At 45.1% G+C, this 461,008-nt stretch overlaps 3 protein-coding genes across 3 annotated transcripts; 1 reads left to right on the forward strand and 2 right to left on the reverse strand.

The window, feature by feature from the left end:
* The first annotated feature begins 13,693 nt into the window (after positions 1–13,693).
* ATP1B3 (ATPase Na+/K+ transporting subunit beta 3) lies at positions 13,694–77,604 on the forward strand. Its single transcript, XM_065410575.1, has 7 exons — positions 13,694–13,951; positions 37,140–37,268; positions 47,951–48,058; positions 55,993–56,183; positions 57,370–57,420; positions 72,595–72,681; positions 76,879–77,604. The coding sequence occupies exons 1-7, from the start codon at positions 13,843–13,845 to the stop codon at positions 77,047–77,049; spliced, it is 846 nt and encodes a 281-aa protein (XP_065266647.1). The 5' UTR covers positions 13,694–13,842; the 3' UTR covers positions 77,050–77,604.
* A 44,272-nt stretch (positions 77,605–121,876) lies between these two features.
* Positions 121,877–311,799, reverse strand: TFDP2 (transcription factor Dp-2). The gene is made up of 13 exons (XM_065410857.1): positions 311,719–311,799; positions 272,728–272,810; positions 252,411–252,477; positions 202,465–202,568; positions 174,651–174,772; positions 162,624–162,671; positions 150,809–150,971; positions 149,244–149,390; positions 143,741–143,809; positions 141,764–141,915; positions 136,000–136,166; positions 124,227–124,332; positions 121,877–122,061 (listed from the first exon to the last, which is right to left on the reverse strand). Exons 2-13 carry the CDS (start codon positions 272,740–272,742, stop codon positions 121,878–121,880), a joined length of 1,344 nt encoding a protein of 447 aa, XP_065266929.1. The 5' UTR covers positions 272,743–272,810; positions 311,719–311,799; the 3' UTR covers position 121,877.
* A 22,423-nt stretch (positions 311,800–334,222) lies between these two features.
* On the reverse strand, positions 334,223–428,949 carry GK5 (glycerol kinase 5). Its single transcript, XM_065411152.1, has 16 exons — positions 428,809–428,949; positions 419,969–420,062; positions 418,261–418,336; positions 393,591–393,684; positions 392,626–392,757; positions 386,527–386,602; positions 383,773–383,834; positions 383,622–383,695; positions 383,210–383,270; positions 376,936–377,062; positions 364,305–364,409; positions 356,630–356,724; positions 346,619–346,722; positions 339,899–339,958; positions 336,937–337,070; positions 334,223–334,377 (listed from the first exon to the last, which is right to left on the reverse strand). The coding sequence occupies exons 1-16, from the start codon at positions 428,947–428,949 to the stop codon at positions 334,223–334,225; spliced, it is 1,590 nt and encodes a 529-aa protein (XP_065267224.1).
* Between the last annotated feature and the right edge of the window lie 32,059 nt (positions 428,950–461,008).

Raw genomic sequence — 461,008 nt, forward strand, 5'->3', positions numbered from 1 at the left:
TGTAGCCGTGGCTCCGTGTAGCCTGAACGGCATGGTTATAAACTGGAAGAGGCCAAAAGGCGTTGGGAAGGCTGTCTTCTCCCAGGAGTTTGGGGGGGGGGGGGGGGGGGGGGAAATCTGCCAGTATCCCTGGGTTAGGTCTACGGTTGATAAGTACCTCGCTCCCCCGAGCCGTTCCAGCAGTTCATCCACCTGCGGCATCGGGTATGTGTCAAAGTGGGAGATGGCATTGACCTTTCAGAAGTAGATACAAAAACGGGTTGTCCCATCGGGCTTTGGGACTAGGACGATGGGGCTGCACCACTCACTCGTCGATTCCTCCATGACCCCCATCTCCAGCATTGCCTCCAGCTCCCGTCTGACCGTGTCCCACATTTTCTGGGGCAACCGTCGGTGGTGGTCTCTTACCTTCTGACTGGGGGTGGTTGCAATATGATGACTCATCAGGGCAGTTCGTCCTGGGCGGGCGGATAAGACATCGGGGAACTCCTCTATTAGTTGTTGTAGTTTCTCTTGCTGTACTGGGGTGAGGCCTGCCCCTAACGTAACCAGTCTTGGATCTGGGGGGTCCTCTACCAGGGGCCTGAGTTCCAATTCCGGGGTGGATGGACTGATGAGCAGGGCTTCCTGGGTCTTTCAGGCCTTCAGAAGATTCACATGGTAGATGCGCGTCTCCCTCCATCGCCCCTGTAGTCGGACCTCATAATCTACTGGCCCAACTCGCCGGACTACCTCATAGGGTCCCTGCCATTTGGCCAGAAGTTTCGATTCGGCCGAGGGCAACAAAAGCAACACCCGAACCCCTCGGGCAAAACTCCACGCCCTAGTTCCTCATTTATAGAGACGTTCTTGGGCCTGCATCAGGTTTTCCCGGGCAAAGGCCCCTAGTGTTTGGAGCCGTTCTCGGAGTTGTAACACATATTGGGTGGTCCTGAGAACTTGTCTCCTGGGCTTCCCACTCCTCCTTCAGGAGGTCCAGGATCCCCCTGGGCTGCCTGCCATACAAGAGTTCAAAGGGTGCGAACCCTGTCGAGGCCTGGGGGACCTCCCTTATGGTGAACAGCAGGGCTGGCAGAGTATCCCAATGTGTAGGGTCCTCCTCCACGAACTTCCGTAGCATGGACTTTAGGGTGCCATTGAAGCATTCCACTAGGCCGTCTGTCTAGGGATGGTAAACTGACGTCCAGAGCGTTCGTATGTGGAGGAGGCGACACAGTTCATCTATCAGTTTAGAGGACACGTTCGTGCCCTGATCCATCAAGATTTCCGCAGGTATCCCAACCCTGGCAAAAATCTTCACTAGTTCAGTAGCGATTGCTTGCGCAGTCACCGCCCGCAGGGGCACGGATTTAGGGTAACGTGTTGTGTAATCCACAACCACTAGGATGAAGCGGTTCCCCGTCTTGCTTCTTTCAAGGGGGCCGACTAGATCCATCCAATTTGTTCAAAGGGCACGCCGACGACTGGCATAGGAATCAGGGGTGCCCAGGATACACCTTTTGGTCCCGCCAGCTGGCATTCTGGGCAGGACGCACAGTAGTCCTGGCCTGGCATACACTGGGAGGTTCAGAAGAACCGGCGAGCTATTCTCTGGAGGGTCTTTTTCTGCCCCCAGGCGCCCAGCCCAGGGGTTAGCATGGGATAGTTGGAGGAGGCTTCGTCTCATCCTCCTGGGAACCAAGAGCTGCCGGAAAGTGTCCTGGGTCTGTGGTTACTGCACTACCCGATATAGGCGATCCCGCTATATCTCAAAGCGGGGGCCCTGTGAAGACCTCGGGGTTGGGCCTTCATCGGGACCAGGAGTGGTGGCCTGTTCCCAGGCCCTACTTCGGGTCGGGTCCTCTCTCTGTTCCTGCACAAAGTCCACGTCCTGCTCCAGTTCTGTTTGTGCATCCTGCACTGACAGGAGCCTTACAGGCGGGGTGGTCACAGGGGTCTCCCAGTCACCGATGTCCCTCCTCCGGGATCGACCCGTGGCGTGTGTCCGAGCAGCCCCACTCGGGGTGGCCTAGTCCCATCCATCCGTGGGTCGGACGGTTGATACTTCCGGAGAATCTCCCCGAAGCCTGGCCAGTCTTATCCCAATACTACCGGGTAGCCTAACCTGGGGGGCCACGCCCACACGGAGGTTCCCCTCCCGGCGGGAGACTTCTATCTTCACCCAGGCTGTGGGGTAGGGGCGGATGGTCCCATGTACACATTGTAAGTGGATCTGGGTGCCAGAGAGTTTGAGGCCTGGGACCAGCCCCTCCTGTATGAGGGTCTGACTGCACCCAGAGTCCATGAGGGCTTTCATGGGGATCCCCTCAACCCAGACAGAGACCACGAGCTTTCCCGGACCTCTCTTCCGGGCCCTTCGTCTGGCGACCCAGGCTTGTCCGTAATTGCAGTCCATAAATGGGCAATCCCACCAAAAATGTCCTCCTTGTCTGCACTCCCAGCACCCCTCTCGGGCCTTGGCAGGTCCAGGGCCTCCACTCGGTGGACTCCCTTGCTCTCGGGGTTGTTGGTCCCTTCAGGTCAGTACCCGGGCGGCCCGGTGTCTGGGCTCGGGGCTGGGGAGTTTTGGAGGTGTGGGGCGGGTGCCAGACGACTGCTCCTGGGCCCCCGTCCCCTGGGGACTTACTTTGCCTAGCCTACCCCTTCGACCGGAATTCCCTGCTACCCGGGGTGGTGCCTTGGCCCCCTCAGCGGACAAGTAGTCCTCCATCAAGGCCACTGCCGCTGACAAGGTTGCCAGTTGATGTCGGCGTACCCAGGCCCTTCCTCCCGGGGGTAGGATCTGGGTGAACTGCTCCAGTGCCACCATCTCTGCTACCTGGGGTCCGGTCAAGCCCTCTGGGTTCAACCACTTCCAACAGTGGTCTCATATCTGTTGGGCCACTGCCCGAGGCCAGGCCCCCAGGGGATACTGTTCTTTGCGGAGGCGCTGGTGATAGGTCTCCGGGCTAATGCCGGTATGGTCCAATATGGCCGCCTTCACCCGGGGGTATTCTAGGGCCTCCTGGGGATTGAGGCTACGGTAGGTGGCCTGGGCCTGTCCCATCAGATAGGGGGCTAGTAGGGTGGTCCAATGCTCTGAGGGCCACCTGGCGGCAGTCGCCACCCGTTCGAACGTCACTAAGAACGCCTCTGGTTTGTCTTCTGTCCCCATCTTAGTGAGGTGTACCGGCAGTTCCCCTAAAGTCTCCCTAGGTCTGGTCCCAGCAGGTATGGCGGCTGCGGCTCCCGCCAGATGTAATAGTGTGGCCATCTGCTGAACCAGGCGTTCTTGTTGCGCCTGCTGCTGGACCGCTAATTCCCGGAGAAGCTGTTGCTGGTGCTCTTGATGCTGGGTTATCAGTAGCTGCTGCTGGCTGGCCATCTGCTGCATCATCTGCACCTGCTGCTATTGGGCTGCCTGCTCTTGCTGCCTTTCAAGCATCCATTTTAGGAGCTTCTCCGTCTCCATCTTGAGGATTGATGGGGTTCCCATGGTTTAACTCCCTTCCCCTAAACCTTTCAACAGGCCCAAATCATTGCCTGCATTCTCCACCACGTGTGAGCGTTTGTGCCTCCGGTTACTGGGCAATACGGCCTAGTGGCCAGAGTCCATAGAACCACCCCTGGTTGCAGGGTAGCATGGCCTGTTGGCCAGAGTCCATAGAATCGCCCCTGGTTGTGGGTCAATGTGGCCTAGTGGCCAGAGACTCTCCCACTCCACCAGGTCCCAGCCTCCGACCTTAACCACAGCGTAGGACCTTACCCCTGGCTCAGCGGGGGGGTCCTACCAAAACATGCTGAGGCTTGCCGGGGCAAGGTATCAGTCCGTCACCACCCCCCGCAGGTTGCTTCCTACCGGCTTTAGCATGGAGGTCTCCCACGAGTCCCTAGGTTCCCTGTGGGCCTCCGGGTCAGTCGCCTCGCCGGATTCCTCCTGTAGTAGGGCTTCGAGCCGGCCTGGAGAGGCTTCAGTCCCCAGCGCCTCCGCAGGCCGTGGCTGGTCCTCCACAGGAGCTTCCCAGTCAGGTCCTTCCCCTGCGGCCGCCAGCCCAGACTGAACTGGGCTTCCTCCTTTTATACTCCCAGAGAACTTGGAGCATGCCCAGTAGGGACGGGGCAGGACTTCCGCCGTCAGTGCTTCCGGCCTGACTCTACTGGAGCTGGTGCGGGGCGGTGCTGCCCCGTCACAGGCACTTATCCCAGTAGTACCTAAAAATCCTCTTATTTCTAGAATACAAGTAGTATTAAAAGTGTATGTAATACAGAAAAAGACAGGTATTCATGTAGCTGAAGAAAAATGGTAAACTGATTTCAAGAATTAAAATTTTTCTTGTCAGGAATGCAGTATAAATATATATTGCATTTCTTTTTTTTAAAAAACTGCAATAGAAATGGAACTGTATATTTTTCTACATATTTTACTTGTAATGTAATAAATCTGCCCACTAAAATTTTATTAAGAGATTGTCCCAGGAAACCTGATAGATATGAGCTATTTGGAAGTATCTGCAGTTCTAGTTAAATGCCATGCAGGAAACTGAGATGAACTTAAATTGAGATGAATGGATCAAGATAATGTTTCCTAAAGTTCAGAGTCAAGGTTTTTAATTTGGAGTTTTGTTATCCTTTCTATTATAGAAATGAGGCCAATGGCAAAGTTTAGATTCAGGTCTGAACTTTCTTAAAGTACAGAGGTTTTCAGATCCAAGGTCTGGCCAGTAATTGCTACTCAGAATTACTGATTGTTCATTATACATCAGCAGCAATTCATCACTTACTTTTAATTTACAGAATTATCAATGAATCTCCTTAAATCCATTTCAAGGGCTTATTTATATATCTAGAAAGTATACGGTGAAAAGGTGAGTTGGACTCATATCTATGCAGTGTTATTCTGTCATTTGAATTTTAAGGGTAATGAATCGGGTACCTTCTTGTGATATGAAGGTTTGAAACTGAAAACCATAACAAAGCATGTTTTAAAATACAGTATACTCTACTTAATTGGAGTACACCATAGTTGCCTTACCTGGAATTCACCTAGGGAACTGATTTAACTCTATAATGGCAATGAGTGCTGCTTAATTATTAACAATAAAAAAAAAAAATTCCACTCTCCTCAAGATCCATCTCAACCAATTAATAATTGCTTGAGGGGCAAATGGGGATAGTTGCATTTTGTTATCAAATTTAAGACAGATATTTCCTTGTACAGGTTTTTGGAACTTATAATGGACTTAGGAACACTTCTTCATCGCATATACAGCAGTAAGGACATGAGCTCTCTGCCTACTGTGCTTGGCCATTCCCTATTTTTGGATCATACCACCCTGTTTTAGGTCTGCCTGCCTCTAGTCTTCTGCCATGGCTGCACAGCCAGTAAGAGTTACTCTTCTCTGATATTATTACTGTGAACCTTCCTCTGTCCCAAGCTTGAACAGTCTGCCTTGGCATGGGGGGCTTCTCTGGGGACTGTGAACGGAAGGACTCCTCCCTCTAGATTAAGGGCAGCAGCAGAATCTCCCTGTGGCCACTATGGTAGGATTACATTAGTGATTGTGAAAAGACATCATCTGGTAGAACGGCTGCTGTCCTTAATGCATGTAGAGGTCAGCTAAAATTTTCAGCTTACGCACTCCCTCCTCCCCTCCCCTCCCCCGCAAAGGATAGCATCTTGTCCATGGAGCTAGTACCGGATTTACCATGGCACCGGGCCCACAGTCCAAAGGGGGCCCAGCCCAGCCCGCTCTTCTCTGCCCCCCCACCATGGGGGCAGAAGCTTAGTGTTGCCAACTCCTGCTGCAGCCAAGTAGGGTGACCAGATGTCCTGATAAAATTGGGACTGTCCCAATATTTAGGCGTTTGTCCCACGTCCCGACCGATGTTCGGGCAGGACGCAATTTGTCCCAATATTTTGCACTCTGGGTTTTTTTTTTCTTTTTTGCTCCGCCGGCGACCCACCCATGTGTCCCGATATTTTCTTCCTCTCATCTGGTCACCCTATAACCAAGCTCCTCCCCCGCCTCTTTCCACAGTGTGCTAGGTTCCCTTAACCCCCCCCCCCCGCCAATCAGCTGCTTGCCGGCAGGAGGGAGGGGGAAGAGCAGAGCCTCAGCACGCTCACCACTCTGAGGAGGAGAAGAGGCGGGGGCGTGGCCTTGGGGAAGAGGCTGGAATCATAGACTCATAGAATATCAGGGTTGGAAGGGACCTCAGGAGGTCATCTAGTCCAACCCCCTGCTCAAAGCAGGAATCGGGGCATACCCCCCTCCAGCCCCCTGCTGTGAGCACCCCCACGACCCCAGCCCTCTGCCCACCCTGACCCCTGCACCCCCTCACACACCTCCTGACCCCTGCACCCCCTCACAAACCCCTGGCCCCCTGCCCACCCCAGCCCCCCCACCCCATACCCTGACTCCTGAACCCCCCCACATCCCCACCCCCATCCTGAGCACCAAACGGGAGCTCCGGCACCCCCCCCATTCCCACCTGCACCCCTCGCACCAAACAAGAGCTGCCCCAGGTAAGCGCTCCACACCCCAACCTCCTGCCCCAACCCTGAGCCCCCTCCCTCACCCTAGCTCCTGGCCAGACCCCACACCCCAACTGTTTTTTACAATATTTGGAAAGATCATTAAGTGGTCTGTCGAGACTCTCTGCAATTTTCAAGTAGTCTGTGGAAATATGTTAGACTACAAGAACAATCAAGGTACCTCACTTTATTTTCATTTACTTGCTATTACTTATAGGAGGAGGATGAAGAAAAAAAGAATGAAAAACAGGGGCCGGGGGAGATAAGAGAGAATGTTCTTTTTCTTGGCTGGGTCCCAAGGAGGGCCCCCAAAAATTAAGCTGAACACAGGACCGGGGGGCCCCACTTACTCTAAATCCATCACTGGCTGTCACGTCACCTGGGCTGGGGATACTGTGTCAGCTGATCCCCAGTCTCTAACCTACCTGGGCAGTACAGCAGACATGGCCCTGCCTACTAGCACCTCTCCACTCCCTAGCCCACCCACCACTTGCTTCCCACTGCTTAAGACTTTTAAAAATTGTTTGTTTGCCCCTCCTCCCCCCCCTCAGGCTTTTCTGGCACCCCAGTTGCCAGGTATCCAGTTTTAGACTGGAAACTCCAGTAGAAAATGGGACCTGGGTGTCCGGTTAGCAGTGCTGACTGGAAACTAAAAGTCCAGTTATAGGAGTAACCACATTACCCTCAGCTCTTCCCACTCCCAACACCCACCCCAGAGGGCTGGAAGAGAACCTGTCCTGCTGCTGCTGGATGTCACGGAGTGTGGGGGAGTCAGGGTCCTGTATCCCCCACTTCCTGCGATTCACCGTGACTCTCAGCCAGCCAGTAAAACAGGTTTATTAGACGACAGGAACACAGTCAAAGCAGAGCTTGTAGGCAGGGCCGGCGCAACCCATTAGGCGGTCGCTTAGGGCGCTACAATTTGGGGGGCAGCGACCGCGGCGGTATTTTGGCAGCGGGACCTTCCGCTGCCTCTGTGGGGGGTGGCATTTTGGGGCGGGACCTTCCGCTGCCTAGGGCAGCAGAAAAGCTGGCGGCACTCCTGCTTGTAGGTATGGAAAATAGGACCTCTCAGTCAGGTCTGTCTTGTGGGATAGGGAGCCCAGACACCAGTGCTGGGCCTCCCTCCATTTCCCCAGCCAGCTCCAAACTGCAACCCCCTCCAGCCCCTCCTCTGTCCTTTATCTCTTTTCTGGGCCAGGAGGCCACCTGATCTCTTTGTTCTCCAACACCTTCAGTTGGCACCTTGCAGGGGAGGGGCTCAGGCCATCAGTTGCCAGGAGACAGGGTGTCAGCCATTCTCTGTGCAGACAGCATCACACCTGCCTAGGGCTCTGCAACAATCACACACCCTTATCCCACCACCTAGATACTTAAGAAATGCTTGGGGGAAACTGAGGCACCCACACAGTATTCAGAGAAAACATTAAGAACATTCCCACTTTGTCACACTGGAGGAGGGGCAGCTCAGTACACAGAGAGACTAAGAGAATGGGCTAGAACCAGGGAGAAGGTAGGAACCCGCTCTCTGTGGGCAGGGCTGGGAGGGGGATCCTGTTTACCCCTTCCCCAGCCCTGCTGCGCTTGCAGTTTACCTCTGGCCCCTCCCTTGCTCCAGGACCTAGCTCCTGCGCCACTGTACTTTTGCCCCTGGCTCCTTTTACAATCATTCCCCAGGGGGGCCCACAAATATGTTTGGAGCCGGGCCCACAAAAAGTTAATCGGGCCCTGGGAGCTGTAGTGAACTGATTTGGAAAAATTTTAAGTATCTCAATGTCCACATGTTGAGATCATATTCTTTTTGTAATGATACAAAGATGTTTAAGAGGCATTGGTAGCAAGCCTCCTTCCAAGATGGAATGAAAGATCCCCTTTTTCAGCCTTTCATAAGTATCGACCCTGAAGCAGACAAAGTTAGTAAATGTAATTTTAAAATCATGTAGATTGTTTATTTAGTTTTGTGTCCTTATAGAAAAATATTATAAACAGGGCCGGCTCTGGCTTTTTTGCCGCCCCAGGCAAAAAAGCCTCCGCCCGCCCCGCCCCCCCCCCCCCCCCGCGGGGGGGGGGGCGGAGCCCGGGGGGGGCGGCGAGCCCCGGCGGGGGCTCCGCTCTCCCGCCGGGGGGAGGGCGGCCGGAGCCCCGGGGCGAGGGTGGCGAGCCCCGGCGGGGGCTCCGCTCTCCCCCCGGCGGCCGGGGGCAGGGCGCCGGGGGGGAGGGCGGCCGGAGCCCTGGGAGGAGGGCGGCGAGCCCCGGCGGGGGCTCGGCTCTTCCCCCCCCCCCCCGGCGGCCAGAGCGCCGGGGGCAGGGCGGCGAGCCCCAGTGGGGGCAGGGCGGCGAGCCCCGGCGGGGGCTCGGCTCTCCCCCCGGCGGCCAGAGCGCCGGGGGCAGGGCGGCGAGAGGGCGGCGAGCCCCGGCTGGGGCTCGGCTCTCCCCCCGGCAGCCGGGGGGAGGGCGCAGGGGGGAGGGCGGCCAGAGCGCCGGGGGGAGGGCGGCGAGCCCGGCTGTGGCCCCGCTCTCCCCGGCGGCCCGAGCGCCGCGCCGCCCCCCTCCAGGTGCCGCCCCAAGCACCAGCTTGGTTGCCTGGTGCCTGGAGCCGGCCCTGATTATAAAACTGAATAGAGGATCAAATCCTTTCTCTGTTTGTTGTTTTTTTAAACCATTCTATAGTTATCCAGGAAGAGTATAATTCTCTCTTAAATGCGGTAGGATGATTACCCTGGCTATATAATTTTATAATTTTTATAATTTTCTACTAAATTCTATAAGTTTTCCATAAAAGTAGTGCAATGTTTTATACCAAATTAAAGGTGAAAGCTTCCAGGGTGGAAACAGACAATGAAAGTATGGTGGCGCTTTCAGGCTTTGGGGAAAGCCTGACATTTTCTATTTTCAGAAGTTCTCATATTCTTCCTCTGGCACAATCATTTGGGGAAGGGAGACTGATTTCTAAACACAATGATTCAGTCAGTTTCATGTTACCTCAAATTATTAGAGAAGTGAGCTTCTTTATGAATATTTCAGTACTTTTCTGAATGTAGGGGTATCCCATTTGAGTAAGAATAAACCTACTAACAGCTACATTAAGGCCTATTCCTGAAAGATGCTGAGCACTCTCAATTCATAGAATATCAGGGTTGGAAGGGACCTCAGGAGGTCATCTAGTCCAACCCCCTGCTCAAAGCAGGACCAATCCCCAAACAGATTTTTACCCCAGTTCCCGAAATGGGCCCTCTCACAACCTTGGATTTAGCAGGCCAATGCTCAAACCACTGAGATGTCCCTCCCCCCAATTCAATTCCATTTGAAGTCAATGGGAATTCAAGGTGTTTAACATTTCACAGGATCTGTCTCTTGCTGAATGGCAATATTATCCACAAATACAAATTATTATTAAAATGCTTTTAAATAGTAACAGTACTCAAGAGCTGTTTAGTCAGTTGGTATATGAGATGCACTTAGGTGCCTCATAATAGAATTATTAATAAAACTTATCAACAAGGTATCTGGGTGCACTTTATATTTTAATTAAGGAATATATTGTTTAGATTAAGTAGTAAAATATACCCCAACACCAGGCAGATTACAATCCATACTTTAACAGTTAAATTAATAAATCTTGATATGGAACAATTTATTCTCATGGTTTATACAGTACAGTGAATTTTCTGCTGAACAGTACATAAAATGTTATCTTCTACCAACATCATTTAAAAAAAAAAATTTTTTTTGCAAACTCACGAGAGCTATTAATAGGAACTTATGACTCTCAAGCATTCATTAAGGATGCCATTAGATGATGTAAAAACATAAAATCTGAGCGGTAGGATGGTTGAAGCAAACATGTCTATTAACATATGCTTGAAAAAATGTGAAAGTTGTGTTGACATTGAAACGTTTGCTGTTAAATATAAGATCTAATTTATTGTATTCAAATACAGTATGACAATTACTATAATAAAGAAAACCTATTCTAAGACCTAGCCTGATGATATCTCCTGGGTTTTGAAAAGCACTTACAACGCCAGATCCCCTGGGGATAGTCCCAAGGGCAGAGGGACACCACCTCACCCAGTTTCTTTATCCAGGAAAGCAGAGCTTTGATGCAGCATTTGGTTTTCACTGGACTGTTATTCTTTCTCAGTTTTCCAGCTGGCTTGACATGGGTACAATGAAGTCAACTGACTTGTCCAAGAACACAGAGTGAATCAGTGGCTCAGCTAGGATGAGAAACCTGAATGCTTCTTTCAGAGCCATAACTAGCTATTTTTGCGCCCGAGGCAAGAATATAAAACTGCGCCCCCCCCCCCCCCCTTGGCTCCTCCGGGCACACACACCCCCCGGCTCCTCCAGGCGTGCTGCGGCCATGCTGCGCCCCCCCCCCCATGCTCCTCCGGCCATGCCCCCCTCCCTTGGCTCCTCCAGCCGCACCGTGCCGTGCCCTCCCTTGGCTCCTCCGGGCGCACCCCCCCCCTTGGCTCCTCCGGCCGTGCTGTGGCCATGCTGCGCCCCCCTTGGCTCCTCCGGCCGTGCTGTGCCCGCCCCCCGCTCCTCTGGTCGCACCGCCCACCCTCGCGCCTCTCTCCTACGGCTGCGCCGTGCCCCCCCACTCCTCCAGCCACACCGCCCCTGCCTTGCTCCTCCAGCTGTGCCGTCTCCGCCTCGCTCCTCCGGTCGCACTGTGCCTCCCCCCCTTCACTTTTTTTTTTTTTTTTTTTGCTTGGGGCAGCAAAAAAGTTAGACCCGGCCATGCTCGCCCCGCCCCAGCTCACCTCTGCTCCACCTTCGCGGGCCTGAGCACGCCACCGGTTGTTTCTCCGTGCTCCCAGGCTTCCTGCGCGAACAGCTGATTCACAGGAAGCGGGGGCTCGAAGAAGCAGGGGCAGAGCATTCAGGGGAGGAGGCGGAGGCGAGGTGATTGCGCCCCTCCCCTCACTCGCCTCGCCCTTGTTACGGCACTGACTTCTTTCTCCATTGCTTGCAATGCTACACTATCCTCAGTAAACTGGAAGGAAACATGATTTTATTTTTCACTCCTGTGCAAATGGTATCATCATTGTTTAGACTGAGTTTGCCTAGATATAGAAATTACATAGGTAGAAATTAAATAGGATGAAAAAAATTAACCTAAACATATAACAAACTTCTAATGGGACATGCTAAGCAGAAACAGTTTATGGAAATCTCTTCTTTTAAACTATGATTGTGTTAATCTTTTTTTAGGAAGATGGTTTATTGTATAATATATCTTTGTTTTCCAAATATTTAACCGCTCCTGCACCAAATCCTGGAAACTACGCAATCCACGTACACAGGCTGGGTATAAGTGTGGTCCACTATTTGCATGTGTGAAGGGAAGCCGCTAGGGGAAGGGGGAAGAGGCTCCCTTGAGTTGTAATTGCCTCAGCCACCACTGTGCCCCCTCAACTCTAGCACCATGGAAGGTTCGGGTAGTTGATCTGTTGAGCTGAAGTCAGTGATATGTCATTCACTGATTGCAGAACTAGGAAGGAAAAGAAGGAGTAAGTCTTTAATATTTTCAATAACTGAAACACGTGGTGAGAAAGTGTTAGTGTTGAACATCACTGGCAGTAGTCAGGCCATCTAGGTCCCTAAATATGGATTTACAGGGCCCAACTTCATGCAGCCATTTTGAAAATATTAGTCACCATGACTGTCAGGTCAAACAGAGAGGCGAGTGTGCTGGTCCCCAGCTCTAACCTTAATACATTAAAGATTAGGGGATACTTTGAGATCTACTGATAAGGAGTATATCAGTGATACCTATCTCTGATATACTCCTTATCAAACCATGCTCTATTCCTTTATCACTAATTATAAATCAACATTAGTGAATACAATACTGTGCAGACACTTAAAGTGCAGATCTATCCAGAAAAGTGATTTTGTTAAAATAGCATAGTGGTTCCCATGGTCAGTCTGTCACAGAGTTCCATATCAAATTAGTACAATTTCAGAGGCAGTGCTAGCCCATTAGGGGCCTTACGCAGGAATATTTTTGCCCCCTAACACATACTACAAAAGCAAATAGGTGGTCCTCTTGAGCTGCTTGGACACCTAAGCCATTACTTAGTCTGCTACTTATGCCTAGCGTAAACTCTGACCGTTTGTAAGTAAAATACACCCTCCCCCGCTGCTGAACCTCACTCCCCCTGGGCTCAGAGTCAGGCTGGGTTTTTCCCATTTGCCCCATTTATACCAGTAAGAGGTTTTGCAGACCAAACTGTGCCCTATATGACAGCTGTGCCAACTCCATTAGCCTTAGTGGGTGTGCACAGCACAGGTGTCACTGAGTACATAAATGAAGTCAAGGAGGTAGCCCAGTCCTAGTTAAGGGAACAATTAGACTTAGGCCTGGTCTACACTAACCCCCAAATTCGAACTAAGGTACGCAACTTCAGCTTTCACGTAGCTGAAGTCGACATACCTTAGTTCGAACTTACCGCGGTTCAGACGCGGTCCACACGCGGCAGGCAGGCTCCCCGTCGACTCCGCGGTACTCCTCTCGCCGAGCTGGAGTACCGCAGTCGACGGCGAGCGCTTCCGGGATCGATATATCGCGTCCAGACCAGACGCGATAAATCGAACCCGGAAGTTCGATTGCCAGCTGTCGAACTACCGTGGTAGTGTAGACCTGGCCTTAGTGAATCTTCTTATTTTCAGGGATGCTGACAACCGACAGCTCCCTTAGTGACTTAGGGGACCTGCCTGGATTCAGCTCCTGTGAAAACCAGGTCACTTACGTGCCTGAACACGGATTCAATGCCACAGTTTAAAAATTTGATGTCAAATCAGTTTCTGTTTCCCTTCCCCTGCCAAGCATGTGCTTGGGTCTCACAGCCCTTCCCTATGTCCGGATCAATGGGCTGTGTGCACGCCCTTGGGCGGGGTAAAGCAAGGCAGCGCCTGAGGTCTCCACGCTATGTGCCGTCAGAGCAGCACCACTGAACCACGGGAGATGTAGGCGACTCACGAGCCAGGCACCGTGTCGCTCTTTGGGGTGCACTTCGAACGCCGGGGCTCTACGGACCAGCTCGCCCCAGCTGCTATTCTCCGTCTGGCCGCCAGGGGGCAGCAGGCGCGGCTTTGAGACAGCGCGGGCGGAGAAAGGGTGAGCTGACGTGTGTGGGCCCCGCCCCGGCAGCGGGAGGCGGAGTGAGGAGCTCGGCTGCGTGCGACCAGCCCGGCCTCTCGGGCGCCTGGCGGGAGGGGAAGAGGACTGTTACTCGGCGGCTCGGAGCAGGCGCTACCGCAGTTCAGCTGGGAGTCTCTGCTGCCCGGACACACACAGCCCTCGCCCCGCCGCCATGTCCAAGGAGGAGAAGAAGCCTTTCAGCCAGACCATGGCCGAGTGGCGGCAGTTCGTGTACAACCCGCGCAGCGGCGAGTTTCTGGGGCGCACGGCCAAGAGCTGGGGTAAGGGACTGGCGGGGGGGCCGGCCAGGAGCCGGGGGCGGCTGGGTGAAGAGGTGAAGGTGCCGTTGGAGGGGGGGCAGTTCTGCCGGGGGGGCCGCCGGCCGGGGGGGGGGGAGCCACGAGGCGGTTCTCTGGAAGCCGTTACTTTCGCTGCGTTCTGATCTAAAAATAGCCTGAATATGACAGTGCGCCGGGGGGGATCTCGGAGCCCGCGTGCTGGTTCCGCGGCACCCGCCCCGCCTTTCCTGTTCGTCTTGCTCGGGGCGGGCTGGTGGGGTTGATCGGGTTGGTGATCGGGCCGCTACGGCAGCGGGCTGAGGGAAGCATCTCTCAGTACGTCCCCAGCTGATTCGCTCTCCGCGTAAATGCTGCAGTGAGGCTCAGCAGGCTCCTTCTCCGTGTCAGCTGCGTAGGGATGGGGAGGAAGGAGGAGTCTGGTGGCGTAACTGTAGCAGGTTACGGCTGCAAACTCCCGATGCCAAGACTGGGGCCATCTCCCTCCTCGCTGATCTCTTCTGTGGTATTACTGCAGCCACACGCGTGTCATGCTCCCATATATTCCTTATTGGCATGACAATTTGGGGAGCTCTAACCTGTCAGTGGTGAATGAGGTGTCCTCTGGGGTGCTGCTGCTGGAGGTGGTGGAGAGGTCAGGTCTTTGAGTTGTCAGTTTGCACAGCTTTCGAAAGTAGCAATGATGGATCTGTAACTTGCATTACTGTTGCTTAAGGTTGGCCCTAGATTGAATTTTCTGGGATCTTCATTTACAGATGTGGCTGATATCAGTAGTTTCTCCACATGACCGTTTGGAAGACTGTGTTTTCATTCCCTCCCTAATTTTCCCACTGCCTCCACTGGGAGCTGGAACAGGAGGGAGATGAAATGACGTTATTCTCCCAAGTTCTTAAACTACAATAGTGGGGAAAAATAATATTAAAGTGGTGTATAAATGTTAAGTATTAAACTACGCCACTCTTGAAGGGAAATGTATATTTCTTGGCTTCAGATAGCACCCTACCTGCTCCTAAAATTTTGATACAGTTGAGATATTTAAATAGCTGTGCTTATAAAATCAACAAAAATTTCAGCATGGTATTGAGCAGTGCTGGACATATGCACGGCCTGGTACAAACTCCATGAGTAGGAACACACAGTACATGCAGGAGGTGTGCTCTCAGGTTGCCTGTCAGGAGAGGGCGCTGGTTCTGACATGAGCTCTCCTCTATTCAGACGGAAATAAGATCCTGCTAGCTACTCTGCTACTCAAATAGAGGAGGAGGAGGAGGAGGAAGAGAGGAAATTTCCACTCTGTTGTTGTCTTGTGACTTCTCTGTTCAGGCACCCCATCAGCAGGTTCTCTTAAAGTGTGTGGGTTGAATGAATGGGTGTGTGGTTAAGTGATCATAGAAGCATATTTGTGTACTGAAACAGATAGCATTAGCAACTGTAAGTGCTTTAGAAATGCTTAGCATATCTTAAGGAAAAACAAAGATGTTTATCAATAATAGAATATCAGGGTTGGAAGGGACCTCAGGAGGTCATCTAGTCCAGAATTTGATTTTTTTAAAAATAATTTTGACAGATGATATGGATGTTTATTTTTAAGCATTTTTATCAATTTCCTGCAACTGTGAAAATTTAAATAATGGTGTCAGACAGTGGGTGGGGGTCCGATGATTATTTAATGACAGTAGAGATTCAAAAAGTTAGCTTTATAACCATTAAGACATAAATTATCAACTTCACAGGTCAAAATATACAAAACAAATATCTTTAAATCAATATTTAAGTTCTTAAGCAGCATTTTTCTTATGTTGCCTATCTGTAAATTTCTATCATCAATGGAAATATTTTTTTGGCAGCATGTATATGTATGGTGAAATCAGTGTTTTCTGACAATTACTGATAAAAATCTAATCCTTTCAAGCTTGTAACTTACTTTACTAGAAAGCACCTTTGTAATACTGCCATCCTGGTCTCTTCCTGTGCCATGGCATACTGTCTATAAAATTGTTTTTAATAGCAAACCTATCTTAATCTGGAGTTGTGATTTGTTCAATTTTATAGCCAAATCACTCAGTAAAGATGCTTTCCCATTTCAAGAATAAATTCAGTAAATATGTTTATATAAAGGTTCATTTAGTACTTTATGTAATGTTGTTTACTTAATTTGTTCAGGTAATAGGTGTGTGGTAAAGAGATTAAATATTCCTAAGTAATTATTCCTTAATGTCAATGCTTAATTCTGCATTTACACAAATCATTTTGTATGCTATGGGGGTGTTAGTTTAGACATTTCATGCTTAATATATTGAACCTATTATGTCTGGCTACTTAAATATTTCTGAAATTTTGAGTCTTCAGTTTATCTTTATGCATTCATGTATGACTTTTGAGGGTAACTGCTAAGAAGAAAAATTTGTATTTGATTACAAATTGAAATAGTTTGCCTTGCAACTTTTAAACAGCTCTGTCAGCACTATGGGAAAGAGGTGGGAGGCTGTTGCTTACCAACTCCCTTGGGAGCCGTTTAAGCAGCTACTGTCCCTTTCTTGTTACCCTTTCTGCTGGTCTGTGGGCTCTTCAGGAAGAGCAGGATAGTTCAACTGGCTTTATCTGAGGTTAGGGGAATACCTAATAAAAGATGGCTCCTCATCTTCAGCCAGCTGCTCGGGATAGTTCAGGAAAGTGCTAAAGAGAGACTTAGTTACGGCTCCCTGATTCTCTGCCTGAGCCCAAGATAGAGCCTTGAGATTGCTCTAACTTCCATCAAGTTGGCAGTTTACCTGGAGAACACATTCCAGTTGCAGGGAGCCCGAGTGCAACATGTTCAGACTGCTCCCCCTCAATCCCTCTGGCCATGTCTGTACTACCATTTATGTCGGTATAACTTATGTCTCTCAGGGGTGTGAATAAGCCATTCCCCTCAGTGACATAAGTTACACTGACCTAAATGCTGATGTGGACAGCTACTGCCGCTCGTTGGAGGTGGATTAATTAAGTCGATGGGAGAGCTCTTTCCCGTTGGCTTAGAGAAGCTATACTAGACAGCTTATAGCGGTGCAGCTGCACGCTGTCTAGTGTCACTGTAGCCTCTGACATGTCCACTGCACCAGTAGCTGCAAATAGGGGGACGCATAGGAGCTGGTTATGCTAGAATCTATGCTTACAGGGGACTCCTCCATGGCAGGGGAACATCCAGGAAAGGAAATGCTGGTCGTTTCTGCCTGTCTTAACTGCAGAACAGGGTGAAGAATCTGCTTCAAAGTATTGATTGTAGACGCTTGACCACCAACATTTTTGGCTGAAAAGGGAGGATGCTACACAGGCTACGTCTTCACTACGGGGGGGGGGTCGATTTAAGATATGCAAATTCAGCTACTCGAATAGCGTAGCTGAATTCGACGTATCGCAGCCGACTTACCCCGTTGTAGGGACGGTGGCAAAATCGACCTCTGCGGCTTCCCGTCAACGGCGCTTACTCCCACCTTCTCTGGTGGAGTAAGAGCGTCGATTCGGGGATCGATTGTCGCGTCCCGTTGGGACGCGATAAATCGATCCCCGAGAGGTCGATTTCTACCCGCCAATTCAGGCGGGTAGTGTAGACCTAGCCTGAGTAATATGTGATTTGACTAGGTGTATGTACTGGGAGGTGTTCCAATAAATAGTCTATATTTCTCCTGCCTCCTTCGGAGACTACTGTAGACTTTTTCTTAACTTTGTGTATGTGTCCTCCTTTTTCCTTGTGTCTCGTTGTTGAAAGGATGTACTATGTTTCTTTTTGAAGGTGGGGAATTCTGTAGCAAATGATGCACAATGGTGATGTGACTTAGGTAGAAGGTATTGTTCAGGAGATCAGTTGCTGCATGCATTTGGGCCCGTTTTGAACTGTTTTAAGATTGATGCACTCATTTAATAAAAACTGTAACTCTACAATAGCAAATGATATACAAAAATATAAACACAAATCAAGGTTCTTTAGCATTTCCTGTGAAAAATGGGGAAAATAGTATACACAGAAAACTTAATATAAGCTAAAAGGCAAAGATATGGTAAGTATCTTAGGGTACGTCTATACTTACCTCCGGGTTTGGTGGTAAGCAATCGATCTTCTGGGATCGATTTATCGTGTCTTGTCTAGATGTGATAAATCGATCCTGGAAGTGCTCGCTGTCGACACTGGTACTCCTGCTCCGCGAGAGGAGTACGCGGAGTCGACGGGGGAGCCTGCCTGCCGCGTGTGGACCCGCGGTAAGTACCTTGTCGTTCGAACTAAGATACTTCGACTTCAGCTACGTTATTCACGTAGCTGAAGTTGCGTATCTTAGTTCGAACTGGGGGGTTAGTGTGGACCAGCCCTTAGAATGTGACAGTAGTTATTTTCAGTGCCTGAAACAGGTAAAGATCTATAACCCTAATATGGTTAATTGAAACACTTTCACTAACTCCTTTTAATTTTTCTGTGTTTACAGAAGTTAAAGAAAGCTCTCCTGTCCCTTCATCCAAACTACAGGTGGAATTTAAGTTGATGGCTCTGATTGTCTAGCATGTTTACCATTAATTTTATTTGCCCTTTTCACCTTCTGAATGCCATGGGGATATAACTTTTTATGCTAGGTATTCAGCTGTCTAAGACGATTATAGGATATAAGCATACTACGTGTACTGGCTCAAGGAGCACCATTAAATCTTTATTCATTGTATTTGAGCTCTGGTCAAGTGTAGTATCTACTCTTTGTTGTATAGAGCATAATCTGAGTTTTTTCATAAAAAAGTATCTATGTATTTTCCTGATCTAGCATCTTCAATAATAATGGATTACGCATGAATATAGCATGGTAGTAAGTACTACTGTCTAGTAGTGCAGTTAATTCGATCATTATGCATTATCAGGATTTACACACACACACACCCTTCCCCCTCCCTTCCCGTGCTCCTCCCCATGAATGCTCTTATTTCACACTATCATGACTTTGGAAATGTGGTTGATTCATGTTCCTCTTATGATCTATTTGTGGAAGATACTGTATTACAGGAATGCAGTCTGCCCTGAATGATAGTTAAAGTACTGTATTCATTGCAATATATGTTAATGTAAAGACTATAAAATTGTGATAGTTGCTTTGTCTTTTATATACTATTTCATAGACATACAAGAAAATGAATTACACAAATTTTTAGACCTATGGGTAGTTTAACTTTCTAAATTAATCAAATATGAAATGTTGGAATTTTTTAAATTTATATATTCACACGTCATGAACTGTGAGTTCTCTGTCAAAACTGTGATTCTTAGGGCTGGAACTGTCCTCTGTCATAAACTGACCAGTTGTGGTAAAACATGCACAGAATAAATTTACCTATAAATTCCTAAATGTTAAAAATTAGGAAAGCTAATTATTTGCTACAGATCATATTAACTTAATGAGTACTGGATATATACAGCATTACATGGGGCAAATCCGTCAAAAAGAGGCCCACTGGTGAATGAATCATTTTAATACTCTCTGCTTCATTGAAATATTTCAGTGGCTGTTTCCTTGAAGAGACTGAACATTCTGAATACTAGTATTTAACTTTTTTCTCTTCTATTTCAGGTCAATGAAGTGCTGTCTCACCAGATTAACCAGCTTCCTTTTAGTTTAATTTAATGTACCAGCATACACCCTGCTGGTGATTCCACACCCACTATTGTATATCACTGAACCTTGACTAAAAGGTGAAAGGCAACTCCCATTAATTGCCAGGGTGTTAATTCTGTAAAGTTTTAATTGTATGATTTGTATAGGATACAAAACTGCATTTAAAATAATGGGATTTACCGTACTTCATATGCAGGCTGCAGTGGTATGTAATGGTACGTGTATGATTTCAGCAAGACATTGGTTGAGTGTTGCACTAAGAGGGAGTGCTTCATGAGAGCTGCAATAGAAAGTGAAAGGGAGAAGAGAAGCTTTAAATAAGGCTGATGGTTGGGACCTTGGGCATAAAGCACTTTTAAAAACATCAAACTTATGCTGACTCCACACAATTTTTTTAAAGGGACAAAGTCAACTTAAAAATCGCACCTTGGTCAGAAAACTTCTACCTAATGCTTTTACAAGTAACACCTAAAATTACAATAGCTGAAAAAAATTCTAACAACTCATTTATGTATTTGACAGCCCTTTGTGTATATTCAGTTCTACTGTTTTGCCTGCATAATCCGTAAATTTCGCTTTTTGAATGGGATTTTCACACTGCAGCAAGGAGGAAAAAATATTAAAAACAAACAAAAAAACAAACCAAAAAAACCAACAGTGTGATTGTAAAGCATCCAAAATGGCAAGAGGACACTTTGGCAGGTGTAGTACCTGGAGCTACTTCCAGTTAATTTTTTGAAATTGACTAGACTTCAATATTACCCTTCCTCCAATCCACCATTTAAAAAAAAAAAAAAAAAAAAAGGGTAGTCACATCTGTGGTGAAATACAGCTACTGTCTAGCAGCACACAGCAACGTTGGATATATTATCCATCATATAATATTACCCATTGCATTTTGTGGAGTTCAGTTAAATTGTAAGTGCTTGGAGGCAGGGACCATATCTATCTTGTCTGGTATGGTATTGAGTCCACTGTCAGTTCATAACAATAAAGAACAGATGATATGCTTTAAATTCACAACCCACCTTAATCTGAATTAACTTTCAAGTATAGACAAGCCTTTATTAAATGATAGTTTGGTACAGGAAGCAAAGAATGCCATATCCTATAAAAATCGTAGAGGAAATTTTAGGTAGACAGAATGTAATCAAGTGGTCAGGGATTTTGTTTTTACGTGCTGTAATGACTGCACCTCCAGTTACACAGTGTATCCAGCAATATATTATGGTGTTCAGAGTACTACCTGCTGAATCCCCACCACTACTTCAGCACATCAGTTTACATGGAAGCATCCCATTCAAGGACGGCCACACCCTGTCAATTTAGTTTAAGATCTGGCCGGATCTGAACTCAAATTTGTATTGGTAAAGTAGTGACAACGTAGAGTTTTTTTAATCTAATAGAAGGAGAGAAGGCAGAATGAAAATCTATAAGAACACTTGCAGGCTTCTCGATATGAAAGAGATGCAGATAGATATTCAGCAACTAACATTTTTTAAAATTCAGATTTCACTTAGTGCATTTGACTAGTGGATACTTTGGATTCAGTGCATTTTTGCAGAGCTTGTTTTTATGAAAACATAGGAATTTTTTTCTGTCTAAATTAAGAACCCCAGTTGGCATTTCTTATGTAAGCTTATGTAAGTTCTTCTTAACAAAAGATATAACTTATAAACTGGACATTAAAGCTCACACATTTCATGTGTGATGCTTGATACTGTATTACAATGTAGATGTAGGTGGTGAGTTTCTGGGTATATGCTTGTTACTTTCCCTAAGATCTTTTTAATTTGTTTTCTTTGTCAGCCAACGAGTCAAAAGGAATTGTCCAGTGATATTTGGAATGGTAACCTGTATTACAGGTCTGGGTACCTACTCTTTCCTCCTTCACTCTCCACAAAAGATGTCATATGTCACTAGAAATGGTAAAAGCAGTCTCTGATGGGTAGATAGCTGTCTCCTCTGAGCAACAGTTTTTTTGCTGACATGCCAAGGAGTACTGTTACACTGTGCATTCATTTAAATCAATAGTAAAAAGACTGTACTTAACTATTTCCTAAAGTAAGCTAATGCTTGCCGGTTGGTATGAGAATTCAAATCTAGCAATGATATGCTGTAGCCTAGCAAATTACACTTAGCATAATTATTAAAAATCTATAGTAAAAATAGGTGTGTGTTTCATATACTGGATAGGCTACCCATAAAAATATTTAAATTAGATTTGTTAGAAAAAGCTAAACAAGCCACTACAGTCAGGATGTTGGTTTTATGTTCAAATATTATAAAAATATTCTTATCTTAAAGAATGACCTAAAAGATCATAAAATTATTTTTATAAACTTAAGGAAAGTCCATCTAGTCCTCTTCCCTCCCACTCACCCGATGAGGATCTGTGAGGTATCTGAGCTCTGGGATTAAGAGGCAGGATGTTGAATTTTTAACAAATCTGAATTTCTAACCTAAAAAAACAAAGCTTGAGGTGTAGAAAGGGTTTTCGAGAGAACCTTTCCAGGCTTTTAGATGTCGTAAAGAAGCAAAAAAAGCATGTCTCTTTTTAGCTTAATGCATAAGCAAATCAACATAGCTGAATCAAATAACTTTACATTTATATATAACACCTTTTACCATGAACGATCACAGAAGTGTTCTTATCTCCCTTCCCTGCTACTGAAATGCAATAGCTATTCTGCATTGGCAAGACTCCGTGATTATTATTATTATTAGCAGAAGTGGCACAATAATTTCTGCAACTGGGGAAAATCTGGGCAGATAGAACATAATTATCTTTATTATCTGTGCTCTTATGGCAGTTTCTATTAACGAGTTGAATGCTGCCAAAACCTGCATATCTATTAATCCAGGGGTTCTCAAACTGGGGGTCGGGACCCCTCGGGGTCGTGAAGTTATTACATGGGGGATCGTGAGCTGTCAGCCTCCACCCCAAGCCCCACTTTGCCTCCAGCATTTATAATGGTGTTTAATATATAAACAAGTGTTTTTAATTTATAAGGGGGGTTACACTCAGAGGCTTGCTATGTGAAAGGGGTCACCAGTACAATAGTTTGAGAACCACTGTACTAATCATTCATACTGAACAATCAGTTTCATTGTTTGACTTAAACCGTTCTAAAACTAAATGTTTGTTGCCAAAATAAAGACAATCTTGCTGACTAGATGGAAGTTGTGACCAGCCACGTTGTCATTAATTTTGTTGAAATGTTGATCTTGCTTTTGTCTGCAGTTAGACTCCTCTGAAGAAATACAGCATTTTGATTTAAAATTTAGAAACTAGGTGTGAGAGAAACTCTTTTATCTCCTTTAGTGTCTTAGACTTGATTTTATTCCACTGTCTATAACATTTGTTTCAACCCCCAAACTCTCTCCTATTTTATATCTAAAAAACTGTCCAGCACATCTCCAACTCATGGCATGTATACTCCACTCATTTGAGTTCTTTTTACTGCTGCTCAAATCCCCTTCCATGCATTAGTCTCCTTTTACCTTACTATTGTCTCCCTTTCTATGACTCCTTAGCCTTGTCTCTCCAGATGAAAACATTAAATTCTCTTGTTCATTATGCTGAAATCATTGTGATTTGGGTAATACAAGTATCCATTCTGTAGTTCAGGAGCTAAGGTTTCTCTCTATACAGGTTTATTTAAGCTGATTAAAATATATGGTGGTGGTACTGTAGAGTACGTACGAATCCTACTGTGTTGAATTGATGCTATATATTGAATATGAATTGGCTCAGTTCTTCAGCAGATATAAAAAAATCATACTTGATGGTGCTTAAAACTTCAACTGAAGTTTTAAACAATATTTAAAATAAGTATAACTTAATCTCTAATGAACCAAAAAAAAATTTGCTACAAAAGAAGCTATCTTAGTAGAGAGGATTTTAGGGACATGACGTCAAGGTGGGAAATACTGTAGGCCTGCTTCACTTGTTTGAGTTCAGAATTGGATGTTGCTGTAGTAAAAACAAACAAACAAAAAAAAACAATTCGGGTTTTTTTCCGACTTCTATAGGATCTTCAAACAGGAAATCTGCTTCACAATTTACTGTTAACTCTCTATGTGATCAGGACTTTGAGATTGTCTGAAGAAGTGGTATAAATTATAGTATGAAGTTTCTTTCCTTTCTGCATTTGTCCTCAAAATTAAATGGTCAAGATAGAGTAGAGTTCAGGCGTTCCCTGCAGGAACAGTTCATCCACAGCATGGAGCCTTGAAGGTTTGTGGGATAGAAAAGTTTGCCAAAAATCAGACTCCCTTCTATCTGTATGTATTTGAGAAGATAAAGCTTTTTAGCAGGAAAACTATTTGTTGTTGCTGAACCCAGTGTTCTGAAAGTTCAAAAAATGCTTCTGGCCATTTGAATTGAATTTGAAATTTGCACATCTAAATCTCCTGCTGGGAAGAAAACAAAGATCAGAAAGAAGTGGGACCGCTGAAGACTGTAGATGGAGTGGAGATTAAGGATAATCTAGGCATGGCACAATGTCTAAACGAATATTTTGCATCGGTCTTTAATGAGGCTAATGAAGGGTTCAGGAATAGAGGCAGCGTGACAGAGGGGAATAAAGGAGGGGGGGTTGACATTACAGTACCCGAGGTAGAAGCCAAACTCGAACAGTTTAACTGGACTAAATCGGGCGGACCGGATGATCTTCATCCGAGAATATTAAAGGAACTGGCGCGAGAAATTGCAAGCCCGTTAGCGATAATTTTTAATGAATCTGTAAACTCGGGGATGGTACCGTTGGACTGGAGAATAGCTAATGTGGTTCCTATTTTCAAGAAGGGGAAAAAAAGTGACCCGGGTAACTACAGGCCTGTTAGTTTAACATCTGTAATATGCAAGGTCTTGGAAAAATTTTTGAAGGAGAAAGTGGTTAAGGACCTTGAGGTCAATGGCAATTGGGACAAATTACAACATGGGTTTACGAAAGGCAGATCGTGCCAAACCAACCTGATCTCCTTCTTTGAGAAAGTAACAGATTTTTTAGATAAAGGAAATGCGGTGGATCTAATATACCTAGATTTCAGTAAAGCGTTTGATACGGTACCGCATGAGGAATTATTGGTTAAATTGGAAAAGATGGGGATCGATATGAAAATCCAGAGGTGGATAAAGAACTGGTTAAAGGGGAGACTGCAGCGGGTTGTACTGAAAGGTGAACTGTCAGATTGGAGGGAGGTTACCAGTGGAGTTCCTCAAGGTTCGGTTTTGGGTCCGATTTTATTTAATCTATTTATTACCGAATGTAGAAGTGGGCTGATAAAGTTTGCGGATGACACAAAGTTGGGAGGTATTGCCAATTCGGAGAAGGATCGGGATATCCTGCAGGGAGACTTGGATGACCTGGTAAACTGGAGTAATAGTAATAGGATGAAATTTAATAGTGAGAAGTGTAAGGTGATGCATTTAGGGATGACTAACAAGAATTTTAGTTATAAGCTGGGGACGCATCGGTTGGAAGTGACGGAAGAGGAGAAGGACCTCGGAGTCCTGGTTGATCGCAGGATGACTATGAGTTGGCAATGTGACGTGGCCGTGAAAAAAGCTAATGCGGTCTTGGGATGCATTAGGCGAGGTATTTCTAGTAGGGATAAGGAGGTGCTGCTTCCGTTATACAAGGCGCTGGTGAGACCTCATTTGGAGTACTGTGTGCAGTTCTGGTCTCCCATGTTTAAAAAGGATGAACTGAAACTGGAACGGGTGCAGAGAAGGGCCACTAGGATGATCCGAGGAATGGAAAACCTGTCGTATGAAAGGAGACTCGAGGAGCTCGGTTTGTTTACCCTAACCAAAAGGAGTCCGGGGGGGGATATGATTGCTCTCTTTAAATATATCAGAGGGATAAATACCAGGGAGGGAGAGGAATTATTTCAGCTTAGTACTAATGTGGACACGAGAACAAATGGATATAAACTGGCCGTCGGGAAGTTTAGGCTTGAAATTAGACGACGGTTTCTAACCGTCAGAGGGGTGAAGTTCTGGAATAGCCTTCCGAGGGAAACGGTGGGGGCGAAAGACCTCTCTGGCTTTAAGATTAAGCTTGATAAGTTTATGGAGGGGATGGTTTGATGGGATAACGTGATTTTAGTCAATAAGTCAATAACGTGCCATCGCTGGTAATTAGTATCAATGGTCAATGTGGGTCTGGCTGGAGAATCTTGCCCAAATGCTCGGGGTTCTGCTGATCGCCATATTTGGGGTCGGGAAGGAATTTTCCTCCAGGGTAGATTGGCAGAGGCCCTGGAGGTTTTTCGCCTTCCTCCGCAGCATGGGGCAAGGGTCGCTTGCTGGAGGATTCTCTGCGACTTAAAGTCTTTAAATCATGATTTGGGGACTTCAACAGCTGAGTCAAGGGAGAGAATTATTCCAGGAGTGGGTGGGTCAGATTTTGTGGCCTGCATCATGCAGGAGGTCAGACTAGATGATCATAATGGTCCCTTCTGACCTTAAAGTCTATGAGTCTATTCTGTAGCTTGTCAGGGAAACATCCTTCCCTTTAATATCTTGTGTAACATGTTCTTGGTGACATATCCCTAGTAGTACATATAAGGAGATGAATTTATTATTTTAAGTGTTTGGCTCACTTGCTATTGGTTACTAAACACCAGATGGGATGATGGTATAATATCCAGCTGCAATTATTTTGAAAGGGAAAATTTATCAATTTCGAGAGATTATTGGACATACAATTTAGTGGCTAAACTGTAAACTAGTTCCTGTTGTGAATTTAAAAATGTGTAGTAGTGCAGGACAAAACGGACAATTTCTCACGATTCTAAAATGTCTTCATAGCTTTTAATCTATTGCATAACTTCAAAAAATTCCCTATAGCATCCATACAGTGTTAACTTCATCTGCTTTTTCTGCAACAGAAGTTAGTCATTTTCTGAGCTGTACATGTTATTTACATTGGCTACACTGAAGTAGCACAAGGAAATAAACCAAATCAACCAATTTGGTTTGTGCTGTTAACACAAGTCCATGTTTGTTAAATGGAATGTGTCAGTGTTGTACTAAAGGAAACTTTTCATATTCATTGCTGAGAGTGCAGAAAATATGTGAGAAATAGAGCTTCTTAATAGTAGCTTGCTATAAAAAGAGCTTTAAGCTATGTTTCTACTCCGAAGACACTCAGGAATCAGGTCTGTTAAACAAGGTCATGACACTTTTAGATTTTTAGAGTCCCTTCTGTTTACTGACTGACATTTATTACCTTTTACTTATGCTATCCTGTCAGAGTCTTGCATCTGAAGAAGTGAGGTTCTTACCCACGATAGCTTATGCTCCCAATACTTCTGTTAGTCTTAAAGGTGCCACAGGACCCTCTGTTGCTTTTGTCAGAGCTAAAACAGCTACATCAGTGTGAGCTGAATTTTTCTCCTGTTCGTTTCTCACTTATTGGTCAGAGTGTAAGATGAAGTGGTAAGACAACCTAATGAATGATGTAGAGCAGGTCAGGGTTCTTATACTTGATGATTTTTTTTACAATAATGTGCCTGCTGCTTTTTAGATTATCTCCATTCAAGATCATGCAGAACATCTCTCACTTCCTTCTGATCACAAAATCCTGTAGCAACTGTAGCAGTTGTTCACATGGAAAAGTGACAATAGAGAAACATTTAATATGCTGAGTTTCCTTAAATGAAACTTGGTAACTGGAAATTAGGAGACCTTATGACCAGTCAGCTCTTTGTATAGTTTGGGAATCTCTGTAGAGTTGCCAGTAAACCTTAATTTTAAATGATCAGACATATACAAATTAGAACTGTCCTTGGTCATTATTCAGAGTTTTGGCTGGGAAGAAGAAGAGAAGATGCAGAGCCTAAGTATTTAGGGAGGAAGTGGGTTAAGCGTGTGTGGGGGGGCAGACAATTAGAGTGAAACAGGCAGAAATTACAACATTTTGAAAGTATTTACTCTTAATTTAAAAATAAAACCCCAAACTTGCCATTCCGATCTAGTGGCCAGATTCTCTTGTGGTACAGAGGGGGTGGAATTTGCTTCTAATCCCTCCACTCCCATCCAAAAAAGGAGAGGAGAGTCCCCTGTGGGTATAGAGTTGGCATAGCTGTCTTCGAATGTTGCTCTCTTCATAGCCGCAGTACAAGATGTATGTTGGCAGTGGTGTGATGAGGTGTGGCAGGTGCTATGGTGGTGCTCAGCAGGCGAACAGTCCCTTGACAACTATTGCCAGCTGGTAGATGTTAGAGCAGCTCCTAAGAGAAAGCATAAAGTTGGTACAGCAAAGAATCTGGACCCAGATCTTTTAAGTAAGAGAAATGATTTACCCTGTATTGTTGAATGCCATTTATTTGTATGAATATTTCCAACAGACACTTTAACCTTGAGACTTCTGACTTTTGCTACCTGAGAATTGAGTTTGAAGTATGGCTTCTAAGGTAGGCAGTAAGTCACAAGTTAGCAAAATGATTTGGTAAAGCCATCCGTGATGTGGGAAAATATTTGTATAGGACTGCTTAGTCATCTTCTAAAACTATTTCCAAAATGTTTGGAGATTATTTTTACTTTTGCTAAAGTACAAAAAAAAAATTGTGAAATCAGAATGAAATGGCATTTTTGTAAGTTTTTTACTACATTCATATTGAGAAGAGGGAAATATAAATTTACAAGAATATCAGTTGCTTCTGTGGGCAACTGTACAGGCAAGACATAGTAAGGAAAGAGTGAGAGGGGGGCATTCAAAACTGAGAAGCCAGACAAACCACAAAAGACAAGTTGAGGAGAAATAAGAGTGGTGGTGCTCTCTTCCCTCCTAGGAGAGAGGAAATTCCAAATTTGATAGTTTAGCTACTATGTAAGAAGGTAAAATATGGGGGCTTCCTGGGAAAGACTCCTGGTGTGAAGTCAGCATATGTTCTCCCTTGCCCCATAGCCTCCATGGTAGCTGGGATCGTTGTGTGCATCATGGTGCTTTATCTTAAACCTCAGACTACTTCTTCGAGTGATTGCTCGTGTATTCCACAATAGGTGTGCGTGCTCGCCACGTGCACCAGTGCTGGAAGTTTTTCCCCTAGCAGTACTTGCAGGTGGGAGCGCCCCCCTGGCGTGGTATAAGGGGAGCTGCGCGCTCCCCCCCACCCTCAGTTCCTTCTTGCCGTCAGTGAAGGTGCGTCGGAACTGCTCTCCTCCAGTTTTGCTGTAGCTTGTCCCCAGAACTGTTCTTTCATTTAGTACCTGTAGTTAGTTTAGTTAGTCAGTGAGCCCGGGCTGGGGCATGCCCCAAACCCCGGGATTTAACTTGTGCGGTTCTTGTCGGCATTCTATGCCAAGAAGCAACCCGCACACAGACTGTTTGCACTGCTTGGGAGAAACCCATATCAGCGAGAGGTGCAAGATTTGCAAATCGTTTAAGCCTCGGAGAAAGGGACATTAGGCTCCTAGCCATTCTGATGGAGTCGGTGCTGATCCCGACCCCAGCGCGCCGCTCCGAGCCGGTACCGGGCACCGCGATCTCGGTACGCAGTGATCCGCCGGTGCCATCGACCAGTCAGCACTGGTCCCCGTCCTCGGGGCACGCCAAGAGGGCCAAGAAATCTCCATCTTCGCAGTGGCACCGAGGGAAGTCTGGGACAGAGGGTAGGCTCATGTCGGGCAGTCCTCGATCTCTACCAGGCCCTAGGCCTCCGACTCACATAGAGCGGAGTAGCCCGGCCCCTTTGGAACAGGCCTCTCCGGATGTCCACATGCCGTCCACACCCGAAGCCCTCCAGGCGGCCTGGAATGTCTTGTCCATGCCGGTGCCCGGAGCGCCGCCGATGTTGGCCCCATGCTCCAGAGGCAAGCCTCCACTGGGATCTCCACAGTCGTCCCTGGCTCGGTACTGGTCTCGGTCGAGGGAACATTCCCGATACCGCTCAGCGTCCACTTGGAGCAGAGTCCACGTGGATCACCCTTGACGCCGACCAGACTCTCGGGCTGGGTTCATTCCAGCTGGGACTCACGGCACCGATCCTCCTCAGAGAGTGGATATCGACAGGACCGCAGCGGACATTGTCGTCGGTCCCGGAGAGGGTACCGCAGTCGGTCACGGCACGGTCGTTGACGCCGTTCCTGCTCGGGCTCCTGCTCCAAGTCTCCGCCAAGGCACCGCAGCCCTGGGCGTCGGTTGCCTCGCCGTTGCGGGTCTGCCCGTCGAGGCCGTTCGTGGAGCAGCTATTACCATCAGTACCAGTCCTCCATGTCCAGATTGCGGTCCCGTGACCGTCGCAAATCCCGGCACCACCACTCCTCCCGGTCGAGAGACAGCAGCGGATCCTACACCAGCCCAGTCTCCATTTGTAGCCGTCCTTCAACGGGCCAGACCGGCCAACCCGGGCAGCCATGACGCTCGGTGCCACAGCAGGTGCAGTGGCACCGAGCGTCGTGGCCAGCCCAGTGGTACCAGTGGGCACCGTGGCCTCCAGCGCAGCCCCCAGTGGGAGCTCACTTGGTGGCCGGAGCTTCGGAAGCACCGTCAGCCTCCCTCTCCAGACCCCCGACAAAGGAGTCGGTGGGACGCTCATCCTCGGTACCGTGCCCGGAGTCCGACCAGGTGGTGGATCCTCTAGTGCTGGCCGACACCCAAAGCACTGGACCGGCCTCTTTGCCCTGCCTGGAGGAGGTGATTGTGGCCCCGCTTCCCTCTATCCCGCAGGACGACTTCAGGGCCCACCAAGAGCTCTTAAAGAGGGTGGCAGCAAGCCTCCATCTCCAGGCAGAGGAGATGGAGGAGCCCTCGGACTCCCTGTTCAACGTGTTGTCCCCATTGGCATCGGGTAGGGTGGCCTTGCTGCTCCATGAAGGGGTGGCTAAAATTTCAAATGCCCTGTGGCAAACACCAGCCTCGTTGGCCCCCATATCAAAAAAGGCAGAATGCAAGTACTTTGTACCCTTAAAGGACATGAGTACCTATATACCCACCTGGCGCCCAACTTCCTGGTGGTCGAGTCGGTCAACCAAAGGGAACGACAGGGTCAGCCAGCCCTGACCCCAAAGAACAAAGACTCTTGGAGGCTGGAATCTTTCAGAAGAAAAATGTATTAAGTCTTCGAGCTTCCAGTTATGAGTGGCAAACCATCAGGGGTTGCTACGAATTTAATCTGTGGGGCTCCCTGCCTAAATTTGAGGTCTCCCTCCAGGAGCTTGATAAGGAGTAGTTCCGGGCGCTGGTGGAGGAAGGGGCAGCGGGAGCTCGGGCTTCCCTGCAGGCTAACTCAGATGCTGCGGACACAGCCTCATGTTCAATGGCCTCTGTGGTGTCCATGAGACGGGCGTCATGGCTCCTGCTCTCCGGGCTCTCCAGCGAGGCGCAATCTTCCATGCAGGATCTCCCGTTTAATGGGAAAGCTCTGTTTGCAGAGGAAATAGATACAGGGCTGCATGGCATGAAGGACACCCGCACGACCCTCCAGACCCTGGGTCTCTATGTCCCGGCTCTGGCAAAACCTAAGTTCAAGCCACAGCAGACTCCGACCCCGGCCGCCCTCCTGAAGTACGGGGCTGCCCATAAGAAGCAATGGGGCTATAAGAGACGCCCTCACAGGCAGTCTCGGCCTGCCCCCCAGCCTGGACCTTCCAAGGGCAAGCAGGCGGGGAAAAGGCAATTTTGATGGGACGCTAGGGGCAACCCGCTAGTCCTCATCAGGGATCCAACACCAATAAAGCTTCCCTTCTCCAACCGGTTGTGTGCTTTCCTTCCGGAATGGTCTCAGCTCACTTTGGACAGGTGGGTCCTCAACACCATCTCCCGGGGTTACACCCTCCAGTTTACCTCCTCCCCGCCCAACCGCCCCCATCCCTCCTGGGGGACCCCTCTCACGAAGCTCTGCTCAAGCAGGAGGTGGGGTGGCTCCTAGGACTAGGAGCGATGGAGGCGGTGCCCGAGGAGTTCATGGGCAAGGGGTACTACTCCCGTTATTTCCTTATCCCGAAGGCCAAAGGGGGTCTCAAGCCCATACTGGACCTATGGGGTCTGAACCAGCACATGGTGAAGCTCAAGTTCCGCATGGTCTCCCTGGCCTTCATCATCCCCTCCCTTGATCCCGGGGACTGGTACACTGCCCTCGATCTACAGGACGCATCCACATATTCAAGGGGCACAGGCGCTTCCTCCGTTTTGTGGTGGGACAGAATCATTACCAATTTATGGTACCCCCATTTGGGCTGTCCACTGCCCCCAGAGTGTTTACAAAATGCATGTCGGTGGTAGCGGCCTACCTCGGACAGCGGGGGGTACAGATATTTCCCTATCTGGACGATTGGCTTTGTCAAGGGCACCTCCCGTTGGCAGGTGATGGGTTAATGTGGCGCTCCTCCTGTCCACGTACACCGCCTTGGGCCTACTGGTAAACAACACCAAGTCCACGTTAGTCCCGGTCCAATGCATAGAGTTTATTGGGGTGCTCCTGGATGCAGTGTCGGCCAGGGCCTCCCTCCTGCCAGACAGGTTCGAGACCCTGAAAGGTCTCATTGACTCGGTCACAAGGTTCCCGGTGACAACAGTCAGGGTTTACCTGCAGCTTTTGGGTCATATGTCGGCATGCACGTACGTAGTCTGTCACGCCAGACTCAGGATGAGGCCCCTCCAGCTCTGGTTGGCCTTGAATTTCTCCCAGGCCATGGACAGGATGGATACTGTGATTACCTCCCTGCGATGGTGGTCCACCCCGAACAACATGCTCCAAGGGCTTTCATACCCAAGGCCTGTGGTCGGCTCAGGACCTGACCCTAAACATAAACGTCAGGGAGCTCAGAGCAGTAGGGCTGGCATGTATGCTCTTCCGCTCGCACCTGGAGGGCAAGGTAACCAGGGTCCTCACGGACAACACGGCCTCGATGTTCTGTATCAACAGGCAAGGCGAGGCCTGCTCCTCTGCTTCGAAGCCCTCAGGCTGTGGGACTTCTGTATAGCCCACGACATCCACCTGAAGGCCTTCCACTTACTGGGCGCCCACAACGAGAGGACGGATCGCTTGAGCCAGGGACTTCTCCTCACAACACGAGTGGTCCCTCCACCTGGAAGTGGCCCACCTGCTCTTCCAAAGGTGGGGAAGTCCCCAGCTGGACCTATTCACGACTCGGTCGCCGGTTCTGCTCCAGGGGAGACCTGGGGAGGGGCGCTATCTCCAATGCCTTTCTCCTGTCCTGGTCAGGCTGGCTTCTCTACGCCTTCCCCCTGTTCTTTTTATCAGCAGGGTTCTGGAGAAGATAAAGTCGGACAAGGCCAGAGTCCTCTTGATTGCCCCGGTGTGGCCCAGGCAGTATTGGTATGGAACCCTCACAGGCCTGGCAGTAGCTCCGCTGTGGCCGTTGCCGCTCCGCCCAGACCTGCTCTCACAGGAGCAGGGCCGCCTCCTCCATCCCAACCTAGCAGCTCTTCACCTTATGGTGTGGCTGCTCATTTTTTTTTTTTTTTTTTTATGGAGACATCCTATCTCCTAGAACTGGAAGGAATCTTGAAAGGTCATCGAGTCCAGCCCCCTGCCTTCACTAGCAGGACCAAGTACTGATTTTTGCCCCAGATCCCTAAGTGGCCCCCTAAAGGATTGAACTCTCAACCCTGGGTTTAGCAGGCCAATGCTCAAACCACTGAGCTATCCCTCCCCCCGATGGTTAGGTAGAGAGGAAAGGACATGCTCCGAGCAAGTTCAGCGCGTCCTCCTCGAAAGTAGATAGCCCTCCACTCGCTGCTCTTATTTGGTGGGCGGCAGACCAGGGTGTCTCCCCGGTGACCGCCCCGATCCAACTTATCCTTGATTACCTCCTCCACCTGAGGACCCAGGGCCAGGTGTCCTCGTCCATCAAGGTGCACCTGGCGGCCCTATCGGCCTTCCATCCGCCGGTGCAAGGACACACGGTGTTTTCCCATGCTATGACTGGCCGGTTCCTTAAGGGTCTTGACCGTCTTTTCCCGTATTCTAGACTCCCGGTTCCACAGTGGGACCTAATCCTGGTGTTGGCTCATCTCACAGGGCTCCCGTTTGAACTACTGGCCACATGCTCCTAGTCTCACCTCTCGTGGAAGGTGGCCTTCCTGGTTGCTATCACGTCAGCCAGGCGAGTCTCGGAGCTCAGGGCCCTGACCTCCGAACCGCCGTACACGGTCTTTCATAAGGACAAGGTCCAGCTCTGCCCACACCCCGCATTCCTCCCGAAGGTGGTCTCCGCCTACTACATGGGTCAGGACATTTTTCTACCAGTCCTCTGCCCCAGCCTCACGCATCCAGTGAAGAACGCTGCCTCCACATGCTCAACGTGCGACGGGCTCTGGCTTTCTACCTCAAGCAGACTAAGCCGTTCAGAAAGTCCTCGCAACTGTCGCCTTGGCTGAGCGCGCAAGGAGCCAGCCGATTTCCACTCAGCAGCTTTCCAATTGGATCACTTCATGCATCCGTTCCTGTTATGAGCTGGAGGGTGTTCCCCCCGCCACCCATTGTGAGGGTGCACTCGACCTGGGCACAGGCCTCTTCGGCTGCCTTTGTGGCCCACGTCCCCATCCAGGACATTTGTAGGGCCGCCACGTGGTCGTCGGTTCACACGTTCACCTCGCACTATCCGATCATCTCCCAAACCAGGGATGACGCCGGGTTCGGCAGGGCTGTCCTCCGTCCTGGGAACTTGTGAACTCCTACCCACCTCCAACAGAGATACCTTGGAATCACCTATTGTGGAATATACATGAGCAATCACTCAAAGAAAAAACAGTTACCTTTTCCATAACTGGTGTTCTTCGAGATGTGTTGCTCATGTCTATTCCGCATCCCACCTTCCTTCCCCTCTGTTGGAGTTGTCTGGCAAGAAGGAACTGAGGGTGGGGGAGCGCGCAGCTCTCCTTATACCGCGCCAGGCAAGCGCCACTCCAGAGGTCGTGGGGGGCGCTCCCCCCTACGGGTATTGCTAGGGGAAAAACTTCCGGTGCCAGTGGCGAGCATGCACACCTATTGTGGAATAGACATGAGCAACACACCTCGAAGAACACCAGTTACGGAAAAGGTAACTGTTTTTTCCCATCTGTTATATTGGTGCGTATATATATGGCTAGTAATCTTGTGGACTTCTTCAAGCCCTATATGTAAACATTACAGCACACAAAATTATGCACTCTTCAAATGTTTTTGCAATACCTACTCACATCTAGGTGAGTTTAGGACAATTATTCACCCTTAATTCTAAATTACTCTTTCTGTGGGTTTACTTGAGACAGCTATGCTTAATGTACTAAAAGAAAATCTACCAAACTTGACTATTTTATTTTGTATGCACAGAATATGCTCTTGTAAATGGATTACTGGAATAGCTTTAGTTACAAAGTTCCAGAATGGACCACGTTCCTGTAAACGCTTACAGCTCAATCTAAGCCATTTTTGATAGGGATCACTTACATGGGTAATTGCATCCTTTACACTCAAATTGACTTGTGATGCAGCACTTCTAAGGTGAAAGCCTTCTGCCTCATTACACAGCAAAGGTGCACATTAATAGTACTACTGCAGAGTGTCATATCTAGTTATTTTTAGGACCTATGAGATTGTGTAACTAGACAGTTACTTGAAATGTAGATTATTCTCCTTAGCAGGTTTTCAGAGGAGCAGTCCATAACTAATTGCACGATTCATCATTTTTTATCTTGCAGGCACATACTTTCTTCCAAGCTTTCCATGCAAAAGCTCCCTTATATCACTTTCATTTTTGTAAAACATTAATCACTATTGCCAATGTGGTGAAAAACTGAGGTGATGAAATGTTCAGGCCTGCGTTGAAATAGTATGTTAAAGAATACCAGTTGGCAAAATTAAAAAACTACATAACCCTGTATATCTGGGTCATCTTAAAGCCTTTTCAGTCTATTTCTTAACTAAAGGCTAGTGCCACTTTAAAAAAAGTTCAATTCGTTAACTCCATAGCAGACTAGGCCAAGATGAGGATTCCAGCCAGTTGCACCCCAGCAGTGTTACTTAAGATCTTTAAATCCTTAGTGACTGTGTCCAGGTTCCTCCCTCCTTTTCCACACACATTGTTCCTTCACAGATGATATCCATGTGGTAACTTGGAAAGCATCATGATTTTTCAAAGCTTGAGGCAATAGAAGTAACGTTTTAATATTAATTTGTTTGAATGCTGTTTATAGGAATAATATGATATAAAAATATATTTAGTAAATGCCTTGACTCATTGGCAAACATTAGCTTTGGCTTGATATGCTACAGTATAATGTAGCATCTTACTAACCTTAATTTTTCTATTGATTTGGGGAGATACTAGAGAGGATGGGGGAAGCTTGTCCATGAAGCTGCCTGTTTATCTAAGTTATCAGTTTCACTCTCTAGACAATTTCCCTTGGTGACAAACTTTCTGTAGTTTATTGGCACAGACCTACATTAACAATATTTAATAGTACATAAAGCTTACAGAAAACACCTGAAGTGGGCAATCCAAGCTTGGCTCTAGACCAGTGGTTCTCAATCCATGGGCTGCATGCAGCCCAATTAGCACACAGCTGTGGGCTAAAGGCCACGCGTGGCGGGCTCCTGGCTGCCTGGCCGTGTGTGGTGGGTTCCCAGCTTCCCCACAGCAGGTTCGGGGTCCCCGCATGGCCCACAATGATAAATAGGTTGAGAACCACTGGTCTGTTCACTCTAGTTAAATGAAAAACTATATTTACTTAATGCTTTAAAAAAGAAAAAAATGAATCTGTTAATAAAATTGCTAAAGGAGCTCTGTAATGTGCCCAGTCTAAACCCAATGTCTGGGATAGCTTGAGAAATAATTGCAAGATGTACCAATTGTGTGTTGGATGGATTTTACAACCTTCTTAACCACATCGCAAAACCACTTAACTTACTGTCACATGTACCTCAAGTTCTGCATCAGAAGAAGTACCATATAGTCTCCAATCAACAAGTGAGAAATTCTACAGTTGTAATTTGTCTTCTGATTATAACATTGTTTTTTCATCCAGGGCTCTATAAACTTGGTGAAAATCTAATGTATCGTCATTTGTCTTGTAATCTGGTTGATTATTCACATATAGCATTGCACGTATAGGTCTCTGTTATGCTGGGGTACAATCAGTTGCTTGGCTCTCAGAAAGAGCAGCTGCAACAAAACAAAAATTGTCCTCAGAAGCTGGGGAAGGAGCATCCTCCTGTTCAAGCTCTTTTTTTTTTTTTTAATGGAATGACCTTTCTTTTAAAAGCTGAACTTTATATATATATAATGTATGTTGGGGGGGGGAGTGAGTGTGTGTGTGTGTGTATATATATATATGTGTATATATATATATATGTGTATATATATATATGTGTATATATATATATGTGTATATATATAGATAGATAGATAGATATAAATGCTGAAACACAAGGAAGATCTAATTTGGTATCTCTGTGTTTGAGTGGTGGGGACTGAGCACCTGATCCAACTCCTATTGAACTACAATCCTGAGTGTCAGAGTAAAAAATTAGACTCACGTTCAGTTTAAAATAAATATTTTGTTAATTTGAGTTCTTTAATTTTACAGGTCTAATCTTGCTGTTTTATCTGGTATTCTATGGTTTCCTAGCAGCACTCTTTACGTTCACAATGTGGGTTTTGCTTCAGACCCTGAGCGGAGATATTCCCAAATACCGTGACCGGATTTCTAGTCCAGGTAACTGTACTCTTTTAGTTTTATGTCTGGATTTTAAATTAGAATAAGATAAAATTTATCTAATAACTTCCTTTTAGGATAAAGTACATATTCCAATGTGGTGTAGTTTTAATTAGACTAATAAAGAGTTTTAAAGGAGGACTCTTTTATAATGGGTGAATCATTTGGGCTTTGTAGGTTTGCAGCATAAAGCCATTTATATGCTTTTTTTTTTTTTTTTACCATATTTACTAACTGATAGCTCTAAATTCACTCCTTTCTAGTTCTTCCTGGATTTTGCCGTACATTTAAATTGCAGTTTTCAATCCACAACAGTGAAATATGAGGTCATAAACATAGCATTGTTGCTTCACTGCAGGAGTAAGCTAAGTTTTGATATTTTGCTGCAGGTTAGATTTGATTTAAATCATGATTTAAATCACTAGTCAGGAAGATTTGATTTAGTCATGGATTTCTACATAAAAGTGCATTCTTGTTGGTTGTTATAACCTTAATACATATTCTTCACAACTCAGAGATAGATGTAGGTTTCATTTTTAGAAGGTACACACTGTACATTTTTAAACAGTGATTTATTTTGAAAACTTTTCAGATTAGTTTTACAGCTATATCAGAAAATGAATGATTGTTTGGTTATTTCATTTACCAAAGGTAATTGAAGCAGATATTTATGAAGTCATTGGGAGGAGAACTATCTCCAATTCAATAGGTTAATCATTAATATTTGGAGGATTTTCTTGCCATGCTGTATTAGGAAGAGAACATCACCAGACAGACATTTAAATTGTTTTATTTAACTAAAACAACGTTATGTATTCTAGATTCTTTTCTTCAGCAGCAAACATATATTTTAACAAAACAAGCATATGAATTTTTGAATTTAGTTAAACATTCAAGTATGTTAAAATTGTTTTAACTAAAATAGTTAAATGACATATTTAAAAAAATAATTAAATCAACTGTGTCAGCCAAGTCAACATGAGAAACTTAAAATATTGCCTTCTGTAGCTAACTCAGTCGTCTTCACCTTCATTTTCCTGTTTTTCTTATCCAGATTATGAACAAACAAGCTTTCCTGCTTTTTCAGGTCCCAAACGATTTCTCAATTTGGAATAAATTAGTCCAAAGAAAGAAAATATTCTTTCTACACCAGCAGAAGAAGCTACTTCTGTTAAAAGTGAGATTATCACTTCAACAGTCTCTGAATCCGAGTGCTTAAGTGACTTCCACCACTTCACTGGTGTGACTTTCTTTAAGATATTATCAGCAAACATATATTTCTTGAATGGTTCACCCTTAGCTCTGAAGTTTATTATAGTTGGCATTTTGGAGGGATGATTGTTGGATGTCCATGTCATAGCCAACTCCTCTTCTTCAGCAGTTAAGGTTTGACCTTTGTACCGAGTATTGAGAATATGTGCAAGAAAATGAGCTGGAGATAGTGCTTGTTCCATTCATTTTTTTAATGCTTGTAATTTAACTCTGTCGTTGCATACTCAGCATGTGTTCAACATTTCTCTTAAGCCCAATGTTGAGAACTTTGGCTGTGACAGTGCCATCTATTTTTTTCATGATTTTGTTCACAAACTGTCATCAGATTAGGCCAGTTCTTGATATAGTGCTCAAAACAGTCCACTACTGAGTTCTATCGCACGTCTTGCGGTAGAGTTAGCTTGGTTCCTCCCGCTTTTTTTCAGAGCAGCCACTGCGGAGTGGTTGTTACAGAAGTATTTTGCAATTTCAACATCGTTAGCCTTTATTTCTGGAACACTGAAAAGTCTGGCTAGGAGGTGCAACAAATGAGCACTGCAACCGTATGTTATTGGCTTGGGACTCTCTTCACTCCTAAATAATTTCTTATCTTGAATACACTTGCAACATTGTCTGTGACCAAGCTGCGTACTAGACATTTTAATTTTTTTTCAGTTTGTTATAGCTTTTACTGCTACTTCTTGAGTATTCTGCTGTGTGTGCATTTCCTGATGTATCAATCCTTTCTGTAAGGAAGATATTCCCTTCTTCTGTTGTCACACAAGCACATACAACAGGATCATTGTGGACATTGTTCCACACATCAAGACTCAGGTTAACAATTTCACCCTCTAGACCTTGTCTATGGTTGTTCCTGGATGATGGAGATTTTTTTTCCTTTTGCTACAGGTGATACACTGTGGCTATGTGACATACTTGATGTGACTGAAACACTATCATTGGCAAATAACTCTGAAACTATAGAAAATGATGGTGATCTTGAAGGTGGATAGTCTTCAGAATCCAGTATGTTGAGGATGGATTCTCCTAAACAAAATAAGTCAATCCAGTTATTTAATTATTGTTACCATACTTCTCATTTAGTATTACTCATTGCATTCACTGACTCTCAGTACTACTTTAAAGGTGAAATTGTAAAAGGAAGATCTGCCTATTTCAGCTATTTATTTTTTATCACAACTGCATCTAAAATGATAGTACCATAGAGTAACAACTATATTTTTTGCTCAAACATGAGAATTCAAGAATAGTCCAGAAGGAAGACAGGCAGTCCTTAAGAAAGAAGTATGAAATAAAAAAGTTTACCAACCTGAAGATCCTTCATGTTCAGACATGTTCCTTTCATCATCTTCAAAGCAGCTTCCTCCTGTGAAGGAACACTTCTCATGATGTTGTTTCATTCGGGCAACCAGGCCTTGCATTTCTTTGTTGCACTGTTTGTATTTTGCACGCATGCCTGTCTTACCCACAGGTAGAGGAACTTCATTAAAATATTCCCAAACTGCGTCTCTCTTACGGCCTGTTGCCATTATAGGTTTTCCCTTCTAGTGAGAGAATGGTATGGTAGATCTCAAATCAATGAAGGCTACACTCAGGAAGACCTCAAGACTTCTGGAATATGCTGCTTGAAAGTTTCACTTTTGCTTCTACTGCCTGTCCCTCCCTTCTCACATTTATCTCCGGACTTCTCCTTGTCCAGATTGTAGCCTGAGTTAGGATGTACTAATAATTTAATTGGGATAATATGGGAATTTAATTTATTAATTTTAATTTAATTTTATTAATTAATAATTATTATTAATATTAATAGTATGGGTTTTAGGCTCGCCAATCTGTTTGATCAGAAGATAAAGTTCTTGTCCTGAATCAGGCTGCACAGAATTTACAAAGGACCCTCGGGGTATGACAGGAAGCTCACACTGAGACAGATTTATAGCCTTAAAGACTTTTTGTTAAAATCAATAATAGTAAGTAAATGGTAAAATACTCAGTTACAATTGCATTACTGCTATTCAAAAGATACATATGGTAAAATAGTATTATATGCTACAAAGCTTTGGTTAAAATACTCCACTGTTCCTTGATAACCTGGTGGTAAGAGACACAGGACCAGCCTTGAAGTTCAGGTTTCTCAGTGCTTAGAAAAATCTAATGCTAAAAGCTATCAATACTAACTTAGGGTTTACTTGACTAACTTAAACTTAAAATCAAAACCTAATAAACAAACTAAGAATAAAACTTAGGAAAACCAAGCTTAGCCTAGTTCCCTTGAAACTTAAAGTTTAAGAAGAACAAGTATAGCCTACTAATAGTAGTAGTCACCATAGATAGATAGAATAGAGAGAGTAGAAATAGAATGCAAGTGAGAATGATAGAGTGGAGTGCTCTAGCGAGGTGGATCACAAGTGCCGGAAATCCTTCCTCCTATGCCCAAATTTTATTCCTCACCCACAAAATGTTAGGGTACACTTACCCCATAGACTAGTATGTTTGTGCGTATTGATGACATGTACATAAGCACATAAGTTCCCTTGTGGTGTACCTGTTCAGTCTGTGGGTACAACATTGAAACCCCCCCTATGGCATTCTCCATTGTCGATTGGTCTAGATAAAAGGTCATAGACATAGGCGTGGGTACTTCTCTATTTAGGTAACAAGGTATAGATCAACTTTACTTTTTTGGGTAAAAGGTCTTAATATAGATGTGCTAACTTTGCCTTAGCTTAACATACAGGATATGGCTTGTAGGTCTCTTGCATTACTTTAATATAAATCTATAAACCTATTACAATAAACCAAATACTTAAACTATAAGAAAAATATATACACACACACACAAGCAAGCAGGTTAATCCTATAGGCTACACGATCTATTCCGCCCCCAACAATATTCTATTCATTGAACTTTTTGAAACTTTGCACTTTTAGAGAGAGGTAAGGGATTGACTCTGGGTACACAAATTTACTGAGGGGCAATAGGGTTGAGGTCTGTTATTTCTCACCTGTATATATTATTTATTTATTTAAAAACATTTTTGCTGTTAACAAGCATGTTATCTCTGGAGAGACAAATCCACAGTTTGAGAACTGTAAAACTAAGCATCTCTGATGGTATGTTCTAGACTGAGCACTGAGTCCCATTGGATAGGTAGAAAGATTAACCTAAATAATCTATACAGGAGCCTCTGGAACCCCATAATATTGGGTCCCTAATCCATGAACTATTGGAACTCATTTACAAAACTTTTCTTAAACGTTACATGAATGTATTGTCTCATACTATAGAATTAGAATTTATAATCCCTATTCCATGATGAGATATCTTTGAGCTATAATGTATCTTAATTAAAACTATCTTTAGAAGTTTTTTCCTCAAAAAGCATTTTATCAAAAAAAAATTTTTTTAAATCATTGATTTTTTTATCCACACTGTTTTGCTGTTAAAGCATATAGCTGAAATAGCAGAGGAAAGAGATAATGACTGGGAAAACAAAACTTATGGAAATATTTTGGAATATTTCCTGTTTGCAGAAGAAAGCCCCCTTCAGATATTGATTGTTCAAGATATAGAGGATAGTGAAGTGAAGATTTTGCATGTTTTAAAATACCAAACTCAATTAAAAAGGAAAGCTATCATTACCTAGTCCTATGTTGCTTACTGGATCAGACCAGTGGTCCATCTAGTATCTTGATGCTAACAATGGCTAGCATTGGATACTTCAGAGGAACTGCAAAAAAAACAGCTGTATAAGCAGTTATAGGATAACCTGCTTCCTGGGAAAATTTCATCGTAACCCTAAATAGAGGTTGTCTTAAGCCCTAAAAGATGAGGGTTCTTCCAAAACTTTTAATATTTAGTATTTCAATTTCAATTCTTAATTTATTAGCCACTTATATAGGTAATCTTTTTGAATACTGCTACCACAAGAGATGCATTGAGGCTTGGAGTTCCACAGGCTAGTTGTATGGAAGAGTGTTTCCTTTCATCAGTTTTGCATTTGCCTTCTTTCAGTTTAATTGAATGTCCATTTGATCTTGTATTATGAAACAGAGTGATTTGAAGTTCCTGAGTTATTTTCTCTTACCATTGATTATTTGTATAGTCATGTCCTTTTTAATTGTCTCCTTTCTAAGATAAATTAGTTTAAAAATTGAAATATCTCTTCATGAGATTTTTTTTTTTCATGCCTATAATCATTCTTGGCTCCCATCTCTGAATCCCCTCTTTCTACTATGTCCTATTTGAGAGTAGGTGACCAGAAATAGTTTTCCAGATGAGGGCACACCATTCATTTTATACAATGGCATAATATTTTTATATTCTCCAGCCATTATGCATCAACTTTTTTTTAACCCTGTTGCACATTGAGCAGAGACCTTCATTATGTTGTCCGCAGTGAAGATTGGGGCTTTTTTATGAGCTCAGGCTGAATTTAGAACTCAGTAAAATATGAATAGTTTAAATTACATCCTCCAGTGTGAATTACTTTGCATTTATCAATGTTATGTTCAGTGGTTCCTTAAATAATTTGGATTAAGCACAAAGTTCCCTTTTGCTTTTCATTTAGATCATATTGTACGTATAGCCAGACAAATCTTCATTAAAGTGAAGTTAAGGTTGTAGGCACATACCAGTGGGTTGCATGCATATTACCTTTTAAAAACTTTTTTTTAAAAACCCTCCCAAACATGAAAAACTCAAGTATTGAAAAATCAAGGTTGCACTTCTTAAACAAGATGCCTGAACTACTTTCTCTGTCCCTGTACAGATGCCAGCCTACCATTTTCTCTATTTGAATATAGAGTATTAGAAACATTAACCGTAGAACATTAGTTGTAGAATTTTTCATGTATACAAATCTCCAGTAGCAAACCTTGTCCTTTTACTGACTTCTGCTCTTTTTCAAGTACTCTAACAGCATAATCTACACATATGAGATTTATATATGGGGCATAATAGCTAATGTCACTTGGAGAATTGCCTGCCACAGAGTTGTAGAGCTGAGTACATCCTATGAAGAACTGTGTCCCCTCAGGACTTTGAAAGATCAAGCTTTTAATGAAAAGCAGGAATGATTTATTCTTTCCATATGCTGTTTGTCTAATCATGAATTGGTAAAGCTGTGTGTGTACTGTGTGACTAAAGAAGACCATAAAATGGCACTCTGACAATGATTATATTGTCAATGTAATTTTGGTGGCCACTATTATTGTTGGATAAATTTAGCATGTGTTCCCGGCTTTTCTTAGAACACTGCTCTGAGAGGTAGAGGTAAGGTAGTTTGGGGACTTTGAAAGTTCAACCTTAACTTTGTTTTTCTTTGGTTTCTAATGTTTTTAAAAGGTAATATGCACTCAGACTACTGATATTTGCCTGCAAATAGAACTTGACCTTAACATCTTTACCCTTACTTTCTTTTAAAATGGTCCTAAAGTCTGCTGAAGACTTCAGTTCCAGTGTATAAAATAGTTAAAATAAATAAAAAAAATCCTGAAACTTCACCAAAAAAGCAACTTCTGACCTCCTTCCCTAGGTCCTTTACTATATAATCAGTTCCATGCTCTGATGAAGTTCCACAGTGGCTCTGACAATTCCAGTATCATGTAGGGCAGGGGTCGGCAACCTCTGGCACATGGCTCGCCAGGGTAAGCACCCTGGCAGGCTGGGCCAGTTTGTTTACCTGCCGCATCCACAGGTTCGGCCGATCGCGGCCCCCACAGTGGCCATGGTTCGCCGCTCCAGGCCAATGGGGACGGCGGGAAGGAGTGGCCAGCACATCCCTCGGCCCGTGCCGCTTCCCGCCGTCCCCATTGGCCTGGAGTGGTGAACTGCGGCTAGTGGGAGCCGCGATCGGCCGAATCTGCGGACGTGGCAGGTAAACAAACTGGCCCGGCCCACCAGGGTGCTTACCCTGGTGAGCCGCGTGCTAGAGGTTGCCGACCCCTGATGTAGGCTGTGAATTTGCTTGGGGGAGGTGTGAAGGAAGATAAATTTAAAAGTGGTTGTACTCCATGCCTTTTGCAATGTCTCTTTTAAGGTTGTAACTCAGCTCTTACGTGTGTTAACCAAAGAACTTTAAGGTAGAAAGACTCTGGTTCTTTGATTACTACTTACAATATTTTTAATTTGAGTTTTCTATAAATTAAGTACTGAATAGTGTATGCATATTTGAAGATTACAGTAATATTGCATGTTCTTGTTTAATGTTTATCTCTTTATGCTTGGAAATTTATTTTCAACTTAACTCTTTCATGTTTTTACTTGCAGTGTAACATGTCATAGTCCTGGCTATAAATCTTAAATTTATTAAAAAAAAAAAAAAAAAAAAAAAAAACATGCACACAATCTGGATGACATAGGTCAAAGGTTTTTATTCTTCTTTTAAATTTAGTTACAAAAATCAAATTGTCTGATTTCTATAATTGACATTTCATTTATATTGTTCAGTGGGGGTGTAATAGTATTCACCAAATACAAATGAGTTTAAGAATTTGGGCTTTTTCCATTTGTAAGTGCTATCAGATCATTAAATCTGGCTGTTAAAAACGTTGATTAGTTCCCCTTGTGGATATTTACCAGGCTGCTGTAATAGTCCCAAATCTTGGATCCCATATGCTCTTAGGCTGGCTGGGTCTTGACTAGGGATGTAAAATATTAAACGGTTAACCTGGTAAGTATTAGTCTTACCATTAACCCACCCTAACCGTTAACCACCAGTCCCGGGCCGGCCGGAGCAACCCCAGGCCCTCTCCCTTTAATCAGTTAACTGATATAATTTTAATCATTTAAACAGTTAACTTTTAAAATGATATTTACATCCCTAGTCTTGACAGAATCCAGTCACGTTCTCAAGCTCTGGGTTTCTGAGCATGCCCTTGGGGTGCAGATATAGCAACCCTTTCTAAGATACGGGACTCCATTCTGAAACCAATGCTAGTTCTCTGTATGCCTCCCCAGTTTGTTACATGCTCCCAGAGTTCCTCTGATACAGTGGATCCTCTGGATTACTGTCTCACCCTTTGGAGACTATGTGACAGTTAAAGCAAGTAACGCAGACTTTAAAAAGGAATGTCTAAGCCAATCACACACTTTACTCACAGACAAAGCATAGGAGAGAGACAGATCTATGAGAAAACAACCAAAACGTATACACAGAGCCCTTTGAGTTTGGTCAATCCTTCCAGGGTCCCTACATGCTCCTCTGCTCATTCTCCTTTCCGCCTTGTACTGGTCTCTCTTCTTGAAATGGCTAGTTTGAAAATTGAAAGAGCCTCCTTTGTATAAAGTTTCAAGTGCCGTCTGTCAGGTGACTCCTCCTCCCCCCAGTGGTTTCAAGTTCCTGTCGGGTGACACATTGCTTAGTTACAGCCCCGTCTGGGATAACTGGTGGTTCTGGGGTGCAGCTAGCTTATTGTCCTAGGGAGTGTCCATTTGAATGGAATCCCCTCCAGGTTAATGACTCTTGATTGCTCTCCATTGTTAGCCCTCTGCTGACACCTCATGGAATCCCAGTTCAGTATGGAGGTTAAAAGGCAACAGTGAAGGTACAGTGCAGTTGACTGTCAAAATGGCATTCATCAAGCAAAATGGGGTTTGTAGTGTCATGTATCAGACTGTCATACTGGCATTTAGATAACTATTTCCCAGGGCAAGACTTAACTAACTGCTGCTGGGGTGAGAGGGAGAACCTGTGCTTTTGTGAACACCACAGAAAAGGTGAATGAGTCAAGAAGTGCGTTTTTAAAAGGCATATATAAAATGTTAGCCTCTGGAACTCATTCCTTCTCCAAAAACTTCTAATTTGTCTAAATTGTTTCCCTATTTAATAATAATAATAAAAAAAAAGGCACCATTTTCTGTGTCTTCACGTGCGGCTTGCAGTGGATCACTGATAGATTTGGTCTATGTAGCTGTACTTTCCATATGCTTTCTGATAAGTTTATCTTTATATATATTTAAATAATAAATGTATTAAAAGTGGCCTACAGAGAGGGGAAAACTGATTTTGTTACTTCCTTTTCCTTTTTATGATGTATAAAGAAGGCCTGAGAAGTGCATCCACAGCCCCCTCTTCCCCCCCCCCCTTTTTTTTTTTTTTTTTTTTTTGGAAGGGGAAAAAATCTTGTTTATATTTCAACTTGGAAATATCAAGAATGTTATGTGTCTAGTCTTCCCGGGTTTACCAAAAGATGTTTGGTGGCCTTTTTCAGATGTTAATTGAAGATGTGGAGTGGGTAGATATTATACCCCTAACAAAAACAATTTTTTTCTATAAGGTTTTTCTTTTCTAGTTATATAGGTTAACCAATCGTTTTAAACTATGCAAATAATTGTATCCTCAGTAGATCAAGTTTTGTTTCTTCAGTGCTTGCTATCTCATCCTACTAGTTTTGCTGCTGCCTACAGTCTTCATAGGTAGACATAATCTGAACTTCTGGTGTGTGGGGAAGAAGGGTGAAAAGAACAATCAATGTGGTTTTGTTTTTGGTTAGGGGACCTTTCAGGCCATCTGTATACTTTATAAAGAAGTTTGTATTCTTTTTTTTTTTCCTTTTTTTTTTTTCTTAAAAGGTGCAAGTCCTCTTTTGTTCTCTGTGGGTCACCCTGAAATTAAAATTATAATAGCCTCCAGTTTTACTATGTAAGGCATGTTTGGCTTTATAAACCACTTCTTTAAAATTAGTAGGTTTCAAAAGTATGCACGGGAGATACAGAAGTATCTCCATTATGTAACAAATTTATAATGGACCTAAGAGTATGTAAAAATACTGAGTAAGTAAACTGAAGGTATGGAAGCTGTCCAATACTAGTCTAAAAATTAAAATGTTCTTTTTAAAGAAAGAAGCCTTGGTATAATTTTGAGGAATATGGAAAGTACAAAGTAAAACTGTAATCAGTAAAATACTTTAAAACTGCAGGTGATTAGCTAATTTTTCTATTCTCAATCATGTGGGTTTTGATTATTATGAATTCTAATTAGGGTGACCAGACGTCTCGATAAAATCGGGACATTCCCGATATTTAGGTATTTGTCCCGCGTCCCAACCGTTCTTGGGTGCGTCCCGATATTTCGCTCTGCTGGCAGCTTTTTTTTTTTTTTCCCTCCAGTGGCGGGACACCCCCCCTCCCCCCCATGTGTCCCGATATTTTCTTCCTCTCATCTGGTCACCCTAATTCTAATTATTATAGCTTGCACTTAAATCGTAACTTTATTTAGACTGTAATTTAGATTTGAAAATTGATTTAAAAAATCTACCCTCAAAATATGGTTGTTCAGTATAAGAATAATGCTGAAATTCCATACTAGATAGTCTATTTACAATTTGAAAAATGTCTTTCTGAGAAATGAGGGTGGGGATGAAAAGAGTTGTTTAATATCTGACTTTTACTTTTTGTTTGTCTTTAAAAGGACTTATGATTTCACCAAAGCCAGTCACTGCATTGGAATTTTATTTTAACAAGTCTGACTCCAGGTCATATGTAGAATATGTTTCTACCCTTAAACAATTTCTAAAGTGTAAGTAGAATGTTTTTTACATTACGAGTAGTTTAATTAAACTTAATTACAGTGTTTGGACAGGCTGTAGCTATAAATACATTCAGCTGGTTTCCTTTAGGGAAAATTCTGTAGAATTTAACATTTATTAACTATATCAAAGGTCCCAAAACCGTGGGGTGCACCCCCATAGAGGGGTGTGGAGAAATGTTTGGGGGGGTAGGGTGGCAGGGCCCCCCAGCTCTGCTGTGCCCCCAGCTCTGCTCTCGGGCCCCGACCACAGTTCCAATTGCGGCTCCTGGGCAGTGCGGACAGGTTCCATTACGGGTAAGGGGGGAGTGACAGAAAAAGTTTGGGGACCACTGCTCTAAATTGTATACTGATTTGTTACAGTGTTCGCTAGATTTGCTAATGTACTTTTAACTATGGCCATTCTGAACAGAAAGACTTCTACAGATCAGTAAAATGTATATATTCTGCTTTTCATTCCTTAAATAAATACAACAAGATCCAGAGTTAAATGTTTGATCAAAGTCTACCATGATTTACAGCTGTGCAACCTTCGCTGAAGTCAATAGGTAGTGTGCTTGGATAGCTGAGGAAGGAATTGGGTCCTCCTGCCACAAGCATAGTTAAGAGAGACATTAAATTGGTTAAAGAAATAAACTTGCATGCAGACAATAAAATAGTATTATTTACTTTTTATATATAATGTCATAATGGTGCATGGTATTTTACAGGTTTATAAAACATGACAAAAGAGATTACAATTGAAGTTAGTATGTGGGAAAAGATTATATCAGACAAAGAGTAGATAAATGAATAGCAAAGTTATTTGTATAATATGTTGGTTTCTGTTTTTATATGTTACGAAGAAAAACTAAGCTAAAATAATGTTATTAAGGTTTCCAAGTCAAGCACTCAAAAGCTAGGAAGTGCCAGAATTAAAGTTGTTTGTACAATCTTAATTCGGCCCCTTTGTGCATAGGTACCACGATTGTCTTTTATTACATGATCACGTGCTAATTTTTCCACGGGGCTCCTTATTCAGTGCACAGAATGAAAGGTGCTCAATTAATAAGGCTATTCAATATTGTGTGTTCTCCCTGTTTTTCAATGTGTAGCTCATGCCTTATTTACTGCACACTAGTCAAACCCTGTTCTGAAGACTGAATTATTAATTTGCCTCAGGGCTTCTCCAGGAGCTCACCGCTATAGTATGATTGTTTCTCAAACATTAATGAATTTATTTTCACGACTCCTGTGGGATGAGGGGATATTATTATTCCCATTGTACAGATGGGGAATGCAGGTGCAGAGAGATTGAAATTAAAGGTATCTACTAGTTTTGGGTGTCCGATCTGAGAAACCTAGAACCTGATTTTTCAGAGTACTTAGCTTTATATGGCACTTCATGTATTCAAGCACAGCTTCCACTGATGTCAGTTGGAGATGAGAGTGCTCAGGACTTCCACAAATCAGACCCCGACATCTCATTACCCAGCAAATGAGGAATACAATGAGTTACCACCTTTAAAAAGTTTGGTTTAAGCCACTTGTATAGCATCACATAGGAATTCCTGCGACAGAGGCAAGGATAGGATCCAGTTCTCCAGGGCAGCATTTACCAGGACACCATCCTTTCCCTTCCCGCAGTCCTCTGCCAGATTCACTAACCACCTTCCAACTGCTGCAGTAAATGAAGCAGGCATCCTACACATAAGTCTCCTTTACTCTACAACCTTAATTCATCCCCAAAGCAGATCCAACCTGTGCATTGAATCAGGCAGGGGTCCCTGCTAACCTGTCTTTGTCCCAAGTTTTTCTTCCCAACCCCTGGCTCCTTGTCCCAGTCCCATTCTTCTTGCCCAACCAATTCCACTCTCCTCATTCCTGTCCCCTCTTTTGATCTGTCACTCTCCCCAACTCAGACCTCCAGTTGCCCCCACCCACGTTTCCCTGTTCTCACTGGCTCCCAGTTCTGTTATCCCTTCATGGATGCCTCATCCAATCTCTGTGTCCTCTGTCTCTTCCTCCCTCTTCCTCCAGTTCCTTGTCGCATTCTCTGCTCAGTCAATGCCAATGTTCCTCCCTACGCCCCAGATCCTTGTCCAGTTGGTCTTCACATGCTCCTCCCTACCCTGTTGGTTCTCAGTCCCAGTCTCCCCCTCAGATTCTCACCAGCCTTTGCCACTCCACCTCTCATTCGATTTAGATTATGCTAGTGTACTAATTCAAGGTCAGTGCCTGTGGGAGTTTGTTCTGAAGGAACCCGTTTTTCCAAGATCATACACATATCCAGCTATTTTGTTACCCCCATTGAAGACTACAAAGTATTTTGTGGTAAGAGATTTTCAGAGGCAAAGGTCTTTCTGGGTTTCTACCTCTTGGATGGTGGAATCTATCCTTGCAGTGGATGTCTTGTACAATGCACCTGTTTTTTGTCTTCTTTTTACTGAAGGCATCCCACTTCACTGATAGTGGTGCAATCCCCCAGAGGTAGTATAGTGATAGTATGGGAATCGATTTCAAAGTCCCAGTGATTATCCTACAGGATTAATGGAGTTCAGTATCAATGTCGTGTGCCTGGCTTGAACATCTTACTGGGGCACTGTACTCTGCAGTTGAGTAACACACGGGCAGTCTGGCTGGTCAGTGTTTTGGGGTCAGTTTCTGGAGTACACAATTCCTGGAGTTCACGTTTTTTATCTGTTCTTTGAATGTCAACATTTGATCTAATGTGACCCCTGGCGTACACTGGATGTTCATAGTATTCCAGTATCATTAGATGGTGCAATCCTTGAGCACTAAACAAAGTGAATTTTCAAGAGAGAATTGGTGGAAGAAATTGAAGTAGTATGGTACACGAGGAGATAGTGCTGGCCTGGGGCTGCGTAGGAAAGAGTTAAAAGATCTTTGTAGGAGGAGGTCATATGGGAGCATCAAGGTTTACTGAGTTGGAATAACATAGTAGAAGTATGGGGGAAAACTTTTAATCTCGTAGTTAACGTGTAGCATACTATACGCCTGTAGATAATTTATGATTCAAACAATTTAATTTCACTTTCATGTTCTGTTTAACTCTCTATATAATGAGACCACTCTGGCTAGTAGAGGTATATATCTTTTATTTTGTTTAGTGACTATTTATTCTTATTAGCACTGTCACCTGTTTCCATGAAGCAGCCGATCTTGTAAAGTTAGGGAAATTTAAACTTTTTCACCATTTTGCTTAAGAAATGTTTAACCTTTTAAAGATATTTTTAGAAGTGTATTGAAAAAAGTTGACATACTCCTGCATTTTGGTGTAACATCTGTCCCCAGCAAGCCAGGGTATTTTACTACCAATGCACTGCTTACCTGTTGCCTACTTTGGTGGGTTTTTAGGTGAACTTGAGACAGGTGACAGATCAGCAACCCTATTGTCTTAAGTTCTCTACTTACCCATTTACACTGCTGCCACCTGTGCTACAGTTGTTAAGCTGCCCCTCTGCTATCCCCCCAATCTGCCTGAATCCTGTCCTGGAGGGAGTATTTACAGGGTGAAAAAGTTGTTCATTCTTCTCATTGAATCCTTTATTGTGCTGAGACTACCAACAAGAATGCCATTTTAGATGGTGACTTTTGAATTTGTCATCTTAGTTGTGTACTTGAATACTCTCAATTTAAATAAAAAATGATTGTACAGTAGTTCTAGCATTTAGTTCACATAAAATTAAAACATTCCCAAGTCTAGTGCGTCTCAGCTTGAATATGCACACTGCCATAGAATGGTTTGGTTTAAAGAGCTGTTTCTGTGATAATGGTGAAGAATGTATATCTTCAAAGACTGATACTTGCTGCTAGTTGTGCTAGGGTTTCCAAAACTCATAGCATCTAAATTTAAAAAAACAACAAAAAAAACCTGTTTTTTCAATTTACTTTGCACATTTGCTTTCTATGGTTTTAGCAATAAATGCAGCTGTGATCAAATTTGTGAGCACCACCAAAATTGGACAAATAGCTAACAGGAAGAGAACCAAATCCAATTTAGTGACCTATAGCTGGGGTTCTCAACGTCTTAAAATGCAGTCCACATCTTGACGATTGTTTAGGGACCAAGGCTGCTTAATAGCCCCTCTTTGAAATCTAGTATATGAACTTTCTAACGGATCACACCACTTTATCCTTATGAGCCCCGTAGCCTTTTACTCATAGACTTTAAGGTCAGAAGGGACCATTATGGTCATCTAGTCTGACCTCCCGCATGATGCAGGCCACAAAAGCTGACCCACCCACTTTCCCTTAACTCAGCTGTTGAAGTCTCCAGATCGTGATTTAAAGACTTCAAGTCGCAGAGAATCCTCCAGCTTGCGACCCCTGCCCCATGCTGCGGAGGAAGGCGAAAAACCTCCAGGGCCTCTGCCAATCTACCCTGGAGGAAAATTCCTTCCCGACCCCAAATATGGCGATCAGTAGAACCCCGAGCATACAGGCAAGATTCTCCAGCCGGACCCTCATTTTACCAGCGATGGCACGTTATTGCCTAATTGACTAAAATCACGTTATCCCACGTTTTGGAGCAATGTGAGCTCAGCAATCAGGGTCCCAGAAGAGTAGGAGTTTCTCTAAGAAAGCAGAGTAAAGGCACCTTCCTGCCAGATCTTTGTTACAAAATACGATTTCTTGCCCCTTCTAGAAGGCTAGATATTCATGTGTACCTGTATCTCGACTACTGGCTAAGCAAAGGACCAGTCATCTTAAAGGGTACACTCAGCACTCAAAAGTCAAGACAGTTTGACAGCTGTTCTAGACTTTGGGCTTAAGTATTCACTCCAAGCCTCCAAAGTCCACTTCCACAATGATACAGGTGTTGGAGTTCATATGTATAACTCTGAACTCTAGATTTAATGATTGTACATCTTCCATAAGAACAATTTCATAATAAGTTTTAAATTATTCTTAAGCTTGGGTCAAGACTTCCAAATGACTGCAAGATATTCTGCCTTAGACTGTTGGGCCTGTCATGGGATAAAAGGGAAGGTCCTTTCATGGATTGAGAACTGGTTAAAGGACAGGGAACAAAGGGTAGGAATTAATGGTAAATTCTCAGAATGGAGAGGGGTAACTAGTGGTGTTCCCCAAGGGTCAGTCCTAGGACCTATCCTATTCAATTTATTCATAAATGATCTGGAGAAAGGGGTAAACAGTGAGGTGGCAAAGTTTGCAGATGATACTAAACTACTCAAGATAGTTAAGACCAAAGCAGATTGTGAAGAACTTCAAAAAGATCTCACAAAACTAAGTGATTGGGCAACAAAATGGCAAATGAAATTTAATGTGGATAAATGTAAAGTAATGCACATTGGAAAAAATAACCCCAACTATACATACAACATGATGGGGGCTAATTTAGCTACAACGAGTCAGGAAAAAGATCTTGGCGTCATCGTGGATAGTTCTCTAAAGATGTCCACGCAGTGTGCAGAGGCGGTCAAAAAAGCAAACAGGATGTTAGGAATCATTAAAAAGGGGATAGAGAATAAGACTGAGAATATATTATTGCCCTTATATAAATCCATGGTTCGCCCACATCTCGAATACTGTGTACAGATGTGGTCTCCTCACCTCAAAAAAGATATTCTAGCACTAGAAAAGGTTCAGAAAAGAGCAACTAAAATGATTAAGGGTTTAGAGAGGGTCCCATATGAGGAAAGATTAAAGAGGCTAGGACTCTTCAGTTTGGAAAAGAGAAGACTAAGGGGGGACATGATAGAGGTATATAAAATCATGAGTGATGTTGAGAAAGTGGATAAGGAAAAGTTATTTACTTATTCCCATAATACAAGAACTAGGGGTCACCAAATGAAATTAATAGGCAGCAGGTTTAAAACAAATAAAAGGAAGTTCTTCTTCATGCAGCGCACAGTCAACTTGTGGAACTCCTTACCTGAGGAGGTTGTGAAGGCTAGGACTATAACAATGTTTAAAAGGGGACTGGATAAATTCATGGTGGCTAAGTCCATAAATGGCTATTAGCCAGGATGGGTAAGAATGGTGTCCCTAGCCTCTGTTCGTCAGAGGATGGAGATGGATGGCAGGAGAGAGATCACTTGATCATTGCCTGTTAGGTTCACTCCCTCTGGGGCACCTGGCATTGGCCACTGTCGGTAGACAGATACTGGGCTAGATGGACCTTTGGTCTGACCCAGTACGGCCTTTCTTATGTTCTTATGTTATGGGCCTCGTGGCCTCTTGCACTGGGTAGCTCTACCAGACAGAACCTTCAATGAAAAGAGATAAGTGCTGGTTGAGACTGTACCTCTCCAGATTGTCATGTAGGGTCACAAATATAGGGTGAATGCTGTTATCCAGAAGGTTCTAAGCTTCTGTGGCAGGAGTGCTCATATCACCCAGAATTTGGACCCATGACAAGCTATTTTGTATATTGGCCTTGATTATTATTCATATGTCTGTAGCGCTTAGGAGCCCTAGTCATGGACCAGGACCCCATTGTGCTAGGTGCTGTACAAACACAGAACAAAAAGACAGTCCCTACCCAAAGGAGCTTACAGTTGAAGTATAAGACAAGAAACAACAAATGGATACAGAGGGGGAGTACAAGGACACAGTGTTGATCAGCATGATAGGCAGTGGTCTCTGCATACCTAAACATCATCAAGTTTTTTGTAGGTGTCCTAGCAAAGGAGAGTTTTGAGGAGGGATTAGGAGGTATGTGATGAAGTAGCTTTGCTTATGATTACAGGGAGTGCCTCCCCAAGTGTGTGGGGCAATATGGAAGAGAGCATGAAAGTACTTGTTTGAAAATTTAACAAGTGGGCAGTGGAGGCTGGCATCATGGGCTGATTGGAGGTGATCATCAACTGCTTGATAATGAATGAGATGATAGATAGGATGGGGATTGGCCAAGAAGGGGCTTCAAAGTAAATTCAAGCAGTTATAGTTGATGCAATATAGAAGGGGGAGCCAGAGGAGGTATTCAAAGAGCGAAGTAACATGATCAAAGCAATGGGCTAGAAAGATGTTCTTTTCAGCAGCATTCTAAATGGATATGAGCAGGGCAAGACTGCATTTGTCAAGGCCCTGGGAAAGGTATTGCAGTAATTGATATATGAGATGTTGGAGACATGGACCAGAGTTTTAACTTTTTGGATGGATAAGAAAGGTCATATGGTATCTTAGATGATATGCAGAAAGAGTTGGCAAGAGATGAAGACCTAGAGGAAGATGTGAGTTAAAGATGACACCTGAGTGTGAAGGCAGGGTGATGTCCACAATGATTGAGAAAGGACCTAGTAGAGGAGGGCTTTGGGGGAAGGTGTCTCGTTTCCAACAGTTCAGCAAATCAGGTTACCTTGATTGTGGTTATAAGTGAATTTCTGCCTTCCTTGACACATCTGGTCTTTGCCAGGAGCTATGTGCTGCCCTCGTTAAGGGTAGTAGAACTGAAGTTTTTGATAGCAGTAATGTCAACCCCTAGGAAGAATTTTATATCTTCTGATTACTCTTCTCCTGTAGTAAAATTAATGCAGATTTTGTAGGTCCGTTCCCCCAGACTGGATCATCCTTCCATTTTATGTTACGTCTGCTCAGTTTACACCTCTCTCCTCATTTCTAGAGAAATGGAAAGGCTTGGCAGTTTCTAGAGCCATATCTATGCGAAAAGAGAACTGGGGGAACTAACTTGGCATCTCAGTAATTTAATTAATATAAAACTTCTAGCACCACCTGTTGGAGACAAAAATACCTGCAAATAGTTTTTACTGTCTTGCATAATAGGAAAAGGTATAGTGGGAAAATAACTAATTTTATTTTCAAGCTGAAAACTTTAAAAATTTATGTAGAGATAAGGGACCTTGAGAAGTAGTTTGTTACTGTAGGGTTGTGTGCTTATTGGTTGCATGAGTATGTTACACCAATAGATTTAGAAATGTTGTTGTGTTGTTTTTTTATAGCGTATGATGATTCAAAACAATCCAAAAACATAGCATGTACCGCAGGAAAACTGTTTGAGCAGAATGAAGATCGTGCTGTTAAACAGGCATGTCAGTTTAATCGCACTATGCTTGGATCATGTTCTGGAGTGGAAGATGACACTTTTGGCTATGCTAAAGGAACTCCATGTGTGCTTGTGAAAATGAATAGAGTAAGTGCATAGAATTTTCTTTCTGGTTTTCTTAAGTTTAAAACTTAGTTTCCCAACTAAAACTTTATAAAAATTTATTCCAGAGAATGGCTCAATTATTTGTCTTGGCTTTTCCTTCAATTTCTCGCTCTATGAAACAATGTAACTTACTGAAATAACTAACAATTTTTCTTTAGGGTTGGAGAGGAGGCAAATTGTTTAAATCTCTAATACTTAAGAATATTGGCTTTGTTTCCATGGATCAAAACACCTGGAAGCCCACTTTTAAATATAAGGGTGCTACTCTTACCTTGTAAAAGAAAAAGTTCAGTGTAAAGTTTGTTTACATTTCCAGATTGCAAGTATGAACCAGAATGTAATGTGCTTGCTTTAACTTTTGAAAACTGTTGTGTTGAAAATGATATTGCAGGGTGGTGGTGATAAAATATTTCACTCTTGGTTAGCTGACTGCAAGTTACATGATATGTTGCCTGGACATACCACCTAGATTCAGCCATTAATGTTACATGCTTAATTTGGAATAGTGAACTGCTACTGGCTGTGGCTAGTGAAACCATTTTGAGGAGTAGTTCATCAACACTTTAGATCTTAGTATGGTTCTAGTCCATGGGACTCTGTCAGAATGGTACCTTCTTACTCACCAGGTTTGGTCCCTATGTGTATTTAGTCATATTTGCTTACTATAGTGAGAAAACACGTTTGTGGGGTTTTTGCTATTTTCATTCCTCTTTATGCGCTTCAGAAGCAATGTAACTAAAGAGTGAACAATGGATTTTATTCTAGTCTTGTGCATCAACAAAGTTTTTTTTAACTAAGGTCTAATTAATAACACATGTGCAAGCCTCCTGAAGGAAATGAAACTACACAGCTGTAACTGAAGGTCTGAGCTAACCTCAGCGATTTTGTTGGTAACAATGCCTGAGTTGGAAAGAACCCAGTTTTTATGCCCTTTTACTAGGGCTGTAGACCTGGAATCTGGAGACTTAGTTGCTTGTCAACTGAACACATTTAATAGAGAAATCCTACCACGATACCCAGGGAAACCTGTAATACCATTTTAATGTCATAGTCAAAGTGTAAATGCACATCAAATGTCTCCCATACATTTAATATGTTTTTTAAAAATCAGCTTTGTACAACTCCCACAGAAAAATAGCTGTTTATGGAGATATTACCCTTTCTTTAGATAATTGGATTAAAGCCTGAAGGAGAACCACATATACAGTGTTCACCTAAGGTGAGTAGTGAATAAAGATAAGTATTTATGGCCGTTTTCCTTTATGTTTAAACAGAGAGTAAAGCAAGCATAAATGCTAGAAGCAAAGATTTTTAACTTCATTTTTTCTTTGAAACTTCCATTATTTTTAAATCCACATTTTGATTTCTTTTGATAGCTATATATGTTTTGTGTTCATGCAGGTTAGTGCTTCAGTACATTTAATAACTTTTTCATAAAGGTACCTTTTTTCTTCTATGTCAGTTTAAAAATTGTTCTTTTGTTCTTGCATGTTTCATATCATTAAGACTTATCTGAAAATCAGGTCGGTCTGACAAAGCTGAAGACAAAAAGTATACATGCGATTTCTTGTTCATATTGAAATATATTTTATTTTTGTTTTTTACTTCAGTACAAGTTGTATTTTGTTTTCCCATTTCATAACCAATATTTTTGTTTTTCTCTTCATGCTGCAAATGCATCTTAGACAATTAATATAATGATGGGTAAGAGACAAGTGGGAGTTCTAAAATTTTTAATGTTCATAAAGTAAGATTTGTTCATACTTGATTTGAAGACAACTTATATCAACAGATCTATTCATGTTTATTGTATGGCTTAGCGTGTGTGAAGAGTTTCTTTCAGTCCAGATTATTTTATTGATCTGACTTCTGCATATGTTTTCCCAAGTCTGCATTTTAAAAAAACACAAACAAAGTATTTGGTTTAAAAAAGAAGCTTCTAAAGATGGCCATGTGATTCAGTGGCCAGTGCAAGAGATGGAACGCAGGAATATTCTGGCTTTGAGTCTAGATTGAGTTATTTACTCTGAGTGAAATGCTTTTATCCCTTACTTCCTCCTATTCTATCCACCCTCTCTCCCCCACTCTTTGACTGTGAAAAGCCCCAAATCCATTTTTTCCCCCTGTACGGATGAAGTGGTGTTGACATGCATGAGAATGCTGCAGACCCCATCATGATGTACGTTTCTGGTGACCCACTCTTCAGTCATCGGGGTGTTTGCGTGTTGGCAGGGAGTGAAGGTATTGCTAATAGATGTATAAATTGTGCAGACTTGCTCTCTATCTGTAGTAGCAGATGCAAAGTGACTGATGGTGCCCTACATGCTTCCTAAGGTTTGAAGGTGTGCTGTAGAAGTTTTTCCTCTCCAACCCCATGTAGTTTCCCCTGCTCAAAGTGTTTTTACTTGAGTTTTTAATAAAGAATATGCGTTTCACCTTGTGAGACTTCGCTTTACCTCTTTGTGCTTCTGTCAGCCCAGCAGCCAATTTGAAACTAGACTGTAGAGCCAGGATTGCACTAGAAAGCAGAGGTTGCATCTGGGTTGAGCTTTCTTTTGCCAAAGACAGATGTCTAAAAACAGTGTGGTGTACTATGTGTTGGATGTTTAACTTCATGCAAGATTATGGGTATATTCACGTAATGTACACTGACTTTTTGGTAACTGCTGTAAACTTCAAAATATTTGAGTGATAAAAGTAAGCTGTCTCTTGAATGTTATGTGATTGAGCACAAATCCTATTATCATGCTGTTTACAGACAAAATTTTCTATCTAGCTTTGGTTCTGCTCTTTATCAGTCTTCCACCTGCTTTTTCCTCACTTACCCTTTAAGTACATGAGAAATGTGTGATAGTCTTAGATGGAGTTCCATGGGTGTAAATATGAGCAGGATTTAGACTACTGTCTTTGCCTCCTTGTAATACAGTGTGAATCCTTGTAAGTACAACCTATTCACATTCTTAAAGGACATCACCTATTTAATCTGTAGTCAAATTGAATTTAAAAAATTAAGTTTCAAGTACTACATGTGTGGCAAAAATTTTCAGGAGGACAGATGTAGTACTTGAAACAACGTAACTTTTTTTTTTCGAAATGACTACAGATTTTAAATAGATGTCCTTTTAAGAATTTTACTATTAAGTATTTCTCTCCCCTCCGTTGCTTTGTGAAAGTCACGCAAACACTAGAAACCACTCTATATGGGAGTGACAGTAAAATGCTTATTTATGAAGTGCTATAAAATGAATATAGTAAACTGAAAGACAAGAAAAAGTGTCTTTCAGTGTCATTTATAAAAAATAGTGTGACAGTTTTTCAGGTAGAATTGTGACTTTCAAATTGTTGTTCCTTAATACACCGTGTTCTGGTTGCTTTTGTCTCTTTATTTAGTTCTTTACTCTTTTGCCAGAGATATTTAGCTTTATGTTAGTCAGAATAGCTTTTTCAGCATTTTCTTTTCTTTACCTTAAGATATATTGTTTACATATATTATATTGTTGGCTTTTGGTTTTTTGCATCAAATATTTGCTTAAAACATACAGGTAAAAGAGGGATACACAGGCACATATAGCACCCAGGCATACACAGCATATACACTCCCCTCAAAATTTATCATTTTAATCCAAAGGTATCCAGTTATTACACTGCTTACAGAGAGAGATGACTATTACTTTCCTAAGTTGCAAAAGAGAATAAAAAAGGTGATGAATTACAATAGAGTTGAATGAGTAGGGTTGCCTTCCCTTGCTGATGTCAACATAACTAGGATTTTAAGGTGTATGAGGTAAAATTTTGCCCTATAAAAATAGCTAATCATCATTGATCTTGCCTCTTGTTCTGATCACCACACGTCAGTTTGGGTAACAAGATGAGCTGTGATTGTAGATGATATCTGGATTCCCACTTGTTCTAATTATAGGATTACAAGTCATTCTTAACAGCATTTATCCCAAGTTCTACATTTCTTCAGGACACAGTACATCCTTGTTTTCACTTCTGCAATAATATTTACTGTATTTGGAGGCAGTCCTAGTTTAATATTGGGGGTATCTATTTTGTATTTTGCAAACTATGGCCTGATTATTAGGAGTGCTGACCACCCACGGAAGCTGTTGGTGCTAAGCATCTTTGAAAACCAGGCCATTAATGAACGGAGAGTCTAGAAATTCTTCTGACAGATGCATTTTAGTAAGTGCTGGATTTATTCTATAGTAATCTCTTTGAGTTGCGCATATATATAGATAGATATATTACTTAGGGCCAGATTTTACAAAAGTTAGTCATCCAGTTGCTCATCAGGCAATTGTAAGTGCAAATATACCTATGTGCACAGAGTTAACAGATCTGTGCATGTAAATACGATGATTGTATATGCAGTTGTGCAACTACTCTTGAAAATCTGTACCTTAACTTCCTACTCTTACTGTAATTCTATTTAATCCATTTTTCTTTTTTAGAATATTCACGTATTCCATACTTCATTTGTTCAATTGTATTTCTGTAATGATTCTTTTAAAAAAGTGTATTTTCCATTATGTGAGCACTTACTGTAGTTTACAAGTACAGTGTAATGGGAAATATTGAATCTTTGCAGTACACAGCAGGGCTTGCTAGCTCAAGGGCCAAAAAATCTGACAGATGTGCCTTCAAAGGAGGTTGAGAGAGAAGGAAAAAATAAATAGTTACAGGCCAGAGAAGGATTGGGAACAGGATCCTGTCCAAAACGTCAAACGATTTTTATTTTTTTTTAAGCCTACCATACTGAATGGTATTGGATGTTTTCTTCTGCATGTGTTTTTCTCCTGCTTCCTCCTTGCTCTCTTCCTGCATTCTTCCCTTTTCTTTTGTTTCCATTTAACTGCTACCCCTACAGTTGATCTTTACTGCATGTGTTTGCTACATTGCTTTTATCATTAATTCATATAGAAAAGAGGCATCTATGTCAGAAAAGCCACTTGTGCATTCCCTACCCTGTGGGTGAAATTGAACAAGCAAAGGCCTGAATTTTCTCCTCCTGCAGCAAAATCCATCAAGGGACTTCCTACTTGGGGATCTGTGAAGATATCCTTTTGAAGATTCCTCATCATTACCACTCTCAAAACTGGAGGATTCCTGGAAATCTGGGGCCATCTACACCGGCTGCTGCTCTGGCTCTCAATAGCCTTCCATACACAGGAGCATTGTGATAATGTTAAAAAATTACTGTAGGCTGGAGCTGTACTAACTTTTGAAGTTTATTTTTTCTGTGTGGCCAGTGGGAGGCTGATGTGCATCCTTTACGCCAGTACTGCTCCTGTCCATTCTTAACTTCCCTTTTGGACTACACTGACAGCCCTCCACAGGGTCCAGAAGGGGTGGGCACAATGCTGTGAGGCTATGGAGAGCTTCGCTATCACACTGCATAGGGAAGACTTGAATGTGGAGAGCCCCCTCCATGCATGGATCTGAACAGGCATGATCTCTGCCAGAGTAAGGAGCCTCAAATGTTAGATTTTATGTAACTTTTAGCAATAAGTCCTAGGTGCTTCTGGAAACATCATGTCCATGAGAAAGTACATAACTACTTAAGTAATGGACCATTATCTAGAGCAGTCAATTACATTTTACTAACATTTTTAGTAAAATCTAATGAAGTGCTTCGGTTAACTTTGTCTGCAGATAACTCTGTAACCAAGTGTGGCCTCTGGACTATAGCTTATGAAAACAGTCCCCTGTTGTCTCTCCTGATTTATGTTATCCAGTAAATCTGATTGGTATCAAACAAATTTAATGTGTTGATGAGATTAAGCATTGTATATTAAATCTCACGGGGTGGGGGAGAAGCATTCTCTACACACACCTCAGGATTGTTGCATCCAAAAATGATGGTGTAAGCAATGCCTACATTCATCCTAGGAAGTCTGTGGTAGAGCATGAGAGGACCCTGGTCTCCTAATGTGCACCTGCACTGCACACTAAGCCCAGATCTGTGGGACCCGGGCTTGTGGATTTGATGTTTCCAAGCCCATGCTTGAGTTATCCACAGTGCAGTGGAAACCTGGGCTTCACAATCATGCTGCTGCATCCATACTGTAATATGCAGACCCAAGTCAGAGCTTCAGCTTCTGCGGATGTATACTATCATATCCCAGAATTCCTAGTGTCCTTGCCAACTGACAGTTGTTTCATAGCAGATTGTGGGAGAATTGTCTGTGTCCTATGGTGGTTGACCGGAAGCGTTTTGGTTGATTTTAGTTCACTAATACATCCAGCTGAGCCATTTTGGGTCCATGTGTTCCCAGCAGCCAGAGACAATACAGACCCTGACAGAGTGGAAGAACTTCTCTACCTCTTGTTCTGTCCTGTTTTGGGACACAGGCAGAGCATCTGCATGACCTTCTCTACCTCATGCTCTGCCTGTGTCCCAAAATAGGCAGAACATCTGCATGACAGTAGAGGACATTTCAGTTGCAGTTTTTGAACTGCTGAAGGCACCTCTCAGAGGGGGATATTGACATGCCAGCTGTGACCCAGATGCTGCTGCTAATGCTTGTTCCCTTAGCCGCAGATTTCCCCCTATCTAGACTGGCCAAGGGGTAATTGCCAAGCCAACTGCATTTGAAACAGAAGATTCTTCTTCGAGTGCTTGCTCATGTCCATTCCATATTAGGTGTGTGTGCTCGCCACATGCACCGGTGCCAGAAGCTTTTCCCTTAGCAGTATCCGTAGGGGACCGGTTCTGGTGCCCTCTGGATTGGTGCCCACCTGGCACGGTATAAGGGGCACCACTGGCTCCCTCCACCCTCCGTTCCTTCTTGCCGCCAGTGATGGTGCTGGAACTTCTGCTGCTTCGGCTAGCTTTCGCTTAGTTCAGTGTGTCTCACGATTGTTTCTTCGTAAAATAGTTGTATTTTGGCAGTGGGCTGAGCGGGGTAGCAGACAGAACCCCAGATCGGCAGCGGTTCACTGGCTGCCAGTCTGGGGTTCAGTCCACTGGCCCCGCTCAGCCAGCTGACGGTCTGGAGTTCCGGACGCCGGCCCCTTGCCAGCCGGGGTCCTGGCTGCCGGCCCCACTCAGCCCGCTGCCGGCCTGGGTGAACGGAACCCCCGGCTGGCAGCAGGCTGAGCGGGGGCAGCAGCTGGGACCCCAGCTGGCAGGAGCCGACAGAACCCCACTCAGCCTGCTGACGCTCTGGGGTTCCGGCCACCGGCCCCTTGCCAGCCAGGGTCCCGGCCATCAGTCCTGCTCAGCCTGCTTGCCAGCCTGGGATACCAGCCGCCGGCCCCGCTCACCTCGCTGCTGGTCTGGGGTTCCAGCTGCCCGGCCCCCCTACCAGCCGGGGTCCAGGCCTCCGGCCCTGCTCAACCCGCTGCCGGCCTGGGGTACCGGCAGCCAGCCCAGGCCTCTGCAGCCACCCCCAGCTTCTAAAAAAATCTCGCATGTCTCGCACCCCCAGGGGGTGCATGCACCCCAGGTTAAGAACCACTGCACTAAACTGATAAGATCTGCATTTTAATTTAATTTTAAATGAAGCTTCTTAAATATTTTAAAAACCTTGTTTACTTTACAGACAACAATAGCTTAGTTATATAATATAGACTTAGCGAGAGAAACCTTCTAAAAATGTTAAAATGTATTACTGGCATGCGAAACCTTAAATTAGAGTGAATAAATGAAGATTCGGCACACCACTTCTGAAAGGTTGCCAACCCCTGGTTTAGTATTTACCATTGGTATTAGTTCTAGTTAGTTGGTCCCGGACCGGACTCAGCCTAGGGATGGGGCATGCCCCGATTCCCAGGCTTTAAACCATGCGATTGTTGTAAGTGGCCCATGCCCATCAGCGACCCACACGTTAGCTGTTTAAGGTGTCTAGGAAGAGGACACATAAGTGACAAGTGTTGCATCTGTAAGTCGTTCAAACCCAGAATGAAAAAGGAGAGAGACATCCATCTCAGGGCACTCCTGATGGAGTCGGCGCTGACCCCAGCACAGGAGCAGAGGTTCGACTCGGCCCCGAGCACCGCAACATCAGTACGGAGCACGCCGCTGATGCCGACTACGAGCCGGCACAGATCCCCCTCCCCGGCCAAGAAGCCCAAGAAATCCGTGAGGGGAAGAACTCCCACTTCCCGTAAGGGAAAGGAGAGGGCCGGAGGAGAGCCAAGACCCGTGTTGGGTGGCTCAACACCTCTGTCAGTGAGTTGGGCCCCAGCTCAGGTCAAGCGGTCGAGCCCTTTCTGTACTATGTCTGCCACACTGGACAGTGACGAGGGCCTCTGTCAACTCAAAGTCCCGTCAACGCCCGAGGCTCTGCAGGCAGCGCAGGAGATCCTGATGCTACCGGTGCCACCCGCACCAGCTTTGGTGGTACCCAAGACCAGTGGTAAACCCGCCTTGGGACCGTTCTGCATGTCCCTGCCTCATTGCAGGGGACATCCTGCCAGTGCTTGCCTGCACGGAGCTGTCATGCCTTGGACTTTGGGAGGCAGGCTCAGAGAAGCCCTCTTTGGTCTCCGGACTGTGGGCACCGACAGCAGGATTGAAGGCGCAGCTCACTGGTAACCTGGCGCAGACCTGTGGAAGCACGCGCGCGCCCCGGCATGAGCATCAAGACCAACCCATCGGGTCTCCAACATCTCGGCACCAGTCCTGCGACCGATCAGAACGGGGTCACAGGTCATCGTCTGTCGGCACCCATCACCAAGACGCGAATCCTCTCGATCGGGGAGATTCTATCGACGACTGGCCCGCTCCAACTCCCGGTCCTCCTCTAGATCCCGATACAGGTCAAGCAGAGTGAGGCATAGATCATCGGTCTATTGAGACAGATCCACCGAACCCCAAAGATCCCTGGGGTCCCACGGGAGGAACTAGTCCTGATTGGACAGGTTGGCATCAACGCACAGCGGCCAGCACCATAGTGAGGAGGGCTGCCAGGCCAGCCGGTCACGGTCACTCCACAGCATCCGTTCCGCTTATGACTATGGCAAACCTCCTCCTCCCTGCCACCCATCTCAAAAAAGGCTGAATGCAAATATTTTGTGCCAGCTAAAGGCCATGAGTATCTCTATACTCACCTGGCCCCAAACTCCCTCGTAGTTGAGGCCGTTAACCAGAGGGAGAGGCGGGGTCATCCCGGGGCTGCGCCCAAGAATAAAGACTCGAAGAGACTGGATCTGTTTTGGCGAAAAATTTATTCGTCTTCAAGCCTTCAGTTGAGAATGGCGAACTACCAAGCCCTCCTTGGCTGCTATGACTACAGTCTGCGGCAGTCTATGGCCAAATTCGAGGTCTCGCTGCCCAAAGGGTCCAAGAAGGAATTCTAGGTGATCCTTGAAGAGGGCACGGCTGCAGCGAGAGTGGCCCTCCACGCAGCTTCGAATGCAGCAGACTCCCCGGCTCGCACCATTTCCTCTGCCATCTCCATGCGAAGGGCATCCTGTCTGCTCCTTTCTGGTCTGTCAACGGTGGCTCAGCAATTGATGCAGGACCTCCCCTTCGACAGCCAGGCCCTGTTTGATGCACACTAAACTGCATGGCCTTAAGGAATCCCGCACTACCCTGAAAACTCGGGGGCTGTACGTTCTAGGTCCAGCCCATAAGTGGTTCAAACCGCAGCAATCTCAGGGCCAAGGGAGTCAACCCCGCCAGGAGTCGTCCCCGTCCCCCCCCCCAAGAAGAGTAGGGGCTACAAGTGCTGCCCAAGCCACCCCCTCCTCTGTCCAGCGTTTTGAGGTTGCGCATACCAGACTCTACCTCAGATCCATCTGACCTGCTGTTCTCAACTGCCTTTACTTCTACCTCCCCCCACCCTGCTTCCCTATCCCTCTTCAGGGACCCTTCTCACGAGAGCCTCCTTGCGCAGGAGGTAAAGGGGTTGCTGTATTTGGGTGCTGTGGAAGAAGTGCCTCTCGAATACAGGAACAAGGGGTTCTATTCCCGGTATTTCTTAATCCCAAAGGCCCAGGGCGGTCTGCGGCCCATCCTGGAAACTACATCCTGGACCTGAGGGACCTCATCAAGTATATAAAAAAGCTAAAGTTCCGCATGGTCTCCAGTCCAGAGATCACCTGTACACGGTCGTTGCCATTCCTCTGATGGTACTCTCCTCACTGCAATGGTGGACCGATGGACATGCCCCTCCCCCATCACTCCATCAATTTGGTATCGGACGCCTTGGACTTTGGCTGGGGCGCACACCTCAGCGACCTCCAGACCCGGGGTATGTGCTCCCTGGAGGAGATGACATTACACATAAGCATCAAAGAGCTCAGGGAAGTCCACTTGGCATGCAGAGTCTTACTACCTCACCTGTCGGGCAAGGTGGTAAGAGTCCTGATGGACAACACGGCCCTGATGTTCTACATCAGCAGGCAAGGGGGAGCACATTGGTTGACTCTCTGCCAAGAGGCACTCTGTCTCTGGAACTTCTGCATCAGCCATGAAATCCACCTGGAAGCTTGTCATCTCCCTGGCCTCAAGAACACGCTAGCGGATCACCTCAGCAGGGACTTCTCTCACCACGAGTGGTCACTCCACTTGGAGGTAGCCTGCATGATCTTCCAGAGGTGGGGAACTCCCCAAGTGGACCTGTTCGCCACTAGGCTAAACAGGAAATGCCACCGGTTTTGTTCATGGCAAGGCCTGGGCAAGGACTCCTTCTCTGATGCCTTCCTCCTGTTGTGGTCAGGGAACCTGATGTACGCATTCCCTCCGATTCCTCTCATCAGCAGGGTCCTGGCAAAGATCAAGAGAAACAAAGCACAGGTTATCTTGATCGCCCCGGCGTGACCTCGCCAGCACTGGTTCGGTACACTCATGAACCTGGCAGCGGCCCCTCCCTGGCCCCTGCCCAACCGACTGGACCTGCTGTCACAGGACTGTGGTCAGTTCCTGCACCCCAACCTCATGTCCCTCCACCTCGTGGCATGGATGCTGCGCGGCTGAACTTGGAGGAGCGGACCTGCTCGGATGAGGTCCAACAGGTCCTCCCGGGAAGCAGGAAGCCCTCAACCAGACTGACTTACTGGGCCAAGTGGACAAGGTTTTCCCGCTGGGCGTCCGAGCGTGGCATCTCTCCCTCGTGCTTTTCTGTACAATCTGTCTTAAACTACCTGCTTCATCTGAGGAAACAGGGCCTGGTACACTCTTCCATTAGAGTGCATCTTGTGGCATCTCCGCTTTTCACCCACTGATCCAGGGACAGATGGTGTTTTCTCATGACATGATGGTCATATTCTTGAGAGGCCTCGGGAGACTCTTCCTGCAGGTACGGACTCCTGTCCCGCAGTGTGATCTTAACTTGGTCCTCTCTAGGCTCACCAGTCCATCCTTTGAGCCTCTGGGTTCCTGCTCCCTTTTCTACCTGTCTTGGAAGGTCATGTTCCTGCTGGCGGTGACGTCGGCAAGACCATCTCTGAAATTAAAGCCTTGACCTCAGGACCTCCATACACGGTCTTCTACAAAGATAAGGTTTCAGAGTAGCAGCCGTGTTAGTCTGTATCCGCAAAAAGAACAGGACTACTTGTGGCACCTTAGAGACTAACAAATTTATTAGAGCATAAGCTTTCGTGGGCTACAGCCCACTTCTCAGAAGAAGAAGTGGGCTGTAGCCCACGAAAGCTTATGCTCTAATAAATTTGTTAGTCTCTAAGGTGCCACAAGTAGTCCTGTTCTTTTTACAAAGATAAGGTTCAGTTGCGGCCCCACCTGGCCTTCCTGCCAAAGGTGGACTCTCCTTCCATATGAACCAGGACATAGTCCTCCCAGTATTCTGTCCCAAACCGCACAAGACCAGTGAGGAGAGACTTCTTCCCGCCCTGGATGTCTGGAGTGCTTTTGTTATGCTCATACAAAGCACACGGGATCTTTATAGAGGAAGGTAAATACGCACAGCATTTATTGAGAATACCACAGTTAGCATATGCTTTTCAGTTTTTTACACACACACACACACGCGCGCGCACACACACACACACACACACACCCCTACCTGCCAGTGATGTTTATAGATACCAGTCTGGATCAATCTAGTGGCCAGCCAGATTGGTCGCAGAGGGGAGCGAGGCTCTTATCGGTCGTGATCCGATGCTCCTGGACTGTGGCAAGACGAACCCAAAGTCCCTGTTCTTACAGGGTTTTTTCTCTGTTGAAGCCTATGGATTTTACTGTGTCAGTTTGTGACCAGTTACTTCTTAGTTGGTGTAAACATTCCAATACACCTCCGAGAGGGTCATCCTGTCCTTTGTTCCGATTTAATTAATTGTCCTTATGGGTGCCAGCCTTTAACTCAGGGTCGTCAATCTGCCTTTCATTATGGATGTGCGTTGATGATTCTTTGATGTCCTTTAAGTCTCTTCACTCCTTCTTCTTTGACTCTGGCTATAACAATGGCCTTCACACCTTATCTTTTCCTGATGCATACATTCCTCATTCACACAAACAGATTGAGAATACAAACAGTAGTATTTTCTATTGAGCAAAAAGGCATTGCAAATTAAACCTTGCTAAGTTTTACAATCAATTACCAAGACAATTTACATTGAGACCCAGGCCTTCAAAGTTCCTCTAATCTACTTAACATAGACACAATAGATAATCCTGTCTCTTACTTACTAAAACCTTAAAACAAAGAAATGTATATTTAACTAGAGTGCCTATATTGTAATACATATAGGAAACCATAGTAGACATTATAACTTATCCTAAAACAAAAGGGTGACCATAATCAGTCATAAGGATTGTTCTGGTCTGTTATTCCTTTCTGCTATTCAAAAAGGGTGGCTGACAGGATGAAATCAAATCATACATTAATTCTCATACTACATTATAAAATCCAGCTCCTACACCTTGGCTTTTTACTTAAACGTACCCAGCCTTTCCAAAAATCGACTCAACTCTTCATCATTACAGCGGATAGGATGAAGGGTCACCTGGTGTCCTCGCAGAGGATTTCTAATTGGATCACCTAGTGCATAAGGACCTGTTACGACCTGGTAAGGGTTCCGCTGCCGCGGATTGTCCGATTGTCAGAGCTCACTCGATGAGAGTGCAGCCGTCTTCGGCGACCTTCCTGGCATACACCTCTGTCCAGGATATCTGTAGAGCTGCAACGTGGTCCTCTGTTCACATGTTTACTTCTCATTAGGCTGTCACTCAGCAGGCCAGAGACAACGCTGGGTTCGGCATAGCTGTGTTGCAATCTACACATCCATGAACTCCTACCCACCTCCAGGGATACTGCTTTGGAGTCACCTAATATGGAATGGACATGAGCAAGCACTTGAAGAAAAGACAGTTATCTTTTCTGTAACTGGTGTTCTGAGAGAGGTGTTGCTCATGTCCATTCCATAACCCACCCTCCTTCCTCACTGTCGGAGTTTCCGGCAAGAAGGGACTGAGGGTGGGGGGAGCAGCCCGCCGCCACCCCATTCCACGCCAGGCAGGCGCCACTCCAGAGGGCACCAGAGCTGCTCCTCTACAGATACTGCTAAAGGAAAAACTTCTGGCACTGGTGCATGTGGCGAGCGCACGCACCTAATATGGAATGGACATGAGCAACACATCTCGAAAAACACCAGTTACGGAAAAGGTAATGGTCTTTTGCATCCAATTCCTGGAAAGTAAGTGGCAAGCTTTGGAATTGAAGGACTTGGGAAGTAGTTTGTGGGATAGATTGGCAGACTCTCCAGACACGAGTCTGGCAACCTGGACTCAATCTGCATTCACACTGTGAAATGCCTGGACTTTGACCTGCCTCATAGTAGGACTCGGGCTGTGCACCCCTCCCCTGCTCCCAAACAGGGTGCAAGGGCTTTCTGACCTGAGTCGACTGATTTTGTGTATGGATGGGAGGGGGGCTTTGGGTTCAAATTTGAGTCAGAGCCAAGGCTTAGTGTTCAGCATACATATTCTCCTAGCCAGAGATGTCAACTATCCCTAATTTTCAGTAATCGTCCTGATTTTTAGGTCCAACATACAGCAAGTAGGGCCATGGTCACAGTGGGCATTGTTTTCTACTGCTTCGATGGCACATTCAAAGACTGCGCAGTGAGAGTCCGTTAGGAGGCAAACTGTGGTGATTTTGAATGGATTAGGGCACTGCTGGGTTCAACGCCCAAGCCAAAGGCTGCATGTTGCACTCTAACTGCCCCCATGTGCTCTAGGTACCTGGAGCACGCCAGCAATGGCCATGCAGAACAGTTAGTGTGCAGTCGGCAACCTGTGGTTTGGGCAGTGAATCCAGCACCCCAAATTTCACTGATTATTGCTGTGGCTTGACTCTATCAGACTCTCACTGCACAGTCTCCTGGGGAAAAGCAGGAGCAGGCAGTGATGGTGGCAGTGGAGGAGAGAGGGAACATGACTGAGGAGGAAGAGGAGGCGGATCATCCTGGGAAGGAAGTCCAGGCCCGGAATTGGTAATGATAATTAAGGACCCTAGGTGTCATAGAAGGGCTGCTTTCCTAGGGCTGATCTTCCCCTTCTCTGTGTTTGGAAGTAAAGGTCGGGGGTGCAATGGAAGCAGGGGGCTGGCCCTCCCCTTGGCCATATACACACAGACTGGTGAGGGCGGGGGTGGAAGTCCACGCAGTGTCCCCAATTCCTTCCTAACTCTTTTTCATAATCTCCTCTCAAAGTCTCAGAGCAAGGTTGGCGTCTCTGCACACTAGTCCCTACTGCATTAGCCATGGGTAAGGCTGGAGTCTTTCACAGAGGTCACGGAAGTTATGGATTCCGTGATTTTCCGGGGCCTCCATGACTCCCGCAGTGGCTGGTGCGGCTGACCCCAGGACCCCCATAGCAGCTGGGGCAGCTCTGGGACCAGCTGCACAGGGCACTGCCCTGAAGCAGCAGTGGAACTCCAGGCTGCTCTTGCCCGGAGGAGCAGCAGCAGTGGTGGGGCACCGGGCCGCCCTCCTGGCCCAGAGTAGCAGCAGCGGAGCCCAAGGCTGCCCCGCTCAGCGGGTAAGATTTAGTCACGAGTATTTTTAGTAAAAGTCACAGACAGGTCACTGGCCGTGAGTTTTTGGTTATTGTCTGTGACTTTTACTAAAAATACCTGTGACTAAATCGTAGCCTTATCCATGGGACATTTCCTGATTTTTTTGCAGCCCATGTGTGTTTAACTCTACATAATCACTACACTAGAATTCCATTGTTTGTAGGGAAATTTAGCTTTGGCAGATTTGATCCAAAAGCCAAAGCTGAGTCGATGAGGCTTGGGCCTGCCATTTTAGAGATGTGGATTCTGTTCCTAGCTCTGCCAGAAGTGACCTTGTGCAGCCTGTTATCTTATTGCAAAATGGGGGATATGAAGCCTTGGTTAATAAAAGCTTGTGAATACCCTGAAATAATAACAGCCGTTGGCAGAAGAGGAGGCTTCAATTCTTGATATTCTGGCTTCCTGGCCAGTACATCTCGTAACCTATTTTGTGTGTATCTCTCCATCCTCATGCTAACCTGTCCCAGGGACAGCTCACAGCATAGTTTGTAGGTGTCCCATTCACTTGCTCTAAGAGTCAAAAACAAAATGCAGGAGCTTTTTAGGTAATGGAGTTTGGTCTTCGTGTGAAATCTCAATAGAAGGCAGTTCAGCGATAGAGAGCAGTATCCATATGCATTTCATGTTTGTCACTGTCTGCTCACAAAAACGTGTTGTAAAAAAGTTGACATCTTCAACAATGGGTTTTGTTTTTGTTTTTTCGGGTAGCCTTTATCCCAGGAACCTCTTTGTCAAATTACCTCACTCTTCACCAGAAACTCAACCCTTAGCCATGAACTGGTGTGCCGATTTTTGCAACAGGTCCTAAATGTGGATTTTAGGAAGGTTTGAAAACTGGGCTTTAAACAAAAATCTAGCTGCAACCTTAAATATGAATTTGCTATTGCTTCTTCACAATAAACATTTTATAACTTGCCTGTGGATATTTGGAAATTCAGCTGCTCTGTCTAACCTTTTCCTTAAATACTTTTGTTATATTTAGGGGAGTATAAATTGAAGTTTTCATTGTAGAGATGTATGTTTGGTTTTTTGAATGATGGTGGGTGGAAAATAAAACTTAGGGCTATTCTGGCTTAATTTCTACTTTACTAAATAAATATTAGTATTAATTTTATCTAGATTAAAAATGGAAGGTTGCAGCATGTATAAGCTAAAATCTGTTTTGTGAAATACAATTGGTGGTAGAAGGTTATTAATATATTAAATGTTTAACAAGTACAAGTCTATGTGTATGAGTCTCTTAGTTTGGCAAAGATCGTTCATTCTGTTGTGAAACTATTCTGGTACAGCAGTACTCATATTTTTGTAGGGTTCTTGCATTTCATCATTAGAACATTGTAATTTTCTTTTACCTCTTAATTTTTGTTAAAACGGGAATTAACTTTCAATTTTATCTTCAACCATAGGAAGAAGGCAAGGTTCAGATAACTTATTTTCCTGATGGGGGAATGATTGATTTAATGTATTTTCCATACTATGGAAAAAATTTACACGTAAGTATGTTTTAATGATAGTCATGTGTTTTGTAAATTTTGGGGGGCATTTTTAGGATAGGTCTGTGATGGTTACTGCATTGTTCAGACTTGAAATTTCCAACAAAATACACACATGAAATATTACTTATGCAGGTATTTCAGAGTACTTGATAAGATCTGTGCTTCACCTGCCCATACACAGGAAAATAGATTGGGATTTACTGTCTTCTTACTGAAGAAAACAAGACTGAGTTCACACTAACATGATTTCAGTAGTTTTGCTGTAAAAAGTCAATTTTCCTTCAAGTGATATGTTCACTACTTACATTTTATTAGGTCTCCTCAAATGAAAATAGAGGTGGCTAGATCAGATAGGCCTGTTTATCTTAATAGTTAGAAACCAGTCATTGACATGATTAGTACACACACCAGATAGTTAAACTTTTTTAATAATAATCATGCAACTAACAGTTTTTTGCCCTTATCAGAAGTCTAGACTGTTACACTATTGTTTTTTGAATAATTGGTTCAGCACATTTCCCCCCCCCCCCCCGTGTTGTTGGTGTCACTCTTCATGTCCTTCATGCTTTATATCCTTTGAAGCACTGTGGGGTAGCTTTCTAGGCTTCCCCAGAATTTGCTAATATAAATAGTGTTAGCATGCTAAATGCATATAGACCAGGAGTCTCAAACACGCGGCCCGCCAAGCTCCCCACGCCCCCTCCCCACATGGGGTTATTTCCTGCAGGTGCGGGGTGAGGGGTGCAAGCTCTGGGAAGGAGTTTGGGTGCAGGAGGGGGCTCCAGGCTGGGGCAGAGTGTTGGGGTGCGGGTACGGGGTGCTAGCTCTGGAAGGGGCTCAGGGCTCGGGGTTGGGATGCGGCCTTCCTCCTGGCGGCACTTACCTTAGACGGCTCCCGGTCGGTGGCAGGTGCAGCGAGATTAAGGCTGGCTCCCTGCCTATCCTGGCCCCACGCAATTCCCAGAAGGGGCCAACGTGCCCCTGCAGCCCCTGGGGGGTTGGGGGGGGGTGGAGGGAGGGCACGTGGCTCTGCGCACTGCCCCTCTCTGCAAGCATCATTCCCACAGCTCCCCCGTTACTGGCCAATGGCAGCTTCAGGGGGTGGTGCTTGCAGGTAGGAGCAGCGCGCAGAGGGAGACCCCTGTCCCCCGCCCGCGGGGCCCTGCTGGCCGCTTCCGGGAGTGGCATGGGGCCGGGGCAGGCAGGGAGCCTGCCTTAGCGGCAGCCCTGCTACACCAAGAGAGATTGCAATCGACTGGGAGATTCTCTAGGATTGACCAGTCGGTCGCGATTGACCGGTTGATGACCACTGCTCTATACCTAAGGTAAGGTATGGTAGTGGAGGAGTGTACTGGGGTAAGGCAGAGTTCAATACCATTCCTGGCCTATTCAGCCTAGCTGAGTAAGGAACACTCTCCCAGTACTGTATTTTCTTGAGCAAGTACTCCCTGTTGTAACAGGAGTTTTGGTTGCAGGGACATCTTGCTGTCTCTTGGGATTAGATTCATCCAGAGAATCTTTAGTTCTGTGAGGATGACCCAGCATCATCTTTCCATTCTGACAAGGTTTATAATTTAGATTGAGGAAGAATTGTCTCGTGGCTTAGAAGGGACTGGACAGGACTTGATCACAGATTTGGGTTTGCTTATCAGCTGTGACACAGGCTTTCTGTATGACCTCGTGCCTCAGTTTCCCATCTGTAAAACGGTTATTATATTTACTGCGCAAGAATGTTGTGAGGGTAAATTCATTTTTTGATGTTGATACTATGATGATGAGAGCTATATAAGTATTTATATATTCTGTTTGGGAGTCCAGAATGGCCACCTCTTTGCCACCTCCCTCCCGCAGTGCAATCTACACTGCCGAGTCTGTGTGGTGGGTCAGCCTCTGATGCCAACACTGAGCAAAAGGCCCTCTGAGATCATCCTGCTTGCTTCTAGGGCATCACAGAGGACTGTCTCATCTGACCACCTTTTGGACGTTTTGAATACTTTTCAGAAGAGAGGCTTGAAGAGGAGCCTGTCTGAGCCCTTGAAGGAATTACTTTCTGTTCTCCTGAGCACTTAGTAATTATCCTAATTGTTGCCCCCTCACTAAAGATTTCATGAATTTTGAGGAATTGTTAGCTTGTATAGCTGCAGTCTTAGATTTCCAACTGATCTCTGTCCAAGAAAAATCTCAGGTTATAATACTGGAGCCACAAAAGCTTGGCACATCTACGTCTCCTGTCAAAGGCCTGATTTGAACTAGCGAAGAACCCTTGGATAACCCCTACTTCGATTCTAGCATCTTCTATTACAAGTATTTGGATATTTTTACCCAACTTACTAGTTTGCCAGTTTTCTTCTCTCAATCACATTACTAGGAAAAAGCTAACCTACATAGCTAAGATATAAAGAAGACCGGGGGGAGGGGAGGTGCTACTGAAAACAGATACTTTCTTAACAGAAAAAAAAAAATCTATTAAGGAGTCCACTAGATTATAGTTAATGGGAAAAATCTAGGAGTCAGGCTTCATCCTTTAAGTGAATAACATTTTATATCAAGAAGTGTTTTGATCTAGGGTTTATTTCCCAAAGGTTTCAGGGTTCACTTCACTAGAGCCAGTACAATCTCCCACAGCTTGTCTTAGACTTCACTGTAGCAGATCTCTTCCGAGCTGCTACCCTGAAGTTTTGTACCTTTACACAGCACTATTCCCTAAATTTAGCTTCAAAATTTGGTGCTCAAATTGGTAAAGTTATCTTCAGACCTACCACTTCTTAAGCTTCAAGGAATGTGTATTTCTGAAAAAGTGATACCCAGCCACCCTCTTTAATTGTCTGATTTTAAGTGTCTCAAGTTGAGCACCTAAAAATTGAGGCACCCAGAATCACTAGCCACTTTTGAAAATAATGGCCTAAATAGATAAATACATAAGAGTTCTCAGATTACAGCATACTTGTGAAATATAGATTTAGTTGCTGTTAGTAAATTTATATTTTACTAGGTCTTGAAATGCCATCTGTAACAAGTATAAAGGATCCTTTAAAAAGTGATGCCTTGCTTAAATTGGACTTTGAAACTAGAATTCAGTTGAACAAGCTTTTGATATAACTTTCCTTCCTATATTTTAAGTTTTGACAACAGGAATTAGTTCAAGGACTATAATTGCTCCACTGAATAATAGAGATCATCATATAATTAAGGGCAACATCCTCAGGAGCGGAATCCTACCAGAAACTATCACCCTGATATTAAACTTTATAAAAGGTGGTTGCAAAAATTCCAAAGAAGCTAGTTCAGTCCCTCAAGTCAAAATTTAGGAAAGTCAGAAATCCTTAGCCTCAGCATGGATGCTACTTAAGTATACCGTAGAAAAGTCATGGAATGTGTGCATGTACGTAAACAAAGATGGAAACAGAAAGGCAAGTAAAAATGATTAAATAACAAGGTCCCATTTGAAGTGAAGAGGTATCTGTAAGAAAATGGAAGTTCAACGCAAGTTAAGTGAACAGAAAAGAGCATAAATTATGGCAGATTTTTTCATATGCTTGTAAAAAGCAAAAGGTTAATATAGGCTTGGATTTTCAAAAAAAAATGGAGAATTAGACACCCAAATCCCATTTGAATGCAACTTGCATTGAAAGTCGCATTCAAACTTTCTTGAGCACCTTGAAAATCCTGTCTATAACTGTTAATTTATGCTGAATTTTTCAGTTGAGACAAATGCTGTGCAGAATTTTAGCCTGATTAACTCCTACACAAATAATTTTAACTGAGTTAGGGTACATCTACATCTCAAATTAAGGGGTAATTGTAGCATGGATAGGCAGACCTGCACTAGCTTTAATTGAACTAGCATGGCTGAAAATAGCGGCAAAGACACAGCACTAGCTAGGAACAAGAGTCTGTAGCAGGTTTGTACTGGTATGGCTAGCCTGTGCCGCAGCCCATGCTGCCATGTCTTCGCTGCTGTTAGCCGCGCTAGCTGGACTAAAGCTAGCATGTGTGCGCCTACCTGCACTACAATATCACCGTCATTTGCAGTGTAGGTATACCCTTAGATGGGACTCGGTAAAATTGGGGGTTTGTTTGCATTTTTCTAGTCCAGTAAACAATAGATGAAGTGAATCTGTAATCTTAATTGTTTTTATTCAGAAAAGTTTACTGTGGTATCTGAAATAATTTCCCCCTCTCTCTATTTACTAGGCTGACTATCTACAGCCGCTAGTGGCTGTTCAACTAGCAATTAACTCCAGCAGTACCAAAGAAGATGTAACAATTGAGTGTAAGATTATGGGATCTCCCAATTTAAGAAATGAAGATGACCGTGACAAGTTTCTTGGACGAGTTTCCTTCAAAGTTCAGATGTCTGAATAGCATGAGTCAATCTCCACAAAGTAAACCTTATGTTGTCTGGTTTTTTATTTTATATCAGCTGGACGTGCCATTCCAGGATATAAGACCACCTGGGATAATGTGGCACATGGCGTTCAGGGTAGCATAATAGTGTGCTTCCAAATCATATTTAAAATCCCTCAAAATAACTGCCTGTCAAGCTTCTGCCTGCCCCACTGGACCAGTGTACAGACCATAGTTATGTGATATTAGGGACCTGTAAATAGTTGATTCCAAACATGTATTAATGGTGGTCTTCGTCTGTTCTAAAATGTGGTTTTATCCCCAAGTGACTGTCTCAAACATAATGTGCTGTGCTATGTAAATACTGTATTGATTTAACACTGGTTTGACTGTCATATCTCAACACTGATACAGTTTTAGGGATCAAATGATAAGAATAAATGGTACCTGACCAACATAGTTATTTTTAAAAAAAAACAAACAAAAAAACAACTCTGCAAGAATTGCGTGTGTGGAGACGCCTTAAGTTCTGTACTGGGTTGGGGGAACTAAATAAAGTGGATTTTAAAAGTGTTGGTATGGATTTTTGAAATTATTTAAGTGCTGAACTAGTCTGTTTTTGTGCTTGTCACTGTGCAGGTATGTGTAAACATGTAATATTTAGTATTTTAGTTGAGAAATTGAATCTCATTGTATTGTTAATTGCTTGCAGTATGTGGAACCCAAATAAAACACATACTATGTAATTTAAAAACTTTAGTTGAGAAATATCATCTGAAACAGTTTCTTTGAAATGTTAATGGTTTCGAGTCCTGGTAACAATTGTACTACAGAGTTTGCTTGAAAGAAATGGCCTCACTATTCTGTGAGTCGCCTTTTGTTTTTCAATAAAATCAAAATTCCTAAAATGAAAAACTTCTGTTTTAAAATTAAAAGCAAAATGAGAATTGTCTTGATTAAACATTCCTTTAATGTTTATACTTCGTTCCCTCACATCACTTTTGCCATATCTGATTTATTTTATTTTATTTTATTTTTTTTTACTTTCACTCAACTTTTGTATTGAATTTTTTGTTTGCTGCTTCATCCACCACTTGAGAGAAATTTGTTTTGCTCATCTTGTTACCTGAAAAACCACTTCTCAGTTTGCAGCTAGTCCAGGTTTCTCTGAGGTTGCACTTTACATCAAATTGAATTGCAGCCATTTAGATCTCTCACTATTGCAGTTCCTGCAATATTGCTGATAAAGGAGCAGTGCCACGCTTTCCAATTGGTTTTTTCGCACGTGTGCTCCTTAGTCTAATTCAGTTTTTCATGATGAAAAAAATTTGCTTTGAACTAGGAGAGATTTCCATTATCTGTTTGACTTAACCAGACTTTAATCGTTTCAGCTGAAATTTCCCATGCCTTGATGTCTGCTTCAGACTTAATTTTTTTAATAAGTTTTAGGGTATGTCTACACTACCCACTGGATCGGCGGGCAGCGATCGATCCAGCGGGGGTCGATTTATCGCGTCTAGTCTAGATGTGATAAATCGATCCCCGAGCGCTCTCCTGTCGACTCCTGTACTCCACCACCACGAGAGGCGCAGGCGGAGTCAACAGGGGAGCAGCAGCAGTCGACTCACTGCGGTGAAGACACCATGGTAAGTCAATCTAAGTACGTCGACTTCAGCTATGTTATTCACGTAGCTGAAGTTGAATAACTGAGATTGATTTCCCCCCTCCTCCCCCCCAGTGTAGACCAGGCCTTAGTAAAAATGGGTCAGAAGCTTCTGAGACCAGGTTGAGAGGAAATAATTCTTATAACCATTTTACTGAGAAGTTCTAGCTTCTTGATGCTTCGGAGTAGGGTTCTCTGGTTTCCTACTGAAGCCAGAGGGATGCATTTTGCTGTCTCCATGAAAATCGACCCAATTTTGGCTGAGTTATAAGCCTCTGAAAATTGTAGTTGGCACTTGCTCATTGGAGGCTTTTTAGAATTTGGCAGCGAAATTATCTGAAGATTCCATCCACACTGAGATTATTCCAGCTCTGGCCATGCAGGGACTGAGTAGGACTTTCCCTGCAGTTGCTCCTCATAGTTGGTGGTAGCAACTGTGCTGCTAGATATTAGAACTGAGTGAAATCTCTCTTCTTTGTGCTCAGTGCTCCCCCTGTTAGCGCACAGGCAGCATGGAGGAAATTTTGACCCAATTAGTAGTTTGTTTCAGATACTTTTGTTTCTTGATGTGACTCAAAGTAATTTAAATAATTGGAAAAATTAAATATTTGAAGTTTGCTACTGATTCTGAAATGAGATGTTCAGTTAGTCCATAAATCTGGGTCTACAGAAGTTTGAGTGTTTTTGCAATTTTTTTAATTAGTTGACATTGTTAATCCATCTGTCTGAAAAATCAAACTGATTCTGACTTCAGTAAACCAGTGCACACAGTATTTTTATCCAGCATGTTTTATTTGTTTCTATAAGGTTGTATGACTCTCACAAGCCCTCTATTGTTTGGAGTTAAATCACATTCTTTAGTAAATTATTTTAGTAACCTTTCAGTCAATAGGAAGAACGTGTTACTGGAAAAATTCTATCCTGTCCCCAACAGATCATGTTAGCTATTTTCAGCAATGTTCTTTTAAACAAAAAAATCATTTCAGTTCACTAATGCCCAGACACTTGTTAAAATATGTTGTTAGTAGTACTAAATCAGGTGCCAAATTACTGAAGCCCTTCAGTGAATTGACCTTCTCTATATCAACATGTACTCATATTTAATCTACCCTATAAATTAGTATCCTTTTGACTGCAGCATTACCGGGAGGATTCTCTTTCTGTAAAGCTGCCCATTATGAAAATTCTAAATTTATTAACTTCATTTTTATATCCATTTCAGCATCAGTCTGTGTCCTCATGTGACATAGCTATTCTTCTAGTTTCACCTAGTGAACTTTGTTATAGTTTTCTTAACTTTGCTGGCTATTTTTTTTAGAAATTTTAGAAGGGGTATCTGTATTCAGATCCCCATCCTGATACATTAGGGCTATTCCATTATTGCATATCCTGTCACCCAGCTTCAAGACCTGCCCATCATGCGACATCAGCTAAATGCATTAAAGATGGGCACTCCAGATACATCATCTACTTGGAACAGGGACACATTAATAGAGCATTTAAATGCCACTAATTTCCCAAGAATACCCTCAAGAATAGAGGTGAGGTTGAAGTTATGCTTTCTTGAGAGATCTATGCAACTCCCACCTCCCATCCCCAAGAAGCCCAGAAAAGATCAACCATATTCCAACTCAGCACTGGTTAGTTGCAGTTCCGCCTCCCCTCATGAGCAGCCTCCTCCCACAGGCTATTCAGCAACTGTCAGCCTCTTTGGGGAAGGATGAAGGAGCACCACTCCAGTCAGGAGTTTGTTCTCTGACCTTGAGTAAATGACCTAGGTTTCTTACACTAATACCTGAAGTTTGGAGCCTCTGCCTGGTGCCATGGCTTCTATGTCTTATAAAGGCTGCACTGCGCTCTGGCACCAACCTTGCACAGATACCCTTGGTGACTACCATCTTGCCTACAGTACCAAGTAGTGCCTCCTCAGTGCTGACCCTTGCTCTGGTCCTGGATGTTTAGCATCAGAGATCCTGGCATTGAAGCCTTTCCTGGTACCAGCCAACCTCTCTGTCAGACTGTTATTGGAGTCTTCTCTCCTGGAGCATTTGAGATATATTATGTAAAAGCAACCATCTACCTCAGCGCCACTTCATTTGGTACTGTACAGGGCCCATATCCTGGACATGTCTGCTCCCCTTGTCAGGAGGAAAGTCACTCCTTGTCTTCCTCACCAGAATGCGCTAAGGGCTCCCCTCCCTCCTGATGCCAGTCTCCACAATGTGTGGCCCAATGAGAGTTCAACAAGGATTGCAGAGAAGACAGCGGAGAACATAAAAGACCAGAAGATTTCAAGGAGTGTCCATTGTGGTACCTTCCTATGTGCCAACATCCCAGTTTGCCTACCAATGTTGGCTATGCTGGTCTGCCTAGGGTATGAATTCCTACTCCAGAAGACCCACAGCCACTGTTGCTCATCCAAGATCTACTTCAGTGAGGAAGTAATTACAGCCTCCTCCAACCATCCAACTTGATCAACCCCAATTCATGAAAGATGAGGAGTACATTAGGGAGGAAAATCAACACCCTTCAGATCAGGTACCTCTGGCCCTTCAAGGGTTTCTTCTTGATCTCCTAATGAAGTGGTTCATCCACTCTCTAGTCTCTCAAGATGAGTTCAAAACCTTCCAGGACTTCTTGTAAAGGACCCTAGAGACCCTCAGCATTCCTCCTGAGGTTATATAGGAGAAACAACACATATTATTGGATGTTCTGTACACAGCAACACCAGGCAGAATAGCAAGGTGTTCTGGCATACTCCTGGCTCCATCCCACCCACTTTAGAGAGCAGTATATCAGATGCCTGGTAGGCAACTCTTACTATCTGCCTTTCAGTCTCTCAGTGGTCCCGTGGATTTTCACCAAGGTTCTAGCTATAGTAGCTGTCCATCTGTGAAGAATGGGAATGCAAGTATACCTCTTACAGGATGATTGATTGGTTTGGAGATAATCACCCACAGCAAGTTACCAAGTCAATTCACACCATCTTTTGGCTTCCTTGGGTCTCAAGGTCAACAGGGACAATCTATTCTGACCCTGACTCAGTCCATAGTTTTATCGGCTTTCTGTTGGAAAGAGCTTAACTGCCTCAACAATGCTTACAAACCATGGTGGACCTCCTCAATCAGCTCTGCAAGTGCACTAGAATGCTAGCGAAGACATGTCTCAAGCTCATGGGCCCTTGGCAGTGTTCTCCTGCATCACACAGCTTGCCAGACTTCAACTCTGGCCACTGAAAGGCTGGTTGAACTCAGTTTATCTACCCAAGAGACACAGCATGGACCATCTGCTCATTGTCCCTATTGATGTTCTCTCTTTAACCTGGTGGGTAAATCAGTCCAAGTGTGAGTTCTATTCTCTGTTTCTTGTCCCACCATCACATGGGTCATGGATGCTTCTGCCCAAGAATGGGGAGTTCATCTCAATCATCTCAAGATTCAAGGATGATGGTTACCAAAGAAGGCCCTGCAGCACATAAACATACCGAAGCTCGGGGCCATATGATCAGCGTGCAAGGCTGTTCTAATTCCCCTGGGAATTAGGGCCTCACTGTTCAAGTGTTCATTGACAACACCACCACGATCCACTACAGAAACAAGGAGTGAGATCATCCCTGCTCTGTGAAAAGACTATGTATATTTGAGAATGGTACATACTTCATAACACTGTCAGTTGCTCTCCACCTGTCCAGCTTTCAGAACATCCTGGCAGCTCACCTCAGCAGGACATGCTGCAGTACCATCAATGGTCCCTCAGTGATTTGATTCTCTGTGGTGGTCTTTCTGAAATGAGGACTGCTATCCCTGGACCTGTTCGCTACATATGAGAACAAGTGTTCATCTGCTCCGGAAAAGGTGTGATCCCATGCTCGCTGATGGATCCCATGGTCCCTGGGGCTCTTTTTATGCCTTCCCACCAATCCCCAGGATCCCCAGAGTTCTCAGGAAACTCAAACAAGTCTCTCAGGCTGTGTTATTCTGCTAGCCCTAACATGGGCCAGACAGCTCTGTTTTTTTCTGAACTAGCGAGTGTCTCTGACCTCTGATAACCTCATGTCTTCTTCCCAATCTGTGTTCCCAGAATCAGGGCCAAATGCTGTATCCAAACCTGGCCTTGCTCCATCTGATGTTTTGGATGCTGGGTGGATAACCCCTCTGGAGAGAGACTGCTTATCTGAGATTCAAGAGATCCTCCTGCAAAGCAGGAAGCCTTCAGCCTGGCTCATTTGTACTGCAGAGTGGAAAAGATGCTCTGTGTGGGTAACCCAGTGATAGCTTTTGCCATTGTCTACTTTGATCCCAAATATTTTGGACTATCTGCTCTCCCTGAAATGGTCCAGCCTCTCTGTCAGTTCTATTAGAGTGGCGACCATTTCCACAAATCACCCACCAGTGCAAAGTTACACTCTTTGCTCACCTTATGGTATCTAAACTTCATAAAGGTCTTCTCCCCTCCCATCCCCCAATAAAGGGGAATCCTGCTTCCTGGGACCTCAGTCTGGTTTTAACTGGCATGATGGGACCTCCATATGAACCTGTGACAATCTATCCGAGAAGGTGATATTCTTGGTAGCCATAACTTAGCTGGAAGTCAGTGAAATAAAGGCCCTTAAGACAGGCCCTCCATATACTGTCTTCCATAAGGACAAGCTCACCCTTAGGCCTAATCCCAAATTTTTGCCTAGGTGATCTCAGACTTTCACCTTAATCAATTCATACATCTCCTGGCTTTCTTTCCAAAACCCACTCTGTCAGCCGAAATGAAATTACACACTTTGGACACAGTGATAGCTTTATCTTTTTTATTTGGATAGAACCAAGCTATTGAGAACATCCCCTCGGCTGTGTGGCTTTTACAGAAAGAGAGGACAGTACAGTCCTCTTCACTCAGATTATCCAAGTGAGTCTGAGACTGCATCAGGGCTTGCTGTTAGGTGGTGAACAAGACTCCTCCAGCTCACATCAGCGCACGTTGCACTAGGGTGCATGCAGTCTCCGCAGCTTCCCTCACCAACGTTCCAGTCTGAGATATGTAGAACATCTATCTGGAGTTTGATCTACTTGTTTATCCTCGACTACTCCCTGGTCCAGTCTTTCAGATCAGATGCCAACTTTGGTAGAATTGTCCTGCAATCACTAGTCAGGTAGGACTCCTTTCTGTCCTCCTGGCCAGAGAACTGCTTGATACTCACCAAGAATGGACTTTCTGTGCACAGTAATCGAAGAAAACAGAATGGTTACTGATGCTACGGTTAATATAGTTATTCAAGATGTGTTGTCCATGCAGATTCCATGTCATAATTGGGGAGCCCTACCATCTGGGGTTCTTGATGGCAAAGGAACTGAGGGGCAGTTGCGGCTGCCTCACTCCTTATGCCCTTGGCTGTGGTGGCCAGAAGGCCTGGCCCCAACAGATACTACTTTTCAGAAATAATCTGGTCTCGTGCACGTGGGGGCTCATGTACACCAAGAGTGGAATCTGTGTGGAAAACTCATCTGGAAGAACACAGTTTACCCAGTTTCCAGTACTAGAGGCCTGACCTGGCATGATTGTCAGTGATTTTCAGCTCTCACTGAAGCATTGGAAGTTGTGGATGCTGTTCAGCATTTTGTAGGCTCAGATTGATAATTGTTAGATGGCAAGAAATAGACAACCTTGTTCTTACCTCCTTACTACTCTATTTGAGCTTTTGTTTTTAAGCATTATAAAGTTCAGAGTTGTGTGTAAGGTATGTATATATACTATATATAACTGAATAGTAAACATCAGGTGTAGCTCTGAAGCAGTCCCTTATTTCTGTTTCATACTCATTTAAAGGAAATATTAGGGACTCTATGTACTCAAGTACAACTCGCTTTGAAAGCAGAGCTTTAGGATTGGGTCTTACCTGTTGAAGCATGTTACCAGAAAGTCAAATTCCATATTTTAGACAGTGTATATACTATGGAGTGATGCAAATGTGATAAATAATTGAATGTAATGCGGTAAGCTGTCTGAAATAAAAGTACTTTGTGCTCTCCAACTGCCCAACTTTGATTCTGTGACTCATGAGCATGTAAATGCCATTTCTGTTTTTCTGGTTGTAGGGACCCCCTGCAGTGATAACTCGTCTAGTATTTACTGTACCCAACAAGGTCTTTCACAAACCTGCTGTGGCTGTTGATCCTGACTCAGCTGCTGCTATTCCACTGCAAACTCTTAATTGAAAATATGATAGAAGAAAATATATTTATTAGCCAACACTTTTTTAATATGAAAAAGCAATACCAAATTCCCTACAACTGTTCTGTCAAATGTTCTTGTGAGAAGGAACCAATTTAAACAACTTAAAACTTCTGAAGCCCTTGTCTGCAATGGGATTTTTAGCTACTGAGGTAGCTGTATCTGTGCAAACTGAGCTATTTACAGGTTGTTGTACCCTGGCTTCAAAATGGAGTAAGCCACACCATACGAATTATGTTGCACTTGTGTATATTGTCTATGCTAGGGGTTTACCAGTGAAGCTACACTGATGCCTCAAAATCCAGTAAAAATGCTCCTTTACTCTCCCTGAAAAAATCAGAGCTTCACTTTAGGCTTTTCTCCAGTTTATAAAAGTTCTAAACTGAGCAGTGTTTCTAGGCTTAGATCAGAATTCTCTATCTCCATACAAGAGATAGCAACCATATTGGTTTGCTTCTAGAAGCTATGGGATTTAGTCACATTTCATGGAATACTAGAGTCATGATCATTAATTAACCACAGCCATGGACACATTGACACCAAAGTATACATTCTCCCTCCACCATCTCTACAAGACCTTCCTGGTTCCCTAATGACTTGTGATGTAGGACTAAAGTAGGAAGAAAGAAAAATTGAGTGGTGGTGTGAGGAAAATTTAAGCAGATGTAGACAGCCCACTACAAGGAATTCTTAAGGTGTTTTTTCTGTTCTGGCTCTGGAAAAAATAAATCTGACTTCACCACCACCGTAGCAGCTGCTAAATTGAACTCCACTGTACTATTGTGGCTTTTGAATTGCCTTAACGTAGAATGTCACCACTCAACTTCAGAATGAAGAAAAGAGTGTTTATTGCTTTGAGCTATTTTGCTTGCATCCATGATGACCTCCTGGGATACCAAGAACTAACTGAACAGTGGTCATAAGAAGCCTGGTACCGTGATACTTTCCTTCTCTGCATATGGCCCCTTCTCTCTCTCTCTCTCTCTCTCACACACACACACACACTCTCTCTCTCTCTCTCTCTCAAACCCCTGACGGAAAACGTAGCCAACATTTGCAACTCTGACTCATGTCCTTTCTGGCTGGTGAAAGAGTGAAGAGCACCAGTGCTATGTACTGTCTGAGATTGTCAGCAACTCTGGGAGAAGAGAAAACTTCCATAATCAAACCAGTTCTTCAGTAACCACCACTCAATACAACCTAGCTACTGTTACTATCTAACCTCTCACTCTTGCGTGAGCTACTTGAGACACCGTTGCGTCCAGTTGTACTCGGATACTGTCAACATTCTGGGTTTCTGTAACCAGGCTTCATGTCAAACAAAATACAGAACAATGATCATGTTGATGTCACTCCTAGGCTAGACAGCAGGCTTAGGGCCAGATAAGCAGCGGGGGGTAGGCACTTAGTGGCTATCCTCCCTTCTTAGTCTTCCTTCCCTTCCCCTGAGGCAAGCTAAGTTAAAGCAGACAGAGGTCCATCCAGGCCCTTGAGCAGGCCTCCTATCTAACAAATCACAGGGAGTTTGTCAAGGGAGAAGCCCCTTTATGGAAAAAGTGCTAGCTCTGCTTCTCAGGCAAGTTTTGCTGAAAGTTTCCTTCCTCTCCTGGCTTCCTTTCACTATGTGCTAGGACCTGTCATCAACAGGAGACAAGGACAGGGAGTAGTCCTTTTCCCTGTGGAAGGTTTTGACATCTAAGGCAGCACAGATGTAGAGGCAAGAGAGCGCACTTAGAGGGAGCCAGTATGAGGGGTGGCTAAGAGCTGGATGCCTGGAATCAAGGACAGAGAGACAGCAGGAGGCAGTGTCAGAGAACAGGAGCAGTAGATCAGTGCAGAGGGCTGCTTCATTCTCTGTTGTGAAAAACAAATGTGATAGGGGAGAAGCCCAGTGATGTGTTTTGAATATGGTGTAGCCTGAAGCCCAGTGGGAAATTTTAAGTTTATCACTTTTGAGATTGCTGTTAGATATGCCCTGAAAAATGTGTTAGAATAATGGGGAACTCTCCAAGAAAAAGTGATTTATAAATTTTGAACTTTGAAATGAAGACGCTCCACCTGTGGTATCCAAGCTCAGTTGAAAGGCCCACTTACTGCCTTCAAGGCTATAAATTGTGGCCCTCAAACAACTGTCTTAAAAATAAATTGTTAAATTATGAATTTAAAATGCATTCCCAGCTGTATGCCCTGCAATTTTTAACAGATGTGTTTGAATCTTCTCTATCACTATGGGGAAGAGGTAGAGGGTCCTGGCTCCTTGGCTGCCTCTTACTACTTCCACTGCCATCCCAGGATTAGCTCTGGGGTGCATGGGCAGCGAGTTCTATGGGCCCATGGTGCCTGGGCACCAGGAATATTCCTGGCCCGGGGCCCGGCTCCAGCAATGTTTGAGGCCCAGTCTCTCCCTCAGCCCTGCCTTCTGCCCCCAGGTGCTCCCCCCGTGTGTCCCCCGGGCGATTTAAAACGGCCCGGGGCCCCCACCCACCACTGGCAGCGCAGCAGAGCCTGCTCGCTCCACATGGCTGCTGGCCCCTCCCTGTGGCCCCTGGGTGGGGTGGGTCTGTGTCCCACACCAAGCACCCCTGTGGCCAATAGGAAGCTGCGGGGGGCAGAGCCTGGGGGTAGCAGTGCGTGGAGGCACCTGGGCCCGCCTTGCCTAGGAGCCCCAGGTAAGTGCCGCGCACACACCCCCAGAGCTTGCACCCCTCAGCCCCAGAGCTTGCACCCCTCAGCCCCTCCTATGCCCCTGCCCCAGCCCGGAGCCTGCACCTAGCACCCAAACTCCCTCCCAGAGCCTGCACCCCAGACCCCCTCCCCCACCCAAACTCCCTCCCAGAGCCTTAGGCAAGCAGGGGGAGAGTTTGAGGGGGCAGGCTCTGGGCATTCTGGGCACCAAAATTTCTACAAACCTGCCGCCCCTGCTGGGATGAGCAGGGAGCACTCTGAGTAGTTTCTATCCTTTCCTTGCTACAATTGCTCATCCGTTCCCCTGCTGGCCACTTGTGAGAGGAGAACAACTACAGCAGCCAAAAGGAATGCAGGATAGGAACTCATCTGGCTCTTCTTGAGCATAGGGGAGGGTCTAGCAAAGATGCCCCACTTCAGGAACTGCAGGAGAAAGGAAAGAGATTGGATGAGAACCAACAACCACTTACAACTCTGATTTTCTGTCTCAGCCCAGATGCAAATTACAGTAACCTGGGGGCTGCTCTAAATTTTGCCACTTGCCAATGGTCTCCAATGGACCATACACCAGATGAGACTAGCCAGAGCAGGATGTGCTACAGACTCTGTCCCTAAGAAGCCCCTAGGGAAAGGACTGCTAGAGGAAGGCATGGGAACTAGCTGTCCCTACTGGGCCTGGGGAATCCCTACCATGAGAAGTGTGGGTGATTTCTGCTCACTCACTGCCTGAGTATTGCAAAGGGAAGAGCATAGCAGATATCCCAACCTATTGATTTTGCCCCCTCCCTTTTTTTAAAATAATACATGGGGCCTCAAGCTGAAAACCTGTCTTGAAAGAGTGAAAAGTACCTTAAACATTAAAGCTGGTGCTTCTTGAAGTGGGCCATGTTTTTGTATTTCGGGGAACTGCCATATTTAAAGAATTTACTTCTCGCTTAAAGTAGAAAACTCAACATAGCCTTAACTAGAGAGCTGCTATGGTGCATTCATAATATGTATACAGAGAGAGGGGGGGAGTGTAAAGACCCAGTATTGTAAACCAGGTCAAAAATTACATAACATGTCATTGCTTGAATTCCCTCTAGGCTAACTTTATATATTAAAAACTCAGCAGGGCAACTGGCAGATGCAGTTTGACAAACAGAAATGCAATCATAGCTAAAACATAGCAAGAGCTCTCTTTGAAATCTCTCTTGGATATGACCCCTTTTTGGAATCATAAAATATATGCTCAATTGCTGTTTTCTTTTCTTCCTTTAACCACTAAGCCAGAATCCTCTTCCCTGTCTGTCAGAGATTCGATGTTGTTCTTCTATGAATGGATCTTAGAAACAACCTCTTTAACTGATTCTGGATTGCAGGAGAGGTATTCTTTATTTTTTAATCTAATGCATTACTCATTGTCGGTTCAAAAATGTATAGCAAGTTAAAATGTGTAAGCCATGTAAAATTAAATATAAAAATAAATAACCGATACTATATTGACTATAATGGGGATGAGAGGGCAGTCATGAGAGGAGAGAGAGCTTAGTATGAGCCTCAGATCCACAAGTGAACAGCCTCCTGCTGTTTAATGCAAGTCTAATGTGCTGCATAGGACACACTCACTTCCCCACACACCCCGTTGGAGCGCTGTTCTTTAGAGTTTCTAATTCCATCCTACCTGAGTTTATGAGCAATGTCTCATCTCTTTTTGTATCAGTTTTAAATTTTTTCCATCCTCTCTTTGATTTACAAAAGGAATTTAATGCTAGAACGATTCAGTATTAAAATCTACAGTATTAATCAGTGAAGCAAAAAAAATCCATTCTCTGGGGCTTGTCTAGGAGCGTACTGACCTGCCATGCACTAACTAGACATGTGGACCCTACTACTGAGCACTAAAAGTTTCGTAGTGTGCTTTGATCTACTCCCGTTTCGAAGAACTTTTAGTTTGCAGTGGCAGACGCCACACAGCCAGTTAGTGCATGAAAGGTTCGTGCATTGTAGATTTATATTCCAGTTTACCATGCACTAACTGTCTGTATAGGCAAGTTCTAAAATAGATGCTGATTCAATCTCTAGTCATACTCTTTCTGCTCCTGGGTGTCCCCTTGCCCTGCATATCCATCTAAGGACAGGAAGTTTAAGTACTAAGCATCAAGAAGTTGTATTTTTCTTGATATAGCTGTGAGGTCTATGCTATCTAGCCCTCCCTTTTAATAATTTTCCTTGTTATTGAACATGCTGTGCAAGAGATTTTGCTTCCAGTGCCCCAGTCTGACACTGTAAAAATTGTTTTCCGAAGCACCAATGGTTTACTAGTACAGTGCTTTTATGGGGTACCCAGTAATGAACATGGGTAAACACATGAAGGGAGAACACGAAGGGAGAATATCATAAAACAATGGGATATTTGCTCTGTTTCAGTGCCTAGATCTCTTGTAATGTGTATCCTATATTCTCTTCCAAAAATGCTATTATCCCTGGATGATTTCACATAAAGGCTAATGCACAAAGTAATTCTAGTGGGGCAGGGGGGTTGATTTAGCTGCTATTTTGGTTCACTGGTTTGATGTGAAACATTTCAGCCAAACTTCATTGTCTAAATGCATTAATAGTTCAACCATTGCAATAACAGGATTGGCACTCTTGGGAAATAAAATAGACCTGAACTGCCCTGATAATATAAGGTTGATTAGTATTAAGATAAACAACTTACAGAAAGACAAATCTCTTAACTTTCCAGCTTTACAAGTTACTCTGTAACCTGAGTTCATTACTGCAGGCAGATATGAAATTAGTGGCACAAGAGGGTAAAATCTGAACATCCAACTCCATTCTAGTAGTGTCCACGGATCCCAGGTTGAAAATCACTGTACTAGTGGATGTCCCTTACTGGCCTTGGTAAACTCTGGAAACCACATCTACCCTTCCTTTTCCTGGGACAGGGGGTTGCTTCAGAGATTCTTCTAAGGGCCTGTCTTCCCTGGAGTCAGTTTTAGTATAAGTTAGTCAACTCCAGCGTTAGCCTCTACTGAGAGCAGTCACCCTGCAAAAATAACACTGGAGCTGCACAGAGTGTTTGTATGAGCAGCATAGAGTGATTTTACTAGCAGCACAGAGTAGCTGCGTCCCCAGCAGCACTGGAGATTTGACCCATACCCCCCGACTGGCCAGCTAGTTGGAGTTTAAAGATGGGTGTCTGCACTGGCGCTGGAGGAGACATACCCGTGTTAGCTCCTCACGTGCTAAAAAGGGCTAGCCCCCCTCCTTCCTCCAGGAGATATCTATGATCTTGGACAGGATCGTACTTGGGGAGGCTAGTAACTCCCTCCACTCTTGTGCTGCTGGCTGCATTGCTATTTTTAGCAGTGCAGTGAAGACGTGCCCCAAGAGGAGACGCCAAGAGACGCCCTCTCCCAATACAACAAGCCAAGGCGCTTCCCAAAGGGGGAGACAGCCAGGCCCGTGGGGATTCTTTTCAGCTCCCACCTCAGATTTACCCCTGGCCCTGGCCTATGATCCCCTTCGCCACCCTTTTCTCCAGGATGGCATGTTCCAAGGTGGCAGTGGGGTAGTGGCAGTGTCCTGTGTAGCAGGGGCCCGGCCGCTCTCTGTTGAGCGGCAGCGCTCAGAGCCATATTTTCAGCAGCAGCTTCCTGCCAGTGGGGGGCGCTGCAGTGGGGCTCCTCTGCAGCCCGCTGGGCTCTTGCTCTGTGCCCTGCTCCCCACCTCAGCACAGAGGGAGCCCGCCGGGCAGGTACGAGGGCAGTGTGTGGGAGAGGGGCTGAGGGGCCCGGTGGCAGAGCCAGGCCGGTACGGGGCAGCCGAGGGGTGCCCCTGTGCGGGAGAGGGGCCCTTAGGCAGGGGAGCGGAGGGCTCTGCGGCAGGCAGAGGGAAGCAGGAAGTGGTGGAGCCTGGGCGAGGATGGGCGTAGTGCCGGTGCACTTGAGGGGAGCCATTTGAGTGCGAGTTTCTGAGGGCCTTGGGGGAGGGATTTTGAAGGAGCAAGGAGGGGCCATGTGGGGGCAAGGAAGGAGTCTGGTCGGGTGACTTTTGGGAAGGGATAACTGGGTCTCTCAGGGAAAGGAGGAGGAGAGATTGAGGGGTTATGGGGAGACTGTGTATTGGGGGGAGGGGGAATAAGGGGAAAGGAAACACTGCTGGAGGGGTGTGTGGTAGCATCCCTGAACAGTTAATGCCTTGAAGGAGGGTTGCAGTTACAAAAAGGTTGGGACACTGTCTCAAGGAACGCTGCGGGAAGCAGTGCAGGTGGCACTTACTTCCCTATCTGCCACTACAGAGCCAGTGCCATGGTGTTGCCTAATGTTCTGGCAGTCAGATGAGGTACAAAGCAAGGTGTGGGGGAGGGCGTTAGCCCAGTGTCCTGGCCAAATTCCACCATTCCACTCTGCCTAACTAAAATTTCCACCTTTCAATTGGATGCTTTACCTCCTGTTCTCTTAAACAGCTGCTGTGTTCCACTGCATTTCACTGTTGGTTTGACCTAGCTCAGTGGGGTATTTTGAAGCTTAACTCATGTTTGTACTGTGCCTTTCAGTTGTGGATTTGAGTTTATTGGCATTATGAATAAAACAATACAAACCCAAGCCCTAGGCCTCCCATTACCCCCCTCCCCCGGTTGCTTTTGTTGCTGACAGCACACTACTTAAGCTGCAAATAATAATTCCCACAATCAAAGGGGTTAAATGCAATTTTCATTACCAAATTCCACACCTGATTTCACTAAGCAAGTGTACTCTTGTCAAAGTGCTGTTCACATGCCATTGTATGCAGCTCTAAACTTGTGTTGTAGTATCACAGTAGTCTCTACTTTTGGATGACTTCTGTAAAGCTCAGGCTTATACGCTGCAAACTTGTGGAAAACATGCAAATAGTTAAAACTTGAGTGATTGTCAAAGCGGGGGGGAAAAGGAAACTAGTTGGGGAAATTTGGCAGGTAATGGTTAAATACTGTAGGACTTCAGTAACCATTGGCGGGAGGGGAAAATCACCATCCTCTCACCACCTTTCAGAATAAAACCTGGCATATATTACTGTAAATGTAGAGTGGCAGAAAATAGTGTTTACCCCTATGCATATCCCTTTACTGTGTGTTCTATGCTGTATTTGCACCCGTGCTCCTTTACCTCATTTCTTACGGCTTTCCTTTTGTCAGTGCTCTAGAGTTTTTTGTTCATATGTTGTCTTGCTGAGTCTACATGGTGCTTTCGCTATGTGTAGATGGAGAACTAATAGTGTGAAATTGAGGTGGGTTGGGCTCGCTATGTGGCCTTGTGGCTTGTTGTGGGACAGCAGTGTGGCATGGAGACTGGGATTCTCTGTGCATATGTGCTCAGTCAGACTTATGTCACTTTCAGTAGCTCAGTTGCTTCTTAAGGTGTCCAGCATCTGCAGAGGCTTTACAGAAGCATTGACAAAAATAAATAAATAAATACCAGAGACACCAGGATTCTCACAGAGGGACATATCCCCTAGAAAAGTGGCTATGGTCATCGTAGTCCTAGGAGCAATAGGGTTAGCGTGTATTCTGCCTCCTGCTAAGACTTCTATGATCATAAATGTTGCTTTCTGGAAACAGTATTCTGAATTCTCACTAATGGGGCTAGCTTGATTCACTCCGGAAAGCCTGAGGCCAAAACTGTACCTGCAAGTTGGGGCATTTTCCCCCTGTCATTATGGTTTAAGTACAAACTTGAAACATTTTTTACTCTTAAATGTGCCAGGATGTACACACCCTTACTGTAGCTAATTCTCAGTAATCATCGTTATCTTCCTTATGCCATAGGCTGTTATGGTATATAAATGTTGTAACTTGCCTCTTCCTGTGGTATTGTATATCATTTTGATAGCATGTGGTATTGACTAACGTGAGTAGTGGTATGTATTATTTTAGCAATGATGTTTTAATTATTATGATAGATTAATTGCTACCTAATATCTGTGTATCGTATTTTGCTGCATGCCCTGGCCTTTCAAAACTTAAAGGTGGCACCTACCCCAGCCTACCTCTTGCTCCCCTGGCTCATGAAGCCTGGACAGTAGTAAGGAGCAGTTCAACTATAGGCTGAGCAAGTGCAGAATGGTGTTAGAATGTGCCTTTGGATGTTTAAAAGCTCGTTGGTGCTGTTTGCTGACTCAACTGTTTGCGATTAGAGGAGCACAGCAAGGTGCGCTGCGCATCACAGAGGCTTTGAAAACCAGTTTCATGACTGGCCAGGCTTTGGTGTGACAGTTGTGTGTGTATCTCCTTGATGCAAACCCACCCCCTTTGTTGATTTTAATTCCCTGTAAGCCAACCCTGTAAGCCATGTCGTCAGTCACCCCTCCCTCCGTGAGAGCAACGGCAGACAATCGTTTCGCGCCTTTTTTCCGTGCAGACACCATACCACAGCAAGCGTGCAGCCCGCTCAGCTCAGCCGCGGCAGTTATGAGCACTGTAAACACCACACGCGTTATTCTGCAGTATATGCAGCACCAGAAACTTCAAAAGCAGGCGAGGAGGCGACGGCAGCGCAGTGACGAGAGTGATGAGGACATGGACACAGTTTCTCTCAAAGCACGGGCCCTGGCAATTTGGACATCATAGTGGTAATGGGGCAGGTTCATGCCATGGAACACCGATTCTGGGCCCGGGAACCAAGCACAGACTGGTGGGACCACATAGTGTTGCAGGTCTGGGATGATTCCCAGTGGCTGCGAAACTTTCGCATGCGTAACGGCACTTTCATGGAACTTTGTGACTTCCTTTCCCTTGTCCTGAAGCGCAAGAATACCAAGATGACAGCAGCCCTCACAGTTCACAAGCGAGTGAAGATAACCCTCTGGAAGCTTGCAACGCCAGACAGCTACCGGTCAGTCGGGAATCAATTTGGAGTGGGCAAATCTACTGTGGGGGTTGCTGTGATCCAAGTAGCCAACACGATCACTGACCTGCTGCTATCAAGGGTAGTGACTCTGGGAAATGTGCAGGTCATAGTGGATGGCTTTGCTGCAATGGGATTCCCTAACTGTGGTTGGGCGATAGACAGAACGCATATCCCTGTCTTGGGACCGGAGCACCAAGGTAGCCAGTACATAAACCGCAAGGGGTACTTTTCAATGGTGCTGCAAGCACTGGTGGATCACAAGGGGCGTTTCACCAACATCAATGTGGGATGGCCGGGAAAGATACATGATGCTCGCATCTTTAGGAACTCTGGTCTGTGTGAACGGCTGCAGCAAGGGACTTACTTTCCAGACCAGAAAATAACCATTGGGGATGTTGAAATGCCTATAGTTATCCTGGGGGATCCAGCCTACTCCTTAATGCCATGGCTCATGAAGCCATACACAGGCACCCTGGACAGTAGTCAGGAGATGTTCAACTATAGGCTGAGCAAGTGCAGAATGGTGGTAGAATGTGCATTTGGACATTTAAAAGCGTGCTGGCGCAGTTTACTGACTCAGACCTCAGCAAAACCAATATTCCCATTGTTATTACTGCTTGCTGTGTACTCCACAATATCTGTGAGAGTAAGGGGGAGACGTTTATGGTGGAGGGGGAGGTTAAGGCAAATCACCTGGCCGCTGATTACATGCAGCCAGACACCAGGGCGGTTAGAGGAGCACAGCAGGGCGCGCTGTGCATCAGAGAAGCTTTAAAAACCAGTTTCATGACTGGCCAGGCTACGGTGTGAAAGTTCTGTTTGTTTCTGCTTGATGAAAATCCACCCCCTTGGTTCACTCTATTTCCCTGTAAGCCAACCGCCCTCCCCTCCACCCTTTGATCACCGCTTGCAGAGGCAATAAAGTCATTGTTGTTTCAAATTCATGCATTCTTTATTAATTCGTCACACAAATGGAGGGATAACTGCCAAGGTAGCCCGGGAGGGGTGGGGGAGGAGGGAAGCACCGGGTGGGGTGGTGGAGGAGGGGAGGCGGGAAGGACAAGGCCACACTGCACTTCAAAACTTATTGAATGCCAGCTTTCCATTGCTTGAGCAGTCCTCTGGGGTGGAGTGGTTGGGTGCCCGGAGGCCCCCCCACCGCGTTCTTGGGCGTCTGGGTGAGGAGGCTATGGAACTTGGGGAGGAGGGTGGTTGGTTACACAGGGGCTGCAGCGGTGGTCTGTGCTCTTGCTGCCTTTCCTGCACCTCAGCCATACGCCAGAGCATATCAGTTTGATCCTCCAGTAGCCTCAGCATTGCTTCCTGCCTCCTCTCATCACGCTGACACCACCTATCATCTTGATCCTACCACCTCTCCTCTTGCTCCCACCACCTGTCCTCTCGTGCGTCCCTCCTGTCCTTGCGTTCATTTTGTGCTTTCCTGCACTCTGACATTGTCTGCCTCCACGCATTCTGCTGGGGTCTTTCAGTGTGGGAGGACTGCATGAGCTCAGAGAACATTTCATTGCGAGTGCATTTTTTTCGCCTTCTAATCTTCGCCAGTCTCTGGGACGGAGATGATAGGGAGAGGGTTGAAACATTTGCAGCTGCGGGTGGGAAAAAAAGGGAGAGTAGTATTTAAAAAGACAGATTTTAGAGAACAATGGGTAGACTTTTTCACGGTGAACCAAGCTGTTAACATTACATAGCATGTGTGCTTTCTTTACAAGGTCACATTTTGCTTCTTATATTGAGGGCCTGCCGGTTTGGTGTGAGAGATCACACACACACAGGGCCGGCGGGCAACAGAATTCGGCTTGCAGGCAGACATGGTAAGCCACAGTCTTTTGGCTTCTTTAACCTTCATAATGTGGGAATGGTTTCAAACAGCAGCGCCCCCATTTCCCATACCAAGCACCCGTTGGGTTGGCCATTTAAAATGGGTTGGCCATTTAAAAGGAGGGGCTGCGGATTTTCGGGTTAACATGCAGCACAAACCCAACTGAAGCACCCTCTCTCCCCCCCCCACACACAATTCTCTGGGATGATCGCTTCACCCCTCCCCCCACCGCATGGCTAACAGCGGGGATGATTTCTGTTCAGCCACAGGCAAACAGCCCAGCAGGAAAGGCCACCTCTGAATGTCCCCTTTATAAAATTCCCCTATTTCAACCAGGTGACCATGAATGATATCAATCTCCTGAGGATAACACAGAGAGATAAAGAGGATTTCCGCTCCATCCCCATACACGTTAACAGACTTTTCCAGTAACTGTACTGGCCACAGATGCATCCCAAGTCTTCAGGGCAAATTAATCATTAAACATGCTTGCTTTTAAACCATGTATTATATTTACAAAGGTACACTCACCAGAGGTCCCTTCTCCACCTTCAAGGGTCTGGGAGCCCGCCTTGGATGGTTTGGGAGGGTACTGGCTCCAGGGTGATGAACAGTTCCTGGCTGTCGGGGAAAACGGTTTCTCCACTTGCTTGCTATGCACTATCTTCAACCTCCGCCTCATCATCATCTTCCTTGTCCCCAAAATCCGCATCCCTGTTGTGTGAGAATCCATTGACGGAGTCCACGCACAGGGGTGGGGTAGTTGTAGGGGCACCCCCTAGAATGGCATGCAGCTCATCATAGAAGCGGCATGTCTGAGGATCTGACCTAGAGCCGCCGTTTGCCTCTCTGGTTCTTTGGTAGACTTGCCTGAGCTCTTTAAGTTTCACGTGGCACTGCTGCGGATCCCTGTTATTAGCCTCTGTCCTTCATGCCCTTGGCGATTTTTTTTCAAATATTCCGGCATTTCGTCTTTTGGAACGGAGTTCTGATAGCACAGATTCCTCTCCCCGTACAGCGATCAGATCCAGTATCTCCTGTTCGGTCCATGCTGGAGCTCTTTTGTAATTCTGGGACTGCATGGTCACCATGATCAGCTCGCCACGCTGGCCAAACAGGAAATGAAATTCAAAAGTTTGCGGGACATTTCCTGTCTTTTCCTGGCCAGTGCATCTGAGTTGAGAGTGCTGTCCAGAGCGGTCACAATGGAGCACTCTGGGATAGCTCCTGGAGGCCAATACCATCGAATTGCGTCCACACTACCCCAAATTTGACCCAGCAAGGTTGATTTCAGCACTAATTCCCTCCTTGGAGAGGAGTACAGAAATCGATTTTAAGAGCCCTTTAAGTCAACAAAAATGGCTTCGTCATGTGGACAGGTGCAGGGTTAAATCGATCTAACGCTGCTAAATTCAACCTAAACTCGTAGTGTAGACCAGGGCTAAGGCTGTGTCTACACAGCCATTTTCAGTGCTAAAACTTTAGTCGTTCAGGGGTGTGAAAAAACACCCCTGAGTGACAAAAGTTTTAGCACTGAAAAGCACCAGTATAGACAGCCCAGCAATAAAGCTACCACCCCTTGTTCAGGATGGTTATTTTTTATTGCCGGGAGACCTCTTCCCCCAGGAATAAAATGTGACTACACTGCTCAAGTCACAGTGCTAGCGCTGCCGCGGCCATGCTGTAACGTGAGCAGTGTAGACATGCCAAGAATGACCTGTAAACATTTGGGAAAAATCTGCCTTGACCAGGTTTTAATTTTTTCTTTTGGAGAAATGTAATCTGAGTACAGCAGAATATTCAGGAGGTGATGAAACTATTTTTGAAAAGAAAATAAATTACGCATGCAAATACCCACTGGCAGGGGAGCTGTGGTTGGGGATGCAATAGTAGGTGAGTAATAGGGAGATGATGGGGGTTGGGTCGGCAGTGAGGGATGAGGTATTATGGGGAGAAGACTAAGGGCATGGCTACATTTGCAAGTTAGAGCGCATCAAAGCAGCCCCATGCACTGTAACTCACGACGCGACCACACTGGCAAGGTACGTAGAGCGCTCTGACTCCGCGGCTAGAGCACCCCTGGTACTCCACCTCCGTGAGTGGAATAACTTTTGATGCAGTGCTGCGGCGCCAGTGTGGACACCCTGGTCTGTTAATACGCTCTGATTGGCCTCCAGAAGTGTCCCACAATGCCTGTTCTAGCCACTCTGTTCATCACTTTGAACTCTACTGCCCTGCCCTCAAGTGACCAACCATCAGACCCGCCCTTTAAATTCTCTGGGAATTTTGAAAATCCCCTTCCTGTTTGCTCAGCCAGCCGTGGTGCTCTCAGTGAATCTTTCTGAGGAGGAGGAAGACACCCTGGCATCTCTAGATGCATGCAGCCAGGAGCTGCTCTCAAGCCAGGAGGAAGGTAGCCAGTTGCGGCAGCCAGTGCTTGGGGAAGGACAAACACCAGAGGAGGTGGCCGGTAAGCGGCTTTTATTTTTGGAAGGAAGTTATTCGGTGTGAGCTCTTGGGGCGAGGAGGGTTAGGGCTGCATGCATGCCTAGATGCGGAATAGGGCGTGATGTGCTCTCTCACATCGCGGTAATCGGACTCAGTGATCTCTTCAAAGGTCTCATCCAGAACTTGGGCAATGCACTTATGCAGGTTTCTTGGGAGAGCCACTGTGGTCCTTGTCCCAGTCAGGCTAACGTGTCCGTGCCACTGTGCTGTGAGGGGCGGGGGGACCATTGCTGCACACAAGCAAGCTGCATATGGGCCAGGGCGGAAGCTGAATTGTAGTAGAAGACCTTCCCTTGCTTCCCAGGTCACCCTCAGCAGCAATATATCTTCCAGGATGAACTCCTGTGGAAAATGTGGGGACAGTGTTCAGTATAGGGGCCCCCTGCAGCTATTGGCTCTCCCCAAGGCACAGAAACCCAGAGGACAGTACGGTCGTGAAACAATCAGTCCCCCTTGACCCTGTGTTTACTCACCATTTTGGGGCTCCCATGGGTTATGTCTGCTCACTTTGGGACGGGCAAATTATGCTATTGTGTAGACTGTGCTTGCCCTTTAGTACGGGGGAATCATTGCTCTGTCTGGTGTGAACAATGCTGCCTCTGTTAAGTGTTGCATTTTGCCTTTACAGATACAACCTTGAGATCTCAGCCATCTGTGTTATTACCGGCCGAAAGACTCCAAAGAATGAGGAAGAGGCCACGTAGAAACAAAGAAGACATGCTGCATAAAGGAATGCAGCAGTCCCTTAACGAGAATCTAAAAGCGCAGGAGTGGAGGGAGAGTGAAAGGAGGATCTGCCAGCAGAATGAGGATCGCCGGCACAAAAGAGCGGCGCTCCAGCAGCAAAGCATGGATTGGCTGATAAACATCATGGAGCGCCAAGCGGACTCGATCCAGGCACTTGTAGCCATGCAGGTGGAGCACTACCGCGCCTGCTCCCTCCCTCCCCCCCAGCCCTTGTCCCAAAACTCTTTCCCTTGTGCCCCCATGTCACCTCCAACCCACTTTCCCCAACATCCGGGTTCTTATCACCACCAGCTGCCTCCAACACTTGTAGCTTCACCTCCCAGCCCTGCAAACTACGACCCTTACCCACCGCACTCAACCCCCATCACCATGCATTATAGCCATCCTGAAGTGTAGCACTCATTGCACAGCACTCCAGACAGGAAGGCTGAGTATGATAACAGGACATAAGCAAATCTGTCATTGTATCGTTCCCCACCTACCCCTTGCCCTTTCTGTTTCCCAAGCAGTTGTGTACATGAATTTTCTTTTCAATAAATGGATTTTTTGGCTTTGAAAACATTCTTTATTATTGCATAAAGTAAAAGATACCTTAGCTCAGGAAAGCAACAGGCACTGCCAGTCAGCGTAGCAAACACAGATTCCTACTAACATTGGAACCACTGCACTTCACTCCCGTGCAGAGCACCAAACATTACTGGTGACTTTCAGCCTCAAATTGCTCCCTCAAGGCATCCTTGCAGCCCCGCACTGGGCCCCTCTAATAGCCCTGCTCTCTGGCTGTTCAAATTCAGCCTCCAGGTGTTGAACCTCCAAGTTCCATGCCTGAGTGCATCTTTCATCTTTCCCTTCACAAATGTTATGGTACAGCACACGGATATAACCGTGGGGATGTGGTCATCGGCCAGGTCCAGCTTCCCATACAGAGAGCGCCAGCGGCCCTTTAAATGGCCAAAAGCACACTCCACAGTCATTCTGCACCAGCTCAGCCTGTTGAACTGCAGAATGGCTGTTCAGGGCTCCCCGTGTAGGGTTTCATGAGCCATGGCATTAAAGGGTATGCGGGGTCTCCAAGGATCACAATGGGCATTTTGACTTCCCCTACAGTGATCTTCTGGTCTGGGGAAAAAAGTCCCGGCTTGCAACTTCCTGAACAGGCCAGTGTTCCGAAAGATGCGTGAGTCATGCACCTTTCCGGGCCAGCCTGGAGAACCATAGAGAAATACCCCTTCCAATTAACATACTTGGAGGCTAGGTGGGCTGGTGCCAGAATTGGAATATGTGTCCCATCTATCGCCCCTCAGCAGTTAGGGAAACCCATTTGTGCAAAGCCAGCCACAATGTCATGCACATTACCCAGAGTCACGGTCTGAGCAGGATGCGATTAATGGCCCTGCAAACTTGCATCAACACGATTCCAATGGTCGACTTTCCCACTCCAAACTGGTTAGCGACCGATCGGTAGCTGTCTGGAGTTGCCAGCTTCCAGATTGCAATAGCCACCCGCTTCTCCACCATCAGGGCAGCTCTCAATCTCATGTCCTTGCGCTGCAGGCTGGGGGCGAGCTCATCGCACAGTCCCATGAAAGTGGCTTTTCTCATCCGAAAGTTCTGCAGCCACTGCTCGTCATCCCAGACTTGCATGACAATGTGATCCCACCACTCAATGCTTGTTTCCTGAGCCCAAAAGTGGCGTTCCATGGTGGTGAGCATGTCCGTGAATGCCACAAGCAATCTCGTGTCGTATGCGTTACTCGAGTTGATATCATCGTCGGAGTCCTCACTGTCAGTTTGAAGCTTAAGGAGTAACTCGACTGCCAAATGTGACATGCTGGCGAGACTCGTCAGCATATTCCTCAGCAGTTTGGGCTCCATTCCCGCAGACTGAAAGGGAAGACAGAGTGCGCAGTACAAAAAACATTGAAAGCTGGTGCCAAATGTGGACGGAAGCACAGGGATTGCTGGGATGCGAACCGATGCATCACAGGGCGTTGGGACAGGACCCAGAATGCCCTGCACCTCCCGCCCCCTTCCCACAAGCCACAGTGCCAGAATGGGAAGAGGTGCTCTGTGGGATAGCTGCCCATAATGCACCGCTTCCAATGCCTCTGCAAGTGCCGCAAATGTGGCCATGCTAGTGCGCTTGCAGCTGTCAGTGTGGACAGACTGCAGTGCTTTCCCTACTGCACTCTCCAAAGGCTGGTTTAACTCTACATCTGCAAGTGTAGCCATGCCCTTAGGCAATGTCTACACTATGGACCCTACAGTGGTACAGCTGTGCTGCTGTAATGTCTCCCGTATAGCCGCTCTGTGCCAGTGGGAGAGAACTCTCCCGCTGGCATAATTAAACCATCCCCAATGAGCTGCGGTAGCTATGGCGGCGGGAGAGCGTCTCCTGCTGACATAGCGCTGTCCACACCGGTGCTTTTGTTGGTGAAACTTATGTTGGTATGGGGTGTGTTTTTTCACACCCCGACCGACAAAAGTTTTACCGACAAAAGTGCTAGTGTAGACAAAGCCTGAATGGGAATGAGAGGTAGGGGTGGGAAGAGGGGCTGGGGATGTTCAGGTAAAGGGGAGGGCATAGGGATTAGGGCAGGTGAAGGGGAGAGGACAGGAGGGGTTGGAGAATGTGAGGGGTAGCAGAGGCAGCTGGAGGTTTAGGACTGAGGCAACCGTCAGCCCTGAATTCTCCCCTTCTGTGTGTGCTGAAACCCCTCTGCATGGGTCTCTGAACCCATCTCCCTGCCTGCTGTGTGTTCTGGGATTGGGGGAGCCTGCTGGTTTTGGGGTGTCTAAGCCTGCCTCCATGTGAGTTGCTATCTAGGGTGGGAGTGGGGAGGACTTAGGGTAACGCGAAATTAAACATCCGAAAACCAGAAAATGAATAGTTAAGATACTATTACCTGTAGGGTGGGGTGGGGTTGGCCAGAGTGTGGGGGAAGGGGCACATTTTGGAGGAGGGGCAGACTGGGTGGGCTTGGCTGATGCAGGGGTAGAAGTCCCAGCTGAGGGTGGGTAATGAGAGTGAGGGGCTTAGCTCTATACGCTGCTTGGGCTATGTAACCAAGCAAGCTGCTGCCTGTGATATGTGTATGTAGCAGGAGACAGCAAGGAGCAACTTCTTACAGGTTAATGGGCTTCTCCCAACTACAGGCTTAATAGGATAGGAAGGAGAGGGAAAGCTGGAAATATTAGCAGGAGAGTGCTGCATGTTACGGGGAATGGCGGCTCAGGGCAGGAGAGAGGGACACCAGTCTTTTCTCTCACATGCATGAAGTTACTGTAACCACTGTGCAATAAAACTATCAAGTTTTTGGGACATAGAAAATGGCTGTGATTTCTTTCAATGGCCCAGTTAGCAACTACACATCGCAAACATTTCAAAGCATGATCATTAGCCCCATTCCAATAACAAAATGTACAAAAAGGGGGTGGTAGGAATCAGATAGCAACCGTGTGGCCTTGTGGAAAGACAACTGGACTGGGACTATTCCTAGCTATGCCACTGGCCAGTTGGGTGACCTTGGGCAAGTCACTTCACCTTTCCATACCTCAGTTTCCCATCCGCAAAATGGGATGATAATGTACATTTTTTTGAGAGCTGCTGATGAAAAGCGCATATGTATAAGCTAGGTCTTTTGATTGTTACTTAGCCACAGTAACATATCAATTGCAAACCTAGGTGAGAGCCACAACTGTCTAAATCAGTGGTTCTCAAACTAGGGCCGCTGCTTGTTCAGGTCCGCAGGTTCGGACGATCGCAGCTCCCACTGGCCGCGGTTCGCTGCTCCAGGCCAATGGGGGCTGCAGGAAGCGGCGCGGGCCGAGGGACGTGCTGGCCGCCCTTCCTGCAGCCCCCATTGGCCTGGAGCGGCGAACCGCGGCCAGTGTGAGCCGCGATCGGCCAAACCTGTGGACGCGGCAGGTAAAAAAAACCGGCCCGGCCTGCCAGGGGCTTTCCCTGAACAAGCGGCGGCCCTAGTTTGAGAACCACTGGTCTTAATGGCCACTCTCTAAATAACTATTAACTCCTACCAACAAAAATTTCTCCTTCTGTTTTAAAAACTAGGAAATTAAATGGCAAAAACCTATGTTAATACACAGTTAAGTTTGCCTGGTGATAGGTTGTGCCCTTCCAGAGTGCTGAGTTCAGAAAACCTTAAACTTCAGAAAACTGGGAAATCCAAAATTAAGGTACACATAACCTTAACTCTGCCATTTGTGAGTGATGACCCTCCCCCCCAATACCAGATATACTTGCCCTCTGACTTTTCATTGCAAAGAAAAGAAGCTATCTTCATCTGCCCTACACTCTCTGTCCCTAGTACCTTACTGACCGAATCCTACAACTTGTGAAATTTCACAAATTTGTCTGTGTGCATATGCTGGTTGTTTTGGGGCATCGTTCAAAGAGGGCAGCATTAAGGTTATATGGAAGTGTACCTTAACTCTGTATTGCCTGTTTTTCTGAAGTTTGGTGGTTGTTTTTTTCTGAACTTGACATTCTGAGCAACCATAACTCTATGCTAACTAATGTTTTTGCCACTTATACCCTACTCTGAGTAGGTCTAGAAGGCATGTTGATTAAAACACCTACGCTTGGTTTACACTAGTGATTTTACTGTTGCTGCAACTCCATCAGTACTAGAGCAAAGGTGGGAGACCTGAAACAACCTTCAATGTAGACATAGCTTTTGTCCTTTCACAAATGTTATTACACGATACTCAAACTGTCATCCTTGTCTCTTAGTGCAGTCTCCTCAATATTTAGTGTTCTAAGAACGCCAGTTTGGGTTGACTTCAAGAAATAGAACTACTGCTCAGAATGGTTTTTAGCAAAAAATCCCTCTTCCTATTGGAAATAATTTAAGCAGCTCTATATACTGGACAATGCCACTTGGTACCATTTCAGAAAGTGTTATTATCATTTAGTGGAAGATGGGCCATCTCACAGGTTTGGGAGGGGTCATGGGGCATCAACAGGCTCTGCTCATTGCCTACAATATGGCTTTTAATTGTGGTGCTGTCCACATTTTGTTCTGTAGGCTCCATGGAAGCTGTTTAGAAGCCATCGAGTATTAAGTGAAGGTGGTGGTGGTGGGGGGAACTTCTTTGAGTGCTTCCTCATGTCCATTCCATGCTAGGTGTGTGCACGCCGCGTGCACTGTTGCTGGAGTGGTATCTGTTGGGCCAGCTCTAGTGCCCTCTAGAGCTGCATGTGTATGCGCCAGTATAAGGGGCCCCACTGGCCCCATATCCTCTCAGTTTCTCCTTACTGCTCATGACGTTTGCTGGCACAACCTTTTGTTTCTTCCCAGTGGTTTTGAACACTTTCATAGTGTTCATATTTTAGTGTATATAGTTTTTGTGTGTATAGTTCCTATTGTTGAAGGATTTTTTGCCCCAGGGATTGGGCATGCCCCGGATTTTGAGCCTTGTGCCTCTTGTGGCAAACCTGTGTCTGTGAGTGACTTGAGTTGCTTAAAGTGCTTGGGGGAAACTCATGTAAAGGACAAGTGCAAAATCTGCTGGGACTTTAGACTCTGCACTAAGAAGGACCAGGGCTAAAGGCTATCCTCCTGAAAGCCACCCTCAGACCTGTCGCAGAGCAGAGCCACTCTGATTTAGCACTGAGTACTTCGGCATCCCGTCTTCCCAGCACTGTTCTCCATCCCCAGTGCCGAGGAAGCAGCACAAAAAGCAGCGCACCAAGAGAGGGCACTCACTAGTGCAGAAGAGAGACAAGTGGGGAGAGGGAGTGAGACCCGTACCAGGCCGCTCTTCTACCCGGGACCCATGTCGGCACCGTCGACTCCACCAAGTCCGGTGCGGAACCCTCTGCTGACACTAGGGAACCACTGCGATACCAGTGGACTTACAGTGCCATTGACCCGGAGGCTTTTCAGGCGGGTAGGGTCTTTCACTCTCTTCTGGTCGGGGCACCGACTAAGTCTGGCGTCCGGAAGCAGAAGGGAACAAAGTGCATCAGGCGCCTTCCCAGCACTGGTTCCCACCATCCAGGGGCAAGCCCCACCTGATCCTGGCATCCCACTCCCTGGCACACCACTGGTCCCTGGAATCCTGGCACCCTATGGAAGCAGGAGTGGGTAGTGCTTCACCATGGTATCTGGGAGAGGAATCCTCTTGGGAGTATGAAGGGGAACCCTATGTACTGCCAAAGCCCACCATCGGTACCCAGCCTACTCCCCACTGAGCTTCACTGCTGGTCCTCCGGCAGGCCCCTGGCCAGTGGGTCACTGGCTGATGCAGTGGCCCTACTGGAACCCCTCAGGTTTTCCCCAGGTACTGGGCCCTGCCTCCCACTGCTCCTACTCAGTGGCCTCCAAGAGACGGGCCACCACTTCTTCCCACTCAGCACCAGATCCAGACTCCAATACCAAAGTCCAGGAGTTGCCTCCAGGGGACATAGTCGAGGCAGAGGAAGAGAAATGAGCCCCTCCTCCACTGCAAGCCGCCTCCTCCCCAAATGAGACTGTTGCAGATCCCAGCAGTTTACTTCCCCAGGATGATTTCAGGGCCCATCAGGACCTTCTGCAGCAGGTTGCTTCAAACCTGGGCTTGGAGATTGAGGAGCTCAAAGAGACATTGCACAGCCTTATTGATATCCTGGCTGTAGCAGCTCCATCCAAGATGGCCTGGCCCATCAATGAAGTGGTGATGGGACCAGTCAAGGGCCTATTGCAAACTCCTTCTTCTCTGGCCCCCACTTCAAAGAGGGCAGAGAAAAAGTATTATATACCAGCAGGCGGGTTCGATTACCTGTACTCGCACCCTCCCTCCCGGGGTCCCTGGTGGTGTCTGCAGCTAATGAAAGGGACAGACAGGGCCAGTCGAGTGCTACCCCGAAACAAAAAGATTCTGAGAAACTGGACCTTTACGGAAGAAAGGTTTATTTCCTGGGTAGCCTTCAACTGCATATCGCCAATTGGCAAGCTTTGCTGGGGAGATATGATTTTAATCTATAGGACTTCCTGAATAAATTCAAAGACTTCCTGCCTCAAGAGTTTGCAGCCCTTCTCGAAGAGAGTAAGAACATGGCCAGACTTCTCTCTAGGCAGTTCTGGATGCTACTGTCTCAGCGGCCTGGACAATGGCCTCCATGATCATTATGAGTCTCTGTTCCTGGCTCCAGTCCTCTGGCCTTCCCCACGAGGTCCAACAGTCAATCAAGAACCTCCCATTTGAAGGCTCTTCCCTTTTCTTGGAGCAGATGGACACAAGACTTCACGAACTGAAGGACTCAAGGGCCACCCTATGATCCTTCAGCCAGTACACACTGTCTGCCTCCGGAAAACACTTTAGGCACCAGCAGCCTCCTCGGTTCTCGGGACTGCCAAGACTTGAGCCCTACAAAAGAAAAGGGAGAGGTTATAAATGACTCCACCTACTCCCATCCACCTCAGCCTCCCAGCCAGAGCCTCAGAGATACTCCCATGGGCCCAAGCAGGCCTTTTGAAGATGCAACCAATGGTGCTGTACCAGTTGCTGTTTCAGATCCATTCCCCCCTTTCATTTTTGGACTATCTATCCCTCTTCAGCCTGGCTTGGGAATCCATAACATCGGACCAATGGGTCTTGATTACAGTGACAGTCGGATATGCCCTTCAGTTTTTATCCACCCCCCTCTAGCCCCCATCCCTGACCCTCTTCAGGGACCCTTCTCACAAGCAGCTCCTTTTCCAGGCGGTGCAATCCCTCCTATGTATGGGATTGTGGAGGAAGTTTCTTAGGATTTGAGGTGGAAAGGGTTTTACTCCCAATATTTCTTAATCACTAAGGCAAAAGGGAGGCTCCGGCCGATCCTGGATCTATGTTGCCTCAACAGATATCTTAAGAAACTGAGATTCCGCATAGGCTCCCTGGCCTCCATCGTGTCCTGGGACCCAGGAGACTGGTACGCTGCCCCCGACCTAAAGGATACATACTTTCACATTTCTGTCTTCTATGGTCCCAGAAGATTTCTCAGTTTTGCCACTACCAATTCACTGCCATTCCCTTCAGCCTATCAGCAACCCTGAGGGTTTTTACGAAGTGTATGGTGGCTGTAGCAGCCTTCCTCAGGCAGCAAGGTGTTCAGGTCTACCCATATCTTGAGGACTGGCTGATCAAAGGTCAGTCACAGGCTCAAGTGCAAGACAGCATCAGCCTGGCCCGAACCACCTGTAGGGTGCTGAGCCTGCTGATATATGAGCAGAAGTCAACTCTTGTTCCGGTTCAGAGAATAAAATTTATTGGGGCAGTGTTCGACTCAACCCAAGCCAGGGCCTTCTTGCTGAAGGCCTGCTTCCAGACCATGGCAAACTTGATAGCCAAAGCCCACCCAATCACAACAGCTTGAGGGTGCTTCCGGCTGCTAGGTCACAAGGCAGCTCTCACTTACGTGGTTCAATACTCAAGGCTGCGCCTCAGGACCCTCCAGATGTGCCTAGTGTCAGTATACTCCCCGAGCAGACACCACTTGGACTCAGTACTTATGATCCCTCCCCCAGACCTCGCCTCCCTGGGCTGGTGGAGGGAGCCAAGGTTGGTAATGATGGGGGTGCCCTTCGTGGCCCCACAGCCATTGGTGTCTTTAGTCTCAGTATCATCAGACCTAGTGTGGGAAGTGCACCTCAACAATCTCAGGACTCAGGGCCTCTGATCCTGGGAAGAACTCTTCCCCCACATAAACGTCAGGGAGCTCAGGGTGATATGCCTGGTTTGACAAGTGTTCCTTCCCCAGGTCTCAGGCCAGGTGGTTCAAGTCCTGATAGACAATCCTGTGGCCATGTTCTATATCAGAGGTGGGCAAAGTACGGCCCGTGGGCCACATCCGGCCCGTGGGATCGTCCTGCCCGGCCCCTGAGCTCCCAGCCAGGAAGGCTAACCCCCGGTCCCTCCCCTGTTGGCCTCCCTCCCCTGCAGCCACGCTGCTGCATGGGGAGCGCTCTGTCCCGCTGCTCCCAGGCTTTCCAATAAGCCAGTCCTGCCACTCTGAGTAGCCTGGTAAGGGGGCAGGGAGCGTGGGGGTTGGGGGGCAGTCAGGGGACAGGGAGCAGGGGGCAGTTGGATAGGGGTGGAGGTTCTGGGGGGGGCAGTCAGGGGACGGGGAATGGGGGGGTTGGATAGGCATGGGAGTCCTGGGGGGTGGGGGTGTAGATAGGGGTTGGGGCAGTCAGGGAACGGGGAGGTTGGATAGGGGGCAGGGTGATCAGGGGACAAGGAGTGGGAGGGTTGGATGGGTTGGGGGCTCTGAGGGGGGCAGTCAGGGGGCGGGAAGTGGGAGGGGGCGGATGGGGGTGGGGGGCCAGGCTCTTTGGGGAGGCACAGCCTTCCCTACCTAGCCCTCCATACTGTTTCGCAACCCCGATGAAGCCCTGGGGCCAAAAAGTTTGCCCACCCCTGGTTTAGATTAAGATCCAGGATAAAGCAAAAGCTGAATAAAAAACTTTGTTAAAGGAATAATCATTTGACTCACCCTGGATTTCAAAAAAATCAACCCCCTCCCCCCCCCAAACCCCCCCCCCCAAAACCAGTGAACAAATGTAAGGGTGAAGTTAGCAGAATACTGTACTGCTCCTTAAAGCAGTTTACAAATGCAGACGTACTAAGACAGTGGTTCTCAAACCGTTGTTTGTTCAGGGAAAGCCCCTGGCGGGCCGGGCCGGTTTGTTTACCTGCCGCAACCGCAGGTTCGGCCGATCGTGGCTCCCACCGGCCGCGCAGGCCAATGTGGGCTGCGGGAAGCGGCGTGGGCCGAGGGATGTGCTGGCCGCCCTTCCCGCAGCCCCCATTGGCCTGGAGTGGCGAACCACGGCCAGTGGGAGCCGCGATCGGCCAAACCTGCGGACGCGGTAGGTAAACAAACCGGCCCGGCCCGCCAGGGGCTTTCCCTGCACAAGCTGCGGACCGGCTTTGAGAACCATTGTACTAAGAGACAAGCTAAAAGAGAAGCAATGCATATGTTATATCAAATCACGTTGTTTCAATATAAAGTAAACCTATTTTTTTGCTTGTGAGATGGCAGATGATATAACTGGGGCTTAATGTTTTTTTTCTTTCAATGATCAACATACCATATCCAAATATTGGGTTAAATTCAACTGTTTTTCTTAACTAATGATATGGGTAGAAGGCATCAATAGGCTTCATCAATAAATAATTATGTTAATGAGTGAGTGGTGGAAAATGACAGCTGGAGTTGCATGGGTACAGCGTGTCCTAGATCACCTTTGGATGACAGTTGTGACATAGGACAGCTAGTCCCAGTGGTAGTAAGTAGTTCATCATCATTGTTCCCATTATCCCTCAGGCGTTTAGGGCAGTGACAAAGCTCCTCCACTCTTCTCTCTTTCTTTCAATGGTTCCCCCGCTGTGCCCCAGGTTTTTCAGCCTAGCTTCCAGAGCTCTTCGCCATGTTGTTTTCAGGCGGCTTTATTTTTGCTTAAGGTGTCCATCTTATTGTTGTAAGTGGTTGGAGCCCTTTAAATAATGTAAAGGAGGAACGAACGGGAATAAGGGTATTAAGTAGGACCCAATGAGCATGGGTACATAGCCTCTTGGGCAGCAGAAACACAGGCACCTGACCCGAACATTAAGGACAAGGTCTCAACCTACACAAATCACACTTGCACTGTAGGCGGCTGAACAGACACCCCAGCTTTTAATGAAGATTCTTGCTTGTAATACTGGACTTGCACAACGGAGCGATTGTTCAAACCTCTGTCCCCTTATCTTACATGTGGGGTTGAAACAAAGTTTAATGAATAATAAACCTACACAGTTGTGTTCTTTCTGCTGCTCCCACAGATGTTTGGTGTTTGTTCCTCTTTCTAGATGAAATGCATGAATTAAGTAAAATGTGACTTTAAAAGTCATTCCCCCCCTCACCCCATCCAAGAAAAAGCCTAGATAGTTATTTGAATGCTTCTATTTACTAGTGATATGCACATAAAGAAGCGTGGTACTGGAGTACAGCTAACATTGCTTTATAACATTCTTACAAAAGACATAACAGATCTGTACAAGGAAAAATTGAAAACAGCATGAGTTTACACCATGCTGCCTTATGGAAAAACTAGGCTGAGGAATCCTTTACCAAAAGCATTTGGAATCTTTTACTGGGCTTACTTCACAACTAGTTTGTTCCAGTCTTTTGAGAGAGAAGGTGGGGAAGTGAAGAGAGTTATGTTTAATCATTTCCTTAATCTTTCTATTGGTTTCAGAGAGGGAAGGTGAAAATTAGCACAGAAAATACACATTGTTTTAAATTGAGAACTTCTCCCTTTTTACTCAGAACAGGAAAAATATTGGTAGGAGAGAGGTTACAGAGAAATAACAAGTTTTAGCTATGAGCTTGCTTAGAGATAATACAACAAAACCCTCCTGAAGCCCTCATGTAGCAATTTATCTGTTCTTGGAATAGTGAAGGAGGCTGAAGGGAAGTGTTGCTGGGGATTAGTTTAAATGAACAGATGTGAATAATTTTGTGATGTCATCTTTAGAATTATGTTTGACTCAAAACCACAGAGGAGGCAATCATTGTAGTTGTGAGTCTAAAGACCATGGGCTTGTGGGCATAGCCTTTCTTCATTTAAACACAGCTCTGGCCCACAGGAGCCACACATTATATAGTCTTTTGGGGCTAAGGATGCTACTAAGTCCATCCATGAAGGCATCCCTCCAAGTGCAAGCTGGCCTTAAGAACATGGCAAATTATGAGAGAATCTTTCCTGGTTGTGATCTACACTAGAGTTTGGATTTGTTTCACGCCCAATCCTGCAGGTTTTTAATGTTTAACAGCTAGTAGACTTGAGAGAGAAAACTACTGAACCATGGGTAGTTCAGGTAACGTAGGAAAACAAGTCTGGTGACAGTGCATCTGAGAAGTTAGTTAGTCCAGGACACATCAATACCAGAAAAAGGGGAAGGACTTCAGAGAAGAACAACAAAAATGATCACGGGGGAAGAGAAATTAACTTCTTAGACCAAATTAAACAAATTATTGATTACTAAGGTACTCATCTGCTAAGTGTGTGTATGGAGGTCGGTTGTGTGGATATGGTAATGGTCTGCAGATCTTTGAAAGATATAGACAATTATTTAGCATGTAACATAGGCAGAATCTGGAGTGGTGAGCTGTAACTAATAGAGGGAGATTAGGATGAATATCAGGAAAATCTTCATGACAGGAAGATGTATAAGACTGGAAGCCACATCACTTGACTTTTAAATCAAGACTGAACAAAACCATAGTAAATTTACAACAGGGTATAACTGTATATTAGCAGGGAAATTAATTAGCTGATCCTGGGGGATTTTTCTAGCTCTAGGTGAGGTGATTTTTTTTGATGAGCTACGTAAGAAAATAGTCTCCTAATATACTTTTATAAATTAAATTGACCCAATGTAAAGAGATTCTACAAAACCATCTTCTTTCACTGGATGTCACATTAGGTTCCTCTGAGCTGAAAACTATCCACCAGGCTACAATTAGTGAATTTTAAATATTTATTTTCAAAACATCAGATTAACTTGACTCTTTTTTCCCTGGAGTTTACACTGTAAGGAGGCTTTTTTGAAATGGAGAACACATGCTACGAACATTAAATTTGAGCAGCTTTCCCCTTCAACAATGTTTTGCTTAAAAACAAGATCAACCCCAGTTGTCTTTAAATTCTTTTATTCTGTTCTTCTACAGTTCAGCTTTACTTCTCAAGTTATAAACAGCTGGATGCTGTTTTTCTCCAACATGTGCATGCTTTTCACTTCAATTGGATGTGTTTATTCCCTTCCTCCCCCCCCAATTTTGTGGAATACAGTTCCCCCTTGCAGCATTTTCAGTAAACATGGGATCAGTTGAGTATACAGAAATAGCTTCTTCTATAAAAATTTCCATAAAAAAATAGCAGGTATTTATTTACAAAGTGTGAAGACTGCAAAGTAATAATTCCTTATTAGATCCAATACACTGTATGCTAATACCAATGTTCCCATTAGGCAAGTAAAACGTTATGTACTTTGTATTTCTGTCTGTCAGTGTTTGAAGCATATATAATATTATGACATTCCTTTTATGCTACTAATAGTCATATACAATGTGGTAGTAAAAATTAACATTACTTGATCAGAAAAAACAAATCAAGATAGCTTAATAGCAGCCTTTGCCAAAACAAAATAATAGGGTTATAATTAAAAGATACCCAGCAAGAAAGAAACTCAGGGAATATTAAAAATCTGCATCAAATTGTTTGAAGTAAGTTGCCCAGAAAGTCTATAATGTGTTAGATGGCAGTTTACTTTGGGAAAGTCTTTAGGCTATGTCTATGCTACAAGCACTACAGCAGCACAGCACAGCTATGCCACTGTAGCATAGACATTTGCTACAGCAACAGATGGGGTTTTTCCACCACTATAGTAAATCCACCTTTTGAGAGGTGGTAGCTAGATTGATGGTACAATTCTGCCATCTACCTACCTGCATCTACAGTGGGGATTAGGTCAACCTAACCTGTTTCACCTGGCCGAGAAATTTTTCACAGCCTTGAGCGAGGTAGCTAGGTTGACCTAAGTTTTAGGTGTAGACCAGGTCTTATTAATAAGGCTTTAGCAGTACAGGAAAGGGGAGATGTAAAAATGCTTTTATTTAATGCGCAAACACTTTGACAGAAAAACAGTAAATTATTTTATGCCAGTAAATACTTTAGGGAAAAGACCGTAAGGTTATTAGATTCAGTAGGAGAATAGAATGAATCAAATCCTCAATTGATCACCATAAAGCAAAGATCAGCAATTTCCACTCATTCTATAGCTGAAGTACTAGAAATAATTAAATCCTATACAATTTACAGCAGCACCAATTCGAGCCACTATAGCTAAAGTTGTCTCAGGGCTTCCATTTTTCAGGAGTTCACAAACCTTTCTTTAAGTTTGGTCTGAGTTGAAACTTGGCATAAAACATCCAAGCCCATGACTGAGCCTACTCTTCTGTTAACTTAAATAAGTAGAAAAGTGGTTAAAACAATTAATGGGCTTTTAAGTGGTTTCAGCACTTCAAACACAAAAAGGAAGGGTTTTAAAAAGTTAACTCCATGCAGAATTTAGTCCATATTGTGGATAAATAGTTCAATTATTATCTTTAGAAAATTACAATTGTTATCATACTCATTCATGCTGTAATGGCTCCATAATATAGGTTGATACATAAGACTATTGCCCAGTATCATTATCTGCTTTAAGAGAGCAATGATCTATTGCCAGATCCCACTGTTCAGAAGTGCCTACATACATCTACTGACTTTAAACTGTGTCCTGGCTTGTTCTGTTGTCATATCTCACAGTGACATGCAGGAGACCCAAATAAAAATATCCAGCTTGGTGTCTTGCTCCTGGGATAATTATTGCACTCAGGTCCCTGGAGGGACAGGTTGAGCTTTAAACCCTCTGTTTTTACAGGTATGTAATGAGCAGCACCACTGGAAGCAGGACTAATCTTTCACGGTAAGAATTTTGGATGATATAAGGGTTATAAAATATACATACAAATTGACTAAATTACGAGCCTATTTGAAGTGTTCTGTGTAAGATGCATGTGCCATTGCATCAGAGACAGGGGAAGTGCACAAAATTTGTTTTTACCCAGAAGGTGCTTTTATGAGGAAATGTCTCTAATCACCATATTACCTGAAAAACAAACCCAAAGCTATTATTAACCCTTATCATTACATTAAAGGTTTAACAAACTCCAACAAAACATTCAGATTTCAGGCTAATACACTGATTTCAAGGGCATAATACAGAGTATCTTCTATATATTTGGTGCATGGACAGACTGTCAACCCAGAGTTTAATTAATATTTAATGCTGAATTTTCTTGCTTCCGTGCATTTCATGGTACTTCAAAATGTTAATCAAATGGGATAAAAACCAGATTTAACCAATCAAATATACATTCTATTAAAGGTTGACAGTCACCAAACTTAGATTTTACAAAAACCAAGATCAACTGAAATATTCCCATGAATTTGTTTTTAAATTCAAATAAAAAATCTGTGTTCACTAGGACTTGAACATCCCGTGGCAGCATTTGCAGCCTACCCATTACAGCTATTCTAGTACATGAGTGCCAGAACATGACGAGGGTTATCTTCTGCATTTCACTTAGCCTGGGTAATGATAATAGACTAAATATTAGGGCTGTCAAGCACTTAAAAAAATTAATCGCGCTGTTAAGCAACAATAGAATACCATTTATTTTAAATATTTTTGGATGTTTACTACATTTTCAAATATATTAATTTCAATTACAACACAGAATACAGAGCGTACAGTGCTCACTTTATATTTATTTTTTATTACAAATATTTGCACTGTAAAAAACAAAATATTTTTCAATTCACCTCATACAAGTACTGTAGTAAAATCTCTTTATCATGAAAGTTGAACTTACAAATGTAGAATTATGTACAAAAATAACTGCATTCAAAAAACCCCACAACCAATGTAAAACTTTAGAGCCTACAAGTCCACTCAGTCCTACTTCTTGGTCAGTCAATCACTCAAATAAATTTGTTTATATTTGCAGGAGATAATGCTGCCTGCTTCTTGTTTACAATGTCACGTGAAAGTAAGAACAGGCATTTGCATGGCACTTTGTAGCTGGGTTTGCAAGATATTTATGTGCCAGATGCGCTAAAACTTCATATGTCCCTTCATGCTTCAACCACCGTTCCAGAGGACATGTGTCCATGCTGCTGATGGGTTCTGCTCGATAACAATCCAAAGCAGTGCGGACCGACGCATGTTCATTTGCATCATCTGAGTCAGATACCAACAACAGAAGGTTGATTTTCTTTTTTGGTGGTTGGGTTCTGTAGTTTCCGCATCAGAGTGTTGCTCTTTTAAGACTTCTAAAAGCATGCGCCACACCTCGTCCCTCTCAGATTTTGGACGGCACCTCAGATGCTTAAACCTTGGGTCGAGTGCGGTAGCTATTTTTAGAAATCTCACATCGGTACCTTCTTTGCGTTTTGTCAAATCTGCTGTGAAAGTGTTCTTAAAACGAACATGTGCTGGGTCATCATCCGAGACTGCTATAACATGAAATATATACAGAATGCGGAAAAACGGAGCAGGAGACATACAATTCTCCCCACAAGGAGTATAGTCACAAATTTAATTGACGCATTATTTTGTTAATGAGCATCATCAGCATGAAAGCATGTCCTCTGGAATGATGGCCAAAGCATGAATTGACATATGAGTGTTTAGCATGCTTGGCATGTAAATATCTTGTAATGCCGGCTACAAAAGTGCCATGTGAATGCCTGTTCTCACTTTCAGGTGACATTGTAAATAAGAAGCGGGCAGCTGCATCTCCCATCAATGTAAACAAACTTGTTTGTCTTAGCGATTGGCAGAATAAGGACTGAGTGGACTTGTAGGCTCTAAATGTAACCAAAAAAAAATCTGCATTTGTAAGTTACACTTTCATGATAAAGAGATTGCACTTAAGAACTTGTATGAGGTGAATTGAAAAATACTATTTCTTTTATCATTTTTACAGTGTATATAATCAAAAATAATATAAAGTGAGCACTGTGCACTTCGTATTCTGTGTTGTAATTGAAATCAATATTGAAAATATAAAAAAAATCAAAAAATATTTAATAAATTTCAATTGGTAGTCTATTGTTATAAGTGCGATTAATTGTGATTAATCATTTTAATCACGATTAATCTTTTTGAGTTAATCGTGTGAGTTAACTGCAATTAATTGACAGCTCTACTAAATATTATTACTAAAGAGTAATTTCAATTTTAAAATTCTGCTATTAACTATGCAGATAAGGGAATTTGTTCTAAACAACTGTTTTTAAGTTATTTTTAATAATGTCATAATGAATGTTGCTTCACCTAGTGAGGGGATCTTTCCTCTTAAATAAATAACAGCAACAGGCCTTTGGCTTCATCACATCACAGGCATGGGACAATTGCAAGAGCATTAAGTGCCCCCGAAGTCTTATTCTGACTAAAGGAAGCTTAGATTGACCAGAAAGATAGTGACATTTCTAGATTGTGATCATGATGTGTAATCCCAAAGAGGGACAAAGTTAAATAAGCTCAAAGATAGTCCTAGCCCTGTCTCACTGTATCTGGATAGTCCAGCATTTAGTGTATATTAGGATCATGCAATTAAGAGACATCTGTAATTACAAGGCACAACTGCATGGGTCAAGACTGAAAGCCCATTTTTGTTTTGGTTTGTTTAGTCCAGAGGTAGGCAACCTATGGCACATGTGCCAAAGGCGGCACGCGAGCTGATTTTCAGTGGCACTCACACTGCCCAGGTCCTGGCCACCGGTCCGGGGGGCTCTGCATTTTAATTTAATTTTAAATGAAGCTTCTTAAACATTTTAAAAACCTTATTTACTTTACATACAACAATAGTTTAGTTATATATTACAGACTTATAGAAAGAGACCTTTTAAAAACGTTAAAATGTATTACTGGCATGCGAAACCTTAAATTAGAGTGAATAAATGAAGACTCGGCACACCACTTCTGAAAGGTTACTGACCCTGGTTTAGTCTATGTTAAATGCACCCTGCAATTACTTGCTTTACTTTTTCTAAATCAGGGTAGTTTGGCTTTTAGACTAATTAAAAGTAAAGTATTTTTAAAAAGTATTTTTAAAATGCCTCTGGATATTTTCAGTTTTAAAGTGCCCGTTAATTATTCAAATGACCATTATCTAATTTTTAGATTGTAATGAATACATTTTAGAGGTGGTTTTGTTTAAGACGGTAGTGTGGAGGGGAAAAAAATAAAGATAATTTGACAACTATGTCTTTAAATGATAGATTCTACCCTAAAACAGCTTTTTATGGGTGACTTATTTGAGAACAGTGATTATTTCGGATCAAACTCTGACTCTATCACACCTTGTTGCAAGGCGGGTGAAATAATATCTTTTATTGGATCAACTTCTGTTGGTGAAAGAGACAAGCTTTCAACCTACACAGAGCTCTACAAAGAAGTGGTCCAATAAAACATATTACCTCACCCACTTTGTCTTTCTAATATTATGACACCAACCCTGCAAACGACTTCTCCATACAAGAAAGTTGTGCCAATTTAACTAAGGCTATGTCTACACTACAGCCCATGTTGGCAGAACTTATGTCGCTCAGGTGTGTGACTAAACCACTCCCGAGTGACATAAGTTACACCGACATAAGCGTCAGTATGGACAGAAGCTCGCCCACTGACATAGCTGCTGCCACTCATAGAGGTGGTTTTATTATGCTGACGGGAGAGCTCTCACCCATCGGCATAGAGTGTCTTCACCAGATGCGCTGCAGCGTTGTACGTGTAGACATGCCCTAAAGGTCTGATTTTGAACTGCTTTAGTTAAACTGATGCAAACTTCTGTGTGGTTTAAAGCAGCCTTGTTGCAGTTTAGTTTAAGTCTATTAGGAATCTCTGCAACCTAAATCAGAATAAGCCACTCTTAAACCAGTGCAAACTCCTCTGTGGATATTTTTATTTTGGTTTCAGTAAGTGAGTTTAAAAGCACACCTTCAGCTAAACTGGAATAACTCTCATACAGATGAGATCTTAGAGTAGATTAATTTTGCCACTGACTTCAGTAGAACCAACATTTGGCTTGTAGAAATGAAAAAACTGGCACAACTGTAGTGTAATCATTAATGGCCAGATTCAGTAAACGTTAGAGCTAACTTCCACACAGTAGAAATACCCTCCATCCTCCTCCTGGAAACACACACATTTTTGGGATATTTGTGGTACAGTCTAGCAGGTTTTATTGACTCTTTCCCTAAGTTTAAAAAAGCACCCAATCCCTAAAATAAGATGTTTAATATGTAAAGATGTTTACTGCAATAGATTTAAAATGTATACACACAATTATATTGGTCACAGCTAATTACTTCATGTATTTCCTCAAATAATTTTAGTAAATCATACCCAATAAATAAACATTTAAATAATCCAGAATAGCAGTACAAAAAACAAAACAACAAAAAAGCACTCTCAACCATTAGGTCACTTTTCAAATGTTCATATCACAATTTTCTTTATGCTTAAAGTTTAATTGCTACCTATCACCAGATAACAATGGCCATATTAGCTGTATCACACAATATGGCAACTAAACAGAAGATGAGAGAACCAGTCAAGCTGTTAATGATCACATTACTATGGTAATGCCTCCTGGTGCCACTCGGAGTTAAAGGGCCTTTTCGAGGGAGTGAACACCCATTGCTCCTATTGACTCAATGGAAGTTGTGGGTGCTCCGCAATTTGAAGTCTCCTTTTAATTCAGATCCATTTAAAGCGCAATTGAGATGCACCATCAGTTTTTGGTGCAGTCCTGCAATTTTGCAGCAGGCCTCATCAGACAAAAAGGAGGTCAAGTGACTCTCCACCTGGATGAGGACCAGTTCCCAGACTTTAATGTAACCATAAAACCACAACTGCCTGTGTTAAAATTCCCTCTGGACTGGAACTTGGAACATAGGATCTCAAGCAACTTCCTTTTGAAGTCCCAAAACTGGTTTTCTGTTTTGGCCTTTGTATGATTTAACTATTTTCAGCGGTGGGAGATCAATTTGTGAAGCTGACCAGTTAATAAAGCTACATACTTTCTGGTATTAAAATACAGTAGAGAGGCTGGTGATGCTATGCCATGGTACTTGCCAAAAGCGAGTAGTAGTGCAGTGTACTCTTAATGGGAGTTTTGCTATGGACTTCAACTGGAGCAAGCATGCCAAGCTCCTGGAAAAGAATATTTTTTGTCATTAAAGCAAAATTATTACTGCTCCTCTTTGGGCTAGTGTTTAAAGTGGTGCTTATGGGTTTCCTTGTTTTCCAAGGCCTGCAGCAATGTTTGGTGGATGGTAGGATGGGGTGGATCCTGGACAACACACTGACTTTTTTTTTTTTTTTTAAAGTGGTTTCATAAACAGAGAAACCACTTTCCAAAGGGCTTGTCTCCAAGCAAAGAGACACCACTGAAATAACCTGCCCCCATCAGATATTACTGACCTAACATTTACAGTGCCATTTCCAGTTCAAGTGGTAGTTACTGTAGTAATAATCTGAGAATAGATTATTAACATGAGTCAAGACAGAGGACATTACTGCCCAACTGTCTCTGTGACCTATGTTCATGGGATATACCACCAGTCTTGTCCAGATTGGCAGGTAGCTTGATAAGCATAGAGGAAAATTTTCCTTATAACTTTGCTGGCCACCTCTCCTCCAAATGTGTGTAAACATGACAGACTGCAACAAATCTTCAATAGGGATGCAGGCAATTTGTAAACTCCTAACTAAATAACAGCCCTAGTCATTGTGGTTTAACAGCTAATATGGGTATTTAGAAATACCTAAAATATTTACATGGACTATGAAGATAAAAAAGGAATTATTTCAATTTATCATTTCATTAATTAGGTTTAGCATATTGAAAAGAGTAAAAACTGGGACTAGTTTAAACTTGCATATTAAAACATTTCAGGTCAACCTGTTCTGCTTTGATATTAAGTGTTGAATGTTTAAAAAAAATATCTGTTCGGAGACATTCTAGGCACCAAGTTGTGATGCTAAATGTAGAATTGGACTCAACTCTGAGATTTTGGGAGCCTAATTCAGCCCTTTAAAGACATTTTTAAACAGTTTCCCCCCCTATATTTAACCATTGTACTGGTATGATATTTTGTTGTTATATTCCACTAAATGCAATAACTTCACTGTAACTCAACATATTTAACAGCATCTTTGGTCACAATGGAGTCAAATATATAATCCAGTAGTTTAGACATTTACCTCTTCCAAAACTGCAAATAAATATTTTCCATTAATGTGACCTTCAGTAAATAGAGGTGCAATTTATTCACTAAAGAGGCCCAGTTTACTAACATTTTGGGTTGACATGATTGTGAAAATCCTTTGGGTGATATTAAAGCAAAATTATTACTACCCCAATGCTTACTTCTGAAGTGTGAGAATTATTTTTGCTAACTTGACAGAGTATAAAAATCAGATTCCATTTTTCCTTTAAAAAAAATGCTGTGAAAACAGTTGTTTGGAGTTAAATGTTCCCCTGCAGTGCCAGCATGGTGTCGGTTAGTGCAGAACAGTTGGAAAATGGAATTAACTAAAAACAAAAAGTTAATTTGATTAGTCTGTTTTCATTATCCTAACTGAGTGAAATGCAAAAAGTCAAACTGCATAAATAGTGAAAAGTTAGATTTTCACAAGAATCTTAAATTAAAAAGTTATTAGTTCCTAAAATAATATTTTATGTGACTGTGTCCCTTGAAAACTGAAACACTGCCTGAAAATGTATGAAGTCCTTACTATAGAAAGAAACTCTTTTGCTATTATATTCCATTTGGTTTTCTAGAGTAGGTTAAGGTCTGTGTAGATATTCAAGGGAGAATTTATTTTTAAACTATCAGACAACTTATTAACACTATTTTCTTCACTAACATTTTTTCTTTAAAAAAATTAGTGTTGGTGTAGAGAACACCACCATTTTTATCCTGACTCTATGTAATGGCTAACAATCAGTTATTTATAATAAATTAGGCCCAAAATATCAATGGAATAAAATAATGGAAAAATATGAACCCTTCAACAGAAATATACTAATTTCATTCTTTAAAATATCTAAAATGGATTTCATCTAGTTCAAGATTAATTTTGCCACTTGCATTTTATATTACTTTAAGACTCTTCTGTACAGCAAGTTGAACAGAACAAAGCAAACATCCTAATAGCCCCTCTCCATAATGGTTTTAATACATAAGATATTTAAAACTATCTATTTTAGCTTTTTTTTTTTAAAGGTAGCAAAGCCTAAAGACAATGTAAGAATCAGCATCTGTTGGACAACACTATAATCATCTCCATTCTGAGTGGGATAAATGAGGAGGAAGAGAGAAACTGGAGAAGCAATGTCCCAAGTTATGAAAAATAAACTTGTGCACTTAGCAATTAGTCTGCTAAATCTTCAGGGATTTTGCTTTTTTCCTTGGTTGCAGTTGAAACGCTTTGTTTGCTCTGTGGCAGTATACCACACTGTGTTCAGTTATAAAAAGTTTTCAATCTGTCTCTTAACTTTGGGTGCTTTTTGTGTGTGTATGTGTGCAAGTTTCCATTTAGTTTAACTGAACACAGTGCAAACAAAGGCAAGAAACTGAAGTTATATCATAAAAACCAGGAGCTCACACTAAAACACATAAAAGCAGCATCTTGTATATTCTGTTTTCTGCTGTCTTCATTCTGGGGAAGAGGAATCGTCATCATCATCATCATCATCTTCATCATTGAATGAGCATGGGGTTTCTCCTCGTGACTCCGAATAACGTGATGTTGCACTGCTGGACTGTTGACTACCAGGGGCAAGGAACTGTCCAGTTGCTAAGGCCACTTCAGCATCCAGACACAATCCTGGATTTCCACTATCAAAAGAACAGAAAAGTCATCCTGTAACTTGAGAGAATTTCTCATGATGTTTGAGAGCTTTTTGTGGCTTCTTGTTTGTATTTAACAAAGAAGCTACCAACAAGGAACTACCTGAAACATTTTAATTTAAAATGAATCTAGTATTTGGGGAAGGGATCAGGAGTGCAGAAAAGCAAAAGAAACGCAAGGATCGATAGGGGGTTTGCCAATTTTTCTTGTCCCAGCTAGGGAAGCTCCTGAAGCCAAGAGAAGGAATCAAAAGGGAATGATTCTCCCATTGCCTTGTCTATGCTGTAGTGTGTGTGCATTGAGAGGTGAACTGCCATGAGCAAGAACTCGTTAGGAACTCTAGGGGCCAGAAAAAATAGGATTTCTACCCAAATACACGATGACAAACATTTAGGTCTTGTGATCAATTTGTATTTTAAAACCAATTCACAACCAAGAAATTTAAAAATTAAAGCAAGGATTAGGCAATGTGGAACTTATAACTTTTGCCAGCACAATTAGGGAAATAACATGTACAGACACCAAAAATTTCAACTAAAATCCTCAAGGCTCCAACTTGGGTGAAAATGCAATAAAAAAAAGTCTCATCCTACTCCTCACAATAAATAATGTATGTAAAAAAAGTCTGAATTCTTCACAAAGGGTTCTGAATTATGAACAAACTATTTTAGATCTTTCTAAAAGGTGAAGACACACCACTTTTCAAGTCTCCTATACAAACACAGTTTGTCCAATTAACCTCAAATGTATACACACACACACACACACACACACACATTTTCCTCTGGGCAAAGACTACAAATCAGAAATTGTCTGTGGAAAGCAGCCTTTTATCAGAAAGTTAGAATGTTCCAAAAATCAGTCATCATAGAAACTACTTTGTGTACATTTGAAATGCTACAGTGGTGCCTCTGTAGTGCTTCAGTGTAGACCAGTGGTCACCAACCGGTAGATTGTGTTCAACTGGTCGATCCTGGAGTCTCTGACAGTCGATCGCGATCTCTGGCCGCTAAAAATCCGGTGGCGCAGCAGGGCTAAGGCAGGCTCCCTGCCTGCCCTGGCCCCACCCCGCTCCCAGAAGTGGACAGCCTGCCCCTGAGGCCCCAGGGGAGGGGTGGAGGCAGGGGTCTCCGTGTGCTGCTCCTGCCTGCAAGTACCGCCCCTCACAGCTCCCATTGGCTGGGAATGGAGAACTGCGGCCAATGGGAGCTGTGGGGGTGGTGCCTGCAGAGAGGGGCAGCGCGCAGAGCCATGTGCCCCCCTCCCCAAGGGCCGCAAGGGTGTGAGGGCCGCTTCCAGGAGCCGTGTGGGGCCAGGGCAGGCAGGGAGCTTGCCTTAGCTCTGCTGTGCCACTGACAGGGAGCCGCTTGAGGTAAGTGCTGCCTGGTGGGAACCCGCACCCCAGCCCTGAGCCCCCTTCCAGAGCCAGCACCCCATACCTCCTTCTGCACCTCAACACTCTGCCCCAGCCTGGAGCCTCCTCTTGCACCCAAACTCCCTCCCAGAGCTTGCACCCCTCACCCACTCCTGCATCCCAACCCCCTGCCCCAGGCTCAGCCCAGAGGCCCCCCACACATACTCCAAACCCCTCTGCCCCAGCCCAGAGCCAGTACCCCAACTTCCTGCCCCAGCCCGGTGAAAGTGAGTGAGAGTGAGGGTGAGTGAGTGACGGCTGGAAGGGGGATGGAGTAAGTGCGGCAGGGTAGATCCTGGGTTGCACTTAAATTCAAAAAGGGATCTTGTGCGTAAAAAGGTTGGAGACCACTGGTGTAGACATTACCTACACTAACAGGGCGGGTTTTGCTGTCGTCAGAGGAAATGCACCTTCCCTAGAGCCGATAGCTAAGTCAACAGAATTCTTTGGTCAACATAGCGCTGTCTGTACTGGGGGTTAGTTCGGCTTAACTATGTCACTCAGGGTTATGGATTTTTCACATGCCTGAGCGATGCAGCTGGATCGACCTAACTTTTTAGTGTAGTCCAGGCCATAGTGTCCTTTATATTTAGTTGGGGTGAAATTCATTCCTGTGCTACAACACCCTATTTTGAGAGGGTAAGTGATGCATCGGGGTGAATTTTGCACTTTCTCAATATGAGTATCACAGGAAACTATCTTTCATTGTTTGAAATAGAAAAATCACTCTCGAGTTACCTTGATTTAGAAATAGAGGTACCGCCAGCTGTTTCTAAAGTTGAAACTGAATGAGCTGAATTTAAAAGTAACCCCTGGTTCAACCATGAAAGTCCTGTAGCCATATCTAAAAGACAACACAGTTACACATTAAAGTTACAGCAACAGTTTTCTTTCCTTACAATGTTAGAATCTGCATTTAACTTGGTTTTGGATGTCTAGCTTTTAATTTAAACACCATATACTACTTTTGCATCATTAACCATAACATTGCTAGTACATCATCATCATCAAAAGTGGTACTCCGGAAACGTTCAGTATTTATTTTCCACGAATGACTTCCAGATTAAATCTGCTCTGTTGAAAGTGTCAAATAGGTTCCAAGTACTGTAACTTCAAGATCAGTTTAATATCTAAGTTGTGGGAAATAGCTGTTCTCTCTTTGCTCCATACCTCACTAACTACAGATATCAGCATTTAGTTTATTGTGCTGATGATTAGATAAGACCCAGAACATGGAACAACATTCATAGCCCCAAAACTTTGTTAATGCAGAGTTAAGGTTGACTGGCAGTGCCTCATATCCTTTCATAATGCTGGCTGCAACTATATTTAAACCTCTGAAAACCAGGAGTTACAGCATGCACACTAGCTTTACCATTCAATCTTAACTCTGGCACCTAGAGCTGGCAAGAGCCAGTGTTGAGATGCTGTAATTTCAGCCAGGGCTGCTCTAAAATAAGCAGATATGAGGAATGAAGTAAATGTGGCATGTTGTACAGAATTGTATTCTCTCATTTGTCTACATGCATTCCAACTACACTTAACACAGCCATCCCTATCACAGTGGACTGGTATAGAGATTATTTTTGGAAGGTTGCCACAGAGTTGTTTCTGTACCCACAGAGCTTGAGACCCCTCATTTCTGTGCTGAGTTTTGTGCACGTGCAAATAGAAGCGCACAGTAGTTTATCCTTGATGCAGAAATGTGTAGCAGTCTGGGAGTAAACATGATAGCATGATGTAAAACAGAAAAAGGTGATGTTCCTGAGGGAAGTCTTATAGACTTAAAGGGTGGAAACATCTGGCAACTCCGGCGGTGGCTTATGCAGGTGAGGTGAAGTGATCGAGTATAGACCAGCATAGGCACCGACTTCTCCTCTGCCCAGTGGGTGCTCGCCCCCCCTGCCCCTTCCCTCCCTCATTACACCCCTTCCCCAAAGTCCCCACCCCAGCCCTGCCTTCTCCCCTGAGTGCACTGCATCCCCGCTTCTCCCCCTCCCTCCCGGAAAGTCCTAAGCGCCGCCAAACAGCTGTTAGGCGCGGGGGGCAGGAATCGTTGGGAGGGAGAGGAGTGGGGACGCAGCATGCTCGGGGGTGGGGGAGGCTTGGCTGCTGGTGGGTGCGGAGCACCCGTAATTTTTTCCCGGGGGTGTTCCAGCCCCGGAACACCCATGAAGTCGGTGCCTATGTAGACCAGGAATAGCCAGCTGGTGGTCACTAAGCCTGCCCTGAATACAGCTTTTGCCCGAGTGAGCACATAGTCTTACCATTTCTTTTGTTTCATCATCTGGAACAATAGAGTGCTAATCCAAAATGGATTCAGCTAATTCAGAACAAAAAACTCCTATCCTAGAATAAAAGCACCCACACAGGGAGTTAATGAGGAATAGCTATTCTGAAGCAACTCTCGTCCTAGACAATCCTTTGGGGCTTGTCTACATTTTAAACACTGCAGTGCCACAACTGCACCGCATTAGCACTTCAGTGAAGACACTACCTATGCTGATGGGAGGGGTTCTCCTGTTGGTGTAGGCAATCCACCTCCCGGAAAGACAGTAGCTAGGTTGACTCGAGAATTCTCCTGTCAACCTAGCACTGTCTACATCAGAGGTTAGATTGGTTTAATTGTGCCGCTCGGAGGTGTGTGTGGATTTTTCACACTGCTGAGCAATGTAGTTATACCGACCTAATTACCTAGTGTAGACCAGGCTCTAGTGTAGGAGAAAGGGGTCTGCACAACCCTCTGCAGCCTAAGAGGATTCCAGGAGTATAAAGTGGTGCATTCATCTCAATGAGATGTATCTGAACGTTCCATGGAAATGAATACAGTCAGACACAATTGCTCTGAGAGGTGTGAACTGACCCATTCATCTAAATGGGTGTTCCCTTTCTCTCTCTCCCTCCCAAAGTCCCTCCACCCCAGCCAGTTTTCAAATCAATCCCGTTAGAGCACTTTGATTATTAAAATCAGCACTTTTTTGAGGGGTGGGGGAAATCCTCTGTATCGGAGGAACCCTTGACCAAATGACCTGCTAATTCTAGTGTGACACAGCATTATAGTGGGATGGTAGTGCTCCCATAGTTAAGGTTTCACCAGGATGATCTTATGCCAGTCTTTAGTATACAGCTCTTATTAGGGGGGCATTTTCTGAAGCTCAGCAACCCATTTGAACATTCTGACATCCATCAAAGTCACAGCTACTTGCTTTTCTTTGTTTATATTCAGTTCTATTGTTCAGGAAATGGGTGAGAAGCATATGGCATGATTTACATTACCCTAATACTGTTGCTTACTAGAGTCTTTCATCTTCCCTCTATTTGAAATTATTTTCCTTGGCAATACTTAAAAGTAAAATGGAAGTATGTAAGTGGGTTTTAGAGTATTCTGAAATCTCGGCTCTTTAAACCAGAAGCTTTTCTTTCAGGCCTACCTTTCAGAAGGAGCCCTTGCAGAGTGAAGGCAGAGAGCAACTATCACAACACTCAAAGGCCTTGGCTACACTAGCGAGTTACAGCGCTGTAAAGCCGCCCCCAGCGCTGTAATTCACTCCCCGTCCACACTGGCAAGGCATTTGCAGCGTTGTATCTCCGTGGTTGCAGCGCTGCATGTACTCCACGTCCCCGAGAGGAATAGCGTGTATTGCGCCGCCGCTGCAGCGCTGCGGCACCAGTGTGGCCGCCCAATGCTCTGTGACTGGCCTCCAGAATTATTCGGCAGTATCCCACAATGCCTGTTCTAGCCACTCTGGTCATCAGTTCAAACTCTACTGCCCTGGCCTCAGGTAACCAACCATGTGACCCACCCTTTACATTCCCCGGGAATTTTAAAAATCCCCTTGCTGTTTGCTCACCCCGGTGTGGCGTGGAGTGCTATCAGCGAATCTTTCCAGGTGACCATGCCTCCACGCGCCAAGCGAGCCCCAGCATGGAGCAATGGCGAGTTGCTGGACCTCATCAGTGTTTGGGGGGAGGAAGCTGTACAGTCCCAGCTGCGCTCCAGCCATAGGAATTACGATATCTTCGGGAAGGTATCAAAGGACATGATGGAAAGGGGCCCTGACTGGGATGCCCTGCAGTGCAGGATTAAAGGGAAGGAGCTGCGGAGTGCTTACCGCAAAGCCCGCGACGCAAACGGCCGCTTGGGTGCTCACCCCGCGACCTGCCGATTCTACAAAGAGCTGTATGCGATACTTGGGGTTAACCCCACCTCCACTCCGAGCACCACCATGGACACTTCAGAGCCGGGGGGGGGGGGGGGGGGGGGGGAGGAGGAGGAGGAAAACGGGAGTGAGGGTGGTGGGCCGGATGAAGACATCCCAGAATCCCTGGAGCCATGCAGCCAGGAGCTCTTCTCGAGCCAGGAGGAAGGTAGCCAGTCGCAGCAGCCGGTACTTGGTGGAGGACAAACAGAAGAGCAGGTTCCCAGTAAGCGGTTTTTTTTTCGGGAAGGAATTTTTTCGGTGCGGGCTCTTTGGGAGAGGAGGGTTAGGCATGCCTGCCTAGATGCGGAATAGTGCATTGATGTGGTTTATCACATCGCGGTAATCGGCCTCGGTAATCTCCTCGAATGTCTCATCCAGAACGTGTGCAATGCGCTTGCGCAGGTTTATCGGGAGAGCCACCGTGGTCCTTGTCCCAGCCAGGCTAACATGTCCGTGCCACTGTGCCGCGAGGGGCGGGGGGACCATTGCTGCACACAGGCAAGCTGCATATGGGCCAGGGCGGAAGCCGCATTGCAGTAGAAGACCCTCCCTTGCTTCCCAGGTCACCCTCAGCAGCGAGATATCGTCCAGGACGAACTCCTGTGGAAAATGTTGGGACAGTGTTCAGTGTAGGTGCCCTCTGAAGCTGTTGGCTCTCCCCAAGGCACAGAAACCCAGAGGACAGTGCAGCCCTGAAACAATCAGTCCCCCTTACTCACCATTTTGAGGCTCCCGTGGGATATGTGGGCTCTGTTTCGGACAGGAAAATTATGCAATTGTGTAGACCCTGTGTGTTTTCTACTCCTTAAGTGCGGGGGAAATCATTACTCTGTCTGGTATAAACAATGCTGCCTCTGTTAAATGTTGCATTTTGCCTATACAGCTGCATTAACCTTGAGACCTCAGCCGTCCCTCTTATCACCTGCTCAGAGACTGCAAAGACTCAGGAAGAGACCGCAAAAAAAGCAAAGAAGACATGCTGCAAGAAGTGATGCGGCAATCTATTAAAGAGAATGAGAAAGCACAGAACTGGAGGGAGAGAGAAAGCAGGATCTGCCAGGAAAATGCAGCGCACCGGCGGCAAAGCACGGAGCACTGGCAGCAAAGCACAGATTGTCTCATAAGCATCCTGGAGCGCCAAGCAGACGCTATCCAGGAGCTCATAGCCATGCAGAAGGAGCAGTACCGCAAACGCAAACGCCACCCCCCCACAGCCCTTGTCCCCAAACTCTTTCCGTTGTGCCCCACTGTCACCTCCAACCCACTTTCCCCAACTTCTGTGTTCTTCACGCCACCAGCTGCCTCCAACACCAGTATCTTCACCACCCAGCCCTGAAAACCACGACCCTTACCCTCTGCACTCAACCCCCATCACCATGCAGTATAGCTATCCTGAAGTGCAGCACTCACTGCACAGCACACCAGACAGGACATATGCGAATCTGTGATTGTACCGTTCCCCACTCCACCCCCTTGTTTCTTTTCAATAAATAATTTTTTTTTCTTTTCAATAAATGGATTTTTTGGCTTTGAAAACATTCTTTATTATTGCATAAAGTAAAAGACTCCTTAGCCCAGGAAATAAACAGGCACTGCAAGTCTGCTTAGCAAACACTGATTCCTAAAGATTGGAACTACTGCACTTCACTCTCCTGCAGGGCACCAGATATCACTGCTGGTTTTCGGCCTCAAATTGCTCCCTCAAGGCATCCCTAATCCTTGCAGCCCCGCGCTGGGCCCCTGTAATAGCCCTGCTCTCTGGCTGTGCAAATTCAGCCTCCAGGTGTTGAACTTCAGAGGTCCATGCCTGAGTGAAGCTTTCCCCCCTCCCTTCACAAATATTATGGAGGGCACAGCACGCAGATATAACCGCGGGGATGCTGTTTTCGGACAAGTCCAGCTTCCCATACAGAGATCGCCAGCGGCCCTTTGAACGGCCAAAGGCACACTCCACAGTCATTCGGCACCGGCTCAGCCTGTAGTTGAACCGTTCCTTGCTGCTGTCAAGTCTCCCTGTGTAGGGTTTCATGAGCCACGGCATTAACGGGTAAGTGGGATCTCCAAGGATCACAATGGGCATTTCAACTTCCCCTACCGTGATCTTCCGCTCTGGGAAAAAAGTCCCGGCCTGCATCTTCCTGAACAGCCAAGTGTTCCGAAAGATGCGTGCGTCATGCACCTTTCCAGGTCACCCTGTGTTAATGTCAATGAAACGCCCACGGTGATCCAAAGCGCCTGGAGAACCATAGAGAAATACCCTTTCCGATTAACGTACTCGGATCTTAGGTGGGGTGGTGCCAGAATAGGAATGTGCGTCCCATCTATCGCCCCTCCACAGTTAGGGAACCCCATTTGTGCAAAGCCATCCACTATGTCCTGCACGTTACCCAGAGTCACGGTTCTTCTGAGTAGGATGCGATTAATGGCCCTGCAAACTTGCATCAACACGATTCCAACGGTCGACTTTCCCACTCCAAACTGGTTTGCGACCAACCGGTAGCTGTCTGGAGTTGCCAGCTTCCAGATTGCAATAGCCACCCGCTTCTCCACTGGCAGGGCGGCTCTCAATCTCGTGTCCTTGCGCCGCAGGGTGGGGGCGAGCTCCTCACACAGTCCCATGAAAGTGGCTTTTCTCATCTGAAAGTTCTGCAGCCACTGCTCGTCATCCCAGACTTCCATGACGATGTGATCCCACCACTCGGTGCTTGGTTCCCGAGCCCAAAAGCGGTGTTCCACGGTGCTGAGCATGTCCGTGAATGCCACAAGCAATTTTGTGTCATATGCGTTACGCGGCTCGATAGCATCGTCGGACTCCTCACTCTCACTGTCACTTTGGATCTTAAGGAATAGTTTGACAGCCAAACGTGACGTGCTGGCGAGATAAGTCAGCATACGCCTCAGCAGTTCGGGCTCCATTTCCCGCAGACAGATCGCGCTGCACAGAAACCGTTGAAAGATGGCGCCAAAGGTGGACGGAAACAAAGGGATTTCTGGGATGCGAAGCGATGCATCACGGGGCGTTGGGACAGGATCCAGAATGCCCCGCACCCACGCCCCCTTCCCACAACCCAGGGCGCCAGAATGGGAAGAGGTGCTCTGTGGGATAGCTGCCCATAATGCACCGCTCCCAATGGCGCAGCAAATGCTGCAAATGTGGCCACGACAGTGCGCTGGGCAGCTGTCAGTGTGTACAGACTGCAGCGCTTTCCCTACTCAGTTGTACGAAGTCAGGTTTAACTCACAGCGCTGTACATCTGCAAGTGTAGCCAAGGCCAAAATATGTCTACACTACTGTGCCGTGGTGTAGAGTTTTCCTTTGACAGAAGGGTTTTTTTGTCAATGTAGTTAAACCACCTCTTCGAGAGGTGAAGTCTGTCGACCTAGCTGCGTCTACTCCGGGGATTAGGTCAACGTAATTGTGCCGCAAAATTTTTCACAGCCCTAAGCGCCATAGCTAGGTTAATATTAATTTTAAATTTAGACCAGGCCTCAGTCTCAGGAAGCTGACAAGGGTAGGACTCAGACTTACAGTACGTGGATGCTACTTAGTACTCCCGGGGGAATTCTGTGCCACTGCAGAATTTGCACAGAATTGGTGCTGCAGAACTCTGCAGAGCCCAGCTTGCATTTAGCAGAGTGCCCAGCGCAGCGGGCATACAGGACAGTAAAGAATCTGCTCTGGGGTGCAGGTATCTGGGGGGAGGAGGGTGCCCCACAGCTGGGCTCTGGGGGAGGGGGTGCCATGCAGCCCCCTCCCGCACCCCCCCCAACTGGAACCGGGTTGCAATAGGGGTTTCTTTAACTTTCTACTCCTGGGGGAATGTTTTTTGTTGTTGTGTGTATTGTTGACATAGCTGTTGACAGGTATTTTGAAATAAATTACCAAAATAATTGAAACTGGTGTGATTATATTTTGACAATAAAATATGCAGAATTTTAAAATATTGTGTGCAGAATTTTTAATTTTTTTGGCACAGAATTCATCCAGGAGTATACTTGGGTTCAGTGGCCACAGCACATCACCTTAAGCTACATACTCTGTCAGCATGTCTGCAGACACTGATTGCAGTAGAGCCCCCAGGCCTGCTGCACCTGCACAAATGACTTTCTCCGGATCAAGCCACTGTGTAGATCCAATGTTTACCCTGAATAACTTTTTTAAATATTGCTTTGCTAAAGGGGAAGTAGGTGCTGGAGATCCATCCAGTGTAGGTGGTATCAGTTCGGGAGGCTCAGAGCCCCAGCTGTGCACAAAAAAAGTTAATCAAGTGACATGAAAATTTTACAGTTTCTTTTTTTGGTGGTGGTGGGAGGGATGGACTGTATCTTGGAAAACCTTATATTGGACCACTGTGTCTGTCCTGGATCACAGCAATTTCCAAGACATTCTGAGTAATATGTGGATTTTAGAGTAAACAATAAACTAATCGCAATCTAAAGTACAATGCTGTATTGTATATAGACTATATACAATACACGTTCTTGTTCAGAAACTGTATTGTCGTCTCAGTGCCGGCAGTAGTAAACCCCTTCTTTCCTCCCCCCCCCCCCAAAAAAAGACACCCTTGGTTTTTGTTAACAAACTCAGCATTTATGGTTCAAGATACATAGAGAGATAGCTGTGTGCTATACCAATATGGTATTTTAAGTTAAATTTTGGACCAGACTCCTACTAATTTAGGTAAAAGTACACTCAAGCTTTTATTTAAAATAACATGATTAATTTTCGCACAATGAGATCTAGAGAAAATTAAAAAGTAAGAGTGTATACATTTGTGAGAGGGGGGGCTTTCTGAGGGAATGGATAAAATGTAAGCCTTTTGTACAAAGAAAACTTTAAAAAGTTAATAAATTAAAAGATTCTTTCATATATTTTGCATTAATCTGTATAAGCAATTCTAAAATGTTATTTTGGGCTGGGAAGTAACATATTCTTTAAGAAAAGTAATTTATTTTAGCAGAGATGGTCATATTTGGTTGTAGATTTTTCACCAAATCTATCCACGTAACTCCAGACTAGGAGATCCTACCCGCTTTGCTTCTCCAATGATTATGCATGTTCATTTAGCAAATACAACACTACCATAATTAATCTTCAGCCTTCAGTATCTGTTTCTCTAAAATAGCAGCACAGTCTTGGCCCAGTCTTTGAGGCCAGGTATGCACTAGGAGTGCTTTAGTGGTATAGGAAAAGCAATACAGTAAAAACATCCCCATAAAAGAAACAGGCTTTGCTGGCATAGCTGCATCTACAGTAAGGACTTCTGCTGGCAGAGCTATGTCAGTCAGAGATCACCACCCTGACTGACACAGCTCTGCAAGCAGAAATGTGTCCTGTAGACACAGCCTGAAGCTCTCATCATTGTGTATAGTAAGTGTGCTTTGCTAAGGAGATGCCTAGCAATGAGCTGATTCAGATAATTCTTTACTTCTGACATCAGCTACAGAGGTTTCTCTTCCATCATAGTCTAGTTCATGGGGTAGGCCAGTGTGGGAAAGCTCTAACCTTTGTTGTCTGCAACAAACGTAACCAGTAAATAAATACAAGACATTGATTTGCTATTCTTGAACAGTAGTTAACTGAAGCCTATATATTTTAAAGCAACATGGCAAATTTGATGGAAATAAGCCATAAAATGTGGATACTTAACCTTAAATTCTGCTCTGGTAGTATAAGAAATAAAGCATACCAAAGTTAAAAAGGGAAGTTATACTTTGCTGAGAGAACCATGTAATAAGGCAAATGCCCTCTTTTTGATACCTTTGCAAAACATATTTAAGACAGCTACTCCTATTTGTTAATACAGGCATCTGATTGTAGTAACTACATAATTTATACTGATCCTCACACTGCATAATTATATTAGGAGCAACCAATAAAAGAAACCTTCAGACTAAATGCACACACTTTAGTATACAATACTAGATTAAAAGAACCAAAACTTTTGGCCATATTTTCTCATAACCAAAATAAGACAGCTTTGAAAAATGTACTCAAAACAACCCACATCTAAAGAGTACAGTATTGGTCCAGAGTACTTTGCATAAAGGGGAAGTCAATACAGGACTTGTGATTAGCAGCCAGAAGCCTATGTGGATGTGGAATACTAGTGTGTTACCAAAGAAATTATGCCAACAACAAAAATGTTACTTCTTTAAGAATATAAAAACTTATACCAATGTATATATTATAAATTATCATCTAAGTGACTGGACAGCTTCCAACTGAATTATCCTCCCAGGGAGAACTATAAAATTACTTTGTTTGCAACAGAAAAAATTCTTCTCTCTCATTTGCAGCAGAAATACCATTACCTTCTATAGAGCTTCTACACCTAGGGAACAAAGTATTAAAAATTAATCTTCTATTCTTAGCTACAGGAAAAGGACCCAAGATTTTTTAAAATAACAAACAAGGCAAATCAATACAACAGACATTAGGTGAAGTGAGAATCAGATTAACAACACAGGTGCCAGGCTAATGGCAGTGTTCCAATTTTTCTGAAAATTAAATGTTGAAATTTCTTTTTAGCGATTTACTGGGTAACATTCCTTTTATCGGTGGAAGATCTCCTAAAGTGAACCAGAAAGTTTAAGAGAACTTTAGAACAATTTAAGTTTAGACTGACAACAGCCAAGGACCAGAAGCATGTAAGTAACCTACAATACTGCAGCATGCTGTCTAAGTCTATAACTGGAAGCCCACCTAGCTATGACCACTAAGCAATTCATCCAAGCAGAATGTCTAGGAGAAGAGGGTGGGAAGAGAAAATCCTCTTTGTGTACAGGATGTGATCAACCTTGGAGTTAATATCCAAAAAGACTTTCATAATACTGAGAAGTAATGTCACAAACACTGGACTCAAATGTCACTGAAGAACAACGAAAGAAGACTGAATATATAGGAGAAAGCATAAGTTTACAATGATACTTGCAATGATAGGAAAATACAGAAAGTAATTATTTCAAGAACCTATACAATACATTTTAACAAACATCCAGAATCTTACTCAAGGAGAGTGCAGCTATTAGACTGGCACGCTGCAATTCTAATAAAAGAGATCAACACTCCTAATTTTAAAAGCAAGTTCTACCTTTTAATAAAAGAGGGTTGTAACATTTTCTAGGAAGTTTAATTTAGTTAATGACACTTTGCGCTTTTCATCAATAGTTCTCAAACACTATACATAAGGCACAAAGGTGAAAATCACTTGCACAAGATCAGTAACAGAATCCATATCTCCAGATACACATGCCCTATTTCCTCTAAATCAGGGGTTCTCAAACTTCATTGCACCGTGACCCTCTATTACTACATGACCCCAGGAGGGAGGACTGAAGTCTCAGCCCACTTGAACCCCGCCACCCCAGGTAGGGGGGCCAAAGCCCGAACCCCACTGCCCCGGGCAGAGGAGCTCCAAAGTCAAAGCCCAAGGACTTCAGCCCTAACAGGGGGCCTGCAACCTGAGCCCCGCCACTCAGGGCTGAAGCCCTTGGGCTTCGGCTTCACCCTGGGGCAGATGGGTCGGGCTTTGGATTTGGCCATGGGCCCAGCAAGTCTAAGCCAGTCCTGGTGACCCCATTAAAACGGGGTTGTGACCCACTTTGGGGTCCTGACCCACAGTTTGAGAACCGCTGCTCTAAAACACACATCATCTCATTCTTATTTAATACTTATAATGCAATAGTACTCAGAGGGCCAATTAAAATCAGGGCCTCGTTTTGCTATGTGCTGTACAAATACAAAGGAATATGTGGTCCATGCAAAATGAGAGATTTATAAGGAGAATCTCCTCAATAAGCTGAAAGAGCAGTCTAATATCAGATTTGTCCTCTGCTAAGGTGCTCTCTATTCCACACATTTTTGGGGGAGTGAGGGAGAGGAGAAAAAAAGAGAAATGGACTCCCTTTTATAGGTCTTTCCTGTTCCTGTTATCCAGGATTCTTTTGAGCCTAAAAAGGAGTAGCAATGATGCAAGGAAAATACTGTCATTTTGAGGCGCTTGGGCTATATTATTGAGTCTCAAGGATTATGTTTTTGCCAGAAACTATTAATGGAATTATTCCTTTGCACTGCAGCCCATTCATGAATCAATATTCTAAACAATTTTAAATTAAGTCTACATGTGCCCATCGAAGATTAATTTTAAAACCACCAGTCATTTGTGGGATCCTGCTGGCTTTCATAAATCTACTTCAAACTGTCTTATGCCTCATGCTTATGTAGTTTGACATAATTAGAAATGCTTCAGTAAGTTATGGCTTTGAATTTAATCAAGGATAATATTTAAAAGCTTCATTTAACTTACCTGTGACATAGCTTTCTAAAGCTTTTGGCACCAATGATTTTGCAGTTCTTAGATCCTCTGCTGAGCATTTGCCTGCCTCTAGCCCAAAGGACATTCCCATTCGCTTCAGCACCTCAATGTCATCATGAATCTCAAACGTGTTATCAAAATTAAAGAGGTATTCAAATCTGTACAGGAGAAATGTCAAAGTGAGATGGTTCTGGAAGGAACCATGGGCCTGATTATATTTTCCTGTGCTATACATTCAGGAAGTAAGTGTACAGATACAATTACAATATTTTAGGATTTCTTCAGAGGTCAAAGATGCTTTTTTTCCTAAATACCATGGGTAGGTACAGCTTTTCTCCTGTACTTAGGAGACTGGCATCTCTGCAGGGTTCCAATGATCATATTTCCCAATTAAAACAACTTTTTCCATGGCAGGCAATAAGAGTCCATAAACTTTTCTCCTTCATTAAACAGATTAAAAGATGAGGAAAACATTCCTGCTCCAGCAAAAACCCTTACTTGTACTAAATCCAATACTTTTTGAAAGTCTTCTACAGCTTTGTCACCAAAAATAACCATTTTTATTTTTGCTGCTTTTTCCTTAAACTTTCTGTTCTAATCCACCACATCCCCACTGTGAACTGACGTATTTACTTCAATGTAAATCACCTTTTGGATAGTTTATCAATGAAATAACAACCTTCTAAATCTGTTTGCTTACAGGTCCTATATGTTAAAAAACTGTCATATCACGTTTTGCCAGCATAGTTATTTCAGTTAGGAGTGAGAAAAAAAAATCACACCCTTAACTAGCATAGATATGTTGGCAAAATCCCCCGTGTAGATGCAATTTATACTGTCAGAAGAGTCCTTTTACCAGGGTAGTTTATCTTGTTCAGGGTGGCCTCTCCACCAGCAGGCGTTGCTGGTATAGCTATACTGTAAAACCTTTGTAGTGTAGACCAGCCCTCTGTACCAGAACTGTTGCATTATTCGCTCAGCTTGTACTCTGGCCTGCTTGCAATACTGAGAATAAGCCAGAGGTCATCTATTCTTTCCAATAAATAAGGGACAATAATCAACTGTTTAAAACTTATTTTAAGCAACTTGTCTCATCTTCCACCCCCAACAGAAAGAGGTTTAGACTGATTAATTTCTGATTTAAAAAAAAGTCCACTGTCTTTCTATGAAATCCATTTAAGCCCAGATCCCTAGAAAACAGTTTTTTGTTCAATTAATGCTTGAAATGATCACAAAACTCTTGTCAAGCATAAACAAGAATCTATTTCTTCAGTGCTTTTGCAATCTGAGACTCCAAACCAGCAAAAATTAAACATGTTCATAACTCTACTAGCACTGACGTAAATGGAGACTGAGCCAATATAGAAAATATCTGAAGTGACTATGGTCTCCAGAATCTCATTTAAAAAAAGAGAAAACCTCAAAAACACAAACTGAAGGCAAGATGCAAGTCTGCAAAGAGCCTGAAACAATAGCTCTGAAAGGTATGAACTTCCCCATTTATTTCATTAAGGTGGAAACTCAGGTGCCCAGTGATGATGATTTATATGTCAGCGTTCTTAACTCTTTCATTCTTCATGTAAGAAAGGAGAGGAGGGATCAGTGATCTGCACAGTTTACTGTCAGCAGCATCTCACTTTGATGCCATAGGTGGGTGACGAGTTGAAGATAGGACTATCTTTTCCGCCTCAGTCAAGGGGCCTAACAGAGCCCATGGCGTACTAAAACTCCACTTGGGGGGAGGGCGGGAGCCAAGTTCAAGGAGCCCATTAGAGCTCAGAGAGGCCATATGATCATACTTTGAACAACTACATGATGTATAGCAGCAGTTCTCAACGAGGGGTCTGTGGCCCCTGGGGGGCTGTGATCAGGTTTCAGGGGTCCGCCAAGCATGGGGCGTTAGACTCACTGGGGTCCAGGGCAGAAAGCCGAAGCACCATGTGGGGCTGAAGCCTGGGGCCCCAAGACCTGCCACCAGCGGCTGAAGCTGAAGCCTGAGCAACTTAAGTTTGCAGGGCCCCCTATGGCATGAGGCTCTGGCCAATTGCTCTGCTTGCCCTAACTCGGCCCTGGCTTTTATAGGCAGAAAAACAGTTGTTGTGGAACAGGTGGGGGCATGGAGTTTTTTATAGCATGTTTGGGGGGGCCTCAGAAAGAAAAAGGTTGAGAACCTCTAATCTATAGTAAGCAGCATCTCATTCTAGCAACTGACAAGGAAGCAGTTTATTTTGTGGGTGGAGGAGTTTGGAGGAGTGCCATCAGGTCTTTTTTTCAGTCAGACTCCTGAATGGAACTACTCTTTGAGTACTGTTATACCTGCTTTAATGTTTGAAGGATTGGGTCTAAATCCTGGTCTACACACAGTTTCTGTATCAGTATAAACTGTCAGAGATATATTTTTTAAAATTTATAGTTATACTGGTACAACCTCTAGTGTGAACATAGTTATACTGCTATAGTTTAACTGTATGGGAAGAGCAATAACCTATATCAGTACTAGGCACCTTTGTACTGATATAACTGTGTCCACAGTAGGTGGGTTGTACTGCTTTAACTATATCAGTATAGTTGAAGAGGTACAACTTTTTTGTGTAGACAAGCCCCGAGAAAAAAATCACACCAAAAATACTAAGTTGTAAAGTTTAACTTAGAAATATTTAAAAAAAAAACAACCCCCCCCCCAGTGTTTGCTGTACAGTATCTAGAAATAACTCTTGAGCTCAGCTGTGTTGGTATGAATAGTAAAGTTATATGTATCATATGCTCTGCATTTCTGCCACAGAATTCATCCACATCTTACCTTGGAATACTGCTCTAGAATCCCAGCTTTTATTTTTTTAAATGGCTTTTCTAGCCTTTATGGGTGAGAAGAAAACCTTCTAAATGTGAACCAGGTGCAAACCAGTGCTTTGGGGCACACCAGACGGTGTTTACACTGGGTTTTTTTCTTAAAAGGTCCTGTTGTTGCAGCACTAGAATAGACCAATCACCAATATTTTAACAACTGTGATGTCTTACCTAACAGATTGATTTCATGTAGGGCTGTCAAATGGTTAAAAAAATTAATTGCAATTAATCATGAGATTAAAAAAATCATTGCGATTAATCACAATTTTAATCACACCGTTAAACAATAATAGAATACCATTTATTTAAATATTTTTGGATGTTTTCTACATTTTCAAATGTATTGATTTCAATAACAACACAGAATACAAAGAGTACAGTGCTCACTTTCTATTATTTTTTATTACAAATATTTGCATTGTAAAAAAGATAAACAAAAGAAATAGTATTTTTGAATTCTCCTCATATAAGTACTGAAGTGCAATCTCTTAATCGTGAAAGTTCAACTTACAAATGTAGAATTATTATTTTTTGTTATATAACTGCACTCAAAAATAAAACAATGTAAAACTTTAGAGCCTACAAGTCCACATTTGTAAGTTGTACTTTCGCGACAAACAGATTACACTACAGTACTTGTATGAGGTGAATTGAAATATACTATTTCTTTTATCCTTTTTACAGTGAAAATATTTGTAATAAAAAATAATAATATAAAGTGAGCACTGTACACTTTGTATGTCAGTGGTTCTCAAACTATTGTGCTGGTGACCCCTTTCACATAGCAAGCCTCTGAGTGCAACCCCCCCTTATAAATTAAAAACACTTGTTTATATATTTAACGCCATTATAAATGCTGAAGGCAAAGCGGGGTTTGGGGTGGAGGCTGACAGCTCGCAACCCCCCACGTAATAACATCGTGACCCCCTGAGGGGTCCTGAACCCCAGTTTGAGAACCCCCGCTGTATTCTGTATTGTAACTGAAATCAATATATTTGAAAATGTAGAAAAACATCCAAAAATATTTATAATAAATTAAAATTGGTATTCTATTAGTTTAACAGTGCAATTCAAAGTGCGATTAATCGTGATTCATTGTTAAAATTGAGTTAATTAGTTTTGAGTTAATCGCTTGACTTAACTGCAATTAATTGACAGCCCTAATTTCATGGTGATTAAACCACCAGCAGCTGCTGGGACCTTATCCACATATGCACCCCACTGGTGTGAACACCAGTTGACTGCACAGGGAGTTGCAACAGAGGGAAACTGTAAGGGGAAAATATAGTGTAAACAGGTCCCTGAGATGCAAACAGTAGCTTTAGGGATGTGAAATGTCCCACTCATCTCAATGGGATGTTAATTTGGAAGACTGATGATATCAACAATTTAAAATATATCACCACTGATAATTTTAGTATCCCACAATCTCAAACTCCCTCCCATGCCTTCCCAGGTACCAAAAGCTTCTGCTTACCTCCCAACAACTTGTACAATTCAGTTATGAAGTTTCAATAAAAAAATATTCAACTTATTAACAATTATTTAATTTGATATTAAGCTTAAAAATTAGGGTCAATTTAAAAATAATTGAGGGGATATTATGCTGTACTATTCATTGGAATATTTCATTCAATAAAAATATCAATTTTTAATCTACTATTAGCTGGCATAGTATTTCCAGGCAACTGCACTGGAGTCCAGAAATTAGGCCTCTTATAAGAATTTCAGCCAACAGTGCTGCAGAGTGCACAGGGTCCTGATTATACATATTCACCAACAACTTCACCATAGCCAGAATTGTAATTTGGATGTTGAAACTGAAGCAATTAGGGACTTTTATTCTACTTCGTTATAAAGTTTCACTATATTCAAGTTCACCATAAGGAGGTTCCACTCTAATGCAAAATCAATGTATGGTAGAATGAAATCCATAACCAATAACATTCAATGAAAGAGATCTATTTACCACTAATAAACTGTTATGATTTAGTAAACAATGATACATCAAGATTGTATTCTTTCACCAGCTGATAGAATTCACAAGAGAGCTGAGAACAAATACAGACTCCCTCATGTATAAGTACAAGAGTCACAGGTTAACAGCAAAGAAAAGCTTACAACTAAATCCATAATGCAATAAACCATAACCCAAGAATGCAAGCGAAATATTTCTAACTGTTGCATACTTTCATTCTTCTCTATCTTACGAAGCACTAAGGACAGTGAGCCTGGTGCCACTAAAATGAACCAAACATCTATTTCAGAGTTTTCCCAATTGCCTCTGGCACTTATTTCCATCTCATAATTTTGAACAAGCTGGTAGCCATATAACTCTGACTAAAAGTTGTAGAGCATGCATCATACATTTTACAAAAGCACAATGGTGGTTAAGTATACTGAAAGAGGTATCAAACACCATAGGCGCTGATTTTATTTTTCCCAGTGGATGCTCTGCCCTGAAGCCCTGCCCCTTCCCCCGAGCCCCACCCTTGCTCTGCTTCTTCCCACCCCCCGCCTCCGCTCCCTCCCCCACCTGCCCTTCACTTGCTCCTCTCAGTCCCCTCCCCCAAGGCTCCCCCACCTGCCCGCCACTGATTTCTTTCTGCCCTCCCTCGAGTGCCTCCTGCCAGCTGCCGAACAGCTGATCAGCAGCCAGGCCAGGGGCCCCGCCGAACAGCTGTGGCTGGTGGGTCCTGAGTATCCCCTATTTTTTTCCCATGGGTGTTTGAGCCCTGGAGCACCCATGGAGTCAGTACCTATGTCAAATACCAGGAAGATGAAAGGGAAATGCAAATGTATAATTAGTTTCAGTATGAAGTGAAAAGACTTTCTGTTCAAAGAAAAATCCCATACTTATTACACAGAAGACTAAATATTCCAATATGTGGTTCCACATCACACTCACTTATCACTTGATATGCTGCAGTCTATAACAGTTCTTTTGCTAGTGTTAACTATTAGGAAAGGGAGCTGTATTGTAGAGTTCAAAGCTGGAGGACCTTGATTCTGTTGTTCATTTTGCTGATTTCTTTGTACCAAATTTTTGAATGCTATTTGCTGTAGAAAGAAGAAAAAAGAAAAAGGAAAATGATCACTATCATTCAAATGTAAATGTGGACTCTTCCATGATCTGGGATTTTACAGCTGTTTTAGTAACCAAGTACCAGTACCTCCAGCACCTGTCTGGTATCTCTCCTAAGATGGGGTGGACACAGTCTGAACTCTCTGTGCTGGCTAACAAACTCTCCTTTGTGCTGGCCAGGAACAGAAAGGAGTGCATGCTGCACCCTTTCAAGGGAGGCACAGCAGACATGCTCCCCTGGCAATCTCTGGAGCTTTGGGAGGGTAGCACAGTACGGAGTACAATGCCCAGGAGACAGAGCATCTCCACACATTAGGAATTAGGGCTTAAAAGGCATAACAGAGGCCTTATCTACTAGCCAGGGTGCATAATTACATCAGTTTAAAAGGTCAGAAAATGTAAAGATAACAAAGTTATACTTAATGTGGATCAAATGGCACCTCCCACGGCCAACTCCCCTCTTCTCTTCTTTACTCTCTTATCCGTCCTCTCTTTTTCTCTCCTCTGTTCACTCTATATCATCCAGTCCTAGCAAATCTGTAGCTTTGAAATTACCCTCTTTCATAACTGTTTACAAGTTACAACCTTCTCTCCACAGCTCATCTTTTGCTATGGGATTTTGTATATAGTCAAGACTGCAATGACTGGCAATAATCTGGGATATCTGTGAATCTTCCGTAGTCCATGTTTGGCACTACTGATTCCAGTCAATAGGAGCACAAACATATAAAATGGCAAGAATTGCTAAAATTATTTGAATGGTGAAAGTAGTTAAATTAGAATCAAACACTGAAGAGTTATCATAAAACAGATATATAAACACAGTGAGCAGGGAGTTTATGGGTCTAATTTTCCTATCACTTTCACCACCGTGCCTTCTTCGAGTTGCTTAGGATGTACACCAGTGTTAGTGAGGTCAGAATTAAGTCCAACTATTTAGAAAAAATATTTTTGCCACTGAGAAAAGCAGAAGTGTCCAAATGCTTAGAATTTCACTGCATATCTGATTGTGTCTTAAACACCATCATATTTTGCACCAAGAAAAAAACGTTATTTTCTGTTACCCTATGACTTTAACTCGTGATCTTATACAAATGGTCCATTATGTGTAAAGTATTCAAAACCCAGGCATATATCCAAACACTATAAATACGATATAGACTTTTAAAAAAATGAAATGCCCTCTTTGCAAACCGAAATGCATTTGAAGTTACAATATTTCTTCATTCAGGCCAAATCAGCAGGTTTCAAAAAGCCTTCCTAGGTTACTGCATCAAAATGTGAAAAGTGCCAGGCCTGGATTCATGAGTCTTTTATAATAAGGATCCTGAAGTTTCAGTTCCCCAGCAACAACTGATTCTCAGCTATGGAATGTACAACTGAACCTATGCAAGTGTGTGTTGAAAATTGCATTTTTCAATGGTAACTTGTCAGAGGGACCAAGTGGGGGGGTGGCGGGGGAGAGAGGAGAGGAGGAGAGGCGGGTGGCGGCGTCATTCTGCTCCTGTTCCCACTGGAGTCGGTGGCAAAACAGCATGAGTGGAATTTTTGCAAAATGTAATAATGACATAGGGTAGAAGATATTGACAGATAATGACAATTGTGCTCCAGGAGGCTGCATCTATCCAAGAGGCCCCATGCTAGGATGCCAGAGGTATTTTAGGTCAGGATTCAGGTACACTGCAATATCACTTTCATGGGCACTAAATTAATCTAAAAACATTTATAAAGTGGAGAAAAAAATACTCTGAACCTTAACAGTTTTTTGTTAGTGGCTGTATAAATAAAAATTAAATTTACCTGCAATAGTAGCTCTTGCAGCTGGGCTCTCTTCTGCTTTATTCGTTCTAGCCGTCTCTGTTTCTCTATCTTTAGAACATAAATTTAGACACACTAAGATACAATTTTGAAAATACATAAATTGCCTGGTCTTGTTCTCTGTCTAAAACAAAATAGATTTTTGCAATAAAGGAAGTGAAATTTTGATACCCTTATAGAAATTCACACTATATTTGTTTGAGGGAGATGGGTTACAGGGCCTGGTACATAAGCTGAAAATCCTTCCCAGCTCCACCTCGCTGCTCTGTAGTGTTCTCCTTTCTCATATGGACTAATCATATAGTGGGGCATCTCTAGGAACCTGGATTTACACAACTTAATTTTTGACTGCAACTTCAACCTCTGCTTTTATATCACTTTCCCTTCATTAAAAGACCAATACTACCCCACCTAAGTTGTAGCATTTCCTCTCCCTTATTTTTCCCCGTTGGATATATGTCATAGGAACTTTCTCCAGCCCTGGATAGGAAATACTGCATCCCTCCAAAATGGAGCCATCATAGTGCCACAATAAAACATTTGCTTTCTTATTCCCACTCATTAAAAGCATCCCATCAACAGTTCTCTCAGTCCCTGTTTACTCAGGACTGAAAGACAACTATCGAGACTGGGCTCAGGACCCTCTAGGATGGCATTTTAGTGTATCATCGCTAGGCCAAGAGTGACCACCCTTTTTGACTACTAACCGGAAACCTGGATAGACTAGCAAGAATTCAGTAACCAGTCACAAGAAGAGGTTAAGGGAAAGCAGCTACCATGCTACCAGTTTCTTCCGGCAGCCATGGTGACACAAATGGAATAAACAAAACCATTTTCAACAGTATTCAGGACAGTGGTACTTCAGGACCTCTACCCATGCTGCCAGAACACCAGAATCTATACTTTAAATCAAGGAGAGTCCTGAGGAAATCCAAAGAGGTGGACAGTCTAATAAAGCTACAGTGCTGGCCTCTATGTGTATTTTTAATGCTCTAGGTTTTAATGTTCCTGCTGCTGTAAACACTAATGTATCTTGGCTCCCAATTACATTAAACCCTATTTTAATTACCTCTCATTTCAAATTGCGTAGCTCCAAACCATAATATTATAAAGTTTAACTCCACTGCAAACAGAAACAATTTTATTTACAATGCCTTCTAATACAATTAACTGTGACTAATATGCTTTCTGCAAAGTTGAGTGCAGGGCCTACCTTTGCTTGACCTATAAGACTATCAAAGTAAATAAATTTTAAAAGGTCTACTAATTTATCCTCTCTACACACTGATTTTTTCTGTGTTTTCTCTTTAAGGTAACCTTTACACAGAACTACATTTTTGTTTATGTATTTAAAATAACTTTAAAATACACTTTTCCCCCCCTTGAATGGAGGGCATTTACAAATTGGTAAATCTATTGATTTCAGCACATGTGAAAACACAGCTTTATTTCTTTTCTGTTAAATTACAGTGAAAGCAACATTTTAAGGAAATGCTTGGTTTTCACTGTGCTCAGAGGCTTGTGTAACTAAAGTCATAGATAGAAAAAGGACATAAGGTTAATTTGATTGAGTTCTCACACTGTAGACAACAAAATGTGAGAACAATAACATCAAAATTTATCATTTCATAGCAATATGATTCACACAAATAATTCACACAAACTGAGTTTAAAAGATTTGAATTAAAACCAAAGACATTTAAAAAATAGTCACAACATACTATTATGGTAAAATTTACTTTAAAATGATCAGGCGTAGCCATTTTCCCTGGGTTTATCATACCTGTCAGTCTACTGTTTGACACAATGATTAAAACAGTAAATGTTTTTCTTTTTCTTTTCTCCCATTGCCATTTCAATGTCCTAAAAGGTATTATATGAATAGAACTGCACAAAATAACTTGTTTTTCACTAGGTGTACAAAACCAGATATTTATTCAAGTAATTGCAAAAATTCACAAATTTGATAGAGATTGAGATGTTGTATTTTCTGCTAGTCAGTACAATATTTAGGTGTGAACATTGTGATATTTGTCTTGTGCAAGATACATGACTATTGTCCACAGGGCAAGTGACATTTTCACAGAGAAAGTTTGGCATCTTTGCAACAAAATGATAGTTTTCTCCCTGCTGAAAATGCCAGACAAAAGATTCAACAGGCAATTTTAAAAATATTTCTGACTTTTCCTGATAAGCAAATATTGTTCAGCATCCCTGTATGATATTCCTTTTAAAGAGGTTTTCTATCATCCATATCAATAGCTAGATAAACTTACTCCCCAGTAAATTCTTTTTCTAAACAAATCATCATCATTGTGGCAAATACCAAAGGGACTTGGCCTCCTTTGCAAATCAAGCGGCAGCTGGCTTGAGTTCTGGCAAATTGCTTGAATTGTTTTAGCTATATGTTCAGTTTATGGCTACTGGGAATCTTATTGGGCCACCAAAGTTTATGGCACCCACGTGATCACCCCCTGTGGAGCGGCATTCCTTGGTACATAGACTTTGGAATTTCTTGGTCCTGCCTTGTAGTAATATGTCCATACCAAGAAAGCTGCTGAAACAGAATCAATGGTGGAGATGGTTGCTGGGTTTGGCTTTGAATATTCTAATTTTTGATCTTGTCCTGCCACTTGATATGGAGCAGCTGACGGAGATGACAAGAATAAAAAATGTCAACTCAGAGTTCTTCAGCCCCTATGTTTCACTTCTGTACAGCAGGGTTGGGATAAGCATGATTCTATAGATCTGCAGCTTCGTAGCATGCTTCAAGTCATGATGTCCCCAGAGGCCACAGAAGGGCCCAAAACATGGTAGCAGATGCTGCTGTTTATTTAAGCATCCACATCTTTTGACCATCCTTCAGCATGGTCTATGATGCCCAAATATTTGACAGCTGATATCTTATCTGGACAGGTTGTAATCTGGTGCTGGAGGCTGTTTGATGGTAATGGTCAGGCACTTAGTTTTATCTGGATTAATAACCAGACCAGTGTACACTGCTTCTGACTCAACCAGACTGGCTGTGAGCCGCAGTGATTCACCAAACTGAGCCAACAAGAGAATGTCACCACTATATTTGAGACCTCAAAATAGAATAATGTTCAGCTCAACACCACCGACAGCTGCCTCCTCAAGCTTTATTCATCAACCAATCAATGCCAACATTGAACAATGGATTATGACAGAACTCAGCCTTGCTGAACTCCCGTAGAGATAGGAAACCATGCTGCGTACCTGCCATTGACTTGAACACAGCTCCTATTCCATTGTAGAGTTCTTCTACTAATGACCAGTCTTCCTAGAGATGTTTAGTTGCCTCATCACGAACTTGCTCAAATCACTGAGCGAATGGCTGCATGGAAGTCTATGCAAAGTGCTGTGCACAGTTTATCATACTCAGCCATTTTCTCAAAAGGCTGTCTAAAGTTAAATATCTGGTCAACAATGGAATGACCAGATGTAAACCCACACTCAGTATCCCAGCCTATGCCATGAAATGCATCATTGATTTGAGATATTAACGCAGAAGCAAAGACTTTCCCTGAGACCAACAACAGCTTAATATTTCTTTAGTTGCTACATTCAGCTTCATTGCCCTTTTTGAACAAAGCAGAATAACACCCTTCTTCCATTCATCAGGTATGATATTAAAGTTCCAGATGACCTGGAAGAGCCTGTGCAGTGATGTTACAAACCCCTGGTGCGTTCTCAGACTTCAACTTGTGGACTGTGATTTCAATCTCTTCTTGGATGAAGGAAGGTAGCTCTACTGGAACTTCCTGCTCATCTTCAAATGGAATAGGGACAGCAGGCAGCAGACAATTGAGGAGCATCGTGAAATGATCTTCCCATTGATATAACTGATCCTTCAGACTCTGGCTGATGCTGTCATCATACTTCTTAGCTAGGAAAGCTGATGCCACCTTTCCCTGCAAACATTGCAAAGTTCAATAGAAGATGTGGAAATTGTGCCTGGTGGCAGCCTGTTCTAAATTACCTGCCTGAGTCTACTTCCAGGATTCTGTATCTTTCTTACAGAATGACTTGATGAAGTTCCAATGTGAAACCCATTCAGCCTTTCCTTTTACTCTCGACAAACATGTCTTTGAAGTCTCAAATTGTAGCCTCACTTTTTTTCTTAGCTCCAGCTGCAGTGAGTGTCTCCTCACTGATCCATGGAAGATATCTGAGCACTGCTTTCAAACAATGCCATTTCTCTGCGGTCAGTAACCAAAGCATTGACACAAATTGCCCATATTACACTTATGACTGATTCAGACTGCTATTAACCTAGATCCTAATGCCCTGTGTGATGGGTGTATCTGGCCTTTGCAGCTCCCTACAGGAGGCCCCACAGTCTTACTACACTCCGTGCCAGGAAGCAATGATGTAGGAGGAATGGAGCAGTGACACTGAGTCCTCTAGGCCTGCCTAGAAAGTCCTCTCTGGAGCAGCCATCTTGGAGACTAGAGAGACCTGGCCCTCCAAGAGCTAGGAGGACTAGCAACAGTTATCTGAGCCCAGCAGGCTCAGATAAAAGGAGCTGTGGTGCCCTAGCAGGGCGGCCTCTGGCTGGGCCCAGAGGACCATGGATGGGTATTCCTCTCTGCCCAAAGGAGCCTGTGGATTATCCAGGGTTTACCTCTGCCACATTTGCATATCTAGGTTTGCGGGGAGAGAGGGACTTGAGAACATTGTCCTTCAGCTAAGGGTTAAGATAAGACGGGCCAGGTGGGAGGAAGCCCAAGGAAGTAGCAGCAAAAAATTGAGCACTACCGTTGTTGCTGTTCACAGGGGTGCCTGCCTGGAACCCAGAGTAATGGATGAGCCCTGGTTCCCCCACTGGCAAAGTGGTGTAAACTCTGAGAAAGGGAGGACAAGCGTAACCTAAGACCAAAGAAGGGGAGAGGGCTTGTTTGGAAACCCAAGTGAAGGGCTGAATATAAAGTCCAAGAGCCAGAGCTGAAGACCCTGGTGAGGGCAGATACACTGCTTATTTGTTGGACTCTTTGCTATCCCGGAAAGGGTTAATTTTTGACTGTGACACAGACAGAAGACCAAGCCACAGAAGACTGGCAGAGGTAGACAGATGTCCTACGGGGGTGCCAGGAACAGGAAAAGGATTGCAATACTGCACCTGCTGCTTGGAGACACTCAAGGGGTGAATGCCCTTTTACACCCTGCATGACTTCATTGATATTTATTTTTGTCAGGCAAACAGGATTTTTAGATTGGTATAAAGTATACTATAATTATACTTAGAATATACACAGAAACATTTCAGTGAGGATTTAAATATCAAATGTTGGTTTTATTTACATAATAAGCAACAATAAAAAGCAATTAGATTTTTTTTTAAAGTTCATATTTTTAAACATTTATTATGCAAATATAAACACACACACTCTTTCCAAAGTGACACTTCTCCATTACCACAGGACGTCATCTGCAACTGAAGGGATTTCCCTTCCCCTCCACTTACCTCTAGGTTTTGACATTCTTGAGCTGAGTTTGTAGGAAGGCCAATCCATTTGATTTCCTTTTTCTCTTTTGAAATGATGTTCATTGCCATCAGCACATTGAGGGCATCATAAACTCTCCGCCTAATATTCTTCTGATCATAAGCCTGCTAAAAAAAAAAAAAGCACTGCAGTATTAATTAGGCCAAGACCACTGCAAAAGCTAAAAGTTAAGATGACGCTTGAAATTTCCCTTTATAGGTTTGCAAGTGACATGAAGACAATATATGAATAAAAGAAAATGGCAGTTGAAGTCAATATGGCACTAAAACATATGCTTTAATTTATGCTATTGTGTTGAATAAAACACTAAGTAAGGTGTTTGAATGAAAGCTGGGAGATCACTCAGAAACAGTGAATACAATAGAATATACACTGTCTGCTTCTTGATGTTGCATATTAAAAAAATATTGTTAGGCTTAATCTTGTCCCCCTTAAATGCTTGAGCCAATATAATAGAATACATCATTTTAAAAAAAATCACTTAAAACAGAAGCAGATCGTTCTCAAAGCGCCGTAAGTGCATAAAGTAGAGTACATTCGATACAAAAGGAGAATGTATCAGCATTGTAAAAGATTCCAAACTAGTAGCTGGATGAGTATCCTTAAAATTACAGCTATATGCATTTTTAAAACAAATAACTGCCTTTAAGAAATCAGTTGTAATGAAACCAATTTTTAAATATGTATCACAACGTGTTCATGGAGAAGAGTGTTTTTTACCATTTGGACTTTCAAACTGCTGAGTTAAGAGAATGCACTGTATTTTTGTTTAGTTTAGGTTGCTTTTCTCTACTATTCATATGTATAGGCTAAAATTAATATTCCAAACCCTCACAAAGGACCTCCTCTAGCCCTGCCAAACTAATTATTATTCTCTGTTAACATGACCCAAGTTAACCAGAAAATAAAATAATCCCTAATTATGTTTTTATCCTGGCAATTAATTTACTGCCTGAATTGCTCAAACTCCTATATATTAATAACAACCTCAATCAAAATATGATTATATCCTATAGCACAATTATTTCTACAGAAATTGATTTTTCAATTGTATTTCCATCATGACAAAAATGATTAATCTGATGTAATAACTTGTGCAGTTTTGTGTACACATAATTAAGACTACAGTCGGCCTAGTTATTACAACTTGTGCATTTGAGACAGGTGTCCTCCATTTCAGGGAGACCGAAGCACCTCAGACTCTCAGTTACTTGGGGTGGAGTGTGAGTAGAATATTTTAAAAGCCAATTTTAAGGCAGCCTGTTGTCTCTGTATTTTGTTGTATTTTAAAGGGTATTCAGTGGTATTAATTCTATATTTAAAATGGAACCTATTTTATATACTGCATGTTGATATTTTTGGAAATGGTCTAGGCCTAGATCTATAGCCCTGAGACACATTTGTTTGAAAGAGACAGTGGAACATGACAAGTCAAGGCAGAAACAAGCGTAGAATTCTAAGAGAACTGTGACAGGATATGACAGTATAGCTGTAAAATAAAAAAATTAACATCACATCTACTTACCGAATCTGTAGCCAAGTGGCTATTAGAATTTGTGAATTCCGATACCAGTTCATCAGCTACTTCATTGTAGGACGTTGTTCCTTTACGCTGGACTTTTTCACATACTTTCATTGAAAAATGCCTCAGACCCTTTCCATTTTTATCTCCTTTTTTGCTTCTTTTACTATGGGAGGAAAATAAGTCATTTTGAGATGATGACTTTTTGTAAGTTCTTCTGGTTAGGAAGCAAAACGTCAAGCTTGTTAACAGGCTTTGCACAGTGAGATGGCTAGTGTCTGACATTAGGTATCACATTTTTATGAAGGTTATAATAGTCAGGAAAGGCATTTTTATAATTTTGAACTGTGAAATGATAAATGATGATGTAAAGAGGGATGTGATAACCTTCAAAGTAGCACTGAAATTAACAGGAATTCTGGGTGTACAGGAAACACAGAATTAGGCCCAAATATGAACTGAATAACATATATTAAACCACTTCAGGCCCAATCCCACAGTTATCATGTGGACAATGAGCATCAAATAAGCCCACCAAAAGTTGTGAAATGGTCATCTTGTGTGTGTGTTGAGAGCATAGTGCCACTATCTAGGCCTAGCCCCACTTTTACCATTGAGAAGCCCATTCTGCTACAGCCTTTATTATATTAACATGGGATAGTGTCTTGTTCTCCAAAGGCAATGTCTAATACTACTAATAAACACTTGACAGTGAGAAAGTATTAGTTAAAAGAGTATTGATTTCTGACACAGTATATAGATTTTCCATTTTAAATCTTCACAATAAGTTTCACATTTGACTGAGCTGACTAAGTCAGAGATAAACCCATCTTCAGCAGTTGCTAGGTGCCTGACTGAAGTATTAAGCTATCAACAAAAATTAGTTACAAATTCCTTGCCAGAGTAGCTAAACAAGTAGATGGAGGCAGGCATTAAAATGTCACTAAGAATAAGCGAGTTATAGGCCCAATCTAGCATCCAAATAAGTTAATAGAATATTTTTCATTTACTTCAACGAATGTTGGTTAAGGCCCTATGTGCAGTATACAAGATAGATCTGATTGTTCCCACAGAATGTGATTTCAAAAGACCTGGATATATTAGGAAACAGTTTTAATATGAATTTTTGCAAAAGGTGAACACACTCTCTCCCCCCCCCCCCTTCCCCAAGAACATCAAGATTACTAGAATAGTAGGAGTGGCAACCAGAAAAGGAATCTTGCTCTAGTGCAAAATAATTTGTCTACAAATTCCTTCTAAATTAACATCAGTAAAAGATTAGTTATAGGCAAGAAGATTTTATTGGCAGACCTAGCTTTTACTGGTCTAACTGTAACGGAAACTCCATGCCTTGTATTTATTGAAAGCCTTATCTACGTAAAGAAATAAGTAAAGTTTCCAAGTGGTACAATAGTTTCTTTTTCTTTTGATCAAACATGCAGGGTATCTGAGGAAGGGCATACTTCCTATATAGGACTAAATGGAAACCAATGTTGAAAACAATTAAATTTTTAGAGCTCTTCAGACCTGTGATATAATGGAATTGTTGGGTCTGATCCTGCACTCCTGCAAAATTCCCAATGACATATTATGAATTTTTTAAATGGGAAAAAGATTGTTGTTGTTTAACAGGGTAAACAGCATTTTTGTTTTATATTATGGGACAGTTTCTAGCTGTTCTCTTGTTTGTGATGGATTGCACCAGGAGCAATTTTTCCTCCCATGCATATCCTTGCAGGATGCAGACAGATTCATGGTGATTGCATCACTTGAGAGCAAGGTGTGAAGGGGGATGGGATTATACCAAAGAAGAATGGCTGAGCATAGGGGGCAATTTATGCTTTATCAGGAAACACAGGGCCAGTACAGGGGCAAGCATATGCTCGCTTTTTTAAAGGGTGTAATAGTTGCCAATCTTGTGCATGCTACCCAAGAAACCTGATAGCCTTCTGCCTGCCAGGGACTGGAAAAACCAACGTATCACTGTATTTCCAACAACAACAAAAAGCAGCAGCAGCAGGTTCTTGATAAAAGCAAAAAGTAGGTCATAGAAATAAAGCACTTCATTCTGGAACTAAAATGTTAACTTTCTAGAGAAGCAACTTGTTATAAGACTTCCATCTAGATCCCAGTGACTGCTATATAATGTTAATATTTTGACATATCAGGACACTTAGTTGCAAAAAGATTTATTTGAATTCTTCTTGGTCTCCAAACAATTTCACAACATTTTGTCTAAGAAATAGCATGAACAAAAGAGAGCATTACTTGGTGCTCACTCAAGTCCTGAAGTGCCTGGAAGCCATTTTTGTACTAGGAAGACCAGTAAGGAAATAAACTTATGTTTTATTGTGCTTAAAAACGGACATAATTAATCATAATATCTTTAAAACAAAAAGACTCAGCAATCAGTATTGCACAATAAAGCACATATTCAGTTTAATCAGAGATCTGTCATAATGCTTTGATGCCAGTGAGTTTAACTCTGATTACTGCCAACAATGGATTCAATACTGGGGAACTACTGGCTATTGATGTCCAGGGTTCATATATCTGCTGCACGTGAAATTCTAATGCCCCAGAGAATTCTATTTGAATAACAATATTACAAATGAATACAAATTAAACTGTTTCTATTCCCTTCCCTCTCCCAACAAAAGATCAAGATTTTATGTTATGGTAATGAACCCAATGTAAACAAGATCAGTTGCATTTATCATCCATAAACTATGTATTTCAATATATATGTTTCAAGGGACATTTTTTTTCACTGTTAAAAGGATGCTTTCAATTTAAACGTTTTGCAAACAAACACTTCTTGATCTGTATTAACTAACTTTTTTAGATTATTAGAAGCAAAAATTTAAAAAATCCAATTTATTTGTCACTCGTTATGATTCTTAGTTTACTTTTTGCATTTCTTATAGATTGGACCATGATAATCTCTCTGAGGTTTCACTTCCAGGTTTTAGTGGTATAATGTCTGGGATTCAAACAGCAGGGGAGTGGTTTATTTGGGGAGTGTTTCTTTTTTTAAAAAGTGTTTTCACTGGATTTTTTTAAATTGTGGAAACATTTTCTATTGGCCCTACAGAAGTGTGTTTTATATAAAATTGAAACTAGGGGGAATCAAGGCTTGTGCCAGCAGTTTGGGAAGAATACCATACTAGAATCTCACAAATAGCCAAAATATCATAAACTAGCAATGGCTCAACAAAATATGCAGCTACTAAGAAGTATAATGTCAAAATAAATGGAGAACCATGTGAAATTATAGTAGGGTACCAATCCACAATTGCCTAAAATAGTAAAATAGAACAGGGGTGGGCAAACTACAGCCCGCGGGCCACATCCGGCCCGTCAGACCATTTAATCTGGTCCTCAGCTCCCGCCAGGGATCGGGAGTTTGCCCTGCTCCGGTGCTCCAGCAGCGGAGCAGGGTCAGGAGCTTACCCCACTCGGCGCAGCTCCCAGGAAGCAGCCAGCATGACCCCCCTCCGGCTCCTATGTAGTACACGGAGGGATGGCCAGGCGGCTCTGCGCATTGCCCCACCTGCAGGCACCGTCCCCCACAGGTCCCATTGGCCGCTGTTCCTGGCCAATGGGAGCTGCAGGGATGGCGCCTGCAGACGGGGCAGCGCGTAGAGCCGTCCGGCTGCGCCTCAGAGCCGGAGGGGGGACATGCTTCCGGGAGCTGCTTGCAGTAAGTGCTGCCCAGAGCCTGCACCCCTGATCCCCCCTCCCCACACCCCAACCCCCTGCCACAGCCCTGATCCCCCTCCCGCCCTCCGAACCCCTTGATCCCAGCCAGAGCCCCCCTCTTGTACCCCAATCCCCTTAAACCCAGCCCCACCCCAGAGCCTGCACCCCCAGCCAGAGCCCTCACCCCACCCCGGACAGCCTGCCCCATCTCTGATCCCCCTCCCAGCTCTCCGAACCCTTCGGTCCCAGCCTGGAGCATCCTCCTGCACCCCAAACCCCTCATCCCTGGCCCCACCCGAGAGACCGCACCCCCCAGCCGGAGCCCTCCCACCCCTCTTCCGTACCCCAACCCTGATCCCCCCCCCACCCTCTGAACCCCTCAATCCCAGCCCAGAACCCCCCTTTGTACCCCTCATCCCCAGCCCCACCCCAGAGCCCTCACCCCCCACCCCGTGCCCCAACAGCCTGCCCCATCCCTGATCCCGCTCTCTGAACCCCTCGGTCACAGCCCGGAGCACCCTCCTGCACCCTAAACCCCTCATCCCCGGCCCCACCCTAGAGCCCGCACCCCCAGCTGGAGCCTTCACACCCCTCCCCCGTACTCCAACCCGCTGCCCCAGCCTTGATCCCCCTCCTGCCCTCCAAACCCCTCAGTCCCAGCCTGGAGCCCCCTCCTGCACCCCAAACCCCTCATCCCCAGCCCCACCCCAGAGCCCTCACCCCCCCTACCCCAACCCGGAGCCCCCTCCCGCACCCTGAACTCCTCTTTTCTGGCCTCACCCCAGAGCCCATACCCCCAGCTGGAGCCCTCACCCCCTCCGGCACCCCTACCCCTAATTTTGTGAGCATTCATGGCCCGCCATACAATTTCCATACCCCGATGTGGGTCCTCAGGCTAAAAAGTTTGCCCCCCCCTGAAATAGAACTATTATGACTGTCTATCCCAATTTCTAACAAAATTATGTTTCGGAGGTGTGGGGGAGAAATAATTTAAGGCTGCTTCAATATTTGCCAGGATGTATATACTCAGGGAACTTCGTCAGAGTTAATAAGTACATAATTCCAAATCCTGACCAAAAAATTATCTTTACCATATCTTGATCAAAAGCTAGCCAAACTCATTGTAGAGCACACACAGAGACAGAAGCTGACCTGCTCTCACTTTTCTAAGCATCTCAATTAGGCTAACAAATTGGATGATAATTGTAAATTAATACAACTGGCAATTTTATGTCTTGTAGTTGAATTCTTGAAAGGGGACAGGATTTTCACTGCAGCATTAATTTTAATTTTGCACTACGTAAGAAAATGATGCAGAATATATTGACCTTAACCTGTGAAATAGGACTGCCTCTCCCCCACTTATAAAATCCTCAATTACACCTTTTATTAAGTATTGACTTGAAATATTTAAGACATTCCCAATGTGAGAAGAAAAAAAATATTTACATAATATAGCTGAAATAGACTAGGACAAGCTAGGCTATATCAGTATTATTATTATTCCTTGACAGTCACGTTAATATGGAAACTTGGAAGCAAGAATGCTTTCCATCTAATGCATTAGTTACATTCTGGAATGGCAATCTGTGCCAGTGTTCTACTCAGCATTTCTGGGCATAATAAAAATCTGGAATCCTATTTCAATAGATAAATATTAAAGGACAGATTAACACTTTAGGTCTTTATGTCACTTTACAAGTTTTTATGCCAGTTTCACAACTTGGTCAGTCTACCAATATATTTCAGGGCAATCTATTGGTTTACAAAACTAATAGCCATAAAGCCAAATTCTTCCATTCATTTTGGAAGGGATCTGCGGAAACGCCTCAGAAGGCAGAATTTGGTCCCCCTAGACTGTCAATGCTAGCAAGCTATAGAAAAATGGCCACTGCTTTTAAATTGCTTTGTAGACCTCACATATATACTTTGCATGGATTTAAAAGGAAAAGTGTACAAAACTACACTGGAAAAGATGGGGAGATGGAGAAGGGAAAGAATAACAGTAAGCAGAAATAATTTATTTGATCCAGTTAATGAAACTGGACGAGTGTGGATACTCAAAGAAATAAATGCAAGAGAGGTTTTTGGAAGCAAAGTGAAGAAAGAGTTACTCATCTTGTGCAGTAACTGAGGTTCTTTGAGATGTGTCCCCCTATGGGTACTCCATTCTAGGTGTATTCACGTCTGTGTGCCTCAGATTGGAGATTTTAGGTAGCAGTGTCGTTCTGCCCACACATGTGCTCTCCCCATCTCATGCTCTGCCTCAGTGTTATATAACATTGTTTGGGTGAACTGCCTTCAGTTCCTTCTCTAACACAGAGCTCATTGATAAGAACTCCAAAGCAGAGGGAGGAAGGCAAGTAGTGGAGCACGCACAAGGACATACATCTTGAAGAACCACAGTTACTGCATAAGGTGAGTAACCCTTTCTTCTTCTTTGAGTAGTGTACCTATGGTGAGTCTACAGCAGTATTCCAGAAGGAGGTTGAAGGTTATGAGAGCGATGGCAATAGGTAATGCAGTCCAATATCCATCTAGAGAGTCTTTGTTTAGAGATTGGGGATCCCTTAGATTTGTCTGCAATGTAGAGAAATAGTCTGGGAGATTTTTTGAGAGGTTTCGTCCTATTCAAATAGAAGGCTAATACTCTCTTGACATCAAGTGTGTGTAATGTTGCCTCCCTTTTGTCCTGGTGTGGTTTGGGAAAGAAGGCTTGGAGGTGGATAAACTGATTTATGTAGAAGTCCGACGGTATTTTTGGTAGGAATTTAGGGTGTGGTCTTAATGCAATCTTGTCTTTGAAAATGGGGGTGGGGGTATGCCATTAGTGCCCCTATCTCTCCCACTGTCCAAGCAGACATGATGGCCACTAGGAACGGTTTTCATAGCGAGATGTAGAAGAGAGCAAGCAGCCATAGGTTCATAGGGAGACCTTGTAAGGCACTTGAGGACAATGTTGAGGTCACATGCTGGTGTAGGACATCTGATTTGTGGGAAAAGGTTACCCATACCCTTGAGATACCTTTTTGTTGTAGGATAAACGAACACAGAATAACCATATATTTTATGATGGAAGGCGGTGATGGCTGTGAGATGTACCTTTATGGAACTTAGAGATAATCATGACTTTTTTAGTTCTAGGTCCTAGAATCTAGGATGTAGGCTAGCACAAGTGGTAGTGGAGAGGATGTAGAGGTAATGTGTCTTGAGTCACACCAGAGTTGTAATCTCTTCCATTTTTTCTCTTTCTCCTTGTCATTGATTGGATTATGAAGACATCCACTTATGAGCGTAGGAACGGAATCCAGTGGACGTTGTGGACCCAGCTTGATGACCTGGACTTTGCCGATGACCTTGCACTCCTTTCGCATAGCAAACAGCAGATGCAAGAGAAGACCAACATAGTGGCAGCCACGTCATCACAGGTTGGCCTCAACATCCACAAGGACAAGACCAAGATCCTCAAGATTAACTCCATCAGTAATGACCCAGTCACACTGAATGGAAGCCCTCTGTAAGAAGTGCAGTCCTTCACCTATCTAGGCAGCATCATCGACCAACAGGGTGGCACGGACGCAGACATCAAAGCAAGGATCGGTAAGGCAAGAGCAGCTTTCTTACAGCTCTAGAGAGCTGTCTTTGGCAACAAAGATTAGACTGTTCAACTCCAACGTGAAATCAGTCTTATTGTATGGAGCTGAAACCTGGAGGATAACTAAAACAACCACCAGGAAGATCCAGACCTTCATAAATAGTTGCCTTAGAAGGATTCTCCAGATCCGCTGGCCAGATACCATCAGCAACATCTACCTCTTGGAGAGGACCCGTCAACTTCCAGCAGAGGAAGAAATTAGAAGGAGAAGGTGGGGTTGGATAGGACACACACTACGCAAGCAGCCAACCAACATCACTAGACAGGCATTGCGGTGGAACCCCCAAGGCAAGCGGAAAAGAGGCCGTCCAAGAAACACCTGGCGACGCGACCTTCAGGCTGATAGCATAAAAATGGGCTATACCTGGAACCAGCTAGAGCAAATGGCCCAGGATAAAGGACTCTGGAGATCTGTGGTTGGCGGCCCATACCCCGATTGGGGTGACGGGCATGAGTGAGTGAGTGAGAGTGTGATGAGTAGTTAGTTTTCTGCTATGTAACATCATCTCCTTTACATCCTCAGAGCAGTTCATTTCTAAACTTTGGAACACCGAGGAGCCACTGAGGTGAAGAACCTGAAGATTGGGGTGGAAGATCAGTCCTGCATCCTGAGAGAGGAAGTGAGAAATGGGCTGGAGAGTGTTTGGCAGGAAAATTGCCATTTGAGTAAGGTATGGAAACGTCTGTTTTGGCCATGTTGGAACTATAAGAATAACCCTGGCCCTTTCTTTTCTTATTTTGGGCAGGACCTTTTGCTTCGACTGCATGTAGGTAGGCCCCTATGAATTCCAGATGTTGTACTGGGGTTAAAGTGGACTTTTGGACATTTAGTTGTAGTCCCAGCTGTAGGAATAGATTCATAGTCTTGTGTGACTCTCACAGTGTTGTCAAAGGAACGTACTTTGAGCAGGCAATCATCTAGATACAGGAATATCATAACTCCTAGTTTATGAAGGTATGCTGCTACCACAGAAAGGACCTTCGAGTACACTCTCGGTGCAGATGACAGGCCGAATGGGAGCACTTTGTATTGAAAATGGTCTTGATCCAGAAAGATTCCTAGCAACTTCCTGTGTGATGACTGGATTATGATATGAAAGTAAGCATCTTGTAGGTCGAGGGCAGAGAACCACTCCCCTTGGTCCAGAAATGGGATTACTGCTGCCAAAGTAACCATCTTGAAGTGTTGTATCTTTACAAATCTCTTGAGTGACCTTAGATCCAGAATGGGTCTCCAACCGCTGTTCTTTTTAGGTATCAGGAAGTATTTGGAATAAAAACCTTCCCTTGGTGTTGAGTAGGAACTGGTTCTATAGCACCTAGGTTCGGAAGATAGTTTGTTTCCTGACATAAAAAGTGCTCATGAAAAGGATCCCTGAAGAGGGATGGGGAGGGAGGGTGGGTAAAGTGGACTGAATATCACGTGGAGATGATCTCCAATACCCACTTGTCTGTGATTATACGTTCCCAGTTTTGACGAAAAAGAGTAAGGCGGTCGCCAAAGAGGTGGAGATGTTTGGGTTGTTGCAGCAAATAAAAGCGTGTGTGTGGGGTAAACTCGGGGCCTCGACCAATACATCAAAATTGGTTTTTAGATGTAGATGGTTGTGATGCTGAAGATTGTGGGTAGTGATCTTCGCTTTTATCGTTGTTGTCTTTTCCGATGGGGTTCATAATGCTTCTGGGGAGGAGGGAACTCAGCCAGCCGGGATCTCTGTGCCAACTGTGACTTAATAGATCTCCTTTTTTTTTGTAGGTGTGTAAATTCCCCAGGAACGCAACGTGGCTCTGGAGTCTTTTAATGTGTGGTGGGATTCTTCTGTTCTTTCTCCAAATAACTTGGATCCTTCAAATGGAAAGTCTTCCAAAGTGGATTGTACCTCTTTGGAAAGCTGGAAAGGTGAAACCATGAAGCTTTCTGCATGACCACTGCAGTTGAGATGGAGTGAGCAGCTGTACCAGCAACGTCCAGAGAGACCTGCAACTATGTCCTTGCAAGGAGTTGACCCTCAGCAATGATTGCCTAAAACTGTTCTCTTTGATCAGTTAGGAGATGTTCGATGAAGCCATTTAACTTAGAGTAGTTGACATGATTGTATTTTGCCATAAGGGCTTGGTAATTAGCAATCCTAAATTGTCGGGTCACTGATTAATATGATTTCCTTCCAAATAAATCCAGTCATTTCCAGTCCTTGTCGTCAGGTGCCGATTTAGTGGGGTGCTGTCTGCCATGTTCATTTACAGCATCGACAAGGGAATTCAGGGATGGGCGAGAAAATAAGAAGTCCATGTCCTTAGAGGGAACACAATATTTTTTGTCTGCTCTTTTGTATGTGGGAGGTATTTTGGCTGGTGTCTGCCATATAGTTTTCACTGGGTTGAGCAAGGCCTCATTGACAGGGAGCGCAATGCGAGCTGATGAAGATGTATGTAGGATGTCCAGCAGCTTATGTTGTGACTTCTTCGGGTGAAATTTGTACCGAGTTTGCTACTCTCTTAATAAGATCTTGAAACTATCTGAAGTCATCTGCCAGAGTTGGTGGGGAAGGCATCAGGAGAGACGAAGAGATGTTGGTCACAGGAGTAACCTCCTTATCTAGTCTCACTTCCTGTTCTTTAAATATCTTCTCTTGAGGATCAGGAGGTCTGGATAGAGAAGCTGAAGGAGACTGTCTTCCTCTATCCCTTTGGGTGACACGAGATGCCCTTGAGAACTGGTGTTTATAGGTCACCCGTGGGTCCCAGTAGGGCCACTGAGGCGGTGCTAAGTGCGTAGGTGGGGACACCCAAGGGTGTCCATACCAACTGGGTGAGCCGTGCCTCCCATGGCGGTAAACTGGGGTTTGTAGTGATTTCTGGGTGGCTGGCTTCTTGATATTGTAATGGGGAGCCTTCCACAGTCACTGAATAAAAATCATCATCATCCTTTTCATCGTCGCTTGACAGAGGTGAAACAGTCATGGATGCTGGGGGAGATTGCCTCAGTACCGCACATAAGTCAGGGGACCGAGATATGGCCAGTATCGAGATCATGTCAGTGCCGAGTAGAGGCGTCTCTGAGATTAGTAAGTCTTCAGAAAAATGAAATTCCTGCAGTAGCGGTGGGTACCGCTGAGGTAAGATGAGCAGTAGACGCTGATGTAGACGGAGACGATGGTACCAGAAATCTTCTGCATTCCAATGAATGGCCAGTAGGTGTTGTTCTGGTCTTCTGTGGAGCCGAAGTACTTGGTACAGAGGCCCAAGAGGACTCCGTGGTGCTGCTTTGGAGGAGCTATATTGCTCTCTACCACTCCTTTCCCTTGATGGTACTGATCTTCCCGAGTCTACGCCCTTAGAGTCTTTAGACTTATTGGTGGTACCGGTACTGAGGAGCCTGCAGCCTTGTGGGTACCCAGCCATAGGTCAGTTGGTACTGAGGTGATTGACCCGGTCTGATATCTCTCTCTCTTCTCAGGGGACTTGTAGCCCGCTTCTTTGAGAGGAATAGAAAGATTTCCCTCTTTGAAGTCACCGGAGAGTGTTGAGCTGAGGACATTGATAGAACTGACTTAGTTGAAGACCACAATACAGGAGTGGTCCCAGGGCTGGGGTCAGAGGTTGGTCTGAGTGAACTTTCCATTATGAGGCATCTTAATTTTAGTTCACGGTTCTTCTTACACATTCATTTTAGTTTCATGCAAAAAGTGCACTTTTGAGGCACGTGTGATTCTCTGAGGCAGCGAATGCAGCAGGAATGTTCATCACTGGCTGGAATGGCTTCTCGACAAGAGAGAGAACGTTTAAACATGGGGAATCCGGGCATATCCTTTCCAAGGTTCACTTCCCAAGAGAGAAGAAACAAAGAAGAACTAACTAAGGACAGGAAGTTAGATATTCTAACAACAAAATAAAGAGAAGAAAAAAAAAAGAAGGGGAATATTAACACTAACGGAAACTCTAGGAACTACACTATTAACTGCAAAACAAAAGTAAGATATAGATAATGAACTCTGAAATCGGACTCTGCTAAGGCTCTGTCTCAGGCGAAAGGCAGGGAACTGAGGGTGGCTCGCCTGCACCGAGGCACAGCACAAGATGGGAAGAGCGCATGTGCGGGCTGAACGGACACTGCTACCTAAAATCTCTGATCTGAGGTGCAAGGACATGAATACAGCTGGAGTAGGGCACTCATACGGACAGTACTCGAAGAAGAAACATAATTTAACACCTGTGTTTGTTACATAGAAAACCAGAACCATCCCACTTCTGGGAAAGTGTTTCATTTATTTTTAATGGTTCTCTTTTTTGTCTCTTTGATGACTACAGACATACTATTCTAACTAAAGTAGTTTAGCTAAGGAATAAGAGTAATGGAAAACCACTGTAAGTCGGAACTCGACATCTCTCCCTCTCAAGTTGGAACTGAAAGTAAATCTGGTTACAAATATACATACAGAACACACATTCAGCAATACTCACCTTTCCGAAAAATCAGATTCTATAAATTCCCGGGCCCGTTTTCTGTCCCTAGGGAGAGGGAAACATTTTTTTAAAAAATATAATCTTTCTTTTATGCAGGGACCAAGAAAATATATACATTTTGTATATAGGAATATTAACAGCCTTGCACTTGAGCATTTAAAAAAATCTTTCATTTTTAAGTATAGTTAAATGTACTATGCAAACTATGAGAGAAAAAATAATGCAAATATCACCTGACAAAATTTAAGTGAGGAATGGTTACAATTTTGGACACAGCATGGTGCAGAGAACAGAATATTATAGTGGGAATGAAGAAACATAGGTTCTATTCCCAGGTTTGCCACTGATTTGCTGCGTGACCTCAGGCAAGTCACTTGGGCTGGCATTATTCAATGTGCCTAAGGGAGCTGGACAACCAAATCCCACTGAAGTTCAGTGGATTTGAGTCGCTAAGTCCCTTAGGCGCCTTTGAAAATCCCAGTCTTAAATTCTGTGCCTTGTTTTTTCTCATCTTAAGGAGATGATAATGGTTCCCTTTATAAAGCACTTTGAGATCTACAGATGAAAAGATAAAAAAATATTAAGTATTAAGATTTTATGATGGATAATGTATTCACATATCATCCAACTTATATCTTTGTAATATAACGAGGTCCTACAATTTAAGAAAGAACAGATACTTACCCTATACTAACTGTATGTATACTCAATCAGTGTGCATTCTACTATAGGTGCGCATGCATGCGCAAATGGATTTATTTAACAGTAGAATCTAGTGGGGTTGTGCATGCACCACGTGCCTTCTTGTGATTGGGCATAAAGGGTGGGGTTGTTGTGACCCTTACTCAGTTCCCTCGCAATTTGAGCCCTGTGGTAGCAGAGGACTCTGAAAGTAGGGATGAGGGTGGTTAGTGGGACCCATATGGACCACATTAACTTGAAGAACCATAGTTACTGCAGGCTAAGTAACCCTTCTCCCTTCTTTGAGTACGTGTCTAGTGTGTCTCTCACACTGTAAATGACTGGCAAGCAGTACCCCTGCTGGATGGTGGCATGTGTAGCAGCTGCATCAGTCAGGGATTGGAGCACTGCTCCCCCAAATTTGGCATCTGCTCTGGCAGCTAAATCCAATGCATAATGCTTGTCAAGATTGAGTGGATTACTCCATGTGGTTGCCTTGCAGATCTTTAAAACTGGAACATTCCTGAAGCAGGCAGAGGATGCTGCTTGAGGCTTGGTGGAATGAGTTTTGATGTTCAGTGGGAGAGGTACACCAGCCAAATGGTAACACAGTGAGATACAACATGTTATCCACCCAGATATCCTTTGTGATGATATGGCCTGGACTTTGGAGTGGCCAGCAACAGCCAGAAATAAACAGGGAAACAGCCTGAACTATTTGTTTCTGTCAACATAGTAAGGCAGGCTCTGGAAACGTTCAATGTGTTTGACTTCCTCTCCAGGTAAGAATGGGGTTTTGGGAAGAAGACTGGCAGATTTGCTTGATTCAGATGTAATTTTAAGACTAGCTGGGTGATGTATTTATGGATAAGGTGATGCTAAAATCTTACCCTATGAAACATCGGGGAGGGAGGGTCAGCCACAAGCACCTTGGAGCTTGCACACTCTCTTGGCTGAAGTGATTGCACCTAGGAAGACAGTCTTCAGAGTGAGATGACAACCAGCATTCTGAAAGGGACTCAAAGAGAGACCCCATGAGTCTTGAGAGGATAATACTAAGGTTGCAGATAGGTTCTCTGACTGGGCCCTGAGACACTTTGACATTATCAAGTGAAAGAAGACTGAATAAGACTGTACAGGTGGATAGCAAATAGAGATTGCTGCAAAGTGGACTTTAATAGAGCTGAATGTAAGGCTGGAGTGTTGTAAATGCACCAACTAGTTGAGGCTCTGCAGTACTGAAGCCTACGTATGGTCCAGGCCCAGTTGGACTGCTCAAATTAAGAAACTCTTCCATTTTGACAAACAAGTCCCTCTGGTGGACATCTTCCCGATCTATATCAGGATCTTTTGGACTTTTCTAGAGCAGTCCCTGACTTTATCCAGCCAATATCCAAGCCTGTCAGGTGCAGTGACTTAAGGTCAGAATGGAGTATCTGTCTGTGCTCCTGTGAAAGGAGGTCCAGGAAGTCTGGGAGCTGAATCAGAAGCTGAATGGACAGCTGCAGCAGGTTTGCCAGCCAAAACTGCCTTGGCCAGTATGAAGCTATGAGAATGATCACAGCTGTCTCTTGATTTTGGAAATCACTTTGGGTATCAGTGGAACTGGTGGAAAGGGGAGCTGGATACCACTGCAGAAGGCAGGCATCAGCCAAGGAGCCTAGGCTCTTGCCCCCTCTGGAACGCCTGATGTTGTCCTTGGTGGTAAACAGTTTTATCGTGAGAACCCTCTCCCCCCCGCCTTTATGATTAATCTCCACAGGGACCGCTTGTGATTGGACAGAGATTGTCTGCTCAGGAAGGCTGCCAGGTCACAGTTAACTTCCATAAGTGAAGAGCCATCAGAATTATCCTGTGTTGGTGGCACCCTGTCCAGAGCTTGATGGACTCCAGACAGAGAGGAGACAAGCATGCGCCTCCTTGCTTGTTGATGAAATGCATTACACATGTGTTGTCCATCCGGATCGTCACTGCAGAATTCTGCAAAACAGATAGGAAGGCTAGCCTGATGTGTCTGAGCTCCAGGACACTGATGTGGAACCCCCTGTTCTGAGTGATAGCTATTGCATCAACAGGAATTTGTCTTCAGGAAAGTATGCTTTCACTGATCTAGGAGTCAAGGCTCCTATGAACTTTATAATCCGTGATGAGCTAAGAGAGAATTTTGTGTAGTAGACACCTTAGCTCAGAGAACAGGGACAGGACATATTCTAAGCTTGCCACCATCTCCTTCTAGGAACTGCCCTGAGTCAACCAATCGTTGAGGTAGGGGTAAATGGGAATGCCCTTTCTTCTGAGATGTGTCACTGGTACTTCACTGGTACTTCTAGGCACTTTGTAAAAACTCTTGGTGCCACGGAGAGCCTGAAAGGCAGTACCTTACACTGGTAATGACTGGTTCCCACTGTGAATCATATGTACTTCATGTGCACCAGATGGACAGCTATGGGTCTCTCATTCCCTGTGCTGTTCCTGGTCTGGCTGAGGACTCGGATGCTGTATCCTTCAAGGAATGATGTTTTGTGTCCTCCCTCTGAGACCTCCCTTCACATTTGACACTATATTTGGATTCCATCTGTCTCTATAGGTGAGCGTTGTCTTTACGTACAGGCATGGTTGCCAGTTTTGATGCCTGTGTCAGAGAGACCAGTGCAGGTGCCAGAGCAGTTGATGACGAGACTGTCATTATCGAGGCTTTCAGTGTTGAAGACTTCACTGATGTTGAAGTAATCAGTGTTGAAGTCACTGGTGCCAGTTATGGTGGTGCTCTCTTTACCTTCTCTCCAGTGCTTGATTCTGGAGTATGATTTGTGCTCAAGGGAGCTCTGGCCAACGCTGGCTCATTTGGCCTTGCTCTAATAGTGATCTTCATTTCTGGGTCCAAAGTTACCGTCATCGATTGCTCTAGCAGATATAGCTTGAGCTGGGTGTCCCTGGATGAAAAGGACTTGCACACAGAGCATCTGTCTGGAATATGGCATTCCCCTAGGCAGAAGAGGCATTGACTGTGTCCATCCTTGGTGATCAGTCACTCACAGGAGGCCAGGGTTTAAACTCTTAAAATTTGGAGTTTGCCACAAGGTGTGGTGGTTAGCATGAAATGCGTCATCCAGGTGTACAGGAGGGTCCCCGGTAACTTTTCTTTTCTCTCTCTCTGTCAAGATAAATATTTCTTTACAAATTTGATTACATAAATGGTTTTAAAGTCTCTAAGAAGAATAGTGTGTTGGCCAGGTGGTAGGTTCCTTCTCACTGCCATGGGTGATAAGAGGGAACTGAGAGAGGGTCAGAGCCACTCTACCTTTAATCCCTTGTGTAGGAGCATGAGGAGGCACAGGGTGCATGTGCGGTCCTGACAGACTCTGTTATTCAAAAGAATCTGATCTCGCATGCATGATGCACATGTACACCTAGTGTAAGATTCAGACACAGAACTTTAGAATCTTAATCAGAACATCAACAGATTAGGAGTAATCATTTAGACCAAGAGAATTTTGCAAGTCACAGAAGTCTGGCTGTCCTTCAATACTAGATGTAGAAAAGAAAAGAGTCTCCTATATCAACCAGTATGACAGAAATCTGAATGTCAATTTGTATTTACCAGGCACTCTAAATACCCTGCTATCATATAATACAAATATCACAATAGCATACACACTAATAGAAAAAGACAAAAAACATAAGAGGGCCAACCTACTGACTTACCCTTAGTTCAACAATGGCCATATGTTGGATTTACTCCCCAAAAATTCAGAATCAGTTGCTCTTCCAGAAGATAAAAAAAACTTGGCCAACTGGTCATGCAGTTTACTTGTCAACTGTTCAGACTGTCAATTCTGCCACAGAGCAAAAAGTGCTTAACAGGCCTTGTGGCTAAAACATAGGACCAAGAGTCAGGATAGATACAAAAATTCTATTCCCATTTCTGCCACAGACTTACTGGGTACCCTTTGACAAGTCACTTAGGGTAGGTCTACACTTACCCGGTAGTTCGGCGGCGAGCGATCGAACTTCTGGGTTCGACTTATCGCGTCTTGTCTGGACGCGATAAGTCGAACCAGGAAGTGCTCGCCGTCGACTGCGGTACTCCAGCTAGACGAGAGGAGTACCGCGGAGTCGACGGGGGAGCCTGCCTGCCGCGTGTGGACCAAGGTAAGTTCGAACTAAGGTACTTCGAACTTCAGCTACGTTATTCACGTAGCTGAAGTTGCGTACCTTAGTTCGAATTAGGGGGTTAGTGTAGACCTGGCCTTAAACTTTCCATGCCTCCATTTCCCCATCTTTAAAACTGGGAAGTTATTATTGACATACACATCACTGGTTAGAAAAAAAGACATTTACCTTTTCCATAACTGGTGTTCTTCGAGATGTGTTGCTCATGTCTATTCCACAATAGGTGTGTGTGCTCGCCACGTGCACCGGTGCTGGAAGTTTTCCCCCTAACAGTACCCGTAGTGGAGCGCCCCAGTGACCCCTGGAGTGGCGCCTCCATGGCGTGGTATAAGGGGCGCTGCGCGCTCCCCTCAACCTCAGATCCTTCTTGCCAGACAACTCCGAGAGAGGGGAAGGAGGGCGGGATGTGGAATAGACATGAGCAACACATCTCGAAGAACACCAGTTACGGAAAAGGTAACTGTCTTTTCTTCTTTGAGTGATTGCTCATTTGTATTCCACAATAGGTGATTCCAAGCCATATCTGTTGGAGGTGGGTAGGAGTTCATAAATTCTCGGGATGGAGTACAGCCTTGCCAAACCCGGCGTCATCCCTGGTTTGGGAGACGATCGCATAGTGCGAGGTGAACGTGTGAACTGAAGACCACGTGGCAGCCCTACAAATGTCCTGGATGGGGACGTGGGCCAAAAAGGCAGCCGATGAGGCTTGCGCCCGAGTTGAGGGTGCCTTCACAATTGGTGGTGGAGGGATTCCCGCCAGGTCATAACAGGTACGGATGCACGAAGTGATTCAGTTGGAGAGCCATTGAGTGGAGATCAGCCGACCTTTCATGCGCTCAGCCAACGCCATGAACAGTTGCGAGGACTTTCTGAACGGCTTAGTCCACTCCAGATAGAAAGCCAGAGCCTGTCTCACATCCAGCGTGTGGAGACAGCGCTCCTCACTGGACATGTGGGGCTTGGGGCAGAGGACTGGTAGAAAAATGTCCTGATCCACGTGATAGGCGGAGACCACCTTTGGGAGGAACGAAGAGTGTGGGCGGAGCTGGACTTATCCTTATGAAACACTGTATACGGGGGCTCGGAGGTCAGAGCCCTGAGCTCCGAGACCCGCCTGGCCATCGTGATTGCAACCCTGAAGGCCACCTTCCACAAGAGGTGGGACCAGGAGCACATGGCTAGCGGCTCAAACGGGGCCTCCGTGAGATGGGCCAACACCAGGTTTAGGTCCCAGTGCGGGACTGGGGGCCTAACATATGGGAAGAGACGCTCCAACCCCTTAAGGAATCGGCCAGTCATAGCATGGGAGAATACTGCGTGGCCCTGCACCGGCGGATGGAAGGCCAATATAGACACCAGGTGCACCTTGACTGACGAGGGCGCCAGGTCCTGGGCTCTAAGGTGGAAGAGGTAGTCCAGAATAAACTGGATCGGTGCGGCCACTGGGGAAACGACCCGCTCGTCCGCCCATTTGGAAAATCGAGACCACTTTGCCAAGTAGGCTGAGCGCATGGAGGGCTACCTGCTTTCTAGGAGGATGCGCTGAACCCCTTCTGAGCACGTCCTTTCTTCCCTGCCTAACCATTGAGCAGCCACGCCATGACGTGGGGTGCCGCTAGGTTGGGGTGGAGGCAGTGGCCCTGGTCCTGGGAGAGCAGGTCCGGGCGGGACGGCAACGGCTATGGCGACCGCCAGGCCTGTGAGGGTCCCGTACCAATGCTGCCTGGGCCATGCTGGGGCAATCAGAAGGACCTGGGCCTTGTGCGTCTTTATCTTTTCCAGGACCTTGCCAATCAGCGGGAATGGGGGAAAGGCATAGAGAAACTGACCTCACCAGGACAGGAGGAAGGCATCGGAGATAGCGCCCCGTCCCAGCCTATGGAGCAGAACCAGGGACAGTGACGGTTCTCCCGAGTCGTGAACAGGTCCACCTGGGGAGTTCCCCACACTCGGAAAAGTCTGTGCACCACCTCTGGGTGGAGAGACCACTCGTGCTGAGAGGAAAAGTCCCTGCTCAAGAGATCTGCCTGCGCATTCCAGGCGCCCGGCAGATGGAAGGCCTGTAGGCAAATGTTGTGGGCCTACAAAAATCCCACAGCCTGAGGGCTTCGCGGCAGAGGATTGGGCCCCGCCTTGCCTGTTGATGTAGAACATCGAGGCCCTGTTGTCCATGAGGACCCTGACGACCTGGCCCTCCAGGTGCGAGCGGAAGGCCATGCACGCCAGCCGTACCGCCCTGAGCTCCTTGACGTTTATGTGGAGGGTCAGATCCCGAGCTGACCACAGACCTTGGGTCTGAATGTTCTCCACATGGGCCCCCCCATCCCAGGTCCGACGCATCGGACACCAGTTCCAGTGACTGGGCCCTGCCCCTAAACAGGACCTCTTGGAGCATGTTTCTCGGGGAGGACCACTACCGTAGGGAGGCGATCACTGGTTTGGGTACTGTGAGAACTTTGTCCATCCTGTCCCTGGCCTGGGAGAACTCCGAGGCCAACCAGAGCTGGAGGGGCCTCATCCTGAGTCTGGCGTGATGGACCACATACGCGCACGCCGACATATGACCCAAGAGCTGGAGGCATGCTCTGGCTGTTGTCACCGGAAACCTTGTGACCGTGTCGATGAGCCCCTTCGGGTCTCGAACCTGTCCGGTGGGAGGGAGTCCCTGGCCGACGAGGTGTCCAGGACCGCCCCGATAAACTCTATGTGTTGAACCGGGACTAACGTGGACTTGGCATTGTTTACCAACAGGCCCAAAGTGGTGCACATGGACAGGAGTGCCACGTGATCCCGCACTTGCGACTGGGAGCTGCCCTTGACCAACCAGTCGTCCAGATAGGGGAAGATCTGGACCCCCCGGCGCCTGAGGTAGGCTGCTACCACCGACATACATTTTGTGAATACCCTGGGGGCAGTGGACAGGCCAAATGGGAGAACCGTAAATTGGTAGTGTTCCTGCCCCACCACAAAACGGAGGAAGCATCTGGGCCCCTCGAATATATGAATGTGGAAGTACGCATCCTGCAGATCGAGTGTGGTGTACCAGTCCCCGGGATCCAGAGAGGGGATGATGGAGGCCAGGGAGGACATGCGGAACTTGAGCTTCATCATGTACTGGTTCAGGCCTCGCAGGTCCAAGATGGGCCTGAGCCCCCTTTTGGCCTTTGGGATAAGGAAATAGCGGGAGTAGTACCCCTTGCCTTTGAACTCCCTGGGTACCGCTTCCACCGCTCCTAGGCCCGGAGCCACCCCACCTTCTGCACAAGCAGAGCCTCGTGCGAGGGGTCCCCCAGGAGGGACGGGGGCGGAGGGTGGTTGGGCGGGAAGGAAGTAAACTGGAGGGTGTAACCCTGGGAGATGGTGTTGAGGACCCATCGATCCGAGGTCAGCCGCGACCACTCCAGGAGGAAAGCACTCAACCGATTGGAGAAGGGAAGTTTTATTGAGGGTGGATCCCTGACGAGAACTGGCAGGGCGCCCCCGGGCGTCCCGTCAAAACCGCTTTTTCCCCGCCTGCTTGCCCTTGGAGGACCCAGGTTGGGGGACAGGCCGAGACTGCCTCTGTGGGCGCCTCTTATAGTCCTGCGACTTCTTATAAGCGGCCTCGTATTTTGGGTGGGTGGCTGAGTGGGAGTCTGCTGCAGCTTGAACTTAGGTTTAGCTGGAGCCGGAACATAGAGACCCAGAGTCTGGAGAATCATGTGGGAGTCTTTCAGGGCATGAAGCTTTGGATCCATTTGTTCCGCAAACAGAGCTTTGCCGTCATATGGGAGGTCCTGCAGGGAGGTCTGTGCCTCACTGGACAGCCCAGAGAGCAGGAGCCACGAAGCCCTTCTCATGGACACCGCGGAGGCCAGGGACCGCGCGGCTGTGTCCGCTGCATCCGAAGCTGCCTGCAGGATTGCCCTGGCAGCCGCTGCACCCTCCTCCACCAGCGCTTTGAACTCCTTCCTGTTGTGCTCCTGGAGGGAGTCCTCAAACTTGGGCAGGGAGCCCCACAGATTGAACTCATACCAGCCCAGGAGAGCCTGGTGGTTCGCCACCCATAACTGGAAGCTCGAGGACGAATAAAGTTTCCTTCCAAAAGAGTCCAGCCTCCGTGAATTTTTATTTTTTGGTGTAGGGGCTGGCTAGCTCTGCTGCTCCCTGTGGTTGACCAACTTGACCAACAGGGAGGTAGGAGCAGGGTGGGTGTATAAGTACTTGTGTCCCTTGGCAGGTACAAAATACTTGCATTCTGCTCTCTTAGAGATGGGGGCCAATGAGGCTGGTGTTTGCCACAGGGCATTTGAAATTTTTGCCACCCCTTCATGGAGAGGCAAGGCCACCCTGCCCGGTGCCGAGGAGGACAGCACATTAAACAGGGAGTCCAAGGGCTCCTCCATCTCCTCTGCTTGGAGGTGGAGGCTTGATCCCACCCTTTCTAAGAGTTCTTGGAGGGCCCTAAAGTCTTCCTGCGGGACAGAGGGAGGCGGGGCCGTAATCGCCTCATCTGGGGAGGGCGAGGATGCCGGCGCGGTACTTTGTGTCCACCGGCACTGGAGGGTCCACCACCTGGTCAGTCTCTGGGCACTGTGCCGAGGATGTACATCCCACCGACTCCTTCCTTGTAGGTCTGGAGAGGGAGGCCGATGGTCCTTCTGAGGCTCCGGCCACTGAGCGAGCCCCCACTGGGGGCTGGGTCGGGGGCCATGGTGCCCACTGGTACCATTGGGCCGGCCACGGGGCCCGGTGCCACTGCACCTGCTGTGGCACCAGCGGAGCCGGTTGTTTGGCCTGGCTGGCTTGGCCCATCGATGGACGACTACGAAGGGAGGCCAGGCTGACATACGACTTGCCACTGTCCCCGGAGGAGGAGTGGCGGTGCCCGGAGCGATGCTGACCACAGGACCGCGATCCCGATGTGGAGGACAGGTACCGCCGGTAACAGCTGCTCCGTGATCGGCTCCGACAGGCGGACACGCAATGGTGGGACACCAGTGATCGTCGCCCGGGGCTGCGGAGGCGGTGCCGTGGTGAGGTCCTGGAGCGGGACGCTGAAAGGGAACAACATCGACGTCCATGCCGTGACTGGCTGCCCTCCAAGACGAGGACCTTTGGTGACGTCTGCCTCGGTCCCGTCGGTGCTTGCTCCTCGAGGCGGAGCGGCGCCGAGAGTCTCAGTTGGACGGAACCCAACCAGACAGTCTGGTGGGCGTTGAGGGCAATCCATGTGGACTTTGCCCTGAACGGTCGCTGGGCGGTGAACAGCATCAGGAACGTTCCCTTGACCGAGACCGGTACCGAGCCGGGAGCGACTGCAGAGATCCCAGCGGTGGCTTGCCTCTGGAGCGTGGGGCTGACATCGGCGGTGTTCCTGGTACCAGCATGGACATAACATCCCGGGCAGCCTGCAGGGCCTCCGGTGTGGAGGGCATCTGGAGATCCGGGGAGGCCTGTTTTGAATGGGCTGGGCTGCTCCACTCCACATGAGTCGGAGGCCTAGAGGCCGGTGGAGATCGAGGACTGCCTGACATGGGTCTAGCCTCTGTCCCGGGTTTACTCTGGTGCCGCAGCAAAGAAGGCCTCTTTCTAGCCTTCTTGGCGTGCCCTGTGGACGGGGGGCGGTGCCGACTGGTCGATGGCGCCGAAGGGTTGCTGCGCACCGATACCGCGGTGCCCGGTGCCAACTCGGAGTGGCACACCAGAGCTGGGGTCAGCGCCAACTCCATCAGAATAGCCCGGACCCTAATGTCCCTTTCTCTCTCTCTCCGAGGCTTAAATGACTTGCAAATCTTGCAGCGATCTCTGAGATGGGTTTTCCCCCAAACAGTGCAGACAGTCAGCGTGTGGATCACGCAGTGGCATAGATCGCCTATAAGTATTGCACGACTTAAAACCTGGGACTCGGGGCATGCCCTGGCCCGGGCACTCTAACTAAACTAAACTAACTAACTACAGGTACCATACACTGAACGAACACGCAGTTTTGGGGATGAGCTACAGCAAAGCTGGAGCAGAGCAGTTCTAAGGCACCTTCACTGGCGGCAAGAAGGAACTGAGGGTGGTGGGAGCACGCAGAGCCCCTTATACCGCATCATGGAGGCGCCTCTCCAGGGGTCGCTGGGGCTCTCCCCTCCGGATACTGCTAGGGGAAAAACTTCTGGCACCGGTGCACGTGGCGAGCATGCACACCTATTGTGGAATACACATGAGCAATCACTCAAAGAAGAACTGAAGATTACTTAATTAGTGTCTGAAAATTGATCTGAGAATCCTGGATGGAACAGCAAAATATTACTGAGAGATTAATAACATTAATAGTTGATGTAGCATGGTCCGGCCACTTACACAGACTGTGCCTTTTCTGTCTGTCTAGGTTTTTATAATGTCATCCATCACCATGGTATCTCAGCACTTACAGCATTCAAAAGATACATAAGCCTATTTTAAATGAGTAATGGTATTTGCAGGGAAGGATATGTTGATGTTGAGCTACTGGGTATACTTGTCCTAAAAGTCTTACTTGAAAATTAAAAGTTATCTTCAAAAGCATTGTACTAAATCTGTCCATGATATCTTAAGGTGCAGGAATGCTGAAATCAAAAAAATAAAGGGGTCCTGAAAGATTTTAAAGCTCAAAACTCAAAGCACCTTGGCTCTTCAGTCAGAGATCTCTGTGAGAACAACAGATTGCAACACTGTAAATCAGTAATATGAAAATACAGCCATCAACAACATTTAGAGTTTGTCACTAGTTTTATGGCCTGTTTTTAAAAAATGCCTGCTAAGGCATGTTTGACACACCCTTCTCCTGTTGGCAAACACCAATAATCCTCTACAGTAAGGATACTGTAAATTTGTATGATCTATGAAGAGTAAGGACTTGTTTTAATTGCGCAAATACATTCAGTCCTTTCCATTACTACCGGAAAATAAGCGTCACCACAAACCCATATACAAATTAGGTAGTGAAATGAACCTGGACTGAAATCACTGGTACATGTAGTTACACACTTACGTATTATAGACATTAAAAGTACAAAATATGCTTAACAGCTCACACCCTTTGAACTGTGTAGGAACTAGGATATTTGAGCCAAGATACACATGCAAGAGTATACAGAAGAAAAATCAAAACGGGTTTGCCCCAGTGCCCAGCACTTCTCTTTAAACAAAACAAATTCTTACCCTGGAATCCAGCCAGTGGCTTCTGTTATGTGCGTCTGAGTGACCATTGCTGGTGCTGGGGTGTATGGACTCCCAATCAGAACACTCCCTGAATTGGTCAGTCTTTGTGGTGTGCTTATGATCTATGAAAATTAGAAACAAAATTATGTTCTATAAAACAATTTAAAAGTAAATGGACATAAATCAACACTAATCATGGTCTTAAGCAAAAGTAAAACAATTTTAGCATTATGTAAACTGCAGTCACATGCACTTAACACTGAAGAGGCATCACTTAAAAATATGGCCTCAAACTATCTTGCAACATATTATATTCCAGGCCTTAATGTGAGACCCAATTCCATTGTCTTTTGGCAATTTCTTTCAATCTAATGACATTATTGAGAGATTTTCTTAAGTAAAGAGTATGAAACTGAACTTTTCCCTCATAAACGCATGCTTGCAATGCATGTGTCACAGGTGAAAGGCTATATACCGTATATATCTCACAGCTGTCTCTTGATTTTGGGGATCAGTGGAACTGGTGGAAAGGGGAGCTGGATACCACTGCAGAAGGCAGGCATCGGCCAAGGAGAACTAGGCTCTTGCCCCTTCTGGAACGCTTGATGTCCTTGGTGGCAAACAGTTTTATCATGAGAACCCCCTTTTATGATTAATCTCCAAAATCAAGAAAATTCTGCAGGACTGTAGATGAATTATATAATCGTATACATAAAATTATGAAAGCTATACCTTAAAATTCTGCTTAAAATGTTGTCTACATTAAAAGAGACCTGTTGCAGCTGAATCAGTTCTGAACACAGTTTAACTCCAAGTGTAGACAAGGACAAACCAAGTAGCCTAAAATAGTAACTTAATTTCATATTAATCAATCAATAAGTTTACCTGTACTTTTCCTGGGCCCTGTAGTGACCCATGTGAGTCAAAACTGCATACCTTAGTTTTAGATGGGACTAACAATTTCAGTCATTCTGCTAATTTGGTTGGCCTTATTCAGGCAATAAAAAAAGGCCTACACAAACAATTGTTAGGTTAGTTGGGCTATGTATTCATGAGGCTTAAAAGTTTTAATGGGTCCACCATAAGAGGGATAGGTATATCCTTCTTGGAACAATCAGAAAGCCTATGTATACTGTTGACGCTGGGGCTGAATTTCAATATTGCAAATGCCTCATTTGTAGATGAGCATAGGGAGTTACATTCATCGCTGAAGCCATGAGACCCATTAACCACACACAAAAAGAAATAATTTTTTCTGGAAATTGATGTAGAAGGTTTATGGCTGATTTTTTCTTTAAGCATCTGTCTCCACTGTTAAGTCCAACATGGCGCCTGTAAAAGGATCCATTGAGTGGGTATTAGTAATGATTTTTCCCAGTTTATTCTGAGCCTTAAGTTGTTGAAAAGCATACAGATCTGGGACATCACTATAGAGAGGGCTTTCTTTGATGGAACTTTGATAAACCAATCATCTAAATAAGGGGAGATGAAAATACCCTGTCTCTGGTAGGTGGGCAAGAACCACCACCGACAGGCATTTAAAAAAAACAACACTTAGGGCCATAGATAGGCCAAAGGGGCGGAACTTGTATTGAAAATTATCTTTTCCTATTACGAAATGGAGATATTTTCAGTGAGACGGTCTTATGGATATGTGAAAATAAACATTCTTTAAATCAACAGCTGCAAATCAGTCCTGTTGGGTAAGAGAAGGAATTACAGATTCTAGAGACAGCAAGTGGAAGTGGAACCTCTTTATGGAAAAATTCAGTTTCCTCTGATCCAATATTGGATGGAATCCCCATTGTTTTTTTGTTTGTTTTTTGTTTACATTAGAAAGTACTTTGAATAGAATTATTCTGGTCATCCATAATACTATTAATAAACAATGATAACTGATTCCATAGGTGATGGCAGTATCATGCCATAACTTCCTGATATTTCATGATTCTCATTCCAAAGGTGGCAGATGAAAAATATTTTCTTCCTAATGCATCCATCCTCTTTCTCTCCCTATCAGAAGAAGTTTAATGCACCATACCTTCCTCAGACCATTGACCTGTGATCTCCAGCACCAGAGAAATCACAGGTGGATGCATATGGATCACAGGAAAACTTTACCAGCTCCCCCCCAAGAGGGTTATCAGCTTCCCCAGCCATTGGTTCAGCTGATTTAGCAGGTTGAGACAGTCCATCCAAAAAAGGTTAAATAATTCTGCTTCTGGAGAATTAACCCAAAATATCAAACACTGGGTGTGAAGTCTCCTCCACAGCTATTTACGGCATGCCCAGAATCTTAGCCATTATATCCATTAGTTCAGAATAAGAACTACATCCTCTGAAGGGAACGAAAAGGAAACTAAATTAACATAAATAAAGACCGGCACCAGCCTCTCTGTCCTACCAGATTCCTCCAGCCATCTGTCCTACAGCTCTGGACTATGTGATTAAGGGAATCTCTGAGACTCTGCAACAGAGGGAATTCTCCTTCTGCACCTTTGCTTTATATCAGTTAAAGCTAAATAAATCTCTTTACTAAACCAAAATATCTACAGAGACAGTACACTGAATCTATATCCTTTTTTATTCTCCGGCTATCACCCTTGAAGATCTTACACCATTCATGCGGACCTTGTTTCTGAGAGAAGCTAGATTCTGCTCTCTCCATAAGGCATTGCTTCATCTGTCCAACAAATGGTGCCACTGGACAGCAAAGAGGTCTCTCTTCTCCACAAGTTTGCAGCATCCCAGTATGGGACTAGAAGAACTCTGAATTGCCACATCAGTGAATGTTATTACTGCTAAATTACCAAGTCAGTCATTTATCCTTATACTAAGAACTCTGGGAAAGTATTTAAAAAAGAAAGGTTATGTCTCTTCTAGTAACTGGAATTCTTCAAAATGCATGCCCCCTATCTGTAGTCCACTGTGGGGGTCCATATGCTCCATGTGCCAGAAAGCTGAAGATTCTTGCTAGTAGTATACATTGGTCTGTGTCTGAGCCCCCTCCTCCTCATGCTTTAAGTATATTAGGTATTCGAAAACACAAGAAATGGAAGCAGATACAGGAGAGCCAGATTGTCCCTTCATCCAAGTTTGAAATCCGGACCACTTTAGATGGTAACAAATTCTAGTAGATTGCTTTTGTGAGTTAATTAGTACATCCTGCACAGATGAAGAACGTGACTGCTCAAGAGCAGACTGCTCAAGTCCAATCACTCATGTCGTCAGGTGAATACTGCGGGTCCATATGAAAGATCCTGCCCTCCTGGCTTGGACAGGAGAGCTGAGGGCAGGGGAAGATATGTGAAGACTCTGCTGGACAGCTGAAGGAGACTGGTAATGACTACTGCTGATATGGCCAAGTCGGGGCAATGAGCATCATTCTTGCCCTGTCCTGATATATCTTCCTTACCATCTTTTAAATCAATGGGAAGAAAGGAAACAAATACATCAAGCCCTTCCTCCAATGCAAAAGGAAGGCATCTCACAGGGATTGTCAGTCTCTGCTTGTTCTGGAACAGAGAGAGGCAACATTGACCCTTACTGTGAACAGGTCAACCTTTGACTGACCTCAGATGGAGAATATAGTCTAAACTAATCCTTTATGGCCCATTTGTGCATCTGGGAGCTGTCTCTGCTAAGATAGTCCATGAAGATATTGTTTTCTCCTGCTAGGTGCAGGGCCACAGGATAAAATGTTGTGACAAACACACTAATCCCATAGATTTACTGCTTCTGTGAACAGAAGAGTAGAGTGGGCCACCCCTGCTTGTTGATATCATCATCATCGGCAACCAGGGGCGGCTCTAGGCACCAGCAAAGCAAGCATGTGCTTGGGGCAGCCCATTTGCAGGGGCGGTAGGGATCCAGCATGGGAGCTGAGAACCAACAGGGGGCCCTGGGAGCTGTAGTGACTTGGTTAGCTCCCTGCCTATAGAGCCAGCCCTGGAGCAGGGAAAGAACTACATTTCCCAGCATTCCCTTGGCCACTACCAACAGGAAAGAGGGAGAGGGAGTGAGGTAGCTGAGACCTCATGCTGCAGCCTGCTGTGAATGGAGAGCTGCACTGGGAAGGGTAGGGATACCATATTTTAACATTCAAAAAATAGGACACTCCACAGGGAGGGAGGGTAGCCCCACCCTGCCACCATCCACTCCCTCCGACTGCCCCCCACAGAAACCCCAACCCATCCAACCCCCCCTGCACCCTGTCCACCCCCTCCCGGGACCCCTGCCCCTAACTGCCCCCCAGGACCTCACCCCCTATCTAAGCCCCCTATCTTCTCCTTGTCCCCAACTGCCCCCTCCGGAGACCACCCCAACTTCCCCCCTAGGACCCCACCCCCTACCTGTCCCCTGACAAATCCCCGGGACTCCCATGCCTATCCAACCGCTGCCTGTCCCCTGACTGCCCCCCAGCCCCTGACCCATCTAAACCCCCTTCTCCCTGCCCCTGACTGCCCCCCCGAACCTCCGCCCCATCCAACCCCCCAGCCCCCTTACCGTGCCACTCAGACCAGCATGTCTGGCTCCGCGCAGCGCCAGACACACTGCTGCATACATGCTGCCGTGCTTCCCCGCGGAGCCACAGCACCCTTCCCCGCCCCCCCCCCCCCCCCCCAGCACCTGCCTTCCAGATTTGAACACCTCAAAATTCAGGAGTGCTCAAGCTCAGTTTGGGCAGCTGTTACTTCATTTCTCCCAAATCAAATATACTGATCCACTGTAACTTGCTGTAGAAAAAGTAGGATAAAATTGAGCAAGAAATGCTTCCTAGTGGTTATTAGGACTGGAATTGCTATTTTCAACAGCCATTGCCTTTTTGTTTGTTTGTTTGTTTGTTTAAAAGGAAGACAGTGATATTGCATTGGCAAATTCCCCATAGAAAGAAAGAGTGGAACAAAAGAATAATAAAGGCACCTCAACTTTTCCTCATTTATGTAGGACAGTCTTATAATATGCATCCAGATATCCTCCAATCACACAAGCTGAAAATTGTTCCACTTTACTGCAGTTCTGTAACCATATGGGAACCAATCCTGTCTGTGTTCTGTGCACATGTAAAATTCCTGCTGAATGACCTGCCGTGGGAGCGAGTTACCAGTGACCCAGGGCTGCGGCGGAAGGAGGGTGCAGGTGGGGGAGGGAGGGAGAGAGCCCAGGGCTGGGGCGGCAGGAGGTGTGTGTGGGGGGCAATGGTGGGGGGGAATGAGGGAGCCCAGAGCTGGGGTGGCAGGGGGTGTGGGTGGGTGGGTGGGGAGAGCCCAAGGCTGGGGCAGCAGGGGGGTGCGGCGAGGAGCCCAGGGCTGGGACGGGGGGCAGCCAAATTTTTTTTTGCTTGGGGCGGCAAAAAACCTAGAGCCGGCCGTGTCGGCAATCCCTCAATTCGAGGATGATCTCTACCACGGCTTGTTGATGTAATACATCACTGATGTATTGTCTGTCACCACCTGTACAACACTCCCTTGCAGGTAAGGGAGGAATGATTTGAGAACCAGATGAACAGGTCTTAATTCCAGTACATTGATATGCAGGGATCCCTCCTGAGGGGGCCAGCGCCCTCGAACTGTCAAATGATTCAGATGTCCTCCTTAACCCTTTGTTGATGTGTCTGAAGGCACTGTCCAGGATGGACTTGTAGGATTGAATTGTGCACCCCTGAGCACATTCGTCCCGACTGACCATCAGTCTAGGGAGACTATGACATTCTGAGGCATGGTGATCAATGACTGAAGGTTGTTCTGACTTGGCCTGAACACCTGAGACATCCAGTGTTGTAAACGTCTCATCCTTAGATGCGCAAAATAGTGAGACCCAGGAAGAATTTTAAACCTTCTGGGTGGGACATTGTCAATCTGTAACGGTACTAACTAATCTTGATAAATCTGTTCTCTGGTAGAAAAGCTCTGATTTCCACAGAGTCCAGGATGGCACCTACAAAGAGAATCCTTTACGAGGGGCAGAGGATTTTCTCTGGGCAATTAAGAAAGAGCATAAGGTCTGAAAAGAATTTATCCTTGAAACCGATATGGTTTAACAGCAAGAGGGCCTCCGGTAGCCAGTTGTCCAAATAAGAGTAAACATAAATACCCTGATTCCTCAGATGACTGCTACCACAGAGACACAGTTTGTAAAAATTCTGGGTGCCGTGGAAAGGCCAAATGGGAGCACCGTGTATGGATAGTGGCGACAAGCCACTATGAATCAAAGATACTTGTGATGATTTTGATGAATGAGATATGAAAATATGCATTCTTTATATCGACAGTTGCAAACCAATCCATAACTGACAGCAAAGGGGTTATGGTGCCCAGAGATAAGATGCAGAACCAAAACTTTCAAATGTATTTATTTAAATCCCTTAAATCCAGTATTGGCCAAACCCCACCCCCAATAAGGCCTTAGGTCCCATGATTGCCAGTTACCCCAGTAAGCTGGATTTGGTGCCTGCAGGAGGCAGGCCATATGGTAGTACAAAGCAAGCCACAGGTTTCTGAGTTCTCCCTCCATCTTCTTCCTGCTACAGTTACCGCTGTATATCCGAAACAGAATGTAACAGTGGATCCAAAGGGAAGAATGGAGATCCAGCTCTTTATGGAGACCCTGTAGGTATCCAAGGCAGAGGAAGCAAAGGGTGGTCCAGGGGAAAACCCCAAATGTCTTGTGGCCTATTCTTCTTAGCAGGGGACAAGGAAGACGAACTCGGAACTGGGTAAATATGTCTCCTTTTGGAAACCCTCATCTTCCCATCCAGAAATGATGAAGCAATCAGAGCTGGAAGGTGAACCTTGTCTGTCACAGTGACAGAGCTCTTTAGAACTGACCCCGGAACTGAAAGAAGATCCAAGAATCACAATACAACATTAGACACAGGTCTGTATCCCTTGTAACTGAAGAGGGAATGGACCTCTGCTTTGGAACTGTAGCAGTTTTGTCAGAATCAGATGGATCTGACAGATCTGATGCATGGAAAATGGCACTACTAATATTGGCATTTCGGCTCTAAGCCTTCTTCTATGCTATGACAGAAGGAACTGAAGGCATTGACAGCCCAGATTCTGACCCACTGAGCAATTATATCTTCCTGGCACCGGAAATGGAAGTCAGAACTGGTAATGGTCCTGCAGCTGCAGGGATTCCATGTGGGTTGAATAGGTGAGAGGAACAACGTACGGCATCAGTGCTGAACTATCTCTCAACCTCTCTTCCAGAAATGAAGCAGTCAGATCTGACCACATGGGCCTCCATTTAAACATCTGGAGCCTCAGGGTATTGACTGAGTGAGTCGCAGGAACCAAGTCCAACACCAACTGGTGTAGTGGCTTCTTGGAACCCTTCAGTTGTTTGGAGCCATTGGCAGCCACAGCGGCAGAGAGACTGGTCTCTTACACCTAGCATCTGAGTCCTGACCAGGTCTAGATGGTCTAGCTATGAGGGCTTCTTTTAGGAGGTGAATCTCCCTATCCTGGGTGTGAAAGTTCGGCAAATAGAACACCCAGAAGGTGAGCATCTTTCTCCCAGGCACTTGAGGCACCACATATGGTTGTCAGATGCAGGGAAGACAGCCAGGCAGGAAGCGCACTTCTTGAATCCAGCTTCTTCTGTTTCCTCAGTTCCTCCATAACCCGAAGCCAGGAGAAATCTGAATTCACGAACTAACTATACTGAAAATGAGCTAACACTATTTCTAAGTAGAAAAGAGACTACAAAGAAACCAGAGCAGTTCACATCTGCCCAGGCACGCAGATGGAAGAAACTGGGGTAGTGAGGGAGTTCCACCCCCTTTATAGCCTCGCCCTCAGTGTGTCATGATGCTCAACGGTGGGAGGGCATAGTAGTGCTCTGGCTGACACTGCTAAAAGAGGTTTTTACTGTAAGGCAGTACAAGGTGGCATAGCACCCATAATTGGGAATATGCAGAAACACTTGAAGAGGAACCATTCTTTAGTTTATTTATAACACACACCTAGATTTTTTACTTCTTAACACTGCTTAAAACAATTCAAATTCAGTCATGAATTTCAGAGGAAGTGTGACTTATAATAGTGGGCAGATAAAACTTCAAGATGTAAAAGAAGACAGGTAGTGAAGATATTTTAGAATAGTGTAGTTGAGGAGATTGTGAATAAATTGAAATGTTAACTTATTGTAGAACTGATGCCAAATCAGTTCTACAAGTTGTTTGCTTACAATGCAGCCAGATTGTTATAGTAATTATTTTCAGAAGTGCACTCAAACATTCTCTGGATTTGAGTCCTTCACTACTTGCTTCTGCTTTTAGTTGTAATAAACATTAGTTAGCATAAAATTACCATACTCTGCTCAGGTTTGCAAGCCACTAAAACGTCAAGGTGTTGGTTGGCACGAAATACTGCCATAGTTCACCGGCTAACACACAACTGGATTTCATCATTGTGTATCATTTTATAACAAAGGAAGATAACAGTGTAAGATTGACTCTACTCCAACATTTCATTTTATTCCAGCAAGACTCCTGGGATAAACTTTCTATGAAAAAGCTCTTTCAAGATGCTTATTTTGTTTGGTTGTTGGGCTTTGTGACATCTAAGGAATGACATTTTAGTTATGTTTTGAACACCACATGTATTAAGCTTTAGGATGTATTGTATTCCCTCTTCTACTGTTTAATGTATTAAAACCTGAATATATATCCATCAGCTACCTATTCTGTTCATGTGGCATAGGGTATTTATTCTACTGGGTTACAACATAATATTTAGAGTATACTCCTTCCATTTTCTTCCCCTTACCTGAGTGTCATTTTAAAATTTCTTAAGAAACACTGCCAATGCTTCCCACAGCCATGTTTGGTTTCTCTTAAAAATACAATTCACATTTCTGTTCCTAATGCTGGTAGTGGCCAGTTTGAAAAGAGACACTTTTGGAAATGGGAGAAACAGCACAAGCCAAGGTATTTGGAGAGTTTGATATTATCGGAGCCTGATTGACTTAACTGTGTTGGGAACAAGAGATCCCCCAAGATGGTTGTATCTGTAGAATGTAGGTTGACACTAAAATATGGTATACCCATTATCAGTTTACTTCAATACTGACCTAAGAATCAGAAAACCTTAATGGTAGAAATTAAGCAGTGCTTAGTTAGTTGATTTAGTTGAGCTTTTTTAAACACTTAAACCAATATTGAAACTGGATGAAAAACAATGCAACATATTCAGAGTTTATAAGTTAAACATTTTGATTACATATTAAAGTTTTGTCCAACTGTTAAACCAGCACTGAAGATTTTAACCCCCTCTTCTTATACTGGTCTCCTGCAGTGCTACAAATTATACAACTTTTCAGCACGTTGGCCCCACCCAGCCAGCATATGACTCACACATGCCAATTATAATTTAAAATATTATTTTCACATGCTTTTCAGTTTGTTGAGTTGCACTTCATCCCCTCTAAGCTTTCACATTGCTAGGTCAAGCTGAAGAGATTGAGTTTTCCTTTAAGTCATAATACTAACACGCCATAAGAGACTAGTATAACTGTAATGTCATCATAGCATTACTATGACAACTAGTAGATTATATTTAGAATGTGCAAACCACTTGAATGTTACAAAAGATGGTCATTATGGCCTTTACTTCTTGTACTCTATTGCCCTCTAGAGTAAACAGACAATAAAGCAGGTCACAGAATGCATTCTTTTAAAAGGTCCAATCTAAAAAAACATACATAGCAGGGCCCCAAACTGGTTAACACTGTTTGGCCTTGCCATTACAGATGGGATCTAGTCAGGTTTTTAAGACTGACAATGAATTGTTCTACTCCCTTCAGTGTCAAAGCTGCAAACTGTCATAATCAGGGACACTAGAGAGACAAGGTGGGTGAGGTAATATCTTGAGTTAGTTTCCAAGATCTGAAGAGCTCTTTGTAAGCTTGAAAGCTTGTCTTTCTCACCAACAGAAGTTGGTCCAATAAAAGATATTACTTCACCTGCCTTTTCTGTCCAATATCCTGGGACCAACACAGCACAAAAAAATCCCTGATAGTTATTTTAGTATCTAAATTTTTTTTACAGTATGTAGAATCCAAGTTTTCCTTAAAAAAAAAAAATCACTCTGAATTGTAGCATTTTTTGTTGCAAAGTAATAATCTTGCTGTCCTGTTAACCAGACTGCCAAAATATAACAGCAAAGCTATTAACTCTATATGGGCTTGTCTTTAGCAATACTGGTATAGTTATATAATTGCCAGCATAAGCTAAACTGCAAAAAGGCACTCTTATAAGGCCTGGTCTACACTAACCCCCCAATTCGAACTAAGGTACGCAACTTCAGCTACGTGAATAACGTAGCTGAAGTCGACGTACCTTAGTTCGAACTTACCGCGGACCAGACGTGGCAGGCAGGCTCCCCCGTCGACTCCGCGTACTCCTCGCGCCGAGCAGGATTACCGGAGTCGACGGCGAGCACTTCTGGGTTCGATTTATCGCGTCCAGACAAGACGCGATAAATCGAACCCAGAAGTTCGATTGCCTGCCGCCGAACCAGCGCGTAAGTATAGACAAGCCCTAAGAGTGGCTACATAGGCAGTTATATCCGTATAACTATAATTATAGTGCTATAGCAGGGGTCAGCAACCTTTCAGAAGTGGTGTGCCGAGTCTTCATTTATTCACTGTAATTCAAGGTTTCGCGTGCCAGTCATACATTTTAACATTTTTAGAAGGTCTCTTTCTATAAGTCTATAATATATAACTAAACTATTGTTGTATGAAAAGTAAATAAGGTTTTTAAAATGTTTAAGAAGCTTCATTTAAAATTAAATTAAAATACAAAGACCCCGAGACCGGTGGCCAGGACCCGGGCAGTGTGAGTGCCACTGAAAATCAGCTCGCGTGCCGCCTTCGGCACGCGTGCCATAGGTTGCCTACCCCTGTGCTATAGTAATAGTGCTATAGTTATGCTGGTAAATTTCCCTGCATAGATACTCTATCACCTAATATGCCTTATACTTCATTCCCAGTCTCTCCTATTCCAGCACAATATGCCTTAAAGGGGTGTAGACTTTAAAGCCTGCCAATAGCAAGGACCATTTACAAGCTATTGTAATTAAGCATGGGCAATCAGAGGGCACTTGTACACTGCATCAGGAAAGGCTTGTTCACACTTGGGGAAAAAGGTGTGTTCTTACCATGTTTTAGCTAACCCATTGTAATGGCCACAAGGTAAAGTCTTAGTATAGACTAGGTAGTCTGTAGTATTCACATGTTTTAGCAGGTCAAGCTAAGCCCCTAGTGTTTACATCAACCAGCTAAAATTGGTTAAAACTACAACTCTCTTACCTTCACTATGATTTTAACATGGGTTAAAGAGACTCCTTTTTCCTAGTGAAGACCTAGATTATGGCTGTTCAGTGTGGATGAGTCCCATACGTTCAGGTGAATTACAATAGAAACCGGTAAAATAATTAGGAGTACGGAGGCACCTTAAAGACTCCATGTATCTGAAGAAGTGGGCTTTTTACCCACGAAAGCTTATGCCCGAATAAATCTGTTAGGCCTGGTCTACACTAGGAGGTTATGTCGAATTTAGCAGCGTTAAATCGAATTAACCCTGCACCCGTCCACACCACGAAGCTATTTAGTTCGACATAGAGGTCTCTTAAATCGATTTTTGTACTCCTCCCTGACGAGGGGAGTAGTGCTAAATTCGACATGGCCATGTCGAATTTGGGTAGGTGTGGATGGAATTCGACGCTAATAGCTCCGGGAGCTATCCCACAGTGCACCACTCTGTTGACGCTCTGGACAGCAGTCCGAGCTCGGATGCTCTGACCAGCCACACAGGAAATGCCCCGGGAAAATTTGAATTCCTTTTCCTGTCTGGCCAGTTTGAATCTCACTTCCTGTTTGGACATCGTGGCGAGCTCAGCAGCACTGGCAACAATGCAGAGCTCTCCAGCAGAGGTGACCATGCAATCGCAGAATAGAAAGAGGGCCCCAGCATGGACTGATCGGGAAGTCTTGGATCTGATCGCTGTGTGGGGCGATGAGTCCGTGCTTTCGGAGCTGCGATCGAAAAAACGGAATGCGAAGATCTACGAGAAGATCTCCAAAGCCATGACGGAGAGAGGATACAGCCAGGATGCAACGCAGTGCCGCGTGAAAATCAAGGACCTGAGACAAGGCTACCAGAAGACCAAAGCAGCAAACGGACGCTCCGGATCCCAGCCCCAGACATGTCGTTTCTACGAGGCACTGCATTCCATTCTAGGTGCGGCCGCCACCACTACCCCACCACTGACAGTGGACTCTGACGATGGGGTATTGTCGACGGCCGCTTCCTCGGAGATGTTCACGGACGGGGAAGATGAGGAAGGAGATGAGGAGGACGAGGCAGTCGACAGCGCTTACAACGCTGATTTCCTCGACAGCCAGGATCTCTTCATCACCCTCACGGAGATCCCCTACCAACCCTCCCAAGGCGTTAACTGTGACCCTGAATCAGGGGAAGGATCAGTCGGTAAGTGTTTTAAACATGTAAACATTTATTTTGAACATAACAGGAATGGAATATTAACAATGGGTTTTTCATGATTACTTTGCCCTAGGTGCTCTACTTTTTAGTTCTTGCCAGTGCAGCTACTGGAAAATTAGGTCAATATGTCCGGGGATAGAGCTGAAATCCTCCTGGGACATCTCCACGAAGCTCTCCTGGAGGTAATTTGAAAGCCTTTGCATCAGGTTCCTGGGGAAAGCGGCCTTATTGCGTCCTCCATGGTAGGAAACTTTTCCGCACCAGGCTAGCAGCAAGTACTCTGGGATCAGTGCCTCGCACAGCATGGCCACATACGGCCCTGGTTTTTGCTGGCATTCACGCGGCATGCGGTCTTTCTCAGTGTCCGAAATCCTCATCAGAATGATATCACTCATGGTGACCTGCTTTAAATTAGGGGAATGTTAGTATTGGGACTGATTGCCTGTTCCTTTACATAACTGTAACCGGCGGTTTACAGCCACGCGGTGGAGGCGGGACAGGGGCAGCATACAGGGATCTTTCCCGGGGACAGCCGCGAGGGGGGTAGGACGGGGCAGAGTTCATGCTGGCCGGATTGCCGGCAGCAGGAACTGGCCAACGCTAGGGGCATTGCTTTGAACGTGAAAGGAGGGCACTGCTATAAATTAAGCTTTCAGCAGCCAAAAGTCTACGGCTTACCATGTCCGCCTGCTACCCGAATTCCGCTGTCCTGCCCCGCTTGTGTGATCTGTACTCCAAGACCCCAGGCACTGAATGGGAAGGCCGAAAATTCGACCTTGTCCTGAGTGCGCATGTGATAGGTGCTGTGCATGGTCTTGTTCACAGAGAAAGACTATGTTCATTGTTCACAAAAATGTATCTTTGTGAGGAATTCACTCCCTTTTTCCCATCCCACAGTTGCGAGTGTCTCCCGACCTACCCCGGCATCCCCCTCCCAGAGGCTGGCGCAGATTAGGCACCGAAAGAGAAGGACACGGGACGAGATGTTCTCCGAACTTATGGGCTGTTCCCGAGCCGAGGCGGCACAGCAGACCCAGTGGAGGGAGAACATGTCGCAATACCAGCGATCACACAGCGAACGGGAGGACAGGTGGCGGCAGGAAGACCAGCAGGCGACTCAAACGCTGCTTGGACTAATGAGGGAACAAACGGACACGCTCCGGCGCCTTGTACATGTTCTGCAGGACCGGAGGCAGGAGGACAGAGCCCCGCTGCTGTCTATCTATAACCGCCCTCCCCCGCCACAAAGTCCCATCCCCCCCTCACCCAAAGTCCCAAGAAGGAGGGGCGGCAGGGGCCGTGAAAACAGTCACTCCACCCCTGCAGACTGCTCAAGTACCAGACGGCTCTCATTCCCAAAGTTTTGATAAGTCCTTTTCTTCACTCCAAAAGCACCTCACCCAAGCCCCCATCCCAGTGTCATCCCCTACCCGTGCAGTTGTTAATAAAAAATACGTTTCTTTTAATTACTGTTTCCGTCAGGTTCTTTTAGAGGAGACTGTGTTTGAAGGGGGGAAAGAGGGTTGGGAATTGGAGAGGACAGTCACCTTTACCAGGGTACAGACACGGGGGCAGGTTCAGCAGCAGGTCACACACACATTGCAGTCCCTAGACACCCTGGTCAGTCTGGGAGGTGGTTTTCATGTTCTGTGTGGGGCGGCTATGTGAGTTTGTGGCGGGGGAGGGCGGTTACAGATCTTATGCAGCGGTCCTTAGCCTGGATGACAGAGCCACGCAGCAGGGGATCTGTAACCGTCCTTCCCCACCACAAAGTCACATAGCCCCCACACACAGAGTCCCGAAAAGGAGGGGTGGCAGGCTCTGTTGAAACAACCAGTCCACCACTGCGGACCGCTCTAGGAGCAGGAGCCTGTCATTCCTCGAGTTTAGAAGCGTCCTTTCCACCACTACACCCGCTCCCCACCACAGTCTGCGTCCCAGTTTCAACCCTTTACCACGAAACCCTTAATAAAGAAAACGGTGTTAATGAACAAAGTTCCATTTATTTTATTTTTAAAGGTGTGTTGGAAGGGGGAAAACGGGGTATGTAACTGGAGAGGATAGTCAACATTAACTGGGTAAAGAAACGAGGGCAGGTTCAGCTTCTCTTTAAACAAGCTTAATAGTCACAGGTTACCCTGCTCACTGTGGAACCTAGCTTTCAAAGCCTCCTGGATGCACAGCGCGTCCCGCTGGGCTCTTCTAATCGCCCGGCTGTCTGGCTGGGCGTAATCAGCAGCCAGGCGATGTGCCTCAACCTCCCACCCCGCCATAAACGTCTCCCCCTTGCTCTCACAGAGATCGTGGAGCACACAGCAAGCTGCAATAACAATGGGGATATTGGTTTCACTGAGATCAGAGCAACTGAGTAAGCTTCTCCATCTCCCCTTGAGACGTCCAAAAGCACACTCCACCACCATTCTGCACTTGCTCAGCCGGTAGTTGAAGAGTTCTTTTTCACTGTCCAGGGCGCCTGTATAGGGCTTCATGAGCCAGGGCATTAGTGGGTAGGCTGGGTCCCCGAGGATCACTATAGGCATCTCCACATCCCCAACAGTTATTTTGTGGTCCGGGAAGTAAATACCTTCCTGCAGCCGTCTAAACAGACCAGAGTTCCTGAAAACACAAGCGTCATGAACCTTGCCCGGCCATCCGACGTTGATGTTGGTAAAACGTCCCTATGGTCCACCAGTGCTTGCAGCACCATTGAAAAGTAGCCCTTTCTGTTAATGTACTGGCTGGCCTGGTGCTCCGGTCCCAGGATAGGGATGTGAGTTCCATCTATAGCCCCACCGCAGTTTGGGAATCCCATCGCGGCGAAGCCATCTATGATGACCTGCACGTTTCCCAGGGTCACTACCTTTGAGAGCAGTAGCTCAACGACTGCGTTGGCTACTTGCATCACAGCAACCCCCACGGTAGATTTGCCCACGCCAAAGTGGTTCGCGACTGACCGGTAGCTGTCTGGCGTTGCAAGCTTCCAGAGGGCTATGGCCACTCGCTTCTGGACAGTCAGGGCTGCTCGCATCCGGGTGTCCTTGCGCTTCAGGGCAGGGGACAGCAACTCACAAAGTTCAAGGAAAGTTCCCTTACGCATGTGAAAGTTTCGCAGCCACTGTGATTCATCCCAGACCTGCAGCACTATGCGGTCCCACCAGTCCGTGCTTGTTTCCCGGGCCCAGAATCGCCGTTCCACAGCATCAACATGACCCATTGCCACCATGATGTCCACGGCGCGGGGTCCCGTGCTTTGCGAGAGGTCTGTGCCACTCTCAGACTTAATGTCCTCACCGCGCTGCCGTAGCCTCCTCGCCCGATTTCTCAGCATCTGCCTCTGAAAAAGGAGGATGATACGGTGCGAGGTGTTGACAACGGCCATAACTGCAGCGATGGTCGCAGCGGGCTCCATGCTCACAGTGCTGTGGCGTCCGCGCTGTCACTCACCAGAAAAGTGCGCTAACTGACTGCCCGCCGGCGCTTTCAGGGAGGGAGGGCGGGAGTGACGGTTGAATGACGACAGTTACCCAAAACCACCCTCGACACATTTTTTTCCCCAGCAGGCATTGGGGGCTCGACCCAGAATTCCAATGGGCAGCGGGGACTGCGGGAACTGTGGGATAGCTGCCCACAGTGCACCGCTTCCAATGTCGACGCTTGCCCTGTTAGTGTGGACTCACAAAGTCGAATTACTGTTCTTAGTGTGGATACACACGTTCGACTTTGTAATATCGGTTCCACTAATTCGATTTAAGTAAAATCGAACTACTCTCGTAGTGTAGACATACCCTTAGTCTCCTCATTGTTTCTGTGGATACAGACTAACACGGCTACCCCTCTGACACTCGGTAAAATAATTTACACTTACATAATACATTACTGACTAAAACGGTAGCCATTTGTTTGACTACACTCATGGTTCAGTATTAAAAATGTTCAAGAGACCCAATTTAGCCACATTTATTGTCTAAAGACAAAACAGAACAATACGAAAAAGAGACATATGTACCCTCCTTCCGGGAAGCAATTCTTATCTCACAGAATGTTCCCCTTACATAGGAGGTATGCTTCAAAGATATACATTTCAACTAGTTGCATTTATAGTATGATTTTATAAGCCACACAACTCATCAATTAAAGTTTAAGGCCGTACCTACACTAATGAGCTTGCAGTGGCACAGCTGTACTGATTCAGCTGTAAGATCGCTTGTGTTGCTGCTCTATGTTGGAAGGAGAGAGCTCTCCCGTCGACATAATAAAACCATCTCCACGAGCAGCAGTAGCTATGTCAGCGCGTGAATCTCTCCCGCTGACCACACCAGCGCATCTATCAGTGTAACTTATGTCACTCAGGGGTGTTTTTTTTTCACATCCCTGAGTGACATAAGTTATTCTGACAAAAGTGGTAGTGTAGACATGGCCTAAGTTTAACCCTCTGGTTTGTGCCACCTTTGACCTTGGTGGGTCCCTTTACTTTCCCATATCTCTTATTGAATACTAAATTCCAAGAGTTGAGGAGTCACGAAAGTTCTCCCTAACAGTACTTGGTACACAATATTCATGTATCTTTGTTTTGACAAGTTTCCTATTTTTTAATGCCAAAGCTGACTTCAGCTTTGCAATGTTGTGGGATCCTTGCTGTGGGTGAACAGAATCATGGGAAGAGTGTAATACATTCAGATAACATAACTTCTCAACGTGTATATATATATATACAAGTTAATAGGTATGATACGCATGATTTTTATATATATATATATAAAAATCATGCGTATCATACCTATTAACTTGGTTATACTATGCCTTACATATGTATATTGGCTAACAATCTCTTTAAAACCCAGTACAAACTAACTAATCCTCATCCAATTACTTCCAAGGGATGGTGTAAGTATTATCTTCATTTTACAAATGGGGAACTGAGAGTGAGTTATTTAAATACCATCTTTAAGTATTTTACTGCTGATCAAAAACCCCACAAAAGAAGAGGGGTGAGGATATTATAAAGATCTGCACACTAATATGAATAAAATAAAATGTCAGTGCCATGGGTTGTGGATGGAGCTTTGGAGCTTCAATGAACCATCTTTTATCCTGAATTTAAATATTGTGATCAAATATGTGACTAAGTGGCCAAAAATTACTAAACATCTAGCTGCAATAGTACTTTAAAATATTTTAAGCCACTGATTTAATACTTTAAATTAAATTAAATTAATGGAGATATCCTATCTCCTAGAACTGGAAGGAACCTTGAAAGGTCATCAAGTCCAGCCCCCTGCCTTCACTAGCAGGACCAAGTACTGATTTTGCCCCAGATCCCTAAGTGGCCTCCTCAAGGATTGAACTCACAACCCTGGCTTTAGCAGGCCAATGCTCAAACCACTGAGCTATCCCTCCCCTTTGACAGCGATTTTTTTCTGAATGAACTCTTTGCTCCCCTGGTTCTTTAAAAAAAGACTTTCTTGTCTAGGCTGGAGAAGAATGGGATATGTTTACCTACCACTTCCTCTTTGCCATTTTATGTCCCACCTTCTGTTCATCTGCATCAACTGCACTGTGGTACCTAACCTCTGACCTGAAGGATAGGCATGTTGGTCCTTTGTTTCTGTGCTGATATGTGCTGCTGGACACACCACCTGTTGTGTCACTATGAGACCTAGCTATAAAAAATTAAGAAATACCTGCACAGTGTCCAGCCTCTTACTGACCTGGGAAGTGGAATCCAGAATCCAGATTTGAAGATATCTTACTAAAAGATGCATATTCCAATGGCTAGAATGATAATTTGCTCTTCTTACTGAAGTAAGATTTTTTGTTTTCATTGCAATAAAAACAAGAAACAACAAAAGTTGTGGACCACAGTAAAATCAGAACTGTATTTAGGGTACGTGTGTGTTTGTGTGGTTATTCCCCCCGGCCCCTAATTTTGAGATCCAAGAGTGAATTTAGATTAGTTCTGTGGATTTTACATGTAGACTTTAATCCAGAAAAAAGAAACACTCATCATCAACTGATTGAGTCTCTCCTCAACTTTAGAATTCTTAAACAGGGGACATTGGACATATACAAAAGAAACTAAATTTCAAGTACACTTTGGCCCCAGTTCAGCAAAACACTTAAGGATATGTTTAGCTTTAAGCATAATAGTAGTCCTATTCAGTCATTTAGAAGAAGGTACCTACACATACAGTGGGACTATTCAATGCCTAAAGTTAAGCAAGCGTTTCACTGTTGAATCAGTTTCCAGAAGCTAACAAGTTTAAGTGGGAATCTCTTAGAACCCAGTAACTATTCCCAGTAATGTCCTATTGAGAGATAAAGCTGTTTGAAAATTGTTATAAATAAAGATAGATATAAATATAACCTTGTCAATTAGGAATTTTCTAAACAGGCAACTGACCGAGACCACCAATAGTACAGATCTAGAGTCAAATCCTATTGACCTTCTTCCTGTGAATTGTCCTGCTTATTTCAGGTGAGGTGAGTTAACTGAGTAAGGATTTGGCCTTTAAAGCCCATGAAGAATTCTATAGCTCCTGCGTCTATATATATATAAGTGATGTACTCAGCTTTTACATGAAGGGCTTGTAACCAGGCTTGTAACCCTAAGTCAGTCTACAAAACCAGTTCTTTCAACTGGAATCACAGTTTTTGGCCAATAAAAAGGAGAAAATAAACAGTAATAATACTTAGCTCTTACACAGCACTTTTAGTTCATAGATCTCAATGCTTTACGAAAGAAAGGTGAACATTATTATCCTCATGTTACAAATGGAGAAACTGAGGCAGAGAAAGGGAAAGTAACTGGCCTCAAGTCACACAGCAGGCTAGCGGCTGTGCTGGGAAACCAGAACCCAGGTCTCCTGACCCTCATTTTAGTTCTCCATGTACTGGTCCACACTGCCTTCCATCTCTGAAACAAATGTACCAGAACAAATGTTTTATTATTAATTTTAAAAGGGACACTTACTTAGATTTGACTCAAGGTTTATGTTTTGTTTAAAAAAAGTTTCAAAGGCCAGGAGAAATTTTTTAAATAGATAAAGCAAGAACATAAGCCCATGATCCAGTAAATATAGCTTACATTTGTTGTTCCCAGATGTATCTCCTTACAGGTTCCTAAAATCTCATGCTTCAGGGCTTCAGCTGATCACCTGCAGGATACAGGAAGGAATTTTCCCTCCCACCCTACTGCATTGTGGGTGGTGGTGGTGGGGGGGGGTTTCTTTCTTTTTTTTGCTTTTCGCCTTCCTATGAAGCATCAGAAATGACCACAGTTGGAGATAAGAGACTGGACTGGGTAAGCCAGTGCACTCAGGTGATACTCAACATTCTCTCTCTCAGGTACTTGGCTGGATGATTCCTGCTCACATGCTAAAGGTCTAACTGATTGACATAGGTGGGGTTGGGAAGGAATTTCTCCCCAGGTTAGATTGGCTGTGATGGTTTTTTTTCCCTCCTCTGAATCATGTGGGTGCAGGTCACTTGCCAGATCATCTGGGTATCTCTCACTTAATCAACTCCCTGACATTGCATTTGGGCAGTGGGGCACCTCAGTCCCTCCTATGCAGGGCTGGCGCTTCCATTTAGGCAACCTAGGCGGTCGCCTAGGGCACCAGGATTTGGGGGGGCAGCAATTCAGCGGCGGGGGGTCCTTCCGCGTTCCGGGTCTTCGGCGGCAATTCTGCGGTGGGTCCTTCACTCGCTCCAGGACCCGCCGCCGAAGTGCCCCGAAGACCGGGAGCGCGGAAGTATCCCCCCCCACCGCAGAATTGCCGACGACGACCGGGAGCGCGGAAGGACCCCCGCCTAGGGCGCCAAAAACCCTGGCGCCACTCCTGCTCCTATGCTTTGCCTGTGGCACATAATAGGTTAGTCTCCTAAGGGCTGTAATACTTTGGTCTAATTCAGTTGTTGGGTTTGGTGTGTGGGTGTTGGGTGGTAGCCTGTGATATACAGGAGATCCGACTAGATGATCTGGGGGTACCTTCTGGCCTTAAATTCAATGACTCTATAGCTCTGTTTGGCTGTATTAAACACATTTTGTTTGTTTGCACCCAGCTTACTAGATGGCTTTCTATCATTGATGTGTGCTCTTCATTATTTACCATTTCACCCAACTGTTCTGTAATGTGCAAATTTTATCAGTGATGATTTCCCCCCCCAGGTCATTGATAAAAAATGTTAAATAGTGCAGGGCCAAGAACCACTCCCTGCAGAATTCCCCTACCCAAAACTGACCAAAACAAAACCATTAACCAACAAATAAAATGAATTATATCCCTGAAGTATGTGTAACCCAGACTCTGCAACATTTTATTTCTTGACTCTTATAGATTGCAGGTAAAATTTGCAAACATGCCTAAATCCTACTTTCAGAAGTGACTTAAACTAAGGCCTGGTCTACACTACGGGGTTAGGTCAAATTTAGCCACGTTAGGTCGATTTAAAAATGAATGCGTCCACACAACCAACCCCGTTCCGTCGACCTAAAGGGCTCTTAAAATCAACTTCTGTACTCCTCCCCGGCGAGGGGAGTAGTGCTAAAATCGACTTTGCTGGGTTGAATCTGGGGTAGTGCGAATGCAAATCGACAATATTGGCCTCCAGGAGCTATCCCAGAGTGCTCCATTGTGACCACTCTGGACAGCATTTTGAACTCCGATGCACTAGCCAGGTACACAGGAAAAGCCCCAGGAACTTTTGAATTTTATTTCCTGTTTGGTCAGCGTGGCGAACTCAGCAGCACTGGTGACCATACAGTCCCCCCAGAATCGCAGACGAGCTCCAGCATGGACCGAAAGGGAGACACTGGATCTGATTGCTGTATGGGGAGAAGCATCTGTGCAGGCCAAACTCCGACCAAAAAGAAGAAATTTAAATATATTTGCCAAAATCTCACAGGACATGTTGGACAGAGGCTACAACAGGGACACACAGCAGTGCCATGTGAAAGTTAAGGAGCTCAGGCAAGCCTACCAAAAGACAAAGGAGGCAAACGGTCGCTCTGGGTCAGAGCCACACACATGCCGCTTCTATGATCAACTGCTTGGCATTCTGGGGGGGAAATAGGGGAATTTTTGTAAGGGAACAGTAAAAGGACCACGTTCATGCTGGGCTGTTTGCGCTTGGCTAAAAGGGATCATCCCAGAGAATAGCCATGTGGAGGGGGAAAGGAGTGAAGGGATCATCCCGGAGAATAGCCATGCAGCAGGGGGAGGGGAGAAGGGATCATCCCAGAGAATAGCCACGCGGTGGGGTGGGGGTAGGTGTGTGCTGCACATCCACCCAAAAACCGTAGTCCCTCCTTTTAAATGTGAAACCCAACCCATTGCTTGCTCTGGGAAAGGAGGGCGCTGCAGTTTGAAAACATTCCCACATGTTATGAAAGCGTAAGAAGCCAACCCCACCTACCAAAAGGCTTACCATGGCTGCCTGGAAAATGCGACCTTGTACCTAAAGCACACGTGCTGTCCGCTGTGAATTGCTTGATTCACTGTGAAAGAGTCTCCCTTTTGTTCTCAGAAATGTATCATCTTAAATTTCACTCTCCCTTTTTATCTCCCCCCAGGTGCAAATGTTTCTATGCTCCCCCTATCATCTCTGTCCCTGAGGTTATCGCAGATTAGAAGGCGAAAAAAACCGCACTCGCAATGACATGTTTTCCGAGCTCATGCAGTCCTCCCGTACTGATAGGGCACAGCTTAATGCATGGAAGCATTCAGTGGCAGAGGCCAGGAAAGAATTAAGTGAGTGCGAAGAGTGGAGGCAGGCGCGATGCTGAGGCTAATGGGGGAGCAAACGAACATGCTGAAGCGTCTGTTGGGGGAGCAAACGGACATGATGAAGCATCTGTTGGAGCTGCAGGAAAGCCAACAAGAGCACAGACCCCAGCTGAATCTACTGTATAACCGCATGCCCTGCTCCCCAAGTTCCATATCTGCCTCACCCAGACACCCAAGAATGTGGGGAAGGGGAGGCTCTGGGTACCCAGCCACTCCACTCCAGAGGATGACCCAAGCAACAGAAGGCTGTCATTCAAACAGCTTGATTTTTAGTGTGGCTACAATAAACAATGTGGCCTTGTCCTTCCCTCCTCCCCAACCCCACCTGGGCTACCTTTTCCGTTATTACTACAGCAGCTAGGGAAACATTTTCTAAATTTATGATTTTATCTCAACAGTATTCATTTGCTACTAAAGGGATGTTTTAATGGCTTTTCTCCATGATGTGAACTGATGTGTTTACTCTTTTCTTAGCATATGTTCAGTTAAAATTAAGTTCTGAGTCTATTCTATTTATAAAAAATATTGCTTAAACTAATAGCTTCATCATATAGGTTTTTCTTTATTATAATCAATATCTTTACTTGTAAACTGTTGCATTTTTGGCTAATTTTAGTTAGCTCGGTGCTGTGCTTGACAAAGCATGTTACTGAAGACGGTAAAAGATAATCACCCTCAAGGGAATAGATGTTTCAGTTTGCAGAAGAAATATCTCCATGATCACCCATCTCTCTCAAAAGACATGGGGGTGGGGTGTGTATTTTTATTAAAAGGGTGGAGGCAGAATCACAAAGGTTAACATTAAATTTTGCTTTTAAGAAGTCTCATGAAAACACAGAAGAGTTAACAAGGTAGACAATAACCTCCTCTTCAAGCTTGCTTGAATTTTTCATTGTGACAAAAAGCTAGAGGGATTTAACTGTAGACTTAAGTTTTATGAACTGTCTCAAAAAATTGAGTTACCATGTCAGCAGATAGATAAGGTAAGAAGCTGGCTAGCAAAAAGCAAAGGTTATTTTTGTGTGAAGTCAATTAGCAATGCCATATGTTTCAATATTACATGCAAGACCCATTTTATACACCAATAATGTGGAAGAAGGGACCTGCAGAAAGGGAGCAACATTTGTTGATAGGTATGGGGGCAAGCAAATACCTAGTTTTATGTCGTGGAGGAGGAGAGTAAGAGTCAGAGTGACTTTAACAACATAAGTACTTTATGAATTTCAGTCTAAGGAAATACAAGTAATCCGTGCAGAAGAAAATGGGCACATTCCTATTTGCTCTACATTACAAGAAACCAAGCAGGTGAAACAATTTAGTACAGCAAAATAGTTAGGAAAAAGGCAAACAAAATTATATAATACTGTAGTAATATTAGATTCACAGAGAGCAGGGTGATTAATCTGCTGATGGTGAATCAGATGCTGCTCTTCTGGCTACTGACTGAAAAGTGATAGGGCAGCCAGGAGGGGAGGTTTCATGGCAGCTCAGAGGATACGTGAAGACCTGGGAGAACAGCAATGATGACACTTGGTGGTGGTGACTGCTCATGGTGACTGAGTTGGGGTTTACGGAGTTACCTGTGAGTGATTGGGTGCATTTTACTTTAAGAATAACAAGACTCATATGCACAGTGTAGACAAGAACACATAAATAGTGTAAATAAATAAATATCACCATTTCTGACTCTGTGACATAAGTTTCTCTCCAACAATGGTAACTACCTGCTGAAAAGCCATGAAATTGCTGATCACTCAGGTGAGGACAACAATACATATGGAGAGATACTTTGCAGGAAGAATTCTCCCATTATAGAAGCTACATTCTGAATATTATGCATAATTTTGGTCACTCTACAAATGCTGTTATAAAAATGAAATTCATACGGCGTATCATCAAACAGCTGCTCACAACTGGGTAAGTCAGAACACAGTTTAAGAGCACTCTTAGATTCCTCACTTAAGCTCTCATACAACAGCAACTGCAAGCAATGCTTTCTACCACATATGGCTGGCTAGGGCACTGCATCCCATCCTGGCGGACAATGACCTGGCCTCAGTAATACACATCTTTGTCATGTCCCATCTGGAGTACAGCAATGCAATATAGTGAGGCATGAAACCACCAACCCTCAGGAAACTGCAATTAATACAATACCAGTAGCATGTCTCCACAGTAACACAAGCACATTTTACAAGCTTCCATTCACTATGCTGGCACTGCACAGAATATTACATCAAATTCAAGGTCTTGGGCCTTACATTAAAGGTGCTTACTGTTCTGGGGCCTGGATACCTTCAGAGATTGCCTAACGCTTTTGGACAAGAACTGTAGTCAACAACTCCGCTTCTTGGACACAATAGAGCTGTCTACTGCAAAAGTAAAGCTCATTTATGCAAGAAAGGCACAGCTTTCTTAGGGGCCTGTCCAAGATGGAATGTTGGGGGTTAGACTAGATGACCCTTGCACTCCCTTCTAACCCTATGATTCTATGAATTCCCACAGGATTTAAGAACCACCACAAATAACAACAACTTCCATTCAAACCTGGTGCATTTTCTTCAATCTGGCCTTTGCTAGTAAAAATACATAGCATATATTAATTTTTTTAATGTAAGTTTAAAAAAATTTACATGCAGTTTTCCCCAGAGGGGAGGCGGAGAGTAAAGAACTACATATTACGCGTTAAGATGTTAGTCATGTTGCTGAGGTGTTGGAATGCGCTCAAACAGCATAGTCATTTGTTGGGTGTTGTGATAACTGGGCCTACAAATTTACTCTAAATGTAAGGCTCAACTGTAAAAAATACATGAAGGTTCATAAGATGTCACAATAACCTAAAGTAACAAATGTTGATGGGAAAAGGTATGAAAGAGAAATAGAAAGACCAAACAAAAAGGCCTATTGATTTAACTCAAGGACCATGCTTGGTAAACAAGAAAAGTGTGGAACCAGAACCCAGTGAATCAAAATTGCTTTGGCAGAAAGTAGGCCTAATCGGTTGACAAAATAATAAGGTTATGCCCACTATTCCCTTTGTGGGTCTTTAAAGAAAGAGACTCTGGGGGGGGGAAACCCTTTTGCGTTTCAAATGTAGACAAGCCCTGAGTCTGATTACGGTGGAAGCAGTAGCAGCAGCCAGTTTTGTATCTTCAACAGCTTGTCCTGGCTCTGGCCCACTAAATTTACTGCTGATGTCATGAATGTGTGCTCTGTATGATTGGGTGCATGCTCTTCTTCCTAAAAGCAGTAAGAGGAGGAGATAAACACAGATCCAACCTAGTGTCAAATTAAACCCCCCACAGATCAAGTGTAATTGATGCTAAACTAATAGTCTCTTTTATTCTAAAACAAGAGGTCAGTGAAGAAAAATGTCATATAAAATTTAGTAGGAGTGTGTCCATAGGTTGACTTACATTTGACTGTTAACTGGACATTTAGATTCATAGAAGACCTTAGCTACCCAAAACTGGTTCACTGGGCAGTCTGCATCTGCCAAAATAGATGGGGAGTATTTCAAGGGAACCCTCCTACACTCAACTTAAATCTGGTCCTTTTTAAAAGGAGTTTAGAGTCTGAAATTACTCCGAAACCTGCCGCTGGATTCCCCTGTCAAATGTTGTCATTATGCAATCATGTTTTCCCATCTTCTTCTTCTTCTTTTTTTTAAGTTTCTCTATCCTGTTACTGTGAGAAAAAACCTCACAACAAAAAAGAAGAGCTGCCTATAGTAAAGATTTATATTTAAATTATCTCTACACAAAGAACTCTCATATTGATAAAGTAGGTAAGTTTGCAGGCTTAGGCCTTGTGTGTTTAACTTTATTCATATGAATACCCCCAGTGAAGTCTAAAACTGTCAAAAAAATGAACAGTCATTTTCTGTCCAATATCTTTCAAGCTATAGTAATCTCAGGTGTACATTCTAATAGTAGATAAAATAATTCAAACAGAAGTATGTTTTTTAACTTGACAGCATCCCTTAAGAGTACTCAATTGTTCAGTTTACCTTACTCTGCAGAAATGGGTTGCTCCTGATAAGTAAACACACACCAAACATTTATCAGAATTTACACTTAGAGGCTGATGTAATTTCCAGCCCCTTATATCGCCCCTTCCCCCCCCAGACACTTACACGTTTTTTAAGGGGCTAAAAGTCACCCACCCATGGCAGGGGCTGTATTTGAACTGTCAACAACAGAAATCATAATTCAGCACTTGTGGTAGCAACAGAGAAAGCTTTAGCATGACAGGACTCAGGCAGGTCAGGAGTTTTCACCACTGTGTTGATTAACCCTGGAGAGAATGTGTGTGCTCAGATGAGTGAGATGATAGGGTGGTAAAAATGCCCAATTTATTTCTATGTTACAGCTTTCACTATTGCTATCACTGATGGAACTAAACCAATGGCCAATAGTTGTGAATTACAGGTTCCATTTTTGCCAAAAGCAAAAACAAAAAAAAATCATATGCACACACTGGGAGTATGTTTGCAGGGCAGTGATTGTATGAACTTTGTGGTTCTCTCTCACTCTTTTTCTTTGTAATCACTTATGGCATCCACATAGTAACACTGTTTTTGGTAAAAACATTCTAGCGCATCAATATAGTGCATGTCTTACAAAGTTCATTTTAGGAACTCCTGAAACACCAATTCCAAAATGCTCAATACTACTCTAGGAGCAAGGCTTTTAGCTAATACGAAATGCAAGGCGCTGTACACTGGAAAATAAAGTTGGGAGGACTAGCTATAGTGCTTGTGGTTTCCTGTCCAACTTGGCAGAAACCACTGGAGACTATGGGTTTTGCAAACTAGAAACCATTACAACAAATTCTTGTAAAACGCCTTGGATGGCTGTTGTATATCATGTATTCCAAGCAATAGCTTACTACTACGTCTAGTTTATGCATGCAAGACTACTACTGTCCTATCCATTAAGAAATTGATCTGTTACTGAAAATAGTTCTCAAAATGGATCCTCCTGAACCAGTGCTGTACACTGCTTATCTAGTATAGACAATAACAGACCATTTTTAGCACTGTTACAGATATAACAATAAGTTGAAACTCTAGGCAAATAACAGAATTCCAGGCACACACTCTCCTCTTGTGTGGAGGGAATGATGCACATAAAAATATTCAACGGCAGCGGCAACATTCTGGAGGGGAAAATGTTTTTTTCAATACAATTTTGATTAAAGGATAAAAGTCATGTAATAGGTGTAGCTGCATATTTTTGCACAAGGAGCCTCCATTCACTCTAGAACATGTAGGTATGCCCATACAGAATCTCTCCTGGGAGTGGTGTTATGGTAGAGTGCCAAGAACACTGTTCCTACTTCATTACCTGTGGATACAAGGGGGAGCACTTATGGCTATTCAACGGCATTTATAGCTGGAGGAGTAGCTGCAGTGGTAGTTTGTACTTTCACTTTTAACCTTTTTATGTTAAGTAAATAGAAAGTCATCCATATAGTTACACAATGTAATGTTGCCCAGAGTTAGAGTACTTACCATTTGGGGTCCAACATTCACGTTTACTGGTCCTAAGGTTTTTGGCAAAATCTTAGCTGGGGAATTGGTGCTGGAAACTGGTAATGCAATTACTGAAATGTTACCTAAAGAAAAGTGATAAAAAAAACAGAATTCTAAATTATTCCCTTAAACAGTAAGCTATGAGTAATGCTTTAGTGAACTCTTTCTTATGTCAAATTTTGAAATATGTGAGTTTCTTCTCTTTCTTGTACTTTGTAAACATACCCTCACAAAAGGTCAAGGTCTTTTAACGAGACACTGTCAACTCACCAGGCCCCAGATTTTTACTTACCTTAAAAGTTACATTTTAACTTACATACTTCCTGAAATAATATCCTCTTGTCTCCACAAAAAAGAGGAACCCACCGGCTGCCACATACTTTAATATAAAAAGTTAAACTCATGGGTGTGCCTACAAAAATAGACCCACACCTGGATGATTTTTCTGTACACTTACAATGGGCTAGTGCTGTCATTGTAGTGTCACCTTACCAGGATGAGGGCTGTGATCACAATGCAAGAGTGGTAGTTCCCATTGCAAACCATCATCAAATAGTTATCTGTTGGGCACCAATGCGGTGATGGAAAGTCCAAAGTCCTGTCATGGAGGTTTGCATGTCAATGCATACTCTATGATGGACAAGCTATTAGATCATAGAAGCATTTAAACAACTGAAACCCAATGTGCCCAATTTGCTCCACCCCTCTGTCTTAATAAGCCCACGAGTATACTGACAGGAAGGATTAATGCTGATTGGTGATACAGACTTTAGTAGATCATTGGGGAAAGTTCCTGTATGTGTCCACAGGTGTCCAGGCAAATTGCATATACCAGAATTTTGAAAAACTGTTTCTCCCTCTCCCCCCCCCCCCCCCCGCCCCAAGAGCATGCAGAGGGCAACTCTCTGTTCCCACCAAACAACATCTAGGCGACCTACTGATCTTACATATCCACTTTTCCCATGACTAATGAAACCAGTCCTAAACCTTTCTCTCCACCACCTTGATTCTTTTCCTTCAGCCTTTGAGTATGCTGTAACATACCTTATTCTAAAATCCCTTTGACCCACTTATCTTTCTACTGCCCATCTCCCTTTGGCTCTAAGGTCCTTGACGATGTCCACCAATTATCTTGACTTTCTCTGCTATAACTCTCTTCTGTATACCCTGTAATTCAGCTTCCACCTCTTCATGCCAATGAAACTGCTCTAACTCATGTCACTAACAACTTCCTGCTTCTCAAGCTTAAGGGCATCATCGCCAGAGTTGTCCTCCTCAAGGTATCAACCACTTTCACCTCAACTGACTACTCCCATCATCTTCCACTTGCTCTCCTCCCTGGATTTTTACAATTCTGCACTCTCCCAGTTCTCTTCCTAGCTCATGAATCATGCATTTTGCTTCCACCTTTTCCTGTTCCATCAGAGTCCTTCAGGGTTCTATCTTCGTCCATACGCCCTATCTTTTTCTCCCTTTATACTTTTGCATTAGGTGACTTGATCCATTTCCACAGTTTTAGTTATAATCTTTAAGATGACAAACCTCAAATTTCTCTTGATACCTCTAACCTTTTTGTTTGTTGTTTGCGTCTTGCATCTCTGTATGGCTCCTTCACATCATCTCAAACTAACTATAACAAAACCAGAATTTTGAATATCTCATCTTCTCTCTCTGGGTTTTTCCATAAACTGACAGACAACACCATCCTTTTACCAGGCTCACAACCTCAGTGTCATATGATTTGTCTCCTCCTTTGCCAATACGTAGCCAGGCTAATGCCAAAGCCTTCATCCTTAAGGCTTCACTAAAAGTTCCCTTCCCTCTTCATCTTCAAATTAAAATTCCTACCCATGTCAAGATCAATGTCTTCAATTCTGGCCTCTTGCCATGTCATTTCATCCTCTTCTAGGCTATACAAAATGCTATTTGTAAAAACCATCCTGCTTGCATGTTGCTCTAAGCCACTCTTCCTCATATTCCTTCACTGGCTTCCCCGTCTCCTTCCACATCATGTTCAAACATTCTATCTTCAACTGTAAGGCTGGACACTCCTCTGCCTAGACCTCCATATTCATTTCCCACTACTCCCAACTCCTGTTACACTGGTCTACAATTTTTGAGAAGTCATCTGCTTCAGAGATAAAATGTGCTATTTATTATGTATTTTGATGTGCTGAATTCAAATATGACAATTAAAACAACTGCTTGGCTCCGGTTTCTAAGATATTTAAGTTTTTACATTTTATGTCTATGTATATTGTGTAGATAGTAGAGTTTTAATCATAAATTGTAAACCTAGGTCTTTTCATGTGTTTATGGTTGCTTTACATGATAATATTTCACCTGTCCTGTTTATGTAACACTTTAAAAATCAGCAAAAGGGTTATCTAAATAAAATTTATTATGAAACAAAAGGCAAAAAACTATTCTGTACATAGTTTAGTCCTATTCAGTGTCTACTTGGCGCTTCTTGGCTTGTCTCTTGTATTCATTAAATGGAGCATCTCTTGTCACTGTCCAGCAATAGTCTGCAAGCATTGATGGGCTCCATTTGCCCTGATAGCGTTTCTCCATTGTTGCAATGTCCTGGTGAAATCGCTCGCCGTGCTCATCGCTCACTGCTCCACAGTTCGGTGGAAAAAAATCTAGATGAGAGTGCAAAAAATGTATCTTTAGTGACATGTTGCAACCAAGGCTTTTGTATGCCTTGAGGAGGTTTTCCACCAACAACCTGTAGTTGTCTGCCTTGTTGTTTCCGAGAAAATTTATTGCCACTAACTGGAAGGCTTTCCATGCCGTCTTTTCCTTGCCACGCAGTGCATGGTCAAATGCATCATCTCGAAGAAGTTCACGAATCTGAGGACCAACAAAGACACCTTCCTTTATCTTAGCTTCACTTAACCTTGGAAATTTTCCACGGAGGTACTTGAAAGCTGCTTGTGTTTTGTCAATGGCCTTGACAAAGTTCTTCATCAGACCCAGCTTGATGTGTAAGGGTGGTAACAAAAATCTTCCTTGATTCAACAAGTGGTGGATGCTGAACACTTTTCCTCCCAGGCTCCAATGACTGTCGGAGTGGCCAATCTTTCTTGATGTAGTGGGAATCTCTTGCACGACTATCCCATTCGCAGAGAAAACAGCAGTACTTTGTGTATCCAGTCTGCAGACCAAGCAAGAGAGCAACAACCTTCAAATCGCCACAAAGCTGCCACTGATGTTGGTCATAGTTTATGCACCTCAAAAGTTGTTTCATGTTGTCATAGGTTTCCTTCATATGGACTGCATGACCAACTGGAATTGATGGCAAAACATTGCCATTATGCAGTAAAACAGCTTTAAGACTCGTCTTCGATGAATCAATGAACAGTCTCCACTCATCTGGATCGTGAACGATGTTGAGGGCTGCCATCACACCATTGATGTTGTTGCAGGCTACAAGATCACCTTCCATGAAGAAGAATGGGACAAGATCCTTTGGACGGTCACGGAACACGGAAACCCTAACATCACCTGCCAGGAGATTCCACTGCTGTAGTCTGGAGCCCAACAGCTCTGCCTTACTCTTGGGTAGTTCCAAATCCCTGACAAGGTCATTCAGTTCACCTTGTGTTATGAGGTGTGGTTCAGAGGAGGAGAATGGGAGAAAATGTGGGTCCTGTGGCATTGATGGTTCAGGACCAGAAGTTTCATCCTCTTCCTCTTCCTCGTCTGACTCAAGTGAGAATGATTCTGGTGCATCAGGGACCGGCAGTCCTTCTCCGTGGGGTACTGGGCGTATAGCTGATGGAATGTTTGGATAATGCACAGTCCACTTTTTCTTCTTTGACACACCTTTCCCAACTGGAGGCACCATGCAGAAGTAACAATTGCTGGTATGATCTGTTGGCTCTCTCCAAATCATTGGCACTGCAAAAGGCATAGATTTCCTTTTCCTGTTCAACCACTGGCGAAGATTTGTTGCACAAGTGTTGCAGCATATGTGTGGGGCCCACCTCTTGTCCTGATCTCCAATTTTGCAGCCAAAATAAAGGTGATAGGCTTTCTTAACCATAGTGGTTATACTGCACTTTTGTGATGCAAAAGTCACTTCACAACAAACATAGCAGAAGTTATCTGCACTGTTCACACAAGTACGAGGCATCTCTGCTCACTTTGGCTAAACAGAAATGTGTCCCTTTGCAAAATCAAACACTGACAAATAAGAGAGCACGACACTGTATGATTTCTAGAGCTGATATAGGGCAATTTGTTCAGCAGAGTGATGGAGTGATGGAAGCTTCATTATGATTGCATCATCCATGACTTCTAGGAATTCATATCATGTTTGACGCAATACCAGCTTCAGATTGCATCATTCATTGTTTTGCCTAAAAAGCAAGTACTGTCCAAACCCAGTCATAGATTTATTCATAGATCCAGTCAAAGATGTATTTTAGTCATTTCTGGTTTAAATTGAGATCCCTTCCCTTTATAACTCACTTATCCTCCGCCATTCCCAAGTCAAGGGTCGTATATACTGACCCAATAGCATATCTTGAAAACTAGAGCCAATCAACAATTTTAAGCATCATTTTCGTTCTCAGTGACCCAGAATTAGTAAAGTTTGACTACATTTATTTCAGAAGCATTTTGGCTGTAGAGCAGTGTTATCTGAGCATTTCCCAAATCTCCCTTCCAAATGGTTGTTTTGTTTTCTTTACTCACTTGCCCTTGCTCATTCTTCCATGACTCCCTGATGCTCAGAACTTCCTTCCTGTACCTCATTTAAACCACACTTCTTCCATGAAAACTTTCAACGACAACATTTAACCAGAACATACACAAATGGGGGGAGAGGGGAGAATGGTTACTTACCTGCACTGTAACTGTTGTTCTTCAAGATGTGATTCACATGTGTATTTCACTCAGGTGTATGCACCCCCAGCACGCTGGAATCAGAGATCTTTCTGGCAGCAGTACCCAATGGGGCGGTGCACGCACCCTGGAACTCTTGGGGCTCCTCCCAAGGCTATATAAGGGTGGTGTTGCTCTGATCCCACTCAGTTCCTCTGAAGTGAAACATGTCTCAAGACACCAAGGCAGAGGGGACAGGTCATGGAATACACATGTGAACCGCCTCTTGAAGATGTAATAATTTTTTCTTCTTCGAGTGGTTGCACATGTGTATTCCACTCAGGTGACTCACAAGCAGTGCTGTTAGGAGGTGGAACTCAGAATCTACTTAAATAGTGACTGTAGGATTGCTTTCCCAAAGTTTGCATCAGATCTTGAAGTTGTGATGGTGCAATGGTGAGTGGAGAGATGCACAGAGAACCAGTGTCCTATAGATGTCCAATAATATGGGAAAATCCCACAAAAATGCTACCGAGGTAGCTTGAGCCCTTGTTGAATGGGCCAACAGTCTCTGCAGTGGATGGGTGATGCAAGAAATAATCCATTTGGAAATTGTTTGTGCTGAAATTATCTGACCTTTCATTCTGTCAGCAAAAGAGACAAAGAGCTGAGGAGATAAACTAAAGGGCTTAATACTGTCCAGACAAAAGGCCAGTGCTTGCCTTGCATCCAAAGTATGAAGGCACTCTTCATATTCATTTGAGTACAACTTTGGGGAAAAAACAGGCAGGCATATTATTTGGGTCAAATGAAATGCCCACACTACTTAATTAAAAACTGATGATGGGACCTCAAGGCTACTTTATCTTTGAAAAATTGGGTATATGGAGGACCTGCCATCAGCCTGAAGCTCACCTATTCTTTTGGCTGATATAACTGCAATGAGAAAGGATATCTTTTGACAGAGATGAAGCAAAGAATAGGTTGCCAAACGCTCAAAGGGAAGACCCATCAGGGCCACTAGTAGAGCGTTAAGGTCCAAAAGTGTGTCTTTTACAAGAGGAAAAATGCAAACAAATGCCTTTTAAAAATCTAACCACCATTGGGTTTGAAAAAAAATGACTTCCCTTGAATGGGAGGAAGGATTTCTGAGAATGGAGCTAAGTGGACTCTCAGCGAACTCAGAAAAAGACCCAAGGATTTAAGGTGAAGCAGACAGTCTAAAATGTCCTGGATCATAGCACCTGCTGGCTAAATTCTCAGACTAGTGAACCAGATCGAGAAACGCTTCCTAGTGGATTGCTTTCTACTAATAAGTATTTCCTGAACTGCCACGAAACAGTCTTTTTCCGCTTGATCTACCCACTCAAAAGCCATGCCATGAAGTGCAGGCTGCTCGGCTCTCGGAGCCACATCTGTCTGTGTCTGGAAGAAGAGATAAAGGCCATAGGGGCTGAAGAGTCTGTGAAGATCTGAGAAGCAACACAATCTCGATCAGACTGGTTCACTGAGCATTATCTCGGCACAATCTTGTTTCAATCTGACCTGACCTGAGGGATGAGCGGAATAGGGGAAAAAATACATGAGCGCTGCTCCCCATCTCGGCAGAAAGGCATCAGTCATTGAGCCTAAACTGTGAACTGCTTGAGAACAAAACTGACAACATTTCTTGTTGTCTTTTGTTGCAAACAAGTGTTGACTGACGGAATACCCTAGGCCTTGAATATGGTCCTCAACACACTGATCTTTAGGGACCATTCATGATTCCAGGAGAAACTCCTGCTGAGATGGTTGGCCAATTGATTCAGGAGCCAGGTAAGTGAGCAGTAATGGGGGCAATGCCTTCCTTAATGCAAAAGTGCCAGAGTTTAATCACTTTCCAACAGAGCTTATTGGACTGTGCTCCCTCTGTCTGTTCAAACAGTACACTGTAGATGTATAGTCAATTAGTATCTGGGCCACTGATGTGAAGATCAAAAGCATGGCAGACTTTGTGAACAGTTCAAAGCTCAAGAACACTGATATGAAGAACTGCTTTCTTGCTCCATCCACAAAGCTTGGATTTGCAAATCCCGTGGCTGCACACCCCACCCTCTCAGAAAGATGTCTGTAACTTCCTCTTGGCTGGAAGGGGGCAAGCAAAATGGTTCGCCTCCACAGTCACTCTTCTGATCCATTCACCACTCTAGGGACCACAGAAAGAACCTTGAACAACTTGTCCATGGCCAGTTGATAGACTACGTTCAGCCATCCCTGAAAGATGTGCAGGCTTAGCATGACAAGCAGGGTCACTTAAGCACATGAAGTCATGTGGCCTAGTAGACTTAAACATACCTGAATTGTGGTAATGGGGCAAGACTTGAGAGACGGGCACAACAGGAGAATCACCTGAAATCTGTCTTGAGGGAGAAAAGCCATCAATTTAGTAGAATTGATTGAAGGCCTAATGAACTTGCTTTTCTGTCTTGGAACTAATGACGACTTTCCTTTGTTCTGCAGGAGTCACAGACGATCAACGAGACAGATGTAATGGACATGGTCAGGGCTTAAATTCTGAGAGATTATTTCCTGGAACCCGCTCCCCACCCATTCGGGGCTCCGGGCTTCAGCTGCTGGAGCTTGGAGCTTTAGCCCTGCGGTAGGATGGACCCGCGGGGCTCCAATCCCACAGGAGCTGCCGGGGCTCCCACAGGTTTGAAAATATTTACCGGAGCACTGCTCCACTGGACTCCAGCTGAATTTAAGCCCTGGACATGGTGAAGAACTTGATGTTTGGATCTGCCTCACATTAATCGTCTAGCTAATGGAAGATGTGAATTTCTTTCCTCCACAAGAAGGCTGTCACCACTGCAAATATGCGTGGGGCCAAGGACAATCCAAAGGGAAGTAGAGTACTGATAATCTTGACCTACTGTTACTAATCTCAGAAACTTCCTGGGATTTAGCAATACTGTCACATGGAAGTAGGCGTCCTGGAGATCAAGGACAGTAAACCTGTTATTGTGATTTAGGGGGGGAAAGACTGATGCTAGAGAAACCATGCAAATCTTATATTCTTGATGTACTTGTTGAGATTTCGAAAGTTGTGCATGAGTCTCAGGACCCCCTTAAACTAGGGGATCAGAAAATCTGATGAGTAAAATTTCATTCCCAATGTTGAAAGGGAACTTCTTATATTGCCCCTATTGAGAGCAGAGTCTGAACTTCCTGAAGGAGCACTGGGTCGTAAGCACTGGTACCCTAAAGGGTGGGAGAAGCAGATGGAGAGGAACTGGATAAAGTATCCCAGTCTGACAGTGCTTAGGACCCACTTATCTGTCATTATGGCTTCCCAACCATTGGGGAAGTTGGACAATTTCTATTTCCCAACCATTTTGGAACAAGGATGATCACTGGTGACTGTACTGTTGGCCTCGAGAGAGAAGTAAAATGTGCTGCTTCCCCAAAGAAAGGGTCCTACCAAATTCACGGTTCATTTTGGTCAATTTCACAGTCATAGGATTTTAAAAATAGTAAATTTCATGATTTCAGTTATTAAAATCTGAAATTTCACGGTGTTGTAATTGTAGGGGCCCTGACCCAAAAAGGAGTTTGGGGGAGGGGGATCGCAAGGTTATTGTAGGGAGGTTGTATTGGAGGGGTTGCAGTACTGCTAGCCTTACTTCTGCGCTGGTGGTGGTGGTGATACTGCCTTCAGACCTTGGCAGCTGGAGAGTGGCAGCTGCTGGCTGGGAGCCCAGCTCTGAAGGCAAAGCCGCTGCCAGCAGCAGCATTAGTATGGTATGGTATTGCCACCCTTACTTCTGGGCTGCCGCCTGCAGAGGTGGGCCCTCAGTCAGCAGTCGTCACTCTCCGGCCACCTAGCTCTGAAGGCAGCAGTGCAGAAGTAAGGGTGGTATGGTATGGTATTTGGTAGGGCCCTAATGCCGGAGGATGAACTGGTGGATTTGAGTTGGAACTGGAGGACCTCCTTCTCCGTGACTTGTGCCCTCCTCCGCAAAAAATCATGCTGCCTCAGGAGATAACTAGGCTGCCTCTAATACTGCTGAAAATGCTGCTGTTGTTGCAGGCTCCTGTGCCAACATCTCTTGGGGATTGGAGTATAGATACCCAATGGACAGAGTGTAGAACAGAAGTCTTTAAGTGAGTATGAAGTCTGATCAGTTTTGTCAGAAAATAAAAACTGATCATTAAAAGGGAGGTTCTCTGTGGTTTGCTGGGATGTCAGAGACTTCTGTAACCACGAGATTCTCCATGTAATTGCAGAGGCCATTACACTAGAAGAAGTATCTGCCACATTGAGCACTGACTGGAGTGACGTCTTGGCCACCAACTGACCTTCTGCCAGGAAAACCCTGAACTCCTCCCTTGCATCTTTAGGCAGTTTATCTGTAAACTTGGACATTGTCCCAGGAGGAGGGATAGCTCAGTGGTTTGAGCATTGGCCTGCTAAACCCAGGGTTGAGAATTCAATCCTTGAGGGGGCCATTTAGGGAACTGGGGTAAAAATCTGTCTGGGGATTAGTCCTGCTTTGAGCAGGGGGTTGGACTAGATGACCTCCTGAGGTCCCTTCCAACCCTGATATTCTATGACTCTACAAAATCATATTTGGTAACAGTGTCTCCCGATTAGCTACACACATCTGGAGAGTGGACGTGGGAATAAATTTCTCTCACCAACAAGTCAAATCTCTTGGACTCTTTCCCTTTTGGATCAATTTGAATGTCCCTTGTCATGACCGCTCATTGGTGGCAGTGACCATGAGGGAGCTTGTGGCAGGGTGAAAATAAAAACACTCAAAGACTTGCATCGGGACATGCTATTGTTTGTCTGCACACTTGGCTGTAGGAGCTAAGGAGGCTAACATGGGCCACAAGGCCTTCACTGGTTCCAAACGAGCCTTATTAATAGGGAGAGCAATCCTCCCAGGAGCTGACATCTCAAGAATGTCCAAAAGCTTGTGAGTGTTCTCTTGGACAAACTTAGATTGAATGCCCAATGCTGCAGTAACCCTTCCTGGTAGGTCTTGATAAGATTTAATATCCTCAAGAACTGGAGGGGGAGGAATCTGGGGCCATTGAAACATCTGGTGTAGGGAATGTCAAAGTACCAGGGGTCAGTGGGTCCTCTTGTGGTAGAATGGCTTCTGTGGCAATGGTTTGTTCTGCAGGGCTGGTTGCTCATAAGGCACCAATATCTGCGTGGGCCTGCAACATAGATGGCTCTGGAGGGCACCTAGAAAACAGTCTGGTGATCTCCTTGTGTGTGCCAGAGATTGAGACCTGAAACACATCACAAGGGCTCCAAAAGGGCCACTGCAGAAGCACGAGGGGCATAGGCAACCAATAGGAACGAGGCCAGGAGGATCTATCATGACTATATGAATGATCCTGTTCTCTATACTGATGCTCTCCTTCAGGAAGTAGTGTAGACTTGTTAGATGAACACCTAGGAGGGGATGGCAAAGTGGAGGAGGACTCCGAACACAGCTATAAGGAACCATCTGAATAGTCAGTACGCAACGGGGGTGCCAATCCTGAAGGGGCCACTATGTGCCTTGATTTGTCTGTGGTCCATTGGGAAGAGCCAGTATTGGTGCAGATGGCAGTATGGTATTTGGTACTGCAAATGGGCCCCAAGGGAGAGAAGCATGTCGAGACTCTGTACCGAGAAAGACGACATCAGCAGTGCCAAAAAAAGATGCAGTTGGTGCCCAGTCTGAGGATTAGCCTGTTACCAAAGTTGTAGGTGCTGAGAACATCAGTCCTCCACTCGTAAAGGACTCCTAGACTACAGGAGAATCTGGGATGAAGCAACAAAGCAAATTCTTTGCTGCCTCATAAGCTTGTGGAGTCATTGGTACTGATAAAGCTGGTGCCGGAACAGTGTCCATGGGTACTGGACTCAATAGCCATCCCACAGACAGTACAGGAGTCAACAGCATAGTACTATGATGTTCCCTCCATGGTACCAAGGAGAAGGGTTGATGGCCCAGCTCTTCCTTGAGTACCTGAGTAGTTCTGGTGATATTCCGTGTCCTTCTTCAAAGAGGAGCGCGAGGGGGTGTGCATGAAGAAAGGGTTAACCCCACACTATGGGCTGTGGAAGTCCCACCCCTCAGGCCATGCTGGGCATGCTCCAACTGCTGCCTAAGTATAAAAGGGAGCAGCCCAGCTGATTCCAGGCTGACTGCCGGAGGGGAAGGACCTTTGGCCAAAGCTCCAGGGGAAAAGCCGCCACAGCCCTTGCCTGCAAGAGCCAGAGACCCTGCGAGCCGGATTGGAGGCCTGGAACTTAAGGAGCCCCGGAGGAACCTCCATGCTGAAGAGCTCAGAGACCCTGATGCCCCACGGACAGCAGCTTCTGGAACTATAGTAGGAAGTGACCCAGGGAGGGTGAGCGAGTGGTATCTCCCACCTGAGTGAGGTTGGGGCCCGGTGGAGTTGGGTGGGCTCGGGACCCCCTACCTGGGCCGCCACCCCCCTGGTGGCGGCAGTAGCGTGGCTAGGGGGGGAGCGACCGCTCCCCCACTGAGCACAAGTGGCGCCTCGTCAATTTCCTGGCACCTTTGTACTCACCCGGGGGAGCGATTAAAAAAAAAAAAAAGGCGCCACCTGTTGCGGCGCTTTCATTTTACTCACCCGGCGGCGCTCCAGGTCTTCGGCGGCACTTCGGCGGCGGGACCTTCACTTGCTCTGGGTCTTCGGTGGCATTTCGGCGGCGGGACCTTCAGTGCCGCCGAAGACACCCGGAGTGAGTGAAGTGCCCACCGTCGAAGCCCCGGAGCGCCGCCGAGTGAGTAAAAGCGCCGCAGCAGGTGGCGCCTTTTTTTTTTTATTGCTCCTCCTGTTCCCTCCACCTGGCTACGCCACTGGGCGTCCCCCACCTTCCCCCGCCATATTGACTCTAGCCATTTGGCTGTGCTGCCCTGTGTCCAAGGGCTGCCATATCGACTCTGGCCATTAGGCTGTAACCTCTGCCTCTGGGCCATACCGTGGCCACCCCAAGGGCCGCCAGGGATACTAACCATGGTGATATCACCACCCTGCCCTGCCCCAAAGGGGGATGGGGTGTGCATACACCGTGACAAGGAGGAAGAGTCCTTATTAGAGCTGGAGTGGCTCCGGTCTGTTTTATGGGTCTTCTTTTGGGGAAGTCATAAAGAGAAAGACCAAGTCCTCCTTTTCAGAGGAGAAGAATCTAAATCCATGCATCTGTCAGAGACCATTGCAGCCTCCCTAGCAGCCCAAGAGGCTGGGTGATCTGTCGAAGACCCGGGACTGAGCCAAGTCTCAGTGCCTGCTCCCTGACATGCTGCTTCAGGTGCAGATCTCTGGAAATGTGAGACACACACACCTGAGTGGAATACACATGTGCAACTACTCAAAGAACAAAGCATATCCATAAGTGTTGTGTTTACCTATCGTCATCTTGTTAGTTGATATTTTAAAAAATAATTTATATATAGGTGTTTTCACTGAAAAATATCTAAGAGTTGTTGCAAAAGTATTATGTTATATGCAGGTCTTCAACCGACAGCACCTGATCCTTATGAGCCAATCACAGCCTCATAATCAGTGATTGAAACTATCACTTAGAAACCAAGTATTTGGACAAGATGGTAATGGCAAGTTTGGATATGTAGTTGATATGTAGTGTTCAAGAGATGTGCCACTGCTAATAAGCCATGGACTTAAATTACTTAAAGTGTGCGTAGCTCCTATGTAGCCAGCTAAAAATAAAAATAGTTGTTGCACAGGCAGGCTGGTAGGGGGAAACCTGTTTGAGGCCTTCCGTGAGCTGATGGCCATGTGACATGCCTAGTGAATTGGGGGGTTGGGGGTCACACACCTTGTAGCTTGTGTAGGTCTAGCTTATTGAACACATGAGGTTCTTTGCATCCCTTCATTCCACCCCCACAAGTTCCCTGTGTGCCACTCTCCCATTCCCTTTTGTTTCAGACACTCCCTGCAACTTCCACCACCGCCTGCCTCATGCCTGGGGCTGTATTTCCTTGTGATGATTCTGGGGATCTGTCTGTACAAGTGGAGTTAATTACTGTAACTGGAGGTTCTTCGAGATGTGTGATCCCTATCTATCTTCCACACATGGGTATGCGTGTATGCCACAAAACTGAGTCTGGAAATTCTTCAAAGCAGTGTCCGTTGACCCACAAATGCGCAGTAGCTCTCCTCGTGCTCCTGACTGTTGGTAAAAGGGGGTGCGGGACGATGCCTCTCCATTCCTCCTTACTGCAAATCCAACCCGGATCCAAAGCAGAGGGGATGGAGGGCAGGTAATGGAATACTGATAGGGATCACATATCTCAAACCTCTAATTACAGTAAGCAACCTCCACTTCGTCGAGTGATGGTCCCTAAGTATATTCCACATGTGGGTGATTGATAAGCAGTTTTCAGACTAGAGGCAAGTGCAAGCCAGTAGAAAAGATGCTTGCAATACTGCCGATCCTAATGTTGCATCAGCAGCCAAGGCATGAGCTACAAAATAGCATGTCACGAATGTGTGGACAGGTGGCCGCCCTGCAGATTAAAAAAAAAAAAAAAAAAAAGATGTCCTGTAGTGGGATATCAGATAAGGATGCCGTGGAGGCAGCTTGTACTTGCAGGGAGTGAGCTATAACACCCTCAGGGAGAGGAATTTTTGCTATTTTGTAGAACTCTCAGATGAATCCCGAAACCCACTTAAAAATCCTCTGGGAGGATATGGCTTGTATTGTGATATAGTTCCTGACACAACATTTTCAAAGTCTGACGGCTTCCAGGCAGAGCGGATGAGATCTCGCTCCTCCCTGTTTGTTTATACAGACCACAGTGGTAATACTGTCTGACATTATCTGTATATGGAGTGAGCGTATGAATGGAAGGAAGGCCTTGCACACAAGGTGGACTACTCTCAGTTCCAATATGTGTCCAATATGGGGCCCAGATATCCTGTTGCCGACCTGCCGCCTGACGAGATTGGCCTACCAGGAGCCAATTGTCCCAGTATGAAAATATCATATATCCCTGGCGTACCATCTGGGCTGCTACCACAGAGAAAACTTTCATAAATACTTTGGGTGCCGTAGCTAACCCAAAAGGGGAGGACTTAAAACTGGAAGTGTTCCTGGCCTACCATAAAATGCAGGAACTTTCTGTGTGATGGATGAATGTACACATGGAAATACGCATCCTTCAGGTTGAGGGCCACGAACCATAGTCCTTCCTGATGGCAGGGGATTACTGATGCCAATATAATCATCCGGAATTTCAGTTTTTGAATAAAGATGCTGAAGGTCCAGGATGGATCTCCATGAAGAGTTTTTTTGGGGAATTAGGAACTATGGAGCGTAGAACCCCCTCCCGTGGTAATGAGGAGGGATGTGCTCTACTGCCCCTCTGTGTAAAAGGGATTCTGCTTCTTGATGAATCACCTTGTGAGAGTGGTCCCTGAAGTAGAACCAGGAAGGCAGTGAATGAGGAGGAAAGGTGAGAAACTCTATGGAGTATCTCTGATTTATAATCTCCAGAACCCAATTGTCCATAGCAATCTTCCTCCAGTTGTGAGCGAAGAGTGTGAGATGGCCCCCAAAGATGATAGGGGAAGAGGTGGGTGGCATCAGTGGTGGTATGCAGGTCTTGACCAATACGTCAAAAATGTCCCTTGGCTGGTGGCTGGGAGTGAGTACAGGCTGTGGCAGTGGAGGGGGCTGAGAAGCGAGGCCTCTGAATCCTCTGGCATTTGTGGACGCTTGGCTGAGTGGCTAGTAATAAGGTGCATGAGGAGGGGGTGGCCTCGGTCTATAGGACTCTCTCTGGGGTTTTCTCCTCAGGGCTGGAGTATAAATCCCCAAGGAATGCAGAGAGTTGATCTTGAGTCTTTTAGTGTGCAGGGACTCATACGTTCTCCCATTAAAGAGATTTGACTCAGCAAAGGGGAGGTCCTGGAGGATGTTTTGGACTTCCCTAGGAAACCCTGACGTATATAGCCAAGGGTCCCTCCTCATGACTAAACTAGTGGCCAGACTTCTGGAAGCTGTGTCTACCACATCCATTGCAGCCGGGAGGGCTACTTTTGCCAATAGCTTCCCCTCATCTAAAAGAGAATGAAATTAGGCCCTGTCCTCTGTGGGAAGCTTATCTATGAAGTCTACAAGCCTGGAATTGTTCTTAAAATCATATTTTGCTAACACAGCTTAGTAGTTAGTGACATGAAATTGCAGGCCTATGGAGAACTTCCCCTGTAGGAGGTCCGGTCTCTTGGAGCCCTTAGCTGCCCAGGTGGCCCTTTGATAGTGCGACTGAGCCCTTTCTGTAACTGCCTGTACCACCAGTGAGAGTTGGGGGCAGAATGGGAGAATAAAAATTCAGCTCCTTTGGCTAGAACAAAATATCACCTCTTGGGGTGTGTGTGTGTGTGTGGGGGGGGGGTAGGGGCACAGGATGTTGGAGTGTGCCATACTGCTCTGGTTGGCTTTAGTATGGCCTCATTGATCAGGAGGGCCTCCTTACTTGGTCCCTGGGATTGCATGATGTCCAGGAGCCAATGTTGAGAGTCCTGGACCTCCTCTAGTAGTGTCTGGAGGTCACTGGGAACTCTTTGGAGCAGCTCCTGGTATTCGGCAGAGATTGAGAAGGAGTACTGCTTCACTGATGTAGACCCCTCCTGGGACACTGATGTAGGCCGGAGACAAGTGGAGACTGTTGATAAAGAAGGAATATATGCTATGGTGTTATGTAAGTCTCCATATGCCCTGGTGTCCGAGGGGTTCAGTCAGTCAAATCTGAAGGACCCCTGGTGCATCTGCATCAGTAGGTTGGTTCTTAGATGAATGAGGCGGTACTGACAATGGGTCTGGAGTGGACCAACGCCCGTAGATGGAACCAGTGAATGTCTGTCCTTACACTTTGGTACTGAGGTGACTGACAGAACTGGCAGATCCTTCCTTTTATGTGCTTTGCCCTCCTGTATGGGGTGTGTGTGTGTGTCTTCAATGGAGCTGGTCCCTTAGGTTCTGTGCAAGATGTCTCACCCAACCTGGACAGGCATGGAGAAGAAGCACATCTCTTATGGATAGTCTGTGATGGGGACCCTGTCCTTACACCCATGAGAGTGCCCTCTACTCTCATGGGAAGCCCTAGAAGAATCATCCTTGGGCTTAGGTGTTGAAAGCTCCACTCCAAGTAGAAGTGAAAGAGGACACAATTCTGACTCAGGCCATGCGGTGGTGAGAAGGAACTGGAGAGGTGTTGGCCCACACAACCTTATATATCATTGGTTGGGAGCATGAGGAGAGCTACTGTGCATATGTGGGCCAATGGACACTGCTTTGAAAAATTTCCAGATTTGGGTGCATGGTGTGCATGCAAACCTATGTGTGGAATACACATAGAGACCATCACTTGAAGAAGAACTTGTGAATTCGGATTGATCCTGTGAAGCTGTTGCTATAAAAACTGCTGTATCACCCATACCCCTCTATATATGTATCCATCATAGATTAGCAGTGCTGTGTCAATATCTTCCCGTGATCAGGGACAATGGGGAGTACTCATCTCTTAATGAATGATCAATAGATAAGGGAATTTGCTGGGAGAAGGAATTTCCTCCTCTGGTCTGAGAGGTATTTTTGGAGGCGTGAAAAGTTGCCAAAATACAAAACAAAGAAGCAAAAGTGGACAGGAAGAAGGAAGGCCATGGACAGCCGAAGTAAGAGGTGATGAGTTGAAGGGAGAAGACTATGTTTCAGCACACAATCCATGCTGTGCAGCAGAAGGACCTAGATGTCTCCAGAGGATCCTGACCCTAGCCCAAAAAATGCTCTGGAGTGGTGAGGAAACAGATGCAGGAAAATGGTGTAGAATTTATTATTTTGTATGGATCTGTGTATTTCTCATGCTATTAAAGGACAATAATGTGCTAAACCAGAGGTGGGCAAACTACAGCCCGCGGGACTGTCCTGCCCAGCCCCTGAGCTCCCCTCTCCCCCACAGCTATGTGGGGAGCGCTCTGGCCCGCCACTCCTGCTGGGCTGCGCGGCTTGCACCCGCCCACCTCCAGGCTTTCCAATAAGCCAGTCCTGCTGCTCTGAGCAGCATGGTAAGGGGTTGAGGAGTGGGGTGGGGGGGGGTGGATAAGCGGCAGTGGGTCCTGTGAGGCAGTCAGGGGACAGGGAGCAGGGGGTGGTTGGATAAGGGGTGAGGTCCCGGGGAGGACAGTTAGGGGCAGGGGGCCCCAGGAGGCGGTTGGATGGGGTGGAGGTTCGGGGGGGGGATGGGAGGGGTCAGGGGACAGGGAACGGGGGGGTTGGATAGGTATGGGAGTCTCGGGGGGGGGGGCTGTCAGGGGACAAGGGTGTGGATAGGGGTCAGGGTAGTCAGGGGACAGGGAGCGGGGGTGGAAGGGTTGGTAGGGGGCAGGGTCCCGGGGGAGCGGTCCCAGGAAGGGGCAGTCAGGGGACAAGGAGTGGGGTGTGTGTGTTGGATGGATTGGGGGCTCGGAGCAGGGCAGTCAGGGGGCGGGAAATGGGAGGGGGCGGATGGGGGTAGGGGCCAGGCTGTTTGGGGAGGCACAGCCTTCCCTAACTGGCCCTCCATACCGTTTTACAACCCCAATGTGGCCCTGGGGCCAAAAAGTTTACTCACCCCTATGCTAGACTCTGGGAAAAGTGTCTGTGTGTGTTGTATGCTACATATGCCATGTGTCTTCTGAGAGAGTTAAACCATAACCCAGAAGGATCACATCTTTGGTGGAATCCTGGGAGAACATACTTTTAAGCTCCTGGAATATTTTGGGGATCAGCACTGGTCCTGGCAGCCTAACACAAGTGGGTTGAGGGGCTCCATTTCTGTGAAGGCATATAGTCAGAGTTGGTTCCCAATTAAATGTGCCAAAAAGAACAAGAGAGAAAACAGTGCTGCAGCATGCTGAGACACAGGGAAGCTTAAAACACCTAGGGACCCAGAGGTGAGTGGTTAGCAGGAGGAGCCTGATGAGATCTGTGAAAGTACCCCATTCATTTCTCACTCCCATTCTCCCCTCTGCCATGTGCCAGTGTTTCCTATTCTCCTCTCTTGCCCACAGCTGTGTACCCCCCATTTCTTCATGACAGTGTTTCCTGTTCTCCCCCCATTCCAGGGCCTATGTTCCCCAACCCCATAACAGGGTCCCTCAATCTTCCTCCCATGGAAGGGACTCTATGTGCATTCCCATTCCCGCAATACCAGGGTCTCCCAATGTCCCCTGCCAAGTATTCTGTATGTCCCAATTCCTCCTCCCACAATATTGGGGTCACTATTCCACCCCCATGCCAGAAGCTGTGTGCACTCGCACTTCCCTCCTCCACCATTATTCTTCTTTCTATCTGAGACACAAGTCATTCAGGGTGTCAGCATGTTAAACTCTACTGGGCAGGTGAGCACAGCTGAGTTGGGATACTGTTATGCTAAAATGCGTAAATAGGTGCTATCAAACAGTTGTTTGATCTATAGAAAATTGCAGAGGTGCAGGAAGCTGTGGTTGTACTCCAACATATGGCAGAGGCTGCATCTGTCCCCCCATTTCCTCCTCACAAATCAATAGGGTTCTGGCCACTGATGCTTAGAACATTCTTTGAAAACTTGGAATTGATCAGATGTGGTGTTAAAAAATTATCACATTACATACAGACAGAGAAACGCAATTGAGAGGAATGTAACGCCTTTGCAAACTCATCTTCAGCTTACTAAAAAATGGTGCTTCATGCAGATTTAATAAAACTTAAACTTGAATCCACCAATAAAGAAAGTGTTAGCAATTAGACCTAGCCAAAACTTTTCAGGAGAAGTTTCAGTTTTCTGAATCTGGGTTTGTACCACATCAGAACAAGACCAGAATTTACTGAAAATTCTCAGTGAATTGAAGATTTTCATTTTGGAAACAACAAACCATGGTGTTTCTGACAGTAAATGTGAAACTGCTGTTGTTACTGACTATTCAGGAAATGACAAGAATGTCATTTTCACTGAGCCATTACTGGGGCTCCAAGGGTCCATGGCTCCAGGGAAACATCTCCAGGTGGACTGGGTACCCAAGTGTAGTCCAGATGGCACTGCTGCCCCAGAGCTGCAGATCATGGGAGTTGGTCCCAGGATTTCAAGGCTCCCTCTGCTATTGAGCTGGGGCTTCCAGGGCTTTCAGGCTCCAAGCAGGGAGCCTGGAAGCCCTGGCATGGCAAGGCTGCCCTAGAGCCTAGCTGAAATTCTCAGGGCTTCTACTCTAAAGCTTTCTGCTTTGAAGCAGGGAGCCCAGCAGAGCCAAGAGCCTAGAGGCCTCTGAATCCCCATCTCCGGGGCTGGCTTGATCCAAGCTGAGGAGCAAGGAACCTAGACAGCCCCAAGAAAGCCCCAGCTCCAGCAGGAACTCAGGGTGGAACTTGGGGCTGGCTTGGTCTCTAATGCAGAGTGAGGAGCCTATCCCGTTCCAAGAGCCTCAGCCAAGATCCTGGGGCTGGCCTGGCCCCTGCCATAGAGCAAGAAGCCTAGCCAGCCCAGGAGCACCAGATCCAGTGGCTGCCTGCTGCAGAGTGGGTTGAACCTAGCAGCCTCAGAGATGTGACTCCAGCTGGGGCTCGTAGGGCTGAAAGGCTCTCTGCTGTGGGGCTGTCCACCCTGGGACATCAGCATGTTTCCAATGGAAAGCTGCCTAGCTAGCAACAAAAATTTAGTTTAATTTGCAATAGATCTGACCAAATAATTTAATCAGAAAATGCTGATTCACTGTAAGTTTTGTCAGATAATTTCCAACCAGCTCTAACAACCTTTGCTGCATTTCAGGATTTGTGTTAAGGCCTTATGATATCAAATGAAAAATGCAGTAAGAAAAGAAATCCACAACTCTTTATACTGCTATATTTACATAGTTTTAAAAAACAATTTTAAATTTACATTTTTGCTAGATTTTAGAACATTTATTTTTACCAAGAAGTCAATCCAGACAACTACAGTACTCGAATTTTTCCCAGCACTCCATCATCTATACATAGCTGCCATCCTATTACTTTTTTTCAGATCTGTGAAACTGTGCTGCTTCTCTCAATACCACAGTTCCACTTGCACTGGGCCTGTGTTTTACCACACCGATGGACAAGCAAGTGTTATATTTTCTATGCCCATGTGCTTTTTATATTAATATATTAAAGTTTTTGGTTAAATGTCTACCACAAAGTATTGAGGATGTACAAGGTGACTGAGTTAATGCTTTCATTTCCTGACTTTTGAGTATTAATGTAATATATTAAGATTACATAGTTAACGTAAAATTTTGTTTTATAATATAACAAACATTCCTGTTTTAAGGCCAAGTGCATAACACTTATGTCCATCTACCTAGCTAATCCAACTACCTTGGCACAAAAGCGTTTTTTCAAAATGTGGCAATGATCATGATGTATTTGAGTCTAATATTTTTAGTGTCTTGTTTTGCAAAGCAATCTGGATGACCACACAAGATCACCTTTAGTGTGTTTGTTTTACCAATGCAGAAGATACAAACCCTGCTGAAAAGCCTACACAGTCTAAATTTGACACAGATAACACCATTCAGCCATGGTTCATATATGAGTTCATTGTCACAGTGATGCAGACTTTTATTTTATTTTATCTACTCTGTCTCTCCACAAATCCCCCCTTTTGATGGTAAATGAACTGCACCAGAAAATCATAAAAGTGACCTCCTTTAAGATGCGTTTTTTCCAGCCCTTCTTGCATAACTTTTTTGCTTCATTAGGATTCATAAATATGGATTGAAATGTTTTTTAAAGCAGGGAGGAAGGGGTCTTACTAAATTTTTACCTTAGAAATATCAGACATAGGCTGAAGTACTCTTTCACCCTCCACTGAAGGGGTGGAAATTCTGAAACTTTCACTAAAAGAGCATTAATTCTAAGCATTTGTCAGGTGTTTGAGTTAAACAGATATTAATCAAAAACAAAGTTTTGAACAGTGATTAAAATATCTTCTCTCTCAACTTTCACTCCCTTACAATGTCATAGTCCAGGTACTCAAGTGACCTTGACTGTACTAGCCAATCACCTCATAAATATTTAAAAATAGAAAATAGTTTCTACAGTCTGTTTGTTTATGTGGATGGGTGCACATCCACTCCATGTCAAGGAAATGAGTTTGTTTTGAAAGCAGTAAGGCCCATTGTCATTCTTATCTCTTGTGTGAGTGAGTTCCATATTCTAGGTCTAGCTCTGCAAAAGTTCTATGTCCAGCACTCACTGGGTCCAGTGGAACAGAGCTGCAGTGAGAGGTCAGGGGCATGAGAGAGATCATATCTCAAGTAGCTAGGACCAATCCCATGGAGGGCTTTGAAAATTAGGACACAGATCTTGAACTAGCCTGTTCACTGGAGAGCAGCATGGAGAGCAGAGCACTGGGGTGATAGGTTCATAGTGATCATGGTTGTGAAAAAGACTGGCTGAGGTATTTTATACGAGTTGAAATGTTCTCAGTAGACATGGCTTTATTCCTAGTTATGAGTTGCAATTATCAAGCCTGGAGGTTACCAGTATTCCAGCAAAAATAGGAATGTCAAAACTTGATATGTCTAATGTTTAAAAAAAGAGACAGGGTTAAAATCCCTTCAGGAATTATTTGTACATAATAAAGAATCTAAAAAGGACACAGACATGTCTCTCTTTACAGGTCACCTTTGAATAGAAAACAGCAGACTTCAGTAATGAGTATTCAACACAATTCTGTAACCAACGTACACAGTGTATGTAAAGCCTTTAAACATGGAAAAACACTACATAAATGCAAAGTATTAATAATGTCCTTTGTTTGAGGACCATAGAAGATGACAACAAGACTATGCAAATTAACATTTCACAGAACAAGCCTCAGCAATATGGCAGGCATAGGCAAAGACAGTTGAGCACAAAGTGGCAGATTTATCCCCTACATATAGTAATCCTTTCATATGGATGAAACAGATCAGCATAGACAGATCTAAGTACAAAGACACAGATAATAACAACTAGTTCTTCTATAATGCTTTTCATCCGTAGCTTTAAAAAAGCTTTAGAAAGGAGTTTGATATCAGTATCCTCATTATACAGATGGGGAAACTGAGGCACAGAGCAGATAAGTGGCTTGCCCATTGTCACACACCAAACCAGTCGCAGAAGCTGGGAATAGAACCCAGATTTTGTGAGTCCCAGTCCACTGCTCTATCCACTAGGCAACACTGTGCTAACTTGTGTGAAAACTACAAACTGCCTTGTCTTCACTAGGATTTTACCTCAAGTCAGCTAACCTGAATTGAGAACACTTTTTTTTTTTGTAGTGAAGACAAGACTCAAATATTCTAAACCTACCAGATCCTCTTTTCAAGTTTTGTGTAGACACAACATATACTGTTTTTCACACATAGATCACTGACTGTAAATTCTTCAGGGCAGGGACTATCTACTATTCTGTGTTTGGTGCTGAGTGCTGTACAATGGGGGCCTACTTTCAGTTGGTCACTAGAAATTGCCATGATAAACATGATTATTAATAATAATCATTAGCAAATTATGACCCCTGGTATCTGAACTATTTTCTCTGCCTACACTAGGTGGGAAAGTCCTTGGCCACAGAATATCTCCTTTGTTTATTTTACTAAGCACTCATAAATAATACCTAGGTGCTAATACAAAATAGTCAGTATGGCTTTGTGTTTTCTCCCAAGCTGCCCTGCACACTTGGGAGGAGCGCTCCATAAACATCTGCAAAGCTACCTCATTATCCTTCTTCAAATCCCTTCTTAAAACTCTTCTTTGCCATGATGCCTTCAATAAACTTGACAAAGGTTAGGCTGCTGGGTGAGCAGATACCACTGCCTATCATGCTGATCATTATTGTCTCATTGTTTTCTTGTACTCCCTTCTTCTGTAACCATATGTTGTGTCTGGTCTTATAATTCGCTAGTAAGCTCTTTGGGGAAGGAGCCATATTTTTGTTTTGCTTGTATAGCTCCTAGCACACTGGGGTCTGGGTCCATGACAAGGGCTCCTAGGTAGTATGGCAATACAAATAATAAAGCAATAAGATTACTCCTGTATGCCTAACTCACATCACATATTTCCATTGTTTGCATTTTGTGTGTACAGCACTATGCACTACCAGCACCCAAGTAATTTTAAAAAAAGGTTATTCTTGCTTTAGGAACTTAAGGCAAGAGCTTCAGAGATAATCCAAGAAGTAAACTATCAAATATTTTGTTTGTAGGTACTATTTTCCATTAAAAAAAACGGTCCAGCAATCAAGCCTGCGTCTATAATCATACTGTATATAAAAACAATGCACAAGATAAGTACTGTTAATCACTGGTACAACTTCAAAATAAGGAGCTGTCGTGAATAAGTGCATTAAAATGCTATTGTTCTCCTGACAGAGAGGTATCATAGACAAATTATTTTTTCAGTCAATATCTGTCACTATTATTATTGTGTATAATGGAGGACCACCAATGCTATAATTTCTTATTTAGAAAAATACAAGCAGTATTAAATGAACTGAGACCTATGCCTTTACATGACATTGGAGGGGAAAGATGTGCTTCTTTTTATCTACATACATTACCAGAAATTTCATTTACATGATATTTAGGTTTAAGTTTTACTCCTATAACTTCATTAATAATTATAAAGTTGCTGTGTTATAGAACAAAAATTTAGCCAATTTTTATGAGTCAATCATTCCACAACACTTATTTTAGATACTTAGTCTGTACATTACATCCTAACATACAGCATGGACTGCTATAATGTTACAGTCTTTTATTAAAAAAGACACAAAGCTACAGATTTTTCAGTTATTTTTTCTGTTTAAATTCTGTCAGGTCTGAAACTTAGTTGAAAAGCAGTCAGAAACAATGTCAATTTGGGAATATATATATAGAATCTGACGTTGCTTGTTTGAAGCAAACCATGTCTGAAAGTAAGCATACATCACCCAATTGGGGTAACCGAGAATACATTTCAACAGGAAAGCAAGCCCTTGCATTTAACAGGAAAGAAACATATTAGAAAAATGCTGATAACTTAGATTTAGATTTAACAGCATTTAAAACCTAGGAATGAATATTCAACTTGGGAAATGTCTGGTCATCATGTTTTATACTGAATTAATAATTAAATCATTTTAAAGAGTAAAAATTGTAGCCTACAGAGAGCTTTTAATTGGCAGAGCTAAAACTGGCCTAAAAGTTGTGAAATATTTGATGTTTAGTAAGATATTTTGCAATAAGGGTATGTGATGTTTCTTCATGCTTTGGTTTCTATGAAGTTAAAACATTTTAAAGGAGGTACAGAAATCATGCTACAACATTGCAAAGTATTACATAGTTGGATATCATGAGATGTGTATTGCTTTATTTGGTACCTGTATTATTAGAAAAAAATAAAACACAAACAAAAAGTTATAGCCTCAAGGAACAAAAACATACCTTCCAGTATTTGAAAGTTAGAAACACAGACGTGCGTAGAAGAAAAAACAAAAACAAAACATAACAGAAAAATCTTTTAACTTCATTGACATACACAGGTCTAGACAATATGCTGGAGGACGGAATAGAAAATGGTAAATATTTTGCTTTTAAAAAGAGGGTTTGTCTGTCCCAGCCAGGGAGAATTGTCCTGTAAGATCAAACATCATCATTGGTTCATACAGCCATCCCTTATATTACAGTAGCATCTAAAAATTGCTAGATGTAGTACAGTCATATACAAAAAGAATACATAGTCCCTTTCCCTGAAGAGCTTACAGCTGCAACCCCAATCTCTCAAATTGATTTATATGGGCAGATCCCTATGCCTGAACAGAGTCCCAATAACTTCAGGCTCAACGCAGTATCCTACCCATGTAGAAAAGCTTGAAGAACTGAAGCCTTTGGTTCCAATTCTCCAACTAGATCTTTGGGAACAGACCCTTAACACCCATATGGTCCTGATCCTGCAACTGGATCTCACTAACAAGTTTAGTGTGCAGCATAAGGATAAGCATTATTTCAATAACATAAGGTTATTATGAAAATACTGTGAAGCATTACGGATTAAATGTCTGATGCAAAGGCCCAATATTTCAATGGAGCTGTATGCAGTACTCCTCCCACATGAAACCAGTTGCAGGATCAGGGTCTAAGTTTTCTCTATCTTACTAGCAATAAATCTTAAAATTATGTAAGGTAATGGAATAAAACAACACAGCAAGAGAAAAAACTACATTGCTTAATCATCAAGGACACAAAACAAGTCTTTGATCCATTCAAACTACTACAGTATTTCAAAATTTGATGCTATATTATATATTTTAAAATAAGTATCAAACACAGCACTTCCATAAATATTTAAATAAGTCAGTTAAAAACCACCACTCTCTTACCCACCCTATTAACTGATAGCTATCAGCTAACTGACTCCCTCTTCATAGACAAAATACTTTAATTGCTGTAGATCTTACTCACATGAGGCCCCTTAGGTCAATCACTATACTTTATTTAGGAAGCAAACAGAACAATTAACCCCTAAAATAGCTCAACCTTTTACATGTGAATTTCATTTTAAGCTTTTCTACTGAACTTCAGATAACATCTATATTTTTAGCTGGCTTTAACACATGTAGATAGTTTCTCAAGTATTCAGTCATTTGGGGCACAAAAAGAATTTGAATCAAAAATATTTCTACCAAGTCAGTTTCCTATACTTGATTTAACTGAAGTAAAAACCCACTTTTGCAGATATTAACTCATTCCCAGATCATATACACCTCAGATATTTAAAAAAAAAGCCAACAATAAGAAAATCAAAGTTTCCATGATATTACAATACAATTAAAAATGCAAAGCATCAAATAAAATAAAATAATTTAATTCCCACAAGTTTTCTTTAGATACGAGCTGGTTAAGCCAGATTTATTACCTCCTCACCCTCATCAGCTACTGTGAACTTTGAATGAAACAACCTCAATTGTAACAGGAGAGACATCTGTTTCTTTTTTTCTGAATCAAATCCTCATCAGGAGTTTTCCAGCTCAAAGTCTGTTGTGCATTTTTTTTAAATCAAATCTTGTTGATTACTTCCATGGATTTAATTATTATTCTTTTCATAATTCTGATCACATTACAACTTTATTTGACAAAGCTAAAGTATTAGAAAGATTCCCCTCTAAATTAAAACAGTTATGTAGTATTGTTCTTGGTAACATATGTATTGGAAAAAACCCACAGAGTACTACTGCTCATACTTCAGGCTACTTAAGTATATACGCTTATTCCGGGTATCTCAAGTGTACTCACTCCATTTCTTGAGAACATACAATAGTAAAGTCTTTGCTTACATTGTTCAGATCTAGGCAAGATCTCATTTATTATATTTTCTTGCCAATCCAAAAACAAAACAAACAAACAAAAAAAAACTAGCATAATGGCAGTTACTACCCCAACAAGCAGACACCAAATGGTGCCACCCACACTCTCACACTGTGCCTCATAATAAACCATAAAGCAGTGGAATGCACTGGCCTCTTTATGAGCAAACAATACCCTGGCTTCATTAGAATACAGCTGACATTTTCAAAGCACAAATACTTCAAGAGAACTGTACTAGATAAAAATTATTATAGTGAAATACCATGCAATAAAATGCATACATATTAACCTACTTTTAAGATATATTTCTAAGGATCTAAAAAGAATAAGATTTTCTCCTTTTGTACATTTTTTGAAAGAAATAACTGACAAAGTATAGATCATAAAGGGCAAAGTTCATTATACCAATTTAAAATAGGTATAACCATTTTGGATAGTTTTAATGGCATGAGGCCACATTCAATATTCCACATTCAATGCTTTAATTAGCCAGCACCACTTCGGACAACTGAGTTAAGGAAAAAGGTGGTAAAATAATTCCCAAATTTTAATCTATTTGTTTAGACATGTAAATGACAAACTAGGCTAATTCTTTACCCCTCCCCCCAACACACTGTAGTTTTCCTGCTTGCAACTTCCAGGAATGTCTTAAATTTAATATGCTATGAATTCTTTATTAATTTAAAACAGCAGCTGTTTCAAAATACCAAATACTTTCTGCAAAATACTTATACAGCAGACAGAAACTCACTCTCTTACCTGGACTAAGGAAGCATGCCTCTCACAGCAGTACCAACAACACTCTACAGTCTTTGTTACCATTCAGAGGAAACTTGAGACTGTGCCAGACATGAGCAATCAAACTCAGAACAAGCCCAATTCAAATACTTTGCTAGAATTCCAAAAAGATGCTCAAGATAGATGTCCTACGGTAACTCTAATTGATAAAGATGAAACACTTTTAACTGCAATAAAACATTTTACAAAGAACTGACATACCATAATCTGCAGAATGAGCAGCACACTATCTTACTCTCCAGCTTTTTAAAGCTCACACTTCTTACTTTTAAAGATTTTAAAATAGTTTTTACTCATGCCGACGTGTTTTATAATTTACCATTCATTTTGATTCAATTTAAACAGTCACAGCATTACAATCTCCAGTATAAAAATCTAAATAGTGAAGCCTGTATATGCAAATTATAAAAGTTGGAATGTTTTTTGTTCTAGGCTGCATCAAAAACTTGCTACAGCCTCAGAGCAGGAAGCCTTAACATTTCTTGAAAGCAGAGCAAAAGTACCACAAGAGACTGAAGTAAATCAATTTTTTTTGTTTAAGGACCAGATTCTGCAAACACTTGCTTCTTCCCCCCCCCCCCTTTCTCATCCCAGAGCATCTTTGCAGACAGGGGGAGCAGTACAGTGTCATCATTCATTCTTGTCCATGGCTTGTTCCTTCATTAAAACCAGCCTGGTCGTGTCCCTGCATATGAAGTCCCACTGTCTAGTTCAGGGTTGGGCAACCTGTGACTCCGGAGCCGCATGCGGCTCTCCAGAAGATAATATGCGGCTCCTGCTAGAAGCCGACTCTGGGGGAAAATGGTGGGTGCTCAGCATTGGCAGCCCTATCAGCCCTCCCTCAGTGCCTCCTGCCCGCCGGAGGCGCCCCCAATCAGCACCTCCTCTTCTCTCCCCCGTGCCTCCCGCCCACCGCGATCAGCTGTTTCGCGGCATTGAGGAGGCTCTGGGGGGAAGGGGGGGGAAAGAGGATGTGGTATGCAGCCTCCCCCCTCCTCCCCCAGCGCCGCCTCCTCCCTCCCTATGCCTCCTGCCCGCCGCGATCAGCTGTTTTGTGACTTGCAAGAGGCTCGGGGGGGGGGGGGGGGGAGAGCGAGGACACGGCTCACTTGGGGGAGGGAAGAGGCGGGGCAGAGGTGGGGACTTGGGGATAGGGGTGGAGTGGGGGACAGGGCCTGGGACAGAGCCAGGGGTTCAGCACCCCCTGGCCGGCACCAGTTTCTCCTTGAATAAAGCACATAGTGACTAGCTAGTGTGGAAATTTTTAATCAAATTTTTTCTTACACCATCTAACAATGGAAGGCAAGTGCAAACAGAAAAGAAAATACACAGATGAAAATCTATGCTTCTAACAGGAGTGGGAGAATAAGTACTTTTCCGTTGAATGTAATGGTAAGGCCGTGTGTCTTCTTTGCTAGACGTGTATCTCTCAGTTCAAATCTTCAACGTGCAGCATCATTTCACTTTGAGCCATGCACATATGGATCAAGAATTCCCACAAGGTTCTCAACTCCACACTTTAAAACTGAAAACGTTGAAAAAAAACAGATGTAAAAGCCCAGTTCTTCACCAGATTTGCCAACCAATCGCAGACTGTAACGTTAGCCTCCTATTATGTGGCCTGGCACATAGCCCATGCAAAAAAGCCCTACTCTGAAGGCAAGGTTATAAAAATGTGCATCATTGATGTGATTTCAATCCTGTCACCAGAGAACGAGACTCTACAGTAGAAAATTTCTGGCCTGCAGCTTTCACGCCACACAACAGAATGCAGAATCTCCGACCTGAACAGTGACATGAAATCGCAACTGCACTTGCAACTTCAGCAGTGAGAGTATTTGAGCATCACTTTGGATGAGTCGTGCTATGCTCAGGATAAACCTCAATTATTGGTATGTGTCTGCACTGTGTCTGATGAAGGGAAGAACTCCTCAATATCGTGTCACTAAAGGACAGAACTCATGGACAAGATCTAAAGGAGGTGGCTGATTTTGGTAGTTGTGAAAAGCCACTTGCCTTTACAGAAAATCACCGCCATTGCAATGGACGGGGCTCCGTACCTGTGGGGATCTGCGAATGGATTAGTAGGGCTTTGTAAGTCTGACAAGAGCTTTTCCGAATTTTGGACACTTCACTGTATTATTCATCAGGAACAACTGGTATCTAAAAATCTCAAATTTAATCATGTCATGAAACCTGTCTTGCACATTGTGAATTTCTCTCTCTCAAATGCACTCAAATCACAGACAATTTCAAAATCTAATTGAAGAACTGGATGAAGACGACTCCCCTGCCGATTTGCCATTTCACTGCTCAGTTCGATGGCTTTTGAAAGGTAAAGTTATTTCCCATTTTTTCGAGCTCCTGGAACCAGTACAATTTTTTATGGTGGAGAAGCACAGAATACAACCCGAGCTTACAAATCCTGGGTGGGTTCTAGACTTGGCATTTCTTGCAGACATGCTGCTGCATTTGGATAAACTAAATGTGGACTTACAAGGAAAATTCCGGTTGCTGTCTGATCTAGTGCAAGGCGTATTTGCATTCATGAACAAACTTCAGTTGTTTCACAGACAAATGCTTGAGGAAAAGTGTCAGTTCTCCCTCAATGTCACAACTTCAAGCCAGATCAAAAGAGAATGCAGCAGAACGCCTAAAACAGAGCACAACTAGATATGAGTGTGATTAAAGACCTTAAGGAAAGTTTTGAGGAAAGATTCCAAGATTTGCAGCAGAAAAGGCCTCAAATCAGATTTATGATTTATTTATTTAGTGCTGAAGCCGATTGTCTGAAGTCTCCTTTAGTCACTGACGAAGCAACATCCCAGATGGAAATAATAGAACTTTTGGAAGATGACAGATTGAAATCTGTTCAGAAGACAGAGGGGACCCTTACTTTCTGGAAATCTGTACCAAAGGATAAATACCCTAACATCAGAGGTGCAGCCCTAAAATTAATCTTGATGCTTGCCTCGACCTATCTTTGTGAGTCTGTTTTCTCAACACTCAAACATGTGAAATCCAAGCACCGATCCGTTTTGACAGACAGCCACTTAAGAGAACTGCTGCGTGTGAGCACAACTGAACACAAACCAAACTTGTTTTGTTGTTGTTGTTTTTTTGAAAGCAAAGATTGCCAGAAGTCCCACTATGTAAAAGATTAAGTTATTATCGTTAACTATATATTATAAATGTATAATAAATATATATTAACATATATAATGATTATGTGTGTGCATACACACACACACACACACACACACACACACACACACACATATATGTATATAATCATTACAAATTACTGTGGCTCTTTGGCAATATACATTGGTAAATTCTGGCTCCTTCTAGGCTCAGGCTGGCCACCCCTGGTCTAGTTGATGGTCAGCTCAGGATCAGACTGACTTTGGTTGTATATGCATTATTTTCTTTGGCATCCTCTCATGTGTTTGTCTTCTGAAGCGTCCCCATCATCATAAACTTTTTGACTGTAGTCAGTACCATATCCTGAGTTCACATCCTCCTCTCTAACTTCTGCAGACTCTTGCAACGTGTCAGTAATTTTACCCACATAAATAGTTCTATCAATTTATACTCAATAAAATTACTTGTATGCACATGTTTGCAAAATTTGGACTTATTTGCTCAGCTCTGAGCAAATTCTAAACTTTGAATTATATGCTCAGCTTTCTTATTTATAGAGCTGAGCCTATCATCCTCTGGTCTTAACAGCTTGTTTGATGCTTTGACCAGCAGGTCCATTCCTAATGTCAATGAAGAATAGTCTAGAAATACTATTTTTATTTACAACTTGTTAGGACCCATTGACCACAGAGAGGATCAGAACTATATTGTACAAAGCCCTATACAAATACAGGTCCCAATCCTGTAATGAACACCATGTATGCTGACCCCAGAAGCTGAATGGGGCTCTACGTGGGTGCAAGGAACCATAGAAGCAACTATGGTCCTTGCCTTGAAGACCTTACAATTGATGGTTTCAATCCTGCAATAAGAGGTGCACAGGCAGACCACTGAACCCATGCAGAGTCTCACTGACTTCAGTGAGAATCCATGATACACAGGGGTCCACTTAGAAGCATCTCATTGTAGGATCAGGGCCCAATGCCTCTAACTACCATTATATTCAAGACACAATTTTGCTGAGTTATCTTCATTTCTCCATTTGCTGTTACAACTCTATCTTCCATGCCATTAATTCCAGCTCTAGAATACATGCTTTATGTTGCCACAGGCGGGGACCCAATTTGGCAGGCCATCTTCCACATGCCCAAACAAAAAGCAACGAAGAAAACCATAAAAACCTGTGGTTGTTTTAAGCTTAAAGTCCTACATATATTTCCTTTAAAATAATGTTTAAAAACTGCTGTTCCTTTAAATGTCTCTCCTGGATGATTGCCTGGTCAGTTCCTTACATATCTACACATCTTGAAGATGTCTGTCCATTATGTGCAAGGATGAGAAAATTATGGAAAAACGTCACCATCTTTCAACTGACATGATTAAAGTTGATAGGCCTGACTAGTTGCCTGACAGAAGCATAGCAACTTCTAGAAACAAAGTAAATGAATGAAAATTATTCTCTCAGCGAAGTCTCTTCTTTCCCAATTGGAAAGCAACTGTATAGGACAAATTATTTTAAGAAGCCACCCTCAGAGTTCAACAGTTGAATAGTCAAGTTCACAAGTTTGTTCAGCTTGACCTTCCCCCACACTTCAATTATATGACTATCTCTGAATTTATAGTAAGATTGTAGAAAAGCTGCCAGAACTATAAGTGCCTCTGTGGTGCCCCTCTAGGTAACCTGGGGTGGGATTCACAAAGGTATTTAGGCACCTTACACCCATTGATTTCCAGATGATTTTAATGGGAGTTAGGTGCCTAAATACATCTGCGAATCCTATCCTTGGTATCAAAGCTCCTGAATAATTCAGAAGGTGGTGGTGGGTCCGAGGAGTGAGCTGGGGCACATATTGTGGAAAGGCAGAATACCATAACCATGCTAAAATGCAGGGATGAGTGGAAAGTAATTAGAAGCTAGATAAATACATAAAACAGGTAGGGACTGAACTTCAGAGGCTCTGAGGACCCACAACTCCATTTGCAGTCAATGGAAGCTAGGCTTGCTCAGAAAATCAAGTCTGTTACCTACAGAAGATGAAATGAAATGTTTTTTATTAGAAACAGAAAGGGTCATGGGAGATACCAACAATTGCAGAAAAAATATTTACACAAAAATATCCTATCCTTAAGAGCCCACAAATCTCTAAAGATGCCTTTTGTATAATTTACTATAGTCTATTTTATAGATTAATGAATTTTAAAACCAAAGAGACTATTGTGTCATCTAATCTGAGCTCCTGAATAACAGATGATGGATTTCACCCAGTGAGATTCCTACATCAAGCTCAAAAACTTGTGGTTGAATTTTTCTCTTCTTTTAAGTACTAATATTTAATGAAGATATTCACCACAAAATGTTATTGCAACATTTATAACAAGAGAATGATTAAACTGACACTTTTAAAAGAACATTTACATTGAATTATGAAACTAATAATTGTTTGATTGTCTCTGTCGGGAACTAATAATTTCTTGTATTTCCATCTCATACAGATATGGGAAAAAATATATTAAGAACTAGGGAGGGCTTTTTAACATCTTTTATTTGTTTTACAACCAATTCTGGATTCAGAATAAGCAAGAATGCCATTCTGCCTCTTCTCTAGTGTCCCGGTCAGTTTCTGCAGAATTTAAACATAGATTATGTTTCCAACCCTACTGGTCACAAAGATAACCTTTTCAATGTGAATACTACAGTGTGTCTGAAACAATCCCTGTAAAACCCAGAAGGATAGGGAAAAGGGCCAGGTTCTCCCGCCATCTCCTAGTCTTGCCTGTCATTTTAGTCAACTGAAAACCCATCAGCTTGTAATATCATCTTGACTCTTTTTACTGAATTTTCCTCATTGACTGGTGCTTGGGTTAACTTCCTGCCTTGACCCATGCATTGCATTCCCACATACATCTCATCTTTTCATGTCCTTTGTTCCATCTTCTCACAATGATATCTTTCCTTTCCTCCAACTACCCTCTCTCTTCTCCCCTTTCTTTTCCTCTTCCCACCCCTTCATCAGCCCCCTTACATCACAACCTTCCCCCAGCCACAAAGATGAATAATTCAGAATATAAACATGTATTTTATTATTAAATAAAAAAAACTCGTAACAGGGTGGCAGAAATCTGCTGATCCACCATGACAAGTGTTTGAACCCTGCAGAGAAACTCTGAGTTAATGAGCCATACCTGCCACAAACCTTAATACTAGATTGATAGGCAGTGACCTTAGGGAGAGAACAACTTCTAGAAATGCCCATGCAAAGGGGAAAAGCTTAGAATGAGGTTTATGTTTTACTTATAAATAAAGCCAAGCCCAAGGAAGAGGGTAAATTTGGACAATAATAAGGTTCTCTGTGCTCTGGTGAGACACTGTGGCCTGGATCCTTAAAGGTATTTAGGCTCCTAACTTTCAGTTATTTCAATGGAAACTAGGAGCCTAAATGCCTTTGAGGATTTGGGTCTCAGCCTATATATATTTGGTACAAGAAATGGGTTTTGCAGACATGCTCTGCACAGAGTGAAAATGAAAAATGTCCTGAAATGGCTAACTGAAAAACAACTGCAGCAACAAGAGCAAACACAGACCACAGCCTTACCGTAACAAACAGAGACTGTGGGCTAACAAAAAGTTGTGGCTGTAACCTAACAGACTTTGTTGCAATAGATAAAGAAGCAGCAAACTGAGGTTTGCAGCCCAGCAGGCATAAGCAACCATTTCACCCACTCGCTAACTGGGCTGCTTATAAATGCCAATCCTCCGTTAGCAAAAAGCAAGAATGGAAACTAATCGGAGGTAAACTTAACCATTCTCAAGCAGGTTGTTATTACAACTCAGTGCAAGAAGGAATCTGCTTTACAGATTCTGGGTGAGGACACTGCCACAGACTACAAGGCCATAAAAAGCTTAGCTGTCTTAGGCTAAGTCTACACTACCTGCCTGAATCGGTGGGTAGAAATCGACCTCTCGGGGATCGAATTATCGCGTCTCGTTGGGACGCGACAATCGATCCCCGAATCGACGCTCTTACTCCACCAGTGGAGGTGGGAGTAAGCGCCGTCGACGGGAAGCCGCGGAGGTCGATTTTGCCGCCGTCCTTACAGCGGGGTAAGTCGGCTGCGATACGTCGAATTCAGCTACGCTATTCGCGTAGCTCAATTTGCGTATCGACCCCCCCCCCTGTAGTGAAGACCTGCCCTTAGAGCAGTGTGGAGATCTTGGAGAACAACATAAGAATGGCCATACTGGGTCAGACTAATGGTCATCTAGCCCAGTATCTGGTCTACCAGCAGTGGCCAGTGTCAGATGCTTCAGAGAGAATGAAGCATTTATTAAGTGATCCATCCCCTGTTATCCAGTCCCAGCGTTTGGCAGTCAGAGATTTAGGGATACCCAAAGCATGGGGTTGCATGGCTAATAGCCACTGATGCACCTATCCTCCATGAAGTTAGCTAATTCTTTTTTGAACCCAGGTATACTTTTGGCCTTCACAACATCCCCTGGTAATGAGTTCTACAGGTTGACTGTGCATTGTATGAAGACGTACTTCCTTATGTTTGTTTTAAACCTGTTGCCTATTAACTACATTGGGTGACCCCCGCTTTGTGCTATGTGAAGGAGTAAATAATACTTCCTTATTCACTTTCTCCATCCCACTCCTGATTTTACAGACCTCTATCATTTCTTAGTCGTTTCTTTTCTAAACTAAACAGTCTGTCTTTGTAATCTCTCTTCATATGAAAGCGGTTCCATACCCCTAATCATTTTTGCTGCCCTTCTCTGTACCTTTACTCATTCTAATGTTTCTTGAGATGGAGCAACCGGAACTGCACACAGTATTCAAGGTGTAGGCATACCATGGATTTATATAACGGCATTATATTTTCTGTCTTATTTATCCCTATCCTAATGGTTCCTAACATTCTATTAGCTATTTCTGTTACCAGATGTTTTCAGAGAACTCTAGATTATGACTCCAAGATCTTTTTCTTAAGTGGTAACAGCAAATTTAGACCCCATCATTTTGTATTTATAGTAGGGGTTATTTTTTTCAATGTGTATTACTTTGCATTTATCAACATTGAATTTCATCTGCCATTTTGTTGCCCAGTCACTCAGTTTTGTGAAATCCCTTTGTAACTCTTCAGAGTCAGCTTTGAACTTAACTATCTTGAGTAATTTAGTACTGTCTGCAAACTTTGCCACTTTACAGTTTATCACCTATTAAAGATTATTTATGAATATGTTGAACAGCACAGGTCCCAGTACAGAGTCTTCAGGGACGCTGCTATTTACCTCTTTCTATTCTGAAAATGACCATTTATTCAGACCCTTTTAACCAGTTACTGATCCATGAAAGGACCTTCTCTCTTATCCCAGGACTGCTTAGTTTGCTTAAGAGCTTTTGGTGTGGGACTTCATCAAAGGCTTTCTGAAAGTCCAATACCAGCAGTTTACAGGAAGACTTCCCTTTGGAAAAGTGGCAATGCATATCTGACCAGCACTTGACAGCATGGGCTATGCACTGGCTCAAGCTGTAGACCTAAACAAAATGGAAATTTATGGATAATCCTTATAGTCTGCCTGGGAGGTTGCAGATTTGACTGCACCAGCCCTAGTCATATACACTTGTGGAAGCGGCACAGTAGAGGGGGTACATGGAGGCGGAACCAGTGGCAACCACCACGGTTGCAACTGAGAGTGAGAAACATCTGGGATAAAATACAAGTGACTTTGGAACTCAAGAGAAGGGAAAACAAAAAAGGATGAGAACATTCTCCTAAAACAAAGGGCAAGTCACTAGCCCTCCCTTCCTGTTGTTCCTTTTTTTGTGTAGGAAATCAGGGTGCACACACAAAGAAAGAGGATGGGTTCATGCACTAATAATAGTATTTCAGTTTTCCTATAACTCTGCCCCTGTAACTTTTCCAAAATCAGAGATGTTTTGAAACGATAGTGGAAGAGAAAAAAAAAGAATCCCAAACAATTATGGGGGAGGGGGAGGGGGAGGGGAGACAAACCTTCAAATTTTGTTGTTGTTTTCAAAAATCAAAATGAAAACTCAAATTCATTTCAAAATCTTCCTAGGGAGGAATTTTTTTTTAAACTAGCTATATTATATGGTAATATAGTATAGTATATTTGCTATAGTTTACAGGTGACCTGGGATAGATGAACTGAGAGAGGAGACTAGTGGGGTACCAGGCACAAAAGTGCCACATTGAATCCGACTAATTTCAGCTTAAAATTCCAGATTCCTGATGGAGGAATGATAATGACACTGTATAGCCCCTGCTTGAGAAGTCGTATCACGATGCTGTCAATCTTGACAATTACTTTAACCTGAACATTCCAATACTGGAAAAGATCATCATGCCAAACTATCAGTTTAAGCCTTCAGATTTTCTAGATTCTAATCAAGCAGGTTTTAAACCGAGTTTGGGACAACAGTATTGGTTGTGTGTTCATATTCTCCCAGCAAAATGTCTGTGCCAGCCAATTGCTCAATTTATTAGATCTGACTTATGACACTGCTGACTACCTGCTAGTAGAGGTGCATAAAGAAACTTGAGTGGCTCCATTCATTTTTATCTGAGAAGTCACAAAGGGTGGTTATGAGCAATTGTTCTTCAGGCCAGAGAGTTCTCACATGGGATACTACAGGAATTGTCATTACTCCTGTTCCATGTGTATGAGGCCATTGAGAGCTAGAGACAAAGGTTACAGTGTATTTATCAGGTTGTTTGACACCCATCTCTGCCTCCATCAGACCTTGCTATCATCACCCATGCCTTTGTCATGTCAAGACTGAACGACTGTGGGAAACTACATGTTGGAGACACAAATAGTGAAGCCAGTATAAAATGGAGCTGCCTACTTGGTGAATACTGTAGGACAGAGGAAGCATATAAGAGCATATAGAGGCACTGGCTACTGCTAAGTTTCAAGTTATTGGGTTTTAATATGCAAATCCTAAATGGTTCAGGGTCCTTATTACCTCTCTCCTCATGCAATACTGCCACAGCTGTTTGCACAGACACGTGAGTTGGAGCACCTCAAGTTAAATAGAAGAGGGCTGGAGTTTCTCCATTTCACTCACAATTCCTTTGGTCTTCCAGAACCAGGGATTATTAACCCTCTGGGCACACAGCAAAATTGTTTTTGTTTTTAAAACAGGCTTATGGCAAAACTGTGGATTTATAAATAAACATGCGATGGATGATCTGTGGCTTTGCTGATCAAGTTTATGGTGGGGGTGGAAGGTTGCAGATTTCATGCCCTGGAACTCTCCAGGCTGCCTGACTTCACTAGTTGGCAGCTCTGGCACTATTTTATGTACATACTTGGTGTGAAAGCTTCTCCACTTCAAGGATAGACCATATTTTACGATATCACAATTTCATAGGAGGAGGTGGTTACATGTTTCCAATAATTTGAAATACAAATCTAGCTGCTAAACAATAAAAAAAAAGTGTCATTCTGTTTAAAATGTAAATCCTTTACTTGGCATTAAGTAAGCAAGTCAGGGGATCTCTAGGAAGCTGGCATTTTGTCATAAGATTAATCTCTAATTATTTCCTCCCCAAATCATTTAATTTCTGGATACAATGACTGCATCTGCAAATAAGTTCCCCCTTTCCCTACACCCCTTCAACAATACCTTCCTAGTAGCAAAAATATGACGGATCTTACCTGGAGCCAAATGCCATCTATACAGTACTTTATACAAATTTTCATTATCAGCTACACAAATTGATGATGTATATCTCCTTTCCCCAGATAAAGATCCATTCATTCAGATCAATTTATTTGTTCAAATCCCTCTCCAGTCTTTTCAGCTAGGTTGTTGTTTTCTTAACATCTTTTTCACTCAAAATGATATATGCCTTAGAAATTAAACCTGGTGTTCCAGCTTGCTTCTCGGTCAAATCCTCAAATTTGGTTAAAGATTTAAATAGAGCTCCCTCATATACCCAGATTTCAAAATAAAATTTTGAAATAATATTGAAAATATACAATTTTTATATTATTTACATTATTACATACCTCTTGGTATGATTTCAAATCAGGAGTTAGGAACAACTGTCCAAATTGAGTAATCTCAGCTACTACCCACAACAAGTAGTCACTCTGATATTTCCTAGAGATAAATTCCTGATTATTAAAAAATGCAGCCAAGGGAGAGGAATTTAGAAAACTTGTCCAAGGCTACTAAGGCAGTCTGGATGAATGGGAGACTATTTTTGGTGACCTAAACTTCTTTTTAGCCTAACAATGACTATGAATAGCTATATCTGAACTCCAGTCTTGTTAGAGTTTTACCCAGTATTTGGATGTTTTACTGTTAAATCCAGCTGATCACATTTTTAATTGTGATGCATAATAATAAGTAGCTGCTAAATTAGGGAAAGCTAATCCACCTCACTTTGTAGATTTATACAAGAACTTTAGAACCCACCCTTTGTCTTTTATGTTTCTATATGAATTTTAATAGCGCATCCTGCCATGTTTTTAATGCCATGTCAGCACTAACAGCGATACGCTGAAACAAATATAACTTTGGGAGCACATTAGTCTTTACCATGGCTATCCTACCTGGCCAAGAAATTTCATAGTTGTTCTATTACTCAAAGTCTTATTATTTTATTCCACATTAGAGAGTAATTTGCCTTTAAAAGATTTTTATATTTTTTCCACAATATTTATTCCTAAATGTTTTAAAGATTCCTTTACCCATTTAAAGTTACACTGACAACAGTTTGTTGTGACCCTTTTGGGAATATTAACACCTAAAATGTAAGATTTAGTATAGTTTATTTTGAAGCCTGACACCTGCCCAAATTACAAAGTCAATTTTTGTATAATATTTAACCAGGCTTCTGGATCCTGCAAATATAACAAGAAAACATCAGCATACAAAGCTATTTTTTATTCTAATCCAGAAATTCTTTTGATGCCCTTTACCAAGGGGCTACTTCTCATTTATGGTAAATGGCTCTCTTGCCATAGCAAACAACAGAGGGGAAGACGGGCAGCCCTGTCTTGTACCCTTAGACAAACGAAAAGGAGGGGATTGACGACCATTAACCAAAACAGGCACTTGAGGATGAGTATACAGGGCCAAATTAGTGGATATATTTGACCTTAATCTCTCTTTGCCTCAGCTCCACACCTGTAAAATAAGAATAAACACCCCCTCATCTCACTGGGTTTTGTGAAGATATAATTAATATTTGTTAAGCACCCAAGGTACTGTAATGATGAGAACCATAAAAAAAAGCTCATGAGGAAATTCAGATCAAGTTTTGAATCATGTTTAGTAAATAAGGCATGGTGCCAAACATTGAACAAAGAGAAAACACAACACTGAAGTGCTGTTTATTAAGTAAGCACCATTCACACTGTGCACTGAATGAGGCAGGAGTCGTGGAGAAAAAAAATTAGTATGTGTTCATGTAACTAAAGACTATTATAAAGCTGGGCTAAATTAAGGTTGAACAGACAACCTTAATTTGGACATTTCCTAACCTTTGAGTTCTTGACTTTGAAATTAATGTTCTTTTGTGTGTAATATACATATTGTACAAGTAGACACAACAAATGATTTTTTTTTTTATATATATAAAGGAAAGCAAATGAGTTTTCTCCAACCATTATTGATACATGACACAGCAGAGGATTATTTCCAGCATCCCAAGTCCCCTCTCTCTGAAGGCACAACACTTCTATTTTATCAAATACAGTTCCTTTAAAGAGTGAAGGAAAAGAGTGTAAGTTTTCAGTACAATGCCAGGAATATGACTAAGGCAAAACTTACATACTCATGAACAGGAAGTAGAATCCAAGTGTTAAACTGACATAGTTGTCTAACACGGTAAAAATAAAGTTATACAAACCATTGAGAGAAAGAAGAAAGACATAGTTTGGAAGTCAAAGCTTCTCTACTATTTAACAGATGAGCAGTTTTTAATATATGTAGTACTAAAGCTGACAAAACCCCATTCAGAGAGTAATTCTCAATGCCAGTTTGGAGCATCTTTGTATTCTCTAGAATTTGTCATTAGAATCCTGCCTCGACAAGAAAGGAGAAGGTAAAGAACACTTTCATCTTAAAGAATAGATGCTTTCAATATGGATATTCAAGTGGGTTAAACATTTACTGAATATTCCAAAGGTGGAAAAAGGATTTAGACATTGTGAGTGAACTGTGATACCTAATTAGAAGAGGGGAAAAAACAGTGATTTTTAATTATGCCACAGGTAAAACAAAGGAGTAATTATACTTGTGAATTACACTTGTTTATTAATGCATAATATAGTGAAAAAGGTGAAGAGGTAGAAGGGATAGTTCCATCATTCTGGAAGCAGAATCCTATTGCAAAATACATTCACGATTAACATGACTTAAACCTTAGTAACAATAAGGTATAACATTGTCCTTTATTCAGCTATCCATTAGAAAAGTAAATAAAATAGAAACAAAAAACAACAGTTGGCATTGTATCTGTTTAGTTTTATCCTTAAATTTATGTTAAGGCTATGGTCGTCTTCTTTTGTATGCCATTTGAAAAGCAACAGGCTGAGATTATTATTGAATCTTGATATTCGAAAGCGATTCTAATACTTCTGGGATACCTAGGTGGATCCCCCTTATGCCACCCCATAAGCGTGAATGGGGCAGTTGTCTGTGATGTAGTGCATAGTTTGTACCTCACCACAGTCATAATTTGGCAATTCTCTTGAACTCACAGGTTCAAGATAAACATGACACAAAGTCACTTCCCCCCCAGTTAGTACATTCATGTTGTTCATTCAACTAATATTAATATTCTGCAGTTTAATAGCACCTTTTAGGAGGATCAAAGTGTTTTACAAAATCACTGAGCCAACCCCACTCTGAGAGATCACTTCAACTATTGTATTGCAGCCACCTTTTGAGTGGAACATCCTAGCTGTTCCAAACAATACACAGCAACAGCAGTTTAGGGTGAAAAGTAAAGAATACTGTATCCAACTGGAAATGCATGAGAAAATAAGGTAATGGAATTACAGGAATTGGAAGCTGGCAAGGACACTTAATAAAATGCCATGGGATATTTAATCAACACAGGTAGTCATCAGAACTTGTTTTGAGTCTCCTCTGAACAAAAGCACCTTCATTAGCACAGTGCCCCTTAACGCCACATCTGTAACCAGAGGGAAGAGTGTCAATTACTGAATCAGGCCACGTCTATACTTAAAACTTTTGCCAGTAATGTAGATTAGGGGTGAGACTTTATTATTTTAAAACATAACATTTCTATACTGGCAAAAACACTAGTATAGACATACTGGCAAAATAATGCTTTTGCTGGTATAGTTTATACAGGGTCCCCAACCTGTTATGTTCACAGCATACATACAGAGAAGTCAGATAAACAAATGCATTGCAACTTTCCAGCAAGAGAAACACTATCTCTAGAATTCAGAATGACAACACAAGAAAACCAAAAACAGAAACAAAGCAGGCTGCTCCCTAAAACTCACCCCACCTTAGGGCTTGGCTACACTTGCAAGTTACAGCGCATTAAAGGAGCCCTGGGTGCACTAGCTCACTACCCATCTACAATGGCAAGGCACATAAAGCGCTCTGACTCCACGGCTAGAGCGCTCCTGGTACTCCACCTCGGCGAGTAAAATAACATTTGATGCGCCCCCGCTGGAGCGCCCCAGCATCAGTGTGAACGAGGTGTTGCATTACTGCGCTCTGATCAGCCTCTGGAAATGCCCCATAATCCCCTTAAGTCAAGTGGCCACTCTTGTCATTGTTTTGGATATGCCCTTTGAAAGCTCCGTTTGACAGTCGGCATGCTTATCTGCTCTGAGACAAAGCAACCATTACTGTGGAATGGTTGGTGTGTGTGTGTGTGTGTGTGTGTGTGTGTGTGTGTGTGTGTGTGTGTGTGTGTGTGTGTGTGTGTGTGTGTGTGTGTGTGTGTGCGCGCGCGAGAGAGAGAGGGAGAGGGGTGGGGGTGGGGGAGGTCTACTGCTGTCTGAACTTACAAGACAGCATGCTGACATGCTCTCAGCCCCCCAAAAACCCACTCTCTCTCCCCCCACATAAACACAACACACTCCCTGTCACACTCCACCCCACCCTCCCATTTGAAAAGCATGTTGCAGCCACTTGCATGCTGGGATAGCTACCACAATGCACTGCTCTCTGTGGCCGTTGCAAGAGCCGCTAATGTGGCCACGCCAGTGCGCTGTCTGCTGTCAGTGTGGACAGACTACAGCGCTTTCCATACTGTGCTCTACGAAGGCTGGTTTAACTCAAAGCGCTCTGCATCTGCAAGTGTAGCCATGCCCTTACTCTAAGCTAACTGGCTGCAGAACAGACTCTGATCACATGCTTTCCTGCAGAGCCCCCCAGCCTTCAAGCTGGACCAGGAAATTCCTTACAAATTAAAGTGACAGTCTACAATTCCAATGCAGTTTTAAATATACCACACAAACAAAATAAGCATACTGGGAAAAGCATGTTTTTTTGTCAGTAGAGCTATATCAGCAAGCCTTTTCTAGTGTAGTCTAGGCTTAAGTATTTCTAAAACTTACCGTGTTGGTGTCCTGACTGAAACAATACTTATCACTTCCTGAGAGGTCACTTATCAAAGTGCTGACCAGACCTAAGCCCGATTAGTTTTTTAAAGCTTACAGGCCCTCAGTGTACACTACAAAGTTTTGCTGGCATAACTATGCTGGCTAGGAACACGTTAAAAAAAAAAAAGTCACAGTGCCTAGCTAACATAGCTGCATCTACACTGCTGGCATAGCTATGTTGACGAAGAGTGCTTCTATCAACATAGCTAATGTAGTACGGGGAGAGGTGGCTTAGGAATGCCCGCAAAAGAAATCCTGTTGGCTTATGCTGGGTCTCCATTACTGCACTCTTCTGGTTTAGCTATACCGGCAAGCATTTGTAGTGTAGACAGCTAAGGATTACAGAATAAGTGTGGCTGCATAAAACACAACACCTTAGGCTCCGCCTACCCTGGGGCTAAAACTGCATTAGCAAAATTGGTTTTGATCCTTAATGTGGATAAGACTTAGTTGCCTTGTGTTTTGTAATTTGGAACCCAACTCCCAAAAACCACCACCTGTGGTCATGTTTTTGCACTGGTTTCCAGTGCAATCCACTAAGCTTATATTATCTTTATAGCCCTGAATTCTGGAACACAGTTATCAGAAATATCTTATAACCAGCCCTAACAGTTAAGACTAGCTGGAAATTGCTTACAAACTAATGTTCAAATCAGATAGAACTCTCCAAGGCTGGGTCAAGGACTATGATTATTTTGTAGGGCCTTAGGATCTGTTCCCTTTGGCTCTCTGCCAGAGCCCAAACCTGTGAATCTTCAGGGCATGATGAAAGATGCATTTATTTTGTTTAACATCTGATTAACATGATTTGATTTTGTGATTTTTTTTGTAATTAAAAACACCAAGCTGCCATAGTAGCAGACACTATAGATATTAGTCAGATTTAGTAATAAAAACATTTAAAGTTGGAGTCTTCTCTTTTACAGTTATTTCTAAAAGCATCCCCATGAGATCTTAGTCTGCTTGGATTTCCCAAGCTACTGTGATTATATGTTTTTGGTTTCTTTAAAATATAGGGCCATATGTTACCCTTATGTGGGAAAAACCACAGAGAAACTATGAAACTATCCAAATTTCCAGTGACAGTTTCCTCCAAATCATTCTCTTGGGAACGGCAGGCTTTACTCTTCAAAGAATAGATAGAAGATTATGTTCCATAAGACCACAGCTCTTTGGCCATCCTGTAGAGGAGCCTTGGACAACTCACTTGGTTCCCCCGGCCCAATGGCAGCATGACCTCCTAAAAGCCAGTACTTTCCTCCTTGCAGATTTCCTTCATGTGTCACATTTCACTATCCTCCCTATAGCAGAGGGCAGAGTATTACTGTCATGCTGAGAGGTATTGGTGACTGCATGGATCACAAGTGTCACTGATACTGATGGATGTGAATACACCCTTCAATTCACATAACTGAGGATAAAACAAAAAAGAGGTGTGTGAACCTGCCCAGGAGTTTTGAACTGAGTGGGTGGAGAGGCTTTACTGAGTATTGTTTGGGCAAGGGTGTGTGCGCCCAAGTGTGAAGGAAGGCAGAACACAGAAAACCAAAGAGTGAGGCAGACAGCCTGAAGAAACAGCAGAAAGTATTCTGGGAAGAGATTTTTTGGGTCAGGGTGCAGGCTGAAAAGAAGCTTGTTGGTGGCACAAGCAAAAGAAGCTGTTATCTGCTATCTGATTCCTTCTGTGTTCAGAGACAAAGAACTTGGCAAAAATTTGTTTTTAAATAACCAAAACTGCATCACAAACACCTCATTATCACAAATTTCTCTTCTTAATTGGACCAACCTACTAGACCCTGATTTTTTGACTAGCCACTCAGATAAAAAACAGTGGTAGAAGTGGTGGAAGAAAAGAAGAGGGGGGAAAATATAAATCAGGATCAGGCAGCGAGTGTCTTACAGGCCTGCTGTTGGAGCAAGAAATTGAGATTGGATAGGCAAGTTGAATAATCACCTGAGGACTGTTGGCCCCAAGAAATCACTTGCATTACAGCTGACCTAACACTTAACAACTGAAAACCCAAAGCCATGACAGAGCAGATAAAAATGTGGCAATCTGGGTCACTGACTCAACACAAAACCCCCATTGCAGATGGTGGGAGGCGATACATTTGTATTTTTATGAAGAATAACATGTTGATTTACAGTCATTTTGCAAGTGCTTCAATTAAAAGTTGTATCAAGGCTAAGCAGTTTAAAAGTTCAGTCCTGGAAGACTGTTGGATAATTGGTGCCCTGCTGTACTATTCCCCCCACCTCCAGATGTCTGGGTAGTGAAGTCCCTCATCACCACCAAGTCCTGTGTTTTGGATGATTGTTAGTTGTTTTTTGGGGAGGGAAAAAAACAAAAACAAAAAAAAACCCCAAATCTGCATCCACCTCTTCATCCCGGTTAGGTGGTCTATAGTAGACCCTTACCATGACACCAACCATTTTTTTTACCCTTTTTATTCTTACCCAGAGACTTTCAGGCCTGCCTGTTCTATGTAAACCTTGGTACAAACGTACACATCTTTGATATACAAGGCAACTCTTCCTCCCTTTTTTCCCCTGCCTGTCCCTTCCTGACAAAGCTACACCCTTCTATACCAACATTCCAGTCACGTGAATTATCCCGCCAAGTTTCTTTGAAGCCAATTGTTGTAATTGTGATTATTCACTAGTATTTCTAGTTCTTCCAGTTTATTCCCCATACTTCTAGCATTACTATATAAACATCTAAGATGTTCATTAAATTTCCCCTCTATATTCCCTTTTGTCTCTCTTTTGTCCCTGCTGTGATTGCTCCTGTTCCCTCGCCCCCAAATTCTGACCCAGGTCTCCATGTTTTGGATTTACCTGCAGGCTGTTGTCTCCTGTTTAAAGCCGGTTGTCTCCAGTTTAACGCTTGCCTCATTAAGTTAGCCAGTCTGTATCTGAAGATACTCTTCCCCTTCCTTGATAGGCAGACTCCATCTCTGCTCAGCAGTCCTTCTCAGAATACCATCCCCCGGGCAAGGAAGCCAAAACCCTCCTGGCAACACCATCCACGCAGTCATACATTTACCTTCAGGATGTGTTTGTCTCTGCGTGGGCCCCAACCCTTGACCGGAAGGATCGATGAGAATACCTTCTGCGCCCCCAACTCTTTCACCCTCACTCCCAGAGCCCTGTACCCACTTCTGATCTGCTCAGGGTCACATCTTGTAGTATCATTAGTACCCACATGGATAAGCAGCACGGGGAAATAGTCAAAAGGCCTGATGATCCTCGGCAATCCTTCCATAACATCTTGGATATGGGCCCCTGGCAGGCAGCACATATCCCAGGATGCCAGGTCAGGCCAACAGATTGACGCATATGTCCTCCTTAGAAGGGTGTCCCTGACCACCACCACCCTTTGTTTCCTCTTGAGAGTGGTGGCTGTAATCCTCCCAGCCTTGGGGGTATATGGCTTCTCCTCCACCCTTAGGGGAGATTCCTCATCTCTCATTGCCAAGGCAGCATACCAGTTTATCTATGGATGGTGCATAGGGAGCAAGGGTGGAGCACTGCCTGCTACCAGAAGTTACCAGAAGCTAGCTTCCTTCCTGTGAAGGAGTAGTTTTCATCCTCCCCTGGTGGTGCTACTGCAGTCCTCGCCAGCTGGATTACTTCTTCCACCTTGGAGGTCTCCGTATGCATGTTTTCAATGAGTTCCTTGTGTGTGTGGATGCTCCTCAGCCTAGCCACCTCCTCCTGTAGCTCTCCCAACTGCTTCCAACTCTCACACTGGATGGTCTGCCTCTCCTGGCTTTCTATGCAGGCCACAATCTCTGCAAATCCACACCAGGACCTGGGTAGAGGAATCCAGTCGGTTCTTTTTCTGGACACAAGTGCAGATAGAGAAGCCTCTTTCTTTGAGGGGGTCAATAAGCATGCGGACAAAGGAGATCCAGTGAATATAGCGTATTTAGATTTTCAGAAAGCTTTGACAAGGTCCCTCACCAAAGGCTCTTAAGCAAAATAAGCAGTCATGGGATAAGAGGGAAGGTTCTCTCATGGATTGATAACTGGTTAAAAAGATAGGAAAAAAGGGTAGGAATAAATAGTCAGTTTTCAGAATGGAGAGAGGTAAATAGTGGTGTCCCCCAGGGATCTGTAGTATGCCCAGTCCTATTTAACATATTCATAAACAATCTGGAAAAAGGGGTAAACAGTGAGGTGGCAAAATTTGCAGATGATACAAAACTACTCAAGATAGTTAAGTCCCAGGCAGACTGCGAAGAGCTACAAAAGGATCTCACAAAACTGGGTGACTTAGGCAACAAATTGGCAGATGAAATTTAATGTTGATAAATGCAAAGTAATGCACATTGGAAAACAATCCTAACTATACATATACAATGATGGGGTCTAAATTAGCTGTTACCATTCAAGAAAGCGATCTTGAAGTCATTGTGGATAGTTCTCTGAAATCATCCACTCAATGTGCAGTGGCAGTCAAAAAAGCGAACAGAATGTTGGGAATCATTAAGAAAGGGATAGATAATAAGACAGAAAATATCATACTGCCTCTATATAAAAGCATGGTACGCCCACACCTTGAATACTGCGTGCAGATGTGGTCTCCCCATCCCAAAAAAGATATATTGGAATTGGAAAAAAGGCTCAGAAAAGGGCAACAAAAATTATTAGGGGTATAGAACGGCTTCCGTATGAGGCGAGATTAATAAGACTGGGACTTTTCAGCTTGGAAAAGAGGCGACTGGAGGGGGGGATATGATAGAGGTCTATAAAATCATGAGTGGTATAGAGAAAGTAAATAAGGAAGTGTTATTTAGTCCTTCTCATAATACAAGAACAAGGGGCCACCAAATGAAATTAATGGGTAGCAGGTTTAAAACAAACACAAGAAAGTATTTTTTCACGCAACGCACTGCCAACCTCTGGAACTCCTTGCCAGAGGGTGTTGTGAAGGCCAATACTATAACGGGGTTCAAAAGGGCGCTAGATACAGTCATGGAAGATAGGTCCATCAATGGCTATTAGCCAGAATGGGCAGAAATGGTGTCCTTAGCCTCTGTTTGCCAGAAGATGGGATTGGGTGACAGGGCATGGATCACTTGATGATAACCTGTCTGTTCATTCCCTTTGGGGCACCTGCCATTGGCCACTGTCAGAGGACAGGATACTGGGCTTGATGGACCTTTGGTATGACCCAGTATGGACGTTCTTATGTTATGTTCTTACAAGTGATGGCACTAGTGATGCGGCCTTTCCTAACCATGCTGATTTTATCCTTTCATTCTCCTACAAACTCCCTCTGCTATCCTCTTGTTCTTACACTTAAAAATATCAACTTTTTGGCCTACCAAAAAACTTCTCATTTCTATATCTAATCAATAAATTAGTTTTGTAAATGTACTGGGATTAGGTTTATGTCTGAGTTCTGTTTTTGAGATCAGTCTACCAAGAGAAAGCTACCTTGTTAGATTACATTTTTTCTAAACCATTATAAAATTCAATGTGTTAGGTGTTTTTAGTGAAACAGATATTCAAAAACACAATAAAGATATGGGGTGGGGGGAATAAAGAGGAGAAAAGTTACTAATCTAAAAAACCAGGAAAATATTTTTACTACGATATACTCATTCTTCTTGACATTGCCATCTGGATCCAGACATTCTTCCTCTGTATTTTCACTAGCTTCCAAAGAGAGAGCGTGTACTAGCTGCTTAAGTTGAATGCAGATTGAGCGAGAGAGAGAAACATTTGGGATGAAAGGAACAATATAAATAGCTTTCTTTCATCACTTCCTTATTATTTCTCCAATAGCCATGATCAGAAAAAGGTTTTCCTGAATTTTGATTAATAAAAAGATTGTGATTAAAAACCCACTTTGTTAACCTTTGAGCAAAACATCCTTCTTTTGAGTTTTAAAACAAAGTGAAACTCCAAAACAACAATCCAAATCAATCTCAAGGCCTCAAAGAGAATCCTAATAAAGAGGAAAGTTTTTGACAGCTGATAATGCAAAAACATTTAGCAAACACAAATCTCCCCACCAACATTAATGCCAATGATATGTGCATCAGCCCCCCGCCTGGCCATGGCTCCACCACCCGGCCTCAACTGTGTGTGTGTGTGTGGGGGGGGGGGGGGGGGGGGTTGGGGGGGGAGGTAAAAAGTTTAGGGATCACTGACCGAAGCTTACCATCCCATGACAATCTAGGTAGGCCTACCTTCTGCAGATACCCCAGCAGGGGGTCTGAGTTTAAATTTGGTTTTCTGGAACAGCTACCCAGCAACTGCCTTCTCTCTTGAGAGAAAAACCCTTATAATCCAACCAGAGTTCCTTTGATTCTTGTCAGTTCTCATACTTTTGCCGTTTGTCAGAATCAGTTCAGTAGGGCATAGCAGGAGATTGAGCCAGAGTCTTCAGTCAATGGCCCATAACAAGCCTCAAATGTTTGCCAAGGAGAGTCTTATCTTAAGCTATTCTTTTCCTCTTGCTTACAACCCACTATTGAACTAAACCAATATATTTATACAGTAAAACCCATTAACCATGTCAATATTATAATATTTATAAATTACAGAGCAGTTCTACATTTGTCACAATTACTACTTACTATTTGTATTACAGTAGCACCTAGAAGCCTGAATAAAGCCTGGGAACTGAATCCAGATCTTCTGAATTCCAGTCTAGTACTTTACCACAAACTCATCCTCCCTCAGTGGCATAGATTAACCCTGGGAAAAGCTCAGTCCATCTTTCCCTTAGTCAGAAGAGTCCCTGCAACATGGAGACTGAGGGTTGAGGTAAGAAGATGGCATATTCACACATTCCAGCCCCCATAAAAAAGTGAGTAATTTAATATTCTGATAGCGTTTGTTATAAGTCTGATTTGGCTTGTCATCTTAAAGCCTTAACACTAGAGTCACTGTTGTGGATCTACAATATAGCATTCACAGATACAGAGGTATCTAATACTTTAAGCTTTAATATTTTAAGTTGGGTCCAAAAAAGTTAAAACCACCACATACAGTGGGTGTACCAACAATTTAGGGGAAGATTTTAAATTGCTAAAGTCTGGAGAGAAGGCAGCCTTACAACGAGTTTCGTTTTTGAACAGACAAATTCAATTCCTCTTACCTTTTGATGGACTCCGGTTCTGATCTATAAATCCTTTCAGGTCTCCATTTGTGGAAGTTACACCAATCTGAACAAAACATTTTAGAAGTCTTAAAATATGATCAGCTTTGTAATGATTTTCTACTATGCAACCAACAGTAACCTGAAAAGGTAAATTTTGCAGATGCAAGTGCTTAGGAATCACTTTTATAAGCACTTTATATTACAGTAACTCCTTGCTTAATGTTGTAGTTATGTTCCTGAAAAATGTGACTTTAAGCGAAACGATGTTAAGCGAATCCAATTTCCCCATAAGAATTAATGTAAATGGGGGGGTTAGGTTCCAGGGAAATTTTTTTCACCAGACAAAAAACTATATATTATATAGATATACACACAGTATACGTTTTAAACAAACAATTTAATACTGTTCACAGCTATGATGATTGTGAAGCTTGGTTGAGGTGGTGAAGTTAGAGGGTGGAAGAGGGAGGGATATTTCCCAGGGAATGCCTTGCTGCTAAATGATGAACTAGCACTCGGCTGAACCTTCAAGGGTTAACACATTGTTGTTAATGTAGCCTCTCACAGAAGGCAGCACGAACACAAGGGAGGGGAGACAGCATAGCAGACAGAGACAGACACAACTTGTGTGTGGGAGAGAGAGAGAAAGAGATGCACACTGTTCCTTTAAGTAAGTGACCCACTCTTAAGTGCATTGTCTTTTTAAGCGGATCAGGAAGTTGAGACAGCAGCTGATGCCCCAAGCGCTCTCTGTCTCTCTCCGTCGTGTCCCCTCCCTGCTCTATATGGAGAAGGGATAAGCGGGGGACACCCTGACATTAGCCCCCCACCCTCCTTTTGCCCCTGCACAGCAAGCAGGAGTCTCTGGGAGCAGCTCCAAGGCAGAGGGCAGGAGCAGCACATGGCAGTGGGGGGAGGGACAGATGAACTGCCCAGCAATTGATAGCCTGCTGGGCGGCTGCAGCACAGGGAACTTAGGGGAACAGGGAGCTGATAGGGGGGCTGCCAGTCCACCCTGGTTCCAAGCCCCCACCAGCTAGCTGCAATGGGCTGCTCTTTCTGAAGCAGTGGACAAAGCAGGCGGCTGCCAAAGGACATTAGACAGGAGCACTGCACAACTTTAAACGAGCATGTTCCCTAATTGATCAGCAACGTAACAATGAAACAATGTTAACCGGTATGACTTTAAGTGAGGAGTTACTGTACTCACCTGCTAAATTTAAAGTCTTCAGATTCACAATGTTAAAAAGTAATCAGAAAATTACGTAAGAATGGCCATATTGGGTCAGACCAATGGTCTATCTTGCCCAGTATCTTGTTGTCTGACAGTGGCCAAAGCCAGGTGCTTCAGAGGGAACAACAGAACAGGCAATCATCAAGTGATCCATCCCTGTCATCCACACCAAGCTTCTGGCAATCAGTCTAGGAACACCCAGAGCATGGGGTTGCATCCCTGACTATCTTGGCTAATAGCCATAGATGGGCCTATCCTCTATGAACGTATCTAATTATATTTTGAAACCCATTATAGTTTTGGCCTTCACAACATCCCCTGGCAATGAGTTCCATAGGTTGCGTGAAGTAGTACTTCCTTTTGTTTGTTTTAAACCTGCTGCCTATTAACACAAGAATCAGGGTCACCAAATGAAATTATGTGAAGGAGTAAACAATACTTTCTTATTCACTTTCTCCACACCATTCATGATTTTATAGACCTCTATCATATCCCCCCTTAGTTGTCTCTTTTCCAAACTGAAAAGACTTTTTAATCTCTCAATATATGGAAGCTGTTCCATAACCCTAATCATTTTTGTTGCCCATCTCTGTACTTGTCCAATTCTAATATATCTAATCTTTTTTGAGATAGGGTGACCAGAACAGCATGCAATATTCAAGATGTGGGCGTACCATGGATTTATATAGCGGCGTTATATTTTCTGCTATATTATCTATCCTTCTCTTAATGGTTCATAACATTCTGTTAGCTTTTTTGACTGCCACTGAAAACTGAGAAGATGTTTTCAGAGAACTATCCACAGTCTCTTTCTTGTGCAGTAACTGCTAATTTAGATCCCATTATTTTGTATGTGTGGTTGGGATTATGTTTTCCAATGTGCATTACTTTGCATTTATCAACATTGAATTTCATCTGCCATTTTGTTGCCCAGTCACAAAGGGATCTCACAAAACTGGGTGACTCTTCGCACTCTGCTTTGGACTTAACTATTTTGAGTAATTTTGTATTGTCTGCAATTTTTGCCACCTCACTGTTTACCTCTTTTTCCAGATCATTTATGAATGTGTTGAACAGTATTGGTCCCAGTATAGATCCCTGGGGGACACTGCTATTTAAGTCTCTCCATTCTGAAAAATGACCATTTATTCCTACCCTTCATTTCCTGTCTTTTAACAGTTACTGATCCATGAGAGGATCTTCCCTTTTATCCCATGACTGCTTACTTTGCTTAAGAGTCTTTGGTGAGGTACCTTGTCAAAGGCTTTCTGAATGTCCAAGTACACTACATCCACTGGATTGCCCTGGTCAACATGTTTGTTGATCCCCCTCGAAGAATTTTAATAGATTGGTGAGGCATATCATTGCTTTACAAAAGCTGTGTTGACTTTTCCCCAACAAACTGTGTTCATCAATGTGTCTGATAATTCTGTTCTTTACTATAGTTTCAACCAATTTGGCTGGTACTGAAGTGAGACTCACCAGCTTGTAATTGCCAGGATCGCCTCTGGATCCTTTTTAAAAAATAAGTGTCTCATTTTCTATCCTCCAGTACAGAAACGGATTTAAATGATAAGTTACACTGCATCGTTAGTAGTTCTGACAGAACTCTTGGTTAAATACCATCTGGTCCTGATGACTATATCTGTTTACTGTGTAACAATTTGCTCCAAAACCTCCTTTTAACAACTCAATCTGGGACGATTCCTCAGATCTGTCACCTAAAAAGAATGGCTTGGATGTGGAAATCTCCCTCAATTTCAAGGTTAAATAAAAGATTCCCATAATACATCTCAGCAAAGCAGAATACAGAAACAAAACATTTGTTCTAAAACTGTGAAACATTCTTTGCCATAGTTAGCACATCTGAGAGGAAGCATGATTTATACAGCACAAGATCCAAAGTTAAGGTTCCCTCTAAACCATTTATTACTGCTTCTTTCAGTAGCTGAAAACAAGGAGCCAGCCATGCTATCACAGTCAGGTTTCTGTTGATCTATGGAAAAGCATTTTTATTACTGTAGCACGTAGGAACCCTAGTTCTCCTCTACACCCCTCAGGCACCGCCATCACCAACCTGCACCCCTCCCCGCACATGCAGGAAGGGGACTGAGGGTGGTTAAAGGCTTCTGACCTTCCCCACCGCTTGTTGTGCTCTGAGCTCCTGTCCAACCAGGGAAGATGGCGGCTCTGGGCCCCTGTCAAATGCACAACAGCTGGCAGGGAAGGCAACCTCATAACAAAACCCACCTGCCCCCTTCCTCCTACAGAGACAGCAGCTAGAACCAGGGGTTCTCAATGTGCAGGTTGTGACCCCTCATGGGGTCGGGAAGTTATTACGTGGGGGGCCGTGAGCTGTCAGCCTCCATCCCCAAACCCCGCTTCATCTCCAGCATTTATAATAGTGTTAAATATATATTTTAAAACTGTTTTTAATTTATAAGGGGGGGATGCACTCAAAGGCTTGCTGTGTGAAAGGGGTCACACCAATACAAAACTTTGAGAACCACTGAACAGTCCAGCCAACCCTACAGCATGCCAAGGAGGAAGAGAAGGCAACTGAGTGGTCCAAGTGAGGCCTGATTATTAAAAGGGACAGGGACATTTCCTCCCCCTTCACCCTCCAGGTGGGGGAGTAGGGAGAGGGCAAAAAAACCCAAACCAAACCAAAACAAAAAACAAACCACAGCCCTAGCATATTAAGTCTTTTCACTGGCAACCAGCAAGGCAATACAAAAGCCAGCCAGGTATCAAACCCACTAGCACTATATTTCGTATGTGTCTGCACTTCTCCTGGAAGACACTGTAGGCATAATTGAATGCTGTTTCTAGAGGAAAGGGCCGTCATATGGACTCGCCCATATGTTGCTCATGTGCCATTTTTCCAAAGATAGGCGTGAAGCCTTATGCAGCTGAGCTCCTCACTTCTCTTCCTACTGCAAGTGCTTCCTGAGAGAATGCCTCTATTTCACTCTCCCTACCATGGGAAGGGCTTTTCGGTTTCTCCTTGTGTCAAACTCAGCACTGGGATGCCCCCATCCTCAGTTTACAGTTATGCCTTTCATAAACCCCATGTGACAAGAGTGGACAGAACAAACCAAAGCAGCCCAGCAATGGTGAAAACAGCAAATTGTTGGGGCATGATGAGCCTTCCTCTTATTTCATAGTTATGATCATTTTGATATTATATTCTCCAATTAAAAGCTAATCTCTTCCATACTACAGAGGACTCCCATGTGGTTGCAAGTGGGAAAGAAATAACTGGAAAAAATAACCAGCGTATTTAGAGACTTTTAAATTTCCAAAATCTGGGAGTGGATAAAGGTTTAGATAGGGATTCAAGCCATACCTTTTGTTTATTTTGAAAGAATCCCCTAGACATATTATTGAACCTAGCCCCAGTTAATGCCATTGATACTTGGCAGAAGAGCTATATGTGAACTTGGCAAGAAATATTCTTTCCCTTTGGGGATGTCAATAACCAAAAGAGTTTAACCTGCAAAAATGTTTTTGTTTTGTTTTTTATTGGGATTTCCTCTTTTTTAGGGGATGAATTGCTGAATCTTTAACAAAAGCTTCCTTAATTCAAAATGTTGCATAGTCACTGAAGCTAAATATGCATTAATAAAAAAAAAAAGTGTTACATGGTCTGACATTCTATTTTCCTGTTAATAGTTTAACTTGGCTCTTGTGAGGTCTCCATTTCACTAGCTCTTTAGTCAGTCTTTCAGACTAGCCACTTTTTGAATGTACTTTTTTTTTTTCTTTTTTCTTATTCTGGTCGTCTTTATACTTTATAAAGCATCAAAAATGAAAAAAAGGCACATGACCAACTTTTTCCTCCTGTGGAGGTCACCTTTAATATTCCTAAAGCACAATTTTAATATTTAGCTGCTAGTGCTGTTTCCCTTCTGTTGCTTTTTATAATATCCTGCTTGAGACAGCAGATGTATTCTGTTGAACAGTGTTTCTCAATGACAGGTCCATGGACTGGCACCAGTCCCTGAGATCCCCCTGACAGTTTGGAAAGGCAGTAAGCTGGGCCCTGGTATCAAAAAAGTTGAGAAACACTGCCGCAGAATACAAGTGCATGCAAACAGCCTCTTTTGCAAGGCATTTGATGCAAGGATATGAGCAGCTTCCTTTCTGTTATTTTGGCTGCCAGGGAAAGTAGTTATAGTCTATAATAGTTCTTAGGATGACCCAACTTCGCAGATAAGATGTAAAGAATATCTGCTTTAAAGACATGTTTTAAATGTTCTTTATATGCCATGCGCTAAGTCACTTTTAATTTTCTTATAATGATCTTTCCCTCCCTGCATTCTACCTCTTTTTCTTTCTCTCTGTTCTTTCCACACAAAAAGATTAACTGGTATTAAGTTTGAACTTGATACATAACTAGACGGAAACAAAACTGTGGAAAATAAAGTGTATTAACCTATTAAAAAGATTCTTGAAAGTTTTATACTTTGTATTTTCCACTTAAGTTATAAAACTTAGACTATTTAAAAAATAATAATTCAGAAATACTTTGAAATTAGAGTCTTAAATGTGAGAGAAATTAGACAGCACAGACCTATGGAAGTGTGACATGAGAAGGCCACATCATCCCATTAATTTTTAATGAAGACTTCTCATAGAAAGCAATGGGGAATCCTATTTCAAAAAGAGTGGGACAATGTGACCAATGATTCATTCAAGTTTGTTGGGGGTTTCAAGTACTGCACGATACTTCATACAAAGCCATTAAAAATGTACTTCAATATAATATTTTGGTATACAGGAAAATGATTGCCTGTTAGAACTTTCTGATTGTATTTCTTTACCACTTGTGACCTTTGGTAAGACACCACCACACCAAATTATTTTGCCATGTGCAAAATTGGGATAATTCGGATTGCTCCAAGTGCAAGACGCATTTCTTTGACTTTGCTTTCTCTAAAATTAATATATAGCAACATGTTTTAAAAACCTACCACAACAAGCCACTACATTCACTTTCCAACTTGAAAAAAACATGCAAGAACAAACCACATGACAAATATTAGTCTCATAACTTAATGCATTACTGGAAGGCGCTCAGATATTTGTAAGATCCTATATAGAAAAGGCTGTCCTCTGCTGTCTGTGTCTTGTCGTGGTGGGACAGCCTGCGTGCTCTAACAATCCCCAGAGTCTGTGTCGGTGGAGGCTTTTTGCTCCTGCAAGGATCAACCATGCCAGATTGGTTTGTGCGGGAGGGGCCAGACAATACAGACACCATGGTCCTCCAGGTTGGGGGGTTAGGCACAGGGATAACAACCCTGTCCCGTAAAAAAACAAAATATGTTACAGAAACAGCGATGGAGAAATTGATCATTATTGTGTGTGATGGCCTTCAGGAGTCAATGGCCCGTATGACTGCCAGAGGTGAAAGCCGAAAGGAAGCCACTGGCATGAAGACTGAAGTGCTCAACACCAAGACAAAAACAAACTTGGTTTTTGGAACACAGAGAAAACAATGAAACAGGGAAGCTAGCTCAGGTCACAGCAGAGATGAGACGCTACAGCTTACACATCCTGGGTGTCAGTGAGAGCAGATGGACAGGATCAGGAAGATTAACAACAGCCTCGGGAGAAACTTTGCTGTATTTTGGATAAGATGATAGACAACACTATGAGGGTGTTGCCATCCTTTTGAAGGAGGAAGTGGAGCATTCCCTGCTTGAATGGAAGTCCATCAGCAGCAGACTTATGAGAGCCAGACTGAAAGGGAAACACAATAATATCACCCTGATTCAGTGCGATGCTCCGACAAATGACAGTGATGAAGAAATAAAGGACAAATTCTACCTTACATTACAGGCGGAGTTAGTGAGAGTACCACACCACGACCTAACTATCATCATGGGAAACCTGAACGCCAAGGTCGGTAAGGACAACACAAACAATGACAGAGCAATGGGAAGACATGGGTGTGGCACCATGAATGAAAACGGAGAGAGGTTTGTTGATTTCCATAAAATGAATGACCTAGTCATCGGCAGAACCCTATTTCAACATTGTGAAATTCACAAGCTGACATAGTGTTCTCCAAATAGCAGAAATAAGAACCAGATTGACCATATGATGATCAATGGCAACGTTCACTGCCAGATGTGAAGTGAGAAGGGGTGCAGATGTTGGCAGCGACCACCACCTTGTGACAGCCTCCATCAAGCTAAAACTGAGAAGCGTGGGTCCACCAAACAAGGGACATAGACATTATGACCCTGATAAGCTAAAGTCCCCCGAAATATAGAAAGCCTTCGTTCTGCAGTTAAAGAACAGGTTTCAGGCACTTGCAGACCTGGATGAAGAGGAGGGGAATGCAGATGAGATCAACAAGAAGTGGGACAAAGTAACAGCAATTTATAAACAGAGCAGTGAAGCCTGTCTAGGCTACAGGCAGAAGAGAAGGAAGAAGTGGATTACACCCAGCACATGGAACGCCATAGAAACCAGACAAGCCCTGAAGAAAAAAGTTTTAGACACAAAATCCCAGAAGCTAAAGGACAAATACCACGAGCAGCAGAGCAAGGCACACCGGGAGGTCAAACACCTTGTGAGAGAGGACAAACGACATTATAGTGATAATCTGGCAACACAAGCAGAGGATGCAGCTGCTTGTGGTGAACAAGGAACCATCTACAAAATGATGTGGCTTATCAGTGGTAAACGGCAGACACCAACAAACACACTCATCAGGGACAAACAAGGCCACCTACTAACAGAAAAAGAACAAGAAATGCACTGGACAGAGCATTTCAAAGAATTGCTGAACAGGGAGCCAACTACAGAGGACACAAACATCCAGGAGGCAGAAGATGATCTTGATATCAACACAGACACCCCAACTAAGGAAGAGATCATTCAAGCCATCAAATCCTTAAAATTTTGGGAAAGCTCCCGGCAAGGATAACTTGAATGTAGAATTGTTCAAGGTAAATCCTGAGTTAGCAGCATCTATCCTGGCTCCTCTATTTACATCAGTGTGGGAAAGGGAAAAAGTGCCAGATGAGTGGACCAATGGGGTTATAGTGAAGATACCAAAGGAAGGAACTCTCAGGGATTGCAATAACTGGTGTGTAATAACACTTTTATCTGTGCCAAGTAAAGTGTTCTGTAAGATCATAGTCCAGTGTATATCAGAGGCAGTTGATAGCGTTCTCAAAAAAGAGCAAGCCAGTTTTCGGAAAGGGCGTGGATGCACATACCAGATCTTCACTCTACGGAACATAATAGACAATACTTAGAATGGCAATGGCAACTCTATATAAACTTCATAGACTTTGAGAAGGCTTTTGACAACATTCACAGGACCAGCCTATGGTGCATTCTGCAGGCATATAAAATCCCTCTCCATATAATCATCAAAAGCTTTTATTTCAACTTTACATGCAGTGTTGATCACAGTGAGTTCAGTTTTGAAGTCAAAACAGGAGTACATCGGGGTGTGTCAGGTCTGTAATCCTCTTCAACATTGCCATCGACTGGATAATGCAGCGTACAACAAAAGACATGCCAAGAGGCATTAAATCAGGGGTCTCAAACTCAATTTACCTTAGGGCCAGTGCTAGTCCTCAAACCCTCCCAGCGGGCCAATAATGTCACTGAAGATGGTGTTCAGAAAAGAAAACATTTATATTGTATCTTTTATTTTGAATTTCTTAGAAATAATAAAACTGACATACAACTTTATATAGTTCTTCGCCTGAAAGAGAGTTTTAGTGTTTGCCAGACTCCTGGAAACACTTCAGTTCTGTCAGTTTGTTGATGTTTGGCCTCAGTGACTGAGCAGTTGAAATCTTCAGGATTGCAGCAAGGTGTGCATCAGATAGTTGTGTTTGGTATTTTGACTTGTTTATATTCATCGTGGAAAAAAGTGATGCTGCCTCCATGGCTGACTCTGCCCGGCAACTAATGATGCTGACTCCGCCCAGTGGCTAGTGATGGTATCTCTGTCCCTCTCCCCCAGCCAATGGGAGCTGTGGGGAGCGGTGCCTACAGCAGACGTTGCCGGCAACGTGTCTACATGCGTCTCTCCTCCGCGGGCCACAGTGGGGAGGTTTTCTGGCCGCAGATGGCCTACGGGCCGGGACATTTAATGCAGGGGTCTCAAAGGACACCCTTCTCATCCCTTGAAGACCTGGACTTTGCAGATGATCTCGCTCTCCTATCACATACCCAACACCATATACAAGAAAAAACAACTTGACTCAATGCAGTCAGCCAGCAAATTGGACTGAAAATCAACCACAATAAGACAGATATCTTGACCTTTAATATTGCCTCACCACCACCAGTATGGATAGAGGATTATGTTCTCACCAGTGTAGAAACATTCACATACTTGGGCAGCACCATCAGCCAGGATGGTGGAACAAGCCAGGACATCCAGAACAAAATCAATAAAGCCAGGAACACCTTCAGGACCTTAAATACAGTCTGGAAATCATCAAAATACAACACCAAAACCAAACTCAAGATTTATCAGAGCTCTGCACTTTCAACATTACTTTATAGTGCAGAATGCTGGGGAATGATAAAGTATGACTTGTCAAAACTGTCCTAATTCCATACAACCGAACTCAGAAAAATCCTCCTTGTCTTTTGGCCCAGAACAATCTCAAACCAAGATCCATTGACACAGTGCAGCCAAGAGGATATGAGCACCATCATTGCCAGGAGGCATTGGAGATGGATTGGCCATGTGCTTCAGATGGAAACTGATTCCATCACCAGAGCAGCAATAAGATGGACACCTGAAGGCAAGCGAAAACGAGGCCGCTCGAAAACAACATGGCGAAGAGCTGTGGAAGCCAAGCTGAAAAACCTGGGGCACAGCTGTGGAACCATTGAAAGACTTGCCAAAAACAGACAGAAGTGGAGGAGCTTCGCCACTGCCCTAAACGCCCAGAGATGTAATGGGAACATCATGATGATGATATAGAAAAGATAAGAATTACTTCATTGGGATGTTGTAAGACTTATTCATGAGCTTGAAAGTGCTTTGAAAGTTTTGGACAACGGGGGTTATGGATGTCCAAAATACAAGTTATAAAAAGATGTAATTGAGTGCATGCTTCTTCCTCTATACGTGTGTGTGTGTGTGTGTGTGTGGTTTAAACCTAACAGAAAAATATCCCACCTATTTCTCAAATGAATTAATTACACTTACACAGAAATATTATATGTTCTCACTTATAAAGTAGTAAAATCACAAAAAAACAAAGAAAACAGTGACAGGTTTTTAAGAATATAGAAGGTATTTTAAATTATTCTTCCACCATCGTTTGGAATTTGATACAGGCCAAACCAGAACAGCCTTATTGCCAAAACAGTTCATCTAGTTGATAGTACAAACTATACTTCTTTTCCTCACTAAACTGTGGCTCTGTTATGAAGAGTTAATACTTATAACACTGAAGCTACTCAGACTACCAGACCAGGTGGGAAATAAAAGTGACCTACACTGAATCAACACCATCTGAATGCCTTCAAATTTGCTTGCACTTCAAGTAGATCATTTGCAGGGGCTGAACCTGACAATGATGTTCATTTAAAAAGGTAATTTAGGACTTGTTAAAATGTTCATCCAGTAAATGGAATTATGGTTGGGGGGAGAAAAAAGGAAAAAACAAAAACCTATCTCCAGTCTAAGTTCTATTTTGGAACCTCATCTAACTTTCTTGGGAGGGAAAAAAAAAAAAAAAAAAAAAGTAATTTTGGCATATGTATCCCACTTAGTTCGGGAGAAGCATTTGTTTGGAAAGTATAAAATAAATCAGAAGCCATTTCAGAGTGACAGGACTTTGCCTGCTGACACTATTTCAGACGTGTCTTGGACTTGGTGCACCATGAGAACAAAGACACAGGACAGGTTTGAAGAGACACTAAAAAACAACCAAAAAAAACCACCAAACCCCCCCCCCCCACTTTTGAATGTCTTAACATTTAGTTAACTTTGAGCTCAACTAAATTCCAGTAAGGATTCTATAAATAAATATTCCTAACATGAACAGAGCACTTTATAAGCACGTAATGGACAAGGTCCAACCCAAAAGAGCTTACAATTATAATATCTTGGTTAAATTCAAAAGCACAAGAGCCTGAAGACTGAAATACACTAAATTTGCAAGTATCAGAGGGGTAGTTGTGTTAGTCTGAATCTGTAAAAAGCAACAAAGGGTCCTGTGGCACCTTTAAGACTAACAGAAGTATTGGAGCATAAGCTTTCGTGGGTGAATGCCCACTTCGTCAGACGCCTGTCTGATGAAGTGGGCATTCACCCACAAAAGCTTATGCTCCAATACTTCTGTTAGTCTTAAAGGTGCCACAGGACCCTCTGTTAAATTTGCAAGGTTTCATGAAGAGAGGAATATGAAGACAGCAGGACCATGGCAAGCGCATCGAGATTGGAACAGGTGAAACCTTCTGAAAACTAACAGAATTACACTGTAATTGATCACTACCAAAGGAGCAAGAACAGTTTTCATTGCCCACCTAGCTCTAGGAAAGGCTATGAAGTTGCATCTATATTGACACTTGCAAGGGTTTTAGAGCCAGGGCCGTTCCTAAGGGGGTGCGGGGCGCGGGACATTAGAAACTCGGCACCTATCTGCTGTGGGGGGTGCTTCCCCTCGGCCCTGCCCAGGCCCCGCCCCTACTCCACCCCTTCCCCTAAGGTCCCACCCCCGCCGCGCTTCTTTCTGCCCCCGCCTCTTCCCCCCTCCAAGAGTGATACGCCCTCGCTCCTCCCCCCCTCCCGCCCTGCGCCTCCTGATGCCGCGAAACTGATCTGATATGCAGCCAGCAGTAGGCACAGGGAGGGAGGGGAATGCGCTGATCGGCAGCTCCCGCCAGCGAGCAGGAGGCGCGGGAGGGTGTGTGTGTTCTGGTAGGGGTGCTCTCCTCACCTCCTCACCCTGTTCACCTCCCGCCTCACCTCCCCACCCGCGGGGACCCCCGAAGCGTGGGGCCAGGGCAGTCGCCCTGATTCACGGTACCGTAGGGACGGCCCTGTTTAGAGCATATGAAAAAAATGGAGTATTGGGTCTGAACACAGACTCTGGCTCATAGACAGACCCAAAAGCTTACTTCCAATTCCACACCTCCACCTGAAAAAACTAGAGGAATTTTATTTGTACACGCCAATGGCAATGCTTTGAGCCATCAATTTAAAACGGTATTCTGCAAAGAATTAACTTTTCTAGGGTCCCCATCCCCCAGAAGAATTTGGCATCCAATCATGTACAAGAGGGACAGCTACCTCAGTGCCCTTAGCAGGGACTAATGACACATGTCTAGGCCACCAAGAAGTGGGTTTCAAACCACTTTAAAACTATTGTCCAGAGTGCAAACTAACTCAAACATAACACAAGTTCATATTAAAATACCTTTGTGCTCTTTTTCCAGAAAGTATCATCCAACAACTATGTTATCTCAAGTATTTTCTGAGTATGGAAGGAGAGAGGAACTGAACAGCAGTAACAAGGCACTCAACTGAGGTTCCAGATCAACACTCTGAGGTTTCACTGGGAAACTAACAGTTAACTCCACCATCTGAATGGAAAATCAAATGTATCTGTCCCCAAGGGCCATGCTTCATGGTGTAATCTTCTTCCCTGCCGTGTTTGACAGGGTGTCAAGAACAAAGTCAGAAAGAATGTTAACCAGGTGATGATTATTTGAACTTGTGGAAAGGTCCTGGGCCACTAGAACATTATATTCAGCTGCTCCAGGTTCTCTCATTCTGCATTTATCAAATCAGTTCAGACTTGCTTAACCTGGGCCTAGCTCTAAGAATTCTTGAGTTCAGGGAGAGCAGCCAAGTGAAGTGCTGGCAAAATCTTGCAGTTTAGTCCAGTTCCAATGTCCTTAAATGGTAAAACCTGGGATTAGCTATTTGGATAATTTAGGGGTAACAGATCAGTATAAGGAAAATGGGGAGCAATATGAATCATCTTCACTTCCTGTAGATTACAAGAGAATATTAACAGGAGAGAGGAGAAAGGAGTGTTCCCAACCAAGAGATACCAAATAACCTGGCAGGTGACACAGGTGGGTAATCTGATGGATGTCAGTTCAACTAGCTCCCAGTCAGAAGACTACAGTTGTAACTGTGTGGTAAAACCTGGGCCCCCTTAAAGCATTAAGCTGTAAGCATTACCTAAAATTATGTTAAAATCACAGGCATTTAACCATTGTAGATTAAAATAAAGTTGTAATCTTTAGCCATCACATAAATGTGTGTCAAGTGTGTCATACCAGTATATCATCCATAAAGGCAGAGATGTCAGAGCATGGAGAAGGAAGCCAGAAGTAGAGTGTGAGAAAAGGAGCAACTGCTAAAGAGACTATGTGTATCTATATGCTTCTGACGTGGCTTTCAAAAAGCAGTAAGTCAATTAGGTGACCATAACCCATGCATCTGCAGCTGTTAGCATCAAGCCAACAAAGTAAAAAAAACATTATTTGTAAACATATGTTTTCTTGAATCTATATAGTAGGATGAAATTATAAAAATTATTTGCAAGCTCAGTTTGTTGAACAGCATGTTTTGAGGTTATTTTTTTCCTTTTCTTTTCTCCTCCCCCCCTGTACCCCCCCCCCCCCCCCCAATTGTGGTAGTTGAATAATTTGGTCAAAAAAAAATTGTGGCCAATTGACTGGAGTGCCTTTGAGTGGCAAAGTTAGTATTTTTAGTTAGCATGCATCTATTCATCTCCTGCACATTTACAGAAACAAATTATGATGTAATGTATAATTCAAGAAATGTAAGTGCTAGATGGAATAATGAACATACTCAGTGGTCAAACCTTCTCCCACCAGAGTGACAAAATCTTTCCTCCCCAGCCCTTGTCCAAGTGACAATTTCTGTTTATATCTATCCCACCTGGGAGCTGTCAAAGCCTTCTCCCACAACCTCTCCAGATTCTTTAGCCTGGAAAGGGCCTGACCCTCCTTACTGGCTTTTACAGCTCTCCTAGCTGTCTTATTGTAAGACCAAGGGCTTTTGACTCTTAGAGGTGGTGGCTTTGTACAGCTGGAAAGCGCAGTGTAAGTTTTTAACCATGTGGGGAGTAAGCAGCAAAACAGATGTATAGGAAGCGGTTTGACAGCTCTGGAAGCGGTGTAATTATGATTCTCTCATTGTGAAGGCACAGGATCAAAATTGGAAAAAGGAAAGGATTTCTGCCACCCTCTACATTGTCCCAGAACCTACTGTGAATTCCTGTATAAGATATCCTAGTTCAATGGATAGGACAAAGAACTAGGAGGAAACCTGAGTACCTATTATTCTACAGTTCCTAGTAGTATATTATGGGCTTTGTAGGCAGATACGCCATATTCCTTGCCCCTTAGAACTTGATCTAAATTTTAAACAAGATACAAGAAATACTGGGAAAGGGCAGATAAGGGTTAAGCATCATGCAATTACTTAAGTTTGCTGTATGACTTCTTGGTGATTCTGCAGATTATACATGGATATATACAAGTGGCTCAGGTAGCACCGCCTATAGTTAAGGTTACCCAACACTCATTAAGTATCCTGTTATAAGCAACTGGAAACTTTGCCAAATTTAAAAACTGTCCAGGCTGAATTTTTCTGGAAAGTTTTAGCTAAAATGGTTTGGCCATTTCAAAGAACTATATTAGGGAAAAATATGTTGTTTTGCCAGTGTTAAACAAATGTCTAGAACTGTTTAGTTGAGAAGCTCTGGCACCTCCATGCTTGAGACCAGGGACTTGAAATTTGGCAGGGGAGAAGCACAGCTTCTCCGTGGTGTCAGGAATATGCATTTTGCCATCACCATAAAAATTTGCATAAATTTGGCCTATTTATGAGCTTTTGAAAAACTGCAATTCAGTACAGACTTGTCAAGAGATTGCCAGCTAAACTCACTGAAGATTCTATCTGTACTGGGCACATGCCATCCCCTCACAGCTCTTAAATGCTAGCCAGACTGCTCGGGCACTATTCCAACAAAGTGACTGTGCATGCTTCATTCCAGGGCTTCAGGAATGGAGAAGGACTTTTTATGCAATTGCTCCTCTTGGCATCACACACCACAACTGAGTGCAAGGAGACAGGCCTCTGTGCTCTCAGTGCCTCCCTCGCCACTGGTGCCCAGGCGGTATGGAGGACAAGGAGGAATCTACCTGCCTTGAATGTAGAGTGATGAAGAGAAGTTGAAAATAGGAGCAGGAGCAGCGGGAAGATAGGAGCAAAGAAGGAGCCTGGACAACATCTGAGGAGTGGGGGACAGAGAGGGGCAAGGAATTGCTTTGGGGACAGAGGAAGAAAGTCTAATCACTAGAGCACACTCCCTACAGAACCAGGACTATAACCCATTATTCCTCAACACTCCTTTGCTGTCTAGCAAATAACTGTGAAAGTCACTGGCAAAATGTCTCTCTCCATCCCTCTCTAATGGCAGGTTTGCATAGAAGATTCTACCACTACCAGTTGCTCTATTACCTCAAGTGGTAGGGGACCATGTTGTGGAGCTAAAGATCCCAATCCTGATGAAGACCCATGTCGGGGAGTCAATATGGGTCCACAGGCTGAAATGATTTTTTTTCCAACAAAAATGTTACATCCAAAAACAAAACTACATTAAAAGAGCTTTCAGGTTGCAAATTCTAGCACTCAAAAGTTAGGAAATGCCAGAATTAAGGTTGTCTGTGCAACGTTAATTTGACCCTTTTGTATCTATGCATTATGATAGTATGCGATTATGTAAATAAAAAGAGTTTTCCACAGGACCCCTGGTAACTGGAAGCACAGTGGTGGGGAGGAATTGCTGGGTAAGGAGACTGGAGCTGTCTGCAAAGGGGAAGACAGTGGGATGAGCGGCACTATAAAAGTATAAGACATAAGAGCTAGTAGCATTGTGAGGAGGAGAGAGGCATGGTTAGTCTGGGCGCTTTTAGTGAGAACATCTTGATTTGTAGATGCTTTTAAGTTTTCAACTTCAGCTTTGCAATTGTACTTTTTTTTCCTGTTGGTTCATCATTGTGCTTAGATGGAACATTGAAAGCTACATATAATTTTTTATTAAGATTTGAACTGAAGATTTTTCCTGTACTAAAGTTCAAACATTTAATTTTTCATTCTCTGACCATACAATGGGGAAGGTGGCAACACAGTTTAAACAAAGTTAAGGTAAGAAAAAGAGACAACTATATGTAAAAGGAAGTGTCTCAGTTTTTTGTTCTCTATTGTAAGGACTGAAAAGATTTAAAGTTATAGCAGAAGCTTAGCAATATAAAAAGTGTATACAGTACATTCAATACAACAGTGACACTAACTTTCACCACTAAACAAAGCATCCAGTGAAACAGATATGCTCGTCTCAGCTCAAGCTTTATAATCCCTGCAGACATAACTCTATTTGGAAGTAGCCTGTATACCAAAGGTTTAAAAACAGCCTAGTGAAGACCCAACTGAATCTTAGACAAGATTCAAAGTTAAGAGAAGTGGCAGGCCTAAACAAACCTGAGTTTGTTCAAGCTGTCATGTTATTAAGTTAAAAAGAATGGCAGTTTGGTGCAACATCTCAATATTGCATCAAAATACAAGCACATTATGTTTCATTATGATGTTTTTACAAGATCCAAGTCATTTTGGTACACGTCTACAGAAGGGGGCATGTGGGAATGTCTCCCTTCAGCACACCCAAACTAACCAAAAACTGGAACAACCCCAAAAAAGAAAAGATTGGCAGGGTAGGAATGCCCCACACACTTTCTCTAAAAATTAAGTGCTTGCAGGTTTTGGATATATATTTAAAAGCTGAACAAAGTAGATACAGTTTCCCTTCAGTCAAGTGTTTCATAGCCTTGTGGTTAAAGATTGCAGTTTTAGCTGTGCCACACCCTAGCTCAGGAAGATATAAACTATATTGAACAAGAATGTGTAACTCCAACAAGCAGAGAAGATTGACAAGAAAATCTACATAAATTGAAGATAAGCCTACTTTCAAAAAGGAATTGTCACACGGAAAATTAGAGAACTTTTCTTTCGTAGCCAATATTTTAAAACATTTTGAAAATAATATTCTGTTCACCTTTGGCAAGAATTTAAACGTCTGAAGCGTTTTAAGTCACTCAATTTCTACTTGTGAAGATATAGGATTAAATTAATCTGTTATGGACAAATTTCTTGTTAATAATTTCCACAACAAATGCTGAACATTTATGTTGCACCTTATGAATAAAATGAAACAATGCATATTGTGAAAGTGAATGGCCACCTATGATTTTTGTACCTAGCAATTGGGAACAAGAACTAGAAATGTTTAAAGGGCAAATACATTTACTGAAAAAATGTTTTATATATCATCTAGCAGCAAAACAAAAACACCTCATTTCCCCCTTTCTAGGTTACAGTATTTTTTTTAATTACAATTTAACTAGTTTCAGTAATTCTACAAATCCAGGTAAAAAGAGGTTTAGAATGCACCCGACGAGCTAAAAGAAATGCCGTAGGCTGTGTAGACAGTTAATTTATACCTTTCAGACAGGGGGTTCAACACCTCATAAAGAATTAACTGTATTCAGTTGACACTTCTGTAGTCTGAAAGGCAATTTCTTGCACCTTCTCAGTACTTGACATGGAATTTTACCAGAGTGACTAATTTGAAACTGATTCTATTACCAGAATTAATGATACACTTCAAAGTGCATCTTAGGCACTGTCTACAACAGAAAGGGTTTGCTTGTATACTGATCTTGGTATAGCTACACCAGCAAACCCTCCGATGGAGATGCAGTTTATACCAGTAAAAGAGTTCTTTCACTGGTATAACTTACTACCAGCTTCCCCAACTAAATAAACTATGATGCAAAAGCACTTTTTTGTCAATATAACTGCATCTTGCATCAGGGCTTTTGCCAGCACAGTATGTCTGTTAGGGATGTGATTTTAAAAAAAAAAAAAAAAATTTTTTTTTAAAGAAACACTATCCTACATAGTTATGCCGACAAAACTTTTAAGAGTAGACCAGGCCTTAGATATTTATATAATGATAATTATTTTTAATTGTAGCAATCAGAGCTTGGCTTGTATGTAAAAATTTGTTTGTTTATTCACTTAAGTACACTTTGTTTAGAAATGCCTACTATACACCTCTTTGTTGAGGCAAAGATTCTAGAGTATTTCCAGAAGCAAAAAGTTATAATAAGTGGCTCTGGTAAAGATTATACATTAAAATAAACACAATGACTGATGTTCGTTTTGTATTAGTACAAAGCATTAAAATTAACAGAACAGCTACTTGAGGTAGTTTCCTACAATACTGCGCAAATAATTGGGATTCCTCAGTTACTATTACCATTATAGCTCACTCAATCATTTGTTGTGAGCTGAAGTCTGATGTACAAAGTCTATGGCAGAAGTATCTGCTCCATTTCAAATGGCAAAACAATTAATTTGAGGGATAGCAGTATACAAATTTGTGTAAAATATAGTCTTATTTCTAAGTTCATCTTCAAGTCTCAGAAGAGCTATATGCTCAGGATTAAAAAATTTAAACTAGATACTAGCACCTTCCAGAAAGTGTTTCCTAGGATTTTTCCTCCTCCAACATGGTCTCTTTATGTAACTGTAACAATCAAATTCATACAACAGTACATGGTCAGGGATCTGCCAATTAGATGTGACCTACAAAGAACAAATTGTTTGTACTTTTCTTATTCATATTGCGGTAATGCCCAGATGCCCCATTCAGGATTAATTCCCACTATGCTGCACAATGAAACAGACATTGTCTTTATCCCAAAGAGCTTACAAATTAACTTAAAACAAGACTGTAACTGTAACTTGGGATATGTCTAGACTGAAGTTTGTGATTCTATTTTAGCCTGAGTTAACTGATTATCAGTTAACTTGAGTTGACTAACAGGATCATAAATGCTAGTCTCTAGGCGCTCCATATATCTGTTCCAGGGTGCAAACATCGGTAGGTTTACCACAGAGTAACGTTTGTGGAGTGTGTAGAGTAGCAATTGCAACCATGTTGAAGTAGCTGGACTTAACTAGCAATCAAAGCTCAGTTACATAGGAATAATTTAATGGTTCTAGCTCACTAGAAAATATCCCCCCCCTTAAAATTAAACAAGAATCAATTATTTGTCTGATTTTGTCTTGTGGATGGGGAGGTGGTATGGCACATACCTCAAGAGAGATTTGAAGGAGGAGGGAGCAGTAGCCTTACAAATCAGTTCAGAAAGGGTGTTCAAGGCTGGCATCACTGACAGAGGGAAAGAAATGGGCAGGAGGCCCAACACAAAATGAAATTAAACAGGGAGGGGGAGAGTTATATGAAGGACCTTAAAGGTGAGGACAACAAACTTGAATTTGATGCAATGGAAAACTGAAGTGTCAGTGGGGATATGCAAAACAAGAATGACATGGTGAAAGATCTGGGGCAAAGAAGCTTGGCAACTGCATTTTGTATGAACCAAAAGAGGAAGATGTGGGTGTTAGGAATATCACAGGAAGGAGGTTGCAGTAATCAAGATGTGAGACAAAGCCTGGAGGAAGTTTTTCAGCTGTAGGAACTAAAAGGAAAGGTTGGATGAAGGAAGAAGAACAGCAAGATTTGAGCTCCATAACCCCAAACTCCCATGACAGTTATATTCAACTAAAACATTTAAACTGTCAGTCAGTTGGACGGGACTTGTGCACAGAAGATAGAACTTTCATAGGAGTTGGACATAGTCTATAGAACTCACTCCCCCCAAAAAAATGACCATCAAGCCCATCATTTTTCAGAAATAAATGCAATACTTATTTCTTAGACTTCGCTTTTGTGCTACCTGTTAACAGAAATGTTGAGAAAAACCTGTTAACTAATCAAGCTAATTCTCCTATGGGCTGTGAAAGATGATAAATATTTTTAAAATACTGGGGAAGTGTTTATACTGTGGCAATAAGAGGTTCTCATACACACAACACCCATGTACTATAATTCACACTAATATCACAATTAATCCCTGGCCAAATTCAAAAGGCCAGAGTAACTGGTAGACCTTTTGGCTTATAATACTTACATTTTTCGCCGTCATGTCAGACAATATTTCTTTATATTCTGTAAAACCATAAGTTATCCTTTTTCATCTTCAAAATGTACATCCTGTTAAAAAGACAGATTTTAACACCATATATAATTAAAATTGATTCCTGAAGTACATCACTAATTTAATGTATTACTCCACAGACTGTAAATGGGTGTCTTGGGTGGTGATAATTTTCAGAGACAGACTAAGCATCACCTGGAGTCACATTTTGCAAGGCCACTGGAAATGTAACACAGTTTAGGATAGTTATTAACGGTAAAGAGGTACCAAGTATATCATAAGGGCCTAACTATACTAACTACTACTACTAAAGGAGCAGGCTATCCTATTAGTAAGTGTTGAAACCAAAACTCCTGAATTGGTTATAGTTGGTGCACACTAACCCTAAACTGGAACTGAATGAATTCTCTCCATAACTGATAAATGTTCTGTAGGCCACCCAAGGACTTCCAGCAAAAACAGCAGAGAAAAGACTTGAGATTCCAGATTTCACATTTAAAAAAAAAAAAAAGGCAAAACATGCTTGCGGCATTTTTTTCAGGCCTTCTTTTTAAGTCCCAGCAAGAAAGAGTACAAACTCAGTGTTCTCTCATCATTTTCAGGTCTTTAAGAAATGAAGGATACTTACTTATAACTGGAATAGTTACACTCATGGGAACATGCCTGCCAATGTAGTCTACTCTAGACTGTGGAACCTTCTCCAAGCAGTGCCTGTTGAAGTGCTCACATGCCCCCTTCCACTCCTCCTATCCCTATTTGCAAACGTTCTGAGAGTGAGGCTATAAAAAGGGGCACACAGTGCCCTCTACCACCTCCGTTCCTTCCACTGTTGTCTCAGATAAACTATCTGTAAAGACTCAGAAAGAAAGGAAGGAGGGCAGGGAGTGTGAATTAAAAAAAAAAAAACACGGGGGGGGGGGGACATCTCAAAGAACTCTGGTTATAAGTAACCAACCTTCATTTTTTTTTTCTTTGAATGCCTTTGAATATTCCCACTCATTGAATCATTTGGAGAATACCAATTTGTTGGATGTTATCAGATTCCAATGGCTTGCAAAATGAGTCAGACTGTCTCCAAACAAAAGGGTAGGAAAAACTAATGCCCATTGATTGGCCACACTTGAGTCTCGTGTCAAATCTGAGATCTCCAATTCAATGATGATATAGAAGCTGAAGACTACTTTGACTTTATTTGAGATTAAAATGACTTTCTTCTGCTGGGTCTGAGAGGAAGCAGGCTGTTGATGCCTATGTGACAAATAAAATACCGAGACAATGGAGGAGTACAGAATTGCCTCTGATACCTAAATGAAAAAGTAGATTATATTCTACTTCAAAAAGAAGACAATCAAAGAGAATGAGCAGTCAATCTTGTCTTAAAAAAAAAAAAAGTCTCCAAAAGATCAGTTTTATTACTGAGAAGTCAGTCACCCTCAAAGCAGAAGGTCCTCAACTTTTAACAAGCATATCTTCTCAATGTGACAGTACATGATAAAGCTCAAACACCAGAATCCAAAGCATCAAAAGAAGCTCTAAGAGCATTCTCTAAGTGGTCCTCTTATCCCTTAAACGAAATTTGTAATAGGACACAGAAGCCTGATATTAGCTATCTTAATACCAGCCAAACAAAACATCTTCCTCCCTAAGGTATCCAACTTCTTTCCCTCCCTGTCGTAGGGTGTAAAATGTGCTTGGCTTCCACCGTACCTGTTGCTCACAGCTGCTACAACTAAAGAATCTGGAATGGGAAGAGTAAGAAAATAACCCCTTATGTGGTAACTGGTACTGTTCATTAGCTTTTTCAGATATAGGTTGACAGGAAGCTGGAGTGGCCCAAATAGCTTTTTGTAGGTTGTAAAAGACCATCCAAAGTAGGCAAAAATACTCTATTTTCTGAGGGAGCTCCCAAAATATCAGAAACAGGATGTGATGCTTCTTCCACTGTCGCAGAAGGTAACTAACAATAAAGGAATATGATCAAGGTTGTGGAACTGGAGAGTATATTGTGAAGATGAAATTATGCCCACATTTTCATTCTGGGAAGAATCTGTCTGAATCTCATTCTCTGACTGCTGCTGTTCCATGTGCTCAACTACTTCCTCATCTTCCTTTGACAAGGTATCAGATACTACAGTAGGAGTAGCATATTTATCTGTAGCTACCGGATCCCAGAGGTCTTGATCTGATCTTTGGAAACAGGCACATTTCTATATCAGCCATCCTGGGGAGATCCCATAAATTTCTTATACGGGGGCCAATATGGCTATGAAGCCCAATGATACCATTCCTGTCAGTACCCCAGTCTGGAAACATGCCCATAGGATGAGGAGGTCCAAAAGGTCCATGAGATGGAATAAATCCTGACCTAAGTGGTTGAAACCTAAGTGGCTCTTTGGGTTGTTCTGATCCTTTTCTGAGTGCAGATCCGATCTCAGATCCATAACAGTTTTTTTTTTTTTTTTTTTTTTTTGAGACAGCATCAGAATCCAAGAACATGTAGGTCCCAAGGGAGAAAAAGATTTGCCCAGGGATTCCTTTGCAATCTTGGGAAGAGGCAACAACAACTCTGGAGAGAGAGAGAAAAAAAAAAAAAAAAAAAAAAAGACAAAATGTCCTCTGACCTGCCCCTCTTCTCAGGAATAGAGGCCCAAGAAATAATTATCAGAACCCCTCTCTCTCTCCATAAGAGAGCCTCTGGATCCAAATGAGAAGACTCATTTCCCTGTGGTGGACATTAATAAGTCTTTCTCGGTTCTGATATTGGTGCTAAAGCCAATACTACTGTCTATACCAGTCTCATGCCTTTAGACACCTTTGGCTCCAAGAAAATCCTAGTATTTGCAACTTCAGATGTTAGGCAAGGTTTGCCTTATGGAACCAATCTTGACTTTTGTCTAGGAACAGAGGAGAACAGATCCAAATCCCATGGATCCAATGAATCACCTGTATGAGATCTGGCCCTAACAGTGGTTGTCTTAGCAGCAGCCTTCTTCCTAAGAACCACAAATGATACCTTAGGAGCCTCGAGCAGATCTAATGCTCTGACCGCCAGAGCACACAGAGGTAATTCTGGGGCCAATTCCAGTTGTCTGAGGCACCTTAATCTGGTCAGATGCTTAAAATGGAGCAGATACAACTATTTTTTCTTCTTGCTCCACCTTCTCAAATCTGAGAGGCTTATCTAATAGGGCTTCCTGAAATAAGAGTGTCTGAAGTCTGTTCTGTCTCTCCTTGCATGCTCTAGATATAAACCTAGAGCAGATAGCCTTTGCCAAGACATGCTAGTTACTTCACATCATTGTCCAAAGTTGGAAAACTGCCAGACAGGAAAGCACATCTTAAAATCCACTTTCTTCTTTTTTAGATCAGTCATCCTGCAGGGAACAAGCCTTACCCTATATTAAAAATAACTACTCCGCCTCACTCTAATACCACCACTTATCAGTAAAACTATAATAGAAGAACAATTATACTAAAAATATATATATAAATAAAAACCTATCAAAGGACCAGAAAAAAAGCTCCAGGTTCCATCAGATCCAGCGAGTTTAATTTCCATCTGGTGTTGCAGGTACCATGTTTCCTTTTATAGCCTCGCCCTCAGAACATTTGAATGCTACGGAATAGGAGAGGGCGCGCAAGTGCTCCTCTGCCAGGCATCACTTGGAGAAGCTTCCATCATGTAGATTGCATTGGTGGCACAAGCAGGATCATGAAGAGGCTATAAATACACATACACACACACACACTCCCTCTCGTGGAATAAACTATGCCGTACTGAACATTACCTGAAATAAGTATTGAGCTCCCACATATAGGTGACTACTACCTCAAGTCACCTATGAAAATTTTCAAGCAGTTTTATCAAGAAATAGTTCTAAAATCAGAGGCCACTACAAAGAAAAAATTCAAACTGATTACAAATTACTACTGACACACAGCAAGGTTGATAAAAATATAAAATTTATTTTAAAAATTTACAAAATTAGATTTAAATTAGATATTTATTTAAATACAGGGTTTTTTTAAAAATAAGCCTCTAAAATTTGAAATTGATAAATGCATGTTAAGGCCTAATTTTACTATAATCTATTCAAATCATCTAAATTATATACAAAAAAAATATTTAGGAGTATGTATTTGCTGCCAAGTTTTAAAGAAAGTTAAAACCACTGAACTGGTGAAAATCACTGCCTAAGCACCTGGAACCAGAGGTTGCTGAAATGCTAAACCAGCTTTGGACAGCAGTAGCCTCTTCTGCAGGTACAGAGAGAATATTTTCTCCATTTCAGCTTATTATTCAGCTTTTTCAGTTCAATGACAGTTCATTCAAAGTTGAGACACCGATTGGGAGTTGAAAAAAAGCAGGAAAGCTTGTTTTCTTCTTCCAGTCTATGAATACAAACTAGATGTGAGACAGTGAGATCTACTAGTTCTAACTTGAAGAACACAGTGACCAGAAACAATCAGTTCAATTCATCACCTGCATATACTTCTTTTGTTTAATCAGTTTTAAATGTAAAACATGTTTTGATAAACATTTTTATATTATCTAGTAGTGTTAAGGTAATTTTATTTAATAAAAAAATTTAAATACTGTTTTTATGAATGTAATTGAATTTGAATTTCCATCCAGTAGAACTTGACACAAAGCCACCAAGGAGTGGGAGGGTAGTACAGAGCACCAGCTGCCCAGTCTCAGTAGCTTCCCTCACTTAACCCTCCTATCTCTCTGCCCCTCCCCCAGTAACAGCAAATTTCCACCCCTCACCCTCTCTCCTTCCATGATGGAGAAAGAAGGGGGCTGGTCCCCCTGGCCTCACTTCATTACACTCCTGGATCTACCTGGGTTCTGGAGTCTACGCTGGTAACTAGGAGGGCAAGTTGTACAGCACCCTAAGGCACTGTGGTCTAACTGCCCTGTGTAGACTCTGCTGGCATGAACTAAAAGGTACCTAGTTTGCCAGCAGGGTCTACATGGGGCAGTTACAGAGCAATACTTTAAAGCGTTCTACAGTCACCCCAGCCTGTGGCTTGGGGTGGTGAATCCAGTCCAAAACCAACAGGAAACCTCTGTTGCTTCACTTCTTCTGAGACCTTGACTGTGCAGTCATGCATGCGACAGTGCCAGTGGAGAAGAATGTTTATACAAATGCGTGTGAGCTTGCTGTGACCCAAGGATCTCTTGATGCCAACTGGCAGAGGGCACAAGTGTGCATAAAGGTTACAGGGATCCCCTGGGTCCGGTATTTACACACTAGTTGACCAAAAAGTGTCTTGTAAGGTCTCTACTGAAAGCCTGTGTCACACTGGTCATCATAATCTTGCAAAAATGTATGTGTGAATAATATATAATGAGATGTATACACTGGAAACCATGTTCTTAAAGCCTTGTAGTTAAAGGCAGGTCACCCAGAGTAACATGTCTTAAAACAGGTTCCACCAGACAGGAGAAGGGAGACACTTATCTCCCTGGCTGACCACAGTGTATTCCATGTCTTATGAGGGAAGTCTATTTGCATTCTGAGTCAAATGCTAACAAAGAGACGGCGGGGACTTCAGGACAAGAAATTAACAGAAACAGTGAACGGGGGGTGGGGAGGCGGGAAACAAAGAACTGGTCTAATATAGCTAGGGATGCAGAGAGATGCCCATGCATCCTTCATCTGGGGAAACAGGTTGCCAGCGGGCTTGGTCTTATGAAAGGAGGGTCTCAGCCATGCTGGTTGAAAAACCTCTTTGAAAAGAACTTCATGTAAGCAGTACCTTATTAGACAAGAGGCCATTTTGTTAGTTGAGTAAGGTAATAGGATGCATGTTATTTTATATATAACCCATTGTTTCTGCAGGACAAAGAGGAGAAAGACACTGGCCTAACAACCCCCACCCTACCCATGAATTTTGATCACAGGTGGGTTGCACAAAAAAACAAACAAACATATAGTTGGTGGCTCACCTTAGTGAAAAGTCTGGAAACACTAATCAAGTGCATTGAACTTGCCTACTAAACATTGTGTTTTTCATAACTGAACAAATTATGTAACAGTTAATTTATGTTGCATTTTTGATAGTTGTGCAAATTATGTATTACATAATTTATTGTTGACAAGTCAGCTGCCTTCCTTAATACTGCAAGCACAATGCTACTTTGCAAACAAAGGATTTAGCCTGAAATTATGGTGTCGATAACTGGTAAAATATCACACAAGTGCAAGGGACCAATCTGCACGATATCTCAAAAATAGTTTAATAAAAGTGGAGATATTTCCCCCCCCCCAACATATTGAGTACCAGGTAATTTACAATCAGGCAAGCTGAGATAGACATTTGGAGACAGCGCCCACAAACATAAAATAGAGGTCTTGAAATCTGAAGAGAGCAGAGAACAAGAAGTGCAAGAAACTTTGTCAGATGTTTGAGGAAACAGGAGCAACTTCATAGACAGACTGAACTTTTTAAAGCTTACTGAAGCTCTGTTCAGCAAATCTGCCACCAAAAGCCCCTAACAATGTACCCCACAGGAATATTTACAGTGTAACCTGAAACATGTTGGAATCATACCAAGTTAGAGCCATCTATAGAAATTCTATTTTCCAAGAGTATTTGAAAATTACGTAAGAGAAAATAAAAGAAAAGCTAAAGATTTGGGATAGAATCGGCATTGTCACCTGAGGCCACAGATGTAGAAAATCAACATATTGGCTGTTTTCAGCAAACCACAATGTAAACATGAATTGAAATTAAGTGTACTTCTGTTGGACTCTGAACTTTAGGACCATTAGCCAAGCAACATGGGAAACACTGGATAAATACAAAGTTTCCTTTGACCAGATCACTGCTGTTGTATCAGACAACGCAACATAATGAAAAAGGCCTGGGAGCAGAGCAAAGCATAAAAGTGCATGTGACATGTGTTGCTCACCTAAACCTGGTTGGTGACGTGTGGCATAAAAACCTCGAAAAAGGAAATGACGTGGTTGTCATTTTGAAACAAGCATTAGCAGCCCGTCCTGCATGTAAAGCTTGCTTCTGTATGCACTTGGAAGATGAAGGAAATAGTCCAGTTATAACGTGCTGGAACAGCGGGTTTAACATTGTGTTTCCACTTAGCTCACACAGAGGACTACATTTCCTTTTTCAAAGAAGAGAGCAATCACTGAAGCAGTTTGTGCGTTGCAGATGTCATCTATTTGTGCCAGTTACTAGAAGTCCTTAAACAGCTGAGTATCTTGCAGAGGTATGAACTGCCTACCATTCATGAAGAACCTGTGATATGTTCACATATGGTGACCAAGTACATGCATGTGAGTGAAGAGCAGTACCAACGAATGTGAGCATGTAGTGGGCAAAGAAGCACTCCTTAATAGCGCTGAAAAAGTTGAAACATACATGCAGTGCAACTCTACTGCCACCTTTACTTAGCCTGCAGCAACATTTTTCAATGCTTGTCTAGTATGTGACCCAAATCGAACAAAATATCTCATCATACCTGAGAGAGAAGCATCTGAGGCTAATACACTTTTTGAAGATAATAGCATAGAACTGCATGAATACCATGCTTACATCAAAACTGTCCATGAAAATCAAAGTAACAACTTTTATCAGTTTTGGAGAAACCTGAAACAAGATTGCAAACACTTGCCGTGATTGCTGTCTCGTGCTTGACTGTACCAGTAAATAGTGCTGATGCAGAAAGATCATTTTCTGCATACAAAAATGTACTTCTGGATGACCAGTGTTCCACCAAGGTATAAAACATTTCCATTTACAACATCTTATGCCAGAATAAACTTAAATATATAACTGTACCATGCACCACATGCATGTCATTTCCTCTAGTTCTATTTTTAAAAGGGTGTCACTTCATTTCACATCATTATTGTTGAGACCAAATTAAAATAATAAATAATAAAAAGATTCCTTTGTGTCTCACCTGTGCTTGTAGAGGGAAGGAATTTTTATATATTTATTGTATTTAAGGAAGTACAGATATTTGAATTTTCATACCTGCGACTTTACACATCATTTCCCCTAAACCCATTAATTTTGAGTAAATTTATCATGACTGTTCTGGAATTTTTGATAAAAAATGCCATGACAAATCTGCAGCCCTAGAGATGATGGATCAAACCTCAGATTGGCTATAATTCTGTCCAATCTAAATTTATTGCTGGGATGATTTTAAGAAACCATACAAGTGGATTATTGAACACTATTCCTGCTATATCTTAAATACTATCCAGTCAAAACTTCCCCCAAATCTAGTTTTTGTAACAAAAATTTAAGACCATCAGAAGCATTTCCTAGATTATAGTAGTACTACAGTTCTGCTATAGTTAAGGTTCGGACCAAATTCCTGTATAAAGCTCAGCTGTTCTAAGTGCTCTAAAATCCATACTGTTAATCAGATGCCCTTGAAATTTGGTGCACCACATGGGGTCGTGGTGTATGTTCAGTGATCCAAATTTGAGATCAAACCAGCACTCAGATCATCGCACCAAGGTCACCACAACTGAGTACATGGCACCCACCAGTGCTTTGGGGGGGGGGGGGGATATCAAATTAAAATGTTATTTGAAAAAGTTTGCTTCTCCAGTTATGCACTCTAATGGTATGTCTTCACTAGCAACGTTAAAGCGCTGCCACAGCACGCTGCCATGGCTGTGCAGCTGCGGCACCAGCGCTGGGAGAGAGCTATCCCAGCTCTGTAATAAACCAGCTCCCACGAGGGGAGTAGCTACCAGCGCGAGAGTGCGGCTCCCAGTGCTGGTGCACTGTTTTCACTGCCACTTCACAGTGCTGAAACTTGCAGCGCTCAGGGGGGTGTTTTTCACACCTCTGAGCGAGAAAGTTGCAGCGCTGTAAAGTGGCAGGGTAGACAAGACCTCAGGCTTACATGCCTAATGGATTACACTGATCATGTGCAGAGAGACGCTAACTGAGGATATGTTATAGTCATTGGATCTAAGTACCACCCCAGACACACTGAATTCAAAACAATTTAGGGCAGAAATCTGAAGATAAAAAATGGCAGGGATAATGCTCCAATCTGTCTGCCAAATGGCTGGGTTTTTTAAATTAATTTATTTTAGAGAAATTTAATCTGAATAGCAGATGAGTATTCAGAAGGCACTGGAACTACTTTCTGAAAAGAAAAACTATACAAGCAAATACTTGCTGGCGGAAGGATGGGTGAGAAAAGGGGGAAGGGAGTTGGGGAATGAGATGATGGGGAGGGGATGGTGACATGGGGGAGTGGGAAGGAACGGGTGGGACATTGAGAAGAGGGATAATTAGGGCGTGGGGGAGAACGGACAGGGGCACCTGTCAACCCAAATTACCCTCCTGTGTGCCACATACTGGGGGCCTCCAGCTCATCTACCGGGATCTAACTCCCTTCCCAGCCCACCATGTGAGCCAGATTCTGGGGGTGTTGGTCTTGTGCCCATCTCCCTACTCCATGTGCATGCAAGGCTCTGAGATACCCTGCTAATCTGTGGCAATCTGATGAGTTTTTCCCTGCGCCCCCCAGCCTCCTGTCATATGAGCCAGGTTCTGAAAGAGGCTTGCCCTTCTCGGGTGTCTGAAGCCCACTCCCTGTCCCACTGTGTGTCCACCAGGATCTGGGGGACCCTGCCCATCTATGTGGGACTGACCCCAAACCCCTGACCCCCATGTGAGCTAGGTTGGGAGGATTGGCTTTCTGGGAGTGTCTCTCTCCCCTCCTCCCCCATGGGAGTCAGATCCACTGATGTGGAGCAGTTCACACATCTTGGAGCTATAGTTTCAGGCTGCCTTTATTTCCATGGGGTATTCTCTTTCAGATGAGAACATCTCATTGAGATGAATGGGCCACTTTACACTTCTGAGTATGCTATGCTACTGATGGATGTGCAGAGCCCCTCTCCTCCATTCTCCCTCTAAGCTAAAGTTGGGAACCCCTTCCTGTTTAAAGGATGACTCTTCTTCAGGCTCTAAAATCTGTGCACTTATACAGATTGTTTTGAAATCTTCTGTGTGCATGGTAGGGTTAGTGATCCAAATGTGGGGTAATTTGAGCAAGTAGTTCCCAAGATACAGCCACCAGGAGAAAACAATGAAATAAACAAAAATAAAGTATGTTTACTAGATACTAGCAACTTTGAAGTTTGAAACCATCCTGGGCAGAAATCTGAGAATGAACAGTAAAAATCTGCCTCTGTCAAGATTTGGGGGGGGGGGGGCGCGTTTGATAAGTTGTGGGTTTTGTTTTTAAAGGAACATAATGCGAGTACAGCAGAATATTCAGAATGCACAAACTATTTTTGAAAAGAAAATAAATTACACATTCAAATACTTATTGGGAGGGGATGGGTGATTAGGAGCGCAAGAGTACTCCTCACATTTATTATGCGCAAGCAGAATAAAGTCCAGACTGGTAATATATATACTTGGTGCTTTAATAGGGCCAATGAAAAACAATTATCAGCCAGATCAATTGGAAGGAAGAATTTAATAAAAAAAAGTGAATGATAATTGGGAATCATTTAAAAACATCTCTCTGGAGCCCGCCCCCCCCCCAAGCCATAATCCCACAACTGAGGAAGAAGGCCATAATGGTTAAAAAAAACATACCTGGTTTAAAGGGGAAGTGAAGTCAGCTATAAAAAAAATAAATATTTCTGTTCTATATTTGGCAAAAAAACAAACAAACAGATGATATAGTCTCACCATATGGTGATAACACTATTTCCATTCCACTAGTATCTCTGGAGGATACTAAACAGAAACTACTGAAGTTAGACATTTTTAAATCAGCACGCCTAGATAACTTTGCATCCAAGAATTTTTGAAGAGCTGGCTGAGGAACTCACTGGACCACTAATGCTGATTTTTAAAAATCTTGGAGTGCTAAGGAAGTTCCAAAAGACTGGTAGAAAGCTAATGTGCCAATGTTTGAAAAGGGTAAATAGAATGATCCAGGTAATTACAGGCCTGTCAGGCTGACATTGATCCCAGGCAAGATAATGGATTTAAAAAAAAAAAAAAAAAAAAAAAAGATATAGAATTAACATGACATACATTAAATGGATTAAAGGTTGGCTAATGGATAGGTCTTAAAATGTAACTGTCAATGGGAAATCATCATAGAGTGGGTGTGTTTCCAGTGGGGTCCTGCAGGGATCAGTTCTTGGCCCTCACTATTTAACATTATCATCAATGACCTGGAAGAAAAAACAAAATCATCACTGATAAAGTCTGCGAATGACAATATTTGGAGAAGTGGTAAATACAGTAATGAAGAGGACAGGTCACTGATTCAAAGCGATCTGGATCTCTTGGTAAACTGGGTGCAAGCAAACAATATGCATTTTAATATGACTAAATGTAAACATGTGCATCTTGGATCAAAGAATGTAGGCCATACTCACACGATGGGGCACTCTACCCTTGGAAGCAGTAACTCAAAGAAATTTGGGGGTTGTGGTGGATAATCAGCTGACCATGAGCAGCTAATGTGATACCGTGGCCAAAAGAGCTAGTACAATCCTGGGATGCGTAAACAGGGGAATCTCAAGGAGGAGCAGATATGTTATTTTTACCTTTGTATCAAGAAGGATGTTGATAAATTGGAGAGGACTCAGAAGAGCCACAAGAATGATTAAAGGATTAGAAAACATGCTTTATGATGACAGACTCCAAGAGTTCAATCTATTTGCCTTAACACAGAAGGTTAAGTGGTGACTTGATTACAGTCTATAGGTATCTACATGGGGAACAATTATTTAATAATGGGCTCTTCAAACTAGCAGAAAAAGGTATAACATAATTCAATACTGGAATTTGAAGCAAGACAAATTTAGACTGGAAATAAGGTGTACATTTTGAACAATGAGAATAATTAATCATTTGAACAAGTTACCAAGGCTCCATCAATGATCTAGAATTAACTATAAATTTTAAAATCAAGAATGGATGTTTTTCTAAAAGATACGCTCTAGGGGTTCTCAACCTTTGTCTTTCTGAGGCCTACCCCAATATTCTATAAAAACTCCACGGCCCACCTGTGCCACAACTGTTTTTCTGAATATAAAAGCCAGGGCTGGTGTTAAGGGGTAGCAAACAGGGCAATTACCTGGGGTCCCATGCCACAGGGGGCCCCGCGAAGCTAAGTTGCTCAGGTTTTGGCGTCAGCCTTGGGTGATGGCATGGCATGGCTTTGGTTTTCTGCCCTGGACCCCAGAGAGTCTAACATCAGCCCTGCTTAGTGGACCCTCTGAGACCTGCTCGTGGCCCCCCAGAGGGTCCCAGACCCCTGCTCTAGGAATTATTTTGAGAAAGTGCTATGGCCTGTGTTATACAGGAGATCAGACTACATAATCACAGTGATCCCTTCTGGCCATGGAATTTATGAATCTAGGAGTAGGTGAGGTTTGGGGTATTAGGGAGAGGGAGATAAATGGGAATGGTTGGTAGGGGGAGGGGATAGGGATTAGGGAAGTGGTGGGAGAATGTGAGGGGCAGATGAAGTCAGGGGTTTATAGAGGGCTGGTCAGCCCTGAATTATCCCCTTGTGTGTGCTGGGATCTGGGGAGCCCCATACCTCCCTCTACAGGGTTCTGAGCTCTGCGCCTTGTGTTTCTTGGTATCTGGGGGACCTTGCTCTCCTGGGGGATGTGAAGCCCTTTCCCCGCTCCTCCATTTGAGCTGGGATCTTGGGGGGGAAGGGACCTGATGATAACAAAAAATTAAACATCTACAATCCAGAAAATGGATAGCTAATATGCACACCAACCTTGTGTGTTGTGTGGGGGTTGGCCACTGTGTGTGGAGAAGGGGCTTGGTTTGGAGGAGGAGCAGACTGGCTGGACTGTGGGCATGGCTCAGGAAGTCTGGCTGAAACACAGGCAGCAGTCCAAGCTGGGGGTGGGTACTGGGAATGTTGGGCCCAGCTCAGGCTACATAACCAAGATAGCATGCAGCCCTCCAGTATGCTGCTGCCTGTGATATGTGTATGCAGCAGCATAGGGCAGGAGACAGCAAAGAACATGTCAGTGGCTTCTACAGAGCAAACTAATGGCTTAACAGGATGAGAGGGGGAGCTAGAAATTTTGGTGGGGAGGGGGTACGTGTTTCGGGGAATTGTGGGGCAGGGGGGTAAAAGGAGACATATACCAGTCTTCTCTCACACTTAAAATTACTGTAACCACCACATAATAAAAAACTGTCAAGTTTTGGGTCAGACCATGGATGAGATTTCTCTTACTGGCCCTGGTAGCAACTGCACATTGCAAACATTTCAACAGTACAGTCATTAGCCTCATTCTACTATCACAAAATGTACAGGGGGAGGAAAGGAGCATTTAGGAATTGCACAGCAACTGTATGGCTTAGTGAAATGAACCCTGGACTGGGACTATTCTTAGCTCTGCCACTGGCTAGGCAAGTCACATCACTTCTCCTTGCCTCAGTTTCACTTCTGTAAAATGGGGATAATGATGTACAATTCTTTGAGATTTATTGATGAAAAGCACTATATAAAAGCTAGGTCTTATGTTACTATGGCTAGGTAAAAATCAAATCAACTGCAAACCTAGGTGAGAACTACAACTGCCTCAATGACCACTGATTCCCAACAACACACATTTCTCTTTAAAAAACTAGGAAATTAAATGGCAAAAAAAATTCTTAACATAGAGTTAAGGTTTCCCAGTGATAGCTCAGACTCTTCCAGAATGTCCAGTATGGCAAAACTCAGGCTTCTGTAAAGCAGGAAATACAGAGTTAGGGTTAACTCTGCCCTCTTTGAGCAATTCCCCAGAACATCTATACCACACATACTTCACACACTGCCTTTTCACTGTAATGGCCAGGCTCAGACACTGAGGCCTGGTCTACAGTATGTGGTTATTTCGGAATTAGCCGAGTTAATTCGAAATAAAACTGATTCCGTACACACAACCAAACTGTTTTTTTTTCGACTTAAAGGGCTCTTTAATCCGATTTCTGTACTTCACCTCAGCAAGTGGAGTACCGCTAAAATTGAGATCGCAGTTCCAGGTACTGTGGACGTAATTCGACGTTATTGACCTCCGGGAGCTATCCCAGAATGCTCCCTTGTGACCGCTCTGGACAACACTCTCAACTCCGATGCACTAGCCAGGTAGGCAGTAAAAGCCCCGGGAACTTTTGAATTTCATTTCCTGTTTGGTCACCATCAGCACAGGTGACCATCAGCACAGTCCACCATCACAGGCGACCACACAGTCCCGGATTAGCAGACGAGTTCCAGCATGGTCCGAATGGGAGGTACTGGATCTCATCACATGTTGGGGAGATGAATCTGTTATGGCAGAACTACATTCCAAAAAAAGAAACGCAAATACATACGCTAAAGTCTCCAGGGCCATGACGGAAAGAGGCTACCCAGGGTAGTGGACACAGAACAGTGTCGTACAAAAATCAAGGAGCTCAGGCAAGTGTACCAAAAAGCCAGGGAGGCGAACGGGTGCTCTGGGTCAGAGCCCCATACATGCCCCTTCTACCGTGAGCTGCATGCAATTATGGGGGGTGACGCCACCACTACCCCACCACTGTCCATGGACACCTGCAAGGGGGGAGTTGCACGGAGCGAGGAGGATGAGTTATTGGAGGACGAAGAGGAGGAGGACAGTGCACAGGCGACAAGTGGGGAATCCGTTTTCCCCCCTAGCCAGGAACTATTCTTAACACTGGAGAGGTGTGTGTGTGTAGCGATCATCCCAGAGAGCCCGAAGGCCCTCCTTTTATATGGCAAACCCACCAGGCATTGCCAGCAGTTTGAAAGCATTGAAATGAATGCGAAAGAAGCAGAACCCCGGGTGCCCCTAGGGCTTACCATGGCTGCCTGCAAGCTGAATTCTGTTGCTCAGCCGCGTGTGATGGCTTACTCACACCAAAGTGGCAGGCACTTCAGTATAAGAGGCAAAATGCGACCTTGTACAGAAAGAACATGTGCTGTGTACTATAAATTGCCTGTTTCACTGAGAAAGAGTGTCCCCTTTGTTCTCTAAAACGTATCTTTTAAAATACTACCCTCCCTTTTTCTCCTCCCGCAGGTGCAAATGTTTCAACACGGCCCCTATCTGCTCTGTCCCAGAGGCTGGTCCAGATTAGAAGGCAGAAAAAACAAACTCGGGACGACATGTTCGCCGAGCTCATGCAGTCCTCCCACACTGATAGGGCCCCGCTGAATGTGTGGAGGCAAACAATTGTGGAGTCCCGTAAAGCATTAAATGAACATGAAGAGAGGAGGGACGTGCACGATGAGAGCAGGCAGGATGCTACGGTCAAGCTCATGGGGGAGCAAACTGACATGCTCCGCTGTATGGTGGATCTAATGCAGGAAAGGCAGCAAGACCACAGACGGCCGCTGCAGCCCCTGTATAACTGCCTTTCCTCCTCCCCAAGTTCCATAGCCTCCTCACCCAGACACCCAAGAACACGGAGGGGGAAGCTATGGGGACCTACACACTCAACCCCAGAGGATTGCACAAGCAGCAGAAACTGGCATATGCAAACTTTTGATTTGGTTTCTGGACTTGTCCTTCCCTCCTCCTCCACCCCCTAACCCAATACCACCACCCCCCCCCCCCCCCAGTCTACCTTCTGATTTCTCTCAATGTGTTGTGCAACAAATAATAAAGAACGTTTTTTAAACAATTGTGACTTTATATAGGGGGCGGGTAACTTCAAAAGAAACAAACACAACTGTCACACCGTACCCTGGCCAGTCATGAAACTGGCTTTCAAAGCTTCTCTGATGTGCAGCGCGCCCTGCTGCGCTCTTCTAATCGCCCTGTTGTCTGACTGTGCGAAATTGGCCGCCAGGCGAGTTGCCTCAACCTCCCACCCTGCCATAAACGTCTCCCCCGTTACTCTCACAGATATTGTGGAGCACACAACAAGCAGCAATTACAATTGGAATATTGGTTGTGCTGAGGTCTAACTGAGTCAGTAAACTGCGCCAGCTCGCTTTCGAACGTCCAAAAGCACATTCTACCACCATTCTGCACTTGCTCAGCCTATAGTTGAACTGCTCCTTACTAATGTCCAGGGTGCCTGTGTACGGCTTCATGAGCCATGGCATTAAGGGGTAGGCTGGGTCCCCGAGGATAACTATAGGCATTTCAACATCCCCAACAGTAATTTTCTGGTCTGGGAAGTAAGTCCCTTCCTGCAGCTGTTCAAACAGACCAGAGTTCCTGAAAATGCGAGCGTCATGCACCTATCCCGGCCATCCCACATTGATGTTGGTGAAACGTCCCTTGTGATCCACCAGTGTTTGCAGCATCATGGAAAAGTACCCCTTGCGGTTTACGTACTGGCCGCCCCGGTGTTCCGGGGCCAAAATAGGGATATGCGTTCCGTCTATCGCCCCGCCGCAGTTAGGGAACCCCAGCACACTAAAGCCATCCAAAATGGTCTGTATATTTCCCAAAGTCACTACCCTTGATAGCAGCTGGTCAATGATTGCATTGGCTACTTGCAGCACAGCAGCCCCCCACAGTAGATTTGCCCACTCCAAACTGATTCCCGACTGACCGGTAGCTGTTGGGCGTTGCAAGCTTCCACAGGGCTATGGCCAGTCGCTTCTCAACCGTGAGGGCTGCTCTCATTTTGGTGTCTTTGCGCTTCAGGGCAGGGGACAGCAAATCACAAAGTTCCATGAAAGTGGCCCTATGCATACGAAAGTTTCACAGCCACTGGGAATCATCCCATACCTGCAACACTATGCGGTCCCACCAGTCTGTGCTTGTTTCCCAGGCCCAGAATCGGCGTTCCACGGCATGAACCTGGCCCAATGCCGGGTCCATGATCTCCCAATCGCCACATGCTGTGCTTCTAGGAATGTCTGTATCCATGTCCTCATCAGTATAGTAATCGCGCTGTCGTCGCTTCCTCGCCCGGTTTTGCAGGTACTGCACATACTGCTGGATAATGCGCGAGGTATTTACAATGGTCAAAACTGCAGCGGAGATCTGAGCAGGCTCCATGCTTGCGACTGCACGGCTAATCCTGGAAAAAGGTCGCGAAACGTAGGAGAGCAGAGTGGCAGCGGAAGAGGTGCTGTTCGGTTCACGATAGCCGAAAAAAGGCGGGAAATGGTTGTCTTCTGTAACTTTCACGGAGGCGGAAGCCCAGGACAGACAACATGGAGAAGGTCGGTAGCGCGGCAAGAGCAGGAGAGCAGAGTTGGCGGCAGAAGCCGTGAAGCTCGGTTCATGATGGCCGAGCAGAGTTGGCAGCGGAAGCGGTCGATGAGGAAGAGAAAGAGTAGATACTTATAGAGATTACATAGAAAGATGAAAGGAAATGCGAGGTGGATTCATAGTACCAGGAGAGAAGCGGATCACCGTACTGCACTGTCTGCTGAAAGCAGTATGGCGCCTGCACGCCAAAAAGGCGCGAAACGATTGTCTGCCGTAGCTTTCACGGAGGGAGGAACGATTGACAACACACACCCAGAAACACCCGTGAGAATGTTTTTGCCCTATCATGCACTGGGAGTTTAACCCAGAATTCCAATGGGCGGTGGGGACTGCGTGAACTGTGGGATAGTGCACCGCTCTGACATTCGATGCTAGCCTCGGTACTGTGGACGCACTCCGCCGAATTTATGCGCTTTAGTGGGGACACACAAGACTGAATGTATAAAATCGCTTCCGAAAATTTGAATAGAATAATTTCTAAATAATTTCGTACTGTAGACGTACCCTTAGTCTACTCCCCAACAGAATACCACACTCATATAATTTAACTACTTTATACTGTTTTACAACCCCATGACACTTGCACACAGGATATCACCTGAACCTATACTTTCCCACTACCCATCACTAAATCCACAGACTGTTCTCATATCCCACTTCATTACTGACAATACTCATGGCAAGAAGATCCCAGTGCCTTGGAACTAACACTATCTACACAATTCTGTATTGAAATGATGCAGCCTGGACACTCAAGGTACACGTGCACATCTTTGCTTTGATAACACACATCAGGGGAGATGGGAACACACTCAGAACCAGATTTCCTCATATCACAATCATCCCAGTCCTATGACATTCTTCAGGCGAATCCCGGATCACCTATCACAATCACAGCTCTTCCAAGCTGCCCCAGTTAATTCCTCCACCATTCAATACAGCTACACCTAACTCAGTGAATGCAGCTGAGAGCATGCACATAATTCCCAAAGGCTACTGCCAGCTCCAAGGGGGCACAGTTAAGGTTGTATGGCATTTACCCTAACTCTCTACTTCCTCGTTTTTAGAAGTTTGAATTTTGCTGAATTCAATATTCTTAAAGGGCACAAGCTAACACCAGGCAACCTTTACTCTGCATTAATGAAGTTTTTTGGCCATTTAATACACATTAATTCCAACAGTTTAACAAACATTCCCTTGTAGTATTTGCAACACAAATGCTTCAGCCATGTGCTAGTGCACCACATCCAGGAATTGAAAGCAACAAAAATAAAATAGTCTATTTTCACTGCTCAAATTGAGAGAAAAGCAATGAGTAATCAATATAAATGATGAAAAATAAACCTAGATTTTTAAAAGTTACCTGGCTTAAACAATATAAGGTATCAATTGTAACTCAGGAAAAGGAATATGTATATACATAGTTCTATTGTTTAAGTGCTTCATTTTAAAGTATGGGAAATCTCAGACTTGATTTGATATTGGGAGTCATTTAATATCAGTAATGACCCCAACTTAGATTTCCTGCCAAAATAGCACCACAACCACTGGTACTCTAATAGACAATTAACTTTGTAAATAAAAGGAAAACAGCCTTTGTGGTGATGTAACAGAACACAAACAGCATTTAATATGATCAGTTTAGCACAAAATTTTTGAAACCAAAAATTTGTTGATCAGTGATAGTCCCTTACAATCAACAATTCAGAATGCTGGCATATTAAGTTTTAAATCACAGCTCAAATTATGAGAAGATTTAGAAACGAACATGGCAAAAACATTACTAAGTTCACTTCATAAGTAAATAAGATGGGTAAACAAGTGGGTCTACTAAACTAAGAACTAATGCGGACATCTTTCTACATTTTATTCCTATATGTTTGGAGTCTGAACGAAACTCAAATTTAAAATTCAATAATTTCTTCATCAGGGATAAATTTCAACCCAAGTGCAAAGGATCGATCCAAAGTCCTCTGAACCATGAACTTGTATTAGATATATGTTGTTGTTTTGGGGGAGAAGGGGATGGCTGCATACATAAAAACAAAACTGCCATGTCAGAGCACTTCTATACACTCTGCCCACTGCAAAGGCCTCATAGGACAATAAAGAGAAGATCATTGGTGACAGTTTGGAGGCGGAAAAGACAGTAACCTTTTCCGTAACTGGTGTTCTTCGAGATGTGTTGCTCATGTCCATTCCACAATAGGTGTAATGTGCTTGCCAGGTGCACTGGTGCCGGAATTTTTCCCCCTAGCAGAACTAGTAGGGGAGCGCCCTAGCGACCCCTGGAGTGGCGCCACCATGGCCCGGTATAAGGGGTGCTGCGTGCTCCCCCCACCCTCAGTTCCTTCTTGCCAGAAAGCTCCAACAGTGGGGAAGGAAGGCAGGATGTGGAATGGACATGAGCAACACATCTTGAAGAACACCAGTTATGGAAAAGGTAACTCTCTTTTCTTCTTCGAGTGATTGCTCATGTGCATTCCACAATAGGTGATTCCCAAACTATATCTGATGGAGGTGGGTAGGAGTTCACAGACACTCAGGACGGAGCACTGCCCTGCTGAACCCGGCATCCTCCCTGGTCTGGGAGACTATCGCATAGTGCGAGGTGAACACATGGACCTATGACCATGTAGCAGCCCTACAAATGTCCTGAATAGGGACGTGAGCCAGAAAGGCGGCAGACAAGGCTTGCGCCCTTATCGAGTGCGCTCTCACAATTGGTGGCGGGGGAACTCCCGCCTGGTCGTAACAAGTACGGATACATGAAGTGATCCGGCTGGAGAGCTGCTGAGTGGAGATGGGCCGACCTTTCATGCGTTCGGCCATGGCAATGAACAGCTGTGAAGACTTCCTGAATGGTTTTGTTTCTTCCAGGTAAAAAGCCAGGGCCCGTCTCACATCTAGCATGTGGAGGCGGCGCTCCTCACTAGACGCGTGAGGCTTGGGACAGAGCACCGGAAAAAAAATGTCCTGGCTCATATGATAGGCGGAGACCAACTTGGGGAGGAACGAAGGGTGTGGGCGGAGCTGGACCTTATCTTTATGAAATACCGTGTTCGGGGGTCAGGGCCCGGAGCTCCGAGACCCTCCTAGCAGAGGTGATTGCCACAAGGAAGGCTACTTTCCATGAAAGGTAGGACCAGAAGCATGTGGTAAGCAGCTCAAATGGAGGCCCTGTCAGCCTGGCCAGAACAAAGTTCAGGTCCCACTGTGGAACCGGGGCCTAACAAAGAAAGAGGCGATCCAAGCCCTTAAGAAATCAACCGGTCATGGAGTTAGAAAATACTGGGTGGCTCTGGACGGGCGGGTGGAAGGCTGATATGGCTGCCAGATGCACTTTGATGGACGAGGGTGTTAGGCCTTGGACTCTGAGATAAAGGAGGTAATCCAGTATAAGCTGGAGTGGGGCAGCCACTGGTGAGACACCGCAATCGGTGGCCCACTGAGAGAACCTTGACCATTTTGCCAGGTAAGCCTGACATGTGGAGGGCCTCCTGCTTTCCAAGAGGACTGTCTAGATGCCCTCCGAGCAGGTTCTTTCCTCTTGGCCTAAACATTGAGCAACCACGCCGTGAGGTGGAGGGCTTCAAAGTTGGGGAGGAGGAGGTGACCTTGGTCCTGAGAGAGAAGGTCTGAGTGGGTTGGTAGCAGCCACAGGGGAGTAATGGACAGGTTCGTAAGAGTCCCGTACCAGTGTTGTCTGGACCATGCCAGGGAAATCATGAGGACGTGAGCCTTGGCATCTTGATTTTTTCCAGGACCTTGTTGATCAGTAGAATTGGGGGAAAGGAATATAGCAGCTGACCTGACCAGGACAGAAGGAAGGCGTCAGTAATCACGCCCTTGCCCAGGCCCCTGCTGTAGCAGAACCGGGGGCACCGGCAGTTCTGCCTGGTCACGAAGAGGTTCACTTGGGGAGTGCCCCATGTTTGGAAGATCATGTGAGCCACCTGCGGGTGTAGCAACCACTCATGCTGGGAGGAGAAGTCCCGGCTCAGGCGAACTGCTCGAGAGTTCCGGATGCTCGGTAAGTGGTGGGCTTCCAAGCTGATATTGTGGGTGATGCAGAAGTCCCACAGCCGGAGGACTTCCTGGCAGAGGGCTGAGGAGCGAGCCCCGCCCTGCTTGTTGATATAGAACACCAAGGCCGTGTTGTTCGTGAGAACTCCGACTACCCTGCCTGTAAGGCATGAGCGAAAGGCCACGCAGGCCAGGTGGACCTATCGGAGTTCTTTGATGTTTATGTGCAGGCCTAGTTCCTGCGCAGACCACAGGCCTTGGGTCTGGAGGTCTCCCACATGGGCTCCCCATCTCAAGTCCGACGTATCAGACACCAACTCTATAGTTGGGGAGCAGCTCCTAAATGGGACCCCTCGGAGCATGTTCTCCAGGGCGGACCACCAATGGAGGGAGGCTAGTATGGTCTCTGGTACAGTGAGGATTTTGTCCAGTCTGTCTCTGGACTGCGAGAACGTCAAGGTCAGCCAAAGCTGAAGGGGCCGCATTCTGAGCCTGGCATGGCATACCACATACGTGCATGCTGCTATGTGACCCCCGAGTTGGAGGCATGCCCTGGCAGTTGTCACGGGAAACCTTGTGATCGCCCTGATGAGATCCCTCAATGTTTCAAACCTGTCCGGCGGGAGGGAAGCTCTGGCGGATGTCGTGTCAAGAATCACGCCAATGAACTCTATTCGTTGTACTGATACCAACGTGGATTTGCTGTTGTTTATCAGCAGCCCCAGAGTGGTGCATGTGGACAGGAGGAGTGTTACATGGTCCTGTACCTGTGACCTGGAGCTGCCTTTGACCAGCCAGTCGTCGAGGTAGGGGAAGATCTGGACCCCCCGACGCCAGCACAGATATACACTTTGTGAAGACTCTGGGTGCTGTTGAGAATGGAAGGATGGTGAACTGGTAGTGCTGGGAATGATGGAGGCCAGGGAGACCATGCGGAACTTGAGTTTTACCATGTACTGGTTTAGGCCTCGCAGGTCCAGGATGAGCCTGAGGCCCGCTTTGGCCTTCGGGATAAGGAAATAGCAGGAGTAGTATCCTTTGTATCAGAACTCCGCAGGCACCACCTCCACCACTTCCAGGTGAAGGAGCCGCCTCACCTCTTGCTCGAGTAGGCTCTCGTGAGGGGGTCCCTGAAGGAGGACGGGGAGGGAGGGTGGATAGGCTGGGTAGAGAGAAATTGGAGGGTATAGCCCCGGTAGATGGTGTGGAGGACCCATCGGTCCAAGGTCAGTAGCGACCACTCCGGGAGGAAAGTGCAGAGACGGTTGGAGAAGGGTAGGTTGGGCAGATCCCTGTGCAGACTGGTAAGTTGTCCCTGGGCATCCCATCAAAATTGGCGCTTACCCGCCTGTTTGCCCTTAGAGAGGCCAGGCTGGGGGGCAGGCCAAGACTGCTGCTGTGGACGCTTCTTATAGTCTCTGGATTTTTTATAAGAAGGTTCGTATCGGGAGTGGGTGGCTTGGCTGGGGGCCTGCTGAGGTTTGAACTTGGTTCTGGCCGGGACATAGAGACCAAGAATCTTTAAGGTCGTGCGAGAGTCCTTGAGACCGTGTAATTTCACGTCTGTTTGCTCCACGAACAGGGCCTTACCATCGAAGGGGAGGTCCTGCAGGGAGCTCTGTGCCTCGCTGGACAACCGGACAAGAGGAGCCATGACGCCCTCTGCCTTGACACCGCAAAGGCCATAGTTCTTGCTCCATGTCCGCTGCGTCCGAGGCTGCCTGAAGGGTGCTCTGGCAGCAGCGGTGCCTTCCTCCACCAGGGCCTTATACTCCTTCCTATCACGCTCCGGGAGGGAGTCAGTGAACTTTGGCATTGAGCCCCACAAGTTAAAATCACATCTGCCCAGCAGGGCTTGGTGGTTCGCCACCCTCAACTGGAAGAAGAATAAAGCTGTCTCCCAAACAAGTCCAGCCTCCTCGAGTCCTTATTCTTAGGGGTGGGAGCGGGCTGGCCTTGACATTCCTTGTGGCTGACCGCCTCGACCACCAGAGAGTTGGGGGTGGGGTGGGTATATATTCGTGCCCCTTGGCGGGCACGAAATACTTCCGCTCTGCCATCTTAGAAATGGGGGCAAGGAAGACAGGGTCTGCCACAGGGCAGTGGAGATTTTTGCCACCCTGGCTGGCGCTGTGGCTGAGAGGATATCAAAGAAGGAGTCCGAAGGCTCCTCCACCTCTTCAGCCTGTAAATTGAGGCTTGAGGTCACCCTTTTCAGGAGCTCTTGGTGGGCTTTTGTGTCCTCCTGGGAAAAAGGAAGAGGAGGCGCCGTGATGGCCTCATCAGGGGAGGATGAAGATGGAGGTGCGGTGCTCTGCGTTCCCACCAGTGCAGAGTTCGCAGCACTTGATCCCCTTCTGAGCGCGGGGTTGGGGAAGAGCGCTCTGCTGACCCCTTCCTGGCGGGTTGAGAGAGGGAGGCCGACAGTCTGTCCAGGCTACCGAGCGGACCACCACTGGGGGCTGCGTCGGGGCCCATGGGGTCCATTGGTACCAGGGCGCTGGCCAGAGAGCCTGGTGCCACTGCACTTGCTGTGGCACCGTCAGAGCGGGCTGCCCCACTGGACTTGTCTGGTCCGCTGACTGCCGGCTCCGAGTGGAGGTTGGGCTGGTTTACAAATTAACGCTATCCTGGGATGGGGACGAGTAGCGCCATCATGAGCGGTGCTGGGCTTGAGACCTTGAGTCCGGTGTAGAGGAGAGGGAGTACCTTCTGTAACGTCTGCTCCGCGAACGGCTCCGTCGTGCGGATCCGCGACGGCCGGTTTCTGGCGATCTACGCCTGGGGCTGCGGGAACAGTGCCGTGCTGGGGACCTCGACCGGGGTGAAGAGCTTGAGCAGCGTCGACGTCGGTACTGCGAGGGGCTACAGTGGCTTCTCTGAGTTGGCGACCTCCGGTGCAGTCAGTCCCAGTCCAGTCCAGGACTGGCAGTCCTGGCGGGGCATGCTCTGACCTCGAGGCCTGCACTCCCTCGATGTGGAGTGGTGCCTCGATTCCGTGCTGCTCAGCACCCAGCCAGACAATCGGGTGGGAGTCGACGGAGACGGGTGTAAGCTGCGTGGTCACTCTGAGGAGAGCGGCGCCGGGAACCTTCCCTTGACCACAAGCGGTACCGCCCGGGTGGTGACTGTGGCGGTCCGAGCACCGGCTTGCCTCTGGACCGGGGGCTGCTGGGGTCAGTGTAGCTGGTACCAGGAGAGACATTACGTCTCGAGCCGCCTGCAGGACTTCCACGTGGAGGGCACCCGTATGTGGCCACTGGCGTCTGGGGCGGTCGGCTCGGAGTGGGCTGGGCTACTCCGCTCTACTTGAGTCGGAGGCCGCGAGGCACAGGGGGAATCGAGAGTTGCCCAATGCGGGTCTAGTCTTGCCCCCAGCCTTGTCCCAGTGCCTTGATGGAGAAGATCGCTTCTTCGCCTTCTTAGAGTGTCCCATGGATGGGGAGCAGTACCGGCTGGTGGAAGGCACTGCTGGGTCACCGCGCACCAATGCTACAGTGCTCGGTGCTGACTCAGAGCAGCATAGCGGTGTCAGGGTCAGGGCCGACTCCATCAATATGGCTCAGAGCCGTATATCTCACTCCTTCTTAGTCTGGGGCTTAAATGATCTGCAAATTTTGCAGCGGTCACTGACGTGGGTTTCCCCAAGACAGTGTAAGCACCTAGTGTGCAGGTCACTTATGGGCATAGGCCGTTTACAAGTGTTGCACGACTTAAAGCCCGGGGCATGCCCTGACCCGGGCGCGGTTCTTCTACTCTATCTATAAAATAATTTTTTTAAATTTATTTTTTTAAACTACATGTACTATCTACAAACTAAATGACAGTCCAAACAGGGAAAGATACAGTGGAGAGCTGGAGCACAGCAGTTCCAAAGCACCTTCACTAGTGGGGCAAGAAGGAACTGAGGGTTGGGGGAGTGTGCAGTGCCCCTTATACCACCCCATGGTGGTGCCACTCCAGGGATTGCTAGGGGTGCTCCCCTATAGGTACTGCTATGGGGAAAACTTCCAGCACCGGTGCACGTGGCAAGCACGCACACCTATTGTGAAATGCACATGAGCAATCACTCGAAGAACTACTGGATCTGTGACTGTGCAGGTACAATGATTCCAAATGACTCCTGCATAAACTACGGAGAGGCTGTAGCCATGAGGCTACAACCACAGTAATGGAGAGACTATACTGTATTCCTACATTGTGTGTTAAAATTTGGGATGGAGGTGCGCATTCTCTTCCTAACCCCTGCTTCAGCCCCACCATTGACCTCTTACCCCCGCTATTCCAAGTACGAAGTCTTGGATCTTATGCAAGGGGGATGGATGGATGTGCTTTCACCTCAAGTGAAATATTTCTGTATTTGATAGGCAACTTGATTTCTGTGAAATTCAAAAGCCTTTCTGATCTGATATACAGATAGCTAGAAAGAGATGCAATTGCCAAGCATATTTAGTCTGCTTAGAGATAATTTTATTAGTGAAATGAATTATTGATAATTTCTCAAAGATAAAGTTGTGTCAAGTTTAGTGATCCAGGAGATTTTATCCAAAAAATTCTACTACAGCAGGGGTCGGCAACCTTTCAGAAGTGCTGTGCCGAGTGTTCATTTATTCACTCTAATTTAAGGTTTCGTGTGCCAGTAATACATTAACGTTTTTAGAAGGTCTCTTTCTATAAGTCTATAATATATAACTCAACTATTGTTGTATGTAAAGTAAATAAGGTTTTTAGAATGTTTAAGAAGCTTAATTTAAAATTAAATTAAAATGCAGAGCCCCCCAGACCAGTGGCCAGGACCCAGCAGTGTGAGTACCACTGAAAATCAGCTCACGTGCCGCCTTCGGCACGCGTGCCATAGGTTGCCTACCCCTGTACTACAGTCTTGTCACCAACCTCTATGCCAGTAAAAATAGTTGGTATTCTTCCAGCTTTATGAACACATTCTGTCAAGCTCAAGAAGCCAAACTTTGTGATCTCACCATCTGCCATGACCTCTTGTCAGTTTCAGACAAAAGAACCCATGCAGATGGTCTCAAAATGTAGATTCTTTCCTATTCCCAGTTACTACTTGACAGCTTGCATCAAACAAATAGCAAAATGTAAAACTTGACTTTGTTCTCTCATTGGTTTCTGATGATATTATACAAAGATGGATTTAGGGGCCCAGTCCTATGCCACAGAAAATGTGCCTCAGAGATTTAGGATCTTTCTCCAGAATGTGAAGCTTTTCCTTCTAAAAAGCAACCACCACAATTTTTGTTCACCTTTTGGTTACACATGCTTTAACAAGAGAGCAGTGTGGTAAATTAAGTCGACAGTTGAACAATACACTAAGCAATAGGAATACCAGGGCAACAACAAAGTCCAGTTATGATCACAAACGCTGAACACATTCAAAATCCAGTTTGATTACTAATTTAGTTAAAAGATAGCTAAGTCCAATTCTGATTTATCCAGTGAGATGAAATAAAAAAACACAACCTAACCCAATCTTCTCTGCAGTTTAAAAAGCCTAATCTATTCTAAAATTTCATTCATATTAGAGCTTTGATATACAATTCATTTATTGGAAACAGCCCACACAAGTTACAGAATGTGTTTTTCTGCAGAACAATATTTAGTTCTCCAGAAATTGATTTGCCCTTAAAATTAATTGTTCTAAAGATTAATTTTTAGACAACAGCATAAGAAGCTTCAGGTAAACAAGTATATTAAACAAACACCTCCGGAAACTAAAGAGAGCCTCTTACACTGGAAAACAGACTATTTCATTTCTATGTCCATGTTTAAACAAACTTCAGTTTTAATTTCTTTCTCTCCCAATCTTTTTGATTGGCACCTTGAGACACGTTACCTCCAAAACAAATGAGCACCAACAGATGAATCCCTAAATACCACCCATCACCTACCCAACATCACCTACCACATACCACAAGTCTTCCAAGGGTCAGTGTTGTTATTATGCCAGTATTATACTAATTGTCACACAAGACAACAAAATAACACAACTGGGCCCTCTAGTTGTTGGACTGCTTTTTTAGAATTTAAGCCATCACTTTTACTGTATTTCAGTAGATGATATTTGGACATGATCATGTGGGTACACTAAAAGATTTTATTTTATTTTTTAATCACAGAAAAAATCCATTCCTAACAATCTATTTAAGTGAGACAACTAGTAGATCTTATGTTTACTGCAATGTAAAAATTATTTTACACTGAATATGCTACTCTTCCTTTCTGAAGTTATTGTTGAGCTGCTCCTAGTTATATGAAAAATTAACCAGGACAGTGCATGTATTCATTTTGAAAGATACAAAATATTTTATGTACACCTATCCCTAGAATTAAAGTTAGGGTTCAGCCCAGTGTAGAACAAGATTAGGTTTCATAAGGCTGCAGGGTAACAGAAAGGTTCCTTGATTAATCAGTAGAAGATCAGTTTTAAAGCTACTAATTTATGCATAGTGCTAAATGGATTAGACCGCCTGTTGCACATATGCTGCTAAACTGTCTCGGTTATTAGACCAGGTCCTTTATTGCTCAAGTGTTTGCCAGAATTTTTTCTTCCATAGGAATAAGCGTATTGCCATCTTGTTTCTAAAAATTTTACAAATATATTTTTGTATCCAATTCCTATTAGAAGTTATTCTCAGATTTTGTAAAAACAAAGCCTCTGTTGAAAATATTACTGATCAGTAATCAAATTATACAGTTTAAAAATGAAGATTTGGTACTACAGAAACAGAAATTCAAATCTGTTAGCAAACAAAAAATATAAGTGGGGACTTGCTTTGGAATTTCTATTAATTATTCTGTGATCCTCTTATGTGATGCAACAAATTAAGTTATTACCCATGTATTTGATAATAGGTTCTATTAAAGACAGATTCTGAATTTATTGTTTGTGCATATTTTACATATATGTTACTTTGTTTCTGTTCTATTAATTATTTATATAATGTTCCAAGTGTATAAGATATTTCTATGATGTCCAGTTTGTTAACTTTCTTTAATAAAGCTCCTTAAATAAATGATCATAAAAAGTTTAAAAATGTGTTTAATAAATAAGATAGTCAGAATATGAAACAAAAGCAACATATATGGCTATCACAGAGGCCAATATCTATTTTAAAATAAAAATGGAACAAATGAGTGTACATGACTCAAAATAAACTTCAGTGTGAAATCATTTCAACAGATGGCTGTATATGAGGGACTGCAGGTACTAGGATCTTTCTCTGCTTTCCCCACACAGTAATTCCACTAACGAATATAACTTCACTATCCCTTGCCCTGTTGCCAACCTTAGGCCTGGTCTACACTACGGGGTTAGGTCGGATTTAGCCACAAGAGGTCGATTTAAAAAATGAATGCGTCCACACAACCAACACCGTTCCATCAACCTAAAGGGCTCTTAAAATCGACTTCGGTGCTCCTCCCTGGCGAGGGGAGTAGCGCAAAAATTGACTTTGCAGGGTCGAATCTGGGATAGTGCAGATGCAAATTTACAGTGTTGGCCTCCGGTAGCTATCCCAGAGTGCTCCATTGTGACCGCTCTGGACAGCACTTTGAACTCCGATGCACTAGTCAGGTACACAGGAAAAGCCCCGGGAACTTTTGAATTTCATTTCCTGTTTGGTCCGCGTGGTGAACTCAGCAGCACAGGTGACCATGCAGTCCCCCCAGAATCGTAGAATGTTGAATGTTTCTATGCTCCCCCTATCATCTCCGTCCCTGACGTTATTGCAGATTAGAAGGCGGAAAAAAATGCACTCGCGATGACATGATTTCCGAGCTCATGCAGTCCTCCCGCACTGATAGGGCGCAGCTTAATGCATGGAGGCATTCAGTGGCAGAGGCCAGGAAAGAATTAAGTGAGCGCAAAGAGTGGAGGCAGGACGTGATGCTGAGGCTAATGGGGGAGCAAACGGACATGATGAAGCATCTGTTGGAGCTGCAGGAAAGCCAACAAGAGCACAGACCCCCCGCTGCATCCACTGTAGAATCGCCTACCCTCCTCCCCATGTTCCATAGCCTCTTCACCCAGACGCCCAAGAACGCGGAGGGGGAGGCTCCAGGCACCCAGCCACTCCACTCCAGAGGATGGTCCAAGCAACAGAAGACTGTCATTCAAACAGTTTGATTTTTTAGTGTGGCTACAATAAGCAATGTGGCCTTGTCCTTCTCTCCTCCCCCACCCCACCCGGGCTACCTTGTCTGTTATCTCTCTCTTTTTTTAAAATTAATAAAGAATGCATGGTTTCAAAACAATAGTTACTTTATTTCAAAAGGGGGAAGGGTGGTTGGCTTACAGGGAATTAAAATCAACAAGGAGAAAAAACACATAACTGTCACACCGAAGCCTGGCCAGTCAAGAAACTGGTTTTCAAAACCTCTCTGATGTGCAGCGCACCTTGCTGTGCTCTTCTAATTGCCCTGGTGTCTGGTTGCTCAAAATCGGACGCCAGGCAATTTGCCTCAACCTCCCACCCTGCCCATAAACGTCTCCCCCTTACTCTCACAGATATTATGGAGCACACAGCAAGCAGCAATAACAATGGGAATATTAGTTGCGCTGAGGTCTGACCTACTCAGCAAACAGCACCAGCCAGCTTTTAAATGTCCAAAGGCACATTCTAACACCATTCTGCACTTGCTCAGCCTATAGTTGAACTGCTCCTTACTACTGTCCAGGCTTCATGAACGGATCCCCGAGCTCGTCGCTGGGGAGCAGGAGCGCAGAGTTGCAGGGGAAGTGATGGAGCCATACACCATGCCCTGGAGGTTGCTAGGAGCCGGGCAGGGAAGACGTTCCCAGAACCCCCGGCCAAGCTACATGTCCGATGAGGACGGTTACCAGTCCCACTGCACCACATGCTGCCAGCAGCATCCAGGAGGACCAGTACGGATCCCCCGAGCTCGTCGCTGGGGAGCAGGAGAGCAGAGTTGCAGCAGAAGCGGTGGATGACTACGGTTAGCAGTCCTACTGCACCGTCTGCTGCAAAGGCAAGGAGCTGCTGCTGTGTAGCAATGCCAGATGCTGCAGGTGCTTCTATGTCAAATGTTTGGAGGTCCGGGTAGGGCAAGGTACCTCGGCCAAAGCAAAAGAGCAAGAGCCCTGGAGCTGTTACATGTGTCAACCACAGAAGTGCTATGGGGTGTTACAGTGCCAACCGGACTGGAATGTACAAGACTTCTTCACCAGCGACAAAGGACAGGAATATGATATACCTAATATCTAAAAAGGCCAGCACATTTCCCAGAGTCACTACCCTTGACAACAGAACGTCAATGATTGCATTGGCTACTTGGATCACAGCAGCCCCCACAGTAGACTTGCCCACAACAGCAGCAGTGACGGTGAGCTGAGTGAGCTCCATGCTTGCCATGGTATGGTGTCTGCACGGGTAATCCAGGAAAAAAGGCGCGAAATGATTATCTGCCGTTGCTTTCATGGAGGGAGGGGTGACTGACAACATGTACCCAAAACCACCCATGACAATGTTTTTGCCCCATCAGGCATTGGGAGCTTAACCCAGAATTCCAATGGGCGGCAGAGACTGCGGGAACTGTGGGATAGCTACCCACAGTGCACCGCTCCGTAAGTCGATGCTAGTCACGGAAGTGAGGACGCACTCCGCCAACTTAATGCGCTTAGTGTGGACATATGCAATCGACTGTATAAAATTGATTTCTAAAAATCAACTTCTATAAAATCGACCTAATTTCGTAGTGTAGACATACCCCTACACTATATACAAATGCAGCAGTGCTAGGAGCTGCTGAATACATTAAGTAACATGGTCACCAGAAAGAGAAAAATACAGGAACCGTCTTAAAGGCTTAGCCTCTGGCAAGCTAGAACCAGCAATGGGGTGTGGATGTGAGAAATCAGTCAACAAGGGGTAAAACAGTGTGCTTAGCATACTGAGTGGGGGCAGAACTATAGGGTTAGACTAAGCACACTGGACTCTTCCTCCACTTCTCTGAATCTATCAGACTATTCTCATTCTGGGATCTTGGCTTCCTAGGGTGAGACTAGCAGAACTTCCAATTTAGATACTTTTAACTGCACCTCTAGGGAAGCAGGGCAGAGTACAAGCCTAGCACCCCCTCACTGCTCATATACATATGCCCTCCAAATATTCTAGTCAGTTCCTTTGACTGAATGGGGGGCAAAGCACTCCAGGAGATAAACCCATTCAAAAGGACAAAACCAAAATTTAAGATTTTAAAACCAAAAATAATTTTGTTTGGATGCTTGCACATACATACACAAGCACAGGATCACTAAAATAACACTTTTCAGAGTAGCAGCCGTGTTAGTCTGTATCCGCAAAAAGAACAGGAGTACTTGTGGCACCTTAGAGACTAACAAATTTATTAGAGCATAAGCTTTCGTGGGCTACAACCCACTTGCATCCGAAGAAGTGGGTTGTAGCCCACGAAAGCTTATGCTCTAATAAATTTGTTAGTCTCTAAAATAACACTGAATTCTGAGAAGTGAGTGGGTGAGAGAATTCTGTTGGAATGATATTTTCAGAGAAGCTAATTTACAAGTAAGCCATTTTCCTTCTTCCCTGCATTTATTAATGTAGTTTAGGGAATTATTTGTTTATTGGGGTACATAAGTTTCCTGTTGTGTTTTTTTAAACTAGTATTACTATCCCTTATTCTTTACTATAGGTGAACTAGTCACCCTGTAGCAAGGCGCTGCCATGTCCTCCTCGCTGCTGCCCCTTCTAAGCCCACAAACCAGCAAGAGACCTCTGTATTGGTGCACTCATCCGTGCCCTTTATTTACAGTATATTTTCCCACCACCTCCTAGCTACAAATAGCAGTCCCTGAGGCTGTACTAGTGAAGCTAGCTCCCACAGCCAGAAGAGAAGAGCTCCCACTCCCTCACCTTCTCCTCGCTGGTTTCTTTCCTGCCAGCCTTTATGTTGCCCCTCACTAATGAAGCCAGTAGCTGTTCCCTGTTTGCCAATCAGGCCTGGGCTTACTTAGCCAGCTCCAATTCCCCTTTCTTGATTGGAGCTGGCATGACAGAGGCCTGGCTCAGATTTCCTTAGCCAGCACCCTGTCACACACCCCAAACCTGCTTTGACCAAAAATGAGGAGGAGGAATTGAGGGGTCTGCTGGAACAGCCTCTGGGGAAACAGAAGGAAAAACTGCTCAACCAGACACTTCAAGGAGGAAAATGTGAGCACCAGTGGTTTGGAACTGCTGAGCCATGTAAGAGAGAAGGGACTATGCTGAGGGAGTAAGAGAAAGAATTCATCCCCTGAAGCAACATGCTCAAACGCCCCAGAGTAAAAGGTGCAAACTAGGGCTGGACAGAGCTTGGAGAAAGAAGGCGCGCACACACACACACACTTCCACTGCAGCTAGCACCACTTTCCATGGAGGTGGATGCATCTGCCCTGTGCCTGTTAGGAAGTGTGCAGCTGGCAGGTCCCAGCTAACAACCCTACATGAAGGAGGGGCAGACTGGACTGTGGAGAGCGTGAGACACAACTCCCTTTCATCCGTGCAGCCAGCATTTTCCACCTAGAAGATTTGATAAAATCTGAATTCTGCAAAGATAAAAATATTAATTAAAAGAGCTGTGCTGGTCAGGAAAAGGGAGCACGCTCAAAATTCCTAGAAACAGATTGGCCTAGTTGAATCACATGGTAAACTAAAGGAGCCCAAAAGTCGAGATTTGTGGAGACTCAAGGAGAAATATATATTTTTTTCTATAAAATAAAGGAGTAACTGGAGCAGTACCATGAGAAATGTACTGTATCTCTCTCTCTGTGATTTGCATAGGATATCCGGGATTGAGGGGGAGAGATTCAGTGTCCAAAGTTGTAACCTATTGTTCAAGTTAAGGAGCCACCTGCAACCTGAGATGAGACATAACACTGAAAGAAAAATAATATGCAAAGGCAGTTCTACAAAACTTACATTCAAGTCCACCAATTCCTATGACCTGATCTTAAAATAACTTTGAAAGACCCTGTGAGGTTCCTTTTGTAAACTGTCACACAAGCAGAAGAGAGTATACTAAAACACAATTACTAGCAGAGTGTTCATTTTTTCCTCATAGTACGGGCCAGACTCCCCTCCCACCCAATCATTAGGACCCCACTGCACCTATGAGTGCTCAGTTAGGATTCTCCTGGTACCTATAGTAATTGACCACATGGAAAAATAAGGATATAGAGCAATTATTTCATATGGTCAGAGCTTTAAAGCATTATGATAGAAATTTCATTCACTAGTTTATAAATTAATCTGATTAAGATAACATATGGGAATTTACAGGTATTACTTTAGTTACTGGAGGATACCCACACTGTGTTATTTAAGGCCCCACGCCTACAAACATGTATATACAAAAAATGGTTGAACTGGAGCTAGTGAGACTACTCAAATGTGTAAGAGGTTCCATGGGCAAGGCCTAACTGATTTCAATGTGTAGTGTGTACTCTCCAACAAAAATAATTCCAATTCTTGGTATTTAAGAACAATCCATCAAATTTTGTATATCTTGTATAGTGATTAAAAATGGTCTTTTGCTTACTTGGTTTGAATCCCTACTATGATACTCAATACTAAATGCTGGGTGGTTGTTATAGCATTTGCTTGGTAGCAAACACTAAGATGTTCTACAGAACTAGGTCACCAACTAGCAGAAGCAGAAATCTACTTTAAAAGTGAGTTTCAGTAGTTAACTGACAGTCTATAGTAATTAGCAAGTTTCTGTGCAGAACACGCTGGCCATAATAATGACATGTTTAAATTGGGGATGGTTCAGTCACTATACTAACAGGTGGCCCTTGACAGCTGGCATACTTGCTTTCAGTCACTCTTATTACAGGCGCACAAAGTACCTTTTGAATTCATTTTCTTTATTAAATGGCAGTTAATTAGGAAAGATTTCAGAACTAATTTCAGCAAGCTCTAAAACTCAGAACTGGTAATGGTGAACATTTCTTCTATGAAGTGTGTTCTTAAAGTCTGAGAACTTATTACCAATAGCTAACTCTCTATCTGACCAAGTGAAAGTTAGTTCCGTCCCTTTTTCATTGAATAGCTACACTTATCTCACAAGAATTAAAAGATGCCCTACTAGAAAGTTTTGTACCACAGTAGAAGCTGGTCCAAAATCAAAGGTCATTAGATAAGCGTTTAGTTTCATTTTCTTAGATTGTACTTCTTACAAAACTTTTGTATCTGCAATAGTGGAAGGGATATATAATCCTGAACTTGAAGTAGCTGAAAATGGTTTTACTGATTATCAACCTACTACAAGTAGCTAAAAAGTGATATTTCAGCAAATATTATGGAATGAGGCAGTGCTAAGTGATCTTTCATTGTTTTATCTTCTTACAACATAGCTGTACTATGCATTTTTAAAGATGAAGTTCAGTCCTTATTCCACTGTTACTAATGGATACAGCTATAAAAATGTATAACAGCTACCAATACTGCAAGTCTAAATAAAAAGGAAACAAAACAGGAAGTTCAGCATTATAAAATTGCCATGCCATAACACACACCACCTTTTCATGGGATTGCAGAACACAAATTGCTCGCTTTTGAGACCCCCCCCCTTAAGAACAACAACTTAAACTAAGCATCAACTTGGATTTAATTTGCTTACAGTAACCCCCAATGTATTTTAGTTTATTTTTCATTTAATTACTTACATAAACTTTAGGATAGGTGTATCTGAAAGCAAGATAGATTTAGGTAGCTTGTTGGCTTTGCACCAGCCTTGTCTGAGACCTAAGTCCAAGAACACATTATCAACTTTGCTCCCTCTGGTCTGGTGCCAGGAATTGATCATCTCTGTAAGACTGTTAACCCACCTACAAATCTGCTCACTTATTCTCTATGGACTACATCTGTAGGACTTTACTACTAGCTGGTAGGATAAGAGTAAAGATTTTTCCTCTAAACATTGTACAACAAAAAAGCTAGAAGCACATATAAAAAGCAAATCAAATTAATAGACTTGAAGAGTATTAAAGACAAAGCAAAGAACATGGTTTTAAGGCAGTATTGTATGAATAAAACTATGGTTAACTCCTGCCCAGTGAACTACACGTGCTACAGCTGAAGGGCCACATTCTGCTTCAAGATGACACACAATTAAGATTTTATAAATAAAACGCAGTATGGATAAACAGCTTCCTTTTCCCAGCTATATCACATCACTATTTTCTCTTATTGAATTTGATGCACATCTCCAGAAACTTGCTTTATACTGTAAGGTTCACTTATGCAGCTCACCACCATAGGGTGTCATGCATGTTCTTTTGCTGCTCCTGTAAATAGGCTCTCATAGCCTAAGCAGCAGAAATAAACTGAAAAAGATGTTATCAGTTCCACTCTGTGTCTGCTCTTAACTGTGCACCTGGACAAAAATGCTGTTCTGGACATGATTCTCACATACACCTATTTCCAACACACAAAATGGGAAAACATGAGGTACTTCTAGAAAATTAACACCATTTGTCTTACTATATTATGGACTTTTTCCAACTGATCTGTCTGGGCTAACCTCTTAGAGGTAGATAACACTTCATAGCCTGAATTCCAACGAGCTTCTTCACACAACACTAAACTCACCTGGATCAGAACTTGCAGTACTTTCAGCAATGGGCTTTTGCTGAGCAGACAACTACACCAAATCATTACAAATTTCCACTTTGCAAACCTGCCACAAAAAGTGTCCACTGAAGACTACAATGAGATGACAGAACTAATTTCACATGCAGACTAAACTAGATTTGAACTAAAGTTTCTAGAAGTGAAAAACTGGTGCAGTAAGTCAATGTGAAACTTTATTCCTCATATTAAAGTGTAAATCTCTTCAATATCTAAAGAATGTCACTCAAAAACAATCATAATTTTACAGCTTTATGTAAAAATACATAATTCAAAAATAATTTGGTCCTGTTCTTCCTGGTAGCAGTTTGCCTCAAAGGGATCCAGTGTGTACAATATGCCAGATAATGTAGTGAGAATTACTGTCCACCTTAACAAATAGTGATATAACAGTTGAGCAGAAGGCTCAGACAAGTAGTACATCTATTAATGTTAACAACTTCATATAGCTACAAAAAATAATTTAACTGTGACCACTGAAGGTTAACTTGAGTCAAACTGCTCCTTTTCATTCTTTGTAGTACAACAATGATTTTTGCACACACAGGAAATGGTTATAAGAGAGCCATAAGGGTTTTTACAGAAAAATACAAGATTTCTCTCAGAAGTTTGTCAATACAAGACAGTGCCCACTAATAACAAAATAAGAGTCACTTTTAAGAATTATTTCTCAGTTTTCCCTCTTTCTTTAGGGTAGGTCTAAATCACCTGACCTATTATTCCTAGGTCTCTTTTAGAGATAATGCTTCATGTTTAACAAGAGAAACTGTCTTGGGAGTAGGAGAGATTTCAGTACCTTTTTCTTACAGCTACCTCTCCTGTTATCTTTTCTTTCCTGTTATCTAATTTCTCTCTTCCTTTCTCAACTCTATCAAAATTTCCTCAAGATATTGCATCAGGGGCACCGAAACGGGGAGGTAGGGCCATGCCCCCCCCCCCGACTTTTTACTGGCCGTAAGGGTGAGCACCAGGGGGAGGGGTGGAGAGGAGCAAGCGGGGGGCAGTGTCTTGGGGGAAAGAGACAGCATAAGGAGGTGGGGCCTTGGGGGCAAGGGGTGGCGCGAGGGGGTGGGGCCACAGTTTGGGCATCTGTGCCCTGCCCCCACACACTTTTAGGGAGCTTCCACTGCTCCTGTATTTCACTATGCATAGAATATTCTAAACAAGGTATTTCTGAAGTTGCAAGTACCTGTGTTTATATACACGAAGATCTGAACTTTAAAATACATTTTCTCATTTGTATCATAACAGTATCAATAAATCATCAGTGACTTCCAATCCCATAAAACTTACATGCTTTCAATATAAAATATTAGTATATCACTATGTGATCAAGTGGATTAGCAGCCATGTAATGGCTGATGTAAAAGGATTAACTTAATTTAATTCACTTTAACCACATAACTATATACTGGCATACAAACACATTTTTATCAAGCCATACATCAAACTAATTCATAGTTTGGAATTTCTTTAAAAGACAGGACAGATGATATATGACCTGGTCATTTACTGACAATGTTATTCTCCAGTTGCTATTAAAAAATTGAGGTGCTTTAAAAAACAATTAATTCCAACATTGTTAAGACTAGCCCTGTAACCAATGCTTCTCTCTCCCTTTTATATTTCTATACAAGTTTCTATTAAATTGGCTTAACATTTGTAAGAGTTGCCAAACATGATTCAGGCTTTGGTTTTGCCATTCTATATAACAAATAACCATAGCAAGAGACCATGCAAGCTCACTGTAACATTACTGTATCTCCCACACCCTTCTCACAAGTAAAACAGATATCAACTGAAGATTTCAATACAGTTAAGAACAGATACACAAAGTAAAGGGGGGGGGGAGATATGTGGTTTGCTGATTCTACATTATGTATTTCAGCATTATTTCTAGGTTACTGACTAAGGGTTTGCATTGTGAAATGTGAAGTCTATATTCACCTCCCTAACACCTTTAAAAGATGAATTATAGGCCTTCCTATTGACCTCAAATGAGAGCAGAAAGAGTCCCATATTTCACATCTCCCACCTTTTAACTACCCCTCCCCACAATAAAAAAAGAATAAGAGAGCAGCCGCAGGTCCACAAGTGGGCCAGAACGTTTTTCAGAGTGTTGCATAAATTTACAGTGCAAAACATCTTAACTTTGTGCTGCACATCACAAGTTAACTGTTAAGGGTTTTTTTTAAAAATGAAACTGATAGGAACTAAATTGCCAGCTAGAACACAGCCTTGCTATAAAGTGAATTAAAACACCGAACTGCCACACTGCTAGAAGGACCAAGTACAGCATAATCTGTACTAAGCCGCCTCTCACCTCCCCCAGAAACTCGTATCTCACTTGGAAAGAGACGGGTCTGAGGAGACTGGGGGAGATACCAGTTACAACACACACGCGGCCACTTCTATGACCTCCAGCTGGGTTTCAAGCAGAGGCGGAGAAGCCCCAGTGAGACAGACAGGGCGGCTGTCACACGGTAATACCAAGGTCCAGACACAGGCCTGCGTGCCAGGCACGCCGAGCACATCGTGCCACCTTGCTAAGGCAGTGAAAGGGGAGCGTGACTCACAGGTGTCAGGCACCAGAGCTCTGTCTGCAGGGCTCTCGGCGCGGAGATGAATCCCCGTGACAGTGGCCCCACCGCGTCAGGGCGCCGGGCAGGCCCCCAGGGAGAAGGGCAATACGGCCGTTAGCCCCAGGGCGCGCGGAGGGGGACACCACAGCCGGGGACTGAGCGGGGCTGCCCCCTACGCAGCAGCAGCGCTCTCTTCCGCCCCGTGCCGCCACAGGCCCCGGGGGCGGAGCGGGCTGGGCCTGGCCAGCACCAGAGCCGAGACAAGGAGCCGGCGACGGCTCCTCCCTCGCCAGCTGCCGTAGCAGTTAGCCGGCCACCTGGCAGCTGTTCCGCCCGGCCCCACGGAGAGAGGCGCCCCCTGGCCGGCTCTGCGTTGCCCCTGGGGGTCGACGCCGCCCGAGAGGGTGCACCGAGAACCAACGACTCTCGACGCATAAGGTCCCAGCCACCCCGGCTCACCGTGCCTCCAGCCCGGCCACTCTCCGGCTCGTTCCTCAGCCGCACCGAGTCTGTGTCCCTCTCCCCCGCACAAGCTTGGCGGCGTCTGACAACTGCGTTCTCCCATTGGCCACCCCTCCGCCTGAGGTTAGGCGCCGCCATCCGCCCATTGGCGCAGCCCGGTGTGTACACAACCTGCCCACCAATCCGAGAGACAGCTGGGGAAGGGGCGGGGCACAGACCGAGCTGGTTCTAGAGGGTCGTGCGGGCTATGAGCCGGGATTTCCCATCGCGGTGGCCTTAACCCTGAGCCAACCCTGGTCCCGTTGGGAGGGGTGAGCTGCGGTGCCGGGCTGGCGGGGGGGGGGAGGGGGGGCTACCTCTTAGCCAGGAAATCCCCCACATAGCCACCCCCTGGGTGTGTGACTCTCAGCCAGGACTCACCCCCGCCCACCCCGGCGGGAGACGGACTCAGCCAGGACTGGCTGCTCCCCCACACTAGGGGGGCGAGCGGGAGGGATACCAAACTAACCGCCTCTCTCCCCTCACACACACCCCAAGGGGGAGGAGCGGACATTATCTCCCATGATGCCCAGTGCGTGGACGGCCGGAAGGACCACAGCTGTTGGAGGAGGTGGACACTTCATGGCCCCGCGGCGGGGCAGATGAGAAGGAGGCCTTGTCCCCACACACTCACCCCATCACACTGGCTGAAGTGTTTTGGCATGGAGACCGTCCAACTACCACATTAACCCAATACAGCCTTTGAATGAAACCCTACAGGGCAGGATGCCTAGAGGTTGGCTAGTAGTTTATAGTGACATTGGCCATAGACACAAACTAAGCTTGATCTTAGCTCATAGAAAGCCGAGACAGATGTTAACACACGTGCTAAGCTGAAGGTGCAGAACTCTAAATATTTTATACAAATGATACTACCAATTTGCATATTTGTTGAATATGTGTTGTCTTAAGTATACTCTGCATGTGTCATATACAAGAGGGATAGCTCAGTGGTTTGAGTATTAGCCTACTAAACCCAGGGTTGTGAGTTCAATCCTTGAGGGGGCCATTTAGGGATCTGGGGCAAAAATCTGTCTGGGGATTGGTCCTGCTTTGAGCAGGGGGTTGGACTAGATGACCTCCTGAGGTCCCTTCCAACTCTGATATTCTATGGAGATAGTAAGCATACTGATTACCAGGGCTTTATCCTGGCAAGGCTACAACACGTGACAGAAATTAGTAGTGTTCCTGACTGATTTTGGCATCACTGGGAGTTGGTATTCAAGTAACTCTGGAAGCGCCGAGATGCTGCCCTTGAGCCTGCAGCGGGAGAGGACGGAGCTGGAAAGACTTAAAGGACTGCGTTCTTCTAGGCAACTTTTCTATTATTATTAAAGTCCTGAAAGTCTCTGACTAGAAAGAACAGGAGTACTTGTGGCACCTTAGAGACTAACAAATTTATTTGAGCATAAGCTTTCGTGGGCTACAGCCCACTTCATCGGATGCATAGATGAAGTGGGCTGTAGCCCACGAAAGCTTATGCTCAAATAAATTTGTTAGTCTCTAAGGTGCCACAAGTACTCCTGTTCTTTTTGCAGATACAGACTAACACGGCTTCTACTCTGAAATCTGACTAGAAAGTTGGCCTACAGCCCAACGCCTAGACACACACCAGGAGTATTGCCTCAGCTCTTCAGTCCATGATACTGTAGCTCCATTGTGGTCAGAAATCACCATTTCAGGTTAATATTCCCCTTGCCAGTCAGGTCTCCAGTCAGAGCCGTAACTATGGCCTTGGCTACACTCGGGACTTCCCAGCGCTGCCGCGGCAGCGCTGTGAAGCACAAGTGTAGTCGCGCCGCCAGCGCTGCGAGAGCTGTATGTACTCCAGCTCTCCGAGGGGAATAGCTTGCAGCGCTGCGAGCGAGCTTGCAGCGCTGCGAGCGAGCGTGCAGCGCTGCAGGCTCTGATTACACTGGCGCTTTACAGCGCTGTACTCGCTGCGCTCAGGGGGGGGGGTGTTTTCACACCCCTGAGCGCAGCAAGTTGCAGCGCTGTACAGTGCCAGTGTAGCCAAGGCCTAAGCATTTTAGCACATGGGGCTAGCAAGCATATTTGCGCCCCCTCAAGGTGATGAGTGGGGAGGCATGCAGGGTCACATGTCACCCCAGATTTCTGCCTTCCATTTAGCACAGAGGTTTTCAAACTAGAGGGGGTGCCTCACTAGGGAGATGCCCCCCACAGTTTGAACATCATTGCCTCCTGCCAGGAGCCAGGGCATAATATAAAAAAACACTACTGACAGATTTTTCTACCAGTTATTGACACCTATGGATGTTTTTTGTCCTGTCACAATTTGCTACTTCCTTTCTCATTGGCCAAGGGATAACACATTTTGATGGATGGGTACATCTATCACAATTTGCTACCTTTCACCTTTCCCATCCTCTGGTCAAGGGGTAGTACAGGGCATCAACCGTCCATCACAATTTGCTACCCTAGACCAGTGGATTACAAAAGGTAAGAGGTAGTAAATTGTGGCAGATGGTTGATACATAGCCATGGTGCACCACACTCTGACCGAAGCACCTGGCACTGGCCACTGTTGGAAGACAGGTTACTGGGTTAGGTGGACCATTGGTCTGACCCAGTATGGCCGTTCTTATGTTTAGTAAAAATTACAGTAGATTTTTGCATTTGAGAAGGATTTAATATGAGATAGCATACTGCCCATAGTGAATATTTGGGAAACAAGTTCTACACACAAATAGTGACATGCGAAAAAGCACTAAGGGCTGGATTGAAAGGCAAAATAACAGTTCAGAAAGGCAATCCCCATTGGAGGATCAAGTGAAAATTAAGACATTTTGATACCAGGCCAGAAAATCAGTCAGACTGGAAGTCACATGATCTAGCAGAATATATTTGTGCTATAAAAAGAAAGAAAAAAAATTTAGAATTAAAAATTCCATATTAAATATCACAGTAAAAATATAGGATGTGCTATACTAAAAATACAGATGTCATTGATAAAACTACTAGCAAATATTTACTTGTAAATATTTTCAATGACTATTTGCTATAAAATATAAATTAAATAGCACAATGACATCCATCTGCACAATGTTAAAGGTAAATGATGAAGTGCTAAGAGTAATAAGAGTAATACAAATAACATTTTAAAAAGTAAACAATTAGGTGATTCAGTGAATCACAGCAGCAGATAAGACAAATTTGCGAACTGCTAGGAAAGACTTTATGCAGACATATTAACTGACAAGGGATTCTTTTAAACAAAATGTGTGACTGTTTTTGGGGGTGTATGTAAAATATTTCACTGAATCAAGTCTCCTTTATCACCTCAGCACGTTATATCAGACAGAGAAGAGCTGCCATGTCAAGACATTGGGACACCTTGTGCCTTTAAGGACACAGCCCCGGGAAGCGTGTGCTGAGATGTACTGTTCTGGGAGAGGGGAAATAACAAGTCCCTCTGCCCCCACTCTATCTTTGCAAAGACAGCAGGTGGCTAACCCCACTTTTATCTCCTCTGCCCATCCCTGTGCCAGGGTTTTGCTCTCTGCCAGCGCCTGTACCCTTGGGCTTAACCCCGGCTCCTGCTGTTTCTTCCTGATTTTGCCCCTCAGCTTCCCCTGCCTCCAGTTGTTTGACCCCACTGGCAGTCAGTTTCCGCCCCCTGCACAGACTCTGCCCTCTGCCCAAAACTCCTTTAACCTCCGTGAACAATTTAAATCCCCAGTGAAAGGAGCAGCTACAGCAGCTGTTACTAAGCATGCTCAGTACGAGCCAAGCAGCGCACTCAAGGCCTGCCTGCCTGCCATGGTCCTAGCACCAGGGTGAGCCTGCTCCAGCCTGGCCCGTGATCCTGCAGGAAGGGGGGGGGGGGGGGGGAAGCGCTGAGCACCCTGAACTCTGACCAACACCGCTGGGCCTGATCCTGTGGGAGAGGGGAGCTGATGCTGCTGGGCCAGGTCCTGCATGCCACCCCATTTTTGCACCCCCGCTGGCTCTGTGCCCTGGGCGGCTGCCCTGCCCTAGTTACAGCCCTTTCTCCAGCCATTAGCTGTTTCTGGGCAGGGTCCCTTTTCCCATTCACCTCTGAACAGAAGTTTTAAGTCTATCCAGCCTCTTGCCTTATACTGTGATGGCTCCAGAAAGCCAGTCTGCCTAAAGGCTACCAGCTGGGCTGTGCTTTCTCTCTGAGGACACTGACAGTGTTATTACCAGTGATCCTACAGCTCTGTCTCAGCAGAGTACATTTATTTTAAGAACAAAAAAAAGCAGACTGAGAAAACATAGAACAACAACAGCAACAACAACAAAACCACAACAAAAGTTCCCCTATGCATGCTAAAACCTTACTAGAGATCACCCATCAGTCTTATGGGCCCAAGTAAGCCAAAGTCTTTCCAATCCTCCTACAAGGGCTGACCCCCCACCCTCCCCCTTGGACAGAGGCTCTGTCTGTTTGCTTAATCAAAACAAAGGCTCTGTGTCAGTTCAAACTCAGCTTTTTATACCAAAGCCCCTTCTTTGTTTGAGTCTCTGGAAAACCTAGTTTAAATCAGTATATGCAAATACCTGAGGGGGGGTGGTGGTTTTCTGGAGTTTTTTACAACTGTTTAAAGTTCCTGGAATAGCTTTGGTAACCTTCTCCCATGGAGTAGAACACATTAATACATAAACCATTCATAAATTTAAAACAATGGCTCCCAAAGATACTGCATGGGATTGTAATATCTATTTCAGTCAGGAACAGAGGCGGCTGCCCCCCAGCAATTATAGGAGCCTGTCACAAAGGGCTGCTCTACACCCACTTTTAGTACCTGCATAACTATTTTGCTTGGGAGTGTGTGGGTTTGTTTGTTTTTTCCAAAGTAGCTATATCGGTACATCCCCTAGAGTGAATGCAGTTAGAACAGTATAAAAAGTGACTTTCAGCAATAAGTTATTCCCTTTCCTGTATGTGATTAAGCTATACCACCAGTGTAACAGCATCCACACGGAGGGTGTTGTACTGTTTTTTAACTGGTACAGTTAAAGGGGTACAACTTGTATGTATGCAACAAGACCCAACACACAGCTACTGGGCTTTTTTTGCTCAGCTGGTACAAAAAGGTAGGTAAACGTTTTTTTTCTAACTGTTATTCTTTGAGATGTGTTGCTTATATCCATTCCATTTTAGGTGTGTGTATGCTCACGTGCACAGTTGTCGGAGATTTCTGCCTTAGTGGTATCCATAGGGCCGGCTGCAGCGCCCCCTGGAGTTGGCATGCTCATGCAGCAGTATATCAGGCACCACTGGCCCTACACCCTCTCAGTTCCTTCTTGCTGGCAACTCCGACAGAGGGTAGGAGGGCGGGCAATGGAATGGACATGAGCAACATATCTCAAAGAACAACAGTTACAAAAGGCTAGTAACTGTTTTTTCTTCTTTGGGTGCTTGCTCATGTCCATTCCATGCTAGGTGACTCACAAGCAGTACCCCCAGAGTTGGGCTTGGAGTTCACAGCTTAGCAGCTTGCAGTACAGCCCTACCGAAGCCAGCATCATCCCGGGCCTGCTGGGTAAGTGCATAGTGGGACGTAAAGGTATGGACAGACCAGGTGGCTGCCCTACAGATGTCCTGGATAGGCACTTGGGCCAGAAAGACTGCTGAAGAGGCCTGCGCCCTGGTAGAGTGAGTGGTGATGATCGCTGGGGGTGGCACCTTCGTTTGATCATAGCAAAAATGAATGCAGGCAGTGATCCAAGAGGAAATCCTTTGAGCGGATACAGGGCAACCTTTTATCTTGTCAGCTACAGAGACAAATAACTGCATTGACTTAGGGAATGGCTTGGTCCTGTCGATGTACAAGGCCAAAGCCCTCCTGACGTCCAGGGCATGCAGCCTGCACACCTCCTCCAACTTATGCGGCTTCAGAAAGAAGACCGGTAAGTAAATGTCTTGGCTCAAATGAAACTGAGAGACTACCTTGGAAAGGAAGGCTGGGTGCAGTCTCAGCTGGCCTTTGTCCTTGTAGAAGACAGTGTAAGGCGGTTTTGAGGTGAGCAACCAAACCTCGGATACCCGGCAGGCCGACGTCACTGCTATCAGGAACGAAGAACAGAGCAGGAAGCCAAAGGCTCGAAGGGGGGGCCCCCCGTGAGCCGTGACAGCACCAGATTCAAGTCCCAGGGAGGCACGGGATCCCTAATGTGCGGGTAGAGGTGCTCCAGACTCTTAAGGAATCTAGCCGTGATATCCTGAGCGAAAACCAACCTGCCCTCGAATGGCGGGTGGAAGGCTGAGATGGCCACTAGATGGACCTTGAGATGCAGGAGGTAGAATGAGCTGCAATGAAGCTCGCTCGGGACGGACACCTTTAATTCACAATCCAGCAGGTGAACCGCTTTCACTTGGCCAGGTAGGTCGCTCTGGTGGAGGGCTTTCTACTTCCCAATAGGACTCTCTGAACCTTGGCCAAACACTGCTGCTCCTACGCATTTAGCCATGCAGCAGCCAAGCCGTCAGATGCAGCGCTGCCAGGTTCACATGCAGAAGACTGCCGTGGTTCTGGAACAACAGGTCCGACCTTAGCGGCAGCTGGAACTGGGTCGTCACCGAGAGGTCCAGCAAAGTGCTGAACCAGTACTGGCGTGGCCAAGCTGGCGGTATGAGGATGACCTTCGCCCTGTCCTGCTTGATCTTTATGAGGACCCTGGCCAGTAAGGCACCGGAGGGAAGGCGTACATCAGAGCCCCTGACCACGGGAGCAGGAAGGCGTCCGACAAGGATCCTCTGTCTATGCCCCGAACTGAGCAGAAAAACGTGACATTTTCTGTTTTGCCTGGACGTGAACAGGTTCACCCAGGAAGTTCCCCACTTCTGGAAAATAGAACTGACCACTTCCGGGTGAAGGGACCACTCGTGGTGAGACGAGAATGTCCTGCTGAGGTGATCTGCCAAAGCGTTCTTGGCCCCTGGAAGGTGAGTGGCTACGAGGTAGATATTTCGCTGCAGACAGAAGTTCCAGAGCCGGAGGGCTTCCTGGCAGAGGGCAGATGACCTGGCTCCGCCCTGCCTGTTGATATAGAAGACTGTAACCGTGTTGTCCATCAGGACCTGAACCACCATGCCCTGTATATGAGGTAAAAGGGTTGGCAAGCTAGGCGGACTGCCGTGAGTTCCCGGACGTTGATATGCAGAGAACTATCGTGACTGGACCAATGACCTTGAGTACTGAGATTGCCCAGGTGGGCTCCCCATCCCAGGTCTGAAGCATTGGAGAAAGAGTCACCGACGAGGCTGGGGCCACGAAGGGAACTCCTTCCAGCACCAATGTGGGATCCTGCCACCAGTTGAGAGATGACAGTGTGCTGTCCGGAATCCTGACCACCCAGTCCATGTGGTGCCGGATGGGGATGTAGACTGACGCCAGCCACGTCTGTAGGAGTCTGGGGCAGAGTCGTACGTGCCAGACCACATAAGTGCATGCCGCCATGTGACCCAACAATGGCAGGCACATGTGGGTGGTGGTGAGCGGGTGGGCTTGCAGGCCCAAGATGAGGTCTCCCATAGCTTAGAATCAAGTCTCGGGGAGGAAGGCTCTGGCTTGAATAGAGTCGAGAACTGCCCCAATAAAATCTATGCACTGCACTGGTGTTAGGGTTGACTTCTTCTCGTTTATTATCAGCCCTAGGTCGCAGCAGGTGGAACAGACCAGATTGAGATGCTTCCGCACCAGATCTGGGGACCGGCTCCTTATCAACCAGTTGTCAAGGTACGGGTAAATTTGGACTCCTTGACATCGCAGGGAAGTGGCCATTGGCGCTATACACTTTGTGAACACTCTTGGGGCCGACGAGAGGCCAAAGGGCATTGCCATGAACTGGGAATGGCGCTGGCCCGACATGAAACAGAGGAAGCGCCAATGCCCTTGGAAAATGGAAATATGGAAGTATGCGTCCTTTAAATTGAGGGCGGTATGCCAGTCACCCGGATCAAGGGAGGGAATGATAGAGGCCAGGGAGACCATGCGAAACTTCAACTTCTTCAGAGACTTTTTGAGGCGACGCAGGTCCAGGATAGATCTGAGGCACCCTTTTGCCTTCAGAATTAGGAAGCAGTGGGAGTAGAATCCTCTGCCTTCCATGTTCCAAGGAACCTCTTCCACTGCCCCAAGGCGCAGGAGGTTTTCGACCTCCTGAACAAGGAGTTGCTTGTGAGAAGGGTCCCTGAAGAGGGACGGGGATGGGAAGGGTGGTCAGCTATAAATTGCAGGATGTAACCCGAAGCAAATGTATCGAGCACCCAGCAGTCTGATGGTATACGGGACCACATTGACTGGAAAGGGTGGAGGCGATTGAGAAAGGAGGGGGATAGATCCGGTACACTGGCTGGGGCCGTCATCCTCAGGCGCACCCTCAAAATGTCTGCTTTTGGCCTCCCTGATTTTTGGGAGGGTCAGGCTGCACCGCCAGGCGGGAAGACAATGGGATAACGTCTCTTAGGCACCCTGTCCTTGTCTTTCCTCCTGTAGGAGCCTGACCTGGAAGCCCCAGGACCTGGACTGTGGCAGAGGAGGCGGGGGTGGAGGATGGAAGGCTTCCTAGACTGCTGAGGGGTATGCCAGCTCAAGGAGCGGAGGGTGCCTTGGCAGTCCTTAAGCCCATGGAGCCTTGAGTCAGTTAGCTTGGAAAAGAGCCCTGTACCTCCAAGGGGAGGTCCTGGATTGTGGCCTTCATTTCAGGGGACAGCCCAGAAGCCTGCAACCACAAGCTATGCCTCATGGTCACTGCTGATGTGACCTGGCCGTCAAATCCGTAGTATCCCAGGCCATCTGGAGGACTCCCCTGGCCACTGCTGTGCCTTTGCTCACTAACGCAGTGAACTCTTTGGCATGATCCCATGAAACGATTAAAGGAGTCCCACAGGTTGAAGGTATAACGTCCCAGCAAGGCCTGGTGATTAGACACTCCGAACTGCAAGCTGGCCATCAAATAAACCTTTTGGCCAAACAAGTCCAATCTCTTAGCGTCTTTATTCTTCGGTGTTCCGCTAACCTGTCCCTTTTGTTAACTGTGGACACAACCAGCGATGCTGCCGGGAGATGAGTATACAAATACTCAAAGCCCTTTGCAGGGACATAATATTTCTTTTCCGTCTTCTTGGAAGTCAGTGGAATAGAGGAGGGAGATAGCCAAATCATCGTGGCAATCTTGAGGATCCCTGGGTGGATGTACAATACGACCCATGCTGGGGTGGTGGCTGAGATGACATTGAAGAGGTTGTCAGCCTCCTCAGCGACCTCCTCAATTTTCAGGCCAAGGTTTTCCGCCACCCTGTTTAAGGAGGGCCTGGTGCTCCTTAAAGACATCCGCGGGACTGCTAGGGCGGGATGGCCCTGCGACCGCCTTGTCCAGGGATGATGACGAAGACTGTACCTCCTGCGGGAGGGTGTCATCCCCTTCCTTTGTGGGGAGGGTTTCCTCAGTGCCGGGGTGCGATGCGCCACATTAGCCTCCGCATTGGTACCACATTCTGACTGTGGTGCCATGGCTGGCTTGTCCGATGAGGCCAGGGAGGGCTGGGAGTATTGGACCGGCATGGTGAAGCACCGGCATCCCCCACGGGTTCCAGTACAACCATTTGGGGGGCCACTGTCCCTGCTGCATCGGTGCCATGGCCGGTGCCTCCTCAGTCTCCAGCATTGGTGGGGAGTCGCCCCTCCTTGGTGATGGGCTGGTGGTCTGACCCTGACCAGTGTACTTCTGGCGATCACGGTGGGGCCGTCGAGGCCTGGGTCTATTTGCTGACCCCGGTGGGCGAGTGGCAGGGTGACAGTGAGTTGCGCCGCCTTCCCGAGGAACGGTACCGGAGCGAACAAGACTGGTGCGGAGATCCCAAATGACCCCTCCAGGATGGTGACTGACGTCTGGGAGACCGCATGGGAGCGGGTGACCGGCGCCTCAGCGACCTGTAGCCAGACGATTGCTGGTACCGTCGGTACGGTGAACGGCACCTCAAACCCGGAGTCCCAGAGAACCCGGAGGTGGAGAGCTCGCTGGAGACCAAGGCCTCCAGGCCGGATACCTGGGACATGGTGCCAGGATCCGAGGTTGCGGCGATGGGGACCTGTGCCTGCAGTCCAGCGACCAGGGGAGTTCTGCCAGTCAATGCTGCTGCATCCCGGTGGGCTTACCCTTCGGTGCTGGGGATGAAGCCGCTTCAGTCACCTGGAGTGGCACCTGCAGAGCCGGCCGGCTCTGCTCTCTAGTCACTGGGACTGGTTTGGGCACTGAAGGCCCCACAATAGGCTGGGAGCCCCTGCTGCTGCCTGGAGTAGGAGGCAGGTCCCGAGCCGGGCTCGGAGGTCCGAGCTCAGCGGCACCCCTGTGAAGTCCCAAAGCAGGTGCATGGCCTGACACAGGTCATTTGCCCGTGGCCCCTCTGTCCTTCAGTGCCGAGGGACTTCGCTTCTTCTGCTGCTTCCGTGGCCCTGGCAAAAGGGAGTGATGCCAGGCCGAGTCCGATGCCAGCAGTACACTGTGCACCGAGGCCGATGTACTCGGCGTGGGTTCTGCGGTGGAGGGCTCCAACGCGGGGCGAAGAGCAGCCTCCATCAGGATGGCCCTCAACCGAATATCTCGCTCCTTCTGGTTCTGAAGGTGAAAGTTTATGAAGATGCAACACCTATCTTTCCTTTGGCTGTCTCCCAGCTACTTGAGATAACTGTCGTGGGGATCACTGATCGGCATCAGCCTGCTGACTACCAAACACGATTTGAAGCCAGGAGAGTGGGGCATGCCCTGCTCAGGGCAAAGTCCCAACAGGGATTCTAACTAACTAACTTAACTACTATGAACTATATACAATAACCAGTAGAACAAAGCCTATGAGAAAGGCTATGAAGAAACCGCTAGAGCTCTTACGATGCAAGGCAAGGTGCTCCAACCAACCATCACGGGTGGTAAGAAGGAACTGAGAGGGCGGAGGGCCAATGGCGCCTGATATACCGCTGCATGAGCGCAGCGCTCCTGAGGGCGCCACAGCCGGCTCTACAGATACCGCTAAGGCAGTATCACACCTAAAATGGAATCAACATGAGCAAGCACTCGAAGAAGAATAGTTGCTTGTTGCATAGCAGGCCAAGCTATTTGGGGGAAAGGAGAGCCTGTTGGGGGAACTGGAAAAAGTAAAACCTTCAGCTTAACACACACTGCAGATTTCATATCGTCTACCTTGGCATTTACAGCAATACCACTCACCGTAATTTCTAGATGTGACACCTATCCAGGGAATAGTAAGACCTGCAAGAGAACTCCTTGCCTCCCACTCTCTACTGGTCTTATTTTCCCCCTCAAAAGACTGACTGGCACTTCCCCTGTTTGCAGTGGCTAGCAAAAACAAAACCTTCAAAGGAATACTAAGAATTAACCTGTTATTAACAGTTAAATATAGCTGTGCAGACAATAGCTAACTTCAGTTGCTTACAAGGCCTGTGTCCAGGGTCAAACTCAAACAATATACTCTTCCCTTTTCCTGAAGGGGAAGAGGGTAAGAAGATAGCTGGCATAGATAGCAAAAAAAAAAAAAAAAAAAAAAAAAAAGCAGCTTCCTCTGTCAGTTTTGCACCAATGAGAGTTTCCCTTCTCTGTCCACTTTAAGGACACAGCACAATTGTGGCCTTACCAGGTAGGAAAATCTGACCCTATATTCCTTAAATGAAAGCTTAGGTTCTGGAGCACAAGTACTGGCTTTGTAAGTTGCCAGAGACCAGTTGCATTTAACCTCTGCTTAGTTTTTCCCTAGCCTCATGTCGGTCTCCTGCTGCCCAATTTCAGATCTTCTAGGGGAGAAAAGGAAGTGCTCTTTCGTCCAATAATGAATTATTGATATGTGTGATGGTCCTCACTTGATGAGGGTGGTAGGGGAGTATCACCTAATAGTCAGGGTTTAGGGTCATGATGTGCAGGGAGCTTGTTGGTAGGGAAGCTCAGGCCCTCCCACTCCACTGGGCTCTGACCCAGGGTCCTTTGAGCGCTATCAGTGCTCTGACAGCCAGGGCTGCTTAAGCCCAACTTGAGCCACTTCCTATCACCTCTGCCCCCCGTGACTGTCCCAAAGTCACTGTCTGGGTTTAGGCGGTGCGAGGGATGTCTGCTCACCAAAAATGACCCTTCTGGCATCTGTGTGTAGCAAGGTCGCTCTCCTTTCTCTCTCAAGCAGAAACTGCATCCTCTGGTGGTATGGCCCATCCTCTTGGGCCAGCTTAGTCCAAGGGCTTTCCCCTGCTGGGGTAGTTCAAACAAAAATAAAGGGGGATTAACCAAATCAAAAGTTCATATGAGAAGGAAAGGGGAATCCCTCTCAGGCTGTCTCTACAGCAGATCCTCCCTTCCATCAGGGAGGGACCTTTGGGCAGCTGTTTAGGGAGATTCTGCCTTCCCTCAGCTCTTCTCCCCTGGAGCTGCCTGCTGCAGGTCTGCGTTCTTCCCTGGGCTGCCACCAAATGAACTGCTCCCCTGCCTTTTAACTCCTCCTCCAGTTGGTGCATTTGCTACAGGTGTGGTGGGGCAGGACTGGTTGGGCCCAGAATAGTTTTTTAACCCCTTGTTGCCTAATGTGGAGTTTGTATACTCCATCACACTCTGAAAGAGAACTCAAATATGTATGTTATATTAACATCTTTCTACCATCTCTAAAATAGCACCAGGCTGAACTCTCCCTGCCTGCCAAGATTTGACTTTTTTGTTTCTGGGTGCTCTCTGTAGAGAATGCAGTATGTGTAAGTGCAACAACCGTCCCCCACCCCTTTTTTCTTTTCTTTTTTTGTTAGCTGATTGTATACATCAATCCTGTTGTAAGATTCCTACACTGTCTCTACCTCATATTTCATAGTAATTTTACCGTGCTATACATACTTCATGGCAGTTATTGGTTATGGTTTTTTTGGCTCTAATGGGGCTTTTAATACCACAGATGCCACAAAATCCTCAGGTGTCAGAATTGGTAGGCTATTTGGTGGGTAAAGTTAAAAGTTGATATATCTGGAAGGACTGTTGATAGCTTTGTTATATCGCTGTGGAACTTGCTTCCTGTTTACACTTGTAGGGCCAGTTTCTTTCAACTTTAAAACTTCTATTTACCATTGCTTCTAAAGTTTCTTAATGTTTATAAACTTAACCCTGTTTTGATGAAAACAGTACTTACCTTTGAAAGATGCAGTATCAATATAGGCTGCTCTTAGAGTTGAAGAGATGCATGCTAGCCCCATTCAGAGTTAGGAGATAGGTATTTTTGAACACTCAAAATTTGAGTTCTAGTATATATTTATATATCTATCCTAGGTACAAAAATCTATAGTTTTCCTTTAAGGGAGAACTCCACCGTAATCTTCATACGGTAATTTCGATGTCATATGCAAAGTCAATTTATGCTGCTACAAATAGTGGAGGGTGGAACAAAAGCTAAAGAGAAGGGGCTTATCTACATGCAGTTGCATTGGTAAAATGTAAGGTCTTATGACAGATTTTAGAAACCTCTAAAACATATACACAAGATGATATCTAAAAAGTCTGTACAAATCATTATGAAGTTATACGTTACACCTCTACAAAACAAGATGAAAAATTATATAGAAGGATGTATGATTCTATATCCTCACAGAAAGAAGCCTTAGTAGAGGGATTGTGTCCAGACTTCTGACGTTTGGCGTCCAGCCTATGTTTTGGTGTCCAGCCTATAGTCTGTGCCAGGAGAACAATAATGCCCTCTTACTGTTGGACCAGCAACTCAACATTTCCATTTTTACTCTGGGCAGAGAGATGACATACATGTTCTTGTCAAAAACAGCCAGTATTTCCACAAATAGACCAGTCTGATTAAATCCAGACTAGATAAAAGCAAAATGTGTTTTACGTATAGCAGAGAGAAAAAACAATCTAAACATTAACCACATTACTCAAGAGTCCTACCATACACTCTTAAAACAGTCAAATTTTAACAATGATTTAGCCTTGTTGAATTGATGTTTTATTCCTAATCCTATGAGGAAACCTGTTCTGCATCTCATTACAATAGACACAATCTTTCTCTGGCATCAGACATTTCTTTGTTATTTATTACCTGATAGCCCCCCTTGAAATTCAGTTTGTAAATCCCTATTCTCTTGCCTTGCAAGAGTTCAACATCTCACATTAGTTTCAGGGAATTTAGGAGTTATTCATACTAGTTAGTGCTGGTGAGTCTCCACCAACCTGGTGATCTTATATACAATATTCATTAACAATTCAACTATTGAAAAGACAGTTACCTTTTTTCTTAACTGGTGTTCTTCGAGATGTGTTGCTCATGTCCATTTTAGGTGTGTGTGCTTGCCACATGCACCAGTGCCGGAAGTTTTTCCCTCAGTCGTATCCTTAGGGAACTGGTTCTGGTGCCCTCTGGAGCGGCGTGCATATGCCGCAGAATATGGGGCACAGCCAACTCCTTCCACCTTCAGTTCCTTCTTGCCGGAAACTCTGACAGTGGGAAAGGAGGGTGGGTCATGGGATGGACACAAACACCACATGTCGAAGAACACGTTACGAAAAAAGGTAACTGTCTTTTCTTCTTTGAGTGATTGCTCATGTCCATTCCATTGTAGGTGACTCTCAAGCAGTACCATTGGAGGCAGGTAGGAGTTCATGGATGTGTCGATTGCAACACAGCTCTGCCAAAGCCAGCACCATCTCTTGCTTGCTGGGTGATGGCATAGTGCATCGTGAACGTGTACCGAAGACCACGTTGTGGCCCTTCAGATGTCCTGGATAGGGACATGCACAAAGAAGGTCCCCGAAGATGCTTGAGCCCTAGTCGAGTGGGCCTTCACTATAGGTGGCAGCTCGGCTTGAGCCAGCTCATAACAGGTTCGAGTGCAGGAGGTGATGCACTTCAAGATCCTCTGCAAGGACACTGGGAGGTGTCCTTGCAGAGGATACGCGCCTTGCTGAGGTAATGACTACAAGGACAGAGGGAACAAGAAACAAAGGGCGGTCCTGTGAGCCTAGAGAGAACCAGGTTGAGGTCCCATTGGGAAACCGGGTCCCAGACCGGCAGGAAGAACCTTTCAAGGCCCTTTAGGAACCTCATCGGTATCTCATGTGAGAACACTGACCGGCCCTAGACGCGTGGGTGGAAGGCCGATATGGCTGCCAAGCGTGATGGATGAAAGCACAAGGCCTTGGTGCTTTAGGTGGAGCAGGTAATCTAGGATGGACCGCAGAGATGACCATGTTGGGGAGATGCTATGCTCCGACGCCCAGGAGGAGAACCGCTTCCACTTTGCCAGGTAAGTCGCTCTGGTGGGGGGCTTTCTGCTTTCCAAGAGAACCTGCTGTACCTGGCAAGAGCAGGCCTGTTCCTCTGGGTTCAGCCACGCAGCAGCCAAGCCATGAGGTGAAGAGAGGGAAGGTTCGGGTCCTGCAAGAGCAGGTCCAGGTGGCTGGGCCGTGGCCCTGGTGCAGCCATGGCCAGATCCATGAGCATGTCGAACCAGTGCTGGCGAGGCCATGCCGGGGCAATCATAAGGACTTGCGGCTTGTCCCTTTTGATTTTCGATAGGACCCTGCTGACCAGCAGAATCGGCAGGAACATGTACCTCAAATCCTCTGCCCATGACAGGAGAAAGACATTGGAGAGGGCACCCCTGCCGAGACGTTGGAGAGAGCAGAATTGATGGCACTTCCTGTTCTGTCTGGAACAAGTCCACTCGGGGAGCCCCTCACTTCTGGAAGAGCGCCCGGGTGACCTCCAAGTGGAGAGACCACTCGTAGTGAGAGAAAAAGGAACTGCTGAGGCGATCCGCCAGCATGTTCCAGACGCTATGCGAAGCTTCCAAGTGGATCTCACGCAAAATCCCACAGGCGAAGTGCTTCCTGACAGAAGGCCGACAAGCGAGCTCCCCCTTGCCTGTTGACATAGATCATCGAGGCCATGTTGTCCATTAACACTCGCACTACTCGACTGGAGAAGTGTGGCAGGAAGACATGGCAGGTTTAGGCGGATGGCTCTGAGCTCCCTGACATTTACATGTAATGCCAGCTCCTCTGGAGACCATGTCCCTTGGGTTTATAGTGTACCAAGATGTGTTCCCCAACTGAGGTTGGAGGCATCTGGTATCAGGGAGACCGTGGGTCATGGAACAGCACTTCTTCCAGCACCACCCTTGGGTGCACTGCAGAGAGGTAAGTACCTTCGGCGGGATTGTGACAACCTTGTCCAGATGATCCCTGGATGGGGAATAGACTGTGGCTAGCCACAGCTGAAGGGTCTGCAGCTTGAGCCTTGCATGGTGGATGACATATGTGCATGCTGCCATGTGGCCCAATAGTCTGAGGCAAACCTGGACTGTGGTAAGCGGGTATGCTAAGATGCTGGCAATGAAATCTGACATTATCCTGACCTGTTCTGTGGTAGAAATGCCCTGGCTCAGGTGGATTTGAATACTGCTCCGATAAACTCTATCCTTTGGACTGGGATGAATGTTGGGTTTTGCTCATTTATCAGCAGGCCCAAGGTGCGGCATGTGGTTTGCAGCACGGTGACTATGCGCTGGACTTGGGCCCTGGAGCGGCCTTTGATGAGCCAGTCATCGAGGTACGGGTAAATCTGGATACCCTGACATCTGAGGTTAGCTGCTACTACTGATATGCACTTGGTAAACACCTTCGGGGTTGTTGCTAGGCCGAAAGGGAGCACCGCAAACTGGTAGTGAGCAGTCCCACCGTAAAGCGCAGGAAACGTCTGTGTCTGTGGAATATCGATATATGGAAGTACGCATCCTTTAGATTGGAGGGCGGCCTACCAGTCTCCTGCCTCCATAGAAAGGATGATGGAGGCTATGCGAAACTTCAACTTCTTGAGATATCTGTTGATGTCTCGCAGGTCCAGGATGGGTCTTAGACCGCCCCCCCTTGGCCTTTGAGATTAGAAAATAATGGGAGTAAAACCCCTTGCCCCTGAAATTTAGGGAGACTTCCTCCACAGGTACCACCTGCAGAAGGTCCTGCACCTCCTGAGCAAGCAGGCTCTCGTGAGAGGGATCCCTGAAGAGGGTCAGGGAGTGGGGGACAGAAATAAACTGAAGCCACAGTACTGAGGACCTATTGTTCTGATGTTATAGAGGCCCAGACAGGGAGGAAAGGTGACAGGCAGTTAGAAAAAAGCTGGGAAGCAGGATCCAGGACACAGGCTGGAAGGTCGCCCTCGAGCATACCCTCAAAATGCCCGTTTACCACCCTGCTGGTTGCAGGTGGAGTCCGAGTGAGTGGAGGACATTGGCTGGTGGCCCTGCCAGCACTTATAGGAGTTGCCCTTCTTGTGGAAGGGCTCTGACCGCAGCTGACTGCCCAACCTCTGGGACTGTTGCGGCTTAAACCGCTTCCTTGCCGGCCCTGGGGTGTACAGGCCCACGGTCTGCAGGGTTGCCCTCAAGTCTTTCAGACCATGCAACTTGGTATCTGTTTGTTCAGAGAACAGCGCCAGGCCATCGAAGGGGAGGTCCTGGATTGACTGCTGAAACTCCATGGAGAGGCCCAAGGATTGTAACCAGGATGCTAGTCTCATGGAGATGGCCAAGGCCCTGGTTCGGGCCGCAGAGTCCCCCGCATCTGAGGCTGCTTGGAGGGCTGCCCTTGCCACTGCCTTGCCCTCATTGAGGATCACCATGAATTCTTTCCTGGGGTCCTCAGGCAGAGAGTCTCTGAACAAATTTAGCCATGTACTGCCAGATGTTAAAGTTATAGCGGCAGAGCAAGGCCTGATGGTTGGCTACTCGTAGCTGGAGGCTGGAAGATGAATACATTTTTCTTCCAAAAAGAAATCAAGCCTCTTTGCCTCTTTATTTTTGGGTGTCGCATCTGGTTGACCCTGCCTTTCATGCTCATTAACAGCTGACACCACCAGTGAGCCTGGGACAGAGTGGGTGTAAAGGTATTCATAACCGTTAGCCAGCATTTAATATTTACGTTCTGCCCGCTTGGAAATGGGGGGCAGCGACAAGGGCATCTGCCACAGGGACAGTACTTTTTGCCACCGCCTCGTGTACTGGCAGTGCTACCCTGGCAGGGGCTGCTGAAGCACATCAAAGAGGGAGTCTGAGGGCTCCGCCAGCTCCTTGACTTCTAGCTCCAGGTTTGAGGTGACCCTCTTTAGAAGTTCTTGATGAGCCTTGGCATCATCCTGGAGGACCAGGTGAAAGGGCCCCGTAATGGCCTCGTCAGGCAAGGATGAAGAGGAGGGGGGTACTGGTGGGTCTGCCACCACCGCTGCCTCCTCCACGGGTACCTCCGTTGGGCTCGGGTGACCCTGAGGGGGTTCTTTCCAGTGTCACCTCCATGTCGGGGGGCCAGCAGGAGACTGTCGCCGACGATTTGTCTGATGCCCCGGAGGTCGACCTACACCCTTGAGAAGGCTGCAAGAACTCCCAAGGATTCCATAGGTGCCAGGGGGCAGGCCACTGGCCTTGAGGCCATGCTACTGCAGGAGGTGCCACCGGGAATGTCGGTGAGCCCGAGGAGGAGGGGCCGTGTCCAGGGGACCAGGATGGTGCCGAGGCTGTCTATCCCAGTCACGTCAGTGCCAGCCTCGAGGTTCCACTGGAGATCTTCACAAGGGTGACGACTCTCCATGCCTCGATCCCAGAGACCGGTGGCAGTGTTCAGCGGATTGGCAACGGGAACCCGGCGATCTACGCCTAACACTCAGCGAGCGGTGCCAGTCCATTGAGTAGGTCTCCGTGCTGGGGAACGTTGGCATGCACGTGGTGATCCATACCAGCTCTCCGGTGACCAGTAATGGGGCTCCCGAGACCTGCAGCTTGAATTGCCGGAGCGGTGCTGCACACTGGGAGAGCGGCTGGGGCACTCATGGCGCCAGGGCTGCAGGGACAGGCGCATCTCTGCCGGTCTGTGCCATTCCACTGGCGATCGCCTCTTTGAGTCCGGGGACTGACACCGGGAACTCTGATGGGTGGGCTGACCCGTGTCCGAGGCATGGTGGCTCTGCACAGGTGAGCACTGGTGGGACACTCCTTGTGGTGAGAAGCGGTGCCACTCTGATGGGGACTGTTGGAAGGGTCCCATGGTGGGTTTGCCCCTGGAGTGGGGTACCGCCGTAACCGGCATGGGTGGCACTGGTAGGGACAGGATATACTTAGTGGCCTGCAGGGCATCTGGTGTAGACAGCACCGCCAGGTGCCAAATGCCGGTGCTGCTCTCCAAGGTGGCGGGTGTGTCCTGGAGTGGACTAGCCTGCTTGGTGGGAGTTGGGGCCTGACCTCCGTCCGGAGGCAAAGAGCCATCCCTCATGGGTCTTTGCTGTCCTCCGGCACTCTCCTTTGCTTTATGGGATGCAGAAGGTCCCCTCCCAGCCTTTCTTTGCTTTCTAACCGGTACCAGGGAGGTGGATCGACAGCGGTCTGCGGACGGTGCTGGCAGCGCGCTCCGCACTGAGGCCACAGTGCTAGGAGAGGAATCCAATCTGGATGTCTTTGGTGCCGGTGCAAGTGCCAACTCCATAAGGAGCGCTCGGAGACGAATGTCCCTCTCCTTCTTGGTCCGAGGTTTAAAATCTTACAAATGCGACACTTGTCGCTCACATGAGTTTCCCCCAAGCACCAAAGACAGCTACTTTGGGGGTTGCTGACTGGCATTTTTTTTTGCAGCAGTCACAGGGTTTGAAGACCAGGGACCAGGGCATGCCTCATCCGTAGGCTAAATCCCCATCTGGGACTACGAACTAACACTAACTACGCTAAGGGAACTAACAACTTTTAACAACTATATACAGCAAAAAAGTTCACAATGAGCAATTGAGAGAGAAGCTTGCTGAGGCAAGAGAATGTTCCAGCACCATCACTGGCGGTAAGAAGGAACTGAGGGTTGGGGGAGCCAGCAGTGCTCCTTATACCGCGGTATACACAGAGGGCGCCAGAGATGGTCCCCTACGGATACCATTGAGGGAAAAACTTCCCGCACTGGTGCATGTGGCGAGCACACACACCTACAATGGAATGGACATGAGTAATCACTCGAAGAAGAACCAGTCATTTTTTTATATATCTGCAAGTACCTGAACCCAGTCTTTTTCAACACTTCTCCACCCTTGATGGCTCTCGTCGAGTCAGGACTCTTAAGTGGCCATTATCATAGCAGAAAGACTGTCACCCGGGTTTTCAATCCTCACATCTGAATCGTGTGGGCTAGTGCCCCACCCTAAGTAAAATATTCATAAACTCGAATATGGCATATCAAGTTAAAATATAAGTACAGATAAAATATAAGTATAGATTGGAAATATTTGCCATTTGTGCTTTATGATTGAAGATGCCCAATTGATAAAAAAAGGTAGAAATTACATAAGCTTTTCAAACTAAAGAAAAACCTATGCCTAAGCGGGAATCTAAAATTCAGTCAACAGTAAGGAGTGTGTGAAAGGCCTAGCATTTTCAAACAGAGGTTGATGTAAATGAGCTTGTACAATGTCTTCACTGCTAGAACTGAAGTAAAACTAACAAATGAATGAAATGAACGCCAAAGAAAATAGTCTGGAAAAGTAGCTGGACTTGGACTGTTTGAAGTTAACTCCAAACCCGCAATCTTCTTATACACTTCTACCCCGATATAATGCGACCCGACATAATACGAATTTGGATATAACGCAGTAAAGCAGCGCTCTGGGGGGCGGAGCTGCTTTACCGCGTTATATCCGGCAGCGGGGCTCGGGCAGAGATTTATAGGGCCCGGGGCTCCCCACAGCGGCCGGAGCCCGGGGCTCTTTAAATCACCGCTGGAGCCCTGCTGCCGCTACCCCGGGGCTCCGGCAGTGGGTCTCGAGTGGGGATTTAAAGGGCCCGGGGCTCCCCGCAGCGGCTGGAGCCCCAGGCCCTTCAAATCACCGTCGGAGCCCTGCCGCCGCTACCCCAATATAACGCAGTTTCACCTATAACGCGGTAAGATTTTTTGGCTCCCGAGGACAGCAATATATCGGGGTAGAGGTATATTATTAATATACAGGCATAGCAATTTGTTATGGATACATATTTCTGACAAAAATAAAATAGATCAATTTGAGACCAGACTCATACTAATAATCTTTGTTTAAAGTATCTCAATGCAAATTTTATTCATTTGAATCCTCAGTTTGTTAAAAATCTATTCTTAAAAGAAGCTAAAAGCAAGTAGTCCACATAGATCAAGAGCTAATAAGTTTAAATTTTTTAAAGAATGTTAAGATTGGAATACATTTTGCAGTTGAGCTACTCCTGACAAAAAGGGGTTATAATGAAAATGATTAAAGACTCTTAGTTATAGCTAGATGCTGCTATAAATTATAACTTACTACGTTATATGCATTATAATTTTTATTCCATTTTTAAAAATAGTAACAGTAAAGTATGTCTTCAAAAACAAAGTATGTTTGGCTCTGCTTTAGCACAATATAATTTAATAATGATGGTTTAGAAAACATTAATACATATACTTTTTTAAAAATAGGATACAATATGTAATTACTTTTAAATGCTATTTGCATTAATTAACAACAGTGCAATAAGACTGACTTTCATTACAAAATTAAAGATTTGTTGAGCTGCATATCAGAGAAAAACTGTTATAAAAATCATGGAATGAAATGATTTCATGTAGTACTGATCCACAGTATTTATATTTAGACTTAATATAGTGCCTAAGCACTAGGCACTGTACAAACGAACACACACCATGGACAAAAAAACTTGTTACAAATATAGATTCTGTCTAGTCAATTAAGATGTAACATATTAGCTCATAGTCAGCAACACATACTCATACATAAAGTACCCATACTAAATGAAGTCCACCATAAGTAATAAAATCCCACATGCAATCACCTTGTTCTTCCCAGAAATGCCCATCGAAATAGAGTTGCCTTGCAGCATGCCCTGAAGGTTAAGAAATTCAGGCTTTTTCAAACCAAGGGAGAACTGAGTTCCAAAGTAGAGAACCCCTCATGGAAAATTCCCTGACAATAAGAAAGACAGCTAAATTCTGCATTGGGTTAAGTTTGTAAGTGATCTCAAAGTGTATCCCAATGCAGAGCAAATTATAGTAATCAAATCTCCATCTGACAAGGCAAACAAGAAGCATCTTTTGCCACATCTCCCCACCTTTGCTCACCATAACTGGAATAAGTGTCCTTAGTCCCCACAGACAATCAATCATCTTATACTCCAGACATGGCAGTGGCATTCAAGATTCTTGCGCACCCTCAGGTCACCAAAGGGACATGGCTGCTGCAGCTGATCAACAGGTATAGCAAGGAGGATATGATGGGTCAAAATGCAGTAGTAAGTAATCTAACAGAAGTAGGGAGGCTGCTGAAATTCAACAGAACCAAGTGTAAACTCCATTAAAAAATGTGTTGGTTTAATTTTTATTGTTCTATAAATTCTAAGGTTTCATTAATAGATGGCCATTTTAAAAAAAGCGAACTCTTCCATTAGTATGATGTCTGGTTGTACCAATTCAAGGAACGTTGTACTGCTTTTGTCCAATTATCCATGGCAAGTTTGTATTCTCCAGAGTCCCTCTGAGGCTCAAAAACAATTTCAGTTCGCCTCAGTTTCTTTAGTTGTTCTTTGTCAGTCCAAAACCCTGTAAGTACAAAAGTTAATCCTAAAGCTTAACTGCAAATATTGTGTTGGGAACAAATCCATACAATTGAACAATAATTACACTTAGAAGCATGGTGAAGATAATTAGGATTTTCCTTATTCATTCCAGTAACTTTCTTTGTAAAGTGGGTGAATATTTTACATTCTGAAACAATTCCAATATAATCCACTTAACTGAAATGCTGACAAACAGAGTATCTGCTTAACTGTGATGGTTTCCAAGGAACAGATTTAGTACATCGATGTTCATTTAGGTTCTGTCAAGATCAGGAAAATGAGCAAGGAGACAATAGGCCTCAACCACGGGTGGCCTCTCAATTAGGTGGGACAACGGGAACCAAGGGCAACACTGATCATTTTCCTACTTTCTTACTTAAAAGAATAGATAAATGGCAAATAATACTTTGTGTTGCCTACAAGTCTATGTAAAATATGCGAACAAACAGTTCACACCTATAAATTATATACTGAAGGGCCCTTTGTCTACTTCAGGCTGTTTCTTTACTCTATTTTAGCTGCTGAATAAGTCTCACCTAAAATAGTGTAATGTTTTGTACTAGGCACATTTAAAAAAAGACATTTAATAACACAAACAGCCATCAACAAAATATATTCCTATGAACCTCCATTAATAAAGACCATTGCTTAATAGACACATTTCGGTTATCATTGGAGCCTGGTTAATTAAATAGATTGATTCTAGTTTACTAGAGCTGAATTTTTTCTAACAGTTAATTTACTTTATACTATCCCTTTTGCTTATTACTGTCAAAATCTTAAGAACAAAAGAGGATTTTCTAAACTTATTTTACACATTCAGATTGTAATCCTGAAAACATACATGTGCTGTATAAGCTTAACTTTTTAAACTGACATCATTGGGACTATTCATGTGCATAAATTAACCAAATGCATAAGTGTTTGCAAGACCAGGGCATTAATTTGTGTTAGATGCACTGTCCCGTTAAACTGGTTTTATATATTTTGCCCCATCCTCTCTCCCCTCTGTTCCATCACACACGGATGTATGAATGAAAAGCGCTATTTTAGCTTGGATTTCCACAATGACAGTGTATAGTGAGTCGGTGTGGCTCCCCTCCTGCCCAGCAGAGGGAGAGCCCTTACAGACACCCAAGTGGGCGGAGTTACCGACACCTGTTCCCGCCCCCCGGAAGTCAAGGGGCGGGACAGGAAGTATAAAAGCTGGCCGCCAGAGCTCAGTGAGGCCCCAGCCACCGCAGGGAGCAGACGTGCGGCCGGGAGCTCCTGGCCGGGAGACCTCCGAGGCCCGAGGCCTTTGCCCTAACTGGCCGGAGCTACCCCGGGCCCACTACGAGGAGGAGCCGCCGGAGCCCGTCCGCTCCCGTCATTGGGAGGAGCCCTTGGAACTCCCCCAGACCAACCCCGAAGGCGAGAGCGCACCAGAGCCCCTCCGCCCCTGCTGTTACCCGGAGGAGCTGCCTGAGTGCAATTGGCCGGATTTCCCCATGGAGCTGCCGGACCTGCCACCAAGCCCCGGCCGAGAGGAGCCCATGCTGGTGGACTGGACTGGGCCCGGTGCCACGGATGAGGTAGGCCCTGAGGGGGAACCTGGAAGTAGCCCGGGGGTAGCCGACCCCGGTCAGGCTGCAGACACATGTGAGCCAATGTCAGTGTGTTTCGGTCAGGATACCCCACTGACCAGCAGCGGCAGTAACCGCTGCTAGGGCCCCGGGCTGGAACGCAGTGGAGTGGGTGGGCCTGCGTTCCCCCCTGCCACCCCGCTCACGGGTGGCAGGCTTCCCCCTCACCCAACGCTCAGGTAGGAGCCTGGACGTACCCCAACTGATTGTCTGCTCAGCCCCTGCATCCAAGGGCCTGAGCTATGACTGTTTGTGCCCCGCCCTGATCCAGGGCCTGGGCTCCTTAACTGCTTGTCTGCTCAGCCCCTGCATCCAAGGGCCTGAGCTGTGACTGTTTGTGCCCCGCCCTGATCCAGGGCCTGGGCTCCTTAACTGCTTGTCTGCTCAGCCCCTGCACCAGAGGGCCTGGGCTCCTTAACTGCTTGTCTGCTCAGCCCCTGCACCAGAGGGCCTGGGCTCCTTAACTGCTTGCTTGCTCAGCCCTGCCCCAAAGGGCCTGAGCTGGGACTGTTTGTGCCCCGCCCTGCTCCAGGGCCTGGGCCTCAGGACTAACTGTCTGTCGGCTCAGCCCCTGCCTGAGGGCCTGAGTCCAGAACTAATTGTTTGTTTGCTCAGCCCCTGCACCCGAGGGTCTGAGCCCCTGAACTAACCGGTTGTCGTTCCACCAGTGGTGAGTCGGTGTGGCTCCCCTCCTGCCCAGGAGGGTCGAGCCCCGGCACGAACCTTCTACACAGTGAAACTGTGAAAATGGTTAACTGACTATTTATGGACAATTTATTATCAGAAAATTAAAGAATGACAAAGCCATGTACAAGTTCTGCGGATCTATTTGTATTCTTCAACTGTATGTATTATAATGAGAAAAAAAACTAGTCAGCAAATATTTAGATGGAAAGTTTTTCAAAGAATATACATACCTAAAGCAAGACCTGCTAGAAAAGCAGCTCCAAGACAAGACATATCTGTGTTTACAGGCTTGTCTATCTTCTTATTAATTAAGTCAGAAGTCATCTGCATGATAAAACTATTGTTACTGATACCTCCATCAGCACTGTGTGGGAGCAAACAAAGGTAAAAGGTTGAGTTTAATAAAAATATTTAGCATCAAATGTTCAAAAACAACTTCTGAGTTTGCATACAGATACAGAAATTGTCTACTACATGTGTGCATACATATTCCATTTTATGTGTGAGCAGAGTTACAGGTACATATTTTGAGGCCAGGATAAGTCCTCTTGGGGGAAAAAAATACTGCCTTTGAAGTCTGAAAAAAATTATTTGAAAAAGCAACTTGTATTTTTAAGATTTTAGCACAACTTTGATTTCAGCCTCCTAAAACAATACAATTCTAATCCTGATTAAAATGTTAAGACTTACGGTAGAACATGGCTTTTACATGCTGTAACCTGAATCTCAGAACACTCAAAAATATCCTTTAGAAAGTTCAGTAAGTTCAGTTTATGTTCAAAGAGCTAGAGAGGTACATTTTCTTGTAATTAGTGAATCTTTGTTGGTGTTCTAGCCTATTGGTTCACAGTTGCTTCCTTCTGTGGGAAGCATGAGAAGTAGGCTGCAATCTCTCCATCCTCTCTCTTTACTTTCTCCTAAATGCCTTCGTATCATAGGCTTTGTCTACAATAATGAGGTAAGTCGATCTAAGTTATGCTAGCTAAGTTACATAAGTTATGTAACTTAAGTAAACGTAGCTTAGCTCGACATACAGCAGTGTCTACACCACATTATGTCAATAGGAGATGATATCCTGGCAACATAGCTTCCGCCATTCGTTGAGGTGGAGTACTGAAATTGATGGGAGAGCGCTCTCCCATCGACTTATTGCGTCTTCACCTGCTAAATTGACGCCGCTGCATTGATCGCAGTGGTGCTGATTTAGTCCCTACCGAAGACAAGCCCTGACACCTGGTTTTCCAGCCAAGGAAAACAGGCATTTATGAACACTGACCCTGTATTAGCTGAAGAGAGTTACCAGAGTTACAAGGCATTCCTTCCTCCAGGAGCACCAGGGAACAAATAATTAAACTATAAACAATTACCGACACTTTGTCACACAATGAATTACTATACCACTAGACTGCCATACTGCCAATTACTTAGCCACTTTCCTATTATTGACATTTATGGTTAAGGTTACCCAATAGTTCTCATTAAAAGACCTTTTTTAGGTTGCTATTGTCTGCAGGACTCCTGCCTCATTTGTTGCAGAAGTTGGAAGACATGTAATGAATGAGGCAGGTGGCTGCAGGAAGAGAAAGGATGGTCTCCTGGTTAAGGCAGCTGAATGCTGCACTGGAGAACTGGATTCTACCCCTGCGCTATCCATATGGTCATACATAGAAGCTGTGCAGGGCTGGAGTTACTATAGGATGATGGGCAAGTCACCTAAATGTTGTTGGTTGCCCACTAACTGCGTTCCTCATTTTCTGGGTGTCCAACATGAGACACATGGGGGCCAGATGGGCACTCAGATCTGCAAATTAAGTCGATGAACTGTGCTTTAAACATACAATATGCTATAAAAATGCTACCAATTCTGGAAAATCAGAGCCAAGGTGTCAGAAGTTAGGCATACAAAATTAACACACACTTGACAATTTTAGCCTCTCTCTCTGTGCACCAGGGCATATTTACACAGGGAAATTAACAGGCATTAGTATACCAGTATAATTATACTGCTATACAATTACTCTTGTGGACACTCTTATTTGGAATAACTGCGGCCTTTTTTCAGTTTAGCTTATGCTGCTTCAAAAAGGAAAACCCAATACAGATGGAATCTTTGGAAAATTTGTTATCAAACATTAACAAGTTTCTACTGGGCATGTGTGAAATGCGGTTTTCAAAGGCTCACAACCTGGCCAAATTTGGACAGATTTTCCTGGAGATTGCAAAAGGCACATCCCTGACACAAGAATGATCCCCTTGCCAAATTTCAACTCCTGCTCCAAAGCAAAGAGGTGCTACTGCAGGGATTCCCAAACTTTTTGCCAGCACAACCCCATTTTAATGAACTATTTCCTTCTAGAACCCCGGACAGCATGAGGGAAGCCATTCTGACAAACAAAATGGTGTCTTCCATGTGGCTTGACCTGACACACATGGTGCTTGTGAGGTCATGCTGTATAAAAGATGCCATTTTGCTCTTCTGAATGGCTTCTTCCATGCTTTCTGGAGTCCTGGAAGGAAATTAATTAATTAAAATGGGGTCATATGTATGGTATGTGTGAGGTCACGCTGTGTGGAGGATGCCACTATAGACCAAAACAGTGTTCCCCAAGCATCATAACCTGACCCCCAGTTTGGGAACCGCTGTAATACAGTTTCTCAATGAAACAATTGGAAGAATTTTTTAACATGACCAAAGCAAAGTATTTTCCCCTAACCTCATGCTCAGAAGTGACACAAATTTTTGCAAAAAAAATTTAGTCTGAGGCAGATAACCAGCATGGAAAATTTCAGCTAAAATGGTTACAATTAGGCAAAATTATAAGAAACTGAAAAAAGGATCTTATGATGGAAAGTGTCAGGCAAGCCCACTTACAGGTGTCAGTACCTGGACCCCCTGAATATTGCAGAGAAAATTAATAGAACAAAATTTGTTCTGACTTCTTTTAAAGTAAACCTGAGAGTGAAAGTTCAACACCAACTCATACTCACCAATGCAGATTTAGAATCCATATCACTTTTGAAGTTACGTCACCAGGAACATTACACTTAGGGCTGTTATCCAATTCCCAGTAATGGAATGTTCACAGAAAGACAAACTGAATAACAAAGTTCTAGAGCATGTGTGTTTTACTTGAACTCACAAACACCAAATAAAATTTATGACTTGTGATATTAAAAATAATACAAACATACCGAATATTTGTAAGTGGAACCCGCACCTCTTTCACAATGGTATCATACAGCTGTTTGTTTCTTTAAAAAAAATATTTATAGAAATTAATGTTGTATTTATACATAATGTATATTCTAAAACCTGTTCAATATCTATACAGTATGCAAGGAGATTATATGACAAAATGTGACAGCAGTTTTGTCAAAATTGCCTGCGACAGTTGACAAGTTCCCAGCATGGACTGAATGATTAAAAAATAAACGGAGACTGGTTTCTGTTACACACCATTATAATAGTACTCAGGTGACCCAATCAGGATCAGGACCAACTGTGCTAGGCACTGTATAAGGAGATATGGTTCCTGCCCCAAAATGCTTACAGTTTATTTAAGACAAGTTACAGCAGGTGGATGCAACGTACAACCTTAAGAACTGGAAGCAGAGAAAAACATTAATCACAGCTTCAGCAAAAAAACCCAGCACCAGCTGCTCTTTAAAGGGAAAAAGCTATAAAATGGAGATTACTTACTGTAACTTGAAGTTCTTTGAGATGCATGTATTCCTCACCTGGGTACGCATGCGCACCTTGCACCTGAGTCCGGAATTTCTTCAAAGCAGTGTCCACTGACCCGCATGTATACAGTAACTCTCCTCATGCTCCCGACCAAGGGTATAAGAGGCAGTGCTGGTTAACACCTCTCCATTTTCTCTTCTTACAACAATCCAAACGGATCCAAAGCAGAGGGGATGTAGGGTGGGTAGTGAAATACTGATAGAGACAACACTTTTCAAAGACCATCCAGTTACAGTAAGTAATCTCCATTTGTTCTTTGAGGGATGGTCCCTATGGTATATTCTACACCTGGGTGACTATCAAGCAGCGTTCTGACTTGAGGAGGGTGCGAGGAAACTGGCAGCAGAAATGTTTTTAGTACTGCAGTTCTATGGCTGCATCCACCTTTGCAGCTTGAGTTAGAGCATAGTGTGACGTGAAAGTATGGATGGAATTCCAAGTCGCTCCTCTGCAGATATCCTGCAGTGCCCTTGTGGTGATATGCTCAGGAGAGGGAAACTGCTATTTTTGCAGCACTCTAAGATGCATCCTGAAACCCATTTAGAAATCCTCAGAGGATACAGCTTATTCCTGTGACCTTTCTGCCAAGGCTCCCGAGACTTTTCCTGGATTTGGTGGGCAATGAAAATCATGTCGGTTGTCCCGCGGGATGGTCTAAAACTGCACTGAGAGTCTGGCAATATTTTCTCAGCAAGGGGAAGTAATCGGATAAGAGGATACAGGCAAGAAACTTCCCTGCTGTAGATAGCAAGGCAATGCCTCGATAATTTCCACACACTGACTTATCTCCTTTCTTAAAGATTTTAACAATGTTGGCATTTCTCAAGTCTCATGGAATCTTCTCATTATACCAGCTACGAAGAAAAAGTTTGTGGAGCATCCTTACCAGCAAAATCAGGATCTGTACATGGCCTTCATCGATTTGACAAAGGCTCTGGACTCAGTCAATCATGAAGCCCTGTGGAAGGTGCTGGCCAGATTTGGCTGCCCTCCAAAATTTATTAAGGTCCTAAGGCTTTTTCATGATCAGATGACTGCCACCGCTCTCTGTAATGGCCTGGAGACAGACCCTTTTGTCATCAAACCTGGGGTTAGGAAAGGATACATTATTGCCCCAACTCTGTTCTCCATCTATTTAGCAGTCATTTTGGTTCTCGTTAAAGACCGCCTCCCCAGTGGAGTTGACATTCAATACAGAATAGATGGGCGGCTTTTTCATCTTCGACGTCTCCATCTGAAGTCTAAAGTTCACAGGGCGTCCATTACTGATCTTCAGTATGCTGATGACTGTGCCATCCTCATGCACACTAAGGATGACCTTCAGTCAACACTGAATTTATCTGCACAAGCTTACCAAAGCCTACGACTCTCACTCAATACTGAGACGATTAAAGTGCTCCATCAACCTGCTTCAGACCTTACACTTGACCTACCACAAATCACCATCAAGGAACAGACTTTGGAGACAGTCGAGCATTTCTGCTACCTCTGTAGCCAACTTTCTCAAAATGTAAAAATTGACAGGGAGATCCAGCACAGGATCCAGTGTGCAAGTGCTTCCTTTGGGAAATTGTTCTGACGCATTTTCATGGACCGTGACCTACCAAGAAACCAAGATCCAGGTCTATAAGATAATTGTTACTACAAGATGGTTACTCCTTTATGGATTCGAAACTTAGATGACCTATTGACAGCACCTCAAGAGTCTGGAGAGGACCACCATTGATGCCTCCAGAAGATCCTTCGCATCAAGGGGCAAGATCACAGCACTAACACCAGCATCCTCACTGAAGCCAATGTCACCAGCATTGAAGCAATCCTCGTGCACCAACTCTGCTGGGCTGGACATTGTGTGCGGATACCAGACTCTCGCTTCCCGAAACAAATCTTCTACTCTCAAGTCACACATGGTCAGAGATCATGTGGTGGTCAGAAGAAACACTACAAAGACACACAGAAAGCGTATCAAGAAAACTGATGTGGATATCACAAGCTGGGAAGAGCAAGCCACCAACTGATCTCAATGGTGCCACATCCTCCATCAGGCAGTGGCCCACTTTGAGGAGAAGCATCTTGCCCTTGAAGCTGAAAAGAGAGAGAGAAGGAAGGAAAAACAAACAAATAAAAACTTTCTACCAGCAGGCAGCTGACCCACTAGAAAATGTCTGTACCTACTGCGGGCAGATCTGTGGTACCAAGATTGGACTCCTGAGTCATCTCAGGACCCATATGTAAATCTGTGGTAGAGATCATCCTTGAATCGCGGGATCGCCAATGATGATGATTTGACAAGGCAACAAAGAGTCTTGGAGATTTTCTAATGGGTTTGGTTCTCTGCAGGTAGAATGCCAGAGTGTGCCTGACATCAAGAGAGTGAAATCTCTTCTCCTTGGAACAAGCATGGGGTTTTGGGAAGAATACAGATAAGTGTACTGATTGACGTGGAACTCAGACAAAACCTTGGCAAGGAAATTTGGGTGTAATCTAAGGGAAATCTTGTGAAATTCTGTATAAGCAGGGTCTGACATCATGGTTCCCAGCTCACTGACCCTTTTCACCAAAGTAATGGCTACTAAAGAATGTCACCTTAATGGGCAGGTGGGTCATGGCACATGTTGCCAATGGTTTGAAGGGTGGGCCTGAGAGTGTTTACAGGACAAAGTTAAGATCCCATTGAGGTATAGGTTTAATGTCCAGGGGGAAGGTCCTGATCAAGTCCTTCATAAATCAAACTGTGATCAGGGGTATGAAGATAGAACATCCTTCCACCAGCAGGAGAAGGCACTAATTGCTGTTAGGTGTACTCTTAATGAACTGAGGGCTAAGCCTGTGATCTTTAAGAAGAGGAGCTAGTCTAGGATAACTGGAATGTCCACAGTATCAAGTAAATGCTGGTGGCAATGCACCCAGGCCAAAAATCTCTGCCATTTAGCTAGGTAGCAGAGTCTAGTAGAATCCCTCTAGCTTGGGTCAGGATTTCCTGAATAGGGGCAGAGTCTGAGTGTTTTATCTCTAACATCCATCCAAACACCAGGCTGTGAAGTGGAGTTAGCTCAGGTTGAGGTGCTTAATTTTTTCCCCCGTACTGAATTAGGAGACCTTGAAATGCACGGATCCTGATAAGGGGACATGTGGACATTGTTAGGAGCTCTGTGAACCAGAATTGTTTGGGACGGTATGGTACTAGGAGGAGGATGGCGGCTCTGTCGTGCCAGATCTTTCATATAACTTGCAGTCATAGAGGGATGGGAGGAAATGTGTATCTGAGGTTGTCTGTCCTGGAGAGCATTGCCTTGAGTGTCTTGGCCTCTGGCTCCTCTGGAGCAATACATGGGAAGCTTTCTGTTTGTCTGGGATGCAAAAATGTCCCCTAGCAGAGTCCCTATCGCATGAATATGGTGGTTAGGACTGTGTCATGCATCTCCCATTCGTGGTCTGCAGAGAAGCTTCTGCTTAATCTGTCGGCCAGGGAGCTCTGAACAGCCAGGAGGTATGTGGCCTGTACAGTGATGACCTCTAATACACCAGTTCCAAAGTCTGATCGCTTCCAGGCAGAGGGGATGAGATTTCATTCCTCCCTGTTTATATGTTGTCTGCCATTATTTGTATGTGGAGTAAGTTTGTAGAAGGCCTTGCATACCAGACCGACCACTCTGAGCGCCAGTAAGCTTATATGTAGCCTAGACTCTCATGGCATCCAGATACCCTGATCATTGTGGCAGTCCGAGTGTGTGCCCCTACCTGAGGGAGGCATCTGTCATGATGGTGGCCCTTGGTATGGAAGAGCTGAAGGGAGTCCCTACCGTGACTTTGTTCGGGTTGGATCACCAACCGAGGAAGGTGAGAACTCCAGAGGAAACGGTGACTTTGGAGTTGATGTGATCCCTGTTTGGTCAGTAAATTGAGTGGAGCCACGCTTATAGACACCTCAAGTAGAGTCTGGTGAAAAGTGTCATGTAAATGCATGTGGCTATGTGGCCTAACAGGGAGAGATACTGATGCACTGTAGTTCGAGATTTGCAGGTGATGAGAGAGATCAGGTTGCTCATCGCATAAAATATGTCTGGAGGGAGGAAAGCTCTCGCCGAGACTGAGTCTGGACATGCTCCTATAAAATGTATTGTCCTCACGGGTGACAAACACCTAAGGTGGCAAGGAGGCGCTGAAGAAACTCTGTTGCTGATATGACTTCTTGGCGAGATCAGCCTACCAAGAGCCAGTCGTCCAGGTATGGAAATACTGTATATCCCTGACATCTCATCTGGACCGCTACCGCTGGGAAAACTTTAATGGTGGCTCCCACGGGAATCAATGCCAGATGTCCCTGGGGAGGTCATAACCAGAGGGGTAATAATACCTTGTCTGTCAGGGCTCCTGTGCCTCTGCAGAGATACTGGTACAGCTATCTCCTCCGATTCCGAAGATGGTTCCATTGGTCGGTACCAAGGTGCTCCTGCCCGATGGATGGAGATGGGATCTCTCCTGAAATAATGGTAACGGTTCCTCGTCTGGGGTAAAGACATCTCTTAGGAGGGCAGGGCCAAAAGAAGTGGAGACTGCATATAGGGAAGGAAGATATCCTCTGGTGTTACAAAGGTCTCCCTAGAGCCCAAAGTCTGAGGAGTTCCAACAGACACCCAAAGGTTCTGGTTTGTCTGATGTGGCCTGATGGTCTTTGTATTGACAATGATGAATTCGGACTTGCTCCCAGAGATGGGACTGGAGAGTGTTTATCTTTGCCCCCTGGTAGAGCAGTTACCGGCAGATCCTTGTTTTTCTGTGCCTTATCCTCCAGCCTGGGAGTCTTCAGTGGAGCTGGTTCCGTGGGTTCCATATGCGACATCTCACCCAATCTGGACTGGCTTGGGAAGGAAACAAGTTTCTTCTGGACAGTCTGCTGCGGGGGATCAGTCCTTCTGCCAAGGCTTGTGCTTGGAGGAGCACTGCTAGTCAGCTAGTACAGAGTGTCTCCCGGGCTTGAGTCAGATGGAGCCTCTTCCATCAGGAACTTTTTCAATTGGAGCTCTTGGGCCTCTCTAGTTCTGGATGGGAAGGATTTACAGATAATGAACTTCACAGAGATATGTGCCTCATCCAGACAGTAGAGGCACCAGTGATGCTCATTGCTGATGGAGGAAGAGTGAGGACAGGAGACTCAGTTCTTGAATCCTGGGACCCTGGGCATAGTCTTGGGATCAGGGAGGATGTCCCTCCAAATGGGGAGTGGGGGTGGGGATATTCTATTCTATACTAAACTATACACTAACTAGAATTCCTAAGCTAAGATATAAACTATTTACAATTAAATTTTACAGATTCTGCAATAGTGAAGGAGGACATGATTCCAACTCAGGCCATGTGGTGATGAGTAGGAACTGGGAGGCATCAACCCACATTTCCTCTTATACCCATTATCGGGAGCACAAGTAGAGTTACTGTGCCTCTGCAGGTCAACGGACACTGCTTTGAAGAAATTCTGGACTTGGGCACACAGCGCACATGAGTACCAATGTGTGGAATATACATGCATAAGGACCATCACTTAAAGAAGTAGTTTAACTTACCCTAATAGTTATAGGGAAAAACATACATCTGAAAGGAAAAGATATATTTGAAGCTTTTTTTTTTTTGCCAGCTCTTTGGATGAGATTTTCAGCTTTCCATGTATGCAAAAGACACATACCCCAATTCAGCAGCTAACGTATCTTCTGTCTCTCTTATGTATTTTTAAAATGCCTATCACTATGTTATATAAACATGGAGGACCTAAGAATTATCCCAGGAGCCTCCAGCTTCATGCCTACTTAAAATAGGTTGAGAGTGAAAAGAGGCTTACTTTCCACATAAAGGTAGTGAGGAAACACAAGGGCAAACTTCAGGTAGAAGACAGATTTTGGACATGCAGAGGGGCCAAGTCCATTTTAACCTGTTATGCTGGGTCAGTTATTAACAAAAACTGTGACCCTTGATAAATATACAAAACTTCCTGTCAGTGTCAATTAATATAAATTGCCACACTTAACATTTTATAAATTGCTAAGTCCATGCATTCATGTAACAAGTGATTATCTGACTTCACACACTGAGTGACCAAAATACAGAATAATTAGATGAGAAGAAAATAGAAATCCTAAAGATAATGAATTAAGAAAGACTGCACTCAATACCTAAAAGCGATAGATTCCAATATAGCTCGTACAAGATGGTTTCTGGTAGTGGAAAGTTTCAGCCCCATAAAGGAGGCACATGCATAAGGGTCATTCACAGGAACCTAAAATAAAGGTTTGACAATAAAATTAATTACTGAGTTATATCTGTAGCATTTTGAGAAAGGATACAAGTAGTAAGAAAAAATAACTTACACATGACAATTACAGGAAGCATAATGAGAAGAAGAAAATTAAGACAATATGTAAGCATTGGATAGTGTTATTTTGTCTATATTTCAGAAAAATCAGTTGCCAATTATTGCATTTGTTTCCTCCCCCAGAATTTGATACACTAAATATCACTCATTGGTACTACCTATAAAAATATACATAGAGTACACATCAACTAAAGTACAAGTGTCTAAGATAGAGTACAGTATTATTAAAGTTGGGGGGGAGGGTTAGAGGGCGGGAAAGAATTTACTGACTTTCCCCAGACTTTTTGTACAGAAAAAATAATATAATACAGTAGCCTTGAAGAGGCTAGTCAATTTAAATTACATAACGTAATTGCACTAATGTTTTGAATGGCATAATGATGCAACAGACACACTAATTCTGGCTGTCTCATAAAAAAGTCATCTCCTTTCGTAGGATGACTGGCAGATTGGTTTTTGCATCCATCTCTGCTCCACTGTTTTGGTGGATTTGAGTGACAGAATGTCACTCTCCTTCCCAATAAATGCATTAAGACAATGTTAAATGTTTTTTCAATTTAAAAATAACACACGGCATTTTAAAAAACTTTCCAGGATTTTTATTTAGTTCCCTAAATATCTGCTATACAGAATTCTGAAGTAGCCCTAATTTTAATCATATTGTGACTGCAAAAAAACGGAAAACACCACCAAAAAATTAAGGAAGTATAAATTACTTTAAAGTAAAAATATAAGAGTAGGCATATGTGGGGGAAACTAGGAATGCACTAAAGCCCAATCCTGACAGGTGCTGAACTCCCAAATATTCCCATAGACTTTTATAAGAGTTGTTGATGCTCAGTACTTTGTAGGATGTAAATGAAGTGACAGCCCACTTGCCCAGATGAAGGCTAGTATGTTGCACACTGAGACTCAATTCAGAAATTAGTTATGTTTGAAGTCAGTAAAGAATATATTCAGTTCTCCAGTGTACAACCATCTTTTCCAACTTGTGGATGTTTAACCCAACCATACTAATAATAAAAGGTTCCTTGTTGACAAGCTTGTGGATTGTCAAATACACCTCTACCCCGATATAACGCGACCCAATATAACACGAATTCGGATATAACGTGGTAAAGCAGCGCTCCGGGGGGCGGGACTGCGCACTCCGGCGCAGTCCCGCAGTCCGGCGGATCAAAGCAAGTTCGATATAACGCGGTTTCACCTATAACGCGGTAAGATTTTTTGGCTCCCGAGGACAGCTTTATATCAGGGTAGAGGTGTATAAGCAACTAACTAGAAAGGAAAGGACTCATGATATATATTAAAGGCGAATGTCTAGAGGACCAGAGTTTTATTCACTTTGTTTAAAAGCTTTATTTGCATTTTTATAACATATTACACATAATATATATGTATGACTTACACAAACTATAGAACAAAGGTAAGATGAGTGAGTGATAATAAATCAAGGAAATATGCATTTTAAATTTGTACAGAAGGAATGCTTCTGTCCCATGATGAGAAACGCGCCACATCACAGCAGTGTCATCCAAGTTAAGAGGAGAGAAGCCTTCTCCTCATTCTCATAACAGGAACTGTCAGAGAAACATTTGACTATCTAGGAAATGAACAAATTGCCTCCATAACATGTCCAAGCCCTGCTATCCTGATGTCTACGAAACCTAACCATGCAATCAAATTTAGATTACTGGAAGACAGTTGGAGCTAACCTGTACAGCAGGGTAGAGATGTCATGGTTGAGCTCCAGAAGTGCTTACTCCACTTCTGGTGCCTACTTCATACCATAAATCTATTCAGTATTTCTTTCTCTCTCTCTCTCTGTCTCTCTCTCTCACACACACACACACACAGTATAGATATAAGATATAAAGAATTAATGATTGTATGATGTGGCATAAAAAGTTGTTTAGGAGAACGTTGTGATGGCTGTGTTACTCAAAAATAGCAACGCCTGAGTAAAGTTTCTCAGTCATCCTGATTAAGTGATGATCAACCTGTATCATCATGTATTCTGTATGTCACGTTACAGAATAGCTATTTTAGAAACATTTAAGAGTTATTAAAATAATCCATTTCTTTCTGTAAAGTCACAAGTCCAACTGTACAAGGCTTGTAAGGAGCCATAAAAAAGTCTCTAAAAATTGCCTAAACTAGCATTTCTACAGTGAAAAATATCATGACTTCGATATCTGAAGCCCTTCTGGTGCTGGGAGTTCTGGATCCTAAGAGATCCTTTAGTCAATGGAATGGAGTTCCCATTTCTAGTCCTCTCAAGATGAGAGAGTCTTGGGCAGGGGTAATTTTGTGGGGCAAATGGGAAATTGCAAAAAATTCTGTGAGAAGAAAAGAGTTTTCACACAAGTTGATTTAAGAAATTTGTAAGAAAGGTCCTATCTAAATTATTTTAGATATTTATATGGTATTAATTGCAGAGAATAGGAAGACAAGGTTCCTCAAAAAACCATTAGTAGTGAATTTTTTAAGGCATGTAACATTTAGGCCTTAAACTGTCTGACAGCATCCCTTTAAGCTTTGCAAGTGGGTAAATATAAAGGTTTGGTCTACCCTACAGACCTATAATCGGTATAACTATGTCGCTGGGGTGGGGGTGGGGAATCCACACCCCTAAGTGACATAGTTATACCAACCTCACCCCACATGTAGACAGCGCTATGCTAGCAGGAGAGCTTCTCCTTCTGACATAGCTACTGCCTCTCAGGAGATGGATTAACTATGCCGACAGGAGAGCTCTCTCCCATTGGCGTACAGCGTCTTCATTAAAGAGTAACAGCGGTGCAGCTGGATGGAGCATTTTAATGTAGACTTGCCCAAAGCAGGACATCACCTCTTATCACATTAGTTGTATCTGCATGCAGGCCATCCTGTACTACCCTTTTTGGCATCTTAAATAACAACTCACAATTTCTTTTGATTTACACAAGTATCAAAAGACATCTAAACTAAACTGCCGCTACCAACAGCCTCCAACACAACTCCCACAAAAATCTGCATACAAATCTCAACCTCCATCAAGTCTTTCTCTCTTCAAAAGCCTGAATAAAATAGGTGTGCTACATAACATGCTCTGAATCTCAGCAGAGCCACGCAATTTCCAGACCAAGGGAGAAACAGGTTTTACAGCCAGGGACCCTCATAGAGAACACTCTAGTACCAGCAACCTGTGTTAAATTGAGAGGAATCCAATTCAAGTGTCTCTACTGACTAAAATGCAGCAGTAGGAATGGGGAGGGAGTTAGTCTCCCAGGTAGACAGTCCTAAGCCATTGAGGGCTTTATAGGTCACAAACAGCAAGTTAAACTCCACTCCAACAAGAAACTAGTGCAGATTATAGAATTCTAGTGTCATGTGCTCCCATAAATCCACCATCAGAGGCTATATGCTTCAACACCTATGTTTCCAGGCTGATTTGAGGTGAAGCTCCACATAGAACACACGTAACTAAACCAGTCTTGGTGTGACAAAGGCATGAATCACGGTAATAAGGTCTGCATTCAAAAGAAACAGCTTCTATCTCGCAAACCAAATGCAGGTGGAAAAAGTATTCTGGGGCACCAATGATATGATAATCCAATAGCAACTGAGGATCCAATCAGTACCACTTGATTGTGAACCCAAGTCACAAATGGCATGCCCACCTGCATTACTAAAGGAGGAAGTGATATCTTCGTGTCTCATCTTGTAGCTCTTCCCCATACTTATTAGTGTCAACCCAATCTTAATTGGGCTGAATTTCAGCCAACTAGATCTAATTTATGCCCCAACAATATTGCGCTAGGTGAACAATTGCATTGACTGGGTCAGAAAGGACCAAGATATAAAGTGGGGTGTCAGAGTACTGAAAACATGACTGCCCCATAATTCCACACTAACCTTTCTAACAAGCACCTACCCACATTGAACAGATTGGGAAGACAAGTTGAAATCATGTGGAACTCGACATGACAGGATCCTTAAGGAGGAGAATCAGTTGCCCCACAATATCCTCTGCAACTATTCAGCCAGGAAAGAATGGAGACAGCCAAGAGCAGCAGCATCCACTTCTGCTGCAGTCGAGCTATCAACATTCCACAATCAACAGTATTGAAAACACCCACCATATCCAACAATATCAACACACACCAGATCTTTACCCATTGATAAAAAGAAATATAACAATGCTGCCAGTGCCATTTCTATCCCATACCCAAAGCCTGTACCTAGATCATCCAGGGTCTAGAAGACTTAAGGTATTTAGATCCTCTGAGAACCATCTCATCCCAGCCTTCTCTACAACCTTGACAAAGAATTGAAAATGTGATAGTAGCCGATTGTCAGTGCCAATTGTGGATCTTCTGATCAAAACCTACATTATAACTGCTTCCTTAAGAAAAGCTGGTACCATGAGGTCTCTAATGTAGGCACTGACAATCTTTATCTGCAACAGACCTAGTATCTCCCTGCTGGTCTTCACCAGCAAGGAAGAAAAGTTGCATGTTGTGGAATCAAGCACTCCCAGCATCTCTAGTACTTGAGCATTACAGGCCTAAAAATTCATGAAAGATTCAGTTTGTGTCCGCCTCAAGATTCCTGTCTGCAAATACAAAAACTTAGCCAGAATCCATACTATTTTACCCATAATGGAAGGAACTCAAATAAACCACCAAATGAAGGCAGCTTAGATTAACTAAGCAGCCTACTTCTCAAAATAAATCAAGATTTTGTGGACTCTCTGGTGGAAACAAAGAGCCCCTTGTGACGGGTTGGATCACAGAAACCCTCTTGGGAGCTGCCACCTGATGTGCCAAGACTACTTTTATTCCTGTTTTCCCTGCCAGCTCAGGACTCCAGCACCCTGTCTTGCCAGGCCAGACACTCCCGTCTGCTCCAGCACAGACCCAGGGTCTGAATCACTTGTCCCAGAGCTGCAAGTTTACCTGAAAACAGCTCACAGAAGTGTGCTTGTCTCTAGCACTCAGATGCTCAACTTCCAATGGGGTCTAAACCCAAATAAATCCGTTTTACCCTGCATAAAGCTTATGCAGAGTAAACTCATAAATTGTTCGCCCTCTATAACACTGATAGAGAGATATGCACAGTTGTTTGCTCCCCCAGGTATTAATACATACTCTGAGTAAATTACTAAATAAAAAGTGATTTTATTAAATACAGAAAATAGGATTTAAGTGGTTCCAAGTGGTAACAGGCAGAACAAAGTAAGTCACCAAGCAAAATAAAATAAAATGCGCAAATCTATGTCTAATCAAGCTAAATACAGATAATCTCACCCTCAGAGATGCTTCAGTAAGTTTTTCTCAGACTGGACACCTTCCAGGACTGGGCACAATTATTTCCCCTGGTACAGCTCTTGTTCCAGCTCAGGTGATAGCTAGGGGATTCTTCATGATGGCTCCTCTCTCCCTTTGTTCTCTTCCACCCCTTTATATATCTTTTGCATAAGGCAGGAACCCTTTGTCCCTCTGGGTTTCCACCCCCCCTCACTGGAAAAGCACCAGGTTAAAGATGGATTCCAGTTCAGGTGACATGATCACATGTCACTGCAAGATTTCATTGCCCACTTGCCAGCACACACATATACAGGAAGACTAACAGGTAAACACAGCCATCTGCAGACAATGGTCCTGGTTAATGGGAGTCATCAAGATTCCAAACCATCATTAATGGCCCACACTTTACATAATTACAATAGGCCCTCAGAGTTATGTTTTATATTTCTAGTTTTAGATACAAGAGTGGTACATTTCTACAAATAGGATGATCAAACTCAGATTATGAGCTTTGTAATGATACCTTACAAGAGACCTTTTGCACGAAGCATATCCCAGTTGCATTATATTCACTTATCAAATCTTTATAAAACTATCCCAGTTACATTATATTCACTTATTATCATGTTTTTATAAAACCATATAGACTGCACAACGTCACACCCCTTTCTTTGCCTTTTCCCATTAGTGCTTTAGAGATGGGGATGCTTTTTAAAAAATAGACTGTGGGAATAATAGTGTGTGGCAGACTGGCATATACCTGTCAAAACAAAGTACTGTACTTTTGGATCTAATGTAGAAAAGTGGCAAAACCGTCACAAGATACCATGTAACTTAAACTAACAACCAAAACTTATACTAGATAGTTGGGGGAAATGGGGAAAAGAGGTAGTTTTTGGCAGAGCGAAGCGAGGTTCTATGCTCAACTTGATGACATTTCTCTTTGGATGCAACATGACAACTTTTGAATGCCACATCCAATCTATCCCAAAATGTCAGAGAATGTTCTAAGCATCAATGGTCGGAACCCTACTGGTTGTGATGGAAACTGGAAAACTGCAAGGGAAAAATGGGAGACACACAGAGCTCCTTGCATCCAGTTTGCAGACCCGGCACCTTCAAATGCCTCTATAAAACTGTCCAAAGATCAAAGAACCAGTTGATGGCAGCCATTAGCACCTTCCAGCCTAGCAATACCCTAACTTCAACAACCATCACGTATCCATCAAATTCTCTCTAGAACACTCCCAACACCAACATCAACTTCCTGGACACCATGATCAGCCACAACAATAGAATGTTACCGACAACTACAGTAACTCCTCACTTAAAGTCGTCCCGCTTAACGTTGTTTCGTTGTTACGTTGCTGATCAATTAGGGAGCATACTCATTTAAAGTTGTGCAATGCTCCACTCTTACGTTGTTTGGCTGCCTGCTTTCTCCACAGCTGGCAGCCTCCCTACTGCCCCCTCCCCTGCAGTGCCTCCCGCCCGCTGGCAGACTCTGAGGATCAGCGCCTTCCCCCTCCTCCCCCTGCCGGCGGCAATCAGCTGGCTTGCGGCGTTTTGGAGGCAGGAGGGAGGGGCGAGGACTCGGCACGCAGGCTCCCCCTCCCTCCCCTGCCTCCCGAACGCGGCAAGCCAGCTGACTGCCCCGGGCAGGAGGGAGGAGCAAGGACTCGGCGCGCAGGCTCCCCCTCCCTCCTGCAATCAGCCGGCTTGCGGCATTCGGGAGGCAGGGGAGAGAGGGGGGAGGCGCGCTGAGTCCTCGCTCCTCCCCTCTCCCTCCTGCCCGGTGCAATCAGCTGGCTTGCCGCTTTCGGGAGGCAGGGGAGGGAGGGGGAGCCTGCACGCCGAGTCCTCACTATTCCCCCCTCTCCCCTGCCTCCCAAACGCAGCAAGCCAGCTGATTGCCCCGGGCAGAAGGGAGGCGGGAGGAGCGAGGACTCTGTGCGCCGTGCGCCTCCCCCCTCCCTCCCCAACTCGGCAATCAGCTGGCTTGCGGTGTTTAGAGGGGGGGGGGGAAGGAGCCAGGATGCAGCGAGCGAAGGGGGAGGAGATGGGGGGAGAAGAGGCAGGTCAAGGGTGGAGGTTTGGGGGAAGGAGTGGAGTGGGCGGGCTGAAGGTTGAACCCCCCGCCTCTGGTGCTTGCAGAGTAGGGGAAGCTGCCCTGGAACCTAACCCCCCCATTTACATTAATTCTTATGTGGAAATTGGATTCGCTTAACATCGTTTCACTTAAAGACGCATTTTTCAGGAACATAACTACAACGTTAAGTGAGGAGTTACTGTATATAGAAGAAACCCATGGATCACCACACTTACCTTCACAGATCCAATAACCACCCCAGACATATCAAGAAATCAGTTATCTATAGCCACACACTCAGATACCACAGAATATGCTCCAAGGATAAAGCCCAAGATACACACTTTACCAAAAAAGAACATTCCACCAGAGAAGCAGATTGCATCATGGAATGGGCCACCCAAATACCCAGAGAGATACTGCTTCAATAAAGAAAAAAAATCCCACCTACTGCAAACCACTACTTGTCACCTACCACTCCACATTGGAACCCATATAGGATATCATAAAACAATTACAACCCATACTCGAAAGGGACCACATCTCAAAAGAAATCTTTCCTAAACTCCCTCTTCTGGCCTTCAAACAACCCCCCCAGCCTCGCCAAGCTCATCATCAGAAACAAACTCCCCATTGACCAGGACACACCAATACAAAGAGGCACCAGGTCCTGCCAGAACAACAGATGCAAAACATACAGACTTATTTCCACTGCTACAATGATCAATACCCTTCACAACATACCTTTCAAGATCCACGGTCCTACACATGCCTATCACAACATGTGGTGTACCCCATCTTGTACATCAAATGCCCCAACAACTGTCTGTTTTCACTCACATGATCACTACTCTCAAATGAACTCATACACAGATACCCACCCTATCACCAGTGGATGAACATTTTACACAAAGTGGTCACTCTGTATCTGACCTATCAGTCCTCATCCTCAAAATGATAACATCTTCAAAAGATGAGCCTGAACTTAAATCCATAATTCTGCTCGACACTAAAAACCATGGATTTAACTGAGACACTGCTTTTACACCCTGCAGCCTACTACCCCCTCCTTGGCCCCAGGACTGCAGCGGTGTTAATTGCCCACTTAAAATTAAGTGGTCTCCTACAACATGTGCGACCCCTTTTGCGTAACAATCTGTCCCACCTTGCATTTAGCTTGAACACTCTGGTTACCTTCCCCAGACCTGATGAAGAGCTCTGTGAAGCTTGAAAGCTTGTCCTTTCCACCGACAGAAGTTGGTTCAATAAAAGATATTATCTCACCCATCTTGTTACTCTCACATCCTGGGACAAACATGGCTATGGCATTACTGCAAATAACCCCTCACTACAGCTCTGCCCATCCTCCCAATGCAATTTAAAATGCTGACACCCTCCAAACAAACAAACAAACAAACAAACAAACAAAAATAAGAATTGAGAGTGGGAAAGAGGACGTGGGAGGGCATACAGAGCCTCTGGCCTGGAGGGAGTAACACACACTGCTCTTGGTATGAATGAGGATGTAGAGACCTTGGCATGTAAGGAAAGGGAGAAGGGGGGGGGGCACACAGAACCCCTAAGGGGGGAGATATACAGAGCACCTTGCAGGAGGAGAAGAATGGGGACAATGGTATGAGGGGACAGGAGCATGGAAGGAGAATGGAGGACTGTGGTATAGGGGGGAATACACAAAGCCTCTGGCATGAGGAAAGGGGGAGTTGCAGGGAATACCTGAAATACAGGAAAAGAAGAGGGTGGTGCAAAGGGAGCTTGTGGGAGAAACAGCAGAATGCTAAAAGCCCCTGGTGTGTGCAGTGAGCTCAGCCTGCGAAGCAACCCTCTAGTATATTTTAGCAAGATTGAGTTGTGCATACTGAGAACTACAAGAAAACAGAAATCTACAGTTTTAAAAATTAAATCCATATGCCACATAGTTGGTTAAACAGTCATTAGTGCTACGCTTTAAGGCCCCAATTCAGGAAAGCATCCTTATTCAGGGAAGTTCTTAAGCATGTAATTAATGCTTTCTTGAAATGTGGCTGTGAAAAGAAATGGCATAAAACCAATTTGAGTCCAGCTCAGTTCTTTGGAAGAATAAGTTGGTGGTCAAGGCACTGGACTGAGATGCAAGATATCTGGGTTCAGTTCTTGTGACACTGGGCAAATCACTTAATCTGTCTGTACCTCAGTTCCCCATCTGTAAAATGGGAATAATATTTCCCTACCTCACATGTTTTTTTTTGAAGATACATTCATTAATGTTTTTAGATGGTCAGATACCACAGAGGCCCTCAGATACCACCGTGATGGGCATGGAACAAGAACCTGAATAGAACAGAATAGATACCATGATAATGGGCAAATTTACAGATATTAATGTTTAAGCAGGACACAAAAAATCATGTGTCATTAAGGATGATATTTTTACCTGCAAACCACTAAAAGATGGAACAAAACAAACTCCTTCAGAATCAACCACACCTCGTGCCATTCTTGCTGTCTCATCTACACTGGTGAAAAGATCTGTAGGGGTGCACACAAAAAAGTCAACTGACTACATTATTTACTTAGACTTTTCTTAATAAATTATTACAGTCAAGATTCCTAAATTGTCCACCTAGCACATATTAAGAAAACAAAATCTTTCTGAATTTCAATTCCATCATCCCCATGAAAGAGAACTATCCAGTATCAAGAAACCAAATCCACAACCATCCTCAAATATCCCTACCACTCTAGAGCCCACTCACTCTCAAAATCTTGTATCGAGGATAATTCCTTCTAGTCAGGGAAATATGTATGGGACTTGTGGAAGCTAATAATGCTACTCTAAGTAAGCTGGAGATGATGTTGAGAAACATAAAAGGATGTCTTCCCCCATAAGCTGTAACTGCCAGCCAAGATCCAACAAGACTACAGGCCAGATCCTTGGCACCCTGTTCTAGCTACACTGTGGTGCTTAGACAGGGCATGTTTACACTTACCTCCAGAGCGATCGATCCAGCGGGGATCAATTTATCGTGTCTAGTGAAGACGCGATAAATCGACTGTCGAGCACTCTCCCATCGACTCCGGTACTCCACCGGAGCGAGAGTGTAGGCGGAGTCAACAGGTCGACTGCTGACGCTCCCCCAACGCAGTGAAGACACTGCAGTAAGTAGCTCTAAGTATGTTGACTTCAGCTACGCTATTTTCGTAGCTGAAGTTGCATAACTTAGACCGACTTAGCTCGTTTCCCCCCCACACCCCCTCCCAGTGTAGACTAGGCCACAGTGCCAGGCAATCAGAAAGAAGCCTTAACCGGACAGCTGGGGATTCCATTGGTGGGAGGGAATTATTAAGTGGCCTTGCGGCTTCACCCATTCCAAATCACCCAGCACAGATGACATCATGGGAAGAAGGGCATGGCTGGGATGCCCTGTGAATTGATAATTCCCAGTTGGGCTGCATCATAGTTACAAAAAGAGACTAAACAGATGGAGTGGAAATGTGGCTTAGAACCCCTTCCCTCTTCTCCTTGCTCCCCGAACCTCAGGTCCCATACCAAGCACAGCTTGGCTAAGAACTGAGGATCTGGCCCTACGATCAGGAACTGAACAGAAGCCTCTTCTACGGTAGTACAGATTACTAACCATTAGGCTATTTGGAAGTCTATGGGCATGTCTACAGTAGATGTGGTTGATGTCCACACTACCCTCTTCTGTCCTCACCAGGAGTGCTTCCACTGAGTTAAGAGGGACAGTGTGGGGGGCTGAGAGTCCCGGTGTTAGGGCAGCAGCCGGGCTCCCCATGGGGAGCCAGGAGCCTCCAGGCAACAGCCAGGATCCCCGGGGGGAGTTGGATGGTTGCAGCCTAGCTGGGAGCAGGGAGCCCAGGGGCAGTCAGGCTCTAGCTGGTGCCCGTCCCCCCACCTGCCCCGATGACAGCCTGGCTTTCTTGTCAATTTCACGGCTCCATGCTGGAGAAAAAACGGTTACCTACCTTTTCGTAACTGTTGTTCTTTGAGATGTGTTGTTCACTCACATCCATTCCACATTAGGAACTTCTCCCTTAGCGGCACCCATCGGGGCCCCCGCCTGAGTGGCGCCAGTGCGCCGTGCTTATATACCCCTGCTGGCCCGGCACCCTCCAGTTCCTTCTTGCCGGCGACTCCGACAGAGCGGGAGGAGGGCGGGTGGTGGAATGGATGTGAACAACACATCTCGAAGAACAACAGTTACGAAAAGGTAGGTAACCGTTTTTTCTTCTTCGAGTGCTTGTTCACGTCCATTCCACATTAGGTGAATTACAAGCTTACCTTTGGAGGAGGGTAGGAGTCACGGAACAATTGATTGGAGGACCGCCCCACCAACTACTGCATCCTCTCGGGCCTGCTGGCTGACCGCGTAGTGGGTAATGAAGGTATGCACCGATGACCAGGTGGCTGCTCTGCAGATCTCCTGGATCGGGACCTGTGCCAGGAAAGCCACTGAAGCTGCTTGTGCCCTGGTCAAGTGGGCCGTGACTGCCGGGGCCGGAACACCTGCGAGGTCATAACACGCCCGAATGCAGTCTGTAATCCAGGAGGAGATTCGCTGCGCCGACACCGGGAGGCCTCTCATCCTCTCAGCCCCGGCCACGAACAGCTGCATGGATTTACGAAAGGGCTTGGTGCGCTCCAAGTAGAATGCCAACACTTGATGGACATCCAGGGTGTACAGGCTGTGGTGACTCGCGTCCGAATGGAGTTTGGGAAAAAACACCGGCAGACAAATGTCCTGACCTAGATGGAATTGTGAGACCACCTTTGGGAGGAACTTGGGGTGCGGACGGAGCTGCACCTTGTCTTTATGAAAGACTGTATATGGTGGCTCTGAGGTGAGTGCCCTCAGCTCAGATACCCTTCTGGCCGAGGTGATGGCTACCAGGAATGCCACCTTCCAGGAAAGATGGAGGAGGGAGCAGGTAGCGAGGGGCTCGAACAGGGGCCCCATGAGCTTAGAAAGGACTAAGTTGAGATTCCATGGAGGGACAGGGGGCATGAGAAAGGGAACACCCTCTCCAGTCCTTTAAGGAACCGCCCCACCATTGGTTGGGAGAACACCAAGCCCCCTGAACCCCGGGTGGAAGTCAGAGATGGCCACCAGAGGCACTCTGATCGAGGACGGGGCCAGCCCCTGCCGCTTGAGGTGCAGTAGGTACTCTAGAATGGTCGGCACCGGAACCTGGCGTGGCTGAACCTGTTGGGGCCCACACCAGTACGAGAACCTCTTCCACTTGGCCAGGTAAGTCGCCCTGGTAGAGGGCTTCCTACTACCAAGTAGAACCTGCTGCACAGGAAGGGAGCACTGGCTCTCCAAAGCATTCAGCCACAGAGCTTCCATGCCGTCAGATGTAGCGATTGCAGGTCGGGGTGGAGGAGTCACCCTCCGTCCTGCGTGATGAGGTCCCAGTGTAGGGACAGGGTTACCGGGGCGTCCACCGACAGCTCCAGGAGCGTGGTGAACCAGTGCTGGCGGGGCCAGGCCAGGACGATAAGGATGACCGCCGCCCTGTCCCTGCGCACCTTGAGCAGGACCTTGTGCACCAGAGGAAGCGGGGGAAAGGCGTATTTCAATTCCCCTCCCCACGTGATCGCGAATGCGTCTGCTATTGAGCCTGGGCTGCGGCCCTGGAACGAGCAGAACTGCGGGCATTGGGCGTTGCCCCTGGTGGCAAATAGGTCTACCCAGGGAAACCCCCACTTGCGGAAGAGCGAAAACACAATGTCTGCCCTGAGCGTCCACTCATGCATGCAGTACAACCTGCTGAGGTGGTCCGCCAGTTCGTTCCGCACCCCTGGGAGATATGACGCCTCAAGGTGAATGGCGTGGGCTATGCAAAAGTTCCAAAGGAGGAGAGCCTCGTGGCAGAGCGGCGAGGAACGGGCTCCGCCCTGCTTATTTATATAAAACATGGCGGTCGTGTTGTCCGTCAGAACTGTCACACTGTGACCACTCAAAGTGGCGTGCAAGGTCTGGCAGGCTAAACAAATCGCCCTGAGCTCCTTCACATTGATATGGAGCGACCGCTCTGCTCCCGACCACAAGCCCTGAGTCCTGAGGTCCCCTAGGTGAGCACCCCATCCGAGGTCTGACGCATCCATCACAAGCGTCAGGTCCGGCTGTTGTGCGGCAAAGTGGATGCCGTCGCAAACCACAGTCTGGAACTGCCACCACCACAAGGAGTCTAGCACGTCCCCCGGGGCTGTCACTACCAAGTCCAGGGAGTCCCTGCGTGGGCCGTATACACGGGCGAGCCAAGCCTGCAGAGTTCTGAGTTTCAGTCTGGCATGCTTGACCACATGTGTGCATGCTGCCATGTGGCCCAGCAGCCTCAGGCAGCATCTGGCCGTTGTAGTGGGAAACTGGCACAGGGAGTTCACTGCTTGCTGGATGGCCAGGAATCGTGATACTGGAAGGCTCACCTTTGCCTGTACCGCAGCTAGGACAGCCCCTATGAATTCCACTCTCTGCGTTGGAATGAGGGTGGACTTGGGGATGTTGACCAGGAGCCCTAGTGTGTGCCAAATAGTCTCAAGGCCACCTGCACGTGGGACCGAACCTCCTCTTCGGACCGGCCCGCCAGGAGCCAGTTGTCGAGGTACGGGTAAACTTGAATCCTCTGCCTCTGTAAGAAGGCCGCCACTACTGCCATGCATTTTGTGAACACCTTTGGGGCCGCAGCTAGGCCAAACGGGAGAACCGTGAACTGGTAATGTTCCTGGTTTACGGTGAAACGCAGGAATCGGCGATGTGCTGGGTGGATGGCGATATGAAAGTACGCGTCTTTCATGTCGAGAGCAGCGTACCAGTCCCCCGGATCCAGGGAAGGGATGATGGTGCCCAGAGAGACCATGCAGTACCGGTCCTTGACCAGGAACTTGTTGAACCTGCGCAGATCTAGAATGGGTTGAAGGCCTCCTTTGGCCTTGGGAATGAAGAAGTATCGGGAGTAGAACCCTTTCCCCCTTAGGTCTTTCGGTACCATCTCTACCGCCCCCGCCTCTAGGAGAGTGCGAACCTCCTTTTCCAGGAGGTGCTTGTGAGAGGGGTCCCTGAAGAGGGACGGGGAAGGGGGTTGAGGGGTAGGCAGGGAGGAGAACTGCAGCACGTATCCACCTCGCACCGTGCGTAACACCCAACGGTCTGACGTAATGCCGGACCATGCACGGGAGAAACGGGACATGCGGTTCAGGAAACAAGGGGAAGGATCCGGTGATTGGTCTGGTATGCTGTCCTCAGGCACACCTTCAAAAGCCTGGTTTAGGGTCCGGCTGGGACTTATGTTGGCCTTGGCTCTGGCCCGGCCTATTGGAGCTATGGTAGTGACACTGAGGAGGAGGCTGCGGCTTGAAGGGCTGCCTTTGAGCCGCCAGGGTGTGCATACCCAGTGACTTGAGTGTAGCCCTCGAGTCCTTGAGGCTATGTAGCTTTGCGTCCGTCTGGTCCGAAAAGAGCCCGGACCCTTCGAAGGAGAGGTCCTGGAATGCGTTCAGGACCTCAGGCGGCAGACCTGACGCCTGAAGCAACGCCGAGCATCACATGACCACACCAGATGCGATTGTCCTGGCCGCCACATCCAAGGACGCCTGGAGAGAGGTCTTCGCTACGACCTTGCCTTCGTCTACCAGCACCGTGAACTCCTGTTGGGAACCCTGCGGGAGGTTGTCCTTAAACGTCCCCACTGCCACCCAGGAGTTGAAGTTATGCCTGTTGAGGATGGCCTGTTGATTAGCAATCCTCAACTGGAGGCCCCCTGAGGAATACACCTTCCTGCCAAACGGGTCCAGGCGCTTCGCTTCCTTGGCCTTAGGGGCCTGGGCCTGCTGCCCATGGCGCTCTTTCTCGTTTACTGCCGAGACTACCAGGGAACATGGGCTTGGGTGGCAAAACAAGAAGTCGTACCCCTTTGATGGGGCGAAGTACTTGCACTCCACATCCTTGGCTGTTGGAGCGCTGGAGGCCGGGGTCTGCCATACAGTCGTATAGTTTGACTGTATGGTCTTAATGAGCGGAAGCGCTATTCTGGATGGACCTTCTGGGCTCAGAATGTCCACCATGGGGTCCTCCTGCTCAACCGTCTCCTCGGCCTCTAACCCCAAGTTATGAGCAACCTTACGCAGCAGCTCTTGGTGGGCTCTGTGGTCTGTTGGCGGAGGCCCGGATACCGCTGTGCCTGCCACCACTTCATCCAGAGATGACGAGGAGGTCAGCAGCTGCTCGGCTTCCTCCTGCTGGTCCCCTTGGTCCCCCTCCCCCGAGGGAGGGGCAGCTGACCTTGGGGTGGCACTGGACTCGGTGCCGGTTTCTCCGGTCTCTCGCTCGGCGAAGGTACAGGTGGTCTGGACACTGTAGCTTCCCACATGGAGGAGTGTCGGTGCGGGGACCGGGACCGGTGCACCGAGTAGCTGGCTCTGGAGGGAGCCCCCTGCCGCTGGTGGTAGGCCCGAGGGGTCCAGAAGGGTCAGTGTCCTGGCGGTCCCCACTGGGGTTGCCACCCAGCCTGGTGTTCTCTGTTGTCCCGGTGCCCGGTGCGGGGAACTGTATTGGCCCGAGTTGGCGCCAGACTCCTGCGACACCGAAAGCGAAGGCCACGGTGGTGCCGTGGATCTGCGCCGGCGGGAGGTCGACGAGCAGCTTCTTGCCGATTGGGAATAGGACCGGTACCACTGCTCACAGGACCGGTATTGGTGCTCCCGAGACCTGGACCGGTGACTTCTGGAAGCCTTCGGTGATGACCAGCTAGCCTTCTCCTGGTGCCAGTCTCTGGGGGGTGCCGGAGAGCATCGGATCCCTTGCACTAAACCCGTGCGCTGACTCGCCTCCAGTACCGAGACTTCCCTCTGCATCGGGGTAACTGAGAGTCCACAGACTCAAAGCTCGACCAGGACCAACGCCGGGACCGATGCCGGGACGGTGTCCTCCAACAGCGCACCATTGCCGGCTTTCCCCTCGATGGCACCCCGGGCTCGGGTGCCGGAGGCTTCTGCCTGGCTGGGAGGGGGCTCACCGCCGACAACCCGATGAGGTCCTTCGCCGCCTCAAAGGTGTCAAGCATGGAGGGCTGATCTATTACTCACTCGAGCCCGTCGTCCTCACTAAGTTCCCTTAGGGCTGGACTCAGTGTGACTTGTGGTGCTGGTGCCACCGGTGCCGGCACAGCATCCATCACGCTCTTCCCGGTGCCCGGGCCCTTAAACGGTCCCGGTCTCCTTTGTGGGGAACGTCCGCGCCCTTCCTTTGGTTTAGCCTTGGGCCGCACCGGGGAGGATGAGCGGTGCCGGGGCCTACTTTGCTCTGAGGCCGACGGCTTGCGGTGCTTATCCAGCACCGGGTCTCTTGACGACTCCGGGGCCCTCTGCACCGAGGAGGCTAGAGCCGGCGTCGGGCGCTCTGGGCCCGATGGCTGCAGCGCGGCCTCCATCAACAACTGCTTCAAATGAAAGTCTCTCTCTTTCTTTGTTCTAGGCTTAAACGCCTTGCAAAGCTTACACCTTTCTGTTTGGTGTGCTTCCCCCAGGCAATGTAGGCAGGAGTCGTGGGGGTCACTAACCGGCATAGGCTTGCGGCACGTGGCGCAAGCCTTAAACCTGTGGGCCTGCGGCATGCCCCGTGGCCCGGGGCGGGTACTGGAGTCTCCAAGAACCTAATCTATTAAGTGTCCACAACAAGGGAATGCTAACGAATTGATAGCAGCTAAATACTCTAAAGCTAAGGGATTGCTTCTTGTACAAGAGCAAGAGGTTGTTCCAACGCCGCCATGGACGGTAAGAAGGAACTGGAGGGGGTCAGGCCAGCGGGGATATATATGCACGGCACAGTGGTGCCACTCAGGCGGGGGCCCCGCCGGCCTGACGAGTTCCGCTAAGGGAAAAGTTTCCGACGCTCGTGCACACGGCGCGCGCACACGTAATGTGGAATGGATGTGAACAAGCACTCGAAGAAGAAACTAGATTACTTATCTATTAAGGAGAACAAATGGAAGCTTAATACTATGAACAGGAGCCAGCTAGAGGACCCTATAAAGAAGCATCTTACAGGGCTAATTGTTTTATAGCATTATACAATTGAAAAGCCACTTACCTAACTCTTTAGCCCATTTTATGGTAGAGCCAGCGTCTGATGTGTCGCCTTCAGCTAAGAAGACCACCTCTTTCCCAATCTTCCAACCAATCAGTGGATACAGACCTTAAAATTTTGCACATGCATGCACAAAAGAAAAGTAGTGAAGTCCACAAATTGCTTCCAGAGAGATTAAATAAAACACAACTAACAAAAAATCCTCAAATTGTAGTTGCAACTTTTGTTCACTTCCTTTACAAAATTCAACTTAAATGTCAGTACTACAGCTTGAACATTTTGTGGGGCCTTAGAAGAAAATATTCCACAAAAAATTCATGGCAAAAGTAAACCAGAAATGAACAATAGTTTATTTTTAATAAAGGAGAAATGCAATGCAACCTATAAGCAATTTAGAATCACTATATCTAATTACCAAAAAAAAGGAACTAAAGAATAAAAAATAACTACTAAAAATAGTTATTTTGAGAGCTTCATGAAGCAGTTTAGGATTTTAAAAAATTCAGATCCTTATTAGAAACAATAAGTCATCTTAAAGCTGTTAAATTCTACAATTTAAAATATACACATACTCTGTTAAAGCTATTTAACATGTACGCATGCTTTTCTTTAATTACAGAAGTTACTTTAACACAATGGTTTGGCTAAAGGGATCTGAATATTCTGAATCCACTTGAGCCTCCAAGTGGGAAATATACTGAGATACTGAAACATAAAACAGCAGTCCCAACTGAGAAAAAAAACAAACAGTCTCATTCGCTGAAGGTACTCAAATAGTGACAAAAAGTATTCCTGAAAATTCATTTTTCAATATATGATTCTATGTAAGAGAAAGAGTTTCATAATTTGGCCTCCCTGTGCCCACAATGGCTCTCGCAAGCCACCTGTGGCACTGTACTGTGTGATTTGCCTTACACAAAACAATACAAATCCCATTTTAAAATATGTGTAAGTGTATAAAACAAACAGCATGTATTTATGCACATATGACATGATAATTCAGTCTGTGTTGGAGTTCATTTCTAGCTAAGGAGTGATTCAGGAAAGATGGATCATTTTATGAAAAGGACACAGTTGTGCTAATAACAGCTCAAAAAGAACAAAGAAAATGCAGAAATACAAGGGCAAATATGACATGGGTTTACATCAGTTCATTTGAAACTATAATGTGTTTCCAAGTGCTGCCTGATGAAAGTATGAAGCCTTCAAAGCTGTTGTGACATTTGGAAACTAATCATACATAAATGAAGATAAACCTGAGCATTTTTTTCAGAAAAAGCTTAAAGCCTTGAAAAAACATTAACAAGTCTTGATTACTTAAACTGGTAATGTCAACACAAATGCCTCTCATTTGATAGCTATACAAACTGTGCAGAGTATAATGCACAAACCATTACACAGACTCATTTTTTCTTTTCCAAGAGACATGGTTTCAAATGTTAAAGGTCTTCAAGCAATCAACAAACTGCAAACAGTGACTTTGTCAAACTACACTGTAAAATATATTATATATATATATATATATATAAAAATAAACCATTAGTCATGTAGATTGTTCCTGAAAATATTTCTGTGAAGTTATTACTACATCTGCACTCCATATTCCATTCCATCCACTTGAACTGTTTTTTAGGAGATGGGAGTGAACGCATAAACAGACCAGCTTTACTTTCCACACTCTCCCTCTATGCCAGTCGATAACTATGCTTTCTTCTTTAAAGTTTGATTATAAATTACATCCCATCACAATTAATCTGGAATTTTCAAAGAAGCTGAGGAAGTTAGGTGACAACTGCCTGTGGCTGGTTGCAGACTCAACACAACCCCTTGTGGCCAGATGTCACATTCTGGTAGCTGTGCCTTAGTTTCCCCCCCACTGTCCTTTGGCCTACTCTGGCCGTAACGGTGTCCTAGCCCACTGATCAGACAGAGTCCTGTCCTTTCTGGTGCCAGAGTACTTTACCAAAGTCCTAAAGTAATGTATACAAAAAGCAAACCTGCAGCCCAGCTCGGCTCAGTTGGCAGCCACCTTAAAGCATGCATGCTTCCACTGCTTTAGGCTACTGTCCTTCTGTGCCTCAATCCACTCCCCAATCCAGGGGCTGGCCCCGTGTTCAGGGAAGCTCCAACTTGGCCACCAACTCATCCCTGGAGAAGCTTGTTTCATCTTCTTCTCTTTTCCTTCTCAGTTATCCTTCAGGCTGCTTCTCAGAGAGAGGGAATTCCCCACCTCCTCTCCTCCGGGTTTCCTTCCACCAACTGGGCTCACTCATTGTTTTATGGAAACAAGCCCTCCTCTTCCCAAGCTGGACTTTATTTCTAATTAGTCTTGACCCACCCTTCAGGTGCAAGCAGGAAGGTTAACTGGCCTCTCTGGCCCATATTAACCCTTTCACAGCATGTGTGAGGTAAACAGCCCATGACACTCCTATTGAAATTCAACTAAAATTCAATGGAAGTTAGGCCCTTGCTCCCTCAGATGCCTTTGAAAATCCTACCTCAAATGTCATTTCCTTAGTATCAATGATGTCAAATTTACTAGCTCATCAGATGTCCAGAGTGTATTCCAGGGTAGAGAAGATCTGATTTTTTAATTAAAACCCCTCACATGTTCTGTACTGAAGAAATGGTTACTCACCCTATGAACTAACTGTGGTCCTTCGAGATGTGTCCCTAAGGGTGCTCAACTCTAAGTGTGCTTGTGCCCCCTTGCGCTTTTGATCGGAGATGTCTCATAGCAGTGTCCATTCAGACCACACACACGTGTTACTCAGCCTCATGCCCCATGCCATTGCTATATAGCATTGTGCGTGATGGATAACTGTCCTGAGTTCCTTCTCTACTGCGAAGCCCCATGACAAGGAACTCCAAAGCAGAGGGGAAGGAGGGTTGGTAGTAGAATACAGTTACTGCACAGGGCAACAATTTCTTCTTCTTCTTCGAGTCCCTGTGGATGGTCCATTCTAGGTGACTATCAAGCAGCTCTCCTTGAAGGAGGAGGGGGCTTTGGAGTCTAGTTCAGTATGGCAGAAAGTACAGCTGAACCGAATACATTCTCAGAAGCAGAATCATGAATTATTGTATAGTGTTCAACGAATGCATGCATAGAAGCACAAGTTGCGGCTTTACATATTCCAGTGATAGGAATGTTCTTAAGAAATGCTGTTGAGGTAGAAATAAATCTCGTAGAGTGAGCTCGTATGTCAGCAGGTGCTTTGAGATTAGAGATTGCATCTCCTTTTGTTCTGTCTGTGATTGAGACAAAATCTGGAAGTCTTCCTGAAAGATTCAGTCCTATCAAGTAGAAGGCCAGGACTCCCCTGACATCAATCAAATGGAACGCTTTTCCCTTATCCCAGTGAGGTTTAGGATGCAAGATGGGGAGGGGAATGGGCTGATTAATATGGAAATGAGAAGGTACTTTTGGCAAAAACTTGGGGTGTAGTCATAATATGACCTTGCCTCTGAAAAATATTGTGAATAGGAGGTATTGCCATAAGAGCTTCTGTTTCCCCCTTTCACCGAGCCGATGTGATGGCAACCAGAAATGCCATTTTCATCAATAAATGGAGGAGTGAGAAGGCAGCCATAGGTTCAAAGGTGGTCTTGTAAGGCATTTAAGAACCAAATTGAGGTCCCAAACTGGAGTAGGGTGTTTAACAGGCAGAAAAAGTTGCCTAGGCCTTTGAGGAACCTCACCAATGTTGGTCAAATACAGAGTACCGTAGAACCTCAAAGATACAAACACCAGAGTTACGGACCGACCGGTCAACCGGACACCATGTGAAACCGAAAGTACCCAATCAGGCAGCATCAGAGACCAAAAAAAAGGCAAATACTGTAGTGTGCCTGTATTGCATCTTAAAGGTAGGCACATGTGGGCTGCCTGTCCCTACCCCAACCATATCCCTACCCCTACCCCCACCCCCACGCGTGGGGTACCCACTTACAGCTAGGAGTTGAAGACACTGAGATTTGCAGGCAAAGCTGTGAGCCCCACTGCCAGCCCAAGGCAGCTGGAGCAGGAGCAGCATTGGGGTCTGTGCTGAGTTCCTGTAAGCCCTGGGTGCTGTTTACATCCCGCCTCTCCCGGCCAGAGAGGGGAGGTGCTGTTTTCTCTCTCTCTCTCTCTCTCTCACACACACACACACACACCATGCTGCACACCCTCCCCCCCAGTCGGGGGCGGAAACAAACTTGCCCTAAAAGAAGCTGCCTGCAAGGAAGCTGCCTAGCTGCCTCTGGAACCTGACCCAGAACGTGAACTGCTGGAGCCAGAGCTGTGTTTTATTCAGAGTTACGGACAACCTCCGTTCCTGAGGTTCTACTGTAACATTCTATTGGAGAATGTAAGATTGTGGTGGCTGCCTGTTGAACTCTAATGGAACTCAGCGAAAACCCCAAGCTCTTTAGTTCTAGAACGTAGTCCAGTATGTCTGGCAGCGATGAGCTTGCTGATGCAAAGCTCACACCAGCAGGCAAATCTTGTGCATTTTTGTAAGTAAGTGCAGTGTGTAGACTGTTTTCTGCTCTTTTTACTTGCTACCAACAGGCCATTTCCATGCCCGTGAACCATTGACCAGCCATACTTTGAGGTGAAGGATTCTGAGACTGGGGTGAAGGATCTTCCCACTCTCCTGGGAGAGGAGATGGAGAGCGATGGAGAATGATCAGTGAGAACACAGTCAGCTGCATCAGGTAAGGAAACCATGTTTGTCTGGGCCATGTCGGAACAATCAGAATAACTCTGGCCCTGTCCTTTTTTATTTTGAGTAGAACTTTGAATATCAGAGGAATTGGGGGGAATGCCTAGATAAGACCCAGTAACCACTGGAAGTCAAAGGCAACCCCAAGGAGCAGTGACACAGCCCTGCTCTGGGGCAAAAGTAGGTGCATTTCCTATTTATCACCAAAAGGTCTGAGGAGTGCTCCATTGTCAGAATATGTGGTGAAGTATGGCGGAATCTATCGCCCACTCATGATCTCGAGACAAGTGTCCGCTGAGTATGTCCATGATCACATTCTGAACCCCTGGATGGTAAGTTGCCGTGATGACAAACTGATTGCATATACTCCAATTCCAAAGTTTATAGCCTTGGCACAGAGGAAGGGTGATCTTGCTTCTCCTTGCTGGTTTATATAAAACATGTATGGCATGCTGTCCATCATGATCTTTGTGTTTGCCTCTGATTAGTGGCAGAAATTGGAAACAGGCTTATCTGACTGCTCTGAGTTCCAGGAGGTTGATGTGAAGAGTGGTTTCTCGAGGCCTCCACCTGCCCTGAGCTATGTGGGTGTCTAGATGAGCTTCCCATCCCAACAGGGAAGCATATATCGTTATGACAACCATTGTGGGAGGGCGGATGAAGGGGACGCCAGCACACATCTTCCACCAATTGAGAGATTCCTTTACAGAAATGGGTATGGAAAGCAGCATGTTTAAACTGCCTGGTGAATAAACTGTACTGAGTCACCCCTGAAGGCACTGCATGCGCAGTCGTACATGATCTATAATAAAAGTGCCAGTTGCCATATAGCTGAAGACAGTTCCTGACCGGGGTTTGAGGACTAAATTGAATCGTATTGACTAGACTGGATAGGGACATAAACCTGTGCATTGGGAGGAAGGTGCTCACTACTAGTGAGCTGAGATAAGCCCCTATGAATTCCAGCTTTTGCACAAGACTCAAGGTGGACTTCTGAATATTCGGTTGAAAGCCCAGCTTAAGGAAGAGCTCCAAGGCCTCGTATGTCGCCTGAAAAGTCACTTCCAACAAGTGTCCTTTCAGACACCAATCATCTAGGAAAGGGAACACTAGAATTCCATTCCTGTGATGGTACATAGCTACTATCGACATGACCTTGAAAAGACAGTCAGGGGCAGATGATAGGCCAAAAGGGAGCACCCTGTACTGAAAATGGTCCTGGACTACTCTAAAGTTTGTAAGATGCGTGGATCGCAATGTGGAAATACACGTCTTGAAGGGTCGAGGACCGAGAACCAACCCCCTTGGTCCAGAGATGGGATTATCATTACAAGCATCACCATTTTGAATTTTTGTGCATTCACAAAGGGGTTGAGTAGTCTTAAATCTAGGATGGGTCTCCAACTGCTGCTTTTTTGAAATCAGATAATACCTAGAATAAAACCCTTTCCATCTGTGCTGTGTGGAAACTGGTTCTATAGCATCCAGGTGTAGAAGAGAGTCTATTTCCTGTCATAGCAGATTCTCATGGGAGGGGTCCATGAAGAGAGATGGAGAAGGGGATTGGTGAGTGGAAGAGAATTGAAGTGGATGCAATACGCTGTGGAAATGATCTCCAAAACCCACTTGTCCATAGCAATCAACTTCCAAGCCTACGGAAGTGGTAAAAGCAGATGCCGTAGGGAGAAAGGCAGGTGAAACATTGCAGCTGGTAAAAAAGGGGATGGCAGCTCAGGACCTCCACCATCCTATCAAAATTGATGCTTTGATGTGGCAGGTTGTGAAGCTGAAGGCTGGGAGGAGGGTGGTTTCCTCCTCTGGAACTTCTGCCTCTTGGGATGAGGTTCATACAGCCTCTATGAGCTCTGGAACTGGGTGGGATGGGATCTCTGCGCTGTCTGGGACCTACTGAATTCTTTCTTCTGGGCTGGTTTGTAAATTCCCAGAGATTGTAAAATAGCCCCCGGAATCTTTTAAATGTATGCAGAGATTCATCTGTGTTGTCAGCAAACAACTTAGTGCCATCAAAAGGGAGGTCTTCTATCCTACTCTGGACCTCCTTTGGGAATCCTGAGAGCTGAAGCTCTCCTTACACCTACTGCCGTAGAAATCGAATGAGTGGCAGTATCAGCAGCATCGAAAGAAGCTAGAGAGATGTCCTGGCGAGGAGTTGGCCTTCTGCAATAATTGCCTGGAACTGCTCTCTGTGTTGTCGGCAGATGTTCACTAAAGGAGTTCAGCTTGATATAATTTGTACTTCGTCATTAAGGCCTGAGGTAGTTGGAGATTCTAAACTGGAAAGTAATTAAAGAATAAGATTTTCTACCAAGGAGGTTGAGATGCTTATGATTTTTATAAGAAGTCACAGATTTAGCGTGGTGCTGCTTTCCATGTTTATTAACCCCCTCAACCTCCAAGGAGTTAGGAGATGGGTGAGAAAATAAAAATTCTGACTCCTTAGAAAGATCATCATATTTTTTGTCTGCCCTCCTGCACGTGGGAGGAATTCAGGCCAGAGTATGCCAGATGACCTTTTCAGGATCCAGGAGTGCCTTGTTGACTGACAGGGCAATGTGGGCAAAGGAGTCTGTCTGGAGAATATTGAGCAGCTTATCATGCAGTTCTTTAATCTCCACAAGGGGGATCTGTAAAGAATCTTCAACCTTCTTGATGAGATCCTAAAACTGCTTAAAATTATCAGCTAGGGATGGTGTATGTGGCATGACAATTTCATCTGGGGATGAAGAGATGTTTGCAATTGGAGAAACCTGATCAGCCCTGGCCTCCTGCTCCTCAAAGGCCTGGTCTACACTAGGAGTTTATGTCGAATTTAGCGCCGTTACATCGAATTAACCCTGCACCCGTCCACACCACGAAGCTATTTAGTTCGACATAGAGCTCTCTTAAATTCGACTTCTGTACTCCTCCAAAACGAGAGGAGTAGCGCTAAATTCGAAATGGCAATATCGAATTAGGCTAGGTGTGGATGGAAATCGACGGTAATAGCTCCGGGAGCTATCCCACAGTGCACCACTCTGTTGACGCTCTGGACAGCAGTTCGAGCTCGGATGCTCTGACCAGCCACACAGGAAAAGCCCCGGGAAAATTTGAATTCCTTTTCCTGTCTGGGCAGTTTGAATCTCATTTCCTGTTTGGACAGCGTGGCGAGCTCAGCAGCACTGGCAACGATGCAGAGCTCTCCAGCAGAGATGGCCGTGCAATCTAATAGAAAGAGGGCCCCAGCATGGACTGATCGGGAAGTCTTGGATCTCATCGCTGTGTGGGGCGATGAGTCCGTGCTTTCAGAGCTGCGCTCCAAAAGAAGGAATGCAAAGATCTACGAGAAGATCTCTAAAGCCATGGCAGAGAGAGGATACAGCCGGGATGCAACGCAGTGCCGCGTGAAAATCAAGGAGCTGAGACAAGGCTACCAAAAAATCAAAGAGGCAAACGGACGCTCCGGATCCCAGCCCCACACATCCCGTTTCTACGAGGCACTGCATTCCATCCTAGGTGCAGCCGCCACCACTACCCCACCACTGACCGTGGACTCTGAGGATGGGATATTGTCCACGGCCGGTTCCTCGTCGGAAATGTTAGCGGACGGGGAAGATGAGGAAGGAGATGAGGAGGACGAGGCAGTCGACAGCGCTTGCACCGCTGATTTCCCCGACAGCCAGGAGCTCTTCATCACCCTTACCGAGATCCCCTACCAACCGTCCCCATCCGTTACCCCGGACACCGAATCAGGGGAAGGATCAAGCAGTAAGTGCTTTCAACATCTAAACATTTATTTTTAACAGAACTGTAATATTTATATTGTTAGCAATGGGGTTTTCATTCACTCATTTAAACATATAAACTTTTATTTATAACACAACAGGAATATTAATAATATCAACAATTGGGTGTTCATGATTTCTTTGCCTTAGGCAACTATTTAGTCCCAACTATGTAAAAAAAAAATCAAATAATGTCCGGATTTTCATGATTAGGCAACCACAGGACGCTCCACTCTGTAGTCCCTTCCACTACAGCTACACCAAAATACGGTCTATATGTCCGGGAATTGACACAAAGTCCTCATGGGAGAGCTCAGCATAGCTCTCCTGGAGGTACTGCTCAAGCCTGTGCATCAGGTTCCTTGGCAGGGCGATCTTGTTAGGTCCACCGTGGTACGACACGTTCCCACGCCATGACTCTATCAAGTAGTCTGGGATCATAGCACGGCAGAGCATGGCGGCATACGGCCCTGGTTTCTGCATGCTCTCCCGAAGCATCCGTCCCGTCGCTCTCCGAGATCCTCATCAGCGTGATGTCGCACATGACGCCCTGCTTTGAATTAGGGAGGGGAATGTTAGTATTGGGACTGCTTTACAGCCACGCGGTGGAGGCGGCAGAGGGGCAGCATACAGGGATCTTTCCCTGGGACAGCCGCGAGGTGGTGGGACAGGGGCAGAGCTCATGCTTCCCTGATTGCTGCCAGCAGAGAGTGGCATTGCTTTCAATGCGAAAGGAGCCCAGTGCTACTATTAAAGTTTTAAGCTGCCACAAGTCTACGGCTTACCATGTTTTCCTGCTACAAAATTTGAGGTGTCCTGCCCCGCTTCTCGGATCGCAACTGCAAGACCCCAGGCACTGAAGGCGAGGGCCGAAAATTCGACCTTGTCCTGAGTGCGCATGTGAAAGGTGCAGTGCATGGTGTTGTTCACAGAGAAAGACTATGTTCTTTGTTCACAGCTTCATTTATCTGTCTCAGGAATTCAGTCCCTTTTTCCCATTCCCACAGACACATCTGCGACTGTCTCCCAACCCAGCCTGGCATCACACTCCCAGAGGCTAGCGCAGATTAGGAGGAGGAAGAAGAAGACGCGTGACGACATGTTCTATGAACTAATGGACTGCTCACGAGCCCAGGCAGCCCAGCAGACACAGTGGAGGGAGAACTTGTCAGAAATGTACCGAGCAGTCATGGAACGGGAGGAGAGGTGGCGTCAGGAAGACCAGCAGGCTACTCAAACCCTGCTTGGACTAATGAGGGAGCAAACGGACACGCTCCGGCGCCTTGTGGATGTTCTGCAAGACCGGAGGCAGGAGGACAGAGCCCCGCTGCAGTCTATCTCTAACCGCCCTCCCCCGCCACAAAGTCCCACACCCCCCTCACCCAAAGTCCAAAGAAGGAGGGGCGGCAAGGGCCGTTAAAACTTTCAGTCAACCCCTGCAGACTGCTGTAGCACTAGAAGGCTCTCGTTCCCCAAAGTTTGAAAAGTCCTTTCCTACCCATCTCACACAAGCCCCCGTCCAAGTTTCCCCCCACCCCTTTTCATGTGCGGTTCATAATAAAATATTTGTTTCTGTTAAGTACTGTTTCCAAGATTTTCTTTTAGAGGAGATTCTGTCTGAAGGGGGGGAAGGGGGTTGGTAATTGGACAGGACAGTCACCTTTAGCAGGCTACAGAGGCGGGGGCAGGTCCAGCATCAGGACACATACACAGTGCAGTCACCAGTTACCCTGGTCAGTCTGGGAGGTGGTTTTCATGTTCTGGGGGGCGGGGGGGTTCATCTGTGACTTTGTGGCGGGGGAGGGCAGTTAGAGATCTTATGCCGCGGTCCTTATCCTGGATCACAGAGACACGCAGCAGGGGGTCTGTAACCCTCCGCCCCCTGCCAGAAAGTCACTTGGCCGACACATACACGCAGTCCCGCCCAGGACTGCTGGCAGGCTCCGTTGAAACAACCAATCCACCACTGCGGAGCCTGTCATTCCCGGAGTGTAGAAGCATCATTTGCATCAGAACACTAAACCCGCCCCCCGCCACAGTCTGCGTCCCTGGTTTAAAACATTCCCGCGAAAACAGTAATAAAGAAAACGTTGTTCATTAACAAAACGGAACAGATTTTATTTGTTGGGAAGGTGGTGAAGGGGGTATGTAACTTGGAAGGATAGTCAATAGTAACTGGGTAAAGAAACGGGGGCAGGTTCAGCATCTGTGTCCACAAACTAAACAGTCACTGGATACCCTGCTCAGTCAGGAACCTAGCTTTCAAAGCCTCCCTGATGCACAGCGCGTCCCGCTGGGATCTTCTAATCGCCCGGCTGTCTGGCTGGGCGTAATCAGCAGCCAGGCTATTTGCCTCAACCTCCCACCCCGCCATAAAGGTCTCCCCCTTGCTCTCACACAGATTGTGGAGCACACAGCAAGCAGCTATCACAATGGGGATATTGGTTTCGCTGAGATCACAGCGAGTGAGTAAGCTTCTCCATCTCCCCTTGAGACGGCCAAAGGCACACTCCACCACCATTCTGCACTTGCTCAAACGGTAGTTGAAAAGTTCTTTTTCTGAGTCCAGGGCGCCAGTATAGGGCTTCATGAGCCAGGGCATTAGCGGGTATGCAGGGTCCCCGAGGATCACTGTAGGCATCTCCACATCCCCAAGACTTATTTTGTGCTCCGGGAAGTAAAGACCTTCCTGCAGCCGTCTAAACAGACCAGAGTTCCTGAACACGCGAGCGTCATGAACCTTGCCCGGCCATCCGACGTTGATGTTTGTAAAACGTCCCCTGTGGTCCACCAGTGCTTGCAGCACCATTGAAAAGTAGCCCTTTCTGTTAATGTATTGGCTGGCCTGGTGGTCCGGTCCCAGGATAGGGATGTGGGTCCCATCTATAGCCCCACCGCAGTTTGGGAATCCCATCGCGGCAAAGCCATCTATGATGAGCTCCACGTTTCCCAGGGTCACTACCTTTGATAGCAGTACCTTGACGATTGCCTTGGCTACTTGCATGACAACAACCCCCACGGTAGACTTGCCCACACCAAAGTGGTTCGCGACTGACCGGTAGCTGTCTGGCGTTGCAAGCTTCCAGAGGGCTATGGCCACTCGCTTCTGGACAGTCAGGGCTGCTCGCATCCGGGTGTCCTGGCGCTTCAGGGCAGGGGACAGCAACTCACAAAGTTCGAGGAAAGTCCCCTTCCGCATGCGAAAGTTTCGCAGCCACTGGGATTCATCCCAGACCTGCAGCACTATGCGGTCCCACCAGTCCGTGCTTGTTTCCAGGGCCCAGAATCGCCGTTCCACAATATCCACAAGACCCATTGCCACCGTGATGTCCTGGGCGCAGGGTCTCGTGGTTTCTGAGAGCTCTGAGCTACTCTCCGACTTCAGGCCCTCACGGTGGTGCCGTAGCCTCCTCTCCTGATTTCTCTGCATCTGCCTCTGGTAAAGGTGGATGAGAAGCTGCGAGGCGTTGAGAACGGCCACAACTGCAGCGATGGTCGCAGCGGGATCCATGCTCGCACTGCTGTGGCGTCCGCGCTGTCACTGATCAGAAAAGTGCGCGAACTGATTTCCCGCCGGCGCTTTCAGGGAGGGAGGGAGGGCGGGAGTGACGGACGGATGACGACAGGTACCCAAAAGCACCCTCGACACATTTTTTTACCCAGAAGGCATTTGGGGCTCGACCCAGAATTCCAATGGGCAGCGGGGACTGCGGGAACTGTGGGATAGCTGCCCACAGTGCACCGCTTCCAATGTCGACGCTTGCCCCGTTAGTGTGGACTCACAAAGTCTCACAAAGTCGAATTACTGTCCTTAGTGTGGACACACACGTTCGACTTTGTAATATCGATTCCACATATTCGATTTAAGTGAAATCGAACTACTCTTGTAGTGTAGACATACCCTAAGTAACATGCATGTGTGGGCTGAACAGACACTGCTATGAGAAATCTCCAACTGAAGGTGCAGGGGGCACAAGGACACCTAGAGTGGAGCACCCGTAGGGACACTACTCGAAGAAGAAAACGCCTTATTTATACATACAAAAGCAGCAAAAAACAGACACAAAACCTACTTTTATCTCTTTTGCAGTCACTTTTAAAAAACAGGTCAAAAACCATAAAACATTTTTAAATGACAAAACTTACCTGCACTAGGTGTATGAATATGGTTCCCAGTGTTAACATCCCAAAAGATACCCGTTCCCATGGTAAGTTTAACATCTCCTGCATGAAAGCAGCATTCTCCAAACATGGCTGCCTGCTGGTCAGCTACCTACAGTGCAAACAAACATACAAATTACTAACAGCAGATAATTTTTGAAGCACAAGATTTCCCTCATCTCCCGATACATATATTTCACACTTTAGAATAACCATATTCATACTTTAGAATGCACATTTCCCTTTCTGAAACAAATAATAGAATACAAAAATTTTTATCCATGGCCTTTTTGTTTTTGATTTTCAAGTCTCTTCTTCTGTTTATGTTAATCATAATGAACCAGATTCTGCCATTTTTGCTCACACTGTTGATTTCAGTAGTACTACTAGCAGAATAAGGTAATACTCAGACAATGGCTGGTACACATCGCTGGGTAAGTGTGTACTTACATAGAATATTGGTTATCATCTATATCTGTTAGGAACTGGTATAAAGAATAAGCTAGTTCTAAACTGTTTCTGAGAAGCTAATGGGTAGGGCCCTATCAAATTCGTGGTCCATTTTGGTCAATTTCATGGGCACAGGATTTAAGAAATAGTAAATTACATTATTTCAGCTATTTAAATCTGAAATGTCACAGTGTTGTAATTGTAGGGGTCCTCCTGACCCAAAAAGGAGTTGGGGGGAGGGGCAGAATCGCAAGGTTATTGTGTGCGGGGTGGGTTGCAGTACTGCTACCCTTACTTCTGTGCTGCTGCTGGTGGCGGCACTGCCTTCAGAGCTGGGCAGCTGGAGAGCACAGAAGTAAGGGTGGGATGGTGTGGTATTGCCACCCTTACTTCTGCGCTGCTGCTGCTGGGATACTGCTTTCAGAGCTGGGTGCCCAGCCAACAGCTGCTGCTCTCCAGCCACCCAGCTCTGAAGGCAGCATAGACTTAAGGATGGCAATAACGCGACCACCCTAAAATAACCTTGCAACCCGACTGTATTTTCCTGTCGGGCCATGAAACCCCAATTTGAGAAACGCTGGTCTCCCCTGTGAAATCTGTATAGTATAGGGTAAAAGCACACAAAAGACCAGATTTCACAGGGGGAGACCAGATTTCATGGTCCATAATGCATTTTTCATGGCCGTGAATTTGGTAGGGCCCTACTAATGGGCAAGGCTCCCTGTTATACACAGCATATCTAAATAATTATCCTTTATCCTACATAAATTATAAACAACAACTTATCCTCTTCCAAGCAATCTCCCCCTGCTGGGAAAATTAGACCCACAGCATGAGGATTGCTAGGTTTGGTTACAAAGCTTTTTGAATATACATTTTTAATACAGTGGAGAAATCTCTGAATTCCAGGCTAGTCTAGGCAACTTGCAATTATTTTATGCCACACCAACCACTCTAGTTTTTGAAATACTGCTTCCTGCCTCCATTTTTTTCTATGGCCTGGTCTACACTACGGGGTTAGGTCAAATTTAGCTGCGTTAGGTCGATTTATAAAGGACTGTGTCCACACAACCAACTCCGTTCCGTCGACCTAAAGGGCTCTTACAACCGACTTCTGTACTCCTCCCCGGCAAGGGGAGTAGCGCTAAAATCGACCTTGCTGGGTCGAATTTGGGGTAGTGCGGACGCAAATCAATGGTATTGGCCTCCGGGAGCTATCCCAGAGTGCTCCATTGTGACCGCTCTGGACAGCACTTGGAACTCCGATGCACTAGCCAGGTACACAGGAAAAGCCCTGGGAACTTTTGAATTTCATTTCCTGTTTGGTCAGCGTGGTGAGCTCAGCAGCACAGGTGGCCATACAGTCCCAGAATTGCAAACGAGCTCCAGCATGGACCGAAAGGGAGACACTGGATCTGACTGCTGTATGAGGAGAAGAATCTGTGCAGGCAGAGCTCCGATCCAAAAGAAGAAATGCAAATATATTTGCCAAAATCTCAGAGAGCATGTTGGACAGAAGCTACACCAGGGACACACAGCAGTGCCGCGTGAAAGTTAAGGAGCTCAGGCAAGCCTATCAAAAGACAAAGGAGGCAAACAGTCGCTCCGAGTCAGAGCCCCACACATGTCGCTTCTATGAACTAGCTGCATGCCATTCTAGGGGGAGACCGTACCACTATCCCACAACTGTCCATGGACACCTGCAAGGGGGGAATCTCACGGAAAACAGAGGAGGATTTTGTGGATGAGAAAGAGGAGGAGGAGGAGAAGAATGCGCAGCAGGCAAGCGGTGAATCCGTTCTCCCCGGCAGCCAGGAACTTTTCATCACCCTGGAGCCAATACCCTCCCAAGGCAGGATCCCCGACCCTGAATCCGGAGAGGGCACCTCTGGTGAGTGCACATTTGTAACTACAGTACAGGGTTTAAAAGCAATAGTGTTCATGGTCACCTGGTTGAAATAGGGGAATTTTTGTAAGGGAACAGTAAAAGGACCCCATTCATGCTGGGCTGTTTGCACTTGGCTAAAAGGGATCATCCCTGTACAAGGGTTAACCGGGGCTTGACCCTCTCCGGGGTGACGGGGAGCCACACCAGCTCACTACATACAGTTATTGTTCGGGGAATTAGTCTGTCCGCAGGGGTCTTCCTCGGCAGCCCTTGCGGTAACTGAAATAAACAAGGTAAGCCCAGGCCCGGGTCAGGGCGGGCAATAATGAGTCACGGGCTCAGACCCTCAGGCAGGGCTGAGCAACAACAGTACAAATAGTGTCACGCCCAGGCCCTAGATCAGGGCGGGACAATGCAGAGTCAGAGCTCAGGCCCTCAGGCAGGGCTGAGCAACAACAGTATGAACAGTAGGGAGCCCAGGCCCTGGGTCAGGGCGGGGAACAATGGGTCAGGGCTCAGGCCCGCAGTCAGGGCTGAGCAACAACAGTACAAATTAATAGTAAGCCCAGGCCCTAGGTCAGGGCGGGGCAACAATGCTGAGTTAGGAGCTCAGGCCCTCAAGCAGGGCTGAGCAGTAGCAGTACAAACAATAGCAATAGGCCCAAGCCGCCTCAGACCTGGGAGAGGGGGAGACTGCCACCCACCAGTTGGGTGGCAGGGGGGACGCAGGCCCTCCCACTCCACTGCGTCCCAGCCTAGGGCCCTAGCAGCGGCAGAAGACCCGCTGCATAGTCAGTGGGGATCCTGCCCGCAACACACTGACATGGGCTCTGGCAGTGTTGCAGCCAGACTAGGGTCGGCTGCCCCTGGGCTACTTCCAGACTCCCCCAAGGGTAGTACCTGGGTCAGGGTGTTGTCCTCTGGGGGGTCCAGCACCATATGTTCTTCTGGATAGTGAGCGCAGGGCAGGCCCGGCAACTCCTCCGGGTAGCGGGCACAGGGCAGGCCTGGCCAGTCCTGGCGGCTGCCTTGAGCGGCAGAGTTTTCCCAGTCACGAGCTAGGCTGGAGGCATCTGGCCTCTCCGGCGGCTCGGGCCTTACTGAGCTCTGAGGGCGAGCCTTTATACTTCCGGGTCACCGCCTGACCCTCTGAGGGGCGGGCTCTGAGCTCCCTCTATCGCCCCACCACAGTTAGGGAACCCCATTGCAGCAAAGCCATCCACTATGACCTGCACATTTCCCAGAGTCACTACTCTTGATAACAGAACGTCAACATTGCATTGGCTACTTGGATCACAGCTGACGCCACAGTAGATTTACTCACTCCAAATTGATTCCCGGCTGACCAGTAGCAGTCAGGTGTTGCAAGCTTCCACAGGGCTATCGCCACTCACTTCTCAACTGTCAGGGCAGCTCTCATCTTGGTATTCCTGCGCTTCAGGATGGGGGAAAGCAACTCACAGAGTTCCAGGAAAGTGGCCTTACGCATGCCAAAGTTTCGCAGCCACTGTGAATCATCCCATACCTGCAACACTATGCGGTCCCACTAGTCTGTGCTTGTTTGCCCGGCCCAGAATCAGCATTCCACTGTATCAACCAGCCCCAGTGCCACCATGATGTCCCAATTGCCACAGCCCGTGCTTTCAGGAACGCCTGTGTCCATGTCCTTATCAAAATCCTCTTTGTGCTGGCGTCTCTTAGCCTGGTTCTGCATATACTCCAGGATAATGCGCAAGGTGTTTACAATGCTCACAATAGCAGCGGTGACGGTGAGGAGCGGACTCCATGCTTGCCGTGGTATGGCATCTGCAGGAGAGCAGTGTTGCAGCGGAAGCGGTGGATGACGATGGTTAGCACCGCGCAGATTTCTGACAACTTGTAGAAATTTGCTATTGAGACTGAGCTCATTTACAAGAGCACGAGAGCAGAGTTACAGCGGAAGTGGTGGATGACGACGGTTAGCAGTCCTACTGCACCGTCTGCTGACAGCAGCACCAAGGACACAGCAGCAGCGGTGACGGTGAGCTGAGCCGAGCGGGCTCCATGCTTGCCGTGGTATGGCGTCTGCAGGAGAGCAGAGTTGCAGCGGAAGCGGTGGATGACGATGGTTAGCACCGCGCAGATTTCTGACAACTTGTAGAAATTTGCTATTGAGACTGAGCTCATTTACAAGAGCACGAGAGCAGAGTTACAGCGGAAGTGGTGGATGATGACTGTTAGCAGTCCTACTGCACTGTCTGCTGACAGCAGCACCAAGGACACAACAGCAGCGGTGACAGTGAGCTGAGCTGAGCTGGTTCCATGCTTGCCGTGGTATGGCCTCTGCAAGGGGAAAAGGCGCGAAATGATTGTCTGACGTTTCTTTCACGGAGGGGGGCGCGACTAATGACATGTATCCAAAACCACCTGCGACAATGTTTTTGCCCCATCAGGCATTGGGAGCTTAACCCAGAATTCCAATGGGCGGCAGAGACTGCGGGAATCGTGGGATAGCTACCCACAGTGCACCACTCCGTAAGTCGATGCTAGCCACGGTAGTGAGGACGCACTCCACTGACTTAATGCGCTTAGTGTGGACATATGCAATCGACTGTATAAAATCGATTTCTAAAAATCGACATATAAAATCGACCTAATTTCGTAGTGTAGACATACCCTATCTCATACTTCAGTTTTCTCATTTAAATCGAAATTATATACAAGATGATTCCACCAGAACCAACGTTCCACTTACTAAGCAGCCTACTGGACCTAAATCATTTAGCAAACTGAAAATTCTGCAACAACTTCAAGTAAAAGTTCAAAAATGGTGGTTTTAAAATAAATTAAATGTGAAGATGAATAACGCCATCAGTACATTATATCCTAAGTCATTTTAATATTAAATTCAATCAAAATCTCAATGCTCTTGAATTTATTTTATACAGTCCCCAATTTTCAATATGCCACTCCATTTTTTTCTTCTTTTTTTAAATACACAACATTAATAACAAACGGGTTGTAGAAGCATTCAAGGGAAGGTTCGATGTTTTGGCACCCGGCAAACGGGATAGTAGGGGCTTTCAGAATCCTGGAAGGTAGAGGTGGTGGTTTGTGTTCCCCTTTGTGGGTAGGGACACAGTTGAAGCTTTGGGGTCTTTAATTCCTATTTCTCTGACCCCAACCTCTGACCCCACCCAGCTACCACCCTTATTGCTCCGATTATATCCACAACCGTCTCCAACAATGACGGATAAGCAAATTATTTTTAGAAGGAAATCTCCAGCTAATCAGTGAAATAGTTATAAAAGCTGACATTTAAACTGGCTTCAGCGTTTACATTCCATTGAGATGAATGGAGCAGTTGTTGGATGTCATTTTTACATTCAGCTCATATTTTATTTATGTATAGGTTTTCTACAGTGTTTGTTATCTCACAAACAGTAATGGATTTCATCAGCCCTATGGAGGTAGTAAAGTATTATCCGTACTTTATGTATGGGGAACTAAGGCACAGAGAAATTAAAGCCCCAAATGCTGCAAGGGAATCCATTAGCACAGACCCTTTTGCACCCATGTGGAATCCCAATGGAGTTATGCTGGGTAGAACCCATTGCAGGATAAGGCCCTAAATAATTGGCCTAGAATACCACCGTGATCTTGTAAGTCCTAGTTCAATGCTTAACAACAAGGTTACGTTCCCTCTCTGCATGGCTTGCTTCACAACCGTAAGGGTTAGAAACTTTTCCTTTGTTCTAAATGAAAGCAAAGATTTTGGAGCAAAATTTAACAACCAATTCTGCAGTCATGGAATCTCAGAAAACACAGGACACAAACAACGATAAACTAACAATTATAAAGTCAGACAGACAAGAGTATATTTACATAAAATAACGCTACTCACTCAAGTACAATAAAAAATCATTAAAGATTTTCACTCACCAAAGCCACTATTGGAATAGGCACCCCAAATATTTCAGCATCAACTGAACCAAAGCTGTGACTTAAATAAATGTTAAAAAAGTCAGTGCACTGAATTGACAATTTTGAGAAATTAAAAAAATAAAATTTAAAATAAGTCCTCAACATACACATCATTCAATGTTACTCATTTTTTTTTATTTACAGAAATCATGAAGTTGTTTTACCTTTTTCTAGTATAAAATACCAATTTGGATCTACGAATCAGACAAATATGTGCAACTACAAATATTTACAATTTAAATTATTTTTGGCTTCACTTAACATATTACTTTTTAAATGTCTGCAGAGATTTTTGTGATCTTTTTTCAACAATAATTAATTTAATTATTAGATGTTACATTTTTGTTTAAGATTCTGCCTGCATACGTACTTTGTGTCCTCTACTGGAGGATATATAGACATCGGTATTGAAAATAATTTGCTCAAAACAGAACTCCAACACATCTGAAATAATAGAGAGAATTAAAAAAGTTAACCAGTCTCAAAGAACAATCTACAAGATTATGTTAATAGATTCATACCTGAAAGGGCTCAAAAACCCCTGTTGAACTGGCATTTGAATAATCTGTAGCATACACAGAACCTAGCAACAAAGGAACAAATAAAGTTTTAAATGCCTAAATATTCAGAGAGAGTTATTTGAAGCAAATATATGTACTATAAAGAGTTTGATGGCCTCTATTCAGCCCAAATTCACTAGTCTGCACACCCAAAGACATTTTAATTCCACCATGCTGTAAAGGGAGGGATTCTATCTCAACCTTCTGAAGTGTCCTGATAATGGCCTTATTTTTTCTGCATGCAGTTGCCCAGAAATGGAATGACGCATTCCTAGGCTTGGCAAGCCAGTCAACTGACGGATCAAATTATGTCAATTGACTGCCTATTATCTAACAAAAGTCATATATTATCAAATATTCTAGCAACAATACCCTGACGCACATAGTAGCCTACCTTTTTGACTGCATCGTGGTGTTTCATCTGTTAGCAAGCCTATCTAAATGTCTTGATCACTCACTTTACTACATGTTAATGTCACCAGTTGGGAAAAAGATGAATTAACTGAAAGTTGATCTAGAAGATTCCAGACAATCAAGAAGCTCAAACATATTTTATATATATATAATTGTATACCAAGCCATCAATGTACATGGCAGTTTACAAATCACATTAAACAAGTTAAAATACACGGTCCCTACCCTGAAGAGCTTCCAACCTAAACTGACTAGACAAACCTACTGAAATTAACTCAGGAAGCAGTGAGAGAAGAAGGTACATGGTCATTAAACCTCCTCCCCCAAAACAAAGAGACTAGATGCACAACCATTAAGCTGCTTGGAGAGTTTGCCTGCTGTCATATTAACATAAGTTCGTTTAAAAAATATTTTTAATGGCTATGTGTTTCTTTAATTTTGTTTTTCTCTTTTGTAACTGTTCAGTCTTAATGTTTACACTTAAATGCTAACTTAACATTATTAAAATAAGTAATTATTATTCTTTCATTTTTCAGAACTTCATTTCATCGCGTTTTACATTTTTCTGAGTTAAAATAGCTGAGTTAATTAACTTGTTTTTTGTAACAATCTAAGACTATGCCTACTGGGGACTATAAAGTCTTACTCTTTTTTGTTACTGTTCTAATAAATTGGTGCTTTAAAATATTTGACCATTTCTGACAATATTTGATCAGTCAATTGACCAGGTATTTTTGGACCAAACGCCCAATCCTAGATATTCCATCTATTACCATATGTCATGATTACAGGGCTATGTCAAGGCTAGGTCATGGACAGCCAGACCTAGTGATCACAGCTGGAGTCCACAGTCATTATTATTAATGGAGATACTCCATCTCCTAGAACTGGAAGGGACCTTGAAAGGTCATCGAGTCCAGCCCCCTGCCTTCACTAGCAGGACCAAGTACTGATTTTGCCCCAGATCCCCAAGTGGCCCCCTCAAGGATTGAACTCACAACCCTGGGTTTAGCAGGCCAATGCTCAAACCACTGAGCTATCCCTCCCCCCTCTCAAGTCAAGAGTTGAGAGTCAGCATCAGAAGCAGAAGACAAATTGGAGATGAGAACCACAGGTCGGTAACCAAAGTCAGGCTGAGTCAAAGGCAGGAGACAAACTGGAGAGCAGAACCACATGTCAGAGGTCATGAGCCAAGACAAGTCAGGATACCAGGAAGTCAAGCCAGTGGAGCAGGAGCAGGAAGCAGAAGGCACACAGTACAGAGCAGGATAGATCCCAGTTGTTCAGACGGCTTCCTGTTCCTGTCTTAAGTAGGGCCAGCAGGCCAACTGGCTGCTTTGGGACTTCACCAATAATACATCAGAGGCAGAGCTTCAAACTGGAGCTGGGATTCATGGGTCCTGGTCAGCAGTTGTCAGCAGACTGTCAAGTGGAGAGTTGAAGTCTGGTGGCTTCTGTGGACCTGGATTCAAGGCTCGTGGGTTGTGACAGGCTAGCTGCACCTCCCTCCCCTTTGTGGTCTCTCTGCATCCCCTGACGTGTCAAACCTCCTATCCTGGGATGGACTTTTGCAATTCTCCTATTCTTGGACTTGACCCTGGGCTACAGTGGCCTGCGTATCCACCATTCTTACCCTGCAGGTCTGACTGAGCTCAGGCACCTGCGGTTCTTCCCTTATGGAGTCTGTGACCACTGGTATACTGTGATCAGACTGCCTTCTTAAAACAAAAGTATTGTTTACATGCGCAATAGGAACAAAGCTTTCAGATTAAATGTATTTTTAAATAAAACAGTCTACAAGCATGTCTATCTTACCTGAAGTCTTACTATTTTCTGATGGTAACCTAGGCAAGCCTAATATCTTCAAAAACTGCCTGTTCAACCCTGTGTCTCTGACTGGATCCCCCAAACAACTACCGTATCCTTTTCTTGAGAGGGTATCCTATTTTAAACTCTGGTTACCATTTTGTTCCTTTCTTTTCATGGGGCTTTTCCTCCCATCAAAGCTAATAGTTTTGGCAATGTACCTTAACAACTCACGTGTTTGCTGAGAGGTGGCTCCCTTGAGCCCCTCTTTTCTTTTTTTTTTTTTTGGGGGGGGACAGCCCCATACTGAGTTAAACCAATATATTCATACAGCAAATATCCCAATAACCAGACCAACATTCAGTATTCATATGTAGCCCCAATCCGTCACACCTAATGTGGCAGTTGGGCTCTTGGGAATAATATTAGGGGAATGCATTCAACATCTGCTCAGATTTGAAATATGTTTTGTTTAACCAGAGCTTGCAAACTCACCTTTGGTGAGTTTATATAACAGCCACGTGTCAACTGTTCCAAAGCAGCAGTTATTTTCATTGGCTGCTTGTTGTACCTGAAAACAAAAAAACAAAACAAAAGTGTGTTCAGTGTGGATGTAAAGAAAGGGATACATTTTGTCTCTCTCTCCCCCTTCCCTGTTTCCAAATATTTAATTGGGGGACAATAATATGCATGTCCCCAGAAAATAATTCTCTAATTGACAATATTTCCTCTGGGAAAGGGGTATTAATCACAGGAAGCTCTAGTGCCAGGCACTTCACAGTACCATTTCTCCTCTCCAGCACAGCAGACCAACCCCTATCCCCCGGCTGCCTGGTCTACACTACAAAGTTAGGTTAACATAAGCTGCCTTGCATCAACCTAGTTGTGTGCGCATGTACACTTAAATTTGTCTCCCAGCAACATAAGTATCCTGTTAGAGTAACATAGTAACACTACCTCCCCGAGTGGCATTTAGCCATGGTCGATGTACTAAGGTCGACGCAATGCTAGTGTAGACACTGTGTTACTTACATCGACCCGAACAGTCTTCCAGCAGCTGTCCCACAATGCTTGACACTGACCACTCTGGTCACAACTGTGAATTCCACAGCCCAGGGGTCACAGAGACCAGAAGGCCCCCTTGCTTTTCAAAGCCCCAAGAATTTTTGAAATGCCTTTTCCTGATTGTCCAGCTTGACAAGCATACCTAGCAATGCCCCATTGTTGTGTGCAACTTACCAACTGACCACCAGCTACATGCTCCAAATACACTCCAGCTTGGTGTAGACAGGAGATATTGCATCTCCTGGGCCTGTGCGGAGAATAAGCTGTACAAGAACAGCTACGGACCAGCTGTATAAATGTGAACATCTGCAAATAGACTGCACGGGGGATGCTGGAGGAGGAGTATGACCGGGATCAGCAGCATTGCTGAGTGAAAGCATAGGAACTTCATTAGGCACACCAGAAGCCCAAGGAGGCCAACAGTCAATCCAGTTCAGAGCCGCAGACCTGCCACTTTTACAAAGAGCTGCATGCCATACTTGGCAGAGACCTCGCTACCACCTAGCAGACCACCATGGATATCTCTAAGGAGCCCAGGTCACAAGCCCCTGCCATGAACAGCGAGGATGAAGAGGTGGTAGAGGAGGAAAAAGGAGGAGGATGGGGGACATGCGACTGGGAGGCAGGGTGCTGGGGGACTTCAGCTATGCTGAAAGCCAGGAGCTGTTTGAGACTCCACCACAGTCTAGTCAGGCCCGGCAGTCGAGCCTGATGCATGAGAAGGATCCTCGGGTAATTGTGTAAATATATTTCCCCTTATAGTGATTTCGCCCCAAACTTAACAGGACATAGCTATTGGCTTTTCATTAATTTACTCATACAAGAAGAGGTAGCAGTACGAATAAAAGAGGTAGCATTGTTATTTGCTTTTAATTCTGCTATAGAGTTAGGCCATGTGGAGCAGTTTGTTTATGCACATCAGAGATGTCCCTTGAATCCTCCTGAAAGAGCTCAATGAAATTTTCATGGAGGTACTCCTCTGCAATCCTCTGCCGAAGGTTTCTAGGGATGGCAGCCTTATTTCTTCCTTGCAATAGAATGTGTTCCCATGCCAGTCAGCGATAACTTCAGCAGGTACCATTGCAGCACACTGGGTGGCAGCATATGGGCCCCTGATGGCTTCAGGACATCATTAGCAGCTGTGTTCTCTCTGCCTTTGTCACCCTCAGGACCGGAGTGAAATATCTGCTAAAATCACCACCGCTTGTGGAAAATGGTGTCAGTATTCAGTGCCATTGCCCTGTACTCGTAGTTTCATGCAACTGAGCAAGTCCCTCCTCATTTTCCTCACCCCATGTGAGTCATACTCACCATGACTGGTGCCGAGAGCGGGGCCGTGCACAAGCACTTGGAAGCAGAAGACAATAAGTATGTCTTGTTTAAAACTGTAGGGGAGCAAGGGAAGGGAGTTCTGAATCTTAACTTTTGGTTTCTGATGTGGCTATACTGACTATACCTCGGTGTTTTATCTGCAGCTGCTGCCGTTTCGGCTTTGAATGGTTCCCCCTCCACACTCACAGAAAGCCTAGGCCAGATAAGGAAGAGGAAGAGGAGGACTCAGGATGACATGTTCAATGAGATCCTGTAAGCCAATGCTGCATCAGACCATGAGCATCACCTGGAGGGTGAACACTGTAGACAGCCTTGAAAAGGAAAGAGTGGACAGGAAAAAGGTCCAGGATTCCAGGCAGAAAAAGGAGAGGGGGATGTACCAGGACGTAATGGGGCTCTCTAGCAGCAAACAGAGATGCTGCAGACTTTTGGGAACATATAGGTTCAACAATCCCAGGCTCACTTCCCTTTGCAGTCCATGGAGAACTCCATTACAGCACTTCACTACAACTACCTTCAGCATTCCACTTGGCTTCAGAGGCCACATCCCTACCCCTACCACTCCATCCAGGGGGAACATTAAGGACAACCATAGCTTCACATATACAACAACTGTGGCTTTCACAGGACAGTGTATGTAGATAAAATGGATATGAATGTTCTTTCCCCTTGTTAAGTTCTGTTCAAATACATTAAAAATTATATTAATAGCTTTTAAATTGCACAGATTTTTCTTTGCACTGCTTTTGCACTGTTACTGAATATTATATTATTTATAAAATAATTAATCTTTATTAATTCACAACGTACCCTGCAGAGTGCCTAGCAGTTCTGAAAGCACCCACTGACTTGGTACTGCAGAGTGTGACACAACTCATAGGATCAGTGACAAACACCACAAAATTAATAGGTGCTTTGATAGTGTTATATTCACAGCTGTACATCAAGCACCACACAATTCCGAACAGGCCCCAAAAGAGCATAGCCAGATAGAACACAGTACACCACAAAGCATTACTGTGGCTCACTGTTAAAGAGCTCTTTTAAAGCCTTCTTGAGTTGTATTGCTCTATGCTGAACTCATCTAATAGCCCTTGTGACTGGCTGTTCAAACTTGGCAGACAGTCGCTCTACCTTCGCCCTGCGTCCTGGCAGTAACTTTCCCCTTTTGTTTCACAAATATGATGCAGGACACAATAGGCAGCTATAATTATTGAGATTTTTTTTCACTGAGATCCAATCTTGTGAGTAAACAACGCCAGCGTCCCTTCAGTGTACCAAAAGTGCATTCAACTGTCATTCTGCATCTGCTGAGTCTGTAGTTGAATCTTTCCTTGGTGCTGCCTAGGTGGTCAGCGTACAGCTTCATGAGCCAAGGGAGCAAGGAGTAGCTCAGTCCCCCAGGATTCCTACTGTCATTTCAACATTCCTAATGGTAATCCGCCAGTTGGGAAAGAAAGTCCCTACTTGTAGCTTTCTGAACAGTCCTGTGTTCTTAAAGATGCAAACATCATGCATCTTCCCTGACCAGCCAACACTGATGTTGGTGAAGCATCCCTGGTGATTCACCAGAATTTGCATAACTATAGGAATGTAGCCCTTTATGTTGATGTACTCTGTGGCAATGTGGTCTGGTGCCAAAATAGGGATATGACTGCCATCATTGCTCCACTGCAGTTCAGGAACACTATTACTGCAATCCTTCCACTATGTCCTGCACATTGCATAGGGTCACAGTCATGTGTAGCAGGAGACGAGTAATAGCCCTGCACACTTGCATGACAACACCCCCACACAGTGATTTCCCAACTCCAAAATGATTTCCTGCTCATCGGTAGCAATCCAGCATTGCAACTTTCCACAGCGCAATTGCCATTGTCAGTGCAGCTCCACTTCTTCAGTCAGTGCATCTCATATTTTGGTGTACCTGTGCTGGAGAGCTAGGGCAAGCTTGGCGCACAGATCCAAGAACGTGACCTTGCGCATCCAAAAGTTCTGCAGTCACTGCTCACCATCCCAAGTCTGCATTACGATGTGATCCCACCAATGAGTGCTCATTTCTTGGGCCCAGAAATGGTGCGCCACCATCTGCAGCTGATCTATGAACGCCACCAGTAACCTTGAATTGGTTCTCACTATGTCACATAGCAATCTGACCACACTGATTCGATTTTTCTTATGGCTCTGCAAATAGAGGATAGTGCATCCTGTGTTTGCAACACTTATGACAATAGCGCAGAGCTGTGCAGGCTCCATGTTTCAGTCAAAAATGACAGACAGTGAGGAGGGCCATGCAGTTTTGTGGGATTTTGTAAAAAGGTGTGAATATTATGGGATATAGATGACATTATGAGATGGAGATAGTTGCACACTGAGAAGTTGGACTCCTTGCTCCCAATCACTCCTGTGCAACTCAATTCTACCTCACCATGCAGTGCCAAAACTTTCCAAAGACAGCACTGGACAGTGGCAGGTTGCACAAGGAGATACCTACCCATGATGCACCCACTGTGCATCAACACAAACTCTCCTGATGAGTATGCACAGCGCCGACACAAGGAGCCAACTACGCATGTGCACAAGCGATATGCTAACTGTGGCGGCTTTATTTTGATGTAACTTGCATCGACCAAACTTTGTAGGGTAGATACAGCCTGCCCCTCAATGGCAGTTTTTGCTCCTGTGCACATACAGTTTTGCATGCTTTGTCGCTGCCAATGGGAGATTAGTTGCTCAGCCTTCTTTAGCAGTGGCACATAAGAGCCCTAATAGGGTAAACCTGGAGACTCTGAGGTGACTATTAGTGGAGTTCGGAAATGAAGGCAGTGGAAGAGGAGATATGAAGAAGTGATAAAAAAGTGTTTTGTAGATACGAAAAAGAAATGCTAAAAGAAAAATAAGAATACCTAAAAAGATGCCCTTGCCAAAGGAAAGCAAATAGGGCTGTCCATTTTTGCTTCTTTATGTTATATAAAGAAAGCCTGAAAATTATTATTTCCCTACTTCCTTCTTTAAAACTAGAAATTCAGATTTTGCTTATCCTATTTTTCTTGAAAGACTCAAAGGACAACCAGAGAACTTGCAGAATGACCAACTTATTGAATTTATTGAACTTATTGAAAAGGGAAATGATTTTTTAAGTCAGAGCTTTGGGTTTTTTTGTTTTCAAAGTTTTGTTTGTTTGTTTGCTTTTTTAAATACCAATTACTAGGGAATTCTTGGGAGAAAATAAGTCTTTAACTGAAGACTCAGTACCCTCCAACTCTTTCAGTAAGTCCATATCTGAAAGAGCCAACAAGTCCACCAACAAATCCAGGGAAGACCATATTTTACATTCCTGATATTTCTATGTTAGAACAAACAGGGTAATAGATTAAAAATAATAATAATAATAACAACTTTTAAAGTCTTCCTTATTCATTGTAAAACAAAAGCAAAAAACAAAGGACACCCCCCATTTCTCTTTTAAAAAAAAATCTGAAAGTAAACACTGATAAATTAAGTAAAGAGAAAGAAAAGGAAAAAGCCAAGTCAAGGAACGAAAACAGGAGACACAGTGAGCTCATTGTTCTTTAGAAGGTTTGATGCTAGCACAATATAATATACAGAAATGTTTAATTTTACATATCTGGAACTGACACTATACACCATTAGTCAAGCCTTTAAAATTACATAAGTAATTACTAAGTAAGTGGAGATCCTTTTTGTTGACCACTATGTTACTGATTTCTATAAATCTGTAAGTGTTGGGATAAGGCAGACTGGAAATGTAACATTGTCGAAGATAAAATACAAATATACCACATTGTTACACAATAAAGTGCAATTCACTTTAAAATAAATTACAATAAAAATTATGTTGTATAATATTAAGGTTAATAAATCAAAAAATGCCAAACTAGCAATATGATTATGCTTTGTAGGACAGACTACTCATGTGAGTAATTACACACATGAACACGTGTTTGGAGGATCATGGGAAAGTTTGTAAAAAGATACATAGATCATTAGCCAACATTAGTTTGTTCCAAGTAGATATGTTTGAGCGCTACATAATAGAAAACATTCTCTCTTTCCATTCCCTTTGAGGGAAGGAAATAAAGAAAGCAAAAACCAAGCAGATAACAATCAAGGGAAGTCACTATTGCTATTATGTACCAAGAGTATTACTTTCCCCCCCCCCAACAACTTTCTTACCTCAGTTATGTTTTGTAAAACCCAGGACAGCCTCAAAGAGACATGATGTGTTGTGAAAGTCAATGAACTAGCAGTCACATATCGATCGTTCCGAGTAAAAAAGTGAAGCATTGTAGCAATAACGCGGATTACCTATTCCAAAAGAATAGAAGTTATTTAAATGTTTTTGACCGAACATTTGGTCTTATCTCTTTTAATCCTTTGGTCAAATAACATTTAAGGATGATGCACACAAATCCATCATACACTGACAGAATACCTCCTGGGCAAAAATGAATTCAGATATCCAGCAAATTCTTGTAGAAGATATTTATGTATTATCTGGGCACTTCATAAACTTTAATATAGCTTCAAAAAAACTTAGGGGAAGGATTGTCTTAGTTGTATTTTACAGATAGATATTGAGACACAGAGGTTAAATGAATTGCCCAGTATTACAAAGGAGATCTCTGGCAAACGAGGGAATTTTACATCTTATTATGAAGGTGCCAGTAGTAGCTTTACAGGTAAGGTTGACTTCAATTTTTCCACATAAAGTAGGGACTAATCATCTTTGTTTTTAAGAACCCATATGCTCCAAATTTACAACACATAATCGGAATAAAGAATGAATATTCTAAGTACAAAAATCTCAAAAAACATAGCGACAAAATTAAATTCAGAGCCAAAATAATCATTTGCTAGCAATGTTAACATGTGACATATTAATAAAACAAGGAGATTCAAAGTTATACACATTTACTAGATTTATAGGTAGATACAGAGTGTCAGTGTTTAATTTCTTTGCTTTTGTGTCCTGTCATTTTGTATGCTAACCTTATTATTTTTTGTTTAAAATTGTAAACTACATGTAATGTCATTTATTGAAATTATGTATTGGGGCACTTGCAATATTTATCACACCTAATTTGGGTACATGAAAACAAAAGCAGTATCTAAGCAGCATACTCAATGAGTAGCCTTACCTTCAATATGAGACACCTGTTCCAGGAATTTACGAGTTCAGCAGCTCTTAGGTCTTGCCAGCTTATGAAATTATGAAATGGTTTTCCTGTCTTCCTGAAAATCAGTAAGAAAATAGGATTTGAACCTTTCAATTTGAAGCTAAAGCAAATATATTGCTGAAAAACAAAATTATATTAAAGTGTTTGAAGAAAGAGAATGTTTGTTAGCAATAATTCCTAAAACAACTGCATAAATTTCTGGTGGGTTTGAGAAATTAACAGGCACTTAGACACCATGGTGATGAGTGAAGTTCTTAGCCAGAACTGTAGCTCTGGAAAAAGAAAACACCACCACCACCACCACCACCACCACACTTTTGTAAAGCATAATCAAGAACAAATCAAAAGTTAGACAGCCATAAAACTGTTTTGAATTGCTATAAATTGTATCTGTACAAACAGAGCAGGATGTGGCTTATGCTGACTGCTCTGAGGCAGGAGCTGGAGAGTCTGGGGATTTGAATATTGAACTGAACGAGAGTCAACTGTGATGTAGTTGTGAAGAAGGCTAATATCATTCTGGTGTATTAACAGGAGTGCCATATGTAAGACATGGGGAGATAACTGTCCCGTTCTACTCAGCACTGATGAGCCCTCAGTTGGAGTACTGTGTCCAGTTCTGAGAGCCATACTTTAGGAAAGATGTGGACAAACTGGAGAGATTCCAGAGGAGAGCAACAAAAATGATAAACGTTTTAGAAAACATGACCTATGAGGAAAGATTAAAAAACCTGGACATGTTTAGTCTTGAGACAAAACGACTGAGGGGGGACCTGACAACAGTTTTCAAATACGTGAAGGGCTATTATAAAGAGGACCATGATCAATTGTTCTCCACATCCCTGAAGATAGGACAAGTAGTAATGGGCTTAACCTGAAAGAAGGGCGATTTAGATTAGATATTAGGAAAAACTTCCCAATTATAAGGACACTTAAACTCTGGAATAGGCTTCCAAGGGAGGTAGTGGAATCCCCATCATTGGAGGTTTTTCAGAACAGGTTGGGCAAACACTTGGCAGGGACGGTCTAGGTTTACTTGGTCCTGCCTCAGCACAGGAAGCTGAGCTTGATGACTTTGAGGCCCCTTCCAGCCCTCCATTTTGATGATTCTATGATTTCCATAGTTTCTCCCCCTGCCCACCATATACGCTAACTGTACTTGAAAGCCATGTTGGAGATTTGACATGTACAAATCTGTCAAATGCAGGTCAACTCTGAGTACCATGGGTGCAAAAAGTGAGAAAATGGAACAAAGAGTGAAGAAAAGGACAGAACAGACAATAAAAATAGATGAGTAACAAACTGCTCTAGCTTAAAATAAAAATCCACAGCATCTGATTATCATGATGCCCCATAATAATGAACAAAATAAGCTGATTAAGTAACATTTAGAACTTCTCCCTCACAGATTTAAGAAAATACAAAACTGTATTGAATTTACACCTTCTTCCAAAGGTGGAGTCAGATTATAAAAATCAGGTTCAATTTATTATCTGTATTATCATAGTGCCTAGAAGCACCAGGACCAGAATCCCATTGCTAAGTGCTGTGCAAACACAGAATAATAATAATAATAAAAAAAAAAAAAAAAAAAAGAGACAGTCCTTTCCCCAAAGAGTTTACAATCCAAGAGCTTGTCTACACTTAAAATGCTGCAGCAGCTGCACCACTGTAGAGCTTCAGTGAAGATGTTATCCGCACCAATGGGTGGGGTTCGCCTGCCGGCATAGGTAATCCACCTCCCCAAGAGGCAGTAGCTAGGTCAATGGGGTTAGAGCTGAGTGATGTAGTTATACAGGAGTGTGGATTTTTCAGACCCAAGTGACACAGTTATACCAACCTAATTTCCTAGTGTAGACTAGACCTAAGTATGAGACGAGACAACAAATATAGATGGACAGATGGGGGAGTACAAGAAACAATGAGGCAATACTGCTATGAAATACAGGATTCCAGAAAGCAAAACAAGAGTATGTATGTGGCTCAAATTCTTTGGTCAAAATTCAAATCATCAATCAAGTTGTACCCAGCACAGAGCACTTTAAATCAAGTCAATTTAAATCATCTGATTTTTTTTAAATTCATTGATTAAAATCAGAGCTGCCTAGCCATGCCTCCGCCTAGAAACAGCAGGGACAGGTCGCCACTTGCAGAACAGCAGGGACAGGTCGCCCGAGGTGAGTGCCCCTGGATCCAGCACCGTGAAATCCCTCCTACACCCCAACCCCCTGCCCCAACCCCTCTCTTGCACCCAAACTCCCTCCCAGACCAACACCCCCTCCTGCGCCCCAACCCCCAGACCCGCACCTCCTCCTGAACTCTGAACCCCTTGTGGACATTCCTCCGCCTAGCAGCAGCAGGGACATGTCGCCACTTCCAGGGAGCCACGTGGAGCCAGGTAGGGAACCTGCCGGCCCCACGCTAAACGGACTATAAACCGGACTTTCTATGAAGATTAGAAATGCCAGTTTATAGAGCTTTCCGGTCGGTACAGGGCCAGATAACACAGCTTTTACTGTAGAACTATTCAGGTGAGTACAATTACGTACTGTTTAAATGACAGGTTTCAGAGTAGCAGCCGTGTTAGTCTGTATCCGCAAAAAGAACAGGAGTACTTGTGGCACCTTAGAGACTAACAAATTTATTTGAGCATAAGCTTTCGTGGGCTACAGCCCACTTCATCGGATGCATAGAATGGAACACACAGAAAGAAGATATTTATACATTCTCTGTATGTATAAATATCTTCTGTGTGTTCCATTCTATGCATCCGATGAAGTGGGCTGTAGCCCACGAAAGCTTATGCTCAAATAAATTTGTTAGTCTCTAAGGTGCCACAAGTACTCCTGTTCTTTGTACTGTTTAAATGTTTGCAAGAATCAGGACATTAATTCTCAGTATTCTGGTTTTTTTTGCTTATAGCAGTCTTGTAAACTGCAAATAAAAGACCCTACCAGTAGATGCTTTTAAAAAAATCAGCATTCGTAATTTAGCTAGTTAAAAAAATAATCTAAAGTTGCAAAAGCAAAAAGTTTAAAATTAGTTTGATAAAGCCATAATCTGATGGCCGATTAAAAGGGAATCCACTTTCCCAATGGCCATCCCAGAGACTTCTCAGAGAGAGCATGTAGACAATGGAGACTGCCTGACCAATAGGGGATGCCTGAACCCCACATCACAGCAGGGATCTTTTAAGCAGTTAGGAGAATGTATAAAAAGAGAAACGATGACATCATCCCTTGGCCTCTCTCACTGCCCAACTTTACACCTGGAAGAATGTCTGGAGGACAAAAGACTGAAGGAGTTTGGACCCAGGCTGGAAGGGTGTTCAGTCTGTGTATTGAGGAACTGTAAACCTGCTTGTAACATCTGTCAGGGTGAGAAAAGCTGTTCAATTCAACTCTTTCCTAGACTAAAAGTTTAGGATTTAGAATGTGTATTTACTTTTTATTTTCTTAAAAGAACTCTCTCTGACCTTTATGCCTACCACTTATTATCACTTACAGTCTATTTTTCTGTAGCTAATAAACTAAAGTTCTTGGGAAATCTACTCAGGTTACAAAGGCTAGTGCATTTCCACTTTCCTATGAAGAAGTGGCGAACTAAGTAATGAACTTACACTGGTCAGGCTGCTGACCAATACAAAATGGTACAGATCTGGGCTGCAAGACTGTGGAACTGGAGGGAATTTGCTGGAGCCTCTCTACTGATGGTTCATGAGGCTAGGAGATCATTCATGTAACTCAGTTGGGTGTGTCCCTGACTGTGGATGGCTGTGTAAGTGCAGTACCTGCCAGAGGTTTGTAGCTTCACATCAGTATCACAGTGTGAGAGGCAACCCAAGTTGGTGGGTTTGGAGAGCTCAGCAGTCCCCCAGTCCAGGCTCACCCCAGGGACCCTGTCACACACTGTTATTATGAACTTTTTAATACACAGGTAACAATTTTCAAAAATAGGAGCCTGAAGTTAGGCTCATAAGCCTACATTTAGACAGCTACAGATGATTTTTTCAAAAGCACCTAAGTGACTTAGGAGCATGTGTCTTATTGGCTTCAAACTGGTGGAGAACAGTCTGGTCAAAGTATTTCCACTTTTTAACTGTGGAAGTTCAATATATCAGGTGGTGGTTTTGGTTGTATATACAGTATGAGCTATTTGCTTATCAACTTTGTGTTTCAGTTTGTGTTGTTCTCACAGTAAGGATGTTAATGAGGTTCTGGATTTGTCTTTTTCAACACAGATGAGCATTTTAAGTTAAACGTCCTAGTACAAAAAGTTTGTATGTAAAATCTGAAATTCTACTAACAATTAGGAAACTAATTAAAGAAACAAGTACTAAACATCCAGTTCAGCAACTTAAGACTATTGGAAGAGAGTAAAAAACTAGCAACATCTAAATAAAAACGTCGTGATTTTTTTAATTTAAAAATTAGTTTTTATCCACCTTAATTGCACCCACGTTATAGCAAACCTCCAATATCTGGCCTTCAGCCTGGAGAAAGTGAGGTGAGTTTTATCATCAGGAAAACAAAAACAGGAAATAAATGTAATTATTTTTTCCATTTCCCTGATGTGAGCAATGTAACAAAGGAAAATAGGAGGCTTTAACACATATAAGTTTGGGCGCATAATGTAATAAAAATCTCATTCTAGGGGCAAGTTAGTGATAAAAAGTGTCATTTGATTCATAAAAATCTACAGAATCATCGTTTCAATGTTGTCACCCTTTGGGGCATGGCAGGAGGATTCACTGCCCCTCCTCCCCAGTTCCCAGCTCCAGGTCCTCTGGTTGATGGAAATTTTGATAATAAATAATATTGTCAGAAAAGGGTTGAGTGAGTATCACTCAAAAGCCCTTTCTCCCACGAACACAAGGATACTAAATATGATAAACCTAGAGCAATTATGTAGATATATAATTTAAAAAAATGTTTTTTCTCTTTTAAATTATACTTTGAACACAGGCATGCCAAACGTGCAGCCCTCACAAATTAAACTGTGACTCTTGATTGACAGTACGGTGTTATCAATTAATGCTCAGAACATGATACCTAATTAATTTTTGTAATGTTACGAAATACCACAAATGGTCCTTACTTGACCTAGATAGTCAAGTAAGAACAGTGTAATGCGTATGAGAGACATGACTTCTTCTCTGGACCTGCCACTCAGTAGCCATCATCCAGATATGGGAACATATGGATTCCCTTCTTCCTGAGATACATCACCACCATGACCATACATTTGGTAAAAACCCAGGGGGCAGAAGTCAGACAAAGGAAGGACCATGTACTGAAAATGATGGTTTGCCATGATGAGAAGTTGTCTGTGGATCGGGAGAATTGCCACATGGAAATAAGCATCCTGAAGGTCCAGCGCAGAAAAACTGTCATTCTGAGTCAACGTGGGGAGGACAGATGATAGGGTAACCATTCGGAACCTCATGTATCTGATATATTTGTTGAGACTGTGGAGGTTGAGAATAGATCTTACCTCTCCTTTGTATCTGGTAACCAAAAACTATCGGGAATAAAAACCTTGATCCCAGTACTCCAAAGGAATCTCCTCCACAGCTTCCAAAGCCAGAAGAGGAACAGTATCTCGTGAGAGAGGCCCCTGAAGAACGGTGAGGGGAGTGGGGAGGAGGTGTGAAGAGGAAATGGACAGTATAGCCTGATCCGACAGTGCTTTGGACCCAAGCTGTCAGTAGTAACAGAGTCCCAAACATTGAGAAAACAAGCTATCCCCTCCCTGAACTGGGGGAGGGGACGAGGTAATAGAAGTCATGACTGCACATCTGCTCTGGAACAACAAGTCAAAATGAGCACTTGGAGGGTGCCAAAGGAGGGTGCCGGGGAGGGTGTGTGGACTGGCCAAACCCAGGACCTGAATGCCTCCACCTCTGGGATCTATGCTCCTTTATATGATTTTCCTACTGTCTCAAGGGAAGATACTGTCCAAAGGGGCATTGTTATGTGTTACTGTTGTCCGCCGTAATGGCACCTCAGATGTGTATAGACCCCCAAGGACAGCAGGGTTGCCCTAAAATCTTTGAAGGAGCACAGAGTTATGTCAGTTTTGTCCAAAAAAAGCAGCTGTCCATTGAAGGAAAAATCCTCTATTGCCTGCTGTACATTGGGAGCAATGCCTGAACTTTGCAGCTAGGACACCTTCCCTTGGTCAGCGCCAAGGCATCTGTGACGTCTAGCAGGGACTGTAGTGACATCTTAGAAACCAAGCAGCCCTCTGTAATAAACTCCTGAAATTCCTCCCTGGAGGTTTCAGGCAGCTGGCAAATTTAGACATGGCTGACAAATTTACTAAGTCATGCTTGGACAGCATGCCCACTGGTTGGCAATCTGCATTTGTAGTCAAGAGGAGGTACAGATTTTTCTACCCTTTAAATCCATCTTGTTGAAGTCCCTTCCTTAACAGTGGACTTAAACCTACCCTGCTGAGCCCTGTCATTAACTGCAGTTACAACCAGGGAATTAGGGGCCAGGTGGGAGTAAAAACCCTCAAATCCCTGCACCACTACAAAGTAGTGTTTCTCCAATCCCTTTGCAGTAGGTGCTTCCTGGTGCTGAGAAGGTCCCTGGTGCTAAGCTCACCACCAGCCTCACTTCAGCAGTCTGCAGCATGGGAATGTCAGGATGCGGTGCTGATGGATCCAAGGTTTCAGCAGCCTGTCCAGACAGTGGGGCAGTAAATGTCATAGCTCTGGCAAAATCCTGGACCAAGGGAGAGCTTGGGACTTCATCTCTTCAGAGAAATGTCAGCTCCAGAGCGCAAAACAGAAGCACTCTGTGAACCCAAAAGCGACCTCAGATCTGACGCGGGCCTCAGTGCTGAAGCAGGCCGCATGGCCTGTTTGAGAAGGTGCTGCTTTAGGCTAAGACCTCTTGCCACTGAAGTCCGTTTTGTGAATGATTTGCAAATCAAACACTGCTCCTTGATGTGGGGTTCGCCTAAGCAAAGCAAGCACCTCATGTAGGGATCATTATTTAGGATCACTCCCCCACACAACAGGCAATGTTTGAATCCTGGTAAGGGCATCTGTGACAGATTTATGTTATCAATCTGCCTGAGGCGTCAGGTGATAAGGTTGAGGCCGCAGGATCGTTAGTGGAGGAGATGGAGGAGCACACCAAGTGACTAAATATTAAAGCTTTATTAATAAAATAATAAAATAACAGCAGAGAGTGCTGGGGGTTCCCCATGTCACTCAGGAGAAGGAAGAAAGTGTTAGTGCCCCAAGCCCTAACCCACTTTCATGCTCACACACGCACTACCCGGGGCTGGCCAAGCCTGGGTGTAACGTACGAAGAAGAGGGAAAGAGATGGACGGGAGTTCTGTCCTGTGCACAGGTTGCCCAGGATCCGCTGCTGATCTCCGATTTGCTTTGGCTCTCAGGAGGGTTTTAAGTCCAGGGGTCTTTTGGGGGCATTTCGTTCAGGGACCTGTGTCCCCCGCGCTCTTTGTACCAGTCCAAAAAGACGGTTACTCACCGTTGTAACTGTTGTTCTTTGAGATGTGTTGCTCATATCCATTCCAATTAGGTGTGCGCGCGCCGCGTGCACGATCGTCGGAGAATTTTCTACCCTAGCAACACCCGGTGGGTCGGCTGTGGAGCCCCCTGGAGTGGCGCCTTCATGGCGCTGGATATATACCCCAGCCGACCCAGCGCCCCCTCAGTTCCTTCTTGCCGGCTACTCCGACAGCGGGGAAGGGGGGCGGGTTAGGAATGGATATGAGCAACACATCTCGAAGAACAGTTACAACGGTGAGTAACCGTCTTTTCTTCTTTGAGTGCTTGCTCATATCGATTCCAATTAGGTGACTCCCAAGCCCCACCTAGGTGGTGGGGTCGGAGTGAGACATTGCTGTGTGCAGAACCGCTGACCCGAAAGCAGCATTGTCTCTGGATTGTTGCACCAGCGCATAGTGAGCAGCGAATGTGTGGACCGATGACCAAACTGCAGCTCTACAAATGTCCTGGATCGGGACTTGAGCCAGGAAGGCAGTTGAGGAGGCCTGGGCCCTCGTGGAGTGAGCGGTGAGGCGTGGCGTCGGGACACCGGCCAGGTCGTAGCAAGCACGAATGCAGGACGTGATCCAAGAGGAGAGGCACTGTGAGGAGACCGGTGAGCCTTTCATCCGGTCGGCCACCGCAACGAAGAGTTGTGTCGTCTTCCTAAATGGCTTCGTACTGTCAATATAGAAAGCCAGGGCCCTGCGTAGTCCAAAGAATGCAAACGCTGGTCTTGACGAGTAGCGTGTGGCTTCGGATGGAAGACCGGGAGAAATATATCCTGGTTCACGTGGAAAGGTGAGACCACCTTGGGAAGAAAGGCAGGGTGGGGGCGAAGCTGCACCTTGTCCTTATGGAACACCGTGTATGGGGGCTCGGACGTAAGCGCTCTGAGTTCAGAAACGCGCCGTGCTGAGGTGATGGCTACAAGGAAGGCTGTCTTCCAGGATAGGTACAGGAGTGAACAGGTAGCCAATGGTTCAAACGGAGGCCCTGTGAGCTTGGAAAGGACCAGGTTGAGGTCCCACGTCGGAACGGGCTGGCGTTGCTGCGGGTACAGCCGGTCTAAACCCTTGAGGAATCTAACGACCATCGGGTTAGAGAAGACCGAGGAAGCGAGCTCTCCTGGGTGGAACGCCGAAATAGCGGCGAGGTGAACCCTGATTGAAGATATCGCCAAGCCCTGCTGTTTTAGGGATAGGAGATATTCAAGTATGAGAGGAATAGGCGCCTGCAAGGGGGACGTAGCTCGTTGCTCGCACCAACAGGAGAAACGTTTCCACTTTGCTAAGTAAGTGGTCCGTGTAGAGGGCTTTCTACTTCCCAGCAGAATCTGCTGGACGGGCTGCGAGCATTGCCGCTCTGTCCGATTCAGCCATGGAGCATCCACTCTGTGAGGTGGATCGATTGCAGGTCGGGGTGACACAGTCGGCCGTGGTCCTGAGAGATGAGGTCGGGGCACAAGGGAAGCGTGATCGGTGCTTGAACCGAGAGCTCCAACAGTGTGGTGTACCAGTGCTGCCTTGGCCAAGCTGGAGCGACTAGAATCACCCGTGCCTGGTCTCTGCGTAGCTTGAGTAATACCCTGTGGACCAGTGGAAATGGAGGAAAGGCGTAGAACAGGTGGTCCTTCCACGTTAGAAGGAAGGCGTCCGACAGAGAGCCTAGAGCTCGCCCTTGCAGGGAGCAGAACGCCTGGCACTTCCTGTTGGCTCGAGACGCAAACAGGTCGACCTGGGGAAATCCCCACCTCTGGAAGATGGAATAGATGATGTCGGGGCGAATTGACCACTCGTGCGTCTGGAAGGACCTGCTGAGACGGTCCGCCAGCGTATTCTGGACTCCAGGGAGGAACGATGCCGTGAGATGTATCGAGTGGGCGATGCAGAAGTCCCACAGGCGAATGGCCTCTTGGCATAGGAACGATGAGTGGGCTCCGCCTTGCTTGTTGATGTAAAACATGGCCGTGGTGTTGTCGGTGAGAACCAATACGGAACGGCCCTGTAGGAGATTGAGGAATGCCTGGCAGGCTAGGCGCACCGCCATCAGCTCTTGGACGTTGATGTGCAGGGCTAGTTGGGACGCGGTCCACAGGCCCTGGGTATGGTGCTCCCCGAGGTGAGCGCCCCATCCTAGAGATGAAGCGTCCGTGACCAGGTGGAGGGAGGGTTGTGGGGCGTGAAACGGCACTCCTGCACAGACTGCCGTGCGATCCAACCACCAGGTGAGGGAGGTCAAGACCGAACACGGAACCGTGACCACCATGTTCAGGTTGTCCCGGTGAGGACGGTACACCGATGATACCCAAGCCTGTAGTGGGCGAAGCCGTAGTCTGGCATGCCTGGTTATGTAAGTGCACGAGGCCATGTGACCCAACAGGGCGAGGCATGTCTTTATTGTGGTAATCGGAAATGCCCTGAGTCCTTGAATGACGCTTGTGATGGTACGAAAGCGGTTGTCTGGTAGAATGGCTCGGGCACATCTGGAGTCTAGGATTGCTCCAATAAATTCTATCCTCTGGGTTGGCACTAGAGTGGACTTCTCTCTGTTGAGTAGAATGCCCAGCTCGTGGAAAGTTTGTATCACTATGTGAACATGACCTTGAACTTGGTCTCTGGTGCGGCCGCGTACCAGCCAGTCGCCTAAATACGGGAACACCTGTATCCCTTGTCGACGAAGGTATGCCGCGACGACCGCCACACACTTTGTGAACACCCTGGGAGCCGAGGACAAGCCGAAGGGAAGGACTGCAAATTGGTAGTGCACCTTGTTTACTACAAATCGCAGGAAGCGCCTGTGAGGCGGATAGATCGCTATGTGGAAATATGCGTCCTTCATGTCGAGGGCGGCGAACCAATCTCCAGGATCCAGGGAAGGGATAATGGTCCCCAATGATACCATGCGGAACTTCAGCTTTATTATGAATTTGTTGAGTCCGCGCAAGTCTAAGATGGGTCGCAGACCCCCTTTTGAGTTGGGGATCAGGAAGTAGCGGGAATAAAACCCCCTGCCCCTTAACTCTAGCGGAACCTCCTCTATGGCCCCCATAGAGAGGAGCCCAAAAACCTCCTGTGTAAGGAGTTGCTCGTGAGAAGGGTCCCTGAAGAGGGATGGGGAAGGGGAATGGGAGGGGGGGAACGAGGAAAATTGGAGAGCGTATCCCCTCTCCACCGTGCGAAGGACCCAGCGGTCCGAGGTTATAAAGGGACCAAGCACGGTGGAAATGGGAGAGGCGATCCCGAAAGGAGGGAGTTGGATCCTGGATATTGGTTGAGGTGCCGTCCTCGACCGCACCTTCAAAAGTTCTGCCTAGGGCCTGAAGGTGGCCTAGGCGGCCCCTGGTTTTGAGCCGGTTGAGGGCCGGTCGACCTTCGCCTGCCACCTCGGCCCCGCCTTCTGGCAAAGTCCTGTCTCGGACGAGGCGGGGGAGGGTAGAACCTTTGAGGCTGGGGCCTAAAGGGTCTGCGCTGAGGCCCTGGGACATGCATCCCCAGGGAGCGCATGATTGTCCTCGAGTCCTTAAGGCTCTGCAGCCGAGAGTCCGTCTTCTCGGAGAACAGGCCCTGGCCCTCAAAGGGTAAATCTTGTAGAGTCTGCTGAAGTTCAGGCGGCAAGCCTGAGACCTGGAGCCAGGAGATTCGCCGCATGGCTATACCTGAGGCCAGTGTTCTAGCGGCTGAGTCTGCAATGTCTAAAGAGGCCTGTAAGGAGGTACGTGCCACCTTCTTACCTTCCTCTACTAAGGCCCCAAATTCTTCCCTGGAGTCTTGGGGGACCAGTTCTTTAAATTTTCCCATCGAGGTCCAGGAATTAAAGTTATAGCGGCTCAAGAGCGCCTGCTGGTTGGCCGCTCTAAGTTGTAGCCCTCCCGCCGAATACACCTTGCGCCCAAACAAATCGAAGCGCTTAGCGTCCTTCGATTTGGGCGCTGCAGCCTGCTGGCCGTGGTGTTCCCGTGCGTTCACAGATGACACCACTAGTGAGCACGGTTGGGGGTGGGTATATAGGTACTCATAATCCTTTGAAGGGACAAAGTACTTTCTTTCCACGCCTCTGGCTGTGGGTGGGATAGAGGCAGGGGTTTGCCATATTGAAGTGGCATTAGCCTCAATCGTGCGTATGAGAGGTAGTGCCACTCTGGATGGGGCATAAGCGGAGAGGATGCTCACCACCGGGTCCTGTACCTCTATGATCTCCTCCGCCTGGAGATCCATATTACTCGCCACCCGGCGCAATAGGTCCTGGTGGGCCCGAAGATCTATAGGGGGCGGACCCGTGGCGGTTGTGCCCGCCACCGCCTCATCTGGGGAAGATGAGGAGGATGCCTCCGGTGGCAAGGGGTCTAATGGCGGGTCCTGTTCCAGGGGTTCATGAAGCTGGGCATCGCCTGTCCCTGGGTCCGGGGCCTCAGTTGGTGTAGGCACGGGGGCCTCCATGCCTCCTGGGGGAGGACGGGAGATGGTGGCCTCCGGGGCCCTGGGCTCGGAACGTGCCGAGCGAGAGGCTGATGGTGGTGGAGCCCCCTGCGCCTGATGGTAGGCCCACGGAGTCCAAAAGGACCAGTGCGCAGGTTCCTGCACAGGGTCCTCGGCCGCGTCCTGCCAATAGCCCAAGTCAGACGTAGCCGCCTGCCCCTGAGGAGGGTACGCCGATCTGGAGGCCCGCTCCGAGGAACGAGATGCCGATCTCGAGGGCCAAGGCGGTGCCGAGCGCGTCGAAACCGGCTCCGGATGGTACGGTGCCGATCGGTGCCGGTCGTAGGGGGATCGGTCCCTGCGCGGTGCCGGTGAGCGGTACCGGGATCGGGAATGGTGCTGGTAGCTCTGCCGGTGCCGAGATCCGGACCTTGAGCGGGACGACGACCGCGACGAGAGGTGGTACCGGGAGCAGCCCCTCGAAGTCGAACGACGCTCATACCGGTGCTGCGAACTACGTCTGGAGTCCGATCGGTACCGATGATTGTGACGGTGCCGAGACGTAGAGCGGTGCCGGGAAGAAGACCTTGGCCGCGAGTCCGACCGGTGCCGAGGTGATAGTCGGCACCGGGACTGCGAGCGGCGTCGGGACCTGCTCCGAGATCTGGAGCGGTGCCGGAAGTCCCCGGCCGGAGACGGCGGGCGCAGCAGGGCAGGCTTGCCCCTGGATTGTAGTGCGCGGGAAGCCGGAGGTGGAAGCGGTGCCGGCTCCGTGAGCGCAATAAGGTCCCTGGCCGTTGCAAACGTCTCCGGGGTGGAAGGGAGACAGGGCTCCACCACCGACTGAGGTGAAGATTCTGTGCGCACCGGACTCAACGGCCGCGGCGCCGGAGTCGACGGTGCAGTAGGGACTTGCTTCTGTCGGTCCACAGAGGGACGCGGCTCTACCCCCGGCACCGGGGGAGCCGGCGTCTTCAGGACAGCAGTCTCCTGCGCCTTACGGGCTTTCTTGTGGCCCGGAGATATGGACCGGTGCCGAGTCCCTTGTGGCGGGTGCGGTGCCGAAGGCGGCCGGTGCCATGAGGACTTGTCTGAATCAGCTCGCGGTGCAGTACCAGTCGGGACCGCCGGGGCGCTGCGCACCGAGGCGCTCGGCGCCGGGGCTGGGCGCGCCGAGGGAGGATCCGGGCTAAGTGCCGCCTCCATTAGGAGCTGCCGAAGTCTAAAGTCCCGCTCCTTTCTCGTTCTTGGTTTGAAGGCCTTACAGATCTGACACTTATCTGCCTGATGGGATTCTCCGAGGCACTTCAGACAGGAGTTATGCGGGTCACTCGTCGGCATAGGCTTAGCGCAGGACGCGCACGGCTTAAAGCCAGGAGCCTTGGGCATGAGCCCGGCTATGCGCCGGGGGAAAAGGGGGGAGAACAACCCCCTTAACCCCCTGCTAACTATTTACAATTATCGCAAAACTAAAATGAATAACTATCTAAAGAGTAAAAACAACTATAACTAGAACTATCTACAAGAATTGAAGAGTAAGCTAGGGAGAGTGGAGAACAGCTATGCCGCGCTCCACAGTTCCAACGACCGTCAGGGGCGGTAAGAAGGAACTGAGGGGGCGCTGGGTCGGCTGGGGTATATATCCAGCGCCATGAAGGCGCCACTCCAGGGGGCTCCACAGCCGACCCACCGGGTGTTGCTAGGGTAGAAAATTCTCCGACGATCGTGCACACGGCGCGCGCACACCTAATTGGAATCGATATGAGCAAGCACTCGAAGAAGAACCAGCTTTCTGTGGCCTCCTCAGCGTTCCCAAAACACACTGGCTTCAGGGACATGAGACAGTTGTTTTTCCCCTTGCTGGCCTTCACCGTCTCGAGCACCACAACCTTGGACTGGAGCCCACATCTTATCTTCGGACTGAGCTGAGAACTGAGGCATTGAGTTAACCCGTTCTCTTCTCCTTTCCTCCCCCTTCGGCCTCTCGCAACCTGCAAAGGAATCTTCCACTCCACACTCACACCTTTAACCCTTTAACCCTTCCCAAAATGCCTTGCAATGCTTGCAACAGCATTAGCAACATAAAATGCTGATCTGCCTCCCCAAGGGACCCCCCGAGGGAAGGGAACACTGGGTTGTGAGACATCACCAGGGAAAAACTTGACTAAATCTGAGAAACAGTAGCACTATGGTACTAACTGTATACAACTAGGATAAGTCACTAAAAGGGATAGAGGAATTGTGAGGTTAAGAACCACACAGAGCTCTGACACCAGCCACAGGTGGAAAGAAGAAATTTAGGGGAGTTGGGCCAGCACCACCTCATATAACTAGGGGAGGGGCTATGGCCATAAGGTGCAAGTGCCACCCCTTTACAGATAAAGTAGAACCTCAGAGTTACAGGCACCTCGGGAATGGAGGTTGTTCATAACTCTGAAATGTTCGTTTTCACCTCCTACCTGTAAGTGGCTGTCCCACAAGTGGGGGAGGGGACAGGCAGCTGGTTCTAGCCCCTGGCTGGAAGGATGATGAGTGAGGCACCCTGGAGCACCTCGGCATCAGCGAGTGCGCAGTGCAGGCTGTGGCCCTTTAAAACTGAGCTGCTCCTCCAGAGCAAAGCGTGCCACCAGCAGCTCAGGCAGCTCACGCTCCAGGCCAGGCTTTGGCTGCAAGAGCAGCAGCTCCAACCCCAGTGCCAGCAGCTTCCTTGCAGCATCAGCAGCTCGGGCTGCAGCAGCTTCTTTCCCGGACTCAGACTGAGCTTGCAACCTTGTCCCATTCCCGGCCAAAGAGAGGGAAGGGAGTGAAAACAGCATATGCAGCTTAGAGGAAAACAGTGCGCAGACCCCAGCGCTGCTCCTGCTCTGTTTGCTCATGCTGCCTTTGGCTGGCAGCGGGGGCTCATAGCTGTGCCTGCGAAGCTCAGTGTCTTTATCTCCTCGCTGTAAGTGGCTGCCCCACACATGGAGGTAGGGACATGGGGCGCAGATGTGCCTACCTTTACGATGCAATATAGGCACAGTACAGTACTTGCTTTTTTTCTTTTTTTTTTTGTCTCTGCTGCTGCCTGATTGCTTACTTCCAGTTCCACATGGTGTCCGGTTGACCAGTCAGTCCATAACTCTGGTGTTTGTATCTTTGAGGTTCTACTGTACTGCTAGGCAAAATTCTTCAGCTCTGGTGGCTGGTGCATACACACCTAAGTGGAATACATGGCTGCATCTACTCAAAGAAGAGCTTAAAGCAATGCTGTGATGATTACTGTAATTCCAAAGGCCAAGAGTATTTTTTATTCTGTTATAGGCAAACAGATATTTTAGCCAAAGAGCTATAGGAACTGAATCATGAATAGTTTTCTGAAAACATCTGTTCAATGTGCAATGGCAGTTAAAAAAGCTAACAGAATGTTAGAAACAGTTATGAAAGAAGTAGATAATAAGATAGAAAATAGCATAATGCCACTATGTAAATCCATGATATGCCCACACAGTATATGAATACTGTGTGCTGATCTGGTCACCCCATCTCAAAAAAGATTTCCATTAGAATGGAAATGATATAAAGAAGAGAAACAAAAATGATCAGGGGCATGGAACAACTTCCATATGAAAAGAGATTACAAGGACTGGGACTGTTTAGCTTAGAAAAGAAAGGACAAGGGGGGATATGAAAGGGGTCTATAAAATCCTGAATTGTGTGGCGAATGTGAATAAGGAAATGTTATTTGCCCCTTCATATAACACATGAATTAGGGGTCACCTGATTAAATTAATAGGCAGCAGGTTTTAAACAAACATAAGGAAGTACTTCTTCAGACAGTGCACAGTCACCCTGTGGAACCTATTGCCAGGGAATTCTGTGAAGGCCAAAAGAGTAACTGGGTTAAAAAAAGAATTAGATAAGTTCATGAAAGGCATGTCCATCAATGGATATTAGCCAAGATGGTCAGGGATGCAACCCCATGCTCTGGGACTGGACAACAGAAAATGGATCACTTGATAATTGTCCCATTCTGTTCATTCTCTCTGAAGCATCTGCCACTGGCCACTGTCAGAAAACAGGACACTGAGCTAGATGGACCATTGGTCTGACCCACTATGGCCATTGTGTAATCCCTTCTCTCAATCTGGGATTCAAGCAATCATTTGACACCAAGCATTTTACAAGTAGGTAATTTCTCTCCCCCTTTCTAAAAGATTAAGAGTAGCACAGAACAACATATACTGACTTATAACATTGAAGTATAAAAAGAATTGTTAATAGTAATATTGAGACCTTTGATAGCAATATTTTTAATGATTTGTAATTATGTATAGTGAATGAGTACAGATGAGGTAATACTTAGGCCAAGGTTTTGCTGGAATAAGTGTGGTTTTGCCAATTCTTCTTTTACATAGAATTGCTCATTTCCTTAAAATGTTATTGCTAACAGAACAAAGGTAACATGCTGGAAGATGTAAATAAGAGACACAAATGTGTAATGATAAATAAACCCTCCCTTTCTGGGGAAGACACAAAACAACATAAACCACTATGACAGAATGTACTGCTGTGTCCACACCCTACACATCGTTGTAAAAATCTTTGTACAAAGTATGCCTTGTGAGGCATCATCTGAAAGCTCAATTTTTGGTCAATATTGTCCTGATAAAATGTGTGTGACTACATTGTATATGAAGTTATATTTCCCTATATAAATGTTAATAATACATGTTCCAAACTACAGCAGAAGTTGGCTAACAGATCTGTCTCAAACAAAGGAATGTGTGCTCTGCTTAATTTGCATTTAAACAGTAAGCAGAGTTATCAAGCAGGAAGGGAAACAAAAGAAGCTCCAACAGGTGAGGGAAAGCAGCAGGGAACATCCTTTCCTACAGACTCTGTCTCCTGAATCTCAGCTAGAAATGGTTTCCAAGGGAGGGACTAACACTATAAAAAGGGAGACAAAGACCCAAGGCACCCCTCTTTTCTCTCTCTGTCCGTCGATTCACTGCACCAGAAGGGACAAAAGGAAGCAGCAATTGAACTGGAGAAGGTGTCCTGACCTAAGAAATGTGGTCAATAAGACTGCTGAGAGCATATGGTGAAAAAAACTTTCAGTTTAACAGTTTGTTAAGTTAGGGACCAACTGCATTTTATCTTTATTTTTCTTGTAACCATTTCTGACTTTTATGCCTCGCTTAAAATCTCTCTCTTTGTAATTAATAAAAACTTATTTTATTGTTTTATGTAATCCAGTATGTTTAAATTGAAGTGTCTGGGAAACTCCATTTGTGGTGGAAAGTTATGTGCATATTATTTCTATTAAAGCATTAACTGACTTTATATACATTTGTATTGTCCAGGAGAAGGCAGGGCAGTACAGGACAAACATTTCTGGGGGGAAATCTAGGACCAAGGTTGTTTTGGAATCACCCTGCAATATAATTAAGGCTGGTAAGAGCCAAGGTGTGGCTAGCTGGCTGCAGCACACACACAGACATAGCTAAGAGTGTCTTGTATGCTGGAGGCTGTTTGTGAGCAATCCAAACGGGAGGCTACAGCAACAAAGCATTGTAAAGGGCATCCCAGGTTAGAGGGAAGGGGTGACACACCTACGCATGAGTCAGGATTGTACCCTGGGTATGTCACACCCAGAAATTGCAAAAACAGCTGGAAAAATACAGAAGTTGGGTAACTGAAGCTTGTGCATACATAATTGTTACCTAGCAGCTCTGTGTTCTTGGAGAACCAGGGCGCAGTACCCAGCCTGTCTGACTCACGAAAGACCTCCCCCCTCTCCCGCCAGCTTCTGCTTGAACCAAAACTGATCAAAAGAAAGACTTACAAAAAGCAATGAAAAGGCAGGGAGAGACACACCTAAACCCCTGGGATAAGGATGACAGGATTAAGGAAACTCCCCTAGCCTCATTTGCATCGAAGATGGGACAAGGAGGCATCTACATTAGCATACAGAATGGAGAACAGAGATTCCAAGGAAAGAACCACAGAGAACTCATAGACTCATAGACCTTAAGGTCAGAAGGGACCATTACGATCTTCTAGTCTGACCTCCTGCACAACGCAGGCCACAGAATCTCACCCACCCACTCCTGTAACAAACCCCTGACCTATGTCTGAGCTACTGAAGTCCTCAACTTGTGGTTTAAAAACTTCAAGGTGCAGAGAATCCTCCAGCAAGTGACCTGTGCCCCATGCTGCAGAGGAAGGCGAAAAACCGGTCCCCCAGGGCCTCTGCCAATCTGCCCTGGAGGAAAATTCCTTCTTGACCCCAAATATGGCGATCAGCTAAACCCTGAGCATGTGGGCAAGACTCACCAGCCAGACACCCAAGAAAGAATTCTCTGTAGTAACTCAGATCCCACCCTATCTAATGTCCCATCACAGGCCATTGGGCATATCTACTGCTAATAGTCAAAGATCAATTAATTGCCAAAATTAGGCTATCTCATCATACCATTCCTTCCATAAACTTATCAAGCTTAGTCTTGAAGCCAGATATGTCTTTTGCCTCCACTGCTCTCCTTGGAAGGCTATTCCAGAACTTCACTCCTCTGATGGTTAGAAACCTTCGTCTAATTTCAAGTCTAAACTTCCTGATGGCCAGTTTATATCCATTTGTTCTTGTGTCCACATTGGTACTGAGCTTAAATAATTCCTCTCCCTCCCTGGTATTTATCCCTCTGATATATTTATAGATAGCAATCATATCTCCCCTCAGCCTTCTTTTGGTTAGGCTAAACAAGCCAAGCTCTTTGAGTCTCCTGCATAAGACAGGTTTTCCATTTCTCGGATCATCCTAGTAGCCCTTCTCTGTACCTGTTCCAGTTTGAATTCATCCTTCTTAAACACGGGAGACCAGAACTGCACACAATATTCCAGATGAGGTCTCACCAGTGCCTTGTATAACAGTACTAACACCTCCTTATCTCTACTGGAAATACCTCGCCTGATGCATCCCAAGACCGCATTAGCTTTTTTCACAGCCATATCACATTAGCGGCTCATAGTCATCCGGTGATCAACCAATACTCCTAGGTCCTTCTCCTTCTCTGTTACTTCCAAGTGATGCGTTCCCAGTTTATAACAAAAATTCTTGTTATTAATCCCTAAATGCATGACCTTGCACTTTTCACTATTATATTTCATCCTATTACCATTACTACAGTTTACAAGGTCATCCAGATCTTCCTGTAGGATATCCCGGTCCCTCTCTGTATTGGCAATACCTCCCAGCTTTGTGTCATCCGCAAACTTTATTAGCACATTCCCACTTTTTGTGCCAAGGTCAGTAATAAAAAGATTAAATAAGATTGGTCCCAAAACCGATCCCTGAGGAAGTCCACTAGTAACCTCCTTCCAGCCTGACAGTTCACCGTTGTAGTCTCCCCTTTAACCAGTTCCTTATCCACCTTTCAATTTTCATATTGATCCCCATCTTTTCCAATTTAGCTAATAATTCCCCACGTGGAACCGTATCAAATGCCTTACTGAAATCGAGGTAAATTAGATCCACTGCGTTTCCTTTGTCTAAAAAAAGTTACCTTCTCAAAGAAGGAGATCAGGTTGGTTTGGCATGATCTACCTTTTGTAAAACCATGTTTTATTTTGTCCCAATTACCATTGACCTCAATATCCTTAACTACTTTCTCCTTCAAATTTTTTTCCAAGACCTTGCATACTACAGATGTCAAACTAACCCGCAAAAGATTAAGCCCTGAGTCCACAGAGAAAGGGTGTTTGCTCAGAGCCCACAGAGGAGTAGATCCCAAAGCCCACGGAGGAGTAAAGTTAGGTGCCTTTCGCCTGGAGCCTTACAAACAGGGAAAGTGTGTTTTCTCTGAGTCCACAGGGAAAGGGTTTTTGCCCGGAGCCCATGGAGAAGTAGATCCCGGAGCCCACGGAAGAGTAAAGTTAGGTGCCTTTCGCCTGGAGCCCTATGAACTGGGAAAGGGTGGAGGTGCCTAAATTAAGAGGGTTATGCCTTGAGCCCTAGGAACTGGGTAAAGGTGGGTGCCCCTAGAGTGTGTAAATAACAGAGAATTGTGCAGGTAACAATTAGGCCAACCAGTAACGTACAGAAAGTTTTCAGTAAAGGAGCACTCTTTAACACACACATGGGATGGCCCCTGCTTTATTGTGAATCGAGCCAGCCCCAGTGTTTATCAGGTAGAAATCCTGAATGGAAAAAATGGGAAACCCTGGCAGAAATGGTTTCATTCCTCACAGCTCGAAGAGTGAAAGGGTAAACCACCTAACCCATAAGGAATAGCATAACTGTCTTCTCCATCCTGCCAGCCACCCTTGTTGGTTAGCAAGGAGGAACGGCTTGGGGCTGTTGGAAAATACGTGTTGGGTGGGCTTGTCAGTGCCTACCCCGATGTTGAGGCAGGAAAAGGCCAGAGAAGCCCTCGACTTATTATGGCCACCCTCATGTAGGTCACTGCTTCATGTTCACCCTGCAATATTGGTCCCAGACTCTCCCAGTATATACGGGGGGAGTGTGGGAGTTTGTTCTCTCTTCTCTGCCCCCTCACAGGTCCCAAACATGAGCCATGACATCCCACCGTTGCACCAGCACTCTGCTGTTCATAAGTGTCTGGAGTCTGATGCTGTCCAGGCTCTATGCTGAACCTGTGATCCCTCTGAACCTCTGGAGGTGCTTGCCAGCTGGAGCCCAGGAAGTAAAATTGCTGTGCCACATGCATGGACTCTATGGCAACGGAAGCAACCCCCTGGCCCTGCAGCATCGCTACCAGTTCTACGCTGCCGGCAACTCCTCGGGTTGCCCCTGGGAAAGCGTTGCCAATTGCACGCAGAGTGCCACCGGAGAGTCACTCAAGTTTTGTTATGAAACTAAGACCACACCAGACTCTGTTCCATTCTTCTGTAAGCCGTTGTGGTCTCGAAAGGGACGTACACCATCAAACGCAAGCAATGATAGCCTCCCGGGTGGTGGAAGGTGCAGGATGGTTTCCTTCGCTGTTTGGGAGCAACCATTCCCCTACGTGTCATCATTGTCGTCGGAACCCAGACACCTCCGTTACCCGGAGATGAACTGCAGCTATCTCTGATCATGCCAGCAGGCAAGAATATCACATGGTTCCTCGTAAACTGGGAACCGCTGAACTGGACTTTAGCTGGACATGACTTAATTCAGCAAGGTCCCTCAGACTGGGTAGTTCCATTAAAGGGCACACGTTGTGACAAGCTCGTGCCAACAATTTGGTTTAAATTCTATGGGCACATTGCCATTTCGGAGGGATTCCATGAGCCTGGATTGTACAGAATGGAATTGGGCCAACAACAAAAAACAGCTTTAAATTTTGACCCTCTGATTACAAACCTCACTCCCCTCCACATTTAAGAGCCCCAATTTCAGGACCCCATGTGTTAAAATTGGATCAACAAAAACATTTGGTTCTTCAACCTCAGACTTCTCTGAAGGAAGTTCAAATCCAGTTAAAAGGCATGAATATCTCTCACATAACACCTGTATGCACTCCCTTGATTGGAACTAGCCATAAGGGTTGGGATGAATGGGTAAGAATGTGGCATGGGGCTCACCATGTAAATAGAGTAAAAAGGGAATTAAGTGATTGGATTGCACCTGTAGGAACAGGAATCTCTTTAGTTGATGCCGCAAACATAAAAGTTCTGGCTAATGAACTATCATATGCCACCAAAAATAGAGGAAAGATGGGAACCCCATTAACAGTATCTTTGAAACAGTTAAGTGAGGAACAGCAGTTAATAAGCAAGGTATTTCTTGGGTGAGAAAGACTCATAGAAAAAGATGAAGAGTTAATGTCTGATGTACAGTCCCTCCAGAATAATGTCTCAGCGTGTGAGCAAGCTCAGGCTCTCACCCAGAACATAATCATGGGAATGATTCGGCAAGCCATAGCAGGACAAATTCCCATGGAGGCAATCAACTTGATTCAGCCCCATGTAACGGAGGAAGAATTAGTCCTCCGGCCCTGGTGGAGACTAGTTAATGCTTCGTACAATCACCATCAGCAAAGCTTGCAGTTATTCCTAATAACTGTGGCAGGCAAAGAAATTAGAGTAATCCACCTAGTAGTCCCACTGGGACTACAGATTAATGATAACTCAGTAATGTACTCCAGAGATCCTAACACTTGGGCCTGGCAGAAAGATAATGTGTGGAACACAGTAAATGTAAAGGGGTGTAGGAGAAAAGAAGTTTTGGCCTATATCTGTGAAGACCAAGCATTGGAGGAACATGATGAATGCTTCTTCCCACAACCTGGGAATAAGTCTCACTGTTCCTTAGATGTTATCCAGGAAAAGGGGTCTGTTTTAATCTATGTTGGTAAAGCATGTGTGTGTAAGAACTGTGTGGGAAGCACTGCATGATGGGGGATCTCTGCTCCAGATGTTAATGAACCCACACCAGCACACACCCAGCTCAGTAGTTATCAGACCAATTCTAGTAATAAATCCTTTATTGGTATTCAAAATAGTGAAGCTTCCTAACTGCATTGTGAGCTCCCTCCAAGGAACACCACCCAAAGTCAGGAATGATAGCTCCCATGGTCTGAACAAAACAACTTTGGTATACTTCCTTGTTTACACATAAACAAATCTAGTGTTCTCCCTTGAACCACTGTTGTTTCTCTACAAAAACTCCTACCCATGCTCAAGTAAGTGTTCTGATGCCTGGATCCAAAATCTACATCAGTTCCACTGGGACTTCATCTTCTCCTGACTGATCATGCTGGGGGCTCTGCTTGTCTCCAGCACTCCGGACCCTCAGCTACCACCACTACCTGGGACCCCCGATCGATTCAAGCTTCATGGAGTGGTGAGAACCCAGCTCATTCTCTCTCTCTAGGTATAGCCTTCTGACCCTGACTTGTGTGATCAGTTATAGTTTTGTAAACCTGACTTTTATAATCAAATTTAAGTTAGATTTAATATTATAACTGTTTTGTTTGTTTGGCTCCCCTATGTTTATTACCTGGCAATAAATAACTTTCATGATTAAGCTGGTTGCTTCTCTCCCCCGGCCCGCCCGCCTTCATGGGGTTTTTTGGTTTCCTCATTCGCTCTGCAGCAACGCTCCTCGAACCTAAGCTAAAAGATCCCTGCTGCGCCCAAAAATCCTGTGGGGTTTGCTCATCAAGTGGGTTACTACTATAACCATTGTAACGTGAAAGTGGGAATAGAGACGTACTGAACCTGGGACATATGAGGGTGACAGCTTGGAAGTGCTGCTTAACCCAGCCTACTGAGTCCAGGGACATATAAGGGGTCAGCTTGAGAGTGCTGATTAACCCAGTCCTCTCAGACACGCTCTGTGTGTGTGAGTGCGTGCGTCTGATTCTGGGGCTGGAAGAACCCAGCCCTGGGGAACTTAGGTCCTGCAGGATAGCTCCACTGGGAGGGAACTTGCAGCAGGGAGAAGTAGAGCTCCGTATGAGAACACAAATGACACAAGCAATACATTGATAGAAGTACAGAACACCCCCTATCCCAGAAGAGTAACCCTAATAAATGAGCATACCCCAAAGTAACGGGTAAAGCTAGTAACAGTAATGTATGGGTTACCTAAAATCAAAAAGGTTGATATCTTAAAAGCCGATTGGATAAAGATTAAGTCATCTGTAATGCAGAACTGTATAAAAGAACATGGTCTCAAACTGGAGAAACACTGGAGTAGAAACTGAAGAATGGGACTGAAGGACCAGACTAAGATCAGAGAAGGCGAGGACTATCATGGAAGGTGGAAGAACTTCCCAGGGCCCCAAAATGTGGTCATTTGGGCCCATCTACCAATTCTGTCTCATCTGTTGTTATTTGTCTGGCATAAATGTATGTCCAGACACTATAAAGTGACAGGTTTCAGAGTGGTAGCCGTGTTAGTCTGTATCAGCAAAAAGAACAAGGGGTACTTGTGGCACCTTAGAGACTAACAAATTTATTTGAGCATAAGCTTTCGTGGGCTAAAGCCCACTTCATCAGATGCATGCCTCTGAAAGCTTATGCTCAAATAAATTTGTTAGTCTCTAAGGTGCCACAAGTACTCCTCGTTCTTTTTTTTATAAAGTGACAATCATTCTGTCTGAAATGATTAAATCTAAATTGGATGCACTTGTGACTCAGTGTCTCAACTTTTACCCCTAACATCTCCAATAGCGATATCTATGCCTGGATTGTGCAGCAATATTTTTTTTGTTTTGTTTTTGTTTAGGAGTTACCCCCTCACCAAACACAATTTCTGAAGTGTGATTTTTCCTGTTCTGTTTTCCACAATTAAAGAAGGTCACACCTTATTCACTTGGCTCTTCATGACATACTAGATGCATCCATAGTTCTTTCACATACTCTGTGCTCTAACTCTCTGGAAGAACTGGGTAACAGTCAGGAACACTGCCTACAGAAAGTGAATCAGAGTATATGCACTACACAAACATCTGAAACATCAAGCTGTATGCCTAAACTGAGTAATTGCATGATTTTATTGCTGTAACTTTTGTCCTTCCCTCACCTCACCTCCCTTTCTTCTATAGGTTATCTTCACTCTCCATGCTCATGTAAAGTTAGATTGTAAGCTCTTTACAGAACAAATAAAAAAAAGCTAAAGTGCTTAAATTTATAGGGCAAACCAATACACTTTTGCAATGTGCATTCATTTTAACCTGCACACACTGTACATACTTGTTCCATGTAATGAAAGTTCCTCTCTGTGTTGAGATGCCAAGACCAGCAATTTGATTCATTTGTAGTCCTGCAGCTAAAAGTAAAAATATATTTTAAAAGTTGAGAAATCACTTTTATGCTAATATTATAACACAACATAAATATACACCTTATGGAAAGTTAGGAAATTATTCAACAAATGTAATAAATACTGATTTTTACTCATTGGACAGCTAAACAAGTGACATAACTGCTGAAATAACCAAGTACACAGCACAGATCAGCAGAGCTAGACCAATTTGTTCCAAAATAGTTGGACACATAATCCTGGATTTTACAAAAGCAACGTCTGCACATTGGCCCTTTCATTGCCTATATTTTTATTAGGCAATCCCTGTAGGCCTATTCAGGAAGCATCAAGAGGGGAAGACAACTACTGTGCCCCCATGGCAGAAGTAATGAGACTTTCAATAGGGATGTTCTAGATACCTTTGGGAGCATAACATAGGCTAGATGAAAGGCAGGAAAGTCCTATAAATAAACAAAATCACTTTTGTGTTGCATGGACAATGGAGAGGCTTCACCCTGATAATGTAGGTCTTATTGATATTATTAGTTTGTGGAAGCACTCATACAGACAAAGTATCCCTGCCCCATGGAGCTCACAAATCTAAGAAAAAAATAATTTGTGATCTCTGAGCTACTGAAAGGGACTTCATATAATCATTCAAACTCAAGAAGCCAGGACTCTTTAAATGAATATTTCTAGAATTCAAAGCAAACATACTAAATGTGGTCTAAAATTTATATTTTGTAAATGAATGCTTTTATAAAATCTTCTAGAAATAAGGTAATTGTGGAGATATTTCTTTCTAAACTCCAGTGAAAACAGCTGTTTTAAACAAACTTTTCCTCAGAGTTTAAACCCAAACACTGCAACTTTAATAACCTGAACATGCAGCTGACTTCACTGATTTTCATTATTTATGCTGAGAAAAAAAATCAAAATACAGAAAGTGAACAAAAAGCATGACTAGCAACATGCAAACTGGATTTTAATATAGGTATTAGTAATGTAAGAAGTGTCTTTGTTCACTATATATGATTTTTAAGTTGACAATGTCCCTTTACATTTAAAAAAAATTAAATTGTAGAATTTCATATTTGCTGAGTGACTTACTAATTTTGTTATGACACCTTTTGCATAATAACAAAGATTTTTTATTTTAAGTTCAAAATTAGTGTTCCAGAAATTATACAAATGTTTAAGGACTAAATTTGGTCTTCACATACCCTGAAGGGAGCTTTGGTTGATTTCAAAGGGACTTGCATGCAAGATGTCCAAAGGCTGAATTTCGCCCAAAGGATATGTTAAGAAATCCCATTTAAACTGAAGGACTATACACAGTGAACCAAAATTAGTACTAATTTGAGATTTTTGTTGCTCTCTGGTAAGTTATTACTGAAAGCTTCATTAAAATAACTAAATAAGCCCCAATCCTGTAAACACATGCTAATGTGAAAATTTTCATGTATTAAGTTATTTAGATGCATAAGGATTTACAGGATTAGGTCGTTAGACAGTTCTTAAGGTATTTTGTAGTTTCCTATTCAGCAATATTAATATGTTTTCAGGAGATGACATGTTGCATAAGTACAAAAATAACATAGATTAAATGGTTTTAGTTAACATCAGCTACTATTCTTTGGTTTCATGAATGATTACCTTGTACTGCCTCTTTTATTACATCCATGAACTGAGTCCACAGAACTTCAGGATCTAGTTCAACCCAGCCAAGATGAGGATGAAGTGTTTCTACCTGTTTGCAAGAAGTATAGTATTACTATGAACAATAACAATACTATGAGTGTCAAGGCTCCTGCCGTGTACACAATAGGGACCAGTATACATCCCTACTGTAACTCCACTGGCACACTGGAGGAATATTAGAGATGGATCTCACCCCTTTACATTTAAAATGTTCCCTTTAATAAGCCCATAATACAGAAGGCTTCATCCCCAAAGCTTTAACTGGCCTTCCTGCTCACTGAAGTGGAACGAGTAGGCTCATTTCTTGCTAGGCAGGAGAAAATCCTGTCCTGACTGTGTTAATGTTTTCAAAGCAGAAAGAATTAGTTTTTGTTGCACTCCAGCAGGAAGGAAATTCTGCTCAGAAAACTGAGGAGGAAGGTATAAAAAGGACCTTAATTGTAGTCTTTAAGTACAGTCTTAAATAAAAAATTTACATTTGTTGCAAGTTTAACAATTTTTTTTAAAGCCACACATATTAAAAGGGATTTTTTATTTCTAAACATCTGCTCATTTATTTTATCATAATTATGTTGTTACTTTACAACTCCCATGTAAAATTAGGAAAAGTAGATAAATGCTTTGTATATTCTTTTAGATTTTGTTATCTTGGATCTTCTATTTTTTCCCTGCAAACAACAATAATCCATATTTTAGACTGATTTAAGCCAACAGGCAGGAAACCATAATTAAAATCAATTATTTTAATCTTGTTTGATAGTTTTACTTTTTAGTTATTTTCCTAAAGAAAGGTTTATTCTCATTTGTTGGTATACATTCATACTTCTTTTTGCTAACCAGGAGGATATAGTATATCAGTACACATTTATTTAAACAACAATATAGTTTAACATACACCTATTCAGATTCTAAATTAAAAAAAAAAAAAAATTTTTTTTGGTTAGAAATTGGTGAATGACCAAATTTGCGAGGCCTTCTACTCAACTTGATGGCATTTCTGTTTGTCTGTAACATGATGACTTCTGAACACCACATCAAATGAAATACATTTCTGGGAATGATCCAGGTCTCCTGTTGATTTTGGGGAAAATCAGAAAACTGGAATGGTGGATGTGTGGATCCTCCCATCTAACAGCTTCAACCACCTTTGTAATCCTCTATATATCAAAGAACTGGTTGACGCCAATTAATGCCTTCCAGTATAACAATACCCCATCATCTCAGATCATCCTCCCAACAGAGTTTAACAAGTTGACAGTCTGAATGCAGGCTGGTTCCAAGGGGGTGGCAAGCAGGGCAATTGCCCTGTGCACCAACTTCCAGGAGGCGCTGGAACATTTTATTTCCCACCCCCTTGACAACTGTGGGGTAACTGAATATAATTTCTGCCCTGGTCAGCAAATTTGCTACGGGCACTCCTGCCTGAATGACTTATCTCCCAGATAGAAAGAAGAGAAATAATAATGATGGGGGGAAAGAGGGCACGCTGAGCCATGGAGGGAGGAAGCGTGGGGAAGCTTGGGATGGGGGCCGCACAGAACCCCTGCATGGGGGGGGGGGGGGCGAGAGGGGAGTGGGGGCACATACAAAGCCCCTGGCATGGGGGCAGACAGACCCTGGCATGGGGGAAGGGGGCGCACACAGATCCCCTGGTAGGGCGAGAATGTAGGATCCTGAAATGGGGTAGAAGGGGAAAATGGGGGGTATAAGGGCAAAGGGGAATGAGGGACATATGGGCACACAGCCGCTGGCACAGGAGAAGTGGAGGCAAACAGAACCTCTGCAATGGTACGGGGTGAGAGGAGATGCACAAGTCCCTGAATTTGAGGGAGATAAAAAATTGGCACCCAGAACTTGTGGGGTGAAACGGAGGAATGCAAGAAGCCCTTGGTGTATGCAATGAGTTTGGCACAAGACTACAAAGTGTGCAACCCCTACTTTACCCGGTGATTATTAATTTTTTCGATGTGATTTGTGTCAAGCTTCATTTGGATAGAAATTGGAATTCACTTAAAATGCACAAAAATAACATTTTAAAACGGTTTCTGTATCTGCAGAAGCTACTGCTGTCAAAAACTTACTTAGCACTTCAGCAAACTCCGGTTCCTGGTACTTAGCCAGTGACTTCCAACAGTTCAGTGATTTGCCTTTCTTTAAAACTTCAGTAGCAAACATTTTTTTTATTCAGTTTAAATGATTCTAGAGATTATACTAAATTTAGGCCTTAACAGATTGTCAATGTAAAATTCAAATATAAACAGGTTTATTTTTTAAAAGGAAAATGTATTTTTATCAAAAAATTTGATTTAAATTAAAAAATCCAATTTTTAAAAAGTCTTTAAATCACTGATTTTTATCTACCCTGTTCATGGCCTAAGAACAAGAAAGATTGTGGGGTTTGTTTGTTTGTTTTTAGTAGACTGACAAGAGAAAAAAACCCATGCCACATAAAATAAATAAAAATGACAAACCAAAACCTTTACTTACAACACGATGAAAGTAACAAACCTTGAGTCTTATGTCAGTTTTGAATTGTGAACCTTTTCTAAAGGTCTGTATAGCTTAAAAGAAAGACTGCCCAATCACTGAATTCAGAAGCATGGTACCTGCCATATTCTAAAGTGGTCCCTACAGTCTCCACACACCAAGTATGAACCACCTCCACGAGGGACATGACTCCCAGCGCTGGTGCACTGTCTATACTGGCAGGTTACATAGCTGAAACTTGCAGCGCTCAGGGGTGTGTTTTTTCAAACCCCTGAGGGAGAAAGTTGTAGCGCTGTAAAGTGTCAGCGTAGACAAGCCCCGAGAAATGTCCATACTGTAGAAATGTCCATACTGTATTTTCTGTTGTAATGTTTGTTCTCCAAAATGAGAAACTTACAACACTGTTTTGAGCTCAGCATTGCATGTTGAGTTGAGTGCTGTTCCAAACTAGCCTACACACCTTCGCTGACGTATCTCAATCCTAACTTAATAAATCAATGTGTATTGATCTTGTACTGGGTTTAGAAAGCAAAAACAACCCATTTTACCAACCTCTGTGGCATTTCTGTCATGTACATAACTGAGTATGAAGATGAAAAAAAATCACCAAACTTATTTGTGAGTCAGTCCCAGTCTGCACTAAAAACAGACATTTTCAAAAATTTCTTCATTCAGCACCATCAAGAGTAGTCTCAAATATTTTTTAAAAAAACATTTGAAGATAGTTGTGACCAACCTATAATGACTGGTGCACTCATCTACACTGTTTTCTTAAACCAGCTTTAAAAAAACAAAAACCCCCCCCCCAAAAAACAGGCTTTTTGTAGCATAGATGTGGCCTTAAAACAGGAACTGACAACCCACTAGAGTGCTGCTGAATTATAACCATGGAAAATTAAAAACAAACTTTAGCACACCATTTTCAACTGCAAAACACATGAAAGTGCTTTTATGCTAACTGTTTAACTGAATTACCACCCAACTGTTACTTCATGTATGATGGGTCACAGATGTTTTAACTGCATTAGAATATAGCTACCAGCTCAGCACTTGAGCTGTACTGCAGAGTTCTCTCTAAGGACTAACAAAAGTTATTTTTAGTGGGTATTAGCCAATTTTGTATTAAAGAAAACTACAAAAAACTCTATCAAGAGTTAAACTGAACATTAAATAGCAAATCCAATGTCTATACAAAATTTTAATACTAACCAGTCTAACAAAAAAGCTAATGTAATATACATTTTTCAAATCAAGGACAGATAAAATTATCTCTTCTGTTTCTTTGGAACTTAACATATTTGAAGTTCACCTTACTACTAATTCTATCAGTATATTATTGGTAGAATAAATTTAAAATATAAAAGGCTAAGAGATTCTTGCATCCAAAGTATAAGAATGTTCAAAGGAAACAATAGGCAGTTTTTATGTCTAATGCTGATTTTGAGCCGCTCCTGTGACCAATATAATATTCCATTTAAATACTTATACTGCACCCCAGTCATGTTCATCATCATGACATATCTGCACTCAAACTCTACTGTGAAGAAAATATTAAACAGTAGCCACTAATTCAGAGTATAATTTAATTATGCTACTTTGCAGTTATGTAGCACCTTTCATTAAAGGATGTCAAAGCACTTTGCCAACATTAAGCTTCACAACACAACTGTGATGTAGGCATTATTATACCCATAATGTAGAGAGTTAAACTGAGGGAGAAAGATACTAGATAACTTGCCCAAGATGAGTTAAAAAAATAATCTTCAGAGTTGAGACCACAAACCAGTGCTCCTAACCCCTAATAATCTCCCTACAACAAGTGCATACTTCTCTCTTCCATCTTCCCAAGAAAGGACCTTTTCATCATCAAAATTAATGTATTTCAGTATATTCGCTGGCACAATATAGTAGGATACCCTTGTCCACTCTTGCTCCAGAACTAACACGGCTACAGCCATTTTCTGGCTGCTCACATTTTGATGTGACAATTACCCAGAGAGTATATCAAAGATGAAAATTACACTAGTTTGCAGTCCAGGATTTGCTATACTCAATCTTCAACTAATTACTGCGGAAGGAATTCTACGCCAAAAAATTAAAAATTCTGCAAAATTCTGCATATTTTAAATGTGGAGGCTCCAGCATGGCAGTGGGGAGCACAGGCCACTGACTGCATGGAGGTGGGAGATCACCCTGTAGCGTAGCCCTCTCCCCGCCCTGGGACATGTACTCGGTGGTTAGGCTGCACCTGACCCTGACACACTGCAAGGGCCAGGCCTGCCCCAGAAACACCCCGGGTCCTGCCCCTCCATACTATGCACACCAAGATAGCAAGTGAGATGGACAGAGTCTCGCACACATGCCCAGCTCTGGCCCCCAATCCAGGTGCGGGGCAAGCAGGCTCAGCCCGGCAGGATCCAAGTGTGACGTTGCACTCTATACGATTTTATGAAAATATGCTAATGTAACTGGAATATGTTTCATACAAAAAGGTCTCTTGTAAGGTATCATTACAAAGCTTATAATCAACTGAGTGTGATCATCCTTTTTTTTATAAATGTACCACTCTTGTATCTGAAACTAGAAATATGAAATATAACTCTGAGGGCCTATTGTAATTATGCAAAGTGTGGGCCATTAAAGGTGGTTTGGAATCTTAATGACTCCCGTTAACCAGGACAATTGACTGCAGATGGCTCTGTTTTACCTGTAAGTCTTCCTGTATACCTGTGTGCTGGCAAATGGGCATGAAATCTTACAGTGACATGTGATCATGTCACCTGAACTGGAATCCATTTTTAACCTGGTGCTTTTCCATTGAGAGGAGGGGTGGGAACCCAAAGGGACAAAGGATTCCCACCTTATGCAAAAGATATATATAAGTGGGTGGAACAGAACAAAGGGGGAGACAGCCATCATGAGGAATCCCCTAGCTACCACCTGAGCTGAACAAGGGCTGTACCGGGGAAAGGACTGTGCCCAGACTAGGAAGGTGTCCAGTCTGTGAAAAAAACTTATCGAAGCATCTCTAAGGGTGAGATTTTCTGTATTCAGTTGTATTACTGTACTAGACATAGACTTGCATGTTTTATTTTATTTTGCTTGGTAATTCACTTTGTTCTGTCTGTTACTACTTGGAACCACTTAAATCCTACTTTCTGTATTTAATAAAATCACTTTTTACTTATTAATTAACCCAGAGTATGTATTAATACCTGGGGGGGAGGGGAGGCAAACAGCTGTGCATCTCTCTCTATCAGTGTTATAGAGGGCAGACCATTTATGAGTTTACCCTGTATAAGCTTTATACATGGTAAAACGGATTTATTTGGGTTTAGACCCCATTGGGAGTTGGGCATCTGAGTGTTAAAGACAAGAACACTTCTGTAAGCTGCTTTCAGTTAAGTCTGCAGCTTTGGGGCAAGTAATTCAGACCCTGGGTCTTTGTTGGAGCAGACGGGCGTGTCTGGCTTAGCAAGACAGGGTGCTGGGGTCCCGAGCTGGCAGGGAAAGCAGGGGCAGAAGTAGTCTTGGCACATCAGTTGGCAGTTCCCAAGGGGGTTTCTGTGATCCAACCCGTCACACCAATTAGTGTGGGGTGATCCAGGTCTGTGGCAATCTGGGTGAGGGTGGCTCAGTGGAGGAACTGGATGCACAGGGGCGCATTGGGGGGTTCCGATGCAAGGGGAATGGGACTCTGCATGGGGGGGTCCAGGTGAAGGTGGCTGGGGCACATTGGTAGAGTGGAGGTCCGGGTGCAGCTGGTTGGGGCTCAGTGGGGTGGGGGTCCGGGTGCAGGGGGGACTCATCGGGGGGGGTTCGAGTGCAAGGGGTGGTCTGGGTGCAGGGTGGTGGTGGGGATCCAGATGCAGGGGGGAGAGGCTCGGTGGGGATCTAGATGCAAGGGGGGGTGAGGCTTGGCAGGAGGGCCTGGGTGCAGGGGGTGACATTTGGTGGGGTGGGGTTTCAGGTGCAGGGCAGCTCAGTCAGGGGGCTCTGGGTGTGTGGGGGGCAGGTATGGGGGGGTCTGAGTGCATGGGGGTTGGGCAGACAGGGGAGCAGCTCCCCGTACAGTGACCCCTCCCACTGTGACTGAGGAGTGATGGAGATTAAAAGGGGGAGGGGAGTGCAGAGCTTCCTGCAGCCAGGGGAGGCTTCTGGGGTGGGTCTAACCCAGCCCCAGCCGCTCCTTGAAGTCCCATCCTCTGCAGCCCAACTGGGACTAGCAGCTGAGCCTGTGCAGGGTACTAGCCACTGGCTAGGGCATCCAGTGATTTACCTCTCTGCCGGCTGCTCCAGGCGCTCAAAACAATGTGCCCACGCTGCTGGGGAGGGAACCTGTGACTGCTTGTGACTTTCCTTTGCTTCCCTGTCAGAAAGTCATTTTTTTGTGGGGAACCAAAGAAATCTGCAGGGGACATGAATTCTGTACATGCGCAGCTGTGCAGAATTTCCCCAGGAGTAAATATCAAAAGCATTTTGATAACCAGTGGGACCATGGATCAGCCTCCAGTGAACACACAGCACTTGTTTCTAGCCCTGATAGTTAATAGACATGAAAAATAGTTCATTCTGAGAACCATCTTGGTTCTCCCTCACTTGAATTTTTATTTGATTTTAGCACCCACTAGCTCTAAAAAAAGATTGAGCTAGAAACCAATGCTTTACACCTTCTTGCGGTGCTTGTGTTTCATAGGGTTACCATCCGTCCGGGTTTCCCCGGACATGTCCGGCTTTTTCAGCCTTAAATGGCCATCTGGCGGGGATTTCTAATGAAGTAGAAATGTCCGGGACTTCCCCTCCTGCGGAGTGCGGCGCGGCTGATTGGACGCCTGGCCTGATTGAAAGCCACTCGCAGCCACTAGGGCCTCTAGCAGCCAGAGTCCCTCCCCCGCTCCCTCCTCCCCCACAGAGCAGCTCGGAAGTGTTTGAGTCCACGTGGAGCCCGCATTTCTCCCTCTGCCAGGTGAGCGGGGGGAGCAGGGCAGGCGGCGGGGGTGTGTGTGTGGAGCAGGGGGCACAGAGGCTGCAGGGCGAGTGGGGAGCAGGGGGCACAGAGGCTGCAGGGGCGGGGGGGTGCAGAGGCTGCAGGGCGAGTGGGGAGCAGGGGGCACAGAGGCTGCAGGGGCAGGGGGGCGCAGAGGCTGCAGGGCGAGTGGGGAGCAGGGGGCACAGAGGCTGCAGGGGCGGGGGGGTGTAGAGGCTGCAGGGGCAGGGCAGGCAGGGGGCACAGAGGCTGCAGGGCGAGTGGGGAGCAGGGGGCGCAGAGGCTGCAGGGGCAGGGCAGGCAGGGGGCGCAGAGGCTGCAGGGCGAGTGGGGAGCAGGGGGCACAGAGGCTGCAGGGCGAGTGGGGTGCAGAGGCTGCAGGGTGAGGAGGAGCAGGGCAGGCAAGGGCATAGAGGCTGCAGGGGCTGCGGGGCGAGTGGGGAGCAGGGAAGCACTTAGCAACCCCCAACCAAGATCAGAGCAGGAGGGAGGAGGGGGAATGCGGGGTGCTCAGAGGAGGGAGCAGAGTTGGGGCAGGGACTTTGGGGAAGGGGTTGGAATGGGGGTGGGGTTGGGGCAGGGAAGGGGCGGAGTGGGGGCAGGGCCGGGGGCGGGACCGGGGCCCCGTGGAGTGTCCTCTTTTTTAAATGTTTGAATATGGTAACCCTATGTTTCACGGCTCATGTGCTGGGAGCTAGGGGCAAAAAGTGGGTACACGGTGCGCTCATGGGAGGCAGAGGCAGAGGTGAGCTGGAGCGGGGGGCGGGGCGGGGAGCTGCCGGTGGGTGCTAAGCACTCACCAATTTTTCCCCGTGGGTGCTCCAGGGAGCACCCACAGAGTCGGCACCTATGGTTTGGAGGGTCAGTGAGTTTGGCCAGCCACCCTTGTGCTATATCCATGCAGAGCAGACAGGCCTTTGGTTTCTAAACGCTCATCCAGTTATCGTTTGCACTTCACATAACAAACCATATGCATATGAAACACATATATTAAACTACCTATTACTCCATGTATCTCTTATAAAGACAGAGCTTGCAAGAAGACGAGCCCCACTCCCCGGGGTAGGCAGAGTATGTCCGTGGAGGGGCGGGGACTGGCCCATGCACGGCGGGGCTAAGGGCGGGGTGACGGCAAAGCCCCATCTCGGAGGAGCTGCCGGGGGAGAGGGAGCGCGGGTTACAGTGTGCCCGGAAGGGGAAGAGGAACAAGGTCCCCATAACATGTGCTAGTGGATGGAGCTGAGCTTCCTCCCTACCCACAGCAGCCGCCTCCTACCCACAGCAGCCGCCTCCTACCCCCCCGCCACTTTCCCTCATTCACCTTCTTGCTGCTGGAGCCTCTGACTGCGGCCCTCTTGTCGTAGACGTGGCAGCGCACCGTCGTGCTGCCCACATCGACCCCCACCACATACGAGGCGGAGGCGGCAGCAGCGCTCGCCAGCCCTTCCTTGCAGCGCGGCATCCCCCCACAGGGCGGCGGCGGTGGCGGTTGGGCGCGGCGCGGGAACCCGCTGACCACAGACCCGCGGCGTCCCTACGCCATGGGCGGGCCTATGGGTGGCCCGGCCGGTTGAGGAGGGAGGGGCCGGGGGCAGGAACGAACGGGGCAGGGATTAAGCAGAGTTCGGGGGAGCTACAACTAGCTGCTAGAGGCAATGGTAAACGCTGGATCCCGCCCGTTTTGGACCCAACCCAGCTCCCTGAACGAAGACTCAGCCGAGCCACTGCTGGTACTTTAATACATAAATGAACTAAAACCCCCGAGCAGAGAGGCCGACTACTAATGAGCCAGGTGTGTTGAACCCCCGTTCAGCCTTAGGCAGGCCACGCTCCACCCCTTTCCCCAAGGCCGCACCTGCGCCCCGCCTCTTCTCACCCGTGCTCCATTTCTTCCCGCCCAGCCTCCTGAACGCCTCTGAACAGCTGATCAGGGCAGGCTGGGGGTGGGGGTAGGGGAAGGAGCTGAGGGGGGGCTGCCGGTGGGTGCTTAGCACTTACCATTTTTTCCAGCCCTGGAGCACCCATCGACTCGGCTCTTATAGCGCCCCAGCCAAGCCTCATGGCAGCACAACACAGGTGCAAAAACTCACATCCTGCCAATTTTTTCTTCCCATCCCCAAATTCTGATGCCTAATCAGAGGAGGAGTGGAAGCTCCTGATACAGCAGTAAATCCAGATGGTAATAGATCCTAGCACTGTGGCACAAGTAGCGCTTGATCTAGTCAGTGTGTGGCCCAAATCTCTAATTTACCCCACAAATAGAGAATAAGTGTGGACACTGCTGCTGCTGCTAACAATAGCAGTCTGATAAATACCCAGATTTGGCACCTTGAATCTCCCAGTTTTTAGCCCCCAACTCCCAAAATTATAGAAAACGATTAGTCACTCTTATTGCACTTTAAAAATCTGGACACTGATGTGCTCCATCCCAATAGTGCTGCAAAAACTCAGGTCTGGATCTACCAGCTTCGTCCAAACTTTGGCCACAAACCCAGAAATTGTACTATCTTTTTATATTGTCTGCATCATTTAAGGGAAATGAAGGAGAAATTGATAGCAATATATAAATCAGAAGGTAGGAACTGTAGAAAATTGATAATGGAAGTCAAGGGACACAAGAAGAAATCTATGGCCACCAGAGTCAAGGATGGTAAGGAGATTTTAAAATACGTTAGGAACAAAAAGAATTTGACAATGGTATTAGTCCATTACTGAATCATAGAAGATTAGGGTTGGAAGACACCTCAGGAGGTCATCTAGTCTAACTCCCTGCTCAAAGCAGAACCAAACCCAACTAAATCATCCCAGCAAGGGCTTTGTCAAGCCGGGCCTTAAAAACCTCTAAAGATGGAGATTCCACCACCTCCCGCGGCAACCCTTTCCAGTACTTCACCACCCTCCTAGTGAAATAGTTTTTCCTAATATCCAACCTGGACCTCCCCCACTGCAACTTGAGACCACTGCTCCTTGTTCTGTCATCTGCCACCACTGAGAACAGCCTAGCTCCATCCTCTTTGGAACCCCCCTTCAGGTAGTTTAATGCTGCTATCAAATGCCCCCTCGCTCTTCTCTTCTGCAGACTAAATAAGCCCAGTTCCCTCAGCCTCTTCTCATAAGTCATGTCCCCCAGCACCCTAATCATTTTCGTCGCCCTTGCTGGACTCTCTCCAATTTGTCCACATCCTTTCTGTAGTGGGGGGGCCCAAAACTGGATGCAATACTCCAGATGTGACCTCACCAGTGCCGAATAGAGGGGAATAATCACTTCCCTCGATCTGCTGGCAATGCTCCTACTAATGCAGCCCAATAGGCCATAGCCTTCTTGGTAACAAGGGCACACTGTTGACTCATATTCAGCTTCTCGTCCACTGTAATACCCTGGTCCTTTTCTGCAGAACTGCCGCTTAGCGAGTTGGTCCCCAGCCTGTAGCAGTGCATGGAATTCTTCCATCCTAAGTGCAGAACCCTGCACTTGTCCTTATTTAACCTTATCAGATTTCTTTTGGCCCAATCCTCCAATTTGTCTAGATCACTTTGGACCTTATCCCTACCCTCCAACATACCTACTTCTCCCCCTAGTTTAGTGTCATCCGTGAACTTGCTGAGGGTGCAATCCATCCCATCATCCAGATCATTAAGATGTTGAACAAAACCAGACCCAGGACCGACACCTGGGGCACTCCACTTGATACCAGCTGCTAACTAGACATGGAGCCATTGATCACTACCCGTTGAGCCAGACGATCTAGCCAGCTTTCTATCCACCTTATAGTCCATTCATCCAGCCCATACTTCTTTAACTTGCTGGCAAGAATACTGTGAGAGACCATATCAAAACTTTGCTAAAGTCAAAGTATATCATGTCCACCGCTTTCCCCATATCCACAGAGCCAGTTATCTCATCATAGAAGGCAATCAGGTAGGTCAGGCATGACTTGCCCTTGGTGAATCCATGTTGACTGTTCCTTATCACCTTCCTCTCCTCCAAGTGCTTCAAAATGGATGCCTTGAGGACCTGCTCTGTGATTTTTCCGGGGACTGAGCTGAGGCTGACTGGTCTGTAGTTCCCCGGATTCTCCTTCTTCCCTTTTTAAAAGAAGGGCACTATATTAGCCTTTTTCCAATCGTCCGGGACCACCCATGATCGCCATGAGTTTTCAAAGATAATGGCCAATGGCTCTTCAATTACATCAGCCAAATCCCTCAGCACCCTCAGATGCATTGCATCCGGCCCCATGGTCTTGTGCATGTCCAGCTTTTCTAAATAGTCCTTAAATCTGTTCTTTCACCACTGAGGGCTGCTCACCTCTTCACCATACTGTGCTGCCCAGTGCAACAGTCTGGGAGCTGACCTGGTCTGTGAAGATCAAGGCAAAAAGCATTGAGTACTTTAGCTTTTTTCCACATCATCTGTCACTAGGTTGCCTCCCATTCAGTAAGGATCCCACATTTTCCCTGACCTTTTTCTTATTGCTAACTTACCTGTAGAAACCCTTCTTGTTACCCTTCACATTCCTTGCTAGCTGCAACTCCAGTTGTGCTTTGGCCTTCCTGATTACACCCCTGCATGCTCGAGCAATATTTTTATACTCCTCCCTAGTCATCTGTCCAAGTTTCCACTTCTTGTAAGCTTCCCTTTTTGTGTTTAAGCTCACCAAAGATTTCTCTGTTAAGCCAAGCTGGTCACCTGCCATATTTGCTATTCTTTCTGCACATCGGGATGGTTTGTTCCTGCACCCTCAATAAGGCTTCTTTAAAATACAGCCAGCGCTCCTGGACTCCTTTCCCCCTCATTTTAGCCTCCCAGGGGATCTTTCCCATCAGTTCCTTGAGGGAGTCAAAGTCTGCTTTTCTGAAGTCCAGGGTCCGTATTCTGCTGCTCTCCTTTCTTCCTTCTGTCAGGATCCTGAACTCAACCATCTCATGGTCACTGCTGTCCAGGTGCCACCCACTTCTACTTCCCCTACCAATTCTTCCCCATTTGTGAGCAGCAGGTCAAGAGGAGCACAGCCCCTAGTTGGTTCCTCCAGCACTTGCACAGGGAAGTTGTCCCAAACACTCTCCATAAACTTCCTGGATTGTCTGTGCACTGCTGTGTTGCTCTCCCAGCAGATGTCAGGGTGATTGAAGTCCCCCATGAGAACCAGGACCTGTCATCTGGAAACTTCTGTTAGTTGTCCGAAGAAAGCCACGTATACCTTATCCTCCTGGTCTGGTGGTCTATAGCAGATGCTCACCATGACGTGACCTTTGTTGCTCTCGCCTCTAAACATAACCCAAAGACTCTCAACAGGCTTTTCTCCAATTTCATACTGGGCGCCATCAAGGGGGCTGCTTGCTCCCCCTACCCTCAGTTCCTTCTTGCCAGACAACTCTGACAGAGGGGAAGGAGGGTGGGACATGGAATACACCTGAGCAACACATCTTGAAGAATGCCAGTTATGGAACAGGTAACTGTCCTTTCTTCTTCGAGTGATTGCTCATGTGTATTCCACTATAGGTGACTCCAAGCTATACCTGATGGAGGCGGGTAGGAGTTTAAGACTAAAGTTTTAAGGGTTACCCGGCCAGAGCACCGCCGTACCAAACCCGGCGTCATCCCTTGCTTGGGAGACAATCGCATAGTGTGATGAGAAGGTGTGGACAGAGGACCACGTAGCGGCCCTATAGATGTCCTGAATAGGGACATGAGCCACATAGGCCGCAGACGAGGCCTGGGCTCACGTCGAATGAAGCCTTCACAATAGGAGGCGGGGGAACCCCTGCCAGGTCATAACAGGTGCGAATGCACGAGGTGATCCAGCGGGAGATCCGCTGGGTGGACACCGGTCGTCCCCTCATGCGCTCGGCCGAAGCAATGAACAGCTGGGGAGACTTCCTAAATGGCCTGGTTCTGTCCAGATAAAAGGCTAGCGCTCTGCACACGTCTAACATGTGCAGGCAGCGTTCCTCATTGGAGGAATGGGGCTTAGGACATAGGATTGGGAGGAAAATATCCTGATCCATGTGAAAAGCCGAGACAACCTTCGGCAAAAAGGCGGGGTGAGGGCGGAGCTGAACCTTGTCCTTATGGAAGACCGTATACGGTGGTTCAGAGGTCAGGGCCCTGAGCTCGGAGACCCGGCGGGCTGAGGTGATAACTACTAAGAACGCCACTTTCCACGACAAGTGGGACCACGAACACGTGGCTAATGGCTCAAAGGGGGCCCCGTGAGGCGGGAGAGTACCAGGTTTAGGTCCCAGAGGGGAACCGGAGGTCTGGCAATCTAACCCTTTCAGGAACCGGGCTGTCATGTGATGAGAAAACACAGACAGGCCCTGCACTGGGGGGTGGAAAGCTGAAATGGCCGCCAGGTGCACCCTGATGGAGGAGGGCGCCAGCCCTTGGGTCCTAAGAGACAGGAGGTAATCGAGGACAAGTTGGATAGACGCAGAAGAGGGAGAGGAACCTCTATCCCTCGCCCACATAGAGAACCTATACCACTTAGCCAGGTAGGTTCAACGCGTGGAGGTTTCCTACTTTCCAGCAGGACCCTTCTCACATCCTCCGAACACCTGCCTTCCTCCTCATTCAACTATGGAGCAGCCACGCTGTCAGGTGGAGCGGGGTGAGGTTGGGGTGGAGGAGACGACCTTCCTCCTGCGAGAGGAGGTCCGGGCGGAGCGGCAGCCTGCGAGGGGGGGCCGCTAAGAGTTGCAGTAGGGTCCCGTACCAATGTTGACGGGCCCAATCCGGGGCTATGAGGATAACCCGCAGCCCGTCTGACTTCACCTTCTCTAAGACCCTGCCTATTGGGGGAAGGGCAGGAAGGCGTACAACAGGGGCCCTGACCATGGGAGCAGGGACGCATCCGATATCGTCCCGTCGCCCTCTCCCGCCCTGGAGCAGAATCGGGGACACTGGCGATTCTGGGCGGTGGCGAACAGGTCTACCTGGGGAGTACCCCACTGCAGGAAGATCCACATGGCCACCTCCTTGTGCAGGGACCACTCGTGCTGTTGGGAAAAAACCCTGCTCAGGCAGTCCGCGAGTGTGTTGCTCTTGCCGGGCAGGTAAAAGGCCCGCAGGAGTATATTGTGGGCTATACAGAACTCCCACAGGAGCTGGGCTTCCTGGCATAAAGTCCGGGAACGGGTGCCCCCCGCTTGTTGACGTAATACATGGCGGTCGTGTTGTCCGTGAGGACTCTGACCACCTTCCCCTGTATGTGGTGGCAAAAGGCCACGCACGCCAGGCGCATGGCCCTGAGCTCTCTGACGTTTATGTGGAGGGTCAGTTCCTCGGGCGACCACATACCCTGGGTCCTGAAGTCCCCCACGTGAGCTCCCCAGCCCAGGTCCGAGGCATCCGACACTAAATCTAGTGAGGGAGAGGGCTCTCGGAAGGGAATACCCAGGAGCATGTTGTTTGGGAGAGACCACCATTGAAGGTGTTCCACCACCGTTGGCGGCACCGTGACGACCTTGTCCAGGCCGTCCCTGGCCTGGGAGTATCAGGAGGCCAGCCAAAGCTGAAGGGGCCTCATCCGAAGCCTGGCACGTCGCACCAGATAGGTGCATGCTGCCATGTGGCCTAGGATTTGTAGGCACACCGGTGCCGTGGTTACCAGAAAGGCCGTGACCGAGGCGATGAGAGCATTGAGCGTCTCGAATCTGTCCTGTGGGAGGGAGGCCGTGGCCACCCGGGAATCTAGCAGCGCCCCTATAAAGCTTATGCGCTGAACGGGGATTAACGTGGATTTCTCCTCGTTTACCAGTAGGTCTAGAGCTGCGCAGGTGTCCAGCAGGAAACTCATCTGCTGCTGCACCAGAGACCGAGACCGGCCCTTGAGGAGCCAGTCGTTGAGGTAGGGGAAGATCTGCAGCCCTTTCCTCCTGAGGTGGGCCGCCACCACCGCCATACACTTCGTAAATACCCTTGGGGCAGTAGAGAGGCCAAAGGGGAGGACCGTAAACTGGAAATGGTCCTGACCCACCAGGAAACGGAGGAAGCGCCTGTGACCCTCAAAAATGTGGATGTGAAAGTACGCATCCTGGAGGTCCAGCGCCGTAAACCAATCCCCCTGGTCTAGGGATGGAATAATAGAGGCCAGGGACACCATGCGGAATTTACAACGAACCAGGAACTGGTTGAGATTCCGCAGGTCGAGGATGGGCCAAAGCCCGCCCTTCGCCTTCGGGATGAGGAAATCCCTGGAGTAAAAATCCCTGCCCTGGTATTCCCGAGGTACCCTTTCCACCGCTCCCAGGGAGAGGAGGCACTCCACCTCCTGGTGGAGGAGGAGGGCATGCTCTGGGACCTCGGCCAGCTGCCCGGACGGGGGACAGTTGGGAGGGGTTGAAACAAACTGCAACCTGTACCCTTGGGAGATGGTGCTGAGGACCCACTGGTCCGACGTTATACGGGACCATTGCAGTTGGAAGGCCGATAAACGGTTCATAAAAGGCAACTTTATTAACTGGGTGGGGGGGTGCACTGGCAACAGGCCCGGTGACCCCCCTCAACGAGTCAAAAACGCCGTTTTCCCGGCCATTTGGCCTTCGAGGCCCCAGGCCATGGGGCCGAATGGGATTGGCGTTGAGACCGACGCCTTTGTTCCCTCTGCCGCTTAGGCAGGGGTTCGTATCTGCCCCGAGCCGGAGGAGCAGAGGTTTGAGGCCTGGGCTTGTCCTTAGGGGCGGGACGTAGAGGCCCAGCATCTGCAGGGTGGTGCAGGAGTCCTTCATCCCGTGCAGACGGGTGTCTGTCTGTTCCGCAAATAGGGCCTTGCCATCAAACGGCAGGTCCTGCATTATGGATTGGGATTCGACCGAGAGCCACGACGCCCATCGCATGGAGACTGCGGAAGCCATCGAACGAGCGGCTGTGTCCGCTGCATCCGAAGCCGCCTGGAGAGCTGCCTTGGCCGCTGCCGCACCCTCGTCAATCAGAACCCGGAACTCCTTTCCATCTTTATCCTGAAGAAGGGGCTCAAACTTGGGGAGGGATCCCCAGAGATTAAACTTGTACCGGCTCAGCAGTGCCTGGTGGTTGGCCACCCTGAGCTGGAAATTCGCAGACGAATAAACCTTTTTTCCAAAGGTATCCAGTCTACGTGAGTCCTTGTCTTTTGGTGTGGGCGCGGGATGGCCATTCTGCTCACGGTGGTGGACCGACTCTACCACCAAGGAGTTCGGAGCTGGGTGGGTGTATAAGTACTCGTGGCCCCTTGTGGGGACGAAGTACTTCTTCTCGGCCTTTTTGGAAATAGGCCCAAGAGAGGCCGGGGTTTGCCAGAGGCCAGTGGTAATGTTGGCTACTCCCTGATGGAATGGGAGGGCCACACGCCCCGGTACTGAGGAGGCGAGGACATTGAACATGGTATCGGAGGGCTCCTCCATCTCCTCGGCCCGGAGCTCGAGGTTTGCTGCCACCCTCCTAAGCAGCTCTTGATGCGCTTTGAAGTCCTCTTGGGAAGAGGGAGGCGGCACCACAACTGAATCACCCGCGCCGAAGAGGTGGATGGAGCGGTGCCTTCAGCCACCAACGGCATCATGGGATCGACGTCGGGTCCGGTGCCGGAGTTGGTGCCGTGGGTTCGGCGCCCATGGTCTGATCCTGGTGCCGGGGAGGTGACGCAGGGCGGCCCTGAGAGGCTCCCGCCATGGAGCGAGGTCCCGGCTGCGCAGATGCCTGAGGCCACGGTGCCCACTGGCACCATTGTCATTGCCAGGGAACGGCCTGGAAATGAGACGCATCGGGCGCTGGTAGGGCTGGTTGCTCCTGCGGTGCGGTGCGGCCCAGGAAGAGACGGCTGCGCACCGACGCCGAAGTCCGAGAGGAGCGCATGGTGCCGTAAGAGTGACTGGAGCGGTCTCTATCATGACGGCTCCTACCCCGAGACTTCGACCTGGAGGAAGTCGAGAGATAGATGCCCGAGGAGCTGTCTCTGGACTCCCTGCGGCGCCTGTGGCCACGGCGCCTCAGTGCCGGGGACTCTCTGAACGCACCCCGAGCATGGCCTCTGTGATGGCGGGCGCTTGAGTACGAGCGTCGGTGCCGACGGCGTCGCGACCTGTTCCTCTCGGACTGGCTGGAGGAGGCATGCGCACCTCAGGCGAGGCTCGCACGGACGGGACTGGGCTACTCCGTCGGAGGTCTATGTCCCGATGGGGATCGTGGGCTGCCCAACTCGGGTCTGGCCTCACCCCTCTCCTTCTCTCGGCGCCGCTGAGTCTTCCCTTCTTAGCAGGGGAGCGGTGCCGGCTCGTCGACGGCGCCTCGCTGCGCACCGAGGACGCGATACCGGGCGCGGAATCAGGATGGCGCACCGGAGGCACTTCGCTACGCGCCGAAGACGAGGTGCCCGGCACAGGGTCGGCTCGATGCACCAGTGCCGGGGCCAATGCCGACTCCATTAGGAGAGCTCGGAGTCGGATCTCACGCCCCTTCTTTGTTCGCGGCTTGAAGGAGCGGCAAATTTTACACTGCTCACTAATGTGAGCCTCGCCCAGACAGCGAAGACACTCAGTGTGTGGATCGCTTCTGGGCATGGAGTTGCGTCAGGAGTCATACGACTTGAAGCCTGGGCCACGGGACATGCCCCGAGCCAGGCACTCGCGAAAGAAAGTTCAGCAAGAAAAGTCAGTGAAAACTGGATACCACTAAGCTATAACGCTGCAGCCAAGGCTGGAGCACAAAGTTCTGACTACCTTCACTGGCAGCAAGAAGGAACTGAGGGTGGGGGGAGCACGCAGCCCCCTTTATGGCGCGATATACCGGCACCACTCCAGGGGTCGCAGCTGTGCTCCCCCACTACGGATACTGCTAAGGGAAAAACTTCCGGCACCGGTGCACGTGGCGAGCATGTACACCTATAGTTGAATACACCTGAGCAATCACTCGAAGAAGAACTATCCGATTGCACTGCTCTACAGCCAAAATGCTTCTGAAATAAATGTAGTCAAACTTTACTAATTCTGGGTCACTGAGAATGAAAATGATGCTTAAAATTGTTGATTGCCTCTAGTTTTCAAGATATGCTATTGGGTCAGTATATACGACCCTTGACTTGGGAATGGCAGAGGATAAGTGAGTTATAAAGGGAAGGGATCTCAATTTAAACCAGAAATGACTAAAATACATCTTTGACTGGATCTATGAATAAATCTATGACTGGGTTTGGACAGTACTTGCTTTTTAGGCAAAACAATGAATGATGCAATCTGAAGCTGGTATTGCGTCGTACATGATATGAATTGCATCATGTTATTCCTAGAAGTCATGGATGATGTAATCATAACGAAGCTTACATCACTCTGCTGAACAAATTGCCCTATATCAGCTCTAGAAATCATACAGTGTCGTGCTCTCTTATTTGTCAGTGTTTGATTTTGCAAAGGGACACATTTCTGTTTAGCCAAAGTGAGCAGAGATGCCTCGTACTTGTGTGAACAGTGCAGATAACTTCTGCTATGTTTGTGGTGAAGTGACTTTTGCATCACAAAAGTGCAGTATAACCACTATGGTTAAAAAAGCCTATCACCTTTATTTTGGCTGCAAAATTGGAGATCAGGGCAAGAGGTGGGCCCCACACATATGCTGCAACACTTGTGCAACGAATCTTCGCCAGTGGTTGAACAGGAAAAGGAAATCTATGCCTTTTGCAGTGCCAATGATTTGGAGAGAGCCAACAGATCATACCAGCAATTGTTACTTCTGCATGGTGCCTCCAGTTGGGAAAGGTGTGTCAAAGAAGAAAAAGTGGACTGTGCATTATCCAAACATTCCATCAGCTATACGCCCAGTACCCCACGGAGAAGGACTGCCGGTTCCTGATGCACCAGAATCATTCTCACTTGAGTCAGACGAGGAAGAGGAAGAGGATGAAACTTCTGGTCCTGAACCATCAATGTCACAGGACCCACATTTTCTCCCATCCTCCTCCTCTGAACCACACCTCATAACACAAGGTGAACTGAATGACCTTGTCAGGGATTTGGAACTACCCAAGAGTAAGGCAGAGCTGTTGGGCTCCAGACTACAGCAGTGGAATCTCCTGGCAGGTGATGTTAGGGTTTCCATGTTCTGTGACCGTCCAAAGGATCTTGTCCCATTCTTCTTCATGGAAGGTGATCTTGTAGCCTGCAACAACATCGATGGTGTGATGGCAGCCCTCAACATCGTTCACGATCCAGATGAGTGGAGACTGTTCATTGATTCATCGAAGACGAGTCTTAAAGCTGTTTTACTGCATAATGGCAATGTTTTGCCATCAATTCCAGTTGGTCATGCAGTCCATATGAAGGAAACCTATGACAACATGAAACAACTTTTGAGGTGCATAAACTATGACCAACATCAGTGGCAGCTTTGTGGCGATTTGAAGGTTGTTGCTCTCTTGCTTGGTCTACAGACTGGATACACAAAGTACTGCTGTTTTCTCTGCGAATGGGATAGTCGTGCAAGAGATTCCCACTACATCAAGAAAGATTGGCCACTCCGACAGTCATTGGAGCCTGGGAGGAAAAGTGTTCAGCATCCACCACTTGTTGAATCAAGGAAGATTTTGTTACCACCCTTACACATCAAGCTGGGTCTGATGAAGAACTTTGTCAAGGCCATTGACAAAACGCAAGCAGCTTTCAGGTACCTCCGTGGAAAATTTCCAAGGTTAAGTGAAGCTAAGATAAAGGAAGGTGTCTTTGTTGGTCCTCAGATTCGTGAACTTCTTCGAGATGATGCATTTGACCATGCACTGCGTGGCAAGGAAAAGACGGCATGGAAAGCCTTCCAGTTAGTGGCAGTAAATTTTCTCGGAAACAACAAGGCAGACAACTACAGGTTGTTGGTGGAAAACCTCCTCAAGGCATACAAAAGCCTTGGTTGCAACATGTCACTAAAGATACATTTTTTGCACTCTCATCTAGATTTTTTTCCACCGAACTGCGGAGCAGTGAGCGACGAGCACGGCGAGCGATTTCACCAGGACATTGCAACAATGGAGAAACGCTATCAGGGCAAATGGAGCCCATCAATGCTTGCAGACTATTGCTGGACAGTGACAAGAGATGCTCCATTTAATGAATACAAGAGATAAGCCAAGAAGCGCTGAGTAGACACTGAATAGGACTAAACTATGTACAGAATAGCTTTTTGCCTTTTGTTTCATAATAAATTTTATTTATATAACCCTTTTGCTGATTTTTAAAGTGTTACATATACAGGACAGGTGAAATATTATCATGTAAAGCAACCATAAACACATGAAAAGACCTAGGTTTACAATTTATGATTAAAACTCTACTATCTACATAATATACATAGACATAAAATGTAAAAACTTAAATATCTTAGAAACAGTAGCCAATCAGTTGTTTTAATTGTCATATTTGAATTCAGCACATCAAAATACATAATAAATAGCACATTTTATCTCTGAAGCAGACGACTTCTCAAAAATTGTAGACCAGTGTTGCCCTACTTTCTCAGTATGAATCAGGAGGCCTCCCCTGTTTCACCCTTCTCCTTGTGTTTCCTCCCGGTATCTCACTTCCCCACTTACCTCAGGGCTTAGGTCTCCATCCCCCGGTGAACCTAGTTTAAAGCCCTCCTCACTAGGTTAGCAAGCCTGCCTGCGAATATGCTCTTCCCTCTCTTTGTTAGGTGGATCCCATCTCTTCCTAGCAATCCTTCTTCCTGGAACAACATCCCATGGTCGAAGAATCCAAAGCCCTCTCTCCGATACCACCTGCGCAACCACACATTTACTTCCACAATTCGATGGCCCCTACCTGGACCTTTTCCTTCAACAGGGAGGATGGACGAGAAAAAACGGTTACTCACCTTCTTGTAACTTGTTCTTCGAGATATGTTGTTCATGTCCATTCCAACCAGGTGTGGGCGCACCGCGTGCACGCCAGGCAGAAAATTTTTCCCTCAGCAGCGTCTGTAGGGTCAGCCTGGACGTGTGTATCGAGGACCACATTGCCGCTCTGTAGATTTCCTGGGTGAGGACCTGCACCAGGAATGCAGCTGAGGAGGCCTGAGCCCTGGTGGAGTGTGTGGTGATCAGCGGAGCGGGCACCTTCACCAGGCCGTAACACTCCCAAATGCATGATATGATCCATGAGGAGATGCGTTGGGATGAGATGGGGAGACCCTTCATCCTGTCTGCCACCGCTACAAATAACTGGACAGATTTTCGGAACAGCTTAGTTCTCTCTATATAGAAGGCCAGCGCTCTGCGGACATCCAATGAGTGAAGCCTTCGCTCCCTGAATGCGGCATAGGATAGAACACTGAGAGGAAGATGTCCTGGTTGATCTGAAACTGGGAGACAACATTAGGGAGAAAGGCCGGGTGTGGCCTGAGCTGAACCTTGTCCTTATGGAATACTATGTAAGGGAACTCAGATGTAAGGGCCCTGAGCTCCGACACTCTCCTAGCTGAGGTTATCGCCAACAGAAATGCCACCTTGTATGAGAGATAAAGCAGGGAGCACGTCACCACTGGCTCAAATGGAGGGACCGTAAGTCTGGCGAGGACCAGGTTAAGGTTCCAAGCTGGGACAGGCTGACACGTTTGCAGGTAGAGTCTGTCAAGGCCTTTGAGAAAACGGCTGACCGTAGAGTTCACAAAGACTGAGTGGCCGGCTGTGCCTGGATGGAAGGCTGAGATGGTGGCCAAGTGGACCCTTATTGATGACATAGACAGAGTCTGTTGTTTAAGATGATGCAGGAGGTAGTCCAATATAAATGGGATCGAGGCGACTGTCGGTGACTGATGGTGCTGCTCCGACCAGAGAGAACCTCTTCCACTTGGCAAGGTACGTTGCCCTTGTGGAGGGCTTCCTACTGCCAAGGAGAACTTGTCTGACTTGATCAGAACAGGACAGTTCCATGGCATTTAGCCATGGAGCATCCATGCAGTGAGGTGGAGCGACTCTAAGTTCGGGTGCCGGAGGCAGCCATGATCCTGCATGATCAGGTCCGGGACCAACGGTAAAGTGACTAGGATTGCCACAGACATTTCCAGGAGCGATGTGAACCAGTGCTGGTGTGGCCAGGCTGGAGCTATCAATATGTCCCGGTCCCTTTGGACCTTGAGGAGCACCTTGTGGACCAGCGGTACCGTTGGGAACGCATAAAGCAGACAGTCCCCCCACGGGAGAAAAAAGGCATCCATGATGGAACCTGGGCTGTGATTCATGAAGGAGCAAAATAGTTGACACTTCCTGTTGCTGCATGTGGCGAACAGGTCTATTTGGGGAAAGCCCCAGAGACGGAAAATTGAGCTCACTACGTCCGGCCGGAGGGACCACTCGTACCCGTGAAAAACTCGGCTGACACTGTCTGCCAGCTCATTCTGTATCCCGGGGAGGTATGATGCCTGCAGGTGTATCGAGTGCGCTACACAGAAGTCCCACAGCATGAGGGCTTCCTGGCACAGGGGAGAGGAGTGTGCACCTCCGTTTGTTGATATAAAACATGTTGACCGAAACAGAAGTTGGAAATAAAAGTAGCCCAGATCTTGCGGTCTTAGGTTCGCCCCCTACCCGTATCTGTCACCGGGGGTTTGTATTTCATAGAAAACTCCACAGAATTAAGGTGCAACAAGGTTTATTAAAGGGAGAAAATGACAAGGACCCCAAAAATAACTAGGGGGGAGGGGAAACAGGTGATAACAGGGCAAATAGCAAACAAGACAGGCTGTATCAATAGGGAACTGTACAAAAAGGCACACAGTGATTACAGTACCATCTCCAGCAGCTTGTGGTACCGCTGTCTCTCTTCTTTTTAGGCTGGCATAGCGCGGCAGGTCGCTGGATCCCCTGGATGAAAGCAGGATCTTGAAGCAGGGCTGGACGAGCTTCTTTCAGGTGAGTTGTTGAGTTCTACCCTCCTTTGCCCTTTACCTGCGTCGTCGTGTGTGTAGTGAGCGAACCTGCGTCGTCGTGCGTGTAGTATGCGAATCTCCCAGAAGATAGAATGAGTGTGTGTAAGAGAGAAATTCCCTAACAAGAATAACCCATGTGAGGCGAATGGCCTACCCTTAATTGTCTGTTCTGCACTCAGACGGGCAGCCCCGATCTGATCTGAACACTACCCTATATAGACTTCTAGTTATTGGGCAGATTATGTGATTGACAGTTCCCTTTTCCCGCCTAAAGCAGAAAAGGGCGCCAAACTGGGGTGGGGAAGGAACAAGAAGGCTCACAAACATGGACGCCTAGTTGTCCTTAAGAGGATCAAGATGGCCTCAAGATTTTTGCCTCTACAGGGGAGGTATGATGCCTGCAGGTTTATCGAGTGCTCTACACAGAAGTCCCACAGCATGAGGGCTTCCTGGCACAGGGGAAAGGAGTGTGCACCTCCGTTTCTTGATATAAAACATTGCAGTGGTGTTGTCCATGAGGACTGATACACATCTGCCTGATGTGTGGGCTCTGAAAACCTGGCATGCCAGGCGCACCACTCTCAGTTCTCTGACATTGATACGCTGAGCGAGGTCCACCTGAGCCCAGAGGCCCTGAGTCCTCAGGTCTCCCAAATGTGCTCCTCAGCCCAGATCCGAGGCATCTGTCACTAATGAGAGGGATGGCTGGGGGCTGGCGAAAGGTACACCTCTACCCCGATATAACACGAATTCTGATATAACACGGTAAAGCAGTGCTCCGGGGGGGGGCGGGCTGCGCACTCTGGCGGATCAAAGCAAGTTCCATATAACGCAGTTTCACCTATAACTCGGTAACATTTTTTGGCTCCCGAGGACAGCGTTATATCGAGGTAGAGGTGTACTTCCACACAAACTACCTGTGGTCGAGCCACCACAGGAGGGAATCTAATATGGGGCGCGGCAGGGTTACAATGCCATCCAGAGCGTCTTGAGCCGGTTGATAAACCAATGCTAGCCATGACTGGAGTGGGCGAAGTCTGAGTCTGGCATGCTGAACTACGTAGGTACACGCAGCCATGTGCCCCAGCAGTTTCAGGCAGTTCCTTGCTGTGGTTGTAGGGAACTGTCTGAGGCCCCGTATGATGTCCCCAGAGACCGAAACCTGGCTTCCAGGAGGTACGCCCTGGCTTGAGTCGAGTCCAGTACAGCAAACTCTAGCCTCTGTACTGGAGACAGTGTGGATTTGGCCTCGTTGAGAAGGAGACCTAGTTCAAGGAAGGTCCTTCTTAAGAAGGTCCTTCTTTCGGGGGGAGGGATAGCTCAGTGGTTTGAGCATTGGCCTGCTAGACCCAGGGTTGTGAGTTCAATCCTTGAGGGGGCCATTTAGGCATCTGGGTCAAAAATCTGTCTGGGGATTGGTCCTGCTTTGAGCAGGGGGTTGGACTAGATGACCTCCTGAGGTCCCTTCCAACCCTGATATTCTATGATTTCTATGAAGCCAACCTGCTCCTCCACTTGGGATCTGGAGTGGCCTTTGATCAGCCAGTCGTTGAAGTATGGGAAAACCTGTATCTGGCGCTTGCGCAGGAACGCCGCAACAGGACTGCCATGCATTTGGTGAAAATTCGAGGTGCTGCTGACAGTCCAAAAGGGAGGACAGTAAACTGATAGTGGCTGCTGTTCACCACAAATCTGAGGTAATGTCTGTGAGGTGGAAATATTGCTATGTGGAAATACGCGTCCTTCAAGTCGAGGGCGGCGTACCAGTCTCCTGGATCCAACAAGGGGATAATGGAGGTCAAGGAGACTATGCGGAACCTGAGTTTCTTGACAAACTTGTTGAGCTCCGGCAGGTCCAGGATGGGTCTGAGGCCACCCTGGGGTTTCGGTATTAGGAAATACCAGGAGAAGAAGCCCTTGCCACTTTGGTCCTGAAGAACCTCTTCCACTGTCCCTACCGAGAGGAGGGAGTGCACTTCCTGAATTAGAAGTTGCTCGTGAAAGGGGTTCCTGAAGAGGGACGGGGAAGGGGGCTGGAAGGGCGGAAGGGCACAGAATTGGATGGAATATCATAGAACCATAGAATATCAGGGTTGGAAGGGACCTCAGGAGGTCATCTAGTCCAACCCCCTGCTCAAAGCAGGACCAATCCCCAACTAAATCATCCCAGCCAGGGCTTTGTCAAGCCTGACCTTAAAAACCGCTAAGGAAGGAGATTCCACCACCTCCTTAGGTAACCCATTCCAGTACTTCACGACCCTCCTAGTGAGAAAGTTTTTCCTGATATCCAACCTAAACCTCCCCCACTGCAACTTGAGACCATTACGCCTTGTTCTGTAATCTGGTACCTCTGAGAACAGCTCTACCATGCGGAGCACCCAACGGTCCGAGGTGATACGGGAACAAGCACGGTAGAAAGGGGATAGACGGGACGAGAGGGCAAGAGGGGATGGATGCAGATCTTGAACTGGTGAGCCGTCCTCGACCGCACCTTCAAAAGGGGGGTCTGGAGCTGGCTGAAGCTTGGACTGGCCGGAGCTCTGCCCCAAGGAGGGGTGCTGCCTCCATCTACTGCTCCTATTCCACCTGCGAGGGGCATCCTGGCGGTTCTGGGGCTGGTAGAACCTGGAGGGAGGCTGTGGTCTGAAATGCCTACGCTGGGTTGCTGGTGTGTGGAGCCCCAAAGATCTTAAGGTGGCCCTAGAGTCTGTCAGAGTATGAAGTTTCTTATCCGTTTTTTCGGAAAATAGGGTTGAGCCCTCGAAGGGGAGGTCTTGGATCATTTGCTGGACCTCATGGGGGAGACCAGAGACCTGCAACCAGGATCCCCTTCACATTACAACCCCCGTGGCCAGTGTACTTGAGGCTGCATCTCCTGCGTCCAATGCCACCTGTAGGGAAGCTCGGGAGACCAGCTTCCCCTCCTCCACTAATGCGGAGAACTCAGTGCGAGAGTCCTGCGGCAGGAGCTCTGCAAACTTGGCCATCGCAGCGCAGGTGTTGTGTATGTATCTGCTCATGATGGCCTGCTGGTTTGCGATGCGGAGTTATAGTCCCCCCGTCGAATAGACCTTCCTGCCGAACAGGTTGAGTCTTTTCGCCTCCCTATTTTTAGGGGAGGGACCCTGGAAGCCCAGGCGCTCTCGCTGATTGGCTGCATCAACTACCAGCGAGTTGGGGGGTGGGTGGGTGGGTATATAAGTGTTCATACCCCTTAGAAGGGACAAAGTACCGCCTTTCATTTCTCTTGGCCGTAGGGGCCAGAGAAGCAGGGGTCCGCCACAGGGTCTTAGTCGTTTCGACTATGGTCTTTATCACCAGTAGGGCGACCCGCGATGGACCAGAGGGCATGAGGATGTTCACAACTGGGTCCAATTCCTCCACCACCAACTCTGCCTGTATGCCCAGGTTTTAGGCAGCACGGTGTAAGAGCTGCTGGCGTATCCTATTATTCTCCAGAGCTGGGGCCACTGACATCCCCGCGACCGCTTCATCCGGTGAGGATGAGAGGCCCGGCAGCGGACCTTGCTCACTTCCTTCGGCGCCCCGTGGATCTCTTGGCACGTGGTATTCCGTGGGGTGCGGGGCTGGGGCCGGAGCCGCTGGAGGTGGAAATATCAGTGTTGCAGTTGATGCTGAAGCTGCTAGATCCGGCGGTGCCGATCTTGTTGATGCTGGTGGAGTCGCAGCTGAAGCCGTCGGCGGTGCTGCCAGAGCTGTGGTGTGTAACAGTGGTGCCAGTGCTTCGGTCGGCGGTGCCGCTGCTGGCCGTGCCAGCGTTGCTTGTGGGGGGACGAAGGATGCTGACGACACTGATGCCGACCGGGACCTCGGGTCCTGGACATGTCCTTGGCCTCTGGTGTTATGCCCAGGGTGTCCAAAAGGGACATTGAGATGATGGCTGCCACTGCTGAGGCCACGGTGCCGGGTAGGGCTGATGGCTACAGTGGGATCTGGACCTCCTGCTCCTGCTCCTACTGGAGTGATATGAGTCCGCCTCCGACTCCGAGGTCTCCGAATAGGACAACGACAGAGGAGCTGTGCCCTGGGCTGCCAGAGAGTGGTGCTGAGAGGCCGGGGATCGGTGCGGCTCCCCTGCATAAGTGGGCTGTGCCGGGGAGAGGTGCACCAGGGATGGGGATCAGTGCGCCATCAGCGCTGTTTTGCCCCTCGACTGGAAGTGGGGCCGCGCAGTCACTGGTGACTTGTCCCTCCTTTGAGGGAGGCGCATCAGGTCCCTAGCTGCCTCAAATGCCTCCGGCGTAGATGGGAGCTGGAGGTGGTCACTTTGGCGATCTGGGGACTGTGTGGGGTTCGGACTCGACTGAACCGCAGCCGGGGCAGGAGTCGACGAAACCCTAGAGAGCTGTGAGGTGGCCTCTCCCGAGGTGCTCGTGGACGCCACAGGCCCTTTAGACTTTGGCGGGGGGGACCGACCCCTCTCCGGCCTTTTCTTCTTTAGCAGCACCAGGGTCTGAAGTCGCACCGAAGACGGCTTTTTATGGCTAGAGCCATGGCGTTGCCAAGGGGCCATAGGGTCCTTGTTCGGCACCAGAGCACTGCGGACCGATGAAGAAGTACTCGGCACGGGTTCTGCGGACCCGCGGTCGGAATGTGGTCATAGTGCCGCTTCCATCAGCAGGATCTTATGTCTCTGCTCCTGGTTTCTAAGGGTCCTAAGTCAGAAACCTTTGCAGATCCTGCACTTGTCCTTTTGGTGGCTCTCCCCGAGGCACCACAGACAGGAAGGGTGTGGGTCACTCTTGGGCATAAACTTGCCACAGTCCTCACAGAGTTTAAACTGTCGGGACCCGGACATACCCCAGAGGTGGGGAAGACATTGTTGGGGGGGGGGAACGCCCCCAAACAAAGTTAAACTACTACAAACTATTTCTAACTAACTAACTATTTACACTATTGTACAGAAACTACAGAGGACACTGCCAAAGCACTTGCAGCAAGAGCGAGAGATGTTCCAGCTTGCTGTCACCAGCGGTAAGAAGGAACGGAGGGGGTGGAGAGTTGGCGGGGTGCTATATTGGGCACCATGAAGGCGCGACTCCTATGTCCGACCCTACGGACACTGCTAAGGGAAAAATCTTCTGGCTGGTGTGCACGCGGTTGGAATGGACATGAACAAGCACTCAAAGAACAACATGACTTGCATCTCAAACTCCTTCATCCTTCTTCCCAGAGCCACATAGTCTGCAGTGACCCGCTTAAGGTCATTCTTGGCAGTATCATTGGTGCCCACATGGAGAAGTAGGAAGGGGTAGTGGTCCGAGGGCTTGATCAGTCTTGGCAGACTCTGTCACATCTTGAATTCTAGCTCCAGGCAAGCAGCACACTTCTCGAGTTTCCTGGTCTGGGCGGCAGATGGATGACTCCGTCCCCCTTAGGAGGGAGTCCCCAAACACCACCACCCGTCTCCTCTTCTTGGGAGTGGTGATCGTGGAACCCCCCCATCCATAGGTCAGTGTATCCCATGTCTTCCGGTCGACGGGGTCTCCTGATCCCTTCCCTCAGATGACTCTTCCAAACCATCCTCCGCTGTAGTAGCTGTGCAGAGTGCCTGAAAACGGTTTCTTACCTCTATCCGCATTGGGGGTACATGGGTTCTCCTCTTTCTTCTTCTGGAGGTCACATGCTGCCATTTTTCTTCCCCATTCTTCAGCATGATTCTTCAGCATGCTGTGCCTGCAGTACCAGAAAGTCTTCATTTTCTCTGATACAACGCAGGGCTGATACTTGGGTTTCTAGTCCTTTAACCTTCTCCTCCAATATGGAGACCAGCTTGCACTTCGTACAGACAAAGTCACTTTTCTATCCTCTGGGAGAAAGACAAACATGGCACATCCTGTGCAGGTCACAACAGCTGATCGATTGCTCACTATCCATATTGTCTTCCTTCTAAGAGCCTCTTCACATGTTGTATTTACTGCTCACAGAAGCCTGAAAGGCAAAAGCTCTGTGGGAATTCCTCCCAGACAAACTCCCGGGCAAACTCCCTGTTTGCTTCTTCTCTATTCTCAGCTCATTCAGTTCGCAACTGGCTGCTTTTTTATAAGGCTGATGGCTCGAAGCAGTTGCCCCGGCTCAACCATTCAAGGCCCACCTGGAACAAAGCACTCCCAATTCACACTTTTCAAACAAACACACAAATGGTCAAACAGTCTCTGCAACTAGCACCAGTCAAACAAATGGTCACAGCAGACAGACACTCGGATATTCACCCCACCAGCTCACAACAGAGCCCCCCCTAATGCAGAACTCACCGTAGCTTCTCTCAGACGGTTTCCAGGCAAACTCCTTCTGTTTGCTTCTCCTCTGTTCGCAGCTTCCAGTCTACCATGGAAATGGTAGAATTATCAATAATAATGCAGAAAAGGCAGAAGTGTTAAATAAATATTTCTGTTCTGTAATTGGCAAAAAAACCAAACAACAATGATACAGTCTCATCACATGGTGATAACACTCTTTAATTCCACTAGTATCTCTGGAGGGTGTTAGAGAAGCTACTAAAGTTAGACATTTTTAAATCAGCAGCTCCAGATAACTTGCATCTAAGAGTTTTAAAAGAGCTGCTACATTAATGCTGCACAATTAATGCTGATTTTCCACAAGTCTTGGAGCGTTAGGGAAGTTCCAGAAGACTGGAAGAAAGCTAGTGTTGTGCCAATTTTTAAAAAAGATAAAAGGGCTAACATCGGTAATTATAGGCCTGTCAGCTTGATTTTGATCCCAGTCAAGATAATGGGGTAAATGATAAAGGACTCAACTAATAAAGAACTAAAGGAGGGCAATGTAATTAATGCAAATCAACATGGTTTATGGAAAATAAATCCTGTCAAACTAACCTATCTTTTTTTTTTTAAGAGATTACAAATTTGGTTGATAAAGGTAATAGTATTGATGTAATATACTTAGACTTCTGTACAGCATTTGACTTGGTAGCTCACAACATTTTGATTAAAAAATTTGAATAATATAAAATTAACATGGCACACATTAAAAGGATTAAAAACTGACTGATAGGTCTCAAAATGTAATAGTAATGGGGAATTATCATTGAGTGGATGTGTTTCCAGTGGAGTCCTACAGGAATGGGTTCTTGGCCCTGCACTATTTAACATTTTTATCAATGACCTAGAAGACAACAAAATCATCACAGATAAATTTTGGAGTTGATACAAAAATTGGGGGAGTGGTAAATAATGAAGAGGACAGGTCACTGATTTAGAGTGATCTGGATTGCTTGATAAGCTGGGCACAAGCAAACAATATGCATTTTAATGCAGCTAAATGTAAATGTATGCATCTAGGAACAAATAATGTAGACCCTACTTACAGGATGGGGGACACTCATGGGAAGCAGTTATTTGAAAAAAGATGTGAAGTGGTGGCAGGTAATCAGCTTGACATGAGCTTCCAGTGTGATGCTGTGGCCAAAAGAGCTAATGCGATCCTGTGATGAATAAACGGGAATCTCAAGTATGAGTATACAGGTTATTTTATCTCTGTATTTGGCCCTGGTGCAACTGCTGCTGGAATACTATGTCCTGTTGTGGTGCCCACAATTCAAGAGGATGTTGATAAATTGGAGAGGGTTCAGAGAAGAGCCGTGAGAATGACTAGAGAACATGCCTTATAGCTGTGGTCCCCAAACTTTTTATGTCATGCTCCCACTTACCTGTAATGTAATCTGTTCATGTGCCCCCAGGAGCTGGGGCCAGATCTGCAGCTTGGAGCAGGGCTGGGAGCCGAAGCCAGGGCCTCAGCCGGGGGTAGGGCTGTGGCCAGAGCCTGGGTGGTACTCCCTCCCCGGACCCCGCTGCACCCCCCCGAACATTCCTCCACATCCCCATCCCACAGTTTGGGGACCACTGACTTATAGCAGATGTGGGCAAACTTCGGCCCGCAGGCCACATCTGGCCTGTGGGACCATCCTGCCTGGCCCCTGAGCTCCCGGCCGGGGAGGCTAGCCCCCGGCCCCTCCTCTGCTGTCCCCCTCCCCCCCGCAGCCTCAGCACTGGGCAGCACGGTGGCATGGCTGGCTCCGGCATGGTAAGGGGACGGGGAGGTTCCGGGGGGCAGTCAGGGGACAGGGGGCGGTTGGATGGGGCGGAGGTTCTGAGCGGGGGCGGTCAGGGGACGGGGAACAGGGGCAGGGGTTGGATAGGTGTTGGAATCCCAGGGGGCTTGTCAGGAGGTGGGTGTGTGGATAGGGGTCGGGGCAGTCAGGGGACTGGGAGCAGGGGGGCTGGCTAGGGGGTGGGGTCCCTGGGGGGCAGTTAGGGGCAGGGGGTCCCGGGAGGGGGCAGTCAAGGGACAAGGAGCGGGGTGTGTGTGGATGGGTCGGGGATTCTGAGGGGGGCAGTCGGGGCGGGACGGGGCAGATAGGGTGTTTGGGGAGGCACAGACTTCCCTACCGGGCCCTCCATACAGTTTTGCAACCCCGATGTGGCCCTCGGGCCAAAAAGTTTGCCCACCCCTGACTTATAGTGATAGATTCAAGGAGCTCAATGTATTTAGCTTAACAAGGAGGTTAAGGGGTGACTTGATTACAGTCTGTAAGTATTTACATGGGGAACAAATATTTAATAATGGGCTCTTCAATCTAGCAGAGAAAGGTAGAACATGATCCAATAGCTGGAAGTTGAAGCTAGACATATTCAGACTGGAAATAAAATGTAAATTTTTAACAGAGTAATTAATCATTGGAATAATTTACCAAGGGTCATGGTGAATTCTCCATCACTGACAATTTTTAAATCCAGATTGGATTTTTTCTAAAATATGTGCCCTAGGAATTATTTTGGGGAAGTTCTATGGCCTGTGTTATACAAGATGTCAGATGAGATGATCATAATGGTCCCTACTGGTCTTGGAATCTATGCATTTATTTTTAAGTACCGAACAATGTCCTCTCTTATTGCTGCAACCTGATCTTTGTCTTGGAGAAGCAAGCAGTTCATTTTCCAAAAAAGTGATTTTTGGGATTCATCCCAGCTATCAAAGACTATTCCCAGTAGTGCATGAATGTTCTGCAGCTCTTGTCTGGTTCATTAAGGATTCAGAGACTAAAATAAAATCTATTCTAGTATATAACTGAGGAAGGTGTGAATAAAATGTGTGATCTCTTTCCCCTAGGTGCATTTCTCTCCAGTTGAGAGACTGAATTGTTAGCACAGAGAAATTAATGCTGCACCTGCTTCTTATATCCTCGTTTGTTTTTTTTTTAAACCAGATCTGCCTCTGTGAGGAATTGGTGTGCAATTGAAGTCTCCTTCAAGTATAACTTCCCCCCTGTTATTAATAATCCAGCAATTGTGCCCTTCAATAAGACGAAACATCCCTCCTTATCCTTAAATTGATCTTTAATCTGAAAAAGTTCAGGTTTAGAAAATATGATACCCACTCCTCTTTTCTTTTCTTTGGCTGAAGCAAAAAGAAAGTCTGCTGCAAACCAATTACTTTTCATGGTAATAATTTGCCCCTCCTGAGAAAATGAGTTTCTTGAAATAAAATAATCTGAGAGTGTTTTGTGGGTTTTATTTTAAAGTTCTGCCAGGTCTTTTTTTCCTTTTAGTGTCATTATTTAGTCCTTTGACATTCAAAGATGTTACTTTAAAAGGAAGAACCATTGATAACTATTTCACTTTGCTGAAAAACTTGAAACTCTGATTCTTTAGCTGTTTGATGGCATGAAGCCTTGTGTGGCCATGTCTCTCTTGTTTCTAATTATGTTGCATTTGCGTGCCTGAATATGGCTTGGCTTTTGGCTGTAAACTTTTGTATTTCTTGTAATAATTTCCCTCCACCTCCCCAGTTCCCTCTCTCTGTTTCCTGCATTCCCTTTTCTTTAAATCCAAAAATACCAGAATAGCATATAAATTAGACCCCAAACAACTGTGCTTTTGCTGGACCCCCAAGGTCCTATACTCTCCCCATGAACACTCGGACTATTTCTCTTGTAATCCAAAAAAGGGTATGTTCTCCATTTACGGTAATCTTCACCCTTAGGGATAGATTACCATCTGATCATTTGAGTTACAAGCGGAGGATTTACACAGAACCCTAAATGCTCCTCCACTTCCCCTCTCTATTTTCTCCATTCTCCTTATTCACTCCTTCCTTAGTGTTCTTTGTCTCTATTTTTTAAGATACAGAACACATCTCTCACAGAGATATGATAACCCCAATTAAAGCACACTTCACACTATTTCCCTTCCAACATTAATGTAGTTACTTTACAACTGTTCATTTTTGGTGACTCCCAAGAAGTCTCTTCTGGATGGGGGCTGCTTTAGCTATAGATGAACTAGGCAGGTGCCTAACGAAGGGCAGATTTTTGGGCAGCTGCCTAGGGTTGCAGATTCATGAGAGGCAGTGTGCTGCCACCTCCTGATCTACTTGCATTCATAAGCAGCAAAATGGAACTTAGGGATAGTTGGGCCCACTCCACACCCTTATGTCCTTGGGTTGGGACACCAGGACACAGGCACAGCTTCAACAGACACTGTTGGCTAAACGAATTCAAACTTGACACCTGGGGCACATGTACTATGAATGAAATACATATGGACAAGCACTCAAAGGAGAGAATTCTCCCCCTCCCCCCACAAAATAAGAATGAAAGAAAATAATGCAATTGCCTGTTAAGGCTTTTAAAGTTTAAAATTTGTTTTAAAATGTTGAGGTTTGTGACACTGATCATTTTATGTAGCAACTTGTTATTTATTCAAAGAACAAAACAACTATATGTTTCTTTCTTTAAGGAGTTTACATGCATCTCAATTTCTATCTTCAGTGCATGTTCTGTCTACTTTGTTCAAGGGTTTGCCTGACAGATGAGGGGAATATTATTACATTGCTCTGACTGGAAAACATCTGCAGAGCTCTCTGGGCCGAGTATGGGAAATGGCTTTATACCAGAATGTGATGTCACTGATATTTACTTTTCCAGGTGCCTTCATGGCAAGAGATCATATACTGTATTCCTTGGGGGAAAAAACCTTTAACTTCTCATTCTTGGCTGTTGGGCTCCTCATGGCCTTTCAGTCATCTCTAGGCTTTACAGGGTTACAGCAGCTTATGTGGGGGCCCTGTTACTATGTTCTCCCACTACAAGGGGAGAGGGATAGCTCAGTGGTTTGAGCATTGGCCTGCTAAACCCAGGGTTGTGAGCTCAATCCTTGAGGGGGCCACTTAGGGATCTGGGGCAAAATCAGTACTTGGTCCTGCTAGTGAAGGCAGGGGGCTGGACTCGCTGACCTTTCAAGGTCCCTTCCAGTTCTAGGAGATAATGGAGATATCCTAATTTAATTTATTTTACAAAATCAAGTGTTATCTTTTGACTGCTGCTCTTAACTAGCAGCAGAAGCTCAAGCAGATCCTCAATAGCTAGTTGAAGGTGTTTCATTTATAACTGACTGGCAATCATCACTGAAAAGTCATGCTTTGGTCTCCTAAATGACTAGTGGTGGGACATCAAGAAACCGCTCCAGTAAAAAGGACAGTTACCTGTTCCGTAACTGGCATTCTTCGAGATGTGTTGCTCCTGTCTATTCCACAGTAGGTGTGCGTGCTCGCCACGTACACTGGTGCCGGAAGTTTTTCCCTTAGCAGCATCCGTAGTGGGGGAGCACCGCTGCGACCCCTGGAGTGGTGCCAACGGCCCCCCACCCTCAGTTCCTTCTTGCCAGACAACTCCGACAGAGGGGAAGGAGGGTGGGATGTGGAATAGACAGGAGCAACACATCTCGAAGAACGCCAGTTACGGAACAGGTAACTGTCCTTTCTTCTTCGAGTGATTGCTCCTGTGTATTCCACAGTAGGTGACTCCAAGCTATACCTGACAGAGGTGGGTAGGAGTTCTAAATGATAAAGGTTAAGGGTTGCCCGGGCGGAGCACCGCCCTACCAAATCCGGTGTCGTTCCTTGCTTGGGAGACGATCGCATAGTGTGATGCAAAAGTATGGACAGAGGACCATGTAGCAGCCCTGCAGATGTCCTGAATAGGGACATGAGCCACATAGGCCGCAGATGAGGCCTGGGCTCTCGTCGAATGCGCCTTAACAATAGGAGGCGGGGGAACCCCTGCCAGGTCATAACAGGTGCAAACGCACGAGGTGATCCAGCGGGAGATCTGCTGGGTGGAAACCGATTGCCCCCCATGCGCTCGGCCGTAGCAACGAAAAGCTGAGGGGATTTCCGGAATGGCCTTGTTTGATCTAAGTAAAAGGCCAGCGCTCTACACGCATCTAGCATGTGTAGGCGTCGTTCCTCATTGGATGAATGGGGCTTAGGACACAGGACTGGCAGGAAAATGTCCTGGTCCATATGAAACGCCAAGACCACCTTTGGCAGGAAGGCCGGGTGCGGGCGAAGCTGGACCTTCCCCTTATGGAAGACAGTGTACGGGGGATCCGAGGTCAGCGCCCTAAGCTCCGAAACCCTGCGGGCTGAGGTGATAGCCACCAAAAACGCCACTTTCTCAGATAAGTGGGACCAGGAGCAAGTGGCCAAGGGCTCAAAGGGAGGTCCTGTGAGGCGTGACACCACCAGGTTCAGGTCCCAAGGAGGAACTGGGGGTCTAGCATAAGGGAACGCTCTGTCCAAACCCTTTAAAAACCTGGAAGTCATGTGGTGAGAGAACACTGACTGTCCCGCCACCGGAGGGTGGAAGACCGAAATGGCCGCCAGGTGCACCCTGATCGAGGAGGGAGCCAGCCCTTGGGTCCTAAGGGACAGGAGGTAGTCCAGGACCAGCTGGAGCGGAGCGGATGCGGGGGAGAAACCTCTCTCCCTCGCCCATGAGGAGAACCGATATCACTTAGCCAGGTAGGCCCTCCGTGTGGACGTCTTCCTTCTTTCAAGCAGGACCCGTCTAACAGCCTCGGTACACCTCCCCTCCTCCGCATCTAGCCACGGAGCAGCCATGCTATCAGGTGGAGCGGGGCTAGGCTGGGATGGAGGAGACGACCTCCCTCCTGGGAGAGGAAGTCCGGGCGGAGTGGCAGCCTGCGAGGGGGAGGCCGCCAAGAGTTGCAGTAAGGTCCCGTACCAATGTTGACGGGCCCAATCCAGGGCTATCAGGATAATTCTCGTCCCATCTGACTTCACCTTCTGTAAGACCCTGCCTATGAGGGGGAAGGGCGGGAAGGCGTATATCAGGGGCCCTGACCAATTGAGCAGGAACGCGTCCGTCATGGCCCCATCGCCTTCTATCACCCTGGAGCAGAACCTGGGACACAGGCGGTTCTGGGCAGTGGCGAATAGGTCTATCTGGAGAGTACCCCACTGAAGGAAAATCCATTCTGCCACCTCCCTGTGCAGGGACCACTCGTGTTGTTGTGAGAACACCCTGCTCAGGCGATCTGCGAGCATGTTGCTCTCGCCGGATAGGTGGAACGCTCGGAGGAGGATGTTGTGGGCTATACAGAACTCCCACAGGAGCTGGGCTTCCTGGCATAAGGCCTTGGAGCGCGTGCCCCCTTGCCTGTTGATGTAATACATTGCGGTGGTATTGTCCGTGAGGACTCTGACCACTTCCCCTTGTAAGTTCTGGCGGAAAGCCACGCACGCCAGACGCACTGCCCTGAGTTCCCTGACATTTATGTGCAGGGACAGTTCCTCGGTGACCACATACCCTGGGTCCTGAAGTCCCCCACGTGGGCTGCCCACCCCAGGGCTGAGGCATCCGACACTAGATCTAGTGAGGGAGAGGGCTCTCAGAAGGGGATACCCTCCGGAGCATGTTGCTCGGGAGGATCCACCATTGGAGGTCGGCAACCACCGTTGGCGGCACCGTAACAACCTTGTCCAGGCCGTCCCTGGCCTGGGAGTAGCGGGAGGCCAACCAGAGTTGGAGGGGCCTCATCCGGAGCCTGGCATGTCGCACCACTGAGGTGCATGTTGCCATGTGGCCACTAAGGCTAGAATGCTGCAGCATAGCTGGAGCACAAAGTTCCGACTACCTTCACTGGCGGCAAGAAGGAACTGAGGGTGGGGGGATCACGCAGCCCCCTTTATGGCGCGATATGTCGGCACCACTCCAGAGGTCGCAGCGGTGCTCCCCCACTACGGATACTGCTAAGGGAAAAACTTCCGGCACCAGTGCACGTGGCGAGCACGCACACCTACTGTGGAATACACAGGAGCAATCACTCGAAGAAGAATGGAAGCTTGCTGCTTTTTGGAATCAGAGCAATTTGGTTTTTAACAAGTTTAATCCAACTCTGGAACTTTGGATTAAGGGCAGGGTTGTTCCCAAATAATAGGCACTTGAATATAAAACACTTAAGATAAATAATGTTTCTAGTTTCAATATTTAATCCAAGCAGACAACGAACAGGTTTATAAAATTATTCTGTTGAATTAAAATTCTATATAGCATTTAACTCTTATGAATAATTTTTATCCTTCAGTGTATCTTAAGTTCATATTTTAAAATATGTTTGCACAGTCCTTTATGCAACTACATGCTAGAAATCTGCAGATGCACAACTTAACACTAAACAGGACAAAAAAATACATTCCATATCCATTCATATGCAAATTGAAAACATTTCACTTGGCAGATAAACAATGAAAAGTTATTTTAAAAAAATCAAACTACAAAAATGCACACATAAAAGTCTTCCCTTCTGGATTTTTAATAAAATACTGCTCTGTATAAGATCGAATGAAAAATTCCAGTACTTACAAAATACTTTATATCTATGAGAAAAATGAATGTTTAAAATTATACCTGTATGAATTAAACATAATTACAGAGTTGACATAGAATATAAAACAAAAGAGCTGAAATAATAGATGATATGGCATAGGTCAATGTATGTATCACATGTAACAGAACATGTGAAAGCTAAAGTAAGTTGATTGGGCACCAGGTAGTGGACATTACAGAACCCATAAATACAGATAAAATGGACAGTAAGGGTAACTAGGAAATAGGGACTAATACAATACACTGCAGATACAGAATCAAATATTTAACTTATGTATAGAAATTTAATATGGCAGTTTCAGTGGCACTGGGGAAAAAATTCAGCTCCTGGTTTGAAAGAAGTAACCATTTCATGAAAAAAAATGGTTTATTTATACTGGCATTGACATAGTCTCCTTCACAAATCATTCTTTACATATCTGCATATCTGGCTATCTAGATACAAGAGGACATTATAAACTATGTAATTCAGTATTTCAACAGAGACTCTAGTATCCGCACCCAGCATCTACTCGCCATGTCATCTTGGGGATAACACTGAAAAACAAGGTTTTATGGAGATTGGAATCTCTTAGGAAGGTTTGTAGGTGTGCTAGCAGAACATAATGCAGTTTTCTCCATAATGGGAGTTTTTCAAAAGATCGCGCCTTGGAGATCAAATAATAGTACAAAAGACTGGGAACTCAGGGTCTGGAAATCTAGTTAGGAGAAGCAACATTTTAAAAATATTTATGCCAGCATCAGTATTATGCCAACATCATCCCTAATGTTGTTGATGCGATACATTGTGAAGGTCAACTTAGTGGAATGTACCTTAAGATCCTCTAAAAGGCAAATCTCAAAAAATACGACAGAGTAAATATATTTTGATAGGTGTTGCCGCTGAGAAACAGGATTTTGAACCCTATAAATCTAAGTTAATTTAAACAAGAAATTGTTTCAATCAATTTAATAATTAAAGATCTTAAAATTCACATTGTGAAGAATGAACTCACATTGGAAAGCATTAGATTTAAGGAAAAGCACACAACACAGCAGAATACAGATGAACCTTTGAGACTAAGTAGGAGCTAGCTGCTATTGAGAGACTCACTATCTCCTTAAAAAAAGTTGTACAAAAGTTAATCAGTGTAAAGACCTGCAGTTTGCTTTTCTAGCCTGGAGATGTGCAGGGATTTTGAATGACTAACAAGGCACGACATAAAAATAATCTGAAACTACATGATTTCTGGAATCAGAGTTTAAATATACTGGATCCACATACAGAATCTGTCATCTCTGTGGTACAGTCAATCCAGCTTAACCAGAAGAGTTTTATGATTATGTACAGACTACTATAAAAGGATTGGAGTATCAGAGGCCCAGAAGACAAATATCTGGCCAAAAAAGACAGAATAAAATTTCTGAGAGAACACACTGTCTATGGGCAGGACAGAAATAGCAATAGCTATCAAAGACCCCTGAAAGGAAGGACAGCAGAGAGGAGACAAAAACAGTTTTGGGAAAATGAATCAAAAACCTTAGCAAGAGAAACATCTGTGAGATGAAATTGGACACTACTATAGGAAAGTGAAGCTATGTTACCTTGGCAAAATAGCAAGACAAGAAACCGAGGAAAATTCTGCACACTTGCATGTGCTGCATGAAGTCTGCTTAGAGACAATGTATTGAATCACTGATTAAAGTCTGACACATCACTAATGCTTCTAGGGTTTGGAGGAAAAGTATTTTCACCAGGACAGACAAGAATAAGGTAAAAATGGTGGTGCAGACCCAGCCAACATCTGCAGAGTGCGCCAAATGAGAAGAGACATCAGACCAAGTTTTGCTTTGGATCCATACAATTTTCAGTTATGATGAATGAAAATTGCATGGATGCGTGGATCATAAGGTAGTACAGGGCCCTTTCAGTTTTTTCTTTCTTTTAGATAGAGTAGATACATAAAGAATGAAGATATTACTAGTTAAAGTGATAATTCCCTCCAAAAAGGTAAATCAATTTTTTTTTGTCTGGATGTTATTAGGGAATAAGCTTAGAACTCTAACTCAAGGATGACAATTTAGTGTGTCCTCTGCCACCATATATTATCATGAAATTAAAATATCTATTAAAAGACAGCTAACAAACAAAAAAATAATAATTTAGAAAAGAGAAACTGCCAGATTACAAAGTTCACTCTATGGTGAAAACTGTAGATGGGAGAAATTGGCTCAAAGGATGAGCATGAGTTTGATTAACATGCTATATATACAAATACCTTTGCACTCTACTCCTTTTATAATTTAGAAAAATTCAGGATTTTTGTGGTTTTTGGAGTCCATGAAGAAGTGCATGTGGATGTGTAGTGGAGATGTATGTTGGTTAACTAGTAAAGTGGAGTCAGATATTAAAATGAATCATAACTAGCAACTTTACTAATATAATTTGAAGTGAGAACTTCTGTTTGCAAGTCAATTTGCATTTCCTGTATTCTATAAGCCAGTTGTCTCCCATTAATTTATTCCCCTTCTCTGTTAGCAACCCATCTACTTTGCCATTTTGTAAAATTCATCCTGTAACAATAATTCTAGATATGCAATGATGTCTAACATCTGAGAGTTTTAGAACTGCTACCATTTGGTATGAAACCTAGAAATGAATGTAGTGACAGCAAATCTGGCAGTGCCACCACACTTAAGTTCTATTCCACTCCTTCAGATCAGAAGGACCTAGAGACCCAATAAATACGAAATTTACAAGTAAATAAAAGCCTTCTCTATTTTATAAAAAAGGAGTTAAAATACAAAAGCTCATGTTAAGCAATGTTCAGTGCCCCATACCCCACCACAAAAGCAAGGCAATTCTGAATTAGGATTCCCACTCTAATATTATTGCTGCTCACCCGCTATAGAATGTAAGCCAGTGTTCAGAGA

This window comes from Emys orbicularis, chromosome 9 (assembly GCF_028017835.1).
Source record: "Emys orbicularis isolate rEmyOrb1 chromosome 9, rEmyOrb1.hap1, whole genome shotgun sequence".
NCBI lineage: Eukaryota > Metazoa > Chordata > Testudines > Emydidae > Emys > Emys orbicularis.

Excerpts from the sequence above, each read along its gene's own strand:
- ATP1B3 (XM_065410575.1), top strand. The coding sequence starts at position 13,843 with ATGTCCAAGGAGGAGAAGAAGCCTTTCAGCCAGACCATGGCCGAGTGG. Across the intron at positions 13,952-37,139 it reads GCGCACGGCCAAGAGCTGGG|GTCTAATCTTGCTGTTTTAT; the intron begins GTAAGGGACTGG and ends TTAATTTTACAG. Across the intron at positions 57,421-72,594 it reads ATATACAGTGTTCACCTAAG|GAAGAAGGCAAGGTTCAGAT; the intron begins GTGAGTAGTGAA and ends CTTCAACCATAG.
- TFDP2 (XM_065410857.1), bottom strand. Across the intron at positions 202,569-252,410 it reads GAACCGGAGTCCATCAAAAG|GTAACATTTCAGTAATTGCA; the intron begins GTAAGAGGAATT and ends ACTTTTCTTTAG. Across the intron at positions 162,672-174,650 it reads GCCACTGGCTGGATTCCAGG|GGACAGAAAACGGGCCCGGG; the intron begins GTAAGAATTTGT and ends CCCTCTCCCTAG.
- GK5 (XM_065411152.1), bottom strand. The coding sequence starts at position 428,949 with ATGCCGCGCTGCAAGGAAGGGCTGGCGAGCGCTGCTGCCGCCTCCGCC. Across the intron at positions 393,685-418,260 it reads ACTTTCATTACATGGAACAA|GAAGACAGGAAAACCATTTC; the intron begins GTATGTACAGTG and ends ACTGATTTTCAG. Across the intron at positions 334,378-336,936 it reads TCTAGCAGGTCTTGCTTTAG|GGTTTTGGACTGACAAAGAA; the intron begins GTATGTATATTC and ends TTGTACTTACAG.